Source organism: Mauremys reevesii, linkage group 10 (assembly GCF_016161935.1).
Source record: "Mauremys reevesii isolate NIE-2019 linkage group 10, ASM1616193v1, whole genome shotgun sequence".
Classification (NCBI taxonomy): domain Eukaryota; kingdom Metazoa; phylum Chordata; order Testudines; family Geoemydidae; genus Mauremys; species Mauremys reevesii.
In genome coordinates this window covers 405,270-923,165 of record NC_052632.1, presented here as the reverse complement: position 1 = coordinate 923,165, position 517,896 = coordinate 405,270, and the positions used below count along the sequence as shown (strand labels likewise).

At 53.2% G+C, this 517,896-nt stretch overlaps 14 protein-coding genes and 2 long non-coding RNA genes across 41 annotated transcripts; 7 read left to right on the top strand and 9 right to left on the bottom strand.

The window, feature by feature from the left end:
* Positions 1 to 20,336: 20,336 nt before the first annotated feature.
* FURIN (furin, paired basic amino acid cleaving enzyme) lies at positions 20,337 to 48,650 on the bottom strand. The gene is made up of 16 exons (XM_039491990.1): positions 48,509 to 48,650; positions 43,453 to 43,849; positions 35,786 to 35,884; positions 31,876 to 31,971; positions 30,291 to 30,419; positions 29,875 to 29,951; positions 29,309 to 29,397; positions 28,848 to 29,020; positions 28,564 to 28,776; positions 28,007 to 28,107; positions 27,117 to 27,220; positions 26,723 to 26,840; positions 24,302 to 24,481; positions 24,075 to 24,199; positions 23,308 to 23,424; positions 20,337 to 22,753 (listed from the first exon to the last, which is right to left on the bottom strand). The coding sequence occupies exons 2-16, from the start codon at positions 43,630 to 43,632 to the stop codon at positions 22,197 to 22,199; spliced, it is 2,358 nt and encodes a 785-aa protein (XP_039347924.1). The 5' UTR covers positions 43,633 to 43,849; positions 48,509 to 48,650; the 3' UTR covers positions 20,337 to 22,196.
* Positions 48,651 to 57,101: 8,451 nt separating this feature from the next.
* MFAP1 (microfibril associated protein 1) lies at positions 57,102 to 66,092 on the top strand. The gene is made up of 9 exons (XM_039493269.1): positions 57,102 to 57,333; positions 57,756 to 57,975; positions 59,195 to 59,324; positions 61,047 to 61,234; positions 61,871 to 61,979; positions 62,078 to 62,238; positions 63,037 to 63,196; positions 64,770 to 64,859; positions 65,041 to 66,092. The coding sequence occupies exons 1-9, from the start codon at positions 57,255 to 57,257 to the stop codon at positions 65,221 to 65,223; spliced, it is 1,320 nt and encodes a 439-aa protein (XP_039349203.1). The 5' UTR covers positions 57,102 to 57,254; the 3' UTR covers positions 65,224 to 66,092.
* A 1,199-nt stretch (positions 66,093 to 67,291) lies between these two features.
* On the bottom strand, positions 67,292 to 70,962 carry HYPK (huntingtin interacting protein K). The gene is made up of 4 exons (XM_039490152.1): positions 70,754 to 70,962; positions 69,338 to 69,393; positions 68,622 to 68,673; positions 67,292 to 67,586 (listed from the first exon to the last, which is right to left on the bottom strand). The coding sequence occupies exons 1-4, from the start codon at positions 70,937 to 70,939 to the stop codon at positions 67,491 to 67,493; spliced, it is 390 nt and encodes a 129-aa protein (XP_039346086.1). The 5' UTR covers positions 70,940 to 70,962; the 3' UTR covers positions 67,292 to 67,490.
* Positions 70,940 to 93,913, top strand: SERINC4 (serine incorporator 4). Of its 4 annotated transcripts, none has more exons than XM_039490151.1 (13): positions 70,940 to 70,983; positions 79,945 to 80,173; positions 80,513 to 80,680; positions 80,869 to 81,047; positions 81,156 to 81,235; positions 82,349 to 82,442; positions 82,670 to 82,881; positions 84,587 to 84,682; positions 85,686 to 85,812; positions 87,813 to 87,885; positions 88,519 to 88,570; positions 89,854 to 90,004; positions 91,795 to 93,913. In XM_039490151.1, the coding sequence occupies exons 2-13, from the start codon at positions 80,105 to 80,107 to the stop codon at positions 92,009 to 92,011; spliced, it is 1,518 nt and encodes a 505-aa protein (XP_039346085.1). In that variant the 5' UTR covers positions 70,940 to 70,983; positions 79,945 to 80,104; the 3' UTR covers positions 92,012 to 93,913. The 4 variants fall into 4 exon arrangements, with proteins under 4 accessions (XP_039346085.1, XP_039346082.1, XP_039346084.1 ...); XM_039490150.1 differs by lacking the exon at positions 70,940 to 70,983 and adding an exon at positions 73,576 to 73,652; XM_039490148.1 differs by lacking the exons at positions 70,940 to 70,983; positions 79,945 to 80,173 and adding an exon at positions 73,475 to 73,652.
* Positions 93,914 to 103,541: 9,628 nt separating this feature from the next.
* SERF2 (small EDRK-rich factor 2) lies at positions 103,542 to 107,717 on the bottom strand. 3 transcript variants are annotated; one of them, XM_039493189.1, is made up of 4 exons: positions 107,565 to 107,695; positions 105,175 to 105,268; positions 104,941 to 105,049; positions 103,542 to 103,913 (listed from the first exon to the last, which is right to left on the bottom strand). In XM_039493189.1, the coding sequence occupies exons 3-4, from the start codon at positions 105,012 to 105,014 to the stop codon at positions 103,850 to 103,852; spliced, it is 138 nt and encodes a 45-aa protein (XP_039349123.1). In that variant the 5' UTR covers positions 105,015 to 105,049; positions 105,175 to 105,268; positions 107,565 to 107,695; the 3' UTR covers positions 103,542 to 103,849. The 3 variants fall into 3 exon arrangements, with proteins under 3 accessions (XP_039349123.1, XP_039349122.1, XP_039349121.1); XM_039493188.1 differs by lacking the exon at positions 105,175 to 105,268 and having other exon boundaries at positions 107,565 to 107,717; XM_039493187.1 differs by lacking the exons at positions 105,175 to 105,268; positions 107,565 to 107,695 and having other exon boundaries at positions 104,941 to 105,168.
* Positions 107,718 to 107,787: 70 nt separating this feature from the next.
* LOC120374014 lies at positions 107,788 to 113,027 on the top strand. Its single transcript, XR_005585852.1, has 3 exons — positions 107,788 to 107,808; positions 110,563 to 110,766; positions 112,767 to 113,027. It is a non-coding gene; the product is annotated as an uncharacterized LOC120374014 (long non-coding RNA).
* LOC120374012 (peptidyl-prolyl cis-trans isomerase FKBP8-like) lies at positions 108,926 to 119,001 on the bottom strand. Of its 4 annotated transcripts, none has more exons than XM_039493184.1 (8): positions 118,352 to 119,001; positions 117,170 to 117,339; positions 113,503 to 113,591; positions 113,021 to 113,238; positions 112,623 to 112,795; positions 111,914 to 111,991; positions 111,344 to 111,445; positions 108,929 to 109,374 (listed from the first exon to the last, which is right to left on the bottom strand). In XM_039493184.1, exons 1-8 carry the CDS (start codon positions 118,620 to 118,622, stop codon positions 109,333 to 109,335), a joined length of 1,143 nt encoding a protein of 380 aa, XP_039349118.1. In that variant the 5' UTR covers positions 118,623 to 119,001; the 3' UTR covers positions 108,929 to 109,332. The 4 variants fall into 4 exon arrangements, with proteins under 4 accessions (XP_039349120.1, XP_039349119.1, XP_039349118.1 ...); XM_039493183.1 differs by having other exon boundaries at positions 108,930 to 109,311; XM_039493186.1 differs by lacking the exon at positions 111,914 to 111,991 and having other exon boundaries at positions 108,926 to 109,374.
* Positions 119,002 to 119,377: 376 nt separating this feature from the next.
* On the top strand, positions 119,378 to 129,880 carry ELL3 (elongation factor for RNA polymerase II 3). Its single transcript, XM_039491837.1, has 12 exons — positions 119,378 to 119,520; positions 120,903 to 120,944; positions 122,296 to 122,423; positions 124,343 to 124,506; positions 125,517 to 125,761; positions 125,841 to 125,965; positions 126,313 to 126,403; positions 127,446 to 127,716; positions 128,496 to 128,553; positions 128,953 to 129,124; positions 129,199 to 129,243; positions 129,313 to 129,880. Exons 1-12 carry the CDS (start codon positions 119,386 to 119,388, stop codon positions 129,418 to 129,420), a joined length of 1,584 nt encoding a protein of 527 aa, XP_039347771.1. The 5' UTR covers positions 119,378 to 119,385; the 3' UTR covers positions 129,421 to 129,880.
* Positions 129,881 to 131,992: 2,112 nt separating this feature from the next.
* PDIA3 (protein disulfide isomerase family A member 3) lies at positions 131,993 to 145,978 on the bottom strand. The gene is made up of 14 exons (XM_039491838.1): positions 145,719 to 145,978; positions 144,620 to 144,626; positions 143,008 to 143,086; positions 141,473 to 141,590; positions 140,138 to 140,245; positions 138,479 to 138,608; positions 137,783 to 137,899; positions 137,047 to 137,172; positions 136,024 to 136,206; positions 135,334 to 135,442; positions 134,995 to 135,123; positions 133,706 to 133,785; positions 133,024 to 133,081; positions 131,993 to 132,647 (listed from the first exon to the last, which is right to left on the bottom strand). The coding sequence occupies exons 1-14, from the start codon at positions 145,858 to 145,860 to the stop codon at positions 132,531 to 132,533; spliced, it is 1,503 nt and encodes a 500-aa protein (XP_039347772.1). The 5' UTR covers positions 145,861 to 145,978; the 3' UTR covers positions 131,993 to 132,530.
* A 6,656-nt stretch (positions 145,979 to 152,634) lies between these two features.
* CATSPER2 (cation channel sperm associated 2) lies at positions 152,635 to 168,252 on the top strand. Of its 7 annotated transcripts, none has more exons than XM_039493210.1 (12): positions 152,635 to 153,764; positions 153,837 to 153,996; positions 154,783 to 154,996; positions 156,344 to 156,412; positions 157,529 to 157,701; positions 158,457 to 158,612; positions 158,982 to 159,106; positions 160,897 to 161,075; positions 162,789 to 162,888; positions 166,451 to 166,554; positions 166,945 to 167,106; positions 167,925 to 168,252. In XM_039493210.1, exons 2-12 carry the CDS (start codon positions 153,961 to 153,963, stop codon positions 167,954 to 167,956), a joined length of 1,350 nt encoding a protein of 449 aa, XP_039349144.1. In that variant the 5' UTR covers positions 152,635 to 153,764; positions 153,837 to 153,960; the 3' UTR covers positions 167,957 to 168,252. The 7 variants fall into 7 exon arrangements, with proteins under 7 accessions (XP_039349144.1, XP_039349143.1, XP_039349142.1 ...); XM_039493209.1 differs by having other exon boundaries at positions 152,637 to 153,764; positions 154,823 to 154,996; positions 166,454 to 166,554; XM_039493208.1 differs by having other exon boundaries at positions 152,643 to 153,764; positions 154,823 to 154,996.
* A 1,090-nt stretch (positions 168,253 to 169,342) lies between these two features.
* Positions 169,343 to 171,264, bottom strand: LOC120374023 (zinc transporter ZIP1-like). The gene is made up of 3 exons (XM_039493213.1): positions 171,151 to 171,264; positions 170,690 to 170,820; positions 169,343 to 170,453 (listed from the first exon to the last, which is right to left on the bottom strand). Exons 1-3 carry the CDS (start codon positions 171,245 to 171,247, stop codon positions 169,797 to 169,799), a joined length of 885 nt encoding a protein of 294 aa, XP_039349147.1. The 5' UTR covers positions 171,248 to 171,264; the 3' UTR covers positions 169,343 to 169,796.
* Positions 171,265 to 177,054: 5,790 nt separating this feature from the next.
* Positions 177,055 to 219,255, top strand: STRC (stereocilin). Its single transcript, XM_039491720.1, has 28 exons — positions 177,055 to 177,156; positions 179,329 to 180,379; positions 180,493 to 180,517; positions 181,546 to 182,824; positions 184,972 to 185,034; positions 185,270 to 185,380; positions 185,575 to 185,741; positions 187,811 to 187,997; positions 188,853 to 188,968; positions 190,152 to 190,284; positions 190,834 to 191,016; positions 192,663 to 192,701; positions 193,419 to 193,577; positions 193,796 to 193,939; positions 194,026 to 194,084; positions 194,174 to 194,297; positions 194,465 to 194,556; positions 195,607 to 195,742; positions 196,507 to 196,706; positions 196,789 to 196,879; positions 204,274 to 204,442; positions 205,233 to 205,402; positions 211,715 to 211,870; positions 212,062 to 212,204; positions 212,517 to 212,665; positions 214,931 to 215,028; positions 216,781 to 216,928; positions 219,139 to 219,255. Exons 1-28 carry the CDS (start codon positions 177,055 to 177,057, stop codon positions 219,210 to 219,212), a joined length of 5,568 nt encoding a protein of 1,855 aa, XP_039347654.1. The 3' UTR covers positions 219,213 to 219,255.
* A 319-nt stretch (positions 219,256 to 219,574) lies between these two features.
* CKMT1A (creatine kinase, mitochondrial 1A) lies at positions 219,575 to 242,740 on the bottom strand. The gene is made up of 9 exons (XM_039490183.1): positions 242,535 to 242,740; positions 234,304 to 234,502; positions 227,489 to 227,584; positions 223,815 to 224,036; positions 222,902 to 222,987; positions 221,217 to 221,340; positions 220,871 to 221,005; positions 220,301 to 220,426; positions 219,575 to 219,784 (listed from the first exon to the last, which is right to left on the bottom strand). Exons 1-9 carry the CDS (start codon positions 242,681 to 242,683, stop codon positions 219,668 to 219,670), a joined length of 1,254 nt encoding a protein of 417 aa, XP_039346117.1. The 5' UTR covers positions 242,684 to 242,740; the 3' UTR covers positions 219,575 to 219,667.
* Positions 242,741 to 256,005: 13,265 nt separating this feature from the next.
* Positions 256,006 to 393,331, top strand: PPIP5K1 (diphosphoinositol pentakisphosphate kinase 1). Of its 11 annotated transcripts, none has more exons than XM_039490927.1 (32): positions 256,006 to 256,114; positions 260,651 to 260,798; positions 261,163 to 261,337; positions 264,163 to 264,358; positions 264,439 to 264,529; positions 266,962 to 267,047; positions 267,541 to 267,695; positions 273,054 to 273,155; positions 273,497 to 273,658; positions 279,992 to 280,113; positions 280,621 to 280,722; positions 282,214 to 282,300; positions 282,757 to 282,832; positions 283,438 to 283,547; positions 284,497 to 284,582; positions 285,073 to 285,201; positions 286,728 to 286,849; positions 288,727 to 288,909; positions 294,675 to 294,816; positions 297,018 to 297,241; positions 312,396 to 312,523; positions 312,894 to 313,008; positions 317,591 to 317,698; positions 327,225 to 327,341; positions 327,933 to 328,097; positions 331,708 to 331,798; positions 339,630 to 339,752; positions 354,670 to 354,732; positions 360,343 to 360,522; positions 380,260 to 380,397; positions 380,943 to 381,056; positions 390,813 to 393,331. In XM_039490927.1, exons 3-32 carry the CDS (start codon positions 261,191 to 261,193, stop codon positions 391,598 to 391,600), a joined length of 4,452 nt encoding a protein of 1,483 aa, XP_039346861.1. In that variant the 5' UTR covers positions 256,006 to 256,114; positions 260,651 to 260,798; positions 261,163 to 261,190; the 3' UTR covers positions 391,601 to 393,331. The 11 variants fall into 11 exon arrangements, with proteins under 11 accessions (XP_039346861.1, XP_039346871.1, XP_039346865.1 ...); XM_039490937.1 differs by lacking the exon at positions 390,813 to 393,331 and adding an exon at positions 386,530 to 390,718; XM_039490928.1 differs by lacking the exon at positions 256,006 to 256,114 and adding an exon at positions 256,122 to 256,167.
* Positions 370,186 to 373,928, bottom strand: LOC120373066. Its single transcript, XR_005585352.1, has 4 exons — positions 373,808 to 373,928; positions 371,828 to 372,003; positions 371,567 to 371,736; positions 370,186 to 370,442 (listed from the first exon to the last, which is right to left on the bottom strand). It is a non-coding gene; the product is annotated as an uncharacterized LOC120373066 (long non-coding RNA).
* A 17,041-nt stretch (positions 393,332 to 410,372) lies between the features above and the next one.
* On the bottom strand, positions 410,373 to 511,082 carry MAP1A (microtubule associated protein 1A). 2 transcript variants are annotated; one of them, XM_039493239.1, is made up of 7 exons: positions 510,908 to 511,082; positions 498,742 to 498,843; positions 433,363 to 433,445; positions 430,661 to 430,801; positions 419,036 to 428,051; positions 414,864 to 415,096; positions 410,373 to 413,741 (listed from the first exon to the last, which is right to left on the bottom strand). In XM_039493239.1, the coding sequence occupies exons 1-7, from the start codon at positions 511,065 to 511,067 to the stop codon at positions 413,586 to 413,588; spliced, it is 9,891 nt and encodes a 3,296-aa protein (XP_039349173.1). In that variant the 5' UTR covers positions 511,068 to 511,082; the 3' UTR covers positions 410,373 to 413,585. The 2 variants fall into 2 exon arrangements, with proteins under 2 accessions (XP_039349173.1, XP_039349174.1); XM_039493240.1 differs by lacking the exons at positions 498,742 to 498,843; positions 510,908 to 511,082 and adding an exon at positions 456,742 to 456,803.
* Positions 511,083 to 517,896: the final 6,814 nt, after the last annotated feature.

Below are 517,896 nucleotides of genomic sequence, written 5' to 3'. Positions count from 1 at the left end.
GCGTCCATCGCTGGCACCAAGGAGCCTGCAGCTGGGGGCGGGATCCAGGGGGCAGGACGCCAAGGGCCCAGAGCCGAGGGGCAGGACGCTGAAGGCCCAGAGCCCAGGGCAGGACGCTGAGGGCCCAGAGCCCAGGGCAGGATGCTGGGGTCAGGACTCCCTGGCAGCCTGGGCGGGATCCTGGGGGTGGGACGCCGAGGGCGGGATCCTGGGGGTGGGACACCAAGGGCAGAATCCTGGGGATGGGACGCCGAGGGCCCGGAGCCAAGGGCGGGATCCTGGGGGTGGGACACCAAGGGCAGAATCCTGGGGCAGGACGCCAAGGGTCCAGAGCCCAGGGCAGGACACTGAGGGCGGGATCCTGGGTGCGGGATGCTGAGGGTGGGACATCGAGGTCCCGGAGCCGAGGGCAGGATCCTGGGGGCAGGACACCAAGGGCCGGAGCCGAGGGCAGGATGCTGGGGGGCGGGACACCAAGGGCGGGATTCTAGGGGCAGGACACCAAGGGCCGGAGCCGAGGGCAGGATGCTGGGGGTGGGACGCCAAGGGCAGGAGCCTGGGGGCGGGACGCCAAGGGTGGGATCCTGGAGGCGGGACGCCGAGGGCCCGGAGCCAAGGGCAGGATCCTGGGGGCAGGACACCAAGGGCCGGAGCCGAGGGCAGGATGCTGGGGGCAGGACACCAAGGGCAGGATCCTGGGGGCAGGACACCAAGGGCCGGAGCCGAGGGCAGGATGCTGGGGGCGGGACGCCAAGGAAAAAGCTCACTGGCCTTGACTCAGTTCAGTGTCCGAGCACAGAAGGGCCAGGGGGCTGGGCAGAAAGGAGGGTTTCCTGTGGCCAAGCTCTGAGGCTGCTGCAGAACTTACCCCAGACAGGAATTAGCCGTCTCTGGCTTCAGGCCAGGATATGCCGTTTGGAGCCAGCCATCACTCTGAGCTGTCAGGGCCTGGCTACGGGCTGCAAAGTGAGGGGCAGAAGCCCCATCTGACCGGGCAGAGGCCCTGCATAGACGTGAGCTCCTGGCGCATCTGGCTACCACGCTGCCCGCCAAGCTAGGCTGTCAATGGGGCCAGGTTCGAGCCGCTCAGCTGGCCGCGGCCTTGCAGAGCCAGATGGGGAAAGGAGGCCAAAGACCCTGCGCGAGGCTGTGGAACTTGCTGCTGCTCTGAATCTCTCTCTGCTGCCGGGCACCTGGAGAGGAAGCAGCTGCTAGCGAGGAGGATGGAAGCTGAACAATACTAGGGAATGGGGGAACCAACACTGATTAAATGGAGCCAGTGAGGGAGCCTGGCTCGCCGAGACAGCAGCTTTAGATTTCACTATGGCTGCTAACTAGAGCCAGTGCCAGCGGAGGAGTCTGGCCAGTGGCGTTTCCTTGCCAGGGTGTGGTCCAGGGGAGACAAACGGTTGTAGGCAATTGATTGACAGTGACTGAGCTGTCCTGTGTTGAGACCCAGGTCTCGGGAATCTGAAGTAGGAACAACCAAGGGACCGGGGGGGGGGGAGGGTATGACAGGTCTATGAAATCATGACTGGTGTGGAGAAAGTGAATAAGGAAGTGTTCTTTACTCCTTCACAGAACACAAGAACTAGGGGTCACCCAATGAAATCTATAGGCAGCAGGTTTAAAACAAAAAGGAAATATTCCGTCGCACAACGCACCGTCAGCATGTTGCACTCCTTGCCAGGGAATGGTGTGAAGGTCAAGAGCAGAACAACATTCAACAAAGACATTTGCCATGTTCCTGGAGGACAGGTCTAGCAATGGCTACTAGCCAAGATGGTCAGAGCTGCAACCACTTGCTCTGGCTAGGGATGGATCACTTGAAATTGTTCTGTTCTGTTCATTCCCACTGCCGGCAGACAGGATACTGGCTAGATGGCCCATTGGTCTGACCCAGGCTGGCCGTTCTTAGGTCTGGCTCCCTGTTCATTTGCTGCATGTTTCTGATAGGCCTGTACAGTGTGGAGGGGAGGTTACTGGCCTTATGGGAACTCGAGTTCCTCAAGCCAGTTTGTCTGGGGGAGCTCCACGTAGGAAGTATGCACAGCGGGGCACTCGCGGGCCTGCTCACGCGTTTAACAAGGGCATAGCAGGAGACACGAGCCTGCCACCACTCAGCTCCTTCTCGCCCACAAAGCCAGAGTCTCTGCCGTGGAGGAGGAAGTGGGTGAGAAGAGGGGCAGCCCGAGGGACAAACCATCTCGAAGAACTCTGGTTAGTGCCAGGGAAGTAACCGCTCTTCTTCAAGCATTTGTCCCTTGGGTGTGTCGCGGATCCCCAGCTCTGGGTGCTGGAGCAGCCCCTGGGAGACCCCTTCAGTGTCAGCCCCCGGAGGGTCACACTCTCACTGGGGTCAGGCCCTTGGCTTCACCACCTCCTGGGACCAACCCTCAGAGCCTTCAGCCCCCCTGCTTCATGCCGTGAGCTCCCCTCAGTGAATCCACCTGAGAGAGAGACTTGCACACCCGAAGGGAGCATGTTCCCCAACTTCCTTAAACTGGAGTGACTCAGCAGCAGTGTAAAAGCAGAAGGGTTTATTAGAAGCTTTATTTATATCGCTATAAAGGGCTCTTAAAACCAATGTCTGTACTCCTCCCCGACGAGGGGAGTAGTGCTCAAATCGGTATTGCCATGTCGGATTAGGGTTAGTGTGGCCTCCGGGAGCTATCCCACAGTGCACCACTGTGACCGCTCTGGAAAGCCATCTGAACTCGGATGCACTGGCCAGGTAGACAGGAAAAGCCCCGCGAACTTTTGAATTTCATTTCCTGTTTGGCTAGCGTGCAGGGCCGGCTCCAGACCCCAGCGCGCCAAGTGCGTGCTTGGGGCGGCATTTTGCCGGCAGGGTGGCAGGTGGCCCCGGTGGACCTCCCGCAGACGTGCCTGCGGGAGGTCCACCGGAGCCGCGGGACCAGCACAACCTCCACAGGCACGTCTGCAAGAGGTCCCCCGGAGCCATGGGACCGGCAACCAGCAGCGCGCCCCCTGTGGCGCGCCACCCTGCTTGGGGCGGCGGGATTCCTAGAGCCACCCCTGCCAGCGTGGAGAGCTCATCAGCACAGGTGACCACGCAGAGCTCATCAGCACAGGTAACAATGCAGTCTCCTGAGAATCGAAAAAGAGCTCCAGCATGGACTGCACGGGAGGTACTGGATCTGATGGCTGTATGGGGAGAGGATTCAGTGCTAGCAGAACTGCGTTCCAAAAGACGAAATGAAAAAACATTTGAAAAAATTTCCAAGGCCCGGATGCAGAGAGGCCACACCAGGGACTCAGTACAGTGCCGTGTGAAAGTTAAGGAGCTCAGACAAGCCTACCAGAAAACCAAAGAAGCAAACAGAAAGTCTGGGGCAGGGCCAAAAACATGCCGCTTCTACGCTGAGCTGCATGCAATTCTCGGGGGGTCCGCCACCACTACCCCACCTCTGTCCGTGGATTCTGAGGTGGGGGTGGTAATCGCAGCCATGGCTGAGGATTCTGCGGACGGGGAAGATGAGGAGGAAGAGGAGGACGAGCTTGCAGAGAGCACACAGCACTCTGTTAGCCCCAACAGCCAGGAGCTTTTTCTCACCCTGACGGAATTACCCTCCCAAGCCACTATCCCAGACAATGAAGCCATGGAAGGGACCTCTGGTGAGTGTACCTTGTAAATATAAGATATGGTTTAAAAGCAAGCATTTTTTAATGATTAATTTGCCCTGAGGTCTTGGGATGCATTCGCGGCCAGTACAGTTACTGGAAAAGTCTGTTAACATGTCTGGGAATGGAGCGGAAATCCTCCAGGGACATCTCCATGAAGCTCTCCTGGAGGTACTCCGAAAGCCTTTGCAGAAGGTTTCTGGGCAGGGCAGCCTTATTCCGTCCTCCATGGTAGGACACTTGACCATGCCATGCATGTAGCAAGTAATCTGGTATCATTGCATGACAAAGCCTAGCTGCGTATGGTCCCGGTGATTGCTGGCATTCAAGCAACATCCGTTCTTTATCTCGCTGTGTTATCCTCAGGAGAGTGATATTGTTCATGGTAACCTGGTTGAAATTCAGGAATTTAAGTAAGGGGACAGAGATGGCCATTTCTATTGGGCTGTTTGCCTGTGGTTTAAAAGAAATCCTTCCCTGCAGGTAGCCAAGCCGGGGGAAGGGGGGGGCGCGATTGGCGCTGAGCTTTTCCACGTTTGGCTAGCAGGGATCTTTCCTGCTACCAGCCATGCGGTTCGGGGGGGGAAAGGGGGGTGTTTAGCAGTGATCTTCCATGATGCCAGCCACGGGGTGGTTTCTGCTGCTGCACGTTAACAGGAAAGAAGCAGCACTCAACGGTAACACCAAAGCCGCAGGCACTCAATATTAAGATGCAAAATGCGACCTTGTAGTGAAGACACATGTGCTATGTAAGGTGAATAGTGTTGTTCACTGTGAAAGAGTATGACCGTTGTTCTCTAAAATGTATCTTTTTAAATACTTCTCTCCTTTTTTTCCCTCCCTCATGCAGCTGCAAATTTTTCAAGCCTCCCTACTCCGTCCCGAAGGCTATCTCAGATAAGGCGGCGGAAAAAAAAGACGCAAGAAGAAATGTTTTCCGAAATCATGGAAGTGACCCGCAATGAAAGAGCTCATCTGAATGAGTGGAAGGACGTGGTAGCAAAGTACAGGAAAGATGCCAGTGACCGTGAGGACAGGAGGGACGAACGTGAGGACAGGAGAGACGCTTGAGATGAGAGGAGAGATGCTCGAGATGAGAGGTGGCGGCAGGAAGATCAGCGGTGGCGGGATGCAACTCTGGGGCTACTGCGTGATCAAACTGACATGCTCCGGCGTCTGGTGGAGCTTCAGGAACGGCAGCAGGATCACAGAGTGCCGCTGCAGCCACTGTATAACCGCCCTCCCCCCTCACCATGTTTCTTAGCCTCCTCACCCGCCAGACGAGTAAGAACTCGTGGGGGGAGGCTCCGTGCACCCACCCACTCCACCCCAGTGGACAGCCCAACCAAAAGGCTCTCATTATTATGAATTTTTTTTAGTGGCCTTTTCCTTCCCTACTATCCTCCTCCCAAACCCCACCCAGGCTACCTTGTCAGTTCTCTCCCTCTTTTTATAATTAAATAATAAAGAATACATGATTTTTAAATGAGAGTGACTTTATTTCCATAGAAAGCAAGCTGTGATCGAAGGGGGTGGTGGTGGCTTACAGGGAATGAGTCAATCAAGGCGGGGTGGGGGTTTCATCAAGGAGAAACAAACACAACGGTCACACTGTACCCTGGCCAGTGATGAAACTGGTTTTCAAAGCTTCTCTGATGCGCACCGCTTCCTGGTGTGCTCTTCTAATCTCCCTGGTGTCTGGCTGTGCGTAATCAGCGGCCAGGTGATTTGCCTCAGCCTCCCACCCCGCCATAAAGGTCTCCCTCTTACTCTCACAGAGATTGTGGAGAACACAGCAAGCAGCAATAACAAAGGGGACATTGGTTTGGCTGAGGTCTGAGCGAGTCAGTAATGTGCGCCAGCGCGCCTTTAAATGGCCAAAGGCACATTCTACCACCATTCTGCACTTGCTCAGCCTGTAGTTGAACAGCTCCTGACCACTGTCCAGGCTGCCTGTGTATGGCTTCATGAGCCATGGCATCAAGGGGTAGGCTGGGTCCCCCAGGATAACAACAGGCATTTCAACATCCCCAACTGTTGTTTTCTGTTCTGGGAAGTAATTCCCTTGCTGCAGCTGTTTAAACAGAGTAGTGCTCCTGAAGACGCGAGCGTCATGAACCCTTCCTGGCCATCCCACGTGGATGTTGGTGAAACGTCCCTTGTGATCCACCAGTGCTTGCAGCACCATGGAAAAGTACCCCTTGCGGTTTACGTACTGGGTGCCCTGGTGCCAAGATAGGGATATGGGCTCCATCTATCGCCCCACCACAGTTAGGGAATCCCATTGCAGCAAAGCCAGCCACTATGACCTGCACATTTCCCAGAGTCACAACCTTTCGTAGCAGCAGCTTAATGATTGTTTTGGCTACTTGCATCACAGCAGCCCCCACAGTCGATTTGCCCACTCCAAATTGATTCCCGACTGACCGGTAGCTGTCTGGTGTTGCAAGCTTCCAGAGGGCTATTGCCACTCGCTTCTCCACTGTGAGGGCTGCTCTCATCTTGGTATTCTGGCGTTTCAGGGCAGGGGAAAGCAAGTCACAGACTTCCAGGAAAGTGCCCTTAGGCATGCGAAAGTTTCGCAGCCACTGGGAATCGTCCCACACCTGCAACACTATGTGGTCCCACCAGTCTGTGCTTGTTTCCTGGGCCCAAACTTGGTGTTCAATGGCTAGAACCTGCCCCATTACCAGCAGGATCTCCAAAGCGCAGGGGCCCACGGTTTGAGAGAATTCTGTGTCCATGTCCTCATCACTCTCATCACCGCGCTGCCATAGCCACCGCTTCCTCGCCTGGCTTTGCAGGTCCCGGTTCAGCATTGACTGCACGAGAATGGGCGAGGTGTTTAAAACGTCCACGATTGCGGTATTGAGCTGAGCAGGGTCCATGCTTGCTGTGCTATGGCGTCTGCACAGTTCACCCAGGAAAAAAGGCACGAAACGGTTGGCTGCTGCTGCTTTCAAGGAGGGAGGGGTGAAGCTGTACCCAGAAGCACCCGTGACAATGTTTTTTGCCCCATCAGGCACTGGGATCTCAACCCAGCATTCCAATGGCGGGGGAGACTGCGGGAACTATGGGATAGCTATGGGATAGCTACCCACAGTGCAACGCTCAGGAAATCGACGCTAGCCTCGGTACATGGACCCACACCGCTGAATTAATGTGCTTAGTGTGGCCGCGTGCACTCGACTTTATACAATCTGTTTTAAAAAAACGGTTTCTGTAAAATCGGAATAATCCCATAGTGTAGACGTACCCCTAGTTCCTAGGGCTCTGGGCATAAGGCACCCAACTTTACCCCTCTATGGGCTCCAGGTTCCACCCCTTCCTGGGCTCATCACCCATTCCCTGTGGACTCAGGGCTCTACAGGTCTGGGGGGCCTTTTCCCAGTGGAAGAGCCTTACACAGTAATATCCTTGCTCTCTGTTTATAACCGCCACCAGAACAGAAGGCACCCGCTAAGCAGACAACGCTCACCACTCCCAATACAGCAGATGAACTTTCCCTGCTGGCTGGTCAGGATCAGGGCATTTGGGGATTCCAGCTTCTGCACAGTGAAATGATGCAGCAAGGAGCCCTTTAAAGCCTTTTCTTTAGCAGATTGTGCAACTGGGAGCCAATCACGCTCTCAGGTAGGAAATTTAAAAAGAACAACAACAAACAACAACAACAAAAGCAGGTCTCCCCCTCAGGAAAGCCCCCAGATAAGCAACACACTACTTAAAGAAATGAGTAGGCAATTACATACACAAAGAAGCCAATTTCAGAGTAGCAGCCGTGTTAGTCTGTATTCACAAAAAGAACAGGAGGACTTGTGGCACCTTAGAGACTAACAAGTTTATTTGAGCATAAGCTTTCGTGGGCTACAGCCCACTTCATCGGATGCATGCAGTGGAAGATGCAGTAGGAGGATCTATATATGTAACACCCATTGTTTCATGTTCTCTGTGTATATAAAAAGCTTATGCTCAAATAAATGTGTTAGTCTCTAAGGTGCCCCAAGGTCTCCTTGTCTTTTTAAAGAAGCCAATATACACTTGCTGGGAGCAGCCTGGAGTTGGCAGAGCTCATACAGATAAACACTAGAGAAGTGGGGAGCATAATGACAAAACAAGAAAGAAGTGATGAGGATTTCACACCCACAGCCGGTGAGAAGTGATTCCTTGCCAGACAGAATGCATTCAAGTTATCTTTAATCATCTGGGGATGGTGGGGACTATTAGGAGAGGCGCCTCCTTAACAACCCACTACTACATTGTTTTGATAGAATTTAGAAGGAATGTGAGGATGTGACTTTCTGCTTCTTGGCTCATGGCTGCTGCTTTCCTACTGTGACTGCAGAAAAAGGCCTCAGACCTTACCAGTTAGGAACACCATTTGGAGGGGGAGGGGGAGGAGCCGTTGGTTTGACGTGGGGTTTCCTTGGGGTGTTTAGAAGCAGGCTGAGGTCCCACTGGGCAGGGCCAGGTGTTGACCGGGAGAAAACAAGTTGCATAGACACTGGAGAAATCTGTCTGCTGTAGGGTGGGCAAGGACTGAAGCCCTGGATGGGTGTGTGGATGGCTCTGCTGCTGGCCCCTGCTAGAGCTCATGGAGAGACCTCGTACTCTGAACTCAGGATCGTGGACAGCAGGACTTTCCAGGCTTGGGGTTGGGAAGGTGGATGTGAGCACCAGGACTGAAACCGTTTCACTTCTGGGGAGACGGGGTGAGCAACTCTTGTGGGTGGGTTCTGGGCTTCCTACTGGATCAAAGGAGTGACAGAGCCCCATCCGAACAGGTTCATTCCATGCCTGAGAGCCAGCAGGGAGCCATGCTGGCAGGCTCAGGGAGGAGGGGCCCTTCGTAAGAGGAAGGCTGAGGGGCAGATGGCGTTTAAGTGCCATGCCTGCCTTGCCCACGCAGGTGCTGGGAGGGCAGCTCCGGCTCCTCAGTGCTCGAGGATTAGCAGTACAGGTGGGTACCACTAATTCCCAGAGATTGGAATAGTGTTAAAGCTCTGGACAGGGCCCAGGGCCGGCTCCAGCGGACCTCCCAGCCAAGCGTGCGCTTGGGGCGGCGTCCCAGCAGGAGGGCGGCAGGCGGCTCCGGCGGACCTCCCGCAGGCATGCCTGCAGGTCCGCTGGGACCGCGGCTCCGGTAGACCTCCCGCAGACGTGCCTGCGGAGGGTCCGCTGGTCCCGTGGCTCTGGTGGAGCATCTGCTGGCATGCCTGTGGGAGGTTCACCGGAGCCACGGGGCCAGCGGACCCTCCACAGGCACGTCTGCGGGAGGTCCACCGGAGCCACGGGACCAGCGACTGCTAGAGCGCCCCCCGCGGCGTGCCACCCTGCTTGGGGCGGCGGAAATCCTAGAGCTGCCCCTGACAGGGCCGACTAGACCTCTTGGGTGATGGGTCTCTGAGAAGCCAGCCATCCGCAAATGGGACCACCGACATGCCCCTCCTGGGGAAGTGAACTGCTACCACTGAGACTCTGTGAACACTCTGAGGCCATGGAGAGTCCGGAGGGGAGAACTCGGCATGGAGGGTGATCTGCCCCAGTACAAGGTAGGAAGCGTTGGTGGGAGGGGTGGATGGTCCTGTTGGCTGAGGGCCAATCAGTTTCACACATACAGAATGGGAAGAGACTGTCTAGGAAGGAGCACTGCAGAAAGGGATCTAGGGGTTATAGTGGACCACAAGCTAAATATGAGTCAACAGTGTGATGCTGTTGCAAAAAAAGCAAACGTGATTCTGAGATGCATTAACAGGTGTGTTGTGAGCAAGACACGAGAAGTCATTCTTCCGCTCTACTCTGCGCTGCTTAGGCCTCAGATGGAGTATTGTGTCCAGTTCTGGGCACCGCATTTCAAGAAAGATGTGGAGAAACTGGAGAAGGTCCAGAGAAGAGCAACAAGAATGATTAAAGGTCTAGAGAACATGACCTAGGAAGGAGGCTGAAAGAATTGGGTTTGTTTAGTCTGGAAAAGAGAAGACTGAGAGGGGCCATGAGAGCAGTTTTCAGGTATCTAAAAGGGTGTCATCAGGAGGAGGGAGAAAACTTGTTCACCTTAGCCTCCAAGGATAGAACAAGAAGCAATGGGCTTAAACTGCGGCAAGGGAGATTTAGGTTGGACATTAGGAAAAAGTTCCTAACTGTCAGGGTGGTTAAACACTGGAATAAATTGCCTAGAGAGGTTGTGGAATCTCCATCTCTGGAGATATTTAAGAGTAGGTTAGATAAATGTCTATCAGGGATGGTCTAGACAGTATTTGGTCCTGCCGTGAGGGCAGGGGACTGGACTCGATGAATATGAATCTCCTCAGTCTCAGGCTGCGATTAGGGTAGCTGGGGTCACCATTCTGAAGTGTTTGCTAGGACATAGTTGCTCAGGTTCCTGAGCCTGAGGCTCCACCCTCCGTCCTTCTTGGGAACAAGGAAATAACTGGAGTAAAACCCTTTTCCGAGGAACTCTGCTGGGACCTGGTCTCTTGCTTCCAGGAGGAGGAGGGAATGAAACTCTTGCCTTAGGAGTGCCTGGCGAGGGAGGGGAAGGGGAACGGGGAGGGATGGAACCTGGAGTAGCCCACTTCAGGGCCCTGCAGGTAAGGAATCCCCAGGCAGCAGTGTGAGGTTAAGAGTGTGATCATCGGAGCCCTGGGCGCCTGGGACCCCTGCAACGAGCGTTTCAGAGTAGCAGCCGTGTTAGTCTGTATCCGCAAAAAGAACAGGAGTACCTGTGGCACCTTAGAGACTAACACATTTATTTGAGCGTAAGCTTTCGTGGGCTACAGCCCACTTCATCAGATGCATCAACAAGCGTGTGCTGCGGACCTGCGGGATTGGTCGATGCTACGCATGGCTCCTGCGGCGCCTCATGGTCTCAGACACCATCCGATGGTCCAGGGACATCTACATCGAGCACATCACCGGCCACTGACAGTACCAGGAGGTGTGAGCCAGAGCGACATCGTTCTTCGATTACGAGAAAGGGACCAAGAGACTTTCCTCGTTGGATCATATGAACTGGAACCATAAACTCACTGAACGTTAAATCTCCCCAGATGAAGGTCAATCCATCCTCATCATTGTATCCACTCATACTCCACACCCGAACATAGCCACTTTGTGAACTTCAGACCCTCATATCTCAATGTCTGTACTTTGACCCATCAACCTTTTACCCCCAGTCGGGGATATTGCAGATTATGTATTCCTTATGCCACCCGATCTTAAACCAAACTTTGCACCCTTGATAATCTGAACGTTATTCCCTGATAACCACAAACTTCTATGCTTAAACTCTGGACCGCTCACTTTTTTTTAAACATCATCTTAATAAAAATGTTAAATCTCCTTGAAAGGTGACAGGGCCAGAAAGAGTTAATGAACTCACAGCCAGACCTGACCCATGGCTGAACTTTAGAGACTGGTTAGGAAAATCTGTAAATGAACAGAGCTTTGAAATGCAGCCGGCATTGTTAGAAGTAGAAAGGTAAATGTTTGCTCAGGTCTTGTGATGTAAGCAAACAATTCTTGTCTATTACTATGGCTTTGATTCAAAGATCAAAAAGGGAATATTAGTATTTAGGCAGACACTTGAGGGAACTAGTATTATTGTCTCTATGTCTCTTTGAAGGTTGTGGTAACCTGCCTCTGAACTGTTTGATGGATAAATTACCCTGTGCTAATTGCCAGGATGGTTCAGAGACAGAAGATGAAGCTTATTCTATCAGGTCAAGAGGCTGCTGGAAATGTATAAAAACCCTGGGACACCATCCTGTTTTATCTCAGATCTGCTTGGGGTTTCAAGAAGGGGAAACCCTAAGCCATAAGAATTGAGTCTGTTTGGACTGAACTGACTGGAGTCACCCTGAATATGAACATAGAAATAGTCCAGAGGTTATAGTCCAAACAGGGCTTTTGGCAACTACAAGCTCAACTCTGCTGTGTATCCAGGGGCGGCTCTAGACATTTCGCCGCCCCAAGCACGGTGTCATGCCACGGGGGGTGCTCTGCCGGTCGCCGGTCCCGCAGCTCTGGTGGACCCCTCGCAGGCATGCCTGTGGAGGGTCCGCTGGTCCCACAGCTTCGGTGGAACTGCAGGACCAGCGGACCCTGCGCAGGCACGCCTCCGAAGGCACCCTGCCTGCCGCCCTTCCGGTGACCGGCAAAGCGCCCCCCGTGGCATGCCGCCCCAAGCACGTGCTTGGCGTGCTGGGGCCTGGAGCCACCCGTGTGTATCTGAACCTCAACAAATTGAACTCAAGTCTATATGTATATTGATCTTTCAACCAACTCTCTCTCTTTTCTTTTTGAACAAATTTTAGTTTAGTTAATAAGAATTGGCTATAAGCAGGTATTTAGGGTAAGATCTAAGTTATAATTGAACCTGGGTATGTGGCTGATCCTTTGGGATTGGAAGAACCTTTTCTTTTATATGATAAGATTTTCAGTAATCATCATCATATCTGACGTGTATCTGGACAGAGGCCTGAGGCTGGGCACTTTAAGGGAACTGCGGGGTTTGGATTCTGAGTAACTAGTGAGGTGCTACAGAAGCTGTTTGGGGCTGGTTGGTAAAGCTCAGTACTGGAATATCCACCAGCGTTTGGGGTTTGTCTGCCCCGTTCTGTTTGCAGTTCACCCTAATTGAGTGACCTCAGCTGGCTCCCATGGGCACCATCGTTACAGGCAGGCTGTGCAGAGTCAGACTCCAAAGCGGGACAGTTGCACAACCACTGATCCAGTGGAATGAGTTGCTCGATGGCCTCAACTGAGGTATCAAACTGCCTCTTAGAGGGAGGGGCCGACTGAATAGAGATAGGGGTGGGAGGTCTGGGTTTCTCCAGACAGGCCCTAGCAGCGGGTGAAGGTGTTCGATGGGTTCTGGAATGGGCTCACTGTGAACCGTGTAGGCACACGGCTCCCCAGAGACAGCCGCATTGCTGGCGTCCTGGAGCCTGTGGGGAGAGGTCTCTGGGTCGCCGAGGAGCTTAGGCCCCAAACAGGAGCTCTGCCCTGGTATTTTGTACGTCTGCTGGAGGAGCTGAGGATTGAAGCCAGATGCTCTTCTCATGAGCACCGCTGTGGCCAGGACCTGGAGCTGGGTCAGCGGCCTCGAGAGCAGCTTTCAGGGAGGCTTTTCCAACCAGCTGCCTTCTGTAATGATAGACAGACCTTGAGCAAGTGCTCACTAAGGTGTGTCCATTGGCGATGGGGTAACACAGCATTCTACCATCCAGGCCGGTCGTTAGCAATACGCAATTGGAGAGCAGCTGCTGCGTAGCTCTTCCTCCCCAGCCAGTAGCCGCTTGGCTACCTTGTCAGATGGAGAAGGCCGAGAACGAGGCTGAAGGCTCCTTTCACTGGCTGCCTCCACGACCAGGAATTGGGGTGAGGGAAGAAGTGCTCCACTCCCTTCGGTGGCACATGGCAGGTCTTTGCCCGCTTGCAGGTCTTTGGATTCTGCCAGGTGTTGGCACAGGGTGTAGGGCACCTTTCGCTGGGGATTAGGAGTCAGGATGTCCCCCAAGAACCTCGTGACTCTTGGCCTGCCTCTCAGAGAGAGTCCGTTAGCCTCTTCATGATGTCCTGGAAGGTCTCCCTCAGCATGGGAGGCCGGTGAAGGCCTCCTGGTCTGCTCCAGAGATGGAGAGACCTTAGAGGGAGACGAGATCTCCTCGGGCTCTTCCTGTAGATCAGTGTGCGGTACCGAGCCCGTGGCACCACGGTGTGCAGTACCGGGTGGTAGCAGGTGGCGCAGCTGGTACCGTACCAGGGGATGCTGGAGCTTTTTCTTAAGTACCCAATAGAACTGGTTGCCATAGTGACCCCATGGGGCCCACTGATAACCATAGTCTCTAGGCCTACGATGTCTGGTGGGTTCCCTAGGGACACCTGGAGGTCTGGTACGGGGACGGGTCTCTGGACCGAGAGCTCCTCAGCTCGGGGGGCCTCCAATGCCCGGACCGGTCCCAACGACTGGAGGCTGAAGCGAGTCTCAGCTTGCGGCTGCCAGGACAGTGCTGGGAGACTCGGGTCCAGCGGCGCCTGTGTGAGCCTCTGGAGGAAGGCAGCAGGCAGGAGGAGGGCGAGGTTTGGGGTGGTGCTGCCAGGGCTGTTGTGGCATGGAGGTGGTTGAGATGCCAGTGCCAGGGCATAGCCCTGTGTGTACCATGGTGCTGCCCGGTGTCAGGTGGTGCCAGGTGTGTTGTCAGAACAGGGCTTCTTCCGCGGTCTCACCGCCTCAGAACTGGCCTCAGCCAGAGCCGCACTGGTGCTCTTAAAGGGACGAGAGGGCTCCGAGAGCGGGTTCATGGGGTGAGCTACCTGCTGCTTCGTGTCCCTGCTGGGAGAGCGGCTGCCGCTTCCATCGGCCAGGGCCAGAGATGATGCAGCAGCAGGATTGAGGTGGCCTGCGATGGCGGCTGATGTCCAGGAGGGAAGTGGGCCCCTCTGGAGCTAGAGCACGTTCCACGAACAGGAGCGGATGTCTAGTCTCCCTGTCCTTGGCTCTGCCTTTGAACCCAGACAGCCCTGAGAGACCCCCAACACCGCGGGTCCCTGGCGTGGCCGGCACCGCGGGGTGTGGGCATAACAAGTGCCCAGCACAAAGCAGAGGTCCAAGAAGAGAGGGAGGAAGGTGCTCCCCTCCCCCCCACACAGCAGTGCTGAATACGATGAATGGAGCAATCAAAGGAAAACAACCGGTTCCGGAGTGAAAGGTGGGAGCGGAGGCTAGCGGCCAGCAGAATGCTGCGTCCCTGGCCGCCGGCACGAGGAGGGACTGAGCAGCGGCACTGGTGCCTCCTGACGTGCCCATGAGGCTGCTCTGTGCAGGCCCAGGCCACAGGCACGACTCTGCCATCTCCAGTAGCAAGTGCTCGGGTGCACATGCACCCACAGGGCCAGAGACCCAAGACGAAGCAATGGGTCTGGTAAACTGCTGGAGTAGAAGAAAACTACGTGGAGAAGGGGGCGGTGAGCTCCCCGAGGCTCTGCTGCAGGAGGCTCAATCTTTTTCTTTCTGACACCCCCACAACATGCCATAAAAACTCCACGGCTGGCCTGTGCCACAACCACTCTCTTTCTGCATAGCCAGTAGGTTGCAAGCCAGGCCCGGCCTTAGGGGGCAGCAAACAGGGCAATTGCTGGGGCCCCACACCACAGGGGCCCACAGAGCTCAGTAGCTTGAGCTTCAGCCCCAGGCCCTAGTGAGTCTAACACTGGCCCTGCTCTCTGGTTTATTTTGGCAGAGCCCCTGAAACCTGCTGGCGGCCCCGGGTTGAGACTGTGGCTCTGTAGGACTTGCTCCGGCAGAGCGCCGCACACCTGCCTGTGCTCCCAAGGCAAACAGCTGTCGCAAGCTGCACACCAGGCCAGCCCAGACACGGGGCAGGATCAAACCACCACATCACCAGTTACGGAAAGAGGCCTGATAGGCCAATAAGGGAATGGCTCAGGAAGGCGTAACTGAACCTTCAGCCAGCCCTTGGGCCTCATCCCTCGGGCTGCTTGAGTAAAAAGACGGCACCGTTCTGCGTGGCCTAGAGAAAACTGAACTCAGACACTTGTAAAGGATTCTTAGCCATTCCCACAAGTAGATGGTACCCTGGAGCCATAGCAGAGTCCGTCTGGTTTTCCACACTGGACAGTAAAAGTGGTTATTGGCAAGTGGCCGTGCCCCTGAAGGACAGGGGTGATGAAGTGGGAATTTTCCATAGTATTTTTACGAGCCCTATGTGTGCCTTGGGATTGGGATTGGGATTGGGATTGGGATTAGGCTGGCTCTCTGGGCAGGCTGAGAGACATAGGTTTGTGTGTCACATCCCCGTCTGGGTGGAATGAAGAATAGTTGAGGAACTGGTTGAACCCAACCCAGCTCAACAAAGGAGCCAGAGAGAGAGAGACAAAGCCGGCTCCCATGCGTCATGGATTTCCCCATATTTTAGCAAGGAAGCTGAGCAGAAACCACAGCTTGAGAACACAGGATAGAAAGTGTGTGACTAGAGAGCTGGTTTCTGGCGGCATCTGGACTCTCTCACGGGAATTGACTAAGGAAGCAAGTCAGAGAGCGACAGACCCTGAAACTGGGCTTCACAGCAGTGGAGCTGGGCTCTGGGCTGACCAGAACGGTCTCTGCTTTAGCCTTCATGCCTCTGTGCTGACTTAAGGCCTCCCTAGGCTGTGGCCAGACGCCTATGAACCCCCCCTATTTTCACAGTGTGTGTGTCACTGAAATGCTGGGCGAGGTGCTTAGCCCCTGACGCATGGACGCATCTCCATCGGGACTGATCTGAGCTGGGCTCAGCACTCACAGAGCTCAGGGTGTGAAGCAGGAGGGCTGGAGCCCCGCAGGTTCAGTCTCAGGAGGGGGGGAGGCTGCACGACTGACCCTGAAGGACGAGACCCCCTCGGGCTCAAGAAGGTGGTTCCTTTAAGAGACTGATCCAAGCAGGATCGTAGCACGGCTCCTCTGGCTCCGAGACCTAGGTGTCACGGGAGTCAGGGCCCTGCACCCCCCACTTCCTGCGATTCACCGGGACTCCCAGCCAGCCAGTAACACAGAAGGTTTATTAGACGACAGGGACACAGTCCCAAGCAGGGCTTGTAGGTACAACCAGGACCCCTCAGCCAGGTCCCTCTGGGGTGCAAGGATCTTAGACCCCAGACTAGGGCAGGCTCTAGGTTTTTTGCTGCCCCAAGCAAAAAAAAACCTCCGAGAGTGCAACTGCCAAAGCAAAGAAAACCCAACCCGGAATGCCGCCCCTGGAATTGTGCCACCCCAACACCCAGAATGCTGCTGCCCCAAGCACGTGCTTGGTTTGCTAGTGCCTAGAGCCGACCCTGCACCAGACTTGGGGTTCCCTGCCTCTTCCTGGCCAGCCCAAAACAAACCCAAAACCCCTCCAGCCGGCTCTCTCCCCCTCCTTCTCCCACTCTCCCTTTGTCCAGCTTGGACAAAAATGTTGACTCCTCCCACCCCTCCTTCCTGGCTCTGGTTACAGGCTCAGGTACCGTCTCTCACCTAAAGTCACCCCCTGCTCTCCCATCCCCCATGCAGACAGCCCCAGTAAAACTAAACGACTTTCCCAGGTCAACCAGCCCCGGTCCCTGCTGTGTCACACTAGGGAGGAGCCAGCTTTTGCAGCAGGCTCAGGCTTGTGGCAATGAAAGCGATGACTATTGGCTTGTGCAAAGTCCCAGCTATGTCTGAGAGGCTAGTGGGGAGGGTATTGCTGGCATGCCCTTGTTAGACCCAGCTGAGATCGCTACGTTTATAAATAGTCTGTGATAAGCTGAGGGTGGCGAATTTGAAATCACACTCCAAGAATGCGGAGTTGTTCCTGGGAGGGAAAAGACCCAATAAGGAGGGAACCTTGGGGCCGTGCAGAGCTGGCCAGCGCCCCAGTTGCTGACAGATACAGCGTTTTGTCAGTCTCTGCTCCTCAGTTGGGGATTTGCCATTATTGCAAAACCATTACACAGTCTAGGGCGAAAGCACAAACATTTCTGTGGCTGGCGGAGTGTGACTTCACATTTTCAGTGCTGACAAAGGCTCTTGTCCTGTCTTTGCTTATCCGTGTTTCAAATCCCTGTCCCATCAGACCTAGCTGGCAGTTCATGCGGTTGGGGGTGGTATCGACACCCACAGGACTTGCGGGAGCTCAGGCCAGCCCATGCTTCTCTGCAATGACTCTTACACACCAAGAATCTTGAGGGCAACTCACCAGGTGGCTGGAAAAGCTGCAGTGCTGTGATTTCACAATCATACCCAGGCCTGGGGACACGTGTGGTAACACTGAGGCCTTGTTGGGCGGATCGTTGCAAACACTGCCCTACGCAGGCAAGCTAGGAATTGGCTGCTCAAGGCAGTCAGAGGGCCCAGGAAGACATGCCTGGCTTCTCACGCTCCCTCTAGTTTGCAGAAGGACCCGGTTTCCTAGTTCATCCACCAGATCATGGCTGTGGGGGTAGGTAACGCTGGTAGGTAAAATGCAGGCACGTGTAGAAAGTTGGTGCAGGAAACATGACGGTGTGTTGCAAAGACGGGCCCCTCTAAACTTGGGAGAGCCCCTGTGCAGCAGTGTCTTGTGGGGGGGCATGGCCAGGCCCCTTGTTGGGCCGTGCCCGAGAGAAGCTGGCACTCTGTATTTGCTGGGAGTGTGGGCTGTCCAGAATGGTTAGAAATCAAGAGGCCAGGGCAGCGGCAAGCTCCTAGAGCCAAATTCTTCCCCAGATCTGGGGTCCCGGGTGAGCTGCACATGGATCAAGGGAAAAACCAAATCCCAAGTGTTTCACCAGTTTGTGAGCGCCGAGGGCTCCCTGGCACACTCCCAGGGGAGCTGTTCAGCAGGATGCGGGCGGCTCCGCAGGCTGCCTTTGGAGAAGAGCAGCAAAGGGACTGCAACCAGCCTGTCCCGTTCCTTGTGATGGGTCACAGAACAGCAGTCAATGGGCGGCTGTTTGGGCAGAAGTGCCAGCCCCAGCAAACCTCCTGGCTGGAGCTCCTGCAGTGGAACAAAGGGATTCAAGCCACTTGGCCACCGCAGACCCCTACAGTCCAAAACTGGAGGAGGTTCCAGCTTTCATAGGGAAACGAGTGGCTGGGCTCTGACAATGTGGCCAGGCTGCGGGATGGGAGGTCACCTGGGGGCCAGGGCGGCTCCACACTAGGTGCAGGAAGGGTAGAAGCCTTAAGCTGGAGAAACCCCAGGAAGCCCCTCTCCAGCGCCAACTGCAGTCACTGCCGCGGTGGGTTCCTGGAAACCCAAAAGTTACCCCTAAGGCCTGGCTGAGAAGGTAGCGGGGGAGGGGGACCGTCAGCATGGCTGGCCCCAGAACCAGAGAACGGAGCTGTGGAAGCCAAGCCTGGAGGAGCTGTGACAGTGATTAATTGTCCATTAGAACAGAATGGGCAAAATTTGTCCCAGGCAGCAGCCACCACAGGGCAGCACGTCCGGCCCAGGCTAGAAAACGGCTATTGGGAACTGCTGTTCTCCTGGCCTCAGAGCAAACAAGGGCCATGCAGTGACACAGAGAGGTGACGAATTCAAAACTGATCAAAGGAAACACCTTTTCACACAACTTGCACTTAGCCTGTGGAACTCTCAGCCACAGGAAGTCATTGAGGCCGGGACCGGAACAAGATTCAGAGTGGGAGTGCCCATTTCTATAAATAACAAGACTAGCCACCACAGCTAAACCCCCTGCTCCCGGGCTTAAGCCAAGCGACCTATTAGGGTCAGGATGTGACCAGCTGGGGGGCGGGGGGAGTCTAATTACCCCACATCTGCTACTGCCCAGATCTCACACCTTTCTCCGAGGGGGCTGGTGCTGCTGCTGCCAGTGATGGAGTTGCAGGTAAACGAGCCTGGGGTCTGCTCCGCTCTGGGGTTCCTGTCAGCCTTGCACACCCCCAGCCTGGCCCCCTTCACCCTGCCCACCCCGCCCAGACTCCTGGCCCTTGGGCCCTAGTCCCAGCCCCTTCACCCTCCTATTCATGGCAATTTTCCATTCCCCTCCCCCACGCTGCTTCTGGGACCCCCCCCCAGTGACACCTGATGGCAGCACCCAGGGCACCTATGGCCCTTTGAGCTGAACTGTGACCTCCGGCAGAAGTGGGCCCTGCTGCTCTGCTGAGCCGGGGTAGGGGGACAGGGTCCCCCATGGTTTGGGGGCTGATCTGTGTCCGTCGGAAGGTGGCTCCCTCGTACGTGGCCGGCTCTGCATCACTCCCACTCAGGCCCGGCCTTGGCCCTGGCACGTTAGGGGAATGGCTCCCTCGTGCTGGGGACGCTGCACAGAAAGTGGCTGTCTCCCCTCTGGCTGGCTCCAGAGTCACCCCTGGGGTTGGACTGGGCTCTGGGCCTCCCACCCCCCGCCTGGGGGCAACGGGTCTGTCTGTGGCTGAGCACGGCCCAGTTGGGTGAGGGATCTGGCAGGGGCTGGTAGCTGCTTTGGCTCAGCTCTGGGTGGTTCAGGGGCTGGCCCCAGAACCCCTCCCTGGGGTAGGTATGGCTAGAGGGCCGGGCCAGGCCTGATGCTGCGGGTGCAGCTGGCCCCAGCGGGTGGGGAGTCATCGCCTCCCAGCTGGGGACTACGGAAAGACGAGGATTTGTCTGCAGCTCAGGGGTTAGGTCTGAGCTGGGGGCCAGCCCAGCCACCAAGGGCCTGCACCCCTCAGACCCAAAGGCCCAGGGGCCTCAGCCTGGGCGGCTGGGACAGGGCAGGCAGGGCCAGGCTCTCCGAGTGCCTCACGTGGCCCCAGCTTTCCCCCACACCACCAGAAGCTTCCTGAATTAGTTCCTGATTTTCGTGGTTTCCTGAGAAGCAGCAGAAGTTTCCAAACAGGACAAGTCAGCTCCAGCCCTGGTGCTTGGGGGCCCCACGGCTGGGCCTTGGCTCTTGGGGGTGGGGGAAGATCCTCCTCCCAGCCCCACTGTGAGCTTGCCCCCACCCCGGCACTGGGCAGCACTGCAGCCAGGGGACCCGGGCCCACCCTGGGGAGCCAGGGGCTGGAGCAGCTGCCCTCTGAGCTCCCAAGGCTGATGCTGGGATTCTACCCCCATCCCCGGCCGCTGTGCTCAGAGGGAAGGCCGAGGAGCCCCAGGGGACGGCCCTGAAGCCGGGCTGGGACACAGCAAGGGTAGAAGTGGAGGGGCCTGGGCAATGGTGCGCTGGCAGAGGGCACTCGTATCAGCGGCCCTGGGGTGGCTCCCACACGCCCGTGCAGGATGGGGCTGAGGCTGCCCTGCCCTGCCCCAGAAGTCAGCTGTGAGCTGGTTTGGGGGTGGGCAGGCACCTGGCATGGGGCCCCCTACCCCAGCTGTCAAGCAGTTAACACATGACCCAGGCCCACGCTCCCAGGGGGCTGCTGCTCACAGCAAGGGGCAGGGCCCAGCATCTGGCTCTCCAAGGCTGGGGCTCCCACTTCCTGTCTCCCTGCCCCACCGCTGTCCAGCCTGAGCACGAGGGCAGAGTGGGAAGGGGGGGTGCCCAGGCGGCAGCAATTGCCAGAGATGAGGGCAGCGCCCAGAGGAGGCTGGGGCACAGAGCTGGCTGGCCCTTGCATCTGCCGCAGACCAAGGAGAAGTGGCAGCGAGTGGGGGGGAGAAAGAGAGGCACAGCCTGTGTGGGGGAGGGAGCAGCCCGCCCAGCCAGGCGGGGGCACAGAACATGCTCGGGGGGGCTGGTTTGCATAGTTCTGAACATTTAATAACTCTCAGTCTCTCTAGCGTTATATCCACAACCATTAAATTAAAAACCGGGCGCAGGAGGCAACACCTGCCTGATTAAATTACAAGAAAAAATTACTGTGCACCAGAAAGTGATGACAGAAAACCAGGGGTGGGGGGCCCTGCCCCCGGCACTGCCTGAGCCTGTGCAGGGGCTGGAGCACGGGGGCTGCACACACAGACGGGGCCTGGGGGTGCAGCTCTAGGCTTGGTGCTCAGGGCCCCTGCAGGGGGCACATTACGCTGAAGCCCCCACTTACCTGGGCCAGGCCTCGCCCACCATCATGAGCACATGACTTGTGAACAGGGAGGGGACTGGGGGGCTCCAGCTGGGGAGCAAAACAGATTGTCACCACCAGGGGAGGGGCAAGGCACATTGGGGGGGAGGGTGGGCAGACACGCCCTGACTCGCTGCCTCTGCAGTGGGCTGGAACTGGTCCAGGCTGCAGGGCCCGAGCCCAGAGAGCGCTGCAGGGCGGAGGGGAGGGGAGGGCAGGCGGCCCGTGGGCAGCGGGCTGGGCACTTGGGGCAATGCCCTGGAAACTTCGCCAGCAGGCGGGGAGCAGTGGGGTTGCTGCCGGCTGCCGCCGCAGGGCTGGGCTCCCTGGGACCGGGCCCAGGCAAGACCCTTCAGCACCACAGAGCCTCATGCTCCCTCCTGGCCCCCGGCGGAGCCCTGCCAGGGGCCCAGCCATTATTGCTGTAGAGAGAAGGAAACAGCTGCCACTGCTGGGGGTCCTCTCAGCTGGGGGAGCCCTGCTGCTCCCCAGGAGGGAAGAGGGTCACAGAGAGCAGGGCTTGCCCAGTGCTCTGGGCCCAAACTGGGGACACGGCTGGAAGGAGACAGCACATCACCCCCTTGCCAGAGGGCCCCCCCCATGGAGATGCAGTGCCTGGCCTGAGGGCTGCCAGCAGCCTGGAGAGCCAGCCCGAGCAGATGGAGCCCCAGCCCTGAGAAACACGCATCTGGCTGCCCCTGCCCCAGCACATGGGTGTGACGGGCACAGGCAGGGCTGGCAGACAAGACCCTCACCAGGCCCATGGGGCTGGCGGGGGGGGGGGCATGCTAAAAACACTTTGGCGAGTTAAAAGAAACAGAAGGAGGCTGGGCCTGGTGCTGTGGGGGTGAGAGCCCAGGACGGTGCCAGGGGTCCCCCCCTAGAGCAGGCTGGGCAGCCGCTGCCCTAGGCCAGGAGCAGAGGTGCCCACAGGACGGTGCCAGCAGCTGGTGAAGCCCTCTCCCGAGCAGGACGGGGCAGTGTCCAGGGCCCCTCGGCCTCCCCTGCCCCGGGGGCTGTGCCAGGGCAGGGCAGGGAGGGGCCGGGGGGCTCAAAGGACACTTTGGTCTCTGATGAAGGCAGTCCTCTCGCTGTGCGCCTCACAGTCCTCGCCCTCCGACTCGGAAGGCGGCTCCTCCTGCCACAGGTCGGCGGGGAGCCCCCGGTAGGAGATGAGCCCGCTGTCCAGGGAGTACACCTTGACGCCCCGCAGGCTGAAGCCCGAGCGCAGCTGCAGCACCAGGAAGACGGTGATGAAAATGAGGACGATGAAGACGCAGCTGAGGCTGGCCACTAGGATGGCCAGTTTGGAGGTGGGCGGGGCCTCAGGCTGGCCCAGGGCAGGTGACGCGCGGCTGCTCTGCGTCTGGTGAGAGCACGTCAGGTCCAGGCTGTTGTAGTGCGAGTGGGCTGGGCAGCTGAGGCAGGCATTGGCCGCGGGCCCCATGCAGGTGGCGCAGGAGGCGTGGCAGGGCACACACAGGTGAGGGGGGCTGGGCTCCACGCTGTTCTCCAGGGCGTAGTGGGCACTCTGCAGGCTGGGCACGAAGCCGGGGGGGCAGTGCTTCAGGCAGCTCTTCTGGTGCAGGTAGAAGCCCTCCTCGCACACTGCAGGGACAGGGGTGGGTTAGTGCTCGTCCCAGAGCTCTGCCAGCCCCAGACCGGCATACCTGCCCCACGGGCCGTGGCACGTCTGAGCCAGGCTGCACTGCCAGGGCTCTGCCAGCCCCAGACCGGCATGCCTGCCCCACGGGCCGTGGCACGTCTGAGCCAGGCTGCACTGCCAGGGCTCTGCCAGCCCCAGACCGGCATACCTGCCCCACGGGCCGTGGCACGTCTGAGCCAGGCTGCACTGCCAGGGCTCTGCCAGCCCCAGACCGGGATGCCTGCCCCACGGGCTGCGGCACGTCTGAGCCAGGCTGCACTGCCAGGGCTCTGCCAGCCCCAGACCGGCATGCCTGCCCCACGGGCTGCGGCACGTCTGAGCCAGGCTGCACTGCCAGGGCTCTGCCAGCCCCAGACCGGGATGCCTGCCCCACGGGCTGCGGCACGTCTGAGCCAGGGCTGCGCCAGTCTGGGTGCTCCTGGGCACAGCTCTGCCCACCCTCCCCAGATCCCTGGGCCTGGCTGTCCAGCAGTGGGGGTCCAGCCCCCTCACTCACCCACACAGGCCTGGCTGGAGGTGAGGGTTTTGCAGCCGCTGCTCTCGAGCCGGTTGGAGAGGCTGGGGGGCTCTGTCGCTGTCCCGTACAGAACCAGCGTGAACTTGGTCAGGGTGCCTGCAGGCCAAAGGAGAGGGTGAGGCGCGCCCAGGGACCCGCCCCTCGGACTAACTCTTGCTAACCCACCTGGCTTTAATCCCAGTGTCTGGTGCCCTCTGCTGGCCACAGGGCCCATCACACCCCCTTCCACTCCCATGGAAGCCAGAGCAGGGGGCAGGCTGTGCCGCTGCCCCACATGACCTGAGTGAGCGCCCGAGGGGGACCCCAGCAGCAGGGACGGGGGCCCTGGGCTGACCTCGCCCAAGGAGAGGACACTGCGCCATGGGGCCTCTGCATCGGACGTTTCCTCCAAGTCCCTCAGAGGCAGGTCCAGGTTCCTCCCCACCCCTCCCAGGTGCTTGGCCTCAGGCGCCCCTGCCCAGTCGTGGTGCTGCAGCCACCAGCACCCAGGAGCTACCGCTGGAGCGCAGGCCTTGTGGCCACGGGGCAGCCGTCTCTGCTCAGCACATGGCACCTCGTCTACACGATGCCAGCCTGCCTGTTGCCACAGTGCGCCGGGCCAGGCAGGCTCCAGCAGGAGGGGGACGCCGGGGGGGGGGGGGTGCAGTGGGCGCCAGGGACAGCGGCAGGCAAGCACCAGGGAGCTGGCTGGGTGGGCAGTTGGGGCCACGGCAGGCGCCAGGGAGCCTGCAGCCCCTTGCACGCACCGTAGTTGTTGGCGTCGCTAGTGTTTTCAATCTCCAGCACCCAGTCACCGGAGGGGTCCTCGTCCCACGAGTGCGTGGTCATGAAGGCCCAGTCGTTGAAGCCGTCGCCCGAGTAGTCATGGGGCCTGGGGATGGAGGGAGAGGTGAGGCCTGCCGCCTGAGACAGCCCGAGCAGCGCACAGGAGGCGGCCTGGGCAGCCCCCAGGCTGTGGCAGTCGAGGCCCTACCTGGGAGCCAGGAGGGTGGAGCGGGTGCCCATGGGGCTGGTGAGGTGGATGGCCAGGTCGCCACGCCGGTTGTAGGAGAGTGTCAGCCTGGCCTGGACGTGCTCCAGCCTGCCGATGGAACTGGCCTTCCCCAGGCAGGCATCCACCTTCCTCCGGACCTCCAGGCGCTTCCCAATGTCTCTGCAGAGCACAGGAAGTGGAGTCAGCGTGCAGCCAGCAGGGGGTGCAGCCCCCACACCGGGCCCCTCCACAGCACCTGAGCCGAGGTCCCAGGGAAATACCAACCCTGCTGCCTTCTCAACTCACAAGCAAGAACCCTCCAGAGGCCCCGAAGGGAGAGCAGGCAAGCCGTGCCAGATGTGGCCCTGAGTGCCAGGAATGCAGCAGCTAGGGAGGCCCCCCCAGGGTCTTCTGGCAGGGAAGCAGCAGCTTCAGGTGCCAGCCACCCTGCTGCCTCCCTTCTCCACTGATCTGCTCCTGCTGCCCCCTTTCCAGCTGCCTTTCCCAGCCCCCGCCCCAGGCAGAGCTCCCCAGCTGCAGTGCCAGTAACACGGGCACAGCTGTGCGGATAACGGAACCCAGCCCGGGGCCCAGGAGCCGGGGGAACGGGCAGGGCTGAGCAGCAGCTGACAATGAGCGTGTGTAACAGTCAGACCTGGCCTGATCCTGGGCACTCAGTGAGGGGGCCTGGCTGGGATCGGGAATAGCTGATGGCCCAACGGGCCCCCAGGTCAGAACACAGCCCCGCCTGACAGGACAAGGCTTGGCATGAGCTTGGGAGATGAAGCTGGCTCTGGGGAGGAGCTAAGGTATGTCTGCACTGCAATGCACAGCCGCTGCTGGCCTGGGTCAGCTGACTCCCCCCTTGCAGGGTCCCGGAGCCCAGGCTCCAGCCCCAGCCAGAATGCCGACATTGCAGCTTTGCTGCCTGGCCCTGTGAGCAGGGCCGGCTCTAGGCACCAGCTTATCAAGCAGGTGCTTGGGGCGGCCACTCCAGAGCGGGGCAGCACTTTCAAGCATTCAGCAGCAATTGGGCGGAGGGTCCCTCACTCCCGCGAAGGACCTCCCGCTGAATTGCCGCAGATCACAATCGGGGCTTTTTTTTTTTTTTTTTTGGGCTGCTTGTGGCAGCAAAACCCCTGGAGCCAGCCCTGCCTGTGAGCTGACACAGCCATGGGATTTTCTTTGTGGCACAGATGTTCCCTGAGAGGCCTGGCTCTGGGATGGACAAGATGGGACCTCCTGGCCTTTCGTCTGCCACAGCAGGCAGACAGCTCCCCCGGCTCAGTGCCAGCTCCCCCCACAACACGGGCACCACATTCAAACCAGCCCAGTTCCTGGAAGGCAGGGGGCTGCTCAGTGAGTGCGTCCGCCCCATTCTAAATAGCTGCACTGTGCCAGCCACGAATGGCTCCTTTCTTCACCTGCAGTGGAGACGGCAGCATCCCCACAGCTCGGCTCCTGCTCCCCGGCCTGGGCACTGCATCTCCTCCCTCCCCCCAAAGCTGCCAGGCCAGGCTGAAGGCCAGCAGGGCCCGGCCGCTGCTGCAGAGAGCACCTGGGTCCAGAGAAGCCCAGAGCTATGGGGCAGCTGGGGGGGGGGGGGGGCCTGGGTGGCTATTGACTGAGTTCCACACCCAGCATGCCAGGCGGCTGCGCTCAGCCTGGGCACTGGACATATGGCACCTCTGTGCTCTGCAGTGGAGGAGTGCTGGTGCCAGCATGGGTGACGAGCACTGGCAGATCCCAGGGTACCAGTCCTGGGAAGCAAGCAGGGAGGGACAAGTGGAGCTAGAGCCAGACACCCCCCAAGCTCTATGGGAATCACTCAGCGCCCCAATCCCAGCCACACGGGCACAGCACAAGCGCCAAGGAGACAGGCAAGCACAAGTGAAAGGAGCTTCTGTGTGAGCCTTGAAAAGGCCCTTGTCCAGCACCGGCTCACGCTGGCTGCTCCCAAACCACAGCACCCGAGGGAGCGGCACTAGCAAGCCACGTGCAGGCAGCAGAGCCCGGCACCGCTCCACACGCAGGACGGGGACCAAGGCTCCCTCTGCACAGAGCAGTGGCAGCAGCAGCGCTGGCCCAGCCACTCCCCAGGGAAGGCAGATGGCCTGCAGCAGGCATGAGCCCCAGACCCAGGCCAGTCTGTGGAGCCCCAGCGCTCTGGCCGAGGCCTCTTTCCAGCTATTCCTGTCACCTCAGGATGCCCAGAGCGCCGACTGCAGCCTGCCAAGGGGGGAACGCGGGCCCCTCTCCAGCTCTGCCCCACGTCAGCCATGCAGGGAGCAGAGCCTGGCTCCCAGCCCAGCGCTGCCCACCCCAGCACGCCGGGGCGCTACTCGGGAGCTGCTGGACTGTCCGGCCAGGCTGAGGGCTGGGCCCAGTGCTGGAGACCCCCCGGGACACACCCGCCCTCACTTTGGCTCAGTGAGGATGTCGATGATGCACTTCCTCTGGGGTCCCACCGTTGTCCAGTTCCTGGCCAGGGTTACCATGGCCCCCGCATCCAGCAGGCCGTAGCCATAGGAGTGGCTGACTGCAAAGAGAGAGAGAGGGTGAGGCGAGGGCCCTGGGCGGACAAGGAAAGGTCCCTGGGGCCCCCCCTCCGGGCACTGGGGGGTGCCTGTCCCATGTCCAGCAGCCAGCCCTGCCCAAGGCAGGCCGCATGCCCCACTGGCTGGGGCCCCACCTGCCCCAGGGGCTCCACAGGGGGATTTGGGCACTTGGCTCGCACACGGGCGGGGCCTGTGGGGCAGCCCCAGCCGTACCCAGATGATCACAGCCTGGGGGAGGGGGCTGGGCAGCACAGTACCTTTGCGGCCCACGCCGTTGGTGGCCCAGTCATTGGTGTTGAGATGCGCCGGCTTCGAGGTCCGCACCACCAGGTGCTGCATGTCCCGCCAGGTCAGGTTCTTACTGCAGAGACAGAGGTGGGCTTGGAGCATGCGTGGCCAAGGTCCTGCCAGGGCCTAACTGTGACGAAGTGGGACTGTTCTTAATGTTTCCTCTGGATACTGTGGGGGGGCCTCAGTTTCTGGCCAACACTCGGTCTCCTGGCAACTAATGGCCAGGCCCTTCCCCCCTGCAAGGGGATGCTAAAGGTGGGGGAGAACAAAGAGGTCAGGTGACCTCCTGGCCCGGGAAAGGAACTCAGCAGAGGAGGAGGGGCTGGAGGGGGTTTCAGTTGGGAGCTGGCTGGGGACGAGGAGTGAGGGCAGACGTGGGTGTCTGGCTCGCTGGGCCCCAGAATGGACCGGGCTGAGGAGTCCCGTTCTCTGTACCTACAAGCTCTGTTTTAGACCCTGTTCCTGTCATCTAATAAACCTCTGTGTACTGGCTGGCTGAGAGTCACGTCTGACTGCGACGTGGGGGTGCAGGACCCTCTGGCTTCCCCAGGACCCCGCCTGGGCGGACTCGCTGTGGGAAGCACACAGAGGGGCAGAGGATGCTGAATGCTCCAAGGTCAGACCCAGGAGCTTCTTGCCCTGCAGACAGGCTGCTCCGAGGGAGAGGAGGCTCCCCAAAGTCCTGCCTGGCTTTGTGGGGAGCAGTTCCAGAGCATCGCCCGGGGACTCCGGGACACTAACTCCCCACCCTCCAGTGGTGCCCAGACTAAACGCTCCGGGAGCCTCAGATCAGGGTGCTCCCTGTTCATGGGGCCATGGGGAACCCAGCCCCCCCGCGGCCCTCGCCTGGCCTTACTTCGCTTCCAGGGTAAGCGCGATGATGCCAGCTGCCAGGGGGGCCGAGGCAGAGGTCCCTGTGTGCGACTCTGTGCACTTCTGCCTCAGGTCGGTCGTCACCTGCAGGGAGAGGCAAGGCATGAGACCCCCGTGTGCTCCCGCCCCAGTCCCTGTGACCCAGGACACTGCCACCACAGCCACAGGGCTGGGGAGGGAGGGGTGCAGCTCATTTCAAACTCTGCCTGGGGGACGGGTCCCTCCCAACTCAGCTGTGGGGCGGGGGGCAGCATAGATTCCCCCAAGGTTAGCAAGAGTGAACCTGGGAGCAGCTCCTGGGGCCATGGTGTCCAGAAGCCTGGTCCCTCAGGACCCCCACAAGACCATTTCTGGAGACAGGGCTCAGACCCACCAAGGGGCTGCCCTCAGCTCTCACTGGAGGTGCAGCCAACACAGACTGCTGCTCCCAGCATGCCCTGATCCCGGCGAGGCGCCCGGCCAGCCCACGAGAGAGAAAGAGAGCGCGAGAGCAAGCGCACACGCCGCTGCCAGCCTGGCGCCCGCCTAGCTCGGACTCACAATCTGCTTCTCGTTCTGGTTGCCGCTGCTGTAGGTGGTGGCGAGGGTGGAGGAGCAGGCCTCGCTGTACCAGGGCACGTTGCCATACTGGGTGGTGCTGCTGATGGACAGCGTGTAGATGCTGTTGGTGTAGCCATCGCAGTTGCAGCTGTCATGTTCGCGGCCCCCGTTCCCAGAGGCCCAGACGAAGACGGAGCCCAGTCCTCCCCGGCCCTGCGGAAAGAGAGTGAGTGAGGCAGGCCCCAGCCATGGCAGCCCGCAGTCAGCCCGGCCCTTCTGCTCACCTGACTGACCCCTCGGAAGAACGCCTCCTCTGCCAGCCGGGCCGGCCCGTCCACTGTCTTGCCATCGTCCTCGGGGCCCCAGCTGGCACTGTAGATGTGGATGTGGTTGGGGTTTAAGCCCAGGGAGCGGGCCTCCACGGCATCGGTCACTTCCCCGTCCAGCATGCGCACACCTAGGGCCACAGGAGACGTCACCAGCTTCTCCAGCAAAGGCTCCGGGGCTCCCCTGCAGCCGCCGGCTCCCCAGTGTGGAAGCTCTGGGATGAGCCTGGGCTCCCTGTGCCCTGCAAACACGAGCTTGCAGGCACAAGCCCCATGCAGGGTCTCCATCCCAGCCCGAGGTAGAGGGCTGAGAGGCAGGCAGGCAGGCCAGGGCTCCAGACCCTCACCCATCAGGCCTCAGGCCATGGGAAGCAGCAGGCAGAGGCTCTCTGCCAGCCCTGGGCCGGGCACACACCCACCTCCGATCTTGGCGTTGTAAGCCACTCCCACGCCACAGATCCCGTTGTTTGCCACAGCAGCCACTTCACCGGCACAGCGGGTGCCATGTCTGCACCAGGGAACAGCAACACAGCACAGTCAGAAGCAAAGCCCAGGGAGCACAGGCTGGGTCCCTGCAGCCTCCATTGCTGCTGCACACACCCCCTGGAGCCATGCCACTGTCCTACTGCCCAGCCAGGCTGCCTTGTCCAGAGTCCTGGGTTCAGGAACCCGAGGGGGATGGGAATGGCCAGACTCAGCTCCAGCTGGCAATGAATGAGCCTGTGTCTGGAGAGGGGAGGCAGGAGGGACTACAACTCTGCCAGGGCACAGGGGATGGGGACTCCCCAGCCTGCCCCACCAGCTGCAGATGCTCAGGGCCTGGAGCCCAGTTTCCTGTGCTTGAGCCACCCCAATAGCCCCTGAGTAGAATCAGGCTCCTACCACAGCTGGGGCCCCTGCCTCCACCCCAGACAGGCTCTCTGGAGCAGCCAGGCCCCGCTCAGCCCACCACGCCCCCAGGCGGACGGCTCCTGGCCCCCCTCACCTGTTATCGTTCATCTGTGTGTAGCGAGGCTGTGGGTCTGGGTCCTGGTCGTTCACGTCGAAGCTGGCCCCGGGGTCCTAGAAGACAGAACCTCTGTCAGCTCAGCAGAGCCCCATGCTCCCTTCTGGGCCAGGCAGCTGCCCACGGCTGTGCTGTGGTTCACAGCAAGCTCAGAGCCACAGGCCAGCCCCCGCCCGTGGCATGGGAGAGGGAGACTTCATTCCTCTGGCAGCCCTGGCTGCCTCGCCACACTTCTGGACTCTAGGGCCAGGCCCGAATCCTGCTCAGCCCGGGGCCATGTGCCAGGAGCCTTGGGCTGCAGCTGAGTGGCAGGTGTGGGCTTCAAAGACGACAGGTCCCAGCATGCTGTGCGCCCAGCTGGGGACACAGCGCAGCACGCTGGGGCCCCTACTCACATAGTTGTCCTCTAAGTCCGGGTGGTTCTTCTCAATGCCATCGTCCAGGATGGAGACGACAATCCCCCTGCCGGTGTAGCCCTGCTCCCAGGCCCCCCGCACGTTCAGGTCCCGCTGGTTCACGTTGTACTAGAGGAATGAGCCCAGAAACCCCCTGATCACACCCTGAAAGGTGGGGGGGTGCAACCCCCAACGAGGGTCATGGAGCAGCAGCTCCCACAACCCACGGCTGTCTGCAAGCTACACTAACATACCGAGTCCACCCCCAAGCTCCAGGAGATGTGCAATCAACTGATCTGCTTTGGCCCTTCAGGGGAAATCAGGGCAAGTGGAAGGACCCCAAAGGATACTGCCCCACTGTGACCAAGTGGGGATGTTCTTACTGTTTTGTCTGAATACTGTGTGCCTCAGTTTCCCCTACGTGTTACTCAAGTGTCTAGAAGGTGGTGGGACAAGGGCGTGCGATACTTGCAACTAGTTGGCAGTCATACCTGGCCTCGGCTTGGCCAGGCTGGATAATGGCTGAACCCTGGCGGCTCTGTGCTGCCCGGAGGCCTTCCCAGGCAGTGCGCAGGGACGAATACACCCGCTCTGGCTGGACAAGGCTGCCTGCTGGCACTGCAGGCGTGTGCTGCCGGGCATCGCTCACCCACAGAGCACAGCTCGGACCAGCAGGCTCAGCTGCACCAGCAGGGCAGAGCTCCTGGGGAGACATCGCAGGGCTGCGGCCCAGAGGCTCGGGCTCGGAGGTGGTGGGGGGGTGCACGCCTTGCCCTGAAGGACGGGTGGGACCCCTCGGGGTCTGGGACACTGAAGGGCTCCTCCGGGGCAGGTTTAAGAGCTGGGGCATAGCAGAGCCTGGAGATCCCTGATGGGGAGGCGCTATCGAGCAGGAATTGGCCCTGGCTCTGCGCATTCCAGCTAATGGCACATGGCTGGGATTAAGGGATTAGGCGGGGGCTGCAGGGCTGGGGAAACCCCCTCCCCAGCAGGGGATCAGTGACCCTCCTGGGCCCGGATGCGACTCTACCCTGGATTTAGCTACACAGCCCCAAGACCCAAGCCCCCATCTCACGGGCGGTCAATCTTCACGCACCCCCCGCAGGAGAAGAGGACAGTGCAGGCAGGTTCCCAGGCAGCAGCAGATGTTTCCCAGCAGGCACTGCCCCCCCCCGACCCCCCCACCACCACACTATTCCTACAATAATGGGACCATAATAGTGAGGCCTGAATGAAAGCAGGAGCTTCGGAAGGGATGTAACCGCTCCCGCTTCTGGGCGTTGACTGGCCTAATGGATGGGGAGGAGGAAACGGTGCCGGGCCCTCCCCAAAGGGCCTGCTGCACGGTTCCTTCCTCGGAAGCAGCTGCTCCCAGCCAGAGGCAGTGACAGGACACTGAGCTGGATGGCACACAGCTCTGCTCTCATCTGGCCATTCCCACGTGCCAGTTAAGGAAACTGAGGCACAGAGCAGGGCGAGGCCTGGCACAAAGCAAAGCAACTGACTAGAACCCAGCCCCTGCACCCCCTTCCCCACCCTCCCGTGCAGCACACCCGAGCCACTCCCCCGCGCAGCCATCACCCACCAGGTACCACTGCTGAGGGAACTTGGGGTCTGTGGGCTCCGTGAAGGCGTCTCTCTTCGTCCTGCGCTTCGCCACCTGCTGCTCCAACCAATGCACCTAGAGCCCAACAGAGGAGGGTGAAGAGTGCCCCCGGCTGAGCAGACGGAGAAGCCAGCTCAGGCTTGAGCATCTGCTCCTCCCAGCAGCTCCAGGCACCGGAGACTGACCCCAGCGAGCCTGGCACGCAACTGCCACTGCCCTGGCCCCTGGCCCAGCCTCAGGCTATCCGAGCCCCTCTTGCCCCAGGAGCGAGCAGGACACAGGGGCATGATGGGGCCTGTGCAGCACCTAAGGGGAGGGGGCAGGCACACTCAAGTGGCAGGGCTGCATCTCTGTCCAGGTTCAGCGGGGCCAGGAAGGTCGGAGAAGGAAATCCCAGTGGGGCGTTCTCTCACGCAGTGCAAGGAGCGGCTGCAACGGGTTGGCAACGTGTCAGCTCTGCTTCCAGGCCTGGCCGGGGGCCCGCACCATCCGGCTATGGATGGGCGCAGGTTCTCGGCTGGCGCCACAGGCAGCGTTTCACAGAGCTGCCAGTGCTGGGCCCGAGCTGCTAGGCCAAACCTGCCACAGCCCCTGGGCTAAGGAGCTCTCAGGGCAAAGGCGTCCGGGACCGCAGCAGTCAGGAACCGCAGCATCCCACAGCAGCGTCACAGCAAGGCCTCCGTCACCAGACACTGCCCAGGAACCCAGGGCCCTGCCCATTCCCCGGGGAGCGCAGCAGCGGCACAGAGCCCTGAATCCCTCCAGCCAGCACCTTCCCCCACCACACGGGCACCTCTGAAGGCACCACCAAAGTTTGTGGCCCATAGAGATCTGGGGCAGAGAAACCAGTCTCCAGCCCCCTGCAGTCTTGAGGCTGGAGTGCCAGGTGAAGCCATGCCCCCCCCCCCCCCCAACACGTCCCGAGCCAGGGCCCCTGTGGCGAGCCAGGGCCCCTGCATTCAGCACCAGCCTTGGTGGAAGCCTCGTGCCAGCCCAGGAGCTCAGTCAGAAAAGGCTTCTGCCACTGCGACCGGCCTGGGCACTGGGCGTGGCCCAGCTGCTCCCCAGGACAAGTGAGCGGAGCTGGCGACTAAGGGGCCTGGCGTGATCCCGGCAGAGCAGATGGCCGATTGGGGGGGCACAGAAGCGCCTGGCATTCAGTCCCGCTGCCTGCGAATGGCTCAGGGGAGCTCTCAGCCTACGTGAGACGTGGCCCGGCTGGCGCAGCACCCGCCTGAGTGCCAAGTCCAGTACCTGACAACCCGGACCCACAGCCCCTGATATTCCAGCCCTGGACCCCCCCCAACCCTGACCCACAGCCCCTGCTATTCCAACCCTGGACCCCCCACAATCCGGACCCACAGCCCCTGCTATTCCAGCCCTGGACCCCCCCAACCCGGACCCACAGCCTTCTGCTATTCCAGCCCTGGACCCCCCCAACCCAGACCCACAGCCCCTGCTATTCCAGCCCTGGACCCCCCCCCAACCCGGACCCACAGCCCCTGATATTCCAGCCCTGGACCCCCCCCAACCCGGACCCACAGCCCCTGCTATTCCAGCCCTGGACCCCCCCCAACCCGGACCCACAGCCCCTGCTATTCCAACCCTGGAACCCCCCCCCCCCAACCCGGACCCAAAGCCCCCTGCTATTCCAGCCCTGGCCCCCAACCCGGACCCACAGCCCCTGCTATTCCAGCCCTGGACCCCAACCCGGACCCACAGCCCCTGATATTCCAGCCCTGGACCCCCCCCCACCCGGACCCACAGCCCCTTCTATTCCAGCCCTGGACCCCCCCAACCCGGACCCACAGCCCCTGCTATTCCAACCCTGGACCCCCCACAACCCGGACCCACAGCCCCTGCTATTCCAGCCCTGGACCCCCCACCAACCCGGACCCACAGCCCCCTGCTATTCCAGCCCTGGACCCCCAACCCGGACCCACAGCCCCTGCTATTCCAACCCTGGACCCCCCCCAACCCGGACCCACAGCCCCTGCTATTCCAGCCCTGGACCCCCAACCCGGACCCCCCGCCCCTGCTATTCCCGCCCTGGACCCCCCCCAACCCGGACCCACCGCCCCTGCTATTCCAGCCCTGGACCCCCAACCCGGACCCACAGCCCCTGCTATTCCAGCCTGGACCCCCCAACCCGGACCCACAGCCCCTGCTATTCCAGCCTGGACCCCAACCCTGATCCACAGCCCCTGCTATTCCAGCCCTGGACCCCCCCCATCCCTGACCCTCAGCCCCTGATATTCCAGCCCTGGACCCCCCCCAACCCGGACCCACAGCCCCTGCTATTCCAGCCCTGGACCCCCCCAACCCGGACCCACAGCCCCTGCTATTCCAGCCCTGGACCCCCAACCCGACCCACAGCCCCTGCTATTCCAGCCTGGACCCCCAACCCTGACCCACAGCCCCTGCTATTCCAGCCCTGGACCCCCAACCCTGACCCACAGCCCCTGCTATTCCAGCCCTGGACCCCAACCCGGACCCACAGCCCCTGCTATTCCAGCCCTGGACCCCCAACCCGGACCCACAGCCCCTGCTATTCCAGCCCTGGACCCCCAACCCGGACCCACAGCCCCTGCTATTCCAGCCCTGGACCCCCCAACCCTGACCCACAGCCCCTGCTATTCCAGCCCTGGACCCCCAACCCTGACCCACAGCCCCTGCTATTCCAGCCCTGGACCCCCAACCCTGACCCACAGCCCCTGCTATTCCAGCCCTGGACCCCAACCCGGACCCACAGCCCCTGCTATTCCAGCCCTGGACCCCACAACCCGGACCCACAGCCCTGCTATTCCAGCCCTGGACCCCACAACCCGGACCCACAGCCCCTGCTATTCCAGCCCTGGACCACCCCAACCCTGACCCACAGCCCCTGCTATTCCAGCCTGGACCCCAACCCTGATCCACAGCCCCTGCTATTCCAGCCCTGGACCCCCCCAACCCGGACCCACAGCCCCTGCTATTCCCGCCCTGGACCCCCAACCCTGACCCACAGCCCCTGCTATTCCAGCCCTGGACCCCAACCCGGACCCACAGCCCTGCTATTCCAGCCCTGACCCCCAACCCGGACCCACAGCCCCTGCTATTCCAGCCCTGGACCCCCAACCCGGACCCACAGCCCCTGCTATTCCAGCCCTGGACCCCAACCCTGACCCACAGCCCCTGCTATTCCAGCCCTGGACCCCCCCAACCCGGACCCACAGCCCCCTGCTATTCCAGCCCTGGACCCCCCCCACAACCCGGACCCACAGCCCCTGCTATTCCAGCCCTGGACCCCCCCCAACCCAGACCCACAGCCCCCTGCTATTCCAGCCTGGACCCCCAACCCGGACCCACAGCCCCTGCTATTCCAGCCCTGGACCCCAACCCTGACCCACAGCCCCTGCTATTCCAGCCCTGGACCCCCCCAACCCTGACCCACAGCCCCTGCTATTCCAGCCCTGGACCCCAACCCGGACCCACAGCCCCTGCTATTCCAGCCCTGGACCCCAACCCGGACCCACAGCCCCTGCTATTCCAGCCCTGGACCCCAACCCTGACCCACAGCCCCTGCTATTCCAGCCCTGGACCCCCAACCCTGACCCACAGCCCCTGCTATTCCAGCCCTTGGTCCCCTGCCCCCCAGTTCTGATGAGGCCCAGCCCACAGGCCATGTTCCTAATGTGATCACACTCCTGATCCCCTCCTCAGCTCTGCTGATGTCCCCGCCCTGCCCTGTACCTGCCCATCCCAGCTCTGGGCACCACCGAGGCTCGTGACTGGGACCAAACTGCCATTGCCAGGTGGCTCAGCCCTTCCTCAAGGAGCTGCCCAGCGGGGGTGGGGGGGCCCCCCCAGGCAGCCCTGCCAGCGGCACAGCAAGGCCGACACCACCTACCTGGGGCTCCCTGGCCAAGTGGCTGTGCCGGGACCGGTGGGGCGAGAGGGAACGTTTCACCACCGCACGGTGCTGGAAGTGGTAATAGTCACCAACAATCTGCAACACAGAGAACACGGGTGAGGCCAGCACAGAGCCCTCCAGCCCCCTCCCCCAGGCTGCCCAGGCCCAGCCTGCCATGCCACCTGGGGGCACACAGCAAGTCTGGGCACAGCCGGGACTGGGAGCCCGGACTAGACTTGCCGCATCCCCGGCCCTCTTATCACACGTCCTACAGTGCTGAGAGCTGCTGGGAGAGTCACCGGAGGTGCTTGGGCAAGCCCTGGGCCAGCACCTGGGGGTCTGCACACTAGACCTTGGCTGGGTTCTGTCACAGTAACTGAGTGTGGCAGCTGGGGGTGGGCCACGGGAGAGGGCGCAGTGAAGGGGGGGCAGATGGGGCAAGGAGGGGAGGACTGGAGCAGCCAATCAGAGCCCTGAATCAACCCTTCCCTGCCTCCAGGGATGTATCCTGTCCCCACAAAACGTGGATCCCCCAAGGCTGTGGCCCTGGAGCCTGCTGAGGGGAGGGGCGCAGGACACCCCCCATGCTAGCAGCCCCTGGGTCACGGGCGTCCCCGGGCCCTGCTCTGTGCCAGGCTGGGGTCGAGGCGCCAGTTGTGAGCATGAAGACCGAGTCGCAGCCCAGCCTCCCCAGCGAGCCGGCCAGTGCTCCAGGCGCAGGTATTGGACAGGGCTTCCTCCTGCTCCCCAGGAGGTGCTGGGCCTACCCCCCTTCCCCCCCACCGGGGATGGGCCTGACTCCAGCACAGCCTTGGCTCCCCAAAGAGCCTCCCCGTGGGTTAGTTTTAAACCCTTCCCTCTCCAGCCCCGTCATTCCCATACACTGCCCCATGCCCTGGAAACTGGCCACGAGTCAGCCCCCCTGCCCTCCACCCTGGCCTTCAGCCCCAGCTGCTGCCCGCCCCTGGGGGGCATTGTGGGAGTGTGCTGGACAATCCACCCCCATGGCAGGGCCTCTCTGCTGCCAGGCCATAGCCAGGTCCAGGCAGCTCTGGCTTTACCCCGGCACTCCACACAGCAAGCTGCCCCTACTCCCCCCAAGCCAGTGCTTCGGGGGACACGGGCCCAGGAAGAGACAGACCATCCCTCCCACCCCCACCTATACAGAGAGCCCAGGGGCCTGCACCCATGTCCCCACTGTGCCAATGGCCACTTGCCCCATACAGAGCTGCAGCCCAGCGTGCCAGGATGCTGCCCCAGTAACCCCTGCCCTGAACCCCCACATCTCTGCCTTACTGGGACAGGAGGCCATGGCCATGCCTGGACGGCTCTTCTCCCCTCTGAGCTGGGACCTCTTCAGCTCAGCTGCTGTTTGGGAGCAGCCAGGTCTCCCCGCCCCCCAGCAAGGGAACAGGGCGCCCCATCTACTTCAGACACCCCCCCGAGCACCCCAGTGAGGCGAGCCCCTGAGCGTTGCCCATAGGCTATGCTGGCTGGGGTGGGAGCGAGGGTTTGTTCCTCCGCCCCAAACCATGTCCACTCCACGGCGAGCGTGCAAGCCCCCTGCCTCTCCAGGGAGCGCTTGCTGCCAAGCAGGCCTCTGAGCAGGGCGCACGCTGTACTGGGAGTGCATCCGGCAGCCCCCAAGCCAGCCCGCACAGGTACAGCCTTCCGGAGCCAGCCAGCAGCACCCAGGGACCCTGGTACTTACAGCTCCCCAGCCCAGCCCGGTGAGGCCGGCAGCTTCCTCCCCAACAGCCAGGCCTTGCTCTGGCCGCACCTGGCTGTGTCCCCCACCCCGGGAATAAATAAATTAAATAAAATAAAATTAATGGAGATATTCTATCTCCTAGAACTGGAAGGGACCCTGAAAGGTCATCGAGTCCAGCCCCCTGCCTTCACTAGCAGGACCAAGTACTGATTTTTCCCCAGATCCCTAAGTGGCCCCCTCGCGCCATCCCCCCGCAGGCCCAGTGCGCAGGCATATCCTCTGCTCGGCACCATTGCTCCCTGCTGGGTGAGGCCTGTGCCTGAGCAGGAGACACCGCTGCCCTGGCTGCAGGGAGCGCAGACTGCAGACTCCTCCTGATGGGGCAGGCAAAGGGCACAGAGCCTGGTGTGCAGGCAGTCCTCAGGCTGGCTCAAGGACCTGCTCTGGGTCCCTGCAGGAGGCCTGCCCTGCTCTCTCCGCCCCAGGTGGACTGCTCCCCACCACACTTGGCTGGCTCCCAGGAGAGGAAGCAGGTGGCCACTGGCTGGGCCCATCCCTACGAGGCAGGTCTCTGGCGGAAGTCTCATGCCCTGGCCCAGCCTGTGTGCTGCTCCCCACTGCCATCCCCGGGCACCACAGCACCCCTCCCGACATGCCCTGGCTGGGGCAGTCGCTGAGCCATAGGGGAGCTGGGCAGGGGCAGAGGTGACTGTGGGCCCCTCGGATTCGTAGGGAAAAGGCTGCAGGAAGTGTCCTGCCCAGCCGGGCGTCTGCAAATCCTCCCAGAGCAGGTGTTGGGGCCCAGGCCGAGGCAGCAGCTGGGCTCTACTCCCCCGCACGGCCTCCCGCTCAGCACAGGTGGCTGCACAGCCTGGCTCCCCGCCCAGAGCAATCCCAGCACACACCAGCGGCTCCCGCACAAGCACATGGGTGGAGACCAGGCATCTCTGCAGCCCCAGTGCCCCACTTCCACCATGGGCTCCACAGCCCCCTACTTCCGCCTGAGCCAGGGCCCCAGCCAGACGGCTGAGCGCTGCCCTGCCCCATGCAGCCCAGAGCGGGAGGGTGGCCATGGGGTCCAGCAGCTCTGGGTTCGAGGGGCTGCTCTGCCACAGACGCCCTGTGTGACCTGGGCGTCTGTGCCCCGGTGGCAGTGCACTGGGGGCAGGGCTATGGTGCCAAAGGCCAGAGACAGGCCCCCATGCCTCCTGTCCATGGGGCCGTGGTCCCGCTCAGGCGCAGGGCAAAGGATGCGACCAGCGCCACGTGATACGGGAGCTGGGGGAGAGAAGAGCTACTTGGTTTCATAAGCCGCCCTTGGCCCAGCAAGCGCCACGTCGCACCTCGCCTGCCTGGGCCAGGAACAGGGGCCCATTGTTCCCCAGAGCAGCTCCCAGCTCTGCCTAGTCACCAGACAGGATTACGGTCTGCCCAGACCGAGCAGCGAGCTAGTAGGCAGCCCAGCCTGAGCCCTGCTCCAGAACAAGCCCCTAGCGCCGAGTGCCCCCGAGGCTATGGGAATGGGCCATGTTCAGGGCAGGCCCAAACCCGTCATCCCCAAAGCCCACCCCTCTGCCCCAGCCCTGAGCCCCCTCCCACACACCGAACCCCTCGCCCCCCCCATGAATGTTGTTGTGTGACATCACCTTCATACGGGTGCACATAACATTCATCCCGCACACGGACATACAAAGTTAGAGGGACACTGCCAGGCCTGTGTCCTGCCCCCTCTGAGCCTCACCCCAGTCCCATGGGCCTCCTGCCAGCTGGGAGGCCCAGGCCAGCCCGGTGCCAGCCCTGCCCTGCTGGGACCAGTGTCACTGCTCTGCGATGCCTCATCAGGGAATGAAGTGAACTGGATGAGCCAGAAAAACACCATCCTTCAGCTGTGTTGCCAAGTGCAATAACTGCAGCAGGCTGGGAGGCGGCCCCCTCCTCAAACCCACGCAGCTCTGCTCTTCCCTCCAGGATCTCAGCACCAGCCTCAACAGCTCCCTGGCACCAGCTGCTGCTGCACGATAGGAGGGGTGGGAGGGCAGGAGGCAGCACGCTACCCAAGCCAGGGTTTGACCTACTGCCCTGGCCAGGGGACCCTGAGTTCATAGCTTGCATTTGGCAGAGGGGTCTGTGCAGCCCCAATGCACTCTGGGACCTGCCCCAGTGGGATGGAGACGCATGGGGCACGCCAGGAGAGACAATCTGAGTAGCAGGGTGTGACCAAGTGGGACTGTTCTTAATGTTTCCTCTGGATACTGTGTGGGGGCCTCAGTTTCTAGCCGACACTCGGTCTCCTGGCAACTAATGGCCAGGCCCTTCCCCCCTGCAAGGGGATGCTAAAGGTGGGGGAGAACAAAGAGGTCAGGTGACCTCCTGGCCCGGGAAAGGAGCTGAGCAGAGGAGGAGGGGCTGGAGGGGGTTTCAGTCTGGAGCTGGCTGGGGACGGGAAGTGAGGGCAGATGTGGGTGTCTGGCTCGCTGGGCCCCAAAATGGACCCAGCTGAGGAGTCCCGTTCTCTGTACCTACAAGTTCTGTTTTAGCCCGTGTTCCTGTCATCGAATAAACCTCTGTGTTACTGGCTGGCTGAGAGTCACGTCTGACTGCGCAGTGGGGGGGCAGGACCCTGTGGCTTCCCCAGGACCCTGCCTGGGTGGGCTCATTGTGGGAAGCTCACGGAGGGGCAGAGGATGCTGAATGCTCCAAGGTCAGACCCAGGAGGTGAGGCCGTGGGAGCTTCTTGCCCTGCAGACAGGCTGCTCCAAGGGAGAGGAGCTCCCCAGAGTCCTGCCTGGCTTGGTGGGGAGCAGTTCCAGAGCATCACCCGGGGACTCCGTGACACAGGGCACCCCACAGAGCAAGCTGGGGCACTGCCTCTCCACCCCTGTGGCCAGCACTGCCCTACAGGGACCTCCTAGCAACAGCCCAGGCCCAGCAGTAGCCAGCACTGTGGGGCCACAGACCAGGCAGCTTCTCCCCCAGGCCCTGGCCCTCCAGAAGCCAACCCAGCAAGCTCTGCAGCAATGCAAGCTCCAGCCCAGCTCTCCCTGACTCGCCTGTGCAGCGGCAGGCTGAGCCCTCGGGCCCCAACGCTCCCCAGCAAGCATGGCCCCCCCACCCCCCCCCGGCAGCAGACCCAGCCCCACTGCCAGCGAGGAGGCAGCTGCAGGAAGAGCAGCTCCGGGAGCAGAGGAGGAATCCTGGCACCAAGGGGCACTGGCCTCAGTGCCGGGTTTGAAGCTTTCACTCCAATTCCAAGATCTGTACACGGGTCAGGCCCCCGCCCCCCAACACACACGCAGCCCAAACCGTCAGAGCAAACGCCAGGCCACCCCGTGCCATCCCCCCCCAAGCCTGCACCGTCAGGGCAAACGCCAGGCCCACCCGTGTCACCCCCGCAGCCCACACCGTCAGGGCAAACGCCAGGCCCCTGTGCCACCCCCCTCCAAAGCCCACACCATCAGGGCAAATGCCAGCCCCCCCCGTGCCACCCCCCCAGCCCACACCGTCAGGGCAAATGCCAGGCCCCCCCGTGCCACCCCCCCCAGCCTGCACCGTCAGGGCAAACGCCAGGCCCCCTTGCCACCCCCACCACAGCCCGCACCGTCAGGGGAAACGCCAGCCCCGTGCCACCCCCAGCCCGCACCGTCAGGGCAAACGCCAGGCCCCGTGCCGCACACCCCCACCCGCACCGTCAGGGCAAATGCCAGGCCCCCCCCGTGGCCCCCCCCCCAGCCCCAACCCTCAGGGCAAACGCCCGGCCACTCCCCACCCCCAGCCCACACCCTGACTGCTCTGGGAAGTGCTAGCCCCTGCCCCACCCACAGCAAGCGCCCACGGTCCTGGAGCCCTGCGTGCGGGTCCCTTTACGAGCCAGCAGAAGGAGGCACCCAGGCTATTCTGGAGGCAGCTGCTTTCCCTGCCCCCCAGCTGGCTGCAGCCGGATGGCTCAGAGCTAGGTCCCAGCCCTACCGCTACCAATTGTGAAACTTCCTGAGGGATTTCAACCCCCCCCCTCCACTTCCTTCCTGGCAGAGCAAGAGCCCTGCACCCTGCTGGCTGAGGAAGGCCTCCTGGGGGGAGGGGAGGCAAGGAAGCCCACTACTCAGACACCCACATGCACTCCCCACCCCCAGCTCTGCAGCCCCTGCCCCCAATCCACCCCCAGGGCAGGTGGGGCTGGGCCAGTCGCTCTCCTTGCAGGTGCCCTGTGAAGCCCTGGAACGAGCACAGTGGCAGCAGTGGTGATTTTCACTCCACACACTGCGGGAGCAGGGCAGCTGTGCAAGGGCAGAGCCAAGAGCCCCGACTGGACCTGGGCAGCCCAGCCCCCAACCTAACACCAGCCCTGGGGGAGCTGTAGGAGAACGGCCAAGAATGCAGGGGGGGTTGGGTTCCCCTTCCCCTAAACGGGAAATGGGGGACAGGGGAACTCCCCGCAGCCTGAGGCCCCAGGGCACAGCACAGCCCGACCCCATGTCACTAGGGCAGAGCTCAACAGCAGCCAGTGCTGCCAGGGCAGGTGCGAGGGCAGAGCCTGACCTGGGGAGCCAGCCCCCCAGATCATGGCCTTCCCAAGCCCCTGCTCCCCACCAGCACTCACTCTTCAGCCAGAGGAAGCCTGGCAAACTAGCAGCACCCCTCCTGCCAGGGCAGCCGGCAGTCCCAGCCCAGCGGCCCCCCGGCCGGCAGTGCTTCGCCAGGGCTCCCAGGAGGGGCAGGGGGACATTCCACAGGGACAAAGCAGGCGGGGAGCAGGGAAGTGCAGCACAAGCTGGCTCAGGGGGCCCAGGCAACCCGTCTCCACCCAGCCTGAGGTGGCGGGTCCTGGCCACTGACTGCTAGGCCCCAGCTGGGTCACCCAGAGGCGCACGCCTGGTAGCACTTCATGCTCTGCCGGTCACACCGCGGCCGGCTGCATCCAGTGCTCCCGAGAACACGTCACATTTTCCCACAACACTTGAGCAAGAGAAAGCGAGGACACCAGTGCCCTGGGGGCAGCACTCCCACCGCTGCTCAGGAGCCAGGGGCTCAGGGATTGGCCCGGAAGGAAGAGCTGCCACCAGGACAAGAAAACAGAGGGCCAGCCAAGTCCCCGCCCCGCATGGCGCACGCTCCAGCACGCAAAGGAGCTGCCAAGGCGAGGGCCCCACCTCCAGGAACATCTCTGGAGAGGTGCCTTCACTATCCTTGGTGAACGGCAGCCGTGCCCCCGGCACGGGGAGCTGGCACCGAGCATGGGCAAGAGTCCTGGGCCTCAGCCAGTGCTGCAGAGACAGCAGGGGCTGCCAGGCTGCCAGCAGAGATAAGGGAAGGGACGGCAGAGCCAATGGGGAAGTGACAAGTCCCACACAGCCCGCTGAGGGGCGGCTGCGCCCAGCCCCCATGCCCACACGCTGACGGAAGGGAAACAGGGCCCGGCTGACACAAGCGTTTGCAGAGGGCATTCCTGGGGAAGGACACAGGAGTCATTGTCAACAAGCCGCCTGAGCAGATCTCCCACAGCAGGTTGCAGCACCTGCCACCCCACACGGGATGCTGGACCTTTGTGCCCAGCTCACTTGAGGGGGAGCAGCTGGCAGGGGTCCTGGAGACTCACCCAAGCACTGCTCCTCCTGATGCAGCCACCCCACAGCCCTGCCTCGCCCACTCAGTCTGCTGGGGGTGGGACCTGAGTGCACCCCAACTCCCCAGTCTGTGGGCAAGTCAACTCCAGGCTGGGCTGAGGGGCAGCCGGGGGGGGAGGGGGAGGCCCTGCCCCCAGCCCACACCAACCCAGGAGTGCCAACGGCACTGACAGGGCCCCAGGGACCTGCTCGGCATTGTGCAAACAGACTGCCACTGCCCCACATGGCCCCAGGAGCCAGAGGGCCTGCGAGGGGCAGGCTGAGCCCCAGGTGACACAGGACGGGTGGGGGTGGCTCCGGCTCCGGCTCCGAGCAGGGGGAGGATCACTCACCGGCCCAAGGTTGAGGAATCCATGCTTCCTGGCCAGCCTGTCAGCCTCCTGTGGGCCCGTTGGGACAAGCACGGCCCAGGTGTTGGTGTAGACACGCTGGCCTAGCCCCTCCTGGGCCAGCAACGCCACCGCCACCACTGGAGTCCACAGCAAGAGCAGCAAACGGGGCCCCAGATCCATGAGAAGGTTGGAGCCTCTCGCCAGGGGCCCAGGAACACCAGTGCCCAGCAGGCGCTCCTCACTCAGCGCAGCCGGGCGCTCCGGCGCTCGCTCTGCCCGGCTGGCCCTCCAGCCGGCCTGGGGCTCATGGGGACGACATCCGAGCAGCAGGCTGAGCGCGGTGAGCCGAGGAACTGGAGGCAGGGGCTGGATCGCACCACAATGGATCAGAGGTCCCCTGGAGGAAGAGCAGCACAAGTCACGGCTGAGCCTCTCCACAGTGATCAACCCCACAGAGCCCCCAGGAAACACAGCGCTGCCAGGAGAGCCCACCCAGGCCCCAGCGCACAAGCCCCGAGTGCAGTCCTTGACCGGAGGGAGCACAGCGCCCCATGGGGGGCGAGCGCGAATCCCTCACAGAGGGGCCCTGCCCCCCGCCCAGCCCAGGAGCTCTGACCAGCTCCCAGCTGCAGAGCTCCAGGAGGCCAGTCTCATCTCACACTGTTTACCCTGCTATTGGCCAATGTGTGTTTATGCTCTAGGCTTACAAACAGGCAGACACAGCCAGCAGGGCAGCCAGTGTTTGCCGAAGGAGGGGAGAGGACAGCAAATGGCTCCCTCTGCCCAGGCAGAAGCAAACAGGAAACCCACCCCAAGTGCCCAGCTCCAGGCAGACCCGACCTGGACAAGGGGCAAGCAGCCAAACCACGGGGGGGGGGGGGGAAAGAGAACCTCTCCATATCCAGCAAAAGAAACAAGCAGCCCCAGCGCCCCTCTCCCACCCACAGAGGCCTTTAACCAGCTCCCTCACTCACAAGGTGCTGAGAAACCCGGAGCCAGGCGACCTGGGAGAGCCGCTTGGTGCGGGAGCACCAGGCCCAGGAGACCCCAGCACCAGGTGACTGCTCCAGCAAGCCAGCGGGGCCACCAGACCCAGGTGACATGGGCCCCAATCCCACAGCACAGGCATGGCCACGCCTGCTCACGTTCAGCTTGAAGCCACGTGGCCCCTGGCTTGGGAGGGGGATGGGGACACAGTCTCACTGCCATGCAACTCCTAAGCGTCAAGGCTAGGCACTGGGGGCAAAACCCCATGGATCCAGGTGAAAACCTGGAAGGGGGAAATGCGGAGCACATGGAGCACCTGGCTAGCAGAGGCAGCAGCAGCAGCCTGTTATTGCCTACAGATCAAAGAACCCACTGATGGCAGAACCCCCCTCCCCAGCTCAGCACCGCCCGGCGTCCCAAAACAGTTTACACGTTGGCACCCTAATGAGACGTAATACGGTGTGCGAAAGAGGCCTGGGGGAGAATGGGGGCACAGCCCCTGGCACGAGGTGTGGTGCTGCAGGGAGTCCTTGAACTAGAGGCGGATGGGGTAGCCCATAGAGCCTGGGGGGATGGAGAAATGCAAAGAACCCTGCTGAAGGCTGTGACCCTTAGTTACAGTTCAGCGGATGATTAGTGCAGGGGATGTGAGTGGCCTTAGGAGGGCGAGAGGGGCCCAGGCCTCGGCCACCTAGCAAGGGACGAAGGGCTGCAGCGAGTGGCACGAAGTGCCTGCACTCCAGGCCCCTGCCCGCCCAGCTCCTGGAGCCAGATGATGTTCTAAACCAACGGAGCGATTCCCACAAAGAGCCTAAGCCCCGAACCTGGGAAGCAAAGTTGTGATGGCTCAGGGAGGGGGGGTCCCCATGTTCCTCAATGGAGAGTTAACACCACAGCCCACTGCTGTGGGGGCCCTGCCCCCATCCACGGGCAGAGTGCAGTGAGCCCAGCCCACCCACTGACAGACACATCCTGGCTGCGGGGCCCTGCTGTCAGCCTGCTTCTCTCCCAGGGTGTGGGGATGGAAGGGGCCCCATACCCCTGCTCCTACCTCTCTGAAAGGGGAAGGCTCCCCTTGTGACTGCCCTTCTAGGTGGGGGCAGGGCTGATGGGGTGTGCCATGGAACACCAGGGCCTGGCCCCAGCTGCCCTGGCCATAGGGATGGCCAGAGCAGGGCTCACCCTAGCCCCATCTCCCACATAGACGGGCTCTCCTGACCCCCTAGCACTCAGTGGGTGCCTCTTTCCATGGAGCAGGAGGGATTAAATTCCTTATGCTAGGGCCCAGAGCCCTGTTGAGAGTCACCACACAGCCTGCGGTGCCTGCCCCTAGCAACTTGCAGCCCTATAAACCACATGGGGACGCCCTGGGGCATGGGGCAGCAACCCCTGGGCTTCCAGAGACCAGCTGTGCACAAGCACAGAGGAAAGGCTGGGGGGTGGGGGAGGGGAGGATGGGCACAAAAGGTTGTTATGGCCGCAGAGTAGCTCAGCCAGTGATTCCAGGGTGGCTCCCACCTGGCTGTTCTGCACCGGCAGCACCACAGCCGAGGCTATGCCACAGACCTGACATTAGACAGGGCACCCACATATAACTGGGTGTGTTAGCCATTGCAGTGTCTCCGCCTAGCTTGAATCCTGCCTGCTAAACTCTGGCACTTAATGATAGCCTGTGGAATTCACCAACACTAGATAATTACCCAGTCCAGTGCAGAGACGTGGCCAGCCAGACTACACGGCCCAAAACAAACCACTTCCTCTTGATCCATGAGAGCAGCTGCTGGGGCAGCCAGTCCCTCCCCACCCCCTGTCGACTGCCCAGCTGCCCTCCTTCTGTGGGTACAGCACTCCCACCTCCAGCCAGGGCTGCTCCAGTGCCCACTGATGGCAGCAGGCGCTTTACCCAAGTGGGGGCCTGAGTGGGAGATGGAAACGCTGCTCTCTGCTGCCAGGAGCACCTTCCAGCCATTGATTTCCTCCCCAACCCCCCAAAAGACCCATGTTTCTGAAGAATGGGGGGGTCTGGACCACAGAACTGCCCATGCCCACAGGAGCAGTCAGGAGCCACCTGGCATAAGTGGGAGTAAGAACTGCCACTTCTAACACAGTCATTTTAGAGCGACTGGCAGCGCAGCATGCCAGGGGCTTTCAGCCCCTAAGACCATCCAGCCTGCCCCAACTGCCCAGCAGTCCAGCTGGGGCCTTCCCTCAGCTCTGGCAAGTTTGGGGTGCTAGGTTTGAAGGTGCTTTGGGCTCCCCTCAGCCCCACCCTCAAGCACAGCTTCAGTGCAAGCCGAGCACGTCCAGGAGACCAGAGACACCGTTCGGAAGCCAAGCCGCTGACGGGGGGTGGCTTGGAGAAGAACCTGAGCGCACTCCTGGGTCTGTTCCCACCTGCGCAGAGGACACAGCTCCCAGCCTAGAGCCAGGCGCAGCGAACACAAGCTGCCCTGAGAGCCAGAGGAGGGGGCTCTGCCCTGTCACGTGGGGCAAGGCTGCCAGGTTGGGGTCTGTGGGGTCACCAAAGCAGCAATGTCCCACTATGCAATGGGGCCACCCCACAAATGTCACTTGGGACAGAAATGATTCACAGTTGGCCCGAGCCCTGGCCGAGCAGCAGTGCCATCGCCGCCCGAAACCAAGCCCCAGAGCATTCCCGCACACACCCACAGCACGGCCTCTTCTGCTCCAGCTAAATTCCCACCTTCCAGACAGTCCCGGCTGCCCTTTGCCCACAGCAGGAAGCGCCAGGCTAAGGCCTACAAGCAGTGCTCTCCCCCAGCACAGACATCTCCTCCAGCCTGACTCACCCACCGGCTCACAGGCAGGAGCTGCTCCCAGACAGCCCCATTTCCACGCCTGCTGCCGGGTAAACATCGCGCCGGGCAGGACTGGGAGCTGCTGGGAAAGGCTCCTTCCCCCTCGCCCACAGGGCAGAGAACAGGTGGCTGGCGAAGGGCAGAGGCAGGCTGTGAAATGGGGTCCCACTGGGCTCCCCTGACTGGGAGGTGCCAGGGAACCTGCCCAGGGGGTCCCCGCAGCACCTGAACCCTCGTCCAGGCCGGGGCGGGGTCCCCGCAGCACCTGAACCCTCGTCCAGGCCGGGGCGGGGGGGGGGTCCCCGCAGCACCTGAACCCTCGTCCAGGCCGGGCGGGGGTCCCGCAGCACCTGAACCTCGTCCAGGCCGGGCGGGGGGGTCCCCGCAGCACCTGAACCTCGTCCAGGCCGGGCGGGGTCCCGCAGCACCTGAACCCTCGTCCAGGCCGGGGCGGGGGGGGGGTCCCCGCAGCACCGGAACCCTCGTCCAGGCCGGGGCGGGGGTCCCCGCAGCACCTGAACCTCGTCCAGGCCGGGCGGGGGTCCCCGCAGCACCTGAACCCTCGTCCAGGCCGGGCGGGGGTCCCGCAGCACCTGAACCTCGTCCAGGCCGGGCGGGGGTCCCCGCAGCACCTGAACCCTCGTCCAGGCCGGGCGGGGTCCCGCAGCACCTGAACCTCGTCCAGGCCGGGGCGGGGGTCCCCGCAGCTCCTGAACCCTCGGCCCGGCCGGGGCGGGGGGGGTCCCCGCAGCACCTGAACCCTCGTCCAGGCCGGGGGTCCCCGCAGCACCTGAACCCTCGTCCAGGCCGGGGGGGGGTCCCCGCAGCCCCTGACCCCTCGTCCAGGCCGGGGCGGGGGGGGGGTCCCCGCAGCACCTGAACCCTCGTCCAGGCCGGGGCGGGGGGGGGGTCCCCCGCAGCACCTGAACCCTCGTCCAGGCCGGGGCGGGGGGGGGGTCCCCCGCAGCACCTGAACCCTCGTCCAGGCCGGGGCGGGGTCCCCGCAGCACCTGAACCCCCGTCCAGGCCGGGAACCAGCCAGCCTCGGGCACAGGCCGGAGCTGTCAAGCTCCAAGCCAGGCCTCGGCTCTCCCCGAGCCCCAGCGCTACGGGCCGGCTCGCCCCAGCTTCAGCCCACCCGGCCCGGCCCGGCCCGCGGGCACCCGGGGAAGACCAGCCCTCGGTCCCGAGCGCGCTGCCCACGGGCTCGCCCAGCCCCGCGGTCCGGTCCGGTCCCGGCTCGGCCTTACCCTGCGCGGCGCTCGGCTCCGCTCCGCTCGGCTGGCGGCGCGGCCCTTTATGGGCGGCGGCGGAGCAGCGTCACCTCGCGGGGAAGCCCGGAGCCCCCGCCCCGGAGCCCAGCCCGGCCCAGCAGGAGCGGGGGCCCCGGCCCGGCCGCCGCCTGGTGACTCGCCGCAGCTGTCAGCCCCGCCCGGCCCGGCGGGCGCCGCCGGATGCCGTCACGGCTGCAGCGGGCTCCCTCCGGCCCGGCGCCCGGCCCCTCCTCGGGAGGCGGCGCCCTCGGACCCGCACCGGCCCGGGGGCACCCAGGGGACCCGCGGCCGGGCCCAGCCCTGCAGTTCCGGTGCCCCTGCCCCCCCCCACGGGGGTTACCCCCCCGACCGGTCCCCTTCTCCTCCCCGATATGGGGGGTCACGCCCGACCCGGTCCCCTTCTCCTCCTCACATGGGGGGTCACGCCCGACCCGGTCCCCTTCTCCTCCTCACATGGGGGGGGGGTCACGCCCGACCCAGTCCCCTTCTCCCCCGACATGCAAGTCACCCCCCGACCGGTCCCCTTCTCCCCACCCCCGACCTGGGGGGTCACGCCACACCCCGTCCCCTTCTCCCCCTCCGACATGGGGGTCACCCCCCCGACCAGTCTCCTTCTCCTCCTCACCTGGGGTGGGTCATGCCCGACTCAGTCCCCTTCTCCCCGACATGCAAGTCACCCCCTCACCCGGTCCCCTTCTCCCCCCCACGGGGGTCACACCCGATCCCCTTCTCCCACCCAGCACCCCCTCCCACTCCACCCCCAGGGGGTGCATTGCTCCTCCGAGGAAGCTGGGGCCCAGCTTGCTGTGAGAGTTCCCCTGGAAGGATTTGGCTGGGAAGTGTAATAACCTCCCTGCAGGCCCCTGGGGATGTTGAACCCAGGGCCTGTAGTAGACACCTCTGCCCTGAACTAGAAATTAGCTTCACCTTGAACGATCCCTGAGAACATGTATTAACTGCTTACACTGAACAATCTGTTCCTCCTCCTGTTTAGCTGTGGTCTGAGTACCTTTCCCAGACCCGAGGAAGAGCGCGGTGTAGCTTGAAAGCTTGTCCCTCCCCAGCAGGAGCTGGTCCATAACATTACCTGACCCACCTCCACAGCCACCCTCTGTGGAACAGGTGGTGAAATGACAAACACAGGCCCGGTTTGATGAAGAACATGAAGTGGAAGGGACTGGAGAACAGTAAGCAGGTCCCTAATGTGGCCATGGGTATTATTCACTCCTTGGGCCAGGGATGCTATCAGAACAATTCGGGCCCAACAGCCAGGCCTGGGGATAAAGAACAGTTTCTTCCAAACCAGCCACTAGTAGACATGTCCCCAGAACATTAGCAAGTACTGATGGGAACATGAACCTTCCCTGCAGTGCAACCCAAGTGCTGCAGCCTTGAGCTTGCTAGTACTGGAATGAGAGCCTGAATGAGAAATGGACTAGCAAGTATCAGAGGAGGAGCTGTGTTAGTCTGTAGCCACAAAAACAGCGAGGAGTCCGCTGGCACCTTAAAGACTAACAGATTTATTTGGGCATAAGCTTATGTGGGTAAAACAACAACACTTCTTCAGATGCATGAAGTGAAAGTTACAGATGCTGGCATAAATATACTGACACATGAAGAGAAGGGAGTTACAAGTGGAGAACCAGTGTTGACAGGCCAATTCAATCAGGGTGGATGGCTCTGGTTCTCTACTTGTAAGGTAAAAGGAGGGTTTAGTTACAGCCCAAGTACATTTGCATTTTGAATATGACTGTGTATTGAGTCTATGTATAAAGAGCATGGGCAGAAGCCAAACCTGTTTCTGAGTCACTGATAACTTGAAAGAAAATGATCTTGAATGCTTACGGATCAGTGTCCTAACAGATAAAGCACAAGGTGGGGTATTAGTTGGTTTGTGCTACAGACCACCCAGTCACACTAGGGAACAGGATGACTGGCTCTTATCTATACCATGTAGGGGGGGAAGCTGAGTGATCATGGGGTACTTCAATTTTGAGTGAAATACGCTGGCGGTCTCATGCTGCCAGTACTAAAACATCATTGGAATTCCTGAATATTAGAGATGACAATTTCCTAATTAAAAAAATGTTTCACCCAGCAAGGGGGATTCTATATAAGACCTTGTCCTGACAAATAAAGAGGAACTGAGCATAGAACTGAACATGAATGGTAATTTAGGTACACGTGATCATGACTTGATCATCACATTTATAATGTGGAAGCAGAATAAAATCCAGACCAGTGATGCATATACTTGTTGCTTTTAAAGGGCCAATTTCACAAAGCTGAAAAAAATTATAAGCCAAATCATCTGGAAGGAGGAATTTAATCAGAAAAAAATTGAATAATTGGGAATTGTTTAAGAACACTTAACTAGATGCCCAAAATGCACAATTGAGGAAGAAGGCTGTGCTGGTTAAAAACAGACCTCCTTTTCAGGGAAAGTGAAGGCAGCTATAAAAAAATTAAATATATAACAAATGGAAGAAAGGGGAAGTTGATAGTAGCAAATTGATAGTAGTAAATATAAATTAGAAGCTAAGAATTTGAGAAAATTGATAGAGGAGGCAAAAAGACAAGAAGAAATCTATGGCCAGCATTGTTAAGGACAGTAAGAAGGATTTTTTAAAGTATATTAGGAACAAAAAGATTCCTAATAATGGTATTGGTCCATTTTTAGATGGAAATGGTAGAATTATCAATAATAATGCAGAAAAGGCAGAAGCATTCAATAAATATTTGTTCTATATTTGGGAAGAAACAGACGATATAGTCATATATGATAACAGACTTTCCATTCCACTAGAATCTCAGGATCATGTTAGCACCTACTAAAATGAAACATTTTTAAAATCAGAGGGTCTGGATAACTTGCTTCCAAGAGTTTTGAAAGAGCTGGCTGAGGAGCTTGCTGGACCATTGTTTACTTTCAAGAAGTCTTAGAACACCAGGAAAGTTGCAGAAGACTGGAAGAAAGTTAATGTGCCAATATTTAAAAGCATAAATGTAATATCAGTCTGACATTGATCCTGGGCAAGATAACGGAGTGGCTGATACAAACTTGATTAATAAAGAATTAAAGGAGGGTAATATAATTAATACTAATCAACATGAATGTATGGATAATAGATCATGTCAAACTAACTCAGTATCTTTTTTTTTTTTGGATGAGATTATAAATTTGGTTGATAAAGTGATAGTGTTGATGTAACATACTTCTGTAAGGTATTTGATTTAGTATCACAACATTTTGATTAAAAAAACTAGAATACAAAAATTAACCTGCCACACATTAAATGGATTAAAAACTGGCTAAGTGATAGGTCTCAGAATGGCATGGGTGCGACAGCTGCTGGAATATTGTGCAGTTCTGGCATTCACAATTCAAGAAATTATTGGTGAGTGTTCAGAGAAGAGCCACAAGAATGATTAGAGGATTAGAAAACCTGCTTTACAATGAGCACAATTGAGGAAGCTTTACCCAAGGAGCTCAATCTCTTTAGTTTAACAAAGAGAAGGTTAAGGGGTAACTTGACTACATCTATAAGTACCAACAAATATTTGATAATTAGCTTTGTAGTCTAGCAGAGAACAGTCTAACATGATCCAGAGGCTGGAAATTGAAGCTAGACAGATTCCAACTGGAAAGAAGGCGTACACTCTTAGCAGTGAGGGTAACTAACCATTGGAACAACTTACCAAGGGTTGTGGTGGATTCTCCATCACTGACAATTTTTAAATCAAGACTGGATGTTTTTCTAAAAAGCTTTGATCTAGGGATGACTTGGGGGCAGGTCTCTGGCCTGTGATATACAGGTCAGACTACAATAGTCCCTTCTTGCCTTGGAATCTATGAGGACATGAAAGCCTGCTCTTTATGCCAAACCCCAGGACGGAGACTTCCGTGTAACCGAATAGATTCCGATCATGCATCTCCTTACAAAGAAGAGGAAATCACTTAGGTGTCAGAGGAGTAATTAAAACAAACTAGCAATTGCACAGGAAACAGTCACTTTGGTAATTTGATGCTGCTGAGAATAACTAAGTGAATCAGCTTTGTGACTGGAAATTGGGTTCACAGGGGTAAGTTAAGGGAGTTTTGTTTCTTGAGCCAATTGTTAACTGAAGTAAGGTTTGCAGGACTAAAGGGCTAATTACAGGACTCCCCTCACAAAAAGAGAACCGCTCCTGATTTCCAGGATTCCTTGTAACAAAGCTGGTGCCTGGGTCATCACCACCCAGGGCACATCTGTGAAAGGTGAACTGCTACTTTCTGATAAAAGTTAAAACTCCCTGTAAGGAATCTGGCCTCTCCGCTGGTAATGTGCCCATCACCACAGGAACCCCATCAACATGAGGACATCACACATGGGACATGAATAGAGCCCACAGCCGAAAGGTCAGAGACTTACACCAGAGACTGTAGAGAAGCCCTGGGACAGGAGGGGATGGGACAAGATTGTCCTGGCCTCTCACATGCCTTTTCTGGGGGCCGTATGTGCCATGAGTTCTCATCCTGCTCGAGGTCGCCAGCTCTGTGCCACTCACCTGGCTCAGCAGGGATGGTCCTGGAGCAATGGAAATACTGCTGATACCTCAACCTGCACAAGGCACCATGCTCTGGAGCCAGGCCGGCTGGAAGTTTTGTCTTGTAACTGCATCCCCCACCTTGCCACAGCCCATGAACAAAGCTTGGGCTTAGCCCTCCCTAGCTGCTCTTGGAGCAGGAGTGGAGGGACAGATGGCACAAGTCCAGAGAGAAGGCAGGCTGCCAGCTCACACTGGTCCAGAGAGGGTGCATTTCTCCGCAGGCTCAGGCGACCTGCCACTTAGAGGGAAGGACCAGGAGACGTGGAATCCAAAACCTTGGCTAAGAACAGGCCCCACAATCGAGGGATCTTCACAGTTGCTCCTATTATTCACCCTGACAGAATCCAGCCCATGAAACCTAGGCCCATTTGTGGCCAACAGCCAACTGTACTGATTCTAGGACAGATTAATCTGCAGCACTTGTTGCTCCGGGGAAGGAGACCCTGATGATTTTACTTCTGCAGACAGTTGGGACTTGCAATTTCCAAATGCAACTGGACCAAAGCAGGCTGGTTCAGTGCTGACGCCCACCTCTTATGTTGCGTAACTGTTAACTTCCAAGGTCATCTGGAATGACAGCCAATGAGAAAGAGCATTTCTTGGCTTGCTGAGATGCTGACTGGAACTCCAGCTATGTGGGACATCATGTGCTTTGCGTGTCATTGTCAAGCTTTTTGCTGTAAGTTTTTCACCAGCTGAGTTATGTGCTGAAGCTATCTGAGCAGTGGTGACATCACATTAATTGGGGGGGATGCACTGTGACACTCTGCCAGGGCAGGCAGCACAAACTGTGCCCCGGCCCACAGCTGTGCTGCGACAGTAGCGTTAGGGCTTCCCTTGAAACAGCGTACTCCTGGGGGTGCCAGGGCTCTGTTCTGCCCTCACTGCACGCGGGGCGGGGGCTCTTTGATGGCCAAGGAGAAGCTACCAGAGATCTCCCCTCCCTGCAGTCTAGGACAGGGCAGCAATGACAGGATAAACCTATGTGCAGCCAGCAGCTAACTGAAACAAGTCTCACCAGATACATAAAGCCCTAGAGCCTGAGCCATGTTTCCTGCTCCCAGGACATGTGCCAAGCAGGCAGACTGAGGGCAGCATAACCCCATCTGAGTCAGGGTCTCTGGTGTTGGCACCATCAGCTGCTCCACCTGCCCTGGCACGTTGGATGTAGACCTTAGGGCAGCACCTGAGGTTCACAGAGTACAAGGCCAGAAGAGACCATTGTGCTCATCAAGTCTGAGCTCCTGTCTAGCAGAGGCCAGTGACAGTCACCCAACTAGCCCTGCACTGAGCCCGTAACTTATTACACCACTGCCCTTGGCAGTTTGGTCCAATGGTTAGTCATTCTCACAGTTAAACATTTGGGCCTAATTTCTAATCTGAATCTGGCTTCAGTTTCCAGCCACTGGATGACGGTTTGACTTTCAGAGCCATAGGAATGTCCTGCCAGGTGCGGACTGGACCCATAAGTGGGTCTTTCCATTGGGGAAAAAGGGCAGCTAGCAACAGGCAGGCGCAGCACACAGTTCACAACCTTTCCAGCTCCTGAGGCCCCTCAGCTGTGGCTTCCGCAGGAAGGCTCACCTGCTTGCAGCTCAGGCACTGCCACCCCGGTGGTTGGGTTTCCTGGAAGCAGAAACCTCTTCCTTTCTTCCAAGAAGATAACAGAGAATTGCAGAAATGGGGTCAGTGCCTGTGACGCAGCCTGAAATCAATTTCTAGGGCAACCCAAGGCTGGGTGGCATCAGATAGGACCGAGGTGGCCCTGATGCAGCCTTACAAGGGCTCCTGGAATTGCCACACTTCCTCTTGACAGCTGTCCTGTATGAATCATGGCAGCCATTTTCTCCAGAGCGCTGGCCAAGCCGAGCAGATGCTCCTGTGATAAGATGTGGCTGCACTCAGTGGTTAACAAACAAGTGCTCCGTGATGTGGCACCGCACCTCAATGGTTAACACCTCAGCTTCTCTCAGTGAAATCCTGGGTAGCTGCTGTGACAGTGCATCATGGCCACTGCCCCAGAGCAGAACTGCGATGGCACACACAAACCACAATCACTCCTGCTGCCTGGCACTTCGGGGAAGCACCAGCCATGGCAGGCTCCGTCAGTCCCAGGCACCTGAGAAAGGTTTTCTGTGCCCACTCCCCCAGCCCAGGAAAGAGGATGCCCTTTTATTAAACCTTTGGGGCACCTTATTCAGGCAGTGAGCTACAGCTGTTATGCCCCTCTGAAGGGCAGGCTGGGAGGCCATGAAGGATGAATAGCAGCGCTGCACATCAGAAGTGTAGAGCCCTGGGAAGGAGCATCAGGCTTCTCGCTTCCTGGGCAAGGAAATGGCTGGAGTGATTGGCCATTCCACTGGGTTCACCTTTAATTAGTAGCCAGAATGGGAGTGTCAGGGCCAAGGGTCCTACTGATTGACACAAGGCCCATGCCATCATGGTTCTGTTTCTGGAAGCAGCTTGGTACATATTATTGACACCTGGCTGGGTGGCAGCAGGGTACCATGTGCAGCATGAATGGACAAGGAGGATGGCAGGCCACGCTGTTAGCACCACCTGAAAGGCAGGAGGTCTCCATGCCCAGCAAGCTGGAATACAGTATATGGCTCACCCCACTGCACTGGGGCATCCTATTGGAGCTCCTCACATGGAGGTATTGGAGACTTCAAGGCTCTGAGTGCTCAGCAATTTAACAACCAGGCTGATGAGTCTTATGGAATAGCCCCAAAGTTCATGGCCACCCCAGCCTGGCGCTGCTGGCTCAGCTCTGGTATTGGACAATGGGCATCTGAGGGGGAATCACTTCCTCCCCTGCTTTGAGGGCATGGCTAGCCCTCCTCCTGGCATGAGGGTAGGTTTGGTGAGTTGCCCTCAATACTCAGGTGCACAAACGGTCCCTGTCCAGTGGAGCTCACATCATCCCACACAGGGATGAGATGCACCAAAGAGCAGCCACTCTCCTGCCTCCCACTTCCTGTGGCTGGTGCAGGCCACCACAGGGCAATCAGGTTCTTCCACTGCCCAAGTAGGGACCAAGACCTGGAGCTCACCACAGGGATGTGACTCATGCTCCTGGAGATCAAAACTAAACTCTTGCTCTTTCCTCCCACCACACTCTGCTCTCCTTTATTCTCCATCATCACCCCTCATGCCTGAATCCCACTGCTGTCCTGCACAGCACACTGCCCTTTCCTCCCTCCTGCAAGTTCTCGTTACCCTGCCTGAGCGCTACAGCCTCCCTCAGTCCCACGCCCCAGACCCAGCTGCTGAGACCGCCAGGCTCCCAGCCCCTCTGGTGCCCCTACACCCAGTCTGTCCCATTACAACTTCTTACTCAGCCTAGGCCTGGCTCAGACCTCATCCACCCTGCCCCCTTCGCCCTGCAGCCCCCAATTCCCCTGCATTGCCTTCCGCCCCACGTCCCCTACCTGGGAAGCCTCCCAACCCGAGAGGGCCAGGCCCCCTCCGGGAGCAAACACCGCTGCTCCCTCCCAGGCCCGCCCCGGCTCCGTGGGGCAGGGAGCCCTCCGCGCGCGCCCCTCAGCGCGGGGCTCCCAGGGACCCCACGAGTCTCAGCGCTGCCCCGGGCCAGGCCGCCAGCCGCGGCTGTCCCAGCTCCCCGCGCGGGCTGACCGCCCTCCCGAGCCGAGCCGGGCCGGGCCCGCCCCGCTCCGACCCCCGGCGGGGGCTGCACCGGCCGCACGCGGGACCGGGAGCGGGACCGAGCGCTCAGGCCGCAGGGACCGGGCTCCCGGCTGAGGGGCGGGGGGCCCGGTCCGTGTCCGGCGTGAGGGGGGGGGTCGTCGCCGAGCTCCACGGGACGCCCCGGGGTGGGGGAGCAGAGGCGGCAGCAGCGGCGGCCCGATAGATACTGCGTCCAACGCCACCTTCCCACAATTCCCCGCGGCGCGGGCCGGACAGCCTATCATCTGGTTCCGGAAACTCTATCCCTCCATCCGGACCCGTTCTGACGCAGTTCCGGTTAGTAGGAGTGTGAGAGCTAACCTAGTTTCCGGTTCCGGGTCTTGGCGGTGACCCAGTTACAGGCTGGTTCCGGTTCCGGGCTCTCGGTTGGGAGACTCTGTTCTCGGTGTCGGCGAGTCCCGTGTTCGGGCCAGAAGCTGCCGCCATGTCGGTCCCCAGCGCCCTGATGAAGCAGCCGCCGATCCAGTCCACGGCGGGGGCCGTGCCCGTCCGCAACGAGAAGGGTGAGAGCGGGCCGGGGCGCGGCGCCTCTGCTCCCTCTGCCTGGCGCGGCCGGCCCGGGCCTCGGGGGGGGGGCGACTCCTGTAGGGATGGGCCCGGGCCCGGTCGGGAGAGGACTCCTGTAGGGACGGGCCCGGGGACAGGGGACGGGGGGGAGAGGACTCCTGTAGGGACGGGGTGGGGGGGAGAGGACTCCTGTAGGGACGGGGGTTGGGGAGAGAGGACTCCTGTAGCGATGGGGATGGGGCGGGACAGGAGGGAGAGGACTCCTGTAGCGATGGGCCTGGTCCCAGGGGATGGCATGGGCCGGGACGGTTTTCCCCGGGGCTGGTTGCTCTGGTTTCTCGGGAGCTGTGCCCCGTTTGTCCTGGGGTACTGGGGCAGTGAGAAGTTCAGGTCTGTAGTAACCCGTCCCTCCTTGTAGGTGAGATCTCCATGGAGAAGGTGAAGGTGAAGCGCTATGTGTCGGGGAAGCGACCAGACTATGCGCCCATGGAGTCCTCGGACGAGGAGGATGAGGAGTTCCAGTTCATTAAGAAGGCGAAGGAGCAGGAGTTGGAGCTAGAGGAGCAGGAGGAAGATTCAGCTAGTGACCCCCGTCTGCGGCGCTTGCAGAACCGCATTAACGAGGATGTGGAGGAGAGGTGAGCTCCTGCCCATGACAGCCCTGCCTTAGTCAAAGAGAGACACACAGCAAGTAGCGTCAGGCCCACCTGCCCCTGAGATACCCTGACAGCTGTGGCTTTACAGTCACCTTTGCTATGTCTTTGGCAGTTTCTCTTTTTAGACCTAGCCTTTGGAGCCGACTGTGCCGGAGTGCTGCCCAAGACATTGTGTAAACAAACTGAAAATATGAAGAAATATATGGAAATAAAAGGTTTTCTCTCAACTTTTTGCTATAGTAACTAGACTTTGCTTGAGTCAGTTGTAGGGATGCATTTTTCAGGTGTGTAACTTTTTGGAGTGTCCCTTTTATATATTCCCCACATCTTAACTAGAGGGATATAGGAAGGAAAAGCAGCCCTACGCATTGTCGCAAATAATTCTTTAGACGTAGGCTAGTGCAGTTAGTCCTTAAGTTCTGAAAGTGACCACAAATAGTACAGCTAGCTCCTTAAGTCTTAACATGGGGAGGAAAGCAGAATCTATAAAACAGGATAACCTTCTTGTATGGAGATGGGGGATGTCCTGTTACTGCATCTAACTGAGATAGACATGAGTAACATTTATTTAATTCACCTGAAGTCAGTAATTCATATCTATGAGGAGTAGCTGGGTCAGTTCTAGCATTGCCTCAGTCTTTACAATTGCTGAAGAAGAAGCAGGATCCTAGTGGAAGCTGCATTTTCTACAATAGGATGAACAGAAAGAAGTGTCTGTTCCTGAGCAATCCAGCTACTGGATCTTAAATGGCACCATGTAAACCAACCTTCCGAGAAGAAATGTTACTTTTTCCAAACTTTGCTGTTATAGCTCTGCCTGCAGCCCAGGTGCTCAGATTGTCACAGAGAATAATCCATGGTTTGTACTGTAGCAGCATATACATAAGAGCTATGATTGTTACAGTCTGATTATATTTAGGACACTGGTGGGTCCAGCTACTTTGTTAGTTACTTGAGTATTTGAGATTAACACACGTGTTCATCTTGGCATGCTGAGATACATCTTTGCTGTGATTATTGGGGCTATGACAGGGTCATTGTGGGGTTGGAATGGCTTGAGAATTCCTGGCTGGCTTGGATGTGTATGTTTGGGGACTTCAGTTTGAAGAGCCCCAGAGCATTTAGATGGGCTGTGGCCTGTGGTCACTGCTTTATGGCACTTGAATTGCTATGAAATGTTAACTTTCGTGTCTGTGCATAGACTCGCAAGGCACCGCAAAATTGTCGAGCCAGAAGTAGTTGGAGAAAGTGACTCGGAGGTGGAGGGAGATGCCTGGCGCATGGAACGGGAAGATACCAGCGAGGAGGAGGAAGAAGAGATTGATGATGAGGTACGTGCAGAGCCATGGAAACATGCTGCAAATGTGCTGCAAGCACCAGTTCCCCAGGCTCTCTCAGCTGAGTTTCTACAGGGTGGGATCCAGCTTCCTGCAGCTCAAGGCAGTACCAGATCCATGGGCAGATGGGACTGGCTAATACCTGGACGAATCTGAAAGAGGTTAAGGGTCTGTCTACAGATGGCCTCAACTTGCCATTTGGGTTACATGGGATAAAAGGGAAGGTCCTCTCATGGATCAGTAACTGATTAAAAGATAGGAAACAAAAAGTAGGAATAAATGGTCAGTTTTCACAATGGAGAGATGTAAGTAATGGGGTCCCCAATACTGGGTTGTGCGGAGTTCGACATATTCATTAGTAACCTGAAAAAGGGAATGAACTGTGAAGTGGAAAAGTTTTCAGATGATACAGAATTATTCAAAATAAATAAGTCCAAAGTTGACTGCAAAGAGTTACAAAGGGACCTAAAAAAATGGGTGAGTGGGAAACAAACTGGCAGAAGAAATTCAACAGTTGATGATAAGTGCAAAGTGTAATGCACATCGGAAAAAAAATTTCTACCTAGACATGTATAATGATGAGCTTTAAATTAAATGTTGCCACTCAAGAACTTTGAGTCATCATGGCTAGTTCTCTGAAAACTTCATCTAAGTGCACAGCTGTGGTCAAAAAGCGAACTGAATGCTAGGGACTATTAGGAAAGGATTAGATAATAATACAGAAAATACCATAATGCCACTATATAAATCCATGGCACGTGCACACCAGGCATACTGTGGGCAGTTCGGGTTGCCCAGCTCAGGATATAGTTCAACTGGAAAAGGTTCTTAGACGGACAACAAAGATGATCAAGGATATAGAACGGCTTCCCTACACGGGGAGACTAAAGAGATTGGGGCTGCTCAGTTTAGAAAAGAGATGACTAAGGAGGGAGGTGATAGAAGTCTATAAAATCATGACTGGTGTGGAGGAAGTGACTAGAGAAGCGTTATTTACCCTTTCACATAACACAAATGCCTTATTAAATTAATAGGCAGAACATTTAATACAACAGGAAATACTTTTTCACACAATGCACAGGCAATCTGTGGAACTTGTTGCCATGGGATTTTGTGAAGGTCAAAAGTAAAACTGGGTTTAAAAAAAAACAAAACTAGATAAGTTCCAGGAGGACAGGTCTATCAATGGCTATTAGCCAAGATGGTTAGGGCTGCAACCCTTTGCTCGGGGTGCCCCTAAATCTCTGACTGCCCGAAACTTGTTGGGGAAGATGGGGGTGTATCTCTCCAAAGCTGCCCTGTTCTGCACACTCTCCCTGAAGCCCTGGGACTGGCCACTGTCAGAGACAGGACTGGAGGACCACCACACTGGTCTGGCCCAGTATGGCAGCTCTTATGGACAGATGTCTCACCGCTGGCCTTGCTGTGGGGAGGGAACATTGGCTGATGCCCCCTTTGGTTTGCATGGTGAAGTATGCAGAGCAGTGGATCAGAGTTTGGCCTCTATGGAACAAGGAATCAGTGCTGTTAATGCCAGTAAATTCCATCCATTTCACCCATTGCATGGAGGAGTTAGAGTGGACTTGGGGCCTCTGCCCCTCTTGGGCCCTGCCGGGGGCAAACATCCTCCCCCACCCCCTTGCAAGAGACCTGGGGGTGAATGGAAGGTCAGCAGTTCCATTGACTCCCTTTGGGTTTGGTGTGTGCCTAAATTAGGAGATTGAGCGTCGTCGTGGGATGATGCGCCAGCGAGCCCAGGAGAGAAAGAATGAGGAGATGGAGGTGATGGAAGTGGAGGATGAAGGCAGGTCTGGCGAGGAGTCTGAATCCGAGTCTGAGTATGAGGAGTACACAGACAGTGAGGATGAAACGGAGCCACGTCTCAAACCTGTTTTCATCCGCAAGTAGGTGGTGTGCCTTGCTGTTGTGGAGGTGGGGGATTGCTCAAGGCTGAAGGGGGGCAGAGTGCCAGCCTAGATGGGAAATGCGAAGGATTAGCTGGCACACAGAGAAGCATGCTCATGTTCGTTATCCTGTAGCTCAGAAAGCAACTGGTGCACATGCTAATAGCACCTCAGGTTCTATCTGCGGGTCAGGTGCTGGCTTGGCACAGATATGCAGCATTTGTCCATGTAATTGAGCGTCTGGGAGTGATAGATTCCAGGCAGCTGTTGTTTTTAGCTCTGTCAGTTGCATCTGACCCTGCAGCGTACACAAACTGGATGGGCTCAGAGACTCTTCATGGTACTAGCTGTTACTTTTGGGTAGGTGCCACTCAGTGGTGATAGGGTGATTGCCAGTGAGGTGCAAAGTACCACAGGAAATGATTCTCTCCCCACAACAGATCTGGGGGGGTGAGAGGCCACTCAGGAAGCTGCTAAGGCAGCTGGGCCTGGAGCAGCACCAGACAGGTGAGGATCCTGGGGGTGACACTAACTCCAGAGAGAGTGAAATAGCCAGTGCTGGTGTGGGACTTTGAGAGGGATGGGTCAGGTGCAGTGAGAGGGGGAAGGAAGCCTGTGATGGCGCCTCTGTTCCAGGAAGGATCGAGTTACAGTCCAGGAACGAGAGGCAGAGGCAGTGAAACAGAAGGAGTTGGAGCAGGAGGCAAAGCGGCTGGCGGAGGAGAGGCGGAAGTACACGCTCAAGGTAATGGGGGACTGTCCAGTGGGGCAGCGTATCCGTGGGAGCGGGAGAGGGTTGGTCTGCTGCAGCAGGCTCAGTTCACAGCGTGGTCCCCTCTGCAGATTGTGGAGGAGGAGACTAAGAAGGAGCTGGAGGAGAACAAGCGCTCGCTGGCTGCGCTGGAAGCGCTCGATACTGACGACGAGAACGATGAGGAGGAGTATGAGTCCTGGAAAGTGCGCGAGCTGAAGCGCATCAAACGGGACCGTGAGGAGCGAGAGGCGTAAGTGCTGCTACAGCCTGGGCTTGGGGTTGAATGTCTCTAGTCCCTGACCCAGAAGACAGCAGCCATGAGGGGGCATCTTCCCCTCCCCATTTCCTGCTCTGTCTGGCCACTGCAGCCTAAGGCAGAGCAGAGGGCACCCCATCTTAGCTCCTGGAGGGACAGGGCATTTGGTGCGTCATTCATTCATTCATGCCCGTCACCCCAACCGGGGTATGGGCCGCCAACCACAGATCTCCATAGTCTTCTATCCTGGGCCATTCGCTCTAGCTGGTTCCAGGTATAGCCCATTTTTTTGCTATCAACCTGAAGGTCGCGTCGCCAGGTATTTCTTGGGCGGCCTCTTTTCCGCGCCGTCTTTCCTGACTCGTACATGGTCCTCACGTTCCATGTGCCGATGGTAATCCTCCTGGCTGCAAGAAGGGTGATCGGCTTAGTGGCTTCCTCGCGGCTTTCACCACCCAGCGTCATGCATCTTCGAGTTGAAGACCCTTCTTTTTCTAGGCTAAAAGTCTCTGTTAACTCTATTGTTGGCATTTCTGTAGCAAGCTGATTTTTACAGGGTGGAGTTGCTAGCCCCACGCCCAACCCTCCTCCTTTACCCTGACTTGGGACAGGCAGATGGCCCCAAAGGACCTCTCTGGTGGAGTTATTTGGTGCGTGCCCCTGGAATTTAGTGGGTTGAATTGCTTCCTAGAGCTGCAGTCTCTGGCTAGGGATGTGAGTGGGACGAGCTTTCTGCCTTCTGGCCTGGTGGGAGTAGGGCTGTCTCTAACGGGCTTTGTGTCTCCTGCACAGACTGGAGAAGGAGAAGGCTGAGATTGAGCGCATGCGGAACCTGACGGAGGAGGAGCGCCGTGCTGAGCTCCGTGCCAATGGCAAGGTCATCACCAACAAGGCAGTGAAGGGCAAATACAAATTCCTGCAGAAGTACTACCACCGGGGGGCCTTCTTCATGGTGAGTGACTGTAGGGGCAGCCCTGCTCTGTGGCTCCCACACCTGGAACAGTGCGTTCGGTTCTGGATGCTTCAGGGGCAGGCCTGGTTTAAAGGAAAGATTACACGGGCTACAGCTGTAGAGTGGCAACACAGCCACGGAAGGGGGTGTGGTGTCAGGAGAGCATGATGAGTCTGCTGTGTTTGACGGGTGTGAATCCCTAAGAGGATGTGGTGTGATTCGGGCTTGACTGAAGATGAGGTTACATTAAATGCCAGGAAGCTTCCTGACAGTGAAATTGATTGTCACTTGACTACCTTGGGGTTGTTCTCATGCATCCACTGATACCTCTCTGGTAATGACTGACAAATCTACCTGGATGGCTCATTGCTATTTGATCTCATATGGCCCAAACCCTCTCCACTCCTCCTTTCCCTGTCATTGTCAACCCAACCCTCTTCCCTGGCATTTAGGCTCATAACCTGGGCTGATTTGTGTCTCCTCCATGTCCCACACATCCAGATCTTGCTGCTGTTTCCTCCACTACGTCTCTAGATTGTGTCCTTTTTAGTTTCTACCTTTACAACTCAAGCTCTCCTTGAAGCCCTCATCACTTCCCATCTTGCTGCAGTGACTTCCCACGCTGCCTCCTGCTGCCTTACGAAGTGTTGGTGCCAGAATCCTTTGCCTTGTCTGTTCTATGCATGCTGTCCCCTCCGAATTCCTCCACTGGTGCCCTTCCTTTACTGGAGCCTAGGCAAGCTTGTCACAGCTGTCAGAGGCAGAATCAAGTGGCCTGTTGTTTTGTCACATCTGCGACATTATTAAAGCTAGCCTCATCTGCCCTTCTCATAAACAGTCCCCTGTGTCTGCTGGCTGCACACGTGCCCTTCCTGAGCTCATCCACAAAGCCGCTGCCCTCAAGGAAGCTGTGGATAAATTGAAGAGGGGTCAGAGAAGAGCCATGGGAGTGATTACAGGATTAGAAAACCTGCCTTAGAGTGACAGATTGAGCTGCTTGAGTCTATCTGGTTTAATAAAGAGACGGTTAATGGGTGACTTGATCAGTCTATACCTGGGGAACAAATGTTTACCAATGGGCTCTTCAGGCTAGCAGCAAAAGGTATAACATGGTCCAATGGCTGGAGGTTGACGCTAGACAAATTCAGATGGAAATAAGGACTTTAGAATCTGGATGGTGAGACCCCTTGCACACCTGCTCACATTTTGTTGTCTTATGTAGCCCAGGGCTGTCACCCTTCCCTCTAACCTAGTGTCAGCTCCCCAGGCCAGGAGGGTTGTAGTATGTTTGGAAAATGCCTACAAGCTACAAGAAACAAATGAGGTGGGAGGTTCTTTGCTTGGTGTATTTGCCACTGGTCTGAATAAAGCCCTGAAATATGGACTGAGACTAATGTTCTAATCTAGACCCTGGAGATGGACTAGATGGGACACAAGCCTTGTTTCCAATTTCTGTGATTCTGACGTGAGCAGGGAATCTTGAGTGTTATTCCCAGCGCTCTGAACGATGCTGTTTGTGGAGTGTGTCCTTACCTGGTTTCCCTGACTCTGCTGCATGTCCATCCCTCCCTAGGATGAAGATGAGGAAGTGTACAAGAGAGACTTCAGTGCCCCCACGCTGGAGGACCATTTCAACAAGACCATCCTGCCTAAAGTCATGCAGGTATGTGTGCTGGAGATGGGCTCATGGCGGTGGGGTGGGTTCTCAGCTAGCAGGACCTTAGAGGGTACCTCTACGGTGGGGTGACAGGGAGGCCCGGTCCAGTTTGTACTCGGAGGGTGCTGCAGGCCCTGCTTGCAGTGGCGGGCGGGGGTTGCTGCTCACAGAATTTTTTTCTCCCTAGGTCAAAAACTTTGGGCGCTCTGGGCGGACCAAGTACACACACCTGGTGGATCAGGACACAACCTCCTTCGACTCTGCCTGGGGCCAGGAAAGTGCACAGAACACCAAGTTCTTCAAGCAGAAGGCAGCCGGTGTGCGGGACGTCTTTGAGAGACCATCGGCTAAGAAGCGGAAAACTACCTAAGGGAAGTGCCCAGGACAGTGTCATGCTGCCAACAGCAGGGCGGAAAGGCACTTTGTCTGCCATGGGTCCTCACCCTGCCAGATATCTTGCGAGTATGTTGGGGCATAAAGTGCGCCTGGTTTGGCCAATTCCTTCTACTCTCCATTTGTCAAGCTGAGTGTTGTATTCTGTGCTCCAGCACTGAGCTCTCACCACTCTGCCTGGTGACCTGGGCCGGGCTGCACAGACTTTCCACCGGGCTCAATTGGAATCAGAGGAAAAGTCCATCCTTGTGCTAGGCCAGCCAGACCCAGCGCTGAATGGCTTTCGTCCCCATCAGCCCCACGGGACTAGAGAGCTTCCCAGATTCCCACTGCCAGAGGGCAGCAGACCCCCAGTTCCCTTGGAATTAGCAGCAGGCTCCTACGGTCTGTTCCAAGGCATCTCCCCACCTCTGCACAACACCCCATCTCCAGCTGGGAAGGCAGTTCCCTTTTGTTCTCTGCCCTAGCTCTGTGGGGCTTTGAAGCCTCTTTCGCCTAGCCCTCTGCTTGGCTCTAGGCTGCCCTATCTGTACCGTAGGGTATGGGGCTCTTCCAGGCCCCCACGGCACAAGATCTGAGTTTTGATTAAAAGCTGTTTTCTCACAAGACTGGCATTGCTATCACTCTTTGGGGGTGGGAGGGGCGTGTTGGTGGCTGAACCAGGGCCCTCTCCCTTCTCTCTGTGCTAGGGGTTTGCGTAACTGAACTCAGCTCACAGGAGGTGCAGGGCACATTTGTGCTGTGAGGTGGATGGAATTCTGACTTTGAGGGAGGAGGTGACTTCGCAGCAGTTCCCCAGCACTGTTTCTGCTCACCCTTGGGGGGTATTCTGTGCCGGTGCCCCAGCCTTGCACTATTAGGCTGTTAGAGCTCCAGCCCACCATCTCCTCTGGGAGCAGCTTTTTCGCACCAAGCTGTCAGTGCAGGCCATAAACACAAATTCCCCATGATCCATTCTTGGCCACAGATGGTGACTGAAGGGATGCTCTGCCCCTCCAGTGGCTATTCAGCACTAGAGTGAACATGCAGCCCCATAACAGGGCGCAAGTTGAAGCTAGTGTTCTCTCCAGCCCTTCAACTCTACACTGCCTTTAAGAGAGATACTATCTCATAGAACTGGAAGGGACCCCAAAAGGTTGTCGAGTCCAGCCCCCTGCCTTCACTAGCAGGCCCAAGTACTGATTTTTTGCCCCAGATCCCTAAGTGGCTCCCTCAAGGATTGAACTCACAACCCTGGGTTTAGCAGGCCAATGCTCAAACCACTGAGCAATCCCTCCCTGCTGCCAGGACTGCTTACCTCAAGTTTTGTAACAACCAGGCTTGCCTGGGAGTTTCAGTAGGGAGCTGTGGCCCTATAAGGCAGCCTGTGTTCTGAGCCTGTGAGGCCTTGAAACCATGGGCAGGCTGATTCAGCCAGAACCACCCCTTCAGTTAACCCCAGACATATTACATGGAAAGCACCTCAGAGCTTCTAGCACTGTGTAAATATAGAAACTTGAGAAGGTCTTTGCCCTCAGACCATGTGATTTTTAGGAGCTGACAAAACAGGAAGATAATATCAAGTGAGACTGCTGGGCTTAACCCAGGGAAGACTGAAGCCAGCGGAGCTCAGATTAAGAACTAGAAAGGCCATAGCAGCTAGACCTCAAGCCTGTGAGCAGCATGGAGAGGAACAGACGTGGGGGTGATGGAGCAATATAATGGCAGAAGGGAAGTAAGTTCATATCAAAGAACCATGCAGCAGGGGTGGGAACGTTACCCCATCTCTCCCTTTTGAGAGCTCAGCCGTTGTTCTCTGAAGAAGGTTTAAGTGAACACTTCATTCAGAAAACGCTCCCTCAGCTCTGTACTCCCCACCCTGGTGAGCTTTACAGGCCAGATCCAATTTGTCTCACTCCTGACACCGTATCCATTACTAGGGCAGCAGAGCACCTTGTGACTCAGTTGTGTGAGTAGCCTGCCTACACAAAGAGCACTGTGATGAAAGCTTTCTACAACAGGTAGGTGGTAGCACTCTTTCAGGGCCCATTCATAGCTGCTTTATAAACTGTGTCCACAAGGTTACGGATGTCTTTATTTCAATAAGTTAATACATGTAGCATCTGACCAATATCACTCTGTCAAAGAGTTATTGGGAAGGCAGTGCACATGGCAGGGGTGACCGCACAAAAACATGAAGTCCCCACAAGAGTCTTCTTCCCTCATTTCCTTCTCAAAGCACAAAGTGGTCCAGTTGGAATGTGGTTAGTTGGTGAGGGTGATCAGAGCCTCCACCACGTTCCCCATATGCTCTCGCAGACTACGCTCTGCAGCTGCCCGAGAGATCTCCATCTCATTCATCTGCAGGGAAGGGAGCAGAGATAAGAGACACTGCACAACAGCAGACATCACACAAGAAAAGGAGCGGACTCAACTCCCACATTACTGAGGCCTCAACCGAGTATGAGTTACACAGCTGCTGCAGAGTCCAGCTACTGTTCCTGGCTTACTATAGTGCAATACAGCAAAGCAGGGTGGATAAAAATCAATGATTAAAAAAAACCCCACACTTTTTTTGATAAAATGGTTTTTGAGGAAAAAAATTATCTAAGGATAGTTTTAATTAAGATACATTATAGCTCAAAGATATCTCAGCATAGAATAGGGGTTACAAATTCTAATTCTACAGCATGAGACAATATATTCAGGTAATGTTTAAGAAAAGTTTTGTAAATGAGTTTCAATAGTTCATGGATTAGGGACCCAATCTTATGGGGTTCCAGAGGCTTCTGGATAGAATATGCTCAGTCTAGAACATACCATCAGAGATGCTTGGTTTTGCAGTTCTCAAACTGTGGATTTGTATCTCCAGAGATAACATGCTTGTTAACAGCAACAATGTTTTAAAATAAATAATATATAGAGGTGAGATAACAGACCTCAACCCCATTGTCCCTCTTCAAATTCGTGTACACAGAGTCAATCCCTTACCTCTCTAACAGTTCAAAAGTTCAATGAATAGAAGATTTTTGGGTGGTAATAGATCTGGACAAGGAGAAGATGTCTGGAGATAAATGTGAGAAGGGAGGGACAGGCAGTAGAAATAAAAGTGAAACTGTTTGAGCAGCATATTCCAGAAGTCTTGAGGTCTTTCTGAGTATAGTCTTCATTGATTTGAGATCTACAATACCATTCTCTCACTAGAAGGGAAAGCCTATAATGGCAGCAGGACATAAAATAGATCCAGTTTGGGTCTCATCTATCTCTGAGCTGTGAAGAATATGTATTAAGATTATAACAACCAATGAGAATGCACTTTTATGTAGAAATCCATGATTAAATCGAGTCTTCCTGACTAGTGATTTAAATCAAATCTACCCTGCCTTCCATACTCACAATCAGTTCCAAATCTTCTTTCTTGATTGTAACTTTTGCCAGTTCTTTTTCCCTGTAACAAAAGGAATCAGAACATAAAGCACCAACAACAGGCTCCAGACCCCCTTTTCCAGACCAACTCAGTCACAACTGTAAAGAACAATCAGAAAGCTTGCAGCAACTCCTTGCCAAAGCATAAAGCCACCAGTCCTGAGACCAGACTTAGACAGGCAGGAAGTTTAACCAGAAAAACTACCCTGGACCCCATGGCCAGTGGTTTTCAAACTTTTTTCCTGGGGACCCAGTTGAAGAAACTGCCTGGAAGCCGGACCTGCTGCTGGCCACTTCCAGGGCGCAGTGTGGTGTTGGAACAGGGAGCTGGGCAGCACCACCGACTGGACTTTTAATGCCCCAGTCAGCGGTGCTAACCAGAGCGACCAAATGCCTTACATGCCATGACCCAGTACTGGGTCACAACCTGCACTTTGAAAAATGCTGTCCTGGGCCTCCAGAAGAGGGTTCTGCATGTGTAAAGCCATGTCACCTATTACTGGACTGAATGGCTCAGGAACTGAATGCCCTGGCTTGGCATGGCCAGAACTGTCTGAGCTTAGGCTCCAAAGAAGCTGTTCTAACCTACAACAACCAATAAGGCTGATGTTTAAACTGTGGGGCATGGAGGTTGCGTCTCAAAGCTCTACATTAAAAATGGGACAAGAGGTGCAGGGAGCACTTACCTCTCTTGTTTTGCTTTCTGCTCTCTGGATCTTCGGTCTCCAATCACCGACATGGCCTAGGCAGAAGAAGCAGGGAAGGTTACCTCCAGCATACAGAGGGAGGGGTCTCCCCACAGCACAGTCACGTCACCATACGCTATCAGGCCAAGCTGAGCACCTTCCCAACACCCAGACCCCGAGGAGCCACATGCTGCAGCCTCTAGTGCTGCACTCTCAGGACACTGCTGGTTGGTGGGGAAGAGCCCCAGACTGCCCGGGGGCCCTTGGCCCCAACCCCCGTCAGCTTCTGCCCTCCAGCATCTTCCACCAGCTCCGGGGTCAACCACTGAACATATTCTGAGCGAGCCCCGCCCCCGCGGGCCCCGCCCCATCGCCTGGGGCCCCGCCCCCCGATGGCCCCCGCCCCGCCCCAGCGCCTGGGGCCCGCCCCGCCCCGCCCCATCGCCTGGGGCCCGCCCCGCTGGCCCGGCCGCCCCATCGCCTGGGGCCGCTCCCCGCTGGCCCCGGCCCCGCCCCGCCTGGGGCCCGCCCCGCTGGCCCGGCCGCCCCATCGCCTGAGGCCCGCCCCGCCCGCTGGCCCCGCCCCGCCCCATCGCCTGGGGCCCCGCCCCCCGCTGGCCCCGGCCCCGCCCCATCGCCTGGGGCCCCGCCCCGCCCCCGCTGGCCCCGCCCCCGCCCCATCGCCTGGGGGCCCGCCCCCCCGCTGGCCCGGCCCCGCCCCATCGCCTGGGGCCCGGCCCCCGCTGGCCCCGCCCCGCCCCATCGCCTGGGGCCCGCCCCCGCTGGCCCCGGCCCCGCCCCATCGCCTGGGGCCCGCCCCCGCTGGCCCCGCCCCGCCCCATCGCCTGGGGCCCGCCCCGCTGGCCCCGGCCCCGCCCCATCGCCTGGGGCCCGCCCCCGCTGGCCCCGGCCCCGCCCCATCGCCTGGGCCCGCCCCGCTGGCCCCCGCCCCGCCCGCCCCATCGCCTGGGGCCCGCCCCGCTGGCCCCGCCCCGCCCCATCGCCTGGGGCCCGCCCCGCTGGCCCCGGCCCCGCCCCATCGCCTGGGGGCCCGCCCCCGCTGGCCCCGGCCCCGCCCCATCGCCTGGGGCCCGCCCCCGCTGGCCCCGCCCGCCCCGCCCCATCGCCGGGGGGCCGGCCCCCCGCTGGCCCCCGCCCCGCCCCATCGCCTGGGGGCCCGCCCCCCCGCTGGCCCCCGCCCGCCCCATCGCCTGGGGCCGCCCCGCCCCATCGCCTGGGGCCCGCCCCGCTGGCCCCCGCCCCGCCCCGCCCCATCGCCTGGGGCCCCGCCCCGCTGGCCCGGCCCGCCCCATCGCCTGGGGCCCGTCCCGCCCGCCCCATCGCCTGGGGCTCGCCCCGCTGGCCCCGCCCTGCCCCATCGCCTGGGGCCCCGCCCCCCGCTGGCCCCGCCCGCACCGTCTCCAGGTTCGAGCTCTGAATCTCCTTCTCCTCCGCATAGTCCGTGACCCGCTCCAGGTCCGCGGCGCCGCTGTCGTGTTTCCGGGGCTTCTCAGCCGGCCGCCCCCCGGCCCCGTCCGCGCCGCCCCCGGCCCCGTTGGGCTCCGTCTCCAGCTCCAGCTCCACGTCCCCCTCCGCCGCCATCGCGCCGCCGGCCCCGGACTTCCGCTTCCGGTCACGAGACTGGGGTCAGTAGCGGCGGCGGAACCAGCGAGACGCGCTGGGCGGGACAGAGCGGCCGGGCGCCCCCCTCGGGCGGGCGGGGAATAGCGCCGCGCTCCTGAGGCGGTGCCATGGGGCCGCTGCCCCAGGTCCGGGGAGACCCCCCCGCCGCCCCGCAGAGCAGCTGTTTCACCCGCCTGCTCGGGAGGGGGAGGGGCGCTTGGCCGTACCCACCAATCCCCCCCCCGGGTGCTCCAGCCCCGGAGCACCCACCGAGCCGGCGCCTTGGCGGGTGAGCGAGGGCCACTCAGCCAGGCTTTGTGTTGTGATGTTCCAGCATGGCCCATTCTGCAGGGGCAGGGGAACCACGTTTCCTGCCTGGACTCGCAGTTCAGAGCAGGCCCTTTTTACCGTGATATGACGGGAACCTCATGTTCCTGGTCGTGTAGGATTCAGACATTACAAGTAGGATTAATACAGGCAGCAACTTACAAGCAATTGATAGTGTCTAAACGCTAAACACATTCTTACAAGTTCAACACCCATCTTGAACAATATATGAGCTGCTCTGGTTTCCAGCTATGAATTTGTCAGTGCTCAGCGGATGCCTGCTGCCTTGGCAAAGGCTGGTCCCTGTTTACTAGCCTCACATATACCAAAAGCCCTTTGTCTCCTACTCTCTGGCAAAGCCGGCTTGCCCCCGTGTATGCAAACCAGCCTGGGGGTGGAGCTGGCAGGCTCAGGTGTAATCAGCCCTGAGGGTTATTTCCTGGAGGAGCTATGCTATCCTACATAAACCACCATCAATTTCATACCATGGTTCCATGCAGTTGCAATATTGGTCCCCCTCATAGGTCTAGTCTGATCCTTAATAGGTAGAGACTGGCTTAAGCCTTGGAGCACGATGTTTACCACCCAATACTCCCTTTGGTTGCATTAACTAAGGCAGGGGTTGGCAACCTTTCAGAAGTGCTGTGCCGAGTCTTCATTTATTCACTCTGATTGAAGGTTTCGCGTGCCAGTAATGCATTTTAACCTTTTTAGAAGGTCTCTTTCTATAAGTCTATAATATATAACTAAACTATTGTTGTATGTAAAGTAAATAAGGTTTATAAAATGTTTCAGAAGCTTAATTTAAAATTAAATTAAAATGCAGAGCCCCCTGGACTGGTGGCCAGGACCTGGGCAGTGTGAGTGCCACTGAAAATCAGCTCCTGTGCCGCCTTCGGCACCCATGCCATAGGTTGCCTACACCTGAACTAGGGAAACTGAATATTCTTGTTCTCCATAGAAATGCCCAAGCCCTCTTTTGCGCTTGCTAAATTCTTAGCCACAATGACTTCCTGTGGCCATGAGTTCCTCAGTCTAATTACAGGTTCGGTGAAATAAGTTGTTTCCTTGCATGGGTTTTAAATTGCTCACCTTTCAGTGTCACTGGGGTGTCCCCTCTTTGTTGTGTTACGAGACAGGGAGAACAGATGCTCCCAATCTCTCTGGTATAAACTTTTATCATGGCCCCTCTTATTGGTCTCCTCTCTAGAGTATCAGTCGTCTCCTCAATCTGCATTCATGGGGCAATTTCTCCAGGCCCCAAATGTTCTCACCACCCTTCTCTGAGTCCCTCTAGTTCTGCTAGACCCGTTCTGCAATGAGCTGACCTGGGCTGTGCACAGGATCCAAGTGAGGCTGCTCCAGAGACATATATAAAAGCATTAGAATATTCTCTGTATTATTTTCCATCCCATTCCTTCCACACCCAAAGATCTTTGCTCTTCTGACTGCAGCTACACACTGAGCAGGGTGCTCAGACCCCAGGTCCCTTTCTTGCATTGATAGCGGTAATTTAGAACCCGGTCAGGTGTAAGAGTTTTCCCTCCAGGTACTTTACTTTGCACTGATCACTGTGGCTTTGTGTGCCTGGTGCTGTCTGTTCCCCAGGCTGGAGGAGCACAGAGAGGGGAGAGCTGGCACTGCTAAGACGATTGTTGTAACAGGTTGAAATGGCGGCTGACGACCCTGGGCTCAGGGCTGTTGGTCCTTGACCCAAGGAGCTGATTTAGTGACTGTTTCCCCAGTGCTGATGTGGGACCTCCATCGGCAGCTCTCAGATGGACAGTGTCGGGATCCCTGTTCCACAGGGCGAGGCCAGGCACAGCGCAGGGCGAGGCCAAAAGAGGCTCTGCTGTCGCTGCCTGCACTGGGCATCTCACGTGTTCCTTTGCTCTCTTAGTACTTTCTGTAGGTGACAAGGTGCCTCCTGCGCTCCCTGCCTGGCGTGTGCCCAGCAGCTGGGGCTGTCTGTGCTGGCGGGAGCAGACTCCTTTCCAGGGATTGCTAAGCTCTCTATTTCTGCTGGGTAAGAGGGTTAAAGAGACTGATTTGGTTCCCAGCTTAATCACTCTTGATGGAAAGACAAGAGTCATCCAGAGATCATGGTTGGGGGCGGGTCTACCAAGCCTCAGCCAATAACAGGTTGCTGCCTAATTGGCTTCCACGTTGGATAGTTTTTCGGAAGCAGGGAGTTGCTGCCGGTCTCCACCTGCTCTACAGGGATATGTTGTTAGCAGGCTAGTCAGGCCCAGGCACCCCAGGACTGATGACCAGAAGGCTGGAGCAGCACATCCGGCATCTCCACTGGGGAGCTGGTGGCTTCAGGCCTGCAGAGGGGATGGTGGGCAGCTGCTGTAAGGCACAGGTAAGCTGGAGTGTGGCCCCCTTCCAGGAGCCACAAGGAACACCCTGCTGGTATTTACAGGGCTTGAACCACCCCAGGGATCACTGCCCTCAATGAACTGCAGCCACTTGTGGGGTGTGATGTGCAACTCTTTTAACAGCCATGCAGCAACACTGCCTAACCGGTTAGGACTCACCCAAGTGGGGTGCTGGCCTGGATGCCATTCAATAGGTACCACTGGGCAGGGGCAAAAGGTCCTGGCTTATTCAAAACTCAGCCCCCTCCCACCCATGCTGGGGCACTGCTCAGTGCTGGCTCCCAGGGCAGATCACCAGTGTGCTCTCTGCAACACCTGGGTTTGTCCCATTCCAGGACTTACCTGAGCCAACCCTGCTCTGCTCCCAAGATGGCGTGGCTGTGCTTGGAGGTGTGGCTGGGCAGGCTGAGGTGAAAGTGCAGGCAGCTCTGGGGCTGTGAGCGAGGGACAGTCACGTGGGTCAGGAACATGGGAGCAGTGTTTGCCGTGGGGATGCTCTCAGAAACCAGCTTGGGAGGATTGTGCTGCCTGCTAGACACTAGCCCGGGCGAGGCTGCCCATGATGGGGAGACGCCCCCCCCCTTCAGATTACACCAGATTCTCTCGAGCCTTGGGACACAAGCATTTCCACCTCTCTAATGCTGTGTGTCTTGCTCCATTGTCGTCTGCTTCCATGACAGCAACATCTTTCTCAATGGTTTATGTCTCAGCTGTTCTTGTCTCGTCCATCTTTCACCAAGTGGGATCCATCAAGGGCTTGTCTAGGAATATGGTACAACATGCCTAAGCCACTTCAGCCTCCTTTCTCCAGTCTGCAGCCCAGTACTTTGCTAGTTGCTTTATCTCACCGCAGGTGCTGAGTATTCTCTGCAAGCTTCTTGGGTGGGACGGGATGCAGTTCCTGAGGGGCCTTCTAGCATCCGTCAGATTTCAGATGCATGTACTGGTGTGGGTCTCGCAAGGACGGTGCTGGTCTCACAGTGACCGTGCAGGTCTCACAGTGACCGTGCGGATCTCTGCAGGTCTCACAATGATGGTGCGGGGATCAGAATGACCAGGTGTAATTTTATCTTGGTTCTTGGGTTCTCCTTCTTTTTACAAAATATTTGCCAGACTCAAAAAAGCTCCATTTCCCTTCCCAAATCTTGCTTCCACCTCCGTTGGCACTGACTGTGAGCCATGCTGTATTCTTCCCTGTTGATCACTCATGCCCCAGCCCTCCCCATGGTGTGCGCCTCGTCCCACCCCCTACTCCCTCATGGTGTGTGCCTGCATCCCTGCCCCAGTTTGCGCCCCCTGTCCTCCCCACATGCTGCCACGGGAGCACACAATGAGCTCTCTCTGCCTTGAGGCCCCGGTGCTAGCTGGTGCCTCGTGTGATGATGCTGGCTGCCCGCACCCAGAGGTGCGGGGGGTTAGTGCTCCCCAACTCCGCCGCCCGCCCTAGAGCCTGATCTTCCTGTGACAGCCTTGACTCCGTCCCTCTCATGCATGGTCAGCAGCCTGCTGCAACTGGCTCCCACGCACTCCCCAGCCGGCTAGGTGTGGGCAGCGTTCAGGCTCTGCTCGCCTGCAGACTCCCTGTCTGAAACCCTTCCCTGGGATGTGAGCCTCTGCAGTGCAGCTCCCCAACCCCACAAACAGTCCGGAGACTTCCCCAGCCTTCCCGCTACGGGTGCCTGGTGTCACGGAGTGTAGGGGAGTCAGGGCCCTGCACCCCTCTTCCTGAGATTCACCGGGACTCTCAGCCAGCCAGTAAAACAGAAGGTTTATTAGATGACAGGAACACAGTCCCAAGCAGGGTGTGTAGGTGCAACCAGAACCCCTCAATCAAGTCCTTCTGGGGGGTTCAGGGAGCTTAGACCCCAGCTTGGGGTTCCCTGCGTTGCACCACCCAGCCCAAGACTGAAAACAAAACCCCCTCCAGCAGCTCTCTTCCCCCTCCCCCCAGCTCCTCCTCTCCTTTGTTCAGACTCCGGGGCAGGTGTGTCTTCTCCCAACCCCCCTCCTGGCTCAGGTTACAGCTCAGGTAGCTTCCTTCAAGGGAAGTCCCCCATCCCCAATGTAACTCCCCTGCAACATTCCCAGGTCAAATCCGCCCTGCTCGTCACACCTGGCCCCTAGGTTCACCCTTGGGGGACCCCTGGCAGGTAAGTCAGGAACGCAGGCTTTGCACAGGAACTTCTCACCTACGCACACACTGTACTGTGAGACAGCACGGGAATGGCCAAGCTCTGCAAAACAGTAAGTGACTCATCACAGACCCTCCTGAGAGCCCTGGGCCCTCCTGGCCTCTCTCCGGGTCCCCTCCTGGCACTGGAGAGCACCAGCCTGCAGTCTCTTCTCTTCAGTTCCTGCTTCCAGCCAGCTGGCTCTGGGCAGAACCATTAGACGTCCATGGCTCTGTGGTAGCAACCCCCGACTCCACCAGTGCAGAGCTACTTAGTGGGTGCCCCTTGATGGCCGTGTTTCAGCTGCTGCTTGTGTCCCTTTGTGCCCCTGTCTGTCCCTCTGTGTGCTCCAGCTGTAGCTCTGTGGGGCAGGGCCATCTCTTGTCTGCGCTGTGCCTGACACAGCGAGGCCTGGGCACTGCAGCACAGAGCAATGGTAAGAGCCCTCGGCAGCATGGAGGGCAAGGCTGTGGCTTACTTCACCGTTTCACTCTGGCTGAGGAGCTGGGACGGGCTGTCAGCCCCCTGCACAGACACCAAGTGACTGTCCCAGAGTCACACTGGGAGTCTGTGGCAGAGCCTGGAACTGAACCCAGGGGAGTCCCTAGTCTGAGGCTAGCACCTGAACCGCTGGACCATCCTCCGTCACCCCACAAGCCTCCTTGGAGACACATCTTCCCAGGAGAGAGCTCCCTGTTCCGCAGGCACAGCTGGACGTCCGTCCTGGACGCGTTCTCTTGCATTTGGCTGGATTAAGATGCACTTAGTTTGAATGGGCCCAGCTTACCAAGCAATCCGGATGGCTCTGTAGGACAGCTCTACCCTCACTGCTAGTTACCATCCACCAGTTCTTGTTCATCAGCAGGATTTTATATTGACGTCCAGGTCACTGATCAAAATGTGGAGCAGCATTAGGCCTAGAACGGACTCCTGTGAAGCCTCCCTAACAACTCCCTCTTGAGCGACGAGTACGAGATCTGGCAGTTAGCCAGTTCTTAATCCACTTAACACAGGATTGATTAACATTGTCTAGAGTCAGTTATTTAACCAGAATACCATGCAGTATGAAATGCCTTCCTAAAGTCTAAGGACATTACATCACCATAGTTACCTTTATCAACAAAATGTAATCTCATCAAAGAAAGAGATCAGGTTTGTTGGACATGACCAGTTTTCCATAAAACCATGTGTCACGGAGTCCCCGGACGATGCTCTGGAACTGCTCCCCACCGAGCCAGGCAGGACCCTGGGGAGCCTCCTCTCCCTCGGAGCAGCCTGTCTGCAGGGCAAGAAGCTCCCACGGCTTCACCTCCTGGGTCTGACCTTGGAGCATTCAGCATCCTCTGCCCCTCCGTGCGCTTCCCCCAGCGAGTCCGCCCAGGCAGGGTCCTGGGGAAGCCAGAGGGTCCTGCCCCCCACTGCACAGTCAGACGTGACTCTCAGCCAGCCAGTAAAACAGAGGTTTATTAGATGACAGGAACACGGTCTAAAACAGAGCTTGTAGGTACAGAGAACGGGACCCCTCAGCCGGGGCCATTCTGGGGCCCAGCGAGCCAGACACCCACATCTGCCCTCATTCCTCGTCCCCAGCCAGCTCCCAACTGAAACCCCCTCCAGCCCCTCCTTCTCTGCTCAGCTCCTTTCCCGGGCCAGGAGGTCACCTGACTCTTTGTTCTCCCCCACCTTTAGCATCCCCTTGCAGGGGGGAAGGGCCTGGCCATTAGTTGCCAGGAGACCGAGTGTTGGCCAGAAACTGAGGCCCCCCACAGTATTCAGAGGAAACATTAAGAACAGTCCCACTTCGTCACACCATGTCAACTGACATTAATTATATTTCTATACTTTAATTCTTTATTGATTGAATCCCATATCAGCATTTCCATTATTTTCCCTAGGACTGATGTCAAGCTAACTGGCTGTTAGTTATCCATGTCATCCCATTTGCCCCTTTTGAATATTGTCACCACATTAGCACTCTTCCAGTCTTCTGGAATTTTCCCAGTATTCCAAGATTTATTAAACATTAACATCAGTAGGCCAGAGATCTCCTCAGCCACCTCTTTTAGGAGTCTTGGGTGTAAGTTATCTTGGCCTGATAACTTCTACTGGGTATAAATATTTACTTACAAATGGACTAGAAAATACTTAATCATCCTCACGTGATACGAGTACGTCATTCTGCTTCTTTCCAAATACAGAACAAAAATACGTATTGAACACTTCTGCCTTTGCAGTATCATTAACAAATTTACCATCTCCGTCTAGTAATGGGCCCATGCTATTATTTGGATTTTACTTCTTCTGATATAGTTAAAAACACCTAGTTGTCTTTAGCTGCCAGACATGGATTTTTTTTCCATGATGTCTTCATCTTCCCTTATGAATTTTCTACACTTAATTCTTTTAGTTTATATTGATTTTTTCCATTTTGCTTTGTTTCCTCTGAACCAGGATGGGTTTGTAATTTCAGTCTGAATTTTTTTGAAGGTGTGTGTGTGTGTGTGTGTACATACACATCCTATATGTTATATATATTGAACCAGTGATTAATTAATCTTTATCCAAGAGATCCAAAATAGGGTTGCTCAGCATTGGCTGCAATACCACTTGTGTTAGAAAGTCTTCATCCATCATTTATAAAAACTCCAATGATGTTTTACTAGTGGCTGCATGAGACCTCCGGCATGTCTCCCTGACTGAAGTCCTCTGCCATCACAGAGCATTTATTTCCCCACATTACAGACGGGTGCTTAAGGAGCTTCCTGGTCTCTGGTTTGACTCAGAGGTCTGTAACAGATGCCCACCAGTATCCCCAGCTGGGATTTATTAGTTAGCACATAGATCCATATGCATTTGAGATGCCGTGGTCAGAGCTATCAGTAAATCTGAACAGCAAACTGTGTTTGAGGGCGAGTACCCACTCTTGCCTTCCTGAGCAGGTCAGAACCAGTGATTTGAATGTTCCAATCATGCAGACATCCCACCAGGTTTCAGTGACGCCAGCTGAGTCACAGGCATGCACATCACTCATCCAAATCGCCACTGCATCCCAGAGCTGCCCCAGCCGCCTGGAAGGCGGATCCTGCTCGCCACAAGCCTGTCAGTGGCACTTCGGCAAAGACAAACTAGCAGCAGAGCCTGTTGTGTGCCACAGCTCAGAACCTGGTTTGCTGCTCTGGCCAGCTGCGAAAGCTCTCCGAAGTGTGGCTAGGAGCTCATTGCATCCCCGTGCTGCTACACCTCTGGGGTCCAGGAAGCCAAGGGGGTGGCCCCATGGGGTGGGGCACAGTCTGGATCAGGGCAGGGCATAAGGCCTGATGACTAGTAAACGCATCAAAGCTCCAGGGAGGCGCCAGTGGGTGCCCATGCCCTCTGCCTGGCCCAACTGCATTGCAGGGGCTGGGTGATGTAACCTCTCCCTTCCCCTCCCCTAGGCCACACTGCCTGGCCCTCCTGGTGGGGTCCATGTGGCCAGCCCCAAGGGGTTCCAGCCCATTCTGCATGCCCTGTCCTTCCAGGTGAGGGCATCGGGCACAGGAGGGGCTCTGGGGAGCTGCAGCTTGCAGTGTGTCCTGAAGGAATCTGGGTTTGTTGTCCATGCTCCCTGTGGCCAGGGCTTGGGCTACTGAGGGAGGTAGTTCTTGGCAGCCTGGCCTGGCCTTCTGCATGGGGAGGCTGGGGGCAGGGCCTTCCCCATCTCCTGGGCTCTGCCCACCCCCCAGGAGGTGAGTCTGGAAATCCTGAGCCAATTAGCAGCCCTAATCCCTCCCAGAGCAGGGCAGCCTCCCCCCTGGAAGGCATGGGGCAGTCAATGGCCCCCGGGGGGGGGGGGGAGGGGGCTGTGTTCTGCTGGAGAGGCATGGTGGGGAGCTGTTCAGGGCAGGGGGTTGGATCAGCTGCTGGATGGGCCCAGGGCAGCTCTGTGTCTCTGTCTGGCATCAGCTAGGGGCAAGGAGCCTGTGCAGGCCGTGTATCCCGTCAGGAGAGTCTGGGAGCCCGCCGGCAGGAACAGATGGCCAGGGCTGGCCAGAGCCTCCCAATCCCCCGCTAATCCCACTGAGGAGCAGCTCAGCTCGGCTCCCCCTTCGCACTGGCCATTCAACAGGGACCCGTCCAGGAAAGACGCAGCAGCCTCAGTCCAGCCCCTTGGGCCTCTTCTGGGCCAGGACAGCCCCTTCCCACTGGCGCTGGTGCCAACATGAGACGTCCCTGAGCCTGTCTCCTTGCCAGCCCCAAGGAGCAGCTGGGGCCGGGCGCAGCCAGCCATGTCCCTCACCCAAATGCTGAGGCGCAGCCACCTCTGCAGCTGCCTCGTGAACTCACTCATCTACCAGGTGAGCCTTGCCCCAGCACCCCTTTCCAGGCCACTTGCGATGCCTGGTGCAGCCCCCTGGCCTCCCTCCGAGCCCACTCCCACTGGGGTCTCCATCCTGTGGGGGCCGGGGCCTGCCACCAGCTTGGCCCAGCTCCCCACTTGAAGGCAGTTGGGGCTGGTGAGTCTGTGTCCGCACAGGACTGCCCAATAATTCCCAGGCCCGCGGTGCAGCTCACACTGTGGCTCTGCTGCCCCGCCAGCACCACGGTGACCCCCAGAGCCCCCGTGGCCTACACCTCGCTCTGGGCAGCCGGGACGCAGGCCCAGCTGTGTGACTCCGCTGTCTTTCATCCCCTAGATCTGCTGCTGTTGCAGCCCGGGCCCCTGCGGCTTCTGCTGCTCCTGCTGCCCCAGCATTAAGGTGTCCACAGGAAGCCGCATCGTCTACACCCTCTTCCACGTCCTGGCCTCCACGGTGTGCTGCCTCATGCTCTCCCGCACCGTCTCCGAAGCCGTCAAGGAGAACGTGAGTGGCACCTGGGGAGCCTGGCTGCTGGCCCCGTCCTGGCGTAGGTCTGCTCTGTCCAGCCCCCCGAGGTATCGCCCTGGCTCTGGGCCTGGCAAAGTGAGCCCGAGGGGCAGGTGTGGCCCTGCATTGCCCCGGGCTGTCTCAGGCAGGCGGCTGATCCGTCCCTGTGATTTCCCCCTCTGCAGGTGCCTTTCTACGCCCTGCTCTGCGAGCACCTCCCCCGGGGCATGGACTGTGACATCCTGGTGGGCTACTCGGCAGTCTACAGGGTCTGCTTCGGCACCGCCTGCTTCTACCTGACACAGGCCGTCTTCCTGATCAACGTGAAATCCAGCAGCAACTTCCGTGCCCTGCTGCACAACGGGTAAGAGACCCCATGCCACGGGCCTGCCTCAGCTCACTGAGCTGAGCCCCAGCGGGAAGGGACTTGGGGCTGGGTCCGGAGCTCCCTGACTTCTGCCCTCGATTGCAGGTTCTGGTTCCTGAAGCTGCTGATCCTGGTCGGGCTTTGTGCAGCAGCCTTCTTCATCCCCGATGACCGCTTCCTGCAAGGTACCAGCCAGTGGACATGTACCCTGCCCCACCCTGGAGCTGGTGCCATAGGGCCTGCCCCACCAGCACAGCCGCCTTCGGTTACTACTGCCTGGGGGCCGGATGGGAGCCAGCGCCCCCTAGAGGGGACAGGCCCCGTGTCCCATTCCCCACCCCCCTGAGCCAGCCAGTCCTGCCCTGGGGCCGGATGGGAGCCGGCGCCCCCTAGAGGGGACAGGCCCCGTGTCCCATTCCCCACCCCTCTGAGCCAGCCAGTCCCCGCCCTGGGGCCAGCTCAGAGACAGCGCCCCCTAGAGGGGACAGGCCCCGTGTCCCCTTCCCCCCCCCCCTGAGCCAGCCAGTCCCGCCCTGAGGCCGGATGGGAGCCAGCGCCCCCTAGAGGGGAAAGGCGCCAGATCCCATTCCCCACCCCCCTGAGCCAGCCAGTCCCCCGCCCTGGGGCTGGATGGGAGCCAGTGCCCCTTAGAGGGGACAGGCCCCTGCCCCATTCCCTGCCCCCCTGAGCCAGCCAGTTCCCCACCCTGGGGTCAGATCAGAGACAGCGCCCCCTAGAGGGGACAGGCCCCGTGTCCCATTCCCCACCCCCCCGAGCCAGCCAGTCCCGCCCTGGGGCTGGACTGGAGTCGATACCCCCAGAGGGGACAGGCCCCCAGGGTCACTGCTGGTCCCTGCTCCCGGGCCTGGCTTGGGGCTAGAGCCCTCAAGGCATCAGTGCAGAGAACTGGGGCCTGGCACAGCCCCACTTCCTCCAGGTCAGCGGCTTGAGCTCACTCCCCTTTGTTTAGGAATTAGAGAGCCAGCCAGAGCCAGCGCCCGGCCAGTCCCTGTTGCCGGCTCTGCGCGGCTGGGCATGTGTCCTGTGTGTCCCTCGGCTCCAACTCGCCCCAGTGCACTAGTCTCCGCCCCCCCCCATGAGGTTCACCTCCTCACTCAGCTGCCAGGCCCCTGCTCCTGGCGGGGATGGGGTGTTATCGGCACGTGGGGAGGGGCTGGGTTTGGGGCATGGCTGGGTCCTGGTGGCTCTGTACGATGGGCAGGGATGGGCTCGGCCGTGGCCGGGGCCAGGCGTGTGTCTGACCTTGCTCCCTCTCTCACTGCTTCACCTACTGGTAGCCTGGCACTACGTGGGCATCTGTGGCGGTTTTGCCTTCATCCTCGTCCAGCTGGTGCTGATCACAGCCTTTGCCCATACCTGGAACAAGAACTGGTGAGTCCGCTCCCCCGGCGCACAGGGGGGTGTCCTGGGGCTGGGCCATGGGGGCTCTTTCCAGTACCTTTTTCTAGCTCCTCTGCAGCTGTGGTTTCTCCCGCTGCCTCTGGGAGTCTGTGCCCCGCAGGGAGACTCTGTATGCTAGGCTTGCTGGGCCTGTGCCCGCCCCACCCGGCTAAGGATTTGCACTAGCCCCTTGCTCAGCCTGTTCTCTCCCCTTTCAGGCTGCTGGGCGCGTCCCAGGACAAGCGCTGGTACCTGGCTGTGCTGCTGGCCACACTCGCTTTCTACACCATCGCCTCCACTGCCGTCTCCTTCCTGTACAAGTACTACACCCACCCGGCTGGCTGCTTGCTCAACAAGGGCCTGCTCACCCTCAACGTCAGCCTGTGCGGGCTCCTGTCCTTCCTCTCCATCACGCCCTGCGTGCGGCTCCGTGAGTGCCGCGGGGGGGCGGGGGGGTTCCTCCCTGCTGAGACACTGCCTGCCCTGGGGGCTGCTGCTCATCTTTCCAACACCTTTCTGGGCGGGCGGCTGTATGCAGGGCCTGCACTTTCCCACCTGCCCCCCGTCAGCCACAGCTCTGCATTGTTGCGTGTGTGCGTGAGTGACACCATATGTGTGTGTGCGAGCAACACTGTGTGTGCGCTAGTGACACTCTGTGAGGTCCGCCGTGTGTGCGTGCAAACGCCTTGAGTGCATGTGCAAGTGACAGTGTGTGGTGTTGAAACAGATCTTTTAATGCCCACAGCTGGGCAGATGTTTACCGGTACCAGTGAAGACCCGGCTACTGTATGATTACTGCACAGTCATCTATCTGAGAGAGAATCACACAGGCAGTTCCTTTCCTACAAGCCTTAGCTCCCCAAGCATAAACCCTCAGTGACTGTGCTAGCTCTACACAGTATCTTGATTGGCAAACAAAGCAGGCATAGCTACCACTTCAAGATGGAGACTTCTCTTCTTTCCCCTCTCAGGTACTTGGTCTGTCCCCGGAAGCAGAGCCTTGGTCACTCTGAGCCCTCTGGTTCTAGGATCTCGCAAAGGTCCCTCAAGGCGGGGTCTCAGTTACACCAACGACTTCTGTCTCAGTTTTGATCCTCGTCAGATGTTAATTGGGGAAATTAGTCTGACTCATTTACTTTGCTTAGCATTTATACCTTTTGTTCTCCAAGGAGTGTCATGTCCCAGAAATCTGCCTCATAGGCTTTTATTACTGGTATAATCTAATTAATATTTTGGAAGGGATTGCAAAGCGGACGCACAGACCAGAGCTCAGCCATCATTTACCCTTTCATAAATCATTCACTTAAGCTCTTAGAACGATGTTATCTAAAAAGGGTCATTTTTGACCCAGGTCAGCTTGCGCTAAGCCCACCGATCGCATGATTTTACGTGTTCTTTACTCTGTGAGCTAGTGTTCTGCTGATATTCCAATATTTGGGGTTAAAACACACGCGCCCATCGAGCTGTTATTAACCATTCCAGTGCACTTTCAGCACCTCCATTTATCTAATGCTAAGAGAATCCTGCTCCCAGAATCTGCTTGCAAGTTCAGACCTGCCAAGCCGTACCAAACTCATGCCTGCCACATATATTCATATCAATCACAGCAATTCATCATAATTTGGCACCGTCTCAACATGTGCAGGTGTGAAGTCACGTTCATGTGTACGTGTGAACAATATCAAGTGTGAGCGACACTGTGTGCAAGATAGTGTGTGAAGCCACGTGTGTGCGTGCAAACTCTGTATGTGTGTGCAAGCGACACTGTGCGTGTGCTAGTGTTGTGTATGTTTGCGAATGACACCAGGTGCAGGTGTGTGAGGACTGTGTGTGAAGTCATGCACGTGTGACCAATGCTGGGTGTATGTGCGACAGTGTGTGCGAGTGAAGCCATGTGCATGTGCACGTGTGCGAGTGTAGCATGTGTTCATGCAAGAGACACTGTGTGTCCCACATGCCCAACCTCTCCCAGCCTGCCTGAGCCCTGCATGGGGGGCTGGGCAGTGGGTTCTGGGGCAGCCGGAGGACTGATGTAAGGGGCAGAGCTGGGGGTGGGGAGGGCTGCCCTGGCCAGTTGGGGGCTGTAGCTGACCTCTTACCTGTGGGAAAGCAGCTGACTCTCCCTTCTCGTGCAGAACAGCCCCGCTCCAGCCTCCTGCAAGCATCTATCATCAGCTGCTACGTCATGTACCTCACCTTCTCGGCCCTGTCCAGCCGCCCGCCCGAGAGAGGTCAGTGCAGCCTAGGGCTGCCAACTTTCTACTCACACAGAACTGAACTGCCCTGCTCTGCCCCCCCTCTGAGGCCCCGCCCCTGCTCACTCCATCCTCCCCCCCTCACTCGCTCTCCCCCATCCTCACTCACTTTCATGGGGCTAGGGCTGGGGCAGGGGGGTGGGTGCGGGAGTGGGTGATGGCTCCGGCTGGGAGTGCGGGCTCCAGGGAGGGGCCAGAAATGAGGAGTTCAGAGTGCGAGAGGGGGCTCCAGGCTGAGGCAGTGGGTTGGGGTGGGGGGTGCGGGCTCTGGGGTGGGGCCAGGGATGAGGGGTTTGGGATGCAGGAGGGGGCTTTGGGCTTGGGGTGTTGGGGGGAGTGTGAGGGCTCTGGCTGGGGGTGCAGACTCTGGGCTGGGGATGAGGGTTTAGGGTGCAGGAGGGTGCTCTGGGCTGTGGCTAAGGGGTTCGGAGGGTGGGAGGAGGATCAGGGTTGGGGCGTGGGGAGCAAGGACTCCAGCTGGGGGTGTGGGCTCGGGGGTGGGGGGAGGGACCTTTTTTCTGTCACAGGCCACTGACCCACAGAAAAAAATCAATCGCGGGCCACTCACCTGCCTGGAGGGACGCAGAGGCTCAGGGCTTGCCCTACAGTGGGGCGAGCTGGTACTCATGGCTCCTGCCCCATGGGGGTGCACCGTGGACCAGATGAAATTAACCATGGGGCTGGATCTGGCCCGCGGGCCCTAGGTTCCCACCCCTGCCCTACATGTAGGAGTCAGAGGGAGGACATGCCGGGAGCCGCATGGAGCGGAGGCTAGCAGGGAGTCTGCCAGCCCTGCTGCGCCACCAACCAGTCAGTCAACGGCCGGGTCAGCCAGGATCCATCCGGTCGAGAACTGGACACCTGGTCACCCTAGTGCAGCCCCATGCACTTGCCTCGGCAAGGCAGCCGGCAGCCCAGCCAGGGATCCAGGCCTGCAGCCCCCTCACTGCCTGTCTTGCTGTCTCTCCCCACCCTGCAGTGCTGTACAAGGGGCAGAACCTCACCGTCTGCTTCCCTAGTGTCAGCAAGGACGGGCTGCAGACAGAAGACACCACAGTTGCCATCCTGGGAGCCACCATCATGTACGCCTGTGTTCTCTTGGCGTGGTGCGTATGCTCATCACTGCTCGGTCAGCTGCAGCTGTAGGGGCCGCCTGAGGCAGGCTGTGGGGGTGGTTCCCACAGGCCCTGGGGCTCCGTTTCCACTTCCGAGCTTCTGAAGTGTCATAGATTGTAAAGCCATAAGCCCCCACCCCCCCACCATCCAGTCAGCACAGGCCAGAGGCCCTCCCCAGCCATCCCTGTGCCCCGCCCCTCACTGCCAGCTGGGCTACAGAGAGACACCCAGTCAGGACTGAAAGACTCCAAGTGAGGGAGAATCCATCTCATTCCCAGGGACCTTGTTCCTCCCTGGTGCCTTTTCTCTAGCCTGGCTTCAGCTTCCAGCCCCTGGATCTTGTTCTGCCTTGGGCATTACATTAAGCAGCCCTCTGCTCTCAGAAACCTATTCGTGTGAAACCTTCCAGACCGGGAGCAAGTCACCCTCGTACCCATCTCTTGGGCCAACGAAACCCATTAGTGCCACTGGCTTTGTCAGACCTTCCAGGCTAACCCCGGCGATGTGAGTCAGTCCTGGAGGGGAAGTGGCCAAGCAGTGGCAAGGAGTGGGTGACGTAGTCGTGATGCTGGCACCATGCCCAGGAAGTGCTGCTGCCTCTCAGGATAGGAGACAGAACGGGGCTCCCCCTGCTCACCCCATTCAACGGCCGTGCAAACAGCTAGTGAATAGCTGCGAGCCCTGCTCTCCTGGCCTGATTCCATTCTGCCGGGGGTTGTTCGGAGCCAGAGGGATATGTGCAATGATGCTGCATGCTGGTAAGCGTAGGGTGGCCAACAGCCCCTTAGTACAAGGGACGTCCCTTATTTCTTCCTCTCTGGACAACAAGTTGGGGAATTGCTGAGTGCTGCAAAAAGCAGCACGAAATACCCCAGCAGACGGAGGGGAGTCCTGCTTAGTATTCATGATGAGGATAACAATGGTAATAGTATTCGGAGACAGTGGGGGTCGGGGGTGCAAGGAAACCAGTCCCTTATTTTTGAAATACAGTTTTGGCAGCCCTAGTTAAGCTGGTCCTGTGTTCCACCCCAGAGGCGGGTGCATTGCAGTGGAGGATGAAGGGATCCCTGATACAGGCTTATGGAAAACCGATCTTGTCACATTGATTTGAAATCTGAGATTACAAGTTTTTTGCTGAGATTACAAATATGGTTGATAAAGATCATAGTGCTGATGTAATAGAGTTTTGTAAGACTTTTTGATTAAAAATTAAAACACTACATGGCACAGGGTAAAGGGATTAAAAACTGGCTAATTGATAAGTCTGAAAAATGTCAGTGTATGCAGGGAATCATCACTGAGTGGGAGTGTTTCTAGCCGTGTGCTGCAGGGGCTGGGACATGGCCCTATGCTATTTAACCTTTTTATTAATGACCTGGGAGAAAACGTCTCCCTGATAACGTTTGCAGAAGCCGCGACGGCTGTGGGTGTGTACATAATGGCGAGGACAGAGCACTGTTCAGAGCCATCTGGATTGCTCGATAAGCTGAGCACAAGCAAATAAGTATTGTGCTGCAGCTAAAGGTAAATGAAGACATCTAGGAACACAGAATGCAGCCCTAGGTACAGGATGGGGACTCTATCCTGGGAAGCAGGGACTGAAAAAGATTTGGGCAGAGGTGACGTGTGAGGGGACAAGGGGGGGTCACATGCTCCCCCAGATTTCTGCCTTCCATTTAGTAACAGCTTTGGCTCGGGCCAGGCCTGCGCGGCGGGGCTCGGGGAAGGAGCACCGCTTCTCCTCCTCCCCCCACCCCCCCAACGCCGGCCGAAGCCCGGCAGCAGCTCAGCGCCCCCTGGCGGTAGGTGGGATTGTGCCTCCCTGGCAGCAGCTCAGCGCCCCCTGGCGGTAGGTGGGATTGTGCCTCCTTGGCAGCAGAGCAGCGCCCCCTGGCGGTAGGTGGGGGTGGCGCATCCCTGAGGTTGAGTAGATTGTACATGAGAATGAATTGCTGCTGTTACAGATTCTATCTCTCTGTTGCTGCTGCAGTAACGAGGCCTCCTACCTTGCCGAGATGTTTGGGCCCCTGTGGATGATCAAAGTCTATAGATTTGAGTTCCAAGTGAGTAGAAATTCTACCTGCGCCTGTCTGGAGTCCTTGTCCCCATGCCCCATCTCATCCCTCTCTCATCCTCACACCCATTTCAGCTTCACGCCCTGTCTTGTCCTTGTCCCTCATCTGCCTGTCTGCGGGTTGGGCTATCCACCCCAGGACAATCCCGTCTGAAACCCTAGGCACCTTCCCGGCACCTGGCAGCTGCTTGTGCCATGGCGGCTACACTGCTATTTTTAACATGCTACCATGCTAGGTCTACTAAGCTGGAAGTTACAGCACCAGCTCCCATGCAGACGTACCCACAGTGAGAGTCCCTGATCCCATGGCATGCAGTCTGACCCCAGCTAGCCGACAGCAGGTGGGGGACACAGACAGTGCCTAGGCCAGGCCAAGGGGCTGCCATTTTCTTTGCATGACCCACTGTTAGAAATGAAATGTCCTTTTGGAGCTGACCCCCCACCCCCTCCGGCTCTGCCTAGGAAGCTGTTCTGTCCCAGACAGCCCAGCCCAGTCCAGATGAAGTTCCACCCTGGTCTGATTCTGATTCCAGCCCTGTAGCAATGTGGCTCCAGCTGAGTCCCAGGGCTCTGATAACTGTTTCCCTTCCAGCTGGCACAAATCTTCTGTTTTTCTTTACAGAAACCCTCCTGTTGCTTCTGTTGTTCTGACAAGTCAGGGGAAGAGCTGGAAGGTGAGTGCCTGGGCTAGGGAAGGTGAGACGGGCCTGGGGAAGGTGAGTGTGAGTCCTTAAGGAGCATGGCCTGGAGTGTAGGGGGCGTGGGTCCTGAGGAAGCATGGCTTTTGGGAGGTGGGCCCTCAGGATGCAGGCCCTGGGGTGTAATCTAGGAGTGTGCTGTTCTCCAAAGGGTGAAGTGTGCCCTGTAGGGGGCAGGTTCTGTTGCATGGCAAGTGTCCCTGTCACCAGAGTGCATGGATCACACACATGTATGTATCGTGGTGCTGGTCCCACTCACAGTATGTGTAATAGCAGCAGCGCTTTCCTATTGATGGGAACAGCAGGAAAGCTCATTCCCTTGTTGGGAAGAAAGAGAGAGAGTTGGTTGAAAGATCAATCTACAGACAGACTTGAATTCAATTCTTGAGGTTTAGATACACAGCAGAGATGAGCTAGTAGTTGCCAAAAATCCTTTTAGAAATAGTCCAGAGGCTATAGTCCAATGTCCATATTCAGGGTGATTCCAGTCAGTGACTGGGGGTCCCAATACTTATGGCTTAAGGTTTCCCCCTCTTGAAACCCAAAGCAGATCTGAGATGAAGAAGGATCCTGTCCCAGGGTTTTTATACATTTCCAGCAGCCTTTCGGCCTGAGAAAACAATAGGCTCAACTTTCCTTCTCGTAAACATGCTGGCAACTATCACAGGATAATTTATCCATCAAACAGTTCAGAGGCAGGTTACCACAACCTTCAAAGAGACACATAGACAATAACACTATTTCACTCAAGTATCTTCCTAAATGTTAATATTCCTTTTTTGATTTTTGAATTAAAGCTCTAGCAATAGACAAGACTTGTTTGTTTACATCACAAGCCCTGAGCAAACACCTCCCCTTCTACCTCTAACAATGCCGGCTGCATTTCAAAGCTCTGTTCATTTGCATATCTTCCTAACCAGTCTCTAAAGTTCGGCCATGGGTCAGGTCAGTCTGGGAGGTAATTAACTCTTTCTGGCCCTGTCACCTTTCAATGAGAAATTATATTACACTCATAAAGTCACACCAGGTGCTCTCATTGGACGCAGAGCGGGTATGTGAGTGGGAAGGGTCACTGGGGGCGGGGCTGTAGGTAACCGGGTGCTCTCATTGGACGCAGAGCGGGTATGTGAGCGGGAAGGGTCACTGGGGGCGGGGCTGTAGGTAACCGGGCGCTCTCATTGGACGCAGAGCGGGTATGTGAGCGGGAAGGGTCACTGGGGGCGGGGCTGTAGGTAACCGAGCGCTCTCATTGGATGCAGAGCGGGTATGTCAGCAGGAGGAGGGGCCTGCAAGGGGGCAGAGGATCATCTACAATGAGCACGAGCACGTTGTTTACAGCTACTCGACCTTCCACTTCATCTTCTTCCTCGCCACGCTCTACGTCATGATGACCCTCACCAACTGGTTCAGGTGAGGCCCTTGCCCTGCTGCATGGCCCCAGCCAGCCTGGCACGTCTAGCAGCCGGGGGCATCTACCCCCAGGGGGTGGAGCAGCCTCTCCTTTCCCCAGTCTCAGCCTGCTGTGGCTCCAGGCTGGGATCTCAGCAGGGGCTGGGAGGGCTCTAAGGAGCAGCCAGGTGCTGCTGGATGTGGGGTGCGCTTCTGCCAAGTCCGTCCCTCCTGCTGCCGCTGCCGGGCTGCCCCCGTTGGGTCCCGCTGCCAGGCTGCCCTGGTTGAATCCCGCTGCCGGGCTCCCCCTGCCACATCGCTCCCGCTGCCCGGCTCCCCCTGCCACGTTCCCTCCTGCTCCCGCTGCTGGGCTCCCCCTGCCACGTTCCCTCCTGCTCCCACTGCCGGGCTGCCCCGTTGGGTCCCGCTGCCAGGCTGCCCTGGTTGGGTCCCGGCTGCCGGGCTCCCCCTGCCACATTCCCTCCTGCTCCCGCTGCCCGGCTCCCCCTGCCACGTTCCCTCCTGCTCCCGCTGCTGGGCTTCCCCGGCCACATCCCTCCTGCTCCCGCTGCTGGGCTCCCCCTGCCACGTTCCCTCCTGCTCCCGCTGCCGGGCTCCCCCTGCCACGTTCCCTCCTGCTGCCGCTGCCGGGCTGCCCCCGTTGGGTCCCGCTGCCAGGCTGCCCTGGTTGAATCCCGCTGCCGGGCTCCCCCTGCCACATCGCTCCCGCTGCCCGGCTCCCCCTGCCACGTTCCCTCCTGCTCCCGCTGCTGGGCTTCCCCGGCCACATCCCTCCTGCTCCCGCTGCTGGGCTCCCCCTGCCACGTTCCCTCCTGCTCCCGCTGCCGGGCTCCCCCTGCCACGTTCCCTCCTGCTGCCGCTGCCGGGCTGCCCCCGTTGGGTCCCGGCTGCCGGGCTCCCCCTGCCACATGCCTCCTGCTCCCGCTGCTGGGCTCCCCCTGCCACGTTCGCTCCTGCTCCTGCTGCCAGGCTGCCCCCGTTGGGTCCTGCTGCCAGGCTGCCTTGGTTGGGTCCCGGCTGCCGCTGCCACGTCCCTCCTGCTTCTGCTGCCGGGCTGCCCCTGTTGGGTCCTACTGCCGGGCTCCCCCTGCCACGTCCCTCCTGCTCCCGCTGCCGAGCTGCCCCTGCCACACCCTCCTGTTCCTGCTGCCAGGCTGCGCTGGTTGGGTCCTGCTGCCGCTGCCACGTCCCTCCTGCTGCCAGGCTGCCCTGGTTGGGTCCCGCTGCCGGGCTCCCCCTGCCACGTCCCTCCTGCTCCTGCTGCCAGGCTGCCCCCATTGGGTCCCGGCTGCCAGGCTGCCGCTGCCACGTCCCTCCTGCTCCTGCGGAGGCTGCCCTGGTTGGCTCCCGCTGCCGGGCTGCCCCTGCCACGTCCCTCCTGCTCCCGCTGCCAGGCTCCTCCTGCCACGTCCCTCCTGCTCCCACTGCCGGGCTGCCCCTGCCACGTCCCTCCTGCTCCTGCTGCCGGGCTGCCCTGGTTGGGTCCCGCTGCCAGGCTCCCCCTGCCACGTCCCTCCTGCTCCCGCTGCCAGGCTGCCCCTGCTGCTGTCTGGGCTCTGTGCCTGTGGCAGCAGCCACATGTGGCACCACTCCTCCTGTTGCCTCTGGTGCAAGGCTTGCAGTTTGGGAGTCAATGCCCTCCTGCCCCCCAAGTACTCAAAGTGGGCAGGCGTGGCTCTCCTGGCCCCCCTGTTGTGCCCATGGGCCCCCAGAGTGTGGGGGGCACTCTGCCAGGGTTCATCTGCTTTGGGCTCCCCCCGCCTCAGTGTCTCTTCTCTCCTGCTCACCAGCTACGAGAATGCAGTGCTGGAAACGACCTTCACGCATGGCAGCTGGTCGACATTCTGGGTGAAGGTGGCCTCGTGCTGGGCCTGCATCCTGCTGTACTTCTGGCTCCTCCTGGGCCCCCTGTGCCGCTCCGACGTGCGCCAGCGCCGGAGGGGCAGCCCCCCCCTGCGCATACTGCGACGCCGGCGCCCACTCCAGCGGATCAGTGTCTCCACGTAGCCCCTGCTGCTGGGACTGGACAAGCTGCTGCCTGCTGGGCAAGCGCTGGGCCGGGCAGCTGGCTGCAGGGCTATGGAGATGGAGGGGCCGGGGGCAGGGCTGCCCTCCCTGCCTGCCAGACATGACTCTGGACTGGATCTATGTACTGAAGAGCCCGCAAGCATGGCACCCACCAGCCTCTGCCTCTGCCTCGAGGATGACCCACCCCGGCTTCGCCCCAACCACCGCCATTGGGGAGTAGGAAACTGCTGAGAAATCCAGGCAGGATCCCAGATCAGGCCCAGGGCCGCTCCCAGACAAGAACTCCCCCAGCGCCAGCGGTCTGGGGACATCGCCCCAGCATGAAGTCCCCCAACCATTGTCAAGGAAGCCTAGGCAGAGAGCTGGCCTTCAGGGACCTTGCACAGGACTGGCTTGTCTCTAGCAGCATCTGCTAGTCAGACCTGCCCCTCTCTGGTCCAGCCGGGGGCTCCTCTGGCAGAATGTCTTTCATGTGCGGCGTGTGAGGCCCAGAGCACGGGGCAGTGGCTGGGCTGGGCAATTGCCACACCCCTCACACTTCAGCTGCAGCCCCTGCTCTGTTGGCCTTGAAAGAGCATCTGTAAGGCTCTGCCCCAGCCCGCCTGCAGGTGCTGTGGCCTGGCTGCCCCCCTTCTGTGACTGTCCTGCTTCCTGGAGCCACACCAGCCTGCCCTCCAGCCATGCAGTGCAAGGCGAGCAGGACTGTAAATAGCTCCTGGGGCCTGTTTCTACATAAAGCCCTGAGCTGAGCTTGTGTGGCACTGTGTGTGCGCGTCTGCAGGCCCTGGCTCAGGGGCCAGCCCCCCTCTGGCCCCCCAGTGCCCACCCCGCTGCCGTTTGCCTGTGGGACACTGGAGCTCAGGCTACAGCCACTGGGGAGGCTGGGCAGGCAGGGTCAGCACCTCTGCAGAGGGGCTTGGGGGTTGAGAAATGGGCTGGCTGGGTTGACCACAGGGAGTGGGAGCTGGGGGCTGGCAGGGCCCTGTAGTGGGGCTGTGCTGGGGAAGCTCTGTCTTGAGGGAGCAGGTGTCCTTGGCACACTCCTGGTTCAGGCCTCACCCGAGCTGGCCCTCGGTGGGCCTGTGGGGTGCACAGCACTGTGGGGCTCCAGCAGGATCCTGCCCAGGGTGAATTGGGAGCTGATCTGCCTCCCTCCTCTAGAGCAGGGATGGGTGCTCCTGCCCCACTGCGGGAAGCTGCTCTTGTAGGATGCTATCACTTGGCTGTCACAACAGCTCCCTGAGGACCCTGCCCCAGAACAATGCAGGGAGGACACCACGTGTGGGTCACAGGCTGCCCCTGGCAGCAGCCCATCGCCAGGCCCCAGCCCTGGGAAGTGCCCCAGGCCTCACCAAAGCCCTCGCAGAACTGCTTGATTTTGTTCTGCCTCCCACATGTTCTGTAGCGGGCAGGAGACGCAGAGGTGGTGCCCACACACCTTGGTCCACCCCAACGGGGAGCCCTCACTTAATGCCGCTCGGCCCTTCCTGGCTCCTGGGCACTGCGTCAGCTCCCCTCCCATAGCAGCCAGTCGGGAACTGAGGCCGGGGCACGGCCTTGTGTCTCATGCTCAGAGCTGGCGACGGGGTGGTGAACCGTTCCTGGCTCATGGTGCAGGGGAACAGCCCCATGTACCTGCTGTCCAGCTCCGTGGGCGCTGTGGGCGGTGCTGGGCAGGCAGCCTTGTTGGGAGCAGGGGGCGGCCTGGTCCCAGCTGGTGGCTCTGCAAAGCCAGAACTCGTAGTCAGTCTCCAGGTTCTGGGGCAGGAAGAGAACTGCCGAGGGAGAGCAAGTGCAGGGGGCTTCCCAGACCCTCTCTGACCCCCAGGCAAAGGCGCCAGTGTGTGTGGGGGGCTAGTCATGCCCCAGCACAGCCTGCTCTAGAAAGTGCCCGATACAGGGCCCCGGCGAAAAGGCACAGTACTGGGGGAGGGGCGGACGGGCAGGGGGCCAGGGCTGGGGCTGGCCCTGGAGGGGGAGGAGGCAGGGTGCTGGGGAAGGGCTCAGTGTTGGAGGAGGGTGATCACTTGTGTGGTTAAAAGCCTGATCACACTTTGGTCCATTATGAAATACACTTAAGAGCTCAAATAACCAGTGTGTGTCAGACTGACGGCCCTAGGCCCATAGCAGCTAATATGGGGAAGAGGTTCTGTGCCATCCCAGTCGCCAGGAAGCGGCGTGGGCAGAGTTCTTACATTCTCCTTAGCAGGAGGTGAGCTCTGCGCACCTCCCGGAAGCGGCCAGCGCGGCCCTGCGGCCCCGAGGCACAGAGGCGGCCAGGGGGGCTCCAAGTGCTGGCTCCGCAGCGCCCATTGGCCGGTGCGCCTCCGCCTAGGGGCTAGGCATGCTGGCCGCTTCCGGGAGCAGGGTGGAGCCAGGGCGGGTAGGGAGCCTGCCTTACCCCACTGTGCTGCCGACTGGGAGTCACCCGAGGTAAGTGCTGCCCAGCTGGAGCCTACACCCTGAACCCCCTCCTGGAGCCCACACCCAACCCCCCACCCCAGCCCTGAGCCCCCTCTTGCCCCCCAAGCCCCTCATCCCAGCCCCCACCCCAGAGCCCTCACCCCCCCACACACACTCCAGACCCTTGGCCCTCGCACCCTGAACCCCTCATTTCTGGCCCCTTCACTGCCTCCTGCACCTCTGCCCGTGAACGTGTGGGGGGGCAAGTGATGGGGGGGCTAGAGGGAGGGGGGACGGGGGTGGGGCAAGGGTGTTTCAGTTTTGTGCCATTAGAAAGTTGGTAACCATAGCCTGGAGGCTTGGCCGGGTGGGTGGGGATCCCACTAGCCCTCGGCCTGGCTGGAGCTCAGCATGGGCACGGCGCTCCTGGGGCAGGCGGCCACGCGTGGCTCTGAGGCGGACTCTGGGGCAGCAGAGGGACCTGTGGCCAGGGTTGGGGGCGTGGAGAGCAGGGGGCAGGGATCCTGAAGGTGGCCCCACCCCAGCCCGCAGGTGCTTTCCCGGTCCTGCTCCAGGCGATGCGCTATCCCCAGCTTCACGGCTCCTTGGCCTGGCTGGATACGGGCAGCACCGGGTCCCCCGGCTGCGAGGCGGAGGCAGCGCTGGAGCCCGGCCCCGGAAAGGGGCAGCCGGGCGAGCAGGGGGCCCAGCAGGTACCAGCCGCCACTGGGTGCTGTTGGGGGGAGGGCTGAGGGAGCCCAGGGGCAGCCCTGGGTGCTGTTGGGGGGATGGACGGGGCAGCCCTGGGTGCTGTGGGGCTGAGGAGCCCAGGGGCAGCCCCTGGGTGCTGTTGGCGGGGATGGACCGGGGCCAGCCCCTGGGTGCTGTTGGGGGCTGAGGAGCCCAGGGGCAGCTCCTGGGTGCTGTTGGGGGATGGACCGGGGGCAGCCCCTGGGTGCTGTGGGGATGGATGGGGCAGCCCCTGGGTGCTGTTGGGGCTGAGGAGCCCAGGAGGGCAGCTCCTGGGTGCTGTTGGGGGATGGATGGGGGCAGCCCCTGGGTGCTGTTGGGGGCTGAGGAGCCCAGGGGCAGCTCCTGGGTGCTGTTCGGGGAGGGGCTGAGGGAGCCCAGGGGCAGCTCCTGGGTGCTGTTGGGGAGGGAGGATGGACGGGGACAGCCCCTGGGTGCTGTTGGGGGAGGGATGGACGGGGGGCAGCCCCTGGGTGCTGTTGGGGGGGGTGGATGGGGGGAGCAGCCCCTGGGTGCTGTTCGGGGGGAGGGGCTGAGGGAGCCCAGGGGGCAGCCCCTGGGTGCTGTTGGGGGAGGGATGGACGGGGGGCAGCCCCTGGGTGCTGTTCGGGGGGGTGGACCCCTCCAGCTCACACGAGGGAGAGGCGGGTACAGGGGCTTTCCTCTGCAGAACCTGGCCTGCAGGCTGTGGGCCGGATCCCCAGGTGCTGCCCTCGTCAGCTTGGCAGTGGAGGGGTGTTTCAGGTCCTAGCAAGTGCCCCCTCCTGGCCACCGGTGAGGATTGCTGTGAGGGGAAACCTAGCCTCTCTGCTCTGGCTCCTGGGAGTGGTTAAAGCTTGTCCCAATCTCGGGGTCCCCAGGCACCCTCTGTGCACAGTGTGAGGGTGGGCGCGGTGCTGACCCTTCACACCCGAACGCCACCCCCTCAGCCTCACCCGCCCATTGCGCAGTCGAACATCACATCCAGCCCAATAAACCATCCTCCCCGCACTGCCCTTCCCTTGGCAGAGCCCCTGTGTCGGCGGCAGGCAGGTCCTCAGCCCCCATGCTTACCCTGCCCCTGCCTCCTTCCTCTTCTTCGTGCAGAATGGCTCCCCCCCAGCTCCTTTACAGAGGCCTGTTGGGGTCCCCTGCTTTGTTCTCCTCCGAGTCACTTTCCCCTGCTCTCAGCCCCCCTCTCTTCAGGAGGACGAGTCCTCTCCCAGCTAAGGGGTGTGAGGGGGGGGTGAGGGGGCACTCCCCATTGTCAGGCCTGGCGGAGCCATGACACCCCCTGCTGACTTGGGCAGCCGAACATGTAGAGGATTCCCTGACACAGTAACTGAGATACAGTGTCATCACATCCTCCACAGTCCGGGATTGGAATAGCCCGAGCCCCAGCCCGGCACAGGGGAGAGGGTGTCTCCAGTTGCTGGTGAATCTGCTGTGGGAGGGTGTTAGCGTGTGTATATGGGGGGGGGGGGCGGCTGCCTGGGCCAGAGATGGTCACGGTGCCACCCAGGATGCGGGGGGGGGGGGGGAGCCAGGGGCTGGCCAGTGCACTGTACCCCCTGGGTGAGGAAATGGGGAACGGCCAGTGTACACCACCTGGGAGAAAGGCCTGGGGGGGACCATTTCCTTGTGCATCCCAGCTGGAGATGGGGAAGCGGGTGCCCCCGGTGGTGGTGCCCAGTCTGCAGCAGTAACACCCTCCTGGCACTCAGGTTCCGCAGCATCGCCAAGTCCTATTTCCGCCAGGTCCATGGCGTGCTACTCGTGTGCGACGTCGCCTCTGAAAGCAGCTTCCTCCACGGCCACCAGTGGATTGGTGAGATCCAGGTACTGGCCAGGGAGCAGGCCAGGCCGCGTGCCCAGCAGGATGCCCGGAGCCGCTCACTTGGGGGCTGTGCTGGGCTGCACTCAGCTGGTTCGGGTAGAGCTTCAGTGAAATAGTGAAGCAGGGTGACTCTTACCTGCCCATCCCTAGCCGTCAGGGCGGTTCCCCCTGCAGAGCTTTGAGGCAGGCCTCTCTACTCTGCCCTAGGAGGGGTGGCTCATGCCAGGCCTGGCACAGGAGGATCTGGGCACTCCTGGGAACCAAGCCCTGGAAAAGGCTTAATGTAATAAGAAAGTCACCTGAGGCGGCAGGCAGTGGGAGTCTCTGCAGCCCAAGGACCAAACAGCCCCTCAGAGAATGGGCCAGCAGCATGGAAACCTGGCAGCGCGTGGCAGGAGTCTTGGCCGGCGCTGCCTGTGCTGTGGGATTCCCGCCACTCCGTTCCCAGGCTCTGTGGGGTGCTGGGGCCGTGAAGTCTTTACCTCTGGTTACATGGCCAATGTCCCAACTGAGCAACACAAGCAGGTATCCAGGCAGTGTCCCTGGCAGGGGTGGGGCTGGAGTGGCTCCAGTCTCCCTGCTGGAATGTGTCTGGGGGTGAGCTTGGGGGCGGCGAGGGTGGAGGCCCTGACGCTCATGTCCCCTCTCAGCAGGCCACAGAGGGGCCTGTTCCGCTCATGCTGATCAGGGACAAGATCGACCTGCGATCGGAGCTGCCGGAGGCAGCGGGAGTCTGTACGGCGCAGGGTGAGAAGCTGGCCATGGTGAGTGAGTTCCCCTGCTACTGCACTCGCGGCCACTGACCCAGAGGGCACCAGGAAGGGGTGGGTGGGGCCTGGGGCAGAGGTGCCCCGTACACAGTTCAAGTAGATGTAGACCTGTATTCCACTGAGCTGTGTGCGCGGAGACTTGTTTGCCTAGCAGGAGCCTTACAGCTGGGCACCTGCCCTCAGTTCCTTCTTGCTGCCCCTGCTGTGCGTTACCATCTCCAAGTGACTCCACACTGGTAGACGTTCTATTGCCTGCCGTCCCTGGGGGACTGCCCTCCTCAAGCCGGCGAGAGCCCTGTGCAGTACCCTGGCCCCAGTACCGCTAAGCACGTGGAAAAGCGCTGCTTCGTTCCCAGGCTGGGATCTGAAGGGTCTATTCCCACCCCGCCCCAAACTCCCTGGTCGTTATGGCGATAAACAACAGGGCCGAGCAGGGTAGGTTCAAGTCAACCCCTAATGGCAGAGGCTCCAAGTGGCTGGATCTTCTGGGCAGGCAGATCTGTAATTCATCTGCCCTACAGATGAGCTTTGCTGGCTATGTATGATTTCCTCAATTCAGCCAGGTCTAAATTGGAGGGGCAGTTGCCCGAGGCCTCGTGGGGAGTTCTGGGCATTTGTTGTGGAAGTCTGTTTGGTGGCCAGAGCATCCCCGCAGTCCACCCTCGACGCTGAGGACACCCCAGCCAGGGTGGTGGCCTTGGTGCTAACTATGAGGAGGGCTTCTTGGTTGCAAAACTTTGGGATGACTTTGGATATCTAGCAAGCCACTGAGGCCTTTTCCTCTGACAGCGAGTCTTGTTCTCAGACAAGGCTGACGACACTCCGCGCTCCTCTAAGGATTCCAGGGTTACCGTGAGGTTCCTGGGAGCATACACGCTGTCCGCGCAAAGAGTGACGCTGCTATGGGGTACAGCAGCAACGCTCGCCTGCAGCACTCCTTTGCCCAGCCGTTCCCCCCGAAGCAGCGGACTGCCCTAGAAAGAGAGAGATCCCACACGAGGAAGAAGTCGGGCCCAGGCTTTGGACAGGCCACGCACCCTCTCTTGGAACCCACTAAGTACCCCCTTTGACTCCTTACTCCAGTGCACTGGCCCAGTTGTTACTCCACCCACAGGCATAGTTTGATTTCTATGTTTGGGGGGGGGGCATCACCTCCCCCCGCCCGACTCACCTCAGCAGGCCACTTGCCTTTCTCCCAGGTGGGGTAGTACACTGGCCGCTCCCCATTTCCTCACCCAGACGGTACGGTGCAGTGGCCAGCCCCCGGCTCCTCTCCCCCCCTACTAGGGGCTGTGTGGGGGCAGGGGGCAGCTCAGGGTGCAGGCAGGGGCCGTATGCCAGGAGGGCCCCCCTGTGGTCGCTGCTCCCAGGCGGCTCTTACTGGCTGAGTGAGCAGTCAAAGGGGTCTGGAAGCTGAGGAGCAGCTGCAGCCCCAGGCGCCAGCAGCAGGAGATGGGGGAGCACCATGGCTGCCTGCTCCATGGGACCAGCCAGAGCATCCGCCTCCTGGCACTACCTAGCTCCTGTTTCCCACCTCTGACCGTGCCAAGGTGGGGGGGAGGAGACACATTCTTGACCTTTGTGGCCTCAACAAATTCATTAAGTACATGAGTCACTCTACTGGCTGTCCTCTCTGTGCTGTCTCACAACTCTTTTGCTGCTCTGGATCTTCAGGATGCTTACTTTCAGTGGCCATTCTGCCAAGCTACAGGAAACGTCTTCATTTTGTGGTAGGAGACCCCACTTTCAGTATACTGTTCTCCTGTTCACCCTTTCTTCTGCCCCCTGAGTCGTCACCAAATGTATGGCGATGGTCATGGCATATCTCAGGAGGAAAGGAATCCACATCTTCCGAATGACTGGTTCCTGAAGGGCAACTCCAGAGAGGAGGTTCTCACCCATGTCGACAGCACGTTGCATTTGCTCAAGATTCTGGGACTCATTTTAAAGGCTGCAAAGTCAGCCTGGGCTCCCACTCAAACTATTGAGTTCATTGGGGCCCTGTTAGATGCCACAAGGCCAAGAGTGTGCCTGTTGACCAACTGCTTCCAGGTAATTCAACAGCTCTGCTTCTGTTGGCAATCCCAGCCCTCCATGACACTCCGAGTGTGTCTGAGCCTGCTGGGACATATGGCTGCGTTTACGCATCTGGTACAGTTCACCACACTGCACCTCTGCCCTCTTCAGGAGCACATTCCAGATTACTCTGCCTAGAAGCAATCAACTTGTGGCAATTCTGCACCGAAGAAAACATCACTCCAGTGGCAGTCCACTTGCAGGTGAAAAATCATCTCGTGGACCAACTAGGCAGGGTTTTCTCCCTGAGCCATGAGCAGTCCCTGAACGTGAATGTCCTCCAAGTCATCTTTGCAACGTGGGGCATCCCCACAATTGACCTGTTTGTGACGAGGGAAAACAAAGTGTCACCTATTCTGCTCCCCGGGAGCCTCACTCCGGGCTCCCTCTCCAATGCCTTCCACTGCAGCTGGCAGTTGGCTCTTCTCTGTGCCTTTCCCCCTACTCGAGTCATTCCTCAGTTCATCCACAAGCTCTAGGTGAATCAGGCCACGCTCATCCTCATTGCTCCAGCGTGGCTGAAACAGTGCTGGTTCCCAGACTTCCTTGCTCTGTCCGTCCAGTCTCCCATACTGCTTCCTCTCCATCCCAACCTGCTCACTCAGAACCATGGCCAAACCCTCCATCCTGCGATTAGTTCCCTGCACCTGACGGAATGGCTGCTACATGGCAAAAGGAAGAGGAAGAGCAGTGCTCGGCAGCTGTCCCATCAGGCCTACTCAACAGCACTGGGATGGCCTACTTAGCAAAGTGGAAGAGGTTCTTGGGGTGGTCTTTGGAGTGCAGGACCCAAGCAACAGGGGCTTCCATCCAGGACGTCTTGGAGTCCCTGCTACATCTTAAAAAATGGAGCCTTACGCTCAATTCCCTGAGAGTGCACTTGGCAGCAATATCAGCATTTCATCCCCCTATTCAAGGGAAGTCAGTTTTTTCCAATGCCATGGTGATGAGATTTCTGAAAGGGCTTCTCCACTCACATCCTCTGGTTTGAGACTTGGGCCCCCCCTTTCACACCCCTTGCTTCCTGTCTCAGAAAACCCCATTCCTGATCCATCCCATCTGCAAGGATGCATGAGTTGCAGGCCCTGATGGCTGAGCCGCCTTACACTCAATTCTCCAAGGACACACACAGTAATGTGACCACACCCAAAGCTTTTATCCAAGGGAGGGTCTCTGTTTTATCCTGTATCAAGACTGCATATGAAATAGCTTTGGCTGCACCTCCTCAGCCGATACGGGCTCACGCCTTGAGGGCGCTATAGCATTCCTCAGTGACTGTTCCATACTGGGTAGGGATCCATACATACGTTTACAGACCATGATGCTATTACCGCATCTTCCAGAGTGGACACCAGCCTCAGATCCCCATTGCAATAGACTCCAAGCCGCACCTCCAGATTGGTATAATGCTTGAGAGTCACCGAGGTGGAATATGTGTCTGCATCTACTCAAAGAAGAAACGGTTACTTACTGTAAGTGGTTCTTCACGATGGGATGCAGCTGTGTATTCCATGACCCACCCTCTCCCCCCTCTGCATCAGAGTCTCCTCTCATGGGCTTTCAGTGGGAAGGACTGAGTCTGCTGCCTCCTGTAGCCAATGGAGAGGCCACAGCCACAAGCACCACCCCTCTACCGGTACTGCTAGGCAAAAGGCTCTGGCATGCTGGGTGTGCACACCCTACGTGGAATTTCCATCTGCAGCACATCTCAAAGAACCCCAGTTACTGTAAGTAACCATTTCTTTCCTGTATTCTCAGGCATACAACTCGCTGTTCTGTGAGACCAGCGCCAAGGATGGCACCAATGTGCTGCACCTGGCCAGGTGAGAGCCCAGCACTAGGAGTGGGTGACCGTGCAGCCCCTTCCCTCGGCCTTCAGGGTGGGAGACCGTTGGCTGCAGAGGAGTACCTTGCTCGCCACTCAAAAGCCCTCTCCACCCACAGGCCCAGCCACTCTCAGCCCAGGGGGAAGAGAGAAGTGTGTGCACCATCCCCCTCCCTAAGAGGGGAATGCCCTTTGCCCCTGCTGGGAGGTGCTTGGGAGATGAGGGTTCGTTCACAGGGCCCCTCTTCCAGCCAGGGGGAGGAGGCTGCCTGCTGGTAACATCTGTGCCTATTGGCTCCACAGGGAGGTGAAGAAGACTGTGGAGCCAAGTGAAGATGCTAGCGGACCCTTAATTGACCTGAGTGCCCCTGCCAGGCAGGCACCTCACGCGAGCTGCTGTGGGACTTAGCGCAGAAGAGAAGGGTTGAGCCTGTGGCTCCTTCAACCAAAGGAGGCAGACAGTGCCCTGCTGTCGCTTGGGCAAGGCACCCCATGGAATGGGGCTGGTCTGCAAGCTGAGATCACCCTGGGCCAGAAAATAGGCGCAGCGGCTCAAAGGCCCACTCCTGCGGAGGGGCTGGTACTTGCCCTGCTCGAGAGCCTGGGCATGCAAGGCATGGCTAGTTCCTGCCTGGAGCAGCTCTGGGAACTGTATTCTGAGTTTAATGCAGATGTCGCTGTTGCCATGTCAGTCCCAGGATATTAAAGATAGATAAGGGGGGGGAAATAATCTCTCTTCTTGGACCGACTTCTGGGGGTAAGAGTGACAAGCTTTCGAGCTCCATAGGGACGAGAGGAAGAGCTTGCATAGCTCAGGAGCTTGGTCCTCACTCCCAAAAGTTAGTTCTTATTGGACCACTCCCTCCCCCAGTTTGGCTCTGAGATCCCGAGCTGAAGTGGGACATCACTCTGCTGCCCCAGGCAGACCCATCTCCATGTTTAACCCTTTGCTGGCTGCAGGGATCTGGTTGGGTTGCTTTGGTATCTTAGCAGCTACTTTGCCTTACAGCATGGGGGAGGAGAGAAAGGGGCATCAGGCTTGTTCTGGCCTCTCCTGGGGCCTCGGCTCTTGAACAATACATTATTTTTGTAATCTCCCTCTGGCTGGGTGGAGACTGTCCCCTCCCCTGTAAGTGATGGGGGGCTCTCAGCTCAGCTCACCTGCCCATAGGCCTCCTTTCTCCTTCCTGGGCCTACACCTGGCCCCCTGCCTTTGAGTGCTTGGGGCAATAGGACCTAAACTGTTGCTTCCCTGCTTATGCATGACCTGGGATGTAGTGCCACCTCCTCCTTAAGCACCTGGCACCAGCCAGCTTGCTCCACCCCAGAGAGCTAGGGTCAGCCTGGCCTACAGCTCAAAGTGAGGGTCCATGCCCAGGGAAGCAGCCAGCAAGGGGAGAGGTGGTCTGAGCCTGCTGCCTCTCAGGCACATCCCCCGCCTTCCCCAAAAAACAAACAAAACAAAGAAACCACCCAAGCCTGCTCTGCACCCTCTCCCCTGGCTCCACCACTGCCTCCCCCATTTCTCTGGGCTGGGACCCAGCTTTGACCACTGGGTGCCAAAGAAACAGCCTCACTGCCTGTTGACAGTTCTGGGGGAGGTGGAGGAGAAAATGGGGTCAACCTCTGGCACTGCCAGTGCATTGGCCTTTAAGGATTTAGCCTGTGGCTTCCCCTGCCCTTCCTGTGAGAGATTCCCCTAAGCTCTGCCTTGGTGCTAGCTAGGTCCAGGGCCATCCTTTCAGCTTGGGCCCTTCCAGGCTCCCCTGTATGAGGCAAGCAGCTCCCTACCCGGGAGCAGGGAGGGAATGGCACTTCAAGGAGGAGGCTCTGCGGGGCCACGAACACCGACAAATAATCCAGCACCCCTGAGGAATCCAAAAGCTACTTTAATACATGGAAGTGGGTCCGATGTGAATAAGAAGGGGGAGGGGCTTCTGCAGCTGCTTGGCTACACGGCGCCAGGCCACCCCTCTGGGCCAACACTGGCTGCACATTGTAGAGTGGGGAGAACGTACATCAGGCGCGGACAATCCTGGCGGGCTACACGCTTTGCATTCTACCAGCAAGAGGGCCAGAAGGCTGTGGTGGGCTGGAGAGGAGGGCAGGGCAAGCACAAAGGTGAAGGGCAGGGATGCTGCCTCACTTCTCCTGGGCCAGACCAAGTTCCCCACACGTTATTTTGGTTGTTCCTTCTTCTCACTGGCCTTTTTCTGCTTCTGCTGCATTATCTCAGAGTCTCTAGTGGGAGAAAAGGAGCCTGTTAGCTGGTGGGCCAGGAGAGAGTAGCTGTGTCTGCTGGGGGCAGGGAAAGCATCTCAGGTTTTCTGGTAGCAAAAGCAATAGGCAGAGGATTTCAGGGGGGAGGGATCGCTCAGTGGTTTGAGCACTGGGCTGCTAAACCCAGGGTTGTGAGTTCAATCCTTGAGGGGGCCACTTAGGGATCTGGGGCAAAAATTGGTCCTGCTAGTGAAGGCAGGGGGCTGGACTCTCGATGACCTTTCAAGGTCCCTTCCAGTTCTAGGAGATTGGTATATCTCCTATTATTATTATAGCATATGAGGGAACTACTGGCCAGAGCAGGAGTGGCAGATCCAGGGCCCCCAAACTTCAGATTCAGGAGAATTGAATTTGGAAACCGTGGGTGGGTGGGCAGGACACAACTAGTTGAGGGAGGTGGGGATACAACAGGGTCTTCTCAAAGCAGTAAGAAGAAACTGGGGCACACAGGTGGGGGGTACATGCTGCTGGAGGACAGGGAGAGCAAGTTACTGAGCATGCCAGAGAAATCTGACTGAGGAAAGAGACAGCATCCCCGAGTGCAGGAGGGAGGGGAAACGAGAAGACGGGGAGGCAGGACACTCAGTCATTGTTATTTCAGAGAAAGCTGAATGGCAGGATGTTCTGCCCGGGGCCCAGCTCTATACACACTGCAGGTGAGAATGCTGGGCTGTGACCCCCATGCTAGCCCTGGGTCCCAGCAGAGGATGGTACTTCCATGGCTACACCATGGACTGACACAGCATGCAGGGGCCCAGGGCCCTTTGAGCATGAACCGCCCTCTTAGAAGGGCACCAAGACCCCGCTTCCTAAGAGCTCTCCAGAAGCAGCTCTGGCAGGTGGAGTTGCTGCAGGGAACATGGGGCTGCAGCCCCAATCAGGAACCTAGGGCCTGGTTCAGTCAGACGCTGTGTTCCAGAGTCACTGGCCAGGAGGTGGAGAGAACAAAGCCAGCCTCTTGCCTCTTCTTCTCATCATGGATAGTTACCTCTGCTTCCGGGCAGCAGCCGACAGGCCGTCATCGCGCCGCTTCCCCTTGCCCGTGTCAGTCTGCTTCTTCATGTTCTTCTGACGGGCCAGTTCACGCTGGTTACCGCCTGCAACGACACCAGCAGAAGACTGACTCGCTGCACCCTGGACGAGATAAGGCCCCATGACCCAGCCCCATCAGACACCAGCTGCCCTCCCGTCTGAGGTACTTCTGGAAGCAAGGAGCACAAGCCTGAGATGAGACGTTACTGGGAGCTCCCCCGGTGCCAGCGCTCAGGCTGGGTTACTGGCACAGCTGTCAGTTCAGAGAATGGTCACTTGACCACCTGTCTTGAAGAACAAACGTGTCAGTATCCAAGGGGCAGCAGCATGGCACTCTAAGCGGATGGTCCCCATGGAGCCTCAGGGAAGGGCTGTTCAGGGTTAAGGAGCCTGACTTGGGCGGGGGGCACCCTGGGTGTGTGCCCTGAAGAGCCCAGTTCATTCAACAGCCGAGGCAGGAGCCGCTGGAGCAGGGGTGCTGAGAACAGTAACTTGTGCCGGTGCGCAAAGTGCTCCACCTAGAAGCCCTGCCGCGCTCTGGCACTGGGGCTGCCAGCCTGCTAGCAGAGGGAGCTGGCGCTGCTTCCAACGGGCCGGGATGCAAAACCCAGGCTCCTGAAGCAACCTTTCAGCCAGCACTGAGAGACAGATCCCTTGGACCCCCTAGGCCACAGCCTCCGGCTCTCACAAGTGGGGCTGCCTACTCCGCCCCCCCCCCCCGCTCCGCACATAACCCTCTGGGTTCCGCTGCTCCCCAGAAACCTCCCCACCAAGCCCTGGGCAGCCCAGCCCCACAGCCCCCTGCTCCCCACATAACCCTCTGGGTTCCCCTGCTCCCCAGAAACCTCCCCACCAAGCCCTGGGCAGCCCAGCCCCACACCCCCCTGTTCCCCACATAACCCTCTAGGTTCCCTGCTCCCCAGAAACCTCGCCCCCGAGCCCTGGGCAGCCCAGCCCCACACCCCTGTTCCCACATAACCCTCTGGGTTCCCCTACTCCCCAGAAACCTCCCCGCCCCAAGCCCTGGGCAGCCCAGCCCCCCACCCCCCTGTTCCCCACATAACCCTCTGGGTTCCCTGCTCCCAGAAACCTCCCCGAGCCCTGGGCAGCCCAGCCCCACACCCCTGTTCCCCATAACCCTCTGGGTTCCCCTGCTCCCCAGAAATCTCCCACCCCCGAGCCCTGGGCAGCCCAGCCCCACACCCCCCTGTTCCCCACATCACCCTCGGGGTTCCCCTGCTCCCAGAAACCTCCCCGAGCCCTGGGCAGCCCAGCCCCACACCCCCTGTTCCCACATAACCCTCTGGGTTCCCTGCTCCCCAGAAACCTCCCCCACCGAGCCCTGGGCAGCCCAGCCCCACACCCCTGTTCCCCATAACCCTCTGGGTTCCCTGCTCCCAGAAACCTCCCCCCCGAGCCCTGGGCAGCCCAGCCCCACACCCCTGTTCCCCACATAACCCTCTGGGTTCCCTGCTCCCAGAAACCTCCCCCCCAAGCCCTGGGCAGCCCAGCCCCACACCCCCCTGTTCCCCACATAACCCTCTGGGTTCCCCTGCTCCCCAGAAACCTCCCCGCCGCCCCGAGCCCTGGGCAGCCCAGCCCCACACCCCTGTTCCCCACATAACCCTCTGGGTTCCCCTGCTCCCAGAAACCTCCCGAGCCCTGGGCAGCCCAGCCCCACACCCCTGTTCCCACATAACCCTCTGGGTTCCCCTGCTCCCAGAAACCTCCCGCGACAGCCTGGGCAGCCCAGCCCCACACCCCTGCTCCCCACATAACCCTCTGGGTTCCCCTGCTCCCCCGACACCTCCCGAGCCCTGGGCAGCCCAGCCCCACACCCCTGTTCCCCATAACCCTCTGGGTTCCCTGCTCCCAGAAACCTCCCGCCGCCCGAGCCCTGGGCAGCCCAGCCCCACACCCCTGTTCCCCACATAACCCTCTGGGTTCCCCTGCTCCCAGAAACCTCCCCCACCGAGCCCTGGGCAGCCCAGCCCCACACCCCCCTGTTCCCCACATAACCCTCTGGGTTCCCCTGCTCCCCAGAAACCTCCCGCCGCCCCGAGCCCTGGGCAGCCCAGCCCCACACCCCCCAGTTCCCCACATAACCCGCTGGGTTCCCCAGCTCCCCCGAAACCTCCCCCACCGAGCCCTGGGCAGCCCAGCCCCACCCCCCTGCTCCCCACATAACCCTCTGGGTTCCCCTGCTCCCCAGAAACCTCCCGCCGCCCCGAGCCCTGGGCAGCCCAGCCCCACACCCCCCTGTTCCCCACATAACCCTCTGGGTTCCCTGCTCCCAGAAACCTCCCCCAAGCCCTGGGCAGCCCAGCCCCACACCCCCCTGTTCCCCACATAACCCTCTGGGTTCCCCTGCTCCCCAGAAACCTCCCCCCCCGAGCCCTGGGCAGCCCAGCCCCACACCCCTGTTCCCCACATAACCCTCTGGGTTCCCCTGCCAGCTGGGCAGCCCAGCCCACACCCCTGCCCCCCACAACCTCTGGGTTCCCCTGCTCCCAGAAACCTCCCGAGCCCTGGGCAGCCCAGCCCCACACCAGGGCCAAGCCGGGGCCGCCCGGCACCTACGGGTCATGGCTCCGCTCGGCTGCGTCCGCTCGGCGGCCACGTCCCGGGCTCCACCCAGCGCCGCTCCCCATTGGCCCGCGGATTGCGTCACCGAGGCCTCAAGCTGCCCAACCGCCACATAGACCCGCCCCCTGGAGGCTCCTCATTGGCTCAAGGCTGTGAGGGGCGGGCTTGTGAGTCGGTTTATGATTGGCTACGGAAAGGGGCGGGGTTGAGGTCCAGGCGCTCTGGGGGTGCTGTGGTGGTGGGCAGATCTAGGCGCTCTGGGGGTGCTGTGTTGGGGTGGGGGTCCAGGTGCTCTGGGGTGCTGTGTTGGGGTTGGGGTGGGGGTCCAGGTGCTCTGGGGTGCTGTGTTGGTGGTGGTGGGAGATCTAGGTGCTCCAGGGTGCTGGGTTGGGGTCAGGCGCTGGGTGCTGTGTTGGTGGTGGTGGGGAGGTCCAGGTGCTCTGGGGTGCTGTGTTGGTGGTGGTGGGAGATCTAAGCGCTCTGGGGTGCTGTGTTGGGGGTGGGGGGGTCCAGGCGCTCTGGGGGTGCTGTGGTGGTGGTGGTGGGGAGATCTAGGCGCTCTGGGGGTGCTGTGTTGGGGGTGGGGGGGTCCAGGTGCTCTGGGGGTGCTGTGTGGGTGGTGGTGGGGAGGTCCAGGTGCTCTGGGGGTGCTGTGTGGGGTGGGGGTCCAGGTGCTCTGGGGTGCTGTGTTGGTGGTGGTGGGAGATCTAGGTGCTCCAGGGTGCTGGGTTGGGGGTCCAGGCGCTCTGGGGTGCTGTGTTGGGGGTGGGGGTCCAGGCGCTCTGGGGTGCTGTGGTGGTGGTGGTGGGGAGATCTAAGCGCTCTGGGGTGCTGTGTTGGGGGTGGGTCCAGGCGCTCTGGGGTGCTGTGGTGGTGGGCAGATCTAGGCGCTCTGGGGTGCTGTGTTGGGGTGGGGTCCAGGCGCTCTGGGGTGCTGTGTGGGTGGTGGTGGGGAGGTCCAGGTGCTCTGGGGTGCTGTGTTGGGGTGGGGGGTCCAGGTGCTCTGGGGTGCTGTGGTGGTGGGCAGATCTAGGCGGTCTGGGGGTGCTGTGGGGGTGGTGGTGGGGAGATCTAGGCGCTCTGGGGGTGCTGTGGGAGGTGGGGAGGTCCAGGTGCTTTGGGGTGCTGTGTGGGGAGGTCCAGGTGCTCTGGGGGTGCTGTGTTGGGGGTGGGGGGTCCAGGCGCTCTGGGGGTGCTGTGTGGGAGGTGGGGGGGAGGTCCAGGTGCTTTGGGGGTGCTGTGTGGGGGGGAGGTCCAGGTGCTCTGGGGGTGCTGTGTTGGGGTGGGGTCCAGGTGCTCTGGGGTGCTGTGTTGGTGGTAGTGGTGAGATCTAGGTGCTCTGGGGGTGCTGTGTTGGGGGCAGGGATGAGATCCAGGTGCTCGGGGGTGGGGGGTGGGGCCTGGGTCCAGCCCTCTGCACGCCCCAATCCCCGTGCTGAGATCAGGCCTGGCTGCAGGGCGCTGGCTAAACAACAGCCACGTTTATTTACAAAAACACACAGGTCACTGCTAAAGTCCTGTCAGCTGGTGATCCTGGCTTCACTGGGAACGTGGCCTGTGGCCTGTGCTGGACAACCCAGGGCTCGCACCTGGTCCCCCCTTTGCTGTGGGAGGGGCTGTAACCCCCCTGCATCCCTCGTGTCCTTGGCTAGTCTCAGCTCCGTGTTGTCAGGAAGATGGAGGTCACCGTGCTGCCCAGAGCCACGGCCACAGCACCAAAAAGCAGCTTCCAGGGGGTGATCTGGAAAAGACAGGAGGCAACTCAGCTAGTGTCCTTAAACGGCTGTGGGCCATTGGGGTCCATCTGCAAGAGGAGAAGAGAGAGATGGAGAGAATGAGCTTCACAACAGCCACCTGCACGGCAAGATCCCCACAAGGCAGCCTGGGGCCATGGGCAGGGGCAGGGCCGGCTTTAGGCCGATTCCCCTGAATCAGGCCTCGTGCCGGCACCTTTTTAATTTTTACTCATCCGGCGGCACTCTTGGGGTCTTCAGCAGCATTTTGGTGGCAGGTCCTTCACTCGCTCCGGTCTTCGGCGGTGGGTCCTTGAATGCCACTGAAGACCTGGAGTGAGTGAAGAACCTGCTGCCAAAGTGCCACCGAAGACCCGGAGCGCTGCCGGGTGAGTACAAATCGGGCCCCACACTTGCTAAAGACGGCCCTGGGCAGGGGTCACCAAGCTCCTTGTCTTGGGAGGAGAGCGCAGCCCCTGTACCTGAGATGGAGGTTCTCTTTCCATTTCTGACTCCACAGGTCATCTGAGTGGGCTGTGGTCTCACTACTTGTGATTCAGGGACAGTGATGCTGACCTGTCTCGTAGGGAGAGGGCGTAGCTAAGGTGGTAGTTGTGTGTCAAGAGCTTTGAGATGATAGAGGCGGGCCAAGGAAGGCTCTGATTCATCTCCCTCCCCACAACCTGACTGCCAGCCAGGCTACTTGTTCCTGCCTTAGTTTCTGGGTTTCATTGCTGGGTTAAAACAACGAGGAGTCCTTGTGGCACCTTAGAGACTAACAAATTTATTTGGGCATAAACTTTCGTGGATTAGAGTGCACTTCATCGGATGCATGAAGTGAAAAATACAGGCGCAGGTATAAATACATGAAAGGATGGGGGTTGCTTTAGCAAGTGTGAGGTCAGTCTAGTGAGATAAATCAATGAACAGCAGGATACCAAGTGAGGAAAAATAACTTTTGAAGTGGTAAGAGAGTGGCTCATCACAGACAGTTGACAAGAAGGTGTGAGTCTCTGCAGCCTTCCAGCCCATCCCTGCACAATGCCAGATGGGGCTGGGAGTGTCTGCATGGGCCCTAGCTAGGCAGGGACCTTGTGAATGGATGTGATGGGGTGTGCAAGCCCCACACTGATAAGGGCTAAGGACCAGCCCTGGGCCCAGACAGTTCTGCCCAGCTGCCCCTCTGGACGTGCTCTCGGTGGAGGCTGAGCTCAAAGGGGGCAGCTCAGCTCAGTCTGAGGGACAGTTGTGTGTTGCAGGCTCCTGCCGAGAAGCTGCTGAGCGCCGGGTGGCCGGGCCCAGGCCCTGCTGCCAAGCCACCGCAGAGGATGGATGGCATTGATGAGCCATGATGGAGAGAGGAAGACCCTCTGGAGGGGACCTGAGAGGACTCCAGGGAGAACGTAAGAGGGCACCGGTGGCACAGCAGAGGAAGCCTGGACAGGAAGTGGGCCAGGGAGCAGGTGTGTGCCGCACATTTTTTAACTACCATTTGGCCCTGGGTTGGAACCTGGTGGAGCAGCGAAGTCCTGGGTTCCTCTACCCAGGCCTTGGCCTCTTGCCACTGGATCAGACACCACCTCCCAGTCCCCCAACAGTGAGGACCTGGGTTCTGCACCATCAGCGTCAGCCCTGGGGAGAGCATAGGGAATTATAAGAGGCCCCACGGCTCCTTTCCGCAGTGCTAGCATCCACCTGCCAGCGTTCTGCTCACATACACCAAAACCAGCAGGCGCCCCCCTGTGTAGACCATGGTCTCCTGTTCATGGGCAACGAGGAAGTGTCTCCACCCAAGAAGAGGTGACACAGCCTCTACCTGAGCCTTCCAGCTGGGAATGAATCAGTCTGGTCAAAGGTGGGGCCTTGGGCCAGGATGACGGGAGTCACAGGTTGGGCAGGTCCAGGTGAACACGGCAGGGCCCTAGGTGAACAGGCTTTGGATGCAGACGCAGGCCTAACTGCGACCAGTGACAGTAATGGGGAGGCAGAGTTCTTGTGCCGGAACAGCACCAGCAGCCTGGTTGGGCCAAGCCTACCTACCCATGCTGCTGGCTGCACCAGGTCGTCCACACCTGTGGGGGCAGGGCGTTCCGGCGGCCCTTTCTGACGCTTCGCTAGCTTTGAGAGCTCAGCGTGAATTGCCTGGAAGAGACCAAGAGAGGACAGCAGGTCGTTAACCCTGGAGGGCTCCACCTGCTTCCTTCTGGAGCATGGAGAGGGGGCTTTTGGTCCTGCAACTGTCATTCCTCCTGTCTCTCAACCCTTTTTTATAATAGGATTTTAAAAAAAGGGTTGTACAATAGGAGCCCTTTTATATGGCAGCAACTTTAGTAGTTCACTCCTGGTTAGTCAGGGCTCCTGGCCTCTATTTCCTGTTCTGCCATTGACCTGTATGACCTTGGGTAGGTCACTGCCCCCGGCCCTGGGGGGGGGGGGAAACAACACTGAGCACCTGGCTAAAGCACTTGGGGATCCCTGCGTGAAATAAGCAGGATACTGGCTACCCCTGGAAATGTGCTGCTTGGCGGCAGTGCAAGGTGAGACGGCTCCAGGGAGAGTGGATAATTTGGGAATTAGCCCCTGGAGTGGGGCCGTTGCTCTGCTCTTTACCTTTGTGGTGGGCTCTAGCTGGAGGGCTCTCTTTAGGATATGCATGGCTGCCTGGTCCTCACCTTGTTCTGACAGCAGCTGTGAGACAGAGGAGACGGTAAAGAAAAGATGGGAAGCAGCTCAGGCGGCATAGCGCTGTGGGGGATGGGACGCAGTGATAAGGGGAAGGGGCTCACATGGAGAGAGCCTCAGATACAGCCAGAGGAAGAGCCATTTGGTTACTAACTCCCAGTACTTTCCTCTTGGCTCCTCTTCCTTCTCTCCTGCTGCCCGTTCCCCCCTGCCCCCTTCTCTCTAGCTCTGACAGTCCCTTTGGGGTAAGGCAGGGGCGCTAAGCCTGGGGTGTGTGACCCCTCAGGCGGTCGTGAGCGGTCAGCCTCCACTGCCAAGGCCCGCCTCCCCGCCTGCAGTTATAAGTGTTAAATAGAAAGACGTGTTAACGGATAGTATCCGGGGGGTGGCACGCAGAGGCTTGCTTTGTGAAAGGGGTCACCAATACAAACGTTTGAGAACCGCTGGTGTAAGGGTCTCCAGCCCAGACTCAGAGCAGTTGGAGAGAGAGAGAGCCTGACTGGCGAGATCTCATCCTGGAACCTGCAGCTCCAATGCTTCTAGTCTCCCTCCCCTGCATCTCCTACCAGCCTTTCCCCTTGTCGCCCGGTCTGTGCCCCAGTCTGCTGGGTTCCCTTGGTGTGGGGCTGGGCTGTACCTTGCCTTTCCTGTAGAGAGCCTTCACGTTGTCGGGGTCGATGTGCAGCACTGCATTGCATGATGCCAGCACCTCCTCAAACAGCTGCAGCTTCAGCTGGGCAGCCGCACAGTTATTAAGACATTTCACTCGATGCTCTTGCAGCTCCTCTTCTTCCTCGGGGCCTGGAGGGACTGGGAATGAGCCCAACAACAATGCGGTCAACGCCAGCTGGGACCAGTGTGCTCTGCAGCTCACTCGGAGCTGCTAGGGAAAGGAGAACGTGCAACCCCAATCCTGTGCCAGCCTCTTATCTCTGACTCTCTTCCCTGCTCATCCCAGACCCTCTTAGGGGGAAGCCTCCAGTTTCCCCTCCACTCAACTCATGTGCCCCAAGCCCAGGTGGCCTCTTATTTTACCTGCACCAGGTGAGTCCAGGATGCCCAGGGCCAGCTGGTAGGATCGCATGGCCCGCTGGTACTCCTCCCGTTCAAAGTGGAAGTTCCCTCGCTCCCTCTTCTGCTTGCTGAGGCTGATTCGCGCAGAGGGTGGCAGGAGCCCCAGATCAGGGCTCTCCCGGATCTGCAGCAGGGTCACCTCATACAGTAATGAGGCATCTGACGGGATATCAGGGTTCCTGGAGGGAGGAAGTGAGATTTTTGCCTTTCCCCAGTACACCCTTCCCTGGGCTCCTGCACTCTGGGAGTCAGGGTGCAGAACCCCTTGGCTTCTGGAACCCCAGAATCACAAACAGTGCGGATAGCTGGGCCAGGACGACAGGACCCTCCAGGCAACCAGCACCAGGATTACACTTTGTTCCTTTTGCCAAAGGAATAGTGAGGGGTGGGCAGCACCTCGCTGCTCTAAGCCCAGAGCAGGGAAAGGATCAACCACAGCCTACCTGCCTAGGTGACCGTAAGCATACAGGAAGCTGGTGAGCAGGAAGGACACCTCTCCTAGCTGCATGGACTGGACACCGAGCTCCAGAGCCTGTAGAGAGGAGGACAGGGTAGAGTGGTTTATTCCGGCCCCAAGACATGCACCCATTGCACTGCATGGAGGCTCCCCTTGGCCCAGCATGCTGCAGAGAAGTTAGAGCTCGGCAGTGCCTACGCTGAGTTCCACCGTCTGTCCCCTGGCATTGAAGGGAGGTGGCTGGCTCCTGGTGCTGGGCATTCTTTAGGGAGTGAGACTAGGGTCTCTACTCCTTTCCGTTGCTGTTGCATGCCAGAGTCAGGGGAGGAATCTGCCCCACAGGGCCCCATTCTTGTGGCATCTGTTCCCTTCCTGCTGTGGATACATGGGTGGAACAGCAAGGGGATGTGGTAGAAAAGGGTGGAAGGGTCAGATTGGGTTCTGAATTGCAGCTGAGCTGCTGGGCCCTGGACCAGTAGCAGAGCTTGGGATGGATATGGGGTTCTCTTCCTCCTGAGTGGGGACTTGCCTCTGGGCAGACGTGAAACTGGGAGTCTCTCTCCTCTGAGGAACCCTGGGGTCAGGATGGGATGGGAAGTCTCATCTACTTCCCCTGCCCCCACCTTGCCCCAAGAGGTGTAGATTCTAGCCAGACCCAGAGGGGCTTCTTGGCAAGAATCATTTTCTGTAGCTGTCCTCACAGGCTTTGAGGTATTGGCTGAGCCACAAGCAGCAATGCTGCAGGATAGGTGTGCGAGCAGGGTGTAAGCCAGAGGTCCCTTGGGGGGGGGCGGTTCTGGCAGCAACACTTGTCACTACACCCCACGTTTGTCACGTATATCCCCAAAGGTGGCATGTGAGCGATCAGTGGGAAGCGAATAACTCGCTGCTCATTAATATTGTGTGATGTCTGTCCCGGGGGGGTACAAACGGTTACGTATGTGCTAGACTTGTGTTCTCAGCCATGCACATGCCCAGTCTGCCCTAGACACTGCAGTGTATTTGCTTGGCTGACCAGCCTTGGCGTCAGGCAGGGAGAATGAAGGTGCATTTATAATCCAAGGTCAACAGAGCCATCTGGCTACCAAGGGGAGGAGGTAAGAAGGCAACTTTCACCAGCGGGCAGGGGAGGAACCAGCCTGACATCTTATGTGACAGGGCACAGCAGTGGTTTACGGGACTCTGCAGCCAGGGTGTAAGTAGTTGAATCAGCGGATTGTGTACAATATTATTGTGTTATACACGTGTATCGAGTATGAAAGCTGATGACACACTGGTGATTACCATCTTTGTAAGGTATCTCTGTTAACACTGTATGAGAAACTGTGGATGCTCACGGATATTCTGCTTTATAGTCTGTGACCAAACAAAGAGAAAACAGGCTGTCTCCCAATGACGTCAAACAAGGTGTGACCAGAAACAACGGAAGCCCCAGTTATATACGGCTCAATGGGATGGGAAGTACACAGCAGGGAAGACCAGCCTCTGGTCATCTAAGTCTGGGAACAAAGCAGTGAGTTTGGGGAGAGAAAAGAAGCCATCTTGGCATCCATCACTGGCCAGACACAAGGGGCTAGCACTCTGCAAGCTGAGAAAGATGAGTCCTTCAGCCAAGGGGGTTGGAGTCTCTAGGAACTGAATATAGGTGAAAAAGCTGCTTAGGCAAGGGTCTTTCATCTAGGAAGCCAAGGGAAACCAGTCCCTTATACGTCTGTGGAAGGTGACTGAGGGACAGTTGGCCATGGCTGGAAAGAAAAAGATTAGTAAGAAATCTGCCTTGAACCAAGGCTGTAGCTGGTTGAGTTAAGTCTAGGCCACCAGAGAGTGTATTTTACTTGAATCTGCTTGTAATCACATTGGCTTTATCCCTTGTACTTGAACTCCCATAAGGGCCTTGCAGAGGGATTGCTCAGTGGTTTGAGCACTGGCCTGTTAAACCCAGGGTTGTGAGTTTAATCCTTGAGGGGGCCACTTAGGGATCTGGGGCAAAATCAGTACTTGGTCCTGCTAGTGAAGGCAGGGGGCTGGACTCAATGACCTTTCAAGGTCCCTTCCAGCTCTATGAGATAGGTAGATCTCTCACTTTTGTTAATAAATGTACTTTACTTTTAATCTAAACCAGCCCCATGCTGGGTTTGAAGTGAAGTGATTGTTAGCAGCTTGTTGCCTTAACTGGAGTTGTGTTTTTGTCTCTTTAAAGGAGCAATGGAGCTTATTGCTCCTCTGAACGTTCCTGGAGAGACTAGACACATCAGGACAGACGGTTTTGGGGAAACTTGGGACTGGGGTGTGGTGGGACACTTGGTGAACAGTCACCAGGGCTGGTGGAGACCTGAGCATGTGGGGTGTAACAAACCAGGTGCTGGAGTCAGGGATTGCTGACCCAGAGCTGCTCAAGGCACAGACACCCTGTGTGGGCTTGTCTGCTGGCTGGGAGAGTCAAGACAGGCAGCTACAGCAGCAGAGTGTTTTAAGGCCCTCAGGGTTACAGGACAAGTGCTGAGAGAACCTCAGACTAGTCTGAACTGCACCCCAAACTGTGACATGGGACCTATGGCATTAACCCAGCCTGGGGGGCAGATGAGTCAGCCCTCCCGTTGTCATGGCATGTGTTACACACCAGTAACATGCTTGGCTCTGCAGCAAACACCAAAAGGTAGTCAGTCCCTGTGCCTGAGGGGGACTCCCAATCAGGGGAGCCCACAGGGCAGGGGCACCCTGAGGAGCAGCTGTTGGGCTTTTGTCTCTCTCCTCCTCAGCTCTGACTTTGCCTTGTGGATCTCTCACATTTACCATGGGGCTGCTGGTAGGAAGCAAGAGCCACCCCAAAGTGCATATCCCCTCTGGGCATTCTATCTTGCATCTAGGTGGGGCAGGGACTGGCTCCATTTTCATCCCTGCACACAGCTTTTAGCAAGTGATCACAAGAACAGGACCTCGGTGGGGCCTGCAAGCCACTGTGTCAGGCTGGATCCTGTGCAACCCCCCAACTGTCTCGCTCCCTCCTTTCCAGGTTCAGTTACTACTGACCGGGACCCATTGCAGACTTGTGTGCGTGTGGGTGTTTTAATAGGATTCTAGGGCCTACAGTTGGCTGCTGCTTCAGTTGACACTTAGGCATGCACCATAAATGCCTGGGTTACACGCCTGTGGGCACGCTGGCTCCAGGGACTGGAAGGGCCCAGGAAGGATTTTTAGACCCAACAAATCCTGCACTTGGCAGGAGGTTAGACTGGGTGACTCTTGCAGATGGGCCCTTGTTACCCTGTGGATCTGTGATTCTCGCTGGGTGGACTGGCCCCCTGGGCAGCTTTCCAGCCAGTCAGCCCTTCCCATGGGCTGAACCCAGGCGCTGGGAATTACCTCCAGGAGCTTATTTGCCTCTGTTTATGCCCCAGCTCTGTAAGGGGCCAGAGCAGCCAGGAAGAGGTTTTGTTACTGCCTTGCTCAGCCAGCAGGGGGAGCACAAGTGTGTTGTGTAGGTTTTACAGTCTGTTTCTTTGCAATAGCAAGATGGGATCAGAAGAACATGGCCACTGATGCCTATGGCTGGAGTCGGGCATTTCAAAACTGGCAAATGCCAACCTCCAGGGACACCAAGCCATCCAGCCTCGATGGTGACTCTGTCCTTAGGGTGCCGGAGGAGACCAGACCTGTATGACGTCCCCCTGCTCCAGAATGAAAGTCAGCTTCGGGTCCTTCTCCACCAGGCTGCCATCCTCCAGGACTCCCAGCAGCTTCACAGTCACCTCCTGGCCCGGCTGGGGTCTCCTGGCCTCTCCTTGGCCTTCTCTCACCAGCAACTTCCTCAGGAATCTGTCCTCTTGGGGAAGCAAACAGGGAGAGGGGAATCAGCTCAGGGGAGCAGGAGCCCCTGCCGCAGGACTTGAGGGGCTCCACTGGGCAGAGAGGGACCCGTTCTTCCCACTCCAGCCAGGGGCACTCCTCACTCTCACTCCCCATCCCCTCAGGAGACCCCTTCATTTTAGACCCCTTGTTTTAGTGCTTCTGCTCTTGGCTCTGCAGCATTGGTCAGCGAGGGGGGACCTCAAGGAGGTGACTGCACTTCCCTAAGGGCCACTGTGCTTTATTATGCATATTACGATAGCATCCAGATCGGTGCCCCACAGGGCTGGGCGCTGCATAGGCACCAGGAGAGATGGGCCCTGCCCCAGAGTCCACAGTCTATTTACACCAGGCAGAGCCAGGCTGTGAGGAGAGACAGGCCAGGAGAGAGGAAGCAATTTGCCCAAGGTCACCCAGTGGATCAGCCAGAATTAGAACCCAGTTCTCCTGAGTCCCAGCCCCACGCCCTGCCCCCCAGCCTGCACCGTTTTATATGCATGTTTCTCTCAGCAGCAAGTTTGTGGCCTGGAAACCGGCCCAGTGCCACTGAAGCTCTGCTGCTGGAGTTCAGGGCCACCCCCCCTCTGCCCAGCGTGCTACTCAGCAGCTCTGACGGGGCCGAAAATGCCCCATGCGCAACACTTGGTGTCTGTGCACCCAGCAGAAGGCTCATCCAAGCCACGCTGCCCCAGACTGGCTAGCCGAATGGCACTGTGCCAGGCACAGCTGGCCGGCCAGAGACCCATCATCCAGCAGTGCCATGTCCCCATGCCGCACTGCAATCCAGTGCCAGCCGGGGGGCAGCCAATGCCAGTGTGGGTGCTCCGGGAGCCCGTCAGCTCTCTGCCTTGCTCTCAGGAGTAACTCAGGAGTTGTGCAGTTGAGAGGATGGGGGGCGGATGGGAGCTTCCCCAAAAGTGGCTCTGGGGTCTTGTTTTCCAGTCACCCCTTCCTACCTCCCCTCCCCCTAGTCCTGCTGACTTACTCACCTGTGAGATCTGCCCAGCCAGCGGCAGCGAACAGCTTCCCGAAGCGGCCTTGCTTTGGCCCCAGCACACGCTCCAGCCCCTGGTAGAATTGCTGCTCCTCCTCCTGGGGCAGGGGGGCCTCCACTGTAGTGTGGGGCAGGAGGAACCTGACCACCCTCCCCAGGCGAGGGCTCCGCTCCAGCTCCTGGGCGGCTCGGCTCGCCGCGGGTTCAGCGGATGCTGGCGGGTCGGCACGCTGGCTCTCCGCGGCCTCCTTCCCCACCCGCGACATCTCCGGAGCCTCCCGGGCTTTGGCCCTGGGAGAGGGGTCGCCTGGCTGCGGGCCGATCGCTCCCACGGGCACCTCCGCAGGCCCCGGCCAGCCCCCCGCAGGCTCGCAGCCACCCGGGGAGGCTGCGGCTGGGGAGGGTCCCTGCCCGGCTCTAAGCCCATTACTGCATTTGCCGGGCTGATTAGCCTAAGCCCCTGCAGCCCGGGGCCCGGCTGCGCTAAGCCCTAAGCTGCCCGGCCAGGGCTGCCGGGAGCTGCCCCTGGGCCCGGGGGGGAGCCGGGCTCGGCCGCAGGGTGCCCAGCAGCGGGGCCCGGGCACGGGAGGGCTTGGGGGGCTCCTGCTGGGGCCGGGGCCCGATCCTGGCCCCGGCCCCTCTGGGCCTTCAGTGAACGGGGCGGGGAGGGGGGGCTGCGGGCCGGGATCGCACCGCGCGGGGAGGCTGCTAATGCGATTAGCGGATTGGTTCGGGCTGCCCCGAGAATAGCCCCGGCGGGCGACCGCCCCGCCCCCATGGCCCCGCCCCCAGCCTGGCTCCGCCCCGAGCACCGGGGGCTCCCGCAGCCCGGCCCCGCCCTGCCCCGCCCATGGCCCCGCCCCGAGCGCCGGGGCTCCCGCAGCCCGGCCCCGCCCCGCCCCAGGCATGGCCCCGCCTTGCACAGGCCCCGCCCAGCCACGGCCCCGCCCAGCCTGACCCCGCCCCCAGCCATGGCCCCGCCCCGAGCGCCGGGGGCTCCCGCAGCCCGGCCCGGCCCCACTCCCAGCCATGCCGTGGCCGCGGGCGGAGCTGTCCGGGCGGCTCCGGTACCGGGGCGGCTCCCGCGGGCCCCGCCTCAGCCTCCTGCACCTGAAACTCACCGACCCGGCGCTGCGGGCGCTGCGGGACTGTCAGCGGCTGCAGGTCAGCGCCCCCGGGACCGGGTCAGCGCCCCTGCCCCACGCCGGGCCCGGGTCAGCGCCTCCCGTGCCCCTCCCCGGGACCGGGTCAGCGCCTGCCCCATGCCGGGCCGGGGCAGCGCCCCGTGCCTCCCGGGACCGGGTCAGCGCCCCGTGCCTCCCGGGACCGGGTCAGCGCCCCCGTGCCTCCCCGGGACCGGGTCAGCGCCCCCGTGCCTCCCCGGGACCGGGTCAGCGCCCCCCTGCCCCACGCCGGGCCCGGGTCAGCGCCCCCCGTGCCCTCCCCGGGACCGGGTCAGCGCCCCCGTGCCCTCCCCGGGACCGGGTCAGCGCCCCCCCGCCCCACGCCGGGCCCGGGTCAGCGGACTGGGTCAGCGCCCCGTGCCCTCCCGGGACCGGGTCAGCGCCGCCTGCCCCACGCCGGGCCCGGGTCAGCGCCCCATGCCCTCCCGGGACCGGGTCAGCGCCGCCCTGCCCCACGCCGGGCCCGGGTCAGCGCCCCCGTGCCCTCCCGGGACTGGGTCAGCGCCCCCGTGCCCTCCCGGGACCGGGTCAGCGCCGCCCTGCCCCCACGCCGGGACTGGGTCAGCGCCCCGTGCCCTCCCGGGACCGGGTCAGCGCCCCCCTGCCCCACGCCGGGCCCGGGTCAGCGCCCCCCCCGTGCCCTCCCCCCCGGGACCGGGTCAGCGCCGCCCTGCCCCACGCCGGGCCGGGGGCAGTGCCCCCCCGTGCCCTCCCCCCCGGGACTGGGTTAGTGCCCCCCCGTGTCCCTCCACCTCCTCCCCAGGACCGGGTCAGCGCTCCCCATGCCCCTCGGGCTCCCTCCCTGGCTGGGTCCGGGTCAGCGCCCCACACCTTCCACCCCGGGACCGAGTCAGCGCCCCCTCCCTCCCGGCTGGGCCTGGGCCAGCACCCCCTGTGTCCTCCCCCTCCCCCGGGCCCTCCTGCACCTTCCCCCCAGGACTGGGTCAGTGCTCCCCATGTGCCCCCATCTCACCCCCGGGCCCTGCCCACCCCCCCCCAGCCTGGGACCAGGCCCGTGCCTCGTCCCCCCCGTGCCCTCCCCATCACCTCACCCACGGCCTGGGACTGGGTGAGCGCCCCCTTCCCAGCCATCCCCTCCCAGACCGGGCTGGCAGCAGCCGGGAGGTGATGTGTCTGTTTTGCAGGGAGGGTCGGTAACCATCAGAACCGTGTCCTGAGGGGCCTGCTGGAGTCTCTATTGCTGGCCCTGGCCCAGAAGCTCTGCTGCAGTTCAGCCAGGGCAGCCCCCCGGCCAGCGGGGGTGGGGGTGGGCCGTGGGGTGACCCAGCTGTGGGGGGGTCCCTGAGTCGCAGGGGTTTGGACAGGTGCAGCCGCTAACTGTCCCTCTTGTTCTGTTTGCAGGGCTCAGCCCAGCCTGTCATCGCCTTCCAAGGGAGCCAGGGGGTGAGTGGGGCAGGGCTCCCTGGGGAGCGTGCGACTCCCTGTTTGCGGGGGTTGAGGATGGGGCCCTCGAACACACTGCGTACGTGTGAGACGGACGCCAGCCCAGCCCCACTGGCTTTCCACAGCCCTGTCTCCACTCCCGTTTCCAGCCTGGGTCTGCCAACCCCAGCCGTGTTCTGGGCCTCTCCCCACACCCGCAGCCCAGCGCCACTGGCAGCGAGCTTGGAGCAGCCCCTCCCTCATGACCCCTTGGGCTGGCTTGGGCGAGGGCAGCGCTTGCTCCTCCTCACACGAGGCGAGGGGCTGGGAGCGGAGCGAAGCAGGAGAGATGATGGGGCAGGGGGAGCGCGGCAAAGCCCTGCTCTGGGGGAGGTGCAATGTGCAGCCTGCGGGACCCGGGCTCTTGGCAGCTGCGAGGGGGATGGGGTGGAGTGATTGTGCTTCTGCATCCCGTGGCCTTGGCAGCTCAGGGCCCTGTAGGCTGCCTGCCCCTGCCGGGCCCGGCTGAGTCTCTTCTCTGCTGTTTCCTGGGGGCTCTGGGGTCAGGGATTTGCCTCCTTCCCCTTTGGCTCCGGGCTGCTGCAGCACCTCAGCTGCGCCGTGCTCCTCGCTAACTAGCTCTGCAGGGGATTCCTGCAGGGAGCTGCTGCCTGAAGCTCAGAGAAGGGTCCCTCTGGCCTTTGCCTGCAAACACAGTAACAGTCCCCTCGCAGGGGGGCTGGGGGGGCAGATGTTGGGCTGTGAGCTCAGCAGAGGCAGTTGGAATGAGAATAGGTAAAGCGCTGGATCCCTCCATGTGTCCCCGCCCCAAGGGTGTGTCTGGGGGTGCCTGCCCCATGTACCCCCCCCCCCCCGCCTGAGCGGGGGCACAGAGCCCCTGGCTTGGCCAGCCGTTCCCTGCCCAGAATGCCAGGCCTCCCTTCTGTTCCTCCAATAAGAGCCCCATCCCCCCAGCTGTGTACCCCACTGCTGGGAGTAAAGCCACTCCAAGTCTCTCACTGGGTCCCCCAAGTCTGGAAATGGCCCAGCGTTGTAAGGGTTAAACCTCTGCTGGTGATCTGCCCCTGGAGAGCTGCTGCTAAAAGCAGGCTGTAGCCTCATGGGGGGATCCTGAACCAGACAATTAGATGGCAGTGCTGCTGGGCCCGTTGCCTGTAAACATGGGGTCTGGGGAGCCCCCAGTCCCCCTCCCTGGGAGAGCCTGGAGCGTGTGCAGCTGAGCCCAAGGAGAGCTGCCAAGTCCCAGGCAGGGATGGGGATGTGGGGCAGGAGGAGGATGCAGAGGGGCAGGGACAATGCAGCTCCCCTGTTCTCAGTGCCCCACTCCATGTGCTCCCTCTCTCCTGGACAGTACATCAAGATCCCCTGTGGCCTGGGCAGCCCTGGGGACGGAGCTCGCCTCTTCACCTTCTACCTGTCCCGCTACAGCAAGGACAAGCCGCAGGCCAGCTTCGACTGCATCCGGCAGTACGTCTCCAGGTGAGTGAGTGGGCAGTGCCCAGCCTGGAGCTGCTCTGTGCCCCAGAGGCCCTGTCCTGGAGACTTCCTGGAACTGGAGGCTTGTTTCCTGCCCTGAAGCTCTAGGCAGGTAACCAGCTTGTGGCTGGGGGCAGGGCCAAGGGCTTGTGGGAACCTGACCTGAGTAGGGGCATGGCCAGCGCCTGAGTCGAGGCAGCTCAGAGGGGTGCGTGTGTGAGGCTGAAGATGGGGCGCAGGCAGTGGGGAAGGGGCTGGGTCTGCTTTGGTGTCAGGGAGGGGGCTGGCTCTTTGCAGATGCACCTGCCTGGCCATGCTGTCCAGTGACAGTTCTGTGTGGAGCTGCAGCCCCTGCTCTCCCCAGATCCACTGGGGCACCATGTGCCAGGAGCTCCCTGCCTGTGCAGCCCCCACTCCCCAAAGGACAGCGTGGGGGGTAGCAGTGACCAGGAGGGGGCTGCTCTCCCCACACTGGCACTGAAGCTGCTCCTGAGCAGAGAACAGTGCCGAGGGAAGGGGTGACTGACACCCCCGGGCTGGTCAGCAGGGCGGGAGGTGGCTGGGAGCTGCCTCAGCGTGGAGGGAGCAGGCTGCGTGAGTTGCTTGGTGAGAGCTGCTGTAGTCTCAAGCAGCCGATCCCCTAACTCTTCCCACTGACCTGTGCTAACTTGGCAGGGGGGGCCCTGCCCTGCCCTGCCCTGCTCTGGGGGTGGTTGCGGTCCATTCAGGGTCAGGGAGGAGTCCTTGGTTCCACTTCAGAGCCACATGCCAGCCCAGTGCCCCTAAGTGGGGAGGGGCCCATCAGCCTCACCAGCCGGAGCCTGCGAAAGAGGCGGGGAGGTTGGAAGGCAGGCAGCAGGGCTCTGAGAACTACTGGCCTGTGGGAGGGGCAGCCCCGTATCCCTGCTGACTCCCCTGTGGGGCATCTGCAGAGACGGTGCTTCCATTCCAGAATGCACAGGAGAGACACCCTCACCGAACCGGTGCTGTGACCCCAGCTTTGGAACAGTCTCTGGGAGGCAGTTCAGTGAGACGGACCCCAAGGGGCCTCGCTCTTCCTCCAGGGCAAGCCACGCAGCGTCATCGCCTCCCTAGGCTGCATCTCTGGCCCTTCAGCCACTCTCGCTGAGCAGAGCTCGTGGTGGGAAGCAGTCCCACTGAGGCAGACCCCTGAGGGAGACTTGTACTATCTCAGGAGCAATGCAGCCCCACCAGCATCTGCAGGGGCACTCACCCAGTGCTGAGAACGTTGGTTTATAGTCGGCTGGCACCCAGCATAGGGAGGCCTTTGGTAGCACAGAAAACGGACAGTTACAGCACAGTCTGTCCTGTCAGCATGGAGCTAAAGCCCTGTCCCTCTGACCCCTCTTTGTCCCAGGTCAGGTGAGCCCTGACTGCTTCCCACAGCCCACACTTCACTTCCACCTCAACCCTCCATCCCTCAGTCCTTTGTTCTCCAGCTGGGCAAACTCGGCTTGGCTTCCAGCAGAGAGGTGGAGCCATCCATGGTCCTTAGTTGTTAGGTATTGAAGTCCTGGTGACTGGATTTGCTGTCATCTTCATGGTCTCTATTGATGAGGTGCCAGCCCAGTGCCATTCACACCTGTGCCAAAGCCCGCCTTTTCCCACCACCTCGTTAGCAATGCAGCATGGAGGGGAAACCGAGGCACGCAAACTAGTCATACACAATGTGACAGAAAATCTCCACTCCAGCACAGCAGGAGGCTGCCCTGGGGAGTGGCCGTGTTGGGCAGGGACTGGGGATGAGATGAGACAAGATAAGGGCACATCACCTGCTGTGTGGTAGCGAGTGCCCTCCTGGTCTGGGGGGGTGTCTGGGCCCCCTCTCCTTGACTAGCTTCTCAGCATGGGCTAGCAGAGAGCAGGGGCCAGGCCAGTGACACAGGTTTCTGTGCTCTCAGGTTGGGTCAGAACCAGCTGGACTGCGTGGGCAGCATCCAGGAGAAAATCACCGTCTGTGCCACCGATGACTCGTACCAGCTGACGCGGGAGCGTGTGTCCCAGGCGGAGAAGGAGGCGTGGAGCAGAGCTGCTATCGAGATCAAGCCAGCAGCCCCAGGCCATGGTAAGGCAGGATCCTGCCACAGTCAGGGCGTGGCTCACGAGTGGGGCTGACCTTGAGATGTGGGAGGAAGTGCTGAGAGAGCAGAGCAGCCCCTCCCACTCTGCGTCTGGGCATGGGGCAGCATGTGGCCCGTGTAAGTGCTGGCAGCTGGCTCTGTGCTGCACATGGGAGAGTGAGGCTCACTACAGCGCCTGCCTGGAGGGCTCCCATGGCCAAGTCTCTTTGTCCCACGCCTTGCGTAGCCATTCTGTGCCCAAGGGAACAGGGGCGGCTCTAGAAATCGGGCTGCCCCAAGCAGCGCGGAGCGCTGCGCCGCCCTTCCCCGGTCCCGCGGCGGGTCCCCTCTTCCCGCGGCTCCGGCTGAGCTCCCGCCGGCATGCCTGTGGCAGGTCCACCGGAGCCCGGGACGAGCGGACCTGCCGCAGTCATGCCTGCGGGAGCTCAACCGGAGCCGCGGGAAGACGGGACCCGCCGCAGTCATGCCTGCGGCAGGTCCGCTCGTCCCGGGCTCCGGTGGAGCCAAATGCCGCCCCCCCCCCCCAAACGGCCGCCCCAAGCGCCTGCGTGGCGCGCTGGTGTCTAGAGCCACCCCTGCAAGGGAATCAGGCCTGCACCCTGCTGGCTGCACTGGGCCTGCTGGGCGGGGTTGGCAAGGCTGGATTCAGGAAGAAGCTGGGGGCTGAACTGGGGCTGCAACAGCTCCTGGGTGAGCCCAGCCTCTCTCTGGGTGTGGTCTCACCTCCACAACCCCTGCCCAGTCCCCCTGAGCTGCGCGTTGGCTGCAGCAAAGGTGCCAGGCCTCAGCTTGGCAGGATTTAGCCCAAACTCACAATGAAGTGGAGGGACCCAGGGGCTGCAGAGGAGAAGGCTCTTGCGCCAAGGGGGCCAGCTATGGGCACGCAGAGAGGAGTCAGGTACTAGCTGGGAGATCTGGGATGAGAGGCCTTCGGGGCACATGTGGAGGGGTTAGTTCTTTATTAGCAGCCATTTGTGCATTGATTCCTCTGCAGGTAAATGTGTCACCATCCCAAAGAAGCTGGGCATGAGCACCCCATTGAGGAAGTGCCCCACTGGGAGCCCTGCTCCAGGGGGCAGGAAATGTAGCCCCATGGGGACAGATCACAGGGTTCTTGTGAAATGCCTAGTGCAGCTTCTGGCTCTGCGGCCCCACTGCAAACATGAGCTCCTGGAGCGGCTGGACAGGGTGCAGATCTGCCTGAAGGACAGGGCCCAGCTGCTGCCCATGCTGGAGGAGGTGAGTGTGGGTAGAGGGGGCAGCGCGGCGGCTCCTGCCTCCTGAGCTCTCGCTGACTCTGCTGCTCTTGTCCACGCAGGTGGGGCAGCTGAATCCCCGGGAGAGCAGCTACAGTCTGAAAGAGGAGCTCTTCGGGCAGGTGCAGGAGGACTGGCTGGGCTACACGGCCGAGGAGCAGCAGCAAGTCAGGCAGCTCCTGCGCAGGTGCAGCCCTGGGCCAAGGGACAGAGAGCTGCCCTGGTGCCCCCAGGGTTAATGCTGAAGTCCCGGCTGGCTCTGGGAAGGGGCTGGATGTTTCAGAGCAGGGGAGGGTTGCAGGGCACTCCTGTGTGTACAGTTGGCTTCAGGCAAAGAAGGCTTCACAGCCAGATGGTGGGTTCACACCTTGTTCCCATCTCGTGTTCTGTGCCATCCCCACACCAAGGCCCTGACCACAGCCTGCCCGGCCCCATGGCCTCGGTGCTGGCAGGGCAGCTTCTCTCCTGTTCTTGGGGGACACACTGCCTTGGCCCATGGTAGCTGCCCCAGAGATCTTCTCTCTTTTGCTCCAGGAAACAGGCCCAGGGAGCTGTGGCCAGGCCCTTCTTGGTGCCTCTGGAGTGCCCGTCTTGCCAAGGTGCCAGCGGAAGGCCCTTGGGCGTGGTAAGTATTGGTGGTACGAAGCCTTAGGCAGATGGACGCTCTGGCGCAGGATCCAGAACTAGGCAAGGGCAGGAGAACAAGGGCTGAAAACCTGCTAAGGCTAAATGTCCAGAAATCTGGAGATCACCAGCATGGCTTAATATCCCAATTTTCATATCTGAATATGCATGGATTTATTTGCAGAGATTGCACATGTCCTCATTACCAGAACTGAGCTCATTTACAGATACGTTGGTGCCTCTTTTTGAAGCCATGGTGCCCCCCGTCCCCCATGGGGCAAGATCAACTCCTCCCCACCACAATCCAGAGCTCAGTCATCCTCCTCCACTAACGCTGGGCAGACTGGACACCTCCCCCTGGTTCAGGGCCACTGTGGCCGCCTGACCACCCCTAGGCAGGCTCCACCCACCACCCTACTGCTTAATAGCGCAGCACAATTCCCCGAGGTCCCAGCTGCAGCAGGGAAGCAGCTGTAGGGTCATGGGAATGCCTGTGCCCAGGCCACTGGCTGGGCAGCTCCCTGAGGCTCTGCCTTGGGCTGAGTCTTTCCTGGGCTGGGAGGGGGCTGGTCCCAGCTGCGTGCTTGGCTCTGGCTGGACCTTGCCCCTTGCTGTGCCACTGTCACTAGCTGTAGCACCAAGTCTCTGGCCTTGGGTGGGTTGGGGGAGCAGGCTGTAGTCTCCAGCTGGGTAGCTGGAGTCCTGGTGGGCAGCCTGGCTGCAGGGGCGGGAACCATTTGTACAGTGGGGAGCTGAGAGCCATTGAACCAAACTGTAACCCTGTGGGATGGAAACACTGCAAGCCAGGGGGTGCAGCAGCCCCCCGGCATCCCAGTTCCAGCACCTGTGCCTGTCTGGCCTAGAGCATCAGTTCTGCCCTCCAGAGCGGGGGGGTGAGAGTGCTGCATGTGGGGAGGGGGTAGCCCCATGGGCCATGATGAAAGGGGTGGATTCCTCCTTGCTCACCTGTTTCCGCAATGAGGGCTCCAGCCTGGGGGGTGAATCCAGGGCAGGCCCCACAGCCTGATGAGTTTTTCTTTCAGAAGCGGCTGGCACTGCTGGATGCCTCGGACCCACAAGGGCTGAAGAAACCCTGTGCCCAAGGGCACCCCCGCAGCTCTCTGGGGTCCCACCACAGCCTGCAGGAGCCTGGCCTGGAGCATCGGAGGGCCCACAGCCAGCAGCAGCCATGCCAGCTTCCCAGGCCCAGCGCAGAGCTGCAGAGCTCAGAGGAGGAGCCGAGCGACGGGGAGGGAGGTGATGACTGGGAAGAGGGAGCTCTGCGCCTGGAGCAGCACCTTTCTGCCCTGCAAGGTGAGGGGCTGTGCTGCTCCCAGCCCACCACAGGGACATCCTGCTGCCAGCCAGGCTCTGACCCACCTTGTCAGCCGTAAGCACCCCTAGCCAGAGCTGTCTGCCACATAGGGCTGCATGGCCCCCAGGCAGTGAGACCCAGGGGGGGCTGAAAAAGGACTTGGGGTGAGCCCAAAGCGAGGCTCACATCAGAGCTTCAGGGAGGGGGAAGTTGTGGCCCCAAAGTACCCGCTAAAGTCAGAGGGAGGAGTCTCACCCCACGGTCAGCAGGGGGCGCCCTAGGAAGGAGGGGTCCTGGGTTCTGTTCCCAGCTCTGTGACACCCTGAGCTGTTGGGCCCCCCCTGCCAGGGATACGGGGTGGGGGGGGGTGATGAGGCTGGTCCCTGCACAGCGAGCCCTGCAAACCTGCTGGTTAATGCTTGGGGGGCTGGGACTCAGCCCGTGAGCAGTGTGTCTGCTCACTGCTTCCAGGGCCACGCGCTGGGGGTGGGAGGCGAGTTTTGCTTCCCTGGGGCAGGTCATGGCAGTGCTGGGCAGAGCCCCTGCACCTACCACTCTGCGCGTCATCAGGGCACTGTCCCGTCCCTTCTGCACACCAGCATGGCTGAGGGGCCCCGCCTGAGGCAACGCAGGTGGCTGGAGCTCACAACTTTGCAGGCAGCTCCTGCTGGGGTTGTTGGTGGCTCCGTAGCCCCAAGGAATTGAGGGATGGAGGCTGGGGCTGGAGGGGAAATTACTTTGAAGAGTTTCTGCCCAAATTCTTTTCCTTCCTCCTCAGACAGCAGCTCCCGGGCAAGCCCCCTGGCCTCCTTCGCTGAGCTCCCGGATTACTGCCGGTAAGCATAGCCGGGGCACATCGCTCCTCCTCACCCGGGTGACAGGCTAGCCTCTCAGCAGATACCATGGTGGGGGCTCTGTCCCAGCTCCCACAGCCTGGGGCCAGGCTGAGCTGCAGCTTCCCAGCCTGTAAAGTCCAAGTTGTAAATGGAATCTCAAAGCTGGACAAGAAGCAGACCAGGTCCCGCTCCCGAATGGGCAGTGGTGTGACAGCACCACCTGCTCCTGGGCAGTGCCCACCTTTTCTCTTCCTCACGCATAGGGAAGCTGGGGGTCAGGAGCTGGAGTTGCTCCTACCATGCAGCATTCTGGCATGTGCACCTCATGCAGAGCCCCTGCTGCTCAGTTCACCTGCCTTGATGGAGGGACTAGTCAGTAGTTTCTCCTGGCTGTGCTAGGAAATACAGAGCCATCTGTTCAGTGGAGCAGCATCACGCCTACATGGAGGCGTTCAGTGCAGATTACGCAGAGTACCGGCGCCTCCACACCAGGATTGGGACCGTGAGCAGGACATTCATACAGCTGGGAGCCAAAATCAAAACGCTGCCACACGGGACGCAGGAGCACAAGGTGAGGGTGGGCCGGGCTGGGTGGCAGGGCAGCGTGCCTAGGCCGAGTGCTGAGTCAGCTCTCTTGGTTTGCAGGCAGTAGAAGACAGAATCTTACAGGAATACCGGAGGTTTAAGCAGGTGAGGCTGGCAGTGGGGGGCTGGGGCTGATGCTCCCTGGCAGGAGCTGACCTGGGCTCTCTCTTGCAGACCTACCCCAGCTACAGGAAGGAGAAGGACCGCTGCGAGTATCTTCACCAAAAGCTGTCCCACATCAAGGCCCTCATCCTGGAGTTTGAGAAGACAGGGGCTGCCTAGAGGAGCCTCTGGTGCTCTGAGCCTGCAGCCTTCCCACTGCAGGGAGCAGGGCCCTGCCCGTTCTCCTTTCCCTTCCGGGCGGGGGTTAGCGAACTCTCCTGTAGTAGTACAGTAGTTGCAGTCCCCCAGCCATTTGACTGCTCTGGGGTGTGGGGGAGGGCTGCAGGACAGAGCATGTGGCTGCCACAAAGCACAGAGCGTGGGAGATGGTCTTAGTGAATCGTCCCCGGTGAGCTGCTGTCTTACCTGTCCCAGCTCCCAAGGGCATCCGGGCTAGTGGTGCAGCTCCAGATCAGGCTGGGTGCCTGTGTCCTGCTCAGGGGGGGCAGCCTGTACCTGAGCTCTGCTCGTTCAGGGCAGGATCCCTGGCTTAAGGCTTCTCACAGCCAGCGTGGCTCGGCCTTACTTGTGATAGGTGCAGCCTAAGCTGCCTCCTGGAGAAAGTGGCTTTTGCCATCAAGTGGGACCTGCCACCTTCCTTCACTGGCTCCCTCCCGCCTAGGAGCTGAGAGCATGGCAGAGCCTTGCCCCCCAGGGACAGTCTCAATCACTAGCGCTAAGGGCACCATGAGGAAAGGGGTCAGTCAGTGCTGGGGTCTGATGACTGACACCTGCTGGAGCAGTGTGTGGTAGCAGGAGTTGAGGGGACAGGGAAGTGCTGCACATTCCTTGGCTGTGCACCCCACCTTGGGACCCTGCTGACATGGCTATGTGGAACTGCGGGGGAGGGGAGAGAAGAGATAATGGTGCTTAGGGTCCCTTTGTGCCACAGTGCAGGCCCCGGGAGTTCTGCCTTGTTCCTGGTTTATGGCCCTGGGTGAAACAGTTCATTGTACAATGTGTGGCTGTGGCCTTCCCCCTCTCCCAGCACCTGTCAGCTCCTCCGGCTTTGAAAGTAACTAGCCTGACCCAACCCCGCAGGAGAAACTGATGTGTTAGGGCTTGGCTGGGGGCCTGTGATTCTGCAACTCTTTGCCTTAATTACCAGCTGGCCTCAGGGGAGGGGAAGGGCCCTCACGTACAGGCTCTGCTGCCTTGTCCAAGGAAGCGTTTGTACAGCACCACAGGGCTGTGATGAGGGTTACTAGGCACTAGATGTAATATAATTACTGAGCCACTTAGCAGCCAAACTGCCCCTCTGCCAGGGAAGGGGCCAGGGTGGGCCAGCTGAAGGACGGGCCTAGCTTGAGCAAATAGGAACATTCAGACAAATGCTCTATGGGCACTGCATTGCCAGGGGCTAGGTGGGTATTGGCTGTTCACAGCTGACAGGCATTAGCCCCCACAAGGCTCACCAGCCCCTAATTTATTGCCTGTTCTCCACAACAGCTCATTCCCTGGGGCTGTGCCCCCTCCCAATCAAGGGGGTGGGAGGGACAGCTGCCTACCTGTAGCCAGGGCTGTGGTTCAGTCTCTGCTAGGGGGCTACAGCAGGAGCCCAGAGGGAAATGCTCAATCAAAACTGCCTGACCCCCACCCAGCAAAGACAGGGTAGCAGCTGCTTTCCCCGCAGTGGTTTAGACCTACACTGGTGCTGGGCTGGAGGAAAAGCTATGGAACAGCAAAGCCAGTATCGGGGGAGGATCTTGTAAATGCTGTTGTGCAAGCTACTGTATCCAGCGTGTGCTCCAGTAATAAAGGTGTAGACACCCCCTCTGGTGTTTTGTAAAACACAAGTTAGAGGGCAGGGGAAGCCCTGCTGCAGCAATGAGTGCTGAGACAGACCACAGCCGTACTCGGATTTACCAGCCCTCCACTGCAGCACTCTGCCTCCATGACTAGGAAGCCACTCATCTCCCTCCTACCTGCACCAGGGTAAACAGAGCAGTCTATAGTACAGCAGGCCAGCTGTTCATGGCAATTCAAAACCTTGGAAGGGATGTAGGCTTGGTGCAGCCAGCCAGCCAGCAGGAGACAGGACAGAGGGCTACAGGCACAGGCTAGCTCATTAGCTGCAGCATTAGGAGCCCTGGGAGGCTCTTGAGTGAGAAGTAAGAGGCACCTAGAGGCTGGCTCAGCTGCAATCACAGCTGTGGCCTGCCCATGAGGCCCTCTGAACAAGGGAGCTGAGCACCAAGCAAAGTGCCCTGCCTTTCTATCTGGCAGGGGGATGCTTTCACAGCTGGTCCTAGCCTCTTGTGGCACTGAAGGGTTTGCTCACACCCTTGCCACAGCTCTGACTACATGCCAGGGAGAGGTGCTGTGCTGCCAGGCCCAGCACCAAGTGAAACCCACTTAGTGCTTGGCACAGCTTGAAGCACTCCTAGAGTGACCGGCATGCCCTGGAGGTAGCTGTAGGAACAGCCCACGGCTAAGTGAGTTAGTGCAGAATGCTACCGGGTCACATGCTGGCCCATGGCAGGGAGCTCAGAGCCTGCAGCCATGGGCCTCCGGCAGGCTTCTTGCCCCTTTCACCCCTGGTGTCTGGGGCATTCACTATGGCAGCTGTGCCCTGTCACAGAGCCTGTGTTCTGTACACAAAGGGGTGAAGGGGTCTCCTCTGCCCCTAAGCACCATGCAGTTCTACCCACTTCCTCCTGCACACCCACTGCACCACAGCCCCCCTCCTAGGCCAACTTCCCACAGAAGCACGGCAGGGGCCACTCCCTCACCAGCCTCTTGTACTGGGAAGTAGCTCATGGACCACAAGCTGGAGTGTGAGGGCAGGTGGGATTTGTTCCCCATGCATTCTCACAGCCCTCAGGAACCAGCTGGGAGCCAGGCAGCACTCCAGGGTCTCCCAGCTTGCTGGGGCCACATACACAGGACTCTCAGCAGCAGCCACTGGGCACAGATGTGTGGTTTTAAAGGGGTCCATTTTATTGTCTCTTCTCCAAATGTACAAAAAAATTAGAAAATAACGTGTCTCCCCCTGCCCCCCCCTTCCCCACCCCTCAATCACCCCCCAAGTCTGGGGCAGCCCCATAAGAATGCAGCAAAGAGACGGCAGGAAATTAAACACAACTAGGTACAGCAGTTGGGTCCCTTCAGCCCACATTGCATTGGGTACAGTTTCCTCACTCCCCCGAGCTGGCCCCAAGTCACCCAGGGCTTCCCCACTGCCCACACAATTCCTCCTGACACACTGGTGAGCTGGGTGGTTAGGTGCTTTACAGATCCTCCTGGGCCTTCTTCCTTTTCTTGGGCTTTTCCTCCTCCTGCAGCACTGGAGGGCTGGTCGCCTCCCGCTTCAAGTAGCTAATGAAGTCACTCACCTCCCGGCCTCCCTGCAAACAGCACAAGAGCATGAGGCCAGGGCTGAGCATTAGGATCCTGGCTTTGACACTCCCTGTTGTCTTGGGAATATCTGCACCTGCTGGCCCCAAATGGGGAGTGTTCACGGCCTCACGGGAGACCAAGCTTCCCCAGACCGTTTCCCTGAGAGCCCTTTAAGGCTCTCCTGCAGGATGCACCACCGTGTCCTAGAGGTGCAGCTACAGGGCAGGCATCCCTCAGTGTGCAGGGCAGCATTCCTGGGGTCCTGCGCAGCCGCACAACACTCTTCAGCTGCAGGGATTTTACCTGGATGTGCACTGCCCAGAGCTGTAGCAGCAAGGAGGAAGCCTGCCTGCAGAGCTCCCAGGGCAGGAAGCAGACACTCACCTCATATTTCTTTGGATTCTGCTTGTTACCAGCTGGAGCAAAATAGATAGTGGGGAAGCTGGGGAGAGAAGAGACATGTCAGCTCTGTGTTCAGCAGTCTTCAGGTCCCAACCCTCATGGTGAGTCTAGTACTCAGCACGTGGGGCAGCAGGTTTGCCCTGAGCCACAGAAGGGAGAGAATCACTGTTGTATGGAGTCTATTGCCACACAAGTCAAGGGACAAGCAGCCAGAGGAAGCCCAGAACAGTAGCAAGCCATGCCCCAGCAGGAGTTATGAGCACCATCAGTTTGGCCCTGGCAGCAGAGCTGACTGAGTGCACCTGGATTCAGGTTTGCACAAAGACAGGTGCCCAGTGCTGTTCATCCTCAAGAACAGTTTCGGCAGTAGAAGGAGGGGCAGCCCAGGGAAGGTCAGGAAGCTGTGTGCAGGTGTGCCTGGGAAACACAACAGGAACAAGGGCAGATGCTTTCGGTTGAGTTACTCCAAGTCTGAATTTCTGCTGACAGCTGCTCAGGAGCAAGACAAGCAAGTTCCCAGTGACTCCCACATGCACATCAGCCCCCAGCTGCCATCAGAGCCAGAGAGATTCCCTAGCCCTTCTGTAGCAGTCACTGGCTAGAGGCAGTAGCCAGGACTCTCCCCTGCCACCCCACCCAATGTCATACAAGCTGAAGCGCTTACCCTCGGACTTCGTATGGAGAAGGCACATCATTGGCTGTAGCATCCATCTTGGCTATGACAATGTTGGGGTCTTTGCTGAGCTGTTGGTAGGACAGCACATTAGTGAACAGATCATCACTAGTCTATTGTGGACGCTGGGGGAAGATGCTGACCCCCCCCCCCCAATGTTCTACTAGGACCAGGAATGTGTGTTCTTTGAGGCCAAGGGGAGATGGGGGAGCCACAGGGGCTCTTGGCTAGGCGCATCAGAACAGCCAGGGGAGGCTGGGGCAGGATCTGGGACAGCAGCGTTCATTTGTACAGTGCCTAACACAATGAAGGCCCCTGGGTGCTATGGTAATACAAATACTCTAGTTAGAGTCCAAGCTTTGCCCTGAGAGAGACCAGGCAGTGCCAGTTCAGGCTGGTATTGGCAGCAAGGAGGGCACAAGCTCGCTGTCTGATATCCAGGCGAGCACTAGAGATACATGGGCAGGTACAACATTCAGGCCCCTCCAGAGAGCACCCCTGGCTCAGGTCTCCTTTAGGAGGCTGCCCTTCCAATGTACACCCTCACCCACTGCCTGTAGGCGAGATGGCCAAGGCCGCCTGGGTGAGCAGGGGAGTTGCTGCCTCTAACAATTTATAACAAGTTCACAAATCCTTGCCCTGTAAAGATCAGAAACAAGATCTTTACAACAGGAAACTTCTGTTTAAAGGGACATTAAACGAGAATAGATTCATCAGATTTTTCTATTTAGCAGGATGTTACCATATTACAGAGTGGGAGCATCATTACACGCCCATCTCATTTCTAGTGATTCGATTACATTGGTTGCTGCCTATGCTTCTCCCCACGTGCCTTAGTTCACTGGGACAGGATGAAGAACTGAGGAGTACAGGAGCCAAGGGAGCAGGCCTGAGCCGAGTACAGCCAAACCATCCCTCAGGCAGGCTTCTTTCTAGCAAGGATTCCCTGGGGACCAGCTCTCAGCAACGTTTGGACAGAAGACAGTGACCCGGAAAGACATGCAGCCACTGGAGGCTAGTGACTGACCAGGGAATACTGGTGTGCCCTGGCCAGAGCCAAAGGAGATGCTCCCGGTGCCACCCAACCTCAAACATAACTAGAGGGCAGAAGTAGCCAACTGCATCCTGACCGATGCCAGTTTAGAGAGCAGTCAGAGGAGGCCCCTTAGGCACATGCATGCAACCTTATGGCTTGGCCGGCTGAGCATGACCCTCGAACCGCTCAGTTTTGGGGGATGACTGCTGCATTCAAACCTGACAGGCAAGAGCTCCCAGCCTACCTTTTCTCCTAGTTCCTTGTACTTGGGCTCCAGGTTCTTGCAGTGGCCACACCATGGGGCATAGAACTCGATCAGAACGTCTCTGTCCTCCGCATTAACAAGGTCATCAAAGTTTTCAGCAACCACCACCTGGAAAGATTGAGTTCTCCAGATTAGCAGCATTTCTGCACATGAATAGCCACATGCTCACTCTCCAGGCTCTGACCCGAGTGAGCCTGAGCCTCATGCAGCAAACTGCATGCAGTGGTCCTTGAAGCCTGCACAGAACATCTGTCAGCTCAACATGCAGCGTTCTAGCTGGAGAGGCAACAGCCACGTACACGTCTCAGCAGCACTTACCTTCACAGGACCATCATTGTTCTCTGGAATGGGCTCCGATTTCAGGTATTTCTTCAGGTTACCATCAAAGTAATCCTGCAAGAATCTCTCCAGAGCTTTCCCATCACGGCTACAAATCAAATACAGGCGACATTTCAGAGCCATCTGGCACACAGGACTAGCAAGTGCACTCTACAAATCCCAAGAGAGTTTTATTCTACCCACAGACAGCAGCACACTGGAGAAAGCCACTCGGCTCCTCAGTGCTAACCCAGGGCTCTAACTCCCCTAGATGACCCAGGGCACAAGAGCCACCCTTCAGGATTTTGGGAAAGTGCCTGGTGCACACATTCACCCCAGTAAGTCAGGCTTCCTGCTGCCCACGCTTCTCCCACCCAGGAGATAGGCTGAAGTGGGTCTCCCATGCCCTTTATTTTAGGTATTCACTCCTTCTGCTGTTCAGTCTCACGTTATTTTCTACCCTGGTCTTTACTTTTTAGGTATCTTGGAATTAAACCCTCAATCCTTAGAGCTTGCAGCTCCTCCTTCCATAGTGTGTAACTGCCCAGTGGCAGGCTTGCCACACCTACTCCTCTGCCACGCAGGAACATCCAGCTCAGGTGTCCTCCCAGTGAGCCCAGGTGGGTGGTAAGTATCTGAGAGGCTTTGCCTGTGACTGGATAGGAGGGGGGCACCACGCCCAGGACTTACGAGAATTCCTCCTGCATGACATATTTCTCTCCCTTGGCGGTTCTGATGGCAACGACAGGAACCTCCCCTGTGCTGCTGTCCAGGCCAAACTCTGAAAGCTCATGGCCAAAGGTTTTTCTACTAGCAACCGCAAAGTAGAGCTTGTGTCCAGCATCCAGGAACTTCTGTGCCACCATCATCACTCTGAGTAAAGCAGAGGAAATGTGCTGTTATGCTTACAGATGTTGAACAGTTTCTCCAAGACAGTACAGCACTTGGGGAAAGGAAGAGAACTACCTCTTTCAAGCTGAAACAGAACAGCTAGAAACAATTAGTGGGGGATCTGCTGGTTAGGAGGTTCTGCAAAGAGAAGTAACATGAAAATGCAGCTGGAGAAACAGGAAAGAAAGGAACATGCTACTAAACTGGATGTAACCTAGGGATCTCCCAAGGGATAGCTTCAATAAGTCTCCATTTTGCACTGAATACTCCATAACCCCTCAGTCAGCTCTGATCAACCAGGTCTCCTGTGGCTGCAGCACTGCATAGGGAGTCGAGCTCCAGTAAGGTGGAGTACAAAGAATGGAATTGAGCATGAGCCTCCTCAGCAAGATTAGTAGTTCTGGGTCTCAGTCGGATGTGGACAGACGGATAAAGGAATCAGAGCTCCTGATAAGCATGCCAAATGTACTGTCTACACCTGATGCTGAACGAATGCTCCAGGCATGTTAGCTGGCTGCCTGCAACCTATGGAAACACCAACTGCTTGCCACAGAAGCATAAGCTGGAACAGGCAGTTTTCCAGAATCAGAAGCAACTTTTTGAGGAACAGGATAGTGGCCTGCAACGCCTCTCTACTTGTAGTGACAACACACCCTGCAGACAGAGCCAAGAGAAGGGAAAATTTACTAGAGTCCCAGAAATGATTTCTGAGTTTGCACCCTGGAGACAGCATTCTGCCAGATAAACCACAGGAATCCACCAAAACAGTGCACTGCATAGGGGAGGAATACTGTGGCTTAGGATTTATCTCCCTTTGGTTACCTGTTGCGCCAGTAGTTGGAGCCCTTGGCATTCTTCTCATAGTCCACATCATAATAAGCCACCAGCAAGTCCTTCCCTTGTATCAAGTCTTTGTTATCTTCTGTCATATGTGGACAGATGCCAAAACTATCAACAAAGCAGTAGTTAGCAACCTGCGTCTCACTATCTGAGCCTTCCTCCCCACCCAAAAATAAGCCTGTCCTAGCGCAGTCTCCTTCTCATCCAAGATCACAGGATCCATACAATTGCCAATATCCAGCAGGCCTATTTGAAAAGTGTTTTCTTCAAATAACTCATTCGTGCATCAGGCCAGTTTGTGGGGTTCTGCTACTGTAGCTGGACATACAAAGTTACACATGGGTTTTGATCAAATTAGGGACCTACTTTTATTTATGACAAAAAGTGACCTAAAATCAAATGAGCAAACCAGGTAACTGGAATGCTAGATCAAGTGCCCAGCAGCCATGGTCAGCGCAGAGGAAAAGCCCACATAGAAATCTCATTCTTGAGAATGAATGATGGACGTGCAGTGCATTAAGTACCCACAAGCCAACTATTCTGCGTGTTCCATTAGAAGAGAAGAACCCCTAAGATCAGCTAGAATTTAGTAGCCCAGAGGCAGTGCTACTAGCCATGCCCAGCCAATAGGACTGAAGCCAGACTGCTCAGAGTCTAGGAATTTAGCTGAACTCTGTCACCCACCCTAGCCCTGAGATCGAAGTGAGATGTCACTCACATGTTCTCCTGGAGAAACTTCTTGATCTTGCCACTGGTGATTTTGTCCTCTGTATACCTCAAAGTGCTATCCTCAAATTTGTTTGCCAGGCGTTGAGGACGGAATAAGACAACACCCCTGAACAGAGGAGGAGGAGAGAGCACAACATGAAACAGTTGAAGGAACTAGCAGTATGTGGATGAGTGGGCAGGTACAGTGGTAGACGCCTTTCCAAGTACACAGTGGGATCATCCAGGTCCTGAACAAAGCTACCTGTACCGAAGCCACCTGGCCAAGCCTTATGCTACTAGCCAGAACAAGCAACAAGATTTCTGGAAGTTAACAAGTAAACAACCCCCACCCTGTGGTGACAAGGGAAGAGAAGGATGGGCAATATGGGAACAGCCAGCCATGGAGACTTTACAAGTGTTTATCCATCAGCTTCTCTCCCCTGCCCCTCCACAAGAACCATGACCTGCTCACTGTAGTTTATGGCTCAAGGGTCTCAACTGCCCAACAGCAGGACCTAGGCAGGCTGGTCTGAAGGGATTTCCAGCTGGGCCCAACAGTACTGATTTTAGAAAGATTAACCTCATCTGGTCTTGCCCACATGAGAAGCTATGAAAGGAATTCACTTTCCAAGGCACGGCTGTCTGAGAGGGGTCTATGAGGTTGTCCCTGCTGCCCCAAGAACCACCTGTACACTGAGCCACTTACTCTCCGTCTGCCTCATACTTCTGTATCAGCGCCTCCTCGCTGGTGTGTGCAAAGCGGTAGCTCTCTCTTAGGTTGCTGGCTGCTTTCATGAACTCTGAATAAGCATCACCAAATGCATCTTTGAAGAAGCCTGCAACAGAGAGAGACACGGGGACCCTGCAGAATCTCAGCAGATGCCATTTCACTGGTTGACTCAACTCTTCTGTCTTTACTCTGCCTGAGAATCCGTCCCTTCTGAATGGACTCTTCTCTGCCCAGCAAAACTGCTTCTGTTTAGCAAGGCTCAATTTCCCCGTGTTCCTTTAGAAATACACCAACATTTCCTTCCTTCTTTCTGCCCCAGCAGGAGCCAAGCAGCTTTCTTTGGGAGTACATCCAGCCCAATCCCCAGCCCAGAAGACTGCAGCCCTCTGGGCACCAAGTTTGCCACTTGCAGCCAGAGATGGAGCTGCATGCTGGGCAGCTGGGGTCTGGATAGAGGCAGTGCCCTATAGCAGCAGTTCTCAAACTGTGGGTCGGGACCCCTAAATGGGTCACGACCCCATTTTAATGGGGTCACCAGGGCTGGCTTAGACTTACTGGGGCTCAGGGCCAAAGTCTGAGCCCCACAGCCCTGAGTGGTGGGGCTCAGGTTACAGGTCTCCTGACTGGGGCTAAAGCCTTTGACCCCTTCCCCTCCTGGAGCGGTGGGACTCGGGCTTTGGTTCCCTCCCCCCCCCGGGTCATGTAGTAATTTTTGTTGTCAGAAGACAGTTGCAGTGCCAGTCTGAGAACCCCTGCCCTATAACATTGCTCCACAGGACTCAGAGCAGTTTTTCCACTGAGTTCTGGTCTCCTTCAAGCTCCCATTTGAAATGTTCCTTGGATTAGCTTAGTTGCTATTGCGATGACCTGAGTCAGGCTAATGTGGTGAGACTGTTGAGCGCTACAAGGCTTATGCAACAGCCATCCCTGCATGTCTCAGGTATGGCTGGGTATAGCATATTGCCCCCAGGGGATGAAGTCAGAACAGGCTCCTGGGGGAGACCTGGCCATTTCTTCACATTTTTCATACATCTGTAGGTGCCTATCCAGTGCTCTAGTATTAACCTTACTCTGAAAGAAAAAGCAAAGCCTTGTGATGCATCATCCAGAACCGTACACCAAGGCATTATCCTCAGCTAAGCAAGCTGCTTGCCTTGTTGCCCTTAATAGTCCAGCACCAGCAGTTCTGAGCCTATTTCACCAGCTATACTGGTGACTTATCCAGATATTTTTGGACACCACTGTCCAAGGCAGGGTTTCTCAACCGTTCTGTGCATCAGACCCCAGGACCCAACACAGTTTAGCAAGGCAGCAAGCCATTCCCTGGTGTCACAAAGGTTAAGAAACACTGGTAAGATACTTACCCAGTTACACTGGGTATCAGTGGATCTGCATGAGTGATGGGGAAGGATGTTTTGATATCATCCATATGCCATGGTCAGATGATTTAAAATCAGGATACTCTGGGGGCCATCTTGTGATATAATCCTTGATGTTCATGTTTGGCTCCAAGAGCCCAAGGCAATCAGATTCCAGCAAGCGGGGAGGGAGGGGGAGAGAAGGAGTGGGATGGGGACTGGTGAATGTGTAAGTATCCAATGTAGTTTAAAGGCTGTGTTGGCCCGTACTACTCACCCACCACAGAAGCATCTTTGTCACTGATGAATTTTTCAAAATCTGCCACAGAGTGGAGAGCCACTGAGGCAGGCCCTGCCTGTTTCTTGAGGTGACTGACAATCCCATCTGAGGAAGAAGGAAGAGACGCATACAGCAGTGTCAGAGTGATGGTTTTATGGCGTTCTAGGAGACCGATTCCATGCTTTTAGGACAGGGATTATTTCTGCACCATATGCCTGTTCAGTACTTAGCTAAACGGGACCCCAACCAAGTCTCTAAGCACTACTGTAATACAAATACGTATGCATCCCAGCCCCACAATGGAACTCCCATGAAAGCATGTTGAGCTGGAAGAGATCCATAGGGGATTCCCAGAGCACCAACATCCCAGCAGGACCTATTCACCCCCAATTCTTCTCAAGAATTGCAACATTTACCATGCAAATGTAAAGCCTTCCTCCCCTAGCTACCAGTGCAGTAACATAAGGAGTCAAAGGCTTGCCAGTTTCAAGAGACCAGTGCGCAATGCTCATCACAAGATGTTACGTAAACAGAGTGTCTTTGTGTCTACTCTGAAACCTGACCTTGGAGCACTAAACCAGTGGCTCTCAACCTTTCCAGACTACTGTCCCCCTTTCAGGAGTCTGATTTGTCTTGTGTACCCCAAGTTTCACCTTGCTTAAAAACTACTTGCTTACAAAATGAGACCTAAAAATACAAAAATATCACAGCACACTTACTGAAAAATTGCTTGCTGTCTAATTTTTACCCTATAATTACAAAATAAATCAATTGGAATATAAATATTGCACGTACATTTCAGTTTATGGTATACAGAGCAGTATAAACAGGTCATCTGTAAAAAATTTTAGTTTCTACTGATTTTGCTAGTGCTTTTTATGTAACTTGTTAAAAATCTAGGCAAATATCTAGATGAGTTGATATACCTCCTGGAAGACCTCTGCGTACCCCTGGCTGAGATCACTGCACTAAGCAACAAGCCCTGGGCAACAGCTGCACTGCAGTGGAATTCAGAGATAGGTAGATGCATGTTGACAGTACCAGACTGATGAATGTAACAAATATTCTCTCCTTCCCGTGTCTTTTGGCCACTGGATCTCTCCCACTGCTGATCAGATGTGGACAAGGCAGACTTGCAGTGCCTCATCTTTACCAGGAACCAATTATGTACTCAAGTATCCAGGGCTTCTACTCCCATCCCTCCCATCACCATGCAGACAAGTTGAGCCTGGTAACTGTGGGCCATGCAGCCAGGATGCTCCCATCTCCATGGCAACAAGTCAAATTCAATCCAGATGGGAAAGTGCTGCAGCACCATGCCAGGATCCTTACCTGCTGTCCTGGGCCCATCATAGGCACCTGCCTCTTCACCATCCCTGAAAACCTTCAGGGTGGGATAGCCACTGACTCCGTATTTGTTACAGGTGTTTGAGTTTGCTGTACAGTCAACCTGAAGAAGAGAAATACTGCTTCTTTACACAGTCACATTCATGCAGTGTCGGCACACAGCACCACCTCCTCTGCTGCAGAAATCAGAAGCAGCACAAGGCAGCTGCCCCATAGAGGGCTCACCACATAATTCTATGAAGTAGAGAACTGCAGCCTCAATAGGGCATTCAAAGGCAAAGTTTCTATCCACAGGGAAGGGGCTTCTGGCAGAAAGTTATAGGAACAAACCTGGCACCCTGTATGCCTTTATTTGCAGAACATGCAATCAATGCTATAAAAAATATGGAGCAGGCTGTATCCATGTCCATGGAAGCTTATAGGCCAGATCTAGTGCACCCACAGGGTGGCCGGAACATGGACTTGGGGAGATCTGAAGACTGTTAACCTGGCGAACAAAGTTAGGCAAGTACATGCTGGGACACTACATGAGAGACTAAAGTGCACCAACTGCAATGTGAGAAGTGCCACTGATAACTCTAAAATTCCTTCAATCAGCCAATGTAACAGTGCCTAGAGACGGCTGAAACAGAAGAATGCTCCCCATGCCTGGAGGGACCGATACAAGTAAACGGGGACTGGATGGTGTGAAAAGACTGCGATGAGACACTGGCTTAGTGGAGTTGCACAAGTCAAACAGTGACAGGGTTCCCTGTACTTCTTAACCTCCTCACAAGAGAGATTCCCCTTACAGCAGCCCTCTGCTTCAAGGAAGTGCTGTAAGGCACTTCCCTGCATTGGCCCCCTGGAGTGAGCCAAGTAGGGCCTAGGAGGGTTTTGCCATCACTACTTAATGAAGGGGTTTGTTTGCATGTAGGGAGACAGACTCCTTTCCAGTGCTCTGCACACTGCAGAGGGAGAGGCAGGAGATGCAAGTGCATTAGGCATCAAAATCCCCTAAACCCAGGGTCTGAGCATGCCATTTACTGCATATAACGCCTGCAGATACACGGCCTTTGTTTTTCCCAAGCCGTGAGTACTAGTGTACAAAAAAAGTATTTTATTGCAGCGGTAAAGGGATGGGCTCTCTAGTGTGCCCTGTACAGGAACAGACCAATCCTCTCTGACAGCAATGAATGCCTAGTGCTCCAGAGGCAGGCAGCACACTACTTGCACAATACTGCCTCCAGCGGAGGAAATCTGCTTAAGATCTGGGGCAGGAGGACTCGGAGCCCCCAAATGGGGCAGAACAGAAACCCACACCCTCACATTTATGAAACAGAGGAAATTAAGTCAGACCCCGAATCGCCACGGAAACACTGAATGCACTAGCCCCAAGCACAGGCTTTTAGTAAGTGGGCTGTAAGTGTAAAATCTTCTGCCTGTGCCAGACGCCATTTAAGATCCACCACGAAGATGGTTCCAGCTCAGTCTGAGCAGGTAACCGGTCACAGAACCGTGAACTCGGGCTAGGTCCATACCTTTACTAGAGGGACAATTCCTTTCAGTCTGGTAGCAGCAGCCTCATACTCCGGGGCTAGTCGTTTGCAGTGCCCACACCTGAAGGGGAAGTGACAGTTCGGTTACAAGGAAAAGCCTCCCTGCAATTGGAGAGATGCCACATTTCCATTTACGAAGGATCTCCACACTGTCACACAACCAACCCAAACAGTCTTCATAGAAACAGTGAGGCTTCCCGGAAGGATTTTCAACTTGGAGCTCAGACAAGGGCTGAGGGAAAGAGATGGAGTAAGTCACATTGACATTATTCCTTCCCAACATTTTGGAGTTCCCCTACTTGACCAGAGTGGGAAGAAAAAAATGTGTTGATCTTCCCAGAGGCTTTACTCTATTCGCTAGAATGCAGGCCAGCGCACTATTGTGTTCCTACAGATGCCCAACAACCATTAGCACTAAGCACTGTGATTTAACTCCTGCCCACTGAGATGAGTGGAATTAAGTCTGAAACCTAATATTAATGAATCATCCAGTCAACACATTTACCTGCTGTGAATGGACTTGCCAGGTCCTGACTTTCCATCCATTTCAGAAGAAGATACACAGGAACAAGATTTAAGCTAAATGTACGAATACTTGATGATTCCATAACTTAATTCTCAACACACTAACCACAGAACCACGATATAATTTGATGCTTAATACAGGCCTGAAACACATGGCAAGTTGTATTTGCAGCTTTGTCACCCAGTGAACTGCTGTCTAGTTTACAGAGTTCTGCAGTTTTCAGCAGCAGGTAAGTTAAATTCATTTTAATAATCCTGAAAGTTGAGTAACTCCTTACAGAACTGAAAGTAAAAATAAACCACTATTTTAATCATCTCAGCTAATCAGTAACCCAAACTAACAAAATGGCAACATTAGTCAAACATCTTCTGGTGCCAATAGCATTATCCACCACACACTGTAGCTTTCCCTCCTCTGGCAACATTTATCCAGACGTATATTGCAAAATCTAGTGGCACAGAATGAAGGGGATTATATTCATGACACCCAGTTCCAAAGTTCCTAGAAATCCTAGGTTTCTTTTACTCTGCCTCCTTCAAGCAATTTAACTAATGAAAGCCTGTCCATGAGCGAATGTTTTTTTCCTTAATTCAAAAGAATCTGTGTAAGTGACCAAGATTTGCTGTTCCATTTGTCATAAACAAGGTGTTAATACATTTGTTTGGCTAGACAAATGTACTCAGTGAGTTGATGACTTATTCACTATTCCACAGAGTCGAGGGGATGCTTTAGGAAGTCCTGTGTATTTCTGGAGCTGGACACCAATTCAGAAGTATAAGATAATACATCAAAATTGGACCACTCTTGTGGAGTGTTCATCAATGACTTGCAAACAAAAACCTGTTTTCTAACCAATTAAAAGCAGACACCACAGCAGAATCCTCCTCATCTTCCTGCAATCTAATGCATGATGGAAGTTGTAGTTCTCATTCTATACCAGAAAATTTTGACAAGTTCATAAGTAAAGCAAGCAATTAGTACTTCATAGAAATGCAGAACACAGTCAGCTAGAGAACACAGACCCTTATATTAAGGCATCCAATTTCCAACTAAGAATTGTTTTGATACCACGGAACTTAATGTTTTAATCATATTAATTTGGAAGTAGCCTACCATAGTATGCTTCAAACAGGGCATATGCAGTAAGTTATGATAACTCTGCACTTACCAGTTATTTTCATGTTGTATTTTCGAAAAAGACAAGGCAACAAACAGCAAAGAGTCTGCCAGAGTAAACCTTGATTGCCTGTCCTAGGGACTCTGTGCTGGAGCCCAGTGTAGAGGGAAGGCCTGAGGTCTCCCACCAGCCACTTGAAAGCATGAAACCCTTAAGAAATAAAGATGCCCAGAGGGATGGATGGACTCACCACTGGGCCCAGAATCAAGGGCAGCACATTGGACATTACCCCACAAGGGGTGGGGCTAAAAGACGACCTGGTGGGAGGTCTGAGTCCCAAGAGCGGCTGCCCACCACAGGACGTTCAGCAAGGGACGCTAAAGGAGGCGAGCCTGCCATGCCACACCCAGCTTCGCAGCCACGGAGCTCTCTCGAGTTCTCCGCCCTCAGGGGCTGAGCTACAGGGGCTTGTCTACACGAGGCGGCCTTGCTGCCCCGAGGACACAGCACAGAATAAGGCCCTGGGTGCTGGGCTCACGGTCTCCGCACCAGGGCTGCTCCTGGTGCCCACCGGGCAGTGGCGTCGCCGCTTCCCAGCGCACTGAGCCCACCCCGAGTTCCGGGGCTCCACCCCGACAGTCACCCACGTGCGAGGCCAGGCCCCGCTTTCAGCCAGGCAGGAACCGAGCACCGCGGGGCTCCCGCCAAAGGGACCCGCGGCTGGGCCCGGGGGAGCGAGGCGGGCACCCAACCCCGGGCCCTTCGCGGGGCGCGGGGCCGCGACGGCCCGTGGGGAGCCAGGCCGGGCCCCGGCGGAGGGGGAGCCCCGGCCCCGGCGGAGGGGGAGCCCCGGGCCCCGGCGGAGGGGGAGCCCGGGCCCCGGCCCCGGAGGGGGAGCCCCGGGCCCCGGCCCCGGCGGAGGGGGAGCCCCGGGCCCCGGCGGAGGGGAGCCCGGGCCCCGGCGGAGGAGCCCCGGCGGCGGCGGAGGGCCGGGCCCCGGCCCCGGCGGAGGGGGAGCCCTGGCCCCGGCGGAGGGGGCCCCCGCCCGGCCCGGCCCGGCCACCGGGGCCAGCCCCGGGCGCTCGGCCAGGCCGCTCTCGAAGTCCGAGTCCCCGAGCTCCAGCACGTCGGAGGCGCGGCCCGGCCAGGGGCCGAGGACCAGCAGCAGCAGCAGCGACCGGGGCAGAGCCATGGCGGGCAGCGGCGCGTCGGGCCGGGCGGTTCCTGCTTCGTTCCCTCCGCGGCGGTGGCGGCCGGACTCGACTCGAGCGGCTACAGCGCAGGAAGTCCCGCCCCCGAACCGGATCTGTAGTGTGGCAGCTCTCCATTGGCACCCGAGTGGCGCGTCACGGAGGGTGGGCGGAGCCTGGGATCTCAGAGGCCCCACCCCTCAGGCCCGTGCCCTATAAATTGGCTGGATCGCTGCCTCCTTCCAGCCTCCAGGGCTTTTGCTTCGAGGCTGCGCCGGGCTCTGCGCGGAGGCTGCGCCGGGCCTGGAGCGGGCGCGTGCCCCTCGGGGAGCTGGCAGCCATGGCAACCGCGGGGAGGGGGCGCGTGCTCCTCCGGGAGGGGGCAGCCATGGCAACCGCGGGGAGGGGGCAGGGCCGGCGCTGGGAGCGGGCGCGTGCCCCTCGGGGAGCTGGCAGCCATGGCAACCGCGGGGAGGGGGCGCGTGCCCCTCGGGGAGCTGGCAGCCATGGCAACCGCGGGGAGGGGGCGCGTGCTCCTCCGGGAGGGGGCAGCCATGGCAACCGCGGGGAGGGGGCAGGGCCGGCGCTGGGAGCGGGGCGGGCCCAGGACTTGACCGCCCCAACCTCCTCTGCCCGTTCGCCGCCTGCAGGGCGCTCCCTCCGCGGGCGGGAACGCTGCGCTCGGCCCGGCCCCGCCCCGGAGCCTGTTGCTGGGAAGCGCCCTGCAGAGGCGCTGGGCACAAGCCGGGCCTGGGTGCGCTGTTCCCAGCCCGGCACCTGCTCGTCTCCCGGCGGGGGCAGAGCCGGGTTCGCCTCCGGGGCACGTCTGGCTCGGCCGCAGCCCGAAGGAGGGTGGCAAAGCCGGGCAGCGCGTCCCCCTGTACACGGCAAAATCCCGCTTCCTGGAGCCTCTGACTGCTTGTCAGGGGAGAGTTTTCCCCAACCAGCGCAACGCGTCTCTGCCACTGGCCTGCAGCCGCCGGGTGAAAGGCAGCAGGGGGCTGTCGCACCGCCCGCGTGAAGTCACAACAAGCCCAGATACCGCAGGGGTTTGTCAGCAGCACTCCCGCGATACAAATTGTTCCAGCGCCTTGAGCACGTAACAAGGCAGTGACCGATTCCCATATCTAAGTGGACGCTTCAGAGGGAATTTGGGAGACAGCCTGTAATTACAGAGGTGGCGTTTGGCTAGAACACTAGACATAGACATGAGTACAGGCAGTCAGGATCTGCATAACGGCATTGGAGCTCCTCTGTAGGAAACCTTCATATTACTCTGGGTAGTGAGACGAGGTGGGTGTGATCATGTCTTCTCTTGCTAGACCTGAAGAAGAGCTGCGTGTGGCTCAAAAGTTTGTCTCGCTCCCCAACAGAAGCTGGTCCCATAAAAGCTATTACCTCACGCACCCCATCACTCTAAAATCCTGGGACTGACATGGCTACGGTAACACTGCATACAATCTGGTTAAGAACATAACGGCTATACGGGTCAGACCAATGGTCCATCTAGCCCAGGATCCTATCTTCCAACTGTAGCCAATGCCACATGCTTCAGAGGCAATGAACAGAGCATGCAAGTGATCCATTCCCTGTTGTCCACTTCCAACTTCTGATAGAGGCTAGGAAGAGTCGGAGCATGGGGTTGCATCCCTGGCCATATTGACTAATAGCCATTGATGAACCTATCGTCCATGAATTTATCTAGTTCTTTTTTGAACCCCATTATAGTTTTGGCCTTCACAACGTCCCCTGGCAATGAGTTCCACAGGTTGACTGTGCATTGTGTGAAGAAATACTTCCTCTTGTTTCTTTTAAACTTGCTGCCTGTTAATTTCATTTGGTTGCTCCTAGTTCTTGTGTTATGAGAAGGAGCAAATAACACTTCCTTACTCTCTCCACACAAGTCATGATTTTATAGACCTCTATCATATCCCGACTTACTCATCTCTCTTTCAAGATGAAAAGCCCCAGTCTTTTTAATCTTGCCTCATATGAAAGCTGTTCCATATCCTTAATAATTGTTGTTGCCCTTTTCTGTATCTTTTCTAATTCCAATAAATCTTTTTTGAGGTGGGGTGACCAGATCTGCACGCATACCATGGATCTATATAGTCGCATTATGATATGGTTAGTGGAATATGTACAGCATGAATATGTTTGTTTAGTTTAATAGAGGGCTGTCAGGAAAAACAAAGAGGAAGGGAAACAAATAGTCAAGATAAGCCGCACCCCTTGGTAAACACTTCAGGGTTGTTAAGAAAGACTGTCCAAACTATTAAGCCCAGAAGATTCCACCTCCTTGCTCCAGCCAAGTTATAAAACTGGTTTTGACCAAGAAGGCCAAAGTACAGGAACTAGCAAGATCAAAAGGCCAACAGTAGTTTAAAGATGAACATCGAGAGGGGAAGTTGTTTCGAGCAGTGGCTCTCAACCTTTCCAGACTACTGTACCCCTTTCAGGAGTCTGATTTGTCTTGTGTACCCCAAGTTTCATTTCACTTAAAAACTACTTGCTTACAAAATCAGACATAAAAATACAAAAGTGTCACAGCACACTATTACTGAAAAATTGCTGACTTTATAATTTTTACCATATAATTATAACATAAATTATTTGTAAAAGCAGCAAAGAGTCTTGTGGTACCTTATAGACTAACAGACGTTTTGGAGCATGAGCTTTCGTGGGTGAATACCCACTTCATGACATGCATCCGACGAAGTGGGTGTTCACCCACGAAAGCTTATGCTCCAAAATGTCTGTTAGTCTATAAGGTGCCACAAGACTCTTTGCTGCTTTTACAGATCCAGACTAACACGGCTACCCCTCTGATACATAAATTATTTGGAATATAAATATTATACTTGCATTTCAGTGTATCGTGTATAGAGCAGTATAAACAACTAATTGTCTGGATGAAATTTTAGTTTGTATTGACTTTACTAGTGCTTTTTATATAGAGTGTTGTAAAACTAGGCAAATATCCAGATGAGCTGATGTGCCCGTGGAAGACCTTGGCATATCCCTGGTTGAGAACCACTGATTTAGAGGAACCAGACTAAGATGCAAACACCCACTGGGGGTGTCAGAAGAAGGTAGGCCTCCCTGGTTACTGCCAGGAGCTGGTGTGCATTAGGTAAGATAGATGTGTGTAGACTGTTTTAAATCCTTTGATGCATTGTTCCTACTGCAAAGGAAACAATTGTTTGGGTTTTAAGAAGGCTGTCTAGTCATTACATTCACCACTGGTTGCAGATTCTTGATGGGAAGAATGGCAGCTTCTGAACCCAGTCAGACCTCTTAGGCAAGCACATTTGATAGACTAGGTGAGGGTATGATGAAGTGGGAACTTTAATATTTTGTATATATACTGTGTGTGCCTCAGTTTCCCCTATATGCTGTATTGTCACCTTGGCATGGAAAAGAGCTGTTTTCTCTAGAGAGGCCCAGAGATGCAGGCATGATTGATGCCTAGCTTTCTCGAGTTTGGGACCCAGGTCAATGGAGAGTCTGTGAACACAATGGCAAATCCAATCTCTGGGACCAGCCGGGGAACAAAGGACTGAGGAGAGGCCAGGTGGGACTGGCACCAGGAACTTGAACATAGAGGAGAGAGGGACAGAGCTGGAGCCAAGGGGGTCACAGTGCTTGTCCAGGGCTCTGGGCTAACCATAATGGACCATGCTGTAACTTTCTTTTCTCTGTGCTAACCGAGGCCTTCCTATTCATAGATTCTAGGACTGGAAGGGACCTCGAGAGGTCATCGAGTCCAGTCCCCTGCCCTCATGGCAGGACCAAATACTGTCTAGACCATCCCTGATAGACATTTATCTAACCTACTCTTAAATATCTCCAGAGATGGAGATTCCACAACCTCCCTACGCAATTTATTCCAGTGTTTAACCACCCTGACAGTTAGGAACTTTTTCCTAATGTCCAACCTACACCTCCCTTGCTGCAGTTTAAGCCCATTGCTCCTTGTTCTACCCTTAGAGGCCAAAGTGAACAAGTTTTCTCCCTCCTCCTTATAACACCCTTTTAGATACCTATGGTGTGTTCCAATTGATAATAAGCCCAACTGTTTCTTAGCACTAGGTGAGTGCCCCTGCAGATGCTGGTGGGGCTGCATTGCTCCCTAAGATAGCACAAGTCTCCCTCAGGGGTCTGCCTTCGTGGGACTCGCTGACTGGAGCTCATGGTGGGAAGCAGAGTGGCTGAAGGGCCAGAGATGCAGCCTAAGGAGGCGGTGATGCTGTGTGGCTTGCCTGGAGGAAGAGTGAGACCCTCAGGGGGTCTGGCTCACTGAAGGGGTCCTCCCAGAGACTGTTCCAAAGCTGGGGCCGTAGCAGTGATCCTGGGGATCCGTGACAGGGCGCTCTGAGGAGAGGTAAAGGCAGGAGGCCTTAAGGGGTGCGCCAAGATCAGAAAAGAGACAGAGGTACAACTGGCCCTGTAACCATGACAACTTGTTTTGTGAAGCAGTGGTATGGCAGTTCCTTCACAGCTCCCTTCCTGCTCAGGAGTGACTGGAAGGGAAAAAGAACAGGAGGACTTGTGGCACCTTAGAGACTAACACGTTTATTTCAGCATGAGCTACAGCTCACTTCTTCAGATGCATAGAATGGAACACACAGACAGGAGATATTTATACATACAGAGAACATGAAAAGGTGGAAGTATGCCTACCAACAGGCAGAGTCTAATCAATTGAGATGAGCTATCATCAGCAGGAGAAAAAAAACCTTTTGAAGTGATAATTGAGATGACCCATAGCAGGTGTGAGGAGAACTTAACATAGGGAAATAGATTCAATTAGTGTAATGACCCAACCATTCCCAGTCTGTGTTTAAGCCTGAGTTAATTGTATCTAATTTGCATATTAATTCGAGTTCAGCAGTCTCTCTTTGGAGTCTGTTTTTGAAGTTTTTTTGTTGCAAAATTGCCACCTTCAAGTCTGTCACTGAGTGATTAGAGAGGGTGAAGTGTTCTCCCACTGGTTTTTGAATGTTATGATTCCTGATGTCAGATTTGTGTCCATTTATTCTTTTGCGTAGAGACTGTCCGGTTTGGCCAATGTACATGGTAGAGGGGCGTTGCTGGCACATGATGGCATATATCACGTTGGTAGATGTGCAGGTGAACGAGCCCCTGATGGCGTGGCTGATGTGATTAGGTCCTATGATGGTGTCACTTGAATAGATATGTGGACAGAGCTGGCATCGGGCTTTGTTGCAAGGATAGGTTCCTGGGTTAGTGTTTATGTTGTATGGTGTGCGGTTGCTGGTGAGTATTTGCTTCAGGTTGGGAGGCTGTCTATAAGCAAGGACTGGCCTGTCTCCCAAGATCTGTGAGAGCGAGGGATCACCTTTAAGGATAGATTGTAGATCTTTGATGATGCTCTGGAGAGGTTTTAGTTGGGGGCTGTAGGTGATGGCTAGTGGCGTTCTGTTCTTTTCTTTGTTGGGCCTGTCCTGTAGTAGGTGGCTTCTGGGTACTCTTCTGGCTCTGTCAGTCTGTTTTTTCACTTCAGCAGGTGGGTATTGTAGTTTTAAGAATGCTTGATAGAGATCTTGTAGGTGTTTATCTCTGTGTGAGGGATTGGAGCAAATACGGTTGTATCTTAGAGCTTGGCTGTAGACAATGGATCATGTGGTGTGTCCGGGATGGAAGCTGGAGGCATGTAAGTAAGTATAGCGGTCAGTGGGTTTCCGGTATAGGGTGGTGTTTATGTGACCATCGCTTATTAGCACAGTAGTGTCTAGGAAATGGACCGCTTGTGTGGATTGGTCTAGGCTGAGGTTGATGGTGAGATGGAAATTGTTAAAATCATGGTGGAATTCCTCGAGGGCTTCTTTTCCATGAGTCCAGATGATGAAGATGTCATCAATGTAGCGCAAGTAGAGTAGGGGCGTTAGGGAACGAGAGCTAAGGAAGCGTTGTTCTAAGTCAGCCATAAAGATGTTGGCATACTGTGGGGCCATGCGGGTACCCATAGCAGTGCCACTGACTTGAAGGTATGTATTGTCCCCAAATGTGAAATAGTTGTGGGTGAGGACAAAGTCACAAAGTTCAGCCACCAGGTTAGCCGTGATATTATCGGGGATACGGTTCCTGATGGCTTGTAGTCCATCTCGGTGCGGAATGTTGGTGGAGAGGGCTTGGACTGTTGGAAGGGAAAAGCAGCCCTCATGATTCACAAGCAGCACTTACTGCACTTCTTGGTGCAGGCTTGAGTCCCAGAGAGCCACAACTGGTGGTTCAAGCGTAACCTGAGATGCTGGAGCGTGTACCTGGGCAGTGGTTTTTCAAACACTTTCAAACTGAAGGTTGCTTCTTTATCTGACTGTATCTTCTTTATCTGAGACCTTCTTGGATGCTCCCCACTGCACCCTCCTGCACCTTCCCTACTGCAACAGTAGCACCCGCGTCCATGAAAAAGCTCTTTGTGCAGGATGAGGAAAGGCCTAGTCCACACAAGCTGCGTAGGGTCCCAGCACCTTCCACCCACTGGCAGCCCCGCCAATCAGTGCCTTCCCCTCCCGACCCACACCTCCTGATCAGCTGTTTCCTGGTGTGCAGAAGACTGGAGGGGGAGGAGCAAGGGCACTGCAGGCTCAGGGGAGGGAGCGGGAGGGGGTGGACTGGAGGCAGGGCCTGTGGCAGAGCCAGGGGTTGAGCAGTGAGCACCCCGTGGCACATTGGAAAGTTGGTGTCTGTAGCTCCAGCCCCGGAGTCGGTGCCTGTACAAGGAGACGCATATTAACTTCTGAAGAGCCGCATCTGGCTCCAGAGCCACAGGTTGGCCACCCCTGGCCCAGGATCTATGTCTGGAGCGCCCAGCTCTGGGCCTACTTCCTCCTTTTGCTTTCCTCCCACTCCCCTAGGCTTGGTGTTTCCCACAGGTGTGGCAAGGCCAGCTTCAGCCACTGTGTCCCAGTCAGATCATTAACCCCTTCCCTCCTTGCTCCAGTAAGGGGTTTGTGCACCTTGACACACTAATGCACTGGGTGTGTCTGGAATGTTTCATTTTCTCTGCCAGATTCTGGATTTTACACTTATTAGTGGTTACAGGCCTGACTGCTCTGATCCACCTGGGCCACTGTGAAGTTCTGTCCTTGTGTCATCAGTGCATTTGATCACAGATGAATTCACACTAACCCTGGGAACATAAAAGACGTTAACAGAGTCCAGGACCCAAGTCAGACAGAGAAATAGAAAGAACTCTGCTTGGAGCCTTTGCCCACGGGACATTTTCCCCCTATCCCTCAGAGTGAAGCTTTCTCTGAAGACTGCCAAGGCCCAGCAGAAGCTTTTTAGATGGCCAGACTGCCTCTGATTTCAGGAGCACATGCTCAGGCTTGGAAGGATTCAATTTTTGTTATCAGTAAATGTTAGCAAACATCGATGTTACCACACACAGACAAACCGGTGAACAAATATTTCCAGTGGTGATAACTGAAATTTACAGATAGGCAAAGTAAGACAAATGCTGCTTGGGAACTTCAGAGTCAGCTTGAAGGATGTTTACTCTATGTTCTGACATGTGATGCTGACAGTTTGTGCTTTGATCGTTATAACATTTTATTTTTTTGAATATTGGGGGCTACTGTCATCAAATAACAATTGTCTGACCCCCTCGACTTCCCACAACTGTGAAACTTTAAATAGATGAATGTAAAAAAAAAACCCCAAACTTAAATGAATATTGATCCTATCCATCAAAACTGTTAAAAAATAAATCAACTTCTGCCAAGCCGCTTATGCGCCACTGAGCACCTGCCAGCCATGTCCCCTTCCTTTAGTCCAGACTGTGAGGTCACTGCAGAGTTCTGTGATGATACAGCAAAGAACCTTCTGATCTGCGCAGGGAACAAGAAGGAGAAGCCAAGCTGGACTCATGAATCCCCAGGTAAGAGCTCTCTTTGGGGGGGTCTCCATTCCAGACTGTCTCCATGCTGCTGCTTTCTCTCTCTCTTTTCAGAGCCCAGAGGATGCTTCCCAAACCAAAGTCAGCTCCCCATTTACGCTGCTTCCCCGAGCTGACGCCATTCGCTCCAAGCTGATCTACACCTTCTACTTGATTGACCACCTTCAGGGACTGAGCCATGCCATCCCACGGCACAATATCCAGGATTTCCTTGGTAACAAGCCACTCTCACTATGCCAACACCTGTGAGGGGGTGGAATGAATGAGGAGCTCAGACACCTCTCAGCATCTCACCTTGAGTGCTTCTCTCCCCCTACAAACCACATGCAGGGACCCCCACCCCCCAGCAACATTCCCTATGCTTCTCGCTCTGCTGGGCAGGCCTGCCGAGTTTCTCCGTGCTGACTGGGTAAGCTGAGGTCACTAGAGAGAGCTCTGGGCACTGAGGGTGGTGAGCCCATCTCTCTCCTAGGGTTTGACACAGTGCCCACACTGCGGGATCAGAACATGCGAGTGTTTCTCTCCCCAGGAGCAGGATTGCTGACATTAACCTAGCATTGACTCCGGAGGAGGTGTGGGCGAGGTGGTGGGTTCCTGGAAGTGCCAGCCTGATTGGCTTCCTTCCACATCCTAGCTGCAAATGGCAATGTGATGTGGCTGGGGCTGCAGCTGGGCCGTGGCTCTATACTGGGGTTTGGGTGAGTTGTCTAAGCTGCTCTCCTACCTGTATTTATTCTCCACAACTGAGGGAGGAAAGGCCCAGATCCTCAAAATGAATGGAAATGGATGGACGTTAGAAGCCTAAATACCTTTGAGGATCTGGGCCAAAATGTGTGGTTTTCTGCACCCATGCAGCTCCCCCAGGGGTATCACGCAGCAGTGCAGGCAGGGGACAGGAATTTTCACCCGTTCTCTTTACTGACTGAAACTCCCTCCTGCTGGGGACAGGTCTAGCTGTGCTGGACTCTCTGGCTCCTCTTCCTCCCTGCATGTCCTCCAGGAACCGCCTGGGCGGAGTTCTGTGTCACTGTTCCCTACAGACCCCAAGAAGCAGAGGAAGCTGATGTTCACAGACCATCACCAGCTGGTTCGTTTCAACATAACCCCAGTCAGGAACACCATCATCACCCCAGAGAAACGCCTGCGCAACCGCATCCAAGTGCGCTGCAGCCGCTGGCCTCCCCTGACCATGTGGGCATCCTGGGTCCTGAACAGTATCCTTTGACAACTCAGGACTGACACTGCCATCGGGCGAGTCGGGGGGGCTGGTATGAAGAGAAGGAAAAAATAGTTCTAAGTGTGATAGGCAGAATCAGCTGCAAGAGAAATGATGGAATCCCAGTAGCTTGGGCCTGGACAAAGCGGAGAGTTGACCAGCAGGGGGCTGGATAAATCTTTTCCATCTCTGTATTCTGTGGTTCTAGTGCAGGGGTGGACAAACTTTTTGGCCTGAGGACCACATCAGGTTTCGTAAATTGTATGGCGGGCCGGTTAGGGGAGGGAGTCATGCCCCCCTGACTCCTGCCCCATCCAACCCCCCCCCCCCCGTTTCCCTGACATCCCCCCTGGGACCCCTGCCCCATCCACACACCCCCACTCCTTGTCATCTGACCACCCCCAGACCCCCACCACCCCATCCAACCCCCACTCCTTCCTGGCTGCCCCCCCAGGACCCCTGCTCCGACTGCCCCTGCCGCCTCATCCAACCCCCTCTCCTTGCTGACTGCCCCGCTGGGATCCCTGCCCCCATTCAACCCCCGGTTCCCCCCCCTGAATGCCCTGACCCCTATCCACACCCCTGCTCCCGACCACCACCCCAATCTCCCCATCCGTTTATCCAAACCCCCCCCCCATTCTGTGCCCCCTTACTGCGCTGCCTGGAGCCACACCACCGCCACCTACACCACGCAGCACAGACCGGGTCAGGCCGGGCTCTGCAGCTGCGCTGCCCCAGGAGCTCACAGCCCCACCACCCAGAGCATTGTGCTGGCTGCGGAGCGAGCTGAGGCTGCGGGGGAACAGCAGGGAAGGGGCCGGGGGGTAACCTCTGTCAGTCCCGCGGGCCGTAGTTTGCCCACCTCTGTTCTAGTGGTCAGTGCTTCTCAACTGTGTATAAAGTCCAATGTAGTGGATTAAATCTGAATTGTTGTTGCCTAATGAGGGGTGGGGTAAGTGCCATGGGGAGCGTGGTCAGGGTAGATAGAGAAGGGACAGAGATAAGGGCCAGGAAATGGGCACTTTGAGGCTCCAAACTAGAGGTGGATGGTTGTTTCTCCACATGCCTTTCCTCTGAATGGGTAAACAGCTCATGATCTCCTGTCTGCTGGTCCAGGGTCTGAGGCACGTTGTGGAGTGTGTGTTAGGATGCTTGTGCTGGTATTTGGGCTTTATGGGATGCTGTGTTCCTTCGGGGGTTGTGTGTGGAGCTCTGTTACTTCAGCAGTAGAGCTGCGCTGGATACTACCCATTGTCTCCTGGGTTCTCAAGCGTAGGTGACCCAGCCCCTCTAGAGTCTGATGAATAACACAGTTTCCTGCATATTTCTCAGCGAGAAACCCCAGGTACCATCTTCAAAAGCTTCATCATCTGTCTCATCTTCCTGAACATGCTGGTTCTTATGATCAAGAGTGGTGAGAGGGAGACAGGGCCTCCATGCGCGTGCAAGTAGTGCCAGCCCAGCAGCCTTGCGAGCTGAACCCCTCTGTGCCCAAGTATATATAGTGCTTGTGGGCTCAGGCCCCTGCAGCCTGCCTCCAGAGGCAAGAGGGGACTCCTGGGCCAGTCCATAATTGGCGCAAGGAGGCTGCCAATGAGAACCAAGTTATGGTGGTTTTGTGGTGTAGGCACCTGTCCACGACGTATTGAATTCAGAGCACCATCTAATTTCAGCTAAGCCACCAACTAGCCATCAGATGGTGGTGACTGCTCTCAATCACTGCTGCCCTGGCCTAGAGCCAGTGACATAGAGGTGGAGAGCTCAGAGCCCATCACCAGTCTCGGGCATCTCAGCCCTTCATTACTGGACTCCAGTTCCTTCCATGGGCTCATTCCCTGGCCCAAAGTCTCACCTCTCCCAGCTCTTCCCGCCCCTGGCTGGTGCTGTCTCCCCTCCACGTTCCTGTCTCCCACAGGGCTTAGGCACTCAGGCCCCACTCAGTTCTTTTCACTAGGGCTATGTCCTCCTACAGTGCTCCACTTGTTATAGAGTCTTTGGTGCCTGGCAGAGATTGAAGTCCCTGGTCCAAGGAGGCCACAATCCAAGCTTGGGATAACTGAGACAGGATGTGGGGGAGGGAGTTGCTAAGGCCTCTCCTGTGCCCAACTCTTCCAAGAGTCCTCACATCTCCAGTCCCCACTAGTGAGGAGCCACTTCCAGGACCAGAGGAGAAAGACTTGACTATACTAAACATTACCAAGCAGGGTACCACCGCCACTAGCACCATGGGAGTGTATGTAGCAGCAACGTGCATCCTGAAGTCTGCCCCGCAGGGCACAGCCAGCAAATGCCTGCGAGTTCCCAGAGACCAGTTACTTAGTGCTTCTCAACAGGTGCCCTCCCCTGCAGCCCTCTGACTCCAGGGCCAGCTTTGACTGAGCATGGCAGGGTCCTCAGCTGGGGCTGGACATGTCGAATAGTCAGTGATACACAAGGAGTTTCTGCCCGTCCCCCCCTTCATGCTATTTCCGTTCCCCAGTCAACACTTTGCTGGAGCCAGGCTTCAGCAACTGTATCTTGTGCTTCCCAGAGGTGATGGACAAGATGGATGCCAGCCTGGTGAGCCTGAAGCTCACCTTAGAGGTGACCGTCTGGGTCATCCTCCTCATTTTTATCATGGAGATTTTGCTGAATTGGATTGTCAGTTTCAGAGGCTTCTGGAAAAGCAGCTGGAATGTCTTTGACTTCAGCGTTACCATAGTGGTGAGAGACACGGGGGAGTCAACGGGGGAGGGGAAGCAAAGGGCAATGCATGGACCAAGACTAGCTCCCTGTTGCTTCAGCACCTCGAGTAGCCTTGTGCCCAGAAAGGTCTGGTGGGACTCTCAGTTCAGGGGGCTTTCTCAAGGGGTCCCAATGCAGGACAGAGACTGCTCCTGTTTGGCTACTCAAGCTCGTTATTGGTCATGTATTGTGGTGCCCAAATGCCTCAAAACTACCAGTGGTTTTGTGATGCTTACATCTGCCCTCTAGGGAGTTCCAATCCATCACCCAGTTCCAGCATCACCACTCTGGGCTATGTGGTGTCTCTTCTGGCCCCAGCTCCTGGAGTCATGGGATTGTGAAACTCACTTTCATTATAAGCAAAAAAAAAGTAAAAGGGACGTTTCTGGTTAGGAAGAAAAAGCTGGAAAATGTGACCCCTAAAGGCTCAGAACTTAGAAAGCAAAGACAAGAACCAGAATTTAGTATTTTTAAAGCCATGATTCTGGGGGCGCCGACTCATGCTTTCTAACAATCAGTGAGGATGCAGCTGCCAGCCCCTCTTACACTCCCTGCCATCCTGGCCCAAACCTTGGGGGAGAAGTCTGCAATGCGGCAGGCGGGGGGGGGGGGAGTTTGATGCCCTGTGAAGTGGCTGGGGGGGGGGGGGCAGGTGACGTGTAGCTTGGCCTGACTGTGCAGAGCAGCATAACCTGAGCATGGCCATCTTGCTGCTCTGTTCCCTTGGCTCATAGTCCGTGATCCCTGAGTTCCTGGACTTGACTGGCATAACCAACAAGATAGCTGCCCTGAGAATCATCAGGGCCTTTCGCATCCTCCGCACCTTAAAGCTCTTCTCGAAATTCCGGCAAGTTCGGGTGATCATCCTGGCAATAGCAAAGACCTTGAAGGTACAAGACCGGTGCGGTGGGGGCACGCTGAGACAGGTGCCAGGGCTGGGGGAGCTGCATGTGTGCCAAACTGCCTCCGGTTGGTTAGTCTCCCAGCACTCAGCCTTGCCCCGGGCACAGAGCACTGGCCTCCCACCTGCCCGTTTATGGAACCCCAGCCCCTATTGCTCACACGCTGAGGTCAATTTTTAACAACCCCACCCCCAGGAGCCCCTGGCTGCACCTGCCCCATTTTGCTCCTCGCGACTGCAGGCCTTGTTGAGCAGCATCTTTGCTGTACTAAATCTAATCTCGACTGTAAGCTCCCTAGGCAGCACCTGCCCCAAGCGCCCCTCAGCCCCGGCTCCTCTCTGCTTCTCCCTTGCCCAGGCCATGACCTTCATCCTGCTGCTCTTGGTGGTTTTCTTCTATGTGTTTGCCGTATCTGGCATCTTCTTCTTCGAGAGCTACAGTCGGTCAGACCGCACCGACCTGGAGTACAGCAAGTATTTCAGGTACATCTCCTTGCTTATGGTGGTGCAATGCCCTGTCACCCAGCAGCAAGACACCCTCTTCCCTCTGGCCATAGGGGGGTGCTGTCCTACTCTTCCACCTTTCTATTCCTGCTCCTCAGCTGGGTGATCTCACAGCCTCTGGGAGGACATGGGGCTGCAGAGCCAGCTGGAAGGAGCGGAGCAGTGGGGATGCAGGTGGCCCCGGGCTGGGGGATACACTGACACTTTACAGCTGGGCACTGATGGGTGTGGGCTCCAGTGGGACACCCGCAAGGCCTAGCAGCTGCCAAAAGCTGGGCTTTGTGCTTGATGGCACCCACCTCCCCCCTCAGACTTCAGTGCCTTCCCTTTGGTGTACGTATGTGGTCTAACTCTGGAACTGCTGGATGCTCTTGGAGATGCCGAGGGCAGTCATGGTGCTGTGTAGCATTGATACAAGGCTGCAGCTCACAAGCCCTGGCCAGTGTCTGACTTGAACCATGTTAGTCTAGACCTCCATGTGAGGGGGGCAGTGGCTGTCATGAAGTCCCCAGGCAATGCTTTAGAACTGCTCCCTACAAAGCCAGTCAGGACTCTGGTGAAGTCTCCTCTCTGTGAGCATACTGTCTTCACGGCAAGCAGCTCACACGGCTTCACCTTCCTGGGTCTGACCTTTGGACCATTCAGCATCCTCTGCCCCTCTGTGTGCTGACCACAGCGAGTCCGCCCAGGCGGGGTCCTGGGGAAGCCAGAGGGTCCTGCACCCGCACTGCGCAGTCAGACGTGACTCTTAGACAGCCAGTAACACAGAGGTTTATTAGATGACAGGAACACGGTCTAAACCAGAGCTTGTAGGTACAGAGAACGGGACCCCTCAGCCAGGTCCATTCTGGGGAGCAGTGAGCCAGACACCCACGTCTGCCCTCACTCCTCATCCCCAGCCAGCTCCCAACTGAAACCCCCTCCAGCCCCTCCTCCTCTGCTTTGTTTCTTTTCCGGGCCAGGAGGTCACCTGATTCCTTTGTTCTCCAACACCTTTAGCATCCCTTTGCAGGGGGAAAGGGCCCAGGCCATCAGTTGCCAGGAGACAGAGTGTTGAGATTTATGCACACTGGCCCTTTGCTCTGCAACAATCACACCCCATGGAGACTTAAGAAATGCATAGGGGAAACTGAGGCACCCACACAGTATTCAGAGGAAACATTAAGAACAGTCCCACTTTGTCACATTGGCATAGGCAGGTGGAGGGAACAGGGGGAGTGATAAAAAAAAAAGGTGCCACCTGCTACGGAGCTTTTACTCACCCGGTGGTGCTCCGGGTCCCTCTCTCCAGGTGTCTTCGGCGGCACTGAAGTGCCGAAGCACCGCCGGGTGAGTAAAAGCGCTGCAGTGGGTGGCGCCTTTTTTTTCTGATCGCTCCCCGTTCCCTCCGATTGAATAAAAATAAAAAATGTGCCAAGAAATTGACAAGGCCCCACTTGTGCTCAGTGGGGAGCAGCTACTGCCTCGCTCCCCACCTAGCTATGCTACTGGAGAGGGGCCTGCCTGTTGTGTATGGCTGAATGCTGAGCCCAAGCAAACTGCTCACCTGTGTGTCATGCTGTCACCTTCCCCGAATAAGGGCCCCAACTAACTGATGCCAGCCCCCTCCTCTGCAGCATGCAGCACTCATCACCACTGCCTCTGCACTTGGACTCAGCCGAGAGATCACCAGCAAAGCAGCAAGTGGCCCAGAGCCAACTTGGATCCCGCAAGCATCAATAGGCCTCACAATCAAAGCAACATGCCCTGAAGCTGTTCTCTGCCTGCAGGGATCTCCCCAACACCCTGGTGACATTGTTCATCCTCTTCACCATGGATCACTGGTACGCCCTTCTCCAGGACACCTGGAAGATACCTGAGATGAACAAGCTCATCAGCAGCCTCTACATCATCCTCTGGCTGCTGATTGGATCCTTCATGTTCAGGAACTTCTTCGTGGCAATTATGGGTAAGTGCCTAGGCCCCGCACACTGCCAAGGCCACAGGAACACTACGGCCGTCCATGCTGGCATGCGGTGGGGCTCTGGCGGTCCCCAAGCAAAGCCCTCTGCCTATGGTGGCTCACTACTGCTACATCTAGTTCCCCTGCAAAGCAAAGTATGGGCCCTTCTCAGCTTCTGGTGGCACCTGGTTCAGGCTAGTGCGGGGGGCTTTCACCTTATAAACTCAGGACATGTCTTGCCCCTGTCCTTGCAGACTCTCTGGACAACTAGAAAACTCCTAGAATCACAGCAGGACAGGGAGCAAGCACAGGAAAGCAGAGTAATTGGGAGGTCGGGATTGTGATTTGGTCAGACCTGTTTAATTGAAACATCTCCACGTCTAGTTGGCAGCTGGTATCAAGCGGAGTGCCCCAAGGGTCAGTCCTGGGGCCGGTTTTCTTCAATATCTTCATTAATGATCTGGAGGATGGTGTGGACTGCACCCTCAGCAAGTTTGCAGATGACACTAAACTGGGAGGAGTGGTTGATAGCTGGAGGGTAGGGATAGGATACAGAGGGACCTAGAGAAATGAGGATTGGGCCAAAAGAAATCTGATGAGGTTCAACAAGGACAAGTGCAGAGTCCTGCACTTAGGACGGAAGAATCCCATGCACTGCTACAGACTAGGGATCGAGTGGCTAGGCAGCAGTTCTGCAGAAAAGGACCTAGGGGTTACAGTGGATGAGAAGCTGGATATGAATCAACAGTGTGCCCTTGTTGCCAAGAAGGCCAATGACATTTTGGGCTGTATAAGTAGGGGCATTGCCAGCAGATCGAGGGATGTGATCATTCCCCTCTATTCGGCACTGGTGAGGCCTCATCTGGAGTACTGTGTCCAGTTTTGGGTCCCACACTACAAGAAGGATGTGGAAAAATTGGAAAGAGTCCAGCGGAGGGCAACAAAAATGATTAGGGGGCTGGAGCACATGATTATGAGGAGAGGCTGAGGGAACTGGGATTGTTTAGTCTGCAGAAGAGAAGAATGAGGGGGGATTTGATAGCTGCTTTCACCTACCTGAAAGGGGGTTCCCAAGAGGATATATCTAGACAGTTCTCAGTGGTACCAGATGACAGAACAAGGAGTAATGGTCTCAAGTTGCAGGGGGGAGGTTTAAGTTGGATATTAGGAAAAGCTTTTTCACTAGGAGGGTGGTGAAGCACTGGAATGGGTTACCTAGGGAGGTGGTGGAATCTCCTTCCTTAGAAGTTTTTAAGGTCAGGCTTGACAAAGCCCTGGCTGGGATGATTTAGTCGGGGATTGGTCCTGCTTTGAGCAGGGGGTTGGACTAGATACCTCCTGAGGTCCCTTCCAACCCTGATATTCTATGATCTGACAAACCGGGAGGACTGGTGCCAAAGGTTCAACGCCTCCACCCCTTTGGTTCGGGGCTGAAGGAATCCCAGCCCAGCTCTCTGGTACTCCAAGGAGACTGCCAGCAAAAAGAAGGTACAATTTGATGTTCCTATGGTTACAGGAAATGTAGAAATAAACCCTGTTTTGAAAATAACCTTCTGGCTGCTGCCCTAGATCCCAGCTCACCAGGCATAAAGTCTAGTGCGCTCTGTGCAGCAATGGTACAAGGAAGGGTAACAGTCCGTAGGGAGCCTCCATGCCCCCGCTGTCCCTCCTAAGACCCTCAGGACCCCCCGGGCTTAATGGGGGCTCTGGGTTTGTCAGTGACTAATTTCCAGACTATCCGGAGTGACCTGGCTGAAGAGGTGAAGCAGATAGAGGCCCAGAAGAAAGCAGATTTATTTAAAATACAGATTAGAGAGAGGTGAGTGAGCACAGCACCCACCCCATTTTAGACTGGCCTGGGAGTTCCCCTAGCAGCCAGGGCCCACCACACCCTCTTGTCTGCCCTCCTGTGCAGCCCAAGCCACTGGTCCCTCCCTGCCACCACCACCAGACCAAAGTATGACAGCCCCCAGGAGATGCAGCTGTCCTGTGCTCCGGCAGAGCCCAGGAGGGACCAAGGGGCGCCAGTGCCCAAGGCCCCTGCAGTGGCAGGAGATGATTATGTGAGATGGTTACGGGGTCAAGGGTGTAATCCAGAGCAGCAAGGGGCTGAGTCACCACCTGCCCTGTAACCCTGGCTATCTCAAATGCTTTGCTACTGTAACTCCCTGCCCAGCATGTTCACAGTCAGCAACAAGCAGGCAGGTCCTACCCTGAGTGTCTGTGTGCTTCATAGCCCTGGTCCAGCAGCTCTGACCCCAGCAGCCTGCCAGCCCCACTGCAGTCACGGTCCCTGCTCTGGGTGCTACTTGCAGAGTGATGCCAACGTACACCCAGTCCTAAGTCTTCCCCTGTCCACGTGCTCTGTAACGTCCAGCCCTCTCCTGGACAGGTCAGAGACATAATATGGCTTGTTTGTTCCTTAAGACACAAAAGAACATCACAGCACAATTACTGGGGTAAATACACCCTCTTCTACACACACAGCATTGAGTTGGTTTACAGTAAAAATAATAAAATAATAATAATAAAGTATTAACAATAGGTCTAGGGTCAGTGATGCCAACTAACACACATCTAAAAGTCTCAAGCTTAATCCAGCAAGCTGCAGGCTTTGTTCAAGCTGTTGGCTCTGACCAGTCATTCATCTTTGCCGCTATAGCTGACTTTCCCTGTCAGGACCTTCCACAGAAGTACCAGGTGCTGGTTTCCCTAGGTGAAAGATCTTTGCCTAAGAAGGTTTATCACCTACACTTAGGTTAGGTCTACACTGGCACTTGAACAACACAACTTGTGTCTTTCAGAGGTGTTAACTCTCCCCTGCCCCTGAAAGACAAAAGTTTTGGCACAACAAGCCCCAGTGAGAACAGCACATTGTTGGCAGGAACAACGCAAATGTCGCTTGCTGCTCATTGCGGGTGCAAGTTTTTTGTCGGCAGGAGAGCTGACAAACAGCGGCTACACTGCCCGACTTTTAGCGGCACGGCTGTAGCGATACAGCCATGTTGCTAAAAGCTGTGTAGTGTAGACACAGCCTCAATTCCCAGACACTTCAACTCCTGCTTGGCTGAAGGGCATCTCTCAGTTTGCACGAGTTCTGTTCCCCTCTGTGTGTCCAGTGATACATGCCAAAGATGGCATCCGTCCATGCGTAGAGCTCCCGAAGTTCAAGGTCTTTGTTTCAAGAGGCAGGTGGCCTCATGCTACTTTCCCACTTCCTGTGGGCTTCCCACCCCCTGCCCGTGAATGGGGCTGCCGTTGTTCTGAGACGGGTAGACAGGTGCTTTCCCTTGCTCTGGGAAGGATCCTTTTTCTCCCTGGTTGGCCGCAGACTTTCAGGCACAATTTCATTAAGTATCCAGATTCCTTATACAAGGGTAATACAGACCTCTCATAATATTATTACTCACCAGCATGGCATCAACTTCCAGAAAAGACCTCACTTGAGACACTTTTGTAATACAGTGATACTGCATTCAGTCAGCCAATTCCATTGCTGATCATTCAGGCTCTTTACAGACCAGTAAATCTTTGCAATGAACTTTTCTGAGGTCACCCCTCAAAGTGATGTTCATTCAAGCTGAGGAAGGTGACGAGTCTGGTGGTGAAGGAAGCTCCATGTTTTTTCTTCCTCCAGGGGATAGCTTAATAGCTTTGTCTACCTAATGTGTAAAAATGGACCTTCATTGTCCTTGCCTGAAGGCCAGGCTGGCCAGAGAATCAACTACACATTCTTTTGTCTAGGACAGACTCCCCCAGCAGGCCCAGTTTAGTCATAACTGCAGCACATATCCATAACTCAAGCCACACCATGTACATACATCACAAGAATACGAAAGATCAGGAAGTTAGTAGTTTTCAAATGATACCTCACAAGGCACATTTTGTATAAAGATTATTACAATAGTGTGTAGGGTATGAATACTGGGGGGTTACGGTCGGACATATACCCAGATAATCTGGGCAAGTGACCCACACTCTCACGCTGCAGAGGAAGGCAAAAGTCCCTTGTCACAGATCCACAGGGTTGGTGCTATGCCCCCAGCTTTGGAACAGTCTCTTGGGGGAGCCTCTTTAATGGGTCAGACCCCCCGGGGGGTCTCACGCTGCCTTCAGGGTCCGCCACACATTCTCACCAACCCCGGAGACAACCTCTGGGGCTCCAGCCCTCCTGCTTCACAGCAGGAGCTCTGCCCAGCGAGTCCAACTGCGACAGCCGGGCAGAGACTCACCCACTCTGCAGGGACTAAGCACCTCGCCCAGCAGCTGCAGGGACACATGCTGTGAAAACAGTCAGGTTTATAGTCACCTGGACACGCCTAGGGAGGCCTTTGGGCAGCACAGAGAAATGAAGGTCCGTGCTGGTCAGCCCACAGCACTTCACCAGCCCCGCTGCCGTGAAGCCCAGCTCAGGCTCCGTCTCTCCCTGCTGCCTTCCTTAGTTCCTGGGTGAAAAGCCAAGGCCTTATTATTCCCCCATCTTCCCCCTCCCCATCCTTTGGTCTCCCCTCTGATGGCTAGAAACCACCACCTAATTTCCAGCCTGAATTTGTTCTTGGCCAGTTTATCCCCATTTGTTCTTGTGCCAACATTGTCCTTTAGCTTCAATAGCTCTGCACCCTCCCTGGTGCTCATCTCCCTGATGTGTTTATAGCACTCATAGCCCCTTTCTGCCTTCATTGTGCCAGGCTAAACAAGACCAGCTCTTCTGGTCTCCTCCCCTAAGGCAGGACCTCCGTTCCCCTAGTAGCTCTTCTCTGCATCTGTTCCAGTCTGAATTCATTTTTCTTGCCCCTGGGTGACCAGAACTGTACACAGTGCCTCATATGCTGGCATGAATACTTCTCTCTGCTGGAAGCACCTTGTCTGCTAGGAGTGGATTTGCCTTTTTTTGCAGTGCATCACTGATAGCTCATGCTTGATCACAGGATGACTAACACCCCCAGCTCTTTCTCCTCCTCTGCTGCTTCTAACTGAGGTTTGCAGAGATGCCCTTGGGGCGAGCGTGGGCATCCATAAGCATTAAGGGATGGCAATGATGGGCGAGTCCTGAGGGTCTCCCCAGAGTAGTGGGTACAGCCCCCCTGCATTCACCACAGCACCCTGTCCTCAAAAGGGCAGGGAACCGCAGGGTTTGGCCTTAACTCCGAGAACTCAGCCCTGGGCACAGGCACCTGCATACAATACAGGGCTCTCAGGGCACAGCCCCTGCACCCACACCCACCCTAGCTGGACCTGGACAGCTTGCCTGCCAGACCCTTTATTCCAGGCCATGGCTGAGCCAGCCCCAGGGCTGTGGCTGACCTGGGTCACCATCCGTGGTAGGGTTTAGAACCAGCAGCGTTTCTCTCCAGGAATATGTTGGGTTCCTCTCTCTTCAGCAGGTCTCAGGCCTCAGGCTTGGAGGTGGGCCCAGGAGCAGAGGCAACCCCTAGTGCGCAGCAGTTGGAGTACAAGGTGGTAGTGAAGCAGAGCGTGAAGGACTGTAAGTGCACGTGTCCCACACAGGGCAGGGGGAGCGTTCGCCTAGCTGCAGGAGCCTGAGCAGAGTTGTGCTGAGCTAACTCTGCTTCTGTTCTGCATCTCACTGTGCTGGGGAGGCTGCAGCCTGGGGATACCCCTTCCTGGGAGCACCAAACCCAAGGCCTTGGGTGCAGGGGCAGAAAGTAGCAGAAGGGAAGACCACAGTGAGCCACTCTCCTTCCCCCAGCAGCAGGAATCCCTGTTCCATGTGCCAGGGGAGGGGGCATTAGACAGAAGGGCCCTTTACCTCCCCTCACAGCAGGGCAGGAATCTCATCCCACCATGCAGGAGATGCATGGGAATCGAGGGGGGCCTTTGCCAGTCCTGAAGCTGCAGCCTTTGCCTCTGCCAGTGGACTGGGAGACATACATCCACCAGAACCTGCAGAGCCTAGTGGAGGTAAATGAGGATGGGCAGGTGGTGTGGCCCAGCGACTCCCTCTTCCGTTACTTCGAACTGCTGGAGCAGCTGCAGCACAACCTGGAAGAGCGCAAGAGGCTGCAGCACTATGCAGGTGAGTAGGAGACAAACAGCAGGGTGAAGGGGGCAGGTTCCTGAGCACACATGGGTGAGCAAACCCAGCACAGGAAGATGTGCGCCTGCCCCTCTTTTGAGGCACTGCCTGGCTCCTTTCTGCCTGCAGCATTTCATTCTTCTCAGCTCAGCCTCCCACCAGCACCAGTGAAACAACCCCCCCAGCTAGGGAACAGGGCTCCCTGCAAGGTCGTTTCCATGCCCCAGGCCTGCTCCCTCCCCAGTTAGCAATGGGCATGCCCTGCCCCAAGAGCAATTGACCAGGAAGGCTAGTTGTCCCCCATTCATAACTAGGTGCCCAGAATGGAAGAGACTGTTCCAGGGGCAGTCACCTGAGGGCAGGGTCTGCTCTGCACCAGCTCTGCACACAAAGCCCACAGTGGCACTGCCTTTGCCCCGTCCTGGCATGGCACCAGCATCCTGCATTGGATTGTCTACCCCCTTCTTTATTTCTCTGACTTCCCTGGGATGTGCAGCTCCTCCCAACTTAGCCTGTAGTCGCAGTGCCATCTAGCCTCAGCTTCCTGTCATGCTGTTAGATCAGCACCTCTCCACCCCTGCTGCTCAGTACAGCTGCACGAGTGGCTGGGGCCCCTTCAGGACCGTGGCAGCTCCCTACCAGCAGAAAGCCGCTAGCTGCAGAGATCTGAACACAGGAGTGGTTGGCCCTTGCCATTCTGCAGGACTGGGTCTTCTCGCTACAAGCTGATCAGCCCCTCAGTTCCTGTGGTTGGGGGACAGGGCCATTACTTCACCAGCAGCAAACAGCCAGACCTCATCTACCTTCCTTTCCTACAGTCATGGCCTTATTGAACATGGAGGACAAGTAGGGAGCCGCGTCCAAGGGGCTCAGTGCAGCAGGAGAGCCCTTCCCACAAGGGGAGAAGTCAGCACCACTACGCTGCAGAGATATAACTACAGAACTGTCTGCAGGAACAGCTGCCCCAACCCCTTCCTCCCTCCCCGGCCTTCCGCATTCCCCCTCCAATCCCCACACCAATCCTGCTGCAGGCTCAAGGCAGCTGGCCTTAGAGGCCGTCTTAAGACCTGGGCTAGATTAAACAGGAAGTAGCTGACCCTTGTACTTTTGGCAGCATGTGCTCATTAAACAGCTGATTCAGCCTTCCTCTCCAGGGTTCGGCCCTCTATTCCCTTCCCTCTAGCTGTGGCTGCCCCCCCTCCACTGCACAGCACAAGTGCCCCACAAGCCTGCCTCCCCTGTTCCCTTGGGGTGCTGATGCAGACTAGCTGCCCCATGGTTGGCATGCTGGAGCATCTGACCTTCTCCAACAAGCAGGCTGGTCTGAGGCAACTCAAGAACCAGCCTCCAAGCTGCAGGCCTTGCCTGGCCTGTGCTGAGGGGAGGGTGGGGAGTGCTTCCCCTCGGCTCTCTGCAGGAAGTGGCCAGCAGCGGCAGGCAGGGAACCGATAGCAGCGCCTGGATTCTTTATAGAGCTGAGCACTTCCATGTAGTTTACAGGATTCCCATCTGCTCTTGCCCACGGCAGCAGTTCCTTTGGGGCCATCCATTACTGGTGCCTCCCCCGTCTGCTAGCATCAGGGAGTAAAGAGGCACGTGCTAGAGGTCAGCACTGCTAGTCTGGGAACGGGGGGGCTCTGTTCCCAGTTCCTCCAGGACAGGCTGCGATATCACAGGCACGTCTCCCCCATCTATAGAACAGGGGGAAGGCCCAGCTCACAGGAACACACAGATTGATTCTTCAGCCAGAGACCAGGCTTGTCTCAGCAAACACCCTGTGCATCGCATTCCCCACGGTACCTGGGCTGTGACCCTGGGTACTGCCCAGTGCCACCAGTGGTTGCCTGGGGGCAGCATCTCCTCCTCTGGCTGATGAGCAGCCCCTGCCACTCAGGTCCACAGTCGAGCCTGCCTCCTCCTAAGGCTGCAAGGAGCCGAGACTTCACTCTCCATTGCTCACCAGAGGGCACTGCAGCACCAAGCAAGCCTGGCCCGAGACAGGGCTGTTCCCCTGCCCCAGGCTGCTGCTCACAGGGCCAGTGCAGAGCATTGTCCTGCCCTCCCTCGGTGCCAGGCCCCTGCTCCCTGCACTCCGCTCCAGGCTGGGGCAGCAGTTTCAGGGCTGGCTCTGGCCCTGCCCAGCCACCACACTCAAAGACATCTCACAGGATCAGCTCTCTGCCTTTCCCATGCGATGGAGATGCACCCCCCCACACACACACACGGGCACACCCCATGGAGCCCATCTCCTGCCAGAACCCAGACCTCCCCCAGCAGTGGGTAGAGGGAACTGGCTTTCCTGGGCACAGCAGAGTCTTTAATACATGCCACACCATTTCCACTTGTAAAATCAGTTTGACAGACGTTTAAAAGGATAAAATGGAGGGGCTGCTTTGTGAACACCCCTCATCACCACAATGTGAGTGATGGTGACCAGGCATTTACACGGTCGCCTCACCTGCCGGCCCGAGCGCAGGCATTCTGCTCATGAACAGCATAATCCAGGCCCTACTGTGTCTCCAGAGCAAAAACCAGGCTGCCCTGAACCCACCCCCAAAACTCATCCCAGTCCATCTCTAGGAGACACTCTGGTAGCAGGGGCTGAACCTGCAGCTGACGGTTTCCCAGGCCAGTGTCTGCCTCAGTACATGTGAGCGCAGCCAGCAGCTGCCCAAGCAGGGCCAATGGCATCAGCCCAGGAAGCGCAAGGCAGCCATGACTGAGAAGCCCAGCAGCACGGAGAGCACTTTGGGCAGGCGGCACGTTGGGGAGCTCAGTTCGTGAGGCAGGATCTCGAGGAAGGTGATATAGACGAAGGTCCCTGCAGCGATCCCTTCCAGCAGGCACTGGGCCATGGTGCTGCTGGGGCCCGGGTTCTGCATCATCACAATCCCCACTGCGATGCCAAGGGGAGACATGAGGGCAAAGGTGCCAATCAAAGCCACAAACCAGCGGGTGGGGACCTGGCTCTGGAGCAGCAGGAGGGAGAGGCTGACAGCAATCACGCTCTTGTGCACCAGGATGGCAATGCAGATCTGCAGCACCTTGGACTCCGTGTCCTGCAGCCCCACAGCCAGGCCCTCGAACAGCGAGTGCACCGACAGAGACAGGAAGAGGACAAAGGAGCGGAAGGACGAGTGGGCCCGGAAGTCTGCAGGCAAGTGGGGCACACCCGTCTCTACCACCCACTCACCAGTGCCTGCTGGCTGAGGGGTGGCCTCCCCACAGGGGAGGAGGGGGGTAGCCTCCCCTGCTCTCCGCTCACTGCAGTCCAGGACCACGTGCTCGATTATGAGAACCAGCAGGAAGCCAAGAGTCAGGACGAATTCAGGAAAGGGAAAGTCCACCTGGGGAAGCAGAGAGAGCATTGGCCCCAGCAGAGGGGTCCAGCCCCCCAACCCAGCAGAGCAGCTCCCTGGGCAGCAACCCACCACTAGTGACCTGCTTCGGTGGAGACGACCCCGCAGCCAGCTGGGGGGAGGGGGGGGGACTGCAGCAGGGACCCGGGAGGAACAGCCAGCCCAGCTGGCCCCCAGGGCTCTGCCCATCCCAGCGCTGTTCTGGGGGTCGGGGGGCGCCCTACCGTGATCCGCTGGCTCCGCAGCTCCTCCCGCATGTCAGACAGGGAGTCAGGGACGATGTCCAGCAGGCAGGCGGCCAGGAAGATGCCTCCGGCCACGCAGCCGACGAAGCTGCGCCACCGCCCGCGAGTCCCTGCTCCGGAGAGGGAATAGTCAGCATGGCGGCCCCCCCGCTGGGAGACCCCGGCCCGCGTGGGCGGGATCCCGGCCTCATCCCTTCCCTTCCCCCCGGGAGACCCCGGCCCGCGCGGGCGGGATCCCGGACTCATCCCTTCCCCCCGGGAGACCCCGGCCCGCGCGGGCGGGATCCCGGCCTCATCCCTTCCCCCCGGGAGACCCCGGCCCGCGCGGGCGGGATCCCGGCCTCATCCCTCCCCTTCCCCCCGGGAGACCCCGGCCCGCGCGGGCGGGATCCCGGCCTCATCCCTTCCCTTCCCCCCGGGAGACCCCGGCCCGCACCCACCCGCGCCCCGCAGCCGCACGGGGAGCAGCCCGCAGAGCAGCGGCAGGAGCAGCAGCCCGAGCAGGCAGCCCAGCTTGACCGCCAGCAAAGACCGCATGACACCGCCTCGGAGCTCCCCGGCCGCCCGCGCGAGTTTTAAACCCGCTCTCCGCGGGACAGGCCCCGCCCACAGGACTCCCTCCCCCGCACGCGGATTGGCCAAAGCCGCAGAAAGGGGCGGATCGGGGCGGGGTCTGTACGATAAGAGGCGGGGCTTATTCTGAGGTGGGAGCGCCCCAGACACGTGGGCCGGGCCGGGCCGGGCCGGTGTGGTGTTAAGCGGAGGGCCAGTCCCGGTCCCGGTCCCGGTCCCGTCCAGGCTCCCCCCTACCCCACTTCTCTGCAGGCCCCAGACCCTCCTCCCCTGGCTGCTCCAAACTCAGCTCCCTCCAGCCTGGGAAGGGAGGAGCGGCTGAAAGTGCCTCCTTGCCTGTTCTCTGGGCCGGGGCGGGCTGGAGCTGGCACCTCCCTGGGAGAGGGCCACCTCTGTCTGCCCCAGGGCTGGGGTGGGCTGCAGAGCTCCTGGTCAGTGGAGACCAGAAGGGAGGTGCCCCTGGCAGCTGGGGGAGTGGGGGATAATGGGCCTTGGGACAGTGACTCGGTTCAGAACCTGGCCGTGGCTTCCTTTCACTGCTCTCCAAGGGCTATCACGTGGGGTGGGTTATTGGGCCATCTGGCAAAGAGGAGGGATGGGAGAATCTAGCAGCAAAAGTTTTAATGTCTGTTAATAAGTCTAACCCCCTTAGCTGCAATCTGCCTGTGAGACCCACCCTCCTCTATCAGCCACAGTGTAGACAGAGGATTTGCAGCTAGGGTGTGTGCGCAGCACACCCCTCAAAGACATTGACAGCACGGCTCCCCCTCCCCCATCACTGCCTCACAGCTATTTCCCAAAGACTGTCCAATACTGGGGGCTGCAGAGATGTTCTGAGCCCTGGTCCAGGGAGATGCCATTCCTGGTCCCCAGCTGGTGACCCCAGAAGCAGGAGGGGTAGCAGCTGTGTAATCCTGCCCCAGCTGTGTGGTAGCTGGCCTGCCTCAGTAATACTCTGGTGCAGCAAGGTCTGCAGACTAGCTTGATGCTGCCAAAGCCCTGGGTTTCCCTTCTGTCAGCTTTGACTTTGTAGCTTTTGGCTTTCACTCGCTGCTCTGTTGTTCTCAGATCCTGGGACAGGAGTAAAGAGGGGCCTAGCTGGCTCATTTTACATCCCCGGTGTAGCCTGTTCTGTCTTGTTCTGCTTTCCCAGCTAAGCAGCTTTAGGGCTTGTTTATACCCGGGGTCTGCACCACTTTAAAATTACAGTGGTGTAAAAATTGTGCGTGGACAAGGCCTTAGTCTCACCTTGTATTTGCAACCCTGGGCCCTGCCCTCCAGGCCTCTAATCACCTGTGTTGATGTTGCCCTTATCTGGAGTTTCCTTTACTCTGTCTTTTTGTGAACAATAGGTGATCTCATGCCCTATCCTTGAGTGGGATGGGGGGAGGGTGTCTGCTGTCTGTGTGGACAGAGTTATGGGGAGCAGGGAAACTGAACCAGTGTGTCTGCCTTGGGGGTGGGGAGCAGCTGAGGTATTCCTGCCTCCTGCATCCCTGGAGAAGTGTGAGGGAGAAACTGCCGGGGCTCTCTGCTTGTGACAATTTTGAGGTTATGGTGAGCAATGGGAGCAATTTTCATGTTAAGGAACAGTTTGCTGCAGAGTTCAGGCTTTGGAGAGTCACATGCAGAGCTGAAAGGAAAAACCACTGCGTCCTGTGAGCTGGGGAGGGGAGCAGTCCCGTCAGGGGGCTGCTTGGCAGACGACCAGCAGGGCAAAGGGGCCAGAACCCCCAAGTTCTGGAAGGGGCCAAGCCCTGGACTCCTGGGTGAGACCAGTCAGTCCAAACCCTCAAGGGGCTGAGTCTCTTAAAGGTGAATGTCAAACACTTCAGGAAAACCAGCCTCCTCATCCGCTCAGAATCCAGGATGTGGGATCCTCAGAGTGACTGTGACTCGCCTTAACCCTTCAGACTCCACAGACAAGAATCTTCTCTGAGCAGCTTCTGGCTCCCAGCCCCCTAACCCTAGCCTGGGGCCCAGCCCTTCCCTGGGATATTTGTCAAGGTCAGAAATTCCTGCCCCTTGACCTGTTTGCCCATTTGCCATTGTAGAGGGAACTAAATGGTCAAATGAACCCCAAACATGAAATCAAGCAAGCTAATTATGCCAACTGTCTAATTGCACAAACCCAAACACCCTTGCCCTGCCCCTGCCCCTGCCCCGCCCCTTCCCTGAGGTCACGTCCTCCCCTTCCTGCTCTCCACTCCCCTCACTCACACTGGGCTGGGGGGGAAAGAGGGGGATGTAGCTGATTTTATTTACCTCCTTGCTTGTCCAAGCAGCTGTTCAGTCGCCTGCCCAGGAGGGAGCTGTGACGCCCCACGGCCGGCCCACCGCAGCTGGACTGATGCTTGTATCCTGTTTTGTGCCGACCTCTCTTGTGTCTGCTTGGCCTGGAAGCAGGTATTGCCCCATGACCAGTTCAGGCGGCCAGTGAGGGTCAGTATGTCAGATTCCTGGCCGTATTCTGCAGATGAAGGCAGGGTCCCATGGCCAAGTGGTCAGGAGCGTCTGGGGCCTGGCTGCCTCCCCAGCTCGTCCCGCTGTTTGAACGTGCCACACGGTGAGCTCTTGGGTCTCCATCCCCCCGCAGCTCCCACCCCGTGGCCTTTCCAGCATGCGGAACTGAGCTGAGATGCAAACACTCACCAGGGAGAAGCATCTGGGCGAGGGTGCCCCAGCGTGGGCTCTAACCTGCCATGTAGGACGCACAGCGCCCGGCATGGGCAGGTGAAGCCCAGCTGGCATGCAGCACAGCTGTCCTCTGGGCCTGGAGGTGGAGGGTCTCTTTGTCCTGCAGACCCCCAGTTGTCAGGGTGACCGGGCCCGGCTGCTGGGAGAAGGCAGGCAGCTGCCCCCATCCCAGGACATTTCCCAGTCTCCTTAATTATTCTGCTGGTGCAGGGAGCCCAGTAGGCCATGGCCCAAGACATCAATAATGGAGCAGGCAGGCCATTGTTCACGGGCAGAGGCATCCGGGCTGGCGGAGATCAGCCAGGCTGTGCAGGGACAGGCCTCAGGTTACAGGCTCGCGCCAGGGGCTGTCGGAGCAGAGACCCGCAGTGTCAGGTATGGCAGGACAAATACATCGATTGTGCACAGCTTCTCCGAGTGCTGAGCCCTGTGAGGGGGCTGGGCTGCTGGTACCAGGGCTGGGGGGCTGGGCTGCGGGCACAGGAGGGCCTGGGAGATGGGCTATTGGTACAGAGGTGGGGGAAAGTCTCGGTCTCTATCAGTGGGGGATGGGAGCAGTCTGTATGGGAGGGTGGGGGTCAGGCTCTATCAGTGGGGGGATGGGAGCAGTCTGTATGGGAGGGTGGGGGGTCGGGCTCTATCAGTGGGGGAGGGGAGCAGTCTGTATGGGAGGGTGGGGTCAGGCTCTATCAGTGGGGAGGGGAGCAGTCTGTATGGGAGGGTGGGGGTCGGGCTCTATCAGTGGGGAGGGAGCAGTCTGTATGGGAGGGTGGGGGTCAGGCTCTATCAGTGGGGATGGGAGCAGTCTGTATGGGAGGGTGGGGGTCAGGCTCTATCAGTGGGGGAGGGGAGCAGTCTGCATGGAGGGGGTCAGGCTCTATCAGTGGGAGGAGGGGAGCAGTCTGGATGGGAGGGTGGGGGGTCGGGCTCTATCAGTGGGGGGAGGGGAGCAGCCCGTATGGGAGGGTGGGGCATGGTCCCTCTCAGTACTGGCAGAGAAATGTCAATGGGGCACAGATCCTGCAGGCCCTTCTTCCTCTAGGGGTCAGGAATTGGCTAATGGGGGTCCTAGCCCTGATCCCTGGGCCTGTGCTGCTACCCTGGCTGGGGGCCAAGTTAGCACCTGCTGCTGTCCTGTGGGCGAGCCCAGGGGTCAGTGCGTGCTCACCCTTCCCCCTGCTGCCGAGCTGAAGGGGCACTTGCATCTCCCTGCCTTCGCCCTGCAGCTTCGGGCTCTGTCTGGGCACAGAGCCGGAAGGGCACCGGGGTAGACAGAGAGGGCACGCCAGGAGGGCATGCACCTTGCTCTCCCCTCCCCCATCACCAGGTAAGGTGCGTCTGCCTCTTGCAATGCGTCCTCCTCCTGGTGCACGTTGGCCCTTCAGTGTTAGCTATTATCATTAATGCTGGTAGTCCCAGAGCACCGAGAGCCAGCAGCCAAGATTGGACCCATGCTTCCAGGGGCTGCACAGACCCCTACCGAGATGGGGGACCCCTGGTGCCGGGGGGGGGGTTAAGTCCATTAATGGCTATTAGCCAGGCTGGGTAAGGAATGGTGTCCCTAGCCTCTGTCTGTCAGAGGATGGAGATGGACGGCAGAAGAGAGATCACTTGATCATTACTTGTTAGGTTCACTCCCTCTGGGGCCACTGTGGGCAGACAGGATACTGGGCTGGATGGACTTTTGGTCTGACCCAGTGTGGCTGTTCTTATGTTCTTATGAGATGAGGGCCCTCTGGTGCCGTGTGCTGCACAGACCCCAACCGAGATGGGGGCCCCCGGGTGCTGGGGGCTGCACGGACCCTGACCAAATTGTGGTTCTTCACGTCCATTGATTTCAATAGATCTGAGCCCAAGTGACTTTCCAAAAGCTACAAGGGGAGTCTGTGGCAAAGCCAGGAAACAAACACAGCTCTCCTGAGTTCCAGCGCAGCCTCTGGCGCCTGCCCCTTGGCCCTCGTGCCCTGGCAGTCTCTGGCGTCCCTCCCCTCCCCTTCCTTTGAGTGGAAAGTGTAAGGTGAGCACTGAGCTGGACTCCTCCTTCCTGGGTGTAAGTAATGCTCAGCCGGGGGTGGAAAGAGATCAGGTGAGCTGGGATTCGCCTGCCAGCCCCGCTCAGCGTCTGGTGTCATGGTACAGGTCCTGTTCCCTGGCAGCAATCTCCCTGCTCCCCAGTCCGGCTGAACACCCCTGGGACCACCAGCTTCCCCAGCCTCTGGCTTCTGGGGACTCCTGCCCTGCATAAGAACACAGAGAAATGGCTTTGTCCCCCTGGTGCTTCTGGCTGCTTCTGCTGCAACCTCTGCCCCAAGCGGGTGAGTGTGGGTACAGGAGATGGGGGGCGTCGGCGTGCAAAGGGTGAGTGGGTACAGGAGATGGGGGGCGTCGGCGTGCGAAGGGTGAGTGGGTACAGGAGATGGGGGGCGTCGGCGTGCGAAGGGTGAGTGTGGGTACAGGAGATGGGGGGCGTCGGCGTGCGAAGGGTGAGTGTGGGTACAGGAGATGGGGGGCGTCGGCGTGCGAAGGGTGAGTGGGTACAGGAGATGGGGGGCGTCGGCGTGCGAAGGGTGAGTGGGTACAGGAGATGGGGGCCGTCGGCGTGCGAAGGGTGAGTGGGTACAGGAGATGGGGGGCGTCGGCGTGCGAAGGGTGAGTGTGGGTACAGGAGATGGGGGGCGTCGGCGTGAGAAGTGTGAGTGGGAACAGGAGATGGGGGGCGTCGGCGTGCGAAGGGTGAGTGTGGGTACAGGAGATGGGGGGCGTCGGCGTGCGAAGGGTGAGTGGGTACAGGAGATGGGGGGCGTCGGCGTGCGAAGGGTGAGTGTGGGTACAGGAGATGGGGGGCGTTGGCGTGCGAAGGGTGAGTGGGTACAGGAGATGGGGGGCGTCGGCGTGCGAAGGGTGAGTGTGGGTGCAGGAGATGGGGGCCATCGGCGTGCGAAGGGTGAGTGGGTACAGGAGATGGGGGCGTCGGTGAGTGGGTACAGGATATGGGGGGCGTCGGCGTGCGAAGGGTGAGTGGGTACAGGAGATGGGGGGCGTCGGCGTGCGAAGGGTGAGTGTGGGTACAGGAGATGGGGGGCGTCGGCGTGCGAAGGGTGAGTGGGTACAGGAGATGGGGGTCGTGCGGCGAAGAGGTGTGGGTGCAGGAGATGGGGGGCGTCGGCGTGCGAAGGGTGAGTGTGGGTGCAGGAGATGGGGGCCATCGGCATGTAAAGCGTCTCTTCCTGGGGTACATTCCTGAGAGGCAGCGTCTCAGCTTCACAAGGGAAGCAGGGGACAGCAGGGAGCAGAAAGCCAGGCTGCTGTCGTGCAGGGCCCCACTAGCCTCACATCCCTTGGCTCAACCTCAAGGGGACAACCTTGGCTCGAGTGATCATGAGCTAATTCGTTTCAAAATAAATGAGAGGATAATCAATAGTGCATCTTAGACTAGGTTTTTGATTTCAAAAAGGCTAACTTTACTAAACTAAACTAAACTAGTTAGAGGGAAGTAGACTGGCCTAACATATTTAGGGATCTAAGGGCAGATGACGCCTGGGGTTACTTCAGGTTGAAGTTGCAGGAGATGTCAGAGGCATGTATCCCAAGAAAGGGAAAACGGCTCGTAGGTAGCAGTTTTAGACCGAGCTGGATGAGCAAGCGTCTCAGAGGGGTCATTAAGAAAAAACAGAAAGTTAAGGACTGGAAAATGGGAGGGATCAGCAAAGAAACCTACCTTATGAGGGGTCAGAGTGTAGGGAAGTGAAAAAGGCAAAAGGCAAAGGGTGAGATGGACTGGATTAAAACTTATTGAAAAGGTTTTTTAGCCATATAAATAGGAAAAAAAAAAAGAAGAAGGAGTGGGACAAACTTTGAACGGAGGGAGAGGGATAATCTTGGAATGGCACAATATCTGAACGAATATTTTGCCTCGGTCTTCAATGAGGCTAATGAAGGGCTAAGGAATAGTGATACAGGGACCAATGGAATGAGGATATGGGGGTAGACATTTATGGTATCGGGAGTGAAAAAAACTTGAACAGCTAATCCCGGATAATCTTCATCCTAGAATATTAAGGAAACTAGCGAGATATTTGCTAGCCCGTTAGCGATGATTTTTTAATAAATCTCTATTTTCGGATTGTACCATTGGACTGATTATTATAACGAGTTTATTCCTATATTCAAAAAAAAAAAAAAAGTAGTAACTACAGGCCTGTTAGTTTAACATCTGTAGTATGCAAAGTCATGGAAAAAATTTAAAGCCCAGAGAGTGGTTACGGAGCAGGAGGCCGATGGCAACTGGGATAGTTTACAGCATGGATTTACAAGGTAGATCGTGCCAAACCAACCTGATCTCCTTCTTTGAGAAAGTAACAGATTTTTAGACAAGGGAAATGCAGTGGATCTAATATATCTAGATTTCAGTAAGGCGTTTGATACGCATGAGGAATTACTGGTTAAATTGGAAAGGATGGGGATTGAAATGAAAATCCAGAGGTGGATAAGGAGCTGGTTAAAGGGAGACTGCAGAGGGTAGTATTGAAGGGGAACTGTCAGGTTGGAGGGTCACTAGTGGAGTTCCTCAAGGTTCGGTCCAAGAGTAGGAGTGGGCTGATAAAGTTTGCGGACGACACCAAGTTGGGAGGTATTGCCAATTCGGGAAAGGATCGGGATATCCTCCAGGGAGATTTGGATGACCTTGTAAGCTGGAGCATTAGTAACAGGATGAAATTCAATAGTGAGAAGTGTAAGGTTATGCATTTAGGGATGACTAACAAGAATTTTAGTTATAAGCTAGGGACGCACCAGTTGCAAGTAACGGAGGAGGAGTGGCGTGTGCCTTGCTACAGCGGTGACCACAGGGATGTGAACGTGCAAAGGGGGGTGCAGAGAGCCCAGGCACTGTCACGTGCACAGGTGGGCCCAGTGATTCCTGGAGAGGCACAGAGCTGGGGCACGGGGAGCTGCAGGTGCTCAGCGCCTCTCGGAGACCTGGGGAAGGCTGAGACAGGTGTCGCCCATTGGTAGAGCTGGATGCGCGCCAAGTCCCGGCCCCACACACGCTGGGGAGCGCCCGTCACTCAGCCAGCTGCTGGGGGAGGTCCTGCCTTATGGAGCCCTGACGGGCACCATGCGCTTGGCAGAGAGCTGAGAGACACCAGCCCTGCCCCAGCGTGCTCCCAGGTGGCCAGGCAGCGGGGCCCGAGCCCAGCTTGCGGGTGGGCAGCTCTGGAGGCTAATGTGCTGCACCTGATTGGCTGGGAATTGCTGCTTGTTCACCAGCTGCAGGGTGATGTGGCCTCACAGTCACTGGGCAGGGAGATGGGGTCCTTGACTGGTATGGGGGTGACCCTTGTTCTCAGTCGGGGGCCCTGCTCCATGCCGTTTCAGCCAGCTTGGCTTCCCCTGCAGGAGCAGCCCCAGAAGGGCACAGGGTCCCGGTCCGAGACCTCATCTCCTTCCTGATGCTGGAGGGTGGGCGGCAGTCGGGTGGCTCAGTCCTGTCCAGCTTTCCAGCAGGCCTGAGGCGGCAGGAGGACGTGAAGTCTCTGGTGAGGAGCGTGCTGGTGGGGCTGGAGTCCCTGGGGATCCTGCCTACGGTCAGGAGTTCCCCCCTCCAGGCCCTGTGGCAGAGCCGCGGCAGCAGGAGCCAGATTTCTGGCTTTCTGTACAACGTCTCCATGCACCTCGAGCAGCAGAAGCTGGACGAACTGGGGGCCATGCCCTGGGGGAGCCTGCTGCAGCACCTCCTATCTCAGCCCTCCCCGAGCCCCGCTCTGCAGCTGAGGGATGTTCTGATCTCGCTGAGGGGCAGCCGTGACTGGGACATGCTCTTGAGCCTCATCCGCAGCCTGCTGAGCCTCTTCAGCAGAGACCAGAGCCTGCTCCTCTTCCTGCAGCAGAACTGGGCGCGGCTTAGCAGCCTGCGGGAGGCTCTGGCCCAGGCGCTGCTCACTGGGGTGCTGGGCCAGGGCAGCCCTGGCTTGCAGGGCACCGATTGCCCCGTGACAGGCCGGGGGAACTGCAGCTCCAGCACAGACTGGGTGTCACAACTGCTGAAGCTCTTTGAAGGCACCAGCTGGAAGCCAAGGGTTCGTCTGCAGCCTGCGGGCCCCGTCCTGGCTTCTGAACGCTTTAAACCCTTCCACGTGGTGCCCGGGGCCATCCGAGAGCTGAACCCCAATGCCAGCAACCTCCTGCAGATCTCCCGGACCAAGCAGCCAGGGCTGGACTCTGCAGACACCCTCTGGGGGGCCCTGGAGGAGGCCAAGCAGCGCCTCCTGCGGAGGATGGGCCGATCACTCTACCCCAGCTTCAGGAGGAAGGTCTCGCGTGTGACGGGTTTGCTGGTGGACAAGGTCTCGGTGGCCCTCGGCGTCCCTCAGTCGGATCGAGAGGGGAAGTGCACCGTAGGTGAGTCGTTCCTTCCCAGGACTCGTGGGGCACTGAGGCCCCAGGCCCGCCAGGCCCGGGCTGCACAGCCTGGCTCCAGACGCTCACTCATTCCTTCCCTTCTCCTTTTTCAGGGACCCTGCAGCAGCTTCTGCTGTGGTGAGTCATGGGCATGGGCCGGCGCGTGGCCAGCAGTCAGAGCCACGGGCTCCCAGCACTCCTAGATGGAAAGCCCCTGCTGATGCCCGGGCTCCACGCAGGGTCACCCTGGGCCTGGGCTCAGGGGCTCCTGGGATTTCAGCAAAGAAGCCTCGGCCATAACCATCCTCTGGCCATGGCCTAGCTCCAGAGCCGACTGCTCGTCCGCCTGGGGAGAGTTGCTGGAGGAGCTCTCGGAGTGGGGCCTGGCTGGGCTGGGGCAGGGGAGTGCTAGCTGCTGGGTCCACCTTGGGCCCATGAGCTGTGTGCCTGCGTCCCTGGCCTCCTGGGGGGAGGACAGAAAGAGACATCCCTTTCCTTCCCCGTGGCCAGGGGCTGCAAAGGCAGGAGGGAGCTGGGCTAGTTGAGGGGCTGGGATATCGCAGGGCACATGGCAGCGGTGGCTGTGACACCCCCTAACAATCAGGTTGTGTATGGAGCTGGTTCCCCCACAGGTGCTGACGCCCCCCATGGCCTTGCGTTGGGACAGGCTGCGGTGCCTGGGGTGGGAGGGGGCTCTCCTGGCCTGGGGGGACTGGGGTCAGGCGGGGAAGTTGTGGGACTCGGTGTGAAAGGGGCCCGGGTCCCAGGCGAACCCTGAGTGCTGCACAGAGGAGGACGACCACCCACTGGGGGCGGGGGCAGTTTATGCCGTGGGCGAGGAGGTTCGTGGCTGGGGCCCGGGTCCCAGGCGAACGCTGAGTGCTGCACAGAGGAGGAGGACCACCCACTGGGGGCGGGGGCAGTTTATGCTGTGGGCGAGGAGGTTCGTGGCTAGGGGGTGGCTGAGGGGTTTGCAGTGAGGCAGGGCCCGAGTGTGGGGGATGTGGTGGGAGGGCTGAGACGGCAGAGTGTGGATTGCAAGGCCAGAGGGTTTGGGGCGAGGGCGAGCGTGTGGGATTTCCCCAGCCCATGCAGATGGGCTCCAGGGAGAGGGTGAGGGAGGCTCAGCGAGGTGTGTGACCAGCTCCTCTGTCTGCTGCTAACAGGGGCATCAGGCATAACATCAGCTGGAACGCCCGGACCCTAGGGTTCAAGTCTAGGACCTTTCCATCTCCTCCACCAGTCCTGAGCTGCCTGCAGCCTGCCCGCAAGCCCCCCCACGTCACAAAGAGGGCATCTGGAGACGCCTGGGGTGCATCCTGGCCCTCCGCCGAGGTTCTGGAGTCTGCTTGCAATGACACTATCCCAGGCCTGCCCGGCATCTCCAGCTTCACTGTGTATCTTTACTGCAGCCTATTCAATGGCTCAGACAGCTCCAGCCCGCCTCCTTCAGACCTGGGGGCTGCATGCTCCAGCTCCGCCTGGTATTTCTCCTCCCCCAGCGGGGACTCCATGTGGGTGAGGACATGCAGGGAGTACTTCCCTGGCCAGTTCAACACCACGGTCTGCAGCAATGCCTCCCTGCTGCAGCTGCCCAGTCCCAACCAGCCTCTGATGGAGCAGTTGTGTACCAATCTCTCCCTACCCCCCAAAGGTGACAGCTGTCTAGAGGGGCTGCCTGGGACCCCCTGGAGCCAGGAGGATTTCTGGAGCTGCTTTCTGGAAAACCAGACTCTCTGGACTCAGCGGCTGTGCACCAATGAGAGCCTGCAGGCGGTGCCCGCAAATAGCAGTACCTGGGTCTCCAGACTCTGCCACGGCCACCAGCTCCAGACAAAGACACTGAACTCCTCGCTGCCCAGGAACTCTGATCCCTGCAATTTCCATGCCTGGAGCCTCCAGGCACTCAGGAATGCTAGCCTGGTGGAGCAGTGCCGGGAGGTGAACCCTGCTCGCTTCCAGGAGCTGGTGTGTGAGAATTCCTCCCTCCTCCAGTCTTTGGAGTCTTCCCACCCCTGGCTCATGGATCACTGCCTGGACTCCCTGCAGAATGGACAGTGCTTCCTGCAGCGCCTCCTGGACACCCTGCCTATTTCCTCTCACGTGGATGCATCTTGGCTCTGCCGGGACCCTGCGTCCTACCTGCTGGGGCTGGTGTCCCAGCTCACGCACTGCGAGGAGGAGACTTCCCGCTGGATCCTCAGCATGAACTATCTCCTGCTCCTGCTGGACTTCACCCTGCCCTCCTCTGAGCTGGATGAGGTGGGGCAGGCAGCCAGGGACCAGCTGAGTGAGGCCATCCTGCTCTCCAGCCTCCTGGACAACGGCTCCTTCTGGGCCTTGCTGAAGGTGAACTACTCCCTGAGCATCCTGCAGGCCGTGGGCCAGTACCTGAGGCAGGAGCATGACACCTCCTTCAAGAAAGAGCTGCTGAGCTGCTTCAGCGTGAGTGGTGCCATTCCCTGCCTCTGAGCGAGTGAGCAGGCTGATGGGAGGCTCCTGCTCCCAGCCCGCCTCAGCCCCTGGGTTCGCTGCACAAGCCATGCTGGGGCTAAGCTCCAACCCTTTGTGCACCCCCGAGGTGTGGGATCACTCATGGCTGCAAACCCTGACACAGCCACTTGGGTGCAGTTGTTTGTGCATGTGCCATGGGCCCAGCACTCCGTGCCAGACAGATCCCAAACTGCTGTTGTCATCAGCTCTGTCTGACGACCACAAACCCCCAGCGGAGAGCAGGCCCCCAGCACTGGATGCTGCACGGACACCATGTCACCAGCCCTGGGAGGCCAGAAACCCTGAGTCAGGCCCTAAACATCATGAGATTTGACAAGAGAATTAATTTTGTCTGCTGCTTGGCCGCCTGCTTTCAGGGCTGTTCTGGGGCTTGTTTTCAAGGCTCCCTCTGCAGCCACGTCCTTGGTTCATCATGAAAGCTGAGCTTCTCACAGGGCCTGACACCAGCTGCAGAGGGCTTGCAGCCCAGCAGGGGCGGGAACAGACCTGTAGTCTCCGGAGTCCTAGCCCACTGCCCCCTCCCTAGCCCATACTCCCCTCCAGTGTGCGTGGGCTAAGCAAATCAGAGACCCACAGGGACCAGCAGCCCATCTCATCTAACCCCTGCCAAAGTGCAGGAGTTGTGGCAGAACCCAAGGCAGATGCCATGTGCAGGGCAGGTTGGTGTGTGTCCGTCGGGCATGCCGAGGGCAGAGGTGTATGGCATGGAAGGCAAACCTGCTAAGAGAGCAGGAGACCAGGCGCTTTGAGCAGCTGCAAACCAAGGTCTCTGTGAATCGCTGCTGAGTCCAGAACCCCCTTGAAGCCACAGGAGAACTGCTGGCAACCCAGCTAGCACAACACATCTCCCCAGAACCAGAGCCAGCAATGCCGGGTGAGCAGCGGCACCCTCTGCAGGGCCAGCATGCTGCAGCTCCTTCATAGGGGTCATTCCTGGGGAGCCCGTTGTCATGGAGCGTGGGGGAGTCAGGGCCCTGCACCCCCCACTTCCTGCGATTCACCGGGACTCTCAGCCAGCCAGTAACACAGAAGGTTTATTAGACGACAGGAACACAGTCCCAAGCAGGGCTTGTAGGTACAACCAGGACCCCTCAGCCAGGTCCCTCTGGGGCAAGGATCTTAGACCCCAGCCCTGGGGTTCCTGCCTCTTCCCAGCCAGCCCAAAACTGAAACCAAAACCCCTCCAGCAGGCTCCCTCCCTCCTTCTCCCACTCTCCCTTTGTCCAGTTTCCTGGGCCAAGGTGTCGACTCGCCCCACCCCACTTCCTGGCTCAGGTCCTGTCCCTCACCTAAAGTCACCCCCTGCTCTCCCATCCCCCATGCAGACAGCCCCAGTAAAACTGACATTCCCAGATCAACCCGCCCCGCTCCCTCCTGCCTCGCACTCGTGGATTAGGTTCCAGGCCCGGTGGGGAGGGAGTGGCCCTTCTGCCTAGAGCCACGCGCCAAGCTCTGTGGCTCCAGCAGACCCCTCAGAGAGCCGAGGACCTAGTCATGCCCTGGGGCGAGGGCTGTCAGCAAGCCCCCGTTCAGCTCTGGCTGTGAGCTGCCCTGTTTGTGATGCTCCCCAGCAGCAACCATGGGGGCTTAATGGGGAATTTAACAGCTAGCTGAGCAATTGCATAGGCCCCACAAACCTCCCCCTGAGTCTCTGGGTCCCATCAGGCTGGGCACCGTTGGGCAGCACCGGGCCCGGGGGCCTTTGGTTAACACAGTTTCTTGCTGGTTTCACAGTGGCCCACTGCAGGAGCACAGTCCCAGCTGCTGCCCTGGCGTCCCCCTGCCCCGTTCGCACCAGGCAGCCCAGTGGCTCCTGCGCTGTGGGGAAGGGTCAGGCCCTGCACAGCCAGGGTTCCAGATGACCCATCTCTGGACTAAGAGCTCCTGTTGGTTTGCTGGAATCCAGGAGAGTGACAGAGGGAAAGAGCCCAGACTTCTGGAGAAGTCCCACCTCCGGCCCTGGCAACAGTGCCCCAGTGGCAAATGCAGCTTATTCCCCTTCCGGGGATCGGAGGGGTGCCTGGGGGATGGGCTAGCGGAGAGCCCCTTGCTGAGACCTCTCCTGCTCTCTCCAGCAGCCTGTGCTCTGGGATCTGATCCAAAGAGAAGAGGGTGCCCCGGCGCTGGAAGTCCTTGTGCAGGTACCGACCCCGCTCAGCAGGGCCTGGGGGCTGTTCCACCCCCTCCCTGCGGCCCCAGATTCCATGGGTGCCCCGTACTCCAGTAAGACGCTTCCACCATCCCACAGCCCATGCACCTTGCCCTGGCACTAGCTCGTGTGTTTGATGGGGAGCCCAGCCTAGCTCGGCTTGCTGGGCCCTGCCCTGGCCACACAGCTCCGTGGGCCCCGCCGTGACGCGCTGTCCTTCCCCACAGGAATACCTGCAGATGCCGCAGGAAGATTTCCAGCAGCTGCTGCTGTCGGCGGAGAGCGAGGCAGTGCAGCGCTTCCTGGCCCTGCTGCACCGCTCCTGGCCCCAGCTGCAGGTGGGCAGCGTGCGCCAGCGGGAGGGGGTAGGTCGCTGGGGGGGGGGGGGGGTCGCTGGTGCCTTAGAGATGAGGATGCATTGTGGCCACTGGCCCGCGGGAGGGGGTCTCCTCGCGTGGGCATGGGGGCAGCTGTCCCCCAACGGCTGGGGTCCTGCCACTGTGCGGGGAGCCCTAACGTGCTGCTCCCGCAGGTTCCCATGTCGGATGAGCAGGCGCTGCAGGCTCTTGCCTCGCGGCTGATGGGCCGCTTCCCCCAGCTCACTCCGCAGCTCTTTGTTGACCTGTCGCAGTTCATGCCGTTCATGGCCGTGTCCGACATCATGAGAGTCCCGCCTGCCCTGCTGGCCAATGAGAGCGTGTGAGTGAGGCCCTGGAACGTGCCCCTGTAACACCCTCTGCCGCAGTCCTAGCCCCACCTCACCCCGGACTGCCCCCCACTCTGAGCCCCTTACACTGCCACGCTGAGCCCCAGTGCCCCGCATGCCCCATAACCGGCTCCCAGTGCCCCGCGGGTCCTGTAGTGTGCCCCGGTCCCCTCACACACACACCAGATCAGCCCCCAGCTCTGAGCCCCCTGCACCTGGTCACACAGCCCCTGCTCTGACCCCCAGCTCTGAGTCCCCTGCACCTGGTCACACAGCCCCTGCTCTGACCCCCAGCTCTGAGCCCCTGCACCTGGTCACACAGCCCCTGCTCTGACCCTCAGCTCTGAGCCCCCTGCACCTGCTCACATAGCCCCTGCTCTGACCCCCAGCTCTGAGCCCCCTGCACCTGGTCACACAGCCCCTGCTCTGACCCCCAGCTCTGAGCCCCTGCACCTGGTCACACAGCCCCTGCTCTGACCCCCTGCACCTGGTCACACAGCCCCTGCTCTGACCCCCAGCTCTGAGTCCCCTGCACCTGGTCACACAGCCCCTGCTCTGACCCCCAGCTCTGAGCCCCCTGCACCTGGTCACACAGCCCCTGCTCTGACCCCCAGCTCTGAGCCCCTGCACCTGGTCACACAGCCACTGCTCTCACACCAGCTCTGAGCCCCCTGCACCTGGTCACACAGCCCCTGCTCTGACCCCCAGCTCTGAGCCCCCTGCACCTGGTGTCACAGCCCCTGCTCTGAGCCCCCTGCACCTGGTCACACAGCCCCTGCTCTGGCCCCCAGCTCTGAGCCCCCTGCACCTGGTCACACAGCCCCACCTCTGCCCCCCAGCTCTGAGCCCCCTGCACCTGGTCACACAGCCCCACCTCTGACCCCCAGCTCTGAGCCCCCTGCACCTGGTCACACAGCCCCTGCTCTGACCCCCAGCTCTGAGCCCCTGCACCTGGTCACACAGCCCCTGCTCTGACCCTCAGCTCTGAGCCCCCTGCACCTGCTCACATAGCCCCTGCTCTGACCCCCAGCTCTGAGCCCCCTGCACCTGGTCACACAGCCCCTGCTCTGACCCCCAGCTCTGAGCCCCCTGCACCTGGTCACACAGCCCCTGCTCTGACCCCCAGCTCTGAGTCCCCTGCACCTGGTCACACAGCCCCTGCTCTGACCCCCAGCTCTGAGCCCCCTGCACCTGGTCACACAGCCCCTGCTCTGACCCCCAGCTCTGAGCCCCCTGCACCTGGTGTCACAGCCCCTGCTCTGAGCCCCCTGCACCTGGTCACACAGCCCCAGCTCTGACCCCCAGCTCTGAGCCCCCTGCACCTGGTCACACAGCCCCTGCTCTGACCCCCAGCTCTGAGCCCCCTGCACCTGGTGTGTCAGCCCCTGCTCTGACCCCCTGCACCTGGTCACACAGCCCCTGCTCTGACCCCCAGCTCTGAGCCCCCTGCACCTGGTCACACAGCCCCACCTCTGACCCCCAGCTCTGAGCTCCCTGCACCTTGTGTCACAGCCCCTGCTCTGACCCCCAGCTCTGAGCCCCCTGCACCTGGTCACACAGCCCCAGCTCTGACCCCCAGCTCTGAGCCCCCTGCACCTGGTCACACAGCCCCTGCTCTGACCCCCAGCTCTGAGCTCCCTGCACCTGGTCACACAGCCCCAGCTCTGAGCCCCCTGCACCTGGTCACACAGCCCCTGCTCTGACCCCCAGCTCTGAGCCCCTGCACCTGGTCACACAGCCCCTGCTCTCACCCCCTGCACCTGGTCACACAGCCCCTGCTCTCACCCCCTGCACCTGGTCACACAGCCCCTGCTCTGACCCCCAGCTCTGACCCCCTGCACCTGGTCACACAGCCCCTGCTCTCACCCCCGGCTCTCCCACGACCTGCCTTGCAGAGGCCGTTCTGTCCAGGCCAGTGCGGGAGTGCCCCGGGGCTGAGGAGCGGGTACTGGGTGCCTCCTGTGGGTGCTGGGGTAGGGGAGCCGAGCCAGCTTGGTGCCGGGCGGGCTGAGCTCAGTGGGGTCTCCAGGCCACGCCAGCTCTAATGTGCCGCCCCCTCCAGCTTAGCTGCTCTGCGGAGTCACAGCCCCCACATGAAGCGGGTGCAGAAAAGCGCCTTTGCCAAGCTGCTGCTGCAGGCTCAGCTCCTCGGGGACGTGCCGACGTGGCGCCCAGGCTACCTCCGCACCATCCAGCCGCTGCTGCCTCACCTGCCGCTTCGCTGCTTTGTGCAGCTCACGCCTCAGCAGGTGGGGATGCGGCGCCGGCCAGCCAGGGGCCCAGCGGCTCAGCGCTGTCAGGGCTACGGCCCCATGACAGTGTCCGCTGTGGGGGGCTGAGCCCATGTCCGCTCTGTCCTGGGGCTGGTGGCTCTGTCGTACGGGGCCGTCTCTGCGTCATTCCCTAGCTCCCAGGCTCAGTCCCGGTGTTCCCTCATCCCCAGGCCTCAGGAGCCTCCCCTCCAGGCCCTGTGCCCCATGGTCTGGGACCCCCCACTTCCCAGGAGCCTCCCCTCCAGGCCTTGCCCCCCATGGGCTGGGACCCCCCACTTCCCAGGAGCTTCCCCTCTAGGCCCTGTGCCCCCTGGTCTGGGACCCCCCACTTCCCAGGAGCCTCCCCTCCAGGCCTTGCCCCCCATGGGCTGGGACCCCCCACTTCCCAGGAGCCTCCCCTCCAGGCCCTGCCCCCCAAGGCCTGGGACCCCCCACTTCCCAGGAGCCTCCCCTCCAGGCCCTGCACCCCATGGGCTGGGACCCCCCACTTCCCAGGAGCCTCCCCTCCAGGCCCTGCACCCCGTGGGCTGGGACCCCCCACTTCCCAGGAGCCTCCCCTCCAGGCCCTGCACCCCGTGGGCTGGGACCCCCCACTTCCCAGGAGCCTCCCCTCCAGACCCTGCACCCCGTGGGCTGGGACCCCCCACTTCCCAGGAGCCTCCCCTCCAGGCCCTGCACCCCGTGGGCTGGGACCCCCCACTTCCCAGGAGCCTCCCCTCCAGGCCCTGCCCCCCAGTGGGCTGGGACCCCCCATGCGCCTGGGAGCTGAGTGTTGCGGAGGATTTGGTGACGTTGCCCCTCGAGTGCACTAGGCCGGTCTCTGCTGCACAGATCCAGGGGCTGGCAGACGGTTGGCAGGATGTCCGGCTGGGGCTGGCCCAGGGGCGCCATGTGGCACACAGCTTGATAAACGTGAGCCGTGGGGCTGGTGAGGAGCAGGTGCACAGGTGAGAGGAGCACGCGGGGGGGGTTGCGGGGTTGTCGTCGTCACTGCAGGGCCCGTGGGGTGGGGGTGGGGTGTCTGGTCGTGGCTGCAGGGCGAGTGGGGGGTGTCGTGTCGTGGCTGCAGGGCCCGTGGTGGGAGTGTTGTGTCGTGGCTGCAGGGCCCGTGGTGGGAGTGTTGTGTCGTGGCTGCAGGGCCCGTGGGTGGGGGGTGTCGTGTCGTGGCTGCAGGGCCCGTGGTGGGAGTGTCGTGTCGTGGCTGCAGGGCCTGTGGGCGGGGGGTGTCGTGTCGTGGCTGCAGGGCTTGTGGGGATGGGTGTCGTGTCGTCACTGCAGGGCCCGTGCAGGGTGTGTCATGTCGTGGCTGCAGGGCCCGTGGGGGGTGTCGTGTCGTGGCTGCAGGGCCCGTGGGTGGGGGGTGTTGTGTCGTGGCTGCAGGGCCTGTGGGCGGGGGGTGTCGTGTCGTGGCTGCAGGGCCCGTGGTGGGAGTGTCGTGTCGTGGCTGCAGGGCCCGTGGGTGGGGGGTCTTGTGTCGTGGCTGCAGGGCCCGTGGGGAGTGTTGTGTCGGGGCTGCAGGGCCCGTGGGGGGTGTCGTGTCGTGGCTGCAGGGCCCGTGGTGGGAGTGTTGTGTCGTGGCTGCAGGGCCCGTGGTGGGAGTGTCGTGTCGTTGCTGCAGGGCCCGTGCAGGGTGTGTCGTGTCGTGGCTGCAGGGCCCGTGGGTGGGGGGTGTCGTGTCGTGGCTGCAGGGCCCGTGGTGGGAGTGTCGTGTCGTGGCTGCAGGGCCCGTGCAGGGTGTGTCGTGTCGTGGCTGCAGGGCCCGTGGTGGGAGTGTCGTGTCGTGGCTGCAGGGCCCGTGCAGGGTGTGTCGTGTCGTGGCTGCAGGGCCCGTGTGGGGGTGTGTCATGTCGTGGCTGCAGGGCTTGTGGGGATGGGTGTCGTGTCGTGGCTGCAGGGCCCGTGGGTGGGGGGTGTCGTGTCGTGGCTGCAGGGCCCGTGGTGGGAGTGTCGTGTCGTGGCTGCAGGGCCCGTGTGGGGGTGTGTCGTGGCTGCAGGGCTTGTGGGGATGGGTGTCGTGTCGTGGCTGCAGGGCCCGGGGAGGGGTCACAGTGGTGCCATTCCTTGGGGCAGGCTCACTCTGTGGGGCCCAGGCTCCTGCCACCCATTAAGGGACTTCTCTTCTCTCTCCAGGCTGGGGACCCTCGCTTGCTATCTGAGCCCGGGAGAGCTGCAGGTCCTGGCCCCGCTGCGTGACCCCTGGGGGCCAGTGGAGCAGAGCTTGCTGGCATGCGCTGCCAATGGAGTGCTGAGCCAGCACGGGCGGGTGAGCCGAGCCGCCGCGGGGGCTCCTGTGTGCGTGCCAGCAACACGGCTGTCCCGCCCTGAGCCGGGGGGCCACTGGGACGTAGGCCCGGGCCTGGCCTCCCTCCAGGAGGGAACGGAAGCCCCTTGGAAGCCAGCCTCGGGGCAGAACCAGTGGCGAGTGGCAAGGCAGAGAAGTGCTTAGGGCCAGGGCTGGGCTCTGCATCCCATCCTGCCCGGGGGCGCTGCTGGGGTGACGGGAGAGTGGCCAGGGCCCGTGTTGGTTGGCTCTTGCTCCGAGCTGGGGGGGAACGTGGCTGATGGGCAAACCGCTGGCTGAGCTGGCTCTGCTTGCAGGGGGTGTCTGGCCCATCACAGCGCTGGATGCCAGGTGCAGCTGTGTGGGAGTGGGTGCAGCAGCTCCTGGGCAGACGCAGCCTGTGGGAATGCAGGGCCAAGGCTGTCTGGGAATATTCCCCCCCTTCCTCCAGCTGATCCCATGGCTCCAGCCCCTGCCCGGCGGGAACCTGGGAAAGCCCAGCCTGGCCCTGCTCTCCCCTCCGGCTTGCAGGTTGCCTACGCGCTGGCGGATTTGTTGCGTTCTGCCAGCCTGGCTGCTGTCGGGCCGCAGGAGCTGCGTGCTTGGCGAGGCATCGTTCCGGAGCTGGGGGTGAGGTTCCTGCAGCGCCTGTCAGCCACGCAGGTCAGGGCTCTCCTTCCAGAGCTGCAGGCTGCACACCTGACACCTGCCCAGGTGAGTACCCAGCCTGCTCACCCTCCCTGAGCCCAGCGCCCCTGCAGGCTCTCATACCTGGAGCCGCACCTGGGCACCAGGCCACACCATGCGGCAGGGACGTGGTGAGGCAGGCACGTCTGGGACACACTGCTGGGGGCTGGAGGCCCTGTGTGGGGAAGGAGGGTGACCAGCCCAACCTAGCCCAGCCACCTGGAGCCTTCATGGGCTTGCCAAGGTGCTCCATGTGCCAGGGCATCCCGGGAGCTCACTGTGTGCGGGGCACACACTGCCTTGTACAGGCCACTCTGCCCACGGGCAGCTGGACATCACCCCCCACTCTGGCAAAGATCAGGGAGCTGCATGCTTGGGCAGAGCCACAGGATCGGTGCTACACCCCAAAGGGGCTCACTCGTCCTTCATGGTCAGCCGTGCAGCCTCCCTGCCTCGAGAGGCTGAACCTCTGCCCAGCGAGTCCAACTGCGACAGCCGAGCAGAGACTCACCCACTCTGCAGGGACTAAGCACCTCGCCCAGCGGCTGCAGGGACACACGCTGTGAAAACAGTCAGGTTTATAGTCACCTGGACACGCCTAGGGAGGCCTTCGGGCAGCACAGAGAAATGAAGGTCCGTGCTGGTCAGCCCACAGCACTTCACCAGCCCCGCTGCCGTGAAGCCCAGTTCAGGCTCCGTCTCTCAGGGCCGCCCAGAGGGTTCAGGGGCCTGGGGCAAAGCGGGGGAGCTGCGGCGCTTGTACTCACCCGGCGGCGGTCCACATCTTCAGCGGCATTTCGGCGGCGGGGGCTCTGCATCTTCGGCAGCACTGAAGGGCCCCCCGCCGCCGAAATGCCGCCGAAGACCTGGACCGCTGCCGGGCCAGGGCTCGCGGGCCCTGCAGCCTGGGGCCTGGGACAAATTGCCACACTTGCCTCCCCCTCTGGGCGGCCCTGCCATCTCTCTGTCTCTCTCAGGCCTGGTCTGTGCTAGACAATCAGGTTGGTTTAGCTGCATCAGTCCGCCCGACCTGGGTCCCAGTGTAGACAATGCTTCCTGGGGAGGTGCATTCCTAGCCGAGGGAGAACCCCCCCATGGGCTCGGCAGCGTCTGCACCTCCCTAAGCGTGCGCTGCAGGGGCACAGCTGGGCGGCTGGAGTGTTGGAAGCAGAGACAAGCGCTTGGTCTGAGCTCCTTCGTCAGATCCCCGGTGAGAGCCCCGACTCCCTCCGGCAGCCAGCTCCTGTCCTCGCTCCTTCCCCGGCCTTCAGGCTCGCGCTGGTGCTTTGCGGGGAACTCCAGCTCCCTTGGGGTCCATGCCAGTGACCTGGCGATTGGGTTTCCATGGAGACGAAGTGGGGCTCAGCGAGCGAGGTGACATTCATACCCTGTCTCCCTGCCTGCCCTGAGAGCAGATAGCCCCCGCTGCCCCGGTAGCCATGTAAAATACAGGGGAAACTGAGGCACATATCGGCTTCAAGCCGGTATTACAGAAAATTCCCACTTTGTCACACATGCCAATGGCCCTGCCAAGCCACCCAGTGGTGCAGCCTGGGCAGCCACCTACAGACCCTGATGCCACAGGGCTGTGCAGGGGTCCCTGCCCTGTAAGCTGCCCCAGCGTGGCCCGCAGCCCCAGGCTGGGCTTCTGGCTCCCACCTCTTCTCTTCCAGGCGTCTGTGCTGCTCACGCAGGCTGTGCGGACCGAGAATGTGAGTGTGGCGCTCGCCCCAGACCAGCCGCCCCGACTCCCCTGCCGTGCTCTGCAGGGCGGGAGCAGGCCCAGTGTCCGCAGCCCGAGATGTGGTGCCCCCCTCTCTCATGCCCTGTTAACATTTCCCTCTGCTTTGGTAGTGGCCTTCCACCCCTAGCCCCCCCCACTGCTCCTCAGGCCCCCAGCCCCCCTGCTGTGGGCACAGCCCCTATGCCCCCGCTCTGGGCACAGCCCCTATGCCCCAGCCCCTCCTGCTCTGAGCACAGCCCCCTAGGCCCCCCCGGCCCCTCCCTGCTCTGGCCACAGCCCCCTTGCCCCCCCCCCTGCTCTGGGCACAGCGCCCTTTGCCCCACCCCGCTCTGGGCACTGCCCCTATGCCCCCAGCCCCTCCTGCTCTGAGCACAGCCCCTTGCCCCCGCCCTCCTATGCCCCACCCTGCTCTGGGCACAGCCCCTATGCCCCCACCCTCCTGCTCTGGGCACAGCCCCTATGCCCCGCTCTGGGCACAGCCCCTATGCCCCCTGCCCTCCTGCTGTGAGCACAGCCCCTATGCCCCCAGCTCTCCCTGCTCTGGCCACAGCCCCCTATGCCCCAGCCCGCCCTGCTCTGGGCATAGCCCCCTTGCCCCCCTGCGCCCACCCTTTCCTGGCTCTGGGATGGGCTCCCCAGCCTCACCCCTCCCTGCTCCGAATCTCCTCCTCTGTTTCCCTGGCAGGTGACGGAGGGTGTGGCGAGCAGCCTGTGCCCCCTGCTGCCAGGCCTTGTGCCCGAGTCCCTCCAGGCCATTCCCACTCCCACCCTGGCCCAGGCATGTGAATGCCAGGCCACCGCTCTGCCTCTGCTCTCGGCCCCCCAGAAGGCAGCCCTGCTGCAGGTACTGGGTGGGCTGGGGGCTGGAGGGGAGGCTGAGGGCAGTTGAGGGTCTGGGGACGTTGGGCTGGGGGGCAGAAGTCGGGGCACTCGAGGTGCAGAGTGGGCAGGACCTGGGGGGTATTGAGGGATTTGCATGGACAGCAGGACCTGGCTCTCGCTCTGCCCGCCAGGCCCATGGTGCCATGTTCTCCTGTGTCACAGGCTCTGTCTCCCTTGCAGAGGCTCAGCCGGGAGCAGCCGGCCCGGAGCATCTGGCCTGACTGCCTCTTGCCCTTTGTGCCCCTCAAACTCCTGCACCTGGACGCAGCGACTCTGCTGGGGCAGAGGGGCCGGTTCTGGGAGCTGCCCTGGTCCCAGCAGCAGGTAACATGCTGTCGCCAGCCGAGCTCCCAGGGCAGAGTGGGGCGGAGGGCTCTGGGCTGACCCCTCCCCGCTCTGCTTCTCCACAGGCCCAGTTCCTCTGGAGGAAGGTTGAAGCGGGCACCGACGTGAGCCAGGATACGATTCGGTGAGGCACTGTGGCAGAGCCCCGCTGGGGCTGGCTCTGCTCGAGTGGGGTGATGGACGAGGTGCTGTCTAACGCTGTCCCCTTGGCAGGGCGCTGGGGACTCTGGCAGCTGGCATGGGCTGTGCCCGCCTGCAGCAGTTCAGTCGGAGGGCAGATTTCCTGGGGGTTCTCCGGGTTCTCTATGCGTATCCCAGCAGCCTGCCTGGGAGCCTGGTAAGGAACGAGTCGCTCGCTGTGACCCTGGCCTGGACGTCTGGTGCCCCTGGCACTGCAATGGCACCCCCAGCCCCGCTCTGAGCCATGCGTTGTGGACCCCTGCCCTGGCCGGGTCCAGGCGAGACTGTGTATCTCCTCTGCCTAGCCTCACTGTGTGTCCTCAGAGGCGGTGTGTCTGGGAGGAAGTCCGCAGGCGGCCGGGACTCTCCGGGGAGGAGCTGGTGTGGCTGGGACCCAAGTTCCTCATGGATTTACCGTAGGTTGTCCTGCCAACGCACCTGCCTGCTGCCATGGGGCATTAACAGCTGCAGGGAGAGCGGGCTGTGTCACTTGGGCACTGAACCGGTCATGGGTCCCCCTTCCCCTCCCACCTGGGTACCCCTCCCCGCTCTCACCAGGACCCCCCGTCAGCCATGCATGGGTAGCCCCTGCACTGGGACCCCTGCTTGGTGTCACAGAGCTGATTGGGTGCCCCCTGCTGTGAGCCGGGGAGTCCTAACCTGCAGGGTCCCGGGGCAGACCCGCAGTCTGGCCAGGTGCCTGGCTCCCACGTGCAGTGCTGGCTGCAGACCCCTGCTGGAGGTCGCCCCAGAGGGCGGCCTGGTGAGGATGAACGAGAGAGCTCCCGGCAGTCTGAGCACAGATACACACGGACACAGAGCCCCACACATCTCTGCTCTTGGCGCTCGATTCCCAGGGCCACTGAGTCTGAGCCAGCAGAGTAGGGTGACCAGATGTCCCGTTTTTAAAGGGACAGTCCCGTTTTTTGGCACCTATTTCCCCCCACCCTGTCCCATTTTTTCACAGTTGCCATCTGGTAACCCTACATCAGAGCCAAGAATGCGAGTCCCAGTGCTCAGAAGGGCTTGACAGTGGCTCTGCCTGGGCACCCCAGACCCTGGGGGCTGGACTCCGGTTAGGTCCAGGAGGCTTGAACCGCCCAGGGACCTAGTGGCCAGGTCCCTTCGCAGCAGCCTGGTGGGAGCCAAGAAGGGGAGTGTGACAGACCCCACTGAGGGGGTGGGGCCCGGAGGCTCTGTGCTAGGGTAGCCCCACCCCTTGGCCCTGCTAGTCCGGCATGGCAGGGCAGAGGGCATTTCCTGGGTGCCTGCTGGACCTTGCACTTCTGGGTCCTGCCCCTACCCTCCACCCCTTGCCTGGCTCTGGCCCCCCCTCCTAACCTGAGTCCTGCCCTGCCCTGCTGTATCCTCGGCCCATTCCCTTGCCCGGCTCTGCCCTGGACCGTCATGGGCCCTGCCCCCCCCAGACCCTGCCAGCCACGCTGAGGTGTCTCTGACTCTTTCAGGGCGAAGCTTGTGGACAAACTGCCCAACGACTCGGTCAGGCTGATTCTGGACTTTGTGAGCAGCCACCCCCAGAGTCTGCTGGTGCTGCCGCCCCACCGCCGGGCTGCCCTGGCCCACAGGGCCCTGCGCCTGCTGGTAAGGAGGGGAGGGTGTGACGAGGTGGGAATGTTCCAGCTGTGTTCTGTGAATGCTGAGTGGGGAGCCCTGACCTGGGAAGCTTGCAGGGGAGTTGTGCTGGGACGGCTGCCTTGGGGAAGGGAGGTACCTGGGCATGTCACCTGAGAACCAGGAGGGGGGTTGAAGGCCAGGTGACACCTCTGCCCGGGACACTGGACAAAGGACACAAAGGCTGGAGGAGAAGCTGGGGGGAGGCGGAGTGAGAGGCTGGAGGGTTTTTCAGTTTGGAGCTGGCTGGGAAATGGAGACGGGTGCCCCAATGGGGCTTGGGCTTCCCAACGGGGCTGTGGCCTCCCTGGGGCCCTCAGATGGACCTAACTAAAGGGGATCCTGTTGTCTGTACTGGCAAGACCTGTTTTGGACTGTGTTCCTGCCGTCTAAATAAACCTCTGTGTTACTGGCTGGCTGAGAGTCACGTCTGACTGCGCAGTGGGGGGGCAGGACCCTCTGGCTTCCCCAGGACCCCGCCTGGGTGGACTCGCTGTGGGAAGCGCACGGAGGGGCAGAGGATGCTGAATGCTCCAAGGTCAGACCCAGGAGGTGAAGCCATGTGAGCTTCTTGCCCTGCAGACAGGCTGCTCCGAGGGAGAGGAGGCTCCCCAGAGTCCTGCCTGGCTTGGTGGGGAGCAGCTCCAGAGCAGCGCCCAGGGACTTGGTGACAAGGGGTCTGCGGTGCGCAGCTCTGGGCAGGGCCTTACCCACTCCGCTCCCTCTCCTGCCAGCAAGCGCCGGCTGAGACCGAGATCCCAGGCGAGGTGCTGGACCTTCTGGGCCCACTGCTGGGGTTCCTGGGCCAGGAGGCTGCTGCCCGCATCCAGCCCGAGAGCCTGCTGCTGCGCCTGGAGGAGCTGCAAGGGGCCTGCCTGGCGGAGGGGTTTGCTGAGGAGCTGGGGAGGCTGCTGCTGACGGAGCGGGTGCTGGGGTAAGGCGGGACCCAGCCCTTCCCAGCCGGCTCCGGCGCCACTCGCTGCCCTTTCCTGCCTCACCCTGCTCTTCCCTCGCAGCCCGCCGCAGCGCTGGAGCCTCCTGGACGTGCAGCAGCTGGGACGTCTGGTGTTCCTGCTACAGGTGGAGAGCGTCCGGCTCATCCCGAGGGTGAGACCGGGGTCCTCACGCTGGCCGCACCCCGTCCCTCCGCCCTGTCCCTTCGCCCTGTCGCCCTGTCCACCTGTCCCTCCAATCCTCCTGTGACAGAGCGATTCTGGCGGGACCCAACTGAGAGTGCCAAATCAGGACCAACTGCTTAAACAGGGCAGTCACAGCCCTAGGCTGGGGTTTTTCCACCTCTAAGGCAAACCAAACCAGCCAGACAAAAAGGACTTTGGTCTCACCCCACTGGCTAACCACAAGTCACACAAGCAATTTCCTTAGACACTCCAGTCTCCCAGTATCACCACCAGTGCACTCGTCCTGGGGATAAATGGTTATGAAAACCAACACCCCAATAAAAGAAAAAGGTTCCCTCGATCCCAAAGGACCAAGCCCCAGACCCAGGTCAATATACACATCAGATCTTACCCACAAATCACGCTGTTGCCAATCCTTTAGAATATAAAATCTAAAGGTTTATTTACAAAGGGAAAAAGGTAGAGAAGAGAGGTAGAATTGGTTAAATGGAATCAATTACATACAGTAATGGCAAAGTTCTTAGTTCAGGCTTGCAGCAGTGATGGCATAAACTGCAGGTTCAAATTGAGTCTCTGGAAAACATCCCCCACTGGGATGGGTCCTTCAGTCCTTTGTGCAGAGCTTCAGTTTGTAGCAAAGTCCCTCCAGAGGTCAGAAGCAGGATTGAAGACAAGATGGAGATGAGGCCTTAGCCTTATATAGACTTTTCCAGGTGTAAGAATCCCTTTGTCTTCACTGTGGAAATTTACAGCAAAAATATGGAGTCTGGAGTCACATGGGCCAGTCCCTGCATACTTTGCTGAGTCACAAGGCGTGTCTGCCTTCTCTCCATGGGTCAATTGTGTAGCTGATGGCTCTTTAATGGGCCATCAACCCAGCTAGGCAGGGCTAACATCAGCTTGTCTGGGACACTTCCCAGAGGCAGAGCATAAAACAAAGTATAGACATTACAGAGCCAATACTTATAACTTCAACTACAAAATTATACACAAACATACAGACAGCATAATCATAACCAGCAACCCAGAACCTGGTCTTAGACACCTTATATGACCCCCTTTACTTAGGATTTGGTGCCACTACAGGACCTTGGTTGCAACCCATGTTCTATATGGTCCCCATTTATATCAATAACGTCACACCCCCAACGCAAAATTGATGCAGGAAGGGATGACAAAACATCGCTGACTGCATCCCAAGAGCCCCCTTTCCTTGGGTCTGTCTCACTACAGCTAGTGTTGGGCTAGAGGCCGTACCAGCGTATAACAGAAATGGTTTATCAAAGTCATGTTCAATAACATGAATGGATCTCTTTACAAACTTAAGGTATAACTTGGTTAGCTTTTGCAGCATGGTTCCTGTATGTTTCATGTGATCTTGCCAAGAGCTAAAGAAAATAGCTACTTTATCCATACCAGTTCTGGCCAATATTTTGAACCCAAATAACATTAAACCAATGTAGATATAGAGGTTGTTCATAGTACAGGAATCTTGGCATTTAGCCATGAAAGCAATATGGTAGTGTGCCTCAGTTTCCCTTTCATACAGCACATCAGGTTTGGAATGTATTTTCCCCTGTGAAAAGTTCCAACACTGTTTACATGCATTAACTGTGAAACATCAGTATAGCAAGGCCCTTTAACATAAAGTGTGTTTTCATGTATTCCTTTCAACATGTTTAAGGGATTTTCCAAAAGATTAGGCACATTGTACATTGTTACAGTTCTTGGCCATAGCAACACATTAGTTACAAAAATTAGCATTAGCAATAACAACAAATTCATTGCAAGTGTCCATTTACAATCATGTTTGTCATGCCACACCCTTGGCTCAATACCATTGGAATTTGGGCATTTTAGGTTAACCTGTGGGTTCCCTTTGCAAAATTCAGTCTTCTTTCCTTCTTGTTCTTCCGGACTAAACCCTGATTTCTCTTGCTTAACAGAGATCACGGGCTGATGGGGTGGGCCCTCTGTGCTAACAGCTATTAGCAAGTCTTTCTTCTCCCTGCCAGCCAAGTAATTCGCATCAACACAGACACTCGCTTTTAACTTCTTAGCTGCTATGGATTCCACGGCTGGACTTTGTCTTACAGAGATACCACACAAATCCAAAGAGTCTGAGGGTGAGAGCTGGCTTGCTCTCCCTGCCTCCTCAAGCATTTAGCCATACAACTGTTCTGCCCTGAAACACCAGTAACTGAATCTGTCCTCAGATCCTGAAGCACAGACTGCTCACTTACAGATTCAGCATGGAGACATTCCTGTCCCAACAGCATTGTCTCCCCACCAACAAGCTGGCCACACACAGCCAGGTGGTTATAGGGCTGCTCAACTTCCTTAACAGCTTCTACTCCACCTGAGACCTTTCAAAGCTGCCCACACTGGATCTCTCAAAAGGAAAGTCAGTGGATCCATTCACAACAGAAAATTTCTGGCTGTTAGGAACTGAAACTTTCTTGATTAAATCACTTTTACACTCTTCAGTTGCAGTAAACTGCTTGCACAGGCTACCATGAGGATTCCTTTCCTAGGAGCTTCTCTAAGCAGCAATTCACCCCTCTCAGAAATTCTGCCCTTCCCCTTCACCTAGGGCTTGCTCTAAAGGAACACTTCCTGAGCAACCACAGATGCTACAGACTTTCTAGATAACAGGTCAGAAGTAGTCTCCTTCCTTGGCCATGAACAAGTTCAGGAATCTTTTCCTTCTTGCTACAAGTTGTCAAACTGTCAGTCGGTAACACAATTAAATCACCTTTATGCTCTCCTTGTGCCCTGGCTGGGTATCACCCTGATCAGACAGAGTTGCTGCACCCTTTTCCAACCACACATTAGCAACTGGCAAACTACAAGCACCAGAATTGTCTGTTCTCTGGGATTTTGCTATGACACTAACTGGATGCAACCTAGTCACAGTGCCATTCCCGCAGCAGACACAAACTCAGGACCATTCCCTTCCTGGGCTTTAGCTGTATTTACAACCAACTTCGAGACAACTGAATCACCCTCAACCATTACAGGCTGACAGGCACCTTCTGTCTGCTCCACAGACACAGAAGAGCCGGAGACACATTCTCCTTTACCAGACACACAGCTTGGGATTTTACTTCCTTGTCCCAGCACACAGGGCTGTTCACAGACAACTGCTTGGAGACTGGAGTAGCTTCCTTTATAGGCAAGTCAATACTCCTGACAGACACAGGCACATTCCCTCCACTGTCACATTTCTCCACACAGGAAACAGGTAAGGGATATGGACACTCATCTTCCACTATCCCTCCCTTCCCAAATTGCTGATTAGACAAAGCCATCAGCTCACAAGGCTGCCTAGTCTCCTGCAAACTTTCCCTACCAGGCACATTGCCTCTCCCAACAGATAAGCTGCTGCTCTTTCACTACACTGAGCTACTTTTAGCAAATCACAGTTACCCATTTCAGGTTTACTTCTACAAGCTGCACTAGCCACCAATCCATTACCCATTACAAATTTACCCTCTCCTTCCTCAGTTAGGGATTTAACCTGACCATCTACTTTAATCTGCTCCTGAGAAACATTTTCCTCACCAATGAGATCTTTCTGCTCTTGATCTAACTCCAGATTCACTTCTGAGACATCAGACAGACATTCAGAAACTTCATTCCCAGAAATACTGCTTTTTTGCACAGACAAACCTTTGGAGCAACCCTCCTCAGGCAAATCATTGCCCACAATAGACACAGGTTTAAGATCATTCCTCTCCTGTAACTGGCTACCTGGACTGAACAAAGCTGTAACATTTTCCCCAATTAAAAGATCTTTAGGCAATAACTTCCTGACGCCAGCTATCACTTCATGTTGAGCCCCATTCCACTCAAGGTGGATTCTGGCTAAAGGCACACGGACAGTAAACTCACAGAGGATCACAACATTCACACTCTGATTTGGTAAATAATCTTCCTCTTTGACCAGATCTGCTCTAACAAGAGTGATGTTAGAAGCCATAGTTTGCCCTAAACAGCTTTTACCATTGACTTTTACACTCTCATACATAGCACTGCCACAATTTATGGGGCCACCCCCCACTGAACCCACAGTAACAGCATTGACATAAAAGGTGGCATTGTTGGGGTACATGTGGTTACCCGAAGTCAACTGCTCAGAGTGATACAACATACCAACATTGTTACAAACTGGACTTTCAAGAGGATACAGTCTCTGCTGTTCTTCCATTGCTTTTTTGACTTGGAGTTGGAGTCTAGCTGTCTCCTGTTGCACCTTGTGAGTCTCCTCCTCAGCAGCCAGCAGCTCCAGACGCCCCTTACGAGCTTTTTCTTCTCTCTTAGCAGCCTCTTTCGCTCTCTCAGCTGCCTCTCTCTTTCTCTCAGCTGCCTCTCTCTTTCTCTTAGCCGCCTCTTTCTCCAGCTGGGCCAAGACTTGCTTCTCTTCCATTCGAATTTTTGCCAGTTCTTGCGCATAATCAAACTGCAGGCTGTCTCTGTCTCATGGTCACTGATCTTTAACCAACCAAACTCTCAATCCCAAAGTTAAAATTTGGATAGCGTGGGGTTCTGACCCAAAGCTTAATTGACCTGGTTCTGTGGATCCAAGCACGACTACGCCACTGTGACAGAGCGATTCTGGCGGGACCCAACTGAGAGTGCCAAATCAGGACCAACTGCTTAAACAGGGCAGTCACAGCCCTAGGCTGGGGTTTTTCCACCTCTAAGGCAAACCAAACCAGCCAGACAAAAAGGACTTTGGTCTCACCCCACTGGCTAACCACAAGTCACACAAGCAATTTCCTTAGACACTCCAGTCTCCCAGTATCACCACCAGTGCACTCGTCCTGGGGATAAATGGTTATGAAAACCAACACCCCAATAAAAGAAAAAGGTTCCCTCGATCCCAAAGGACCAAGCCCCAGACCCAGGTCAATATACACATCAGATCTTACCCACAAATCACGCTGTTGCCAATCCTTTAGAATATAAAATCTAAAGGTTTATTTACAAAGGGAAAAAGGTAGAGAAGAGAGGTAGAATTGGTTAAATGGAATCAATTACATACAGTAATGGCAAAGTTCTTAGTTCAGGCTTGCAGCAGTGATGGCATAAACTGCAGGTTCAAATTGAGTCTCTGGAAAACATCCCCCACTGGGATGGGTCCTTCAGTCCTTTGTGCAGAGCTTCAGTTTGTAGCAAAGTCCCTCCAGAGGTCAGAAGCAGGATTGAAGACAAGATGGAGATGAGGCCTTAGCCTTATATAGACTTTTCCAGGTGTAAGAATCCCTTTGTCTTCACTGTGGAAATTTACAGCAAAAATATGGAGTCTGGAGTCACATGGGCCAGTCCCTGCATACTTTGCTGAGTCACAAGGCGTGTCTGCCTTCTCTCCATGGGTCAATTGTGTAGCTGATGGCTCTTTAATGGGCCATCAACCCAGCTATGCAGGGCTGACATCAGCTTGTCTGGGACACTTCCCAGAGGCAGAGCATAAAACAAAGTATAGACATTACAGAGCCAATACTTATAACTTCAACTACAAAATTATACACAAACATACAGACAGCATAATCATAACCAGCAACCCAGAACCTGGTCTTAGACACCTTATATGACCCCCTTTACTTAGGATTTGGTGCCACTACAGGACCTTGGTTGCAACCCATGTTCTATATGGTCCCCATTTATATCAATAACGTCACACCTCCTATGCCTCGTCCCTCTGCCCGTCCCTCTGTTCCTCCAGCGCCCCGTCGCCCTGCCCGTCTGTCCACCCGTCCCCCCATTCCGCCCATCCCTCCGCCCTGTCCCTCCGCCCTGTCCCTTCGCCCTGTCGCCCTGTCCACCTGTCCCTCCAATCCTCCTATGCCTCGTCCCTCTGCCCTCCGCCCTGTCCCTTCGCCCTGTCGTCCTGTCGCCCTGTCCCTCCAATCCTCCTATGCCTCGTCCCTCTGCCCGTCCCTCCGTTCCTCCAGGGCCCCGTCGCCCTGCCCGCCCGCCCCCCAGTCCCCCCATTCCGCCCAGCCCTCTGCCCGACCCTCCACCCCGTCGCCCTGCCCGTCTGTCCGCCCGTCCCCCCATTCCGCCCATCCCTCTGCCCGTCCCTCCACCCCGTCACCCTGCCCGTCTGTCCACTCATCCCTCCATTCTGCCTATGCCTCGTCCCTCTGCCCGTCCCTCCATTCCTCCAGCGCCCCGTCGCCCTGCCCGTCTGTCCGCCCGTCCCTCCATTCCGCCCATCCCTCTGCCCGTCCCTCCGTTCCTCCAGCGCCCCGTCGCCCTGCCCGTCTGTCCGCCCGTCCCCCCATTCCGCCCCTCCCTCTGCCCGTCCCTCCACCCCGTCGCCCTGCCCGTCTGTCCGCCCGTCCCCCCATTCCGCCCATCCCTCTGCCCGTCCCTCCACCCCGTCACCCTGCCCGTCTGTCCACCTGTCCCTCCAATCCTCCTATGCCTCGTCCCTCTGCCCGTCCCTCTGTTCCTCCAGCGCCCCGTCGCCCTGCCCGTCTGTCCACCCGTCCCTCCATTCCGCCCATCCCTCTGCCCGTCCCTCCACCCCGTCACCCTGCCGGTCTGTCCGCCCGTCCCCCCATTCCGCCCATCCCTCTGCCCGTCCCTCCACCCCGTCACCCTGCCCGTCTGTCCACCCATCCCTCCATTCTGCCTATGCCTCGTCCCTCTGCCCGTCCCTCCGCCCTGTCCCTCCGCCCTGTCGACCTGTCCCTCCAATCCTCCTATGCCTCGTCCCTCTGCCCGTCCCTCCGTTCCTCCAGCGCCCCGTCGCCCTGCCCGTCTGTCCACCCGTCCCCCCATTCCACCCATCCCTCTGCCCGTCCCTCCACCCCATCACCCTGCCCGTCTGTCCACCCGTCCCCCCATTCCGCCCATCCCTCTGCCCGTCCCTCCACCCCGTCACCCTGCCCGTCTGTCCACCCATCCCTCCATTCTGCCTATGCCTCGTCCCTCTGCCCGTCCCTCCGTTCCTCCAGCGCCCCGTCGCCCTGCCCGTCTGTCCGCCCGTCCCTCCAATCCTCCTGGGTCTTGTCGCCCTGCCTGTGCCTCAGCTTGTTGCCCCATCACCCTGTCCCTCCACCCATCGCACACCGGCTGCACCCCTGCCCTTTGCGTGTCCCACACTGACCAGGCTGGCCCCTGTCCTGCCCTTCCACCCCCCACGCATCTTGTGCTGGGGCCCACCCCCCTCTGTCCTGGGCCCCTTGTAAAAGCTGTGCTGTGCCCCACCCCCATGCTGTGCCGTGTCCTGCCATCCCCTTCACCCACATGTCCTGTGCCCCCCGTGTGCCCCACACTAACCAGGCCTCCTTCAGGTGGGTGCTGGCGGCAAGCGCCATGCTCAGCCCTGCTCACCCTTGTGTCTCCCAGGAGGTGCGGAGCAGAGACACCCTGGAGCAGCTGCTGCAGAGCCAGCAGGAGTGGGAGCACAGCGAGCCAGGCCGGCTGTGCCAAGCCCCTGGTGCCCAGGGAAGGGTGAGGAGCCGGAAGGAGGCACTGGTGGCCTGGCTGGTGAGGAGCAGCCCGGTGGGGGCACAAGGTGAGACTGCGGGTCGCTCAGCCTCACCTGCACTGCCGGTGCTTGGCCCATCACCCCCTCCCCCAGCACAGTACCATCCCCTTTCCCGCCCCCCGGGCAGCCCACCCCAGGGGATGCCATCTCCCCGTGTGCTTCCCCTTCGGGGCAGCCCCCCACCTTACCTCAGCGCGGTGCCATCTCCGTGTCCTCCCCACGCAGGGCAGGCCCCCTCTCCAGCACTGTCTCCATGTCCTCCCCGGGGGCAGCCCCACCCACCCCAGCGTGGTGCCATCTCCGTGTGTCCTCCCCGGGGGCAGCCCCACCCACCCCAGTGCAGTGCCATCTCCGTGTGTCCTCCCCGGGGGCAGCCCCACCCACCCCAGTGCGGTGCCATCTCCGTGTGTCCTCCCTGGGGGCAGGCCCACCCACCCCAGTGCGGTGCCATCTCCGTGTCCTCCCCGGGGGCAGCCCCACCCACCCCAGCGCAGTGCCATCTCCGTGTGTCCTCCCCGGGGGCAGCCCCACCCACCCCAGCGTGGTGCCATCTCCGTGTCCTCCCCGGGGGCAGCCCCACCCACCCCAGTGCTGTGCCATCTCCGTGTCCTCCCCGGGGGCAGCCCCACCCACCCCAGTGCAGTGCCATCTCCGTGTCCTCCCCACCCAGGGCAGGTCCCCGCGCCAGGGGCAGGCTCCACCAATGCCAGACACACAAGCTCCCCTGCTCTGCAGTGGCTCTGGGGGATGGGGTGGGCAGGGTAGAGTTTGGTGGCACCACCCTGGCCGAGGGTCGCTCACGCTCCGTTCTTGGCAGACCCTGTTCCCAGCTGCGCTGACATGCGCGCCACCTACCCTGCGGCCTGGAGTGCAGCACAGATCGCCAGCATGGCCCCGTCCCACTTCGAGAGCTGCCTGGGTCTCATCAGTCAGGACCCTGCACTCTCGCCCGAGCAGCTCCGTGCCGCTCTGGGCAAAGCCAAGCAGGTGAGAGACAAGCCGGTGAGCTGGAGAGGGGGTGCTGGTGTGGCCAGAGCCCCGGCTGAAGCTGCTGGGGCCAGGGGCAGGCCGAGCTGGCATGGCTAGGTCCCAGATGGCGTTGGTATCTACCAAAGGGTGTGAATGGGGCGTGGAATGGGAGATGGGTGGGTTCTAAGCTCACTGAGACGGGGGGGGGAGCTATACTCATCAAGTGGGGGAGGGAGGATCCAGGCTCACTCAATGGGGCAGCCAGCAGTGCTCAGTGCTGTGCTTGTGGCGGGAGCTGCGCTCGCTGGGGGGCGGGGGGAGCTGCGCTCGCTGAGGGGCGGGGGGAGCTGCGCTTATGGGGGGAGCTGCGCTTGCTGGGGGGCGGGGGGAGCTGCGCTCGCTGAGGGGCGGGGGGAGCTGCGCTTGTGCGGGGAGCTGCGCTCACTGGGGGGGTGCGGGGGCAGCCTCGTTGGGCTGTGTCAAATGTGAGAATTTTAATAATATTTTTATGATTCCTGTGTGTGCCTCAGTTTCCCTCTGTGCTTTGCATTGCTAGACACAGAGCGAAGGGTTAAAAAGCTGCTCTTGAAGCAGGCATGAGCCGTCTCGGTCAGTCTGGGGTGAGATGAGTGCAGAGCCAGCGCTGGGCGTAAGCCCACTAAGCTATTGCGTAGGCCTCGGAGCAGCTCACGGGCCCCCGTTGGCTTTGTATGAGCAGAGCGTGTCTGTTTAGTATTGGGGGGGTGTTTCTGGGCAGGGCCCCGAAGGGCTGGCCCCGGCTCTCTGAATGCGCCGTTTGGGCCCCACATCAACAGAGGATCTGGAGGGACAGTGGGAAGCCCAGGGGTTGTTTCACCGCTAACAATGTGAGCTCTGCAGGACTCCGGCCATGGACAGAGACCTGCCAGGGCTGGGATCAGAACCGGCCTCTGGGGAGACACGGGAACTCCCTTGGGACCGAAACAACAGGGCAGGGAGGGAGAAGGGAACCAGGATGGTCCCTTCAGCCGCCTGCCTGGCTCGGGGAGCTGCACCTGGAGGAGCTGCAAGGGGCCTGCTCATGGCGGGGGCGGGGGCGTGCTGGAGGGAGCCATGCTGGGGGGAGGTGTGCCCATCGGGGGAGGGGGAGCCGTGCTGGGGAGGTGTGCCCATCAGGGGAGGGGAGCCGTGCTGGGGAGAGCCGTGCCCATGGGGAGGCGTGCCCATTGGGGGCAGGAAGCCATGCTGGGGGGAGGTGGGCCCATCGGGGGAGGAGGAGCCGTGCTGGGGGAAGCCATGCTCCAGGGGGTGGAGCCGTGCTGGGAGTCGTGCCCATTGGGGAGCTGTGCTGGGGAGGTGTGCCCATCAGGGGAGGGGAGCAGTGCTCACGGGAGGTGGGGAGCCGTGCTCATGGAGGAGGAGCCGTGCTGGGGAGGCGTGCCCATTAGGGGAGGAAGCCATGCTGGGGAGGTGTGCCCATTGGGGGAGTCGTGCTGGGGCCGTGCCCATCGGGGGGGGAGCCGAGCCGTGCTGGGAGGAGGAAGCCGTGCTGGGGAGGTGTGCCCATCAGGGGGAGGGGGAGCCGTGCTGGGGAGCCGTGCCCATGGGGTGGAGCCGTGCTGGGAGTCGTGCCCATTGGGGAGCTGTGCTGTGGGGAGCCGTGCCCATCAGGGGAGGGGAGAGCCGAGCCGTGCTGGGGAGCCGTGCCCATCAGGGGAGGAGAGCCGAGACGTGCTGGGGAGCCGTGCCCATCAGGGTGAGGAAGCCATGCTGGGGAGGTGTGCCCATCAGGAGGAGGGGAGCTGTGCTCACGGGGTGGGGAGCTGTGCTGGGGGAGCCGTGCTCACAGGGGAGGGGAGCCGTGCTGGGGGAGCTGTGCCCATCAGGGGAGGGGAGCTGTGCTGGGGAGGTGTGCCCATCAGGGGAGGGGAGCCGTGCTCATGGAGGAGGAGTCGTGCTGGGGAGCCGTGCCCATCAGGGGGAGGGGAGAGCCCAGCCGTGCTGGGGGAGCCATGCCCATGGGGGGGGAGGCGTGCCCATTGGGGCGGGGAAGCCATGCTGGGAGGAGGTGTGCCCATCAGGGGAGGGGAGCTGTGCTCACGGGGGAGCCGTGCCCATCAGGGGAGGGAGCCATGCTGGGGGAGCCGTGCCCATCAGGGGAGGGGAGCCATGCTCATGGGGAGGCGTGCTGGGGAGGCGTGCCCATTGGGGAGGAAGCCATCCTGGGGAGGTGTGCCCATCAGGGGAGGGGAGCTGTGTTCACGGGGGAGGGGGAGCCGTGCTGGGGGGAGGTGTGCCCATCGGGGGAAGGAGAGCTGTGCTCACGGGGGGGGGGCAGGGGGTCGTGCGGCGGGATGCCGTGCTCACGGGGCGGGAGTCGTGCTGGGGATGCCGTGCTCATGGGGGCGGGGCGGGAGTCGTGCTGGGGATGCTGTGCTCACGGGGAGTCGTGCTGGGGATGCCGTGCTCACGGGGCGGGAGTCGTGCTGGGGATGCCGTGCTCACGGGGAGTCGTGCTGGGGATGCTGTGCTCACGGGGCGGGGAGTCGTGCTGGGGATGCCGTGCTCACGGGGAGTCGTGCTGGGGATGCCGTGCTCACGGGGCGGGGAGTCGTGCTGGGGATGCCGTGCTCACGGGGCGGGAGTCGTGCTGGGGATGCCGTGCTCACGGGGTGGGGAGTCGTGCTGGGGATGCCGTGCTCACGGGGCGGGGACTCGTGCTGGGGATGCCGTGCTCACGGGGAGTCGTGCTGGGGATGCTGTGCTCACGGGGAGGAGTTGTGCTGGGGATGCCGTGCTCACGGGGAGGAGTCGTGCTGGGGATGCCGTGCTCACGGGGTGGGGAGTCGTGCTGGGGATGCCGTGCTCACGGGGCGGGAGTCGTGCTGGGGATGCCGTGCTCACGGGGCGGGAGTCGTGCTGGGGATGCCGTGCTCACGGGGAGTCGTGCTGGGGATGCTGTGCTCACGGGGAGGAGTTGTGCTGGGGATGCCGTGCTCACGGGGAGGAGTCGTGCTGGGGATGTCGTGCTCACGGGGCGGGAGTCGTGCTGGGGATGCCGTGCTCACGGGGAGGGAGTTGTGCTGGGGATGCCATGCTCATGGGGGCGGGAGTCGTGCTGGGGATGCCGTGCTCACGGGGCGGGAGTCGTGCTGGGGATGCTGTGCTCACGGGGAGTCGTGCTGGGGATGCCGTGCTCATGGGGCGGGGCGGGAGTCGTGCTGGGGATGCTGTGCTCACGGGGCGGGAGTTGTGCTGGGGATGCTGTGCTCACGGGGAGGGAGTTGTGCTGGGGATGCTGTGCTCACGGGGCGGGGGAGTCGTGCTGAGGGATGCTGTGCTCACGGGGGCGGGGAGTTGTGCTGGGGGATGCCGTGCTCACGGGGCGGAGTCGTGCTGGGGATGCCGTGCTCACGGGGCGGGAGTCGTGCTGGGGATGCCGTGCTCACGGGGAGGAGTTGTGCTGGGGATGCCGTGCTCACGGGGAGGAGTCGTGCTGGGGATGCCGTGCTCACGGGGCGGAGTCGTGCTGGGGATGCTGTGCTCACGGGGCGGGAGTCGTGCTGGGGATGCTGTGCACACGGGCGGGAGGAGTCGTGCTGGGGATGCCGTGCTCACGGGGCGGGAGTCGTGCTGGGGATGCTGTGCTCACGGGGAGTCGTGCTGGGGATGCCGTGCTCATGGGGCGGGGCGGGAGTCGTGCTGAGGATGCTGTGCTCACGGGGCGGGAGTTGTGCTGGGGGATGCCGTGCTCACGGGGGCGGGGAGTCGGGCTGGGGGATGCGGTGCTCCGGGGGGCGGGGAGTGGTGCTGGGGGATGCCGTGCTCACGGGGCGGGGAGTCGTGCTGGGGATGCTGTGCACACGGGCGGGAGGAGTCGTGATGGGGATGCCGTGCTCACGGGGCGGGGAGTCGTGCTGGGGATGCTGTGCTCACGGGGAGTCGTGCTGGGGATGCCGTGCTCATGGGGCGGGGCGGGAGTCGTGCTGAGGATGCTGTGCTCACGGGGCGGGAGTTGTGCTGGGGATGCCGTGCTCACGGGGGCGGGAGTCGTGCTGGGGGATGCCGTGCTCACGGGGAGAGTCGTGCTGGGGATGCCGTGCTCACGGGGTGGGGAGTCGTGCTGGGGATGCCGTGCTCACGGGGCGGGAGTCGTGCTGGGGATGCTGTGCTCACGGGGCGGGAGTCGTGCTGGGGATGCTGTGCTCACGGGGCGGGGAGTCGTGCTGGGGATGCTGTGCTCACGGGGAGTCGTGCTGGGGATGCTGTGCTCACGGGGAGTCGTGCTGGGGATGCCGTGCTCACGGGGCGGGGGAAGTCGTGCTGGGGATGCCGTGCTCATGGGGCGGGGCGGGAGTCGTGCTGGGGATGCTGTGCTCACGGGGAGTTGTGCTGGGGATGCTGTGCTCACGGGGTGGGAGTTGTGCTGGGGATGCCGTGCTCACGGGGCGGGAGTCGTGCTGGGGATGCCGTGCTCACGGGGCGGGGAAGTCGTGCTGGGGATGCTGTGCTCACGGGGCGGGAGTCGTGCTGGGGATGCTGTGCTCACGGGAGTCGTGCTGGGGATGCCGTGCTCACGGGGCGGGGAGTCGTGCTGGGGATGCCGTGCTCACGGGGCGGAGTCGTGCTGGGGATGCTGTGCTCACGGGGAGTCGTGCTGGGGATGCCGTGCTCACGGGGCGGGAGTCGTGCTGGGGATGCTGTGCTCACGGGGGAGGAGTCGTGCTGGGGATGCCGTGCTCACGGGGCGGGAGTCGTGCTGGGGATGCCGTGCTCACGGGGAGTCGTGCTGGGGATGCCGTGCTCACGGGGCGGGAGTCGTGCTGGGGATGCCGTGCTCGGGGCGGGGAGTCGTGCTGGGGATGCCGTGCTCACGGGGCGGGAGTCGTGCTGGGGATGCCGTGCTCACGGGGAATCGTGCTGGGGATGCCGTGCTCATGGAGGCGGGGCGGGAGTCGTGCTGGGGATGCCGTGCTCACGGGGCGGGGAGTCGTGCTGGGGATGCCGTGCTCACGGGGCGGTGGGAGTCGTGCTGGGGATGCCGTGCTCACGGGGCGGGGAGTCGTGCTGGGGATGCCGTGCTCACGGGGAGTCGTGCTGGAGGATGCCGTGCTCACGGGGTGGGGAGTCGTGCTGGGGATTCCGTGCTCACGGGGTGGGGAGGAGTTGTGCTGGGGATGCTGTGCTCACGGGGCGGGGAGTCGTGCTGGGGATGCCGTGCTCACGGGGTGGAGTCGTGCTGGAGGATGCCGTGCTCACGGGGCGGGGAGTCGTGCTGGGGGATTCCGTGCTCACGGGGAGGAGTCGTGCTGGGGATGCCGTGCTCACGGGGCGGGAGTCGTGCTGGGGATGCCGTGCTCACGGGGAGTCGTGCTGGGGATGCTGTGCTCACGGGGCGGGAGTCGTGCTGGGGATGCCGTGCTCACGGGGGCGGGGGAGTCGTGCTGGGGATGCCGTGCTCACGGGGGCGGGGAGTCGTGCTGGGGGATGCCGTGCTCACGGGGGCGGGGAGTCGTGCTGGGGGATGCCGTGCTCACGGGAGTCGTGCTGGAGGATGCCGTGCTCACGGGGTGGGGAGTCGTGCTGGGGATTCCGTGCTCACGGGGTGGGGAGGAGTTGTGCTGGGGATGCCGTGCTCACGGGGAGTCGTGCTGGAGGATGCCGTGCTCACGGGGTGGGGAGGAGTTGTGCTGGGGATGCCGTGCTCACGGGGGCGGGGGAGTCGTGCTGGGGATGCCGTGCTCACGGGGAGTCGTGCTGGAGGATGCCGTGCTCACGGGGCGGGGAGTCGTGCTGGGGATTCCGTGCTCACGGGGAGGAGTCGTGCTGGGGATGCCGTGCTCACGGGGCGGGAGTCGTGCTGGGGATGCCGTGCTCACGGGGCGGGAGTCGTGCTGGGGATGCCGTGCTCACGGGGCGGGGAGTCGTGCTGGGGATGCTGTGCTCACGGGGGGGGAGTCGTGCTGGGGATGCATTGCTCACGGGGCGGGGAGTCGTGCTGGGGATGCCGTTTTCACGGGGCGGGAGTCGTGCTGGGGATGCCGTGCTCACGGGGCGGGGAGTCGTGCTGGGGATGCCGTGCTCACGGGGAGGGAGTTGTGCTGGGGATGCTGTGCTCACGGGGTGGGGAGTCGTGCTGGGGATGCCGTGCTCACGGGGCGGGAGTCGTGCTGGGGATGCCGTGCTCACGGGGCGGGGAGTCGTGCTGGGGGATGCCGTGCTCACGGGGAGTCGTGCTGGGGATGCCGTGCTCACGGGGAGTCGTGCTGGAGGATGCCGTGCTCACGGGAGGAGGGGAGTCGTGCTGGGGGGGCACCATGTTTGCAACGTGCTGTCCTTCATGCCGTGCAGCTGTTTGGAACCGCCCAGCCCCTGCAGCCGGTTCACCTCCTGCAGCTGGGCCTGCTGGCCACCCAGCTGAGCGAGCAGGAGCTGCAGGAGCTGGAGCTCTCCAACTGGGGGGCCCTCTCTGTCCTGGGGGTCCTGGAAGGCTGGACCACAAGACAGGTAAGGCCTCATTCAGTGCCCCTGGGCCATGGCAAGGAGCCCAACCCCCCTGTGCTCCAAAAGACCCCGGCCCCGCCTCCCAGCCCAGCCCCTGGCTCCTGGGGATTGGGCTGGGGCCCAGCTGACTGTGGGTCTGGCGGGGGTGAGGGGGCTGCCCTGGGCTATGCTGACGGAGGCCGCTCTCCCCCCAGATGCGAGCCATAGTCTCCAGCTTTCTGCGCCAGAGTGGGGTGAGTGTGCAGGGCCTGGCACTCCCAGAGCTGGCTGCCCTCGGCCACCTCCTGTGCGGTCTCCGTGCTGACGAGATGCGGATGCTGAACAGCCAGGAGTTCAGGTCTGGGACTGGGGGAGCAGCCACGGGGAGGGAGGGGGGGCCCTTTGGGAGGTGGAGTTCAGAGAGTCCCAGTTTACAGGTGTTAATGCTGCTCTGAGTCCAGCAGCCGGAGAGCGAGAGGCAGTTGGGAGTTGCCCAGCAGTGGGGTGTGAGATGTGTCTGCTGGTCCAGGGGAGCAGGGTCGGCCCTGGGGGGCACTGGTGGGGAGGTGTCTGGGTGCCAGCCCTGTCTCAGCTGGCCGTCGCTGTTGGGGATGGAGGCTGTGACTCTGGGGGATGGGTCTGACGCGGGCTGTGCTCCCTTCTCCCACAGCCAGGCTGCCCCATTTGTGGGCTCCCTGAGGCTTGGCTGCTCCGAGAGGCAGCTGGAGACACTGGCTGAGCTGCTGACGTCCCACTCGGCGTTTGGCCCCGTTAGCAGCTGGGGCCCCGAAATCTTCACTGAGATCGGAACACTGGCAGGTGAGGGGGGCTGGGAGGGGCAGCGGGGCCCTGGGGAAGGTGGTGGGAGGGAGGGACTGTGGGGTAACTGGGCAGCCGAGGACCTTGAAGTGGGAGAGTGTGGGCATGGGCCTTCTGCTCTGAACCGCCTGGCCAGTGCCCTGCAACTCCTCGCATCCCCTGTGTGTAGGAGGTGCATGACAGACCAGACCCACTTCCCATCCAGCCTGGAACCCCTGGGCCCCCTGCATCAGCTCAGACCCACGCCCCATCCAGCCTGGATCCCCTGGGCCCCCTGCATCAGCTCAGACCCACGCCCCATCCAGCCTGGAACCCCTGGGCCCCCTGCATCAGCTCAGACCCACGTCCCATCCAGCCTGGAACCCTGGGCCCCTGCATGAGCTCAGACCCACGTCCCATCCAGCCTGGAACCCCTGGGCCCCCTGCATCAGCTCAGACCCACGTCCCATCCAGCCTGAAACCCCTGGGCCCCCTGCATCAGCTCAGACCCACGTCCCATCCAGCCTGGAACCCCTGGGCCCCTGCATCAGCTCAGACCCACGTCCCATCCAGCCTGGAACCCCTGGGCCCCTGCATCAGCTCAGACCCACAGCCCCATCCAGCCTGGAACCTCTGGGCCCCCTGCATCAGCTCAGACCCACGTCCCATCCAGCCTGGAACCCCTGGGCCCCCTGCATCAGCTCAGACCCACAGCCCCATCCAGCCTGGAACCTCTGGGCCCCCTGCATCAGCTCAGACCCACAGCCCCATCTAGCCTGGAACCCCTGGGCCCCCTGCATCAGCTCAGAACCACAGCCCCATCCAGCCTGGAACCCCTGGGCCCCCTGCATCAGCTCAGACCCTCGGCCCATCTAGCCTGGAACCCCTGGGCCCCCTGCATCAGCTCAGACCCACGTCCCATCCAGCCTGGAACCCCTGGGCCCCCTGCATCAGCTCAGACCCACGTCCCATCCAGCCTGGAACCCCTGGGCCCCTGCATCAGCTCAGACCCACGTCCCATCCAGCCTGGAACCCCTGGGCCCCTGCATCAGCTCAGACCCACGTCCCATCCAGCCTGGAACCCCTGGGCCCCCTGCATCAGCTCAGACCCACGTCCCATCCAGCCTGGAACCCCTGGGCCCCCTGCATCAGCTCAGACCCACGTCCCATCCAGCCTGGAACCCCTGGGCCCCCTGCATCAGCTCAGACCCACGTCCCATCCAGCCTGGAACCCCTGGGCCCCCTGCATCAGCTCAGACCCACGTCCCATCCAGCCTGGAACCCCTGGGCCCCCTGCATCAGCTCAGACCCACGTCCCATCCAGCCTGGAACCCCTGGGCCCCCTGCATCAGCTCAGACCCTCGGCCCATCTAGCCTGGAACCCCTGGGCCCCTGCATCAGCTCAGACCCTCGGCCCATCTAGCCTTGTACCTCCCCCACCACGTTAGACCAGGCCCCTGGGTCCATCCTGCTCAGTAGAACTCCCCTCCCCTCAAGAGTCCCAGATCCCAAGGCCAGAGGGGACCGTTGTGCCCATCTAGTCCAACCCCCTGCCTAGCACAGGCCAGAGACCAGCCCCACAATGACCCTCGAGCAGAAACCCCCCAATCAGGATGTGAGCCTGGCCAGTGGTAGAGACTCCCCCAGGCCCTTGGGCAGTGGTGCCAGCGATTAATGAGGCACTGGGAAATATTTAGGCCTTATTTCCAGCCTGACTTTATCCAGCTTCAAGTGCCAGAGCAGAAGGCTGATGCCAGCGATGTCAGTGCCCCCAGGAGGGCTTCCCTGGGGCGGGTGGGAGGGGACATTTGACAGGGCCTCCAGACCTGGTGACATTATGACCTGGTGCAGGGGATGCAGCACCATTGAGGTTTGGCCATCATGATGGACGGGTGGCCAGGCCAATCATGAGTGGTGCTGCGAATTTCTGCCCCGGGTCGCAGGGGGAGTCCTGGGCCCAGCCCACAGGACAGGAGCTGCCTTGGCAGGTGAGTGCAGGCCAGGCCCCTTTCAGACCCACCTCCCAACGCGCTCTCCAGGGGCTCCCCTCGGGTGGTAGGTTGGAGGGGGGAAGCTCCGTTTCAGAGTTTGCCCGGGGCCCCCCAGAACCTCTGTGCAGTCCTGCTCAGCACCACCGCACTGGACCGGACCGTGGGGCCCCCCTAGCCCAGTCCCGCCCCAGCCGGTCTCTGGTGCACAGTTCCCTTTGGGGCTGGGCAGCTGGGCGGGGGAGAGCAGGGGCAGAGCCTGGGATTGTAACCAGCCCTGCTCTGTGTCGCTCCCCAGCTGGGCTCCAGGACATCGCCCTGTCCTCACTCGTCCCCGAGCAAATCCGGGCGCTGACCCCGCTGGCCATCGCGGGAATCCCCGCACCCAAATTCACTGTGAGTTGCAGCCCTGCTTGTGCCCACAAAACCCCTTCTTCCTGCACCGGCATGTGGTGGGGGCCTGGCTCCAGTGTAACGAACCACAGAGCCAAATTCTGACTGGGGACAAAGGGGTCGAGTCTAAGGAGGTGGGGGCTGGGATCCCCCCCATGGGCAGAGCTCAGGGGGGTAGGGGGCTGGGATCCCCCCGGTGGGCAGACCTCAGAGGGGTAGGGGGCTGGGATCCCCCCAATGGGCAGAATTTGGGGGGGAGCAGGGGGCTGGGACCCTCCCTGTGGGCTGAGCTCAGGGGGGCGGAGGGCTGGGACCCCCTGTGATGAAGTGGGACTGTTCTTAATGTTTCCTCTGAATACTGTGGGGGGGCCTCAGTTTCTGGCCGACACTCTGTCTCCTGGCAACTAATGGCCAGGCCCTTCCCCCCTGCAAGGGGATGCTAAAGGTGGGGGAGAACAAAGAGGTCAGGTGACCTCCTGGCCCGGGAAAGGAACTCAGCAGAGGAGGAGGGGCTGGAGGGGGTTTCAGTCTGGAGCTGGCTGGGGACGAGGCGTGGGGGCAGACGTGCGGGTCTGCCTTGCTGGGCCCCAGAATGGACCCGGCCGAGGGGTCCGGTTCTCTGTACCTACAAGCTCTGTTTTAGCCCGTGTTCCTGTCATCGAATAAACCTCTGTGTTACTGGCTGGCTGAGAGTCACGTCTGACTGCGCAGTGGGGGTGCAGGACCCTCTGGCTTCCCCAGGACCCCGCCTGGGTGGACTCATTGTGGGAAGCGCACGGAGGGGCAGAGGACGCTGAATGCTCCAAGGTCAGACCCAGGAGGTGAAGCCGTGGGAGCTTCTTGCCCTGCAGACAGGCTGCTCCGAGGGAGAGGAGGCTCCCCAGAGTCCTGCCTGGCTTGGTGGGGAGCAGTTCCAGAGCAGCGCCCGGGAACTCCATGACACCCCCCCCCCCCGTGGGCCGAGCTCGGGGAAGTGGGAGCCCCCGTGGGCCGAGCTCGGGGGGGCAGGGGGCTGGGACTCCCTGTGGGCCGAGCTTGCGGGGGAGGAGGTGCCGCAGAGTGTGGGGGAGTCAGGGCCCCGCAACCCTCTTCCTGGGACTCACCGTGACTCTCAGCCAGCCAGTAAAACGGAAGGTTTATTGGACAGTAGGAACGCAGGCTACAGCAGAGCTTGTAGGTACAGCCAGGACCCCTCAGTCAAGTCCTTCTGGGGAGGGGGCAGGGAGCTTAGACCCCAGCTTGGGGTTCCCTGCGTTCCACCACCCAGCCCAAACTGCCAAACCCAAAACTCCTCCAGCAGCTCTCTCCCCCTCCCCCTGCTCCTCCTCCTCCTGTCCCTTGGGCAGAAAGTGTCACTTCTCCCAACCCCCCTCCTGGCTCAGGTTACAGCTCAGGTAGCTTCCTTCTCATCCCCAATGTAACTCCCAGGCAACATTCCCAGGTCAAATCTGCCCTGCTCCCTGCTCTGTCACAGGGGGGCTGGGAGCCCCCCATGGGCCAAGCTCGGGGGGGCAGGGGGCTGGGAGCCCCCCATGGGCCGAGCTCGGGGGGTGCTGTGGGGCTGGGAGCCCCCGTGGGCTGAGCTCCGGTGGGCGGGGGGCTGGGAGCCCCCGTGGGCCGAGCTCGGAGGGGGTGGGGGGCTGGGACCCCCCATGGGCTGAGCTCGGGAGTTGTGGGGGTTGGCTCTGTGGTAGCTCTGCTGATAGCTCTGCTGGCCCCACTGGTCTGTGCTGTGATGCTGGTGCTCCCCCGCAGGTGGTTTTCAGCCCAGCCCAGCTGCTGGGCTTCACCAGCGCCCAGGCCTCAGCCGTGACCCCCCAGCAGCGCGCGCGGCTCAGCACCCAGCAGAGGCAAGCAGTGGCCAGTGCCCAGTACGAGGTGGAGGGCGCCCAGGATGGCAGGGGTGAGAGTTCGGCTCCTCACACACTCCTGCCCCCATTCCCACCCCCTGCCCCCAACAGCTTCTCTTGCATGTTCCCTGCCGAGCCCCACATTCTACTGGTGCCCCCTCCCTGTGGCGAGCTCTCAGCCGCCCTGTGACAGCCGGGGCACCCCCTGCCCTGGGGCTGGGCGGCAGGACACGCTGGCTGCCCTGCGTATTCTGTGAGTGCAGGGCTGGGGCATTTCCCTGGGATTCACCCCTTGCCACAGGATTGGGCCCAGCCTCTCATCCTTGCTGAAGAGTCAACTCTTGAGCCCCCGGGCCCACCCCGCAGAACCTGGCACCAGCCCCCATGTGTGTGCCCGGGGGGCTGGGTGTGCAGTCGTGTCTGCGTGTGCCCGGGGGCTGCGCATGTGGTCATGTCTGTGTGTGCCGGGGGGCTGGGTGGGCAATTGTGTCAGTGTGTACCAGGGGGCTGGGAGTGCCCAGGGGGCTGCGCGTGGGGTCATGTCTGCATGTGCACAGGGGGCTGGGCGTGCACAGGGGGCTGGGTGTGCCTGTGGGCTGCGCATGTGGTCAGATCTGTGTGTGCCCAGGGGGCTGGGTGTGCAGTCGTGTCTGCATGTGCCCGGGGGGCTGGGCATGCCCGTGGGCTGCACGTGTGGTCAGGTCTGCATGTGCCAGGGGGCTGGGTGTGCCCAGGGGGCTGAGTGTGCAGTTGTGTCTGCGTGTGCCCGGGGGCCTGTGTGTGTGGTCATGTCTGCTTGTGCCCAGGGGGCTGGGCGTGCAGTTGTGTCTGCGTGTGCCGGGGGCTGGGCGTGCCCGCGGGCTGGGTGTGCAGTCACGTCTGCGTGTGCCGGGGGCTGGGCGTGCCCGTGGGCTGGGTGTGCAGTTGTGTCTGCGTGTGCCGGGGGCTGGGCGTGCCCGTGGGCTGGGTGTGCAGTCACGTCTGCGTGTGCCGGGGGCTGGGCGTGCCCGTGGGCTGGGCGTGTGATCAGGTCTGCGTGTGCTGGGGGCTGGGCGTGCCCGTGGGCTGGGTGTGCAGTCACGTCTGCGTGTGCCGGGGGCTGGGTGTGCCCGGGGGCTGGGTGTGCAGTTGTGTCTGCGTGTGCCGGGGTCTGGGCGTGCCGTCACGTCTGCGTGTGCCGGGGGCTGGGCGTGCCCGTGGGCTGGGTGTGCAGTCACGTCTGCGTGTGCCGGGGGCTGGGCGTGCCCGTGGGCTGGGTGTGCAGTTGTGTCTGCGTGTGCCGGGGGCTGGGCGTGCCCGTGGGCTGGGTGTGCAGTCACGTCTGCGTGTGCCGGGGGCTGGGCGTGCCCGTGGGCTGGGCGTGTGATCAGGTCTGCGTGTGCCGGGGGCTGGGCGTGCCCGTGGGCTGGGCGTGCCGTCACGTCTGCGTGTGCCGTGGGCTGGGCGTGCCCGTGGGCTGGGTGTGCAGTTGTGTCTGCGTGTGCCGGGGGCTGGGCGTGCCCGTGGGCTGGGTGTGCAGTTGTGTCTGCGTGTGCCGGGGGCTGGGCGTGCCCGTGGGCTGGGTGTGCAGTCATGTCTGCGTGTGCCGGGGGCTGGGCGTGCCTGTGGGCTGGGTGTGTGATCAGGTCTGCGTGTGCTGGGGGCTGGGCGTGCCCGTGGGCTGGGTGTGCAGTCACATCTGCGTGTGCCGGGGGCTGGGCGTGCCTGTGGGCTGGGTGTGTGATCAGGTCTGCGTGTGCTGGGGGCTGGGCGTGCCCGTGGGCTGGGCGTGCAGTCACGTCTGCGTGTGCCGGGGGCTGGGCGTGCCCGTGGGCTGGGCGTGTGATCAGGTCTGCGTGTGCCGGGGGCTGGGCGTGCCCGTGGGCTGGGCGTGCCGTCACGTCTGCGTGTGCCGGGGGCTGGGCGTGCCCGTGGGCTGGGTGTGCAGTCACGTCTGCGTGTGCCGGGGGCTGGGCGTGCCCGTGGGCTGGGTGTGCAGTCACGTCTGCGTGTGCCGGGGGCTGGGCGTGCCTGTGGGCTGGGTGTGTGATCAGGTCTGCGTGTGCTGGGGGCTGGGCGTGCCCGTGGGCTGGGTGTGCAGTCACGTCTGCGTGTGCCGGGGGCTGGGCGTGCCTGTGGGCTGGGCGTGCACGCATGGGCAGGCGGGGCGTTTCCATGACCAGAGACTAAGGACGTGTGCAGTGGTGTTGGGGCCTGTGGCGGCACAGTGCCCGGGGCTCTGGGAGGAGGCAGCTGCGCACTAACGTTCCTTTTCCTCCTGCAGGCAGGAATCACGCCCGGTGCCATCCTGGCCCCAGTGCCCTGGCACTGCTCTGTCTGATGTACAGCTTTGGGTGAGAGCCGCTGGGGCCTGTGTTTATAATAAACCCTTCAGCCTGCTGCTAGCTGTGCTCGCTGGTCCTGCCACGGGCGCCGCCACTGCTGCCGTGGGGGAGGCGTCGGCACCTGGAGCTCCACCGTGGGCACTGGCCAATGCTCCCAGCACAGCAAGCCCTTGGCCCCATCCGCGTGACCCTGGGGAGTGAGGGCAGCTGGCCTGGAGCCCTCTCCCTAGGCAGGGCCAGGAATGGGCTCAGGGCTTCCCCAGCCAAGGGCCTTGGGCAGTTGAGACGGGAGCCCCCAGTGGGAGCTGGGGGCCAAGAACCAGCCAGAGCCAGGCTTACAGCAGCAGAGGTTTATGGAGGCTGGTACAGTGCATTGTGGGTAACACAACGGCCAGTAGGACCGGTCAGGCTACAGGGGGTTGGGGGGGGGGGCTCCGGGGCTGGGGCCTGTCCGAGCAGGGCTCAGATTTAGTGCCTGAACTGAGGCACGGGCGAGGGGATGCGGATATCCTGGCCCCTCTCCAGCCGCCGCTCACAGTCGATCAGGTAGTTCACTCCATCTATCACCAGCTGCACCAGCTCCACCTGAGGCAGGAGCACACAGAGCCCCTGTCAGGCCCCGCCTCTTCCAGCAGCCCAGGGGCCACGGCTGCAGCCAGCAGCCCTGGTAGCCCTCCCTGCCCCCTGACTGAGCCCTCCCTGGGCAGGGCCTGGCTCCTGCAAGGCTCTGGGCATGCAGTGATGCGGCTACCTGGGCACAGCAGGCCCTGCACATCCATGAGCATGGGACAGCCTTGGCTGTGGTGATGCCAGGTGGCACCCACAGCTCGGCCTAGACCTCCAGTGCCAGATGGCACCATGCCAGACAGCAGCACAGCCCCCTCATTCCTTCACAACCTTCTGCTTGGCTCCGTCTGTGGGCCAGGAGCCCACACGTCCCTCAGCTGGCTGGGCTGCTCTTTGCCCCCACCCATGCCCACTAGCGGCATGTCTGCCGTGCACGTGCAGCACGCAGACAGGCGAGCGCTTGCGTTCTGCACCGCCATGCTCGCAGTGCCCTCCCATGCCAGGCTTGGCCAGAACACCGACCCAGGCAGGTACCTCAGATTTTCCCAAGCGGTCCAGATTGGAGATGTCAAAGGTGCTGCCGGTGGTGGCCGTGTCCACCCCGCCTGTCCCGCGCTTCTGCAGCCGTAGGTTCTCCAGGATCTTGGCGAATCGGGTGTCCTGGAAACGCAGAGAGGCGTTGGGTCAGCGCCTTGTGGGGAAGACTGGGTCCCTGCTGAGGCAGTCGAGGAGGGCAGGACAGGGCCCCTGGAGGCGGGCCTGGGTGTGGGGTGGGGGAGCCCAGCCAATGAGAGTGGGGAGTCTCTTCCCCAAAGGGCCCTTTGAGGAGAGCACAGGGAACTGAATCTGGAAGACCTGCCATAGATGGGACGTGATCTGGTCTGTGGCCGGGCCAAGGACCACCTCTGATCTGTGTCAGAGGGAGCTGACTGCAGCTCCCAGCATGCACTGCTCCTCACGCCAAGCAGCTGGCTGTACCTGTCCCCTAACTCTGATAGGAGCCCCAAATCCTGGGGCCCTCAATGGCTGTTCTCCTGGCTTTGTGCGGTCTGACCTGTCCCCCAGGCTCAGCCCTGCTCCAAGCAGCCACAGCTGTGGTGGTACCTTGCTCAGCAGCGGCAGTTTGATGTGGACCCCTGCGCGCAGCCCGGTGCCCAGGTTGGACGGACACGTCAGGATGTAGCCCAGCCTCTCATTCCACATGAACTCCCAGCCTCGCTCCTGGATTAGTCTCTCCACCTGGAACCCGAGGAACAACCGCAGGTCAGCCTCGCGGCCAGCTCTCCCAGCACTGCCCAAACGAAGCCTGGACTGGCTGCTTCCGGACATAGGGCCCAGCAGCCCCCGGTGCGAGCCACTGACACGGGGTGTTGTGGGCTGAGCCTACCCCTGAGGGGGCCATTCCACTGGGCAAACCAGGAGGGCCGGGCCGGGGCAGCCTTGTGCTCACCTCCTTCAGGCCCTTGCAGAACCTCTCAAAGACCCGCTTCATGTTGCCGCCCTTCTCCATGGAGATGAGGCGGGTGTGATCCTCCTCATTGATCCAGATCAGGAAGGTCTTCTCATTATTGTGCCTGGGGGAGAGCACAGCTCGTCAGCACTCGGAGCCAGAGCTGGGCCAGGCCCTGTGACACTCATGGTGGAAGACTCTTGGGCCAGCTCTGGCTTGCAGGTGAGGAGAGCACTGATCCTGCCCCTGCTGGAACAGAGCCAGCTAGATCCCAGCAGCCAGGCCAAAGCCCTGACAGCGACACTGCAGTGAAACAGTCCCACACCCCAGCCAGTGGGCACAGGCCAGCCACCATAAGTGCAGGGCGACACGCTCTAAGGCAGCGTTTCAAACAGCCACCAGCATATTTCTGCAGCCACAACACTCCACAGCATGGGCAGAAATGGGGGGGCAAAGCTGCGGCCCCTCCCGGCAGCACCCAGCTATAGCTCCTGACTAGCTGTTCCCAAGGGCAGTGAGATGTGCCACCTTGGGGTTTGCACTGGCACCACCAGCAGGGGTCGGTGCCCTGCACCAGGCAGCCTCCCCAGGGGTTCTGGGCAGTGCCTCTGGAGACGTGCAGCACCGGAGCCAGGCGACTCCTCCATGGAGGTGGCTATGGTGTTTGGTTGCTGGGGCTCCCCCAGGCAGCTCCCCCACTCCAACCTACCCAGGGCACGGGGAGCCTGGGACGCCGCAAGTGACCGGTGAGTTCCCCCCACCTTCCCCGGGGCCAGGGGCTCTCGCTGAAGGGATGCGGGGGGCAGGCACAGAGACAGGTTTGGCACAGTGGCCACCAGCAAGAATTGGTGGCCGCACCTTGAGGCCACCAAAAAATTGGTTGTGAGAATCCCTGGAATAAGGGGTCTGGGAAGAGCCAGGGTTTGGCCCCCACAATGCAAACAAGCCACAAATGGTTGCTTGCCGAGGCCTGGTTATAAGGGGTGGGGGAAGCAGGGGTATGAGGCGTGTGTGGGGCCTACTGCCAAGTGTAAATGTAAACACACGGGAACGACTCTAGGCCACGTCCACAGGCTGGGGGGCTGCCCTGGGAAGCAGGGGCTCTGAGGAGGTGGGGGTCATGGTGAGCTGAACAAGAGCTCCTAGTGCGACGCTGTGGCCACGCGGGCGAACGCGATGTTGGGCTCCATAAAGGGGCGAATCTCAAATCGGAGTAGAGGGTTTTTAACGTCTGTATCTGGCACTGGTGGAATCCTGCCCAATTCTGGTGCATGTTGATCAGTTGGAGAGGGCTCAGAGAAGAGTCCCGATGCTGATTAACGGGCTAGAAACCTGCCTGATAGTGAGTGTGAGTGGTGACAGAGAAGGGCTGAGAGAACTTTCAGGTGATCTCACCGATGATAGTCAGCCCCAGGAGCGTTTGAACTGGGTGTATGGAGGAGGATGGGAAAGATGGGGGGGGGGTGGTGTAGAGAGGGGGAGGTGATCGGGGAGTGGGGCTGGTTGTAGAGGGAAGTGGCTATAAGGGGTGTGTGTGGAGGGGGTGGGGGGGGTAATAGGAGGTGTAGTTGTGAGTATTGTGCTGGCCTGTGTGTGCGTGGCAACGGGCTAAGGGGCAGTGCCTGAAGCCTCGCCCCACAGGCTGCGTGCTATCAGCTGCCCAGGTGAAAGCAGTGGATCCAGACCAGATTCCTCGGGCGTCGGGCCAGTCCCGGGCCATTCCTGATGCCGTCAGTAAGGGGGAGACGGGCTTGTCAAAGAGGAAGTGATCCTGCGAAAGGAGATGGGGCATGAGCAAGACACCGCAAGTACTGTTCCCAGGGGATACCCTGCCCTCCCCTGTGCACCTTCTGGGCAGCTCCCCCAAGGCAGGGCAGACCTAGCTGCCTTTGGGGCCTGCAAGCTGCGCTCTGGGAGCTGGGAACATCGGGGGCAATCTGTGCTTTAATCACTGGGCAGGGCCAACTCCCAGCAAGCTTGGCAGTGGCTGTCCCTAAGGACCCCCTTCATTAGGGTCTGCTCCGGGGCTGGAACTGCTCGGCAGCCGCAAGAGGCTATGGCTGGATCTGCCCTAGGCCCAGAGGCTGCAGGGCCCGGCAGGATGCTGGCAGCACCATGAGGCTGGAGACAGAAAGTGGGAAGTGCTGCAGGAGGTGCTGGGCTGCGGGCTCCGTGGCCTTGGGACTAAGCAGCATGGCTGTGTTATTCCCCTCTGCAGCCAGCCCGCTGTGGAGCCAGCTAGATCCAGCAGCTGCGCCCTGTCCAGGAGGAGAGCCCTGGTACCATCTGCCATGCAGGGCAGGGAACCTGGGCGGGGCAGGCAGGGGCAGCTGCTGAGGGGCAGCAGAGGGAGGAGCGTGAAGGGCAGGGGGAGGTGAGGGCAGTGCCAGGGAGAAGAAAAGGGCAGAAGCTGAGCTAGCATTTCCAGGTTACTTTCTCCAGGGCTCCTGCCAGTTTTGGCCCATCTGTGTTGTACCCTTCCCCTGCCCCTGGCAGGCCCCTGGCTGGCCCTGGCCCTGGCCCAACACCCTAGGATGGCCCTGGCATGTCGGTCCTTCCAGCACCCCATGGCAGCCCTGGGCCCGCGGGGTTGCTCACATCAATGAGCTGCTGCTGCTCCTTCTCCGTCATTTCGCTGAGGCGATAGTACCGGCCGGCCAGGTCTCCTGTTAGGCCGCTCAGGGCATCCACGGTCACCTTCTCCACCTCTCTCCTCTCAGCGCGGGTGCAGGCAGGGGGCAGGCTGAGCCCGCGGATACTGCGCCCCGTCCGGACGCGCGATGAGAGCACGTAGCGCTCGTCGAAGTAGCCGGTTTTAATCTGCGGGGGGAAGCAGGGCTGCTGGGAGGTGAGAGCCCCAAGATGGGAGCGAGGGGCAGAAGGTGGGGGGGAAGGGGAAGGGAAGCCAATCCTGGCTGGTAGAAGCTGGGTCCGTCCTTGTCTGAAAAGGCCCCTGGATGGTGAGATGTGGGGGTTACAATGTGTTCTCCCTCCCCCTCCCCCAGGGCTGCACCAGAGTCTGCAGCCAGTGCCGGCCTGAAACAAGGGTTGGGCTGCTGATTATTTTTGCCCAAACGCTCATGCCTCAGGGTGAGTAGGTGGGGCCTAATATGTGGGTGGAGCCAGGAGTTTTGCCCTGGATTGTTCCCATTCTGCCCAGCTGGGGGTTAGAGCAGTGTCCTCCCTGGTGTCCGGGGTACTGGGCTCTGATTGTGCCTGTATGTCACATTTCGGGGTGCGACCCAGGCTAGCACCATTAACCGCCCACAGGGCTGGGCTGCACAGCTAGGTGCTTGCAAGGTTTCCCAGGGTTTTTGGCTTTCCCTACGGGAGCTTCCCTGTCCAGCTTTCCCCTCGGTGGGATCCCCCCAGGACAGTCCTGCACTCTGCAGCACAATCTGCCCTTTGGCAGCTGACAAGTGGGACCATGTCCTCAGTAGTAGGCACTAACTCCCAGCTCTGAACCTCTGCTCCATGGCCCCTCCCACACCCGAAAGCACACGGCTTTCTTCTGCTAGCCAGAGCTGGAAGTGTCTTCCCTCCCCACAGCAGTCTGGGTCTTCCCCATGCCCTCGGGGTCCCAGAACGCTGTTCCATTTCACCACAAGGTCCGACGTTAACAGCCTGAGTCACGGGTAAGCTGTCATTTTCCAGCAGCATTTCAGTAGGAATGCAGCCCGACACTCCAACTTGTAAGGTAGCGTCTCAGCCTTCCCACTTAGCCAGAGATACAGGAATTGTATATCTGCCCCATGCCAGGTGTTCTGCCTTCTGGCCAGTAACAAGCCAGTCTCTTTGACCATGCTTTCCTGGCCAGAGAAATCTGGGCACTGGGTCCCTCCTCCTGTGTGTTCTTTGCCATTCACCTTGGCAACGTTCATAAATTCCACAGCCACTTTCTCTGGGTCAGGCCTCACAAAATTAATGAGGGGGAACCTGGGCGGGGCAGGCAGGGGCAGCCACTGAGGGGCAGCAGCTTCTCTGTGTTAATGGCAGCTGCAGAGATCTGGGTTGGGCAGGGCGTGGGCTTCTCTTCTCTTAGTTTAGGGCCATTATTCCTAGTAGCACCTTCTTGGATCGTTCTCCTGAAGAGGGGGTCTGTGATGGTGGTTTCTAGCAGGGGAGTGAGTCTGGGGAGGTGAGTGCCTGGGCTCCCAACCTTTCTTTCTCTTCCCAGGGACAAAATGTGCCCCCTCACTTAACACTGGGCTTCTGCCTTTCCCTCTGGGGCTTGCGCTCATTGGCCATGCTGGCTTGTACATAGGAATCAGCTGGAGCTGCTGTTTTGGGGACAGGCCAGGGACTTATCCCAAAGAGCTTGTTTGACTTCTTCAGAACATTGCTCCTGTGCAAAAAGATCAAATTGCTGTTCACAGCACGCTGCCTCCTTCCCCTTGCCCCAGTTTTCATCAAACCACATGGCTTAGACACACCGTCTCTGGGACTCAGTTTGTCCTTCATTCTGAGGTTTCTAAATGTTCTCCTCACCTCAGGAGCCACGAGAGCCTTTGCAGGGCGGCCTCTTTCAGTTCCCCATAGTTCAAGGCTTGTGTAACTTCCGCTCTATTAAGAACATGTAAAGCTGCCCCGAGTGGCTGCTAGTGAACGTTGGGCCTTACGAGCCTTGCAGCGGGGTGCTCCTTGGGGAGAGAGAGCACCTGTGAGCTCTGTCCACAGCTCCCCCCATGTCCAGGCTGAGCAGTCGCCTCCTCTTTTGCCAGTGCTCCTTTGTCGCTGGCTCCAGGGCTCACTGGTGCACAGCTGCTGCTGCTGCTCTTTGGCTCCATGGTTGGTGTTCACACACTCCCGCCCTCCCTTTGTTCTGATTCCCATTTCTGCTATTTTCGTGCTGCTTTCTCAGCATCTCTTCTTAGGGCTCTTTTCTCCTTTCCGAACATAGCCAGCTCCAGCTATGCAACGGTTTCACCAGCGTTCACTGTAAACGTCCTTTGTTCTAGAGTTCTCATGCCCAGAATAGATACCGTAACCCTGTAAACCTTTCTGTGACTGCTCCCAGCCTGAGCACTTGAGAATCACCTACACGGTTTTACCAGTGCTTAGAGTGTAAAACTTCAGTCCACACAACAAACCGGGTGCAAATCTTGTTTGCCTATGAAACGATGACAGCTTGGGGTACAACTCAGACCAGTGAGAGGTTGTCTCACCGCTTGTCCTGTAACCCCGTAAGCTGCTGTAGCTCCTGGCCAGCAGACAAGCCCGCACAGCCTGGGCTCAGCAACCCTGACTCCAGCACACTCAGGTCTCCGCCAGCCTTGGTGACTGTTCACCAAGTGACCCCACCTCACCCCAGTCCTGAATTTCCCCCAAACCGTCTGCCCTGACGCGTCCAGCCTCTCCAGGAACGTTCAGAGGAGTAATAAGCTCTGTTGGTCTGTTAACGAGACAAAAGCACAGCAGCTTGTTGCGTTAACAAGCACGTCAAGTCAAACACAGCACTGGGCTGGCGTAGACTCCAAGGAAACGTATTTAATCACAAGAAGCTGGGTTGTCAGTGAGTTCCAGTGTAAGGGATAAAATCAGAAATGGCTACAAGCAAATAAAACAGGCTGTAGTGACTCAGACTTACCACCACTCCAGCCTTAGATCAAGGTCAGATTTTTACCACACGTCCTTCCAGCTAGAGGCTGCTCGCCCCAGGGGAGGGGCTCCCACACAGTTCAATGTGCTCAATTCCTTTGTTGTCTTCAGTGAACGATCACGGGGGGCTCTTTGCCCCTCTCTTTGCTGGCCCAGTGAACTACTGAACTGGCCCCTCTCAGGATCCTGTGCCCCAGCTGTGGGAAAGGTGCCTGGAGTTGGATGGAGACGACTCCATGCTGGTTTCTTCTCACTGCTGCTTTCTACAATGCAAATTGATCTGTCCCTGCAGCCTCCGATAGGCCACAGAACAGCCACTTGACAGTGATTGTTAATTGTGATTGCACCTGGAGGGAGGGGGCAGACTTTCCTGTCTGGCAAACACCTGTTTCCCCACTGCCCAGGCCTGTCTGCTTGAACCATATCGTAGTGCCAGACTTCCTTGCCATTTGCACACGCCTTGGGCATTTATGGTACATGCTCCATGCAAGACTACTGTTGCTCAGCATGTTACTGGTTTTCCAATGACACCGACACAACTCTATTAGATACAGGTTAGGACATAAGGGAGTTGGGGACACTGCAGTGGTCAGGCCAGCTGGAATCACTGCCTGACACTGGTAGCACTAGGATGCTCTTAAGGCCACACCGTGTGACCTCAGGGTGTTACGCACCTTACTAGCATCCAGGTCCGTGGGGTGTTTCATGGTCTGTGGGTTGTAACCATTGTGTCTCTCCTGAATCACAGGGTCAAACAGGTCCGCGAACACCTGGAATGGCAACAGGCAGGGATTAGAGAGGAGTCATGGGGAGCAGGGGGCCATCTGCCTGCTGGAGGACAGGGCCTGCTCCCCATTCTGTGCCCAGCCCAGCAGGGCAGGGAAAGGGGAGATGTCCTGTCCCTGCAGTGCTGTCCTGCAGCCTGGGTGCTCCCTAGGGCATCTTCCATGCAGTGTCCAGTGCATCTCGTAATGCTGACTTTCCCTTCACCCAGCGGGCAGGTGGGCCTCACAGGCATTGCAGCTCAGCTGCAGCCTCTTCCCAGGGAGAGACCAGTGGAGATAGGGATTGCAGAGCAGGGACAAGAAGGAACTGCTCAGTGGGAGTGACAGGGCTAATGCACAGGGCACAGGCAAGCCAGGAACCCAGGGGAGTTCAGAGATGGTGCAGCAAAGACTCCGCCTGGGACAGAAATGAGGATGTGGCAGCAAAACATTGGTCATCCCAGCCACCCCCAGCAACGTCCCAAATCAAGCCATGCTCCCTCCTCCCCACTGAGCAGCCAAAACACTGCAATCCCTGGAGCCTCAATGCACCCTTCCACCCCCACTGGTGCTGCACCACCGCCAATGGGGGGTTATGGGGTTAGAGTGCAGGGGCCCTGCGCAGTGGCGCGGGGTTTATGGGGTTAGAGTGCCGGGGCCCTGCGCAGTCGCAGGGGGTTTATGGGGTTAGAGTGCAGGGGCCCTGCGCAGTGATGGGGGTTTATGGGGTTAGAGTGCAGGGCCCCTGCGCAGTGGCGCGGGGTTTATGGGGCTAGAGTGCAGGGGCCCTGCGCAGTGGCGGGGGTTTATGGGGTTAGAGTGCAGGGGCCCTGCGCAGTGGCAGGGGGTTTATGGGGTTAGAGTGCAGGGCCCCTGCGCAGTCGCAGGGGGGTTATGGTGTTAGAGTGCAGGGGCCCTGCGCAGTGGCAGGGGGTTTATGGGGTGGGCGTGCAGGGGCCCGGCGCTGGGGCGGGGGGTTTATGGGGTTGGAGTGTAGGGGCCCTGTGCAATGGTGGGGGTTTATGGGGTTAGAGTGCAGGGGCCCTGCGCAGTGATGGGGGTTTATGGGGTTAGAGTGCAGGGCCCCTGCGTAGTGGCAGGGGGTTTATGGGGTTAGAGTGCAGGGGCCCTGCGCAGTGATGGGGGTTTATGGGGTTAGAGTGCAGGGCCCTGGCAGTGGTGAGGGGGTTTATGGGGTTGGAGTGCAGGGGCCCTGCGCAGTGGCGGGGGGTTTATGGGGTTGGAGTGTAGGGGCCCTGTGCAATGGTGGGGGTTTATGGGGTTGGAGTGTAGGGGCCCTGTGCAGTGGCAGGGGGTTTATGGGGTTAGAGTGCAGGGGCCCTGCGCAGTGATGGGGTTTATGGGATTAGTGTGCAGGGCCCTGCGCAGTGATGGGGTTTATGGGGTTAGAGTGCAGGGCCCCGTAGTGGCAGGGGTTTATGGGGTTAGAGTGCAGGGCCCTGCGCAGTGATGGGGGTTTATGGGGTTAGAGTGCAGGGCCCCTGCGCAGTGGTGGGCGGTTATGGGGTTAGAGTGCAGGGGCCCTGCGCAGTGGCAGGGGGTTTATGGGGTTAGAGTGCAGGGGCCCTGCGCAGTGATGGGGGTTTATGGGGTTGGAGTGCAGGGGCCCTGCGCAGTGAGGGGGGTGTATGGGATTAGAGTGCAGGGGCCCTGCGCAGTGATGGGGTTTATGGGGTTGGAGTGCAGGGGCCCTGCGCAGTGATGGGGGTTTATGGGGTTAGAGTGCAGGGCCCCTGCGCAGTGGTGGGGGTTTATGGGGTTAGAGTGCAGGGCCCCTGCGCAGTGATGGGGGTTTATGGGGTTAGAGTGCAGGGCCCCTGCGCAGTGATGGGGGTTTATGGGGTTAGAGTGCAGGGGCCCTGCGCAGTGATGGGGGTTTATGGGGTTAGAGTGCAGGGCCCCTGCGCAGTGATGGGGGTTTATGGGGTTAGAGTGCAGGGGCCCTGCGCAGTGGCAGGGGGTTTATGGGGTTAGAGTGCAGGGCCCCTGCGCAGTGAGGGGGGTTTATGGGGTTGGAGTGCAGGGGCCCTGCACAGTGATGGGGGTTTATGGGGTTAGAGTGCAGGGCCCCTGCACAGTGATGGGGATTAAGGGGTTTAAGTGCAGGGCCCCTGCGCAGTGATGGGGGTTTATGGGGTTAGAGTGCAGGGCCCTGCGCAGTGGTGAGGGGGTTTATGGGGTTGGAGTGCAGGGGCCCTGCGCAGTGATGGGGGGTTATGGGGTTAGAGTGCAGGGGCCCAGCCCAGTGGCAGGGGGTTTAGGGGGTTAGAGTGCACGGGCCCTGCGCAGTGGGAGGGGGTTTATGGGGTTAGAGTGCAGGGCCCTGCGCAGTGATGGGGTTTATGGGGTTGGAGTGCTGGGCCCCTGCGCTGGGGTGGGGGTTTATGGGGTTAGAGTGCAGGGGCCCTGCGTAGTGGCAGGGGGTTTATGGGGTTAGAGTGCAGGGCCCTGCGCAGTGATGGGGGTTTATGGGGTTAGAGTGCAGGGCCCTGCAGTGATGGGGTTTATGGGGCTAGAGTGCAGGGGCCCTGCGCAGTGATGGGGTTTATGGGGTTAGAGTGCAGGGCCCTGCGCAGTGATGGGGTTTATGGGGTTAGAGTGCAGGGGCCCTGCGCAGTGGCAGGGGGTTTATGGGGTTAGAGTGCAGGGGCCCTGCGCAGTGATGGGGGTTTATGGGATTAGTGTGCAGGGGCCCTGCGCAGTGATGGGGGTTTATGGGGTTAGAGTGCAGGGCCCCTGCTCAGTGATGGGGGTTTATGGGGTTGGAGTGCAGGGCCCTGCGCAGTGATGGGGTTTATGGGGTTAGAGTGCAGGGCCCCTGCGCAGTGGTGGGGGTTTATGGGGTTAGAGTGCAGGGGCCCTGCGCAGTCGCAGGGGGTTTATGGGGTGAGAGTGCCGGGGCCCTGCGCAGTGGCAGGGGTTTATGGGGTTAGAGTGCAGGGGCCCTGCGCAGTGGCAGGGGTTTATGGGGTTAGAGTGCAGGGCCCTGCGCAGTGATGGGGTTTATGGGGTTGGAGTGCAGGGCCCCTGCGCAGTGGTGGGGGTTTATGGGGTTAGAGTGCAGGGGCCCTGCGTAGTGGCAGGGGGTTTATGGGGTTAGAGTGCAGGGGCCCTGCGCAGTGATGGGGGTTTATGGGGTTAGAGTGCAGGGCCCCTGCGCAGTGATGGGGGTTTATGGGGTTAGAGTGCAGGGGCCCTGCGCAGTGATGGGGGTTTATGGGGTTAGAGTGCAGGGGCCCTGCGCAGTGATGGGGGTTTATGGGGTTAGAGTGCAGGGGCCCTGCGCAGTGGCAGGGGGTTTATGGGGTTAGAGTGCAGGGGCCCTGCGCAGTGGCAGGGGGTTTATGGGGTTAGAGTGCAGGGGCCCTGCGCAGTGATGGGGGTTTATGGGATTAGTGTGCAGGGGCCCTGCGCAGTGATGGGGGTTTATGGGGTTAGAGTGCAGGGGCCCTGCGCAGTGATGGGGGTTTATGGGGTTGGAGTGCAGGGGCCCTGCGCAGTGATGGGGGTTTATGGGGTTAGAGTGCAGGGCCCCTGCGCAGTGGTGGGGGGGGATGGGGGTAGAGTGCAGGGGCCCGGCGCAGTGGCTGGGGGTTTATGGGGTTAGAGTGCAGGGGCCCTGCGCAGTGGCAGGGGGTTTATGGGGTTAGAGTGCAGGGGCCCTGCGCAGTGATGGGGGTTTATGGGATTAGTGTGCAGGGGCCCTGCGCAGTGATGGGGGTTTATGGGGTTAGAGTGCAGGGGCCCTGCGCAGTGATGGGGGTTTATGGGGTTAGAGTGCAGGGCCCCTGCGCAGTGATGGGGGTTAATGGGGTTAGAGTGCAGGGCCCCTGCGCAGTGATGGGGGTTTATGGCGTTCGAGTGCAGGGGCCCTGCGCACTGATGGGGTTTATGGGTTTAGAGTGCAGGGCCCTGCGCAGTGGCAGGGGGTTTATGGGGTTAGAGTGCAGGGGCCCTGCGCAGTGGCAGGGGGTTTATGGGGTTAGAGTGCAGGGCCCCTGCGCAGTGATGGGGGTTTATGGGGTTAGAGTGCAGGGGCCCTGCACAGTGATGGGGGTTTATGGGGTTAGAGTGCAGGGCCCTGCACAGTGATGGGGATTATGGGGTTAAAGTGCAGGGCCCCTGCGCAGTGATGGGGTTTATGGGGTTAGAGTGCAGGGGCCCTGCAGTGGCGCGAGGTTTATGGGGTTGGAGTGCAGGGGCCCTGCGCAGTGATGGGGGTTTATGGGGTTAGAGTGCAGGGGCCCTGCGCAGTGATGGGGGTTTATGGGGTTAGAGTGCAGGGGCCCTGCACAGTGATGGGGGGTTATGGGGTTAGAGTGCAGGGCCCCTGCGCAGTGATGGGGGTTTATGGGGTTAGAGTGCAGGGGCCCTGCGCAGTGGTGGGGGTTTATGGGGTTAGAGTGCAGGGACATCCCTTAAAGTAGTGGGGGGCAATGGGGTTGGATAATAGAACCATAGGAATGTGGGGCTGAAGGGACCTTGAAGTCATCAAGTCCAGCCCCCTGTGCTGAGGCAGGACCAAGTAAACCTAGACCAGCCCTGACAGGTGTTTGTCTAACCTGCTCTTCAACCCCTGCAATGATGGAGATTCCACAACCTCCCTTCCAACCTCTGGAAGCCTGTTCCAGAATTTAAACACCCTAAAAGTTAGAAAGCTTTTCCTAATATTTAACCTAAATCTCCCTGGCTGCAGATTAAGCCCTTCACTTCTTGTCCTACCTTTGGTGGCCATGCAGAACCATTGATCACCGTCCTCTGTGTAACAGCACTTCACATAATTGAAGACTGTGATTAAGTCCCCCCCCCCCCCATCTTCTTTTCTCAAGACTAAACATGCCAGTTTTCTTAACCTTTCCTCACAGGTCATAAGAACAGCCAGACTGGGTCAGACCAAAGGTCCACCTAGCCCAGTGTCCTGTCTGCCGACAGTGGCCAATGCCAGGTGCCCCAGAAGGAATGAACAGAACAGGTAACTATCAAGTGATCCATCCCCTGTCGCCCATTCCCAGCTTCTGGCAAACAGAGGCTAGGGACACCATCCCTGCCCATCCTGGCTAATAGCCATTGATGGACCTGTCCTCCATAAATTTATCTAGTTCTTTTTTGAACCCTGTTATAGTCTTGGCCTTCACAACATCCTCTGGCAAGGAGTTCCACAGGTTGACTGTGCACTGTGTGAAGAAATACTTCCTCTTGTTTCTTTCAAACCTGCTGCCTGTTAATTTCATTTGGTGGCTGCTAGTTCTTGTGTTATGAGAAGGAGTAAATAACACTTCCTTATTTACTATCTCCGCACCAGTCATGATTTTATAGACCTCTAGCATATCCCCCCTTAGTCGTCTCTTTTCCAAGCTGAAAAGTCTCAGTCTTATTAATCTCTCCTCATACAGAAGCTGTTCCATACCCCTAAGCATTTTTGTTGGCCTTTTCTGAACCTTTTCCAATTCCAATATATCTTTTTTGAGATATATTGTCTTGTCTGCACGCAGTATTCAAGGTGTGGGTGTACCATGGATTTATAGAGGCAATATGATATTTTCTGTCTTACTGTCTATCCCTTTCTTAATGAGTCCCAGCATTCTGTTCACCTTTTTTGACGCCGCTGCACGAGTGGATGTTTTCAGAGGACTCTCCACAATGACTCCAAGGTCGGGTTTTCTAAACCTTTATCATTTTTGTTGCGCTCCTCTGGAGTCTCTCCTATTTGTCCACATCTTTCCTAAAGTGCAGTGCCCAGAAGCAGCACAGTGCTCCAGCCGGGGCCTCACCAGAGTGGAACAGTTACCTGCCATGTCTCACATATGACACGCCTGTTAATACACCCCAGAATGATATTAACTGCATCACATGGTGACACATTCAGTTTGTGATCCACCACAGGATCAGAGCTGCTCAAGGAACCAGGGGGTGCACTCGGTGACCCCACTCTCCTTCATGGGGTCAGAGTGTAGGGAACCCCTTTTGGTGTCTGGGGGAGACGGGGTTATGGGGTTAGAATGAAGGGAAGCCCCATGTGGTGACTGGGGCGGCGCGGGGGGGTTAGAACGAAGGGAAGGCCTGTGGGGGGGTGGGGTTATGGGGTCAGAATGTAGGGCAGGGAAGGAGCATGTGTGAATACCTCTGGCCGGCCCTTTGGCCAGCATAAGTGGCTGGTACAGGTTCATGTTCACCAAGCCGGACGTGCCTCTAGTTTAGAACAAGTTCCCCAGATTATAATAAACCAGGAACTACTTGAAGGAGCAGCTAATGGCCCATCTAGCTCACTACTGGCCTCCTCGTCAATGGGCTGGCATCCCCCCACCCTCTCTTGAGCCACAGCGGGTCAGAGGTGCAGCTCTTAGAATGTCCAGTGCTGTGTGTGTCGGGAAGGAACAGCTGTCCTGTAATGCACCTGCTTGTGCAGTGCTTTTCTGGGGAAGGGCAGGTCATCCTGACCCCAGCAGGTGACCCCTGGGCCCTTAAAGCAAGAAGACTAGCAGCCCATGTCTCTGCAGATGCTATTCTCCACCAGGACAATGTCTGACGGTAAGAGGTCGCAGTGTGGTGAGGCCAAGGAGACGCATGCTCAAGCTGTGAGTGATGGCGCAGGGCTGGCGGGTGCTGGGGGTGAGATCCTGTCTGGCTGAGGCTGGGGGGGTTTGTGCTGCTGAAATTGTTATGCTACGCTTTAGAGTTGCTCTGCAGCTCTGGCAGCTGCTCACCTCGTAGGATTCTTCATCACCTGCTACCATGCCCACAGTCTTAATGAAGGGGTGCCCAGGGTTGTCCACCCCTGTCTGGATGCACTGGTCCAGGGTCCAGCTGTTGGGGGTGGTTTTATCGCAGAGCTGGGCGTAGATGGCTGGCGTCAGGTTACTTGCCATGCAGTTATTGTGTTTCCGGAGATCTGGATATTCGGCGCTGTGGGGAGAACAGAACATGGGGAATGTTTAACCTCTGGGCTGGGGCACTGGCCTCTCTGGATTTCAGTGTGTCCTGCTGGTGCATCGGGGCACTGGGATCTGCTCCCTCTCGGCTTTCCACATCCTCCCCCACCGTGGAGAGGAGGCCTCAGTGGAGAGAACACCACCTTGGCCAAGATCTTCTCTGGACCCATGCAAGGCACTGGCTTCCTCTTGCCTCCTTCCAGCTGCACTCCCATTGCTGCCTCCTCTGGCCTTGCTGCAACTCCCTCTCTCCTTCACTCCGCAGTGAATCTTGCCTCTACCTCCCCTACACTGCCCCGTGCCAGGAATTGCCTCCCTGTACTGAGATGCCGGATTCCTCCCCTCTCAGATCAGCCCCTACTCCGAAGTCACTTCCGCCAGGCGCAAACAGCCATCTCCTCCCTGGCCTGCCCCTGCGTAAGCACCTCTGGGAGGAGGCTGTGTTCCTCTGTCCCACCCAGCGCTGAGCTCGCTGCTGGTGCGAAACAGAATAAATGTCTTTCTGTTCACCATCCATGTGGCAAGGAAAGGGGAGCCCAGGCTGCTAGTGGGGGGTTGCAGGGCAGGAGTGAGGAGAATGGGCAAGGAGGGTGCTAGGGCTGCTCTGAGATGAAGACTGATGTTGCTCTGGCAGGAGACCCCAGCCCAGGTTTTCTGAGGGCTTTAAGAATTTGGGAGCTTCTGTTCTGGTTTATTTCTCCGCAGCTCCATATTTTCTTCTCTTCCAGTCAATAGAATTCTATGTCCAGCCTGCTCTCAACAAGCCCACTAGCCCCCGCCTGCATCTTTAGCTATCCACGGCTTTTGAAAATCTGGCCCCACACCCTGTGTCTTTTGTACAGGGTCAAGCACATGGATGGTTCCTAATAGGGATAGATCTGTGAGCCCCTGCCCCTGGGGTCCCTGCACCCCTTGGATCCTTTGTGGGGGCTACCTTGGCTGCTGGTGTCTGGGCAGGAAGGAAGGGACGCTCAGAAGGACAGAGACGGAGCCAGTGACCCCAATCTGCAGCTGTCAGGAACTGCTCCCAATGGTGCAGTTTATTGCATTAGGGAGACGTTTGCCTCTAATCAGCTTAACAAGAGTTCTTCTCCTGACCTCATTCTCAGCTTAGAGAAGCTTTGTGCTTTTCCTGTGTTCACCGGCAGCTTGGCAGGGAGGGCACCTGGTCACAGCCTCTGTAAGCTGAACCCTTTCTCCTGATAATGGGGCGATCTGAGATGGGCACCTGTTAGCTGAGACAAAAGGGCAAAAGGCTTGGAATGCGTCTTTCTGTGCTAGACAGCAGCTGCCGTGGGTCACGGGGCCAGCCTCCGTCCTGGAGAGCATGACCTGTCCCCAGCCCCCATTGTAGGTGCTCGTATCCTAGAGTCGGGGGTGACAGAGGTACCCAGAGCATTCCCATTCCTAGGAAAATACACACAGAGGTGACCGGTGAGCCCCATTGCAAACAGTGTGTTCTAGCCCCGCGGGGGCTTCTCTTCAGGCTAGTGCAGGGAAGCTGGGTGGGAGCTAGGTGCTGGGGGCCAGAGCTCAGCAGATGTTGGCCCACTGGGGTAGGTTCCTGGTGTTGGGAGTAGCATGCTTTATTTCAGCACAGGCACTGCCCTCGGGGCATGGGGTATTTGTAGCAGTCACAGTCTCCTTCTGTTGCTGCCTCCCCCATTTGGCATGCAATACAATGCACAGCTCTGTGAGTGCAGCCACCTCCATTGTGGGGCCGCAGGAATGTGTCTGCCACTCTCGCCTACATGGGAACAGTGGGCCCTCTGGCTGGGCAAGGCCCTGCAGCTTCTCTGAATCCAGCTTCTGAGCAGACACCACTGGCCACAGCTGACTGCTCCACAGGGGGACTAAATCCAGTCTGCTCCAGGCAGAGCGCTCTTTCCTCCCCACACTGCCTCAAGTTGCAGGGGCTCGCATGAGTAAAACCGTTCCAGACTACCTCAGCTCCAAGGAGAGCTTGCCCCACACTGCAGCATAGCCTGGCTGGTTCCAGCGTTCCTCACGCTGGTGTTTGCCCTCTGCCACGAGCAAGCTATTTCCCCATGGCCAACCTGACACATGCTGCTGCTCCCAGACATGCAGCCCCATGACATTGTGAATTCTAGCTGGGCAGATTCCCCAGGAGGAGAGGGGGGAGCCCCCGGCCCTTTCAGTGTCTGCAGAGCTGGCTGAGCAGCTCCAGCGGGGCTGGACAATCCCGCAGAATGCAGCTGCCTGTAAGGTGTTAAAGGCTCAACTTGTAAGGAGCTGCCAAAGGAAACCATCTGCAGGGCACACGTTTTTATTGGTCCTACAAAACGCAGGGAGTGTGCCAAGTACTCCTCCTGAGCACCCTGCTGGCACCTGTTCATTGTGTACTATCTGTATGTCACAGACATGTAGCACGCCTGTACAAAGCAGGTCACGGACTGATCCTGTCAATCTCCTGGGAGGAAGCATCATGGCATTTGGATCTCCAGTTACTGGCTGCTGAATACTGCCCCCCCCCATTTGACCTTTACAGGATTGCCTGCCTCAAACATCCAAAAAATCTTGACTCAGTCCCCCAGATCAGGAGATTGTGTTAAATCTCCTTTTCAGCCATACTACATATTGGGTTCTCGTACTTTGACTTGTGGTCTCTGAGCCTTGGGGGTCCTGTTCAAGGCAAGGCCAAGCCAATAGGTATGGGGCAATTCGCAACAAAGGAGCTTATTGTTGGAGTTTCATGTACACCCCCCCACATCACAGATCACTGGAAAGCTTCTGTTATGTATGTGTTGATCAGGTAGGATATGGAGCTATCAAGTGGTGGCATAACCCTGTAGGCAAGGTGAAATAATGGTACCTGAAATGAAAGTCATTTTTTGCACAGTTACGGAGACACTGCAACGTGACTGTGACTGCCATTATGACTGTTCAGTTTCAAAACCTTAATATGGGGTTTGGGTCAATGCTACCAAACAGTGTATCAAACTATTTGTATTGTTTTTTTCCCCCAGAAATTAAGCTGTTTAGCATGTGGCAAAAGTGGTGAATATAAACATTTTGCAATATACTAACATGAAATATTTTCACATCACATATTTGTAATTGTCAAAGGATCTCACAAGTGATTACAATAGTTTTCTATATTTTTCAACTGAAATTTTCTGTTTAGATCAGTGTCACACTGAGTATTGTGAACCAGAAGCAGTAGATTGCATGGTCTTAGTTTGTACTGCATAGTGAGTAGATATACATGTACATGAACTTCTCCAGTGTAATCTTCTCCAGCTGTAAGCTTTGCTCCATACAAAGTAGCATCTAGTCTGCCTGGCAAAAGGTTTTAGTTTGTCATTGCCTGTGCATGCAATACTAGCCTTTGAAATAGTCTAGAAACTAGCTTTTTAATTCAGTGATACTTTTATGCACAGGTCAGTATTAGTGTTGGAGATGACAATTCACAGCTGCATATTGCACTTGGATCAAAGTGCTCACTAAACAAAAATGGCAAGTTGGATACTAACATACAGATTTGTGCTAATTTAGATCTGTATATTGTACAAAATGAAAATGGTGTAGTAATGTTAACAATATACTCTGGGACTTCTACCTCAAGAGGGAAGTTATAGTATATGAAGACATGGAGGATACAAGCCCCTTAAAGCTTACATCAAAGAGAGAAACTCTTCACAAACTTTTAATATGTGTTATCTGTCAAGAAAATTAAAAGAAGGCAAAACTGTCAAAAGCCACCCGTGCTAGACAGAATTTGGTGAGGCCAGCAGCAGAAAGCAGGAGAAGTTAATTCTATTGGCAGCTGCTGGATGAGTTTTCTAGTTTAGATGATGTCCAAGCACCCACAAAGATATAAAGCCCTACTTCCCTCTGAGGTGGAAACTACACACTACTACAGGCAAGATGAGAAACGCTATGTAGGGTTCTGCAATTTCAGTCCATGCACAGCATGGACAAGGCAAGTCCACCATGGTTCTATGCAGCACAATAACATTCGCTGGGGCTAGCCAAGCTGCTATAATCTGAAGCAGGAACTTTATCTACAAAACATTTGGATGACTTTTTTTCTGGTGAGTGAGCCTGTCAAAATGCTTTCAAATGAAGAAGTGGCTTTGCATAATGCCACTTTAACCCTTTGGTCTGAAATATCCAAAATGAAAGCCTCTGAATATTATCCAAAGCCGGGTGACTGTAGTCTACAGAGGTCAGTTACTTCTGTGCCCTAACAGGTACAGGAGTTTGTCCTTTCTTTGACAGATAAAGCCACACATATTCAGCCAGCAATGAGCATCCTTCAGAAGACAGTCTGAGAAGGTGCCTCTCAGTTGTTCCCAGTCTGTTGTTGTCAGTTGTTCTCAGAAGGTGCCAGTCTGAGACGTTGCCTCTCAGTTGCAGAGTGCATAGTATTTAACAGTTCCAAAAGTATCACATGAATGCTTATAAGCCTTGCTGCACAGCTACACTGCAAGTCTGAGACTTCCAACTGGACATACCCTGAGCAGATCAGCAGTGACTACAGTGCTCTGGGAGCCAGGGTGAAGGGGCCAGTGGCACAGGCTTTGTTCATGTCCATCCTTCTAATTGTGGGTAAGGGCCCAGGCAGGGACATGCACATCCCGGAGATGAATGCTTGGCTATGCAGATAGTGTTGATGGGACAGTGTTGATGGGACAGCTTTAACTTCCTTGACAATGGGATGCTGCTCCAGGAGGAAGATCGGGTGCACCCCATCTCTTCTCAGCAGACCAAGAGGCACCAACTAGCAAATTAGTGAGGAGGGCTGTACACTAGGTTCAAAGGGGACAGATGACAAAAGCCTATAAAAAAGATGACTGTACGAGAGGGTTGAATGTTGGGTTTGGGGGGGGTTGGAAAATTACAATAGGAGCATCAAGAAAGAAATCAGTAAGGGAATCTGCTCAACATCTTAGGTGTCTATATGCAAATCCAAGGAATATGGGGGAAAACTGGAAGTATTAGTACATCATTTAGCTTATGATGTAATTAGCATCACAGAGACTTGGTGGGATAAGTCTCATGACTGGAAGATTGGTATAAAGGGGTATAGTGTGGTCAGGAAGGACAGGCAGGTAGAAAGGGAGTAGGTGTTGCATTGTCATCAAGCATAGACACTCTTTCTGAGGTCCAGAAAGAAGTGGGAGGTAGACCAGTTGAGTAAAAAGGGGTTAAATAAGGCTGACATCATGGTAGGGGTGTACTGTGCATCACCAAATCAGGAAGAGGAGGTGGATGAGGCATTTCTAGAACAAATAACAGAAATATCCCAAACACAAGGCCTGGCAGTAATGGGGGACTCTACCTAGCCAAACAGCTGTTGGAAAAGTCGTATGGCAAAACACAATGTCCAATAAGTTCTTACAATGTTGGGGCCTCTGTGTGTCAATCCCCATGGAGCAGAGAGACGTTAATTAGAGTGAAGGGCTGAGCTTCAACAGAAGGTGTTACAAGCTTCCCAACAGGAAAGGTCAAGCGATACCAGCTGGACTCTTGTGGGATGTCACAGCTGGAAGTTGCCTAAGTACCTTCAACAAGAGCACACAAGACTTCTGTGGTGGTGCTGCCTCCTCCCAGTGAAAATGCATCAAGCAAGAGACTCCTCCCATCAGCTGAGCTTTGCAGCTGAAAGCTTGTGGGAAGAGGAGAATACAACCTCTAAAAGAAGGAACTGATGATCCCTGTTGCTTGGACTGTGTGTGTGTGTGGCGGGTGGGGGGGGTTGCCTTGAGGCAAAAGCAAGAGATCCCCAGCCACTTAGGCTGGGTTAGCCCTAAAGGATGAATAGAGCTGGCTGATTAGAGAAGTTTCTATTACCTCTGGAAACTGAGACTAATTGGTTTGTCTGTTTGCTTTAACTCTGTAAATAATGCTCTGAGTTCCTTTCCCTATTTAAGAAATCTGTAGGGGATTGGCTACAAGTGCCTCTTTGGCGTGAGATCTAAGGTGCAACTGACCTGGGTAAGTGACTGGTCCTTTGGGACTGGGGTAACCAAATATTGCTGTGATCCTTTGTGATAGATGGGCCCTTACACCAAGGCAGGCTCACCTAGCTGGTGAGATAGCTCAGAGCACCCAGGGGGACTTTCCGTGGCTCCACATTCAGGCTGTCACAGTGCCTCAGGGTTTACACTTGGTAATTAGTTGGTACAATCTAAATACTGTACAGAAATCACCACCAGTCTGGAGTTTGTGCCTTGGTTCCTAACAGCCTGTCCTGAGGTTGGTACTTGTGCTCTTGAGTCAGCAAGCAGCACTCATTGCCTTAATCCCCTACATTAGCATGAGCCCCTCACCCATGTCTTTCCCGAGTGGCCCCAAACACAGCCCTGACATGCTGCAGGTGGTAGGGGGCAGAGATTTGGGTGGGAGCGCTTGGGCCAGTCTGGGCTAAGTACAGTCACCGAGGGCAGGGAGTGAGGGTGGGATGAGGGCTCTTGGGAAGACAAGCAGGGCTGGGAGTGCATGTGCAGGCATAGGATGATCAGGGTGACCAGACAGCAAGTGTGGAAAAGCAGGACAGTTTTGGGGAGAGGGGAGTATAGTTGCCTAAATAAGACAGCCTCTAATGTCGGGGCATCTGGTCACCCTAGGAGTGAGCCATGTGGATAACTCTGTCCAGCTATGGGGCTTTTCCCATGGTGTGTCAGGGCCTTTGCCTTTCAAAGCCTAGAGCCAGAGTGTTAGTAGAGACCCAAGGATCACCTACTCTAACCTGCAGCGAGTGGAAGGCTGCCTGCCACCTCCAGGCCCCAGCCTGTGGAACTTCCTCCCCCAAGGGCGCAGGGACTGCAGCTTCTTCAGAGCCTGGCGCCAGGCCCAGGGAGCTAGGACCCAGCCCAGCCCTCGCCAGGGCTGGACAGACCTTGCTGCATCTGGGTGGGCTCAGCCAGAGCCTGCAGGCAGCAGAGCTGTGCTGAGGCAGGAGGTGCTCTTAGTTCCAAGGTCACAGAACCGGGATGTGGGTATCCCTCGCCCAGCCCCCTCCTCCCCTCAAGATACAATGTAACCCACAGACCGCGGTGTGGAAGGAAGGGGGGGGTGTCCCATGCCGATCCACTGCCCCAATCACTAGCACCCATGGGTGCTGGAACAAGGGTGCGGGGGGCTGCCGCACCCCCTGGCTTGCAATAGTTTCGTCCCACAGGGTTACAGTTTGGTTCAGTGGCTCTCAGCCCCACATTGTACAAACGGTTCCCGCCCCTGCAGACCCCCAGGACTCCAGCCCCTGTTAGCGCGCCCCCCCCCCATGGCGATCCAGCCTCCCCCGGAACGTCCTCAGCGCCCCGCCAGACCCTGCCCCTGGCGCAGGCCCGCAGTCACCCGCCCGGTCCTGTGCGCTGGGCAGGCGAGGGCAGGGACCGGCCCTGAGCCGGGCGGGTTACCCAGCCGGCCGTTGCCGGGGGAGGAGATCCGTCCCGTCCCGTCTGGCTCCAGGCGCGCTCCCGCCTGCGCTGCCCGGCCCGCTTGGGGCGAAGGGCTGCTCCGCGGCGGGACAAGGCGCCCGGGTTCCAGGCGCGTTAATCCGGATCAGCGGGTGATCCCCGGCCCCACATGCTCCTCCTGAGCATCCCGGGCCCGGAGCTTTCCCGGCCGGGAGCCAGGACGGCTCCGACCCTGCCCAGAGAGAGACGCGGCGGAGCTACCAGCGGGCTGGGGACGTTCCCGAGTGGCCCGGGGCAGGCATTGGTCCCTCTCCGCCGCAGCCGCCGGGGGAGGCGCAGCCCGAGCTCTGCAGCAGCTACGTGATGGCTCGGGGCGCCAGCCGCAGCCTGCGCTGCAGGGAGCCCGGCCAGCTGGGACCGACTCGCCCCCGGGGCGGTCCGGGCTGGGCTCCTCCACCGCAGCCCCCACGGGCGGAGACCCGCGCAGCCCGCCCGGCCCCCCGGGCGCTGCCCCCGGCTCCAGGGGCGGCCCCTCCCCACCCTGGGGGAGCGAAGCCCCCCTCCAGCTTTGGCATGAAGCCCGGGGAGGGTCCCGGCCGAGCAGCGAGCCCCGCCCGGTACCTTGGCGGGTAGCGGCGCCGCTGCCTCTCGCCGGCGCTGACCGCGTCCCGGGTGAGCAGGAATCCAGTGGCCAGAGACCCGGCTCCCACCACGGCCAGGAGCCCGGCGGATCTGCGAGCGCACAGGACGCGGGCGAACGTGCCAGCCATGCCGCTGGAGCGGGGCGCTAGGAGCTCGGAGACGCGGCCGGGGAGCGCTGGAGCCAGGCGCGTCGAGTGGGAGAGAGACGGGGAGGGAGGCGGGGGGGGAGCGGGGATGTGATGGGAATAGGAACCGCTCCGCACAGGGGTGGGGGCGGGCAGGAGAGGAGATTACAGCGAGCCGCAGTGAGCTCAGGACCGCAACGTGCCAGCCTGGCCGCACCACCCTGCAACAGGCAGCCTGCCCCCCCCGCCCCCCTGGCCCTCCCCGCTCGCTCCCCTTGCCCCCGGGCCACAGCCCCTCCGCTCCCCTGCCCCTGCCCCCGTCCCCTGGCCCTGCCCGCTCGCTCCCCTGTCCCCCCCAGCCACAGCCCCTCCCCGCTCCCCTGCTGCCCCTGCCCCCGCCCCTGGGGCCCCAGCCCTCCCGCTCGCTCCCCTGTCCCCCGCCACAGCCCCTCCCGCTCCCCTGCCCCCAGCCACAGCCCCTCCCCTGCTCCCCTGCTGCCCCTGCCCCCCCGCCCCTGGGGCCTCCCAGCTCGCTCCCCTGTCCCCGCCACAGCCCCTCCCCGCTCCCCCCGCTCCTCCTGCCCCCGCCACAGCCCCTCCCCGCTCCCCCGCTCCCCCTGCCCCCGCCACAGCCCCTCCCCGCTCCCCCGCTCCCCCTGCCCCCGCCACAGCCCCTCCCCGCTCCCCTGCCCCCTCGTTTTTACCTTGCCCCTCCAGTGTCCCCCCCCCAGTGTTGCCCTCCCGATGCTTAGGACAGGAGCCGTGCGCCCCCCCCCCCCCCGCCATGCAGCGCCGGGATGTTCGCGGTCCCGGTCTCTCGGGGCAGGGCCGGGGGCCGCCTGGGGGCTCGGCGCTTTGCGGCGCTTCCCTGGGGCAGGCGCCTGGGTCAGCACCCGGGCTGTGGACAGCGCAGCAGGGCGGGCTCGGGAGCTGAGAGCGGCTGGGCGAGGCGGGCCCGGGGCTGCGGGGATGGGCTGCGGGGGGCGACACTGGGCGAGCCCCGTGGCCCCTGTGGTCCGCGCCCGCCCGGCGGGAAGCTCCAGGGCTCGGTCCTGCCGCTGCTGCTCCTGCTTTGCGCGCGGGGGGCCGAGCCAGGGGCCCGCTGTCCCCGGGAGCAGCGCCAGGGCTGCCGGAGTCTGTGCTCCGGGGGCGGGGCCGGAGCAAAGTCCAAAGGCAGAAGGGAGCTAATAAAACACACCTAGAAACCGGCTTTCCAGCCGCGCCCTGGGCAAGCCCTGCCGGGGTGCCAGACTGGCCGCTCCCCTGGCACCAGGAGGCCCGGCCATCCGATCCCCTCCCCTGCACTCCCGGGGGGCTCAGTATTATCTAAACCACCCCTGAGGGGGGTTTGTCTAACCTGCTCTTAAAAATCTCCCATGAGAGAGATTCCACAACCTCCCTGAGCAATTTATTCCAGGGCTTAACCACCCTGACAGGGAGTTTTTCCTAGTGTCCAACCTGATCCGCCCCTGCTGCAATTTAAACCCATTGCTTCTTGTCCTACCCTCAGAGGCTAAGGAGGACAAATGTACTTGAAAACTTATCATGTCCCCTCTCAGTCTTCTCTTCTCCAGACTAAACAAAGTCAATGTTTTCCATCTTCCCTCAGAGGTCATGTTTTCTAGACCTTTAATCATTTTTGTTGCTCTTCTCTGGCCTTTCCCCAATTTGTCCCCATCTTTCCTAAAATGTGGTGCCCAAAACAAGCTGAGTCCTAATCAGTGCGCACTAGAGCGGAAGAATGACTTCTCCTGTACTGTTTACAACACTGCTGCTAATACATCCCAGAAGGATGTTGGCTTTTTTTGCAACAGCGTTACACTGTTGACTCATATTTAGTCTGTGATCCACTATGACCCTCAGATCCCTTTCCACAGGACTCCTTCCTAGGCAGCCATTTCTCTTACCTTTTCTGGGCTCCATTGGCAGCATCATAAGCAGCTGTGAAGTTTTCCTAGAGGCAGGACTCCCATTGCTTCCAGCCATGCAGTTGCCCTGGCAATTTTCTCTGTTTCTGAGTCTATCGCTGCTTATTGACCTGTGAAAATGTTGTGGGGCCTTGGCACTTCTAAAAAATGGGCTCAGTGTGTCGTGAGTTGCACACACAAAAAATGGAGGCACTCAGCAATACAGGTGCCTTACTGCAATGACATTTGCCCTCTGAATGTGCTGCCTGCCACTGCAGAGCTCCAGAGAGAGCTCACATGCCTTAGCCCCCCCAGGACAGACTGCACTGCAGTGAGCCATGTGGAGAGGATGCTTATGCCCCTCTGCCCCCACATTGTAGAGCCCTGAGGCTGTTCTGTGGAGCTCCCTGGGACCCGGTCAGCTCTCGGTGGCTCAAGGAACAGGGAGCTTACAGCCAGATTTGTGTTCCACACTCCTAGCTGTGCCAGGCACCAAGTCTCTTTCTACTCCTGTGCAGCAGTCCCAACCCCTGCAGCAACAGCAACTGTCTTCTTTGTGCTCCCCACCCAGTTGCTAGCAGTGGGGCCATTTTCCCCTGAAGGGCACAGCATCACCAAGGAGCCTAGGAAATGAGGGAGGCGGGAGGGGATGGGGTCAAGCCAAGGTGATGAGTGGAAAAAGTGGAGGAAGAAACAAGATGGGAGACCTCGGCCCTGGCTACTTGGGCAAGGAGGCTGCAGGGGTGGGAGGCAGATTTTTCCTGATACTGCTCACTTTGCAATTTGCACAAAGCAAATTCAGAGGGGAAAAAGGGTGTAACAGGTTTAACCAGGAGGGTAATTAACAATTGGAACAATTTCCCAAGGGTTGTGGTGGACTCACCATTACGGACTATTTTAAAATCAAAATTGGATGTTTTTTTGTTTTAAATCTATGATCTGGTTCAAAGGGAATTATTTTGGGGCAGGTCTCTGGCCCGTGCTATATGGGAGGTCAGCCTATATGATCACAATGGCCCCTTTGGGTCTTGGAGTCTGTGAATCCATGTAGAGGGCAGAGCAGAGATGACTGTTCTTATGGGAACACGGGGAGACTGTGCTTCAGGAGGCTCAGTCTCTCCTGGGGCTGGTTAGTGTGCATGGAGATTGCACACACTGTACACCCATTAGAATGGCATACGGTTCTCCCCAGAGCACTGGCCCCCTTCACAGGCAGCGCAGGTCTCACACCTTTCCTACCCCTTCCCACTCTTTTCTGGGTGATTTGCTCCCAAGAGGGAGCCAGGATTTAGCCGTGTCTTGTCACAAGGCTGGGACTAGGGGAAAATAGGTATGAAACAGCCAAGAAGACTGGGAGCCCACTGGGGCAGGGACTCTCTTTCACTGTATTTGTGCAGTATTTAGCACAGTAGGTTCTCCTGATGGTGACTGGGACCTCTAGGTGCCATTGTAATCAAATAATAATTAACAAGATGTGTGCTTGTCTTTTCCTCTACAGTTCATTTCTGGCTTTCCTTTTCAGACTGCAAGCGCCATGTAAGCTTGTTAATGGAGCCTCTACCTGGCACACTCAGCCTCCTGCGTCTCTTTTCCAACCCCGTGGGTGTAAGGTGTGCCATGCTGCTGGCCAGTTGGATAATGGAATGAATTCTTTATTTCACATGTCACCTCTGTCTCTTACAGAAAAGGTGGGGGCCACCTGGTTCATCACACTCCCTCTTACTTGTCCAGTTATCTTTGTGTGATAAGCAAAATAATTAATTCCTCTTATGGAGCTACTTTATCATCAGGCTGAGTAATATTGCAACACTCTTATTTCTCCTGAGTTCTCCTCTGCTTGCTCTCTCTCTGCTACACACATACCCTCCTGTCTGGCTCTCACCCTGCCTCATAGGGGGTCACACCTACCCCTCTGTCACTGTAAGCCTCATCCCCTTCTCCCCTGAGACCTGAGCTGCAGGTCTTCCTCTCTGGGGTCCCCATCTGCGACACACCGTTCAGAAATAACATCCCCTTTCTCTGATTGGATTGAAAATGCACAATGGGGGTAAGAGAGAGCAGAACTTCAGGCTATGAGTGGCATTAGTTACTGTAATTAATTGAAGTCAGCACTGAGACAGAACCGTGTCTGTCTTTGCTGTGTTCCAGGGACCTTGGCTCTCTGTGCCTAGGTTCCTCTATTTGCATTTCTTGATAAACCGCTGCTCTAAGGTGTGTCTGAGCCATGTTTACCTGTTGGCAGGTGTATGTAGGTGGTTGCTGTCACGTAGTTACAATGACCTTTGGCACTAAGTGCAAGTGTGTGGCAGGAGCTGAATGCTGCCAACTTGGCTTGGCCTTAATGAGAAGCTCAGCATGGAGGAGAGAGAAAATCTGGATTTACTAGTTAGTTTGGTGACTGCCTCTGGCTACTAACTTCCGCTAATGCCCTTCTCTCTACTGTTACCTTGGCCTCCCTCCTCCCACTGAGTCTGTTTCCTCACCTGTTACATACAGGGCCAGCTCTAGATTTTTTGCCACCCCAAGCTCTGAGAGCACAACTGCCCAAACCAAAACTGCCCCTGGAATTGTGCTGCCCCAAACACGTGCTTGATTTGCTGGTGCCTAGAGCCGGTCCTGGCTGCATATTGTCTAAACCCTTGGCTGTGAGCTCTGGGGCAGTGGTTGTCTCTTAGCCCTGTGGTAGGTCTCTTTATTTGGAGTATTTTATGCATATTGAAAGGATCATGAACACTATTTAACAGTTAATAAAGAGGTTGCCAACTGTATTACATTTGTTAATAGAAACCAAGATTCTGTCGTATTAACTCAGTTTTATTAGGTGAGTTGTACTTCCAGAGTCACCTGGAAAATACCAACATTGACAATTGCTTGGTATAGCTAATTCTGAGACAAACTTGGCAGACCAGGGCAATATTGTATGGTATGGATACCAACCATGAGCCATAACTACTCTCTTGGTGGCTTTATTGTCAAATACATCAAAAATTAATGTTAACTTATTTCTGAAGCTTATTGTCAGCATTTTACATCCAGAAATTCTGGGACGAGTAGCATTCCTTTTGTGCCCGATCCTACCCCCCTGAGGTTAAGGTGAGCTTTACCATAGTGCCTTAGAACAGTGGGCCAAACTATGGGCTGAGCCTCCCAAGGGGGAACGGGAATGTGTCCAGGGAGGTGCAAGTTGTGTGTTCCTCTTTCTTTTTGGAAGAACTCTGGCTGTCAGCCCTGGGTGGCTGGGCTCCTGCAGAAGGGCTGTGCACATCCAGGAGGTGGGGACAGCTGGAGGCCCGCCACTCTGGGGCTGACAACCAGTGCCCCGCTGCCCCAGACGAGGGTTCTCCTCCTCCCTTTGTTGTACAGACAAAACTACACAGGATCTTTTCAGGGGGCAAGACAAAGATGCCACATTTATTATGATAACAATCTGATTTATGACCAATAACTAATATCTTAATCCTTATACACACACATTATACCTAATACCTATACACACACACACACACACACACTCATCAGAAGCAGCTGCTGCATAGTTACCAGTCCTGAAGATAGCTTAAGTTCATGGCTTGATTTTGCAGCTTGGGTTCGTAGCTTGTGGCGGCTAACTGGCCAGGAAAGCCGGGCACAAGGACGAGCTGGGTCTCTGTTGGGCCTGCACCGATGCCCTTCCATGTTGGCAGCAGAATGTTACCCTCCAAAGACTTCCATCTCATCCATCCTTTTTGTAGGCTTGAGTTTGAATCCAGAGTCTATAGGTCTTGCTGTGTCACGCTGCCTCTGGGTTTGGTGATTGATCGCCCATCAATTGTAGGTGTGACATTCAGCCTGGGACCTGGCTTTGATCTTCCTTCTATTGCACCTTTTCTGTTTAGGGTGGACTCTTCTTACTCTGTTAGGACTCTTGTCTGCATCTTCAGCCGGTGGGGTTTGAACTCTATTTCATCAGGACAGGCTGGGGCTGGAGGTTGATTCCATCATTCATACATGCCTCATTCACACATCTAAACGAAACTAATAAGATTACAGCAAGGTTTGCAAAACTGAAGGTTTGAGGAAGCTTTTATAAAATGGAGTGAGTGTTTTAAAATGGGGTTTGAATTACAATATGGCAAACAGTGAACAGAAGTTACAATATAGACAAGTGTAGTGAATGGTGAACAGAAGTTACATTAATAAAGTGAACAATTAAAAACAATTTCATTTATCAGTTCTACACCTTCCTTCATGTCAGGGTTCCTTCCCCACTCTGAACTCGGGGGTACAGATGTGGGGACCCACATGAAAGACCCCCTAAGCTTATTTTTACCAGCTTAGGTTAAAAACTTTCCCAAGGCACAAATTCCACCTTGTCCTTGAACAGTATGCTACCACCATCAAGTGATTTAGACAAAGAATCAGGGAAAGGACCACTTGGAGTCCTATTCCCCCAAAATATTCCCCCAAGCCCTACACCCCCTTTCCTGGGGAAGGCTTGAGAATAATATCCTCACCAACTGGTTCAGGTGAACACAGCCCCAAACGCTTGGCTCTTAAGAACAATGAAAAATCAATCAGGTTCTTAAAAGAAGAATTTATTTAAAAAAAGATAAAAGAATCACCTCTGTAAAATCAGGATGGAAGATAACTTTACAGGGTAACAAAAAGATTCAAAACACAGAGGATTTCCCCTCCAGGCAAAACTTAAAAGTTACAAAAACAGGGATAAACCTCCCTCTTAGCACAGGGAAAATGCACACGCTACAACAAAAGATAATCTAACACATTTCCTTACTATTTCTGCAATATTAGATGCTAAATTCAGATAAGGCTTAGGGAGATGTATTTTCCCTGCCCTGGTTCCTTGCTGACTCCAAGAGAACAAAGGAATACAAAAAAACAAAAACCTTCCCCCACAGATCTGAAAGTATCTTCTCCCCTTATTAGTCCTTTTGGTCCGGTGCCAGCCAGGTTAGCTGAGCTTCTTAACCCTCTACAGGTAAGGAGGGATTTTATGCTACCCTTAGCTGTATGTTTATGACACCCCGTCAATCCCTCACTGGGAGACGGTGAGGCTGTGGCTGTCAGCCTCGGGGTGGCAGGAGCGCAGAAGAAAGGATGGCAATGAGACGCTAAGTCTGCTGTGAAAAGTGATGACAAATATCACCTTCCACCTTGCCTTCCTTACGTCTGTGTTGCTGCTGGTGTGGCTCTGCCTTCAGAGCTGGGTGCCTGGTCAGCAGCCACTGCTCTCTGCTCTGCCTCAGAGCTGGCTGTCGGTATATGTACTTGGTGAGTGGGGAGGGGAAGGGAGAGGGGGAAGGCATGTAAACAACTGCAGACACAAAGAAGGGGGGCCCAAGCAAATAAGTTTGAGAACCATTGCCTTAGAATATATACGGTATGCAGACAGTATGTATAGAGAGAGTTTGTGTATATAAGTCAGTGCAGTGCAGACTATTGCACATAGGAATTGTTATGCCATGCATAGCTGGGGAGTTACAATAAGAAAGGCAGCCTGTCTTGAGGTGAGGACATCAAGAGATAAAGAATCCACAACTTTCACTGGAAGCTTGTTTCAAAAGTTAAACACCCTCACTGTTGAAAATCTGTACCTAATTGTAATTTGAATTTGTCTGGCTTCAGCTTCCAGCCATAAGTTCTTGCTATGCCTTTCTTCACTAGGTCAAAGAGACCTTTAAGATTTGGTGTTTTCTCCTTGTGAAGATACTCATATACCCTAAACAAATCACTTCTCAATCTTCTTTTTGATAAGCTAAGCAGACCGAGTTTCTTCAGTTACTCATTGTAAAGCATTTTTTTTCCAGCCCCTAAATATTTTTGTGGCCCTTCTCTGCACCCTCTCCGATTTTTAATAGCCTTTTAAAAGTGTGCACACCAGAACTGCATGCAGTGTTGCAGTATTGGTCTCACCAATATCATATAGAGGTACAATCAACTCCCTACTCCTATTCACTATCCCCCGTCCCTTGATTGTACAGCCAAGGATTGCACTATCTGTTTTTGCCACTGCATCACATTGGGAGCTCATTCTCAGCTGCTGGTCCATTATGACCCCTAAATACTTCTCAGAGTCACTGCTTTCCAGGATACAGTCCCCCATTCTGTAGGTACAGTAGGCATTTTCTGTACCTTACCTTTGGCTGTATTCAAACACATTTGATTTGCATAGGAGCAGCTTACCAAGCAATCCAAGTTTGCTCTATATGACTATCCTATCCCCACTGTTTACCAATCCACCAAACTTTGTGGTATCCACATTTTTTCAGCAATGATTTTATATTTATTTCCAGATCATTGATAAAAATGTTGACTATCACAGAACCTAAAATGGATCCTCACAGAACCCCACTTGAAACACCCCATTCAATGATGATTTCCCATTGACAACTAATTTATTGAGATCTGTCAGCCAGTTGTTAATCCATTTTACATGTGCTTTATTGATATTGTATTGTGTAAGTTTTTGAGAGAATGTTGTGTGATACTAAGTCAAATGCCTTACCAAAGCCTAAGTATATATGTCAACACAGTTAGCTTTGTCACCCAAATTTGTAATCTGATCAAAGAATTAAACTACGTTCATTTGACAAGAACTGTTTACCTTTGTTGATTGAATCCTGTATAAATTTTTCAGTTATTTTGCCTGAGACCAATGGCATGCTAACTGGCAACCTAAGTCATCCTGCTTGTCCTTGTTGAATATTGGCACAACATTACCAATCTTCCAGCCTCCTGGAATTCCCCAGTATTTCCTGATGTATTAAAAATTCACATAAATGGGCCAGAGATTGCTTCCATCAACTCTATTATGACTCTTGGGTGTAAGTTATCTAGCTGAATGTAAGACCTTGGTTTGCTTAGTCAGAAATTTAATTACCTGTTTTTACTGCAGATGGAGGATTTCTATGCAATTCTGACTAACAATCAAACATGTCCAAAGACTCTTTATTTTCCCAAACTTTGCTCCACCTTAACTACAAGACTCAAATGCACATACTCTAAAAACCCTAATATGAAGAGATGGGGCATACTGAAGTCTTAGAATTCCTGAGATGTGTTGCTATTTGAGCAGTGATTGCCTTCTGAGTTCTGAGAGTACAGAACCTCCCTGGGTACAGTCAGCAGGGCAACATATTGACAAATCTTTAGTGAGCCAGAATTCTTCATGATTTCAAAAGTGCTCCCGTATTTAGTTTGCTCTGTGCTGTCCCCTCTTGTAAAGCTAAAATGATTTTGCCTGGGTATGATGTGTGGAAGCCACACAATATTTATTTGTTTATATTGTGAGCATCACTGAGGAAGCAAGAGAAAGACCAAGGACAGGCCCATTACTCAATGCGGGGGGAAAAATAGTAACAGAAAATGTGGAAATGGCAGAGGTGCTTAATGACTTATTTGTTTCAGTTTTCACCAAGAAGATTGGTGGCGACTGGATGTCTGACATAGTGAATGTTAGTGAAAATGAGGTAGGCTCAGAGGCTAAAATAGGAAAAGAAGAAGTTAAAAATTACTTAGACAAGTTAGATGTCTTCATGTCACCAAGGTTGGATGAAATGCATTCTAGAATACTCAAGGAGCTGACTGAGGAGATATTGGAGCCATTAGCAATTATCTTTGAAAAGTCATGGAAGACGGGAGAGATTCCAGAAGACTGGAAAAGGGCAACTATAGTGCCAATCTATAAAAAGGGAAATAAGGACAACCCAGGGAATTACAGACCAGTCAGCTTAACTTCTGTACCTGGAAAGATAATGGAGCAAATAATTAAGCAATCAATTTGCAAACATCTAGAAGATAATAAGGTGATAAATAACAGTCAGCATGGATTTGTCAAGAACAAATCGTGACAAACCAACCTGATAGCTTTTTTGACAGGGTAATAAGCCTTGTGGATGGGGGGAAGTGTTAGAAGTGGTATATCTTGACTTTAGTAAAGCTTTTGATACTGTCTGACCTTCTCATAAACAAACTAGGGAAATGCAACCTAGATGGAACTACTATAAGGTGTGTGCAAAACTGGTTGGAAAACCGTTCCCAGAGAGTAGTTATCAGTGGTTCACAGTCATGCTGGAAGGGCATAATAAGTGGGGTTCTGCAGGGATAAATTCTGGATCCAGTTCTGTTCAACATCTTTATCAATGATTTAGATAATGGCATAGAGAGTACACTTATAAAGTTTGTGGACGATACCAAGCTGGGAGGGGTTGCAAGTGCTTTGGAGGATAGGATTAAAATTCAAAATGATCTGGACAAGCTGGAGAAATGGTCTGAAGTAAATAGGATGAAATTCAGTAAAGACAAAGTTCTCCACTTAGGAAGGAAAAATTAGTTGCACACATACACAATGGGAAATGACTGCCTAGGAAGGAGTACTGCAGAAAGAGATCTGGGGGTCATAGTGGACCATAAGCTCAATGTGAATCAACAGTGTAACACTGTTGCAAAAAAAGCAAACATCATTCTGGGATATATTAGCAGGAGTGTTGTAAGCAAGACATGGGAAGTAATTCTTCTGTTCTACTCTGCACCGATTAGGCCTCAACTGGAGTATTGTGTTCAGTTCTGGGTGCCACATTTCACAAAAGATGTGGACAAATTGGAGGAAGTCCAGAGAAGAGCAACAAAAACGATTAAAGGTCTAGAAAATATGACCGTTGAGGGAAGATTGAAAAAATTGGGTTTGTTTAGTCTGGAAAAGAGGAGACTGAGAGGGGACATGACAACATTTTTCAAGTACGTGAAAGGTTGTTACAAGGAGGAGGGAGAAAAATTGTTCTCCTTAACCTCTGAGGGTAGGACAAGAAACAATGGATTTAAATTTCAGCCAGGGGGGTTTAGGCTGGAGATTAGGAAAAACTTCCTAACTGTCAGGGTGGTTAAGCACTGGAATAAATTGCCTAGGGAGGTTGTGGAATTTACCTCATGGGAGATTTTAAGAGCAGGTTAGAAAAACATCTGTCAGGAATGATCTAGATAATACTTAGACCTGCCATGAGTGCAGGGAACTGGACTAGATGACCTCTCGAGGTCCCTTCCAGTCCTATGATTCTATGACAGGGGTAGACAACCTATGGCAGGCGTGCCAAAGGCGGCACGCAAGCTGATTTTCAGTGGCACTCACACTGCCCGGGTCCTGGCCACCAGTCCGGGGGGGCTCTGCATTTTAATTTTATTTTAAATGAAGCTTCTTAAACATTTTAAAAACCGTATTTACTTTACATACAACAATAGTTTAGTTATATATTATAGGCTCATAGAAAGAGACCTTCTAAAAATGTTAAAATGTATTACTGGCACACGAAACCTTAAATCAGAGTAAATAAATGAAGATGGCACAGCATTTCTGAAAGATTGCCAACCCCTGTTCTATGATGTATCTAGGCATAAAAACCAAGATTTATGGCTCAATTCACTCAGCCCTCTAGTGGTAGAAAGTAGTCTTGAGAAGGATCGCAGAAGCATAGTGAACATACAACCCTCTCATCGAGGGAGGAGGGAATCAGAGCCAATGAGCACCACACAAAAAATAGGTTTCAGAGTAGCAGCCGTGTTAGTCTGTATCCGCAAAAAGAACAGGAGTACTTGTGGCACCTTAGAGACTAACAAATTTATTTCAGCATAAGCTTTCGTGAGCTACAGCTCACTTCTTCGGATGCATAGAATGGAACACACAGACAGGAGATATTTATACATACAGAGAACATGAAAAAGTGGAAGTATGCCTACCAACAGGAAGAGTCTAATCAATTTAGATGAGCTATCATCAGCAGGAGAAAAAAAACTTTTGAAGTGATAATTGAGATGACCCATAGAAGGTGTGAGGAGAACTTAACATAGGGAAATAGATTCAATTAGTGTAATGACCCAACCATTCCCAGTTTCTGTTTAAACCTAAAATAATTGTATCTAATTTGCATATTAATTCGAGTTCAGCAGTCTCTCTTTGGAGTCTGCAAAAAGAACAGGAGTACTTGTGGCACCTTAAAGACTAACAAATTTATTGTAGCATGAGCTTTCGTGAGCTACAGCTCACTTGCATCCGAAGAAGTGAGCTGTAGCTCACGAAAGCTCATGCTACAATAAATTTGTTAGTCTTTAAGGTGCCACAAGTACTCCTGTTCTTTTTGCGGATACAGACTAACACGGCTGCTACTCTGAAACCTGTCTTTGGAGACTGTTTTTGAAGTTTTTTTGTTGCAAAATTGCCACCTTCAAGTCTGTCCCTGAGTGGGTTAGAGAGGTTGAAGTGTTCTCCCACTGGTTTTTGAATGTTATGATTCCTGTTGGCCTGGCTAAACAAGGGAAAGCACACTTCCTAGGTAGCTTAATCTGATTGCAACTTTAAAACACACACACACACACATATATGTTTGCAATCAACAGAAAAGGATGTATGGTCTTACATCAGGAAAACAATATTAAGAAAAGTTTGGTATGACAAACTTCGCCCTTGTAATAAATTTGTTAAGATAAAGACAGTAGCCACTACAAATTGTTCACACACAAGACAAAAGTTATTTTAATGCAATTATATATTTGTATTTTTTAGAATAAATGTATACTAATATTATTAATCACATGATGTCAGTGCTTGTTTTTATTGTTAGATATCAGCCTGTTGCTAGATACCTTGTGACTAGCATCAGCTATTTGGAGACAGAAGGATTGTCACTTCCGGTCACTTTTAGCTTTACATCTGTGAAAGGCGGCTTTCTGTGTGTAGCCCCTCAGTTGGTAGGAGTTTATTTCAGTACTGTTATGTATAAGCTGCAGCATACTAAGATACTCTAACATCTCAGGACCAAGATAGGTGCCATAGGAAAACAGTTCAGCATTAGGGGTCAATTTTTTCCCTTGTCAGGGGTACAGTGTTTTGTACCCTCAAATCTCTACTGGACTTTTCTCCTGTCCAGGGGCAGCTCTAGGGATTTTGCCTAGGGCACGCCTGCGGGAGGTCCTCCGAAGCCACGGGACCAGCGGACCCTCCGCAGGCAAGCCGCCAGAGGCAGACTGCCTGCCGCCCTCGTGGCGCCGGCAGAGCGCCCCCCACGGCTTGCCGCCCCAAGCACGCGCTTGGCGTGCTGGGGCCTGGGGCCTCCCCTGCTCCTGTCCACCCAGAAGGTCCCCTCTCCAGGTGAGGGATGGGTGGGCGGGGTCTGAGGTGCCCCCTCTCCAGGTGAGGGATGGGTGGGCGGGGTCTGAGGCGCCCCCTCTCCAGGTGAGGAATGGGTGGGCGGGGTCTGAGGTGGCCCTTTCTGGTGGGGGATGGGTGGGCGGGGTCTGAAGCGGCCCAACTCCAGGTGCGAGATGGGTGGGCGGGGTCTGAGGTGGCCCTTTCTGGTGGGGGATGGGCCGGGGGCTGAGGCGACGCCACAGGTCTCCTCACAGCTCCCTCCCTGCACAACCAGCCTAATCCTCCTTCATGCCCCGCCCCCACCTCTGCTCATTGGCTGTATGTGACAGTAAACACGCTGCGATTGGCTAGCAATGGTTGGCGGGTTAGGTTGCGCCCAGAGGGTGGCAGGTGAGTGCGCGGAAATGGCTGCGCTCCGCGATTTAAACCAGTAACGGAGCGGGGTCAGTCCCGGCGCGGTCGGTCGGTCCCGGGACGGGTGTTTGGGCCGGGGCCGGGCGGGGGGTCGGTCCCAGGACGGGTGTATGGGGCGGGGTGAGGAGGGGGTCGGGACCGGGGCCCCGGGGGGCAGGGCGGGGTCGGGCCCGGGGCCCCAGGGCCCGGGGTGACGGGCCAGGGCGGGGTCAGTCCCAGTTCGGTGTAGCCGGGCGGGGGAGAGGGCCGGGGCCGGGGCCGGGGCCGGGGTCGGTCCAGGGCCATCGCTGCTGCGTGTGGCGGGAGGGTGCAGTTTTGGCGGGGCTGAGGGGTGATGTCTGGGGCGGGGGTGCGGTGACTCCGGGGGCCCAGCTCGCTCTCAGACACTAGCGACCGCCCCTGGCATGTGGGTCAGAGTGTCCTCCACCTCGGCCAGAGGCTGGGGGAGCGGGTCACCCTGCTCCCTGCTGGCTGTGCCCCTCAGTGCTGGCCTCTGGCCACCTCTGCTCCCTTCTCTCCTTTCCTGGCCAAACGCTGCTGGCTTTGGCCCCTGCTCGCTGCCTCTGCATCTCACCAGCTCTGGCCAGTTTGGGGAGCCAGGAGGTGCTCACCGAGCTCGGGGCCAGGCTCACGGCTTTATAGGAGGACGCTGTCTATTGTCCACAGCCTGATGGTCACTGCCTGGGTTGCTGCCAAAGCCCTTAGGATTCTTTGAGATGTTGGGGGCAGAGAGAGCTGAGCCTCACACTAGTCTTTCAGGGCTCTCCTCTGAAATAGCAGTCGTTCATCTGTGGGCTGGCCTGCTTTTGAAGGGTATCAGTGCCAAAGACTGCTATAATGGGTTTCTTCTGCTGTCAAAGTCTCTCAAGCATGAAAACAAATTAATAATACACAAGTTTAACAGAGGTTTGAAATTCCATTAAATGTATGACAACTTCTGCTGTGCCACAACACTGCAAACTGCTCCAGTCCTGCTACTCTGGAATCTCTCTGTTAGGTCTTTATTTGACCCTCATGAGGATAACTTAAAATAGTAGGAGAATTGGCCTCTTACTGCAAAGGTTGACACTAGCGGACAGTCCAGAACATACAGTAACTTGAGCCCATCCTCTTCAATCTGTAGACCCTCTTACATTTTCCTGTTCAAATCTTTATTGATATAGACTAATCTTTGAGTGGGATAAGACTTGTGAGGGGTTTGTATGGAGAGAGCCCCTGTTCAAATTTCCAATTGTGGACTTGCGTAGTGTTCTGTGGTTTGGAGTAGGTGTGTTGTGATACGAGGTTGGAGTGCATCACAGAGTGGCAGAAGAGTCAGCCTAACCAAGGTTCAGGCAAACCTGGGTGTTGGTGTGAAGCTGAAGGAGAAATACTTTGCATTTATTTTGGAAGTAGCAATGACCTTCCCTGACAGGTTTTGAGAAGTTGGGTGTGTCCAGGGTCTTCCCCCTGAAGCTATGCCCTTTTTGGAGCACTGTGTGCTGTCTTCTTTGCTGAAAAGATCAGTAAGGTTAGAGACTGAGCCTGCTTCCTACATAGTATGGCTGTGGTGAAGGAAGGGGGCCCTTCCCTCCACTTTGAGTGGCAGGGAGCAGCAGTTTGGGGCCCCTTTAGCTCCCTCTTGGCAGAGAGGAAGGAATGGCAACTAGGGGTGGTGGTTACCCCAGCAGTGAGGGCGTCTCTGTCTGAGGCGAGCAGTGTGTCCAGCCACTCCTTCCTCTTCCACATGGACCTTCTCTAGTCTAGGATTTAAAGGTATGGTATTATCATGTTGGGTAACATTACACTCTTAAATCCTAGTCTAGACAAGGCCACACAGTTCTCTGCTGGAGTGGTGTTGGTGGGGACTCCAAAGCTTTGGGTCATGGAGCTCACTACCCCATTGAGGTGCCTGGAGCAGTTCCCCTCCTGAGCTAATAGAGACTCTGCAGATTCCAGCAGACATCACTGCATCCTACTACTCATTTCACCTTTTTTAGGTTTGTCTTCACAATCATGGGGGCTAGGAATTTGTTTTTAAATGGAAGCTGAGCTGCTGAAGTCATCATGTGACTTCAGGTGCTGGGGTTTTAGGCCTATAATCTATGCCTTGAACTGGCTTTGGTTAGAGCGACACTCTTGTACCAAACAAAAATATCAAGTCAAGGGGCACGAATGCATCTGCTGCCTTTGCTTAGCTGGATTGTGTCTCACGCTAGGGCATGCAGGTGATCTTTCATGGGGGAGAGGGGCTTAGAACCATAACCTGCAAATGGGATCCTTATTAATGAGCTCATTATCAATGCTTCCTTTTGTGGGAATGCCCATTCAACTAATGTTTTATTATTAAGCATTTATATTATGTTAGTGCTTAAAGGCAATGAAGAATGGCCTAGTGTGGATAAGGCACTACCCTGGGAGTCGAGAGACCTGGATTCAATTCCCAGCTCAGTCAGGCGTCCTGTGTGACTCTGGATAAGTAGCTTGCTCTGCCCTGTGTTACAGGGCTGTTGTGAAGATCAAGTCTTCTAATGACTGAGAGGCTTTAGATGCTCTAGTAATGAGGGCTATATAAACACCAAGATAGGAATGCTGCAATCAGGATGTGTGGCCCCAAACAGAGACCATTCCAGTCCTGGAGATTTTACAATCGAGAAGACACACACAGACAAAGCCTTGACAATGGCTATATAATACAAAAGCAATTGCATATGGTGTGCCAAGGTTCCACCTCTGCTAGAGAAAAAGATCTTGAAGCCAAGGATTTATGCCGTTACGCAGTTTCAGGTCTTCATTTTCTGGGAGAGGGTGTCTGATAGAAACTTTCCATGGGGCTGATGTTAGTGTCTGTGTAATGGGTACCCAGTTGCCTTTGCAGACCGGTGGATGAAGTTATCACAGTGTGTAGATCATAATGATGTAAATTTTATCTAAATTAAGTGCAGTGCATTCCCTTAAAAAGTGTCTCTCTCTGACATTTCCCACTGCTGCCTTGTTACTGGTGGAGTATCAGAGGGAGTGCTAATATCCACAGGGCATCATCAGTTTGTCGCCGATACTACTAGATCTAGATGACATGGTGGTAAAACAGCCAGTAGCTGCCTGGGCTCTGCTGGTGCTCCTACTGTAGCTACCATTGGTGGAGCTGTGCTGGTGATGTTAATGCAATTATGAAAGTTTTAGCGGTTGGACTGGGGTGAGGTGTCATGGAGGCTGCATATAACAGTATGGGTGGCACACTCTCTGGGGTTTTGCCTAGGGTGACCAGATGTGAGGAGGAAAATATCGGGACACATTGGGGTGGGGTGTCCACCGGGGAAAGGGGGGGCGGGGAAAACAAGCCGAGTGCTGCTGGCAGAGTGAAATATCGGGACAAACACCTAAATATTGGGACAGTCCCAATTTTATTGGGACATCTGGTCACCCTAGTTTTGCCTGGCCATTGCATAGCAATAGTTATCTACCTAGAGGAGAGCCAACTTGCTGCTGCTGCTGGCTGCTTCTTGTTCTTCTTACTCATTGTTCCCCTTGACCTTAGTGCAGCATTTGACGTGGTGGCCCACTCTCTTCTCTTGAACTCAGCTTTCTGTTGTGCTTCTGTTCCAGCCTCTCTCCCCTCTGTCTCCATAATTATAGTTCCTGTGCATCAAAATCCTTCCTTTATGGGGTTCTTTTAGGTTAAATTCTTGGGCCTTTGCATTCTGTCTACCTGCTCCCTCTCTGTCATCACTTTATAATTCTAAAGAATACCTACTGCTTATACTCAACTGTACCTATCTTCCAGCAGCTTTAATAATTCCACATGTCTTGGCCTGGTAAAGTTATAGTTTCATCTCTTGTGAGCTAAATGTCTGAGCCAATAGTCTGAGTAAGAGAAACCTCTTCAAGTACCAGTCCATTTAGTCTATCACCCATTTGCTTCCATTGCAAATTATAACAAACACAATTATACTATATGGGTGTAAAGCACTCTTTTACTGATTTGAGTCTCCACGCAGGAAGGCTGCACTGAATTAATTAAATTGATTTTGGTTGCTGTGATTTCTCAGTGTAGACGAACCCTGGGTCTCCCAGATAGGAGTCTGCAGAAGTGGAGAGTAGTTGAGTTGTTTCCTGGCCACGGCCCATTTAATGCGTACGGAAGGCTTGTGGCACCGTGGACCACTGCTTTAAAAGTAGTTTCAAGATTGCAGCCAGGCTGAATGGATGAAAATAACAATTATTTAAAGAACAGATGTGTTGGATTTAAAGCTATTTTTAATTGAACTTTTAATAAAATTTGCGTTTAAACTCTGTGTGGAAAAAGTGCCCATATGGGGAGTGCATACAAAGGGTGCCTATTTTTTTGACAGTTGAGCCCTAAGTGACCTACTTATGATCATGCTGTGAACCAAAGCCAGATTTAGATAGCAGGAAAAGTCATGTGATCTAAATATTGCTTCCCATTCTCCTTGAAGTGTCTCAAAATGCTGCTACCCCCACCATGCTAACTTAAGTGCCTCGTGTGATTTGTCCTTTTTTTTTTTTTTCCAGGCCTTCCTGACCAGCGAAGGGATTGAAACTTGGGGATTGGGAAGCAGTCTTCATTCTCTCCTTAGTTCCCCCCCACCCTCTTGATTATCAGCTGGTGTCCTCAGGGGTTGGAGACTGATGTAGCCAGCAGTCTGGACCGTACAGCATTGTAAGGGCTAAGTCTCATCACATCCAACTAATTAATTTTAGCAATGACACCATTCCCCTCCCAACTAGTGCAGATGGATTAATTGCACACTGGAGGTGCATGTTTGAAATGCACTGGATGCTGTGCTCCCCCCGCCCCCTCTCAGGGTGCCTTCCAATATCACTGGCTTCTGTCCCCACCCAGTCTAAAGTCTTCTTCCTCCAGCCCCAGGCACCTTCCACTAGTACTGCTGTTGCATTCCTGGGTTCGTTCATACAGCGTTCGTCCCACCCCACCCACCCTGGGCTCTTTTCAATAGCATCAGCCCTGGCTTGCTCCCCATTGTGGGTTCTTTTTTATCCTGGTTTGTACATGATGATTCCAGAGCGGGATGGTCGGCCACCCAGGCTGTAATGTCGTCCCTGACGACCTCCCATGAGGGCGCAAGCTCCACTCCCAGGTTTTTTGTTGGTACCCGAGATGATGAGACAGACTTTCTGGGATCAAACATGAAGACAGACGAGATCGATTTCTTTGAGGATGATGAGGAGTCAGAGTCGGTAAGTAGGTCCTGGTGCTGTGGAGTGCTTGTGTGTGTCCCGTGTCCAGCTTTCTCCTCGGTTGCTTAGTTTTTACATGTATGGTTACTTTAGAGGTGCCAGGATGTCACAACCTGCAGGCCATACAGACCAGGCAGTGTGCATAGTAGTATGGAAATGTCATGTCTTAGATCCCAATCACTAAGGCTATTATTTTCTTATGGAGATCATGGAAGCCATGGAATCTGTGACTTCCTGAGACCTCCGTGACTTCAGCCCCCAGGGGCTGGGAGCTGCAGGGTCTCCCCGGCAGGGCCCCCCTGCAGCTCCTGGCTGTGGCAGGGGAACCCCGGAGCTACAGGCCACTTTTTTAGTAAAAGTTATGAACAGATCACAGGCTTCCATGAATTTTTCTTTATTGCCCATGACCTGTCCCTGACTTTTACTAAAAATATCCGTGACAAAAATCTTAGCCTTACCCAACACCAAATGCAGCACGATTGTTCCACTGTTCTCAGCACCCAGTACTTGGGCAAATTCTAGGGTTTTCTCTTTCAGGTCCTTTAAATGGTGGTAGCAGTAGGGTGGGCCTGGCAGCTTCACCCTTATATTGGATCACAGATCATCTGCACTCTCATATTACAGGCTGCAGAGAAGAGTAATCTCCTTCTTCTTGTGACTGCTTCCTTTTGCCTCTGTTCGCAACCCCCCTTACTGGCCTCTCTTCTAACCCCCTTTGTAAGCAGGATTAATTCAGAGGCACTACTGTACCTTTTCCTTCCTTTGGAGCTCTATTACCCCTTTATCATTCTTAGTTACTTACTGCACTGAAGCGACAGTGTTTTCTGTGTGGCGCTGGCCAGGGGCCCTCTGAGGGCTTTGCAGGACTTGCGTCTGTAGCTTTATGGGTCTGACCCTTTGGCCTCAGGTGTGTGATATGGGCTGAGCCTCTGAGGGCTAATGCAGACAAGTCTTGTACCATAAATAGAATGGGAGCTATATTCACATGAAGTGTGGTGGTGATGGACTGGATGGGAATAAGGAGAATGTGTTTTCTTATGTGAAAATGATGAAGTAGCTCCCTAGAGATTCCTCTGTGTCTCTTGCTGCTGGAGGGGCGTGTGTCAAGATGTTTCTTGATATCCGGTTTAATGTTTAATAAGGTGGTGTTTGGGGGCATGAGGGATTTGAATCCCCTGGTCCCTCCCCTTGCCATATTGTCCTGGATTGTAGCGTTCAGGTCACTGCTCCATATTTGCCTGGGGCACATAAGATCCTAGATGGAGGTTGCAGAGCATTTCCTATTGTAAATATTTCCTTAAATATGTTGGTGTGAGTCAGTGACCATTACAAAGAGGAGGGAGAAAAATTGTTCTCCTTAACCCCTGAAGATAGGACAAGAAGCAATGGGCTTAAATTGCAGCAAGGGAGGTTTAGGTTGGACATTAGGAAAAACTTCCTAACTGTCAGGGTAGTCAAGCACTGGAATAAATTTCCTAAGGAAGTTGTGGAATCTCCATCATTGGAGATTTTTAAGAGGAGGTTAGATGAACACCTGTCAGGGATGGTCTATATATAATACTTAATCCTGCCATGAATGTGCAGGGGACTAGACTAGATGACCTCTCCAGGTCACTTCCACCCCTGCGATTCTATGAGTCTGTCTCTTCTTCTGGGGCATTTAGCTTATTGTCAAAATCCTTCTAAACTAATAAGATGGTTTCTCTGAAGATCCCATTTGTGCAGGATTCTCACTCCCGGGTCTAAGCTCTTTATTAAGAGACCAGTAGAACAACTCTGACTCTTAATGGTTTTTACCCTTGTGGCCAGTGATAGTGGGAGTAGGTGCTAGCCAAGCCCATGTGTAAATGCTGATCTCTGAAAGTTCCAGTTAGTCCCTACTCTTTCCTTGACTCTGTTGGCAAAGAAGATCCCTACAGGAGTCTGGCCTCATCAACTCTGCTCCAGTCCTTCTAAAAGCAAACTGCCATACCTCATCGGGTAGAAACGTTGGCACAACAAGGGCCGAGCTATTTGAAACAGTCATTCTAGCAGCTGCACTGGCTGTGACTGCTGGAGTCAGGTTTGCAGAGAATTCTCATTCTGACTCCTAGTTTTCATACACTCTTAATCAGAAACATTTGCATTTATCTGAATTCTTCTATATGTGGTGTCTTACCATAGGGGACTTGAAAAGAAAAGGGAGGGGGTGTTTGAGCAAATTTCCTTGTTCTTTTGGCGTTACTGGAGGGGAGTACGGGAGGAAGTTACCCACTGTTTTTAAGAATAAAAAAAAAAATTCTGAGCATTTTTGCATGCACTTCTGCAGATTCAGCCCATGAACTTTGTGGTAAAACTGCTTTTAAAGATGGCAATTCCTAACTGCAGAATGAGTGCTGTGTGGAAGGGAGCATGTGCAAGTCCTCGTGCTTGTCCATGGTCTGTGTTTGCTTGGCCGTGTATGTGCTTGTGTCACCAATGTGTATGCGTGCACATCACCTTTTGCATGTGTATGCAAAGAGGAGATGTTAGAGCCACGTATTAGATCTCTCCTTTTATAAGCTTGTAGTGGTTTAGAGCGTGACTCTGATGCTAGTGTAGGTGTTCAGAGATAGAAGGGAGAATCTTCCGTGTGCTGGAGAATCAGGTATTTTAAGATGCTTTTAATGGTTTCCACCTGCTGAGTTCTTTGTCTCGGGTGGGATCTAAAGAGAAAATGAAGCATGTGTGTGGGTTGGGGGGGAAAGCCCCATGTTTGTTCACGATTGCTGCCTCTATATGCCATTTGCAATTTGAGTTCATTGAACAAGATGGCTCAATATTAAGCTGCCTGCTTCTCCCCTCAGCCTCCAGAACGGCAGATTGTGGTTGGAATCTGTGCCATGACCAAAAAGTCCAAGTCAAAGCCCATGACCCAGATCCTGGAACGTCTGTGCAAGTTTGAGTACATCACAGTGGTGATCATGGGAGAAGATGTCATTCTGAATGAGCCAGTGGAGAACTGGCCTCCTTGTGACTGCCTCATTTCCTTCCACTCTAAAGGTAAAGGTTTGTGGCAGCCCCTGCCCCGCAGGTCTGGCAGTGGGGAACTTGCATTAATAGCACCTTCTGCTGTTTTTCAGGATTCCCTCTGGATAAGGCAGTTGCTTACGCCAAGTTGTGCAATCCTTTTCTGATTAATGACCTTGATATGCAGTATTACATCCAGGACAGGTAGGAGTTCAGTGCCCGGAGAATCTCCTTCCTTCCCCTGTGGGTGAACTACCTGACTGGTTCCTGATCTCCCTCGGAGTGCTGTACAAATGCTCCTGCTGCTTCACCTTCCATGTGCTAGTGGGTACAAGGGATGGAGGGGCCTTGGTTGCCTCTATTTAGCAGGTTTCTGGGAGGTGATCTCATAACTTCCAGGTGGGATGATGTAAGGGGAAGGAATGGACTTACTTTGATTGGAAGCAGGTGTATTTTGAGCTTTCCTGGTTAGTACAGTGTGTGGGAGGGACAGGGTGAAGTACGACAAGGGAGTGAGCTCACAGAATGATTGATGGGAGTGATTAGTGAGGACAGGTCATATCCCAGTGTAGGGAGGCAGGGAGTGACAGCAGCAAGGGCAGGTGAGATTCTGGGGAAGGCGGGGGAACAGCCAACATTTTGTAGCTAAGTGCCAAAAGGGTAGCTCCTAAGTAAGTGCCAGGCCTCCAGGGGGTCTGAGCACTTGCAGCTCCCAGGAACACCAGCTGATTTGTGGGTGCCCAGCTCCTAATGAATTCAGGCTGTATATCTAAATATACAAGAGTCATATATCTAAATATATTAGGAGTCAGAGCTAGGCAGCAAGGTTTGAAAACTTTGGCCTTGGATGTTTAGGGCTAGAGCGTCACACCCAGCCCTCCCCTCCAGATTTGCATGCCTGAAACACTGCCCTGGAGTTGTGTGGCTGGCATGCCCTCAAGTTCAAATGCAAAGAAGGTAGCTATTGGTGTGAAAACCATAGCTTCCCCATTTGGGACCTGTGGATGCAAGGACACGGCTGCTGTTAGGTGTCCCTGACCAGGGTGGAGGTTTCTTGTGGTATGGTCTCTACCACTCTTAGTTGTTGCTGTCCAGTGCTGGAGGGGGTCGAAGGTGGTGTTCTGCTGTCCCTAGGTGTCCAGGTTGGGTGGGTGCAGGTGAGTATGATGGGCACCCAGCTACCACCAGGCTGTGACAAAGTGGGAATCTTTTGTAATATTTTTTAGTTCTGTTTGTGTCTGTTTCCATTATATGCAACATTGTTACCCAGTGGGGTGGAAAAAGACTGTTTGCTCTCAGGGCAGGCTGAGTGACGTAGGTGTGGGTGTTGCCCAGCTGTCTGGGCCTTAGTCTCCATATCATTGGAGCATCTGAGAAGCCAGTGGCAAATCCAGTTGCCAGGACATTAACACCTAGCAAGTAATGACCCAGAGGGATATGAATTTCCCCACCTCTACTTAGGGAAGTTGAACAACAGCTTGAGATCGAAGGACAGGAGAGTTATGAGGTGGGGGATAAGAGCTGGCAACTGGAAGGAGTCAGGGCTCTCACCTGGTCTGATGCAGGAGGTCAGAGTTTGAACCAAGGGGTTCACTGCAGCATGGCTGGGCTTGTGCTGACCAGAATGGAGTGTGCTTTAACCTTCAGTTCTCTATACTACCCTAAGGCCTCCCTATGCTGTGTTCCAATTGATTAATAAACCCTACTGTTTTCACAAAGTTGTGAGTGTCACTACAAATGCTGGGCGAGGTGCATTAATTCCATAAGAGTGTACAAGTCTCCATCAGGAGTCTGAGTTGGATTCGCTGAATGGTGCTTACGGTGGGAAGCAGGGGCTGCAGGCCCAGAGGTCCAGTCTAAGGAGGTGGGGAATCTGCGTGGCTTACCCTGGAGGAAGAGTGAGACGCCTAGGAGATCTGGCACACTGAAGGCATTCCTCCAAGAGACTGGGAGCCATAGTATTAGTCCTGTGGATCCATGACATAGGCATCCTAGTTCAGGGTGGGCAGTGCTTTGCTGCTTACAGGCATCCCAATCAGGGATGGGAGGCAGACATCTCTGGGCAGGTGCATGCAGATGCTTTGCCTCCCTTAGTGTCATGACTGGGGCTTGGGCAGTCAGGCGCAGTGGTCACACAATGTGGCATGCTTAGTGGTTAGAGTAGTGGCTGTTAGAGGCCTGGAATAGCACCAACAGACAGGAACCAGGGGTCAGAGCTGGGGTCAGGAATCCAAGAGCAAGCCGAGAGGCAGGTCCATTGCTACAGCTGGCAAGGGAGTCCACCTTGCTGCATAGGCATTCCTGGAATTCCTCTTGGGCTTCAGTGGGGTGGCTGGACCAATAAGGGACCACAAGGAAATCTGTTGGTCTGGGCTTTCAAGGTGTTACTTCCTGTGGTGTCTGTCTAAATGGTGATGCCTGTGGACCTACCATGGCTGCTGGGTGGTGGCATGAAGGTGCCAGCCATCCTGCAGACCTGGGTTCTGGGTCCCATCCATGCTGAACCTCAAACATAGACCTTGTTGCATTCACTCGACTTAGTGATAAATCTCTTCAAGTTTTATGTCAAGGTCACAGCCATGACCTTTCCGCCTACTGTGTTGGCTGCCACTGACTTCTTGTCCTGTCCCTTGCAGGCGAGAAGTATACCGGATCTTGCAGGAGGAAGGCATAGACTTGCCCCGCTACGCTGTGCTCAATCGAGACCCTGACAAGCCGGATGGTGAGTGTACCCAGGGGGCAGTCGGAGTGACAGATGGCAAGTTCATCTCCCCAGAGAGCTCCGCTTTAGGTGGCTCGGCCTCAGAAGAGTCTGGGAATAGAGCTTGGGTACACAGGGATGCTGATGTTTCTCAACCTCAATTTACAAACAAGCTGGCGTGCCTGGCTGCCTTGTCTGCCCTTGGTTACTAGGGCCTCAGAGGGCCAGCCTGATGCTATTCCCAAGTATCCTATGCAGCACACCCCAAATGCCCAGGCAGCATGGCTGTGATCAGAGCTGACTCCACCAAAGGAGTGCCTCCAAGGATGGTGCTAAAAGGAACTTGCTGCTAAAGATCAGACCTTGGTGGCAAGCCTGAACAGACCTGATTCGCAGTCTATGCTGCTGACCCAGACGTAGGGTAGAGGAGTGAGGTGGGGGGAATGGTGAGCTGGGTCCCCTGAAGCAGGCTTCCCCCCTTTCCTAACCTGCTCCTGCTGTGCTTTATCTACAGAGTGCAACCTAGTGGAGGGAGAGGACCAAGTGGAGGTGAATGGAGCCGTTTTCCCAAAGCCGTTTGTAGAGAAGCCAGTCAGTGCGGAGGATCACAATGTTTATATTTACTATCCAACTTCGGCAGGTGGGGGCAGCCAGAGGCTCTTCCGGAAGGTGAGGGGAACTCCAATTGTCAGTGGCCATTGGCTGTGGGGCAGACACTTCAGTGCGTGCCTGTTGGCAGATAGATAGAACTCCCATGTGCCTCGAGGCCAGAGATGCATCACCGGAAGGAGAGTCCTTGGGTCTGGGAAAGGCTTGTGGGGCCTCCTGGAGGGAGTGGTGGGGGAATATGGTTTCAAGCTGACTGAGATTTTGTTGCTTGTTGTTAAATGCAAACATCTGTTAATGCCGTGTTAAGAACATGTAGTTAAATCACAATGAGTCAGGAATTGCTGAAGAGACCGTTCCAGCAGCAGTGCCTGGCTTATGTGCTCAATCACACCACACACAGCAATAGAACAGCCCAAAAAAAGCCTAGTAGATTTCAAATGAAGGTTGCTCTAGTGCTCATCCCATCAACATGATCACTAGAAGTCATGGATAGTACCAGGTAATGCAGTTTTCATTCAGATGCCTTAGCACCCAAATTTCATGCTGGGTGTATCTATGCTACAGAATTAACTCCAGTAGTCTACACTTGAAAGATTTCCTTGGACGTTAACCTATCACGAGGGAGAGTGTCCATGCTCCAGAGTAACAGCTGAGTGCTGGCGGATCCATGCTGGAGCTCTGCTCTCTCGCGTGGCAGTGCTGGGACTTCTGGAGGCACATCTAAAGGTTTCCTACTCTGCACATCACCAACCCCTCTAGGAATACTGTATCTCACCCTGGTGCGCACTCTGCTCTCCATGTCTGCTGTCACTCTCAAGGCTTTACTTATCTGTTTTGATCCCTTCCCCCATGATTTGTCTGTTTTTGTTTAGCTTGTGCATTCTTTAGGGCGGGGACCAGCTTTTCCTCTAGGTTTTGAATATGCCTAGCACAATACAAATACTAAATTGTCAAACAAAGACTATTTAGTGACAGTTAAAGTTGCATTAGAATATGCTACACCCACCCAAAACCTTCCCCCAACCTATTTCCATGTTGTGAAAGACTTGTGCATTCCTTTCCACTTTTATATTGCCTACAGTGCTGTCAACAGTACAATCCAGCACTCCATATGGCTTTCACTTCTTCTGTAGGGACACAACACAAATGCAGACACCAGCGTATCAAACTCGTACTGTAACTCATTTACTTCTATATCAATAGATCACCACATCTGATTCCCACATTCCATGCAGTGGGGAAGTTATTCTGCCTTAGCAATGTTGAGGGCACTGCTAAAGTTTTGCATTAATGATTTTTTGTTTTTGCATTTCCCTGACTGCCATCTAAATTGGGGGTTTATTGTCTTAGTCAATGATATGGGTAGTGAACTGCATGGGAATTTAAACAGCAGATAGACGAGTTTAGGTTTGAACTCTTGGTCTCTTTTTTTTTTTTTTTTTGCCCTCAGAAGTGAGTGGTGGTGTTCGCATATGACAGATTTGCTGTCAAATTGGCAGGTTTGGCACAGTGCACAAACTTTCACTTATGGGTAAAAAGTTATAAAATGCTCTATAGACAAGAGCGATGATTGTATAGCTGGTATTTTGAGCAATTGGTGCATTAAGAGCAGCAATGTGGCTGGAGTGCTGTAGGTTTCTTGCAAAAGGAGGTACAAAAAAGTGAGACGTGAAAATGCCCAAACAGGTGATTTTTGAACTCTTGTTCTCTCTGTACTGAGTCATTTTTTTTTCTCAAACCACCAGGAAATTCAAATAGCATCAGAATTTACATTCTGTGGATTGTTTTTATCATATCAATACGATTTTTAAAAAGTAGATGTTTAAAGTTTCCATTAAATTGAAAACTTCTGACTTAGCATGAATTATGGAGTTAATACTAGCACCTGCATAACAACAATATGTGGTGGCTATTATCCAATAAGTTATTTTACTGTGTGAGGACAATGTCTTGTTTCAGAAGGTGGAGGAAGATTAGGGGACAGCCACTTTAGATTTGATTCTGACTGACATGGAGGAATTGGAATTGTTTGTGACTGAAGGTTGAAGGCATTTTGGATAAAAGTGATCATGAAATAATAGATTTAATGGTTCAAATGAAAGGGAGGAGTGAGAGCAGCAGAATGATGATGGATTTCAAAAATGCAGAATTTACAGACTCAGAACTGGTAGATTTTCTTCTCATGGGACCTTACCTAAGGGGAAAAGTTGTTCAGGATTGCTGACAGTTTCTCATAGATAATGTTAAAGGCGGAACAGCAAAAAGGAAACCTATAAAATGTGGAAACATGGACAAATTGCTAAGGATAAGTATGAAAGAATAGCACAAGAATGTAGGGATAGAATTGGAAAGGCTAAGGCACAAAATGCATTATGTACAGCATGGGACATAAAAGGACATAAGAAGAGGTTCTATAAATACATTAGGAGCAAGAGAAAAATAAAAGTGTAGGTCCACTATTTAGCAAGGAAGGAGAGCTAATAACAGATGATGTCAGGATGGCTGAGGTGTTTAATGCCTAACTTGCTTCAGGCTTCACTAAAAAGATTAATTGTGACCAGATGCTTAACACAATTAACATTTAATAACAAGGGGAAAGGATTGCAAGACAGAATAGGGAGAGAAGAGGTTAAAGAATATTAAGGTAAATTAGATGTATTCAAGTTGGCAGGGCCTGACCAAATTCATCCTAGGGTACTAAAGGAACTAGTTGAAGCAATCTTGGAATTGTTAGCGATTATCTTTGAGAACTCACAAAGGATGGGTGAGGTGCCAGGGAACGGAAAAGGGCAAACACAAAATCTCCCTTTAAAAAGGGAAACAAAGAGGACACTTGGAATTATAGACCAGTCACTCTAACTTTGATACCTGGAAAGATACTGGAACATAAGATTAAAACATCAATTTGTAAGCTCATGGAGGATAATAGGCTAATAATAACAGTCAACATGAAATTGTCAAGAACAAATCACACTAAACCAACCTACTTTCCTTCTTTGACAGGGTTACTGGCCTAGTGAATAGGGAGAAGCAGTAGATGCAATATATCTTGATTTTTTTTTTTTTAGTCAGGCTTTTGACACGGTCCCACATGACATTCTCAGAAGCAAACTAGGAAATATGGTCTAGATCCATGTTTCCCAAACTTGGGACGCTGCTTGTGTAGGGAAAGCCCTTGGTGGGCCGGGCTGGTTTGTTTACCTGCCGCGTCCGCAGGTCCGGCCGATCACGGCTCCCACTGGCCACGGTTCGCTGCTCCAGGCCAATGGGAGCTGCGGGAAGCGGCGCGGGCTGAAAGATGTACTGGCCGCCGCTTCCCGCAGCTCCCATTGGCCTGGAGCAGCAAACCACGGCCAGTGGGAGCTGCGGGAAGTGGCGCGGGCCAAGGGATGTACTAGCCGCCGCTTCCCGCAGCTCCCATTGGCCTGGAGCAGCGAACCGCGGCCAGTGGGAGCCGCGATCGGCCGGACCTGCAGACGCGGCAGGTAAACAAACCGGCCCGGCCCAACAGGGGATTTCCCTACACAAGCGGTATCCCAAGTTTGGGAAACACTGATCTAGATGAAATAACTGTAAGGTGAGTGTGTAACTGGTTGAAAGACCGCAATTGGAGTGGGTATGGTTTTCTGCCAGACTGGGAGAGTGTTTCTAGTGGAGTCTGGCAGGAGTCTGATAGTAGTCAGTATTTTCATTAATGACTTGAATAATGGAGCAAAGAGTCTTGTGGCACCTTATAGACTAACAGACGTTTGGGAGCATGAGCTTTCGTGGGTGAATACCCACTTCGTCGGATGTGGGTATTCATCCACAAAAGCTCATGCTCCCAAGCGTCTGTTAGTCTATAAGGTGCCACAAGACTCTTTGCTGCTTTTACAGATCCAGACTAACACGGCTACCCCTCTGATACTTGAATAATGGAGTGGAGAGTAAGATTTAAAAATTTGTGGATGACACCAACCTGGGAGAGGCTGCAAGCACTTTGTAGGACAAGATTAGATTTCAAAATAACTTAGACAATTGGAGAACTGATCTGAAATCAATAAGATGAAATTCAGTAAAGGTAAGTACAAAGTACTGCACTTAGGAAGGAAAAATCCAATGCACAACTACAACATGGGGAATAACTGCCTAGGTGGTAGTACTGCTGAAGAGGATTTGGGGTTATGGTATCAGGGGGTAGCTGTGTTAGTCTGTATCCACAAAAGCAACAAGGAGTCTGGTGGCACCTTAAAGACTAATAGATTTATTTGGGCATAAGCTTTCATGGGTAAAAAACCTCTCTTCTTCGGATGCCCACAAAAGTTTATGCCCAAATAAATCTATTAGTCTTTAAGGTGCCACCAGACTCCTTGTTGTTTGTGGGGTTATAGTGAATTACGAATTGAATGAGAGTCAGCAATGTGGTGCAGTTGTGAAAAAGGCTAATATTCTAGAATGTATTAACAGAAGTGTCATATGTAAGATACAGGGAGCAATTGTCCTGCTCTGCTTGGTACTGTGAGGTCTCAGTTGAGTACCTGGTCCAGTTTTGGGTCCCACACCTTAGGAAAGATGGAGAGTAACAAAAATGATAATGAGGTCAGAAAACATGACCTATGAGGAAAGGCTAAAAAAAAAAATGGGCATGTTTACCGTGAGAAAAGAAGACTGTTATCAGGTCCCACCTCTATCTCCTAATATGTTAAGGGCTATTATAAAGAAGATGGTGATCAAGTGTTCTCCCTGTCCACTGAAGTTAGGACAAGAACTAATGAGCCTAATCTGCATAAGGGAGATTTAGGTTAGATATTCGGAAAAGCTTTCTAACTATTCAGCTAGCTAAGCTGTGGAGCAGGCTTCCAAAGGAGGTTGTGGAATCCCCACCACAGGTTACACAAACCTCTGTCAGGGATTGTCTAGGTTTACTTGGCCCTGCCTCAGTGCTGCAGGCTGGATTAGATGACCTCTTGAGGTCCCTTACACCCTTGCATTTCTGTGATTCATACCCAGTTTCAAGGGTCCCATTCCACCCCTCTTTGCTCAGCCTTTTGGATTAGGTTGTTCCCAAAGGAGGAAGTGCTGTTCGTTACATTTCCTACCTCTTGTGTGGCTGAATTTGATTTTATTTAAACTTCCCATTTAGCTCTTTGTTAGGCAGAGTCCAAACAGTGGAACACTTTGTTGTGAAAGAGGAGGGTTTGCAGGGAAAGTACTTTCCCCTGTGTGTTGCTAGGTGGCTTGCTGTGTGTTCGTGTGAGAGAGAGACTTATGCACTGTCAAGCAGACTGACAGACTAATAAGTGCTGTTAGGGTGCCTGGCCTGTGTGGTTGTTTTTTTTTCTTCCCTGCAGCATTGGATCCTGCATGAGCATATTTTAGCTCACACTGAACAGCTCCCTTTTTACCCCCTCTGAGGTTCTCTTCATCTTTTGCTTTCAGATTGGTAGCCGGAGCAGTGTTTACTCCCCTGAAAGCTGTGTACGGAAAACGGGCTCATATATTTACGAGGAATTCATGCCTACAGATGGCACTGATGTCAAGGTGAGGAGAAGGCTGGAGTGAAAGTGAGGGATGGCTGCCTCCTTGGCCAGATTGTGGCCTTAGTAGTCCTGCTGAGAACTCTTTGGAGTGTTCCCTCCAGATGAGAGTTGCTGACAGCACTGCCTGATCAGGGTGAGGATTTAATGCTTGTCTGCACATCAGACATTAATGAGGAGAGTGTGTGGCACCAAACCCCATTCCACTTCTCCATATGTCTGCAGGCCAGGTGTGTCCTGGTGGATTTCAGCTAGTTTGTGTGTTTGCTCAGCTGTAACTTTTTGGGAACCTGGCTTGATGATCCGGTGATGCAGGTCACCTAGCTCACCTCTGTCTCTACCCAGGTGTACACAGTTGGGCCGGATTATGCCCATGCGGAAGCCCGGAAGTCCCCTGCTCTGGATGGGAAGGTTGAACGGGACAGTGAGGGGAAAGAAATCCGCTATCCGGTCATGCTGACTGCCATGGAGAAGTTAGTTGCCAGGAAAGTCTGTGTTGCCTTTAAGGTTTGTGCATAGAATCATAGACTATTAGGGTTGGAAGGGACCTCAGGAGGTCATCTAGCCCAATCTCCTGCTCAAAGCAGGGCTAATCCCCAACTATTTTTTTTTTGTGTGTGCCCCAGATCCCTAAATGGCCCCCTCAAGGATTGAACTCACAACCCTGGGTTTAGTGGGCCAATGCTCAAACCACTGAGCTATCCTCCCCCCTTCTGTAGGAGTAACAGACTGTTCCCTGAAACATCTTGTTTGTGCCCCAGGCATCCACTTCTGCCACAGCCTGTCACCCCATTGGTCCTGACACCCCTGAGACCGAGGTCTGTAACCAGTCAGGCAAGCTGAGGGGACGTGGGGGTGGGGGGGAAGGGAGCAGCTCAAATGTTTTCTGTGTTCTCAGCTACATGTGGGCTGAGAACATTTAGCCTGCTTGTGTTGCATTGGTTAGTGTCACTCTCTAACTTGTGGCCTGGCATCTGCTACTCCCATGGTCTGTCCCTTCCTTCACTACTCTTTCCCATTCTCATGTACATCTTAGTGCATGTTTTCTGCCACTTTTTCAGTGTCTGTTTTGCTGTTGGGCCCATGTACATTAGATGCTTTTTGGCATTGCTGTCCCCTGGTTCTGGTCCTGTGCTTGCATGTGGAAGTGCTCCTTGCATTTCGCAGGGGTTCAGCACCAGTGTGATTGCACCATTTAGAACCAGTCTTGAAAACCCTTTCCTCTGCAGCGTTGGAGTTCTAGTGTGGATGGGAGACCCAGGCATTGCAGCTGCACTGGTTCAGCTGTCCCTCTTGGTGCAATCCACAATGCTCCTGCTCACCCTCCATAACTACCCCGGTCTCAGCTTGTTGCCATGTACTTACCCATGACCTGAGACTGCCCCTTCCCATGGAGGGTGCTGAGGTGATTCTTGACAGTTCTTGGCTCTGTCCAGTAGTTCCTTCCGCTGTCTGGGCTCTGACAGACCTGCTCCAGCAATTCAGCTGTCTTGTTCCAGCCACCTCTGGGCTTGTCCAAGGCACAGTAAATCGATCCCTGTTTCTGTGTGAAAACTTCAAATAAGCTTCCCCTTCCAGACACTGGGCTCTGTTCCACTGCCTTCACTCTGCAATGACTCATCTCCCCATGCAGGTTGTCTTTACCGTTATTGTTAGGGGGCTTATTCCTTCACCCTCTCACTTCCCTGGTCCTTCTCACATGAACAGAGAGCAACAATACCCAAAGTTGCAAACAATTCAATGTTTATTGGGGTGAACTTCCAGCAAGCATGATTCCAGTTTCCTTCCTTAGTGTCCCCCTTCCCAGCTCTGACACCACAGAGCCTTGCCTGTGGCCCTGTTCCCATCCCCTGTTCCCATTTTCCCCTTTAGCAAAACATGATTTTAATTCCCCCATCCCCAGTCCCTGTTCCATTTCCCCCCCCCTTTACTTCCTGATTGACTGCAGACTATATAGTAAAACCTGAGTTTTGCTTAGCTATACCTTAACCAATCATTTTACTGAAATTTAACTAACTAATCCTAACATATTGTAACATGGTTATTTAACCAATTATATTCCACCACCTTCGTTGGTTTACATCCAACAAAATTAATTATACAGCAGACAGAAACAATTACAGAACCAGACAGAGACCATGCAAATAAACATACAAAACAATGCAGAAGTGAGGATTTCACAACTACATCTATACAAACATAAGGGTTTTTCAGCTGTGTCTATTGATAAGTGAGTTCTTGCCAGACAGGATGCTATCAAACTAAGTTTCCTTTTACATCTTCTCGGCTCTTCCCTTTCTCTGGAGGTGATAGAAATATCAGGACAGGATTGTATTCCTAATAGCCCAATAGCACCTTATTTCAATGTGACTAATTTGGAATGTGAGGATGTGACCATACACTTCCCAGCTTATGGCTGCCTTTGCTGCTTAGCCGAAGAACCAGGCCTCAGACTGTCACAGTAAAAGAAGGCCATTACACAGACAGACAGTGATTTTTGATTTTTTTTTCTTTTATACCTCTATAACTAGCTAAGTGATAAGAATACACCTAAATTCTTAAAGTGTAGGCCTTTGCAGACAGGCCTGAATATCTATATCCTAACAGTTATTTTCCCTTCCACCAGTTCTGTACTTTTCCTCTCTCCCTTAATTTCTGAGATTTCTCTGCCTCCCCTCTCTTCGCCCCTCCCCCCAATTCTTCACTTTTTTTCTCTATGCCCCATCTTCCACCATCATCCCCAGCACAGGCGCACACATCCAGACATGTTCTTCTCACCATGGCAGCAATTGTCTGTATTACCAAGCAAGGCAGCGCCAGGTCTCCCGCTCTTTGTGCAGAGGCCATCAGGCTCTGGAACGAATGCATCATGCATGATGTCCTGCTCCAGGCCACATATCTTCTGGGTGCCAGCAAGTCCCTTGCAGACGCACTCAACAGGTCCTTCCACGTGAACCACGAGTGGGAACTGCATGATCCCACACTACACTCCATTTTTCCACTGGTGGGGCCAGTGCCGGATTTACACCTTATGCACTCCCTAGGTACAGCATCGTCTGCTCCGCCTGCCTACATCTTTTGTGTTTTCTGTAAAAAAATGAAACTTTTAACCCACTTTTAGGTGACCCTAGAACGCCGGTGCCCCTAGGCATGTGCCTACTGTGCCTAATTGGAAATCCAGCCCTGGGTGGGGAAACCCCTGCTGGGACCTCTTCACGACCAGCACGAACCACAAACTCCCCCTTTATTGTTCCAGGGGAACACTGGGAGTGGATTCACAGGGCGATGCCCTTCTCCTGCCGTGAACCAAAGACAAACACTATGCCTTTCCACCCATTCCCCTCCTCCTCCAAGACCTGCGCAAAATTTGCAGGGACTGGGCTACAGTCATACTGATAGCCTCCTTTTGGCCTCGCCAGTACTGGTTCACAGACCTCCTCCACTCGCCCCCCCTCAGTCCACATCCGCACCCACCTGCATCCCCTCATGCAGGCACAAGGACGACTCCAGCACCCCCACCCCACCCCACGGCTTGGTATTTGGATGAACTTGCACATAGACCAGGTGTGCTCCACACCCCCATATACGACATCCTCATGCACAGCAGGAGGCCATCCACCAGCACCTGCTGTGAGGCAAAATGAAAGCATTTCACGACCTGGGCACACTGCCACCATTACCCACTGGACTCCATATTTATTCCTAACCTCCTGGACCGCCTTCTCAAACTGTCGGGTCTTGCCCACTCCTCCATATGGGTTCACTGTGGGGGGCACTGTGCTTTCCTCCCTCTGGTAGATGGTTTCTCCCTCTTCACTCACGCAACCACCACTCGTTTCCTCAAAGGTTTGCTCAGTGCCTTCTCACCAGTGCTCAAACCTAGCCCCTCTTGGGACCTGAATATCGCTCTCGCTGTCCTTACTAAACCACCCTTTGAACCAGGGCTTTGGTGTGGAGCCCAGAGCTGGAGCGCGGAGCAGCTCCAGAGCAGTGGAGCTGCAGGTTTTTGCCTGGAGCTGGAGCGGAGCCGGAGCACAGCTCTAAAGCCCTGCTTTGAACCCCTCACAATCTGCTCTCTCGCCCACCTCCGTGAAGCTGGTGATCTTGTTGGCCATCACCTCGGTGAGACACATTAGTGAATTGGCAGCCACGATGGCTGACCCTTCCCCCCCACCATCTTCCACAAAGACAGTCTCCTTGTGCCTGTGCCCCAAATTCCTTCCCAAGGTGGCCTCCGCATTCCACCTCAACCAAAGCATCCACCTTCCCATCTTTATATCCCAACCCTCATGCCTTCCACAGGACCAGAATGTTACAGTTGTTTAACATCTGCCAGGCACTAGCCTTTTTATCTCCAATGCACCTGTGCCTTCTGCGCTTCTCCCATGTTCCTAGTCGTCACTGCCAAACGTTGCAAGGGCCAGGCCCTCTCCTCCCAGCCCACCTCTAAATGGATTGCCTGTTGCATTTCTGAATGCTTCTGTCTCATGTGTACCCCTGCCCCCTGGAGTCATGGCTCATTCCATGCAGGCGCATGCTGCCGTGTCCACCTTCCTCGCGGATGTGCCGTGGCAGGACGTTTGGCGGGTAACCACATGGCGTCCCCATCCACACCTGTACTGCCCACTATACCATTGCCCCAGAGCGGCTGTGGATGTGGCCACCGGCCATACTTTTACAGACTAAGGCCTGATCTAAACTACACAGTTAGGTCGACGTAAGGCAGCTTAAGTCGACCTAATTATGTCAGCATCTATACTACAGCTTTGTCCTGCCGCTGTATGTGCTCTACTACATAACTCCATCTCCATGAGAGGCGTAGGACTTATGTTGGTGTAGTTAAGGTGATGCAGTGTCTGTGTAGACACTGTTACTTACATTGGCTGTCAATTTCACAGTTCCAGTGGAGCAGGCATCTGAAGCCCAGCTGTTCTCTGCTCCCCTGGGGAGCTGGGCAGCTGGCCCTTGCTCAGAGTGGAGGTGAGAAGCCCGGGCTGCTGGACCATGCTCCCAGTGGAGGGTGCAGCGGGAGAAGTCCAGGTGGCTGGACCCCACTCTAGGCTGAAAGAGGGGGGCTGGGCTGGACCTGCTCTCAGTGGGGAGGGAGAAGCCTTGCTTCCCCCCCCTGCCCTGTTCTTCCCCCCACCCCACAACATTGGCAGTCTTGTCAACTTCTGGCTCCATGCTGGAGCTGTGAAATTGACAAGGCTGCCCAGCTCCGGGCAGGGAGCAGGCAGGGGAGAAGGGTGGGGTGAGAAGCCAGGGCAGCTGGACCCCACTCCTCAGGGGCAAGAAGCCCAGGTGGCTTCCCCCATTCCTGGTGGGGAGCGGGGAGGCGAGGGGAGGGGGCAGCCCATCGGGAGCCCAGGAGCATGTGGGACAGCTGGGCTCCCTGCAGGGAGCTGAAGCTGGTCTCTCAGCTCCTCGTACTGCACTACCCCTCTTAGGTTGGTGTAAGTGTTCCTGGTGAGGATATGTACCACTGACCCAAGGAGGGTAGTGTGGACATCAGCCACCACAGTAATTACTGCAGTGGCTGTAAGTTGACCTAATCTAGGTTGACTTAAGTTTTTAGTGTAGACGTATCCTATGACTTCTCGCAGGTCCTCGCACTCACCTCCATGCTGTGCACGGCTCGCTAATCACCCACATTTGGAAACCATATAGAACCATCGCTCAAAGAAGAGGAGGTTACTTACCTGTAACTGGAGATGCTTCGAGGTGTGTGGTCCCTATTTGGATTCTGATACCTGCCCTCCATCCCCTCTGCTACGGACTACATTGCTTAGTGGTAAGAGGGATACTGGAGCAGCATTGACCCACATGGCCTCTTATAGCCTTGGACGCAAGCACGCAGACAATGCACGATGCACGTGGGGGTCAATGGACATTGTTGCAATACAAAACGCTTCTGGCTGTAGCGCATGGCATGAGTGCGTATCCACATTTGGAATTCAGACAGGGACCACACATCTTGAAGAACCCCCAGTTACTGGTAAGTAGCCTCCTTTTTCTAGTCCTTGTGGTTGAGGAGAAAAGCTTGTGGAAAACAGTTCCACACAAATGCCATGGCTGTGGAATTGCAAAACATATGGGATCCTGTCTGTATGGAACCAAACCTATCCACAAGTTCCCCACTTCTGAGCTATATGCAGGTGAGACCAGGGGTCAGGCCGTTACTGCTCAGAGGCTGCCCAAATGAATTGGGCTATGTATTGCTATTGTTATGACCTAGCAAACATTCATGTACATTTTGGAGATGTCCAGTGCACTCAGCTGAGACTTAAGATAGCTTGCATGGTAGCCTTTGTGCTGTCTTCATCCTAGGACTTTGTAATGCTGCTTCTCAGAGCTCTGTATGTGGCTTTTCCCCTCAGCTGAGGTTTGAGTTGAAAGGACTGAGCGCAAGAGTGTAGTCACTTCTCATACACTCTTGACATGGCACCCAGAGATTATGCTTGTTGTGACAGTTCTGCTGTCCTAGTTCACTTGCTCATGGTGCAGCCCCTTTATCCCACAGATGTGAACATACACAGGCTTGCTTACCTGTAAGAGCCAGTTACTGGTAACTCACTCCTCTCTTTTCTCTCTCCCAGAATCCATGAAGTGTATGTATTGGTGGTATGGGGGTGCTGAAGCCAGAGGCTCCTAGCCTTCCTGCCAGAGAAAGCAGAGCTTGGAAGGCCTCTGAGGAGCCAAGCTGCACAGTGTACTTGCTAGGCCTGTGCCACATAGTCCTCTTTCATGGCTGCTGGGCTGGGTCTGTGCTGCCTGCCCCGAACCCTGAGCTCTTGGGGAGGTTTTTCTGAATCCCTTGCCCTTTGTTTCCTCCTCATGCAGCAGACAGTGTGTGGGTTTGACCTTCTGCGGGCGAATGGCCACTCCTTTGTCTGTGATGTGAATGGGTTCAGCTTTGTGAAGAACTCCATGAAGTATTATGATGACTGCGCCAAAATTCTTGGGTATGTACAGAGGTAAAGCGTGTGTGTGTGAGAGCTCCTCCAAGTATGTGGTATAACCCTGTGTGCCTTATGCTGGAGAGCTCAACGAACTGCTCAGCAGGGAACACTTGCTTTGTATTTGAAACTTGTAAGTGCTTAGGATGGGGAAGCTCCAGGGTGTAAGGAGTTAATTTCTCTCAGATGCAGATTTGCCAGCCAATAGTAGTATCTTCAGATGTAGTCGAGTTGGCCTTTTTATAACCTACTGAACCCAGCTACTGTACTGGAGATACTTGGAAAGTGATTGGTTGGCCTGATGCAAAGGATGCCAACGCTGCACTCTGGAGCTCTCCTGCTGGGTCTGTGACATGACACATCTGACTTGAGAGTGTGTGCAGGACTAAAGGAAGCACCGTCTGTGGCATAATGGGTTTGAGCAAGGCTGTGGTGGAGAGGGATTCTAGGGGAGCTTGTCACTGGGTGCAGATTGCTAAGGGAATGGGATTCCTGTGTTCTGGTCTGTTCCAGGAATATAATCATGCGGGAGTTGGCTCCCCAGTTCCAGATTCCCTGGTCCATCCCAACGGAGGCAGAGGATATTCCCATTGTCCCCACAACGTCAGGCACCATGTGAGTACCTGTTAGCCCCAGCAAAGCGTGTCCCCAGGTGTAGCCAAGTATTGCCATACTCCCCCATAGCATTGTGCTTCCCCTCCAAGCATTTGGGTCTGTGCAGAACACTGAGACTGTAAGGCACTAGAGAGACCTAACCAAGCTAGGGGAGGGCATTACAACGAAGGATAAAATTGAGTGTTGAGAAATGCAAACGAATGCACATTGGAGGAATAATAGGAACCATTCATGTGCCTTTGAGGGTTCTAAAGGAACGGTATCAACTCAGGGAAGGGACATGGGTGTCATGGTGACAGCTGAGTGAGCCTCCTGCTCAGTGTACAGTTGCAATCAAAACAAAACTGGTAAGATACTGAAGAAATGGGATAGTGAAAGTATCATGATGCCATTATATAATCTGTGGGATGTCCTCATTTAGAATACTGTGGTCAGTTCTGGTCACCCCGTCATAAAACGGTTGTACCAGAAATAGATGGGGTGCAGAGAGGGGTGATAATGAACAGGAGCCTGACAAACTCTCCTATGAAGAGAGAGAGAAGAGATTGGAATTGTTACCTTAGGGAGGAGACAAATAGGAGGGTAGAATAAAAATATACAAAATAATGACTGATCTGGAGAAAGTAGATCAGGAAGTTCTCTTATTCTTGTATTCTGGGAAAGGTTGTTGAGAACAGTCAATTTCATTGACTGGTGGCAGATTTGAAGCTGATGAAAGGAAATATTTTTTTCACACAAGACGGCCTGTGGAACTCATTGCCACAATTGCATATTGTGGCAAAGTTCTGCTCAGGACTCAAAAAAAGGTTTGGCCATTTATATGGATAATAAGCACAGCCAGAGTTACTGTGGTAATTACTGAAAAGTTTTGGAAGTGATATCACTCCTGCTTCTGGGCATAAGCTGGCCTAACTAACAGGGGTCAGAGGAAACTAGCCCTGGGGCAGGCTGTCCCAGAACTGCCTGGTGCATGTTTTTTTCATTTGGTACTGGCCAAAAGCAGAGACAGGTGTTGTCCCAGTGGTCTGGTCCAGTCTGGCCATTTCTGTGTTCCCCAAGTGGAATTGTGCACTTCCTTAAAGCAGTTTGGCACAGTCCAAAGTCCTGTTCCTACAGCTGCCCTAACATCTGGCCCAGCTCACACCACCAGAGTCTCCTGTTGCTTCATGCTTACATGTCAACTTGTGAATGCTGTGACTCTGTCTGCTGTGGTGTTAATGTGACTGTAGCATTTTGACTCCTGTCTTGCAGGCTCTGAACTTGTGTGCCAGTCTGGGTTGGGGTAACCACATCTGATGATGGGGATTCTCCCAGATCTAGTGTAGGCTTTCTAATGCTGAAACAGACTTTTGAGAGTATGGGGGTGAAAGGAGTTTCTGCAAAAAGGGGATCTGTCTCCTTGTGTTGGTGTTGGAATGGGAGAGGGAGGAGTCTATGGAAAGGGTGCTGTCTCCTGACAGGGCATGTGCTTTTTGATTTCTTCCACCCTAGGATGGAGCTGCGCTGTGTTATTGCAGTGATACGACATGGAGACCGCACCCCCAAGCAGAAGATGAAGATGGAGGTTAAACACTCTAGGTAAAGGGTGCAGCAGAAGGGGTATGGACTCTTGCAGTCAAGAGAAATGATAGGTAGAGTGCTTAGCTGCTGAGGTCATGGACCAAGCATGAGAGCCCACTGCATGGGAAGCCGTGCTTTCTCTAGCTACATTCACAGCTAATACCTTCCACTCAGTCAATCTAGCCTGCCCCAGGAAGCTCCTGCATTTTCCATGCAAGCACTGGGAGAGGGCAGCTTGTGATGAAGGCTTGTTCAAAGTACAAGATCTTGGACTTCCTGCTGGGCACTTGCAAAGGAGAGAAACCATTGGCTACTCTTTCCTTCTCCTAGTTCAGGCTGAAAGCACCTGTTTTCCTGGGAATTCTGGGGGGCAGGGATGAGCCTGTAGACATGCCAGCTCTCGCTGAAGAGGGATGACCATCCTCTTGGCATGGGAAGAGCTGAAAATCTGACTAGGTCTGTTTGTCTGTTTAGGTTCTTTGAATTATTTGAGAAATATGATGGCTACAAGACAGGGAAGCTGAAGCTGAAGAAACCAGAGCAGCTGCAGGTGAGGGGAGACCTTCCTGGGGTCACTGTACAGAAGACCTGGGTGATCTGGATCCGAGAGAGAGCTTTTTTGTGTGGATGGTCAATGGGAAGAGCACTATCTGAGCACTCTCCCCATCACACACACAGCAGGTCTTGTCACTAGCTTCCAGCAGGGACTGCTCATGGGCAAGAACCTGAGGAAAGACGAACTGCTGTAGAACCACAATAATGTCAGTCCTGCTGCTCTCCCATCATGGCGCTGTCTCGGTGAGAGAGCGCCTCTAACTTCGAGAACTGGAGGAATTGAAGGCTTATGTTTGCTCCTGAGCAGGACAGAGCTGCAACCTGAAAGTGGAAGGAACTAGAACTAGCCTTAGCTTATCCCGGCTAAAGCTGTGTCTTGGAGATTAAAAATGTCGATGCAGATGAATGTGGGAAACAGTTTCAATGATGTGAGCGGCCATGGAGCTAGGTGCATGCTATCTGAGTGCCCATCCTCCGTGGCTCACTGGGAGGAAAGTGGGTGACTGTGGAGCTGGGTGTCTGTTAGCCTTGGGGCACTGTAAGGGTAGGGGGTGCAAGCTCTCTGGGTACATGATAGATGGTGCTCGTTATCCCTGACAGGAAGTGCTGGATATTGCGCGCCTGCTAGTGGTGGAGTTGGGAACTCACAATGACTGTGAGATAGAGGAGAGGAAGTCCAAATTGGAGCAGCTAAAAACTGTCCTGGAGATGTGAGTAAGAGCGAGTCGGGTGAGGTGGAGGCTCATGTTAGGGCTGCCTACTCCAGCTACAGAAGGGAGACACATTATTGAAGCACTGTGTACTGCTCATGTCCTGCCTGGCCAGTCCCCTAGGGGTGGCAGAGGCTGCTGCCACCTTCTTGTAGGCAGCAGTACCTGGAGGATGACACCAGCAGGGCTTGCTCCGAAACTGGCACCACAAGCACCAGTTCTTAGTTTTTGGGCACTGTAAGCATGACGTCTTCTGGCTTTGGTGTAGAAAGGCCCAGTGCCCTGACCTAGCAATGCTCTTGTGACAATGGGGAACTTCCACTGCTGGAAAAAAGGAAAAATCATCCCCTTGATGCACAGCACTTGTGCACATAATGTCCTCTGTCTAGAGATCTGCAAATGGAATGGAGGTAGCTTTGCTCAGGGAGGTTGTTAGCACCAAGAGTGCAACAAAAGGAAAATTGAAACCTTGATGCGGACCTGGTGAATCCAGTACCTCTGGATTTGGCCTTGTGTTTGCCTTGCAGAATAGCTTATGGGGCCAACATAACGGGTGACATGGTGGTCTCATGGTATCTCCAACATACAGAAGCCCAAATCTAATAAGTAGACCAGATCTCCCCTTGTTTGGGCCTAGGAGGCAGAACTATGGGACCCTGTGTTCATCTGTCAAAGGTATAGATAGAAATAATAAGAGTGTCTGAAGCCCCCTGGACACTAATTTCTGAGTCCAAGAAAGTCTTCTGTTTTCAGACCATTTTGTTAAATGAGGCAGCAGGCAAACCTGCCAGCTTTGTATGCTGAGTCACAGATGTAGAGCACCAGCGCATAACTTGGCCACTTAGTGGTGCTGCCAGGCAATGGGCATTGCAGGGAGCTTGAGTGGCCTTGCCTTTTGCTGCCTGGGGACTATTGGGCCAGGGTATTGATTCCTCTCCCTTTGTGACAGGTACGGACACTTCTCTGGCATTAACCGCAAGGTGCAGCTAACCTACCTGCCTCGTGGACACCCAAAAGCTTCCAGTGAAGACGAAGGTTAACCCCCCCCCACACGCTCCCTCTCAGACTGGTTCTAATCCCTGGGGCTCAGTACCTGTATGCTGCTCTGTCACCCCAGCTTGGACTGCACCTTTGGGGTGGTGGGGACAGAGCAGAGTGCTGGTCAGAAGGACGAATGCATGCCCCCTCTGCCGCTATGGCAAGACCTACTGGAGCTAACACCTGAATGCTTTATGCCATCAAAAGGCTGGGAACCCATACCCCCATCCCTTAGGGCAGATTGGAGTTGAGATGCTCTGTCCTGAACTTCTGTCATTAAGTCTGGAAATTTGACCCCTATGACCCCAAAATCCAGAGCCCTCTAATCATGCACTCACTGAAGTCTATTAGACAGGCTCTCATTGATCCAGCGCCCACTGAAATCATGCCCATGCTGAGACTCCTCTGCCATTGCCCTGTAGGCCCCCTGGTCTCTGGAGCCTTGCCCCTATTTTATAGTATGGTGACTGCCTGTTGATCTGTTTAGATGCCCGTAAGGAGCCCTCCCCATCTCTGCTACTGGTGCTGAAATGGGGTGGAGAGCTGACCCCAGCAGGAAGGGTCCAGGCAGAAGAGCTTGGTCGGGCCTTTCGCTGTATGTACCCTGGAGGCCAAGGTGAGCTTTCCCTCTTGTGCTGCTCATCAGTCCTGGTCTCTGACTGTGCACAGAGGCCACACATAGCCTGCTAATCACCATTGGTGACTGGACTCATGCATGCATCTGAATACTTTCTCTTGATTAGGCTCTAGTAGCATAAGTGTCTCAGGGCTCCACCACTGCTTTAATTCAATAACTATTTCTGTTCTGTGTTTGGAAAGGAGAAGGATGATGTGGTTGTGTCACATGAGGATGACTAACTACTTTCCAGTCCATTTGTAACAGAGGAGGATGTTAAACAACATTTACTAGTGATAAATGTTTTAAAATCAAGCAGGCCTAGAGAACTTGGAGTTGACAGGGCTGGCAGGGGCTTCCTACCCAGCTCCGCATCCCTGCAGCTCCTAGGCGGCAGAGGCAGGAGCCAGGGGAGGGGCTCCGCTGCTCCCACCACAAGCACTGGCTGCCGCAGCTCCCGTTGGCTGGGAACTGCAGCCAATGGGAGCTATGGGGTGGGGCAGTGCAGGGGGCCATGCCAGTGGGAGCTGGAGGGCTCCCCACCTCAAGGTAAGTGCCCCCCTGCACTCCTCAACCCCCTTCCCCTAGCCCTGAGCCCCCTCCCACACACCCAAACTGTTCCTGCCGGCCCAGGGGCTGCCCAGCTTGCAGAACCCCCGACCTAGCACCAGCCACTGCAGAAGTCATGGAAATTCATGGAATCTGTGACCTCCATGACAGACTCGCAGCCTTAGTAATGACTAGTCACAGTCCCTAGAAAGAGGGCTGTGGAAGACGGGACAGGCATGGACAGAAAGGGGTTTGCAGTGCAAATAGAAGTTCATTTAGTCTGTTAATAAACCAGACCCCAGAAGAGATTTTATTTGCAACTCTAATCATACAGTGTGTGATTGTCCCCCTCCCTCTGAGGCTCTGGTAGAGACAGGGCTGCTCCCTGATGACACTGGGTAACTGACCCTGCAGTTTGTCATTCAGGAGCTAGTAATGGGCTGTCAATAGGAATGGCTCTGAATATCCAGGTGGTCTTCTTTAGCCCAATCACTGACTCTGGGGTTTGTTCCCATCAAGTAATTAAGGGCTGTAGTGGGTTTGCGGTCATTCCTCCTCCTGTGTCTCAGCGGGAGGCCCCTGCACCTCACTACAAGGACCCACTGTAATAACAGTAACTTGTTGACACCAACCCTTCCTGGATATGATGATTTCTCTGCTCCCTGGCCCAGTGCCCTCAAGCTAGGACTATGTGGATCGGTCCCATCCTGCAGTGGATTAGTAGAACTCTTAGCCTGTTTTTTTCAGCCTGTGTCAGGTATTAGCCAGTGCCTTCCCCACCACAGCTGCATTCTGTGCAAACCCAAAGACTGAGTGTCTGTGTGACTGAACTTTGCAGAGAACTGTAACTGTCTCAGGAAGGTATCTGTTCCCTAAAGGAGTAGAATTTTGGAGTGCATTTAACTCTGACAGATCCTAGCAGCTGACTGCTGTTGGTGTTTTGAAAGTTGTGTTTGAGCCTCTGCTCTCTGTTCCAGGTGACTATGCTGGCTTCCCAGGGTGTGGCCTGCTCAGACTGCACAGCACCTACCGTCATGACCTCAAGATCTATGCTTCAGATGAGGGCAGGGTTCAGATGACAGCAGCAGCTTTTGCAAAGGTGACTCATCTCTTACGGCATCTGCTCAGTTCACAGCCATGTCTGCTGCAGACCAGATAACCCAGAGGTGGTTCTTGGCTGTAGGGCTGATGGCCGGCAGCAAAGGATCTACACCGGGGTGGGCAAACTTTTTGGCCCGAGGGCCACATTGGGGTTGCAAAACTGCATGGAGGGTTGGGTAGGGAAGGCTGTGCCTCCCCAAACAGCATGGCCCCCACCCCCTCTCTCCCCCCTGACTGCCCTTCTCAGAACCCCTGATCCATCCAGTCCCCTTGCTCCTTGTCCCCTAATTGCCCCCTCCTGCTCCCAGTCCCCTGACTGCTTCAAACCCTATCCACAACCCCGCCCCCTGACAGGCCCCCCCAGAACTCCCACACTTATCCAAACCTCCCTATTTCCCGTTCCTTGACCACCACCCCCCCCGAATCTCCACCCCATCCAACTGCCCTCTGCTCCCTGTCCCCCGACTGCCCTCCAGCACCCCCCGCCCCTTATCCAACCCCCCGGCCCCTTTACCATGCTGCTCAGAGCAGCATGTCTGGCAGCCGCGCTGCTCGGCCGGAGCTAGAAACGCTGCCATTCTGCTCGACAGGAGTGCGCCGCTCCGCTGCCCAGAGCGCTGCCCGCATGGCTGCGGGGAAGGGGGGACAGCAGAGGAGGGGCCAGGGACCAGCCTCCTGGGCCAGGAGCTCAAGGGCCGGGCAGGTCAGTCCCGCAGGCCAGATATGGCCCGTGGGCCGTAGTTTGCCCACCTCTGATCTACACCATCTGGAGCTGCTACAAAACTCCACTAGATAGGTCTCAATAATTATTTTTCCTTTTAAAGCAGGCCCAGATGATACTCGGGGTGAGTTCTCCTGTGGGTAACCCTTTGCTGTCCTAATGGGGGTGTCTGAGACTGTCCACATTTCAGAGACTGTACATTTGCATGGGGCAGCACTGGCAGCGCAATATGACCCTCATATTTCTGCTGCATTTGACAGCCACTGGAGCATTAGTTGAAGCCTGGTAATGAATCAGTCAGATCCCTGAAGTTGTTGTTCAGCTGGTATCCTGGGTGTGCATGATGCCAGAGCCATTTGTATGCTTCTAGGTATTTGTTGCTTAGAAAGTTGTTTCTCAGAGGACTGCTTAGTTTAAGGCAAGGGTGGCCAAACGGCAGCTCACGCGCCGCATGTGCCTTTTTTACAGTTAAAATGTGACTCACTGAGCCCCTCCCTCCATTCTCTGTTACCAGAGTGGGCGGGAGCTCGGGGGTTCTGCCCTGTGGTGGGGTTAGAGGCTTCTGGTCTCAGGGCTTCAGCCCCACGGAGCAAGTCTGCCAGAGCTCAAGGCTTCAGCCCCACTCCTGCTAAAGTCCCACGCCCCGGCGGGTGTGACCTGGCTCTTGAACTTCTGAAGATTGTCATATGAGGCTTGGAGGGTCAGTAAGTTTGGCCAACCCTGGTTTAAGTTATGTCTCTCTGGTAATCACTTGGTTGTAAATGGGCAGTGAAACGTCCCAAATGACAACGTGGGGTAGGGAACAGGTTGGGAGTGTCTGTGAGTACCATTCAAACTAATGGGAAATCCGAGTGTCTTCTGGAATCTGATTTGCAAGGAGCTTTCATTATATAAATGGTTCCACCCCTTTAGAAGTCAGTGATTCAAGGGTGCGTTAGGCAACTAAGGACTGCTCCAGTTAAAACCTACAACAGTTCTAGTTGCACTGAAAGAATTTTTGGCACTTACTTTCCTAAACACTGCCATAGTTAAAACCATCCTCAGCAGCTAGGATTTCATTTGGTGATTTGAAGGAGAAACTAGTCATGAAATTTGCTAGAAAGTGTGCTGGCTTGTGTTCCACTGAGCTGAAATCCTCTTCTGTTCTGTTCTAGGGTCTCCTGGCTCTGGAGGGAGAGCTAACCCCCATCTTGGTGCAAATGGTAAAAAGTGCCAATATGAATGGGCTGTTGGACAGTGATAGCGACTCCCTCAGCAGCTGCCAGCACAGAGTGAAGGCACGGCTGCACGAAATCATGCAGAAGGATGCCAAGTTCTGTGAGGAGGATTATGAAAAGGTAACATAAGAACGGCCGTACTGGGTCAGACCAAAGATCAATCTAGCCCAGTATACTGTCTTCCGACCATGGCCAATGCCAGCTGCCCCAGAGGGAATGAACAGAACAAGTAATCATCTAGTGATCCATCCCCTGTCGCCCATTCCCAGCTTCTGGCAAACAGAGGCTAGGGACACCATCCCTACCCATCCTGGCTAATAGCCATTGATGAAACTATCCTCCATGAATTTAAAATCTAGTTCTTTTTTTGAACCCTGTTATAATCTTGGCCTTCACAACATCATCTGGCAAAGAGTTCCACAGGTTAACTATGTGTTGTATGAAGAAATACTTCCTTTCATTTGTTTTAAACCTGCTGCCTGTTAATTTCTTTGGTGATCCCTAGTTCTTGTGTTATGAGAAGGGGTAAATAACACTTCCTTATTTACACCAGTCATGATTTTATAGACCTCTATCATATCCCCCCTTAGTTTTCTCTTTTCCAAGCTGAAAAGTCCCATTCTTATTAATCTCTCCTCATACAGAAGCCCTTCCATACCCCTAAGCATTTTTGTTGCCCTTTTCTGAACCTTTTCCAATTCCAGTATATCTTTTTTGAAATAGGGGGGTGACCACATCTGCACGCAGTATTCAAGATGTGGGCGTACCATGGATTTATATAAAGGCAATATGATATTTTTCTGTCTTATTATCTATCCTTTTCTGAATCATTCCCAACATTCTGATAGCTTTTTTGACTACTGCTGCACATTTGAGTGGATGGTTTCAGGGAACTATCCACAATGACTCCAAGATCTCTCTTGAGTGGTAACAGATAATTTAGACCCCATCATTTTATATGTATAGTTGGGATTATGTTTTCCAATGTGCATTACTTTGCATTTATCAACATTGAATTTCATCTGCCATTTTGTTGCCTTTGTCAGTGGTGTAGCCAGGTGGAGGGAACGGGGAGCGATCCAAAAAAAAAAAAAATAAAATAAAAAGGCGTCATCTGCTGTGGTGCTTTTACTTACCGGGCGGTGCTCCAGGTCTTCGGCGGCGGGCCCTTCACTTGCTCCAGGTGTCTTCGGCGGCACTGAAGGATCTGTCGATGAAATGCCACCGAAGTCCCGCAGAGCGAGAGAAGCTCCCGCCGCCGAAGACCTGGAGCGCCGCCAGTGAGTAAAAGCGCTGCAGTGGGTGGCGCCTTTTTTTGATTGCTCCCCCTGTTCCCTCTGGGTGAGTAAAAATTAAAAAGGTGCCAAGAAATTGACAAGGCACCACTTGTGCTCAGTGAGGGAGCGGCCACTGCCCCGCTCCCCCCCAGCTATGCTACTGCCCTTTGTAATTTTTCACAGTCTGCTTCGGACTTAACTATCTTGAGTAGTTTTATATCCTCTGCAAATTTTGCCACCTCTGTTTACCCCATTTTCCAGATTGTTTATGAATATGTTAAATAGTACTGTTCCCAGTACAGACCCCTGGGGGACACCACTATTTATCTCTTTCCATTCTGAAAACTGAGTGTGTATGCCTGCCCTTTGTTTCCTATCTTTTTAACCAGTTACTGATCTACGAGAGGACGTTCCCTCTTATCCCATGACAGCTTACTTTGCTTAAGAGCCTTTGGTGAGAAACCTTGTCAAAGGCTTTCTGAAAATCTAAGTACACTTTATCCACTGGATCCCCCTTGTTCACATGCTTGTTGACCCCTCTCAAAGAATTCTAGTAGATTGATGAGGCATGATTTCCCTTTACAAAAACCATGTTGACTCTTCCCCAACAAATTATGTTTATCTATGTGTCTGACAATTCTGTTCTTTACTATAGTTTCAACCAGTTAGTCTGGTACTGAAGTCAGATTTACCAGCCTATAATTTCCGGGATCACCTCTGGAGCCCTTTTTAAAAATTGGAGTCACTTGAGTTGTCCTGCAGTCATTTGATACAGAAGCTGATTTAAATGATAGGTTACAGACTACAGTTAGTAGTTCTGCAATTTCACATTTGAGTTCCTTCAGAACGCTTAGGTAAATACCATCTGGTCTTGGTGACTTATTATTGTTTAATTTATCAATTTGTTTCAAAACCTCCTCTAATGGCACCTCAATCTCGGACAGAGCCATCCCAGGTCTTGCTGAATCCGGAAAAACCTAATGTGCTAGTATTAAAAAGGATGAACCAAATGGTTCTAGTTCAGACAGCCTAACATTGAGCCTGGCAAAATGTGGAAAGGCCGACACGGTATGTAATCGGTAAAGAATTAGTTAATTCTAGTCAACATGATTTTATGGGAAATAGCTAACCCAGTATCACTTTGTAATGAGCTTACAAGTCTGGTTGACAAAGGTAATAGTGTTGAGATAATATACTTAGACTTCTGTAAGGCACTTGACTTGGTCCCATGTGACATGATTAAAAGATTAACACTGTACAGAACCAATGTAGCCCATATTAAATGGTTTCAAAATTTGTCTCCTACATATCGAAAAGAAATGGGGAATCATTCTGTGAGGGTGTTCTAAGTGGGGTCCCTCGGATCTGTTCTTTACTCAGTGCTAATTGCTATCTTTACCCGTGATCTAGCAGAAAGTATAAAATAATTACTGATAAAGTTTGCAGGGGTCACAGAAATTGGTGGAAAGCTAAATAATAGCAGGGTCAGTTCTATAGAGGGATCTGAATCATGTGGTAAGCTGGGCTTCTTTGAACAGCATGCATTTTAGTACAGCTAAATGTAAAGGTCACACATGTAAGAATGTAGTGGGTCACATTTCTGGGAATAGGGAGTATTTTGGAAAGCAGTGACTCTGAAAGGGACTCTAGGTTTTAGTGGATACTAGCTGGACATGAATTTCCAGGGCCTTGCACTGGTTAAGAGAACACGTGCAATCCCTTGGATGCATAAGCAAGACAGTATGTAGTAGGTGAGGTGCTGTTACCTCTGTAAGCAGCATTAGTGAGACCATTACTGGTTACTGTGTCCAGTTCTGGTGTCAACCCTTTAAAAAAGGATGTTGGTGATCAATTGGAGAGGTTCCGAATGATTTGAGGTCTGGAAAACCTGGCTTACAGTGAGAAAACAATGAGAAACTAAAATAAGCTCAGTCTATTTAGTTTTTCCAAGAGAAGGTTATTTGGTGGTGTGATCACTATCTGCAAGTAACTACCAGGGGAAAAGGCTTGTGATAGTAGAGGCAATGTGGCAGACGAAGGCATATCCCGATCCATATCTAGAAGCTAGAGGAATTCAGACTAGAAATACGGGTGTACATTTTTAACAGTCGGCATAATTAACCATTGAACAACTTGCTTGGTGATGTGGTGATTTCTCCATCACTTGGATTCTTTTTGAATCAAGACCAGATGTCTTTTTCTAAAAGATCTCTTCAGCCAGAATTTATAGGCTGATGGAGGAACCATGTGGTGAAATTCTCTGGCCTATGTTATGGGGGTGCTCCAAGTAGATTATCATAATTCTCTTCTGGCCTTAAAATCTATGACTCTTTAAGCTTATAATCTTCTGCATGTCATTGCCCATGTCCCAGAAGGGCAGAGACAGGATTCTGACCTGTGTTTTATCTTAGTGGTGGTGGCCTAAATAGAGTGATTTCTTCTTCCTCCCTCCCCCCCCCAGCCATGTGCCTACACATCTTATCAGCACCAGGCCACAGGCGGCCTGTGTGCACTGGTCAATTACTCACTTGCGGTCAGGAGGCACATAGCGGAGTCGGGGTTGAACTGGCTCAGGCTACCAGGAAGTCAGGATCAGGCACCAGATTACAGACAGCAGGCAAATAGCAGAGTTGGGGACAAACCAGGATCAGAAGCTGGAGTCTAGGTCCACAACAAGGCAAGGTCTGGAACAGAAGCAAGCAGGTGATCTCTGTGATTGCTCAGATCACTCTCCATGACGGCTTCCTAGTTTATATATCAACATGAGCCAATCAGTGGGCTGCCACTCAGGCCCTGCTGGACGGTACTTCCTGCAGTGCCTAGCATCACAGGGTCCTCCAGTGAAAACCCAGCCTAAGTTTCCAGTGGCAATATGGAAGCGTCAGCGGCCCAGAATCTGCATGGTCCCAGGTGCTAGTCCTACAGGTTCTTATGCACACACACTCAGCACTGATGGCAGCCCAAATGCTGTTGATGGCAGTCCCTGAACTTACCTGAGAAAGGGATAGCTTTTCCTCTCTCATCGGTGATCCCTTGGCGTTCGAGGATGATTGTCTTCTATAAAATGATAGCCAGTTATCACTGGTGCATCTGCAGGTGGCTAATGAGACCGATCTGAGATCCATAGATCTTGTCTCAATTGGGGCAGTCATTTCCCAGTGGAAGGGGTGGATCTGGATTATCAGCCTGCGGCATGTTCTTTCCTTCTTTCCTGTTTCTCAGTTTCCTGTTGTCTCCATTGATCTCAAAATACTGGGATCCTTGCCACAAGGTCCTTTTCCATTTTGGTTGGTTGAGGGCATCCCAGGAGTTATGTCAATATTGCACTTCTTTATGTTAGCTTTGAGGGTGTCTTTGAAGTGCTTTATTTTTGCCCACCCCATATCAATTGGACATGGCTCAGTTGTGAGAACATGATCTGCTTCGGGAGTCAATTTTCTGGTATTCAAAGAATGTGACCAGCCCAACAGAGTTGGTGGTGCATGGTCATAGCTTCAATGCTGGAGGTTTTGGCTTGGGACAGAACACTGATGTTGGTGTATCGGGCATCTCGCTTGATTCGGAAGATCTTGCAGAGGCACCATTGATGGTATCATTCAAGAATCTTGAGGTGTCTGCTGTACATGACCCTAGTTTTGGCACCGTACAAGAGAGCAGGGATAACAGCCTGGTACACAAGAAGCTTGGTTTGATTCTTGATGTCACAATCTTGGAAGACACATTTTCTCAAGCGTCTGAAAGTGGCACTGGCACATTGAAGGTGGCGTTGAATTTCCTCGTCAGTGTTGGCTTTCTGCTACAGATAGCACTTCCTTTACCTCAGCAGCTCGACAGTCTCCAGGGTCTCTATTGATCTGAATTACGGGAGCAGGATCCTGGTGATTCAGAGCCTGTTGGTGGAGTATTTTAGTTTTCTTGGTGTTGAGTGTGAGGCCAAGTTGGTTGTAAGCCTTTGTTGGCCTCTTCCTCTCTGAGGGGAAGGGGACTTCCTTCCCACACAAGCATAGGGCCTCTTCCTTGCAGGTCTACCTGGAGTAGTCATGGCTGCTGAGCATGGGAAGTAAAATAATCAAGCCTGGATCCAGTCCACTCATGTACGTTGTCAGGACCCAGACTCCTCTGTACTGATGAAGCACCTGGCAGCACTTGCCCTCACTAGCATCTGATGCACTGGGAGTAAAGCATGGTTCTCAACCTGGGGACCAGGAACAGATCCTGGAGGTTATGACCACCCTTCCTTTCCTTACAACTATACTGGGGGAGGGTCCACCAAACTTTTTTCTTTTGTAACCTGAGATCCCAAAATGGAAGAAGCTGAGACCCAGTAGAGAAAAGGAAATAGCTTCTCACCTATGAATACCACCTAGCCCCTCTTGGAAGGTCTCTGCTGTACCATAGAGAGACACTTTTGCCGACAGGCGAGGTGTGGCATGGAGGGTCAGGGGAGGCATAGGCTGTTGGTGGATGTGTAGGATGACTGTTACACAGGAAATTAGTTTGTCAGTTGCACACCATTTCCAGAAGCTTAATTGCTGGGGCTGGGCTGGATGCTCTGTGCTCTCTGTATGCATAGACACTAACCTTTTCTGTGTTCTCTTTACTCTGCAGTTAGCACCTACAGGCAGCATCTCTCTGGTCAACTCCATGACTTTCATCCAGAACCCAGTAGAGATCTGTGACCAAGTGTTTGCCTTGATCGAGAACCTCACTTCCCAGATATGCAAACGTCTGGAAGATCCCAAATCTGCAGGTGAGTGGCTGTGCTTGGGAAGAGGGTTGTCTAGAGCAGAACCCTTTGGATTGGTCTGTGCAAGCATGAGCTCTGAGCTGTATAAATACGTGTCTGAAACAAAGAGGCGTAGGAAACACACTTTTGGAGAGAGGCTTGGCGAATGCATGAAGGGAGCAGTTGGACTCAGCTGAGCAGCATAGTTCTGCTCCGGAGGAGGTGCCTTCCAAAGAGTGGTAGAAAGCTCCAGTTCTTAAAATAAATACACACACATGAGAGGGAGAGGGAGAGGAAGGGTCTGCGTGCTGTTGATCTGAAAGCTCCCATTCCTATTCTGAACCATTTTCAGGAAAGCTGTAACACCAAGGATCCAGATTGCTCTGTGCTCAAGGTGTTAGTGATTACGGTTAGTAGTAATGCAGACTTCTTGGGTGTGACTGGGTTTTCCAAGCCCATTTGTGGTAGTTGCTGTGAGGCTGTAGGTCTTTCTGTATTTTTCCTTTCCCAGCTGGGATTCCAGCTATCAAACACATGCAGTCTTGTCAGCTGAAACTCAAATAAGAGTAGCCTGGGTGTGAACAAAGAACCATAGGACTGTGGGGCTGGAAGGGACCTTGAAGTCATCAAGTCCAGACCCTTGTGCTGAGGCAGGACCGAGTAAACCTAGACCAGCCCTGACAGGTGTTTGTCTAACCTGTTCTTAAAAACCTCCAATGATGGAAATTCCACAACCGCCCTTGGAAGCCTGATCTGGAGCTTAACTACTGTTTGAGTTAGAAAGATTTTCCTAATATCTAACCTAAATTTCTCTTGTTGCAGATTAAGCCCATTACTTCTTGTCCTACTTTAGTGGACATGCAGAACAAATGATCACAGTCCTCTTTATAAGAGCCATTGTCATATTTGGAGACTTATCAGGTCCCTCCTCAGTCGTCTTTTCTCAAGACTAAACATACTCACTGTTTTAACCTTTTTCTCATAAGTCAGGATCTCTAAACCTTGTATCATTTTTGTTGCACTATTTTGTATTTTCTCCAATTTGTCCACCTCTTCCTAAAGTGTGGTGCCTAGAATGAGCACACTACTCCAAATGAGGCCTCACCAGTGCCAAGTAGAGCAGGACCGTTACCTCTTATGTCTGACATACAATAGTCCTGTTTAATACACCTCAGAGTGAGATTAGCCTGTTTTGCAACTGCTTTGACTCATATTCAATTTGTGATCCGATTCTTTTCAGCAGTACCACCGCCTAGCCAGTTATTCCCCATTTTGTAGTTGTGCATTTGGTTGGATTTTTTTTTCCTTCTTAAGTGAAGTACTTTGGTGGTTTCATTTTATTGATTTCAGACCAGTTCTCCAATTTGTCAAGGTTGTTTTGAATTCCGATCCTGTCCTCCAAAGTGCTTGCAACCCCTCCCAACTTGGTGTCATCTGCAGACTTTATAAGCATACTCTCCACTCCATTATCCAAGTCATTAATTAAAATACTGAATAGTACCTACCCAGGACTGAGCCCTGTGGGACCCCACTAGATACCTCCTCACAGTTTGACTATGACTGATTTGATAACTGCTATTTGAGTGTGGTCTTTCAACCAGTTGTGCACCCGCCTTGTAGTGATTTCATCTAGACCACATTTCCCTAGTTTGCTTATGAGAATGTCATGTGCGACTGTCAAAAGCTTTACTAAAGTCAAGATATATCCTTTCTACTCTCCCCCCCCCCCCCCCAAGATCATAACCCTTTCACAGAAGGAAATTGGGTTGGTTTGGCATAGTTTATTCTTGACAAATACATGCTGGCTATTGCTTATAACCCTATTATTCTCCAGGAGCATACAAATTGATTGTTGAATAATTACAAGGTATCGAAGATAGGCAGACTACTCTATAATGCTGCAGGACCTTTTAGTACATCTACACTGCACTTTTAAAACCTGCAGCAGTGAGTCTGAGCCTGGGTCTGTAGACCTCAGGCTCATGCTAAGGCACTAAAAAGAGCTGTGTAGACATCTGGGTGCAGGCTGGAGCTCAGGCTCTGAAGCCTGGGGTCATGGGTGTGTTTCTCCAGCCCAAGTACAGACGTTTACACAGCTATTTTTAGTACATGCTGGAGCCTGTAGCCCTAGCTCTGAGACTCTGTACTGCAGGTTTTCAAACAGTGTAGAGAGACCCTCTGTTCCCTTTTTAAAACATACTGGTTTTGTTCTTGCTGCTCTTTAGACCTGCAGCTGTACCACAGCGAGACTTTGGAGCTGATGCTGCAGCGCTGGAGCAAGCTGGAGAGGGATTTCCGCATGAAGAATGGGCGCTATGACATCAGCAAGATCCCTGATATCTATGACTGCATTAAATATGATGTACAACACAATTGTACCCTGAAGCTGGAGGGCACTGCTGAACTCTTCAAACTCTCCAAAGCCTTGGCAGATGTGATCATACCCCAGGTACAGTCTGGCTCAACTCTTTCCCCTCTCTCCTAGGAGTGGTGTGCGCTCTCAATAGTGGAAGTGTCTGGCATGGGTCTCACAAAGGGATGCGTCTTCAGGCCCCTGTCAGGTTTCCCCACTGTGTGAGCAAAAACCAGAAAGCAATTGGTTGGTGTTTATAAGAGGATTCACTGCATTTTCTCACTTGAGACCAGGGCAGCTACTCTGCAAGCCTCCCATATCGTCTAGAGAGTATTGTCCACTGGGTCAGCTTGCCCCTCCCTCGCCGTCTTAGCCAGAAACCTTTTCCTAGCCTTGGAACCTAAGTGGCCCTAACCACCCTACAGTTCCTTCTAACCACTGAAGGTGTAGCAAGCTTGGATCATACGCAGTGTTCTACGTGCTTATCTTGTTGGGGTTTTTCTTATACCGTTTAGGGCAAATTTTGCTTATAGTTAAATTATCAGCCAACTAATCTGATTTCTTAAGTCAAAAGTGCAGAAGATGAGATGTCCATCTGGCATGGGCTTCCTCTGGACTATCACGAGCAGAAGAGTAGGCGCCCTCACAACCCCACTGTCAAGGGAGACTCTTCAGGCCTGCTAAGCTAAGGTTAGCCATGTACAAGTCCAGCATCAACATACAGGATTGGCCTGCAGAGATGGGAAGGCTGCCTCAGACCCCAGTTGGTGGAAAGCTCTTCAGGCCCAATTGATTAAGTCTGGCTATCAAGTTAAGGATCTGCTCTATTAAGATCCCTGGATAAGTCCAGGTCAATCTAGCAGACCTGGCTGTATGCCTAAAGTGGCTCCTGAAAGTCAAAGGCCATTGTCCACCTCTGAAACCAAAGCATGGGTCCAGTTGTCTGGGATCCAGCCAGCATGAGGATCCAACCCCTTTGAGGAAGAAGAGTCCCTTATCTAGTGATTCTGTGCCCAGCATGGGACCATTTAGGCCAGTGGTTCTCAGACTTTTGTACTGGTGACCCCTTTCACATACCAAGCCTCTGAGTGCAACCCCCCCCCCCTTATAAATGAAAAACACTTAAATATACTTAACACCATTATAAATGCTGGAGGTAAAGCGGGGTTTTGGGTGGAGGCTGTCAGCTCGCGACCCCCCATGTAATAACCTTGTGACCCCCTGAGGGGTCCCAACCCCCAGTTTGAGAACCCCTGATTTAGGCAGAGGCCCTGGACCTATCCTGTTCAATGAAGCCTGGTACTGCAGGTGTAACACACCGTGATCTTTAAAGAACTCCTTGTCTTACTGGCTTTTTGCTCAAAATGGTGATGTGAGCATCCTTGTTGAGGTCCTTCCTCCACTGGAGATTGGGAACTACATTGCAAGCTTCTGATGGAGTTCAGGATGGTGGATCTGTTAATGGGATGGAGTCTTAACGATGGTCTTCCTGTCTGGTCATGTTCACATGTAAACGCTTGATGCCCTGCTTGTCTTAGAGAGGGTTTTCCCCTTCCAATGCCCTGTCTTTCAGGCGATCTCCTTGAAAGTCAAGAATGGGACAGAATCCATTTATAGACTCTTAATAAACTGATTGCTGAGGCTTCTGGTAGTAAGTTATGAAGCTGTGTTCCCTGATTTCAGGAAGGGCCCGTTGTGGTTCTCTTTGGTTCCTAGCCTACTCCCAAGAGCTCAGCTGAGCCCCAGAAATTCAACTTCCCAGGATTGGGTTTGAGAATCTAGCACTGGGGATCTAACAGGCTCAAAAACTGCTGCGTGGCTCATGTCTGAGGACATGTCATAGGCACTGACTCCATGGGTGCTGGGGGGCTGGAGCACCCATGGGGAAAACTTAGCGGTTGCTCTGCACCCACCAGCAGCCAAGCTCCCCCCATCCCCACCCCCTCCACCTCCCCCGAGTGCAGCGTCCCTGCTCCTTCTCCTCCCAGTGCTTCCTGCTTGCTGACTAACAGCTGTTTGGCAGCGCTTAAGACTTTCCGGGAGGGAGGGGGAGGAGTGGAGACGTGGCACACCTAGGAGAGGAGGCGGGGTAGGGGTGGAGACTTGGGGGGAAGGGAGTGGAATTGGGGCAGGGCTAGGGGCTGCGGGGGTCGCGCACCCACAGGGCAAGTCGGCATCTATGCATGAAGTTACGATACAGCCTTTTCCCCACCTAGTCCTTTCGATTCTAAGGCATCTTATGGAGCCAAAGGTTTCACTATTATGCCATCTTCACAGAAAAACAAGCCTCAGACTATCTGATGAATAGCTCCACAAGGGGCTGCCTGTTGGCTTCAGAGTTTTTCTGACGCTGTCATCACTTGGCTGGCCCTTTTAAGGTGAGCTGGGCTCAGCCTTCCCTGTGATGGAGCAGTTCCCGCAGCTGATCCTGACTGGTTGAGAATCAGATCCAAGCGGGGAAGAGTTGGGTGACTCATCAGGGATTGGGATAGTTGCTGGAGGGAGAGTCCCTCCTGTGACTGACCCTGAAGGGAGAGGGCAGCAGGAGAGGATGAGGCTCTTGTGGCAGGGCTAGAAAAAGGCCATCACTCAGACAGACAGCCTGGAAATAGACTTGGAATAAGGCTCCAGCCTGGGGAGAATCTGATTTGGGAAAGGACGCTGGGATGAAGTCCTGAGGGTAGAAGCCAGACCTGCAGGGATCAAGTCCAGAGGTCTGCACTGTGAGTGAGTGGGGCAGAAGGTTAGCCAAGGAGGGGTGGAAGATCCTGTTGTTTTATGCTCTGACTAGAGACTCCTGCTTGCCAGGGTCTCCCTGAGAGCAGGTGGACCTGTCGCAGGACTGTTAGGGCGACGCTGTGCCACAAGGGGTTGCAGAGAAGATGCACTGCTGCCTCATAGCCCTATTGCAAGGGTGAGAAGAGATACTGGGAACTCTCTCCTTGTGCAGGAAAGGATCCATGGAGAAGAATGTGCTGTCAATCCACTTTGGACCTAGCGCTATTGGTGAGGGACCATGAGACCTACTTTGATATCCCCTGGATCTGGCAGCATAAATGCGTTAATGGCTGTGTCTCTGACCTCTCATAGGAGGGAGTACAAGCAGACCATGTGTGTTTTCAGAGCTACTGCCCTCAGATTTATCTGCTTAAAAACAAGGAAGTAAATGTTTCAATTCTGATTCTGGAGTGGCTCCAGCATAAAATACACAGTAATCCAGAGCATCAGTGCTAAGCATATCTAGATACCATGGAATTTTCAGTACTGTCTTTGTCTCTTTTGTAACCCATGTATGGATAGTAGAAACACCTTAAGGGCTCCTGTTCTCTGCTTTACCAAACCCTTCTTGGAGCTGATGGAATACACAGGGTGTGGTGGACAGTCAGGCCCAGAAATTGACAAGCGCCTCTGTAAAAGAGCTCTGATTCCTCCCATCTGGAATGCAATGCATCAAGGTTTTTATTTGTAATATAAATAAAAACATCAATACAGTGCATTCCAGATGGGAAGAATCACAGGGTGTGTGTGTGGGGGGGAGGTATTAAAAGAAAAGTCACTAAGCTTAAGGGTGTGTGAGTTTTTTGCTTCTTGGTTTAATGCAAATAAAAGTTTGACAGCTATCATACAATGTTGGCAGTTGGAGTACCTGGCATGGGGCAAATCACTGCCTGACTGTATTAACACCCTGGAGGATATAGTACTTGCTATCAGGTTTCAAAGGCAGAGGTCTTATTTCAAGAGGGACTTACTCTTCTGTGCAATAGTAACATCAGAACTACAAGCAACAAGCATGATGAGATGATCTTGAGAGATGGCCATTTTCATATCTTAATCTATCTTGCTGAACCTAATCTCTGGAGTCCAGGAAGACCTCTGCCAATAAAACTGCATCTTACCTTTGGCCTTTCTTTGGCAGCAAGTGTTCCATTAAATGCTTGGCTTTCAGGACTATTTTTCCTGAATGTCAGGGTGTCTTCATCTGTGTCCATGCTTGACCTTCAGTAGAGGATGCAGATAATTTGTCTCTAGTATTTTATATCAACAGAGACACTTTCATCCACACTTAGGTTTGGGGGTGAAGAAGCCTTGATATTTACCAAACCTGCCAAACGTTCCTGCAGTGAACAGGTTTGTTACTTGTGCAGTTACATGATAACTGTAAGGCTATGTCTGAAGCCTCAGCACAGCTGTTCATGCCTGTACCAGGGTCTCATCTGCCAGAGGGAGATAAAGTGACAGACTCTTTGAGCAGAGTTTTTATTCAATAGCACAAGTGCTCTTTTCAAAGTCTCTAACTTGATTTTTATCTGCTTTTTTGCAACTGGGGTAATAGCACTTATAGAGCTAAGCAAATAGTGGATTTTTCGGTTTGGTTCAGGTCCCTTCTGGAAATAGATCTTGTCAAACTAACGTGATATCTTTTTTGGGGAGGGGAATGAGATTACATGTTTGGTTGACAGAGGTAATAGTGTTGACATACTTAGACTTCTATAAGGCATTTTATTTGGTACAGCATGACATTTTGATTAAAAACTAAAACAATATAAAGTTTACATATAAAATGGTCTAAATTAGCTGTTACCACTCAAGAAAGAGCTCTTGGTGTCATTGTGGATCAGTCTTTGAAAACATCCACTCAATGTGCAGCAGCAGTCAAAAAAGCAAACAGCATATTAGGCATCATTAAGAAAGGGAATTGATAATAAGACAGAAAATACATATTGCCTCTATATAAATCCATATTACTCCCTCATCTTGAATACTGTGTGCAGATGTGGTTGCCCCATCTCAGAAAAGGGCAACAAAAAATGATTAGGGGTATGGAACGGCTTCCGTATGAGGAGAGATGAATAAGACTGGGGACTTTTCAGCTTGGAAAAGAGACGACTAAAGGAGGATATGATTGAGGTTTATAAAATCATGACTGGTCTGGAGAAAGTAAATAAGGAAGTGTTGTTTACTCCTCATAACACAAGAACTAGGGCTCACCACATGAAATTTAGAGGCAGGGGTTTAAAACAAGCACAAGGAAGTATTTCTTCACACAGCGCACAGTCAACCTCTGGAACTCCTTGCCAGAGAATGTTGTCAAGGCCAAGACTATATAACAGGGTTCAAAAAAGAACCAGGTAAGTTCATGGAGGACAGAACCATCAATGGCTGTTAGCCAGCATGGGCAGGGATGGTGACCCTAGCCTTTGTTTGCCAGAAACTGGGAATGATTGACAGGGAATGAATCCCTTGATGACATGTTATGTTCATTCTGTCTGGGGCACCTGGCATTGGCCACTGTCAGAAGACAGGATACTGGGCTAGATGGACCTTTGGTCTGACCCAGTATGGCCATTCTTATGTTCTAACATTGCACCCATTAAATGGATTAAAAATTGGCTAACTGATAGGTCTCAAAACATGATTGTAAGTGGTGAATCATCCTCAAATGGGAATGTTTCCAATGGGGGTCCTGCAGGGATTGATTTCTTGGCCTTGTCTTATTTAACATTGTTATGACTTGGAAAGAAAAAACATAAAATCATCCCCAGTAAAGTTTGCAGATGACCCAAAAATTGGGGGAGTGGTAAATAACAAAAAGGACAGGTCCCTGTTCCAAGCAATCTGGATGTAAGCAAACGTGTGTTTTAATATGGCTAAATGTCAATGTGTACATCTAGGAACAAAGAATATAAGCCCTACTTACAGGATGAGGGGTTCTAGCTTGGGAAGCAGTGACTTCAGGGGGGTGGGAGGGGAGAATTGTGGTGGATAATCAGCTGAACATGAATCACAGGACTGGAAGGGACTTTATATTTATAATTGGAACTATACCTTTATCCTAGAACTGGATGAGACCTTGAAAGGTTATCAAGTCCAGCCCCCTGCCTTCACTAGCAGGACCAAGTACTGGTTTTTGCCCCAGATCCTTAAGTGGCCCCCTCAAGGATTGAACTCACAACCCTGGGTTTAGCAAGCCAGTGCTCAAACCATTGAGCTATCCCTCCCTCCTTGAGAGGTCATCTGGTCCAGTCCCCTGCACTCATCACAGGATTAACTATTACCTAGACCATTCCTGACAAGTGTTTTGTCTAACCTGCTCTTATTCCACAACCTCCCTAGGCAATTTATTCCAGTGCTTAACCACCCTGACAGGAAGTTTTTCCTAGTGTCCAACCTAACCCACCCTTGCTGCAGTTTGCGCCCATTGCTTCTTATCCTCTCCTCAGAGGTTAAGGAGAACAATTTTTCTCCCTCTTTCTTGTAGCAACCTTTTACATACTTGAAGACTGTTGTCATGTCCCCTCTTAGTCTCCTCTTTTCCAGACTAAACAAACCCAATTTTTTCCAATCTTCCCTCATAAGTCATGTTTTTTTAGAACTTTAATAATTTTTGTTGCTCCCCTCTGGACTCTCTCCAATTTGTCTACATCCTCCCTGAAATGTGGCACCCAGAACTAGACATAATGCTCCAGTTGAGGCCTAATCAGCACGGAGTAGAGCGGAATTACTACTTGTCTTGCTTACAACACTCCTACTAATACATCCCAGAATGATGTTTGCTTTTTTGCAACTGTGTTACACTGTTGACTCATATTTAGCTTGTGGTCCACTATGACCCCTAGATCCCTTTCTGCAGTGCTCCTTCCTAGGCATCCATTTCCCATTATGTATATGTGCAATGGATTGTTCCTTTCTAAATTGAGTACTTTGCATTTGTCCGTATTGAATTTCAACCTATTTACTTACCTGTTCTCCAGTTTGTCCCGATCTTTTTGAATTTTAATCCTATCCTCCAAAGCACTTGTAACCCCTCCCAATTTGGTATCTTCTGCAAACTTTACAAGTGTACTCTCCATGCCCTTATCTAAATCATTGATAAAGATATTTAACAGAACCTGACCCTGAACTGATCCCTGTGGACCCCACTCGTTTTGCCCTTCCAGCATGACTGTGAACCACTGATAACTACTCTCTGGGAACAGTTTTCCAACCAGTTTTGCACCCACCTTATAGTAGCTCCATCTAGGTTGGATTTCCCTAGTTTGTTTATGAGAAGGTCATGCGAGACAGTATCGGAAGCTTTACTAAAGTCAAGATATACTACGTCTACTGCTTCCCCCCCCTCCCCTTCCACAAGGCTTTTTACCCTGTCAAGGGAAGCTATCAGGTTGGTTCAACAGTCAGCATGGATTTGTCAAGAACAAATCCTGTCACTTATCACCTTATTATCTTCTAGGTGTTTGCAAATTGATTAATTATTTGGTCCATTATCTTTGCAGATACAGAAGTTAAGCTGACTGGTCTGTAATTCCCTGGGTTGTCCTTATTTCCCTTTTTATAGATTGGTACTATATTTGCCCTTTTCCAGTCTTCTGGAATGTCTCCCATCTTCCATGACTTTTCAAAGATAAGAACATAAGAACGGCCATACTGGGTGAGACCAAAGGTCCATCCAGCCCAGTATCCTGTCTACCGACAGTGGCCGATGCCAGGTGCCCCAGAGGGAGTGAACCTAACAGGTAATAATCAAGTGATATTTCTCCTACCATCCATCTCCACTCTCTGACAAACAGAGACTAGGGACACCATTCCTTACCCATCCTGGCTAATAGGGGAAGGATGGCTCAGTGGTTTGAGCATTGGCCTGCTAAACCCAGGGTTGTGAGCTCAATCCTTGAGGGGGCCACTTAGGAATCTGGGGCAAAAATCAGTACTTGGTCCTGCTAGTGAAGGGAGGGGGGCTGGACTTGATGACCTTTCAAGGTCCCATCCAGTTCTAGGAGATATACCTATTTTATTTAATGGACTTAACCTCCATGAATTTATCTAGTTCTCTTAAACCCTGTTATAGTCCTAGGCTTCACAACCTCCTCAGGCAAGGAGTTCCACAGGTTGACTGTGTGCCAAAGAATTTCTTATTTGTTTTAAACCCACTGCCCATTAATTTCATTTGGTGGCCCCTAGTTCTTATGGGAACAAGTAAATAACTTTTCTTTATTCACTTTCTCCACACCACTCATGATTTTATATACCTCTATCATATCCCCTTTTAGTCTCCTCTTTTTCCAAGTTGAAAAGTCCTAGCCTCTTTAATCTCTCCTCATATAGGACCTGTTCCAAACCCCTAATCATTTTAGTTGTCCTTCTCTGAACCATTTCTAATGCCAGTATATCTTTTTTGAGATGAGGAGACCACATTTATATGCAGTATTCAAGATGTGGGTGTACCATGGATTTATATAGTTAATAGTTCCACAGTGTCACATTTGAGTTCTCTTGGGTGAATGCCATCTGGTCCTGGTGACTTGTTACTGTTAAGTTTATCAATTAATTCCAAAACCTCTCAGTGACACTTCATTCTGTGACAATTCCTCAGATTTGTCACCTACAAAGGATGGCTCAGGTTTGGGAATCTCCCTAACATCCTCAGCCATGAAGATTAAAGCAAAGAATTCATTTAGTTTCTCCACAATGACTATCGTCTTTAAGTGCTCCTTTTGTATCTTGATTGTCCAGGGGCCCCACTGGTTGATTAGCAGGCTTCCTGCTTCTTATGTACTTTAATAATAATAAAAAAAAGTTTTGGCTAGCTGTTCTTCAAACTCCTCTTTGGCTTTTCTTATTACATTTTTACATTTGCAGTGGTTATGCCCCTTTCTATTTACCTCACTAGGATTTGACTTCCGCTTTTTAAAAGATGCCTTTTTCTCTCACTGCTTCTTTTACCTGGTTGTTAAACCATGGTGGCTCTTTAGTTCTTTTACTGTTTTTTAATTTGGGGTATATATTTAAGTTGGGCCTCTATTATGGCGTCTTTGAAAAGTGTCCATGCAGCTTGCAGGGATTTCACTCTAGTCACTGTACCTTTTAATTTCTGTTTAACTAATTATTACTTATTACTAACCTCCTCATTCTTGCACAATTCCCCTTTCTGAAATTAAATGCCACAGTGTTGGGCTGTCAAGGTGTTCTTCCCACCACAGGAATGTTAAATGTTTTTATATTATGGTCACTGTTTCCAAGCGGTCCTGTTATAGTTACCTCTTGGACCAGATCCTGCGCTCCACTCAGGTCTAAATTCCGCCGGAGCCAAATGCCGCCCTGCCAGGACAATGCCGCCCCACGCGCCTGCTTGGCGCACTGGGGTCTGGAGCCGGCCCTGTAGATAGATCCCTACTGTTATATTCTTATTAGAGAATGGAATTACTATCCATAGAGATTCCATGGAACATGTGGATTCATTTAACATTTTTACTTCATTTGATTCTACATTTTTTCCCCACATATAGTACCATTATAGATAATCGCTAATGGCTCAGATATCTCCTCAATCAGCTCCTTGAGTATTCTAGGATGCATTTCCGTGGTGATTTGAAGACATCCAATTTGTCTAAGTAATTTTTAACTTGTTCTTTCCCTATTTTAGCCTCTTCTGATCCTACCTCATTTTCACTGGTATTCACTATGGTAGACGTCCAATCACCACCAAACTTCTCGGTGAAAACTGAAACAAAGACATCATTAAGCACCTCTGCCATTTCCACATTTTGTGTTATTGTTTTTCCCCCTTCATTGAATAACAGTCCTACTCTGTGCTTGGTCTTCCTCGTGCTTCTAATGTATTTGTAGAAGGTTTTGTTACCCTTTATGTCTCTAGCTAGTTTGATCTCGTTTTGTGCCTTGTCCTTTCTAATTCTGTTCCTACATACTTGTGTTGTTTATGTTCATCCTTTGTCATTTGACCTAGTTTCCACTTTTTGTAGGACTCTCTTGATTTTTAGACGGAAAGTTTCATGATCACTTTCACCCAAGCTGCCTTTTTCAAATTCTCAACCAGTTCCTCCCTATTTGTCCAAATCAAATCTAGAATAGCCTCTCACCTAGTAGCTTTCTCCACCTTCTGAAATAAAAATTTGTCTATCCAATAAATTCTTTAATGTATTGGATAATCTGTACTCTGCTGTGTTATTTTCCCCGGAGTAGTTGAAGTCCCCCAAGTCCTGTGCTTTGGATGATAGGCTTTTAAAAAAAAACAAAAAAACCCACCAAAAAAAACCCCCCACCACATCCTCCTTCTTCCTCGTTAGGTGGTCTGTAGTAGACCCTTACCATGACATCACCCTTGTTTTTTTTACTCCTTTTATCCTTACCCAGAGGCTTTCAACAAGTCTGTCTCCTATTTCCATCTCAGCCTCAGTCCAAGTGTATACATTTTTAATATGTGCCCAGTGTGACACTATGGCCAAAAGAGAAAGTGATCCTGGGATGCATAATCAAAGGAATCTTGAGTAGGAGTAGAGAGAGATTATTTTACTTGTGTATTTGACAGTGGTGTGACCACTGCTGGAATACTGCCATCCAGTTCTGGTGCCCACAATTTAAGAAGGATGTAGATAAATTGGAGAGGGTTCAGAAAAGTCATGACTGATTAAGGGATTAGAAAACCTACCTTATGATAGACTTAAGCAGCTCAATCTATTTATCTTAACAAAGAGAAGGTTAAGGGATGACTTAAATACAGTCTGTAAGTATCTACAGGGGAACAAATATTTAATAATGGGCAAATCAATCTAGCAGAGAAAGGTATAACATGATCCAGTGGCTGGAAACTGAAGCTAGACAAATTCAGACTGGGAATAAGGTATACATTTTTAACAGCGAGGGTAATTAACCATTGGAACAATTTACCAAGGGTTGTGGAAGATTCTCCATCACTGACAATTTTTAAAGCAAGATTGGATGTTTTTCTAAAGCTCTGCTCTAGGAATTATTGTGGGGAAAGGTCTGTGGCCCATGTTATACAGGGGAGGTAAGACTAGATGATCACAATGGTCCTTTCAGGCCTTGAATCTATAATTCTCCACATCAGGCAGAAGGGGTACTTGAACTGGGGACAACCTCATCCTGGGGGGGTCCCTAACTACGTAAAGGTGGCAAGGGAAATCTCCTCCTTTCCCACTCCCCCAGGCCCTCTGGAGAATCTAGTCTTTCACTTGTGTCAAAATGCCTAAAATTGAAACAAAAACCTTTGTTGAGTTGAAAAGTTTCATTTTAATATTACCAAAGCACTCTTCTTTGGTTCAGTCAAAACTATTTGGCAACCAAAACTGCGCTATTTGACACACACAGACACAGACACACACCCCCTACCTACCTACCAGCTTATTTTTTCCCCCCCACCAGGGATAATGCACTTTGTCTGTTGCTTTGACCCAAGAACAAACAAGAGCTAACATCAATAACAGTTATTTTCCTTCGCTAAGAGCAGGAATGTCTCTGTATATTGACTTGGTGATCTTTCAGATATTGGTCAAATTGCTACCTAGTTGCTGTCACTAGCCATGATTGGAGCTTGACTTTTCTGTCCAATATTCTGGTCTTAGTCATCTTAAGAAGGCTTGCTTTCCAAGCTACAGGAGCTCCTTGAGGTGGGAATCTCCATTCAGGTCTGAATTTTTTCTGGTCAGCTGCTTGACTCTGGAATGCTGGAACATTTCTTATAAGGGTGATGCTGTGCTCTGGCCAAGCCTGTTGGAAAGCAGGAGGTGCTGATCAATCAGACCTTTTCAGAGGTGTGGGTTAAAAATTCCCAGATGAAAGGATGTGTCTCAGCATGGTTGGGACCACCTCCCCTTGTATATACTCAGAAGGGATGGGGAGGGAATGGGTAAGTGGCTCTAGGTGACACTGCTCACTGCAAGCTTCCAGAATATACGAGAGGAGGAGCCTTGATTGCACAAGTGTGAATAGTCAGAGGCTCATCTTGAAGAAATCTGGTTATGTGTAAGAAGCCTGCATTATCTATATAAGGATCTGGCCCTAAGAAGCCAGCTTCAGTGTCTGTTGGTCTGGTGGATACCAGTGACCTAGGGAAGGATAGGGGAGAGGTCTTGGAGGCCAAATTTAGGCTGCTAGGGAGGAGATTCAAGTCCAGGACTTCAATAGTAGCATTTTCTGAAATGCTTCCAGTTCCACACACAGGGCTAGTTAGACATGCAGAACTGTAGGGTGTCAATGCGTGGATGAATCTTTCCTTCCTACACCATTGTCTCAAGTTTATTAGGAACCGGGGAACCTGTTGGGAAAGGAGGAGCCTATACAGGAAGGATGGGCTTCATCTAAACCAAAATGGAACCAGACTGCTGGCATGTAAAATTAAAAAGGTCATAGATGAGTTCTTAAACTAAGGGCTGGGGGGAAGCTGACAGGCGCAGAGGAGCATGCAGTTCAGACAGATATCCCATGGGGAAGGACCTATTAACAGGGGTTCTCCATCCTAGTAAAGAGGAGAGTTTAGAAGTTGATAAAGTAAAGGTAGAAATTGAAGAGAAACAGTCAAATGAAAGAGTCCCAATTCTACATAACATGAAGGCAGACAACTAAAAAGTGACAAATGTTATAAGTGCTTGTATGCAAATCCAAGAAGTCTAAATACTAAGTTGGGTGAACTTGAGTGCTTGGTATGATGTGAATATCCTCATTTAATGGAATCTCAGAAACATGGTGGAATGACAGTCGGACACTAATATCAGGGTGAAAAATATATAGGAATGATAGTATAGGTCATGCTGGTGGAGGAGTGGTACTATATTTGAAAGACAGCCTAGTCAAATATAGTAAAATTGTTATATGAATAAACTGTACTGAATAATCTCTAATAAGAAGAATATAACAGTAGGAACATACTACCAAGCACCTGGCCAGGATGACGACAGTAATTCTGAACTGCTTAGGGAGATTAGAGAGGCTATAAACATAGAAAACTCAATAATAATGGATGGTTTCAACTATCCCCATATTGACTGGGTACATATCACCTCAGGACAGGATGCAGAGATAAAGTTTGACACCTTTAAATGACTGTTTCTTAGAGCAGCTAGTCCTGGAACCCAGAAGGCAGGAGGCATTTCATGGTTTAGTCCTAAGTGGAGCATAGAGTCTGATCCAAGAGGTAATTGTAACTGAACTGCTTGGTAATCGTGACCATAATTTAATATGCTTGGTTGAGGCAATGGGGAAATACCAAAGAAACCCACCACAGTAGCATTTAACTTCAGAAAGGGGAACGACACAAAAATGAGGAAGTTAAACATAAATTAAAAGGAACGGGCACAAAAGTGAAATGCCTGCAGGCTGCATGGGAACTTTTTAAAAACACCATACTAGAGGCTCAAACTAAAAAGAATAGTAGGAGGATTTTTTTAAAAAAAATCCCACCATAGCTACACAATAGAGTAAAAAGCAGTTGGAGGCAAAAAGGGATCATTTAAAAATTGGAAGTAGAATCCTACTGAGGAAAATAGAAAGGAGCATAAACTCTGGCAAGTCAAGCCAAAGACTCAAAAAAAAAAATTTAAGTACATCAGAAGCAGGAAGCCACTGGATGATCGAGGTGCTAAAGGAGCATTCAAGGAAGACAAGGCCATTGCAGAGAATATAAATGAATTATTTGCATTGGTCTTCCTGCACAGGATGTAAGGGAGATTCCACTCTTGAGCCATTCTTTTTAGGTAACAAATCTGAGGAAATGTCCCAGATTGACATGTCAATAGAGGAGGATTTGGAACAAATGGGTAAATTAAACAGTAAAGTCACCAGCACCAGATGGTATTCACCCAAAAGTTCTCAAGGAACCCAAATAATAAATTGTGGAACTACTAACTGTGTTATGTACCCTATCACTTAAATCTGCTTCTGTGCCAGCTGACTGGAGGATAGCTAATGGGACACCAATTTTTAAAAAATGGTTTCTGGCAATTACAGGCTGGTAAGCCTAACTTCAGTACCAGGCAAAGTAGTTGAAGCTACAGTAAAGAATAGAATCATCAGACACAGATAAATACGATACATGGGGAAAGTGTCAACAAGGCTTTTGTAATGGGAAATCATGCCTCAGCCATCTATTAGAATTCTCTGAGGGAGTCAACAAGAATGTGGGCAAGAGTGATCCAATAGCTCTAGTATAGTTGGATTTTCAGAAAGCCATTGACAAGGTCCCTCACCAAAGGCTCTTGAGCCAAGTAAGCTGTGATGGAATGAGAGGGAAGATCCTCTCATGGATCAGTAACTGGTTAGAAGACAGAAAACACATAGTAGGAATAAATGGTCTGTTTTCAGAATGGAGAGAGGTAAATAGTGGTGTCCTCCAGGGGTCTGTAGTGGGACCAGTGTTGTTCAACATGATCATAAATGATCTTGAAAAAAGGGGTAAACAGTGAGGTGGCAAAGTTTACAGATGATACAAAATTACCCAAGATAGTTAAGTCCAAAGCAGTCTTAAGAGTTCCAAAGGGATCTCACAAAACTGGGTGAGTGGCAAGAAAATAGCAGATGAAATTCAATGTTGATAATTACAAAGTAATGCACATTGGAAAACAATCCCAACTATACATATAAAATGACTTGGTCTAAATTAGCTATTACCACTCAAGAAAGAGATCTTGGAGTCATTGTGGATGGTTCTCTGAACCATTTGCTCAATGTGCAATGGCAGTCAAAAAAGCTAACAGTGTTAGGAACCATTAGGAAATGGATAGATATGACAAACAAATATCAATAATGGGGGGAGGGATAGCTCAGTGATTTGAGCATTGGCCTGCTAAACCCAGGGTTATGAGCTCAGTCCTTGAGGGGGCCATTTAGGGAACTGGGTAAAAATCTGTCTGGGGATTTGTCCTGCTTTGAGCAGGGGGTTGGACTAGATACCTCCTGAGGTCCCTTCCAACATGGATATGAGAAGTTAAGAGTGGGTATTATAGAGGTCTATAAAATCGTGAAAGGTGTGGAGAAAGTGAATAAGGAAGTGTTATTTACCCCTTTACATAACACAAGAAGCAGGGGTCACTCAATGAAATTAATAGGCAGCAGGTTTCAAATAAACAAGGAAGTACATCATCACACAATGCACAGTCAACCTGTGGAACTCATTGCCTGGGGATGTTGTGAAGACCAAAAGTATAATTGGGTTAAAAAAAAAAAAACAACAGAAGTTCATGAAGGATAGGTCCATCAATGGCTATCAACCAAGATGGTCAGGGCTGCAACCCCATGCTCTGGATGTCCCTAGGCCTCTGACTGCCTGATGCTGGGGCCGCATGACAGGGGATGAATCACTTGATGATTACCTGTTCTGTTCATTCCCTCTGAAGCTCCTGGCATTGGCTGCTGTCTGAAGACAGGATCCTGGGCTAGATAGACCATTGGTCTGATCCAGTATGGCTGTTCTTATGTTCTTTTTTTTCTGTTACTACTGCAGGAATATGGGATTAGTAAGGAGGAGAAGCTGGAGATTGCTATTGGCTTCTGTCTTCCTCTCATCAAGAAGATCCAGTTGGACCTGCAAAGAACCCACGAGGATGAGTCTGTCAACAAGCTGCACCCCTTGTAAGGACCTTGCTGCATGTTGGCACTGGTGAGGGACACTGTTCCCTGAGAAGGCCATGCCATATGTTGACCTAGATGGACCAACCAGTGATGTTAAACGAAGGCAGTAGTGCATCGGAACGGGGAGAGGGAGTGTTGCTGCCTTTATCAGAATGTGCAGAGGGGAGCAGGTGTTTGGCTGGGGAGAGGACTACACCATTCCTACAGGCCTGTTCCTTAGGATGCTGTGTAGCGGGCCACTTGCTCCTTGCATCTCGCTCTACCTCTGGTATCCTCAAACGTGGGTGTATATCTCTGCAGAATTATTTCTCTGTTAGGCATGCATTTTTGAGAGAGTCCATATGAACTAAGCAGCATTGGTTTGGTTTAGGTACTCAAGAGGAGTCCTGTCCCCAGGTCGCCATGTCCGGACACGGTTATACTTTACCAGCGAGAGCCACGTACATTCCCTGCTCAGCATCTTCCGCTATGGTGGGCTCTTGGATGTAAGTGTGCCAGCAGTACCACAGGGTAAACCTCCCCTTTTCTTCATCAGCCCTGTCTAGGGTGAACAGTGTGCGGCTGCAGATTACTCCTTCTAGCTAACGCCCCACCAATGATTCATACCACTGGCTTCTGACCAGCGCTATCTCTGCTGTGTTTGCATGTTGTGGCTTATTTTCATCTTTGGCATGTGGAGGGTTGTTTTTGCTAAGGGTCTGATTCTTGCTCCATGTTCTTGCTGAATACTACCTCATTCTAAGACCAGCCCCACTGATTTTAGTGGGAACCTGGCAGGAGTCTGATTTCAGTGGCATAGCTCATGGAGTAATATGGTTCTACTGAGTGTGAGTCAGGGTGACAGAGAGGGCCCAAGTGAGAGAGTTGGCATCTGCTACTCTCCTCTCCTCACCCTGCTCTTGGAAGGGAAGGGAAGCTGATTCCTCTTGAGCAGGGCCAAGCTCCACTCTAGAGACTTTCTTTGAGTTGACTTGGAACTAAATGTTCCCCTGAAGTGAGCTGAAATTGCAGCTACTCTAAGGTGCGTGCATAACTGGTTGGAAAGCTGTTACCAGAGAGTAGTTATCGGTGGTTCACAATCAAGCTGGAAGGGCATATTGAGTGCGGTCCCGCAGGGATCAGTTCTTGAGACAGTTCTGTTCAATATCTTCATCAATGATTTAGGTAATGGCATAGAGAGTGCACTTATAAAGTTTGCAGATAATACTGAGCTGGGAGGGGTTGCAAGTGCTTTGGAGGATAGGACTAAAATTCAAAGTAATCTGGACAAACTGGAGAGAGCCTGAAGTAAAAATTCAATAAAGACAAATGCAAAGTGCTCCACTTATCAGTTGCACACATGTACAATGGGAAATGACTACCTAGGCAGGAGTCCTGCAGAAAGGGATCGGGGAGTCAGTGGATTACAAGCTAAATGAGAGTCAGTGCAACGTTGTTGCAAAAAAAATAAAAAAAATAAAACCATTCCGGGATGTATTATCAGGAGTGTTGTAAGCAAGACATGAGAAGCAATTCTTCTGCTCTACTCCACGCTGATTAGGCTTCAACAAGAGTATTGTGTCCAGTTCTGGGCGCCATATTTCAGGAAAGATGTGGACAAATTGGAGAAAGTCCAGAGAAGAGCAACAAAAATGATGGAAGGTCTAGAAAACATGACCTCTGAGGGAAGATTGAAAAACTTGGGGTTTAGTCTGGAGAAGAGAAGACTAAGGGGAAGCATGAGTTTTCAAGTACATAAAAGGCTGTTACAAGGAGCAGGGAGAAAAATTGTTCTCCTTAACCCCTGAGAATAGGACATGAAGCAATGGGCTTAAATTGCAGCAAGGGAGGGTTAGGTTGGACATTAGGAAAAACTTCCTAACTTTCAGAGTGGTTAAGCACTGGAATCAGTTTCCCAGGGAGGTTGTGGAATCTCCATCATTGGAGATTTTTAATAACAGGTTAGACAAACACTTGTCGGGGATGGTCTAGATCAGGCCTGCACAACATAGGGCCGGCCCGCGGAGCCTCACTGTGCGGCCCACCGGGGGATTCTAAATCCCCCCCCACATGGCGCTCTGCGGGCAGTCCAGAGCCCTTTGAATCCCGTCCGCGGCAGGGAATCAAAGGGCTCTGGGCTGCCTGCAGGAGCAGGGAGCCCAGAGCCCTTTAAATCTCAGCCGGGGCCGGGAGTCAGAGGGCTCTGCGCTGCTGGCAGCTGCGGGGAGCCCAGAGCCCTTTAAATCTCAGCCGTGGCCGGGAATCGGAGAGCTCTGGGCTGCCCGCTGCGGCGGGGAGCCCAGAGCACTTTAAATCTCAGCCGCGGCTGGGAATCAGAGGGCTCTGGGCTGCCCGCTGCGGCGGGGAGCCCAGAGCCCTTTAAATCTCAGCCGCGGCCGGGAGTCAGAGGGCTCTGCGCTGCCCGCTGCGGCGGGGAGCCCAGAGCCCTTTAAATCTCAGCCGCATCTGGGATTTAAAGGGCTCAGGGCTCCCCACGGCTGCCAGCAGCCCAGAGCCCTTTGAATCCCAGCCCCTGGCCGCTGATTGCCCCTTCCCCTGACCCCTGCCCCAACTGCCCCCCAGGACCCCCACCCCCTATCTAAGCACCACTGGTCCTTGTCCCCCGATTACCCCCTCCCGAGACCCCTGCCCCTAACTGCCCCTTGGGAACCCAGCCCCTATCTAAGCCTCCCTTCTCCTTGTCCCCAACTGCCCCTCCTGAGACCCCACCCAACTTCCCCAGGACCCCACCCCTACCTGTCCCCTGATAAACCTCCTGGACTCCCATGCCTATCCAATTGCTGCCTGTCCCCTGACTGCCCCTCCGAACCTCTGCCCCATCCAACCCCCTGCTCCCTGTCCCTTGACTGCCCCCAGAACCCTCTACCCCTTCTCCAACCCCCCAATCACTTACTGTGCCACTCAGACCAGCGTGTCTGGCTCCGTGCAGCTCCAGACAGTTGCTGCCATGCTCCCCCATGGAGCCCACAGCCCTCTCCCACCCCCAGCACCTGCCTTCCAGATTTGAACACCTCAAAATTCAGGAGTGCTCAAGCTTGGTTTGGGCAGCTTTTACTTCATTTATCCCAAATCAAATATACTGATCCACTGTAACTTGCTGTAGAAAAAGTAGGATAAAATTGAGCAAGAAATGCTTATTAGGACTGGAATTGCTATTTTCAACAGCCATTGCCTTTTTGTTTATTTGAAAGGAAGACCGTGTTATTGCATTGGCAAATTCCCCATAGAAAGAAAGAGTGGAACAAAAGAATAATAAAGGCACCTCAACTTTTCCTCATTTATGGAGGACAGTCTTATACTATGCATCCAGATATCCTCCAATCACACAAGCTGAAAATTGTTCCACTTTACTGCAGCTCTGTAACCATATGGGAACCAATCCTGTCTGTGTTTTGTGCACATCCAAAATTCCGGCTGAATGACCCGCCCTGGGAGCGAGTTACCAGTGACCCAGGGCTGGGGCGGAAGGAGGTGTGTGGGGGGGCACTGGTGGGGGGGAGCCCAGGGCTGGGGCAGCAGCAGGGTGGAGGGAGGGCACTGGTGGGGAGGAAAGGGGGAAGCCCAGCGCTGGGGTGGCAGGATGTGTGTGTGGATGGGGGGAGAGCCCAGGACTGGGGAAGCAGGAGGGTATGGGGGGAGCCCAGGGCTGGGAAGGGGGACAGCCAAATTTTTTTTTGCTTGGGGCAGTAAAAAACCTAGAGCCGGCCCTGCCGGGTTCCCCCAGCTGCCGGAGCCCCGAGCCCTTTAATTTGACCCTGAGGGCTCCCAGACACCTCTTTAGCTGGGAGGCCCCTGGTTGATTTAAAATAAAGTAGCACCTCCCCACCCCCAACCTTCCTTTTTGTCCCACAGCTGTTTTGGTGGGGCGGCGCTGGGGAAGGAGAGTTTGTTTCCGCAGGGCTGGGCGGCCCTGGGGCGGGGAGTTTCCTTGGGCTGGGAGGTTTTGGCCCTCAGCTGTTTTCTTTGGAGGAATGTGGCCCTCGCCGCTTTACGAGTTGTGCAGGCCTGGTCTAGATGATACTTAGTCCTGCCTTGAGTGCAGGGGACTGGACTAGATGACCACTCCAGGTCTCTTCCAATCCTGTGATTCTGTGTATGAGTGGGTCTCCTCAGCAAGAAGGAAATGGAAGGACCTGGCATTTGGAGACTGAGTCCTGTCTCTCCTTTGATGAGAGTAGAGCCTAGAATTTCACATCACCACAAAGCTTGAATTGGAGAAATCTTTCCCCGAGCCTCAGTGGTTGATTGGGTTGGCTCTACACACACACTCCCTGTGGGTATTAGAAGGGCTAAGAAATGCACTGCCTCACAAACAGCTAATCTTGTTCTTTGGTTCGCTTTTGTCTCCTATTGTGCTATTCCCAGAAGTTTTGTAGGAGTTAGGGCTTGTTTAGCAGGTTCAAGTTCATGTGCCTGTGGCAGCTCTCTGTATCTGAGGAAAGTAGCCATATGTGACTTTGTCTAACTTTCTGGTCAATGTCCAGGGTGTTTTGCTTACACTAAAGGGGATGGGGAGTGTAAGGGGATACTGTGCTGCATGGCATGCTACCTTGGGGGCATGGCTGTGCCCTGGTGAGAGGTCGGGGGACACCATGTTGCAGGATGTGTTGCCCTTCCCATCTCATAAATGGCATGTCCAAAGTGTTCTCCAGTTTTTCCATTTATCAGACCCTTTTGTAAGAGCAACCCTCCTTCCTTTCCATTCATTTTCTCACTGCTTCTTGCACATATTTCATTCTGCAGACCACCATTTGAGAACCAGCATGTTAGGGAAACTTATGGATTATGTTCCAAATCTCAGCATAATATTAGAGGGGAGTTTGCTGCTCGATGTGCTAAAATCTGAACATGGGCTGTAGCTGTAGTCGGAGTATCCCTTCCTGCCATCATTTCTTTCTGTAAACTTCTCAGTGTTCAGTTCTGTCTGCCGATTAGCTGAGCAAAGTGTTTCTGTGCTGACAGGGATGTTACACTGTGGAGAGGAAACCCTCTCAGACCCATTTCACTTAGTGCTGCAAGTTGTCTGCCATTGCGTATCCCATGTGACTGTTTGTGTGTATGTCTCAGGAGTCCAAGGACCAGCAGTGGAAGAGAGCCATGGACTATTTGAGTGCTATCTCAGAACTGAACTACATGACCCAGATTGTTATCATGCTCTACGAGGACAACAACAAGGTGAGGGATCTAGAACTAGAGTCAAATCTTTCCTCCTGTGATGAGAGACAGTGGCCACCAGGATCCAGCACTCCCTGTCTTTGCCCAGGTGGCAAGGCACTGGCAGGCCTCCTGTCATACCAGGCAGTGAGGGCACAAAACTGATTGCACACTTTCTTTCTGAAATGTGAGATGGGAAGTCTCCCGGGCTGAAGAGCCTCCCAAAACACAAGTTTCTAGAGCCAAGAGTTCCTGTTTGGCCAAGAATCTATAGACCAGAATCCTTCACTTAGTTAAGGGGATTTCGAATTGGTATTTAAAAATAGCCTGCTGCTGAGCAGCTCCTTCCAGTCACAGCGTTAATCTATGACTAGTTGAATCTATGATCAGACACCTCTGCTATCAGCTCCCTTTGGCTGGGAACATCCCAGAGGTGCTGGAGGCCAGATATAACAGCCTTTTATTAGTGGTAGTCTTTGACCACTGGTGAGAGAGAGAGAGAATACCCCCCCTCTTCTCCCAGTGTATTGTTAGAAGAGACCGCATCGTCTGTAAGCGATTGGGGCAGAGCACTTGAAGTCAGTCCTGTTGTAATAGGTTGGCTTTGCTCTTCTACTGACCCCCTGTGTTATAAGTGTTGGAACGCTGTAGGGAAAGGTTAACTGAGCCCTTCTGACTCATTGTGGCAGCTACCACTCGTTAACCCACCCTTGATTTAGGGGGAGTGATTGTGGCCCTCTAGTTATTGGAATCTAGGGGCTGAGCACTCCTAGAGGAGAATAGCCCAGCTATGGCATTTGTGGCTAATATTGTGTTAACTTGTTGATAGAGATAAATTAATCAGTGAGCTAAACAGTAGTGGTTGCCTAGGTGTAAGTGAACACGACCTAATTACATTTGTTATCTGTAAACAAAATATTGTCCTAACCAATAATATTTACTTGGCACTTTGAATAATAATTGGAAGTTGTTTAAAAATTATTTTAGTAGATTCCCCCCCCCCAATCAAAATTTCCCAGTCACAGAAAAACCTATCCTGATTTAAAAAGGGAAGAGAAAAGAGCACTATAGAATTGCACGCACAAATGGAAAAATGAGGAGGTTGATAACAATGACTTAAATGGTGGGTTTGAAGCAGGAATCACTGGATGAAATTCTATGGCTCGCATTATGCAGAAGGTCAGACAGGTGATCATAGTGGTCCCTTCTGGCCTTAAAAATCTATTAAATTAGCAGTCATTAAGAAAGGGATAGATAATAAGACATGTTGCCACCATATAAATCCATGGCACGCCCACATCTTGAATATTGCATGAAGATGTGGTCACTTGTAGTGACACAGGACTCACCCCTGCAGTACTTCCTGCTGGTTGTCCTCAGGAATTAGCATCCAGCCTCTGGAGACCCTCTTCAGGCCGGTGTCTCAACACCACAACTGGCCCCCATGTCCCTCCCAGGACCCCAGTGCCCCTTTAACTGGGTGCTGCCCCCTGGCAGTACCCCCACAATTCTGGGTCTGCCCCTCCCAGGGGAACCCCTACCCACTATCCCCACTTTACCTCAGTCTTGGCTACTGTCCAGTCTCCATCTAGCCCCTGTTCACTGGGGCAGACTGCAGTATAAGCCACTCATCACAGGCAAAGGGGTATGGACCTGCTGCCTCTGACTACCCGTGGGCTTCCCCTGCAACCCAGTACCTAATAGGCTTTATCAGGCCTGCAGCCTGGGGCTTTCCTAGGCCAGAACTCCCTGGCTCCCTTAGCCTTTCCCCAGCCCTGCTCCACTCCAGATACCTGGTTAACCTTCCTGCAGCCAGGCCCTTCTCTCTCTGAACACAGAGAGACTGTTGAGCTCCTGGCTCCCAGCCTCTTATATAGAGCCTGCTGAGGCCTGATTGGGGCGTGGCCACAGTTGAGCCTACTTTCCCCAATCAGCCCAGGCTTCTTGCCCCAGTCACAGCTCTCTCCTGGGCTGTTTCAAGCCCCGCAGGGCAGGAGAGGGTAACCACCCTGCTACATTGCCCCTTCTCAAAAAAGAATATTGGAATTGGAAAAGGACAACAAAAATGATTGGGGGTATGGAATGGCTTCCATATGAGGAGAGATTAATAAGACTGGGACTATTCAGCTTGGAAAAGAGAAAGCTAAGGGTGTGTATTATAGAGGTATATAAAATCATGAATGATGTGGAGAAAGTAAATAGAAGTGTTATTTACTCCTTCTCATAACACAAGAATTAAGGATCACCAAATTAAATTAATAGGCAGCAGATTTAAAACAAAAGGACGCATTTTTTCTTCTTCGAGTGATTGCTCATATCCATTCCAGTTAGGTGTGCGCGCGCCACGTGCACGCTCGTCGGAAGATTTTTACCCTAGCAACACTTGGTGGGTCGGCTGGGCGCCCCCTGGAGTGGCGCAGCTATAGTGCCGGATATATACCCCTGCCGACCCATCCGCCCCTCAGTTCCTTCTTACCGCCCGTGACGGTCGTTGGAACTGTGGAGAGCGGCTTTGCTGACCTCCACATCCCTAGCTTCTCGGAGTTATTTACTCTTTATCGTATATATAGTTCAAGTTCTTGTAGTTATACTTAGTTTTAGTACGTTTTTTCATAGTGTATATCGTTAAGCGGGGGATTGGGGGAGTAGCCCCCTTTCCTCCGACCCGGTGCGGGCTCATGCCCAAGGCGCCGGGATTTAAACCCTGCTCGGCGTGCCAGAAGCCGATGCCGGTGGGGGATCCTCATGACTCCTGCCTAAAGTGCTTAGGAGAATCCCACCTGACAGACAAGTTTCGAATTTGCAAGTCGTTCAAGCCAAGAACGAAGAAGGAGTGGGACTTCCGACTAAAGCAGCTCCTTATGGAATCGGCCCTTAGTCCTGCGGTGCCGGCACCGACCGCCCAACAGACCGCATCGGTGAGGAGCGCACCTTCGGCACCGGATCGCTCTGGTACTGAGAAGGACTCCCAGCACCGACATCTGCCGGCACCGGCTCCCCTGCACCGCTCCCTTTCCCCGATGGGGAAACGACGTACTGCTCCGACCCCATCCTCGCAGAAGGAGCAAGCATCAAAGTCCGTCCGTCGGACCCCAGTAACTGCTGCGGCACCGTTAACACCAGCACCGCAGTTGGCAGCTCCTCCTAGCGCTGCACCGTCGATTCCGGTACCGCAAGGGCCGTTGAGTCCGGTGCCACATAGCTCCCCGGCTCACGCGGTGGTTGAGCTCGCTCTCCCTTCTACGCCGGAGACCTTCTCAACGGCAAGAGAGCTCATCGCGCTGACGGAGTCGATGCAGCCTCAACCCCCGGCACCGCCGGTGCGGGTTATCCAATCCATCGGCAAGCTGGCCCTCATAAGGCCTCCTTCCGTTAGTCCACCGGAGAGATGTCTTTCCAGGTCTTGGAGACGTTCCCACTCCCGCCATTCCCGATCCCGGCACCACTCGCAGTCCCGGCACCGCTCTCCATTGCGGTACCAGTCGTACTCGCGGAGACGTTCAAGATCTCAATCACCGGACAGATACTCCCGGTACCGATCCGGGTCTCGGTACCGATCTCGGTACCGTGCGTCCCGCAGTCATTCCTGGCACAGGGACTCGAGATCCCGGTCGACCTCCCGGCACCGGCACGGTAGAAGGTCCCAGTCTCGTTCGCGGCACCGACAAGACCAGTACCGCTCACCGGTACCACCCCGTGACCGCACGTCAGCAACAGCGGTACCTTACCAGGGTCTCTCGGCCCCGCCGTGGCCTTCGAGACACACGTCAATATCGTCTCAGGCTAGGAGTGCTTCTTACCGCCAGGACTGGGCATCTCATATTCCGTGCCACCATCCAGAGGCACAAAGCCAGGAGCAAGGTCCTCATCAATGGGCCTTTTGGACTCCGTGGGCATATCACGAGGCCCAAGGTGCCCCACTTGTGGCTCAACGCTCCGGCCCCTCAGAACACAGGGTTCCTGAAGCGACAGTAAGCCGTCCTCCCGCGGGCACGGACGAGGATCCACTTCACTCTGCAGACCCTGAGATTCCACCGGATGCAGATGGTGCTCCGCCGGTCCATGACCCTCCTCAGGACCCGTTGGTACCGGGCCTCTCCTCCTCCTCCTCTCCTGATGAGGCAGTGGCAGGAACATCCTCCTCTGGTCCTCCGCCTGTTGATCTCTGGGCCCATCAAGACCTCTTGCGGAGAGTAGCACAAAACATGAATTTGCCAGTGGAGGAGGTCGCTGAAATAGAGGACCCTGTCATAGACATATTATCAGCGGATGCGCCCCTTCGAGTGGCTCTCCCGTTCATCCGCACTATCCAAGCCAATGCAGACACAATTTGGCAATCCCCAGCTTCTATTACACCTACAGATAGGGGAGTAGAGAGAAAATATATGGTCCCCTCCAAGGGACATGAATATCTCTACACCCACCCACCTCCCTGCTCCCTGGTTGTCCAATCCGTGAATGAACGGGAGCGTCATGGCCAGCAAGCACCAGCTCCTAAGGCGAAGGAGGCTAGGCGCATAGACCTCCTAGGCCATAAGGTCTACTCGGCTGGAGGCCTCCAACTTAGGGTGGCAAATCAACGGGCCCTCCTAAGTCGCTATAATTTTAATACGTGGGTGTCTGTGGGGAAGTTTACAGAGCTCCTTCCCCAGGAGTCCCACGCAGAGTTTACGGCCCTACTAGAGGAGGGTAAAAAAGTGGCGAGAACTTCCCTCCAGGCCTCTCTGGATGCAGCGGACTCGGCAGCCAGAACTCTTGTATCCGGGGTAACGATGAGATGCATCTCCTGGCTACAAGCTTCAGGCCTTCCCCCAGAATTGCAGCAGACAATTCAGGATTTGCCTTTTGAGGGCCAGGGCCTTTTCTTGGACAAAACCGACCCTAGGTTGCAGAGCCTGAAGGACAATCGAGTCATAATGCGCTCGTTGGGTATGCACACGCCGGTGATCCAACGAAGGTCCTTCAGGCCCCAACCATACCACCCTTATAACCGGCCTAGGCCGCGCCAGGATACGACCAGACGGCGTGGCAGGGGGAATCGGCGGAGACAGTCCGGCCCTCAGGGAAACCACAGTCAAGCGCCCCCTAAACCACCTATGGAGCCAAAGCAAAACTTTTGATGGGACGTCCGAGGACGGCCCACCAGTTTCCCTACCGGATCCTTCTCCCTCTGTCTTCAACAGCCTCTCCCATTTCCTCCCTGCCTGGTCCCAGCTGACCTCCGACTGTTGGGTCCTCCGCACGGTGGAAACGGGATACCACCTCCAATTTGTTTCTCCACCCCCATCCCACCCTCCCTACCCGTCCCTCTTCAGGGACCCCCTCACGAGCAATTCCTCTTACAAGAGGTCCATGCGCTCCTAAATCTGGGAGCCATAGAGGAGGTGCCAGAGGACATGAGGGGTAGGGGGTTCTATTCCTGATACTTTTTAATCCCCAAGGCAAAGGGCAGTCTACGACCGATCCTGGACCTGCGAGAACTCAACAAATTCATGATAAAGCTCAAGTTCCGCATGGTATCCCTGGGGACCATCATCCCATCCCTGGATCCGGGAGACTGGTATGCCGCCCTCGATATGAAGGACGCATATTTCCACATTGCCATTTACCCGCCGCACAGACGGTATCTCCGTTTTGTGGTCAACCAACAGCACTTCCAGTTCACGGTGCTTCCCTTCGGTCTTTCCACGGCCCCGAGAGTCTTCACCAAATGTATGGCCGTAGTAGCTGCCTCCCTCCGCCGTCGTCAAATACACGTCTACCCGTATCTCGACGATTGGCTCGTTCGAGGGACTTCCCAGTTGCAAGTATCACAGCACCTGTGTGTCGTCAAAGTCCTCTTCGGGAGGCTAGGCCTCGTGATCAATGTAGAAAAGTCTACTCTGACTCCAACGCAGAGAATAGACTTTATTGGAGCAGTTCTGGACTCCAATCTGGCCAGGGCCTGCCTTCCTCTGCCACGGTTTCAGTCAATGTCTTCGATCATTCGAAGTTTTCAATCCTTCCCGACAACGTCGGTGCGCACCTGCCTCGCTCTATTAGGTCACATGGCGTCCTGCACCTTTGTGACCAAGTACGCGAGGTTGCAACTTCGGTGCTTCCAAACCTGGCTTGCTTCTCTATACCGTCCTCACAGAGACAATATAGACTCGGTGATCACTATCCCCAGGACGGTTCTCGACTCCCTCACTTGGTGGCTGGACCCCACTGTAGTTTGCGCAGGGATGCCGTTCCACCCTCCTCAACCCTTGGTGGCACTAACCACAGACGCATCATCTCTGGGTTGGGGTGCCCACCTCGGGAACCTTCACACTCAAGGCCTCTGGTTGCCCCAGGAGCTGGCCTTGCATATCAACGTCAGGGAGCTGAGGGCAGTCCGTCTAGCATGCCAGGTGTTTCGGGTCCATCTCCAAGGATGCTGTGTATCCGTGTGCACGGACAACACGATGACCAAGTTTTACATAAACAAGCAGGGCGGAGCGCGCTCCTCCCTACTTTGCCAAGAGGCCACTCACCTGTGGGACTTTTGCATAGCCCACTCTATCGATTTGGTAGCGTCCTTTCTCCCAGGAGTCCAGAACACACTGGCAGATCGCTTCAGCAGGTCCTTCCTGTCTCACGAGTGGTCGATCCGTCCCGACGTCATCCATTCCGTTTTCCGGAGGTGGGGCTTTCCCCGCATAGACCTCTTTGCCTCCCGAGAGAACAGGAAATGCCTGGTGTTCTGCTCCTACCAAGGTCTCTCCCCGGGCTCCCTCTCAGATGCATTCCTGATCCTGTGGAATAGGCATCTCTTTTATGCCTTCCCACCGTTTCCACTCATTCACAGAGTCCTACTCAAGCTCCACAGGGACAGGGCCCACCTGATCCTCATTGCTCCAGCGTGGCCGAGGCAGCATTGGTACACCCTGTTGTTCGACCTCTTAGTGGAGGATCCGATTCCCCTGCCACTGTGGCCGGACCTCATAACGCAGGACTTCGGCAGGCTTCACCACCCAGACCTGCAGTCCCTGCATCTCACAGCATGGCTCCTGCGTGGTTGAACCAATCTGAGTTGTGCTGCTCTGCTTCGGTACAACAGGTCCTCTTGGGAAGTAGGAAGCCTTCCACTAGGACAACTTATCTCGCAAAGTGGAAGCGTTTCTCGCACTGGTGCGATCAGAGTAACTTAGTCCCCGGACAGGTTTCTATCCCTACTATCCTGGATTACCTTTGGTCCCTCAAAGAGCAGGGCCTGGCGGTCTCTTCTATAAAGGTTCACCTGGCAGCTATTTCCGCCTTCCACCCAGGCGAAAGTGGCTGTTCAATTTTTTCTCACCCCATGGTTTCCAGGTTCCTTAAGGGACTGGAACGATTGTACCCCCAAGTCCGTCGCCCAGCCCCCACCTGGGATCTAAACCTGGTCTTGACCAAGCTTATGGGGGCCCCCTTCGAGCCTATGGCCACTTGTTCCCTGCTGTACCTTTCCTGGAAGACGGCCTTCCTCATGACTATCACCTCGGCGAGGCAAGTCTCAGAGCTTCGTGCCTTGACGGCTGACCCCCCTTATACGGTCTTCCATAAGGACAAGGTACACCTGTGGCCACACCCCTCTTTCCTCCCTAAGGTAGTGTCCGTTTTTCATGTCAATCAAGACATCTTCCTCCCAGTTTTTTTCCTGAAGCCGCACTCATCGCGCCGGGAACAACAACTGCATACTTTGGATGTCCGTAGGGCTCTCGCCTTTTATAGAGAGAGAACAAAACCCTTCCGGCGTTCACCTTAGCTCTTTGTAGCGGTGGCAGACCACATGAAGGGCATGCCGATCTCTTCCCAACGGATCTCATCTTGGGTGACATCCTGCATCCGAACGTGCTACGAACTGGCTCACGTTTCCGCTTGTCATCTCACTGCCCATTCTACGCGGGCGCAGGCCTCTTCTGCCGCCTTCCTGGCTCATGTCCCCATCCAGGAAATATGTAGGGCGGCTACCTGGTCATCGGTTCACACCTTTGCCTCACACTACGCATTGGTCCAACAATCCAGAGACGATGCAGCCTTTGGCTCCGCAGTTTTGCATTCTGCGATGTCTCACTCCGACCCCACTGCCTAGGTAAGGCTTGGGAATCACCTAACTGGAATGGATATGAGCAATCACTCGAAGAAGAAAAGACGGTTACTCACTGTTGTAACTGTTGTTCTTCGAGATGTGTTGCTCATATCCATTCCAGACCCGCCCTCCTTCCCCACTGTCGGAGTAGCCGGCAAGAAGGAACTGAGGAGCTGCCGGGCCTGCCGGGGTATATATCTAGCGCTATAGCGGCGCCACTCCAGGGGGCGCCCAGCCAGCCTGCCGGTGTTGCTAGGGTAAAAATCTTCCGACGAGCATGCACGCGGCGCGCGCACACCTAACTGGAATGGATATGAGCAACACATCTCGAAGAACATCAGTTACAACTGTGAGTAACCGTCTTTTTCACACAATGCACAGTCAACCTGTGGAACTCTTTGCCAAAGGATGTTGTGAAGGCCAAGACTATAACGGTTTTTAAAAACAAGAACTAGCTAAGTTCATGGAGGATGGGTCCATCAATGGCTATTAGCCAGGATGGGCAGGGATGGTGTCCCTAGCCTCTGTTTGCCAGAAGCTGGGAATGGGTGACGGGATGGATCACTTGATGATTACCTGTTCTGTTCGTTCCCTCTGGGGCACCTGGTATTGGCCACTGTCAGAAGACAGGATACTGGGCTAGATAGATCTTTGGTCTGACCCAGTATGGCCATTCTTAAGTTCTTATGTTTTTTGTCATGAAATGCAGACAATTGATACGGGATGCCAAAGGAATCAATGCCAAAAATCTATAGTAGGATTAAGAGGACAATAACAGACTTTTTTTAAATATCCAGGAAAAAAATCCTAGCAATGGTGTAAGTCTGCACTAGATAGAGATGATAAAATTGCCAATAATGATGCAGAAAAGACAGAAGTATTCAATAAATATCTCTGTTCACGATTTGAAAAAAAGAGCTGAAAGTAGACAAATCTAAACTAGAGTATAAGGTGGGAAGTTTTAACAGTCAGGGTAATTAACTCTGGGAACAACTTGTGTGTGTGTGTGTGTGTGTGTGTGTGTGTGTGTGTGTGTAATCATGACTGGGTTTGTCTTTCTCAAAGATCTGCTGTAGCCCAGCCAGGAGGCATCCTGGGTGAGATTCCCTGTCCTGTGTTGTTGTCATAATCTATAAAGCCAAAGTCAAGGAAGGTGTAAGACACACCCTCCCCAGTGTGTGATCAGTTTTGAAGGGAGGGCAGGTACAGTGTCGCTGGGTATGTTTGCATAGCCCAGTCCTGATTGAGTACTCCGGAAGCTACTGTGATAAACATAATACTGAGCTCTGTGCTGCTGGGTGAGACATAAAGCCCAAGTTAGCTTGTCTGTGCTTGTCTCATTGCTTCTGCATTTCCGCGTAAGTGGTGTGCTTGGGGTGTGTGCTATTTTGGCATGGAGGAGAAAGGGCTGAGGGCCAGTACCACAGCTGAAGGTGGGGCTGATTTTTGTGTTCTCAGGACCCATCTTCAGAGGAGCGTTTTCACGTGGAGCTGCATTTCAGCCCAGGTGTGAAGGGATGTGAGGAAGATGGAAGTGCCCCTACAGGTTTTGGCTTTCGGCCTGCATCAGCAGAAGTGAGTCGGCAGTCACTGTGCCCTGTTTGAAGGGCCTGCCTGTGTCACTGAGGCACAGGCCTTGTGGGAGATGGTGTGGAGCACACCAACTGCACTGCCCCGAGGGGAAAGCAGCGTGCTAATGAAAGAGGTGAAGCCACAGGCCCACCTCTCCCCATCCTTAGAAAAGGGGCTGGGACCCAAGTGTGCTCAGGAGAGCCCTTGTGACGGAGCAGGCTCTGGTGTGCTCACAGCAGGGCCAGGTGCAGTCTGACCCAGAATCCTTAGTCACGCTCTGATAAGCACATACCTAGCAGCTCCACTGCATGCTGCAGTGCTTCCATCAGCCAGCAGTGGCCATGTCTCAGGCCTGCTCTTGCAGTAGCTTATTTGGCAGCTGAGGGTCATTTGCGGGATTGAGTTTCCTGGCTGGCTGGGTACTGTGTGTCTGTCTCAGGTTTCAGGGCTGGGTGTGGGGAGATGTACAAAACGAAGTGTGATTACAAGAGTCTGACTGGAATTCTGCTGGGCCAGTTTTTCCTCTCAATAAATCCCACCTGGGCCTGCATTGCTAGTTGTGATAGTGATGCTACCAGTATTTCCTTCATGCAGAATGATGATAAGAAGCCAAACCAGGGCAGCATGGAGGATCTCTCCAAAGTGAAGAGCATTGATGAGACAGACCAAGCACAAGAAAGGTCACCCCAACCCTCTGAGCCAATCTGCATTCAGCGGAGATCGCCCTTGATCCGCAACCGGAAAACTGGGTCCATGGAGGTAATGGGGCGGGTATAAAATAATAGGAGATATACCTATCTCCTAGAACGGGAAGGGACCTTGAAAGGTCATTGAGTCCAGCCCCCTGCCTACACTAGTAGGACCAAGTACTGATTTTTGCGCCAGCTCCCTCAAGGATTGAGCTCACAACCCTGAGTTTAGCAGGCCAGTGCTTAAACCACTGAGCTATCCCTCTCTCCATAGTTTCAATTGCTCTGATCTAGTCCTCTTGCCCAGACCGGGCATCTCAGTTTTATCATTGCAGAAAAGCTGCATTTTCTGGGACTCCACTTTTAACAGTGTACCAGGGTCTGAGTTACTGCCATGAAAGGAGTTAGGGCTGTGGTCACCAACCGGTTGATCACGATCGAGTGGTCGATCCTAGAGGATCTCCCAGTTGATTGCGATCTCTGGTGGTGTAGTGTGGCTGCCGCTAAGGCAGACTCCCTGCCTACCCTGACCACACGCTGCTCCCAGAAGCAGCCAGCACAGCCCTGCAACCATGGGGGCAGGAGCCAGGGGTCTCCCTCCGTGCGCTGCTCCTGCCTTCAAGTACTGCCCCCGCACCTCCCATTGGCCGGGAGAGCTGCGGGGGCGGTGCTTGCAGAGAGAGGCAGCGCATGGAGCCATGTGCCCCCCGCACCTCCTAGGGACCCCTTGGCCCCTTCTGGGAGCAGTGTGGAGCTGGGGTAGGCAGGGAGGGGTTTGGGGTGCTAACTCCGGGAGGGGGCTCAGGGCTGGGGGTTGGAGTGCAGGAGGGGGCTTGGGGTGAAGGAGAGGGTATCATAGAATATCAGGGTTGGAAGGGACCTCAGGAGGTATCTAGTCCAACCCCCTGCTCAAAGCAGGACCAATCCCCAACTAAATCATCCCAGCCAGGGCTTTGTCAAGCCTGACCTTAAAAACCTCTAAGGAAGGAGATTCCACCACCTCCCTAGGGAACCCATTCCAGTGCTTCACCACCTTCCTAGTGAAAAAGGTTTTCCTAATGTCCAACCTAAACCTCCCTCACTGTAACTTGAGACCATTACTCCTTGTTCTGTCATCTGCCACCACTGAGAACAGTTTAGATCCATCCTCTTTGGAACCCCCTTTCAGGTAGTTGAAAGCAGCTATCAAATCCCTCCTCGTTCTTCTCTTCTGCAGACTAAATAATCCCAGTTCCCTCAGCCTCTCCTCATAGGTCATGTGCTCCAGCCCCCAATCATTTTTGTTGCCTTTTGCTGGACTCTTTCCAATTTTTCCACATCCTGCTTGTAGTGTGGGGCCCAAAACTGGACACAGTACTCCAGATGAGGCCTTGCCAATGTCGAATAGAAGGGGAATGATCACGTTCCCTCGATCTGCTGGCAATGCCCCTACTTATACAGCCCAAAATGATGCTTCTTGTCCACTGTAACCCCTAGGTCCTTTTCTGCAGAACTGCTGCCTAGCCATTCGGTCCCTAGTCTGTAGCAGTGCATGGGATTCTTCTGTCCTAAGTGCAGGACTCTGCACTTGTCTCATGAAGTTAAACTGGAAGGTGCCATATGGCCTATTTGCCTCCTGTAGGCTCATGGGAAGGGGTGGTGCCTGCCATCTGTGATTTGCATTGTGATGCTACCAATGGGCCGATATACTTATAGGACTGTCTATCCACTGTCCTGCCAGGGCAACTGAACTGAGCTGGGCTGGCCTTACTCCCTGTCCTCAGGCTCAATCTGGATGGGCTGTCTCAGTGGTGGGGACTCACAGGGATCCAAATCCCCTTCAGGCTGCTTTCAGCACTGTGTGTCCCCCTTTCTGGGACGATTCACAAGCTGTTTCCTTGGAGGCTGGGGAAGGGATGTTTTGGGCTGAGGGATCTTTGGCTGTCTTGGGCCTTTCTTATTATTGTCAGCCATGAAATCCCAGGTGCCTTTTTGGTGATTGGCACACAATAAATTAACCATGGTCTGGGGATGATCCTAGGGTGATTCAATGAATCTAGTGTATTTGGACTTTCAGAAAGCCTTGACAAGGTCCCTCACCAAAGGCTCTTTGGCAAAGTAAGCAGTCAAGGGATAAGAGGGAAAGTCTTCTCATGGAAAAGTAACTGGTTAAAAGATAGGAAACAAAAGGTAGGAATAAATGGTCAGTTTTCACAATGGAGAGAGGTAAATAGCAGGGTCCCCCAAGGGTCTGTAGTGGAACCAGTGCTGCTCAACATAGTCATAAATTATCTAGAAAAGGAGAGGAGCAGTGAGGTGGCAATATTTGCAGGTGATAGAAAATTACTCAAGATAGTTAAGTCCAAAGCTGATTATGAAGATTTGTAAAGGGATCTCCCTAAACTGGATGACTGGGCAAGAAAATGGCAGATGAAATTCAATGTTGGTAAATGCAAAGTAATGCACATTGGAAAATGTAATCAACTACACATACAAAACAATGGGGTCTAAATTAGCTGGTACCACTCAAGAAAGACATCTTGGAGTCGTGGATAGTTTATCTGAAAACATCTGTTCAGTGTGCAGTGGCAGTCAAAAAAGCTAACAACGTTAGGCGCCATTAGGAAAGAGAGAGATAATAAAACAGAAAATATCATAGTGGCACTGTATAAATTCATGGTATGCCCACATCTTGAATACTGCATGCAGTTCTGATTGCCCCATCTCTGAAAATATATGTTAGAAATAGAAAAGATACAGAGAAGAGCAACAAAAATGATTGAGTATGGAAGAGCTGCCATGTGAGGAAAGATTTAAAAAAAACTGGGACTGTTCAGTTTAGAAAAGAGACGACTAAGGGTGGGGGGAATATGATAGAGGTCTATAAAATCATGAATGGTGCAGAGAAAGTGAATTGGGAAGAGTTATTTACCTCTTCTCATGATGCAATTTCATCTGGTGAACTCAGGTTCTTAATAGGCAGCAGAGTAAACAAAATGAATTACTTCTTCACACAACACACAGTTGATCTGTGGAATTCGTTGCCAGGGGTTGTTGTGAAGGCCAAAACTATAATTTTTTTTTTAAACTGGGTTCAAGAAAGAATTAGAGAAGGTCATGGAAGATAGGTCCATCAGTGGCTATAAGCCAAGATGGTCAGAGACATAACCTCATACTCTGAGTGTCCCTAAAGCTCCAACTGCCAGAAGCTGGGACCGGGTGACAGGGGATGGATCACTTGAAATTGCCCTGTTTTGTTCTGCCATCTGCTACCACGGCCACTGTCAGAGGCAGAATACTGGGCTGGATGGACCCTTGGTCTGGCCCCAGTGTGGCTGTTTTTATGTGGAAACAACTGCACTTGGTGGTGCTGACATGGGTTGTGTGTGCCCTAGAGGGGAAATCCTGTGGTGATCAGAGCTGGAACATGGGAGTCTATTCTCAGCTTTGTGCCAAGTTCCTTAGGGGGAAATTTCGAAAGGTGCAAAAGGCAGGTCAACACTTAACAACTCTCTGTGACTGCCAGTGAGAATCAGGCAAAGTGGCTCTTTGTGCCTGTGCAATTGTCCCTTCCCCTCAGTTGTTAAAATGAGACACATCCTCTCCATCTCTTACTAACATTTGAGAAGTGCTTTAAGGGTGGTGGGTAGAGCAGCCAGGAATCCTTAATGGTGCAGTCAGCATTCCTCTTGTTTCTACAGGTGCTGTCCGAGTCCTCTTCCAAAACTGGAGGGTATCGCCTCTTCTCCTCCTACTCCAGACAATCTACCGAAATGAAGCAAAGTGGCCTAGGTACGAGCCTGTACTCGACCTGTCCACCTGTACCTCTTTCTCTCTGTGTGCGTCTGTCCATCCCTCCACATGTACATCTGGCTCAAGTTCCATGTATGTCTGTGTATGTATTATGTCCTCTTATGTAACACATGTTACAGCATACAATAAGTTTCCTATACAGTTCTCTATTTATCTCCTTCATTCCTGAGCCCCTCACACAGCCAAGGTCCTTACTGCTGAAAGTGCACATGTTACCTTTTGTAGCAGATGCATAATTGCAGAGCAGGTTTCTGCTCCCATGGCAGCGTATTTCACGGTGCACTATTTTATCCTCAGCAGAGGGAAGGAAAATTACTGACCAAAATCTGAGATGTGGATGTATGTGGATTCTGTATAGAGCTGAAATGGGCATGCTTTTTGAATCACAGCTGGGTTAATTTATTCATTTGCCATGCTCTTCCCATAGATGGATTGTTGTCTATAATCCCTTCTTCCTCATGTTAAGATTTTTTGGCCTCGTCAAGGCAATGGAGATCACTCGCCAACCACTGTCTGTTCAATGGTGATGGCTCATAGCACCCATCACTGATCTGGTTAGCTTTTCATAGGTAGAGTGCCAGTTGAAGCTGGTGAAAAAACTTCTGGGCACTATTTGCAAGTATTTTTAGCACAGACTCCCACTTTTTTTTTTTTTTTTTATAATGGAGATATCCTATCTCCTAGAACTGGAAGGGACCCCAAAAGGTCATGGTGTCTAGCCCCCTGCCTTCACTAGCAGGACCAAGTACTGATTTTGCCCCGGATTCCTAAGTGGCCCCCTCAAGGATTGAGCTCACAAGCCTGGGTTTAGCAGGCCAATGCTCAAACCACTGAGCCAATCCCTCCCTGCACTGTTGAATATCTGTGGCCTGGGCACTGAAGTCAGATTGTGTTGGAGCTTTGTCAAGCTGCCTAGTAGAGTCAAACATTTGGTGCAAGGTTAAGAAAGCCATGACCATGCTATCCTGTCAGGCCAGAATTTGGATTTTGTTGATCAGAGCTTCCTAATGCTCCCAGAACTCCTGTTGCAGAAACAGAGTCAAATTCTCTATCCAGAGCCCAAGTCTCTGCTGCTGACTGCCTGCAAAGCAGAACCTTGACAGATGCAGATAATGGTGGTTTAGAAGGATAGCACATTTTTGTGGGAGATTGCAAACTATCCATAAAACAGCTTTGTGCAGCAAGGTGCTGGAGGTGTTCACTCTGGACAATACAGAAGGCGACAGTTCCAGCACCTGCTTCTGTCTCTGCAGTCCTGGAATATTTACTATACCTAAAAGTCTGGCAGTCCCAAGGGAAAGTAAATGAGCCTGTGCATTTTGTTGCTTTTATTTATGTTGTATGAAGAAGTCCTGCTGGGTTTTGTCAAAAGAAAATTCTGCTTTTTTTGTTCTTTAACATTATAAATTCAGTTCTTGTCTCCTTGGAAGGCTCTATGGCCACTGTAGAACTAGTGCAAATATAGTGTTGCAAGAAAGTAAAACCTGAGCAATTGAGAGGGAAAGGGATTTTTCACCACCCTTTAAAATTCTGGGTTTTGTTTAGCAGGTCACTGAGCTCCAAAGTCTAAGGCTATGTCTACACTGCGATCACAGGCCCATGCTAGCCTAGGTCCGCTGACTTGGACTCACGGGCCTCAGGCTGGGGAGCTTTAAAATTGCAGTGTAGATGTTCAGGCTCGGGCTGGAGCCTGGACTCTGAGACCCCATGAGAGGGGAGGGTCTTAGAGCCTGGGCTCCAGCCCGAGCCCAAACATTTTCACTGCAGTTTTCACCCCTGCGAGCCCGAGTCAGCTGACTGGGTTCTGAGACTTGGTGCTGGGGGTTTGTATCTCAGTGTAAACGTACCCTAGAATGTTTAGGAGAAAGGATGTCTTTGTTAAAGAGGCAGATTTTTTAATCTTTAATTTAGGTGGAAGAGTTCACATTTAAGCTCCAAGAAAGCAAAAGCAGGGTAGACCAGACTTGATATTCCTGATGTTCCTAAGGTTAAAAAAAAGTCACAAGCTTCAGACCTTTCAGGTTGCCATTATACACCAGAAAGCGGCAAAGTAGGGGCAAACCGATTTTCTTAAACATCTTCGCAGGTCACCTTTGAGGCCTGGCCAAAGTCCTCCTAGTAGCAGCACTAGTTCAAGTCCCTGTTTTCTGAGTTTTAGACATACTACAGCCAAGAGATATCTAAAAGGCCCTGAGTCTTTCCTCCACATCTGTGCACGAACCCCCTCTTAGGATTTGAACTTAATTCTCACCCAGTTAACGGAATCTCCTCTTGAACCATTAGGTGAAGGTTGTTTTAGTGTCTGTCCTTGAAGACTGAATGCTTGATATGGCAGTATCAGAGAGGTTCAGGCACTGATAGCTGGCCCTCTGTTTAGTATTCTGTGAAGATCTAATATCCCTGACTACCTGCTCTTGGCTTTCCCTAGACCTCACTCAGTATTGGGAGAGGCTGCTGCAGGCTCCACTGAGGTGCAAAAAGGGCCCTTAACTACTCCGAGTCTATGGATCTTTAACTAGATTGTCAGTACAAAACCACTCTTCTCACTAGTCATCTGCACTGTAGAGTCTCAGCATTACTGAGTAAGTTGCAGGAACAAATGGCACCAAGTGATCAGTTCTGTGAGGGGGGCATGTGTGGCCCCAATGGTCACTGCTCTGCAGAGGGCTCTGCGTCTGCACTGAGGGATCTGTGCTGGTGGGTTACTTGTGGAGCCATGGTTGCTGGGGATGTGCCTTTCTTCTGAGATGGATTTGGGTTCATAAAAACTCATAGACTGTAAGGTCAGAAGGAACCATTGTGATCATCTAGTCTGGCCTGCTGCACATTGCAGGCCACAGAATCTCACCCACCCACTCTTCTAATAGACCCATAACCTCTGGCTGAGTTACTGGACTTCAAGTCACAGAAAATCCACCATTTACACTAGTTTAAACCTGCAAGTGACCCATGCCCCATGCTGCAGAGGAAGGTGAAAACTCCCAACGGCCTCTGCCATTCTGACCTGGGGGAAAATTCCTTCCTGACCCCAAATATGGCCATCAGTTAGACCCTGAGCATGTGGGCAAGACCCAACAGCCAGACACCTGGGAAAGAATTCTCTGTAGTAACTCAGAGCCCTCCCCATATAGTGTCCCATCACCAGCCATTGAGGGTATTTGTTATTCGCACTCACAGATCGGCTACATGCCATTGTATGCAGTCCCATCATACCTTCCCCTCCATAAACTTCTCAAACCCACTCTGGAAGCCAGTTAGATTTTTTTTGTCCCCACTGCTCCTCTTGGAAGGCTGTTCCAGAACTTCACTCCTCTGATGGTCAGAAACCTTCTAATTTCAAGCCTAAACTAGTTTGATGGCCAGTTTATATCCATTTGTTCTTGTGCCAGCATTAGCGCCTAGCTTAAATAACTCCTCTCCCTCCCTGGTATTTATCGCTCTGATGTATTTAAAGGGACAATGCATCTGTTACCTGTTCATGGGTCTCTTCCCTTCCTAATGCGTTTGTCTGGCTTTATTGAAACCTAGATTAATCCCCATTCACAACTGAGATGTGTGTTCTCTATGTGTGGGGAGGAGTAGGAAGGAAAGCTGGTCTTAGATTGGCTCTCCCTCTGGCTTGGGCTTCAGCACCTATTCTTGTGGGTGGGTCTGTTAGCCACTACCACCTGTTGCTACTGCTGGGCTTTGAGCAAGTCCTGCTCCAGTGTCAGACTGTGCCTACATCCCACTAAGTGGCCTTGCCAGTGACTGGCTGGTGGTGTTTCTTAAACTATTGCCATGGAGGGAGAAGGATGAGTGCTAGTACTCTGGTATAAAACCAGAATGGTTACAAACACCAAACGGAGAAGACAGGAGAGGACCCTGGGTATAGCGCTGTTACCATCCCCTCCTGAGCTATCATCACAGTAAGTTTGAGTTGGATTTACTCTGCTGGAACCCTTAAAATGTTCCATTGGAAAGGGGAAGGCCACAGGCGCAGCTTGAGAGATGGAGGGGGTACGTTGTGTAGAGTCTTTATGGAGAAATGATCCATATAAAAGCATGCCAGTTCCACAAGCTTTCCCTGACCCGGCCAATTGTACTGAGCTAGCCAGATCAAAGAATAGTCATGATCTTCTCTTTCTCTCTCTGTCTCTCACTTCGTTTGTATTGCCTTCTCTTCAGCCAAGTGATTAGACATAGAGCTCTTGCTACACAGTTTGTTTGCTTCTGTGTGTTCTTTTCTGCTGTTTGGTGTCATAATTGCATTGTAGCACAATCTCTAAGCTTATCCTCTGGGAGCTGTGATCTCCCCTGGCTGCACTGGGAGGTGTTCACATCCCTGCATGCCTCTGTCCTCTCAGCCACTTGCTGGCTGACCAAGCCTGATGCCTCTTCTGCAGCTTTGCAGCAACAGATGGTTCCCAAATAATTGTTCTGGTTGTATGAACTGAATTAACTCCTTTTGAAAGCTGATGGAAAAATAGTGTCATCTTATGCTAAGTGTCACAATTTCAGGATAAAATTACAAGAGTCATCCACAGTCCTGCTTCAGGAAATTAATGAGTTATAGAGTTAGGAATCAATTTCCCTATATGGGATAGTATTGCCCAGTGAGATATGGAAACAATATACATGTTTCTATGAAGCATCTGGTCCTGGCTACAGCTGGAGGCAGGATACTGGACTAAATGGTCTATTGGTGTGATCTAGTGCATCACGGAGAGGGGGATACCAAGTGGATGGGCCACTCTTCTGGTCCAGAATAGCAGTAGGTGATGGTTCCAGGTCTGAATTGATCTTTGATGTGATCACATATGGAAATTCCTGTTCCTTTTGGAAGGATATTTTCTGCAGGCTGTCTCTTTCTCATGAAGACTCTGACAGGAAAGGTGCTGTGTTGAGCTAGCTGCTTCACACTCAGCAAACACTACTCCTTTGAAAAACTAAGAAAAAGGAATTTGTCTTTCGGTGGAGTACAGAGGTGAGTCCATGAACAGACTAAAAATCCCAGAGTGCTTTGCAGTTAACTGAGGATCAGCCAGGAGAAGAAGAGAGAGGAGAAAATCAGATGACATATGAGAAAACAAAATAATGTTCCATAGATGCACCAGGGGAATCTCTGAGTTAAATGTGGAATTTAGAACTGGTGTCAAATGGCAAATTGGGAGGCCTGGAGACTGAGCTCCTGTTTCTCTCTGGAACAGATAATGACAGTGCCAAATTTCATCACTCTGCCTGCTCCCAGTAAGGTTCAGATCTCCAGCTGAAGGGATCATCTCTTGGGGTGAGGAGTTTGCGTTCAGTCTTAGGTACAAAGCAGGACTCTGGGTGGGAAAGATTCTGCATCCCTCTGTCAATTCTCTGAGCAAGGGTACCCTGATGAAGAAATCTCATGCTAAGGCCCTGAGGAGCTCAGTGAAGACAGCAGCAAATAGACGTTAGCATAGAAAACTAGGCCATCACTGTACATCCTTATCTGGATCAGTATGTCCAGTGCTGGTGCCTTGGCTGTAGAAGAACTGAGCTTGGGAGGCCCAGAGACAGAACAGTGAGGGTAGTTAATGTGGATACTTGATGAGAGACTCAAAGACTAAAATTGCTGCGTTTACCCTAGAGGAATAAAAAAGGAGTTGGGAATATGAATTAAAGGGAATCTGTCTGAAGTGACATTATGGATATAATAGCAAAAATTGATCAGTCCTGAGTTTTGATGCTGCCCCATAATTTGAGAACAAGGGTTAGTCAATTAAAGGTCAATAAATTTAAACTCAGTCAAAAGAAATGCTTCTCAGGGTGAGTAATCAGCATGCCATGAGATGTCCATGAAATCACGCCTATGACGGGTTTTAAAAGGGCTGAATTTAAGGAATGGTAGTGGTGCGGAGAATAGAATGCTATCAAGTTAAAAAAGGAGGAAAACTTTAGATAAGTGTAAAGTCAACAGCTTTTAGGTACCTGGACCTGTACTGTTCAAGGAGTGTGTATAATAAAAAAAAAAAAAGAGAGAGAGAGCAGCATGTGTAGCACCTCCCCACTCCTGGAGGGACTCCCCTCTTGAGAGCAAGGGCTTTCACTCTGCTGCATCCACAGTTAACAGTTTTGGATCACAATATGGATAAACAAATTGCTTTCCTCGACTGATATGAACCATGTTCCAAATGCCCAACCATCAAGCCACCACTAAGCCACATTCATTACCATGTGGTGTGCAAAGCATTCCAGGGAGCACTGTGGCTCTGAGAGGCAAAGACCATTGTTTGGATGTCCAGATGGCGACCTCTTGTGCCTGGTTTTCAGTGTGCGGAGCTCATATCACTCTGACGGAAGTCAATGGGAGCCAAGGGTGTACAGCGCATCTGAAAATCCTAAGGGATCAACTTGCGCACCCAAAATCAGAGACTCCTTTTGAGAATTTTGACCTGAGTGACTCTGCACACAATGAGTCTGTGGCAGGATTGGGAATAGACTGATGACTTCCTAGTTATCTGCCTTTTCTACAGACCATCCTTCCTCTGGGTTTATAGGTTATAGTTACATATCATGTAAAAGGTCATAAACTTACTGTGTTATGTAAGTTGAATCTAGATATGCACTGCCAACTGCCTGGAAAAAAGAGCCAACAATTAATTGTGGATAGTAAAAATTTAGGACACTTAATTTATGGAGAAACACTTTTATAGAGGCATCCAGAACAGGCAGAATGACACAATATGTGGCAGTCATTTTCAGACTCTCAACAAAACTCTTGGCTTAATACATTGTGATTCTTTTTTTTAAGAACAGATTTCTAGCTGAGCATATAACCGTGGATGCAGAAAGCAAAGCCATGGTTTAATTAGGGTTGGGTTAGTTTTGTTTGGGTGTTTTTTCCTTTGTACAACTGGAAAGTCTTAACCAAGAAAGAAAAGAGAAAGCCCTAAGTAGGTCTGCAGAGAGACAGTGGGGGCATAAATGGATGGTTTGCAAGCCCCAGGACTCAGGCAGGACTGTGCCCTGTATAGCTTCTCACAGTTGGTGAGGAGCATTGTGGGTCACTTGGCCTTTCTGAAACATCAAGGCAGAATCCTGGACTGGAGGGACCTGTGGACTGATCGGGGCTGCAGCTTGTATATCTGAAAACCTGAAAAATGGCTCTCTGGATAGATTTCTTTCCCCAGTGCTGAGGGGTAGAGGTCTGGCACCAGCAGCCCAGTGCCTGATATAGTGACACATCACCAGCTGGGTATCCAGTCTTTTCTCTGTACTCAGTAGAGCGATGAGAAAGCTCTCTATTTCCTGATCAGCAGATTCCTCATTACTTGAAAAATCCTGATTGGGCTATAGACACTCCCTCCTCTCTAGATTTATTCCCTGCTTCCTCCTCCTCTGTGCTGCAGTGCTGGCTGCTTTCTACAGAATTAGCAAAATCCCTGCACAAGAGAACTGGAGGGAGGGCAGAGGGGCAGTGCTTGCTGTTGGTGCTTACATATTAAGGGGATTAGGTATCCTAAATAACTGAAGTGGATGGGTAGATATCCTAGCACTCAGACTGGTCAACATGGGTCTCCTGGGTCAGGAGGCGGAAAGCTAAGTGACAGTAAACCCTGCATGGTTGGTTATCGTGCAGTAAGGCAACTTTCCTCATCTCCAAATACCAAGATCCCAATGCTGTGCCCAGTGCTGATCTCCTTTGGAGGGGATTGCTGCCTTCTCCGGCATCAGGCCCTTCTGGAGATTCATCTCCTGGAGACGGGGCAGATTACTTCTCCCCTGCTAACTCTGCTGATGTCTTCTGTAGCTGCATGCTGTGGAGACGTAATACTAATGCCCTCCCACACCTTTCCAGGGTCGCAGTGTACAGGACTATTTAGCACTACTGTGCTCGGAGGCTCCTCCAGTGCCCCAAACCTTCAGGACTACGCACGCAGCCATGGCAAAAAGTTCGCCGCCAGCCTGACATACAAAGATGGTATGAATGTTCTTTGTGTAGCAGATAATTGACTTGTGGAACTTGCTGTCTAAAGATGTTACTGAGGCAAAGCTGTAGTAAGATTTTCCAGAGAATTAGACATGAATGAATTGAATATCCTCTGCACCTGCACTAACCACAGTCACAGTTGAATTGTTATGTATTGCTCCAAGCAAACTGACAGTACCTGCTCTTTGGAGGTGGATTACTGAGCTCAATGGGCCATTGGTCTGTCCCTGTATGCTTGGAGGGTCAGCTTGCTTGTCTCAAATGGTCCCACTTGTGCTTTACTTCTAAGCCCATAAGAAGACCAAGTTCTTCTTCGAGTGGTTGTTCATGTCCATTCAAAGTAGGTGTACGCGCGCCGCGTGCACGCCAGCCAGAAGATTTTCCCTAGCAGCGTCCGTACGGTCGGCCCGGACGTCCCCTGGAGTGGCACCACCGCGGCGCCCTATAAAGGGGCCCGCCGACCCTCCACCCCCTCAGTTCCTTCTTACCGCCGGTGACGGCTAGCTGGAACTTCTCTTGCGATAGCAAGTCAGCAGTGTCCTATCCTTACCATTTAGTGAATAAGTTGTATTATAGTTAGCTGAGTAGTTCTCTGTATATAGTTCTTAGTTGTTGGGGGGTCCTCCCCCCCCCGAGTTTTTGTTGCCCGCTGGGGCATGCCCGGGTCCCCCGGGTTCAAGCTTTACAAGGATTGCGGGAAATTCATGCCCAAGAGTGACCCGCACTCTGCGTGTTTAAGGTGCCTCGGAGAGCGCCACCAAAAGGACCGGTGCTCTATCTGTAGAGGCTTCCGCCCGCGAACTCTTATGGACAGGGCTCAAAGACTTAGAGTCCTCCTGATGGAGGCGGCCCTACAGCCACCCTCGGACCCGGAGCCGGCCGAGGCGGTGCCCAGCACGTCTCCTTCGGTGCGGAGCGCCCCGGCACCGGCATCAGGACTTAGGGCCCAGCCCAAGTCATCAAAGACCCGGCACCGGACGGAGTCGGGTCTAAGGAGGTCGGCCTCAGTGCGGCACCGCTCGCCTTCGCCGGTGCCCACCAAGAGGAGGAAGCCAGTGAGGAATAGGTCACCCCACCAGGATCCGAGGCCGACGCCGTCCACGACCACGAGTGGACAGGCTGGGCTACAGCCCGCGGCGGTTCCGTCAACTCCCGCACCGCAGAGAGGGCGGTCGAGTCCGGACCGGCCTAATTCCCCGGACCTCGGCGGAGACCTACGCCCCCCTTTGATCCCGCAGGCGTTCGAGGCGGCCTCAGGTCTGATGGGACTCTCGAGGCCGGTCTCTCCGCACCGCAGGGAGTTGCCTGCGGTGGTCCGTCCCCCAGTGCAGTCTAGGGGCAAACTGGCCATGCGGTTGCCTCCCTCCCCGCACCACGCCATGAGGACGGCACTGGACCAGGCGAGAGGCGCGCCGCCACCTCCGCACCGCTCTCCATTGGCACCGGGTGCCGCTCCCCCCCCGGTCCTCATACTCAGAGGCAGACTCCTATCGCTCCAGCCGGTCGCGGAGCAGGAGATCGGAGTCGGGGGCGAGCCACCACCGTTACCCACAGTGGCAGCAACAATGGCAGCCGCCATCGCAGTGGCCGTTTTAGACTCCCTGGGCCTACCACCAGTCGGTAGGCCAGGCGTTCGGCCCGCGATCAAGATCGGCATCGGTGTCTTCGACCTCGGTGGCCCCGGCCCAACTGCCTCCTCCTCCTCCACCGGCACCGTCGCCGGGCAGGAGTGTGCCATTTCCAAGCTCAGCACCCCCTAGCAGGGCAGCGGCACCGGCAGTGGCTTCAGGTCCGGCTCCGCAGGCACCGCCCGATACGCCAAGCCGCTCGCTGGCGACCCCGGTACCGGTCGCGGTGCCGCATTTAGACTCAGAACCGGCACCGCAACCACGGTACCGTATGCCGCAGGACCCTGAGGGACTGCATGCACCGCAGGAAGGGCCGCTCCAGGTACTCTCCTCGTCGTCCTCCCCGGACGAAGCGGTCTCGGGCACGGCTGTGGCACTGGCCCTGGAGGACACTCGTATCCTCCAGCAATTGCTCCGCAGAGCGGCGCAGAGCCTCGCGATCCAGGCGGAGGAAATTGAGGTGGATGCGGACCCTGTTGTGGACATCCTGGCTCCCGTGGGGCCATCCAGGGTGGCCCTCCTGCTGATAAAGTCTATAGCGGATACGTCCCGCACACTATGGCAAACGCCAGCCTCATTGGCCCCTACCGCCAAGAGGTCCGAGCGGCGCTATTTCGTCCCCTCGAAGGGGCACGAACACCTGTACACCCTCCCCCCCGGACTCCCTGGTAGTGGATGCGGCCAACCAGCGGGAGCGTCAGGGATTTCAGGGGTCAACGCCAAAGAGCAGGGACGCGAAAAGACTCGAGCTCCTTGGCAGAAAGGTGAACTCCACAGGGGGCCTCCAACTCCGCATTGCCAACCAACAGGCGGTTGTAAGCCGATATGGTCACAACACGTGCTCGGCCATGTCGAAGTTTGCGGAGCTCCTTCCTCAGGACTCGAGGTCAGAGTTTTCGGCCCTAGTGGAGGAGGGAAGCTGATCTCCCGAGCCTCTCTCCAGGCCGCCCTGGATGCGGCGGACTCAGCCTCGCGCACCCTGGCCACGGGCCTGGTCATGCAGCGAGGAGCCTGGCTCCAGGTCTCGGGCCTGCCCTGTGAGGTCCAGCAGACAATCCAAGACTCCCCTTCGAGGGGCAGATGTTATTTTCAGAAAAGACAGACAAACGTCTGCATAGCCTAAAGGACTCGAGGGCCACGCTTCGCTCGCTGGGCCTGCATACCCCTGCGACCCAGCGCAGGCAGTTTAGACCGCAGGCGGCCCCCTGCCCGTACCAGCCACAGACTCGCCAGGAGTCGGGTCGCAGGCGGGGCAGAAATGGCAGGAGGCGTCCCCAACGCCACCCCTCCGGCCAGGCGTCGGGGCAATCGAGGCCATCATCAGGGCCTAGACCCCCTATTTGATGGTACGGTCGAGGGAGACCTACCAACTGAGACTCTGGATCCTTCCACCCCTACCTTTGGGTCACGTCTGTCCCCTTTCTACCGTGCCTGGTCCCACATCATGTCAGACAAATGGGTGCTCTGCACGGTAGAGAGGGGATATTCCATCCAGTTCTCCTCCCTCCTGCCCTACCAACTCCCCTCCCCGTCCCTCTTCAGGGACCCATCTCACAAGCAACTTCTAACTCAAGAAGTGAAGTCTCGCGGAGGCAGGGGCGGTGGAGGAAGTCCCACGGGAGCTCAGGGGCAAAGGCTTCTACTCTCGGTATTTCCTCATACCGAAGGCAAAAGGGGGCCAAAGGCCCATCCTAGACCTGTGGTGGCTGAACAAGTTTGTACGAAAATTCAAGTTCCGCATGGTCTCCCTGTCCTCGATCATTCCCTCCCTGGATCCAGGAGATTGGTATGCCGCCCTCGACTTAAAGGACGCCTATTTCCACATTGCCATAATTCCCCGACACCATCGGTACCTCAGGTTCGTCGTGGCCAGTGCCCATCTGCAGTTCACGGTGCTCCCGTTCGGCCTGTCGGCTGCTCCCAGGGTCTTCACGAAGTGCATGGCAGTCGTGGCCACCTTCCTGCGCAGGTGGGGCATCCAGGTATTTCCCTACCTGGATGACTGGCCTATAAAAGGTCTCTCCAAGGAGCAGGTAGAGTCACAGGTGTCATTCATCAGGCGGACCTTTCTCGATCTCGGCCTCCTCTTGAACGAAGCCAAGTCGACCCTGTCTCCGACACAACGGATAGAGGTCATAGGGGCTGTTCTGGACTCCACTCATGCCAGAGCGTATCTGCCGGAATCCAGGTTCCATGCGATTTCCGAGCTCATCCTGGGTCTGCGCCGCGCCCCAGTAACCACAGCGCGAGTGTGCCTTCAGCTGTTGGGCCACATGGCGGCATGCACCTATGTGGTGGCCCACGCCAGACTCTGGCTCCGCCCGCTACAGTCCTGGTTAGCGACAGTTTACCGCCTGGCCAGGGACCCCCTGGACTTGGTGGTGTCCATTCCCAGTTTGGTGCTCAGCTCGCTGCGGTGGTGGCTCAACCCGCGGGAAGTATGCAAGGGTGTCCCCTTCGCTGCCCCGCAGCCCTCCCTCTCCCTGATGACGGACGCCTCGGATCGAGGTTGGGGTGCGCACCTGGGTCACCTCAGGACGCAGGGCTTGTGGTCGTCGGAGGACCTCGAGTTGCATATCAATGTCAGGGAGCTGAGGGCGGTCCGCCTGGCTTGTCTGACCTTCCGGTCCCACCTGGCCGACAGATGTGTTTCGGTCCTCTCGGACAACACGGCGACAGTTTTCTATATCAACAAACGGGGGTGCACGCTCCTCTTCCTGTGCAGGGAAGCCCTCACGTTGTGGGATTTCTGCGTTCTCAATGCCACCCACCTGACGGCGTTCCACCCTCAGCCGCTCGTTCCGGGGTCACGAGTGGTCCCTTTGGTGGGATGTGGTGCGCTCAATTTTCCAGCTCTGTGGCTTTCCGCAATTAGACCTGTTTGCTTCGAGGGAGAACGGAAGTGCCGACGGTTCTGCTCCCTCCTGGGCCGCAGTCGGGGGTCTCTGTCGGACGCCTTCCTACAGTCCTCGGCGGTCGGTCTGCTCTACGCCTTCCCTCCGTTCCCCCTGATACACAGGGTGCTCTTGAAAATTCGCAGGGACCATGCAAGGGTAATCCTGATAGCCCTGGCATGGCCGCGCCAGCATTGGTACACATCTCTCCTGCACATGTCAGTTCAGGCGCCCCTGATGTTGCCCCTGCTACTGGACCTGATCACGCAGGACCGGGGCTCCCTCCGCCATCCGAACCTCGAATCCCTTCACCTCACAGCCTGGATGCTCCATGGCTGAACCCGGTGGAGTTGCAGTGCTCCCAGCAGGTTAGGCAGGTGCTGCTGGGTAGCAGGAAACCATCCACTGGGGCCACCTACCTGGCAAAATGGAAGCGCTTCTCCATATGGTCGGGTCAGCGAGGTCACGACCCACTGGGGGTCCCAATCCCCATTGTCCTAGACTATTTGCTTCACCTAAGACATCTGGGCCTCTCCCTTTCCTCCATTCGCGTTCACTTGGCGGCTATATCCGCCTTCCACCCCGGGGAAGGGGGTGCCTCGGTGTTTGCGAACCCGCTGGTTGGGCGTTTCCTTAAGGGTATGGACAGGCTCTTCCCGCATGTTCGTCCGCCGACCCCTGCCTGGGACCTGAATCTGGTCCTCTCCATCCTCTCAGGGCCTCCCTTTGAGCCTCTGGCTTTGTGCTCCCTGCTATACCTGTCATACAAGACCGCCTTCCTGGTGGCGATCACCTCGGCCAGAAGGGTGTCGGAGCTTCGGGCGCTAACATCTGAGCCCCGTACACTGTCTTCTACAAGGACAAAGTCCAACTTAGACCTCATCCGGCCTTTCTACCTAAGGTCGTATCCCAGTTCCACATGGGCCAAGATATATTTCTCCCGGTGTTTTTCCAAAGCCACACTCCTCCAGCGAGGAGCGGAGGCTCCATTCCCTGGATGTCCGTCGGGCCTTGGCTTTTTACATAGAGCGTACCAAGCCCTTCAGATGCTCGGCTCAGCTCTTCGTTGCAGTGGCAGAGAGGATGAAGGGTCTCCCGGTCTCCTCTCAGCGAATCTCTTCGTGGATTGCCACCTGCATCTGGGAATGCTACCGTATAGCTAAGACCCCTGTCCCTCCGGTCACGGCCCACTCCACTAGGGCGCAGGCCTCCTCTGCGGCGTTCCTGGCTCAGGTCCCGACTCAAGAGATTTGTAGAGCGGCCACGTGGTCCTCCATCCACACATTCTCGACTCACTACGCCATCACACACCAGGCCAGGGATGACGCAGCCTTCGGTCGTGCAGTTCTCCAGTCTGCAGTGATCTCCGATCCCTCCTCCTAAGGTTAGGCTTGTGAGTCACCTACTTTGAATGGACATGAACAACCACTCAAAGAAGAAAAAACGGTTACCCACCTTTTAGTAACTGTTGTTCTTCGAGATGTGTTGTTCATGTCCATTCCATCACCCACCCTCCTACCCCTCTGTCGGAGAGCCGGCAAGAAGGAACTGAGGGGGTTGAGGGTCGGCAGGCCCCTTTATAGGGCACCGCGGTGGCGCCACTCCAGGGGTGCCCGGGCCGACCCTACGGACGCTGCTAGGGAAAATCTTCCGGCTGGCGTGCATACGGCGCGCGCACACCTACTTTGAATGGACATGAACAACACATCTCGAAGAACAACAGTTACTAAAAGGTGGGTAACCGTTTTTTATCTCCATATGGCTCTGTGGAGCTGGGGCTGCCATGTTAGCAGAATGACATGCATGGTGGGGTCAGGCTGGGAATGTTGGGAAGGGGGAAGTATATGGATTATGGGCATCTGTGGGAGAACCTCTGGAATGCACTCGCATCCAGACACTTCTATACACCTGAGGTGCTGATGCAGGTGGTGACTAGGATGCTGGGAGGAGATTGCAAACTCTCATCACTATCACTCACTGCAGAAGCTGCCTGAAAAATCTGCAATTGAATCCCTAATGAAGATGACCTGATAAAATCAAACATTCAGCTCATTGGTTTAAGTGCTGGCCTGTACTTTGTCAGTGAAGAAGAACTGTCCGGTTGACACATTAAAGAAGAACAGTCATTTGTATTTTATACAGCACTTACAGTGTGGTGGCACCAGGGGTGCTGGAACAATTTTTATAGTGAGGGTGCTGAGAGCCATTGAACCAAACCATAAACCCTGTATATAATGGAAACCACTTCAAGCCAGGGGGTATGGCAGCTCCCCCAGCACCCTTGTTCCAGCACCTATGGATTGCACTGCATGAGAGACACAATGAAGCACTTCTGCCTCTAGGGACTTGGTGTAGAAGCTGGGATGTTCTGGGAGATGTGAAGTTGGAGGATTGTTTATTTTTCCATGTTAGCTCAGTTCTTGTGACCATGGCCCATTGTGAGTGGGATAGAATGGAATAAAGAGGGAGCTGGTCTGGCAAAGCACTCTGGGGAGGGCATTTGCAAACCACAAACTCACTGGAACTTCAAGGAGAATGTTGTATTGATCAGTCTGCTGAGTTTTTGCTGCTCTTCTTCCATCTTTGTTACAAGAGACTTCTGCATAATACCAGGTCTTTGTTGCCTATGAGCCGATCTGCTGCCTGGTCAGTCATAATCATTTGCACAGCCACTGATTGTGGTGTAGAACATAATAGGGAAGCTTGTCCCCATGCGCTGAATAAAGGATGGGAATTCCCTAATGCAGCATGAGGGTGGCAGATATCAGGAAAGCAAACAGAGGGAAACTGCAAAACCTTCTCCTTGTTTGCTGTGGTGTGCTAGCTATGTTGTTCCCAAGGTATTGGCGAGAAAGGATGGGTATGATGATCAGTGACCCACATAACACACCTGTCGGGATCCCGGGATCTAACATGTGCCCATCATGATGTGGTGTAGCTCATCCAGTGTACTAACTGCCCCATAGCAACTCTGTGGGTGTAACCAGTCAATCACTATGCTCAGACTCACAAAGAAAAAAGTAAAAGACAAAAACCCAGTATCACCCCTGGGCAAACACTTCTTACAAAGTGATCACTCTGTATCTGACCCCTGTCCTCATCCTCAAAGGAAACCTGCACAACTTCAAAAGATGAGCTTGGAAGCTTAAATTCATAACTCTCTGCTAGACACTAAAAAGAAATTTTTACTGAATTTACAGCTTCTTACAACAATCTGTAGCCTGCTAACCCCCCTTGTTTGTCCTGTGACTGCACGGGTATTAACAGGCCACGTCATCTTGAATGATCTCTTAGATTATGTGTTTAGCTACTAAACAATCTCTTCCACCTTGTATTGAGCTGTGACACTCTGGATACGTTTCCCATACCTAAAGAAGAGTTCTGTGTAACTCAAGCTTGTCTCTCTCACCGATTAAAAATATTACTTCAACCACCTTGTCTCTGTCAACCTTTTCCTATCCCTTCTTCTGAGCTGCCCTAGGTGGCTGGGAAAGAGAAGCTGTGCTGGTTATGCAATAGGTCCCAGAGCCAATCTGCCAGTATAAGGCAGGCTAGCTCAAGGCATCCAGTGTGGGGATACCGGTGAAGGGGCTGGAAAGAATAGCCTGTGTCCTTTTTTTTTTTTTTTTTTTTTTTTTCCTTCTGTAGCTTCTAGGCACTTTCAAAGTTCAAAGGCAGTATTCTTCCCATAGAGAGAATTGACTTGGTGCAGGGCATGCAGCAAGCTGGTAGCAGTTAAGAATAGAATCCAGGTCTCCTCAGTCTTGGCCCTGTGCTCATTCACTGCCTGTTGAATGCTGCAGCAGGTATGCTGGGCAGCTGGGGCCTGCCTACAAATTCTGAATGGCAGGTACCATTGATTGCTTATAGTCAAGGCCCTGGGCAGTTTCCAGCAGGCTGGGTCTAAATCCTGTGGCAAGGTCCCTGCATTCTTTGACATTTTTGTGGAGTGACACATAAAATAAATGTTTAGAAGGTACATTTTTATTTAATTCAGTATGAAGGCGACCAACCTGATTAAGTCACTTGCCCCAGAATTATTTATTTTAGTGTTAAATTCAGTTTCTTTCTCATTGTCTCCATGCTTTTCTGCTCTGCCAGGGCCAACAAGCTGCTTTGTGGAAGTTGTGAGGAGGAAGCTGAAGATTTTAGCAGCTGCATAGGAAGCTGTTGAGGCTTTTGGCTCCTGGGGGAGGCACTTTAGAAAGTGAGACAAGCCCTTTGATTGAGTGTTTCTGCAGTGAAGTGTTTTAAATACCAGCATTGTTAATTATCTTCTTTAGATTTCAGAGTTACCAATCAATAGAGGTGAGCGAGGCAGTTCAGACAACAGTTTTATTTTTACTGTTATGTTTCTAAGCTAGCGGCTTGCCTACACGGGGGGGCTTTATAGTGGATGAAATCAAGTTAATATGTTTGAAAACACTTGAATACATGCAACGCCATCCCATCACTGTTCACTAATTACACATTTACTGCAAACTCTCTTGCAAAGTGGACGTTTGCTTCGAATCATATTAGTTCAGCTGTTGTTTGTGCGCACTACTTTTTACATGCTTCCAGTGGCTATCCAGGTTGACCATTACTGACCTATCAGTTTACCTTTGTGCCCTCCCTGCTCTGATGTCAAGTTTCCAGGACTATACCGCCTCCTTTCAGAAGCTGACACAGAACCAGATTTTGCCCATTTGCTCCTGGACTCCAGTGTATCATTTTTTTGCTGTGTGACCACCATAGCACTCCAGAAGCCCCACAATATGCCCTCATGCAGCTGCTTGGAGCTGGGCTGAGACCCTGGATCTCATCGCCATCTGGGGAGAAGTGGCAGTTCAGGGAGCTCTTGTGGCTAGGATAAAGACCTTTTTGTGTACATTGCAAAGTAGATGTCTGCAAGGGGTCATGACCAGGATGCCAAGCAGTACCAGATAAAGAGCAAGCAGCTCAGGAAAAAGTACATTACAGCATGGGACAAAAGAAGGCAATATGGCAGGGGATGTGACCTGTGCATTTTTTGATGAACTAGATAGGATTCTACGCAATTCTAGTCCATCCAGTACAGACACCATTTGGGACCTGCTGCCTGCACCCCACTCCACCCCTGATGAAGACTGACCAGACCCATCAGAGGATGAGCAGGAGGACACCAGAGAGGAGTTGTCTCCTGAGAGCCAGGATCTTTTTGGGACTCAGGACCCTCATGCCAGCTAGCTGCAGTCCCACCCTCCTGCAGTGGGTCACGATTCCTGCCCTGCATTGGCTGAATCCAAGGCCCAGACAGAAACCCATTCGGGACTGAAAAGGCACGTTCCCTGGAGGGAACTTCAGCATGTAATTCTGCGATCTAGTATTGTGCCCCATTGCTGTCCGCAGCCATTGTAGGCAGATGGGAGCTAGGAGCCCTTCCGAGTATCCAGCCCCTGCCTCCCCTGGCTCATGCTGCCCATTTCCCCCTCGCCCTCCAAAGTGTTTCCAAAATGGTGGTTGCTCCACCAGGCAATTGGCCTCTGTGACATGCTAACCCCATGACTATTGACCATTTTCAGGCCCATGGCATGGAGGCCACTTGCCCATCTGCCTGTCTTCCTTTCCTCTTCCCTTATCTATCTTGACTACTGAATCCATCCCCCTCCTTTTGCCCTCAACGTGGCCACTAGATTGGTGAAGCATAGTCTCTACACCGCCTTCCCTCCCTCAACAGATTTGAATAATGAAAGCATTCATTTCTGCAGAAATCAAGTTTACTGAGACAGTTGTTACAGTAAAAGGAGTTTGGTGAGTGCTCATAGTTTACATGAGGTATAAATAAGCACATATGAAAGGTCATATTGAGTCAGACCAATGGTCCAGCCGGGCCATTAACCTGTCTCTAACAGTGGCCAGTGCCAGATGCTTCACAGGGAATGAACAGAAAGGGCAATTCTGAGTGATCCATCCCTTGTTATCCAGTCCCATCTTCTGGCAATTGGAGATTTAGGGACACCCAGAGCATAGGGTTGCATCCCTGACCATCCTGGTTAATAGCCACTGATGAACCTGTTCTCCATTAACTTATCTAATGCTTTTTTGAACCCAGTTATACTTTTTGTCCTTCACAACATCCCCTGGCAATGAGTTCCACAGGTTGACTGTCCATTGTGTGACGAAATATTTCCTTTTGTTTGTGTAATCTGCTGCCTACTAACTTAATTGGGTGACCCCTGGTTCTTGTTATGTGAAGGGGTAAATAAATAACACTTCCTTATTCACTTTCTCCATACCAGTCATGATTTTATAGACCTCTCGCATATTCCCCTTTAGTTATCTCTTATCTAAGATGAACAGTCCTGGTATTTTTAATCTCTCCTTATATGGATGCTGTTCCATACCACTAATAATAATTTGTTGCCCTTCTCTGTACTAATATCTTTTTAGAGATGAGGCTACCAGAAGTGCACATAGCATTCAAAGTGCACATAGCATGGATTTATATAGTAGCACTAATATTTTCTGTTTTATTATCTATCCTTTTTCCTAATGGCTCCTAACATTCTGTTCACTTTTTTTTGATTGTTGCTCTACACTGAGTGGATGTTTTAAGGGAACTATCCACAATAATGACTCCAAGATCTTTCTTAAGCAGTAACAACTAATTTAGATCCCATCATTTTGTATGTATAGTTAGGATTATGTTTTCAAATGTGCATTACTTTGCATTTATCAATGCATATTATTGTTGAATTTCATCTGCCACTTTCTTGCCCCGTCATCAGATTTAGTGAGATCCCTTTGCAACTCTTCACAATCTGCTTTGGACTTAACTATCTCAAGTAATTTTCTATCACCTGCAAGTTTTGCCACCTCACTGTTTACCCCTTTTTCCAGATCATCTATGAATATGTTGAACAGCATTGGTCCCAGTTCAGATCCTTGGGGTACCCTCTCTCCATTGTGAAAACTGACCTTCTATTCCTACCCTTTATTTCCTATCTTACTGATCCGTGAGAGGACCTTCCCCCTCATCCCATGACTGCTTAGTTTGCTAAAGAGCCCTTGATGTGGTACCTTGTCAAAGGCTTTCTGAAAATCCAACTATACTAGAGCTATTGGATCACTCTTGCCCACATTCTTGTTGACTCCCTCAGAGAATTCTAACAGATGGCTGAGGCATGATTTCCCGTTACAAAAGCCTTGTTGACACTTTCCCAATGTATCATATTTATCTGTGTGTCTGATAATTCTATTCTTTACTGTAGCTTCAACCAATTTGCCTGGTACTGAAGTTAGGCTTACCAGCCTGTAATTGCCAGGATCGCCTCTGGAGCTTTTTTTAAAAATAGCTGTTACAATAGCTGTTTTGTACAGAGGCTGATTTAAGTGATGTGTTGTATACCATAGTTCTGCAACTGTCTTTACCAGGCATGCCAACTGCTCCCTGCTGAGGAACAAATGCCCTGTTATATGCATTCTAACTGATGATCATTGTATGGCTCTATTTATTGTTCTGTCTTCTGTGGAGATGTAGCAGAACTTAAGACTGAGAAATTGTTCAATATAGTTTTGCATGTTGTAGGGAATGGATGCTTGCCCATGCCCCAGGTATAGCTTTCAAGCTCCTTCCACTCCTGCAGCATTTCTAGGGGAACCATCCTAGTGAATAACTTTGCAGCATATCTCAATGGTCTGTTCTTTACCTTTTTTAATATGAGCATTCTCTGCCTCCTAGTCAGGCATTCTCTGCCTCCACCCCAGTGTAACCTCCTAGAGAATCAGGACAGCCTAATGGGGGTGTAGGGAGGATTACTAGCCAGCTAACCCCTGAAGCCTCCCATAACCCCCCTTTTAACCTTACCAACATCACAGAAGTGCCTCCAGCACACAAACAAAACAGAAAAACCAAAGTGGGAACATAATTCTAAAAAAGGGAAACCCTCCCTAGCCTGAAGTTTTTGCCACAGCCAGTCATCCCAGGCCTGCAGAACATCCTCTCCCACCAATCCACACTGGTTTCCCAGGCCCATAGACTGTGCTGAGAACCATGTAACTCATTCAGGAACTGGCGAGGACTAGTTCACACAGGTCGGCAGCGTCCTCTTCCTCCTCATCCTGCTCCCCCCACTCCAGTGTGTTCTCCTGCTGCTGCCATAGAATATTCTCCTGCTTGTGGAGTGATTGGCAAAATGAAATGCCAATTTCATCTGACTTTAGTGCTATAATGCAGCCCGGGCAGGTTCTGAATATTCTCAGTTGTCACCATAGTGGAATGGAGTATTGTTGAGTTCATGCTGACTGACAGCAATTTGAAAATCGCACAAGACTGTCGGGAAAGGAAGGATGGGGTGGAGAATGCAAAAATGTAGAATTAACAAAAAAATAGAACCTACCTGGCTTCCCACAATTCACAGCAAAAACAATCCCAGGATGCATGCTACTCAGCAGCAAAACAAAGGACCTCTCCCCAACACTGCACCCTGAGTTTGCAGCAGACTGCTGCAATGTGTTCACACAGTGTGAATTGAAAATGGAACAAGTGTTCCATGCGCATCCTGTTGGTGCGACTTGCATACTGTGAGTTACTTGACTCACATCAAACATCTTTGGATTAAACCCGAGACACACCCTAAGATTCTGGAGTGCAATTCTGGGCCAGTGGTAGCTTCTGCTTCTCATTCTGTGGCTGCTGAATTGCAGAGTACATAGTGCCCTGTTTGTAGTGCTTTCCTCCATAGACTCATTGCTGCTCTATGAAGTTGAATTGGCTTTATTTCCTTTAAAAGTCTCCTTGCTGGGGACTGTGAATAGGATATGGATCTTTTCACCTCTACATTACTGATGTGATGGAGCGCAATCCACTAGTGAGTGAAAGTCATCAGTGGTATCTCCTTTTGTGACGTGAGTTGGTTGGCCTCAGGCCAGTTCCACATAGCCAGCTGTTGAGTGGGGTATGGAGACTGAATGTCACTGTCACCTCTAGAGCTGATTTACAGGGTCAAGGCTGAGAAACACTGTCCAATTTGAGTGCATGTGGATGGGAATCTTGTCCTACTTCTACCTATGCTGCATCTACCCAGGAATAAACAGAGCAATTCAGTCTCAGGGCCATCCAGACAGTAAGAGAAATGCAGAAATGTCCGTGAGCCCTTGGATAAAATTAATTGTGGGGGCAAGTCCGAGGTATTTCCATAAACCTAGCCAGCAGCATGGTGTGGACACAAGGATGAGATGGTGTTTACGCCAGCTGAATTAGAGTACGTGTGGAAGGGCAAGGTTGTGTGTAGCTCTTATGGCTCTGATAAAAAGGAAGCATAAAAGAGACACTGAGAAATGAAAACCTTTTTAATTCCCACGCAGTGGTGGAAGTCTGACCAGCTGGGCTCTGTTCCCCAAGCTATGGATCCAGTCAGCTTCTTTCTGTTTTCAGTTTGTGCTGGCCTGTTCCTTCCCACATGCTCTGAGGAGCTACCTGCAATATTCCCTATGCCTCACTGTGCAGACTTCTCTGGTAGATTATGAAAATAAAAAAACTGTACCATGAAAGCTGAGCCCTTTTATGCACCATCTGTTTTCATTCCCCCACTCTCCACATAACTTATGTGAGACAGCTTTGCCTCCTCTGTGACCAGGAACCTGGCCTGGCTCATGCCCAAAAGGATCCTTGTGGGGCCCAGCTGTGCTTGAGGGGCCATGCCTGGCCTGTATCTGGGAAAGCCTCGTGGGGCGAGGTCTGGGGGCACCTGCTTATTCTGTTCAGTTGTACATTTGACTTTCCTTTTTAATTCATAAAGCTCTCTGCTTAGCACAGATTCTGGAGGGGACACGCTGAGGCTACAGTGTCCTTTACTCTGAATCTTTTGTTCCTGTGAGGGTTGAACAGTCTTAGGCACTTCACTTCTCCCGAATAAATTCCGAGGGGCTTGGCCTATATTGTGCTGCTGCGTTCTGTTCTGTGGCTTTGTGCTTTACTGACTCTGAGAATGTCCTGGTCACTTGTGCAGAAGAGCCCTATCTCTTCCCCCAGCTATCTCTAGTAGGACCAGTCCATGCACAACTCCGAGAGCAGAGAGTTTCTCTAGGCAAAATGAGATAGGAGGGAAGGGAGTGCCACCTGTGTATAAGAATGGGGCTGTAGAAGTGTGAGAGCATTGCAGGGTATCAGGAAGGGAGACTGTTAGTGGGCATAAGTGCAAGGGAGGCAGAGAGCAGGTGTAAAGAGGGGTCTGGAGGACTCTGTCAGGTGCTGCAGATGTAAGGAGTGTCAGGAGACGTGTCAAGTGAGAGCGGGTGTCTGGGGTTCAGGCAGACGGATAAGTGTGAGGGGGTCTGTCAGGCAGGGATAGCTGTAAGCATGCAAAGTCTAGGGCTCCTTAGAAGCAGACTATTAACTGAGATGATCTGTTTTTATTTCCTCAGAGCTCTTGTCTATGCCAGCCGTAAAACGATTTTCTGTGTCGTTTGCAAAGCATCCGACTAATGGTACGTTTGCTTCCTTGATTTGACGTTTTTCTCACGCTTCTAACCTCATCCTCACGTTCCGTTCTTTCTGCACGTCGTTCTGTGTTCCCCTCCCTTCAGCCTTCTCATGTTCCTCTGTGCGTCCGTGTATCTGGTGTCCAACTGTTCCACCGTTTTCCCTGTTGTCTCATTGTGACTAACCTGCTCACTTTGTGTTACTGTCTGTGAGGGGCCCAGGCCTGGTCAGGCTGTTAGAAGCCTGGCAGCCTGTTTTTCCCAGAGGTGTTTGCACCTCGACTGACCAACCGAATGTGAGCAAACGAGAATTGGATCCTTTAGCAGCCTCAAGTTCTGTGCTGGCATCAGCGTCTTCCCCATGCTCACTCTCTCCATCTCACTGATGGTGTGGGATGCATAATCGTGCAAACCCTGCAGCACAATCTGCCTTGACAGTCTGCATCCTGAGAGCAGCAGTGACTGGCTCCCTAGTCTGCTGTGTATGGCGGCGGAGGAAGAGCAAGGGCAGCTCTGGGGTTAGATGGCATTAATAAGTGAGGCCACCTGGTGGCCATAGAAAATGCAATCTACGGAGGTGAGGGTAAGTGGATAAAACAGCAGAGTTCCCTAGCATTTCCTCTAGCCAAGCTGCCCCTCAGCACAGTGGCCTTGGTAGCTCTGGTTCTCTCCTGGTCTCCCACCTGCACGGTCACTTGTAATGCTGGTCCCTCTCATGTCCCCCCCCCCCATCTCTCTTCATCCCCCACCCAATGTGATGGCATTAGTAGGGCTGGTCTCACCTTTTCACATGCACCCTACCCCAAGCATGGTGTCGCTGGAGAATTCACTTTTAATCACATACAAACAAATATGGTCCCGAAGGAAGGTCGTGGAATGTTCACTGACTTTCAGAGGGGCAGTGCCTTGCTCCTTTGCTGTGGGAAATCTTCCCCACTGAACCCATGAAATTCAGAGACTGGACTCCGTATTTGTCCCCCTCTTTTTAGCCAGGAGGGAGAGCAGCTGCAGTGCAGTCTGCTTTGCTCTCCCCACCCTAACAGCAAGGAATAGGGGAAGAGTGGCCCTGCTCTTTGTGTGCTCCAACTCCCCTGCTCTGTGTAGTCCCTAACCTGATGCTGATTCTGTGCATCTTTAGATGTTTTGAAGACAATTGATTTTCCTGGTCTAACTGTCAAATGGTTCACAACTATTTTCTCTCTAAGCCTTAAACAGAAATGTTCAGAAAAAGTTTGTTTTACAGCCAAAGTTCCTCCCCATTCCTCATGGATAGGGAGTGGCTGGGACTAGAGCAGGTTATTAGGAGTTATCAGTATAAGTTCTTCTCTCTTAGATGGGTTAGGCCGTCTCCTCTCAACCTGAATGCTGGTGCTCAGTAAACACTCTGATCTGGAAGACAAGTCTAAGATCAGAAAAGAACCATCATAAAGCACAAAGCTATGGTCTGGCTAGTTTCTGAAGGGTATGTCTGCACAGCCAAAGCTCTGCATGGGCTAGCCTGCGTGTGCTAGCTGGATTTGCACTGGCTCAGGTTACAAGAGCCAGGAAGACAGGGCAGCGTGGGCTTCAGCATGGATAGTTCAAGCCTGACACAGACCCTGAGTAATGCTCAGCTCACTAGTGCACTCTGAACACTGCACTGTGCTGTCTTCACTGCTGTTGTTATCCTCACTAGTGGGATTCATGCTAGCTCAGGTAGCTTAGCCTGTGTACAGCTTCTGGTGCGTAGACATACTGAGTCTCCAAGCAGGTCAGACCATGGGAGAAATTGCCAGGTGGACTTGGTCTCATTCTGTGCAAAGGGAGCAGCTGCATGGCTCATTCCAGTATCTTTCTGAAAATAGTTTGGTAAGCATGTATGGCATGTGTCACTCTGACGTGCAGGCCAAGCTTTTCCTTTGTGGAGCAGCCTTCCATAGGCCACCCCCCCTCCCCATTGTAATAGCAGCCTGATGCCCATAGAGAGATTATAGAGGGAAATAGGGCACCCACAGTGCGTGTTGGGGAAACACAGTGCACAGAGCATAGGGCTCTTTAATCCGTCAGACAAACAACATGAGATCCAATGGCTGGGAGCTGGAGCCAGACAGATTTGTAGAAAACATTCTACAAATACATTAGAAGCAAGAGGAAGACCAAGGACAGAGTAGGCCCATTATTCAATGAGGGGGGATAGACAGTAACAGAAAATGTGGAAATGGCTTAGGAAATGTGGAGGTGCGTAATGACTTCTTTGTTTCGGTTTTCATCAAGAAGGTTGGTGGCAATGGGATGTCTAAAATAGCGAATGCCAATGAAAATGAGGTAGGATCAGAGTCTAAAATAGGGAAAGGACAAGTCAAAAATTACTTAGACAAGTTAGATGTCTTCAAATCACCAGAGCTTGATGAAATGCATCCTAGAATACTCAAGGAGCTGATTGAGGAGATATGAGCCATTAGTGATTATCTTTGAAAAGTCAGGGAAGATGGGAGAGATTCCAGAAGACTGGCAAAGTGCCCATCTATAAAAAGGGAAATAAAAACAACCCAGGGAATTCCTGACCAGTCAGTTTAATTTCTACACCTGGAAAGATAATGGAGCAAATAATTTAGCAATCAATTTGCAAACACCTAGAATATAATAAGGTGATAAATAACAGTCAGCATGGATTTGTCAAGAACAAATAGTGTCAAACCAACTTGATAGCTTTCTTTGACAGGGTAACAAGCCTTGTGGTTGGGGGGAAGCAGTACATGTGTTATATCTTGACTTTAGTAAGGCTTTTGATACCGTCTCGCATGACCTTCTGATAAACAAACTAGGAAAATACAATCTAGATGGAGCTACTATAAGGTGGTGCATAACTGGTTGGAAAATCATTCCCAGAGAGTAGTTATCAGTGGTTCACAGGCATGCTGGAAGGGCATAACGAGTGGGGTCCTGCAGGGATTGGTTCTGAGTCCGGTTCTGTGCACAGAATCATAGAATCTCAGGGTTGGAAGGGACCTCAGGAGGTCATCTAGTCCAACCCCCTGCTCAAAGCAGGACCAATCTCCAACTAAATCATCCCAGCCAGGGCTTTGTCAAGCCTGACCTTAAAAACCTCTAAGGAAGGAGATTCCACCACCTCCCTTGGTAACCCATTCCAGTGCTTCACCACCCTCCTAGTGAAAAAGTTTTTCTAATATCCAACCTAAACCTTCCCCACTGCAACTCGAGACCATTACTCCTTGTTCTGTCATCTGGTACCACTGAGAACAGTCTAGATCCATCCTCTTTGGAACCCCCTTTCAGGTAGTTGAAAGCAGCTATCAAATCCCCCTCATTCTTCTCTTCTGCAGACTAAACAATCCCAGTTCCCTCAGCCTCTCCTCATAAATCACGTGCTCCAGCCCCTCAATCATTTTTGGTACCCTCTGCTGGACTCTTTCCAATTTTTCCACATCCTTCTTGTAGTGTGGGGCCCAAAACTGGACACAGTACTCCAGATGTGGCCTCACCAATGCCGAATAGAGGGGAATGATCACATCCCTCGATCTGCTGACAGTGCTCCTACTTATACAGCCCAAAATGCTGTTAGCCCTCTTGGCAACAAGGGCACACTGTTGGCTTATATCCAGCTTCTCGTCCACTGTAACCTCTAGTCCTTTTCTGCAGAACTGCTGCCTAGCCACTCGGTCCCTATTCTGTAGAAGTGCATGGGATTCTTCCATCCTAAGTGCAGGACTCTGCACTTGTTGTTGAACCTTTTGTTCAATATCTTTATCAATGATTTAGATAATGGCATAGAGAGTACACTTAAAGTTTGTGGATGACACCAAGCTGGGAGGGGTTGCAAGTGCTTTGGAGGATAGGATTAAAATTCAAAATTATCTGGACAAACTGGAGAATGGGTCTGAAGTAAATAGGATGAAATTCAGTAAGGACAGGGGGGTTGGGCTAGATGACCTCCTGAGGTCCCTTCCAGCCTGATATTCTATTCTATGATTCTATGACTAATGCAAAGTACTCCACTTATGAAGGAACAATCAGTTGCACACGTACAGAATGGGAAATGACTGCCTAGGAAGGAGTACTGTGGAAAGGGATCTGGGGATTATATGAGTCAACCGTGTAACGCTGTTGCAAAAAAAGCAAACATTCTGGGATGTATTGGCAGGAGTGTTGTAAGCAAGACACAAGAAGTAATTCTTATGCTCTACTCTGTGCTAATTGGGCTTCAACTGGAGTGTCGAGTTCTGAGTGCCACATTTCAGGAAAGATGTGGACAAATTGGACAAAGTCCAGAGAAGAGCAACAAAAATGATTAAAGGTCTAGAAAACATGACCTATGAGGGAAGATTGGAAAAAAATTGGGTTTGTTTAATCTGGAGAAGAGAAGACTGAGAGGGGACATAACAGTTTTCAAGTACATAAAAGGTTGTTACAAGGAGGAAGGAGGAAAATTGTTGTTCTTAACCTCTGAGGATAGGACAAAAAGCAATGGGCTTAAATTGTAGCAAGGGAGGGTTAAGTTGGACATTAGGAAAAACTTCCTAACTGCCAGAGTGGTTAAGCACTGGAATAAATTGCCTAGGGAGGTGTCAGAGCAGGTTGAACAAACACCTGTCAGGGATGGTCTAGATAATACTTAGTCCTGCCTTGAGTGCAGGGGACTGGACTAGATGACCTCTCAAGGTCCCTTCCAGTTCTATCATTCTATGAAATGCAGACTAGAAATCAGGTGCACGTTTTAACAGTGAGGGTAATTAACCACTGGAACAATTTACCTAGGGACACGATGCATTCCCTGTCTAAATCCAGACTGGATGTCTCATTCAAATATATCTGCTGTAGCTCGACCACAAGCGATGGGCTCGATACAGGAACCACTGGGTGAAATTCTCTGCCCTGTGCCAGAGGCTGGACTAGATAATCATAATAGACCCTTCTGGCCTTAAAATCTGTGACTCCAGGAGTAACTGGGCTACAATATCATGAGTCCCACAGTGCGTGAAGGGAAGGAATTTAGTCATCTTTCCACAGTGCCTTGAGGATGACAATACAATTCTATGGAGTGGGGCGATACGTTTCCCAGTGTTTCTTGGCACTGTTGTCTTCTTGGGGGCTGTAAATAACTTGTGCCCCTCTGCATTTTCAGAACTTCCAGGTGATCTGTTCTCAGCTAATTTCTCAGCCTCCCTGCTGGCTATTTTCTAGCCTTGCTATGCTCTCCAAGCCCTACATTTTTCTTCCCCATACGCAGTGCTCAGGATTCAGGCACCAAAGGCTGAATCTGGATTTCTTGGTTCAGTCTGAGAAGGGCCAGGCCTGGGGCTACCTTTCTTGTTTTGTAGCCCAGCCTGGATCTTAATTACACACAGGCTAAAAATGTGTTCCTGGGGTTTGTTCATTTTAGAAAAACTAAAATCTTGGAAAGAAACAACCTAAATGTAAATGAGCTCTTCAATGGAATTGTACCCTGGGGGCTGAAGGTGCAGCATATTGTGTGGTGAGGAGAGGGCTCTTCCTACTCTCCAGCCCTGGGGCTGGGGGTTCAGCATATGGCCTTTTCCCCACCTGTCTCCATTTTCTCATTTCTCAGCTACTCTCTTTCTCTCTCTCTCTCTCGCCTTCTGTGGTTCCCTTCTCTAGATGTGCTTGAACACCACCGTGTTGTCCCGCTGCTGTGCCGTTTTTCCTCTGACTATGCCATGAGACAGAACATCTCCTTGGATGCCACTCTGGCCCACCACCTACATCAGTGTTCCTACCACCTGCGTCTCTTCAGGAGCTGGCTGATCTCAGGCCAGGATGACTTGGAGTGCCTCTACGGTACTGCACACTGCAGCTGCCTCAAGCCCACGCTCTTATAGCTGAGCGGGGGAGAGCTGCCTGCTTGAGAATGCAATGTATGCTGTGCTTTCTAAACCAGGGAAAGCATTTCCCTCTCTACCTCTCTGAGAGCCTCGGGTTGGTGCTGCAGTGAGGCATGTGGGTGGTTGCATCAGGGCAGTTTTGAAGCCTGAGGAAGGTACTTTCCATTTAGGGCTAATAACTTTTCTGTGTAGCTGTAACTTTGTGGTCTTCATCCTTGGAAATTGCACAGTGCCTTCTTCCTCTAGTCAGAGTGGGTACTTATGCTTCTTTTGTGGAGCGATGGCCAATGTGGATTGGGGTGCTTTCATCTGTCTGAGACACTGCTCCAGCAGCTTGATGGACTGCTGACATAACACTCTCTCTACCCCATGCCTAATCCCCAGAGAAGTGTAATCCTCATGTCCCTTCAGTTTAATAAAGGAGCTGAGGTGGATGACTGCTGTGTGGAGAAAGGTGAAGAATCAGGAGCCATAGCATAAGAATGACCGAGCAGCCTGAAACCCCTGAAATTAACCTGTTGCTTCTTCGAATAGCGCGCCTGTAGGTGCTCAGTGTCAGGATGTGCATGTTCTTTTTCGAGTGGTTGTTCATGTCCATTCAAAGTAGATGTGCGCGCACCGTGTGCACGCCAGCCGGAAGATTTTCCCTAGCAGCGTCTGTAGGGTCGGCCCGGGCGCCCCCTGGAGTGGCATCACCACGGTGCCCTATAAAGGGGCCCGCTGACCCTCCACCCCCTCAGTTCCTTTTTACCGCCGGTGACGGCTAGCTGGAACTTCTCTTGCGTAGCAAGTTGGCAGTGTCCTATCCTTACCGTTTAGTCGTTTATTCAGTGGTATTATAGTTACTTAATCAGTTCATTGTACATAGTTCTTCGTAGTTGCCCCCCCCCCAGGTCCCCCAGGTTCAAACTCTGCAAGGACTGCGGGAAATTCATGCTCAAGAGCAACCCGCACTCTGTTTGAGGTGCCTCGGAGAGAGCCACCAAAAGGACCGGTGCTCTATCTGTAGAGGCTTCCACCCGCGAACTCTTAAGGACAGGGCTCAAAGACTTAGAGTCCTTGTAACGGGCCGGACTCACCCCTGCGGCGCCGCCTACTGGTCGTCCTCGGGAATTAGCTCAGTCCAGTGTCCAGAGCGCCCTCTGCAGGCCGGTGATCTGCCTTCCAGCTACTGGCCCCCGTGTCCCTCCCAGGACCCCGGTGCCCCTTTAACTGGGTCTCCCCCTCCCAGGGGAACCCCCACCCCACTATCCACACTTTGCCTGAGTGGGGGCTACTGCCCAGTCTCCATCTAGCCCCCGTTCACTGGGGCAGACTGCAGTATCCACCACTCATCATCGGCAAAGGGGGTTTGGACCTGCTGCCTTGGCCTACCCCTGGGTTGCCCTCTGCAACCCCCAGTACCTTTTGGCCTATAGCTAGGCTGCAGCCTGGGGCTTTCCAGGCTGGAGCTCCCCAGCTCCTCAGCCTTTCCCCAGCCCTGCTCCACTCAGGTACCTCTTGTCTAGCTCCCTGCAGCCAGGCCCATCCCCCTCTAGAGCTAGAGAGAGACTGACTTGCTTCTGGCCTCCCTGGCCTTCTTATAAGGCCCTGTGGCTCAGTTTGGGGCATGGCCCCAGCTGCAGCCACTTCCCAATCAGCCCAGCCTAAAGGCTGCTTTCTCCCGCCACAGCCCCTTCCCAGGGCTGTTTTTAACCCCTTTAGGGCAGGAGCAGGGGTCCACCCTGCTACAGTCCTCCTGATGGAGGCGGCCCTACGACCACCCTTGGACCCGGAACCGGCCGAGGCAGTGCCCAGCACGTCATCCTCGGTGCGGAGCGCCCCGGCACCGGCATCAGGACTTAGGGGCCAGTCCAAGTCGTCGAAAACCCGGCACCGGACGGAGTCGGGTCATAGAAAGTCGGCCTCAGTGCAGCACCGCTCACCTTCGCCGGTGCCCGCCAAGAGGAGGAAGCCGGTGAGGGATTGGTCACCCCACCAGGATCCGAGGCCGACGCCGTCCGCGGCTACAAGCGGACAGGCTGGGCTATAGCCCTCGGTGGTTCCGTCAACTCCCGCACCGCAGAGAGGGCGGTCGAGTCCGGACCAGCCTAATTCCCCGGACCTCAGCGGAGACCTATGCCCCCTGTCGATGCTGGAGGCGTTCGAGGCGGCCTCAGATCTATTGGGTCTCCCAGTGCCAGCCTCCTCACATCGTAGGGAATTGCCTACTGTGGTCCGTCCCCCGGTACAATCTACGGGCAAGCCGGCCATGCTGTTGCCTCACTCTGCGCACCGCGCCGTGAAGGCGGCACCGGACCAGATGAGAGGCTCCCCGCCGCCTCCGCACCACTCTCCATCGGCACCGGGCCGCTGCTCCCCGCAGGTCCTCATACTCAGAGACCTCAGACTCAGAGGCAGACTCCTATCGCTCCAGCCGGTCGTGGAAGAGGAGATCGGTTTCGGGGGCGAGCCACCAACGTTACCCGCAGTGGCAGCAACAATGGTAGCCGCCCTCGCAGTGGCCGTTTTGGACTCCCTGGGCCTACCATCAGTCGGTAGGCCAGGCGTTTGGTCCTCGTTCACGCTCGGCCTCGGTGTCCTCGATGTCGGTGGCCCCGGCGCAGCTGCCTCCTCCATCGGCACTGTCGCCGGGCAGGGGTGTGCCGTTGTCAAGTTCAGCACCCCCTAGCCGGGCAGCGGCACCGACAGCGGCTTCAGTTCGGGCTCCACCGGCACCGCATGATATGCCAAGCCGCTCACAGGCGACCCCGGTACCGGTCGCGGTGCCGCATTTAAACTCGGAACCAGTACCGCAACCTCAATACCATGTGCCGCAGGACCCAGAGAGGCCGCATGCACTGGAGGAAGGGCCGCTCCATGTGGTCTCCTCGTCGTCCTCCCCGGACGAAGCGGGTTCGGGCACGGCTACGGCGCTGGCCCTAGAGAACACTCGAATCCTCCAACAATTGCTCCGCAGAGCGGCGCAGAGCCTCGCAATCCAAGCGGAGGAAATCAAGGTGGACGCGGACCCTGTGGTGGACATCTTGGCTCCCTCAGGGCCATCCAGGGTGGCCCTCCCGCTGATAAAGTCTATAGCGGAGACGTCCCGTACCTTATGGCAAACACCAGCCTCTCTGGCCCCTACTGCCAAGAGGGTGGGTGTACAGCGCTACTTCGTCCCCTCTAAAGGGCACGAACACCTGTACACCCACCCTCCCCCGGACTCCCTGGTAATGGACGCGGCCAACCAGCGGGAGCGCCAAGGGTTTCAAGGGTCAGCACCGAAGAGCAGGGACGTGAAAAGGCTTGAGCTCTTTGGTAGGAAGGTGTACTCCACGGGGGGCCTACAAGTCCGCATTGCCAACCAGCAGGCAGTAGTAAGCCGGTATGGTCACAACATGTGCTCGGCCATGTCGAAGTTTGCAGAGCGCCTTCCCCAGGACTCGAGGTCAGAGTTTTCGGCCCTAGTGGAGGAGGGAAGCTGATCTCTCGGGCCTCTCTCCAGGCCGCCCTGGATGCGGCGGATTCAGCCTCGCGCACCCTGGCCACGGGCCTGGTCATGCGGCAGGGAGCCTGGCTCCAGGTCTCGGGCCTGCCCTGTGAGGTCCAGCAGACAATCCAAGACTCCCCTTCGAGGGGCAGGTGCTGTTTTCGGACAAAACGGACAAACGTCTGCACAGCTTAAAGGACTCGAGGGCCACGCTTCGCTCGCTGGGCCTGCATACCCCTGCGACCCAGCGCAGACAGTTTAGACCGCAGGCGGCCCCCTGCCCGTACCAGCCACAGACTCGCCAGGAGCTGGGGCGCAGGCGGGGCAGAAATGGCAGGAGGCGTCCCCAACGCCACCCCTCCGGCCAGGCGTCGGGGCAATCGCGACCACCATCAGGGCCTAGACCCCCTATTTGATGGTGCGGTCGAGGGAGACCTACCAACTGAGACTCTGGATCCTTCCACCCCTACCTTTGGGTCACGTCTGTCCCCCTTCTACCGTGCCTGGTCCCGAATCACGTCGGACAGATGGGTGCTCCACACGGTAGAGAGGGGATATTCTATCCAGTTCTCCTCCCTCCCGCCCCACCAGCCCCCCTCCCCGTCCCTCTTCAGGGACCCATCTCACAAGCAACTTCTAACTCAAGAAGTGAAGTCCCTCGCGGAGGCAGGGGCGGTGGAGTAAGTCCCACGGGAGCTCAGGGGCAAAGGCTTCTACTCCTGGTATTTCCTCATACCGAAGGCGAAAGGGGGCCTGAGACCCATCCTAGACCTGCGGCGGCTGAACAAGTTTGTGCGAAAGCTCAAGTTCCGTATGGTCTCCCTGTCCTCGATTATCCCCTCCCTGGATCCAGGAGATTGGTATGCCGCCCTCGACTTAAAGGACGCCTATTTCCACATTGCCATAATTCCTCAACACCGTCAGTACCTCAGGTTCGTCGTGGCCGGTGCCCATCTGCAGTTCACGGTGCTCCCGTTCGGCCTGTCAGCCGCTCCCAGGGTCTTCACGAAGTGCATGGCAGTCATGGCGGCCTTCCTGCACAGGAGGGGCATCCAGGTATTCCCCTACCTGGACGACTGGCTCATAAAGGGCCGCTCCAAGGAGCAGGTAGAGACTCAGGTGTTGTTCATCAGGCGGACCTTTCTTGATCTCGGCCTCCTCTTGAATGAAGCCAAGTCGATCCTATCTCCGACACAACGAATAGAGTTCATAGGAGCGGTTCTGGACTCCACCCACGCCAAAGCGTACCTGCCGGAATCCAGGTTCCGTGCAATTTCCGAGCTCATCCTCGGACTGCACTGCACCCCAGTTACCATGGCGCGAGTTTGCCTCCGGCTGTTGGGCCACATGGCGGTGTGCACCTATGTGGTGGTCCATGCCAGACTCTGGCTTCGCCCACTACAGTCCTGGTTAGCAACAGTTTATCGCCCAGCCAGGGACCCCCTGGACTCAGTGGTGTCCATTGCCCGCTTGGTGCTGAGCTTGTTGCGGTGGTGGCTCGACCCGCGGAAAGTCTGCATGGGTGTCCCCTTCGCTGCCCCGCAGCCCTCCCTCTCCGTGGTGACGGACACTTTGGATCGAGGTTGGGGAGCGCACCTGGGACGCCTCAGGACGCAGGGCTTGTGGTCACCAGCAGACCTCGAGTTACACATCAGTGTCAGGGAGCTGAGGGTGGTCCGCCTGGCGTGCTGGACCTTCCGGTCTCACCTGGCCGGCAGGTGTGTTTCAGTCCTTTCGGACAACACAGCGACAGTTTTTTATATCAACAAACGGGGGTGCACGCTCCTCTCCCCTGTGCAGGGAAGCCCTCGTGCTGTGGGAATTCTGCGTTCACAATGCCACCCACCTGACGGCATTCTACCTTCCGGGGGAGCAGAATGGTTTGGCGGACACCCTCAGCCGCTCGTTCCAGGGGTCACGAGTGGTCCCTCCGAGGGGATGTGATGCGCTCAATTTTCCAGCTCTGAGGCTTTCCCCAGTTAGACCTGTTTGCTTCAAGGGAAAACAGGAAGTGCCGACGGTTCTGCTCCCTCCTGGGCCGCAGTCGGGGGTCTCTGTCGGACCCTTCCTACAGTCCTGGGAGGTCGGTCTGCTCTACGCCTTCCCTCCGATCCCCCTGATACACAGGGTGCTTTTAAAGATTCGCAGGAATCACGCCAGGGTAATCCTGATAGCCCCGGTGTGGCCGCGCCAGCATTGGTACACGTCACTCCTGCACATGTCCGTTCAGACGCCCCTGACGTTGCCCCTACTCCTGGACCTGATCACGCAGGACCGGGGCTCCCTCCGCCATCCGAACCTCGAGTCCCTTCACCTCACAGCCTGGATGCTCCATGGCTGAACCCGGTGGAGTTGCAGTGCTCCCAGCAGGTCAGGCAAGTGTTGCTAGGTAGCAGGAAACCGTCAGCTAGGGCCACCTACCTGGCCAAATGGAAGCGCTTCTCCTTATGGTCGGGTCAGAGGGGTCACGACCCGCTGGGGGTACCAATCCCTGTTGTCCTAGATTATTTTCTTCACCTAAGACAATTGGGCCTCTCCCATTCCTCCATTTGTGTTCACTTGGTGGCCATTTCCACTTTTCATCCGGGAGAGGGGGTACCTCGGTGTTTGTGAACCTGTTAGTTGAGCGTTTCCTCAAGGGTATGGACAGGATCTTCCCGCATGTGCGTCAGCCGACCCCTCCTTGGGACCTGAATCTAGTCCTCTCCGCCCTCTCGGGGCCTCCCTTTGAGCCTCTGGCTTCCTGTTCCCTTCTGTACCTGTACGCATTCCTGGTGGCAATCACCTTGGCCAGAAGGGTGTCGGAGCTTCGAGCATTAACATCTGAGCCCCCATACACAGTCTTCTATAAGGACAAAGTCCAACTTAGACCTCATCCGGCTTTTCTACACAAGGTCGTTTCACAGTTCCACATGGGCCAAGATATCTTTCTCCCGGTGTTTTATCCTAAACCACACTCCTCCAGTGAAGAGCAGAGGCTACATTCCCTGGATGTCTGCAGGGCCTTGGCTTTTTACATAGAGCGTACCAAGCCGTTCCATCGCTAGACCCAGCTCTTCTTCGCGGTGGCGGAAAGGATGAAGGGGATCCTGGTCTCCTCTCAGCGAATCTCTTCGTGGATTGCAACCTGCATCCGGGAATGCTACCGTATAGCTAAGACCCCTGTCTCTCCGATCACGACCCACTCCACTAGGGCGCAGGCCTCCTCTGCGGCGTTCCTGGCTCAGGTTCCGACTCAGGAGATTTATAGAGCGGCCACGTGGTCTTCCATCCACATGTTCTCATCTCACTACGCCATCACACACCAGGCGAGGGATGACGCAGCCTTCGGTCGTGCAGTTCTCCAGTCTGCAGTGATCTCCGATCCCACCTCCTAAGGTTAGGCTTGTGAGTCACCTACTTTGAATGGACATGAACAACCACTCAAAGAAGAAAAAACGGTTACCCACCTTTTAGTAACTGTTGTTCTTCAAGATGTGTTGTTCATGTCCATTCCAACACCCACCCTCCTACCCCTCTGTCGGAGTGCCGGCAAGAAGGAACTGAGGGGGTGGAGGGTCGGCGGGCCCCTTTATAGGGCGCCGTGGTGGCGCCACTCCAGGGGGTGCCTTGGCCGACCCTACGAACGCTGCTAGGGAAAACCTTCCGGCTGGCGTGCACGCGGCGCGCGCACACCTACTTTGAATGGACATGAACAACACATCTCGAAGAACAACAGTTACTAAAAGGTGGGTAACCGTTTTCTCCTGTGCACTCTGGATTGGAGACTTTTTCTCAGCTGTGTCTGCGAGTTTGTGCCCGTGCCCTAGGCACCCTCATGCTCCAGTACGAGGGCATACAGGGAAGGGTGAACCTGCTGCCACTCCCGGTTTCTTCTCAGTCACTTGCAGTTTGAAACAGAGTATCATGGTGTCTGCTAGCTGGCCTCAAGGCTGGCTACTCCTCTTGTGAAAAATTTATTTTTCTTAGTATTCTTTTCTTTATTTTTGTTTAGCACAGTTTGTTCTTTTTAATAGGTTCCCCTCCCTTCCTCTTTTTTGCCCAATTCAGGCCTTTGATCCCTGGCCTTAAGTATGAGTTAAGCCCAGGCCCCTGGGCTTCAAACCCTGCCAGACCTGCTATAGATCTTTCTCCCACAACAATGGACATTTAAGCTGCCTCGGGGAGTCTCACGTCCCTTCCAAATGTCAGATCTGCTCAGGGTTTAAGAGTCGATCTAAGAAATTGAGAGAACAGGTTCAAACTCCTGTTAATGGAGCATTTGCTGAGACCCACAGGATCTGAGTCATCCCCCTATATGTCAGACCCTGAGAGAGCTCCGGTGACAGTCTCTTCTGTGACAGTAACCAAAGACTTGGGGGGCCCTTCAGAACCAGCTAAACCATTGAAGAGAAGGCCCCTGTTCCCAGAACAGGAGAAAAGAAAGGGAACGTCAACCTCTCAATCTGGGTCTCAAGAGATGATGTCCCATTACGGGTACTTCTGAGGCTCCCATCACCTTCGGAACTAAGACCACAGCACTGGCTAAGGTGACTATGCTGCATACCAAGAAACTGTCTGGTAAATTACCTGAAGTGGTACTTACATTGCCACTGGACTCTGTGCCTCCGAGATGTAAGCATTCCAGAGCTAAGCCAAAACCATTGTTTGTACTGCCTCTAGCAACCAGACATAAAGGATGTGCCAATTGTACTTTGGTACCATCTCGGTACCACCAGATATTCTGACTCCCAGTGTTTCCTACCTGAGGTCCCCAGTACCATCCAATCTTTTGACCCATGTGGACCTTTGGATCCTGGAGTACCCTGAATCACTTCTGCTGAGGGGTATTGAAAGACACTCCCCACTGGTGTACAGTCTCATCTGCTGGAGTCTACGTTTCTTCCGCTACTGTCTTCAACCATGTCTCATCCTCCAGTGCCATCACAGCCTCCAGTCCTTCTTTGCGGGTACACAGGCACACTTCTCTCTGTTACTGACTCGACACTGTCTGGTACCTTCATATTAACAGCTTCCAGTATTGATGCAATTACAGGCCCCTTTTTGGGCCCTGATACTGACTTGACCACCAGTACCGACACTATTTGCCTCTCCAATTGACGCAGAAGATGACACATCCGAATTTGAAGTGTCATAAAGGGTTCCTCTTTTCAACCTCCTTCACTCAGAGTACCTCCTGATGATGAAATTCCTATCCAGGCAATACCTCTGGCAAGGACAACAGTGGGATCCTGTCCCTTTCAGCCACCACAGTGGGCTTATTGGAGCACTGGAGCGCCTTATGGTGACCAGTTCTACAGGGTCCCATCTCGTAGGAGTGCAGCTGCCACTCTTGGGTACTTCTGCACAGTAGGATCTTACAGAGAAGCAAGAACAACCTATAGAAGAAGTATCAGGGGGTAGCTGTGTTAGTCTGGATTTGTAAAAAGCGACAAAGAGTCCTGTGGCACCTTATAGACTAACAGAAGTATTAGAGCATAAGCTTTCACATCTGACGAAGTGGGTATTCACCCACGAAAGCTTATGCTCCAATACTTCTGTTAGTCTATAAGGTGCCACAGGACTCTTTGTCGCTTTATATGGAAGAAGAAACTTTGCCTTCCCACACATCCTCCTGCTCCCCAGACAAGGCTCATGCCTCCCTCGCCATCTTATGCTGTCAGTTTCAAGAATTTCAGGATCTTACGAAACATATAGTGGAGACTCTACATATTCCATTGAAGGACATACAGGAACCTCAAATACTCCTTGATGGATAACCTTCACACATTTCCTCAGGGCAAAATTGCCTTTCCCACTAATGATGCTCCTCTGGCCCTTGCACGTTCTGTGTGGCAAATCCCAGCTACTATACTGCCTACATAAAAGCAGACAGACAAAAAGTGCTACCTCTCTCCCAAAGGATCAGAATATTTCTTTTCCCATCCTACACTCAACTCCCTGGTTGTGGCGGCAGTCAACAAATGGAACAGACAACATTTGTTCCATTCTACATCATCTGATATAGAACAAAAAAGACTGGACCTTCTGAGTATGAAAAAGCTACTCTTCAGTCACGCTCCAGTTCAGAGCAGCCAGTTACCAAGCCCTGGTATCAAAACACAGTTTCATGAACTCTTCCAAGTTTTCATCCTTTTATTGCCCACTTGTTACAGGATCAGAGGGAACAACTTCAAGCCTTCGTAACAGCCTCACTAGAAGCCACTGACCCAGCTGCTCATTCCCTGGCTACAGCAATACTCATGCACAGAGCTTCTTGGCTGCAGTCCTCTGGTCTGCGTTGGGAGGTACAAAATACTGTCAAACCTTCCCTTTGAGGGACCCATGTTGTTCAGCGATGCCGTGGATGGCTCCATTCACTCTAAGGACTCTGGCCATGCTACAGTATCTGGTCATCTATACACCTGTGGCAAAGAGAAAGTACAATAGGTTGCCAGTGACTCAGTGGTCAAACCCAGTCCACTGCCAGCCCACAAGAACTGCTGAGCCCTCCCGGAAGAAGCTCAAGTCCTCTGAGAGGACAGTCCCCTGCTGTGATCTCCCAGTTGGCAACATCTTCAAAACAACTATTTTGACCTGGTGGTCTTGGGTCATGAACGCTCTCTCCTGCTCTGGATTTTACATTGCATATATCCCCCCCTCCACCCCTAGGCTATGGGGACCGTCTCCCCCATTTCCTTCCTTTTTCCCTTTGTGAACAATTGGCTCCTGAAAGGTCAGTCATTCCTCGAAGCACAGACTGCAACCAGCAAGGCCCTATCTCTGTTTCAGTCACTGGTCCTCCACTTCACTCTTGCATGCACCCCATGAATAGACTTTGTGGGAGCTACTCTGGATTCTTCCACTGCCAGAATATACTTGCCCAGGGACAGATTCAGCACTTGTCTTGACAATACAAGAGAGCCAGCAAAGCACAGCAAAAGCTTGTCTACAATGTCTGGGCCACACGGCAGCCTGTACATTTGTGATACTTGGTAAGACTATGCTCCTGGTGTCTTCAGGCCTGGCTCAGAACCATTTACATCCACAACAAACACTGCTTATCCAAGCCAGTGCCCGTACCCTGGAGGGACCGCTAGTCTCTAAATTGGTGGAAGGATCTGCAGAACGTGTGCACAGGGATTCAGTTCTTACAGCCCTCTCCACAAGAATCATCACTACAGATGCCTCTCTGATAGGAGGGGGTGCACACTTTCAAAACCCTCACAGCCAGGACAAGTGGTCCCCTCGAGGCAATCCTCCATATTGATGTATTAGAACTCTGAGTGGCTGATGAGGTTCGCCAGCACTTCCTTCCACGCATCAGGGGGCCTGTCAATCAGCATGCTTCTCTGTGGACCAGCACTAATGTATTATATTGATCGACAAGGAGGAGCAAGATCCTGGTCCTTATGCTCTGAATCCATAAAACTGTGAATCTGGTGCATATCAATGGTCTGTCTTCCAGGACTACTGAACGCAGTAGACATTTCAGCATCGAACACGAGTGGGAACTGAACAATCAGGTATTCCAAGAGATCTCTCTTACCTGGAGCCATCCACGAACAGAGCTCCTTGCAGCTCTATCCAATGCAAAGTGCAGGCAGTTCTGCTTGAGGGAAGGGCACAGCCACAACCCAATGAGAAATGCCCTAATTATTTGCTGGCCTCACGCAGTGCTGTTTGCTTATCCTCCTGATTCCCCTACTGCTCAAGGGTCTGAACAAATCAAAACAAGAAAAATTAGTAGTCATTTTCATAGCACTGCCATAGCTGAGAGAGGTGTGGTTCTCAGAGCTTGTTTCAATACCTCTGACTGCATCTCCACCTTCCCCTGACAGCGAATCTTCTCGCCCAAGAGTTGGGCTCTATCACCTCCTGAACTTCTCAGCACTTCACCTCCAGGAGTGGCTACCAGATGGCTCTCTGGTATAGAATGATTTTGTTCCCCAGAGGTACAAACAGTACTACTTCACAGCAAAAAACCTACAATGAGAAAAACTTATCTGCAGAAGCGGAAATGCTTCTAGAGTTGGTGCAGTCATCAGTCTGTATTTCCTCTTGACTCTCGTCTAATACGTGTTCTCAATTACCTCTTCAATTTAAAAACTACAGGATTATCTGAGTTCAAATAGAGTTCACCTAGCTGCTGTTGCAGCCTTTCGCTCCCCCACTGAGGGACTTTCAATCTTCACCCACCCAACCATGATGAGGTTTCTGAAAGGCCTCTTCAACCTCTTCCCTCCAGTTAAAGAACGAACTCCACCATGGGACCTCAGCCTAGTCCTCAGTGTGCTGAGGAAATCCCCATTTGAACCTAGGGTAAACTGTTCCCTCTTCCATCCTCTTAAAACCTCATTGCTTATAGCCATCACCTTGGCCAGGAAGCTAGGGGAGTGTGGAGCCTTGATGGCTGACCTGCTGTGCACTGTGTTCAGTTGTGCCAAGGTGACACTATGTCCATATCCTTGCTTCCTTCCTAAGATATCCTCAAAATTCCACATCAACCAACAGTCACCTACCACTGATTTTATCCCAAGCCTTTTACACTGGGCATAAGAAAAGGTCTTGCCTTTTCCAAGATAGGACTGGGTCTTGGACAGGGCTACACTGAGACTTCTTATCTCAATTGCAGAATGCATGAAAGGACGGGTGATTTCCATTCAGACTGTCCAAATGGGTAGCGGGATGCATCTTAACCTGCAATGAAGGTTAAGCGGTTTGCTCCCCTTCGAGAGTTATGGCTCACTGCAGCAGGGCTCAATCTTCCTATGTTGCCCTGCTGAGAAACACCTATCCTAGCAGAGCAGCCACCTGGTCTTTGATACACATGTTCTCCCAGCACTATGCTCTTGTCACTGTTTCCATAGCTGATGCGGCTTTCGGTGACCCTGTTTTATGATCTTGACTGAATCCACCTCCTCAGCACCCTCCTCCATGTTGGCGGTGCTGCTCAGGAGTACCCTTAGGGACTCTACTTGAAGGAAAGGTTACTTACCTTGTACAGTAACTGGAATGCTTCAAGATGTGTGTCCCTATTTGGTGCTCCATTACCCATCTGCCTCGGTATCTCTTGGTGAACTTTTGCCATTGAAAAGGAACTGGAGTGGAAGCAAATTTGCCCCTCCCTATATGCCCTCATACTAGAGTACGAGGGTGTCTAAGGCATAGGCATGGACCCATGGACACAGCTGACAAAAAAAAAATCTGTGGGCCAGAGTGCACAGGTGTGCATACATCCTGGCATAGAGCACCCGCAGAGAAACAGACATCTCGAAGAACTCCAGTTACTGTACAAGGTAAGTAACCTCTCCTTTGGAAATGCATGGAAAGTGAGATGCTTGAGGGAGGTGCGCTGCTTTCCAGAGAGGCCAGATTAATGTAGGACTGAAGAGCTGCTTGTGTGTGTGCATTGCATGGCAAATGTTTCATTTATGGGAATTGGTTCCTGCTTGTCAGGGAGTGGGCAGGGAATTTCAGCATCAGATCTAAATGGTATGATAGCTTCCTGTTCCTCTGGGTGTTTCTCATCTTCAGGAGTGTGGAAATCTTGGGGGTAGTGCCTGCGGCTGGTTTAAACTGGGTAGGAGGGGATATCCTTTTGTGTGCAAGGAAATTATCCAACTGGTGCTGGCCAGCCCAGATATTCTTACACCATAAAACCTGCTGGTGCATGTGGTTTGCTGAACTGTGTGTGTTGTGTTGCATCAATCAGGTTTTCCTTTCTGAATTGAAGGAGGAAGGGGACAGGTGCAGAAGGGTTGGCTTTTCACACTGTGAAGAAACAGACCCCAGGTTTTGAAGATGCGGAAGGAGGGGAATTTCTGCAGACCAATCTGTTTTTTTTCTCAATGTGGTCCTTGTCATCCATTAAGTGATGAGAAGATGGCTGTTGCTGTGCAGATGTGATTAGAATTATCCTTGGTCTCCTAGCAACAAAGACTAAAAAGAGGCAAGATCACTTCAAGGGAAGAGGGGGTTGGACAAACCAGGCTGCTCTGAAGCCAGAGCAGAGAGCTGTCCCTGCTGGAGATCTTGCTGATCTCTTTCCTGTGTCTACTGGAGATCAAACGAGAACCCAAGCTTTGTCCCCTGATAGCCCAACCATTGTAGCTGGATGTTTTGAGAGGTCATGGAGCATGTTTATAGTTCAAGAACAAGAGAGGTGTGTGTCTAACACTAAGGAAATTAAAAACCAAAATAGTTCAGTGTTATAGTTTTGAGTTGTTGTAAAGAGAGAGCTAGTGATTTAAAACCCACTTAATTAGAACATTATAGTTAGAGACAAGAAGGAAAAAAAAATTGACAGGAGAAAGAAGATTGCAGTCCAAACACTGAAGTATCCAAGTCTTAGCTAAAAACTTACTTTTTAACAAAATTCAAATATAAAAAACAAGTTTGAAATTTTTACAGCAGGTTGTGTCTGATATGAGTGGTCAAAGCAAATGTTAGAACAAGATTCAAAAAGTGAAAATATACGACTCTTTTAAAGACAGTTCTGAACTGTCCTCCAACTAACTTCAAACTTAAATCATTGGGGAAAGACAACACAGGAGAAACTTTATGCAGAAAGGAGTTGTTCTTCAAGGGTTTTTGCATGTTTCCAGGCCTGGCCACAAACCGAGATAAGCTCACTGAGTGTTAGCCACTCAAATGGATTGATTTATATTTCAGAAGCCAGTTTAGTTAAATTGGTGCAATGGGGATGATGCCCTGGCACCTCACGCCTTCTGGAAAATCATCTCCATCAGTATTACCCAAGAACCGTGGCACTGGGAACACAATACTGCTACCCCTCAGGGAAGTTCAATCTTTAGTACTTCTGGATGGATGAAGTTGATACAAGGCCCTCTCTTACATTTGATACAGCCTCACGTACAGAATTCCCTGCCCTCTTTGAAACCTGGAGATAGAAGGAATAGCGCCCAAAATTTGTAACATTTTAATTTTGTTCTCCGGTTTCTGAGTGTTTGCAGGGCACTTGCTCCACGATTTCCAGCCTTTCTTTGCCGTTCTGAAAGCTAGAAACGTTTTTTAAAAAAGTTTTAAAGCTGGAATTCTTCTGCAGTCTCTTGATCATATGAGATGGGACATTAAGGAAAACACCATCCATCATGAGACTCTGATGTGTTTGAGCCTCAGCTGTGCTCAGCAGGGCCGCCCAGAGGGTGGGGCAATTTGCCCCGGGCCCCTATGGGGCCCCGTGAGCCCTGGCCCGGCAGTGGTCCAGATCTTTGGCGGCGGGGGGCCCTTCAGTGCTGCTGAAGACGCGGAGCGACTGAACAGCCCCCCGCCGCCGAAATGCCGCCAAAGGCCTCAGCTCCCCCGCTTTGCCCCAGGCTCCCTGAATCCTCTGGGCGGCCCTGGTGCTCAGCTATATTTCTCAGGCTTTACCATCCGTGGCTTAGTTGAAGACTGAGAGCTTACTATTTAAAGGACATGGACATTTTAGTGCCAAAATGAATAAGGTGTGAGAGAAATTGAAGACCACCCAGGCTATAGTGCTCTCTGCGTTTATCTCAGCCTACTACCAGCAGGGAGAAGGCTCACTGGCTTTGCTGTCAGCTACCCAGACAGTTACTGCATCATCTCTGCTTGTGGTCTGGAGGGGGTGGGGACGAGGTGAGCCCCTGCTGCCCATCGTTGCAGAATCAGAATCAGAGTGCCCTCCATGTACAACTAATAAGAACAACAGTGAAGGCCTTTTTGGACTTCAGGGAATCTCTAGCTTTTTCCCTTTTCGGGATGAATTCTGCTTAGGGGACATTTTATATGTTTAAGGCTCATTTTTTGGAAGGGATGTGGCATTTGGGTACACAGAGATGTCTGGTGGGTAAAGAGCAATGGGATGCCATATGCAACCAGATGTTTCAAAAACCTTATCCTAGCAGGGTGTAGAACTTGCTCAGCCAGGGCTACTGCTGTCTCTGTGGCCTGTTTCAGGCATTTCTGCATTGCTGAGAGCTGTAGAGCAGTTACTTGGCATCACCCCACATATTCACCAAGTACTATTGTCCCGCTCTGGTTCTGGGCTTGAGAGAGTGGTGCTACAATCTTTATTTAATTGAGAATTCCTCAGCCCACCTTCCACCTGGCCTGGACAGCTCACGAATCTCCACAGAGTGGGAATGCTTAAAGGCCCTTGGAGGGGTTACTGTCATCTAGCAGTACTGCGCTCTTTGCCACTGCTCTGGGACATAGTACAGAGCACTCTTACTGCACCTGAGTCCCCACTCTCTGCAGTACATGCACTTTTCTTGGAGTTCTGTAATCAAAATAGTTTAGTCAGAACTGAGTCTGCCCAGCATCTGAGGTCTGTTGAGATTGTCCCTAGATCTGTTATTTACAAACCCATGTTACTTAGTGTTTTACCTAATCCTCTAGCTTTTTACAGGTTTTTCTCTTAATATTTATTGTATATTTAAACAAATAATAACACTTCATCAGCAGCTGGAGTTCCCTTTTCCTGTCACTGCACAAAAAATTGGGAGCTGTGTTGACACCATCCTTTTTGTCTAGTGAGGATTAACTGAGTTTGGGATTCACACCAGCTGCTATCATGAAAACTTCATTAAGAGTTTTAGCAGACATATGCAGCATACATGCCGCTCCTTGGCTGGGGTTGGCTTTGGGGCATTGTCCACCCATCCCTCAGTGTGATGGCACTTGGTGCCAAATCAGCAATGAATGAAAAGTGTATCTCTGATGGTTGCTGGTGGTCTCTCTGTGTGCATTGGGTTTTTAGTGCACAAGTATCACAAAACTATCACCAAAATCCTGCCTTAAAACTCTCCTCTACACAATGCCTACAAAAACCTCAACAATGGCCAGGCAGCAGTGGGAAGCTGACAAATACCCTCTCATGGTCACTGTGTCTTCCCCCATCTGTTGTCTCTCACTTCTGACTTAGATTGTAGCTCAGGGGCAGGGCCCATCTCTGTTATGCATGTGTATCTGTAAAGATATTAGCACTGTGGGGCCCTGTTTCTTGATTGGGGCTCTAGACGGTCCTGCCTGCAAATAATTAAGATCTTTAGTAATACTTAGCACTTATTTCTGCCTAGGTCTCTTATCTGTCTTGGCTTCTTTGTGGTGCCTATCTCCCTGGCATTGAATTTCCCTCTTGGTAGATTCAGCTGTGGGGTCAGAGTGGACATAAACCCTGGGGACCCCTCTTTCCCTGCAGTCTGCAATGAGAGCCATTGGCTGGGGGCAGTGTATGGGGAAGCTAGGACCTCGCACTGTTGTGTCCATGTAAAGGCCCCAAATAATCTTCTCTTTAAACGAACTAGCTAATGACAGGCGACAAGGAAGGCTAAGATAAGTTACGGGGTGACTTGATCACAGTCTACCTGGAGTCAGATATTTAGTAGTGGGCTCTTGAGTCTAGCAGAGACAGGTATAACAAGATCCAATGGCTGGAAGTGGAAGCTAGACAAATTCAGACTGGAAATAAGGTGTGAATTTTTTAAGGTGAGAGTAATTAACCTAGGGGTGGGCAAACTTTCTGGCCAGAGGGCCACATCAAGGTTGCAAAACTGTATGGAGGGCCAGGTAGGGAAGGCTGTGCCTCCTCAAACAGCCTGCCCCGCTCCCTGCCCCCTTCCACTTCCCGCCCCCTAACTTCCCCCTTCAGAACTCCCAACCCATCCAACTCCCCCTGCTCCTTGTCTCCTCACCGTCCCCCCCCCCCGGGACCCCACCCTCTATCCAACCCCCCCTGCTGTCTGTCCCCTGTCTGCCCTGACCCCTGTCCACACCCTCGCCCCCTGACAGGCCCCCCGGGACTCCCATGCTTATCCGCCCCCTCCCGCTCCCGTCCCCTGACAGCCCCCGGGTGCCCCTTATCTAAGCCTCCCCATTCCCTGCCCCCTTACCATGTCGCTCAGAGCAGCAGGAGTGGCTTATTGGGATGTCTGAGAGGTGTGCGGCATGGCTGCAGGGGAGGGGGAACAGCAGGGGAGGGGCCAGGGATAGCCTCCCCGGCCGGGAGCTCAAGGGCTGGGCATGACGGTCCTGTGGCTGGATGTGGCCCGCGGGCTATAGTTTGCCCACCTCTGAATTAACCACTGGAACAATTTCCCAATGGTTGTGGTGGACTCTCCATCACTGACCATTTTTAAATCAAGACTGCATCGTTTTCTAAAAGCTGTGATCTAGGGATTACTTGGGGGCAGTTCTCTGGCCTGTGCTATGCAGGAGGTCTGGCTAGATGGTCACAATGGTCCCTTCTGGCCTTGGGATCTATGAGAACTCCTGCCCTCTGTTTTCATCTGCTGCTGCTATGCATGGAATATCCACCCTGAGCTGGCCTGCACGTCCTGCCCTCCTCATTCAATCCCTTTTCACAATCCACTTCTGCCATAATGCCTATGAGAAACTATCAAATGGAGATGTCTGCTTCCTCGACCCTCCCATGAAAAGCCTGTGCTCATTCTACTAGACCTTGCTTGGAAGCAGTGTAATGTGAGGCATCCTCTCCTCTTGTGGCTGTTGTGTTACCCCTCTCTTGTCTTGTCTAAAATTTGTTTGTAAGCTCCTTGGCATGGGGAAACCTCTCCTCTCTGTTTTGGGAGCTGTCTGGGAAGCCTTTGGGCATTGTTAGTCACTGTGGCTGGGTGTGCACCTGGGGCAGGGTTGTAGAGTGCAGCTCTGCTGCTCTGTCCTCTTGAAAGGTTTCAGGGTGAGAGTGCACCACTCTGTGGTATCTACATGTGATGTGCTCCTGCTAGCCTGCAAGATGATTCTGCATGCACAGATACTTGTTCTCCTTAGCTGGTGCTTTACAGAGATGAGTTATCAGTGGTCCCCAACCTTTTCCTCTGGCAGACCATGGCGGCGGTCGAGCATCTGCCAAAATGTCACTGAATTTCAGCGGCATTTTGGTGGTGACGCCTCTCGATGACGTCACTGCGTTAGGGACCCCTCGGTTAGATGACCTGACCACACCAAAACAAGAATGGGCCATTGCAGCACATAGCTATTGTAATTATAACTACACTAAGCAGCCTCCCTGTAAGACTCCCTGAAGTCTCTCAGTAGATACATGGCGTGGAGCTGCGGGAATCCTTTTATTAGATCTGGAAATGTATTTTTGAGCACTTGCGCAGGGCTGGGAATGGCTTTCCACTGCTTTCAGGGTTTTTAGCAGCTCCATGCGTGACATTTTTCACCAGTGAGGACAAATTGCAGAGTCCCTCTCAGGATCAGAGGGGCCAGGTCTTGGGGGAGGCAGGAACTTTCCAAGGCAGCTTGGTGGAGCCAGGGGTGAATGGGCAGGATTGAGGTGGGGGATGGAAACCTGGGACAGCCTGGAAAGAGGGTGAAGGGATCATGGAGGCAGGAGTGCCTGAAACAGCTTCCCCCATTCTGCCTTGGTCTGTTCCCGTCAGCCTCCTTCCTGCTGCCAGCAGTTCTGCGCCGGCTCAGAGCCCATAGGGGAGCTAAGGAGAGTCGAAGAGAGGCAGCATTGCTGCCCTCTGCCTTAGTGTTACAGTGGCTCTGCTGGGGTCAGAAATGTCACATGGGGACTCCTGCAGCCCTGCTGGGTGTGAGATCTGAGCAAGGGCAGACCAGTGAGTGAGTGAAATGCTTGGCCCTGGTAGCATTGGATTTGATGGCTACTGGAAATGAGTGCGTAGAAGTTTGAGAGCAGTGCCAGGGAGGAATTGGGCTCTAGTACAACCTTCTTTTGTGTGCGGTAAACCTGCCAGGCCTGTGTGGGCAGGAGGGGCACGGCAGGTCTTTGTGGGAATGGCTGCTGCTGCTGCCTTCAGCTTGCAGTTCACCATTTCTTTAGATAAATGGTTATATGGTTGCGGGGCACATTTTAGGACAGAGAAAAAATCTTGTCACAAACTTAAGGCACCAGAAATGGGAGTCATTTTCCCATTAAGGTTTTGCTGACTTTCTCCAGAGGGGCTGTTGGGCGCATGATGAATTCTTCCACAACAACCAAACAAATGCCTGTAATTTAGTAAAAGGGTCACAAACTGGGCAGCAGAGAGGTGATGTGCGCTCCCCCCTCTGGCTGTGCATGCCTGTGCTCGTGCTCTCAGCCTTGTTTTTGCTTAATGACAATTTTCCTGGCCTAGATGAGGTGAATTTGGGTCTGGGGTTCATAGTGGCCCCATCTTGCCTGGTTTGGGAGACTGCTTCCCTCTCCCCACTCAGTGGTGAATGATCCTGAATGCAACCAAGTCACTGTCTGCTGTATTTATTTTCTGCCTGGGTTTCTTGCAGGTTTTGAAGGCTGCTCCATGGTTCCCACCATTTACCCACTGGAGACCCTGCACAACTCCCTCTCTTTGCGACAGGTCAATGAGTTCCTGACGTCTGTGTGCAGGTGTTACAGCAACTTACACTCTCGAGCATCCACAGGTACTGGTGGGGGTGGGGGTGGGTGAGGCTGGCAGGTCCTGAGACCCTGAGAAAAGAAGGACAATAGGAGCAGTGGTCGATCCACTGGGGGGGGGGGCATGGGGCTGTTTATCCTCTGTTCTCCTTGTAGAATGTAGAGCAGATTGAAAAGAGCAAGGCAAGTAGCAAATGCCAGTTAAAGTAACAGCTCCAGAGCCTGCTGGTCCAGTGAGGTGAGTCCTGGGTGGCCCTGCATGGTTATGTGAGACATAAGAGGCAGTCAATCAAAAGTAGCTTCTAACTGCAGGAGGAGGGAGTCTGTATCTGTCAGCCAAACCATTTGAAAGCATTATCAGAATAGCTGCTTTTGGTGTAGTAAGTATCTTGGTTCATCCATAATGGTGCTGGGAGGGATGGTGGGGGCACTGCAGGTTGCTTGTAGATCTGCAGAGGGCCTAGATTCTGTTTTGGCTGGAGCAGCAGCCTGGTATTTTCCACTCTGGGGTGTTAATCCGTGTGGTTGATGGAATTTTTGTGGCCTCATGTGGACGTTCTGTCTCTTCAAGCTCTGTTTGATTCCGTGATTGCAAGCCAGACACCCGGTGACCCCTTCATGCCACAGAGAATCCTCTCGTCCTCATCTCTGCCACTGCGCCAGCGCTCGGACAAACCACCGTGGTGTGAGTGTTTCCTTTCTCTTATGGAGGGATTGATTTGTGGTAGCTGGGCTAAATGATGGTTGCGGCAGGATGCCAAGATAATTGGCTTGGAGGGTTTGCAGGCGGGAGAGGAATTGCTTAGGGGACTTCCAGGGGTAGACCTGGGAGAAATGGGATATAATTGAGTACAAAGAAAACATGTAGCCTGTCTACTGTATTGGGAATAGCTTCCTGAAGGAGAAAGATATCCGTCTACCAAACGGTCCTGCAAGGGAAGGGGTGGAAGCTCCATCATGACACATTAACAACTCGAGCAGACAGTCTCCCCACGGATGCTATCAAGGCGACCCCCGCACTGTCCCCTGAGTGTGGGGATGGACTGGTTGGCACCTAAGAGGGGTTTCCATCTCCAGTGTGTCTGATTCTCCTTGACAAATAGCAGTGCCTGTGATCCGGGAGGCAGAATACCTTTTCTTGTTCAGATTCTCCCCCAGAGCTCCAGGCCATGGTGTTCCCTTCTTTTACTATTTTAGTTGTAGGCTTTTCTCTGTCACTCATCACAGCTACAGCTGAGCTTCACAAGCCCTTTGGGGGCCCAGAGAGGGGATGGGATTCGCCCCAGGATACAGAGCAACCCAGTGACAGAACTAGGAATGGGAATGCAAAACTCTTGAGTCTTCATCCAGTGCTTTCACTGCACCTCATTCACCCATTCCTTCTAAGGGTGGCTGAGGCCAGGACGCTCCCTCCACTCTGTTGTAGGGGGAAGTGAGGGGCAGCACTTCTCACAGTGACTGTGATTGCATTTGAAAATAAGCTTCATCTCACCTCTAAGGTCTTTGGTTGAATCTTTTCCCTGTTAAGCAGTGGTCAAAAGTACATCCGGCATTTCTGTCCTTTCTGGGGGTGGGAGTTTCCTCTCCCCCATGCTCCTTGGAGCTCACAGCAGGAGGGCAGGGCTAGGACCTTCTTCCCAAAAGTTACACTTTCAAGGTTCATGCCTTTGTTCCGCTCCTCCTGGTCAGATCTAACCCAGAATTCTCCTCAAAATCTGGTGTGATGAGCAAATAGACCTCTCTCCTTTGGGCTAGGTACTGGCTTTATTTTATTGGCTTTGTTGTCATGAAGCTGGGACTTTCTGCCTTCTGTACTCACTAGCAACTCAGTATGGAGCCAAAGACTGAGGCGAGCAGGGCTAAGGTGTAGTGTCCCTGGTTTACCTACAGCTCTTGACCTTCATAAACCCCAGGCCACTGGACAAAGCGGGAAGGCTCTGTGTGCCAAAAAGGTGAGGCTGAGGGAGGCCACAGAGGTGAGTAGGTGGGATTCTCACCCTGGCAGATTGCACAGCAGCCCTGCTGCCCCATTCTTGTGGCACTCTCAGGACTCCCAGGTCTAAAAAACCCTCCCAGGTGATTTGTGTAGGGAGACAGACTCCTCCCTCCTCTGACATATCTACTGACCTATCCGGGGCAGGGGCAGGCAGGTGTGAACCCTTGCAATCTGGATCCTGGGGTCTGGTCCTGCCAATGTAGCATAAGATGTGGGTTCTCGAGGTTTCAGGGGCTATTAGGTTTTTATTTTCTCTGAGCTTAGCAGCCTAGCTACTTCAGGAGATGCTGATGAAAAATCAGTATTCTTCAAGTGGCACTGCATATTCCCACTTATGGATATTGCCTCACCTGTTGGCACCCAATGGCAGAACCTTCTCTAAGCAATGCTCATGAGAGCACACATGCCCCCTTAGACCCTTCCTCTCAGAGTAGCTATGTAAGGGAACAGCTGCTGTGCCAGATGGAATTGAACCACTCCGGTCCCTTGTTAGTTTACAGTTTAGTTTTTAGTATAAAGTAGTTTAAGTACAGTATAGTTATGACTAGAGCTGTCAAGCGATTAAAAAAAATAATCGTGATTAACTGCGCGATTAATCGCACTGTTAATAATAGAATATAATTGATTTAAATATTTTTGGATGTTTTCTACATTTTCAAATATATTGATTTCAATTACAACACAGAATGCAAAGTGTACAGTGCTCACTTTATATTTTTTATTACAAATATTTCATAGAATCATAGAATATCAGGGTTGGAAGGGACCTCAGGAGGTATCTAGTCCAACCCCCTGCTCAATGCAGGACCAATTCCCAACTAAATCATCCCAGCGAGGGCTTTGTCAAGCCTGACCTTAAAAACCTCCTAAGGAAGGAGATTCCACCACCTCCCTGGGTAACCCATTCCAGTGCTTGACCACCCTCCCAGTGAAAAAGTTTTTCCTAATATCCAACCTAAACCTTCACCACTGCAACTTGAGACCATTACTCCTTGTTCTGTCATCTGGTACCACTGAGAACAGTCTAGATCCATCCTCTTTGGAACCCCCTTATGTGCACTGTAGAAAACAAAAGAAATAGTATATTTCAGTTCACCTAATAAAAGTACTGTAGTGCAATCTCTTTATCATGAAAGTTAAACTTACAAATGTAGAATTATGTACAAAAAATAACTGCATTCAAAAATAAAACAATGTAAAACTTTAGAGCCTACAAGTCCACTCAGTCCTACTTCTTGTTCAGCCAATCGCTCAGACAAACAAAATTGTTTATATTTACAGGAGATAATGCCACCTGCTTCTTATTTACAATGTTACCTGAAAGTGAAAACAGGCGTTCGCATGGCACTGTTGTAGTTGGCGTTGCAAGATATTTATGTGCCAGATGTGCTAAAAATTCATACGTCCCTTCATGCTTAAACCACCATTCCAGAGGACGTGTCCATGCTGATGATGGGTTCTGCTCAATATCGATCCAAAGCAGAGCGGACCAATGCATGTTCATTTTCATCATTTGAGACAGATGCCACCAGCAGAAGGATGATTTTCTTTTTTGGTGGTTCAGGTTCTGTAGTTTCTGCATCTAAGTGTTGCTCTTTTAAGACGTCTGAAAGCATGCTCCACATCTCGTCCCGCTCAGATTTTGGAAGGCACTTCAGATTCTTAAACCTTCAGTTGAGTGCTGTATTATCCTTAGAAATCTCACATTGGTACCTTCTTTGTGTTTTGTCAAATCTGCTGTGAAAGTGTTCTTAAACGAACATGTGCTGGGTCATCATCTGAGACTACTATAACATGAAATATGTGGGTAAAACAGACCAGGAGACATACAGTTCTCCCCCAAGGAGTTCAGTCACAAATTTAACTAATGCATTTTTTTAACAAGCTTTATCAGCATTAAAGCATGTCCTCTGGAATGGTGGCCGAAGCATGAAGGGGCATATGTATGTTTAGCATATCTGGCATGTAAATACCTTGCTACACCAGCTACAAAAGTGCCATGTGAACGCTTGTTCTCACTTTAAGGTGACATTATAAATAAGAAGCAGTCAGCAGTATCCCTCGTAAATGTAAACAATTTTGTTTGTCTGAGTGATTGGCCGAACAAGAAGTAGATCTGAGTGGACTTGCAGGCTCTAAAGTTTTACATTGTTTTGTTTTTGAGTGCAGTTATCTAACAAAAAAAATCTACATTTTTAAGTTACACTTTCACAATAAAGAGGTTGCACTACAGTACTTGTATGAGGCGAATTGAAAAATACTATTTATTTTATCGTTTTTACAGTGCAAATATTTGATGCCATTCTGGAGGGCTGGGGAGTACACTTGGAGATTCAAACAGGCCAGGGCCTCTGGAGCCAGGAGGAAAAGGCTCACAGCATAAATCTCCCAGACCTGAGAGAGGTTAAGTTAGCTCTGCGAAGGTTCCAGCCCACCCTGCGGGAGAGCCACACCCTGATTCAGTCAGACAGTATGACTGCAGTTACATATTTAAGCAACTAAGGGGGAACAAGGAGTCAGACACTATGTGCTGGAAATAATGAGGTGGGACCTCAGAGCGATCCACATCAAAGGGGACCCGAACCACCAAAAGGCAGATTGGCTCAGCAGGTACAAGGTTTGAATCAAGCTTTTCAATCTCATTGTTCAGACGTTTGGTCTCCTTTCAACAGAGCTGTTCATGAATCATAAGAACATAAAGACCAAAATACTTCACAAGGGAGCAGCCCCCAGAGCCAGGGCACAGAAGCCTTATTGCACAGTTGGCTGCAGGACCTACTTTACTCATACACATCCTGTAAGTAACTCAGTTAGTGGCTGCTGCCAATAACAGGTTAGGTCTGGCCAAGCTCACTCTTCTCCTGTTGCTAGAGAAGGGAGAAAAATTGATAACGCTCCTGCCATGCATTACATGAGCAAGGAAGGGAGCTTCATTCTTTCCAGTTATGTACCAAGGTGGTCAGATTATGCAATTGGTGCACTCTTCATGAGATCTATCTAATGGCCCTGCATTTAGCAGGCAAGAGCAATGTACTAGCAGATTGCCTCATCAGGGTCAGTTCTCAGATTCACGAGTGGTCCCTGAACAATCCAGGTATGCAAGACATCTCCTGTTGGTGGTGTTAGCCCGATGTAGATCTCTTTGACAGCCTGTCAGTCCATTTCAGATGCCTTCCTTCTATGTTGGGGAAGGAGCCTTCTATATTACCCCCCCCCCCTTTATTCAGAAAGTGGTGACAAAGATTTGTCAGGACAGGGCAAAAATTATATTGATTGCCTCAGCTTGTCTGAGACAGCAGCGGTACATGAATCTGCATCAGCTGTCAGCTGGACTTTACATGCATTTTCCTCTGTCTCCGGATCTCTTGTCACAGCCACAAGGCAGGATCTTTTATCCAGATCCTCAGTCTCTTCATCTTATGGCCTGGGCTGTCAGACTTTGGCTACTCTTAGCAGTCATGTTCTCATTGGTATAGAATGTACTACTTAATTCTAGAAAATTGCCTATTAAAAAGTGTTACTATTTAAAATGAGCTAGATTTGTTGCTTGGATGCAGGGAAAATACAATTTCCCAGTTGCAGCTTCCATACCCTGTGTATTAGAAATTTTATAAACTTAAAATTTGAGGGGAGGAGGCCTAATTCTTCTTTAAAAGTTCACTTGGTAGCTATTCAGTCTACCTTATTTTGGTCGATAGTATATCACTGTACATGATTCTGTTAAAAGATTTATGAAAGGATTATCTAACAAATCTCCACCTTTAAGGGATCCAGTCCCATTTTGGGATCTTAAGCTGATCTAATCTATGTTTGAGGTCATCCTTTGAACCACAGGTGAAGTGTTTCATATTTTATTTATCTGTTAAAATGGTCTTCACTATTGCTATAATGTCAGCCAGAAAGGTGGGCAAATTGCATGCCCTGATGGCTGAGCTGCCCTTTATGATTTTTCATAAAGGTGGTTCGTAGATCTGATCCGAGGTTTTTACCAAAAATAGCCACTGTTTCATATCAGACAACTGTGATACATTGTACCTCAAAATAACACTCTGAAACCCCCATATTCACCACGTGTATATGGTTCTGATATATGTTGTACAAAGTATGTCTTGTGAGATATCATTTGAAAAATCATAATTTGCTGTACATCATTGTCCTGTAGGGTTTGGCTTGGAGTCTCCCGGAACTGGCATCGATCTCCCGGTGACTATTGAAAGCAATCTGGGAGACTTCAATAGGATATTTTAAGAAAATGACATTACATCATGTTGGGGGGAAAATATCTCCCAGAATAGCTTGAGTCAGAGTTGGCAACCCTACTGTCCTGTTAAAATGTGTGCATCGTTATTGTATATGAAGTTATGAAATTTTACTGTATGCTTGTTACTGAAACATGTGATGGGTCTGGGGAATGCCCGCAGAGTAGCTCCTTAGAAATAACAAAAAGAATTGTGAAACAAAGGCCTTGCATGGCACTCAAGCCTCACATACGCAAAAGGTGTGAGCAAGAAATTCAAAGCAGCTCTCAGGTGAATTGTATCTCATGGACTCAGGAAACTGATTGTCTGCACCCCAGCTGGGGGGTATTCCTAAAAGCAAGGAGGAGGGTATAAAATAAGAGATCATGACATCACCTCTTTACCTCTTTCCTCCCCACTCTTGACACCTGGGAACAAGATCATTTGGAAGACAGAGGAGCATAATTGAACTGGGGGACAGGTGATTCGCATCACATTTCAGTATATCATTTTTTACCCAAACCCACGTGATAAGGGTAGTTACATACTTTAGGTGCTAGAAGGGTTCTTGCATATTTAAATAGAAGTCAGTTTTAGGAATTCATCTAGGTTGGTTGTTTCTTATACTAAGAAGTCAGAGTTTGCTTGCTCAGACTATTTCCAGTTGGGTGAAACAATGCATCATTTAGTATTACAAATCAGCAGAAATTCCTGAGTCTTCTGTTGTACAGTCTTATTCTACTAGAGCTGTAGCTACATCTTTTGCTTGTATTAAATGTGTTCCTATTAGGGAAATTTGCAGGGCTGCTACCTGGAAGTCAATGCACACATTCACTAAGCACTCTGAGCTGGATCTAGCTTCTAGAGCAGCAGATGCCAAATTTGGCAGAGTGGTGCTTCAATCATTATTTAATTAGGACTCTGTTCCCAGCTCTGGGCTTTTTCAGTACTGCCTATTGCTTGTCAAACTAGCCATAAGTGGGAATATGCAGAGCCGCTCAAAGAAGAAATGAAGTTTACTTGTAAGCTGAGTTCTTTGGGATGACTCTGCATATTCACATTTCCTGCCCCTATTTTTCTTAGTCTTATTATGATCTCTCTGGGTTAGCAGTAAACGAACTGAGGTGAAAGAGGGTGCAGCACCCCCTTATATAGCCTCACCTCAATGTTTGGAAGTTCTGAGAGGAGGAGGAAGTGGGGCCCATGTACCCGGCAATGGGCACTGGTTGGAGAAGGTTCTGCTATTAGACCCTAACAAATGCTGCAATACCCAACTGGGAATATGCAGAGTCACCTTTGAAGAACTCCTATTACCAGCATAGGTGCCACATAGGGGGGCATGCAGGGTCATGTGCTTTCCTGTTTTCTGCTTGGCCTGCTGGAGGGGAGGGAGCTGGGCCTGGGTCACTGCTCTGTGCAGCGTGGTGGGGAACCTAGCTGGGGAGATGGCAGCACCCCCTCCCCTTCTCCCTCCTTGCTGGAGACAGGAGGCAAGCAAGCCGGAACACACACAGACACACACTCTCTCTCTCCCCCTCTCCCTCCAGCTCGCTTGGCTGCTGTCCTTGGCAGCCAGGCTCAGGTGGGGATCAGAGGGGGTGGGTCACTGCCACCGCCTCCTCCCCAGCCAGGCTCTCTCTCCGGCAACTGCCGCTCTGCACAGAGGTAGCGGTCACCTTCAGCTGGCGTGAGAAGCAGCTCCTTCCTGCCCCCTCCGCTCCCTGCCGGGGGCCGGCTGCCAGGGAGAGCCACTGAGGGAGCCAGAAACATGCCGTGTGACGGGGGGTGCAGTGGGAGAAGGACAAAGCTCCCACCCACGCAGGTAACTCTGGCAGCGTGGGAAGAATACAGCACCCCTGGGCTAGGCACAGGGCAGACAGTCACTGAGGAAGGCACTGGAAGCAGCTTCCCTGGCCTCTGCTCTGCTGAGGTGTCCCTGAGGGCACTGGAGCTGCAGGGAGACACTGGTGCTGTGAGTCTCCCCTGGCTCCCAGCCAGGCCCAGAGGCAGATGTGCTCCTTGCTGCTGTAGCCCTAGGGCCCAGGAGCCAGCGGAATTGACTGAACTAGCCCAGGGAGGAGGGGCTGGAAGGTTTCTCCCAGAGGCAACACATGGGGTGGTCACGTGTGTCCCCCACCTTCACATTGTGCCCCCTCAGGAGGCACATGTCATCTCTGGTTACAAGTAAGGGCATGTCAACACTTACAAGCTTAGAGCAGCACAGCTGTACCGATACAGCTGTGTCATTGTAAGAGTGCTTGTGTAGCTGTGTCTCCCACTGACCCAGCACTGTGCACACAAGCACTTATGCCGACAAAATTCATGTCGCTCAGGGATGTGTTTTTTCACATTCCTCAGCCACAAAAGTTTTGCCAACGTAAGTGCTAGTGTAGACGTGGCCAAAATAACCTTCATATATTCTGGACAAGGAGTAGCAAGTCACTAGCGGCTAGGATAAAAATTCGTCCCATTGGGTTCTGATATGCAAGCCATAGTTTTATGTACACCTAAGCTTGTATCCATGCTAGAGCCTAAGTCTGACATGTTACAAGATCTAACTGGTCCACTTATTTAAATATTTATTCTGCATCCCTGTTCTTTGTAGCAAGAGTGCAGTTGTGGTACTCAGTGATAGCTTCATCCGGGAGTAAGTTTGCATGGGGGACGCTATCTATAATGGAACAGTACTGCACGTTTCACAAGGACATGAAGCCCTTTAGAGTTCTGGAATCCCGACCAAGCTTTTATCTAGGGTTGACAGGGCTCATTAATTAGTACTTCCTTCTGTCTGGTCCCATGGCACCCCAAGGAGAAACAATGGCCAAATCTCGCTGCGACAGGGGCAATCAAAATATCTACCAACAGGAGAAAATAATTCAGAAAATCTATGAAAGAAGGTGACTATTCCATAGCCTAAGGGTCCTACTCCAGACTTCAAATTATGCACTACAAGACCAATAGCATCACTCTCTTTTGGGAGTGTACCTATGGGGAATAATGTGCAGAGCAGATATATGGGCTTTGAGCTATCTGTTTGTTTATGGCCCACTTATAATTTTTTGGACTTGGTGGACATAATATTTGATCGTGGCGTCCAAGAGTCCGCAGAAGGGTTTAAATAAATAAAAGCATGTAATGGCTTGATTTTCTTCCCTTTCCATTCCTGGGCTTGATGCTAGTTACGTCCACTATGTACAGAATTGCCAGACGTACTTTTAAGAGAGAGAGAGAGAGAGAGAGAGGTGGCTCTTACCTGTCAGCAGTGGTATGCCTGGTGTCTCCCACCCCTCATCTGAGTTTAGAGCCACTTGCTCTGAGACAGAAATGTAAGCAGTTGAAAGCCTGTTGGGCCTGTGTTACCCAAGGGTTCACATGCTGGTTATCAGCTACTTTTGGAAGAGATCCTACATGATTCCAGTAAGTTGTTTTTTTGGAGCAGATGGTGGGGTGATCCTACCTGCCCTCCTGGCTCTTCCAGCTGCCTCCTCCGCAGAGGGAGAACCACCACATATACACAGTTACCAGACATCATAACTGAGAGAATCCATGTATGCATTGCTCTCTACTGCTACGCTTTTAGGGACCTGTAGGCCTTCGCTCAATTCCTAGCACGTATATGTCAACATCCCAAAACCATCGCCATCACAATGGCACCAACTGACCTGCATATGGGCAATCACAACAGGGAGGCCAGGGCCCAGATGGCCCCAAGGACCAGACTCTGGTCTCTCCTGAACCATGAGTAGGGGCTGGTGTGGAATACCATGCCCAGCTCTTCCCCAGGCCTGTGGTTAAATAGACTCCAGTGCTGTCAGTCTGGCACCATTGGCTGAACATTTTGTTTTTCAAATAAATAAAAGTGACAGTGAGATTTCCAGTCCCCTCAAACCTGGTTCAGTTCTGGGGGTTGGATGCACACTGATACATCTGGTATAAAGCCAGGAGAATGTTGTTCAGTGTCTGCATACCTGCTGTTTACCAGTTCAGCCCAGACACTCCTCACAAGAGTGTCTTCCACTTGGGTCCCACCCTGGTGCACAGTTCACTCAGTGCTGCCTTCCCACTGGAGGGAACAGTCAGGTGCTGATGTCTGGGAACGTGCTACATGCCATTTAATAGGCTTTTCAGCACAGACTCTGTCTGAGGTTTTCAGCTAAGTACTGACTCTCTAAGTGTTTGTCTGATGCTTTCTGGAATTGCTTTGCAGACAGCAGTGGCCCTTCCAGCACTGTCTCCAGTGCAGGCCCCTCCTCCCCGACCTCAATGGAGAACTACGCTCGCTTCGGCTTCACTGAGAAACCTTCCATCAGTCCCCAAATAAGTGAAGAGCGACTGAACTGCCAGCCCCCTGAACAGAGTGAGATGGAGCCCTCGGGGGAGGCACTTGAGCTAGACCTGGGTAGGTCTGGGCCTTTGGTAGAGAACCCCCTGGGAGAGATGCCAGAACAGGGCCTGATGAGGATGCCAGGGCTCTTGGAGGTCCCAGAGCCAAGCAAGGAGGAACCATCTGAGGAGGTGCCAGAACAGGGCACGATGAGGGTACTGGAGTTGGGCAAGACCAGGCAGTCTGGAGAGACATCTGAAAAAGATGGGTCGGTGGTGCTGGAGCAGGGTGGGGAGAAGCCAGCTGGGGGAACATGGGAGCTGGGTGAGACAGGGAAGCTGGAGCCAGATGAGATAGGGCTGTCTGGGAAGATGTCAGATTCAGATGAAGAGGGGCCAGCTGGGAAGATGTTAGAACCAGGTGTGATCAGGCCAGTAGCACCAGGCGAGACATCGGCGCTGGATGAGGAGGAGCCAGTGATGCAGACATTGGAGCCAAGTGAGGAGGGGCAGCCGGTGGAGATACTGGAGAAGGAAGAAGAGGAGCTGTCCACAAATAATGCTCTATCAGATCAGCAGCCGTCCAGTCACCCGTATCAGGACCAACAGCTGTCCAGTGAGAAAAGTGTTGAGGACGAGCAGCCTTCTAGTCAGCAGGAGCTACAGAACTAGCATCTCCCTCCATGGCCAGCATGCTGGGAAGAAAGGAGAATCCCCGAGCCAGTCAATGTCTGGAAGCAGTGTGGCTCCCAATCCTGGAGTGGACTTGGCTGTGCCCATGTCTTGCATAATGTTTCTAGCCCTCCAGTCAACCCGCTGGGCAGATGTTACGACACTCCCTGCACAGCATCTGGCACTCCAAAGCCCTGTAGCATGCCATGGCCCGAGCTCCGAGGGCTTTAGGAGACTGGTCTATGGATCATTCAGGGGACAGTGGAAAAGTCTGTTCTGTTCAGAGACACGAGTCAGCTTGTCACCACCAGGCAAGGGACCCCTGCCTTCCTTAAATAAAAAACAAAGTCAGCCCTGCGTGAGCAGGGGCAACTCCCACTGAAGTCATAGGGAGTGCTTGGGCTTGCTTTGTCAGTGGCACTGGAGCCAGAAGTGAAGGGGAAGTGGGTCCACAGCTGTCAGGGTAATGAGGCCAAAGGAGATGCCTGCTGCCTGCAGCTGGTGTTAGCCCACTGACTGCATGGAGAGAGGCACAGGTCTGGCAGACATGGGCACTGTAGCAGCTACAAGCCTCATCAGAACATACAAGTTCTGCATGTTTGTGCTGAACAGCTGCACTGTGTTGGTCTCCTGCCCTCTGGCTGCTGGAATATGCCAGGGGAGGAGATTTGAGAGCAGCTTGAGGATCTCCTGGTTAAGCTGCAGTGTCCTGGGAAGCAGGAGAATGATCCCGAGGCTTGGCAAGGGTGCACATTCAGTGTGATGAGTGCTTTGCAAGCCAGTGGCTTCTGGAACGGAGAAATCCCAGCCTGCAGGTTCCCGACAAGCCTGTTGAGAAATGGCTTTTATGTGATTGAATGAAAAATAGGTAACACTGGGCATTGCCTGCTGCCAAAACCAGCTCCTTCCTTCCGTGGGCCCCGCTGCCTCTGCCCAACCTGACTGCTCCACTTGCCAGGTCTGGTAACTGTCTGCCTCTCACCTCGCCTGTCAGTCGCCCCCAGGTGGGGATGGTTGTAGGGAGGCACAGAGGCAAGTCTGATTGTAGGGAGAAACACTGGCAGGGGGCATGGGATAGGTACTGCGGCAGGGAGGGCAATGGGGGTGAGATGGGAAGCTTTACTTGGGGCACTGCAGGGTCAGGTTGGGGACCACCACGTGTGGGGGAACCCCTTTCAGTGGCTGCCCCTTGGTGTGTTCCCACTGGGCTGGGATTCCTGCAAGGAGGGGCGTGGTGCCCACTCTAGGAGGGGTGCACAGGGAGTACGGAGACGGGTCTTTCTAGTCCTTGAGGGTTGAATGAGGTTTGAGCTCTGAACCCTTCAGTGATAGAAACAAAGTGCAACTGCTTTTTGAGCAAATCAGGTTTTATTTTTAAGACACTGATAAGGAGAAATTGCTATTGTGGATAAAGTACAAACTATTTAATATATATTTATGTAAATGAGTGTCAAGCACAAGCCCAGAGGCATGGTAACTACAGGGGTCCTGTCTCCTAAGCCACTGCAGGTAGAAGAATCCCCATCTGCAGGGGCTGTGATGTCACCTCTTCAGCAAAGTGACAATCTGTCGGAGCAAGTGGAAGGCTCCCTATTCCTTTGTCCCGCCTATGGGGAGGACTGTATTTATGGTACAGGTTTGTCTGTGTCTGTAGTCTCTGGGGAAGCTGTACCCAAAGATCTCTGCGCTATATCAGAATGTGTGTGTTCACAGTAAACATGCTACACTATATGTCTGGCTTTCATCTCTCTTACCACTGCAGCAGCCTGGGCAAAGTGCTGACACGCCTGCTGTCTCCAGCAGCCTGGGTTGTATCGAAGCAGTTATTGCTGCTAAGCTGAACTTGGGGATGCAGCTCAGACCACTGAGGTGCAGCTAAAGCTTCGTGAGCCCCTACAGGGAAGAGACTCCCTTCATTGCACTTGAGATGATGAAGTGTTGGAAATGCACGTGTCCATATCATGTGTGTTAAAGCTGCTGCCATTCACTATTGGAGGGGATGAGCCCTGTGAGGTTAAGGCTTGATTCTGCCCCCCACCCAAGCATGGCAGTGCCATGGCTTGGCATGGTTAAAGGAAACCTGCAAAATGGGTGTGGGTGTTTGGGGTGGAAGTTGGGTCTTGGATGTATAACGAAGGCCTAATACCTGAGACAAGGAGAGGAAATCTGGTGTGGTTTTCACTGTGGGAGTGGTGGGGGTGTCAGCCTTAGCTTCCTGGATTTGGCAGGAGTGTTCAATGCAGGACCTAGAGAGGCAGAGCCTGCAGGAGCTTTCCTAGCCCTTAGTTATGTGATCATTGAAAGGGCAGGTAAGCCTTTTACACAGAGAGCGTGTGTCTCAGCCATTTGCGAGGTCAATACAGTTGGTAAAGAGGAAGTGCCGAAGCCTGGTGATCCAGTCTAAAAATGGGGGGTCCACCTTGAGAGCAGCACAGCCCTTTGCTTTGGAAACAGTGCCTCCAAGGGAGAGCTTCTAGGGGCAGTTCCCTCCTGCCTGTAATGGCATGCATTAGGATACTTTCCACACTCACATGCTGGTTTTTCCCAGGACCCCTGCCTCATTCAGTGCACCATTTGTGAGGTGTTTGTGTTAACAGGGGCTTAGTGAAAACTTCTAAATAGTCTCCATAAACCCCCTTTTCCTTGTTTCACAGGGTGGGACTGGCGCTGCCATGACCCTGCTTGGCCATGCCTACACTGAGAGCGCTTACATATACCGCTGCACCTAGTGAACTCCTTTGCTGCCACCCCTGGGGGTGCTGGAGTGGCAGGAGGGCAATTGCACTCTGACTGCCACAGGGTTGGATGACATGGGAGTATGAAGATCAGTGCCCTTCCTGCAGTCCAGCTCTGCTGTTGGCAGCAGGGGGAAAACCCTTGCAAAGGTTGCTAATGCAGACAAGGCCAAGCAGGAGTATGGCGGCACAAGCCCTAGAGCCTGCAGGAAACTTGTGGATAAAATCTGACTTCTCTAATAATTCACAAGCAGAACCCCCACCCCAAATCAGCCCTGTTGCAGCCTCTTTCTCTGCTCCCTGGCTAGTGCCCATCCTGGACCATTCAGCTAGAGGAGAAGACACTCAGTTTGGTGGAGGGAGATCGTAACAGGGTTCACAACCCACCCCTCTTCCTGGGGCCCCCTTGCTGCCCCAATAAGGCTCAGAGAGGCTTCAGGGTTGTGTAACAACACCCATGTCTTTATTTACTTACAGTTATCCCACCACCAGTGTCTGTCTATTTACAAATTTTACAGGATTATTCAACCTCTTTCACAGGCAGCGACAGCCTTCAGCTAGGAGGCCTCCAGTTCCCTCCCTGACTGACTTCTCTCTGACTACCCCCCACCATCTGGCTCCCTCACAGCCTTTATAGCCCTTGGCTTGTCAGGCCAGCAGGTGCTGACAATCCTCAGGCCGGCATCAGGCCTTTTTCATCAGCCCCAATCTGCTTCCCTTGATTGGAGCTGACTGGGCAGGGGCTAGTTAGGTGCTTTTGCACCAGCACCCTGCTACAGAGATACTGCTGGGACTTCCCCCTCAACTGAGTAATATCTAGCTACCAACTTGCTAGTATTTAAATCATAGGACTGGAAGGGACCTGGAGAGGCCATCTAGTCCAACCTCCTGCACTCATGGCAGGACTAAGTATTATCTAGACCATCCCTGACAAGTGTTTTCTAACTTGCTCTTAAAAACCTCCAGTGGGAGATTCCACAGCCTCCCTGAGCAATTTATTTCAGTGCTTAACCACCCTGACCAGTTAGGAAGTTTTTCATAATGTTCAATCTAAACTGCCCTTGCTCCAATATAAGCCCATTGCTTCTTGTCCTACCCTCAGAGGTTAAGGAGAACATTTTCCCCCTCCTCCTTGTAACAATATTTTATGTAGTTGAAAATTATGTCCCCTCTTAGCTGTCTCTTCTCCAGACTAAACAAACCCCATTGTTTCAAGCTTCCCTCAGAGGTCATGTTTTCTAGACCTTCCATCATTTTTGTTGCTCTTCTCTGGACTTTCGCCAATTTGTCCACATCTTTCCTGAAATATGGTGCACAGATCTGGACACAATACTCCAGTCGACGCCTAATCAGCATGGAGTAGAGCAGAAGAATTACTTCTCCTGTCTTGCTTACAATACTCCTGCTAATACATCCAAGAATGATCTTTGCTTTTTATTTTTATTTTTTTTGCAACAGTGTTACACTGTAGACTCTCATTTAGCTTGTGATCCACTATGACCCCCAGATCCCTTTCTGTAGTACTCCTTCCTAGGTAGTTCTTTCCCATTGTGTATGTGTGCAATTGATTTTTTTCCTTTCTAAGTGGAGTACTTTGCATTTGTCCATATTGAATTTCATCCTATTTACTTCAGACCATTTCTCCAATTTGTCCGGATCATTTTGAATTTTAATCCTATCCCCCAAAGCACTTAAAACTCCTCCCAGCTTGGTATTGTCCGCAAACTTTATATGTGTACTGTATGCCATTAGCTAAATCATTGATGAAGATATTGAACAGAACTGATCCCTGCGGGACCTTTCCAGCTTGACTGTGAACCACTGATAACTACTCTCTGGGAACGGTTTTCCAACCAGTTTTGCACCCACTTCATGGCTCCATCTAGGTTGTATTTCCCTACTTTGTTTATGAGAAGGTCATGCGATCCAGTGTCAAGGCCTTACTAAAATAAAGATATACCACATCTACTGCTTGCCCCCCCATCCACAAGGTTTGTTACCCTGTCAAAGAAAGCTATTAGGTTGTTTTGACATGATTAGTTCTTGACAAATGCATGCTGACTATTAATTATCACCTTATCTTCTAGGTGTTTGCAAATGTATTGCTTAATTATTTGTTCCATTATCTTTCTGGGTACTGAAATTAAGCTGGCTGGTCTGTAATTCCCCTGGTTGTCCTTATTCTCTTTTTATAGATTGACACTATATTTGCCATTTTCCAGTTCTCTGGAATCTATCCCGCCTTCCATGACTTTTCAAAGCTAATCACTAATGGCTCAGATATCTCCTCAGTCAGCTCTTGAGTATTCTAGGATGTATTTCATCAGGCCCTGCCAAGTCAAAGACATCTAACTTACCTAAGTAATTTTTAACTTGTTCTTCCATATTTTAGCCTCTGATCCTACCTAATTTTTGCTGGTATTCACTGTGTTAGACGTCCAATCACTACTAACCTGTTTGGTGAAAACTTTGAAACATTTTGCACTTCTGCCATTTCCACAATTTCCGTTATTGTTTTTTCCTCTTCATTGGGTAATGGGCCTACCCTGTCCTTGGTCTTCCTCTTACTTCTAATGTATTTGTCGTATGTTTTCTTGTTACCCATGATGTCTCTACCTAGTTTCATCTCATTTTGTGCTTTGGCCTTTCTAATTTTGTCCCTACATACTTGTGTGATTTGTTTATATTCATCCTTTGTAATCTGACCTAGTTTCCACTTTTTGTAGGATTCTCTTTCGAGTTTTAGATCATTGAAGATCTCCTGGGTAAGTCAGGGCGATCTCTTGCCATACTTCCTATCTTTTCTTCACAGTGGGATAGTTTGCTTTTGTGCCCTTAATAATGTCTCTTTGAAAAACTGCCAGCTCTCTTGAACTGCTTTTCCCTCATCTCCTGAATATTTAGATTGGAATTGCAGCTGGCTTGAATGCTGTGCTCTGGCTCATGGACATCCAGCCCCTCCCCTTGGCAGGGCTTTTCTGGGCCAGTGTGCTCAGTCAGGGGCTCTGCTTGGGACTGGCCCAAGCAGCAATCAGATGCTGGGCTCTGGAAGGAGCATCGCCCTTCCTAGCACTGGAGTGAAGCCCTGCCTGCTTTATACCGCTTCCTTCCTCTGGGTGGAGCCAACTCTTCACTGGCCCTTGCTATGAACTAGGATTTTAAAGATCAGACGATGGCATGCTCCAGAACATCCCCCGCTCTTATTAACTGCAGGGGTTGCTGGACTCCTCTGGCCCAGAACAGTCCAGCCACAAGTGCTGATAGCTCAGCATTTCTCCTCCTAGCCATCAGTTGTCCATCAGCCCCTAGAAGGCGCCCTGGGAGGGAGCGTGGCCATGGCAGGGAAGACAAGCTCAATTGCTTTGCTTGTGAGGCATGTGTTGGATTTTGGAATACACTCACGCTTCTCAGTGCTGCCCAGACTCACAAGATCCCTAGGCCTCAAATGCTGGGAGAGATCGGGGGTCCTGCCTCCAGCACCTCTCCCTACTTTTTTAGCCAAGGGGGAGGGGGGCTGCCTTTTTTCCCCACCTGCTGCACTTTCTAGCTTCTCTTCGAGGTCAATAAGCATCATCTGCTGGCATCACCATTGTTACTGTGGCAACCAGACCTCTCCAGGCAGCAGGAAATGTTTCTCTATAATTGTTTTCCTTTCTTCTGTTGCTGGGGCAGGGTGAGATCTGTGCATCTCATCACACTGAGAGGAATAGGAGCCTCAGCCAGGACTGAGCAACTGTGCCTGCAGGGCATAAGAAATCAGCTCAGCCTGCTCCAGCTCTTCATCTCTACCCGCTTGTGCTGCTCCAGGAAAATCTCAGCAGCAGTAGCGCTGTGACAGGCTGTGTGGAGAGTACACCACAACACAGAGGGGCTAGCTGTGCCCATGCCAGGGTGACAAAGAGGCCAGCTGGGTTTCCAATCTGACAGGCTCTTGCTCTGTACCTGTGTAGTGGAGGTGGCCAAAGTGCAGTCCACTGCCCAGATGACATCATTTTATAATAGCCTCCCAGTAGGCTGTTCAGTGGGGGGAGGGAGGGAGAGGGTTGGCATGCTGGGAGAGGGAGTCTCCACTGACCGCCCCAGGCAGCTACAACTGTCTTTACTTTGTCCCCGTGAGTTGCAGTCCTCAGGCTCCTCACCAGCCCATGGGTGGGCAGCAGACCCATATAACAGCTGTGGTGCTGCGTCACTCAGCATAAGATAGCTCTCCGGAGAGCAGGTTGAATGGAGCAGATGGGTTGGGAAAGTGCTCAAGCTGATTTGTTTCACCTGTGATGCCAGGTGTCTGAAATGCCAGATGCAGAAGGTGGAGCCAAGTGCTCTCTACAGCTTGGGGAAAGAGCACGTGGTAATGGGAACTGCAGTGGGGAAGAATTGGGCTTGGTACATCTCGACTGCTTTCTGGTGGATAAAGCCACTAGGAAAGGGGTTTTCTGCCTTTCAAAGAAAAGGTATATTTTTTTCCCTCTCCCAGGAGAGCCTCAGCTCTCAGGGAATCATGGAACTTCAAAGGCAAGTGCTAGAATACATCTCATTATTGTGCAACTGTTTTTGTGAGCGTGACAAACTTTGCCGTTAATGCATTTTTTTCTCCCCTTTGTAGTAGTAGCTGTATCCCCTGCACTAAGAGGGGCCTTCTAGGGGCAATGGGAGGAGCTGGCCCATTCCCTTCTAGCCTATTTGCTGCCCCCTCAGAAGAAAGGGGCAGGAAAAAAGTGCACAGAGCGAGGGAGCAAAAGGAGGCCCTGGTGGATAATAGCCCTTTAAACAGCTACTGAGAAGCTCTAGAGGGAGCTAACATGTGTTCATTAAATCTGCCAAAGCCACATCTCTGGTTCCGCAAGCTCAAACTGGATGTTACCCTGGCTCTCTCCAAAGGCTTTGAGGTGATGGCTGTGATCTGGGCAGGGAACCACAAGTAGAGAGACGCGATCATGGTGCACATGTGCCCTGTGTGTGGGAGTTTGGAATGTTTTTAGCAGCAGTGTCTATTGGGGCCAGGCCTGTATTCCGCACACCTTTGCACTCCCACTCCCAAGAGGGACCCCAGCCACCACTCAGTTCCTTCTTACCACCCTTAGCAGCAAGTCAGAACAACTTCGGTGTCCCTGTAGTCACTAGAGAGCGTTTGTTACTAGACGTGGTTACAGCAGGTATTGCATGTTAGTGTTTCTGGTCTTAGCCTGTTGGTTTAACAAGCAAAATTCCCCAAAACTCTACACGAGATAGCTGATCCCTGATGTTCAGCTTCATGGCTGATCCCATGTCCCCAGGTTTAAAGACCTTTCTCTCCCATGGAAGGGTAATTTCCCTGTGGGATGAACATCTGAAGGGCCTTTACTATTTGGCAAGAGTCATATCTCCCCTAAGTGTGCAATTTGCAAATCTTTTAGCAAATGCACACAGAAGGCCAGAGAGTCAGCTTGAGTGACCTGATGTCCCGATTTTATAGGGACAGGCCTGATATTTGGGGCTTTTTCTTATATAGGCTCCTATTACGCCCCACCTCCATCCCGATTTTTCACACTTGCTGTCTGGTCACCCTAGAGTCAGCGCTAAATCTTTACCTCATGGAGCAGTTTGAGGGGAGCATCTGATGATGTGCCAGACAAAAGTTCCTGCCTTTTTTCCTGCAAAATATGCTTCCAGTGCTCCATCTGCTAGGGATGCCACTCCAGGCTCTGGAACGGCAGAGTGTGCTCATTCCTCCTCCAGGAGTGCAAAGAGTGTGCCACACACCCTGCTGGCAGTCTGTTACCCTTGCCGCCTGCAGGAGAGCAGAGCATAGCTCAGTTTGCCTCTCAGCACTATCCCCTTTCCCAGTACAGGGCAAGAGACTGCTAAGAGTCAGCAAGCCAGAGTCGTGGTTAAGCCAGTGCTAGTAAAGACAGCACCATGTCATTGACCTTGGACTGATGCAGCACCATCCAAAGAGCAGCAGCATTGAACTACGTAGAGTGCCTCGCCTACAGCACTTTGAGAGTTTCTTTGGTATTGACTCACCTGGGACCACTCTCCACAGAACACAGATCTCCAGTACTGATGGCACCTAAGGGGGCATTTTCTACACCCTCCCCCCCCCACGACTGAGTCACCCTGGAGTCTTCTCTTCCCAATGTGTCTGCTTCTGCTATGATTTCAAAATCATCTCCGGTACCCCAGTCTTGGGTACCAGTGATGAAGATCTCACCTCATCCACCTGAGAGTCAGAGGAAATCCATGATTCCCACTCAAGTCTCAGTGGCTCTAGGCACTGCTTCTCAATTGGTGGTTTTTCCTCATTTGCAGCCACTTCTAGCAGGAATCCTTCTAAACCAGCACCCTTCCTACCTGACCGATCTAGGGATGGGGAAGGGCATAGATGAAATTCTTCCCTTCTGCAGAGATGATGTATCTGAAACTCCACATGCTTCATAGATGCCTCCTCTTTGGCCCAATATGCCAGACTCCTATGGCTTTCAAACTTGGCCATACTGGCCATGTGGACACCACAAACTCCATTCCAGAGTCAGTTTCCATTTTTTTCCTTCAGGAGCCAGAAATAAATCTCCAGTGCCTAAACCTCAAATGCCCTCTCACTCTTCCTGGGCAGGAGATCACCCCAGAGGAGCAGCAACTGCTGAGTGAAGGAAGGACATGGAGCGTCAGGAGGACCCCATCAGTACCTCCATGCTTTCCATCAACCCCCTCAGATGAAGTAGTGATTTCATCTGTCCCTGCTACTGCTGAGGATTTCAAAAATTGTTTAAAAGATGGTAGAAATCCTTGAAATTCTTCTTGAGATGGTTCAAGAGAAGGCGTATACATTTTTTGAGATTCTGTAACTGGCTCCTCAGAGCTGTGCAACTTTGCCACTGAAGAAGGGAATCTTCAGCCTTGTTAAGGATTTATGGTCTCCCCCAGCCACACTCTCTGCTTTGTTGAAATGCATGGATTGGAGATACCAAATTCCATCTGAGGGTTTGGAGTATTCTGATACTCACCTTGTTAGTAATCACGGCAGCCAATGAGCAATCTAAGCAGTTTACAAAGTCTGCCCTAAAGGGCAAAGAACCAACCTCTGAAAAAAAGATTAGATTTTCTTTTTCTTTTTTTAAGTAAAAAAATATATATATACTCCTCTAGTAGCCTGCAAGCCAGGATGGCAAATCATCAGGCTATGTTAGCCAAGTGTCACTATCTGCAGTGGGACAAGGAAGTGGAGATTGTGGATAAACTCCCAGGAGAACACAAGGAGGGGTTAAGTCCATTTGCTCAGCAGGACAATCAGTTGCCAACACATCCCTGCAGGCAGCTTTAGATGCAGAGGACACAAGGGTAGATCTATAGCAACTGGTGGCAAGGAGGAGGCCTCCTTCTTATCTGGTTTACCTAAAAAGGTTCAGACGCCCATTGAAGATTTACCCTTTGATGGACAAAACCTAGTTAATTCACAAACTGATCAGGCTTTGTACTCATTAAAACACTCCAGATCCCCGCTTAGATCACACTGTATCCAGAAAATAAGGAACATACAATTGTGGCTGCCTGTGAAAGTTTGGTTTAAGTTACTTGGTAGCAACACACAGGAACTCTGTGGCAGAGGCTGGGATCAAATTCAGTTCTCCAGCGTGGCAGGGCTGGATCTGAGAGTGGTCAGCATAGAGGGGGTTAAATGTCTGCTTGTGGCTGAGCTTGGCCCGAGATAAAGCATAGAGGGGGGAAGAGAAGAGGAGCAAGGACAGAGCCCGGTGGGACCCCCACAGAGCACTGATGAGGGCGTGAGTAGGACCCTCTGCAGGCCAGGCTGAAGGAGCAAGTAGAGAACTAGGAGAGGCCAACATTTCCAGAAGACGTGTGCTTTGCAGCCAGGGACTAATCTCCCTCAGGCATTGGGAGAGCTAGGAGATAGTGCACTCTGCCTTGGATATAAAGCTGGATCTTGCGGCTGTTTGAGTCATGGTCTCCCCAGCAGGTCTGTGCATATGTTGACTAGAATGGGGGAGATGGTGGAGCCACATACTCCTGTACGCTGCCATACACAACCTTCATCCACGTCACAGCGGCCACTTACCCCAACAGACTCTTCAACTCTCCCTCTTTGGAGGAGCCGCTCACCCTTCATATACACACCAACGGCTGCCTCAATTCCAGCTTGCGCCTATAACAAGGAAGCCCTCACATTTTCATATCTTGCTCTCTGCATTGTCTATGCCGCATTCCACACCCAGCCCTCCTGCTGGCTCTGTGCAGCACTGTCACTGAGTGAAATACCACTACACGTCTCCCTCCCCCTGCAGCTTCTCCACCCACAACATTCCAGGTGAACCCTGTACATTATGAGTGCCTCATGGTCTGCAAGGCTGAGGCCTAGCGCATTGCACACAGGCGAGCTGCTGAGGTCAGTGTATTATGGCTCATTGCCAATAATTAAGCAGCGTACACATGCCTTCAGCATGCTGTTCATAGGCTGCAATCTGCTAGGAGGGTGCGTGAGGTGGCAGGTTTGGGGGCAGAGTTAAGGTCACTTGAGGTACTTAACTCTGCATTTCCCCATTGCACTTCTCCAGTGCCTCTGTTCCAGGAGAATAGCTCAAAGCACCTTACAACCATGCATTAATGGTGCTTCAGAAAACCTCTGAGACAGGGGGCTGTTATTGCCATTTGATGGGTGGGAAGTGGAGGCCCAGAGACACGGAGTAACGTTACCAAGGTGACAGAGGGATGCAGAGCCAGACGTGGCTGTTGACCTCCTGAGCTGCAGTGACGCAAGCCCATTCTCACACATTGGTGGCTTTATCTCAGTTTAGCCACACCTGCCTTTTTAAAAATTCCAGCATTCTTATCGATTACTTTTGACGTCATTGTTATGGGTTTGCAACTGCCACAGAGCTCTGCTCCACACACAGCTGTCCTGGTTTACGTACAGGCAAGAGACATGGGGGCGGTAGCTCCCCCAATATGTGTTCTGAACAACTTCTGCACCACAGTTCTCCCTGGCACGCTGGTAACCCTGATAGTTATTAACATGCAAATGAGGGGCCTAGGGCAGCATTTTATCTGGGACAGCACAAGCATTGAGGCAGAACCGTTCACTTTGAGAATGCAGTGCAGGGAAAGCAACGTCAGGACCAGGGAAGCCAAGCACCTGTCCGCAAGCGCGTCTGAGAGCAGGGCGGGATTTACACCTTACATGCTCCTAGGCACAGTATCTTCAGTGCCACCCCACCCCCGACCCCTGCCTACAGGTGACCTTCGTGTTTGCTGTAAAAAATGCAGACGCTGGCATCCCTTGGCATGTGCCTAACTGGAAATCCGGCCCTATGTGAGAGAGCTGTTTGCCCTTTCCACGTGGGTGATTGTGTTTCCTAGAGCAGAGATGCTGCCTCCTAGTGAACATGGCAGCTGGCTGGGTCACAGCCGCTCTGCCAGTCTGTCAGTGTCACTGTGCTACAGCACCATAAGGAAGCAGAGCCTCCATGCAGAGGTGGTGGGTTCATTAGCATGACAAGCACACAGCTTCTGCCTAAGAGCAGTCATTGTTCACCAGGGGCTCAGGGTGCTACTGCCCACAGCCAGCTGTCCCGTGACAGAGCACGCTCTATGGGGGAGACAGAACAGTGCCAGCTTTCAGCAGAGCCTTTGTTTAAGTCAAAAGGAAAAACAATCTAGCAGAGGCGCCGGCACGTCCTAGGAGACACAGGCGGACTCTGGTGAATTCATTACGTCAGTCAGGCCTCACTGAGGCCCCAATGGAAATGGCGGGACTGTTGAGCCAGAGATGGTCCCCAGCCATTGTCAGGCCTGCAGTCGGCTATTCGCAGGCCTGCCTTGGACAGTGACTGCCTGGGCATACAGTTCATACGGCAGACGTCGAAAATGCAGGGAACACCAACATCTGACCGTCTGGGCTGTGCTCCAAATGGGGCGGTGGGAGCTGATCCCCACCCCTGCCAGGAATCAGCACTTCTGACCATTAGGCACTCTTCTGTGCCCCTTTCTCCCAGATCAGCCCTTTCAGAAGCTGCTGCCTCAAGCAAAATATCCAGCTGACTGGTGAGGGTAGTCAGGGCCTCTTCCTATCGATCAGCTTTTGGACCCATAGGACCCACCGTGGCTGTCTGAACTGAGGCAGAATTAGAACCAGACTGCAACTGAGTTTGTAACTGATGCAGAGGACCTACGTCTGTTTGTTTGCCCGTGCTTATTGTTTTTCACAGTTATACAAGCAAGTGGATCCAAGGAGATCTGTAATTCCTAGAGAACCTGAATGCTCTACTCATATGCAATGATACTCTCTCGGGGTGAATGAAATAGCTGCTGCAGCTAGATTCAGACCAGAAGAGCATCTCAGCACCCTGTGACTGGATCTGTCTATGATGGATCAGAGAACTCCTCCGTGGGGAAAAAACCCAGGGCCACCCTCTGGCACCACATTTTTGGTCATGCAGATGTCAGGGTAAGAAATTCTGCACCTTGACTTTTTTTCCCCATTTGCCATTGCAGAGGAAGCCAAAGGATCTGGAGAAATGCTTTAAAGCAGAGGTCGGCAACCTACGGCACGCAAGCCGAGTGGCACGCTGCTGCCTGCCGCGGTCCCGGCCCCCCGCCCCACCGCTCTCGCCTGCGGGGGCAGGAGGCAGAAGCTTGGTCCTGCGGCAACCAAGCTTCCCCCCTCCCCCGCTTCTTCCCCCAGCATGGTGCTTTCCTGCCCCTCCCCCTCTCCTTCCCTGCCCCGATGGCCCTAGCGAGGGGGGTGGGGAAGAGAGGCAGCGTGCTCGCTGCTCCGTAGAGGAGGCAGAGAAGAGGCAGGGATAGGGCCTTGGGGAAGGGGGTAGAACAGGGCATATCCCTTCTAGACCCCTGCCATGAGCCGCTCAGGGCAGGGGGTTGGGAGCACCCCCCCATGAGCTGAGCATCCCAGCCCTCTGCCCTGACCCCTGAACCCCCACCCACACCCAGCCCTCTGCCCTGACCCCCCCCACGCACCCAGCCTTCTGCCCTACACCCCCACAGCCCTCTGCCCTGACTCCTGAACCCCCCCACACCCAGCCTTCTGCCCTGCACCCCCACATGCCTAGCCCTCTGCCCTGACCCCCCCACGCACCCAGCCTTCTGCCCTACACCCCCCACAGCCCTCTGCCCTGACTCCTGAACCCCCCCACACCCAGCCTTCTGCCCTGCACCCCCACATGCCCAGCCCTCTGCCCTGACCCCCACGCACCCAGCCTTCTGCCCTACACCCCCACAGCCCTCTGCCCTGACTCCTGAACCCCTGCACCCCACACCCCCAGTCCTCTGCCCTGACCCTTGAACCCGCCCCACACCCAGCCTTCTGCCCTGCACCCTCTACACCCCCAGCCTTTGGGCCTGAACCCCACCCCCACCCCTCAGCCCTGACCCTTGAACACCCCCCACCACCACCACCAGGTCTGGGGTCCCGGCTGCCAGCCCCTTGCAAGCCGGCATCCCGGCCGCAGGCCCCACTCAGCCTGCTGCCGGCCTAGGTGAACAGAACCCTAGGCTGGCAGCGGGCTGAGCAGGCCGGCGGCATAAGATCTGCATTTTAATTTAATTTTAAATGAAGCTTCTTAAACATTTAGAAAACCTTGTTTACTTTACATACAACAATAGTTTAGTTATATTATATAGACTTATAGAAAGAGACCTTCTAAAAATGTTAAAATGTATTACTGACATGCAAAACCTTAAATTAGAGTGACTAAATGACGACTCGGCACACCACTTCTGAAAGGTTACCGACCCCTGCTTTAAAGAATGCCAGCTTGCCAACTCTTCTAGCCCTGAACCCACCAGAGGGGAGAAATGGGTTTGGCAGGAAGAGGGGAAACTGATGGGCAGTTGGGGGTGAGCCTTTTATTGCTGGGAGTTTAGGATGGTTGAAGAGTGGGGCATTTGTAAAGCCCCCAATGGTAACTGATGGGGTCTGTTGCTGCAGGGCAGCTGTTAAGAAGGGGAGTAACAATTATTTAGTATGCCAGACACGCAGAACCAGAGGCCAGACTGCCAAAAGGCAAACAGGACTCCTGGGAAAGGACAGTGCTCGCTGTAATTCAGTACGAGTCTATAGGCCCTGCCCTCACCTAGCAAAGCCACAATTGTATTTGGAACTAACAGACTCCCTGAGAGAGGTGAAAATGTCATTGTTCAAGGAACAGAGCAGCCACGTCAGAGCCAGCAGGTAGCCAAAGTCACCAAGGACAGAGCCTTAAAGATTAGTTAGGCCTCTAGCGTCCATTGACTGCAGTGTGGGTCAGACCTACAAAGAGCTTTTCAGGCTCTGGGCCCAAGTCCATGTAGTTCCTGGTTGAGGCACAACATATTTGGCCTGGAGCCAGTCACATTAATGGACAGGTGCTAAGAGAGCCAGTCAGCTACAGATGGGACCTCAAAATAGTTCAGGTGCCAGTTCTCTGCTACATACATTTTTAAATTAAAAGTGGAATTAAATTAGCCAGAAAGGTGTTATGGGGAAGGGTAGCTAGTGACTGTGAATGGGGGACTGGTTATGTTAATTCCTTTATTAAGCCTGTGCACATGCACAGCATCACTTAGCTGTTTCCAGAAGCCTGAGCAGACTCAGAGCAGGGTTCTCATGCAGGTAACTTAAATGCTGGGGCTTCCCTCTGGCCAGACATGACTCCCAAGTTCTAACTGACAGTAACTGGGACCGTCTTCTGGGGGGTGGGGTGCTCCTCCTTTGCCTTCCACAAGCTGCTATTTCTTGATCACCCCATAGTTCTTCGAGCATTGGTCCCTCTATGTATTCCACATATGGGCACGCATGAAGTTTGGACATTTTCCCTGATGAGGCACCCTGTGCTGTAAATCACCCTAGGGACCAAGAAGAAACCTGAGGTGGAGGTCAAGGCTCAGGAGGAAGAGGACTATTTCAACAAAATCCACAGAAGATCACTCTTAACCCCTTCCAGCCATCTACGCGTAAGGATCTATTGTCCTCATCGCATGACTCCTGCTGCAGTTCCCTCTCCTGATGACTTACGTTCTGTCAGGAGTTGCTGGGAAGGACAGCGGACACTCTGGACATGGAATTACCTGTAGTGCAGGAGAAGCAGATATATTATTTGACATTTTTCATTCTGACCCTAGGCAGGTTGGCTATGCCAAGAATGGAGGACTCCCAAGGCAGATTGCAGCGTCTCTATCTCCAGTAAGCAAATGAGCAAAGCTGAAATACCAAGACCCTCAAAAATGATTTGAGTACTTCCTTGCTTCCTATTGCTACCTGTAGTACAGCGGAAATGCAAATATACAGAATAAAGAACCTAAAAGACTTGATCTCTTAGGCAGAAAGACCTACTCCTCTGCCTCTCTACAACAATCAATTCCTATTCACTAAACATGTCAACCTGACTTGGATCCACTCTCTTCCCTTCCGTCAGGTATCAGGGCCCACTCAGCTAGAGCCCATGAAATGTCTTCATCGGGGTTAAGAAACATTCCTGCATCAGACAGCTGCAGAGCAGCTCCACCCATACCACTCTAGATTTGGCAACTAGGTCAGGTGACAAGTTCTGCGATCCCTGTTTAGCCATTCAGATCTTTCTTCTACAAATTTGGGAATTATGAGGGGAGGGTGAGCGCCACACAAAGACTTGAAGACGAAAGGTTACCTTGCAGTAACTATAGTTCTTCTAGATGTTCTGTCCGTGTGGATCCCACCACTCACCAGCCATCCCTGCTCCTTTGAAGGCCATTGCTGCTGGGATTCTGAAGCAGCAAGGGAACCAGGCACAATGACATGCAGGGTACAAGTGTGGCCTCACAATGGACACTGATGTGCATGCATGAAGCTCACAAGGCATGGAGGTCCACATAGACAAAACATCCTAACTACAGTTACTGTAAAGTAAATAATTTACTTCCTGGGCATAGGCAGCCCAGTGCTGGGAGAAGACAGTCCTGGCTTCCTGTGCTCTGATTACAAATTGGGCCTGGAAAGCTCTACCTGAAGGGCTAAAATACAGTTAAAAAGCTTTGCTTAAAAACCCTCCCTGCGACTTAGTGGCGAGCAAGCAAAGGGCTCCAGGGGAGATGGGAGGCTGCCATAGTACATGGCCTTCCCTTTGGCCGCACACAGCTGCTATAAGCAATTTGCTGCCTGAAGGAGCGCCTGAATGGACCCACCTGCAGTTGCTTTCACACCCTGATTTGAGAACCAAGTCGCTTCCTCATTCTCTGCTAGTTTTTGTGCTTCCCATAGTATTTGGAAATGCCACCAGTTAGCCAAGGAATTTGCGTGATAAACTTCACATCTGACATTGGAGAGACAACATGTGTGTCTGGGTCACCTGAGGCATGTGTGAACACACGCTCTCCACAGAGGAGCACTGGGCAAGGTTGGGCTCATACAGCACTAGAATCTGTAGAGTCTTGTATTGATGTGGGCAGGGAAGCGCCACAAACAGTGCAGTACCTGGGGGGAGAGTCTGGACACTCAGCTGGAGTGTCTGTCATCTGTGTTTGTGGGGGGGGGGGTCACTCGGCTTTGTCATTGGAGGGAGGGAGGGGGAAGGTTTCAGCAGCTGGTACCATGAAGAATGTCTCCCAGAGGGGGAGGGCTGGGTCTGCAAAACTCATTTTTCATAGTGGGAAAGAGTTATAGATTCCAAAGCCAGCAGGGACCATTGTGATGTCTGCGCTCCTATCTAACACAGGCCAATAGACATCCCTAAAATCATCCCCAGCGCAGCGCTTTTAGAAAAACATCCAGCCTTGCTTTAAAAAAGGCCAATGATGAAGAATCCACCACAACCTTGGTAAATTGTTCCAACGGTTAATTACCCTCCCTGTTAAAAATGTATGTTTTATTTCCAGTCTGAATTTGTCTAGCTTCAATTTCCAGCCATTGGATCTTGTTATACCTTTCTCTGCTAGATGGACGAGCCCATTATCAAATCGTTGTTCCCCAGGTCGGTATGTATAGATTGTAGTCAAGTCACCCCCTTAGCCGTCTCCTCTTTGTTAAACTGAATGGATTGAGCTCCTTGAGTCCATGTCTATAGGGCACTTTTCTGATGCTTTAATCATTCTCATGGCTCGTCTCTGACCTCTAATTTATCAACATCCTTCCTGTCCTCTGGATACCAGAACTGAACACAGGATTCCTGCAACAGCCACACCAGTGCCAAATACAGAGGTAAAATAACCACTCTGCCCCTATTCATGATTCCCCTAGTTATGCATCCAGGGATCATATTAGCCCTTTTGGCCAGTGTCGCTCTGGGAATTCATGGTCCGCTTCTTAGCAACCATGACCCCATAGTCTTTTGTAGAACTACTGCTTCCAAGGATAGAGTCCCTCTGAGTATGGCCTCCATTCTTTGTTTCATAGGAATGCTAGCTGTATTAAAACACATATTGTTTGCTTCTACCTTGCTATCACTCTGTATCAGTGATCTGGCTTCATCATTATTTACCCCAATTTTTGTGTCATCTGCAAACTTTGTCAGGGATGATTTCATCTTTTCTTCCTGATCGAAATGTTAAATAGCATAGGGCCAAGAACAATCCCTGCAGGACACCACTAAAAACACACCAGGTCCATAACTTCCTATTTACAATTACACTGTGAGACCTATAATTTAGCTAGTTTTAAATCCATTTAACGTGTGCTGCGTATATTTTCTGTAGGGGGCCAACGGTCAGGGAGGTCATGGGTGTATAATGGGGGGGAGGGGGCAGAACTTCACACAAGTTATGTCCCCCGTCTCCTGGTGCCCATATGCTTGAGATGTATGGAACTGCCCAGTTGGACAAACTCAAATGGAACAGTTTACAAAAGCCCAAGACATTATTTTTTGCAACTAATGTGGCTTTATTATTGTGTCAAGCTCCTCCCTTTACAGCAGTTAGTTACAGAGTGTTGCACATGAATGTGGGGAAAAGGAACTAAAATCAAGGAACTAAGGTCAAATAGTAACATGAGGCAGAAGGAAAGAACCTGGGCGCTCTGTTTTTACAACATTCAGCATAGAGAGAAGCTAGGAGCACAAACTGCCAGCTCAATGCAGTTAAAACATTCACTGTTTTATTATAATTTTAAAATAATATTTTGTACCTATTACATACGGGAATATTACACATTGTCGTCCACATGCAGAAACAAGCAAAAGCGGAGTTTAAATGTTTCTCTACTGTAGTGTCGTGGTACCTCTGGGTTGGCCGGTGTCCCATAGGCTAACAGCCTCAGGCCTGCAGCCATTTGCTGGGGAAGGCAGGGCTTGGCCCTGTTATAAAGATGGTGAGTTTTTTAAAAGGTGTTTTCCCATAAATTTTGAGGAAGGCGAGAGAAGCTGAAGACAGCGCACACTGCTACAAAACTCTTCAAAAAGGTGTGAAAGAGGCTCAGGGCAGGGAAGAGAGTGAGCACTGGGGTAAAGCTGCTGGAGGGCACAGCTGCAGCAACCAGGACTGTGTCCTGGGGTGGGCAGATATGTTCAACTGGAACATACGCTCCCAGCTGCTCTTCCTTCCTGGTGAATGCAGGCGCCCCTAAAGCCCCACTGTCTCTCTTATTAGTCAGAATTGCTTCAAGTTTAAGAATGAGACACATTCATATGCGGGTCTATCTAAAGTTAGTGCATTAACTTTTTCTGCCTAGACACTCTGCTGAGGAAATGGACTCAGTAGCTGAGCATGCATGAGCTGTTCCCTCTTAAAACCCAGTGCTGAGTGCGCTAGGCTTCCAGGCACCAGGAGTTGGCTGACAGCCAAGCACAGGTAAACTGGACTAACTGACTTCTTGAATGACCTAAAGTGAAAAGCCCAAAGAGAGAAAAGAGGCCAATGGAAAAACAGGTTGGATCTGTATCACTGCCTGCCTGTGATTGGCTGTCATAGCTGACATTCATACATAGTGACTCGATCAGTTTACAGAGAACAACATTTATTCTCCTGGCAGACACAGTTTGGACCAACTAGTTTAAAAAAAACACAAGAAAATACAATGCAGGAATTTAATAAATCCCCAAACAAGAATCTAACACGCAAAACAAGGGCTGTAGCTAAAGGGCCAGCTGTGCCATTCGGCCTCAGCTCCTTTTCCCTGCAGGTGCTGGGCTTTAGAGACACCGACCCTGCTTTGCATCCTGGCTGGAGACCCCTGCGGCTGCCAGTGATACTTTGTTCATTTCTCTAAGGTCTTTCTGTTCTTTAAATTGTAACATCTGAGTATTCACAGTGAGATCCCAGAAAAGCACATGGCGCCATGTTAACATGTATAAATTAAAATATTAACTCCATACAAAATGCAGCTTAACACCAAAAATAAATATATAAATTAGATGGCAAAATAAATCATTTCCATAGAAATCCCATTTTAGTCCTCTAGCAGCAGGTTTTTCAGGCAGCATTTTCTCTACACCAGCTGCCCGGGAACTGCTAGTTAGCTAGTGGCACAGATTAGTGTGTCCCAGCCAAGCACAGCGTAAGGACCTGATCCCCCTCCCCCCTCCGAGCTGGGCCCAATGCCAAGTACCGGCACTGACACGTGTTTGGGGCTGTAGGCCAAGATTTTCATCGCAGCCTTTTTATTTTATAGCCTCCCAACTGCCTCATGTCTCTGACTTGCTAAAAAAAATCCTTCCTGGTGCCATGAGCAGCCTGCCTCCGCTCTGCAAAGACCGATCAGTGACACAGCAGCTGAGCACTAGTGCTTGAGCAGCCACTTCCACTGCCTCACGTTTATGGCCCTTCATGATCACGAACTGAGCCTGGAGCCTGAAAGGGCTTCTCCACCACTAGCTTATATAATGCTCTGATTTATTACTCAGCAGCAATGGGCATAAATCTGTTACGGTGGCTATGAGAGCACAAGAATGAGAGAGCAAGACCTGGACAATTGCTCGTCGTGGTGGCCCAGTCTGTGCTCGAAAGGGCACACTCATGTTCCTTTCACAGCAGCGGGGAAGTAACACTGGAGAAATCATTAAGATAATATTTCAAAAGGGTTTCTGGAGGGGTCGCTAACCCCCCCACCCCACCCCCTCAAGCAGTCTCCCCATTTCCCCAGCTTCTTGACACCCTCACTTGTGAGCAGCAAGATGCCTGACTGTACCACTGAGGAGTCAGGGCTCCAACATGTAGGCAGGGAGATTAATGTCCTGTCAGGCCACTGATAAGCTGCACAGTGATCAGACCAATGGCAACAAATTGCCTCTCCACTGCTGGCAGAACTGTCTACAATGTGCTTCCTTGCCTGCATCTCTGCTGCCTCAGGTCCATATCCTTCCTCTTCCCCCTCAAGAAAGCCTTTGGTTCATACGCAAATCCTGGACCAGCAGCGGCCAGCGTTATCTTGAGCCCGTCTGTTCAGGTGAGTTGGGGGTTGTGCGTTTGGATACCCTTCTGACTGGGGCTGTTCACGTGACAGTCCCTGGATGACGCCTGCAGTCACACTGCTGATGCTTATAAGTACAATGTTAATCACTTTACAAGTGCGAAGCTGAGGTTAGCAGATTAGGAATGTGCTCTTTGTAGCTAAGAATGACAAGCCAACGCTCCACCAAGCCAAATTATTCTTCATCACAGCTCCTCAACCATGGCAAAAAATATGAATGGGTAACCTAGCAATGGGTGTCCAACAACTCAGGGCAGAAGCCTCTGGAAATAGACAAACACAGCAATGCGTAGTTGGAGTCCAGCTCTCTTTTCCTAGCAAGCCTCATGTTCTGAGAGCTGGAGGAATGGCCTTCTCTTTTTGTCAGGTATTTTCAGAATACTGACACCAGAATCCCTTCGCTCCTCTCTCACTCCCCGTTTCCTCTATTTCACAGTCTCTCTCCCACATCCGTGACCATCACAACTATCTTCATGCAGCAGCAGAGCTACAGGCCAAAGGAAACATTTCATGGTGCTACAAGCCAAGTGGCAGTGCAACCAGGGCAAGGGTAGGAGAGCAAGTGCTCGCAGCATCAAGGCAGCCAAATTATTCTACAGCGACTATACAGGCAGCAAAATAAACCAGGAAAAGAGAAGCTGGCCCTGGCCTGGTACTGCTCCTTGCATGACCTCTCAGTTCCGCACAGAATCTTAGAGACCCCCCCAGGCTCCTCTTTCAAAGCATCCAGTGTTGAGCTGGATGGGTCCTGGATCTCCTGGCAAATGGGAATGACATATAGACTAAACCAGAAGAGAAGAACTGGACTGTGATGAGATGGTATCTCTGTCTGAGTGCTGCATGGTGGTGGACAGCATCGAGGGATGAGAGCCAGGTGTGGCTGGGAGATTCAGAACTCAATTTTGCAGGCTGGGAAGGATTCATCCTGCATCACTACAGTGCTGCTGCTTGCTAGCACCATGATGTTCAGCTCCTGCTGTTTCTCATGGGTTTGTTGGTACCATTCTCGTGTCACCTCAGTGTCATGTGTTGGAATCAGTGTCACCTGGAAAAGACAAAAGAGAAAACTGACAGCACTGCTACTCTCTGGTTTAGTGCACCAACAAATCGTGCCCATACAAGCCTATAACCGTTACTCTGTCCTCATGGCCTCGCCTGCTTGTTTTTCCATCCACCTGTTACATAATTGTCTTTTAAATTATAATGGCCTCTGTACCATCGCTCTGTGCAGCATCCAGCCCAAGGGGGTCCCGGCCTTTTGAGGCACAGGCACTACCACAACATAAATAATATTAAGACAAAGGAGAATAGAAAGGTAAATGAGGGTGGAGACAAGCTGTGCTGGAGAATGAGTTGGGCAATAGCAGCGAAAGTAGCAGCAAATCTGTGTTCGCAAGGGCTCCAGTAATGGTCGTGGAATGACCGGAAAGTGCCACACAGCCTTGTGTCACCCTACCCAGGTGCAGAACATGTCCGCTCAAAAGCCCTGGCATTTGAGGACGCGGTATCTAGCAAAGCAGTTTGGACAAATGCATGCTCTGCTCTAGCCCTGCCTGTAGGAACAGGCACTATCCAGGCTCTCACTGATACCTTGTAGGGAAAGGTGGGTATTATAAGGAATAGTAGTTGATGGTTTAAAGGAGCTAATAGGAAGTTATTATTGGAACAGCTTTAGAATTGTGATTTCAACACTGTCCCCACTGCCAGGGAGGGAAGTGGGGTGGGTGACCCTGTCCCTGATACCAAGTTAGTGGGCTACTCTGCTGTCTTAGGATTTACTTTCCAGCTGGTTTCTGCCAGAGGACAATTTCTGTTTCCTGCTGCAGAGGCAGGAGGAGTGAGTGATCTTTAAGTGCATGAATGTCATGATAGGGAAAGAGACTGTATCCCCCCCATTTTCTCCTCATTCCTCAGGCTACTTCGTCCTCCTGTCAGGCTACTGACAAACAGGACCACAAATGGCAGGGAGAGAAGAGAGGCTCCTAAGATTTCAGTGACTGGCGCCTAACACTGTACAGTGAGAAAGTCCCAGTCCCATTTGCTTCCCTCTAGTGCACATAATGTGAGATTTTTTCCACTGTGGATCAATATTGTAATAGGCTGAATTCTCCCTAGAATTCCATGATAGAGTGAACATCACACAATCCTGCAGATTTAAGTCACTTACCTGCAAGTTCTCACCCCACTGGGACTTTCCTTCCAGAAGTGCATCCAGTACCGCATGGCTGGGCTCCCCGTTGACTGGATCATTGCCACTCACAACATAGTATGAAGCTCGGACCCGCTTGAAGAACTCCAGGTCTGTGTTCTTCCCACTGCAGTGGTTGGGGATGTAGGCCAGGTCCACATAGACAGGGGGTCCATGGAGCACAGAGAGATTGCTTTTGGGGCTACTGGAAACTTTGGAAAAGAGAAATCAGGGGCTAACAAAATCCTGAAGCATCTGGAATGCAGGAAGATTTCCTGCAGCTGCAGAGACTAAGTTAAAGGGTCTAGGTTGGCTCCTTCTCTCTGCTACCGAGAGGAAACAAGAGTGAATGGTCTGTCCCAGCAGTAGCACAGAAACCGGGTGGGAAAGGGAAAGGTCTGCAATTCTTTAGTGCCTGACTGAGCAGCTTTGGGATCAGGTCCAGAATGGCCTTTGCTGCAGAATGGAACCAAATTCCCCTTTATTAGCTTTGGCAGAGTCATTAGCCCAGTCACTATCTGGTTAAATAGCCCGTTTTGGTTTCTTAACCTATCTTGGCTATAGTAATATGTCCTGATGTCCTTTATCTGACAGCCTTTGGAATCTACAGTAACATCTCCAGGAACTCCTGCCTGGCTCTTAATGAGGCCTAGCAGTTCTTTCTGATGACTGTCTCACATTCCTCATCAATATTTCTGCTCTTTCAGCATTTCCTGTCATCATTTCTGCATCCTTCAGTCGTTGGGTAAGAGATGATCCCAAGCGCAGAGGCATAGAGTGATACACACATTTAGACAAGGACCTGAACATGGAGATATGTGAATACCTGCATTCACACAGCCATGCCCATACTAGTACAGACACATAGCCAAATGCACATTGTAGACATATACACAGGCAGTATCATCTATGCAGACACTAGGAAATATGTGAGTACACACCAGTATGTGAATACAGCATGTGCAGGTATTTACACCACCCCCCTAAACATATTTTTTTGTCCATGTGTCTCTTAGGCCTTTAACGCTAAAGTTCCCGTGGTGTTTGGGCTGATACATGAACTGTTCTGTCAATTTAAAAAAAAAGTCCAAAAGGGAAGAAAGAAATGAAGAGGCACAATAATAATAATAATAAAAGCTCTGCCCCCATTGGCCCTCCTCACATACAGTATAATCTGTAGGCCTCGTTTTCTTTCCATAGCCAATTCATGGCAGCAGCCAGGCTAAACACCAGCATTAACAAGAGACAAATAGCTCAGGGAATGGACAGTGGGTACAGAATCTGTCCCTTCTAGCCTGCACATGTGACGCTGGCTGACATCTCTCTTCGATGGCCTGGTGGCGTATTACACTTTCTAGTGGGCAAGCGTCCATATCTCTAAAGCCACCTAATGACATAACCTTATCCCCTCCCCTTCGTTTGCCTTACCTTCCCCCGCCCCTCCTACAAGTCTTTCCTCCTTCTCCCCATCATGTTTCTCTCTTGTTCTCCTTGTCTAACCTCATTTGCCCCAGTGATTCCAGCCCATCTTAGCTCCTGATCCCCACACACCTTCCTCCCTTACGCTCCTCCTTAACTCTCCCCTGGCTCTTTTCCCCTCACAATACAAACATGTGTTCGTCTCTCCCACCTTGAAAAACAAAAACCCTAATCCTGACCCAACTGGCCTCTCTAGCTGGCACCCTATCTCCCTGCACGCCCCACCCTTCAGCTCATTGAACCTCTGACTGCCAGACGCTGGGACTGGACGACAGGGAGGGATCACTCAATAAATTGCCCTGTTCTGTTTATTCTCATTGAAGCATTTGGCACTGGTCACTGTTGGAAGACAGGATACGGGGCTAGATGGACCATTGGGCTGACCTAATATGGCTGTTTTTGTATTCTTACGAATGCACTGGTTATAGCGCCTCCCCTCCAATTCCAGCTCATGACGCTCTCCAATCCAGTTTCCACTCCCTGCATGCCACTAAAACACTTTTGGCAAAGTCTCTAATGCTCTCTGCCCAGTCACAGCTCAGCACCAGTTCTCTATCCTCATCCACCGTCATCTGCCGTCAACACCACAACCAGGCTCTTCCTGACAGCCTGTCCTCCCTTGGCTTCTGTGACTCTGGCCTCTCCAAGTTCTCCAATTGCTCCTTGACCATGTCCTTCTGAGGAGCCACCTCAGCCCCCTCTCCAGTTTTCCATTGGTGTGCCACAGGGCTCTGTGCTTGGTGCCCTTCCCTTCTCCCCCTATGCCTTAGCTCTGGATAATCTCATCTGCTATACAGCTTCAACGCCGAGCCCTGTGTGGATGACTCAGAGCCAGCTCTACTGCTGACCTGTCTCTATTTGCCCACTCAAATCTTAGCCTGTCACCTGATATCTCTTGGGGATGTCTAGCCATCAGTTCAAGCACAACATGGCTAAAACAGAGCTCCCAATCTTCCACCCCAAACCCTGCCTGCTACCTCCTATCTTGATCACTGAGGACACCACCACAATCCTGCCTGTCACACATGTTCATAACCTGGGCAGCATGTTTGGATGTCATTGCTCCAGGACCTCACATTCAGGCTTGGTTTCAATTTTGCGGAGTCTTTCTCTATAACATCCCTGAGCTACAGCCTTATCTAGTCACACAGCTAACAACTGTCGTCCAGACAGCAGATGCTTATCTTCTGTTGCGATTACTGCACCCGCCCTCTCACTGGTGATGATTAAATAACTCTTGCCCCACTCACAGCCATTCAGGCTGCCACTGCAGAGACCTCTTCCTTAGTCTGTCACTTTGCCCGTGTCACCTCTCTCTTTGGATTCCTTCCATTGGCTTCCCTTCTCTACTGAATCAAATATAAGCTACTTATCTTCACTTTCAAGGCCCTTTATGGCATAGCCCCACCCTACCTAGCAGCGCTTATTTGCTAGCAAGATGTTGGTTCCTGCCTCCAATAGGCCCAGGCTGCCAGCCGCCATCATCCACTTGTTAAATTGTCAAGCATCTTTATGCTTCCTCCCATGCTGCCCCTCGTGCTTGGGAGGCACTAGCCACGAACAGCCATAAAACTACCCCATGAGCCACCTTCAAATGCCCCCTCAAAAACTCTCCTGTGCCAGGATTTCTACAAAAATCTAGACAGTGGTTTGGTCGCTGGTGTACTGAGACCACTGCCCATCATGGTGACCAATAATGTTTGTTTCACTGGCCCCGCCCCCCATCTGTTTGTATCCAGCTGATGTTGCTTGTTTTATAGTTAAATTATAAGTGCTTTGGGGCAGGGATCATCTACATGTTCTGTATTTGTACAGCGCCTAGTGTGCTGGGATCCTGGTCCATGACGGGGGCTCCTGGGCACTACCCTAATACAACGAACAACAACAGTTGGCCTCCGTGATGGCACTCGTAGCAGAGTGCCCAAGGACTGCATGGACCATGGAGACTGAACTTCCCTCTCAACTGGTTCCTCTGAGCAGGACTGAGACACAGTGGCAGGGAGTAGTGTGTGTGTGGGGGGGAAGCTGGCCTCTACACTGCACCTCTTCTGGGGATACAGAGAGGATTTCAGTCTCCAAGACTATCAGTCAATCTGGCATCTTCCACTGTGGGAGGAGACGCCAGGATGACCAAGGTTCTATGCTACTCAGCTCCCCCGCTGTGATTTCAGGAATTGATTGTGGAGGATACTCCAATCTAGTCTCTGTTCATAGTTACAGAGGGAAGGCAACATCTCTGCACCCAAACGAACTCCTAGTGTCATGATCAGTTCAACCCTGGAGAATGAAGCAACAGCCACCATAGTTAGGTGTCTTATCCCACTGTTACTACAATATTACGGTGGGTTCTGCTAGTCCCTCTGAGACCAGAGAATTCTAACTACTGATCACCCTGTGGGGAACATACTCCCTGTGTGTATAACAGAATCTAAACATAAAGGGTTTAAATTACCAGATGTTTGGCTTCATTGCTACTGACTTTCTCTGCATTTTTTTTAAATCACTGCCTATCACAATCCCTCAGCACTTGCAAACTCACTCTGACATGCTAGGAAGTGCCCATTAACTGCCACTCAGTGCCCTAAATAGTGCAGCAAATGCTTACATTTTAGTTAGTGCTTTGCTTATTGTTTAAGCAAAAGAGAATTCTCCTTTGGGGAGGGATTTCTTACCAGGGTTTGTTTTGATGCCATTAACAAGGGTCTTGCCCGGGTTGCTGTGACTGCTCCGGGATAACTCATCCTTCTCTTCTATGTGAGAGGGCTGCACTAATTGGGTACGTGGTTTTGACTGCTTCTCTCCTCCATCTCGCTCTTTTTTTGCAGTGGTAGATTTTGGAGACCTGTCTAATGGCTGTTTCACAGGCGTGGGAGACCGCTTCCCTTTGACATCTAGTTTCCGGGCAGGTGATGATGATTTGGGTTTACTCAAAGGCTTCCTCATTCCTTTGCTCTTTTCTTTCAGATCCTTTTTGGATATTTTATCAGTTCTGCTCACATTTTGCTCATTTACCAGCATTTCAGGGTCCACCATGCAGACATCTGGATGAGGGGGATGAGGATGGGGATCTATCATTGGAACAGGTTGTGGATCATGGCTAGACCTTGTGCTGCCATGATGCGAAGTACCCACAGCTTTGTCTACTGGGAGGAAATCTGCATCTTCATCTGAGTCCATGGCAGCATCAGCTGTGATGGATGGACATTCCTCTGTCTCTGGAGGGACATCAGAGTCAGATTGGGAGGTTCCAGAGTCACTCACTGATGTGGGAGGGGTTTCCTCTATCATCGTGGCTTGTACATCACTACCAGTAGTGTGGTGTGGCCTCCCCTTCACTGAAGGATGACCTTCATCCTGTGAGAGGTCACTATCTTCAGAGAGGTCATGAGGACTTGGGTTGATGAATGATGGAGACAACTCACCCTTCCTCTGTTTATATTCGCAGGAAGAGAACTTCTGCCTATTGTCAGAGCTGGCTCCTAAACATGGCTCTCCCTCATGGGAAGCATCTCCATGGTCCTCAGTTCTTTCTCCCCTTTGTGCCTCTGGAGAAAAGGGCTGGAAGGTATGCTCAGGGGACATCAGTGAAGAAGGCCGGCTCTGCCTAGCCATATCCTCTCCCCCCAAGGATGGTGACACAGTCCAGTCAGAATCAGGAAGTGCTTTCTCATCTTTCACCTCTGCTGCACTATGCACACTTCGGAAAGCTTGCGGACTTGTGCTCACTTCTGTTGGGCCATTGGCTGTGGCTGCTGCTTCTTGCTGATGAGGAGGAAATGATGTCAGTACATCAGGAAATGAGGTCATTGCCATAAGCGTTTCAGTGACAGATGAGTGTTGTTCTGGGCTGGATGCACAACTTTGCTTTTGTTTTTCTGTGGACAGTGGTGACATCAGTGTACTTTGGCACTCAATTCTGCATGGCAGCGTGTTATCCACATCACATGTGAATGCAGAACCACAGTTCTCAGCGGACACAAACCCTTCGGTTTCAGCTGGATATGTTTTGACAGAATCAGCTGGAATCAATGGAGACACATCCCACAGGCTCCTGGTGTCTGGCTCTGCTCCTGTGTATGCAGAAAGCATGTGGGGGTAGAAGCTTTCTGCTGTAGTGTGTATCACAGGGGTAGTGGCTTCAGGTGAGGCATCCTCTGAGAGTCTGGGACAATCATCTTTTGCCCGCTGTTGGGATGCAACTTCTCTTTCCACAGCCCCAGAGAACAACTTGTCTTCTTTATATGGGCTCAGTGGTGAAAAGCTAAGGGAAGATGAATCTACACTGGTATCTTTTTTAGAAACCTCCAGGTACTCATCTTTCTTCCCCTGGTCTGAGAGCAAAGCATCAGGAAATTTTAAAATAAGAGATTTGTCCCCTAAGTGGCCTGAAGAGGATGTCTCATGTCTAAACACAATGGATGGCTCATGTTTTCCTAGAGAGGAAAATTCAAACCCAGTTGAAGATAAATCCATTTCTTTACTTTGCAGTGCCAGACCCTTTTGATGTTCCTCTTTCACATACTTAGCAGTAGACTTTAAGCAAATATCTTTGTCTTTGTCATAGCCCTCAGAAGCAATCTCTGCATGGTGATAATCTGTTACTAGAAAGTGTGCTTCCTTTGGGGACTTTTCAGCATCTTTTCCCTGTTGCAAAGAAATTTGGCTTGAATAGGACATTTCTGATGCCCAAACGTCTCTGCATGTATCTGTCAGGGTACTGTAGCCAGCAGTACCTGCCTCTATAACTGTTGCTGTTTCAGTTTTCTCAACTCCACGTTCCTCTTTCTGCACTGGATCACAAGGGGAGGAGGCAATTGATGTTGACAAATGAGACTCTTGGTGCTTGTCCTGGTGAAGCAGCTCTGATACATGGGCCATCTCCATTACTGAAATGTCTGCATACACTTCCTCCTCACTGACTTTTTCTGGTGCTTGGGGAGGGCTGGGCAATTTGGACTCCTTTTCAGATTTCTCCTTTGCACCTTTTTCTAACTCTGAGTCACTGGTGCTCTCTTCTCCTCGTCCTGCTTTTTCGTAGTATAACTCTTTGGGCTGAGGCTCCATTGGTGACAGAGATCTCTGCTCCTGGCTGATAGAAATTATGTTTTCATCTGGATGAGCAGCTTCAATGTAAGGAGCTCTTTTTTCTTGATAAAATGCATCTATGGTGTGTGTAGGAGGAGTGCACTCACTGCTTCCAGGAGAGGAAGGAGGCAGGGTCAAGTATGGTTCTTTTGGTGCGGCAGTTGATGAGCTCAGCCCATTCTGTTCTTCCTGCATTTCCTTGAATCTCAAGTCACTGGGAATCCCATGCTTATCTGACTCTGCCAGGGGTGAATATCTTTCATGGATGTCTGTGTACGCAAAGGAAGAATCCACTTTATCTTTGGGGGAAGTTGGGGATGACAGCTCCTTTTCAGCAGAGGTGTAGAGGCAAGACTCTTCTTCTTTTGCAGAGATGTGATAAAGTAGCTGTTTCTGAGACACAGATACTTTCTCTGTCCTAGAGGCCACAAATGTAGGCTCCAGCTTTTCCTTATCAGGGTGACCTAGGTTGTCCACATCCTTCAGGATAAGGCTTGGAAGCCCAACTCCAGACACAACTACCTGGTCATAGATGTCAGCATACTGGAAAGTCCTCTCATCAGGGTAGGGAGTTGGTTCCCTTTCTTCCTGCTCTAGCTGTTTAGCATGGTCATCTCCTTTGGATGCACAGACCTCTTTCTCAGAAGGACTGGAAGAGGGCCGAGTGCAAGACTCTGAATGATGTTCCACTTGGCTGAAAGAACCCATGTCCTCAGAATGGCCTATGATGTCACTGCTGCTTTTGGGATGATATGGTCCTGAAAAAGAGTGCATGCTGTTCTTTGACACTGCATCACTGTCTTTTTGGGAAGCTGCTACATATTCATATTCTGCTGGGCTTGTAGAGTACAGAAGAGCAAATGCTGCTGAACTCTGCTCTTTGCTTCCTCTAGGTTCATCAGGAGCCTCAGTGGATTTGCTTTCAGCATTCTGCTCTATGTCTAGCATGTATTTAGAGTCTGATGTTTCTTGGTTCAAAGCATCAGCATCTGATATCTGCACTGTGGCCCCCTGCAGAACTTCAGCCTGCAAAACTGGTTTGCTTTGGTCTATCATGAAATGTTTTTCTAGTTCTTGTGTACTTGTGTCCACCTCCTTTTCTAGAGCACTAGATGATGCAGGCAGAGGAGATACTGTCAGTGCTCGGTCTAATGATTTAGCATATAGATCCAGGACTGCTTTCTCCTCATGATCCAAGTAGGAGTAATCTTGTTTAGATAGGAACAACGACTCTTCCCTTCCTTTTGCTGCACTTGATGGTTTGACCTGTTTTTCTTCTATACAGACATGCTGAGAAGATGGGGTTGCTCTAACTACTTCTGATTTTTCAGAAGAGGTGATCTCAATAGGGGCTATTTCCATTTTATTTGTTTCCAGTGAAAGTCCTTTGTCCTCCCACCATGCAAATTCTTGTGCTTCTGCTGAATCTACTTTGAAATGTCCAGCTTCTGTTTCTTGAGGTACAGGCTTGTCTTCACCATAACAAAGATAATCTTCCTTCTTAGGCAGATAGCCTGCCTGCCTGGGGGCATCTTCTTCCTGGAAATATCCATATTCTGAGTCTGAAGTTTTCTTCTCTACTGTTTCCAAGGCATAACCTTTATATGCCATAGAATATATAATCTTTTCCTCTTCTGTTACGGTAAGAGAAGATTTTTTTTTATATTCCTGAACCTCATCCAAAAAAGTGCTCTCTCTTTCCTTATCATACTTCTGTTGGCTTTCCTTACTTCTTCTCTCTTCCATCTCCTCTGGAAACCACACTTTCTTCTCATAATTTAGATTTTTCATATAAATGTCTTCCATTTCTGGAGATTTTTCTTCTTTAGTTTGTGTCTCTTCCATGAAATCACAAGATTTGACATCTTCAGAGCAAACGTCTGAGGACTCTTTATCCTGAATTCGTCTGGATTCTGTGAAGTGTAAGAACTTCATATCTGGAAAAGTTTCTTGAGAGCACATTTCTAAAGCTTTTCCCCTGGCCAGGCTCATTTCGGTTAAAGAAAACACTCTGGTATCTTCTGGAGATATTTCCGCAGAAGAAATTTCTGTAGGTAGCATATCTTTAATTGGGCTGTGTTCTGGGCAAAGAGGGGATTTTGGTTTTTCTTTAATGATATCTTTGGCAGCAGTTTCCTGTGATTTTTCACTTGTAGCTGGGCTCTGCTGCATGAAATGCAGGGGTATGACAGCTTCTGGGGAGAATTCATTAGTGGATGTGGCTAGAAATGTTTCTTTAGCAAGGCTCTTTTCTGTAAAAGTAAGAGACTTAGTGTCTTCTGGAGAAGTTCCTTTCATGAAAATGTCTGGAGATGTTTCCTTACCAGGACTCTCTTCAGTGAGAGAAATTGATTTGGTGTCTTCGGGAGAAATGTCTTTAATGAAAATGTGAGTAGATTTTTCTTTTTCTAAGGTATGGCCTGTGAAATATAATAGTGGTTTCGCTTCTTCTGGAGAAGCTTCTCTAATGGAACTATCTGAAGATTTTTCTTTACAAAGACTTTCTTCTCCAAAAGAAAGTGATTTGGAATCATCTGGAGATATTTCTTTAATGGAAATTTGTGAAGATTTATCACTTTCAAGTTGGCTTTGTTGTGGAACCTCAGCATTTTTGGGAGATATTTCTTTGGTAGAAACTGGCTCTTTAGCTGTGTATTTTTCAAATTCTAGTGAAACGTCTTGCATCATTTCAGTTTCTTTAAACTCCGCCTTCTTTTCTGGCTTTGAAATAATGTCTGTGCTGGGAATGTACAGTTTGGAATCATCCTTTTCACTAATTTCAATGGTTTCCTGTTTGTGATAAGAAATGTGTAGCAGCTGTTCCTTTCCAATGGGCAGTTCCTGCTTTTCATTTCTTGGAAACATGGACTCCATAGGCAGTAGCACTTTGCTAGCTAAGCCAGGCTTCTCCTGTATAACAGAAGGCAACTCTTTTTCAGGGATATCATTAGCCGCAGGTGCTTCAGCTTTTTTAAGTGGTTCAAATTCACTCTCAGCTCCTTTTTCTACACCAGAAGTTTGTCCTTCGCCTTTCTTTACAGAAGCATCTCTGTCATTTTCAAATAACTCCGCTTCCACAGTTTCCAGTTTCTCCTCCACAGGGGACTGATGGAAAGGTGTGTGTCCAGCACTAGTGGGGCCAGATTGTGTTGGAGATGCCATCTTGACTGTGCTATCATCAGGACTTATGCATCGTTCCTCAGCTTCTCCAGAACTGGAGTCTACCTGGGAAAGTTGTGTTTCCTCTGTGGATAATAGCAACATGGATGCTTCTGTGCGGGATTCAATTAAAACATCAGCCAGGTGCCCTTGCTGAATAAACAGCTGGGCACCATAATGCCCTCTGAGTTTCTCAGGCATCTCAATATTTGGAGTCTCATCTTCTTCTTCCTCTTCTTCCTCCTCTTCTTGCAGGCCCTTCTTCTGAGCTTTGAATTTTCTCTCTCCTTCTGCTAACGCCTGGAAGTCTTCAGAAGGTGGAGATTTAAAGCATTTGTCCTCCTCTAAGGAGGATGTTGGAGAGATTGTGCCAGCAGAGGGCACATAGTCTAGGCCTTGGGTGGCTTCAGTCCGAGAGGAGGGTATGCTGTTTACTGTGTCCAGAAGTAACGAGCTTTTTCCAGTCTCTTCTGTTTGTGGAGCTGTTATGGATGCAACAGACTGATCTTCTGCAACTGAAGTGGCAAAAGAGGAAAGCTTGTCACATTCTGTAACAGACGTGGCAGAGGACACGTGTTCCTCTTCAGCCAGTGGGGCTGCTACAATGCTTGTAGGATACACAAGGATTTCAGATTCTTGGCTGATGTAGCCCTTGGCAGCAATATCAGTAGTGGAGGTGGCTTGGATACCATGTACTGCCTCAAAAGAGCCTGGGTGATCAGGCACAGAAATATCATATGCACTAACATCATACTTCAAGTGTGGGATCCTCTCTTCCTGTTCGTCATGTATTTCCTCATCAGAAATGGTCTGTTCAGTCTCCGAGTAGCCAGGGATGGTTTCATCCTGGATGTACGAAATGTGTTCTGCTGTGGCTCCTGGGGGGACAGGTGCACTTCTCAGGTAGTACTCCTCCTTAGTTACCTCCTTTTCAAGTAACTTACTTTTCTCACCGATTTCCTCACTGAACTCTCTTTTCTTTTCTTTAGCAGTGAATTTTGTGCCCTTCTCTTCATCCTGGTGTAGCTGATAGAACTCTTTAGTCTTCATGTCCTTTTCCTCTGTGTATTGTTCTTCTGTTTCTTCCAGTTCTGCCTTTTCTATCACATCCTCTCTCTTTTCCTTCTCACCTTCCTCACCTGTATCCATCCCCTCAATGTACTTTTCACAAGTCTTAATTTCTCCTTCCCTCTGCTTTCTGTCCAAAGATATTTTCTGCTCTTCTTCCTTCTCTTTGAGTTCTGGGGTCTGAGCTTCTCTTGCTGCTGCTTCTGTGTGCGTTGGTACCTGCCCTCTCTCATCTTTGTGAACCTCTGGTAGTAGCTTGGCTTCCTCCTTTCTTTCAGCTTTTTCGGCAAACTCTCCCATCTCAAGAGGTTCCTCCAGGGCTGCTCTTTCATCCTCAGATGTTTCAGCCTGTCCTGCTCTCACCTCCAGCTGATGGACTGGCTTTTCCTCACATGGCAACTCTCTTTCCCTATCAAAGGTGATGATTCCCTCATCTGGGGAATCTAGAGGAGTCATCTTCATCATGATGTTCTCTTCCAAAATTAGAGCTTCATCAAGGTGACCCTGAGCAGTCATCTCAGGGACCCTCTTTCCTTCAGTTTCAGGTCCTCTCATGACTGCATCACTCGCTTCAATATCAGTCATTTCCTGAGCCACCTGCAACTCCACCTTCTCTTCATGATTCAGCTCCTCAAAGTCCTTGGTCAGGTCCTCTGGTGAAGACAGGACTAATCTCTGCTCAGCCATGTCAGCCATTCCTGGCTTCTGCTGTACAGGTCTCTTCTGTGCTGGTGACATCTTCTGTTCCAAAGGTGCTTCCTTTTCAGCTTTGACTCGGGTTTTCTCAGTTTTGATTCTACCTGGAACTTTTGCCTTGTATAATGTTTTCCTCACTTCTGGGGTAAACGGTTTTAAGTCTGGTTTAGAAATTTTTTTCAGCTCTGGTTTGGCTTCTTTCTTTGAATCTTTTTTTTCTTCTTTCTTTCCATCATCTTTTTTAAAGTCCTTTCTCTCTTTCTTAATCTCTTTCTTTTCTTTGTCCTTCTTCTCATCCAGTTTAGACACTTTCTCTTTGAGGTGCTTCTTGCCAATCTTGTCTTTGGTTAGTTTCCTTTTCTCAGCTTTGAGGGCATCACTTGATTCTGTCTTTATCTTTTCAGGTTTTGCAGGTTTCTCAGGAATTTTCTCAGTATGTTCTTTCACTTTTTTCTCAGTTCTGGCCTCCTTTACTATCTCTGGTTTTATCTCCTTAGCTCCATCGTCACTTGCCTCTTCTTTTCTGGCCTGCTTTGTTGCAACTGGCTTGGGGGAAGATTTCAGACTCTCTTTGCTGTCAGTTCGCTGTTTAATCTTGGTCTGCTTCAGAGAAGGTGGAGGTAGGCCAGAAGACATATCCTTCTGAGTAGCTACTGGGTACCTCAGAAAATCCAGGTGCTTGAGCTTCTCAAGACCTTCCAATATTTTATTTTGTGGAGCATTTCCAGGAAACAAAACTCTTACTATTTTTTCTGTTGGGCTTGCTGGCAGCCAAACCACCAGGGCTGTGATGGAGGTCAGATAGGGGACAGAAATCTCACCTTCTTTCCCATTTGCTAGAATGATGCCAGTCTTTGCTTTGCTATTCCCAGCCCATTTCTGCATTAGAAACTGCATCTCCTTACTGTCCTTGACAGGATTCAGGATGTACATGTCCAACTTACCAACCCCCATCTTGTGGAACAGAGTAATGGGCTCAATGGTGTTACTCACCACCCTGTAGAGGGGTTCTGATTTAATCCCGAGTTTATTCAGATACTGCAATGTCAGGCAAGCCTCTTCAATGCTTCTCTTGACTTTCATGGATGATTCAGGCATCTTAAGCTTTTCAGGAACATTAAAAAAAACAACCCCAAGTTCTGGAGAGATGAGGTTCTTCATCCAGTCACTGTAGTTGGTGGAGCCTTGAGATTGCTCCTCATCCTGCTCAGCAATCTTCCTCTGCAGAAGCCCATTAATGCCAGGTAGGTTGTCTGCCCCAATGTGGGTAAGGAGAATGGAGTCAATTCTGTCCAGATGCCTGACCAGCTTCCAAAAGCAGGATTTCCTCTCAGAGCCACCATCCACTAGGATGTTAAATCCATTGACAGCAAACAGAGCAGAGTCCCCTCTCCCACCGGGGAATATGTAGCAGCAGGGCTTGGACAGTTTCAGAAAGCCTCCAGAAGTGGGAGGTTCCAGAAGATCAAATGGAGTTGGCACATCCACAGTCTCAGAGACATACTCTGCAAACTCAGAGACCCCATCCATCTCAGGCAGAACTGGGTCAGGGTTCAGTTTCAGATTAATAAGCTGCTGGAACTGGGGGTGTCCAAGGTTGCTCCAGTCTCCCTCTCCCAAACACGACACAGTGAGGGAGGCCTTGTTATCTGGATCAGTGTTGCTGAGAAGCTGGGCAACCTATTGAGACAGACAAGGACAATCACAGTCAGACACAGTAGTGAGACATTGCAGCATTTAATTTTTTTAAAGCAACGATTAATGTGGGACCATTAAGGACTCCAGTGACATATTACAAAAGAGGCCATGACAGAGGGCAATGCCAAGCTGCATCACTCCTTCAGAGAGGCACAATGCCTCTAGCAGGCCCCTGACAATGCAGCTGTTAGGCCAACTTTGGCCAATGTGAGGTATGGGCCAGAGCCTGGCCTTGCTTTCTCTTTCAAAGCCTAATGCTACTGAGAGGGGGCCTAGCCAGGATGAGATCTTTTGCTTCCTTAATACCAGGACTGCAAGTGTGACTGGCTCTCATGCAGAGCAGAGGCACAAAGGGAGGGGCTTCCTTGTCCTCTTCCCCCCTGCCAACAAGGGCACAATCTGCCCCTAATCATGGGGTGTGTAAAAGCAACTGTTTCCTATTGATCTGTGAATCCTCTCCCTCAGTCCCACTCTTTCCAAAGCACACGCTCGTGGTTTCCTATCAACTCTCTCTGGCTGGCCATTATCCCATCTTCTTCGAGTAATTTTCCTAGTTATTGAAACTTTAGTTCCTTGACTCTGGGATTTTCTTTTCTACTCAGATTCATTGTCTCTTCTGACCCAGATTTTAAAAGTCTGGGACCGCATTGCTGATTTGGCAAGTGTGGGGATCTATCATCTGATTAAAAATATAGAGACGAGAGTTAATATCTGTTTCAGGAGTCCTTAGAACTATGCAGATATGCAAATATATTGACTAAAGTCATATTAAAAATTAAACAGCTTATATTTTATGAATGTTAGTGATAATATTTTGCATGGGGTGCTTTTGCCTAAAGAGACCCTACTAAGCTGATGTCTTGACAATCTGGCCCCATGAAGAAATGGAAGCAAATAGTCAAGTTGAGAAAACCCAGAGAATATATTGAGAAAAATAAACTCTGAAATCCAGATTTCCAGGCCTATACGTGCAGTTACAGTGATTGTGTCCAGGTGGTCACCCTACTCTCCTAGCCAATTAGCTGAATGTCTCACTACCACAAATGCACATTCAAATTGTGTACATACAATTTTGAAAATGTGGGCCCTAGTGCTTAGTGAATATTGCAACCAGACCAGAGACAGCTGGAGCAGGGCTTGAAACCATCAAAGACACAAGATAGTGTTTCTGAGTGGCAATGAGAATAAATAATACAGCTTTTTATAGAGAGGAACTAGAATACAGCTAAATAAATACTACATTGCATTTCTAATTATCCAAAGATCTCAAAGCTGTATACACACACTACTTAACTCTCCCAAACTGTAGAGTGAGTGTGTGTATATATATTACATTCACTGGATAAATAGTAAAACTAAGGAAGAGGGTGTGACGAAGTGGGAATGTTCTTGCTGTGTTCTGTGAATGCTGAGTGGGGAGCCCTGACCTGGGAAGCTTGCAGGGGAGTTGTGCTGGGACGGCTGCCTTGGGGAAGGGAGCGTACCTGAGCATGTCACCTGAGAACCAGGAGGGGGGTTGAAGGCCAGGTGACACCTCTGCCCGTGACACTGGACAAAGGACACAAAGGCTGGGGGAGAAGCCGGGGGGAGGCGGAGTGAGAGGCTGGGGGGGAGTTTTCAGTTTTGGAGCTGGCTGGGGAATGGAGACGGGTGCCCCAATGGGGCTTGGGCTTCCCAACGGGTCTGTGGCCTCCCTGGGGGCCCCAGATGGACCTAACTAAAGGGGGGTCCTGTTGTCTGTACTGGCAAGACCTGTTTTATCCGTGTTCCTGTCATCTAAATAAACCTCTGTTTTACTGGCTGGCTGAGAGTCACATTTGACTGCGGAGTGTGGGGGGGGGGCAGGACCCTCTGGCTTCCCCAGGACCCTGCCTGGGTGGGCTCGCTGTGGGAAGCACAGGGAGGGGCAGAGGATGCTGAATGCTCCAAGGAGAGACCAGGAAGGTGAAGCCGTGGGAGCTTCTTGCCCTGGAGACAGGCTGCTCCAAGGGAGAGGAGGCTCCCCAAAATCCTGACTGGCTTTGTGGGGAGCAGTTCCAGAGCATCGCCCGGGGACTCCGTGTCAGAGGGCCACATTTTCCAAGGTGGCATATGATTGTGGTGGCTTCAATATTTGGGTGCCCAAGCTGAGATACCTTAAAGGGACCTGATTTTCAGAAAAGCCAGATCACCTGACTTCTGGAAATCTGGCAACCCTAAGCTGTCACAAACTGGGCACCTAAAAATTAAAGCACCCCCAAATCACTAGTCACTTTGGAGAATTTTGACCAGTGACTTGCCCAAGGCCCTATAGTAATTTAGTTCAAGAACTAGGAGAATCGAGAGCCAGGCTTCTGACCAGCATGCCAGGGCATCTGTGCGCTGGAAATGGAGCCCAGGCCCCCTGGTCTCTGCCAGCTGGAGGTGAATCCAGATTGTCATATCATAGAATATCAGGGTTGGAAGGGACCTCAGGAGGTGTCTAGTCCAACCCCCTGATCAGAGCAGGACCAATCCCCAGACAGATTTTTGCCCCAGATCCCTAAATGCCCCACTCAAGGACTGAACTCACAACCCTGGGTTTAGCAGGCTAATGCCCTATTCATACTCACCTCTGGATCTGCAATTATCTCAGCAAATTTCTGATAATTGAAGGTCCCAGTTTGCAGGATCAGGTCTCCTTCTTGGTCTGAGCTCTGACCACACAGGAGCAGTAGTTTGTGGGCAGATGAATCACACACCAGCGATCGGACCTGTTACAGTAAGACAGAAAGTTGTCAATGCTCAGGTTTGAGTTCTATGGTTCTCTGGGTTTCTCATGAGTTCCACAGTCTCAACCAGTGACAGGATCCAGATCATGAAAGTCTAGTCCCTGGTCTAGAGCAGTAAGATGGCTAAGTCATGCTAAGAGTTCAGGCCCAAGTAGCTGGTCAAAGCCGGGCTTTTCTACATAAAGGCTGGTTGCTTGTAGAGACAGAAGCACTCAGAGATGCCTCTGCTGCCTGCCTCACCCAGCTCCAAGCCAGACTGGGCTTTTCAAAAAAGCACAAGGAAGTACACAAGTTCCTGAAGCCCTTTTGCAAACCCCACCTCCAGAGCAGCTGCATACCCTTGCTCCCAATCCTCAGCCTCTCTTTGGGACAAGAATCAACAGAGGCCAGGGATAAGGAGAAGTTTCCAGCAGCAGGGTGTTGACAAAGCTTGCTCCATTCAGGAATCCCATCCAGCTCCATCAATGATCTTCCAGAAAACACCATTCTGGCCACTATGGATGTGGAAGCCCTCTACACTAACATTCCACACGAAGATGGACTACAAGCCATCAGGAACAGTATCCCGATATAATCGCTAACTAACCTGGGCTGAACTGCTTTGTTGTGTCTCTCACAACTAACTATTCACATTTGGGGGATATATTATATCTTCAAGTCAGTGGCACTGGGGGTACCCGCATGGCCCCTGCCCATATGCCAACATCTTTATTTAGGACAACGAACAACGCTTCTTTAACTCTCGGTCCCTACTCACTACTACTCTACATTGACTTGATCTCATCATCTTCATCATCTGGAAAGAAAAAAAAAAAAGAAGAGGATTTCCATTTTTTTTTTCCATCCCACCATCCCACCATCCATCAACCCCTAGACCACAAGCGGTCCATTCACATTTCTAGCTAACTACTGTGCATTAACATAAATAAATACCACCCTATAAACCCAACCCACCCCCTATACTACTTACACTTACTCCTTTTACCCCCCCCCACACCACACACACCATTGTCACCAGCCAAGCTCTACATACAAGCAACGTTTTGCTCCAATCCCTCCACAAGAGATAAACACCTACAGATCTCTATCACTTACAAAACAACCTACACCCACCACCTGCTGAAAAAAAAAAACAGAAAAAGAGAGAGAAGAAGAGAGAACCCCCTACAGAAGGCACCCAGGACAAAAAACAAAGAAAAAAACAAAAAACACAACTAGCATCAACCACAGCACACTAAAAACCTCTCTCCAAATCCTCACAGAAATCCCTGAAGATTATCCTTCATCCAAATCTTCCTCACAGATCTTGGGGAGACAGGAGACAGCCTCTTCCAGCACAGCCTCCCATCTCAAAGCAAACCTACACCATACCACATAAACACCATACAATACAAACACTAACCCTACCCAGGAACCTATCAGCAGCCCCGATGCCCTGTCAGCCATCTCATCCATCACACATTCACATCACACACACACCATCACCCACACACATCCACACACCACCAGCACATCTACACACATCATATCTACCATCATGTGCCATGCATGCCCTGCCCAGCCTCTGCCTCTCAAACATTGGCAAAACATCAACCAAAACAGTCTAGAATAAAAATAAAACAACACAAATCTGATATCAAATCAAATACCAAACCAACCAGTGACTTCAAACTTCAACCTTCCTAACCTAGACTTGAAAAAACAGAAACAAAAAAAAAAAAACAAAAAAAAAAAACAGACTCAAACTGAGAAGACTGAATCTTGAATTAATATAGAAACTGGATACTGGGAACTGTGGTCTAAATAAAGAATTAATTCTATGGTATTATTTTAACTTCTTCTCTTCTTCTTTATCTCTTCTCTTCACACCTCATCTCACATTTTCATTAATTTTATCACTTCAAAATTTTTTTTCCTCCTCCTGTTATTAGACTCTCATCATTGGTTCACCTCTGCATGTTCTCTGTATTCTATGTTCTGTCTTCTGTATCTGTGTGTTGTGTGTGTGTTGTTGTCTCCCATCCAGCAGAAGTTTAAGCTAAGTTAGCTCAGCTCAAGCTAAAGGTGCTACAATTTTTTTTTTTTTTAAGTTTTTTGTTTTTTTTGCTCCTGTTTTTTTATAACAGACTATACTGCTAACCATCCAGCTCCGCCATCTCTCACAGGCTGAAGCCCTCCCTCCTTCCTGGTAGAAGAGCTTCACAAATGCTCTAGAAATTAGGCAGTTCGCAGGAATTAGCATTCTTCCACAGTTTTAATGTGTGACACGGCACTGGCATGTGTTCCTTTATCTAGAAATAACCTGGAACATATGGCAATGGGTGCAGCATGGATCTTCCTGCTGGGTAAGCACACCAGGCACACAGCCTGGAAATAATTCTGCTGGCTGCACACCAGGTCTGGGAAAACTGCTCATGAATGGTGGGAAATGCTCTATTAATGAGCTAATGCTTTGGCTGCGCTTGGGTCAGCACAGGCAGAACAGCTGATGTGGAGAAAATGCTGGTGTTGTCCCATTGCAAGAGGCCATTCTTGGTCCTTACCTCAGAAACAATGCTGTCCACATTGGGATTTACCAGGATCACTGTCTCCAGAGTCTCACTCCGGTGATGAAGGGTCCTTTGGCCTAGGGAGAGACAAGGGGAATAGAAGGGAGGAAAAAGCCTGATGGGGTTTTGCCAACAGCTCTGCCCCCAGTGCTTCACTTTGCAGCAGACTTTCCCCTTCCCCTTGGTTCCAAGGCCTCATGTCATGTTCAAGGGTGTGGTTTAACTCTTGGCTTCTAACAGGCCAGAGTCATGCCCTTTCCACACAAAAACAAACCAGCCTTGGTCTGGCCCAGCACAGGTTGCCACCCCAGATCTCAACACTGTAGCCCGTGTGGGCTCTCCCCTATGCTCATAAAATGCCAGCAGGCACTGGGGCCTCACCTGCCCACTCATGTTGTTATCTAGTTTCAGTGCAGTTTCCAGGGAGATGTAGCTTGGGAAGGTAGCCAAGTTGTGGTTGCTATGGGGCTCTGAGAGCTAACTAATGGGAACTGACTCAACTCTGCTTGCCCTTCACTGGGGACAATGCAGTCCTTGAGGGGAATTTTTTGTCATTCTCGGGAAGTTTTCTGACTCACAGTCTGACAGAATCATAGAATGTAAGACGAGAAGGGAGCTTGATAGAGCAGTTAGTCCTGACCTACCACACTGAGGCAGGACTAAGTATTATCTAGCCCATCTCTGACAGGTGTTTGTCTAACCTGCTCTTAACAACCTCCAATGACAGAGAACCCACAACCTCCCTAGCCAATTTGTTCCAGAGTGGGGCAGAGCACATGCTGAAGTTAGCAGGTGGGATTAATTTCCCTCATCCTCTGTAGCTCAGTGTGATTTACCAAGGTTAAATTAGGCATTATCTGGAGTTCTTTGAGATGTGTAGTCTCTAGCTACATGTGCTCCATGCATCTAAGACTGGAAGACTCTTGTTAGCAGTTCCATTGGTCTGTACTTGCACCCCACTCCTCCTTGTGCTCCAAACCCAGGGCATAAGGGTCAGCATGGACCATACACCCCTCCAGTATCTTTAGACTGCTAATAACCCTTGGAGAGCCAGCAAAGGGGAAGGAGAGCAGGCACCCCCTCTGGCAGTCTGCAAAGGACACAAAATTTCAGAAAGGGCCCTTTGCAGGTAAAATGCCAATCCTTGCACATCTAGGGAGAACAGCTTGCTATCCTCAGCAGAGGCATGCAGCTTTGTGAAGAAGACAAGTAAGCAAATAGTCTAATTTAGATGGAATTCCAAGATCACTGTGCGGGTGAATTTCAGGTATAATCACTAGGAATCCCTACAGAAGATCATATAAAGTAGATTAGTCATAAGAGCCTCCAAACTCACCTACTCTTCTGGCTGAAGTGATGGCCACCCCAAAGGGAAACTTCCAACTCCATGGGGAGTGCTGTTGGTACCCAGGATCTCGTGAGTGATTCTCCCCCCCATGTGCTGGACGGATGGTGTGGAGATCTCCCATGAGAGAATCAGGGATTCCAGGCCTGAGAAGCTAGCAGTGCCCTCAAAAGCAGTGTATCTATCCCCAGATGCAAGGGGAGGGCATGAACTTTTTTTTTTGGCAGCACCAATGACGATGGTCTTTGGTACCAACAACTCCTTACCATGGTGTGATGGTGCCATCAGTGTGGGAACTTCCACTTTCATTTCTCTCTCACTTGGGATAATCCCGCTCCTGCAGATAACACTGGTTTTGGGATGCCGTTGCTCTTCAGAGCCAGGAGATTAGTACCACATTCTTTGTGAGCTCCTGACATGCGATGTCTCACCTGACTTGGAAGGTGTCGGCAAAGAGGTCTTCTTCTTGGATGAGGACATGGAGGAGGATTTCTCTCACTTCTTGGAAGAGTGCTTCCTATCCACCTCTTGCCCCTTTTTTGAAGACGTTCTTAGTTCTACTCCTATCAGCCCTGGAGCCAGAGATCACTATGCTTGGAGGGGTGCTACTCAGTTTCTCTGCAGAATGTACTGCGGGGGGAGGAGGGTGGGTCTGATGGACCAGGGTCAGACTGGGGCCTCATAGCATGAGCTATTAAGAATTTCTGAAGCCTGTACTCACAGGCTTGACAGGTTTGGCTTGGGAAAGAACAGCAAATGCTGCACTTTGAGGGGCTGTGAGCTTCCCTGAGGCAGTAGAGGCATTTGACATGGTCTTCGTTGACTGGGAAGAGCCCAGGAAATTCAGCTCTTGAATCCTGGGATCTTGGCCCCCACTGCTAAAAACTATCTAAAATGATTATCTAAGAGCTATTTGTAGATATTTACAGTTTGATGCAGCGGAAGCAAGCAAACACTACAGACACTGAAGAGGTGCTGTCTCAGACCACGGTTGGCAGAAAGGAATCGGAGAGGCAGTCGGTACGGAACATGAGGAGGAGTGGGGCACAAGTATGGACCAGTGGACACTGCTAGCAAAAGTCTTCTGGACTCAGGCTGTCATAGGTTTGTTCCCCACTTTGAACTTTAGCGTCCAAAAGATGGGGACCTGCATGGATCCTTCTAAGCTAAAATTCTAGCTTAGATCTGAGAGCGCTGCCACCAACCAAAAATATAGTGTTTTGGTTCACTTTCCATTCCTCCCAAACCTTTCCTGGGAAATCCAAGACCCAAACCCCTTGGGTCTTAACACAAAGGGAAATAAACCATTCCCCCTCCTTCCCCCTCCCTTAGTCGTCGGGAGAGATCACCTTGATTCAAACTCCTTGAATCAAAACAAAGAGGGATTCAACTTCCCCCCTCCTCTCTTCCCCCCACCTATTCCTGGTGAGTCAGACTAATCCCCTGGGGTTTCAAACAAGGGAAAAAAATCAACCAGGTTCTTAAAAAGAAAAACTTTTATTAAAAGAAAGAAAAGAAAGTAAACTCTATCTCTGTAACACCAGGATGAAAAATATTACAGGGTCTAGCTTAATAAAAACCCAAAGGGACTAGCTTAAAAACTAGAGGGACTCCCCCCACCCCCTTCTAGTATGAACACAAGTAACAGCAAACAGAAATAAAATATTTCTCCAGCAAACACACATTTGCAAATACAGAAATCAATCAAAAGACTAATCCGCCTTTTCTAATACTCACTATATTGAATAGAAGAGAATATTTCAGGAAGCTTGGAGAGCCTGGATATACGTCTGGCCTCTCTTAATCCCAAGAGAAAACCACCCCCAAAACAAAGAACACAAAACAAAGACTTCCCTCCACCAAGATTTGAAAGTATCTTGTCCCCTTATTGGTCCTCTGGTCAGGTGTCAGCCAGGTCTACTGAGCTTGTTAACCCTTTACAGGTAAAAGAGACATTAACCCTTAACTATCTGTTTATGACACAGGCCCATGGAGCGCATGCGCACCAAGTAGAATACACATAGGGACCATTACACGAAGAACACAGGGATTCTCAGATTGCATCAAACCAGTGGACTATCTAACCACGTCCTGTTGCTGACTTTAGCCAAGATCAGCTGCTTCAGAGGAAGAAATCCTGCAGCAGGCAGTTCTGGGATAGTCTGCCCCAGGGACAGTTTACTCCTACTGCTATTAGTTAGGTCAGCCTGTGGCCCAGAAGCAGGAGCAGTTACATCCCTTCCAAAGCTTTTTTTAAATCATTACTATTATAACTCTGATTATCCTTGTTATTCATATAACTGACCGAGCCTTCTTGGAGTCTTGTTAAGTTCTTGCCCTCAACAGCAGATTGACTCAAAAGGATAAGAACTGAGGGAACCAAGATTTCCATCTCATAGATTCATGGGTCATGATGTTGAATAAACACATTCACTGCCCCTTTAATATACTGTCTTGGAAAGGATGACAAGAGACAGACCCTCTGCAAAGGCACATGGAAGCAAAGATGGCAGACAAGCGAACTTCCAATCCATCTTGGAGAAAGCAAATTCTAAAATGACTGGTAAAGGCACAAGAGACTGGAATAGTCTCTAGAGGCTCTTGAATGCTTACATCATTTCTATTTCACAGACACGATTCTACCAGTAGAGAAGAGTCTTTCCCAGAGAAATACAAGGATCCCCTTTTAACAGCCCTGTAACCATGCTCTCAGATGAAGAGCTTTCTGATCTGAGTGCAGAGGCAAGAGATCCAGGCTCAGGAGAAGCACCAAGTGCAAATGGGGCTAATAGAATTGCACCTGGTCAGCAACTGGAGCAACCAGAATCACTCTGCTGAGTTCCTGCCAAAAGTTCTGGAGAACTAGCAATAAGAAAGAGAGACATGGGGAATGACAGACAGTATTCAAAAAAGAACTAGATAAGTTCATGGAGGATAGGTCCATCAATGGCTATTAGCTAGGATGGGCAGGGATGGTGTCCCTAGCCTTTGTTTGCCAGAAGCTGGGAATGGGTGACGGGATGGATCACTAGATGATTACTTGTTCTGTTCACTCCCTCTGGGGCACCTGGCATTGGCCACGGTCTGAAGACAGGATACTGGGCTGGATGGACCTTTGATCTGATCTACTATGGCCATTGTTATGTTCTTATTCATATCCCCAGTGCAATATACTCACTTAACATCAAACTGGGAACCTAAAGTACAACATAGGACATGTATTCTGACTCAGATCAAAGAGATCCAAGTCACTCCATTTGACCCAATAAACTAAAAATCCTTACAGGGTCCTTGTAGCCCGCTCATGTTGATTGCATCTTATACTTCATATCTGCCGGGGTGTTCTTCCCTCCAGCCAAAATGCAAGTTGAAAGCATTACCCAGTTATGGATGCACTAGTCCCAGAGATATGTTGCTTGTTGACAGAGAGAAGACTATGATCTCCCATTCTTTTCAGAGAAATCATCATTACAGAATGTTGTCCTATGAGAACTTCCACTGCCTTCCTTCGGATCAGACGAAGAAGAGTATGAAACCAACCCAGACAGCCCTCAGTCCCAATCAGTTCACAAATAGTGCAAGCTCCCTGTGCAATACAAGGTGAGCCTCTGCCTTGAGACATGGTCTTGGAGAGACTATCTCTTAGAATTCTAAACCACTTCTTCCAAGGGCAGGGTTGCCAGGCGTCCGGTTTTTATTAAAAGTCCGGTCGGCAGCACAGCAAGGGCCCGGGGCTAAGGCAGGCTCCCTGCCTGCCCTAGCTCCACGCGGCTCCTGGAAGCGGCCGCCAGGTCCCTGCGGCCCCTAGACGCATAGGCAGCCATGGAGGCTCCGTGTGCTGCCCCCACCCGGAGGCCCAGCTCCACAGCTCCTATTGGACAGGAACCGCAACCAATGGGATCTGTGGGGGCAGCACCTGCAGGTGCGAGGGCAGCATGTGGAGCCTCCCTGGCCACCCATGCGTCTAGGGGCTGCAGGGATCTGGCAGCCGCTTCCTGGGAGCTGCGGTAAGCACTTCTAGGACACTGTACCCCAACCCCCTGCCCCAGCCTGGAGCCCTCTCCTGCACGCTAAACCCCTCATCCCTAGCCCCACCCCAAAGCCCGCACCCCCAGCCAGAGCCCTCACCCCCCCACACACACACACACTCCAACCCCCTGCCCCAGCCCAGTGAAAGTGAGAGTGGGGAAGAGCAAGCAGGGGGCCTCAGAGAAGGAGGCCCTTCTATAGGCACTAAGATCAATTTTCCTACATTCACTCTAACCTAAGTGTGCTGAACAGAGAACAAATGATCTTTAGAACATGAATCATGTCCTGATACATTCAGGATCTTAGAAGCCAGTTGTCAAATACAATTACATCTGCAGGCCCTGATGATGAAGGTTGGTAGCTGCTACAGCCAGCTGTTCAGCAAATACGCCTGTGGCTGCTGCTAGCCTTAAGCATATTACTCTGCACTGACCAAGAGAGTCCTCTCCATTCTTCCTGTGCTTCTGCCTCATGGAGATACGGAAGTATACATCCTGACAGGTGATAATCCTGACCCAATAATGAGAATTTAAGAGTGGACTACACTGCTCTGAGAGGCAGTAGGCTTCTAGCACCAGCACCAATTATATAGTCTCCATTTCCCAAAGAGATTGGACCTCATCCCATACCAATCTGTTATGAGAAGGATTCCTGTAGAGAAATAGAACCAGGTCAGTTTCAGCACTACCTCAAACTGAAGGGCAAACCTCAGTCAACTTCAGGAACAGCGGTTCTAAAAGAAAAAATGTAGATAACACAAAACTAAAATTAAAACTGGGTCTAGATCCTCCAGCAAAACTGTGACATCACAGGACCAAGAGAAGAAACCTGTGTGTTTCAGGTCCTGAGGAAGACCTCGCTGTGGCTTGAAAGCTTGTCTCTCTGACCAACAGAAGAAGGCCCAACAAAATCTATTACCTCACCCACCTTGCATCCCTAACAGTGTCAAGAAACTCTGACTTCTCACCTTTGGGGTTATACTGTGACCAGGTAAGGTAATAAAGGTAATAAATGGAGATATACCAATCTCCTAGAACTGGAAGGGACCTTGAAAGGTCATTGAGTCCAGCCCCCTGCCTTCACTAGCAGGACCAATTTTTGCCCCAGAACCCTAAGCGGCCCCCTCAAGGATTGAACTCACAACCCTGGGTTTAGCAGGCCAATGCTCAAACCACTGAGCTATCCCTCCCCCAGGAGTTTGCTGTAGTCCAAGCAGAGCAGAAACCCAAAACTGCCTGTAATTAGGAATTCTGCAAATAAAGGCCACAGAAGAGTATGTCATCATCCCATGTTGGCCCTCTCAGAGGCTGCAGATCCTACCAAAATATCCAAGCCAGATGCTGACTGGTGAAGAAAGTCAGTCTGCCTGTTCTCTGAAGGCCCAGAGCCCAGGAGGTGATGAATCAAAACACCAAGGAGAGCAATATCCAAAGGGGGGAGCCTGGCCTAGAAAAGCGATACCCATATTGAGCAGCCATTGTAGAAAATGAGCCTCAGAAGCTGTAGACTGACGATACCTACTAGGATCCATAGCCTTTCCCTCTTGATCTTTCCTGCGATCTACATCCCTGGTGGGTCCAAGGCCAAGGCAGCTCAGGGAAATATAGGTTACCCCAAAGACTCTTTGTGTGTCGGTCTGATACCTGAAGAGCCCACTACAGAGAGCTCCCTCTGTAGAGTCTGTTCAGAAGAAGCCACTTCCACAGGCCTCTTCTGCACAGGCAAAGGGTTCAAATGCACAGGTGGGGGGTGGAGTTCTTTACTCTTACGGTCGGAAATTATTTAAATCAGAAATAGAGAATTGAGTAACTGAGGTTACAAAAAGAGTCATTTATACTAATGGAATGAATCCCACAGTACTTTGTCCCACAGGCATGCTCTGGTGAAGGGGAGAGAGAGACGCCTGAAAGATCGCACTGTGACTGCACTTGGCCCTTACTCTGCCTGGCTCCCACTGTCAAGAGTTTACAGTACACAGAACAACAGTCTCAGTCTGGTGAGAGCCATAACCTCAGTCACCCAGAGAATATTATTAATGAACCGATTATTAGAGTAGCATCACCATCGTGGCTTTGTGCTCTTTAAGCCCTGTCAAACGATACTCACAAACACTATAGATTAGATGCAAACCTCTCCCGTATTATGAAACATTAAGGTTAAAATTCCAATTGCATATGAGTCTTAATCTTAACTTTGCACCTTCCATGTATGTTCTGTATTACCATAATCATCACAGGATCTGTGCAGTCATACATAGGAATTGCCACACTGGGTTAGACCTTTGGTCCACCAAGTCCAATATCCTATCTCGGGCATCAGCCAGCACCACCAAGTGCCTCAAAGCAAGGTGCAAGAACCCCACAATAGCAGATATGGGACAGTCTACTTTCTGAAGGTCTCATTCTAAACCCTCATAGTGGAGACTGACTTTAGCCCTGAAACAGGAGGTTTCTCTCCTTCTCAATACTCTTGTTCTTTGCATTTATGACAACTCTGGACTGTCTTGTTATTAATAGAAATAATAATAATATCGCCTGACTCTTATATAGCACTTTCCATCAATATATGTCAAAGTGTTTTACAAAGCAGATCAGTATCACTGTCCCTATTTCACAGATGGGAAAAGTCAATCTCAGAGAGGTGAAGTGATTTGCCCATCACCCAGCAGGGGTGGAAGAGTTAGGAATAGACTGCAGGTCTCCTAAATCCCAGTCCAGCACTCTATTCCATAGGCTACACTGCCTAATTCATCCCCTCCTCGACTCTTGCTAAATTTTTGTCCTCAACAATGTCATGTGGCAGTGAGGTCCAATGTCTAATTACACATTGTATGAAATTGCATTTCCTTTTAGTGGTTTTAAATTTCCCACCTTTCAATGTCAATGAGTGTCCCCTTGTCCTTGTGTTATGAGATCAGGAGGTGAGAAGCTCCTGATCTCCTTTCTCTAAACCATTCTTTATTTTAGATTTTTATCATGTCCCTTTTATTGGTGTCCTTGACAAAGTAAACAAATCCCAATCTTTTTAACCTCTCTTCATAAGTTTCTCCAGGCCCATTATCATTCTTGTAGCCGTTTTCTGAATCTCCTCAAATTCTGTTACATCCTTTTTGAGATTGTGTGACCAGAACTGAACTCAGTATCCAGGTGAGGCCAGTCCATAAAGGTACATAAGGGCATTATAAGATTCTCTGCATTATTCACCATCTTGTTTCTTATGCATCCTAACATCTTGTTTGCTCTTCTGACTGCAGCTGCACACTTAGCAGGTCTTCATAGAGCTGTCTACAGTGATGCCCAGGTCCCTCTCTTGAACTGCTACAGTAAATATAAAACTCTGTAAGGTGCGTGAGAAGTTCATTTTCCCCCCACCTCCCAATGTGAATTACTTCACATTTATTGATTTTTAACTTCAACTGTCACCATACTGCCCATTCCCCCGACTTGGCTAGGTCTCTCTGAAGTTCCTTACACCCTTCTCTGGATCTAAATAACATTGTGTCACCTGTAAATTTTGATAGCTCACTGTGCATGCCCTTTGCCAGAGCATTAATATATTAAACAACACTGTACCTAATGTTGAATCTTGAAGTCCCCACTGGTCATCTTTTGCCATGCTGAAATTTGACCATTTATTTCTATTCTCCTTCCTCTCTCTTAGATAGTTTTTGATTCATGACAACACTTTGCCTCCCACCCTATATAAAGGGCTATATATAATATGTGCAGACAAAGGTTTATGTATACAGGTACACAATTCTTCTGATTTAGTCTTGTTGGAGGAGCAGCACCAGAGAAGGGCAGTTTCTTTCCAGGAATTATGTGCTGAGTCACCCAGCTTTGAGTGACTGTACCAAAAGGTAATTCTAGTTGTAGCTTCAATCCTAAAGGGTCTCAAGGAGTTTTACAGATTCTCTGTAAAGGGATCCTTTCCCCTATAGTGCAGCAGCCTCTTGGGTTGAATTCAGCAGCCACTGGCACTACAAAACAGTGTATAGGCAGTAAAGTGAAGATGAACTTCTCCAGCTGACACTGCAGGGGAAAATTTGCTGCAGTTACTGCCATACCATGACCTCAATATCCTGACTCTCACAAAAGTGACACTGGATCTTTAATGACCACAAATGATGAGGACCTCAGCTTTGTTTTAGCTAAAACCCAGCAACTTCCAGCAGCACACCATCACCCAGCACCAGACTGGGGACCAGGGGTGAATACTGATTCAGAGGTGAACGCACCTCTACTAAATGATTCACAGTACTCCTGGCGCCACAAACTTCCCCGGCGCTGCACTGGAGACGGCAGCAACTCCATGGAAAGCGTGCCCCTACTGACATATCCATATCCCTTCCTGGAGCAGGGTACCCCTGGCACCAGGCTGGGTCACTGGGGTCAGCACTGACTGAGGGGACAGCACCCCTTACTGAGTTATCACCCCACTCCCTGCAGCACAGGGTTCCCTAGTACCACACCAGAGAATAGTGCTGCATCAGAAGGGAGGGACCACCTTGTGAGTCACCCACACCACTCACTATAGTCTGGTGCCCCCTAGCATTGTGCTAGGGCATTAGGGTCAGTGCTGACTCAAATGGGAGAGTGCCTTCTACTGAGTCACCCACCTGCTCCCTGCAGCACAGCACCTTTTCACATGGCACTGGGCAAGCCAGAGACCACACGGCAGACTTGCTATAAGTATGATTTTATTTTGTCACTGAAGGAAGAAAAGACAGTTAAGGTTTCCTAGTTACTTACTGGAGATTTTTCTTGCTCCCCTCACGCTGCCGGTTCAGTCCCCCCCATAGCACTTGAACTCTGCTGTTGTCTGCTGCTAGAAGGATTGTATTTATACCTTAGAAGCATCTGATCTTCTGTCTGCACCGAGCAAGTTCTTAGCATACGTGAAGACATAGCAGAGCTGAATTTTTAATGCCTGCTGCACAAAGCAGTTTGGGATGTAAGTAATGCTGGGACTGTCTGCTGTACACAAGCATGTAGTACATATATTTTTTATGGATGGTTAGATTTGAACTATTCTCCTCCTGCATGGTCAGAACCCATTCTTCTCGGTGCTAACACCCCCCCCCACACCCACACACCTTGCTGTCACCCTACAGATATTTGGTCTCATTAGAACAGACTATCTCTTTAAAATTTAAAAACAAAAAAAACTTCTGTGACATACTGACGTGAGATTACAAAACATTTACATGCAGGTCACGTGACACCATGGGGACCTCCCAGACACATCATGCAAGGAAATGCAAATACACTCTTCCGCTGACTCCCCGATCTCTCACAAGATGGAGCCGCTGTGATAGCCTTCCCCACATCTGCTTCTTTCCTAGAGTTTTTCCTCAAGAAGCTCTTCCTGCAGTGAGGCCCTGAACCTCTGCGGCTGCTCAGCCTTCTCCCACACTTCAGCATGGATCTGAGCCACACATTACAGGACTCAAGGCCTTTCTGAATTTGTATAAACAAAAGGCCACCTTTGAAGACAGCCCCGGCTTTGCATGAGTGATCACTGGCTGCATATATTTGCATAATTTAGCATGGTCTTCTGCAAAATGAAAGGCTTCCATCTACTTCATTCTTAAATGACATCATCACGCCGAGATGGTAACTGGCTCTTTCATAAGGATGCTGAGAAATCTCCAACTAGTTTCTCAGTGCCAGAGAAAAAAAGATTTCAGTCCCAAAATGGGTCTGTTCAGAGAAAGAACAACATAGTCATTCCCACTCTGGCACTGTAATGCAAACAGAAGGAAGCAGCCCCAGGGGAGAGTCATTATAAAGGCCAAGAAAAAGGTTTTGCACAGAATATTGAGGAAGGCTCCTGTTTTTATCCATATGTTACACATACCTTCTCCTCTCTTAATGCAAGGTGGATTCACTACTGGGAGCGTTAAAGAAAGCCCAAGGATCAGCTGTCAGCCACAGATGGGGTAGTACTGCCAGAAGGGATGTTGCAAACCTAGTATCAGGACAAGCTGTTCCCTAGCCCATTAGGGTGGCACTGTGCTGATGGAAATGGTTGCTCCACACTGGTGGCAGAGGACCCCACCCATGCTGGAGAGGTAAGAGGGAGGATGGCCCAGTGGCTAGGATACTAGCCTGATACTTGGGAGATCCAGGTTCAGTTGCCACGGACTGCCTATGTGACTTGGGCAAGTCTCTCAGCTTGTCTGTGTTGGTTCCCATCTGTTCAATGGAGGAAGAGCCCTGCACTTCAGCAGAGGGGAAACTACATTAACAATTGTGGAGTGCTCAGATGATGCAGTAACGGGGGCCAGTCATGCACTCATGACAGAGCCATACTGCCAGGCATTAGGGGTGCTCAAAGTCACAAGTGAGGGGCATCAGCAGGCCTGTGAAAGGAACCCAGACAGGCGGGCCTACTGTGGGGGTTGTAATGGGTCTGAGAGAGGAGGTGCTGAGCACTGGGCCGGCTGTGGGGTTGTACTGGGTCTGAAGGGAGGAGGTGCTGTGCCTCAGGCCTGATGTGGGGTTGTAGTGGGTCTGCGGGACAGAGGTGCTGGTCCTGAGGCCTGCTGGGGTGGTTGTAATGGGTCTGAGGGGAGATGGGGCTGTGCCACAGGCCTGCTGAGGGGTTGTAGTGGAGTCCAGAAAGTAAAGATCCTTGGCAGGCAAATTCAATTTTAAACAGAACTGTGCTATCTGTTTTTTGGCAGTGGGAGCTAGCTGGTGAGTGGCATGTCTGTGCGAGGCAGCCTGGCCCTGTGCAAGCAGCATAACTCTGCCACTGCTCAGACATCAGAGAGAAAACAAACAGTAACATCTGACTGTCATTTGACCTTTTGAAGAAAAATGGGAGTCTGCACAGTGCTGGCTTGAGCCCCAGCATTGGCTGCTATTCCATTCTCCAAATCCATCTCCTCGTGTGGAGATGGCTTATGCCCATATCCCAAGCTCTAGTCCCCACTCCCAAACTGGAAATCAGGCCAGTTTCCCAGTTTCTAGTTCCCTTAACTCTAGGAGATGGCGACCCACACTCCCCAAGGATACCAGCAACATAATGAATTCAGATTCCAAGACAATGTAACGCCCATATTGGCTGCACCATCAGCATTGGAGATAAATGTTCTAGCTCACTGACACTGGTGAAAGGCATGGTATAGATATAAGCAGTCATCAGGAAGAATCCCATATCATTCAGACCCCCACTGAGCTGCAGCTACTTCTCGGGGAGGGCACAGCAGCTGTTAAACAACCCCATCACAACACAACAAATTTTGGAACAGAAAGTGAAGAGGAACATGTGTGGTGGTTACTCTCTTGCGCAGTATTCAGAACCTGTTGCTTTCTTCACCCTGTGGCTCTTGGAGAGGTTTGGAGCAGCCTCCCCCATCTTTTCTCTTGAAGACGCTCAGTGCTCAGAGCCCACACAGGTTGAGGGATGAGAGAGAGGTGGAAGAGCACTACAAGGATACATCTAGCTCAACTCCTACTGGTGCAGGGCAGGATTGTTCACTACAGTTTGTTCTCCAAGCTTCAGTCCCAGTTTTTCAAGTGATGGGACTCTGTACTCTTCCCTGGGGACACGGACACAGGCACACCCTGCCCCAAATTGCTCACAGTCTAAATAGACAAAACAGACCAAGGGTGAGAGAAAGGAAGGGGTCTCTCATTTTTATACATAGGGAAATGTAAAATTTAATGGTCCTCCATCTGGATCCCTTTCACTGTCAGATGTATTTCTGGAAACCCTAAAGTTTCCTTTGATTAATTTCAACCCATTCCCAGAGTTTACATGTCTTGGACCGCCCCGAACAATTCTTCTTCCTGCTTGGGTTTCCCCTCCTCTCTAAACTTGAACATGTTTTTCACACTCTTCTCAGTGTCTGGCCAGATGCTACATATCAGGAACTCTTTTAATCTTCCCTTTCAGTTTTGTTGCTGTTCTGGGATTGAGGTGGCTAGACCTACAGAGAAAGCAGCACATCACCTTTGTCCCAGGACTTTGTGCCCCAGCACGAGGCCCAAATGTACTGGGTTTTTTTGGCAGCTGCAAGCAGTGGATGTGTTATTCCTTGACTTTAGCAAAGCTTTTGATATTGTCTCCCACAGTATTCTTGACAGCAAGTTAAAGTAGTATGGGCTGGATGAATGGACTATAAGGTGATGCTGTTGCAAAAAAAGCAAACGTGATTCTGAGATGCATTAACAGGTGTGTTGTGAGCAAGACACGAGAAGTCATTCTTCCGCTCTACTCTGCGCTGGTTAGGCCTCAACTGGAGTATTGTGTCCAGTTCTGGGCACCGCATTTCAAGAAAGATGTGGAGAAACTGGAGAGGGTCCCGAGAAGAGCAACAAGAATGATTAAAGGTCTTGAGAACATGACCTACAAAGGAAGGCTGAAAGAACTGGGTTTGTTTAGTCTGGAAAAGAGAAGACTGAGAGGGGACATGATAGCAGTTTTCAGGTATCTAAAAGGGTGTCATCAGGAGGAGGGAGAAAACTTGTTCACCTTAGCTTCTAATGATAGAACAAGAAGCAATGGGCTTAAACTGCAGCAAGGGAGATTTAGGTTGGACATTACGAAAAAATTCCTAACTGTCAGGGTGGTTAAACACTGGAATAAGTTGCGTAGGGAGGTTGTGGAATCTCCATCTCTGGAGATATTTAAGAGATTAGATAAATGTCTATCAGGGATGGTCTAGACAGTATTTGGTCCTGCCATGAGGGCAGGGGACTGGACTCAATGACCTCTCAAGATCCCTTCCAATCCTAGAGTCTGTGAATCTATGAATAGAAAGCTGGCTAGATCATCAGGCTCAACAGGTAGTGATCAATGGCTCCATGTCTAGTTGGCAGCTGGTATCAAGTGGAGTGCCCCAAGGGTCGGTCCTGGGGCCGGTTTTGTTCAATATCTTCATTAATGATCTGGAGGATGGCGTGAACTGCACCCTCAGCAAGTTTGCAGGTGACACTAAACTGGGAGGAGTGGTAGATACGCTGGAGGGTGGGGACAGGATACAGAGGAACCTAGACAAATTAGAGGATTGGGCCAAAAGAAATCTGAGGAGGTTCCACAAGGGCAAGTGCAGAGTCCTGCACTTAGGACGGAAGAATCCCATGCACTGCTACAGACTAGGGACCGAGTGGCTAGGCAGCAGTTCTGCAGAAAAGGACCTAGGAGTTACAGTAGACAAGAAGCTGGATATGACTCAACAGTGTGAACCTTGTTGTCAAGAAGGCTAATGGCATTTTGGGCTGTATAAGTAGGGGCATTGTCAGCAGATCGAGGGATGTGATCATTCCCCTCTATTCGGCAATGGTGAGGCCTCATCTGGAGTACTGTGTCCAGTTTTGGGCCTCACACTATTAGAAGGTTGTGGAAAAATTGGAAAGAGTCCAGCAGAGGGCAACAAAAATGGTTAGGGGGCTGGAGCACATGACTTATGAGGAGAGGCTGAGGGAACTGGGATTGTTTAGTCTGCAGAACAGACCTGAAAGGAGGTTCCAAAGAGGATGGATCTAGACTGTTCTCAGTGGTACCAGATGACAGAACAAGGAGTAATGTCTCAAGTTGCAGTGGGGGAGGTTTAGCTTGGATATTAGGAAAAACATTTTCACTAGGAGGGTGGTGAAGCACTGGAATGGGTTACCTAGGGAGGTGGTGGACTTTCCTTCCTTAGAGGTTTTTAAGGTCAGGCTTGACAAAGCCCTGGCTGGGATGATTTAGTTGGGGATTGGTCCTGCCTTGAGCAGCGGGTTGGACTAGATACCTCCTGAGGTCCCTTCCAACCCTGATATTCTATGATTCTATTTTAAGAGTCAATGGGCAGGGCTCTCCAGAAAGGCTGTCATACTAACAGTGACAGGATAGGCCAGAGGTCAATAACAACATAAGAACAGCCATACTGGGTCAGACCAAAGGTCCATCTAGCCCAGTATCCTGTTTTCCGACAGTGGCCAATGCCAGGTGCCCCAGATGGAATGAACAGAACAGGGAATCATCAAGTGATCCATCCCCTGTCGCCCATTCCTAGCTTCTGGCAAACAGAGGCTAGGGACACCATCCCTGCCCATCCTGGCTGGTAGCCACTGATGGACCTATCCTCCATGAATTTATCTAGTTCTTTTTTGAACTGTGTTATAGTCTTGGCCTTCACAACATACTCTGGCAAGGAGTTCCACAGGTTGACTGTGCATGGTGTGGAAAAAATACTTCCTTTTGTTTGTTTTAAACCTGCTGCCTATTAATTTCATTTGGTGATCCCTAGTTCTTGTGTTATGAGGAGTAAATAACACTTCCTAATTCACTTTCTCTACACCAGTCATGATTTTATAGAGCTCTATCATATCCCCCCTTAGTCATCTCTTTTCCAAGCTGAAAATTCCCAGTCTTATTAATCTCTCTAAAAATGGAAGTTGTTCCATACCCCTAATCATTTTTGTTGCCCTTTTCTGAACCTTTTCCAATTCCAATACATCTTTCTTGAGATGGGGCGACCACATCTGCACGCAGTATTCAAGATGTGGGTGTACCATGGATTTCTATAGAGGCAATATGATATTTTCTGTCTTATTATCTATCCATTTCCTAATGACTCCCAACCTTCTGTTCGCTTTTTTTGACAGACTGCACATTGAGTGGATATTTTCAGAACGATCCACAATGACTCCAAGATCTCTTTCTTGAGTGGTAACAGCTAATTTAGACCCCATCATTTTATATGTATAACTGGGATTATGTTTTCCAATGTGCATTACTTTGCATTTATCAACATTGAATTTCATCTGCCATTTTGTTGCCCAGTCACCCAGTTTTGAGAGATCCTTTTGTAGCTCTTTGCAGTCTGCTTGGGACTTAATGCTAAATGAGGAACCGCGGCCAATGGGAGCTGCTGGGGGCGGTGCCTGAAGCAACATCAACACACACACCCCCTGTACCCCTCCTCCCCCAGGTTCTGGCCGCTTCCCGGAGCAGGAGCAGCGTGGGGACAGGGCAGGCAAGCAGGGAGCCTGCCCTGCCCTCAGTGCATGTCGGGCCGGAGCCGTTCTAGGTAAATGCTGGGGGAGGGCAGGGGGGCCGCGAGGAGCTCGTGGGCCACAGAAAATAACCTCACGGGCGGCATGTGGCCCATGGGCCGCGTGTTTGAGACCCCTGGTCTAGCCTGAACAAAACAACTTTGGTATATTCCCTTGTTTACACATAAACAAATCTAGTGTTCTCCCTTGAAGCATTGTCGTTTCTCTACTAAAACTCCTACCTATGCTCAGGTAAGTGCTCTGATGTCTGGATCCAAAATCTGCATCAGTTCCACTGGGACTTCATCTTCTGACTGATCATGCTGGGAGCTCTGCTTGACTCCAGTACTCTGGACCCTCAGCTACCATCACCACCTGGGACCCCGGATTGATTCAAGCTTCATGGAGTGGTGAGACCCCATCTCTCTCTCTCTCTCTCAGCTCATGCTGTTTGACTAGTCTGTCTCACCTTTTTGTTATAGACCATTTTTAAAAAGCAATTCAGTGACTCAGCCATTTGAGAACAACTGTTTTATTCTCCCTTTTATTAATGAGCCAGCCTTTTCACCTCATTCCCCACCCTTCTGGCGCTTGTTAAACCCTCTCACACCCTTCCTCCCTGTGGTATCATTAGCTGCGTCTGTTGCAACCTTCATCTTTTCCATGAGACTCTGCCTTGTCTGATTGCTCCTACTCCTCCAGTCCCATGATAGGTGTTTACTGACCTTGAGGGGATCATGCTGGCCATTGCTAGCTCCTTATATTGTTCCTTTTCAGTGGAATTGTATCTATGATGTGTTGCCAATATCTTAACAAGGGGATCCCACAAAAATATCCCTCTTAATCCTGAGATAGACTCCATGTGCCAGGTTACAGTAGGCAAATGAAATAACTCATTGTTTCTGCATTGAAGCAATGACATTTTCTTATCAGCAGAACCAAGAAATGCTGCAACACAACTGTGCAACATTTCTTGATAAAGATGTACTTGGCTGGGAATATTACATTTTGCTCCTGAGTGTTTTGATGGTACAACCCAGGATCCATCTTGTTTCATCTGAAGTGTAAGGTGGGGTGAGAAGCTTGTAGAATGACCAATAAGTGTCCCTCCCCTAGGGATCTCTTTTTTAAAAAACAGGTACCTGTCACCTGATGAAATCTGATGCTTTACTGTGCTCTTCAACAGTATGTTTATGAGCCTCACATATAAGCTCTCTCTTACAGGAAGGATTTAGCTGTATCAATGAAGGGGATGATTATCAGAAGCAAGGAAATCACCCCAAGTTTCCCTCCAGTTTGTAAATTTCAGGTGGCATATCTTTGGCAAAGGCTCCCTAGGAACCCTCTCGTTGCTTACTGCATTTTGGAGTCTGTTCAGATCCCCAGGACTCATTCCCACTCATGGCTGTTAATACTTCCTCATACTGCTCTCTCCACACTAGCTTTTCTTATCTCCAAGCCTCTCATCCTGTTGCATTCTGGGAACCCCCAATGCCTCACTATGCAGAATGTCATCCACATCTAAAATGAAGCCAATAAACTAACCATGGCAGAAGGAAGCTGGGGAGGGTCACTGCTTTAGATAGTGGTACAGTACCATACTGCAGCCATACACTGTGACCTGAACTCCCAAACCTCATGGAATTGCTCCACTGTCACCCTCCTCTTCTCTGAATGAAGATTCTGCCGTCTAGGTGAATTTCCCTGGATACCTAACTCCACATTTCCTGACCCCAAAGTCATAATCCATTTGTGTGCACCCATTTCCCCAAACCTCTCCAAATCTTCCTGCATGGGGTGAAGTCTCCATCTGAACTCTGTATTGCTTGTAAATATCCAGACCTCACAACTAGTTCTACTTTCAATGGCTCTTATATGTGTTATAAATTGCACATAGGTCCCAGACTTGGGCAAGGGGTCCCCACTTATTACTCCTCTGCATGAGGACTCACTGCCATTAGACTGTACTCTGCACTTCCTGCCTATCAACTCTCTAGCCATCTCATTGTCTTACTGCTGATGCCTATAGCTGTAATCTCATTTGATAGCCACCTATGTGTATCTTGCAAAGGGCTCCAGATGAACATAAGCCACTGATCCAGCTATCACCTATATTCTGTGTTCTTCCTCCAAAGAATGCAATCAGCTTTGTTTGAACTGATCTCTTTCTCATAAGCTCTGGGCAGAACTCCCATTTCTATCCAAGTTTATCCATAAGAAGCCATTTCAGGAGGCCTCCAGGAACACAGCTGACCAGGCTGTAATTATTGACTTCTCTCCTGCTTCTCCTTTTAGAGATTGGTATCACAAGTGTCTTCTGAAAGGCTCAGACACCAGTCAAGCAACATACAAAAATAAAGATGCTAAGGGATATTCTGTTCTAGTTTTTAATCATCTAAGATTCTGTGTTGGATCCCATCTGATACAGGCAGGGATGAGGCACTTGGATCAGGCTGCATGAAAGAAAGTTCAGAAAGGGCAGGTGAAAAGGGAATTTAGGCAAAATCTTCTTAGGAATTATCAAGATCACTAGAAGAAGCAAATGACCTGGACTTGCCAAAATGCAAGGCAATATCTAATTAGTATGATCTATTTGTATGTATGGTACATTATGAAAAACAGGTATAAGCCTCCACAGACTGGATCTCCGCCTCGAAAAGAATAGCAAGAACTTCCCTGGGGGCACTAGTGCCTAGATACAGGAACCGGCTGCTCAAGGAAACGTACTAGAAACTGCAAACTCATTGTGCATCACTAATGGCAGCTTCGGAGAAACCTTACTGTCCTGAGATCAGAATTCAGCTTGTGAAGTGTGTGTTACTGCATGGGGTGGGGTGTCTCTTTATTTAACACTGTTAATGTTCACCCTAATGATGAACTGGAGCCCTCTCCTTCTCAGAAGAAAAGTGGCCATAAGACAGACTAGTTTGTGCTAGATGAATATCTTCAATAAAAACAATTTGTTAAACCAAGACCTTGAAGCATTTAACTAACAAGAGCCCACATCTCAGGTAACTGGAGTTAGCAGAGAGACTCAGGCTTCCCAAAAGCCCTTTACACTGGCTCGTCTTCTCCTCCAGCACTGGGCTTTATTCTGTACTCCAGTTAGTGCTGACAGAAGACAGCAGAAATGCCTCACGCTTTAGTAACAATAATCATCCCAGGACCTTCTCCAGCACCGTCCCGCAGAGGCACTCAAAGGCCAGAGACAGGCCTCTGATGTTAGTGGGTCACCAAAGTGAGCTAGGAGCACATGGCCCATTGAAAGTCAGAGGGACTTGTGCTCCCCTAAGTCACTTAGATGCTTTGGAAAATTCCCATTTGAGAGATGGGCCCAGCGAGATTTAAAGGCCAGTTTCAGAGGTACTAAGCATCTGCAGCTCCCACTGACTACAGAGGAGTTGGGGTACTCAGGCCCAGGATATACACAAAGGTTGTTGAAGAGCTGGGCTCAGAGAGCAAACGTTCTGACTTTAGTCTGGAGCCACAAGACACTTTGGGGGGAAATGAGGCATTCCCAGCAGGAGCACAGCCACTGTACATTAATGAGTTAAAGAAGGGGTGTGTTTGAGAGGTTGTAGACTCCACTCAGAAGGAAAGCATGTGTGTTTGTGGGAGGAATCCCGAGAATTCAATCAGCAGCTCAAAGGGGATGCAGAGAGAAACTGGACACAAACTGGGAATTAGAATAAAAATATCTTGGTACCCCCCCCCCCCCCCGCAGGGTTTCCTCCCAACAGCCACACAGCCTGTGCTGGAATTCAAGGCATGACAGAGGAAACAATTCAACTGCACATTTTTGTCTAATGAATTTTGAAACTATCTGTGGAAGAGAAAATAACCCTCCTTTCCGATCCCAACAAACCCTCCCCAGAAACACTTGTAGTGATTCAACTCGCTCTTTTCTCTCCCTCATCTGCTGAGTCCACACAAACTGCCCAGTGGCCAAGGGGGTTCCCAACTGCTGCCCCACAGGCCATATTCCCCACAGACCATCCCCTGGCTCACAGGCATCACACAACAGGTCCAATCCCCATGAGCATCCCCAGGCAGCCTCTCACTTGCTTCTCAGTCCTTATGAAATACCCACTGGCAGAGGAGGCCCCACAGACGCGTCCCCACACTAATAACCCTATGGACCATTCAAAGGCAGGCACATAGTAACACAGACTATCCACCAGCCAAGGGATGCAGGCAGATTCCCCTGTTGTTTTCATAATCTGTTTCCAGACAGACACATCACTTTTTTCTTTACTCAACAGTTTCCCCTTCCTTTTGTGAGGCACAGCGACCCTGGGCGGCCCACTAAGAGAAAGACTGTGCACAAAGAACACAAGACTAACTCCTGTAGGAGACTATGTGCCTGAAAAACCCCTCAGCTGAATTCTGCATATGCCTCCCATGCACCCCCACTGTCCAGAGGCCTTAGGCCAATATCCACCATGCCCACTCCAACCCCACTAGACCAGCCACAGCTGCAGTCCTGGTGCACATCCCCTCCCTTGCTTCTACCTGCCTGTACTGGCCATTCACCACCCATAGCCCCTGTGCTTGAATTGTTATACATCCCCCATTCCCCCACACCTGCTAGGGATACGTCTTCCTGGTCAGTGCTGTGCTCTGCATGCTTCACCTCAGGAAATTCTTCTCATGGATGCTTTGGCCTGGGAAGGAACAACTCCAAACCCATGCATCTTTCTGTACCCACACAGACTAAATGGGGCACAGGAGTGCCTACTCATCTCCCAAGGGGCAGATGAAAGGACCTTTGCCTATCTGTAATAATGTCTATGTGAGAGGAGGAACATTCAGCTGAACTGCAACCATAGGGCGGGGGGGGGGGAGGAAGGGGGGCAGCACCAGTCTCCTTGCAGCAAGAGGGACCCCCTAACCCATCAGCCCCTGCGGACAGAAGATGGGACCCTGGTCTGCCTGGAATGATGCCTGGCCTGGGGGGGGGCTCTTCCCAGTGGGATCAATGCTGTTTGGGAGTGGGATAAAGCCTGTCCCTGAGATCAGAGTGTTTGAACCGGAAAGCCTATCTTTTCTGCAGTCAGAAGCCAGCAGGCACCAGCTGCAGAATTTGCCGCAGTATACGTGTGTATGCGTGTGAGTGAGTGTGCAGCAGCTAAGCTCCTCCCCTCCAGCCTCCTCGCTGTGTGATAAATGTGTCTAACTCCCTCCCTTCTTCCCTGCTCCCCTCCCACTCCAAGTCCCAGCCTGATCAACCCCAGCCCCTCGCCCTGGCTCCCCTCCCCCACCTAATTAAGAAGTCTTTTGTTGGCTTCTCCAGACTTTCAATTGCTCTATCACAGTTCAGCAGGGTTTGCATCTCCCTCTTTACACTAACCCCACAGCAGCAGCCTCTGGCCAGTGCTCATGGGGCCATGCCTGCCCCTGCCCCTTGCCCTCTGGTTCTGTCTAGACTAGGGGAAACGCTTGTATTTAAAAATATTTTAACTGACACATTCTTAACAGTAGCGTTCACAGGGTTTAACACCTTAATAATATATTAGCTGGTGGTGGTCAGTCAGCTCTGGATGTGCCCTGTGAAACTAGAGCCCTCCACTTTGCTGATGGGACAGCGGGTCGCCCCCGCCCTGTAACCTTGGGAATCCAGGACAGGAGCTGCATGCAAAGGGAGGGGCTCACCCAGTGCACGGTTTGTGCTAAAGGGAAGGCACAGCAGGGGCAGGGGACTAACAAGGACAAAGGCTGGGAGGACACAAGTGCTTCACTCTCTTCTCATGTCCAAGGAACTGAAAATCTGAACACTGTCATTAGCCTGGATACAGAGCTGGCAGGACACACATCCCCAGGACAGGAATGTCAACTCCACACGCCCAACCACTTCATTCCTCTCTCTGGTGCCCTGGAAAGGCTGCATCACTCATACGTTTCACAGGCAGCTTCCCCTTTGTCTCCCCCACAAACTGGAAGAGTTTGATGCTTTCTGGCTTCCTGTAGTGGAAGAATGAAGTGTTGAATAGCTCCAAGCCAGACTTTAGTTAATGCAAGGATACTGGGGTGTGTGTGTGAGTGAGCGCGAGCACAGGGGGCTCCAGTACCCCTTTCCAATCTATTAACAGCATTGCATTCCACCTTAACACCCCACCCCCTTCCTGATTAGCATTAGCCTCATTCCAGCATCAGCACCATACAGACACCTCTGTCACCAACTCTTGCCCAAGGGAGTGCCTGAGACGCCATGCCACCCCCAGGCAGAGGGACCAGCACACTACCATCAGGCAAGGCAGTGCCAGCACAAGTTCTGATGCTGCAGCGCACTCCAGGTTCCTGGCACTCAGTATTTTCCCCTGGCTCCTACCCTGTATTATCCATCCTGAGATATGTCTGAGCCAGAGAGACAAGTGCAGAGAACAGCTGAGCAGCCAGAGAATCCAGAGTCTCTCTGTCCCTGGGGCACTTGGGACAAGAGCAGCTGGCAAGGGGTGGGGTCCTCTTATAAAAACTAGCTCTGCCTGCAGCCACCTTACCCTCTTGTCACTGTCCTTTTCTGCCCAGACCCCATGCAGCATCCCCTGCCCTATTTCAGCAGATCGAATAGAGAAATTGCATTTGCCAGGAATCACTGCAAAGGTCCCCAGGAAGGGTGATGGCAGATCTCCCAATCACTCCTTAGCCACAGCAGGGCGAAACCCAGCCAATCCCATCCCTTTGAGATCAGACACAGCAGAGCTGGGGCAGCAGACAGGGTGGATCTCCATGTGCCACATATTATCCAGATTTCCTGTGAGCACCTCCAGATGGAAGGAACCCCTACCCCAAACTGATGAGTTGTTTTGGTACCTCCAACCCTTAAGCAATCCAGCTGGGAGATAAGCAGTGTCACCCCAAGAATGAGGCCAATTCTGTCTGTCTCGATCCTGCATGCCCACCCCTTCCCCACCCCACTGGCTGGAGGTCTCCATTAACTCTCAGTCGCCCTCAAACACCCATTCACACCAGGCTGAGGGCACAGGATGGGAAAGAGGGGTCTGCACGTACCATAGGGTCCTGGGATGAGCAGCCCTTGGAAGTAGCAGCCGCTGCTCAGGATGCCTGCAGAGTCACAGACACAAATGAGATGCAGAAGGCAGCTGCTATGTCAATGCAAATCTGGGGGAGGAGTTGGCCAGCCTCTCTCTGACACCCATTCAACAATGCGCCAGGCAGACTTAACCCTCTCTGGGCCTGTCTTCTCCTGGAGAACACCCGGGACCAGAGCCTAGCCCTAGCCACACACACCCCCACTGCTCCCAGATCATTAACCCTCAGGGCAGGCGCCAGAGCCCGGCCACCGCACGAGCTCCCTGTTAACCCCCTGGTGTCAGTGCCCAGCACCAGGCACCTCCATGTCTTCCACCTGAGCCCTCTGGGTAACCTGTTAACCCCATGGTGTCAGTGCCCAGCACCAGGCACCTCCATGTCTTCCACCTGAGCCCTCTGGGTACCAAGCCTGGCCCCAGGCACCTCCACACCATCCTGTTAACCCCTTGGGTACCAAGCCTGGCCCCAGGCACCTCCACACCATCCTGTTAACCCCTTGTGTACCAAGCCTGGCCCCAGGCACCTCCACACCATCCTGTTAACCCCTTGGGTACCAAGCCTGGCCCCAGGCACCTCCACACCATCCTGTTAACCCCTTGGGTACCAGAGCCTGGCCCCAGGCACCTCCACACCATCCTGTTAACCCCTTGGGTACCAGAACGTGGCCCCAGGCACCTCCACACCATCCTGTTAACCCCTTGGGTACCAAGCCTGGCCCCAGGCACCTCCACACCATCCTGTTAACCCCTTGGGTACCAGAGCCTGGCCCCAGGCACCTCCACACCATCCTGTTAACCCCTTGGGTACCAGAACGTGGCCCCAGGCACCTCCACACCATCCTGTTAACCCTTGGGTACCAAGCCTGGCCCCAGGCACCTCCACACCATCCTGTTAACCCCTTGGGTACCAAGCCTGGCCCCAGGCACCTCCACACCATCCTGTTAACCCCTTGGGTACCAAGCCTGGCCCCAGGCACCTCCACACCATCCTGCTAACCCCTTGGGTACCAGAGCCTGGCCCCAGGCACCTCCACACCATCCTGTTAACCCCTTGTGTTCCAAGCCTGGCCCCAGGCACCTCCACACCATCCTGTTAACCTCTTGTGTACCAGAGCCTGGCCCCAGGCACCTCCACACCATCCTGTTAACCCCTTGGGTACCAAGCCTGGCCCCAGGCACCTCCACACCATCCTGTTAACCCCTTGTGTTCCAAGCCTGGCCCCAGGCACCTCCACACCATCCTGTTAACCCCTTGGGTACCAAGCCTGGCCCCAGGCACCTCCACACCATCCTGTTAACCCCTTGGGTACCAAGCCTGGCCCCAGGCACCTCCACACCATCCTGTTAACCCCTTGGGTACCAAGCCTGGCCCCAGGCACCTCCACACCATCCTGTTAACCCCTTGGGTACCAAGCCTGGCCCCAGGCACCTCCACACCATCCTGTTAACCCCTTGTGTACCAGAACGTGGCCCCAGGCACCTCCACACCATCCTGTTAACCCCTTGTGTACCAGAGCCTGGCCCCAGGCACCTCCACACCATCCTGTTAACCCCTTGGGTACCAAGCCTGGCCCCAGGCACCTCCACACCATCCTGTTAACCCCTTAGGTGACAAAGCCTGGAATCAGGCTCTAAATCCATTAACCCCTTGTGTGCTGGAGCCCAGCTCTAAAATGGCCACATATTCCTCGTTCATTAATGCCCTGGGTGCACCAACTCTCTGTGGCCCAAGAGAAGAGCTCTGATACTTCATTAGCAACATGCCTTGAAATCCATGCAATTGGGTAAGGCTCCTTGCCCAGACGCTTTCCCAGCTTATTGTTATAAACATGTTTCTGGCCCCCCTGCAGGCAAGTTGCTACCTTGTTCAATGGTGGAAAGTACCTGCCCCATGCTTGGAGGAGAGCCTGTATTTCAATTATTCCCAAGTTGGGCCAGGCCCTCATGTCATGCCCAAACTATACAGAAATCTCCTTAATTAGCATTTGAAATATTGGCCAATATTTTGGCCGCCAGGCACAATATCATCCATCCCAGCCAGATGGGGTTTATTAAAGTCCGACATGGTTCAGATAACTAAAGATAGTGAGTAGCTCTAATAATCGCACAGTATGAGTGACCCTGACCCCTAAGAACTTCTGCCTTGGATGCAGAAGAGGCCTTTGATCATGTGAATGGGGAGTACATGCTATAGACCCTCCAGAGCCTGGTTTCAGGCCTGTTTTTAGATGATGGATTAAACTTCTATATAAGGACCCCACATCTCTAATCTTAACCACTGGCATAATTTCACGCTCATTTAACCTTCTCTGAGGTACCATATAGGGTTGTCCCTTCTTCTGTTTGATCTGGCCCTAGAGCCCATGAAGATCACTACAGGCTCTCACCCAAACATTTGGGTATTAAGATTGGCCCACTGCAGTACCATTAGATGGTATATGTTGATTCTCTTCTGTTTATAATGAACCTTGAAATCACAATCCCTGCCCTTCTTGCATTAATCCAATACTTTGGCTCGCTTTCAGGCTGTAGCATTAACTGGGAAAAGTCAGAACTACTTTAGATTGCCTGGCTGCCTTTTAGCAGGGCTTTCTCCCAGTGGAATTTTCATAGGCAGTCAGAGGCAGTTAAATACTTGGGGATACAAATAGCAAGAAACCTTAAAAAAACTGAAAAAATGAATTTAGACTCTAACCTTCTGCAGCTGGCAGAAAACACCAATCAATGGCAGGCACATTCACTGAGCCAAGGGGTGGGGAAGGGGGATTAATCCAGTTCAGATTAATGTTTTACCTAGATGTTTATACATTTTGAGTGGGCTTCCTGTCATCATCTCACCATTCTATTTTAAAAGATTTAATAGGATTATCGAGACTTGTTTACAGGGCCTAGCACAACACCCCAGACTATCTTGGAGAAAGCTTCAGCTCCTTCCCATTGGCAGTAGCTTCAGACTCCCAGACCTTCATAACTATTATGTTGTCTGTCTCATGTCCAGGTCTCTCACTATTTGCAACACATAAACAACAACATCCCTTATGGATGGGGATTAAAAGAAAATGAATTAAATCAATCCTCCTGTTGGGATCCTTATCCTACCCTACAGAGAAAAAGAAAATGGCCTCTGTAGTGGCGACCAGGAGAGTATGGACCATTTTGACCAACAGATTCCACTTTCACTCTTCACACCATATAAAAGCCACTACATGGGGTAATAGTGATTTACAGACTGGCAACCCACCAAACATATGGAGGGAATGAACAGAAAGAGTTAGAGTCCTCTCTCAATTGGTTGGTGATGGGGGAATGGTTCATTCGAGGTGTTACAGCAGTATAAGCTACTAGCTACAGCAATATGGCAATATATACTGCCAAAACCTTTCCTGACCTATCATGTTGGCCCAACACCCTGAGACTACCTGACACCCCTGAAGTACAGAACAGTAAAGAAACTCCACACACTTCCCAGACCTATATATCTACATATATGTTTTTCTGATGGAAAAGGTCTCTGATTCCTGAAGTGATCACTAAATCCTCAGATCAGAGTCATAGAGTTTAAGGCCACCAGATCATCCTGTCTGACCTCCTGTATATCACAAACCATCAACACCACCCAGCACCCACACACTAAACTCAACACCTGAAATCAGACCAAAGCATTATAACCCCCAGGAGACTAGGCTGTTATCAGCCACAGGCAGAGAATCGGAGAGACTGAGGTGCACCAATTTTAAGAGTCCCCATAAAGGCAGGGAGATGATTGAGATATACCAGATGATCTTGGCAAGTGACCTGCAACCATACACTTCAGAGGAAGGTGGAAATCTCCCAAGGTCACTACCTATCTGACCCGAGATAAAATTCCTGCCTAGTCCAACTTATGGTGATCAGTTAGACCCTGAGCATATGAGAAAGAGCCAGCCAGCCAAGCACCTAAGAGAGAGACAATGCTTGGTACCATCTCAGAGCCCTGACCCTCCTTGTCCAATGTCCCATCTTAGCCATGTTTATCCCTGATGCTTCAGAGGAATGAGATTAAAAAAAAGAGAGATAAAGTGCTAGATTGTCTTCTAAAAAGCTCCACAATGGTCAATTGTATTGCACAATGCAAAACTTGCTTCTATAGACGTATGTTAACATTTAATTCAACAACAACAGAAAGTATTTAGAATGTACTAGACACTGCAAAAGCTACATAAAATTAAAGCTCTTAACATAAGACCATAAGCTCTTCCTTCAGATAGAAGCTGACACTGTGGTAAAGATAAGGGCACACTCCTGCAAATGTTGTAGAAATATCCTCCAGTTAAACAGCTGTGGAAAGCAGTTGACACTAGAATTAAAATGATTTGGGGCTTTAGCAATCAAACATCAGTAGAGAACAACATTAGGATATTTACCTATGAAACGGGGCCTCTCATCAGCATAGTGTTAATGGTTCCTGAGAGAAGCCGTGATCATGAAGTGAATGATTTTACAGAGTTGGGAAAGTAAATCAATGCACAAAATAGAACAATGGTGTTCTGATCTCCCTGGCCTCGCAGCCAGCCATCGGAAGGGTCATTGTCCTCTCCAGGGATTAACTATGTGAGTTTAAAGATATCCAGGCTGCATTTTTACAAACATTAGACTAAGGAGTTCCAAAGGCCCACTGACAGGTCTAGATCTCCTACTGCTTCCCCTTCTCCCTCCTTGAATCTTCACCTGCTTCTTTTTCCTCCTGCTTTCACTCTTCCCCGCCCTGCCATGTCAGTGTTGTCCCCCCATTAATTGTAAAGTTTTGATTTATCTGATTTTATAGTTTAATATTATGATTGTTAAAAAGTTTTTTGCACATGTATGCTAACGCTATGCTGTACGTCACAGACGGTCATTGTCATGGAGTAAGTACATCCTGGCCCCCTTTGGGGCGGGGGAAGGAGCGTTATAGCACCAAGGCTGAGTCCACCTGCACATCCTTGGCCTTGGGGTGGTACGGCCTAGTGGCCCATGTCAATGTCGCTGCCCTCTCTTGCAGGGCTGAGCAGTTTGATGATCAGAGGGTGGTGGCGACCAGGGTAGGGGGACCAGGCACTCTCTACTCCGCAGGGTCACAGCCCAAGGCCTTAGCAGTGGTGAGTGTACTTGTCGCTAGATCAGCAGGGATCCAACCGAAACATGTTGACTTAGTTCCTGATCCAATGGTTAGTCCCCCAGGCAACTTCCTACTGTGTCTTCCAGGGGCATGGTCCAGAGGTTGTCCATGAAGCTCCAGGTGGTTCTGAGGTCTCCTGGGTATCTGTAGGAAGCTGACTATCTGCCTGGGTCTTCGAGGACTTGGCCTCCATGAACTTGGGCTTCAGCAGCTCCCAGGCGGGAACCTGCAATGTCTGTTCTCTCTTCGGCGGTCGGCCCTGACTGAGCTGGGCTACTCCCTTTTATACTGATGATCCAGTTGGAGCATGCCCAGCAGGGGTGAGGGGGCATCGCTTCCTCTGCCCAGAATACAGGGTTAATCCCTCCTTGTCCAGTGCGGGGCAAGTACACCTCATCACAGTCATTTTAAGTTAACAAGTTTCATTTTTTGTTTTCTTTTTGTATTGTGATGTTTGCATTGAAAAGTAAAAAAATAATAAAACCGTAATAAAATACTAAACAAACCCTGGATGCCAGAGCTCAACCCCAGCACCATCACATGTTCCTCATTTGTTAACTTCCTGGGTGCCAGAACCCAACCCCAGCACCTCCACATGTTCCTCATTCGTTAACCCCGCAGGTGCCAGAGCTTGCCCCTAGCACCTCCACATGTTCCTCATTCGTTAACCCCAAGGGTGCCAGAGCTTGCCCCTAGCACCTCCACATGTTCCTCATTCGTTAATTCGCTCAGTGCCAGAACCCGACCCCAGCACCAGCACATGTTCCTCTTTCGTTAACCCCCTGCATGCCACAGTCCAACCCCAGCATCTCAACATGTTCCTCATTCATTAACCCCCTCAGAGCCAGAGCCCGATCCCAGAACCTCCACATGTTCTTCATTCGATAACTCACTCAGTGCCAGAGCCTGACCCCAGCAACACCACATGTTCCTCATTCATCAAACCCCAGGGTGCCGGAGCCCAACCCCAGCACCTCCACTGGCTCCTCATTCGTTAACCCCCCAGGTACCAAAGCCCAAGGACATAGTGAGCTCATTCATTAACCTTCTTGGAGCCAGAGCCCAACCTTGAGTGCTTCTAAATGCTCCCTATTAACTCTGTTGGTGCCAAAGCCCAGTCTGAGAAACCTCCCATATGCTCCCTCTTACTCCCTGGGTGACGGACTATGGCTTCATGAGCTTCCTTGTACTCTCAACATCCTTCCCCACCAAGTGCCTCTGCACCCATTAACCTTGGTACTGTACCATTACCAGTACTGCCAACCCCAGGAAGCAAAAGTCATTAGTCACACCCCCAAAATCATGAGATTGGACTGGAAAATCATGAGATTCATTCAAAGAATATATTGGGGGGGAGTATTTTTGAACTCCCCCTTACCAATTGTGTGAGTGTCAGTGTTCCCTCTAAATTTTAACATCCATGTGTGGAATGGATTTTATGTGCACCAATATGGATGTGATGTGTGACACATTACCTTCATATTGATGCACATAACAAAATTCATATGGCAGGGATGGGGTCAAGGGGTTCTCAGTGCGGGAGGAGGCTCAGGGCTGGGGCACAGGGTATGGCGGGGATGAAGGCTCTAGCTGGGGTTGTGGGCTCTGGGGTGGGGGGGCTGGGGATGAGGGCTAATGGCTGAGGGAGGGGGCTCAAGACTGGGACGAAAGGTTGGATGCAGGGATGAGGGCTACGGCTAGGGATGAGGGTTCTGGGGTGGGGTCAGGGATGAGAGGATTGGGGTGCGGGGTGGGGCTCAGGGCTGGGGAAGAGGGTTGGTCTGCAGGGGTCTGCAGGATGAGGGGTTTGGGATGCAGGCTGCCCCCAGCTGTGTCTCGTCGCAGTAGCTCGGGGCTGGGGGACAGGCGCCTCCCCCCGGCCACGGCAGCTCCAGTGGGGCTATGCTGGATCAATGGAGGGGGTCCTGTCACTGGCAGGTCCGGCGGACCTGGGCTGGGGTCCTCTCCCCCATCCACGGCAAGTCTGGGGTGGATCTGCGCTGGTGTGAGCGAGGAGGGGCGCCTCTCCTGGCCACAGCAGGTCCGTGCTGGGGCCCGCGGTTTTCGTCCCTGTTGCAGGAGCTCTCACCCTCACATCTGCCAGCCCCCTGCCCAGCAATTAATTCTGCCCCCACATCCAGGCCCCCCCCAACAACTGTTCAACCCTTACCCCCATCAATTCAGTAACCCTCAACTCGGTCCCCAGCCCCCCATCAGTTCAGCCCTCCCTCAGTGCACACCTCTGCTCTTACTGAGGTTCTTCACCCGCCTCTCCAAGGCTGGAGTGGGCCGCTCTTCCCCCTTCACCTGCCTCTCACCAGGCCAAGTGCTGCAAGGAGAGGGGAGAAGCACTGTCCTATCCTCATTGCTCACAGCAGGGGAGGGGAGAATGGGGCAGAGCCCACCTGAGCTGCTAGGCTCTTTTCTCCCTCCTCCACTCCCCCCCCCCACCCCGTGAGAATGGCTTTAGGTTGCTATGGGAAGGGGGAAGGCAACTCTGCCTGCCATAGTTCTGATTGGTGATTCTGCACAAGGAGGCAGGCAAGTTGGGTGGGAACTCAATCAGAGGGCTCGAATTTGCCAGAGGACTGGAGCTTCTTGTGTCAGTGGTCACCGCCAGAATGGCTTCAGCCCTGGCCAAAATCCCACCATCGCAAAAACATCATGAGAGCTGGCAGCATTGCATCACTCTGCCCCCGTACATTTCACCACAGCTGCCAAGTTTTGTTAAGCTCTATGTGAGATTTTATGCATGTTATATAATGAACCCATATTTGGCAAAGCTAAGTGAGGCCCTACACTCCATTTGATGGCATTTCTCTGACTGTCTGTCTGCCTGTTGGTCTGGATGTAACATAGTAACTTTGAACACAGCAGCCAATCACTTTCAAAACTTCAGGGAAAGTTCTAGGCATCAGTGGGCACAATTCTATTGATTTTGTTGAAAATTAGAAAATTGGAAAAGCCATTTGAGGGACCTTCAAAGACAGGCAGACAGACAAACAGTCAGAGAAATGCCATCAAATGGAGTGTAGGGCACACTCCTCTTTGAGTTTTGGCTTTCACCTTCCACTGCTCCCCACCCTCCATTCTGAGTACCTGGTTCCCCCCTTTCGCTGCTCTCCCTCCTCCACTCCCTCCCTCCCTGCTCTGGGGTGCTGCTGCTGCTTATCCCATCCACATTCTCCCACACTCCTCTCTCGGGTCCCCACTTTCTCCCCTTGGTCCCTGCTTCCCCTCTAAAAACCTTCTTTCTAATGCTCTCTTAGTTGTGGGGGGAGGGGGAGAACCAGAGACCCAGAGCGGGGAGTGTGTGGGTGGAGAAGCAGGGACCTGGATGGGGGATGAGAGTGGAGTAGGAAGAAAGCAGGACCCCAGAGGGATGTGGGAGAGAAAAAGGGGATGGTGGTGGGGGTGTGGAAGCGGTGACCTAGGGAACTACAGCTCATCTTATATAAGCAACGAAGTGTGCGACCCTTTAGATTGTACAAAAAAGAGAGATACAGAACCTCTGGCATGGGGGAGGGGAAAATGGGAGGCTACACAGAGCTCTAGCATGTGGGAGGTGGTGGGGGGCTGCAGGGATTCCCTAAAATGGAGAGAGGGTAGCACACAGGGAGCTTGGGGGAGAATGGAGAGATTGGAGGTGCCCCAGTGTAAGCAATGAGCGTAGCCTATAGAGCAACAAACCAAGTGATTCTCTAGTCATATTGGCAAATTATTTGTATATAACCCTAAACTTCAGCTTACCCTCAACACACCCTGCCCCAAGCAACGGCAGGGGCAGGATACAGAGCTGCACAGATCATAGCAGGTGTGGTGGGGCCAGTAGGATGGAGTCCTGGGGAGATGCCAGGCTATATGTGTAGGTAAGTTCCAGAGGGCATCGGAAGTTGGGGTCGGGTGGGTGCTGGATGCTGTGAGGGGGTCTGGAGGTGAATGAGAGAGTCCTAGAAGGTATCTGAGGATGACAGAGACTGGAACTACTGAAGAGTGTGTGCAGTGCTAGATTAGGTGGGTGCTGTTTGCGGGTAGCTGGGTGCAGAGGAAGCTGAGAGCTGGTGGCTGGTAGTTAGCTGTGGACGGAAGGCTGTCTGGGGGTAAGCTGGGGCTGGAAGGCTGTCTGGGAGGAAGGGAGGATGCTAGGGAGACTGGCACCAGTACTGGACCCCTCACCTTTCCCCTTGTGGCTGTTGCCACTGCTACCATCTGGTCCTCCCTGCTGTGATCCGGGGAGGAGAGAAGTGAGGCCACATGGCTGCCTGGCAGAGCAGCTGCCACAACAACCTCTGGTGGTCCATAACAGCAACTGCAGCTGTCCCTGCAGCCCAGCTGGATGTGTGACAATTCATCTGGGCTGTGGAAACACAGGCAGGGCTGCCAGGTGCATACCCGGCAAGGTGCATTACACAGGGAAGCCCTGTTTCACCGTACGCAGATACTGCACAGGTCCCTTCTTTTCTTCCAGTAGGCTCTAGTCTCATACACTCCCTCCGTCTCATATACTGAAAGAATTTCTTACTTGTTTTTATGTATTAGGCTCTTACAATCCCTCTTAGGTCCCCTAATTTCCATCTTACATTTTACCTTCTGTCATTTTTGCTCCATTTTATTGGCTTTATTCGGGTTTTCTGAAGGATTCCTGTTTGTCTTGAATAACTTCCTGAACCTTTCCATTTAACCATTTTATTCCCCTCCACCATCACCCCCTTCTGTTCCCTTTCTTCTTTAGGGATACATACCCATATCTTCTGAGATCTTGTATGGTTGCTTAGGCATTCTCCATGTAGTCTGAGGATTTTAATTCCTTCACTTTTGAGGAGGTTCCCTGTTTTTTAAAACTTCTATCTAAAGTGTTGTGGCACTGTGCAAATTTTTGGGACATTTCTACCTCAAAGAACGGTTGAACTTAATCATATCATGCCATCTATTTCTTTGTGGCTCAGCTATAGTTAGGTGTTGAACCAGCTGTGACACAGAGGTCCATGGGTGTTTCACTACTCTGTCAGAAACTCTTGTCAGGCCTGACATACTACACTTAACACACTGATGTCATGATATATACCCAAATGGTGGCATGTAACATATCATTGGAAAACTAACTCACTGATCATTAATATTCTTGTGTGATGTATGCACGGGATGTGTACAGAGAGATAAAGTGGGTGAGGTAATATCTTTTATTGGACCAACTTCTGCTGGTGAGAGAGACAAGCTTTCAAGCTTACCCAAAGCTCTTTTTCAGGTTGTGTGTACAGTTATGGATATGTGCTAGAATTATGTTCTGAAAATGTGTCTGGTAAGCAATCCATAGGTCCAGTTTGCCTTAAATACACATTTCTTAATCTGATTGTCTGACCAGCCTGGTTGTCAGGAAGAGACAATGAAGGCATATTTGCATAAAAAGTAAACAAAGCCATCAACCTAGTGAGTGGGAGAGACAGCCTCTTGCAGTGGTCTGAACCTTAAATGATATGCAACTGAATCAACTGATTGTATATTATATTATATTACTGCATTATAAATGTGTATCAATAACATCTTTTATGAAAGTCTGTGACACACTAATAATTAGTATCATTGTGAAAAGCATGCATTAACACTATCTGAGAAACTATGGATACTTATTGATATTATGCTTTCCTCTACAAAGGAAGAAACAGATTTTCTCCCAGATAAGAGAGAAAGGAGCATTGTTGAATCAGAACGATGGAAGCTTCATTTACATACAAATCAGCATGAGAGGAACAGCCCAAGGTCATCCTGCCCCTTGAAACAAGGTCCACGAACCCTGAGAAATATAAGGGGAAACAGAGAGCCATTTTGGCATCTTTCACCTAGGAAGACAAGGGAAATCAGCACCTTGTACATCTGTGGAAGGTCCTGACTGAGGGAAAGTCAGCCATAGCTGGAAAGACTGATAAGAAAGCTACCTTGAGCCAAGGCTGTAACTCGTTAAGCCTTAGCCATTAGAAAGCATATTTTTACTTTTATTTGCTTGAAACCATTTTTGTCTTTATCACCTGTACCTGAACTCACTTAACACCTCACTCTTGTTGATTAAACTCATTTTACTTTTAATCTAAACCAACCCAGTGCTGTGTTTGAATTGAAGTGATTGTTAACTCCAGATTAATTAATTAATTGTGCTTTTCTCTCTTTAAAGGAGCAATGCACCTTATTACTTCTCTGAGTTTCCAGGAGAGGGCAGGACACTTCTCACAGCGGATGACTTTAGGGAAATTTGGGAGTGCGTATTAGAGTTAGCTTGCAAGCAGTAACCAAGAGTGATGGAGACCAGGATGGGGCTGTTATATTATAGGCAGGCTGTTGGAGTCAGAGAGCGGAACAAGCACTGCACAGCATACAGATGCTCAGGGAACTGCATGTTTGTCTGCTGGCTGTTGGTGTCCGGGCTGTGAGCCACAGCAGCAGAGCATTTAAGACATCCAGGGCTGTACAGTGCAGGGTGACACAACTTCTCTCACTGGTCAGGATTGAACCCCCAAATGTCATATGAATTCCTCTTACTTAGAATTAAACTGAGACTAGCCTCTCTTCATGGTTGCTCTGACACTAGCTGTCCCCAAGAAGCAACTGTTTAAACTGTTGAGAAATTGCTTGTAAACTTGGTCTCATTGTGACATCTGAGCCATTTATATGTGGATAGCTGAAGTCATCCATTAGTATAATTATTTCAGACTTCGTTGTCTCTTTGACCTGCCTATCATCTGTCCTCTACAACCTATTCTGTCTTCTCCAAATAGTGCTCAGCCAGCTATTACAGTGTCCCACTGATTTGCCGTCCCATCACACCAAGCTCCTCCTTATAGCCAGGCATTCCAGTTTACCTATTTTGGCTTTTAAGCTTCTCACATCAGTATGCAGATTCATAACATTTTAACTTTTAGCTATGTACCTACTTTTAAACTCCATAAATTGATACCCTCTTACTTTCTCCAGATTTACCAATGTGATCTCAAGTGGGCCCTACTCCAGCTGTAATTTCTGTTCTTATCTTTTCCCAGATAAAGAGTTACTAGAAGTGGCTTTGTCTGACCCATGTGATCATCAGCACCTGTCATTAATTTCCCTTCAGCTTCTATCTTAAATAATCCCCCAAACCCAATTTTCTGTGCCAATATGCTGGTCCAACTTTTGTCCCAGAACAGAAGGTTTTAAAAATGGTGATCCTAATTTAACTAAGGCCTGGTCTACACTGGGTTGGGGTGTCGATGTAAGATATGCAACTTCAGCTACGGGAATACCGTAGCTGAAGTCGACGTATCTTATTCCAACATACCTCCCATCCTCACAGTGCGCAATCGACAGCCGTGGCTCCTCCGTCAACTCCGCTACTGCCGCTCGCTCCGGTGGAGTTCCAGAGCCGACGGGGAGCGTGTTCGGGGATCGATACATTGCGTCTCAACGAGATGCGATATATCGATCCCCGATAAATCGATTGCTACCCGCCAATATGGCGGGTAGTCTGGACGTACCCAAAGCAACTCATAAAAGCACAAAAACTCATAAAAACATGCGTCTGACGAAGTGGGTATTCACCCACGAAAGCTTAGGCTCCAATACTTCTGTTAGTGTATAAGGTGCCACAGGACTCTGTTGCTTTTTAGGGAAAATGAAGACAGATGATTCAAAGAAGTCTCAATGGAAGGGGATAAAGAGGATTATGAAGCAAAGCTGGAAAAGTGCAGCAAATATTAGCAATGAATGAAGAACAGGAAGGAACAAGAAAAGGGAAATTAAAGGAAAGCACCACCTGGTGAGAATAGCAATAGGAACTTCACACCAGACAGCAGTACAGAACTCCATGGCATTAGGGAGGGAAGTGATGCAGCAGAGAGATGGATGATGCAACACAAAGTGGGGAGGGATTAGTGATCACAGTGATTAGTGATCACCTGAGGCTTTTTAGTATCACTAGACCTTAAGAACCATTTCTTCAAAATCCTGTTTGGAAGAGACACTCAACTACCACTGAAGAGAGACAGTGTGATCCCCGCAAGGATGTCCTTCCTGGTTCTGCTGCTTTGTCTGCTTCTGTCAGCATTAGTTACTCATGCACACAAGGACATCCTTCAGGAAAAGGAATATTAGATCTTTTATGTATCTCAGACAGACAGAGAGAAAGAGAGAAGAGGAAAAGCAGAAAGAGGGCCCAAGACAGCCCTCTATTAGAAATAGAAATAATAAAGAAATGGGACTGAGTCAGACAAAGTGAGCGACCCCATGAAAACTGAAAGATGAGGTGTTATAATTCTGCCCCAACACAGAACAGCTCTCTTTTTCTTAGAAATGGTTTAACCTTCTCAGATGTCATCTCTTGCTCTGAAACCAGCTGGTCAAACTCTTGTAATAGTCATCAGCTGCCTTGGGAAGGATCAGATTCCTGGGACATGGTGCTTTCAGCTCTTTATACCCCCAGGGCTTGAACACCAGAGTCAAAAGGGCTGCTGACATCCTTATGAAGAGGAGTTTCATTCCAGTGCCCCTGATTTGAAAGACGCCATGTTATTTATTCAGATAACAAATGCCATGCTGCTCTTCAGGGAGACCACGAGGACAGTGCTGACAGAACCCCAACAGGGGACTATCAGACAGACAGACTGATAATAGGAAGCTAGCTAGGCAGAGTAAAGCTTGAAGAATGGTCTAAGGAACATTAACAATACTCTGAAGATACTGCTCTTTCTGCAGCTGAGTGGTCTAGGCAAATCATTTATATAAGGAGCAGGGTTTCACTTGTATACAAAATGATCTGATTTTGACCAATATTTTGCTGTCTTTCTCCCATCCTCTCCTCAGTATAACAGTGCTTGAAACGGCCATGTCTGCAATGCCTGTGAGTTTCAGTCACTGTGGACACTTTCTCTTGTATTCTCAGAGTTGAATAGTTTATTGATATCCTCTCAAACTGCAGAGCCCACATCGCTGAACTTATCACACACAGTTTTCACATGGATCCTAGCAGCACCCTGCATTTTGTGAACACTGCTCTCAGAACAGACAGAAGTTTGAAGGTGATTAAAAGAACCTGTGAAAAAGAGAGTAGCTACAGAGACCATTTGCAATAACTTCTATAGAAGTTATCAGCAGTCTCAGCCACATAAAGTGGCTGCAGGGAGGCAACCATAGCTCCCAGAGTGCTGTTCTTTCCAGGTACATTTCCATTATGGAAGGATAAAGTACAGGTCCCACAAATATGGGTCAGATAAATTGTAAATCATCTTAGTCAGTTACAGATCCGTTCTCCCTAGCAGTGCCTACTGAGCTAGAACTGGCAAAGACATGAGTTCAACATAGATACATACATACATTTTCTGGATGCCAATGTTCATTGTCAGGGAGCCTGTTCCCTTCCCTAATTGTACCCTGCAGTAACATTAGCTCACTGCTGCAGCTCACACTTTCCTTGCAAAGATGGAGCTCAGATGAAATCAGGAACTAAGAACAAATGGACATAAAATCGATAACTTGTGCTGAATTATTTATCTCCATGAACTATGAATAAAACTGCAAGTAAACCCGAGTCCCATCTTTAGAACAGTCTTCTAAGGAGACTTCCCTGGATGGGAGTCGAACTGTGCTGCAGATTTACCTGCAAATTCTCATTAATATCAACATGAATCTCAGATGCTGAAATCAGATCTGCATATCTAGGCCATTCCCCCACCCACAGGCCAGTGAAAGCTCATTTTAGCAGCAACCAACTCTTACATCCCACTGCCACACGGCTCGCCAGGGTAAGCACCCTGGCGGGCCAGGCCAGTTTGTTTACCTGCCGCATCCACACGTTCAGCCAATTGCGGCTCCCACTGTCCACGGTTTGCTGCTCCAGGCCAATGGGGGCGGCGGGAAGCGGCGCAGGCCGAGGGATGTGCTGGCCGCCGCTTCCCGCTGCCCCCATTGGCCCAAAGTGGCAAACCGCGGCCAGTGGGAGCTGCGATCAGCCAAACCTGAGGACGCGGCAGGTAAACAAACAGGCCCGGCCCGCCAGGGTGCTTACCCTGGCGAGCCGCATGCCAAAGGTTGCCGACCCCTGTTCTAGAATATGCCAGACAGATATTTATACCACATTCCTCACAGTAGTATAAGTACCTTCCAGGAATGCACGAAACAACATGACTAGCACTTGTCCTGTACAGTTAATTCTCTCTCTCACCCTCTCCCCAGGAGGAAAGCTGTGTATACAATAAAATCTTTTGTTCAAGTATTTTCTTTTTTTTTTTTTTCTTTTTTTTAGTAAATTATATGTCCATGCTGCTCTGTGTTTATATGACAGAAGACAGCTCAAAGAAATGCACTTGGACTTGGGATAAAAGGACTGAGGTTTCCGGTGATCCTTCATTCCTGTAGGAGCTCATTCCACAGTCTTGGACAGGCCTCTGAGAAAGCTGTCTCCTCCATGGATTAGTTTATGCTTGTAGTGAGGGCTCTATTAGGCCAGAAGATCAGAGTGTTGATCTCTGTCTTCATTCTGGAGCTTCAGGCTCTTTTACGTATGTTGAGTGCCTTTATGATAACAAGCAAGATTTCGACCATAACTCACTATTCTTTGGGAAGCTAATGCAGAGAGAGGACAGGTCTGCACTTGTGGTAGCCAGTGTTGCTGAGGAGATGTGCTGCAGAGTTCTGTACTAGAAAAAGTTTCACAAGGAGATGGCTTCATGTCCAGGTATATCACATTCTTGTAGTCCAGATGAGAGGGGATGAATGTGTGTATAAATCAGGCCAGGTCATTGTTCACCAGGATGGGACAGAGTGCCCTACCCAACCAGAGACAGACAGTACAGAATGCTGCTGGCAAATGTTGCTATGTAAGAGCTCAGCATTCTCTTAAATTACGGACTGAATTTACCAATTGTGGGTGTGTGCCTTCAACCAGAGGAGACTGCACTGCAGCAGCAAACTCCACACAGGGCTTTTCTCTGTAACCAGCATCACCCCCATCTGGCTCCATTTCAGCTTCAGCCAGCTGTTCTTCATCCATGGGCTGATCTTATCCAAGCAATGTAATATCCTGGACAAACCTTATGGAATTAAGATAAACTTTACTGAATAAAGGTTAATACTTTTGGGGTACATTGTATTGAAAATGCAATTGTTTAATTGTTATTGTAGGACTGTACGTAACTTTTCTAGGAACTTCAAAGGACTTTGGGGACAGTGCATGTAAAGTCAATTTCCTTGGGGGTGAAGGGAATACAAATGACCCATTGAAGGATGAATTCAAACTAGAACGGGTACAAAGAAGGGCCACTAGAATGATCCGAGGAATGGAAGGCCTTTCGTATGAAAGGAGACTTGAGGAGCTTTTTTTGTTTCCTTAACAAAAGAAGATAGAGAGGATTATGATTACTATCTTTAAATATATCAGAGGATAAATACCAGGGGAAGGAAAAGATTTTTCTTCAGTGTGCTAATGTGGACAGACACATGGATATAAACTGTCATCAGGTCAAAAGTCAGAGGAGAAAAATTGAAAGAGGTTTTTAACACATCAGTGGAGTGCAAGACTGGAACAGAACAGAAAACAGTGGAAACGAAGGACTACTCCAACTTTAAGATAGATTTAAGATAGATAAGTTTATGGATATGATGAGATGATGATATGGGACAATAGGTCAATTATGTGCCTGGTATGATATAACCTTTTTTTGAGGTTTTTTTTGAGAGTCTGTTCGCATGCTCAGTTTTCAGCGGTCGCATATTTGGGGGGGATTTGGGGAATTTTCCTCCAGGAAAGATTGGCATGGCCCTGGAGGGTTTTTCTTCCTCCGAGCATGGGGCAGGGGGGGGGGGGGGAGGAGTGGGGGGGAGGCTGGTTGGTGGGCCATCATCTTGCAGGAGGTCAGACTAGATGATCATAATGGTCCCTTCTGATCTTGAATTCTATGATTCTATGATTCTGCTCCTGGAAACTCCAGATCAAAGACCCCTCAACTGTATAAAGGGTGGACTAAACATGGTATGCGTGTTCTTTTCTGAGCTGAAGTTGTGATGAATTGTGACCACAAAGGAAACCCATTAGATGGGGTGCTGAATGACTGCTCCTGTCAGAGCCCATGTTAGGGTTGTGGGATTCTCTGGTAAGCTTATTAGCATGTGTATAGGTTCTTTTATTGTTTGAACGTATTTTTTTCAGTAGTACTTTTACCTTAAGAATAAAATAGGCTTGCATAGGAAGTGCTGTGTGGCACCTAACAGCTGTAGCTATTACACTGTTAATTGTCTCTAAAGAAAAAGCAAGAAGGTATCCTTGGGCAACCTGCCTATGGGGAATAACATTGTGACAGCAGGGAACTGTGCAGCCTGGAAATACCCCAATCAAAAGGAAGAGACACACAGATCTCCCATCCAGGAAAGGCAACAGCTGGTGAGTTGGAAGCCTGAGAGTGGGTGCCCTTTTTGATCCACACTGGGGAAATACAGGTGCAGTTGCCCTGAACTGACATCTTCAACCAGAGGAGACTGCACCACAGCTGCAAACTCCTCACAGTGTTTTCCTCTGCCACCAGCATCACAGACTTGTGGCAAGGTTTCAGCTTCATCTGGCTGTTCTTCAGCCATGAGCTGATCTCATCCAAGCACTGGGCCATCTTGGTGATAGTGAACCATTTGCATGTAGTGAAGGATAAATAGAGCCATGTGGCATCTGCATATTGTTGGCTCTTTATTGCACAGCCTCTCACCAGTTTATCTGGCTCCATGTGGATGCTGAATAAGACAGGAGAGAGAATGGCTCTTTTGGCTACATCGCTCCATGAATTAAAATGGTTTTAGTATGTTCCCCTGGACTCTGCCACCTCTCTCAGGCAGGACAGCAGTACCTCATAGTCAACAGCATTGCATACTGCAGAGCAGTCCATGAGAATGATAATAGATATCTGCCCTTCAGACACCAAGGAGGGAGACAAATTATTTAGGGAGGCACAAGAGAATAGAAGATAGGCATAAGGGTACGAAGTTCAGCAAAGAGCTAACTAGCTGTTTTAGACTTTGGTGTTTAGTTTCCCCTAGGGAAGTGGTGAAAGCTTTGTCATTTCAAAAACTCAGCACTGGACTGGACACAACACTAGTGAATACCGTAAGGAGAATTCGACCCAGCTAGAGTAGTAGGGATGGACAAGCGGCTGACCTAAATAATAAAGCTTTTCTGTCTCTAACGTCTATAAAACTGTCTGTGTCAGATTCCAGAAGCGTGCTGGGAGCTTTAATGAACGAACAGGCTCCCCTGAGCTGACGCAGGCTCCTCTGTCTTGTGCTGGTTAGCAGGGTTCCAGCCAGCAGGGAGGACGGCTCACCAGAGGCATGGAGGCCCCACTCACCAGGACCTCTGTGCTCCTCCAAACAGCTATAGCCATCTTTCCTGTCATAAACCCTACCCCAGATTGCTCATGATGGGCCAAGGAGGGAAGTGATGCAAAAGGGAAAGAGTTACAGCAATATAACCACGTAGTCAACTTAGCCATGAGCACAGCATTGTGTTTCTATTAAGAATTTTACTTTTCTTAAAAAATAAAGAAAAAATAATTAATTTTTGCTTCATCTCTGGCAGAACTGAGGAGGGATCTGACTGAGATGGAGGGTGGTGGTCTAGCAGATCAAATCTGGGAGAGCATTCACATGTAGGGGCAGTGTGACAAAAGACAATGTTTTGGCAGAAGACAATAGACAGGGTATCAAAGCTTGCATCTTAATTAAAGATGACCGTAAAGGACAAAGAGGTTACGTAGTAGAAGCAGTGCTTGTTTTCTGCATGTCTTCCTTTCGCAGACCTCTACTGTAGGAGTTATCCAAGGTAGTGGTTCTCAAAGCTGGTCCGCCGCTTGTTCAGGGAAAGCCCCTGGTGGACCGGGCCGGTTTGTTTACCTGCTGCGTCTGCAGGTTCAGCCAATCGCGGCTCTCACTGATTGCGGTTCACCGCTCCAGGCCAATGGGGGCTGTGGGAAGCGGGGCGGGCCGAGGGATGTGCTGGCCGCCCTTCCCACAGTATTCAACCACCTCAATCTCAAATGTATTTGTGAAGGACGTGGAAGCTGCCTGTAATATTTTATGAATAATATATGTCCAGCATAATGTTGTAATCATGTAGGGAGTTAATTCCAACAGGAGCTAACTGCATGTAAGCCAGAAAGCTGACAATCTCAGATGACCCAATCAAATGCAGGCAGAGACGCTGACTTTTCTTTTGCCCAGTGAGTGCTCCACCTCTTCCCACCCCTGCTCCAGCCCTCCTCCGAGGCCCTCCCCGCCCGCTGCTCGCTTCTCTCCGACCCCCACCCCAAGAACCTCCCACCAGCCGTTCGCTGATTGGCGGCCAGCCCCAGGGCCATAGAATCTCAGGGTTGGAAGGGACCTAGTCCAACCCCCTGCTCAAAGCAGGACCAATCCCCAACTAAATCATCCCAGCCAGGGCTTTGTCAAGCCTGACCTTAAAAACCTCTAAGGATGGAGATTCCACCACCTCCCTAGGTGACCCATTCCAGTGCTTCACCATCCTCCTGGTGAAAAAGGTTTTCCTAATGTCCAACCTAAACCTCCCCCTCTGCAACTTGAGACCATTGCTCCTTGTTCTGTCATCTGCTACCACTGAGAACAGTCTAGATCCAGGATAACTGTCTCTTTATGCACATATTGATAATGTGTAGGGGCAAAAAACCTATATGATTATAGGGGACTTCAAGCTGAGTGACATATACTAGAGGTCTTATGCTGCCAGTACTAAAACATCCTTGGAATTTCTAAACATTATTGATGACAATTTCCTAACTCTGTTGGTAGGCATACTTCCACCTTTTCATGTTCTCTGTATGTATAAATATCTCCTGTCTGTGTGTTCCATTCTATGCATCCGAAGAAGTGAGCTGTAGCCCATGAAAGCTCATGCTGAAATAAATTTGTTAGTCTCTAAGGTGCCACAAGTACTCCTGTTCTTTTTGTGGATACAGACTAACACGGCTGCTGCTCTGAAACCTGTCAAAAAGTATTGCAGCCAACACAGGGGAATTCTTTATTAGAGCTTGTCCTAACAGATAGAGAGGAACTGATTACAGAACTAAAATATCACCTGGTCACTGGTTCCCAGATAACACAATGTTAGAGTATGCTAAGTAGAACTTTGCCACTGACCCAATGACATTTGGATTCCATTGCAGCCCTACAGAAATGCTACTGATGAACAGGTCAGCAAGAAAGGGGTCCCTTGCTCAACATGCTGTGGAAATACAGTGACCACTAACCCTGATTTTCAAGTTACAGTCCCAAAATTGCAGACACTATCCTGTGTGATGCAGGGTTGCAATGGAATCCAAATGTCATTGGGTCAGTGGCAAAGTTCTATTTAGCTGAGGTGAGATGAGGGGTCAGGCAGCTGTTGAGTGCTTGAGAGATGATGTGCCTGGGTGGTCCCATCTCCTCCCTGCTAAGACTGCAACTTTAGCACTGGCAGCCAGGGGCGGCTCTAGACATTTCGCTGCCCCAAGCACGGCGGCATGCCACAGGGGGCGCTCTGCCGGTCGCCGGTCCCGCAGCTCCGGTGGACCTCCCGCAGGCGTGCCTGCGGAGGGTCCACTGGTCCCGTGGCTTCACCGGAGCCACGGGACCAGCGGACCCTCCGCAGGCATGCTGCCGAAGGCAGCTTGCCTGCCACCCTCCCGACGACTGGCAGAGCGCCCCCCACGGCATGCCGCCCCAAGCACGCGTTTGGCGTGCTGAGGCTTGGAGCCGCCCCTGCTGGCAGCCGCCCTTGGCCCATGGGTGAGAGAGGTTTGGGAGCCCTGGGCCAGATGGTTCTTCCACTTCTGACCCCAACTCCCATATAGCACCAGAGCCATCAGTTTGCACTGTTGTATGTGTCTGCCATAGCATATCTTCTCCTCGGTGCAACCTGGCTGCCTGGGCCCAGTAGAGCAGAGCTGCAAGGATCTTCTCTGCATTTATACCTGGCTGCTGCTCCCCATCTCTCTTCTCCCTTCCCTTCTGCTGTTTCCAGACTCTTGTACCAGTGGCATTTCTCCAGAGGCCAGGAGGAAGGGAGATGGGAATAGAAGGAATAGAAAGATTGAGGAGAAAAAAATGGGGGGGGCGAGGGAAAGAGACTTTATTCATAAGGGCTGTTAAGACAATGCCTTCACCCGCACCATATCCACATACTTTAACTTGAAGTTTATTGATGTATGCAAATTATTTGCTAATATACAAATTAGTTATTTTGCATGTTCATGCAGCAGTATGAAAGTGTCCCTAATTCCATCCTTCCTACCAAATGGTGGAAACCCTATTTGGGAGTGCCCAGACAGTGATGGGCTCTGAGATGGTGTGTGGGCTAAAATTAACCCTACTCTTTAGGATAAATAAAAAATTCAAAACGGAAAGCAAAGATAAGAAAATAAGAATAGCCAGTCAATGAAAGGAAGGGAAGAGCTATTCTGGGAAAGACTGAACGAAAAAATTAATAAAATAGGTTACATGCTTAAGGAAAGATAACAGGCGCCTGTCTGAAAACAGAAAATCTTATGTAAGGTGCTAAAACAGTGTCTGGAGTCCTTAAAACATGTGTGAAAGTAGAATGAATTATATTGTAAAAATAAGAATGGATTAAAGAAATGTTGTATGTACCTTTAAGCAGAAATAATAAATGTTAAAATACAGGTGCCAGGAAAAGAAACATTAGGCAGAAACAAGGGTCCTAATGGCGAAACAGTAACAGAAGATCGGTAATAGTTAGTAAGGAAATAAGATATGCATGTCTAGCCCAGGTAAACTTATCAGATTCTGCTTCCTTTGTTATCTTGTTAAGTGCTCGCCCTTTTATCTGTACAAATAAGATAGTTTGTGTCTTGCATGGTGCTCACATTATCTGGGTGTTATTAGCAGAGCGCTGTGCTAATAAAACAGAGTGGTCTGACAAACTGTGAGTCCTGAGTCTAACTTTGACACATGGCACCTGTGAGAATACTACAGCAGGTTATTTGCTAAGGTCAGAAAAGAGACACCCAGTGCAAGATTGCTGGGTGAGGAAAGCCAACTTAGCTTTCCAATGAATGGTCCTAGTTCCAAGGCCTCAAATCAGTAGTGCATTGACCCATTGACCTCACACCTACACTAAGACAACCAGTCAAAATCCAGAGGCTTCTGGAGCTCAAGAGTTCAGATAGGGCTATTATTTCCTGTTGGGGTCACCTAAACCATACCTTGAGGATGCAAACTGGAACCATAGAATTCATTTCTGGATATTCAATGAGGTCAAAGAAGAATGGTATCCTAAGTAGTCCCCATACCTGCAGGAAGGTAAGTGCCATCAAATTCCAGAATATGTGCTTTTTCATCAGAGATGTAGAAACCGTCCCTTTCACCATCAGAAAGTGTCCTTCAGAACAAGAAAGACAAAGTGGGTGAAGTAATATCTTTTATTGGACCAACTTCTGTTGGTGAAAGACAAGCTTTTGAGCTACTCAAGTCAGAACGAAGAAGAGAAAAGAGACAGTCAAACAGTCTGCCAAATCACTGGGAACTCTGCTAACCCTGGCAATTGCTTTGCCTGTACAGTATCTCTGGTTCATAAGTGACAGACCTACTGGCCTGTCAGCTCCTTAAACAAAAGGGCATCTTTCAATTACATACTCTGTAAGGCAGCCATTGCATGGGCTCACATGTTATCTTTTTAAGGGAGGCCCTCGAACCCAGTCCTGAAGTGTCCCACTTCCAGATAGTAAAAAGGAAGTCATGGTCAGATCAAAAAATGGATGTGTGTGTGATGCCTAAGGCTGGTTTCTTGGTCATGACAAAAAAATATGTGAAATCATCACATCTTTGTCATATCAAAAAACTAAAAAAATGCAAAGTCACACAGCATTAGCTATCAAAGTGTCTCTGCACAGTTTTTCCAAATGCATGAAGTGGCTTTTATTTTAAGAATGCACTAAAAACATTACATTAATTCAAATAGGATAAATCGAAAATGCTGATAAAAATGCTTATAAGATGATAGAAAGTCTTATTCTGATAAGAATGTAAAAACATGTCTTAAGTTACACAATTTTATAGCTCCCTTGCCATCTCTAAATACATTTTTATAAGGAACAAGGGAGGCTCTGACAAAGTACTATTGTTTAGCCAATCGCTAAGACAAACAAGTTTGCTTACATTTACAGGAGATAATGCTGCCCGCTTCTTATTTATGTCACCTGAAAGTGAGAACAGGCGTTCACATGGCACTTTTGTAGCTGGCGTTGCAAGATATTTATGTGCCAGATATGCTAAACATTTGTATGCCCCTTCATGCTTCAGCCACCATTCCAGAAGACATGCTTCCAGGCTGATGATGGGTTCTGCTCAATAAATAAGAAGCGGGCAGCATTATCTCCCGTATATGTAAACAAACTTGTTTGTCTGAGGGTACGTCTACACTATGGGATTATTCCGAGTTTACATAAACCGGTTTTGTAAAACAGATTGTATAAAGTCGATTGCACGCGGCCACACAATGCACATTAATTCGGCGGTGTGCGTCCATGGTCCGAGGCTAGCGTCGATTTCCGGAGTGTTGCACTGTGGGTAGCTATCCCGAAGCTATCCCATAGTTCCTGCAGTCTCCCCCGCCCCTTGGAATTCTGGGTTGAGATCCCAGTGCCTGATGGTGCAAAAATCATTGTCACGGGTGGTTCTGGGTACAGCCTCACCCCTCCCTCCGTGAAAGCAGCAGACGACCGTTTCACGCCTTTTTTCCTGGGTGAACTGTGCAGACGCCATAGCACAGCAAGCATGGACCCTGCTCAGCTCAATACCACAATCGTGGACGTTTTAAACACCTCGCGCATTCTCGTGCAGTCTATGCTGAACCAGGACCTGCAAAGCCAGGCGAGGAGGCGGTGGCTATGGCAGCGCGGTGATGAGAGTGATGAGGACATGGACACAGAATTCTCTCAAACCGTGGGCCCCTGCGCTTTGGAGATCCTGATGGTAATGGGGCAGGTTCTAGCCATTGAACGCCGATTTTGGGCCCGGGAAACAAGCACAGACTGGTGGGACCACATTGTGTTGCAGGTGTGGGACGATTCGCAGTGGCTGTGAAACTTTCACATGCGTAAGGGCACTTTCATGGAACTTTGTGACTTGCTTTCCTCTGCCCTGAAACGCCATAATACCAAGATGAGAGCAGCCCTCACAGTGGAGAAGCGAGTGGCAATAGCCCTCTGGAAGCTTGCAACGCCAGACAGCTACCAGTCAGTCGGGAATCAATTTGGAGTTGGAAAATCTACTGTGGGGGCTGCTGTGATGCAAGTCGCCAAAGCAATCATTAAGCTGCTGCTAGGAAAGGTTGTGACTCTGGGAAATGTGCAGGTCATAGTGGATGGCTTTGCTGCAATAGGATTCCCTAACTGTGGGGGGGCGATAGATGGAACCCAGATCCCTATCTTGGCACCGGAGCACCAGGGCACCCAGTACGTAAACCGCAAGGGGTACTTTTCCATGGTGCTGCAAGCACTGGTGGATCACAAGGGATGTTTCACCAACATCCACGTGGGATGGCCAGGGAGGGTTCATGACGCTCGCGTCTTCAGAAGCACTACTCTGTTTAAACAGCTCCAGCAAGGGAATTACTTCCCAGAACAGAAAACAACAGTTGGGGATGTTGAAATGCCTGTGGTTATTCTGGGGGACCCAGCCTACCCCTTGATGCCATGGCTCATGAAGCCATACACAGGCAGCCTGGACAGTGGTCAGGAGCTGTTCAACTACAGGCTGAGCAAGTGCAGAATGGTGGTAGAATGTGCCTTTGGCCATTTAAAGGCGCGCTGGCGCACATTACTGACTCGCTCAGACCTCAGCCAAACCAATGTCCCCTTTGTTATTGCTGCTTGCTGTGTTCTCCACAATCTCTGTGAGAGTAAGGGGGAGACCTTTATGGCGGGGTGGGAGGCTGAGGCAAATCACCTGGCCGCTGATTACGCGCAGCCAGACACCAGGGAGATTAGAAGAGCACACCAGGAAGCGGTGCACATCAAAGAAGCTTTGAAAATGAGCTTCATCACTGGCCAGGGTAGGGTGTGACTGCTGTGTTTGTTTCCCCTTGATGAACCCCCACCCACCTTGATTGACTCATTCCCTATAAGCAACCCACCCTCCCCCTTCGATTACAGCTTGCTTATGGAAATAAAGTCACTATAGTTTAAAAATCATGTGTTCTTTATTAATTCATTATAAAAAGAGGGAGAGAACTGAGAAGGTAGCCCGGGTGTGGTTTGGGAGGAGGATAGGAGGGATGGAAAAGCCCACTAAAAAAATTTCACAATAATGACAGCCTTCTGGTTGGGCTGTCCACGGGGGTGGAGTGGGCGGGTGTACGGAGCCTCCCCCCACCGCGTTCTTACACATCTGGGTGAGAAGGATGTGGAACATGGTGAGGGTGGTTATACAGGTGCTGCAGCGGCACTCTGTGATCCTGCTGCCGTTCCTGAAGCTCCACCAGACGCCGGAGCATGTCAGTTTGATCACGCAGCAGCCCCAGAGTTGCATCCTGCCACCGCTGATCTTCCTGCCGCCACCTCTGATCTTCCTGCCGATCTTCCTGCCACCACCTCTCATCTCGGGTGTCCCTCCTGTCCTCACGTTCACTGGCATCTTTCCTGTAATTTGATACCACCTCCTTCCACTCATTCAGATGAGCTCTTTCCTTGCGGGTTACTTCCATTATATCCGAGAACATTTCATCTCGCGTCTTCTTTTTCCTCCGCCTTATCTGAGCTAGCCTTTGGGATGGAGTAGGGAGGCTTGAAAAATTTGCAGCTGCATGAGGGAGGGAAAAAAGGGAGAGAAGTATTTAAAAAAGATACATTTTACAGAACAATGGTTATACTCTTTCACAGTGAACAGTACTATTCACCTTACATAGCACATGTGATTTCACTACAAGGTTGCATTTTGCATCTTAATATTGAGTGCCTGCGGCTCTGGTGTTACAGATCTCACAGACACAGGTCCGGGCATCAGAATTCAGCTTGCATGCGGCCATGGTAAGCCACTGTCTTTCGGCTTCTGCAGTGCTTTACCCCTCCCTCCACCGCATGGCTGGTACCATGAAAGCTGCTAATCACCCCCCTTCCCACCCCCCACCGTGTGGCTGTTAGCTGGGAAGATCCCTGCGAACCAAACGCGAAAAAGCTCATCGGTATTTCACTCCTCCCCTCCCCCCGCTTGGCTACGTGCAAGAAAGGATTTTTTTTTAAGCTTCAGTCCACGAACCCAGTAGGAAAATCTCTGTCCCCTTAATTAAATTCCTGATGTTCAACCAGGTTACCCTGAACGATATCACTCTGCTGAGGATAACACAGCGAGATAAAGAACGGATGTTTCTTGAATGCCAGCAATCACCAGGACCATACGCAGCTATGCTTTGCCATGCAATGATACCTGATTACTTGCTACATGCATGGCGTGGTAAAGTGTCCTACCATGGTGGACGGAACAAGGCTGCCTTGCCCAGAAACCTTCTGCTAAGGCTTTTGGAGTACCTCCAGGAGCGCTTCATGGAGATGTCCCTGGAGGATTTCCGCTCAATCCCCAGACATGTTAACAAACTTTTCTAAGTAACTTTACTGGCTGTGAATGCATCCCAAGTCCTCAGGGCAAATCAATCATTAAAAAACACTTGCTTAAAAAACAATGTTTGATATTTACAAAAGGTACACTCACCAGAGGTCCCTTCCATGGCTTCATTGTCTGGGATAGTGGCTTGGGAGGGCTGGGAGGGTAATTCCGTCTGGGTCAGAAAAAGCTCCTGGCTGTTGGGGCTAACAGAGTGCTGTGTGCTCTCTGCAAGGTCGTCCTCCTCTTCCTCCTCCTCATCTTCCCCGTCCGCATAATCCTCAGCCATGGCAGAGATTACAACCCCCACCTCGGAATCCACGGACAGGGGTGGGGTAGTTGTGGCGCAGCCCCCTAAAATTGCATGCAGCTCAGCGTAGAAGCGGCATGTTTTTGGCCCTGCACCGGACCTTCCGTTTGCTTCTTTGGTTTTCTGGTAGGCTTGTCTGAGCTCCTTAACTTTCACTCTGCACTGCACTGAGTCCCTGCTATGGCCTTTTTCCATCATAGCCTTGGAAATTCTTTCAAATACTTTTTCATTTCATCTTTTGGAACGCAGTTCTGTTAGCACTGAATCCTCTCCCCAGATAGCGATCAGATCCAGTACCTCCCCTGCAGTCCATGCTGGAGCTCTTTCTCGATTCTCAGGAGACTGCATTGTTACCTGTGCAGATGAGCTGTGCGTGGTCACCTGTGCTGATGAGCTCTCCACGCTGGGCAAGCAGGAAATGAATTTCAAAAGTTCGCGGGGCTTTTCCTGTCTACCTGGCCAGTGCATCCGAGTTCAGATTGCTGTCCAGAGCGGTCACAGTGGTGCACTGTGGGATACCGCCCGGAGGCCAATACCGTCGATTTGCGGCTACACTAACCCTAATCCGATATGGTAATACCGATATTAGCGCTACTCCTCTCGTTGGGGAGGAGTACAGAAACCGGTTTAAAGAGCCCTTTATATCGATATAAAGGGCCTCATAGTGTGGACAGGTGCGGCGTTAAATCGGTTTAACGCTGCTAAAATCGGTTTAAAAGCCTAGTGTAGACCAGGCCTTAGAGACTGGCTAAACAAGAAGTAGGACTGAGTAGATTTGTAGGCTCTAAATCTACTCACTCTTTTGTTTTTTAATGCAGTTATAAAACAAAACAAAAAATCTACATTTGTAAGTTACACTTTGACGATAGAGACTGCACTACGGTACTTGTATGAGGTGAATTGAAAAATACTTTTTCTTTCATTTTTCATTTTTACAGTGCAAATATTTGTAATAAAAAATAATATAAAGTGAGCACTGTACCCTTTGCACTCTGTTGTAATTAAAATCAGTATATTTGAAAATGTAGAAAAATATCCAAAATATTTACAATAAATTTCAATTGGTAGTCTATTATTGTTTAACAATGTAATTAATTTTTTTTGAGTTAACTGCGATTAACTGGCAGCCCTAATCAAAACCTAACTGCAGTCTAAAGGGTAGACAATAAAATGATTTAATGTTTTCTCGTCTCATCTTCTATGATGACTGCACACCTCAGAGCTGGACTGATGCAACACACACATTCTATCCATGAGGTTGATTCAGAAGGCTATCCAAAAGCTTCAACTGGCTACACAGTGGACTGAAATAACTACATTATATTACAATACTGCATTGTTACTCACTTTATGTTGATTCCCAATACAATTCCAAATCCTCATTTTCAAATCCATAAGCAGACCAGTATTTGGCTGAAAGATTGCCCATGATTGTACCTTACTATAATAGCTTTGCTCAACTGAAATCCTTCTGCTGACAGAGCCACAATTTGAACTCAGGAAGACTGGGGACAGAATGTGTTCAGCAGAGCACCTGCAGCCATAGAACCAACTCTGACAGCTGAGTCGGAATCCAACTCCATTTAAAACTTGCTTATTTACAGAGTCATTTTCCAATTACATTATGAATCACTCTATCAAACCTGTTGAGCAATGAGCACCCCCCAGCACATTAGAAAGTTGGCGCCTGTAGCTCCAGCCCCAGTGTCGGTGCCTATACAAGGAGCCGCATATTAACTTCTGAAGAGCTGCATGTGGCTCCGGAGCCACAGGCTGGCCACCCCTGCTCAGGCCCGAGCCTGGAAGTCTACACAGCAATGAAACAGCCTCACAGCCCAAGCCCGAGTTGGCTGGCATGGGCCAGCTGCAGGTTTTTCTTTGCTATGTAGCAATACCCTTAGGCAACATACATGCCTTGCTATGTCTTAAGGAAGTGTTAATTTCTAAAGAGAAACAGGCAAGGGGAGGAAAAAGACACTCCTAGGTGCACAGTTACATTTGAAAAAGCAGTCTGAACGATTTAATGATAATCCATTTGTTTTGAGAAACTTTCATAAAACATATCAATTAGTTATTCCTTCAAGCTGATCTTTTCATTTAAAACACATGAAAATAGAATAACTGATCCCTAATCGCATAATTGAAAAGAATTCATGATTGGCCATAAAAGGTATAATTTTTTGGGGGGGAAGATAATTAGTTAGAGTTAATTTAGTTAGCCCTGTTAAGCAATTTCAAATCCTCTTTCTGTGGCGGGAACAAGTAGATACAAATATTCTTTTGGCAGTTTGGAAAATGGCTGAGGCTGATAAAAACACACATTTCTGCTCATTCTAAGGGAAAAAAGTGCTTTTCTCTGAGCAGATTTGACTGTTGAATCTGAACCCCAATCAGAAAACTTGCTTTTTCCTTTTCCAGAACAGGATCGTGACTCAGCACACACTTTTCTATCCATCAGTTCCTAGCGGAAATAGACGAATTGCATTCCATTAAAGCCCTGCTAAAAATGTGGAGTGATAGCGGATGTGACAAGGCCTGGTCCATTACATCACTCCAAACTGTTCTTGCAATTAATACCACACCTCACTGGGTTAGCCAATCACAATGCAGGATTTTTAATCCTATTTTATAATGGGCTTTCAGAAAATTCTTGTATATTGTCCACAAGCCACTGCACCTCCTTCCCTGTGGCCTCCCTAAGGAAAACAGTACATACCCTCTTCAGTTCATCAAAATACATCCACTTTCTTGCTGAGTGCTCTCATCAGATCACCACCATCTCTCCCTCTTTCAAATGCTTCACTAGCTCTTAGTTTCATCACATCAAACACACTTCTTGTCCTCACCTTCAGGGCCTTTCACAACTCTGCCCTCTACAACCTGTTCTCTCCAATCTCTTATGTTGTGCTCCCTGCTACCAAAGCCTCTTTTTATTACCTTTGATCTGCTTCTCCTACAGCCTTTTCTGTGCTTGTTTTTGCACTGTACCTTATGCATGGACTGTCCCCCCATAATCCATAAGGCCACTACCCTATCTCCTCCAATTTCTCCCCAAGAGCCAGGTCTCCTATGATGCTGACAAACAATCAGCTAGCTAGTGACAGTTCAGATGTTTGTCAGTCAGGGAGAGCCAATTTTATTTACAGTAAAAGATATGGTACCTTCAGGACCATCGATAGCTCTATGTAATGCCTCCCCTTCCCATTTCCCTCTTCTCTTTTGTCACTCACTTTTTCCAACTTGTCTCTGATTAGACTATATACTTGTTGGTGCAGCAACTGTCTCCTCTGTGCTTGCAGTGTATCCTGCACAGTTAGGTCCTGGTTTTAACTAGGGACACAGTATAAATAAATATAAACAATAGTAATAATCTGAATAAGAATAATAGCTCAAGGACATCCGTTTGTAATCTATTTTCACACTTGGGGTAATTCTTATAAGGAACTACATTTATTAACTTTCACCTCTGACAGACTGTATTTGTTACCTCTCAGATCAAACTTCTCAATTGGGAGTCACTCTATTGATGGCTCCCCACTCACCTGATCTCTCAGGAGTTTCTTACTCAGTTGCAGCAATAAGAACATTACACAGGTGCTCTCGTTCCTGAAGTAGTTATTCTATGTCCCAGCTAATTCTATTTATTTCTAGTGATGCCCTCATCACTGGATGGAATCAGTCATGCTCTGGGGTCTCTACCACCTCCTCACATTAAGATCTCTAATGTAGCCACTCTAAGCTGAAGGGAGAGAACTCTCCTGTTGACTTAACTACTTCAGCCCCTGTGAGTGACAGTAGCTATGTTGGCAGAAGCTCTCCCACCTACACAGCACTATCCACACTGGCGCTTATGTCTGTGTAACTAACTATGTAATTCAGTGTAACTAACTGTGTCAGGAACAGTATCCCTGATGATGACACAGCACAACTGGTTGCTGAGCTCCGTGCCTTTATCCTCACACACAACTATTTCAAATTTGATGACAATATATACCTCCAGACCAGTGGCACCGCTATGGGCACCAGCATGGACCCACAATATGCCAACATTTTTATGGCTGACCTGGAACAACGCTTCCTCAGCTCTCGTCCACTCACGCCCCTTCTCTACCTATGCTACATTGATGACATTTTCATCTGGACCCATGGAAAGGAGACTCTGGAAAAATTCCACCACGATTTCAACAGCTTCCACCCCACCATCAACCTCAGCCTGGACCAATCTACACGGGAGGTCCACTTCCTAGACACCACGGTGCTAATAAGTGACGGTCACATTAACACCACCCTATACCGAAAACCCACCGACCGCTATGCCTACCTTCATGCCTCCAGCTTCCATCCCAGACACACCACAAGATCCATTGTCTACAGCGAAGCACTGAGGTACAACCACATCTGCTCCAACCCCTCAGACAGAGACCAACACCTACAAAATCTTCACGAAGCATTCTCAAAACTACGATACCCGCACGAGGAAATAAGGAAACAGATCAACAGAGCCAGACGTGTACCCAGAAGCCTCCTACTGCAAGACAAGCCCAGGAAAGAAACCAACAGAATTCCACTGGCCATCACATATAGTCCCCAGCTAAAACCCCTCCAACGCATCATCAGGAATCTATAACCCATCCTGGACAATGATCCCTCACTTTCACAGACCTTAGGTGACAGGCCAGTCCTGGCCCACAGACAACCCGCCAACCTGAAGCACATTCTCACCAGTAACTACACACCACACCATAGTAACTCTAACTCAGGAACCAATCCATGCAACAAACCTCGATGCCAACTCTGCCAACATATCTACACCAGCGACACCATCACAGGATCTAACCAGATCAGCCACACCATCACCAGTTCATTCACCTGCACGTCCACCAATGTAATATACACCAGCATATGCCAGCAATGCCCCTCTGCTATGTACATCGGCCAAACTGGACAGTCCCTACGTAAAAGGATAAATGGACACAAGTCAGATATTAGGAATGGCAATATACAAAAACCTGTAGGAGAACACTTCAATCTCCCTGGACACACAACAGCAGATTTAAAGGTAGCCATCCTTCAGGAAAAAAACTTCAGGACCAGACTTCAAAGAGAAACTGCTGAGCTTCAGTTCATCTACAAATTTGACGTCATCAGCTCAGGATTAAACAAAGACTGTGAATGGCTTGCCAACTACAAAAGCAGTTTCTCCTCCCTTGGTGTTCACACCTCAACTGCTAGAAGAGGGCCTCATCCTCCCTGATTGAACTAACCTCGTTATCTCCAGCCTGATTCTTGCTTGCATATATATACCTGCCTCTGGAAATTTCCACTACATGCATCCGACAAAGTGGGTATTCACCCACGAAAGCTCATGCTCCAATACGTCTGTTAGTCTATAAGGTGCCACAGGACTCTTTGCTGCTTTTACAGATCCAGACTAACACGGTTACCTCTCTGATACTGTGTAACTTACGTCGCTTGGGGGGGGGGGGTTCTCACACCCCTGAGTGACATAAGATATGCAGGCATAAACTGTAGTGTAGACATAGCCTGAGATTCTATAAACTCTTGGTGAGTCATCTGACAGCTAAAAAATTAAACAGACACTTTGGACATATCACACAAAGCAGTACTGCCTGCACCCCAACCTCAGCCAATAGATGGCCGCAAAACACACCCTTTCTACTTGAGAAAGGCAAAGTGCCGCAGCAGGTCTGAGATCTCATGTAAGGCCTGGTCTACACTACACGTTTATACCGAATTTAGCAGCGTTAAACCGAATTAACCCTGCACCCGTTCACAGAACGAAGCCCTTTATTTCGTTATAAAGGGCTCTTAATACCGATATCTGTACTCCTCCCCAACGAGGGGAGTAGCGCTGAAATCGGTATTGCCATGTTGGATTAGAGTTAGTGTGGCCACAATTCGACGGTATTGGCCTCCAGGCGCGATCCCACAGTGCACCATTGTGACCGCTCTGGACAGCAATCTGAACTTGGATGCACTGGCCAGGTAGACAGGAAAAGCCCCGCGAACTTTTGAATTTCATTTCCTGTTTGCCCAGCATGCAGGGCCGGCTCCAGGCACCAGCATTCCAAGCTGGAGCTTGGGGCAGCATTCTGCAAGGGGCGGCAGTCCCCCTTGTTTTGCCCACAAGCAGCGCACCGAATTGCTGCCACAAGGTGGTGGGGCAGTCCCTGTGCCCTTAGGGCGGCAGCATTTCGGCGGCAGCTTCTATGTTTAGAAGCCCACGCTGTCCGGGGTGGCTTCAGCTAAACATAGAAGCTGCCGCCGAAAACACACCTGCCGCCCTAAGGGCACAGGGGCACAGGGACTGCCCCCTGCCCCTGCCCGCAGCAGCAATTTGGCGCGCTGCTTGGGGCGGCGAAAACTGTAGAGCCGGCCCTGCCAGCGTGGAGCGCTGATCAGCATGGACTGTATGGGAGATACTGGATCTGATCGCTTTATGGGGAGACAAATCTGTTCTATCAGAACTCTGTTCCAGAAGACGAAATGCCAAAGCATATGAAAAAATCTCCAGACAGATGCCACAGCAGGGACTCAACACAGTGCTGCGTGACAAGCGTAACGGAAAGCCAAAGAATCAAATGGACGCTCATGGGGGGGTGGGGAGTGGGACTGAGGACTCCAGCTATCCCACAGTCCCCGCAGTCTCTGAAAAGCATTGGCATTCTTGGCTGAACTCCCAATGCCTGAAGGGTCAAAAACATTGTCCCAGGTGGTTCAGGGTATATGTCGTCAATCCCCCCCACACTCCGTGAAAGAAAAGGGAAAAAAATCGTTTCTCGCCTTTTTTCAATGTCACCGTATGTCTACTGCATGCTGCTGGTAGATGCGGTGCTGTGGCGCTGAACAGCAGCATCCCCTCCCCTTCCTTCCCTGATGGCAGATGGTACAAAAGGCTTGGAAACTGTCATCATCATCCCGTGAGTGCTCCTGGCTGGCCACGGTGAGGTAGGCCGGGGGCACCTGGGCAAAAATGGGAATGACTCCCGGTCATTCCCTTCTTTAAGCTTTGTCTCCTGGAGAGGCAGACGGTGCAAAAGGCTTGGTAACCGCCCTCATCATAGCAGCTGGAGGCTGAGCTCCTGCTCCTGCTCCTCCCCCCCCCTTTCATGTCTAATGAAGATTCTGTACTGCCTGGACTATCATAGCAGCTGGAGGCTGCCTCCCCCTCATTTTATCTCACTAAAAAAGTCAGTGTTTCTTATTCCTGCATTCTTTATTACTTCGTCACACAAATGGGGGGACACTGCCACGGTAGCCAAGGTGTGGGAGGAAGGAAGCAATGGGTGGGGTTGTTGCAGGGGCACCCCCTAGAATGGCATGGAGCTCATCATTTCTGCGGGATATCTGGGGCTCTGACCCGGAGCGGCTGTGCTCTCTGGTTGTCTAGTAGACTTGCCCCATATTCTAGGCAGGACTGACTATTTTTAGACAAAACATAAAGAAGGGAATGACCTGGGGAGTCATTCCCAATTTTGTCCATGCGCCCCCAGCCGACCTCAGTGAGGCCAGCCAGGAGCACCCATGACAGCAGCAGACGGTACAAAAGGACTGGTAACCATCATCGCCAATTTCTAAAGCAGCAGACGGTACAAAAGGACTGGTAACCGTCATTGCCAATTTCCAAAGCAGCAGACGGTGCAATAGGGCTGGTAACCGTCTCTGCTACCTTGCAAAGGCAAATCAATGCTGCTGTGTAGCACTGCAGTACCACGTCTGTCAGCAGCATCCAGTACACATACGGTGACAGTGACAAAAGGCTAAACGGGCTCCATGGTTGCCATGCTATGGCATCTACCAGGGCAATCCAGGGAAAAAGGGCACTAAATGATTGTCTGCCGTTGCCTGCACGGAGGAAGGATTGAGTGACGACATTTACCCAGAATCACCCGCGACACTGTTTTTGCCCCATCATGCATTGGGATCTCAACCCAGAATTCCAATGGGCGGGGGAGACTGCGGGAACTATGGGATAGCTATGGGATAGCTACCCACAGTGCAACACTCCGGAAATCGACACTAGCCTTGGTACATGGATGCACACCGCCGAATTAATGTGCTTAGTGTGGCCGCGTGCACTCAACTTTATACAATCTGTTTTAAAAAAACAGTTTCTGTAAAATTGGAATAATCCCTTAGTGTAAACATACCCTTAGAATGTCCAGGCAGGTGTGGGCAGGGACTCAGCTGGCCTTGTCTGGCTCTCATAGCACATCCATCCCAATGCCGGAAGCATGGCAACAAAGCTGAGGCAGGAAGAGAGCTCAATGTGCTGCAGCTTGGAAGTCTCAAATCCATTGTTTGTTCTTTGTATTATTTGAGCACTCACTATGAAGAGCAAGTTGCTGCCCTGAAGAGCTCAATCTAAATAGACTGAGACAGAGGATGGGAAAGAGGTTGCAAGGAAAAGCAGAGAGGCTGAGCAGGGAGTTAGACCCTATTGTTGTTAGTTCTCAGATTGTTTAGGATCAGGAGCAGAATTTTCAACAGTTTAATGAGCTAATTCTTGTCTGCAAGGAGGATGAGGTAGAGAGACTGCTATAGCTCTGCTGCAGTTTCAGCCCTCCTTTTCCCTCCACTCAAAAAACCCATCACACTATCCATCCATTCCCCCTCTTCTTGCAGGCTGGGAGTGCCCAGAGGGCCTCTGAAGCAGTTGCATGGTCAAAGGCACTGACTTTTTGTTTGAAGCTACACAAAATGCCTGCACAGGCTCCCAGACAATAAGCAAATCTGCAAAGTGAGAGACTTGTCAACAAAGTTCCATAGTTACCATTCCCCAGGCATGCAGGAGCCACACTTTCAGCTGGATCATGGGACAGTCAACCTGGAGTAACAGATGGTGCTGCCGGACTTAAGTGGATTGGCAGAGCTGTGTAGGGGCCTCAGGGCTTGTCTACACAGCAAAGTTGTGCTGGTATATGCCAAAATGTGGATTTAAACTAGGGTGACCAGACAGCAAGTGTGAAAAATTGGGACAGGGGGTGGGGAGTTATAGGAGCCTATATAAGAAAAAGACACAAAAATCAGGACTGTCCCTATAAAATTGGGACTTCTGGTCACCCTAATTTAAACAGATATTGTTATTCCGGTAACACTCTATTGGGTAGACACTCTAATTCTGGTATAACAGTGACCTTTTTAGTTTACATTAAACATCTTTCAATGCAACATTTTCTAAACCAAAAAAGGCCCTCTGAACATTGAAATAGAATGATCTACATGAGGGTTACACTGGTATAGATACATCAGTACATATGGGAAAGTTTAGCCATTTATACAAGGCGTTGAGCTGCAGCACCAGAATAGTACTCCACATCATATGTCCACATTACATTCCTCTATACCCTGCATTAACAGATCCACCATTCATCTCTGACAGGACAGAGAACTGGACAGCATTACTGGCAGCAAAGGGATTGATGGTGCTGAAACAAGGAAACTTCACCCACCACAAATGATGAGGGATTCAACTTCTGAGTGGGCTGAATTCAGTGCCATAATGCATCTTGCTCACTCCAGCAACAGCCTTATATGCATTTCAGACAGAGGAGGGGAAGAGGGACTCAGAGGACATGCAGAGTAAACAGTGAAGCCATGCTGGAGAGCGTAGGGGCTGGAGGGGAAGTTGGATTCATTGGGAGAAACAGCACACTGCTCTTAAGGTGGTACCATGACCACAGCTCAGCTGAGGCACTATGGCACAGGCACTTAGGAAATGGAAACTGTGGCCCTAAAAACGGAGGCAATACTCTGGCTAGCCTCAGCCCATCACATCTTCCCCACAATTTTAACAGAAAGACTCAAGCATCTTGAGTGAGAACTTCTGAATATTAAATTATCTCTAGCAGCATCTCTCCCATCATGATGAGGGGACAGGGAATCATAATGTAAGCTCCTCCAGCAGCCCCATACTACAGATCGTGCACATACATAGGGAGAAGCCAGAGTGGGGGTCTCTCAGTGACTTTAATCTAGATCCTATTTTAGGGCTGTGGACTGGCACAGTAGTGTAGGCTCCTGGAGATAATTACTATTCTATTCACAGAAGTGGGATTTCAGTTTCCAATATTACATTTAAAAATAATAAATCCCACCCATAACCACAAGCCAGTCTCTTGAGGAGACAGGCCTTTGTTCTCTGATGCTTGGTTTAAACCTCAAGCATCTGTCAAAGTAACAGCATAATTCAAACATAACACTTCATATTTATATGCAGGTGGAGAGACAAGATTCCTGCTACTGATCTGCTTGTTATACCAATGAAGTGTACACACTTAGTCTATGCAAAATAATATGTATTACTGATACCCCATCCTTCCCCAGCCTTCGTTTGTTTTACTGACCTGTTACATCTTGTCCTAAACTAAGATTGGGGAAGGGAGTGTCTTACACTATGTCTGTGCAGTGCCTATCAAATGAGGAGGGGGGTCTCTAGGCAATAATACAAAACAAATAAAATCATCTTTCTTTAGTTCCCGTCAGAGGATCTCAAGTAGTTAATCCATTAGTTTATAATAAGAGACCAGATATTTTACAGGTGGACAAATTGGAAGTATGGAGGAACTCAATTATTCATTCAAGAATGAGAGTTTCAGTGGCATAAGTGCAAACAGGATACAGAAATCTATTTTAGGATTTTCTACAGTGCTCATCATTTTAGTGCCTAAGCACTTTCCAGGTAAATCAGGTCTCTGTGGAGAGGTCCATAGCAGACTCCATAGAATCTCCTGATCTTCTCCATTCCCTGGTTATGGGAAGCTTTACTTGGGACATGTACAGATTTAAAAAAAAAAATGTGTTTAGAGAATGCTTTATCACATGCTGCATACACTATATTATTCCAGAAGAACAACTGTTTTTGCAGGTCATGAATGGAAATCTGATTGCTGGACTATGTTTTCCTACATTTTTGTATGCATTCAGTACAGCTGAGCCCCAATCCTACTTGGCACCTCATAGTACTACGGCAATACAAATAATAAATAAAGGAATTTAATACAGTAGCTGGGTCTTTACCATTTGATGGCTTTGTAGATTAGGACCAGGGCCTTGAACTAGTAAGCAAAGTGGGAACCAGAGCCTTTACAGAGGTAATGATAATGTACTCAAGGAGGCTCATCTCATTAAACTGGGCTGCTATAAACTACACAAGATGAAGCCTTGGTATTGCATCTACCTTCAGGCCCAGAAACAGTAAGTCACAGAAATCTAATCTGGAGGTGACAAACACATAGATCATTGTGGTCAAATCTTTATCCAGTCAAGCTGGACGGGCATATTGGGGTCCCACAAGGTTCTCTACTTGGTCTGATTCTATTCACTATCTTCATAAATTATGTGGATAATGGCATAGAGAGTACACTTATAAAGTTTGCGGACAATACCAAGCTGGGAGGGGTTTCAAGCACTTTGGAAGACGTGATTAGAATTCAAAATGATCTTGACGAACTGGAGAAATGGTCTGAAATAAATAGGATAAAATCAATAAAGGGCAAATGCAAAGGACTACACTTAGGAAGAAACAATCAATTGCACACATACAAAATGGGAAAAGACTGCCTAGGAAGAAGTACTACAGAAAAAGACCTGGGGGTTATAGTGGATCACAAACTAAATATGAGTCAATAATGTAACTCTGTTACTAAAAAAGCGAACATCATTCTGGGATCTATTAGCAGGAGTGGTGTAAGCAAGACATGAGAAGTAATTCCTCCACTCTATTCAGTACCGATAAGGCCTCAGCTGGAATACTGTGTCCAGTTCTTGGCACCACACTTCAGGAGAGAAATTAATCAAGTATGTACATAGTAACACACAGAGCTTTAACTCCACAGATATCCCACTGCTTTACAAAAATGCATCATTCTGACTATCCTCATTTCATAGGTAAAGAAACTGAGTCACAGGCTCACATAGTAAGTGAATGGCAGATCAAGAAATAGAACCTAGGTCTCTGCTTTCCAGTTAAATATCCTGACCATTAAGAAAAAAAACACCTTCCTTCAAGTACACACACATGCCTAAAAAGAGGAATCTGACAAGGTGTAATATGTTGATATAAAACATCTTGCAGGCATAGCTCACAGTGACAGTCTGTGCCCATATGTCTGATATGACCTATATTTAATACATATATAAATTTTGAGGAATTTAACAGTGTGACAATTAGCCTGGGAACAGAGGCCAGTTCTACACGCCTGGTGATAAGACACTGTTTCAAAGATGTCAATGGTATTTAATATCAGGTACCTATTCATCATCTTTCCTTTTAGGAAAGAAATGCCTATGAAATGCAAATTACTATTCAGGTAAACAAACATTTGATTAGTCTTCCTCAGACCCCCACCCCCACAACAAGGTGATTACTACTAGCAACACTCCCATGAGTGGCCATATCTCAAAATATGGAAATGCTGGCAAAGGTAACCCATCATCCTTATCCAAGACAGTATGTGATGAACTCATTGGTCTAATGAGTGACAAAGTTCATTCAGCTATTGTGGATGAAATAAGTACTGCTGGATACTTCAAGTTTATCTGTCGACTCTACACCTGATCTTTCACATATTGATCATTTGAGTATTGTACTAAGATGTGTCTCCCACAGATGGAAAATCAGTTGAACGATTTATAACATTCCTCAATTTGAAAAGCCACACTGGTGAAGAAATGGCAAATCAAGTACTGCATTATCTGTGCCAAGTTTTCAAAATAGATTTCTCAAAGTGCAGAGGTCAATCTTATGACAACACTGCCAACATGCCAGGGTGTTATCAAGGAATGCAGAAGAAGCTTTTAGAACAGAACAAATATGCCATATTCATATCATGTGCTGCACACTCTCTCAATCTTGTTGGCTGCAGTGCTGTTGATTGTTGTCCGGTGGCAGTAAGGTTTTTCTCAACAGTCCAGTTACTTTATACATTTTTCTCTGCCTCAACACACCGATGGGCAGTTCTTAAAACATATTTGGGCAATGATCGTGTGTTGAAAACTCTTTCTAATACTTGCTGGGAGGCATATGCAGTGGTAACAAGTGCAATTCTGGAGTCCTAATCAAAGATTGTGGATGCATTAGAAAGTATAGCTGAAGACCAATCACAAAAGGGAGAAACTATACGAGAGGCAGAAAACATTGCAAACAAGATGCAAGAACTAGAGTTTGTATTCATGTTGACCATGTGGAATGAAATTTTACAATACTTTTACCGCACAAGTCAAGCTCTCCAAGAAAAAGAATTGGATTTGAAAACATGTGCAGACCTCTGTCAATCATTTAGCAGACCACTTACACACTTTGGGGAATGATTTCGAAAGATTTATAGACATGTCAAAAGATATCTTTCCTGATACTAACTACAAATAAGCCCAGTCCCGCAAGCGAATCAGGAAAAAACAAGCAAATGATAGCAGTGCAACAGAAACAGCATTGAATCCTAGAGACAAATTTTGCATATCTACTTACTATGCTATAATTGATACACTTGAAGCTCATATGAAGAGGAGAGGTGACGTGTACAAAGAAGTATCAAGTAGAATTTCTTTTCTAAACTACATGGACTTATCTGACGAACAATATTCACAAGGTTCCTAAAAACTAGTTGACTCATACCCTGTTGACTTGAACATGAATCTCTGTGGAGAAATACGGCAGTTCCACTGTTATATGCGCGCAAAGTTTAATGAAACAGGAAAAATGAAATTCAGTCACATTGATCTTCATGACATAATACTGAAAGATAGAATATAATGTGTATTTCCAAAGGTAGACATCGCACTACGTATTTTTCTAACATTGATGATTACTAACTGCTCCGCAGAACGCTCTTTTTCTCAGCTGAAAAGAATAAAAAACCCTCAGAGAACATGTCAGGACAGACTTGACTGACTTTCCCTATTGTGTATGGAAGCGGACATGCTTTGTCGAGTCAGCTTCGATGAACTTATCCAGAATTTTGCAATCAGAAAATCTAGAAAGAAGCTATTTTAATTTCAGCAAACATGTAAGTTTTGTGTATAGTATTGTTTTTATTTTGAATTACATATGGGGGGGGCACCATAATCTTTTCAGTGCTTAGGGCCAGGGGCGGCTCTATGTATTTTGCCTCCCCATGCATAGCAGTTAGGCAGCCTTTGGCGGCATGCCTGCGGGAGGTCCGCCAGTCCTGCACCTTCGGCCTATCCGGCACCGAATTGCCGCCAAAACCGCGGGACCGGCAGACCTCCCGCAAGCATGCTGCCGAAGGTGGCTCGACTGCCAACCTCACAGCAACTGGCAGGCGCCCTCCCGCAGCTTGCCGCCCCAGGCACATGCTTGGTGCACTGGTGCCTGGAACCACCTCTGCTTAGGGCCTCTAAAGGTCTTAATCCGGCCCTGAGTAGGGGGCAGGCTGTTTGGGGAGGCACAGCCTTCCCTACCTGGCCCTCCATGCCGTTTCGCAACCCCGATGTGGCCAAAAAGTTTGCCCACCCCTGCTCTATAAAGAAATCTGAGAATAAGTAGTTTATATGAAATAACATTGTATTGTGCTGTAAGAAGGAACAAACAACAATGCCTTAAATTATTTATCTGGGCACTCTGTTTAAAAGCCTATTTGCATGTCTCTAGTCCCTCTACAAGCCCTCCACCCTCACCAACAATTAGACCAGCAGTTTTAGATTAAATTCCTTTGCACTGATATATATTTATGTCTATTGTTTCCACCTTCAGTGTTCATGTTAATGTCTACTCAAACCTGGAGAAGCAACTCACAGGAAGAATATGGTTGTTTTCTAAGTGGTAAAATCTTTACCAATTTCATTTCCATCTTCTATTCACCAACTTCAAACTCCAACAGAAAAGCACAAAAAAAAAAAAAGAATACAGATAAAAGGAAACTGACCTTTGAACTCTGAAGAAAACTGAGCAAGATGCTGACTTACAAAGAGTCTCAGTTGCTGATTCAGGTCACAAGAGGGAAGATGAATGTTCCATGAGCGAATTCCTGTCCAACAAGAAAAGTAGAATTAAGGCCTTTTTCCATGAATTCCAAAACCAGGAATGGATAAGATGGAGGTGTCAATAAAAGTCAGCCAGGTGATTATATGAAACTAATGCCTATCTATGCTATTTCAGAAGCCCATATTTATGACCCATGGTGAACATTTTAAATGACAAGGGATGGTTAGGCAGCCAATTCCCATTTGTTCCTTTACAAATCTGCCCCTATGTTATGGGGCAGGACAAGGTAGTAAATGAGTTTTCATTTTAGTGAGGTTCCACAAACAGTGACTAAACCAAATACACCATTGCATAATCAGGCAAATGCACTGTGGGAGTTTTACATCTTCTGAAGTGTTCAGCATTGGCTGTTGGCAGAGATGGGATACTGGACTAGTTTGACTATTGATCTGTTCTGGTGTAACAGTTCTTCTAACATGTGTACCCCTCTGAGTCACAGTACAGACCACCCCCCTTCAACTTCCTTTACCAAATCACTCTTCCAAAGCCATGGATCACCTTCAGATCCATTGAGTTTGCTCTTTAATCTATGTAATCTTTGCAAAATAATCCCCTTCATATCCCAGCAGCAAGTAGACTCTCTTCCCAGACCAGATGGTGTCACACCATGCTGGGGAAGTCACCGTCAGACCGTGGTGAGGAAGAGGTTCACCTTCTGGGTTGCACCATACAGTGCTACAGGTAATTCATCTTCATGTTCCAACAAGGAGCAGCCACTCCCAGATGGCACCTTGCCATGCTAGGGTGTCATGATAATCAAATTGTTGGTACATATGATAACCAGGGCCGGCTCCCGGGTTTTTGCCGCCCAAAGCAGCAAAAAGGAAAAAAAAAAAAAAAAAAGCCGTGATCACAATCTGCAGCTCTACCGCCGCCGCTTCAGTCTTCGGCGGCAATTCGGCAGCTGGTCCTTTGCTCCAAGAGGGAGTGAGGAACCGGCCGCTGAATTGCCACTGAAGACCCAGACGTGCCGCCCCTCACCATTGGTCGCCCCAAGCAGCTGCTTGCTGGGCTGGTGCCTGGAGCCAGGGGCGGCTCTAGGCACCAGCAAAACAAGCTGGTGCCTAGGGCGGCAAAATGTAGGGGGCGTCCCCTACTGCCGGGGGGGGCGGCAGGCTGGGCCGGCGGACCTGCCGCAGTCATGCCTGCGGTAGGTCCACCGGAGCCCCGGGACAACTGGACCTGCCGCAGGCATGACTGCGGAGGGGGCGCTTGTCCCGCGGCTCGGCTGGACCTCCCGCAGCCGTGACTGCGGCAGCTCAAGCGGAGCCGCCGGACCCACGAGCCGTCCGCAGCCGCGGGAGGTCCAGCCGAGCCACGCGGGACCAGCGTTCCCTCTGCAGTCATGCCCACGGGAGGTCCGCTGCTCCCGCGGCTCCGGGGCGCCTCCCGCGCATGACTGCTTGGGGCGGCCAAAAAGCTAGAGCCGCCCCTGCCTGGAGCCGGCCCTGATGATAACTCCTCCTCACATCTCATTCGCTGCTGCCTCCAGCAAGCCAGCAGCAGCTTAAAGCCAGTGGCAGGGTGTTACACAAGTCAAATATGTAATAACTAAACTAAGGTTCTAAACTTTATCAGTACTCATTATGTGTATCCTTCCTACATCTTTGCCACCATCTCAGGGAGAGAATTCCACTCTTGTGTGATGGTGCATTAAAGACAGAGGGGTCAAAAAAGCCAGAAAAAAACCTTAGCTCCACACTTATCCCCACCCTAAAAGGAGTCGATTGCCAATCCCTGGAGGAGCAGGGGTACCAATCCAGTTGACTGCAGCAATCAGTTCTTGTTCTCCAGCACTATATCTCGATTCAGGAGACAACAATCAACTGAATGTAACATAGTGGCCACTGAGGATGCAAACTCAAATATCAGAGCTGCTTCCAGAGTACAAGATGCAATTACAAAGCTAAGCCCCAGCCCTCAGCACATCACCAAAATGGGGTTAATAATTTGCCCCACCACACACACAAATGGCAAACATATTATTTCAAAGGCAGGAATTGTTTAGAATAACTGGACACAAAGTTTTTCTTAATTTGTCTCTGGTCACAGCACACACTGCAAAGGAATGGTGCAGCAATCAGCTGACAGACCGCACTGCAGAATGTATGACAAACTAATGGTGCTCAGGATGCTCTCATAATATCAGAAAAACCCATCATCAATTTTAGCAGCAGCACAGGATATCAATTTTTCCTGCTTCTTTATGTCCCCATCCCCAAATAACAAACACAGGCCAAGAAATAAGAGATCTGCAATTTAGGAAGGGAACAGACTGAGGCAAGGCAGGGAAGATCTGTTCCCCTTTTTATAAAAATGGCCTTGATAAGCAAGCCGTGATTTAATACATGTGCCCAACACAAGGGCTCTTTAATACCTCTGCAGTGTTGATGAGATGGAGCTGAACAGCAATCCAACCTGGAGGGGACAGAAGGGGGGTGAGGTGGCACTCTGCAGGACACATCATGTCCTAGCTGCAGCAACAAGAAGGGCTGTTCTGAGCACTGGTTTTACATTCTCCACAATGCAAAGAATAGAGATACTCTTTCAAAACCTGAGGGGAGAGGGGGCTTCTCATTCAGTATTTCAGCTAATTCACAAGTTTTTCCTCTGTGCAGTTTGGAAGTCATTCAGTTTAGTTTTTAAAATCATCCCTCGTCTTACCAATGACCACCACCTCAAATGCTCAGTCCACTGCAGAAGGACTAGACCATTGCTCTACCAGATTCCGGGCCCCCTTCTCCTTATGTAAGTGTGTGCAATGTACCATCTTGAAGTTTCCTAACTGGTCATATTCTCTGAGGATGTTGCTGTAGCATGTACAGCATGGGTACAATTCCATGTGACCTGTGGTACAGTTTCTCATATCCCATTCCTTATGCCCTTGCAAACTGTCTGACTTCCTGCTGGGTTAATTAGCTTATAAAATTTGACATTTCCTTTTAATACCAGCTTCACTCCCTTGAGATATTCCTTCAAAACTGGACGAATCAAACTAGAATAGAAACGTGACCTTCTGATCAGACTCTACTTCATAGCATGTCAAAACAGACCCTGTTAAAGTCTCCATGCTGCCATTGAAGCAGGGTAATGCTTAGTAGTATCAAGAACAATATGTTTGTTCTTAATTCTAGTCTAACTTGTGTGTTCTCCTGGATCACACTAAGGGAAAAGCAGACGAGATTAGTAGTGACATTCTGTAAGTGACTCTGTGCACCTCTGAAGTCACACAGGGCAAGACTTTGGTGGTGTTCACGAGGGAAGTCCTCAAAGTCTTCCTCTCTGTATGACAACACCTCAGTTTAGGCATGTCCATAATAAAATAACAAAATAAGAATAAAGATTTGTTAATTATTCTACCCTCAAAGAACATCCTACATCCCAATCACACTGTAGAGTAAACTACCACCTTGCACCAACCTAGCTTTCAGTCTGGTGCCTTTGAGAAATCCAAAGTCAATCTGGTTTGGATCTGCATTCTAAACTCCTTACTGTGTCAAACACACAAAAACTGTACAAAGGGCTTTCAGGGGACAACAACATTCTGTTGCCAATTAAAAGATGTTTTACTCAGTGTCTCCTAACTGATAAAATACAATTCCTGATAAACATTCCTCTGTTCAGCAGACTGATTCACTATCACAAGGCACTCTGTACACTCTGACCTGGCAAGCTGTATCACCTTTCTCAATGTGTCATATCACATCTATGTGACCATCAAGCTATGGGTAAGGCTGCAAGGCTGTCACAGAAAGTCACGGATTCCGTGACTTTCCGTGACCTCTGCAGCCGGTGCTGGCTCAGGGTCTGCCCGAGCCAGACAGCCCCTGGGCCGCCAGCAGCAGTTTGGGTTCGTGGGAGGGGGCTCAGAACTATAGGCAGGGGGTTGGTGGGTGCTGGGGGCGCTCCCATTGGCATGGCCCTGCAGCTCCTAGGCACAGAAGGGGCCAGGCACCAGGAGGCTCCACGCATTGCCCGTACCTGCAGGCCCCACCCCCACAGCTCCCATTGGCTGCGGTTCCCAGCCAATGGGAGCTGCGCAGCCAGCACTTATGGCAGGACTGGGAGCAGCACGTGGCACTCCCTGGCTCCTTCGCTGCCTAGGAGCTGCAGGGACACGTAGAGCCAGGTAGGGAGCCCCTGCCAGCCTGCCAAACCCCACCCCCCAGCAGGGATCCAGGGCTGCATGCTGCGGCCCATCCCTCCCCCGCAGCACGAGCAGAGGTCCTGGGCCAAGCACCACAGCCCCCACCCCTTCCCCCAAGCACCTGCAGCCCCCTGCCTAAGTTTTAGTTGGGGTATATAGTAAAAGTCATGGACAGGTCACAGGATGTGAATTTCTTTGTGACTGCCCGTACTCTATTACTATTCATAGAGATTCTATGGTATAGTTTGGTTCATTTAAGATTTTTACTTCATTTGATTCTATGCTTTCTTTCACATGTAGTGACACTCCCCCACCAGCACAACATGTTCTGTCCTTCCGATATATTTTGTACCTGGTATTACTGTGTCCCATTGATTATCCTCACTCCACCAAGTTTCTGTGATGCCTATTATGTCAATATCCTCATTTAATACAAGGCATTCTAGTTCACCCATCTTATTATTTAGACTTCTAGCATTTGTATATAAGCACTTTAAAAATTGTCACTTTTTAACTGTCTGCCATTACATGATGTAAATGAATGGGACTCTCTTTCATTTGACTGTTTCTCATTAGATCTGAAGGAATTCAAGTGTGAAATTGCAGAACTACTAACTGTGGTTTGTAACTTATCATTTAAACCAGTTTCTGTACCAAATGACTGGAGGATAGCTAATGTGATGCCAATTTTTTAAAAGGGTTCCAGAGGTGATCCCGGCAGTTACAGGCCAGTAAGCCGGACTTCAGTACTGGGCAAACTTGTTGAAACTATAGAAAAGAACAGACTTATGAAACACATAGATGAACATAATTTGTTGGAGAAGAGTCAACATGTTTTTTGTAAAGAGCAATCATACCTCACCAATCTACTAGAATTCTTTGAGGGGGAGTCAACAAGCATGTGGACAAGGGGGATCCAGTGGATACAGTGTATTTAGATTTTCAGAAAGTCTTTGACGAGGTCCCTCACCAAAGGCTTTTAAGCAAAATAAGCTGTCATGGGATAAAAGGGAAGGTCCTCTCATGGATTGGTAATTGGTTAAAAGATAGGAAACAAAGGGTAGGAATAAATGGTCAGCTTTCAGAATGGAGAGAGGTAAATAGTGGTGTCCCCCAGGGGTTTGTACTGGGCCCAGTCCTATTCAACATATTCATAAATGATCTGGAAAAAGGGGTAAACAGTGAGGTGGCAAAACTTGCAGATGATACAAAACTACTCAAAATAGTTAAGCCCAAAGCAGACTGTGAAGAATTACAAAGGGACCTCACAAAACTGGGTGACTGGGCAACAAAATGGCAGATGAAATTCAATGTTGATAAATGCAAAGTAATGCACATTGGAAAACATAATCCCAACTATACATATAAAATGATGAGGTCTAAATTAGCTGTTACCACTGAAGAGAGAGATCTTGAAGTCATTGTGGATAGCTCTCTGAAAACATCCACTCAATGTGCTGCGGCAGTCAAAAAAGCGAACAGAATGTTGGGAACGATTCAGAAAAGGATAAATAATAAGACAGAAAAATCTCATATTACCTCTATATAAATCTATGGTATGCCCACATCTTGAATATTGTGTGCGGATGTGGTCATCCCATCACAAAAAAGATATATTGGAATTGGAAAAGGTTCAGACAAGGACAAAAAAAATTATTAGGAATATGGAACAGCTTCCATATGAGGAGAGATTAATAAGACTGGGACTTTTCAGCTTGGAAAAGAGACAACTAAGGGGAGATGTGATGGAGGTCTGTAAAATCATGACTGGTGTGAAAAAAGTAAATAAGGATGTGTTATTTACTCCGTCTCATACCACAAGAACTAGGGGTCACCACATGAAATTAATAGGCAGCAGGTTTAAAACAAACAGAAGGAAGTATTTTTTCACACAACGCACAGTCAACCTGTGGAACTCCTTGCCAGAGGATGTTGTGAAGGTCAAGACTACAACTGGATAAGTTCATGGAGGATAGGTCCATCAATGGCTATTAGCCAGAATGGGCAGGGATAGTGTCCCTAGCCTCTGTTTGCCAGAAGCTCTCTATCACAACAATCTGCAATCCACTCCACCTCCCTCCCCTCCAAAGGCAGCAGGTCAAGTCAGCATTAACCCATTCTGTTCTGATCACCCATCTGCAAGTATGCTATCAGAGAAGCCTCCTGGGTTTGCCATGGAGAGTGAACCAATCAAGCCTTTTGCAAGTGAGCTGTTTCCTGGTAATGTGCAGGGTGGGCAGTAAAGTTTTCCCAGTGTACCATATTCCTAGGGCTAGAGAGGCTACATTTCGGGCAGGGGCCAGGGGAGGGCACTAGGGACTCTGGGATATGGTTACTTTGACTTGGGTCTGCATACCATTGTGTGTACACCAGAGCCCTAGGTTCAAGAATGGGTCAGAAAATTCTTAACCTAGGGTTAAAATACAGTGTAGATGCTCAAGTCCAGGGTTCCCTAATATGGGTCAGCTGACTCGAGTCCCACTAACCCTGGGCTTACATTGCAGTAGAGACATACCCAGAGTGTCACAGCTAAATATAAGGTAGAACAGATTGTTTAGCAAAAGTAAACACATATTCCATCTAGCAAAGTTATGAATTAAGCTCACAGACTCATCTTTTGAAAATGTGCACATTTAATTTGAGGATGACAACTAATAGGTCAGATATAGAGTGAACGCTTTGTGAATAATGTTCCACCACAGGACAGTGATAAGGTGTTTTTGTCTTTTATCATTTTCCTGTGAGTTCATTTGAGTATGTAGAGACTATCTGGTTTCACCCACATAGTTTTTATTGGAGGCATTTAAAGCACTGGATGAGGCACACCACATGTTGTGACAGGCATGTATAAGACCCATGGATCATGAAACATGTGTTGTGGAGGTCACTGATCATTCTAGCAGTGGAGATATGTCCATAGGAGCAACAGATGAAAAACCCTCAGAACATCTGCAATATACCGTCACAAGGCAAACATGGGAGCTTAAATTCATAACTTTATTAGACACTAAAAATCATGGTCTTAAGACACTGGATTTATGGCCATTACAACAATCTGTAACCCAAAAACAACAATGAGTCCGGTGGCACTTTAAAGACTAACAGTTTATTTGGGCATAAGCTTTCATGGGTAAAAAACCCACTTCTTCAGATGCATGGAGTGGAAAATTACAGATGCAGGCATTATATACTGACACTTGAAGAGAAAGGAGTTACCTCACAAGTGGAGAACCAGTGCTGACAGGTCCAATTCGATCAGAGTGGATGTAGTCCACTCCCAATAATTGATGAGGATGTGTCAATTTGAGGAGAGGCAAAGCTGCTTTTGTAGTGAGCCAGCCACTCCCAGTCCCTATTCAAGCCCAAATTAATTATGTTAAATTTGCAAATGAATTTTAGTTCTGCAGTTGCTCTTTGAAGTCTGTTTCCTGAAGTTTTTTTGTTCAAGTATGGCTACTTTTAAATCTGTTACAGAATGTCCATGAAGATTGAAGTGTTCTCCTACTGGCTTTTGTATGTTACCATTCCTGATGTCCTATTTGTGTCCATTTATTCTTTTATGTAGAGATCTGTAACCCACTAACCCCCATTTTTATCCTATAACTACAGGGGTGTTAATGGGCCACTTCACCTTGAATAGTCCCTTACATTATGTGTTAACTACTTATGCTAAACAATCTGTTCCACCTCTGAGTGCCTTTTCCAAACCTGAAGAAGAGCTCTGTGTAGCTCAAAAGCTTGTCACTTTCACCAAAAGAAGTTGGTCCAATAAAAGATATCACACCTCTACCCTGATATAATGTGACCTGATACAACACGAATTCAGATATAACATGGTAAAGCAGCACTCCGGGGGGCGGGGGCTGCATGCTCCGGCAGATCAAAGCAAGTTCAATATAACATGGTTTCACCTATAACGTGGTAAGATTTTTTGGCTCCCGAGGACAGCGTTATATCGGGGTAGAGGTGTACCTCACCCACCTTGTCTCACATAAATACTTTGCCATTGTCAATAAGATGTTCCTTTCTTCAGAAAGGAGGGGTTGAAAAGCCCTAATGTATCTTCAGACTAATCATTGCCCCATGCTGCTGATCAGATCAGGGACTGTGTGCCAGACACACAAGGCTGAGGGGAAACGTAATCAATCCAGTTGCTTTCATGCACAAAAGCAGAGAGGTTGCATTTGGCACTTGCTTCTGGCTGGCATCACTACTGTTTTCCATGGGATATGTTTCCTGTACACATTCCCCTCCAGGCCTAAGAGTTTCATGTTGTTATATGGTAAAGACCATAAGAAGCTTTATCTGATTAAGGAGCTGAAGTCTCTTATGTAAGGATGAGCATGAGTGAGTGGAGCTTCTCCTTCCCCTACATGACCCTACCAAAGCACTCACCTGGCACCACTCACCCCAAGCTGCTAACCTGTGCTTGGAGGTCAGTGAATACCACGTAGAGGGGGATGTGCGTCAGGCTCACAGAGCTCTTTACCCTAGATCCTGTTTACAGACACAGGTAAGTTTATTAGTAAATAGTGTCAGGGAACCAGGGCTGTCTGAGGATAGCCCCAGGTCCAGCTTATTCCAGACTCCTTAGAGCAGGGGTGGGCAAACTACGGCAAACCACGTGGCTCAGCCCCACTCCGGCGCTCCGGCTGGGGTGCAAGGTCTGGGGACACACTGCGGGGCTTGGCGCCACTCCGGCTGGGTTGGGGGCCACACTATGCCGCTCGGCCCCGCTCCAGCTGGGGCGCTGGGTTGGGGGCCGAACCACACGGCTTGGCCCCGCTCCGGCACTCCAGCTGGGGTGCAGGATCTGGGGCTGCACCACGTGGCTCCGGGGCCGCCCAGAGGGGGGGCAAGAGGGGCAATTTGCCCCAGGCCCAGCAGGGGCCCCCACAAGAGTTTTTCGGGGCCACTGGAACAGGGTCCTTCACTCGCTCCGGGGGCCCCGGAAAACTCTCGCGGGGCCTGGGCCCTGGAGCGTCTTCGCTCCCGGTCTTCGCTGGCGGGGGGGTCCTTCCTCTCCAGGGTAAGAATGGTGTCCCTAGCCTCTGTTCGTCAGAGGATGGAGATGGATGGCAGGAGAGAGATCATTTGATCATTGCCTGTTAGGTTCACTCCCTCAGGGGCACCTGGCATTGGCCACTGTCGGTAGACAGATACTGGGCTAGATGGACCTTTGGTCTGACCCGGTACGGCCTTTCTTATGTTCTTATGTTCTTATGACTCCCCCACTGCCGAATTACCGCCGAAGCGGGACCCGCCACCGGAGTGCAGCCGGGTCTTTGGCGGTAATTCGGCGGCGAGGGGGTCCTTCCATTCCGGGACCCACTGCTGAAGTGCCCCGAAGACCCGCGGCAGGGGCTGCACTTCGGCGGCGGGTCCTGCTTTGGCGGTAATTCGGCGGTGGCGGGTCCCCGCCGTGGGTCTTTGGGGCACTTTGGCGGCGGGTCCCGGATCAGAAGGACCCCCCCACCGCCGACTTACCACCAAAGCGGGGGCCCCCCCGCCACTGAAGACCCCGGGCCCCCGGAATCCTCTGGGCGGCCCTGCGCGGCTCCCAGAAACCACAACATGGACCCACTCCGACTCCTACGTGCTCCAATGGGAGCTGCAGAGGTAGTGCCTGAGAATGGAGAAGCATGGAGAGCCGCCTGGCCGCATCTCTGCGTAGGTGCAGGAGAAGGGACATGCCACTGCTTCCGGGAGCTGCTTGAGGTAAGCGCCGCTTGGAACCTGCACCTCTGAGCCTCTCCCCATGTCTCAACTCCCTGCCCCAGCCCTGATCCCCCTGCCACCCTCCAAACCCCTCAGTCCCAGCTCAGAGCACCCTCCTACACCCCAAACACCTCATCCCAAGCCCCACCCCGGAGCCTGCACCCCCTCCCACACCACAACCCCAATTTTGCTAGCATTCATGGCCCTCCATACAATTTCCATCTCCCGATTTGGCCCTTGGGCCAAAATGTTTGCCTATCCTTGCCTTAAGTTGAGGTCCTTTACATGTCCCCACTCCACACACCCATGATCCCCAGCTTGTTCCAGAAGCCCCAGATCAATGAACACAAACATTTTAACCATTTTTGCCAGTATACATAATCTGACACTGATGGATTTGTACCGCTCCCTACACCCCACCCAGGGCTGCGGTGGGTGGGGGTGAGAAGCCAGGGGAGGAAGCGGTGTTCAGGGCTGCGGGGAGGGGCCGGGGGAGGAAGCGGGGCTCTGGGCGGGGGGGTGGGGCGGGGGGGGTGAGAAGCTGGGGGAGAAAGCGGGGTTCAGGGCTGCGGGAGGGGGTGAGAAGCCGGGGAGGAAGCGGGGTTCAGGGCTGCGGGGGGGGAGCCGGGAGGAAGCGGGGTTCAGGGCTGCGGTGGCGGGGGAAGCCGGGAGGAAGCGGGGTTCAGGGCTGCGGGGGGGAAGCCGGGGAGGAAGCGGGGTTCAGAGCTGCGGTGGCGGGGGTGAGAAGCCGGGAGGAAGCGGGGTTCAGGGCTGCGGTGGCGGGGGTGAGAAGCCGGGAGGAAGCGGGTTCAGGGCTGCGGTGGCGGGGTGAGAAGCCGGGAGGAAGCGGGGTTCAGGGCTGCGGTGGCGGGGGCATGGTGAGAAGCCGGGAGGAAGCGGGGTTCAGGGCTGCGTGGCGGGGTGAGAAGCCGGGAGGAAGCGGGTTCAGGGCTGCGGTGGGGGTGAGAAGCCGGGAGGAAGCGGGGTTCAGGGCTGCGGGGTGAGAAGCCGGGGAGGAAGCGGGGCTCAGGGCTGTGGTGGGGTGGGAAGCCGGGAGGAAGCGGGGCTCAGGGCTGTGGTGGGGTGAGAAGCCGGGGGAGGAAGCGGGGCTCAGGGCTGCGGTGGCGGGGGGGAAGCCGGGGGAGGAAGCGGGGCTCAGGGCTGTGGTGGGGAAGCCGGGGAAGGAAGCGGGCTCAGGGCTGCGGTGGCGGGGGAAGCCGGGGAGGAAGCGGGGCTCAGGGCTGCGGTGGCGGGGAGGAAGCGGGGCTCAGGGCTGCGGGAGGGGCCGGGGGTGAGAAGCCGGGAGGAAGCGGGGTTCAGGGCTGCGGGGAGGCCGGGGTGAGAAGCCGGGGAGGAAGCGGGGTTCAGGGCTGCGGGAGGGGCCGGGGGTGAGAAGCCGGGGAGGAAGCGGGGTTCAGGGCTGCGGGGAGGCCGGGGTGAGAAGCCGGGGAGGAAGCGGGGCTCAGGGCTGCGGTGGCGGGGGAAGCCGGGGAGGAAGCGGGGTTCAGGGCTGCGGGGAGGGGCCGGGGGAGGACGCGGGGTTCAGGGCTGCGGGGAGGGGCCGGGGGAGGAAGCGGGGCTCAGGGCTGCGGGAGGGACCGGGGGAAGCCAGGGGAGGAAGCGGGGCTCAGGGCTGCGGTGGGGAAGCCGGGGAGGAAGCGGGGTTCAGGGCTGCGGGAGGGGCCGGGGGAAGCGGGGCTCAGGGCTGCGGTGGCGGGGGTGAGAAGCCGGGGAGGAAGCGGGGCTCAGGGCTGCGGTGGGGAAGCCGGGAGGAAGCGGGCAGGGCTGCAGGGGAAAGGGGAGGAAGCGGGGCTCAGGGCTGCGGGGAAGCCGGGGAGGAAGCGGGGCTCAGGGCTGCGGTGGGGAAGCCGGGGGAGAACGCGGGGTTCAGGGCTGCGGGAGGGGCCGGGGAAGCCGGGGGGGGAAGCGGGGCTCAGGGCTGGCCTGAGGGACGCGGTAAGGAGCCGGGCAGGGCTGGCGGTCGAGCCCAGCCCCCGCACTCGCGGCGTGACAGTGCGGCACGCTGACGCGCCCCGGGCGGGGCTGGACAGTCCCTGCCGCTCCAGCCCCAGGCAGCCCCGCGCTTCTCTCCCGGAGCCGCCGGCACGGCGGGCGGGCGGGCGGGGGCGGGGAAGTGCCTCCGGTTGCCGCCCCGCCGCGCGCTGCGGCGCCCACTGCTCACCCCGCTCCAGGGCGCCCCGCAGCGCCCCGCGCTCCGCCTCTGTCCCGATCTCCCCGATCACGATCAGCAGCGCGTGCCTCCGCAGCGCCCAGCCGCGGCGCCCGCCAGACAGCCTGGGCGCCGCTGTAGCCATGGCAACCGCCCCGTCAATGATCTCCATGGAAACCTCTAGCCGCTACTGCAGCGCGAAGCAGCCGACTGGCGCGCGGCTCTTAAAGAGCCATCGGTCCCACGCTGATTGGCTGGCGTGGACACGTGAGCCAGAGATATTGCGGACGAGCAGTAGGGGGTGGGGTCTCGGGGTCTCGCAGACTCCACCCCAGCCTGCACCTCCCCTGCGTGCCGCACTCCAGCCGCCCCGCCCCTCCCCTCCTCACGTGCTCAGAGCAGGTGGGGGGAGTCAAGAGAGGGGAGTTGCGCTGCCCCGCCCCCTCGCGGCTGGTGCTGCCCGGCGGGTCGCCACAGCGAGGCCGCGGCGCGGGCGGGGATCCTTGGTCGGGGCATGGCAGCGCCGGGCGGCTCGTTGCCGGTGTGTGGGGCGGGCTCTGCGCCCCTCCCCCGCCAGGGCAGCCCAGAGGGAGGGTTCTGTGTGGGCTGGGGCAGTGGCCCACGTCAACTGTTGGAAATGAGACACATCCGCCCTAATTGAATTGGCCTTGCTAGCACTGACCCCTCACTGGGTGTGCTGGGCTGTGAATTTATACCTGCCTCTTAGGGGAACCAAACGTCCTGATTTTATAGGGACAATCCCAATTTTGGGGTCTTTTTCTTATATAGGCTCCTATTACCCCCCATCCCCTCATGATTTTTCACACTTGTTGTCTGGTCACCCTAACTGTCTTTCTATGTCCACTCCATGCATCTGATGAAGTGGGCTGTAGCCCATGAAAGCTGAAGCCCAAATAAATTTGTTAGTCTCTAAGGTGCCACAAGGACTCGTTTTTGCTGATACAGACTTACACGGCTACTCCTCTGAAACTATGTATTTGATAGACAATGCATTCAAGCGAGCCATGTCAATGGAGTACTTGATCTCTCTCATACATTATATGTATCAAATAGCCCAAGCTCAGCGCATCAGCCCTTGGCATGTTGTGTAAGGGAAAGTCCACCAATGGCCATTTTACAATACAGAGTGTATGGATGATTATAAAGGCTTACCGTACTTGTGCTCTCCTGACAAAATAACAGATATTTGGCCTGTGTTAATGCAGCTTAGTGAAACAAGAGTCTGAGTCTAGTGATTGTAAAACCAATTTAAGTAATATAATACAAGGAGACATACCTATTTCATAGAACTGGAAGGGAAGGTCATTGAGTTTAGCTCCCTGCCTTCACTAGCAGGACCAAGTACTGATTTTGCCCTAAATCCCTAAGTGGCCCCCCTCAAGAATTGAGCTCACAACCCTGTGTTTAGGAGGGCGAGGCTCAAAGCAGAGCTATCCCTCCACATCTTTGCTGTCAGTAGAATTTTTTCTTACAATCTGCCACCTCAACACAGAGGACATAAGAGAAAACTCAGAGTTTGGAAGGAAGTAGGGTGACCAGACAGCAAGTGTGAAAAATCGGGACAGGGTATGGGGGGTAATAGGAGCCTATATAAGAAAAAGACCCCAAAATTGGGACCGTCCCTATAAAATCAGGACATCTGGTCACCACTCTAGAAGGAAGAGTCAGCATTTTGGCAAGTGCATGTGAGTCTTGCTATCTATTGTGTCATGAAACACTAACAGCAACATAATCTGAAAACAAACAAACAAAAAACCAGAATAATTTTCTCTGCTGTGTTTCCAAATGATTCAGGTTGCAGTTGCTGATGTTGTTAATAGCACACTAAACTCTTTAATAATCTGCATTAGTCTCCAGGAGATGAACTCAACGTGATGTGATAGTTCTTTTCTATCTAAAAATTTCTATGAAACCACAGTCTATGCACTTTATGGGAAATGAGCCTTGTAAACAAAAGGAGTCAGTGGAGCAAAGGATTGAATTTATTTTTCTGTGCTGTAATTTGCCAGACTGCATCAAGTTCAGCTTGTCTCAAGTGGTTGCACTGAGACAAGTAAATATGTAAATAAAGAGAAACTTGCAGATAGACAAATGTAAGTGATTCTGTCTTGAAAGTGGGACTGTACATCACTAAAGAGAGTCACTATGATCAAAGGTTTTCAGAGATTTTCAGACCACATGATCCAAGTACCTTTTGTTTTCAGATGATTCATCTTAATACTTGAGGATTATTTTTTGACATCTCAGCTCTCCAGAGCTGCAGCTTTTCACTGCAGTGCAGAGAGGCTCCTCCAGCTGGCTTTCTACCAGAGGAGGAAAAAGGAACAGGAGACATACAAACTGGAGTGAAGACTAAAAACAATGCCCAGTCATGGTGCTGTTCCACAGAGACTAGAACCTCTAGGAAAGATTGCTTACGCTTACAAATGAGACTGCTTTAAAACGGACAATGCCCTTTCTGCCCTGTCAGCAGCACACAGATGGAATAACTGATAATCTCTTGCTTTCTAGTATGAGTATATATATATAATAGAATCTGCATAGCAATTGCTGTCCAAATGTTTTACTTCAAAGAAGCTATGACAATCTAAATTATCTGAGGATCTGCCCCAAAGTTTTTTTTATGATATGATATTTATTGCTATTATATTATTATGTATTTGTACTGCAGTAGCACTTAGCAGCCCCAGTCAGGAATCAGTGGTCCACTATGCTAGGGACTGTTATACACATGTAATAAAAATATGATCCCTGCCCTAAAAAGGCTTTTACAATCAAAACATATGATGGGAGACAACAGGTGAATACAATAGACAGTGGGAGTGCAAGGTAACAGTGAGATATTTATGGTTAGCAGTAGTCATGAAAAGGGAATAAAGCAAATAGCCTTAAATGATAATAAAAGGGCTCTTGAATGCGCCAGAACAGAAGTAATACCCAATATTTCAATTTTCCAGTCCTCTAGCCCAGGACCTACTGCTACAGAATAATCAATCAAACCAATCAATGTTCATTAAATGTCCATCCTCCCTAGCCAAAAAAGGAAAGGAGAAATGTCCATATGAATAAAGTCCTCTTGGGAACTGGAGACCTACAAGAGCATCTAAAAATGTTAAAACGTTTAACCAAGTAACATAAGATAATACCAGTGATAGCAACTGTTAAATGTCTAAGAAAAAGAGGTGAATTACTAATGTGACTTTTGTTCTCCAACTGCATGGCCTTGATAGATCTCCATGGTGAGATCACTTGCCCAAAGGAACCCATTTCAAAGCAACTGGATGAGTGTCACAGGGTTCCATTTAAGGGTAAGCTTTGATCTAGCATATCCTCTGGCCCTTTAAGAGTAGGCATTCTGAGAACTGTAGAGCCAGGAGGTCATGTCACTGCAAGTAGGAAGTAAGGTTTGCTGAGTAAGCAGGCAGAACTGAGTAAGAAGCAGCCTTTCTTTCAGAAGGAGAAACACATGTGACAAAGCAAGATCTGGTGTGGGTCTTTCCAGTGAGGTAGAACTGAAAAGAAGAGTGCTAGTAACTAATTGGTGAAAGTTCTCAAGAATTATGGGTCTAGATAAGATCAGTTATGGGGCCTTTTGGATAACAAGACTGGAAAAGGAACTTCGAGGGGTTTGGATGAGGACTTGCGGGGAAAGGCCAGGGAGAAGGTCTAAACCAAGATGCATTGTGGGAAGTAGCCCAGGAAGGCAGTGAAGCGGGGCAGTTTTGGGGTTAGGGCACACAGCTACTGTATGATTTAGGGTTCCAGGACAAGGCATCTCTTCATGACACCAACTAGAGGATGAAGGATGGTTTGATTCCTTTTACAAGAGTAAGAGAACCCCTGTAGGAGGGGGTGAAGAACTATGCTTTTATTCGGAACATTTGTTCACATTAGAAGGGAAGGACTTTTGATTAGTCCAGTGTGAGAGAGGAAACTAAGGAACAGATTACCTGACACTGACCTGGGCAAACTGACTTTATCACAGTGTGTGTGGATGGCCCTCTGCTCTGTTCCAGGATTCTAGGGAACAGTATAAAAGCTTCACCCCAAGTTGTCACTTAGCTCCTCTCTAACCTTGGGCATATCCTTTACATCTCCAGGGTGAAGGGGAAGAGGGAAGGTTAGTGTGAATCTATGGAGGCAACATATATGGAGGACAAAAGTTACTTCAGTATGCAATATTTTCTCCACCATGTGACTGGTTCCATAAATGGTCTGATTTAAATAAAAATCCATGAACATCATAGGCAAGAATTTGGCATGATATTTTAGGACAACTTCATCCTTACAAAAATGTATATGAGGATGATCTGCCATCCAAGCCTGAAGTACTGGAACATTCTTAATAGACCATCAGATATTTTGTGCTCTAACTCAGTGGTTCTTAACGGGGGGGTGTCCATGGGCCCATTCAGGGGCGCCATGGAGTCCTGCTGCTGAAACCCAGTTCCTGAGCCCCAGTGCCTCTCCCACTGCAGGGCTGAAGCCTGGAGCCCCGGTGCCTCTCTGCAGGGCTGCATCCAGGAGCGGCATAGGGCTGAAACCCCGAGCTCCCTCCCGCCCCTCTGCAGCTAGGAGCAGCATGAGGCTGAAACCCCAAGCTCCCCCCATCCTACCCCTGCTGCAGCCAGGAGTGGCCGAGCTCCCTCCCCCCCACAGCCACTGGGAGCAGTGTAGGGCTGAAACCCCGAGCTCCCCTCCTCCCCTCGTTGAAGCCAGGAGCAAGTGCAGGGCTGAAACCCTGAGCTCACCATGGAGATCTGGGAGAGCTGTTGTCATAGAGAAGGAAAATTTAAAATTTTATCCTTCAGACTGAAAATCCACCATCAGTTGAAAAGGACTAACTTGGATGACAGTAGAGAGGTGTCAGACAGGAGATCTGCTGTCTTCATGAGGCTTCTGGAAGGAGACTCATTCTCCCTGCCTGGAGTAAAGGTGTCAGAAGCACACACCAAAGGTCCTACTTGTGCAGCAAGAATGATCAAAAAAGAAAGCTGAAGAATCATAGCACTTAGAGAGAGAAAAATTATTTTAGACCCCATCTAATGAGGAATGAGAAAGTATGACATGTCCAAACTGTCTTCATTCCATATAACGTGCCTCAGAAAAATCCTCCATATCTTTTGGCCTAGAACAAACCATCTATTGACACAGTGCAGCCAAGAGGATCTGAGCATCATCATTGCCAGGAGGCGTTGGAGATGGATCAGTCATGTGCTTTGGATGGAAACTGATTCCAACACCAGAGTAGCAATAAGATGGACACCTGAAGGCAAGCAAAAACGAGGCCGCCTGAAAACAACATGGCAAAGAGCTGTGGAAGCCAAGGTGAAAAATCTGGGGCACAGCTGGGGAACCATTGAAAGACTTGCCAGAAACAGACAGCAATGGAGGAGCTTCATCACTGCCCTAAATGCCAGAGTTGTAAAAGGAACATGATGATGAGGATGATGAATTCTTCTTGACTTCACAATTTCTAGAGCCAGGGCAGGAAGTCAGCAGGTGGATTCATAGGTGGAGTTGAGGGGTTATAAAGTCAGAGTAACAATAAGGAAGTTGATCTTTCCAGATGTATTTTGTGTTGATTGAAAAAGGGTTATGTTGATGTCAGGAAAGCCAAGGAGGAGGATGCACTAGTCAAGATAGGATATGATTAAGGCTTGGATGGGAGTTTTAGTTGTGAAGTCATCACAAATGCAGGAGAGAAAAAGACAGAGCAAAAGCTAAACAAGGGAAAATATAGGTTTCAGAGTAGCAGCCGTGTTAGTCTGTATCTGCAAAAAGAACAGGAGTACTTGTGGCACCTTAGAGACTAACAAATTTATTTCAGCATGAGCTTTCGTGAGCTACAGATCACTTCTTCGGATGCATAGAATGGAACACACAGATAGATAGGTTCTGGACTGAGCAAGAGACGAGACAGTTTGACATGAAGTGGAGATACAGTGCAAATCAGCTAATTTATAACCAGGACTGCAAATGTTCTGACTTCTACAAGACCTTTAAGGAGTGGATTACTGGACAAGATGTAAAGCTCTTACCATTTCACCTTCATGAAGGGAAAGTACAGTAAATCAGGTGTCATGTCCTGTCATCTCCTCTAATCTTGCTCAGTGTGTTGTAGGGTGAACATGAAAACAGAGCAAATTTCTCTGTTTATCTTAGATATCAAACTCAGAACAGGAAGTAGTTTCCAGACAGAGATATCTTTTCACTGAAGAATGGATGTTGTACTCTATATTTTAATGTTCTCTTTCTTCATCTGCTGTTCAGCCACCTAATTTATGCCCTATCCCATAATCCTGTTGTTTTGCTCCAGGTTACAACTGGATTAACTTAATCTATAGGCAAGGGTGTGACATTGGCCTGAAGCAGCGAACCACGGCCAGTGGGAGCCGCGATCGGCCAGACCTGCGGACGGGGCAAATAAACAAACTGGCCCAGCCCGCCAGGGGCTTTCCCTACACAAGCGGCAGCCCCAGTTTGAGAAACACTGGTATAATGCTTTTAAATCAAAGATTGGATGTTTTTCTGAAAGCTATGATATAGAAATTATTTTGGGGAAGTTCTATGGCCTGTGTTATAGAGGCAGTCAGACTAGATTATCATAATGGTCACTTCTGGCCTTGGAATCTATGAATCCATGCAAGAAAGGTTTAAAGTAGAAAGTCCACGGGAACTTGTAAAGAGAGAGAGCCTTACGTCAGAATCTGTGTCTACAGGACTAACTTTGTTTTAAAGTGCACAGGATTACTAGGAATCAAAGGCTCAGGAAGTAGAGTTCCTTCTAAACTTGAAGGTTTTTTAGTGGCAGAATGTTTACAATGTTAAAGAAGAATCATCAGGTCTCCCCAAAATTTGCAGGCAGTCATATGATGAAACTGAACCCTGATTGCCATATAGTAACCAGCGGAACAACTTTAGGTTTTGATGCTGAAAATGATTAAATTTGATAATATGATTTAACTTTGACAGCATTT

Bases quoted from the DNA above. Each gene is read 5' to 3' on its own strand.
- FURIN (XM_039491990.1), bottom strand. From the start codon at position 43,632: ATGGATCTGGGGCCCCGTTTGCTGCTCTTGCTGTGGACTCCAGTGGTG. The intron at 31,972-35,785 runs GTAGGTGGTGTC...GTTGGGCTCTAG, and splicing joins ACTTGGCCAGGGAGCCCCAG to GTGCATTGGTTGGAGCAGCA. The intron at 24,200-24,301 runs GTAGGGCCTCGA...CTCCATCCCCAG, and splicing joins TCCACCCTCCTGGCTCCCAG to GCCCCATGACTACTCGGGCG.
- MFAP1 (XM_039493269.1), top strand. From the start codon at position 57,255: ATGTCGGTCCCCAGCGCCCTGATGAAGCAGCCGCCGATCCAGTCCACG. The intron at 57,976-59,194 runs GTGAGCTCCTGC...GTCTGTGCATAG, and splicing joins AACGAGGATGTGGAGGAGAG to ACTCGCAAGGCACCGCAAAA. The intron at 59,325-61,046 runs GTACGTGCAGAG...TGCCTAAATTAG, and splicing joins AAGAAGAGATTGATGATGAG to GAGATTGAGCGTCGTCGTGG.
- HYPK (XM_039490152.1), bottom strand. From the start codon at position 70,939: ATGGCGGCGGAGGGGGACGTGGAGCTGGAGCTGGAGACGGAGCCCAAC. The intron at 68,674-69,337 runs GTAAGTGCTCCC...CTTTTGTTACAG, and splicing joins CAGAAAGCAAAACAAGAGAG to GGAAAAAGAACTGGCAAAAG. The intron at 67,587-68,621 runs GTGAGTATGGAA...CCTTCCCTGCAG, and splicing joins AAGAAGATTTGGAACTGATT to ATGAATGAGATGGAGATCTC.
- SERINC4 (XM_039490148.1), top strand. From the start codon at position 73,554: ATGACCAGAAGGCTGGAGCAGCACATCCGGCATCTCCACTGGGGAGCT. The intron at 82,443-82,669 runs GTGAGTCCGCTC...CTCCCCTTTCAG, and splicing joins CATACCTGGAACAAGAACTG to GCTGCTGGGCGCGTCCCAGG. The intron at 90,005-91,794 runs GTGAGGCCCTTG...CCTGCTCACCAG, and splicing joins ACCCTCACCAACTGGTTCAG to CTACGAGAATGCAGTGCTGG.
- SERF2 (XM_039493187.1), bottom strand. From the start codon at position 105,107: ATGGGGCCTTATCTCGTCCAGGGTGCAGCGAGTCAGTCTTCTGCTGGT. The intron at 103,914-104,940 runs GTAACTATCCAT...TTCTCCCACTAG, and splicing joins GCTGCTGCCCGGAAGCAGAG to AGACTCTGAGATAATGCAGC.
- LOC120374012 (XM_039493183.1), bottom strand. From the start codon at position 118,622: ATGTCGCGGGTGGGGAAGGAGGCCGCGGAGAGCCAGCGTGCCGACCCG. The intron at 112,796-113,020 runs GTAAAATAAGAG...GCTCATTCCCAG, and splicing joins CCTGGACTCACCTGGTGCAG to TCCCTCCAGGCCCCGAGGAA. The intron at 111,992-112,622 runs GTACAGCCCAGC...TCTGTCTCACAG, and splicing joins CTCTCTACAGGAAAGGCAAG to CTGCTGTCAGAACAAGGTGA.
- ELL3 (XM_039491837.1), top strand. From the start codon at position 119,386: ATGCCGTGGCCGCGGGCGGAGCTGTCCGGGCGGCTCCGGTACCGGGGC. The intron at 126,404-127,445 runs GTAAGTATTGGT...TTTTTCTTTCAG, and splicing joins GCGGAAGGCCCTTGGGCGTG to AAGCGGCTGGCACTGCTGGA. The intron at 128,554-128,952 runs GTAAGCATAGCC...TGGCTGTGCTAG, and splicing joins GAGCTCCCGGATTACTGCCG to GAAATACAGAGCCATCTGTT.
- PDIA3 (XM_039491838.1), bottom strand. From the start codon at position 145,860: ATGGCTCTGCCCCGGTCGCTGCTGCTGCTGCTGGTCCTCGGCCCCTGG. The intron at 141,591-143,007 runs GTATGGACCTAG...TCTCTTCTTCAG, and splicing joins GAATTGTCCCTCTAGTAAAG to GTTGACTGTACAGCAAACTC. The intron at 137,900-138,478 runs GTAAGTGGCTCA...TCCTCTGTTCAG, and splicing joins AAGTATGAGGCAGACGGAGA to GGGTGTTGTCTTATTCCGTC.
- CATSPER2 (XM_039493205.1), top strand. From the start codon at position 154,045: ATGAGGAGCTCAGACACCTCTCAGCATCTCACCTTGAGTGCTTCTCTC. The intron at 161,076-162,788 runs GTAAGTGCCTAG...TGGGTTTGTCAG, and splicing joins CTTCTTCGTGGCAATTATGG to TGACTAATTTCCAGACTATC. The intron at 162,889-166,450 runs GTGAGTGAGCAC...CTCTCTCTTCAG, and splicing joins AAAATACAGATTAGAGAGAG to CAGGTCTCAGGCCTCAGGCT.
- LOC120374023 (XM_039493213.1), bottom strand. From the start codon at position 171,247: ATGCGGTCTTTGCTGGCGGTCAAGCTGGGCTGCCTGCTCGGGCTGCTG. The intron at 170,821-171,150 runs GTGGGTGCGGGC...TCTCCGGAGCAG, and splicing joins CGTGCGGCTGCGGGGCGCGG to GGACTCGCGGGCGGTGGCGC. The intron at 170,454-170,689 runs GTAGGGCGCCCC...CTGCTTCCCCAG, and splicing joins TGCGGAGCCAGCGGATCACG to GTGGACTTTCCCTTTCCTGA.
- STRC (XM_039491720.1), top strand. From the start codon at position 177,055: ATGGGGGGCGTCGGCGTGCGAAGGGTGAGTGGGTACAGGAGATGGGGG. The intron at 194,085-194,173 runs GTGAGGCACTGT...TCCCCTTGGCAG, and splicing joins GTGAGCCAGGATACGATTCG to GGCGCTGGGGACTCTGGCAG. The intron at 215,029-216,780 runs GTGAGTTGCAGC...GCTCCCCCGCAG, and splicing joins TCCCCGCACCCAAATTCACT to GTGGTTTTCAGCCCAGCCCA.
- CKMT1A (XM_039490183.1), bottom strand. From the start codon at position 242,683: ATGGCTGGCACGTTCGCCCGCGTCCTGTGCGCTCGCAGATCCGCCGGG. The intron at 221,341-222,901 runs GTCTGGATCCAC...GCTCTCCCCCAG, and splicing joins CCCGACGCCCGAGGAATCTG to GCACAATAATGAGAAGACCT. The intron at 220,427-220,870 runs GTACCACCACAG...CTGCGTTTCCAG, and splicing joins AACTGCCGCTGCTGAGCAAG to GACACCCGATTCGCCAAGAT.
- PPIP5K1 (XM_039490927.1), top strand. From the start codon at position 261,191: ATGTCGTCCCTGACGACCTCCCATGAGGGCGCAAGCTCCACTCCCAGG. The intron at 317,699-327,224 runs GTGAGGGATCTA...TTGTGTTCTCAG, and splicing joins TCTACGAGGACAACAACAAG to GACCCATCTTCAGAGGAGCG. The intron at 360,523-380,259 runs GTACTGCACACT...GGTTTCTTGCAG, and splicing joins TGACTTGGAGTGCCTCTACG to GTTTTGAAGGCTGCTCCATG.
- MAP1A (XM_039493239.1), bottom strand. From the start codon at position 511,067: ATGGAGATCATTGACGGGGCGGTTGCCATGGCTACAGCGGCGCCCAGG. The intron at 498,844-510,907 runs GTGAGCAGTGGG...CTTGTTGGACAG, and splicing joins GCGGGGCGCCCTGGAGCGGG to GAATTCGCTCATGGAACATT. The intron at 415,097-419,035 runs GTAAGAAATCCC...TCTTTTCCAAAG, and splicing joins TGGCATCAAAACAAACCCTG to TTTCCAGTAGCCCCAAAAGC.